Source organism: Lathyrus oleraceus, chromosome 4, assembly GCF_024323335.1.
Source record: "Lathyrus oleraceus cultivar Zhongwan6 chromosome 4, CAAS_Psat_ZW6_1.0, whole genome shotgun sequence".
Lineage (NCBI taxonomy): Eukaryota > Viridiplantae > Streptophyta > Magnoliopsida > Fabales > Fabaceae > Lathyrus > Lathyrus oleraceus.
In genome coordinates this window covers 404,025,683-404,602,398 of record NC_066582.1, presented here as the reverse complement: position 1 = coordinate 404,602,398, position 576,716 = coordinate 404,025,683, and the positions used below count along the sequence as shown (strand labels likewise).

General features: G+C 38.1%; 2 protein-coding genes and 1 non-coding gene across 3 annotated transcripts; 1 reads left to right on the top strand and 2 right to left on the bottom strand.

Moving 5' to 3' along the window:
* Positions 1-27,093: 27,093 nt before the first annotated feature.
* On the top strand, positions 27,094-28,559 carry LOC127075697 (protein LATERAL ROOT PRIMORDIUM 1). Its single transcript, XM_051017158.1, has 2 exons — positions 27,094-27,941; positions 28,068-28,559. Exons 1-2 carry the CDS (start codon positions 27,281-27,283, stop codon positions 28,382-28,384), a joined length of 978 nt encoding a protein of 325 aa, XP_050873115.1. The 5' UTR covers positions 27,094-27,280; the 3' UTR covers positions 28,385-28,559.
* A 5,431-nt stretch (positions 28,560-33,990) lies between these two features.
* LOC127075696 (phosphatidylinositol 4-phosphate 5-kinase 6) lies at positions 33,991-37,870 on the bottom strand. The gene is made up of 8 exons (XM_051017157.1): positions 36,499-37,870; positions 35,921-36,088; positions 35,579-35,744; positions 35,305-35,421; positions 35,034-35,227; positions 34,768-34,907; positions 34,615-34,684; positions 33,991-34,520 (listed from the first exon to the last, which is right to left on the bottom strand). The coding sequence occupies exons 1-8, from the start codon at positions 37,617-37,619 to the stop codon at positions 34,235-34,237; spliced, it is 2,262 nt and encodes a 753-aa protein (XP_050873114.1). The 5' UTR covers positions 37,620-37,870; the 3' UTR covers positions 33,991-34,234.
* Positions 37,871-135,955: 98,085 nt separating this feature from the next.
* On the bottom strand, positions 135,956-136,062 carry LOC127077310 (small nucleolar RNA R71). The gene has a single exon (XR_007787147.1). It is a non-coding gene; the product is annotated as a small nucleolar RNA R71 (small nucleolar RNA).
* Between the last annotated feature and the right edge of the window lie 440,654 nt (positions 136,063-576,716).

Below are 576,716 nucleotides of genomic sequence, written 5' to 3'. Positions count from 1 at the left end.
TATAATACTGGAATACATCCATTCATATTATATGCCATACATTCATTATGAAATGAGACTCCACACATGCGGTACCGACTATTCTTGAACATATAGTTCAAGCTCACCGATCAAATCCAGATACGGCTACTAAGCTCACTAGTCCCACTCATTTGAGATCTAATGACTCACTCACTAATTCCTCACCGTGGGAATTAGCTACAGCCCCGAAGGCTAGACTATGCACACTAAGCATCTAGTATGCAAACATCAACAACAATTCCATAACAATTCACTCACTAATTCCTCACCATGGGAATTAGCTACAGCCCCACAGGCTATGCCATGCATGCTAATCATCTAGCAAATGCAGCATCAACAACAATCCACAATGGACCTGTGCTCACACTCTAAGTCATACAACAGCCCATTCACAAATACATGCATATCATCATACACCATCAATATTTTATCACATAAGCATATCAGATCATGCCAAACAACAACCACAGTATTAGTACACTCTACTAATACCTATACTACTCAAAGCCACGGGAAATGATCCCTAATATGTCATACATCAGCTGAATTACAACACTCAGCCTAAACAACCAGAAACTGCACAACAATAGCACAGCAAATTCACAATTCTGCCCATACGCGTATTGCCTATGCCCATACGCGTATTGCCCACGCCTGACCAAATCCATACGCGTAATGCCCACTCTCATACGCGTATTGCGCATTTCCTCGCCCAACCCATACGCGTATCACCTGTCTCATACGCGTATGCTACGCGTATCACTTCCCCATACGCGTACCACCAGAGACCATTTCACGTTCAAAATTTCATCTTCCTCATCCATACGCGTATTGCCTAGTGCCATACGCGTACCAGCCATCTCATACGCGTATTGCCTAGTGCCATACGCGTATGACCAGAGACCAGAACTCTCAGATCTGCAATGGCTTTCTCTGCTACGAGATCTACTCAAACCAACCTTCCACAGTCCAATTTCTACACAGAAATCATTCATATTTTCAACACAACTCGTATCTTATTCGATTACACAAAATTTGACACTTTTACATCTAATTCCTACGAATTCTTTCTCAATTATACCCCAATTTCGTTCATCCAAAGGGTTCACAGTTCATCATGCATCAATCTAATCAGAGGTAAAACAATAGTTTCTTACTACCCAGTACATATCATCCCATAATACCCGTTAATCGATGATAAACCCCCCTTACCTGAGTTAATCCAGCAATCTCTGAGCTCCAAGCTTTTTCCTCTTCTCTTGCTCTGCCTTTTTGCCCTTTTTCCACTTTCAACCGCTTCTCTGTGTTTTCTTTTTCACGTGCCAAACCCTTTTTACCAAAAATGGGACTTTTTATTATTCCAACTTATTTTATTCCAATAAATAATTATCCCAATAATTATTATTCCAAATAATAATAATAATAATTCAATTATCTAATTAAATTAATAAACATATTATTAACTTAATTTAAATAATTATTATATTATTATCGGGGTGTTACACTTTGCCCTCCAACGATCACATGCTTATGCTTACACTATATAAGCATGCATTGGAGACTTGAAGAACTCTCTTGCTCGCTCTCTCGTTACTGATCTGCACAAGTGTTTTGATAAGCTAATTTTCTTTATGAAAAACTATCATCTCTTGTATATAATGTTCTTTAAGTACTTATTATTCATTTGTGTAAAATCTGCTTTTGAAGAAGCATCTTGTAACATATAGACTTGTATTCAAACTATTTATTTGATTCCTTAAGGAGGTTATCCTTGAGAAGACAAAGAAAGTTGTCCTTTGTGAATCCTTGAGGAGACTAAGGTTTAGTTGGATCCTTGAGAAGACAAAGACGAATATTTTTGTGTTTATTGTAATCTATTGATTATAGTGGATTAAGTCCTTGTGTATAAGGAAAATTATCCTGGCGGGTGGACTAGATTAGCTTTGAGTTTCAAGCGAACCAGGATAAAAATCATTGTGTTTTTATCTCTTTATTATTCAACTAGTTAGTAGAGTTTTTGTTTTGGAAGAAGCTTTTGATTTTAAAACCCAATTCAAACCCCTCATTTCTTGTGTTTTTCACACCTTCAATTGGTAGCAAAGCTCCGATTCTGATTGTGATAAAAAAAATTATCAACACCTCACAGTGTTTAGTACCGATCCGATTGTGTGAGAAAAAATGGTTGTTGTTAACGTTGCTCACATTGTTAAAAATAATGATAGAGATCATTACAGTGTTAAACCACCTATTTTTGATGGTGAAAATTTGACTACTGGAAAGACAGAATAGAAGTTTCTTTCTTGGTTACGATGTTGATCTCTGGGATCTTGTAGTTGATGGTTATGTTGACCCAGTAAATGCTGAAGGAAGTGTTTTAGCAAAATGTGCTATGTCTGATCAACAAAAGAAAGACTTCAAAAATCATCATAAGGCCAAAACCATTTTGCTCAATGATATCTCTTATACGGAGTATGAGAATATAACAAATAAAGATTCTGCCAAATCCATTTTTGACTCTCTGAGAATGACTCATTAGGGAAACACTCAAGTAAAGGAAATAAAGGCTTTTACCTTAATCCAAAAATATGAGGCTTTCAAAGTGGAAGATGATGAAAATGTTGAAACCATGTTCTCAAGGTTTCAGATGCTTGTTGCAGGACTTAAGGTTTTGGACAAAGGGTATTCTACAGCTGATCATGTCAAGAAAATTATCAGAAGTCTTCCCAAAAAATGGAGACCTTTGGTAGTTGCTCTAAAGCTGGCTAAGGATCTTGATAGCATTAGTCTTGAAGAATTTGTTAGTTCTTTAAGAAGTCATGAGATTGAGTTAGAAGAAGATGAACCTCAGAGGAGAGGTAAATTTTTAGCTCTAAAATCTAAGATTGAGAAGACTAGAGCATATCAAGATAAGGAAGTTATCTGGAAAAGAAGTTATTTGTTTCGAGTGAAAGTGTCATACGGTGAACTGACTTGGGATGTTTTGCTTTTTTATCGCAATGTCGCGGATAGCAAGAGTCGCCACCGACTTTTCTTTTATCCAATAAGGAAAGGTGGAAAAGAACAGGAAAGACCTCAATAGATTTTGGGTTCGGGAGGTACATTATACAAAGGGAAGGTGTTAGCACCCTTTGTATCCATGGTTACCCATGGGCTCTTAATTGCTGGATCACTTATGTTATTTTTGTCTGAAAAGTGTCGGTGAATTGCTTAAAAAATGTTTGAAAGAGAGTTTAACTTTGTAATGATTCTCGTATGAATGTATACAAAGTATTTATCTCATTTGATTTTGAAAATGGTTTAGAAAAATATAACTCGGTAATGATTCCAGTATGAATGTATACCAAGTGGTGATTTTCTAGGATTTGTAAAGTGTAAAGTGTGAGGGGTGGAAAATGTTTTAGGTTATGATCCAGTAATTGAGAGTTATACCTTCCTGAGGTCGTTATGGGCATTTCCTATCCTTATGAGGGTAAAACTGTCCTTACTATTGAGAAGTAAGTAATCTTACCCTTTGGATGTTTAAGGGTCACCGTAGGGTCATCGATAGGTCATTGAAGGCAACAGTTGTAAGGATACCTTAGCATTCGAAGGGACGATCATCATTTAACCGTAGGCTACACCGAAGGGTCATCGAGGGACAAAATCGTATTTTCGAAGGCAACACCCGAGGGACCATGATTTATTTTATGATGATTTAATCGAAGGGTCTTTGCTAAGTGTATCCCTACATTCGCGAGACATGACCGTAATACCGTAATATCGTAAGGCAAAAGAGAGGTCCAAGATCACATATTTAAAGGTCATATTTTAAAGTTAATTAGGTAATTAGGATGAATCTCCACATTAAAATCAATACATTAAAAATAATACATTAAAATTAATACATTAAAATTAATTAAGCAATTTAGGGCAGCTCTTCACAAGGGTATCCCACAAATAAAGTGGAAGACCTAAACAGCAATCTTTTCCTGGGATATGTGAGCCTTTACAAAATTCAGCAAACGGGTTAGAATACCAATCAAGATGCAATCAAGAGTTGCACCAAAGCAGTAATAGTATCAGGTAAACAGAGCATGGTTATGATAAAACAGGTCAGCTGGGCAAAGATCAAAACAGAGCGAAAAAAACAACGGCATCCATTACAACAATTCAAGGTATCCAGGCATACTTAAGTCCACATGCAAAACCTCAAATATATTTATGCATTCAATTATGGTATCACATGTGAATTCGGAACATAAAGCGGCGATAATAACGCAAACCTGTTTGCAATTGAATTGCAATCTTGAATTGGCCGATCGGATCGAATTGAGCGGTGCCGCCGGCTTTTCCTTCAGGGTTTCCTTTAGGGTTACTCGGAATAAGTTAAACAGTAGTCCTGAACACTCCACCACAAGCCGGTAGGGTTTGTTCCTGGATTCTTCAACTAAACAACAAATTAAACGAAGGAAATAAACTAGATCCTAACGTAAGGTTAGATCCGGTAAAAAGGTACACAATAGTTTCCGTTGTAGAAACTATTGTGCGAAAAGGAATTAACTAAATGCTAAAAGGAAATAGGAAATTGCAAGGGAAATAGTGTAGAACTCGTAGGAAAAACAATGCCTAAGCTGCTGGAAAGGAAAATATGCAAAAGTGAAAACGACAAAGAAAAAAAATGTGGAAAAGCTTCCCCCCTTTAGGTTTTCAAAGTGGCTATTTATATTGGTGTCATTAAGTAGCTGCCTACTGCCAAAAGGTCTTCAACGTGGCTAATTGCATGGCGTGGATATAGGGCCCAACACTCCTCAACGGCTCTTCAAGTCTCTGAGGCGTTACTTGCGCCCAAAAAGTAGGGGGATGGTGTGACGTTCGTCACACCATGTGTGACGTCCGTCACAGGGGTGTGCAAGGCGTGACGCTCGTCACAGCCTCTGTGACGCTCGTCACAGGTGCAACACCGGTGTTGTACTTTGGGCTGGGCTTTGCTATTTGGTTCGTTTTCTCTCCTTTTTGCACCTCTTTTCCTCCATTTTTACTTGTGCTCCCAAATAAGCCACCTGAGACAAATAGGAAGAAAATACCGCGTAATATCTAATAATAAAGTGAACTGAAATAAATAATGATAAAATTTAATTGAATTAAGTCCTAAAATATGACATAATTTCATGTTATCACTAGGCGAGCGTGTAGCGAACAGGCCAGTTTGGGTCATTCGTGAGCTGGGCCTTCGTTCCTTTAAGATCAGTGTCATAAAAATGAGTCGGAGTGCCCTGAAAAATGCCTTGAAATATTAATGGGCAAATTTTGGGGTATGACAGCTGCCCCTGTTCAATATTCTTGAACCGAGAGAGTCAGAATGGTATGTACGCCATTCGTGGTCTGGAGGTGGAAGATTATTGAACACTAAAATGCCCAAAAATTTGCGCTTGTCAATCAGGAGCTAGTCTTGATGGAGATGGGCTTAAAGATGCCATCCAGGGAATTTGATGATGAGAACTTCAGGGTGCGTCGTTCATTAGACGATATCTGAAGACGTGGGTGTCATACCGGGTCGTATGTTAGACCGTATAGTGAGTCCTCCATTATGCTGTCGACTTTGCCGGGGAGTCAGAGTGTGTTATACGCTGCTGGGGATAAAGAATCAGAATGGATCACACGCTAGACCGTATCTGAATACCAGAGTGAGTTGTTCATTAGGCGGATGACCTTGCTGGGGAGGAAAGATCAGAATGGATCGTACACTAGGTCTTATCCAAGTTGCGGAATGAGCCTCCATTAAGCGGGTGATTTCACTGGGGATGGAAGATCAGACCGGATCGTATGCTAGATCGTATCTGAGTTGAAGATCCAAATGGGTCTTATGCTAGACCGTATTGGAGTTGTAGGATGAGTCGTCCGTTAGGCTGTGTCTGATGATGAAAGGGTGTAGTCGTGTGCTAGACTACACTTCAGAAATGTACCGTACACTAGGTAGCATCTGAGGAGATGAAGATCTAACTGGGTCATACATTAGACTGTATCTGAGCAGAATGAGCCGTCCATTAGGCTGAATTTGATGATAAAAGGGGGGTAGTCGTACGCTAGACTACAATTCAGGAATGTACCTGTCACTAGGTAGCATCTGAGGAGATGAAGGTCTAACTTGGTCATACATTAGACTGTATCTGAGCAGAATCCGAGGACTTAACGGTCTAACTTGGTCGTACATTAGACTGTCACTGAGCAGAATCTGGTCTAACTTGGTCGTACATTAGACTGTATCTGGGCAGAATCCGAAGACTTGACGGTCTAACTTGGTCGTACATTAGACTGTCACTGAGCAGAATCTGGTCTAACTTGGTTGTACATTAGACTGTATCTGATGACTGGAAGGTCTAACTTGGTCGTACATTAGACTGTATTTGATGACTGGAAGGTCTAACTTGGTCGTACATTAGACTGTATTTGATGACTGGAAGGTCTAACTTGGTCGTACATTAGACTATATTTGCAGAATCTGACTTGAAGGTCTAACTTGGTCGTACATTAGACTGTATTTGATGACTGGAAGGTCTAACTTGGTCGTACATTAGACTGTATTTGCAGAATCTGACTTGAAGGTCTAACTTGGTCGTACATTAGACTGTCTTTGAGTGGTATTTGAAGATTTGAAGGTCTAACTTGGTCGTACATCAGACTGTCTTTGAGTGGTATTTGAAGATTTGAAGGTCTAACTTGGTCGTACATTAGACTGTCTTTGAGTTATTGAAGGTCAGAATGGATCGTACGCTAGATCGTATCTGAGTTGAAGGAGTCATGTGTTGAGATGAATCAGGATGGACCGTATGCTAGGCAGTACCTGAGAAGTGAAGGTCCAACTGGGTCGTACATTAGACCGTGTTGGGATAGTTGAAGATCAGAATGGATCGTCCGTTAGATCGTATCTGAGTGGAAGGAGTCATATGTTGGGCTGAATCAGAAAGAACCGTACGGTAGGCCATATCTGATAGTATTTGTGTATGCTGTATTTGCAATGAATATTTGGGATGGGCTTATAGATGCCATCGTTAGGAGGATGTCAGAATGAATGTTGACATGGAGTATATCTGAAAGATGTATCTGAAGAAGAAAGTAGTCGTATGCTAGACTACACCTCGGAATATACCGTACGCTAGGCAGTATCTGAGGGATATAGTTAAATCTTGAATGTAATTGATAAAGATGTCCGTCTGAATGGACCTTTGTTTTGATTGTATCAAGAGGATAATTAACCTGGAAGAATAAAGTTAGCTTCATGCCATGTCATGATGCATGAGATGCAAATGTTGTATGCATGCGTGTGCTGTGAAGTGATGTAATGAGTGAATTATGCGTCTGGAATAAATGAGAGCATTGTATACATGTGCATGTTATGAAATGATGTAATGTATATGATGCGGAATGAAAATTGTATGTAGGTATGCGATGTGAAATGATGTAATGAATGCACTATGTGTCTGAAACGTTCTTCCAGGGGACTCTATTGGGGAAATAAATCTCAGTCTTCTGGTCGGAGATATTTGTATTGATGATCCTTTCTTAGCTGGGGGGATACTTGATTTCTGTCTGATGGCAGAAATGTTCAACAGAAGCCTGGCTGGGGGTGGAAGAGATGACCCATTTGTCTAGTAATGCCACTCTCTTCTGGGAATGACTGGCCTTGCTGGGGGATAGGATTAGCAACAGATTCATTGGAAAGCATGATTAGACCTTCTCCTCGATCCTGAAGCCTGATAGTAATCGCTATTTCTATTTTATGCACGCATTTTTTTTGTAAACCTTGATCATATTCAAATGCATAAATCAATTCAAGTTAAATCAATGGACGTTTATGCAAACAAAACAGAGAAAGTAAAACAAAAGCATTTTTTTTTGAAACTAAAATTATATTGATTTCGAAAGAGGGCCTATAAACAGGCAATTTGTGTACAAGGAGACAGAAATCCTAGTAAGAGGAAATCGTCAAGAAAACAAAGAGAAAGCTATGCCGAAAACGTCCTATTGACTTTAATTCCACTACTGTCATTATGTCTTCAAGCCTCTCATCTCCCGCTGTCGGATAGAAGTGATTAGCTTGTTCAGTCCTTTGAACTTGGATGAAGCTGTCTGAGAACGGGACATAGTCATACGCTTTAATCCTTAATTTTTGCCTGGACCGCCTTTTCAGGTTTTCAGTCCACCAGGATACCCCTTTTTGCCCAAGCCGCCTTTTCAGGTTTTCGACTTGCCGGGTGTACATTTTTTTTTATGTTTATCCCTAAATTTTGCCCGAACCCTTTTGGTTCGCCGGGATGCCCTTACTTTTGCCTAGATACGTCGACCTAGCGGGTCTCTTTTATGCGTGGTATTTTTTAACTATGTCTGCGTTCACGGGATGCGGGAAGTCTTCGCCGTCCATTGTAGCTAGTATCATGGCTCCACCAGAGAAAACTTTCTTAACCACAAATGGCCCTTCGTATGTGGGAGTCCACTTGCCTCTGGGATCACCTTGCGGTAGAATGATACGCTTGACCACCAAGTCGCCGATTTGATACACCTGTCTCTTGACTCTTTTGTTAAATGCCTGGGTCATGCGCTTCTGATATATCTGTCCATGACACACAGCCGCAAGTCTCTTCTCATCGATCAAGTTCATCTGGTCGAGTCGAGTCTGAATCCATTCATCTTCATCTAAGCCCGCCTCTTTCATGATTCGTAGAGAGGGAATCTGAACTTCCACTGGTAAAACGGCTTCCATTCCGTAGACTAAAGAGAAAGGAGTTGCTCCTGTCGAAGTGCGTACTGAAGTGCGATAGCCGTGAAGAGCAAACGGTAACATCTCATGCCAGTCTTTGTACGTCACCGTCATCTTTTGTATGATCTTCTTGATATTCTTATTAGCAGCTTCTACAGCGCCATTCATCTTTGGTCGGTACGGAGAAGAGTTATGGTGCTTTACATTGAACTGCGTGCAGAGTTCAGTAATCATCTTGTTGTTCAAATTAGTACCATTGTCAGTGATAATTCTTTCAGGTATGCCATATCGACAAATGAGAGTATTCTTGATGAATCGTGCCACCACATTCTTGGTGACAGAAGCGAATGAGGCGGCCTCTACCCACTTTGTAAAGTAATCAATAGCAACAAGGATGAAACAATGCCCGTTAGAAGCAGTAGGTTTAATCTCTCCAATCATGTCAATGCCCCACATTGCAAAGGGCCAAGGTGCGGTCAACACGTTCAATGGAGCAGGAGGTGCATGTACTTTATCCGCATATATCTGGCACTTGTGACAGGTTCTGGAGTGATGGTGGCAATCAGCTTCCATGGTAGACCAATAATACCCTGATCTCAGAATCTTCTTGGCCATCGTATGTCCACTAGAATGAGTCCCAAAAATACCGTCGTGCATATCTCCCATAATCTTTTCTGCTTCCTTTTTATCCACACAGCGAAGCAAAGTCGAATCGTGGTTACGTTTGTATAATACTCCATTACTCAAAAAGAATTTAGCAGAGAACTTCCTCAGGAATTTTTTGTCATTGATGGATGCCCCTTCAGGGTATTCCTGAGCTTCTAAATATCTTTTTACTTCATGGAACCAAGGTTTTTCCCATACTCCCTCAGTGTTAAGTTCATAACAGTATGCCGGTTCATCTAGTCGCTCAATGGTGATCCTGGGAGCTTCATTGTCCCATCTGACTCTGAACATAGATGACATGGTAGCTAATGCGTCTGCCAACTGATTCTCTTCTCGTGGGATATGTTCGAATGTAATCTCTTCAAAGTATGGGATTAATGTCATCACCCGTTCTCGGTAAGGGATGAGATTCGGATGCTTAGTGTCCCATTCTCCTTTGATCTGACTGATTACTAATGCTGAGTCTCCGTACACACTCAAAAACTTGACCCGCCGGTCTATAGCAGCCTTGAGTCCCAAAATACAGGCTTCATACTCAGCCATATTATTGGTACAATGAAAACATAGTCTAGCAGTGAAAGGCGTATGGTAACCCTCGGGAGAAATGATTACCACACCAACACCATTGCCCAATGCGTTAGAAGACCCATCGAAAACCATAGTCCATCGGGACCCTAGTTCGGGTCCTTCATCCGGTCCAGGTTCTTCATAATCAGTAACAAGCATGACATCCTCATCTGGGAACTCAAAATTCATAGATTGGTAATCATCCACTGCTTGATGAGCCAAATGATCGGCTAGCACGCTTCCTTTGATTGCTTTCTGGGTAGTATACTGGATGTCGTACTCTGTTAGAATCATCTGCCATCTTGCTATTCTTCCGGAGAGAGCGGGTTTCTCAAATATGTATTTGATAGGATCCATCTTAGAAATTAATAAAGTGGTGTGATTCAACATATACTGTCTTAGTCGGCGAGCAGCCCAGGCCAAAGCACAACAAGTTCTCTCGAGCAGTGAGTATCTTGTTTCACAGTCGGTAAACTTTTTGCTAAGGTAGTATATGGCATGCTCTTTTCGACCAGACTCGTCATGTTGCCCCAACACACACCCCATTGAATTTTCTAACACGGTCAAATACATGATTAGAGGTCTTCCTTCAACCGGTGGCATCAGGATCGGAGGTTCCTGGAGATACTTCTTGATTTTGTCAAAAGCTTCTTGACATTCCTCATTCCATATCATCTCTTGATTTTTCCTCAGTAGCTTGAAGAGGGGTTTGCAGGTGGCGGTCAAATGGGAGATAAATCGGGCAATGTAATTCAAGCGTCCCAAGAAACCTCTGACTTCTTTATCCGTACTGGGAACTGGCATTTCTTGAATAGCTCTCACCTTGGCCGGGTCAACCTCAATCCCTTTACCACTGACAATAAAGCCCAAGAGTTTGCCGGATCTTACTCCAAAGGTGCATTTGTTCGGGTTCAACCTCAACTTGTATTTCTTCAACCTCTCGAACAGTTTGTATAAATGATCGAGATGCTCTCCCTCAGTATGAGATCTGGCTATCATGTCATCCACATACACTTCTATTTCATGATGGATCATATCATGGAACAAAACCACCATAGCACGCTGGTACGTTGCCCCTGCATTCTTTAAACCAAATGGCATTACCTTATAACAGAACGTGCCCCATTGCGTCACAAACGTAGTTTTCTCCATGTCCTCAGGCGCCATCTTAATCTGGTTGTAACCTGAGAATCCATCCATGAATGAGAACACCTTGTGTTGAGCGGTGTTATCTACCAGAACCTCAATGTGCGGGAGTGGAAAGTCATCCTTGGGACTCGCTTTATTCAGGTCTCGGTAATCTACACACATTCGCACCTTACCATCCTTCTTTGGCACTGGTACCACATTAGCAACCCATTGGGGATAAGAAGTAACAGCCAGAAAACCTGCATCAAATTGTTTCATCACTTCGGCTTTGATTTTCTCAGACATTTCAGGACGCATGCGACGAACCTTTTGCTTAACAGGACGACAATCTTCCCTCGTTGGCAGCCGATGTACTACTATATCAGTATCCAGTCCTGGCATGTCGTCATAAGACCAAGCAAAAATCTCTACATAGTCATGCAACATCTGAATCAACCTTCTCTTGACACTGTTTTCCAAGCCTGCTCCTATTTTGACTTCTCTCTTGTTCACTTCAGTACCCAGGTTTACAATTTCGATTGACTCTTCATGCGGCTGTATTGTCAACAGCCAAGTGAGCAACATAATGTTCGAACTGATCGACAGATGTCTCCTGAGGTACGTGAGCAGTCTTCAAGAATTTTACCAATGCATTGGCATGAGATTCAGAAGATAACAGCAAGGATAACATCGAGATCTTAGACGGGGTATGCCCCAACTGTTCTACAATATCAAAATCACTCTTGCGAATGATTTTCAGCACTTCTTCCATTTCTTGTTTGGCAACATCTTCGGGAGTAACCTCGACCGGTGTCTCTGACTGAGAAGGATTGACTGGTTCCTTTCCTCGAGTTTCAAGGACAGGAGGTGAGATTTCTGGAGAGAAGATCCTTCCGCTTCGAGTAATTTTACTAGTCCCAACGATGCCATTAGGATTAGTAGAATTGTCAATTTGCTTTACGCCATGGACGTAAACATCACCGCCATAATTCCACGGGATAGCTTTGCTTGAGGAATACGGGATCGGGCCAGGTGCAGTAATGATTAGGGGAGCAACCCTGGGCTCAACAGTAATCTTCACAGGCGCCCTGGTAGCGGTAATCTTCACTGGAACTTTGGACCTAGCAATCACAGATATCTCTTCAATAGGGCTTTCCGCCTTAGGAATCCTTTCGAAGAGAACTGTACGATCGTCCATCAGCCGTTGAATACCATTCTTCAATTTCAAACAGTCCTCGGGCCGGAGTATGCAGAGATTGCAATCTTCAGCACAACCTGGAAATAAACCAGCTTGCAATAAATTCCTCTTTATGATCGGGACAGGAGATGTTAAGTCCGCCACATTAGAAATGTGAGCATCGTCATCCACAACATTAACAGTCTTGTCATGGTTAGGCATGGGAGCAGTGATGACATTAGGAGTCTCCGGGGGCTCAAACTCAATTTCTCCAGCTTCGATCATATCCTGAATCTTATTCTTCAATGACCAGCAATCGTTTGTATCATGCCCGGGGCTATCGGAGTGATATGCACACCTGGCATTGGGATTATAACGAGAAGAGGTAGTGTTGGGATTTGTAGGAGGATCTCTGAGGGTGATCAAATTTGCCTTTAGCATTCCCTGCAGTGCCTGTGCCAAGGTCATATTGATCCTGGTAAACTGCCTTCTTGGCCTGTCTTGTTTGGGCTGGAAGTTTTGAGATGGTGGTGCTGCAATTGTAACTGCTCCGATGACATGGTCACGGTTTTTCTTGTTACGACCCTTTTGACCGTACACAGCATTTGATTCATTCTTCCCCTGATAGGACCTTTTGGTGCTTGCAGAGGCAGCCGCCTGTATCTTTCCACTTCGGATGCCGCTTTCAACACGTTCACCTGTCAATATAAGTTCAGTGAAACCTGATGAAGAACTTCCCAGTAGATGGCTGTAGAATGGGCCGGTCAGTGTGCCCATGAACATATCCACCAATTCTCTGTCAGTCATAGGGGGTTTGACTCTGCCAGCCAAATCTCTCCACTTTTGAGCATATTCTTTAAAGCTTTCTTTATATCCCATAGTCATATTCTGCAACTGTAGCCGGGTAGGTGCTAGTTCAGAGTTATACTGGTACTGTTTATAGAAAGCTGTTGCTAAATCAGTCCAGGTGCGGATGTCAGAGCTTTCGAGCTGATAATACCATTCCAACTGCGTGCCAGACAGGCTCTCTTGGAAGAAATGGATCCATAGCTTCTTGTCAGTGGTATGCGGCTGAATCTTTCTCATATAAGCTCTCAGATGCATCTGAGGACAAGACGCACCATCGTACTTAGTGAAAGTGGGGATTTTGAATTTGCGAGGAATGGTCACATCGGAGACCAGACCCAAACTTTCGAAATCCAGACCGGGCGCCTTCTGACCCTCCATAGCTAGCATACGTTCTTCCAGCAACTTGTATTTATCATCTCTTGGAGAGTACTGTTCATTTTCATAATCTTCATCGTCATCCTCAGGGTTGGAGAAATCAGCATTCTCTTCCTCTGAATCATTCTCCGCCTCCTCTTCTGGACCATTCGGGATTCCAAACTTGACTCCTGTGGCCTGTCCTTTACGCCTTCTTCCCGGGTTAATGAAACTCACAGCTTTCTGGTCTTTCTTCTTTTCGAGCAAAAGAGCCTTCAGTTCCTCCTGCCCCTTGGATAAGCTTAGCATCATCTCCTTGAATTGAGTATTCTGAGTCTGAAGATCTTTGACAGTTTGTTCGAGATCCATTTTTCTGTTTGTTTAAGAGGAAGACCGTGAGAATATGGTCTTTTGGAATACCTGTTATGCAATGTTATGTCATGCAATGCAATGTATGAAATATTTTCAAGGACTTTTGGAATTTAACTTTGCATAAACTACCAAAAAGGAAACTCTTTTTTTTACAAAACAGAGCAAAGTTAAATCCCTAAGTCCTCGAAATGGTTAGTACAATGCCATGATGTTATGATGTGATGATGTTATGATGTTAAGTAAACAACAAGCACAAGCAAGTCACACAACCATCATTCCTAGGTTTTAAGGCTTGCATGAGTTCCATAGGTAAGTACCCTCCCCACTGAAGTTTGGTTGGTTCAACCTGTCCTAGAATAGTAACCGGGTTCTAAAAGGATCTCAAATCATCGACCTTTCCTTAAGTCCACTTCAGTGCAACACCAAGTGGTTGACCGAAGCTTCCCTAAAGTCCAATCTCAAAGAGTGTAGTATCGAGTCTCAACCAACCCCAGTCGGAACCGAAGTCAGTTATCTCACTACTTTCTAATGGCCAGGATGAGTCAATTAGGGTTCTAAAAGTCTGGTTAATGCTTTAATGACACCACGCAGATGCCAAATTTTTCCTCAAGTAAACATGAGGAACATCAGGACATCCAAAGTGTCACATTAACCGTAGCCATCATTTTAACCATTCCAGTATACGCCGGATAGTCGCGATGATCTATTGCTACTTACCTAAGGTACACTAGATCCGGGTGTAGGATCTTTCACTCAAAACTACCCAAGCAATCCCTTAAAAGTAAATCAGACAATTTGGAATAAGTGATCTTGTTTTTAAGGTAACCTCTCTTTTTAAAGTACCCCCAGTGGAGTCGCCAGTTCTGTCATACGGTGAACTGACTTGGGATGTTTTGCTTTTTTATCGCAATGTCGCGGATAGCAAGAGTCGCCACCGACTTTTCTTTTATCCAATAAGGAAAGGTGGAAAAGAACAGGAAAGACCTCAATAGATTTTGGGTTCGGGAGGTACATTATACAAAGGGAAGGTGTTAGCACCCTTTGTATCCATGGTTACCCATGGGCTCTTAATTGCTGGATCACTTATGTTATTTTTGTCTGAAAAGTGTCGGTGAATTGCTTAAAAAATGTTTGAAAGAGAGTTTAACTTTGTAATGATTCTCGTATGAATGTATACAAAGTATTTATCTCATTTGATTTTGAAAATGGTTTAGAAAAATATAACTCGGTAATGATTCCAGTATGAATGTATACCAAGTGGTGATTTTCTAGGATTTGTAAAGTGTAAAGTGTGAGGGGTGGAAAATGTTTTAGGTTATGATCCAGTAATTGAGAGTTATACCTTCCTGAGGTCGTTATGGGCATTTCCTATCCTTATGAGGGTAAAACTGTCCTTACTATTGAGAAGTAAGTAATCTTACCCTTTGGATGTTTAAGGGTCACCGTAGGGTCATCGATAGGTCATTGAAGGCAACAGTTGTAAGGATACCTTAGCATTCGAAGGGACGATCATCATTTAACCGTAGGCTACACCGAAGGGTCATCGAGGGACAAAATCGTATTTTCGAAGGCAACACCCGAGGGACCATGATTTATTTTATGATGATTTAATCGAAGGGTCTTTGCTAAGTGTATCCCTACATTCGCGAGACATGACCGTAATACCGTAATATCGTAAGGCAAAAGAGAGGTCCAAGATCACATATTTAAAGGTCATATTTTAAAGTTAATTAGGTAATTAGGATGAATCTCCACATTAAAATCAATACATTAAAAATAATACATTAAAATTAATACATTAAAATTAATTAAGCAATTTAGGGCAGCTCTTCACAAGGGTATCCCACAAATAAAGTGGAAGACCTAAACAGCAATCTTTTCCTGGGATATGTGAGCCTTTACAAAATTCAGCAAACGGGTTAGAATACCAATCAAGATGCAATCAAGAGTTGCACCAAAGCAGTAATAGTATCAGGTAAACAGAGCATGGTTATGATAAAACAGGTCAGCTGGGCAAAGATCAAAACAGAGCGAAAAAAACAACGGCATCCATTACAACAATTCAAGGTATCCAGGCATACTTAAGTCCACATGCAAAACCTCAAATATATTTATGCATTCAATTATGGTATCACATGTGAATTCGGAACATAAAGCGGCGATAATAACGCAAACCTGTTTGCAATTGAATTGCAATCTTGAATTGGCCGATCGGATCGAATTGAGCGGTGCCGCCGGCTTTTCCTTCAGGGTTTCCTTTAGGGTTACTCGGAATAAGTTAAACAGTAGTCCTGAACACTCCACCACAAGCCGGTAGGGTTTGTTCCTGGATTCTTCAACTAAACAACAAATTAAACGAAGGAAATAAACTAGATCCTAACGTAAGGTTAGATCCGGTAAAAAGGTACACAATAGTTTCCGTTGTAGAAACTATTGTGCGAAAAGGAATTAACTAAATGCTAAAAGGAAATAGGAAATTGCAAGGGAAATAGTGTAGAACTCGTAGGAAAAACAATGCCTAAGCTGCTGGAAAGGAAAATATGCAAAAGTGAAAACGGCAAAGAAAAAAAATGTGGAAAAGCTTCCCCCCTTTAGGTTTTCAAAGTGGCTATTTATATTGGTGTCATTAAGTAGCTGCCTACTGCCAAAAGGTCTTCAACGTGGCTAATTGCATGGCGTGGATATAGGGCCCAACACTCCTCAACGGCTCTTCAAGTCTCTGAGGCGTTACTTGCGCCCAAAAAGTAGGGGGATGGTGTGACGTTCGTCACACCATGTGTGACGTCCGTCACAGGGGTGTGCAAGGCGTGACGCTCGTCACAGCCTCTGTGACGCTCGTCACAGGTGCAACACCGGTGTTGTACTTTGGGCTGGGCTTTGCTATTTGGTTCGTTTTCTCTCCTTTTTGCACCTCTTTTCCTCCATTTTTACTTGTGCTCCCAAATAAGCCACCTGAGACAAATAGGAAGAAAATACCGCGTAATATCTAATAATAAAGTGAACTGAAATAAATAATGATAAAATTTAATTGAATTAAGTCCTAAAATATGACATAATTTCATGTTATCACTAGGCGAGCGTGTAGCGAACAGGCCAGTTTGGGTCATTCGTGAGCTGGGCCTTCGTTCCTTTAAGATCAGTGTCATAAAAATGAGTCGGAGTGCCCTGAAAAATGCCTTGAAATATTAATGGGCAAATTTTGGGGTATGACAGCTGCCCCTGTTCAATATTCTTGAACCGAGAGAGTCAGAATGGTATGTACGCCATTCGTGGTCTGGAGGTGGAAGATTATTGAACACTAAAATGCCCAAAAATTTGCGCTTGTCAATCAGGAGCTAGTCTTGATGGAGATGGGCTTAAAGATGCCATCCAGGGAATTTGATGATGAGAACTTCAGGGTGCGTCGTTCATTAGACGATATCTGAAGACGTGGGTGTCATACCGGGTCGTATGTTAGACCGTATAGTGAGTCCTCCATTATGCTGTCGACTTTGCCGGGGAGTCAGAGTGTGTTATACGCTGCTGGGGATAAAGAATCAGAATGGATCACACGCTAGACCGTATCTGAATACCAGAGTGAGTTGTTCATTAGGCGGATGACCTTGCTGGGGAGGAAAGATCAGAATGGATCGTACACTAGGTCTTATCCAAGTTGCGGAATGAGCCTCCATTAAGCGGGTGATTTCACTGGGGATGGAAGATCAGACCGGATCGTATGCTAGATCGTATCTGAGTTGAAGATCCAAATGGGTCTTATGCTAGACCGTATTGGAGTTGTAGGATGAGTCGTCCGTTAGGCTGTGTCTGATGATGAAAGGGTGTAGTCGTGTGCTAGACTACACTTCAGAAATGTACCGTACACTAGGTAGCATCTGAGGAGATGAAGATCTAACTGGGTCATACATTAGACTGTATCTGAGCAGAATGAGCCGTCCATTAGGCTGAATTTGATGATAAAAGGGGGGTAGTCGTACGCTAGACTACAATTCAGGAATGTACCTGTCACTAGGTAGCATCTGAGGAGATGAAGGTCTAACTTGGTCATACATTAGACTGTATCTGAGCAGAATCTGAGGACTTAACGGTCTAACTTGGTCGTACATTAGACTGTCACTGAGCAGAATCTGGTCTAACTTGGTCGTACATTAGACTGTATCTGGGCAGAATCCGAAGACTTGACGGTCTAACTTGGTCGTACATTAGACTGTCACTGAGCAGAATCTGGTCTAACTTGGTTGTACATTAGACTGTATCTGATGACTGGAAGGTCTAACTTGGTCGTACATTAGACTGTATTTGATGACTGGAAGGTCTAACTTGGTCGTACATTAGACTGTATTTGATGACTGGAAGGTCTAACTTGGTCGTACATTAGACTATATTTGCAGAATCTGACTTGAAGGTCTAACTTGGTCGTACATTAGACTGTATTTGATGACTGGAAGGTCTAACTTGGTCGTACATTAGACTGTATTTGCAGAATCTGACTTGAAGGTCTAACTTGGTCGTACATTAGACTGTCTTTGAGTGGTATTTGAAGATTTGAAGGTCTAACTTGGTCGTACATCAGACTGTCTTTGAGTGGTATTTGAAGATTTGAAGGTCTAACTTGGTCGTACATTGGACTGTCTTTGAGTTATTGAAGGTCAGAATGGATCGTACGCTAGATCGTATCTGAGTTGAAGGAGTCATGTGTTGAGATGAATCAGGATGGACCGTATGCTAGGCAGTACCTGAGAAGTGAAGGTCCAACTGGGTCGTACATTAGACCGTGTTGGGATAGTTGAAGATCAGAATGGATCGTCCGTTAGATCGTATCTGAGTGGAAGGAGTCATATGTTGGGCTGAATCAGAAAGAACCGTACGGTAGGCCATATCTGATAGTATTTGTGTATGCTGTATTTGCAATGAATATTTGGGATGGGCTTATAGATGCCATCGTTAGGAGGATGTCAGAATGAATGTTGACATGGAGTATATCTGAAAGATGTATCTGAAGAAGAAAGTAGTCGTATGCTAGACTACACCTCGGAATATACCGTACGCTAGGCAGTATCTGAGGGATATAGTTAAATCTTGAATGTAATTGATAAAGATGTCCGTCTGAATGGACCTTTGTTTTGATTGTATCAAGAGGATAATTAACCTGGAAGAATAAAGTTAGCTTCATGCCATGTCATGATGCATGAGATGCAAATGTTGTATGCATGCGTGTGCTGTGAAGTGATGTAATGAGTGAATTATGCGTCTGGAATAAATGAGAGCATTGTATACATGTGCATGTTATGAAATGATGTAATGTATATGATGCGGAATGAAAATTGTATGTAGGTATGCGATGTGAAATGATGTAATGAATGCACTATGTGTCTGAAACGTTCTTCCAGGGGACTCTATTGGGGAAATAAATCTCAGTCTTCTGGTCGGAGATATTTGTATTGATGATCCTTTCTTAGCTGGGGGGATACTTGATTTCTGTCTGATGGCAGAAATGTTCAACAGAAGCCTGGCTGGGGGTGGAAGAGATGACCCATTTGTCTAGTAATGCCACTCTCTTCTGGGAATGACTGGCCTTGCTGGGGGATAGGATTAGCAACAGATTCATTGGAAAGCATGATTAGACCTTCTCCTCGATCCTGAAGCCTGATAGTAATCGCTATTTCTATTTTATGCACGCATTTTTTTTGTAAACCTTGATCATATTCAAATGCATAAATCAATTCAAGTTAAATCAATGGACGTTTATGCAAACAAAACAGAGAAAGTAAAACAAAAGCATTTTTTTTTGAAACTAAAATTATATTGATTTCGAAAGAGGGCCTATAAACAGGCAATTTGTGTACAAGGAGACAGAAATCCTAGTAAGAGGAAATCGTCAAGAAAACAAAGAGAAAGCTATGCCGAAAACGTCCTATTGACTTTAATTCCACTACTGTCATTATGTCTTCAAGCCTCTCATCTCCCGCTGTCGGATAGAAGTGATTAGCTTGTTCAGTCCTTTGAACTTGGATGAAGCTGTCTGAGAACGGGACATAGTCATACGCTTTAATCCTTAATTTTTGCCTGGACCGCCTTTTCAGGTTTTCAGTCCACCAGGATACCCCTTTTTGCCCAAGCCGCCTTTTCAGGTTTTCGACTTGCCGGGTGTACATTTTTTTTTATGTTTATCCCTAAATTTTGCCCGAACCCTTTTGGTTCGCCGGGATGCCCTTACTTTTGCCTAGATACGTCGACCTAGCGGGTCTCTTTTATGCGTGGTATTTTTTAACTATGTCTGCGTTCACGGGATGCGGGAAGTCTTCGCCGTCCATTGTAGCTAGTATCATGGCTCCACCAGAGAAAACTTTCTTAACCACAAATGGCCCTTCGTATGTGGGAGTCCACTTGCCTCTGGGATCACCTTGCGGTAGAATGATACGCTTGACCACCAAGTCGCCGATTTGATACACCTGTCTCTTGACTCTTTTGTTAAATGCCTGGGTCATGCGCTTCTGATATATCTGTCCATGACACACAGCCGCAAGTCTCTTCTCATCGATCAAGTTCATCTGGTCGAGTCGAGTCTGAACCCAAGCTCCGAGGAACCCAAAAATAAGGTTCTGTCAAAATCAGAATCAGACTCCGATTCTAAAGAGGTATTCTCTAATCTATCTCGTTCTGATATTGAAAGTTGTCTTTCTGAAATGCTGGAAAAGTACCAAAGTCTTCAAAGCAAATACAAGGACCTTAAATAAGTCAAAGTAACTACTTCTGAAACTCAGAAAGAGCTTGAGAATGATATTTCCTCTCTAAATGAAAAAGTATTTTCTTTAGAAAGTAATAACTCTGCTTGGAAAAGAAAATTTTCAAAACTAGAGGAGGAAATAACTTCAGAAGCTTCTGGAACTGACTGCGTCATCAGATATGACAGAGCATTCCAGTACTTTCTGACTAAAAGCATATATAGAAGAAAAATGGCTTCCTTGATCTATGGAGTTAACAAAAATGACAGGAAAGGTTTGGATTATACAGAAACTACAAAACCTGACTAAAGTCATAAGGTTAAACTAAAACCTCTCTATGTGCATTCCGTGCCTGCTGGCACTGAGTTTGATATTACTGCACAGACATAGAAGCATACTAAGGATAAGAACTCTGTTGTGAAACCTAAGTATCATGCACAAATCTCTTATGATTATCCTTCTACTAAAAGTCCAAAATTGTAAGAAACTCTGGGAAAACCAACAAAAAAGGACCCATAAGTGGGTACCTAAGGATAAAATTATTTGTTGCAGACATCATTAATAGCTCAGTTGAAACACCAATTATGGTACCTGGATAGTGGATGCTCACGACACATGACGGGAAGAAGGTCTATGTTCCAAGATTTGGAACTTAAGCATGGAGGCTTTGTTGGTTTCGAAGGAAACCAGAAGGGAAAGATCATTGGCTCTGGAACCATTGGTAACTGTAAACTTCCTTCTATTACTAATGTTCTTTTAGTTGATGGTCTAATGCATAATCTATTGTCCATTAGCCAACTTAGTGGCAATGGTTATGATATTATCTTTAATCAAAAGTCTTATAAGGTTGTTAGTAAAAAAGATGGCACAATCCTTTTTAATGGAAAGAGGAAAAACAACATTTACAAAATTAGACTTTCTGATCTTGAAGATCAAAATGTAAAATGTCTAATGTCTGTTAACGAAGAGAAATGGATCTGGCATATACGTTTGGTTCATGTTAGTATGAGAAGGATTTCTCAGCTAAATAAGCTTGAATTAGTCAGAGGTCTACCCAAACTGAAGTTCGCTTCAGATGCTCTTTGCGAAGCATGTCAGAAAGACAAGTTTTATAAAATATCTTTCAAAGCTAAAACTGTTGTTTCTACCTCTAGACCATTAGAACTTCTGCATATTGATTTGTTTGGACCAGTAAAAACTGCTTCTATCAATGGAAAGAAGTATGGATTAGTCATTTTGATGACTACAGTTGTTGGACATGGGTAAAGTTCTTAAAACACAAGGATGAGTCTCACTTTGTGTTCTCAACCTTCTGCTCACTGGTGCAAATAGAAATGAATTGCAATATAGTCAAAGTCAGAAGTGATCATGGTGGCGAATTTGAAAATAAAAACTTTGAAAATCTTTTTGATTCAAATGGTATTTCCCATGATTTCTCCTGTCCTATAACTCCACAGCAAAATGGAGTTGTAGAAAGGAAGAATAGGACTTTACAAGAAATGGCCTGCACCATTATCCAAAAAACTAACATGGCTAAGCATTTCTAGGCAAAAGCAGTAAACACAACGTGTTATATTCAGAACAGGATTTCTATCCGACCTATACTGGGTAAGACTCCTTATGAATTGTGGAAGAACATAAAGCTTAATATTTCTTACTTTCATCATTTTGGATGTGAATGCTTTATATTGAACACTAAAGAGAATCTTGGCAAGTTTGACTATAAGACACATAAGTGTTTACTGTTAGGATATTCTGAATGCTATAAAGGCTACAAAATATTTAATACAGAAACATGAATTGTTGAAGAATCAATTCATGTTAGATTTAATAATAAGTTTGACCCTGAAAAGTCAAAGCTAGTTAAGAAATTTACAGATTTGAAGATTAATCTTTCAGAATCCAAAGAAACTGTCTCTGAAGAAGAAGACTCAGAAAGCAAGGCTAAAGAATCTGAAGAAACGACTCAACCAGAAGCAACTGTTGATCCAACCCATCAGAATAAAAATCATCGTGTTTTTATCTCTTCATTATTCAACTTGCTAGTAGAGTTTTTGTTTTGGAAAAAGCTTTTGCTTTTAAAACCCAATTCAAACCCCTATTTCTTGTGTTTTTCACACCTTCAGTGGGTACCTCTATGGGCGAGAAGAATTCCTCAATGAGGATCCAACATAAGTTATTTCCTCTTTGTACAACAAGGATTCTTCTATGAGGATCCATCATAAATGATTGTCTCTATGGCCGATTTCGATAAGATTTTTCATTCCAATCCTTAATTCTTGCAAAAATAAAAATAAAGAAATAATATTCCAAAACTTATATAATAATGTGAGGCACCTCATTACAAAATCATACGCATCACTACTAACATAGGAGAAAAGAGTGCCCCACAAGAAATAAAGAATGTTATGAAAAATAAACCATACACATGACAAGGATGGTACCTCACCTTAATTAATCCAAAAAATAAATTAAATTAAACCCAACATGACATAACGGCTGAAGTCATTAATTGTTTCTGAATGGTCTCTTTGTGAGCCACCTTTATGCTCATCTAGAGTAGGATGACGAAATCTTTGTCTTCGAGACTATCTCTTATGGTTTAACTTCCAACTTCAAGTCTACGATGTTCACTTTCCGTGCGTATGGATTTTAGGTGTGGATCACGGTCATGGTCACCCTCTTTAGCTTTAGACTCTCTAGGTAACACCTTCTTGACACATCCTGACCCCCCGGATAACTCTCACTCGCCCATTGAGAAATGGGTATTTCATGCATAGATATAGTGTTGACAGGGAAGCTCCAAGCAAGTTGAAACAATTTTCCATATAATTATGATATATGAAGAAGATGCATCTATAACAAGATATCTTACCTTGATCAGCCTTGCGCTCTCCTTAGCTCCAAACATGGTATGCAGGATAATATAACCCTTTATAATCCAAGCGGAGACTTTCATAAGTGTCTAATAAAGGATGTCTGCAAAGCTTTCTTGATCAATCAATACTTTCTTAATCTCACAGTCATCACACCTTACGATTATGACCATGAGGTCTTTGTCATGCGAATGGGTTCTCATTGCGTCCTTCTCAAAGAATGAGATCATAAATTCTAGGGTTCCCTTCTAATGAGACTAAAGTTATGGACTTCCAACCTATCTCATATGAAATACGAGGGTACCATGGATGACTTATGTGTTCACCCAATAACTTTGGTCCCGACCTCTGTTTAAAAAATGGGTTGGGACAGACTATTGGGTGAACACACTCTCATGAAGAGTAATGGAAATAACAAATCCACGCTCCTTGGATAACCAGAATAACAGTCCCTTGAGTCCTATGATTCAAGCCAAAACAGTCTCTATAAATATCTAAACCAATGTGTTGATAAATGACATTCAATTTACTCATCAAGAATAACTTTTATACAGAGTTTCTCACCGTCCATGTGTGAGCTTGCTCCAACACTATAACAATCCTAAAATCCTTAGACAACCTTACACAACTAGGAGTTGTCTTTCGTTGTACTTTTAGCAAGTATAATTGGCGCCATCGTGGGGCCCTAGTAAAACTGATTTAGGTCGCCATCATATCAGACAATCAAATTAATATTCACATCTTCAAGCCTCTAATCAATATGGTGAACAAGAATGTAGAAACTTTGGCCAACAATAGTACCGATGATGAGGATGCCATGGAAGAAATGCGTGCCTCCATGGATGACTTATGACTTAGGTCGCCATGGAAGTCCATAACTTCCAACCTATCCATGAATGACTTATGTGTTCAACCAATAGTCTGTCCCAGTCCATTTTTTAAAATTGATTTGAGTGGATTTTACTAAATTGATTGGATTTATCCTTTCCATATACTAGTACACCCTTAAGGAATTGGATTGAACTTAAGTTTTTCCGTTCATTAAGGTTATCTTTGGATGGATGGAAGATAATATAGCGAAATAGAACATGACGGAGCGGAATGGAACGAAGCGGAATGGAGCGAAGCGGAATGGAGCGAAGCGGAATGAAATATTCACTCCATTATTTAGTTATTTTATTTAAAATGTCTCATTCTATCACATACACTCCAAATTAGATGGAAAGAAAAATAGAGATTTGAATATAATGGGATGAAATGAATTCGATCATGTTTCATTCCATTCTATCTAATATTATTTACAAATTCAAACAAAGAAGTCCCATTAGTTACTACTCAATTCTATTTCATTACATCACATACCATCAATCCAAATATACTCTGAAGAATCGAGAGAATCTTCTTTTGTCATTTATACACAATGGTATATTGACAAGATGATTAAGAGGTCCATTTAAAAGTTATGTAAATAGTATGTATGATTATTTATTTAATAAAATAAATTAATAAATACAATTAATTATTTATAACTCAATGGAGAATTGAATAAAATTTTAATTTTTCATAAAATAAAATAATTATTTTAATAAAAAATATTTATCTAAAATATTTTTGTTGCAAATATTTTTAGAGCAGTACTAACTTAAACTTTATAATCATAAATTATAATAATATTTTATTATTATTAAATAATATATTATTTTAATCAAGAAAAGTTTAAATACATAAATTTTAAGACAAACATTTAACTTGTGTCATTAACACATAAGTTAATATAACATAATATTTAGTACATCAATCAATTTTTTATTGAAATATAAATTATCCAATCAAAATTTATTTAAATAATACATTTCAATATTTTTTTTATAAATTTGAAACTTGAGAGTGATAAATATTTAACAATACGCTTTTCTTCCATAATAATAAACACATTCATTAACAAATGTTATATATTATTATTTTTAGTTGTTAGTGTAATTTAATTATTTAAATTTAAAATATATCATTTAACTAATATAGTATATATCACTTGCAATTTTTATTTTTTATTTATGATGATAAAAATTAATTAATAATTTTCACAACTAGTTTAATAACAATAAAATTATCTTAAAACCCAATTTATTTATTTATTTTAATTTTATAACCTCTATTTAAAAGCTCATCTTAACAAGATAGGAGTACATATTACTATTATTCTCTTTACTTATTAATTTATAAATATTTGTTACTACTATTAGTAAGTAGTTTATGTGAAACGATAATATGAGCATTTTGATGAAAATAAATAAATTAATGTAGAGGTTGATAAAGAAGTTGTGACTATGACACGTTGCTATTGATCCATTTGGGTGAAGTGTAAAACATGAAAGTAGGGGCCAAGTTTCATCTTATTAGCCATACTTTTTTTGTCATAGGGTTATAGGTTTTAGGGGCTATAGCTATGGCTATTTTGTTTCCAATAAGGCAAATCTATGAACCTATTATCTATGAGGCTATAAGAGTTAGGCTAGGTTGTCATCATGCCCTACTTCTAGACTCTAAACTCTATAAGATCTATTCTAGATTGCAGTATGGTCCTCCATTTACTCTTCTTTTCATTTTTGTTTTTGTTTTTATCATAGATACAGATCATGCATGGTATCCCATATACATCCAGAAAATATAATATATGCTCATCTAAATTACAATTATATATATTATATATTTTTAAATTATTTTAGTTAAAAAATAATATTACTTATATTTTTTATACGCATTAAAAAAATAGAAAGACAAGCATGTAAGTGTTCTAACATTAAGATAAAAATAGAGAAACATACTCCACCTATTGTTCCTTCTTTTTGAGTTCCTAATTATTGTGTTATATACTTTAATTATAAATAATTTTTTTCATTAATAATAATTAATTATATTTAATTCTTTTAATATTTATTCTATTCTAAACTATAAAAAGTTTTGAATGTTTTATATGAATTAAAAAATTTAAATTATTTTATAACAAATAAATTATATATGATTTTTCAATAATACTCCTCATAATTACATATAAAAAAAGAAATTACAAGAATTAAAAAAAAATATTTGATGATATATTAAGAAAAAATTATAAATATTGCATTAGAATTAAAATGACTTTTAATTTTCGGACAATTTTTTTCAAGACAGAGGAAGTATTACGTAAAAAAAAATTAGCACTATTATCATTTTATTTTTAATAAAATTATTATTCATTAACAATATTAAATAGTACTACATATAAATCATCTTAAAATAAAAATTCTAAATTACTTAAATTTTTTGATACTTATTTATATTTAATTTCGAAAGTTTAAAAGACTTTTACTTATTTATAAAATTTGAAGGAGTAAATCATTTTTTCAAATACTTTTAAAACCTATTTTAATTTTAAATATTCAGATAATAGTAGAAAGTAACACAATTATCTTTAAAATACTATCATTTAAAATATTTTAATTATACAATTTAAATAAAAAATTCAATAAAATAATTTAATTTATCTAAATCTTTAAATTACTAAACCCAAATGTACTAGTAACATTCTAAAGAAATTTGTTAGAATAGTAGTATTAATTAAAATGACAAGATGAAATTCCAATAATAAAAAACTAGTAGTACTCGTTTGTGTCTTTATTATAAAGAAAAAACCAGAGAATATGCCAGTGAAGATTTTAGTGTCAGAATTCAAACCTATAGCAGCAATGCATTTCTGTTCCAAAATCTCCACATTCTAAAGACAACAAAAATCACACAACCTCAAACAACAACAATCTCAATCAAATTTCACAACATGTTTGGTTTAAGAGACTTAGTTCTCATAGCCCAAACCCCTTCCTCACTTCACCACCACCAACAACAAAACCAACCCATTTCATCTAATCACCCTCCTAACCTTCCTCTACCTTCATCATCACCTCTCAGTGTTGGGCTTGGAATTTTCCCACTCCTAACCACCACTCACATTGATACTACTACTACTAATAACAATAATCAAGACTCAAACTTTTGGAATCTCAAGATGTGTCAACCACAGCAAGTGATGATGATGATGGATTCAACAAGAAAAGGGGTTGAAGAAGATGATGAAAAGATTCAAAATTTGATGATGGGCTGTGAGGAGAATGGTGAGTTTAGAGTGTGTCAAGATTGTGGAAACAGAGCTAAGAAAGATTGTAGCTTTAAAAGATGCAGGACTTGTTGTAAAGGCCGCGGGTTTGATTGTAGTACTCACGTGAAGAGCACGTGGACTCCGGCTTCCATGCGGCGGGACCGGCATGTTGTGGTGGCTGAAGGTGGTGGCGACAGTGACGGTTCTTCTGGAACTAAGAGGCAGAGGATTTTTGTAGCATCATCATCGCATGATAATTTTGCTGCTACCTCTCATAGTTCAAGCTCTAATGCTGCTACTACAAGAAGCTTAAGCTTGGATATAACTAGCTCTTGTCACCAAGGTACTTTACTTTCATTTTCTATTTTCTATTCGACACTCACACGACGACACCGCAGACACACTTTTTTATCCAGAAGTGTCCTTTTTTCCATTTTAGTGAAACTTTGGAGGATGTAATGTTTTGCAGATGTTGGTTTCAAGCAATCTTTGCCACGGTATGTGACTGCACCTGCTGTTTTCAAGTGTCATAGAGTTTCTGGCATCGGCAATGGTGATGAGGATGAAATTGCTTACTTGGCTACTGTGAATATTAATGGCCATGTGTTCAAAGGGTTTGTTTATGATCAAGGTGTTGTTGTTGATGGAAAAGATGAAACAACAATGGGCTGTGTTTCAGAATTGCAACTTGGAAGTAATGGAAGTGGAAAGAGTAACAATAATAGGGAATGTTCTTCTGTAATTCAGGTTCCAACAACTAGTGCTTACCCTGCTTCTGCATGCTGAGGTTTCTTTAAGGTAACATGTCTTGTGTTTCGTGTGTTGATCGTTGGTTGTCTTTGGATTATGTATGGGTGAAGATTTAGTGTCTTGCCATTACTATGATCATAAGTTTTGATGTATGGATTTAGATTGAACAATTTGTATTATGGTTATGCATGTGAATTTTGATTTGGTTGAAGTTAGAGTATTGTTTATCTAATGTTTTGATTCAATGGTTGAGATTTGCTTACATTAGTGTTTGAAGTGTATTTTGATGGCAAACTTAGAGTTCGCTCGTTAGTTCTACATTTATTTTTTTGTTTAAATTGAATTTTGACATACTTTGTTTTAAGGTATTTTTTGTTGCAATTAATTTTTATTAAGATATTTGTTCAACACATGTTTTTGCCAATATATCTACTTCTATTTATACCTTCATTCATCTCCACTGCCCCCAACCTTCAACAACTCCCCCACTCTATTCAATGCTAAAGATTTTATCATTTAAAAGGCTATAGGAGATAACTTGTGAAGGATCATAATACTTTTTTTAGGAGCCATATAGTCAAAGGGCGTTGTCCTCTGGTCTTCATTATGAGTATTTCTTTTCTTTTTCACAAACTTAGCTTCAACACAAATGTTTGGGTATTCTCTAATTAATTAATTTTGTGATAGTGATGTCCTGAATGAGTAGTTTTTTTATTATGAGAAGTGAAAGAACAATCAAGGTGGTTAAAATTGGATTTTTGATTCACTTACACAAATGATTATAATGTTTATAATTGAATCTCAATCACACCATTTTCTCCACCTCAATATCAAGGATTGATGGAGAAGTGAGAATTAGGGACAATAGGATTATCAAGGATTGATAGAGAAGTGAGAATTAGGGATTGATGGAGAAGTGAGAACTAGTATCTTATTTATAAGAAAATTAAATCCTAATTTTCAATTAGTATACTAAACAATTGGTTCAATAGATTGACTCAATTCAACATGCTAACTTAAACTACAAGTTAACATAAACATCTGTATGCAAGAACCGACTTCGACTACAGCAGGCACATCTTCAATTGTTGTCGAACCATGAATATAACCTTATCAAAGCTAGAGTTTTATCCAAATACCACAACTATCCATCTTGGAACAAACTTTACACTAACAAGGGAACAAACTAGTTTTCATCATGCGATTTTATCAACTGCATACAGTGGAAGAACTTGCTACTCAACAATCATATCATTATCATCATTTGAAACCTTCAACACTTGAACTTCTCCACGTTTAATTATCTCTCTGCCAAAATGCAGCCTCACATCGATGTGTTTTGTTCGCTCATGATAGGCTGAATTTTTCGACGAATATATTCTAGACAATTTAATTTGGGGTATTACACTAGCAAACACATGAAAGTATTTAACATTGGACTTTCTCCACCTTTATAACTCATAATGAGTAGCCTTGGTACCTAGTCGAATTGTTACTCAATTGTGAATATGAAAATTAGTATTCACTGCTTCTATCCAAAAATAGTACAGGAGATTTATGACATGAATCATAACTCTATCCATTTGTTTGCAAGGCACGATTCTTCTTTTCAACAACACCATTCTACTGAGGTGTGATAGGAGTAGAAAATTCATGACCAATCCCCTCAATATTGCAGAAGGTTGAGAAGACTGAGTTCTCAAATTCCCTGCCATGATCTCTTCGAATTAAAATGATCTTTCCAATCTCTTTTCCTTTTTCATATTGTAGGTGATGACTCAATCCCTCAAAAACAACAAAAGTATCAGACTTCTCACAAATGAAATTAACTCGGGTATATCTAGAGTAATCATCAACACAGGCAAAGACATACCTCTTTTTTCCAAGACTCTCAACTTCACGGGTCTCATGAGATCCTTATGAAGTAGATCAATCACATATGTAGTGATAATATGTTAACTTTCTTATGTGACATCTTGGTTTGCTTTCCTACCTGATAATCACCACATATTTTACCTTCTTCGGTCTTGAGATCAGGTAAGCCAACAATAGCCTTCTCAATAGCAACCTTCCCCATATTTTTGAGATTTAAGTGGCCAAGCTTTCTGTGTCACAATTTAGTTTCTTGATTTTTGGAAATTAAACAAGATTGAGGCTGATTCATATCAAAAGGTGACCATACATAATAATTATTTGTAGGTTTGGATCCCTTCATTAGTTGAGTATGTTTTTATTTATGATAGTGCATTCAAAACTATTGAATTTGACACATAAATCTTGATTACATAGTTGATTGATTTTAATAAGATTAGAAGCAAGACCATTAACAAACAAAACATCATTAAGGCATGGTAGACCCAGATAGTCCATGTTTCATTTTTCGCTATTTTTTCCTTTAGCATCATCGCCAATAATAACATAGTTGTTAGAATAAGGTTTGATGTCTTTTAGATTGTTTCTTTCACGTGCCATATGTCTAGAGAAACCTCTATCAAAGTACCAGTCTTCACGAGATAAGACTCTGAGGGAGGTATATGCAACATGACCCATAAGTTTAGGCTTGAAACAATAAAGCTATTGATGATGTGAATTAGGTTTCATATTCCACCGGGGTCATAGTTGTTTGTGATGCACTTGTTTACCATACAATTTATGGCAGTAAGGCCAAATGTGATCATGTTGACAACAATAATGTTTGTTAGCTTGTTACATCATCTTACTTGACATTTGGATTTCTGATTTATAGATGGGAGAGACTAACACAATCTTTGAGTTGGATGATTCACCAATATATTTAATTCCCTTAATGTCCTTTGAGGGTTTTCCCATGCCTAAAATGACATCAAGATTTTCAGCTTATGAATTCAGCAAGTAGACAGATTTGGACATTCCGTCAAGTTCAGAATTGAAATGTTCAACTTCCTTCTTCAACTTAGAGATAATGAACATGTTACAAGTTTTGTTTTGAAATAGGACTTCAATACTTTCCTTTTGCTTATCAACAACTTGATATTCTCTAGTGCAGTTAAGATATAAAGTCTTATAAGGTTCATTATCAGATAGATCATCATCAATGCCATTCCAATTATCTTTTGGAAAATTATTACCATTTAGTAACTCTGAATTTGAACTTTCTTTGAAGCAATAAATGACACAAAACCATTTTCCTGATAAAACTCACTTTCTTTGTCCTACTCATAATTCGATAAGGTTGCATTGTAACTTTTTCTTTGCCTCCTTAGCAAATTTGGACATTATGCTTGAATGTGTCCAAATCCCTTGCGTCCAAGACATTGAGTTACCTTGGCCTTGTTTTGTCCCCCCCCCCCCCCCCCCCCCCCCCCCAAATACTTTCCTCGACATTGAAAGTTTCCACCTTTTGAATTTTGTTGCGATTGTCTTTGACATTAAGAGATTCTTCTCAGATCTTCTATCAAGTCTTTTTGTGACTTTGCTAAAGTTCTTAGCAAGCAAGATAATAGATTCAATCAGACTTTCATCAGTGTCATAATCTGCTTGATCTTCACAAACGAAAGTATCCTCATTGAACACGACACTTTTACTATTTTTCTCAGATTTTTTATCAACAATCATCTCAAAGGTGAGCAAAGATCTAATCAATTCATCAACTTTCATTGTGGATACATTTTGCGCTTCCACAATGGTTGTAACATTCATGTCAAACCTCTTTGACAAAGATTTTAGAATTTTCTCACAAGTTTCTCTTCTTACATTTTTTACACAAAGATCGAAGGAATTATTAGCAATTTCATGATGGCGAACATTGAATTCAGAAATAGTTTCATTCTCATGCATCTTCAATTTTTTAAATTTTATGGTGAGGATTTGAAGTATTGATATACGAACTTTAGGGGTAACCTCATGAGTAACTTCAAGAGTTTCCCAAGCATATTAGGTGCTAGTGCAGGTGTTGATAACTCTAAAAATATTTTTGTTGACTCCATTGTAAATAACATTAGGAGCACGAGAACTCCCAAGAGTAGTTTCATCTTCAGTAGGTGTCTAATCTTTTTCAGGCTTCACAAATATATAATTATCTTTAGTAGCGACTGTTGAAGGGGTCCATCAATTTATAACTGCTTTCCAAGTCTTTTTGTCCATGAACTTAATAAAAATCACCTTGTAAGCCTTCTAGTAGTAATAATCAGTTCCATTAAAAATTGGATAACGATTAACAAATCCTCCTTCTTCAGTATTGTCTATCTTGAATAAAATAAATACCCTGAAACACACCCAACCAGAATAGGGTGTCTGCTCTGATGCCAATTAAAATTTTGTTATAACAGAACGAAGATGTCTCACACAATGTTGAAACAATGTGGGAGTCCATATGATATGAATCAAGTTGTGAACAATACAAACAAATGATAAATAAAGAACATAAAGAATTGGTAATTCAATCAAGTGCAACGTCACCTACGTCGGGAAGACTTTAGTCCAAAGGAAAATAACTAATTCAATTAGTCAATACTACACGACGGTCTTATATGAACTCTCCTCATTTTTCTAATATTACTCGTGAACTTTAACGGATGATCCCTCTAAATTTGAGATCCCTTCACTTTCACTCAAACACTCTCGCAAGTGTTTGCAAACCAATTATCTGGGGCATGATTAAAATCTCAATTATAGACCAAATATCTTTCTAAAATATGAAAGACTCCAAGAGATATAGTATTACACAACAAACAAAAGACAAAGACTCTAGAAAAATCTATTACAACACACGTAAAATATTTTTTCAAAAGCTTGAGTCTTCAAATAAGGAGATCCTTATCTTTATATAAGAAAATATGCTCTAGCCAAAAGTCCAATAGGGTTCAACCAAAAATCACTCGAATCAAATATTTAACAAATCAAATCTTTTAAATAAAATCAAATCTTTTAATTAAATCATATACAATTAAATATTCTTTATTCAGATTTAGGATTTGGTAAAAAAAATTCCAAACAAATTTAGATTAAAAATCATCTTTTCCAATCGAAATCTTTGCAAACTTCTGATGAACTAAATCTAAAATAATTTTTCTAATAAAGTTGAAGCGATCACATAACATATGAGCAACGCGTACCAATGACAACTAAAGAGAGACATAATGTCTCACAATAAGTATGAGCAATGCACGTCAATGACAATTAAAGAGAGATAAGATATCTCAGAACAATTCAAAACATCTTACTAAACAAGTTGTCTACAAAAATTAGTCAATTACTTATAATAACAACATTACTTCAATAATTATTAGATATTAGCCGGTTGACTTTATGGATGAATATTTTAAGAACAATAGAGAGGGGGTGGGGGTAAAAGCATGAATCAAATATTAATTGTACAACAGACCTTACAATCTATAGTGGTCCATTTTTGGTTCTACAATATGAGGTTCATGTTAAACCATGTCATTTCCTAAAAGTATCAAGTTTCAATTTCAACCACCAGCCACATTTAGCCATCCCCCACCTAAATGTTGAATAAATTAGGCGGGCAATTTTTTTATGTTTTACTACACACTTTTATTGCCCTGACACCTCTAAAAAAAGATAGCATATATATGAATGAGTGTCTCAAACTAACCCTGATACTTGTAACCGTGATGTATAGTAATACAGAACTTGATAAGGATGTATAATTTCCAATGTTTTTTTACTCTTTTTGTTGATTTCATGTACAATTGGAAAAGGCTTTAGTATCTCTCAAAATCTACACTACAACATACATCAACTATGACTAAAATTAAAACAAACAAAAAAGTTGACAATCTATAAGGAGGGAAAGTGAACAAATTTCAGAAAATATGTAACATATAAATCACAAAATACCCTCTACAACTAATGTGCATTGAACACTTTCCAAAACTAAGTCCTTCAAGAAGTGTCTTCTACAAAAACTCTGAAGATGAATTCGCGAAACCGTCTCGAGTATAATCTCGGATCGACGGCCGAGATTGTGGTTGCATCATATTGGAATGATTTGTAAGCATGCTCAAGCTTTTTACTAATATCATAGTCTTGTAATATGTCTATTATACCAAAAAAGATTATGATTTCATATGTGTCCCCTGTTGGTTCTCCAACCAACTGAGGCGTGTCGCAACTTTTCCGCGTCGTCATTTCGGCTCGTGCTGGCATGTTTATACCTAACTGAATCCACCTGAAGTATTCAAACAGTTTACAAATGTTTCCAGAAAATGTTACCATTTAGTTACAACTTTTGATATTACGAGGTTAATGGTTATAGACTATACCGGCTAGGATCGATTACGATACGATCCATGTCTACGCCAGAGAGACGAGGAGCTCCATCATCGAAGTTACCTGTCATATATGTTAATAGATTCAGAAAAAATTTGCGTTGAGAATATAAAAACTAAGAAAATCAATATAAGACAGGACGTAACCGGTTGGAGTATGAGCGCCAGAATTGCGAGAAGGTGTACCGGCTTCACTACACGATATTCCTCGAAAATGAAGACCTACCAACATACTGTAATCCATGATTCTTTCTTGTTCGAGAAAGTCACAATCCCTATCCACTTGCCTGAATGAAGAAATGTTAGAATATGAACTATCTGATCATAATCCAACCGTTTAGACAATGTCTGCATGAAATATCGCTCGATAAACATGCACAATGCGAGTGAGAAAAAATGTGATTAACAAGTACCTGTGGAATTCTTGAAACCAAGCCTTTCGCAACCGGAATATATAATTTAGGTCCAGGTCCTTGAGCGTCGTTGTAGGCTCTATTTCGTCCTCGGCTTTATCAGTTGTACGACCAAACGTTGAACCTTTCAAGTCAAAACGCCGATGGATAGCGTATTGCGAACAAAATAGGTTTCCCATGATGACGAAACGAACCTGAAATTTGTTAAATGAAGTCGATTATTATGAGTTCTTTTGTCAAAGTAGAAGTTCATACAAAAATACAACATCACCTTCTTCTGTGAAGCTCCTGGTAGTTTAACGCAATGTAGGCCGAAGAACTTGGTGACTAGAGTGTTCTCGAACGCTCGGACGTGTTTGTAGTAACCGGGAAGCATTCGGAGAAAAACCTGCAATCATTTTAGACAGTTCGAACTGAAATATCATTCAGTAGTACATAAATAAAATGACAAATATAATGATACTACACGCGGTTTCATTCGACTAAGTTAGGAAAACTTGGAACTAATGGCTTATATTATTATGAGCTACTAAGAGGGAACTCACTTTTACTTCCGATTTCTTCATGGTTTTTATCATGTATCGATCATCGTTGGTCAAATAAAAAAAGCTTCCACTTTTTCCGGGGGACGAGAGCTCTCGAAGTGCGTCGTTCCCACATAACGATATCATGTAATCAGCTGGATCTACTTTGAACAATTTTCTTAGAGCTCTGCAAATATAAATGCAATCAACCATTACTATCAGTGAATTCGGAGAAGCATCAACAACATTTTAAACTAAATAGCGTATCGAAGAACAACAACGATTTGTTCATATTCTTCCACGCCAACGCTATTTAACAACATTGGCTAAAAGAACAAAAACAACTTTGCATCAAAAGCTTACCTGAAAACTACGGGACAATAGTCTTTCCATCGAAACTCGCAAGACGGGTGAGGCGGTGTGTGCTTGGATCCTTCCGGTGGAAACTTGGTCCATACTTTTTCTTTTGGATCAAACGCAGAAGACTTTAAATCAAGAGATGTACTTGGAGCAGGTCTTCCAACAGCATGTCTGTGCTATGGCACAAGAAATTAATAAAGGTAAAATAAGCCAAATCCTCATCCTAGAAGATACAAGGTATCAGTATACATTGCTTAAAATGAAAAGCAAAAGCAAAAAGAAAAGCCACATATTTGAACTGCCGAGTATCGCATCGCATTTAGGTAAGTCAAACGTTATTCGATTCTACGTAAAATCTAAATTTTTTAACTTCTGCGGTAGAATAGAATCAATTCTCAAGTATATTGACACACAAAAGCCACTCTGATCCAAATCATCCAAACATAAATAACTTTACGACCAACTCATGTTAAACCAAAACCAGTTAAAATCAATTTTCCTTAACACTACTAAACTTAAAACAACCTAAACACAGAAAAATGATAGCGAAACACATCAAAGTAAATAACTATGATAAGTACCTGATACCTAGCTGCAAATTAAGCATAAGCTCATAGTTCTTATGTCCTTTCGAAATCGTCTCTCCTTGTCTCTTAGGAGCCTTTAATCTCAAATTCGGAACTCTTGGAATCGAATGATCAATCATAGGACTCCTTGATCCATCATAACTACTATAAGAACCATCTTCAGAACTATAATTACTCATCCTTTCATCTCCTAAATTCCACTTAGGCTTTCCATTCGCATCAAAACCTTTCTTGGACAACAACTTTTTATTACTACTATCTTCCTCTAAACCAAACATGTTCAAATTCTTCTGCGAAGGAAAAATCGAAACTTTCTCTAAACCACAAACACGACAATCATTCAAATCAACGGTAAAAAGGTCCATCGGATCCCAATCGGACGGAATATCATCGGAAGGATCATCGTCATCAGAAGGATAATAAGTACCACTTTGTTCGTTTGAATCTTTACTCCAAACACCGGCGTAAAAACTACCATCACTCCATCGAAACGTCCCGTTTCCTTTCGGGAAACCATGTTCCCAAGAACCATCATATCTATTCCCATTTTGCCACATCAAAGTACCATTTCCATTACACAAACCATTCATCCATTGACCAATGTAATTATTCCCATTCTTCCATTGATACCTACCATGTCCATTTTGCAAACCTTTCTTCCATTCACCATCATAGAAATCACCATTACAATAACTTTGTGTCCCTTGTCCATTTCTCATATCCATAACCCAAAAACCTTTATAAGTATCACCATTAGAACCTATATAAGTACCTTTACCATCCATAAAACCATTTTTGAAATCACCTTCATAGGTAGCACCACTAGGCCAACTAAACCTACCTTTACCTGTGATATTACCTTTTTGCCATTCACCTACATACATACAACCATCTGTCCATAGATACTTACCTTGACCATTTGGAAAACTGTTTAGCCATTGACCTGTATAGAAATCACCATTGCCGAGAATCTTCTCAACCTGGTAAACATCATCATCAACATGGGCAACAGACATTGGTGTTGTGAAGATTCTGTTAGCCCTTTTCTTTGGTCCAGCTGATTTTCTAACTGCTGCTTCCCAAACCTTCACAATGCTGTTAGACTCTTTGTTCATTGATTCTTACCTAAAAAGATTACAACTTTCCACACACACCATTCAACCCTTTAATGGCTTTTAATGCATGAGAGTAAAGTTGCAGAAACCATTTCTGCAGAGAAGAAAATCTGAATGAAACAACCAAACCCAAAAGCAAAGTTTGAAACTTTTCCTCGGATTTTGGTTCCTTATTTGGTTTTGAAAAATGGGTTGTGTTTAGATTTTGATGATAGAATTAGAAACTTGTGCTGTTAAGATTGACAGGGAAAGCAGAAAAAGGTTGGTTGGAACCAGTAACTGGCTTTTGTTTTTTCTTTTCTTTTAATTTTTTTTCTTTGTCTTTTTTTTTTGGGTAATATTTTTTAATCTTTTAATTTTAATTTTATTCTCTTTTTGTTTTTTTTTCTTCTGCTTTTTGTTTTTTTTCTTTCTTTAGGTGATTTCGACCCAAGAGATTCAACTCATCATTCTATTGATTCCGATTTTGGCTCCTAAAATTAATAGCAAACAAGACAATTTGAAGATTGAAATTGTGGTGAAGAGCTTGTCAATGCCATTTTTAGCAAATTTAATATAATCCTCTTAATTTTAGTTTATAATATATATATATATATATATATATATATATATATATATATATATATATATATATATATATATATATATATATTACTCTATTAAATATTTATAATAAAGTTGTGAATGTAATGCATATGGTTTAATCTCTATAAAAATCTAATACTTAAAAAATATCATAAATACTATAAATACATCGATTTTATGTGTAGTGATAATATAAATTTTTATATGTATATTTAATTAAATCGAACTGAGTAAATATTTTTAAAAATATCTTATAACTAATTTTAAAAAGGTGTATGAAAATGGATATTAAAACAAAAATATACTTATATTCAAATTAAATCATGTATATATTACCTTAATCTAGGGATTATTCATGAAAAAACAAATTCCTTGATATATTAAATAACTATCTTTCTCTTTGTTTTGCGTTACTAAAAAAACCATTTTATATTACTAGATAGTATCAATTGACTTTGGCATTTTTCATAGAGCCAAAACACTTTTATTAAAAAGGGTTTCTTTATGTCATGCAAGTCATTACTCATAAGCCAATAACACAATCTTGTTAATATCTTAAAAAAATTTAAAAATGCAATGAGATTTGTCGAGAAAACTGTCCAATCTATGGTAAATTAGGCTAATAGATTTTTCAAAAATTTACTAAATTTTAATTTATTTAAAATTATAAAAGTGTACCAGTATAATTTAGCACTGAAATATTTTTTCCTGCATATTGTAATTAATGAAGGTAAGGGCCAGGAATTAACTATTATACTCGGAATATGTTTGTGTTGGTAGAGTAATTATTGTACTTTTTCATTATATATATATATATATATATATATATATATATATATATATATATATATATATATATATATATATATATATATATATATATATATATATATTATATATATATATATATATATATATATATATATATATATATATATATATATATATATATATATATATATATATATATAAAATTTTTTTAGAGAATGTAATTATTTTTTTTATACTCCATTTTAATTATATTTAGAGATTTTTAATATGTATTAAAAGAAATTAAAAATTCTATTACTTTTAAAAAAGAGATTAATTACTATACATTGGCAGTGTAAAAATTCGTATACCATCCATTCATCACCATCATCCGTTTGCATTATTTTATAGATTTTTAAAATAAAAATCAAATTTAATTTCAACATCCAACGGTTATGATTAACAGACGGTGTAAATTCTTTTACAACTGTCAATATATTTAAATTATATCCTTTTAAAAAATAGTTTTGATTTTAGTTATAATATTTTTAGAAACTATAGGGTAATATTATTTTGGCAAAGTTTAGATATAAAAAAAAGTTGGAATTTTATTTGTGTTATGTGGAGAGACATGTGAGCCACTATGTGTTGGTGAACTACCAGCATCAAATTACATATTTTCGGAGGTTTGGACGGTGGTGTCTATTGTGGTTCACTATATTAAGAAATTTGTTTGAGTGCTTAATAAACAACAAATATATAATTTTAGTGGTTCCAAATAAAAACAATTTAAACTACTTGATTCTTGTTTTTAAAGATAAAAATTGTGAGTGTTACTAAAAAAAGCATCGTCAATTTTTTAATTAAATTGATTACATACACAAAGTAAACTAATTAAAATTGGTGGTAATTGAAGATCAAACATGAGTTCTATATAGAAATATACTAGTAAGTCTTAAAAATTAATGTACAATTATTTTATTTGTCTCATAAAAAGTATTTAATTTGTATTTTAATTTGTCTTAAAGATAATTATCTCTTCATAATATCAATCGTAATATTTATTTAAAGTATACTTGTTTAATTTTTAATTTTTAGAGTGTTTAAATTATTCTATTTTATTGTATGTTATCATTGAGTTCTTCAACAAAATTCTTAGCTTCAGAGATTGTTAAAAAATCAATTTAAATCGAATTGATCGAGATTAGAATTGTGAACAAAACCACTTTTCTTATAAGTATTTCAAACACTATCAAAATCGATGAAAACTCGAATGTAGGAAAGGTGAAATCTGGAATTTTGTGTGAAGATGATAGACTTTTGTGTTTTTTTTTTCTTTTGAATCCGGAATACTCAATTTATGGGCAAAATTGGTGTTGTTTCATAAGGTTGCGACCCTGATGAAACACACACTTTCAGCAACACTTTTGTTAAATATTGCATTGTTTCGCATACAACGACACTTTTCAAAGTTGCATTGTTTCGTCTAAAGCAATATTTTTATCAAATGTTGCACTGTTTCACCTACAACAACAGTTTTCAAAGTTTGCACCGTTTCGTATTATATAACATGTTACGAAGTGTTGTCTATTTTTGAATTCAAACCTACTGCAACATTTCACAAGCCTATTTCTGAATTCAAACCTACTGTAACACATTACAAGTGTTGCCTATTTCTGAATTCAAAAACTAATATTCACTTGAATATTTTTTTTTTGTCATTTTGGAATATACTCAAGATTATTAATTGTTAATAATTTACGATAATCTCCATTTGTTCTAATAATGATAAAATCAATTCCAGAAAAAGAGAAATAAAGAAAGTTAATACAATTATATATCTTTCTATTTAAAACATAACCTTAGTGAGGACAACGCAAAGTCTAATCGGAATGTTAGGTAGCAATGCTTTTAAACTATTAATCCATATGATTAAACCGGTGTTACCTGTAGATGTTTGATTGGCTGCATTGTATGGTAAAACACTAGCTGGATTCTAATGTCTTGACTGATGTCATGACATGCTGTGGAGATGACTGTTTGACTGCATTGTATGTTAGAATATCTAACTGTACTCTGATGTCTTGACTGATGTCATGACATACTTGAGTTATATGTTGCAGGTTTAGCTAATATAGGATCTACTGAATGTCAAACTAGATGTTATGACATTCATCCCTGCCAGCAGTTACTGAGGAATAGAACAACTGGTGTTCTTTAATAACTCAGTATTTATTTCCAGTCTGTTTATCAAGGGGATAACAGACCTGACACAAAGCCTACTGTCTGAATGTCAAACTGGATGTTATGACATTCATCATTGACAGCATATACTGAATAATAGGCAGGTTGGTTGTCTGCTACAATTCAGTATATTTCTCAGTCTGCTTATCAAGAGGATAACAGACCTGACGTAAGGCTCATTGTGTAAATGTCAAATTGGATGCTTTGACATTTATGAATGTACGCTGTTACTGAAGTATGGACAGATTGGTCCTGTACAGTACAACAAATTTGTACAGTATGTTTTCAGGAAGATAACAGACTTAGCATATGGTCTATGCTTTGGATGTCAAACTAAATGTTGTGACATTCACTCCTGGCAACATATGCTAAATTGTAGGTTGTTTAGTTTTTCTGTTTCAGCATTTTTCTCAGGCTATTCTTCAGGAAGTCAACAGCTGAGCTAAAATCCAGAAAACCAACAACTAAGCTACAATAAATGAACCTAACAAATAGCCTATTTGTTAGTAACCTAGTTGTGGAATTTAGGTTAACTCGCTTGACCTTAAATTCAGGAAATACAAGTACAAGGCCCAAGTGCTGCAATATAAAAGGATGGCAATCCTTCTTTCAGAACTCGGGGGATTTTAGGCGTGAAGATTTTGTGTGTCCATCATACTTCACTGATGTATTTTTGTGTGTCTTGTATTAGGTGTATCTTGTGAGCCAAGCTATTATCACTGAGATGATTGCATTGGTATAGGGTGTTCATTGAGTTGTAAGTGTTGTGTCACTCTAAGCTTTTAAGCGTGAGTGTTGTGTATCTTGATTAAAGTTGTTAAGCACAATCAAGAGTTGTTTGAAGTGTGACTTCATAATTGTCTTTAATCTTAATTAAAGGTTGTAATCACTGAGGTGATTGAGGGGGAGTGAGTAGGAACTCCGATCTTAGTGTAAGATTGAAATTGCATTGGGTAGGTATTAAGTGATAGGGTTAAACAGTTGGTTTAAGGTCTGAACTAATACTACTAATAGTGGATTTCCTCCCTGGCTTGGTAGCCCCCAGACGTAGGTCATGTTGGACCGAACTGGGTAAACAATTCCTTGTGTTATTTACTGCACTTACTTTTTAAGTTTTGCATAATTCTTGTCTGCGCAGAATTGGATGTCATAACAACCCGTGTGACATCGAAAGTCTGTTAACTAGAATTTCAATTGACATCAGAGCAGACACCCTGCCTGTTAATTTCTGGGTGAGATCTAGGGAAGTTACTTTCTAGTACCATGGACAAGGATGTAGGACACTCAAATAGACCACCCATGCTGGATGGTTCTAAGTATGATGACTGAAAGCCTCGTATGATAGCCTTCTTAAGGTCTCTAGATAGCAAAGTCTGGAGAGCTGTCAACAAAGGATGGGAACATCCAACGAAGACAGGTAACGATGGAGTCAGTATGCAAATTCCTGAAGAAGAGTGGGACAAGGAGCAAGAGACATTAGCCCTTGGAAATTCTAAGGCCTTGAATGCATTGTTCAATGGAATAAGCAAGAACATCTTCAGACTGGTGCACCACTGTGAACTGGCCAAGGAAGTGTGGGATACCCTCAAGATAACTCATGAAGGTACCTCCAAGGTGAAGATGTCTAAACTTCAGATGCTGACCACCAAGTTTGAAAATCTGAGGATGAAAGAGGATGAGACTATTCATGACTTTCACATGAATATTCTTGAAATTGCCAACACCTCTGGTGGCTTAGGTGAGAAAATGGCTGAAGAGAAACTTGTAAGAAAGATTCTCAGGTCTTTACCTAAGAGATTTTCCATGAAGGTCACTGCTATAGAAGAGGCTCAGGAGATCTGCAATATGAAGGTGGATGAGCTCATTGGTTCTCTCCAAACCTTTGAAATGGGCTTGTGTGAGAATGTTGAAAAGAAGAACAAAAGCGTAGCTTTTGTATCAAATACTGAAGAGGAGTCAGAAGCAGGATATACTGGAGGTGATGAAAGCATATCAGAAGCCATAGCCATGCTTGGGAGACCGTTCAACAAGTTCGTGAAGAAGATTGATCAAAAAGGTAGACCAAATGTCAAGAACATCTCGTCTGACATCAGGAAAAGATCAACTTCTGAAGAAAAGTGCAACCAAGGCTAGGGAATCCAGTGTCATGGTTGTGAAGGTTATGGACACATTAGAGCTGAATGTCCTACTTACCTCAAGATGCAAAAGAAGGGGCTATCTGTCACATGGTCTGAGGGAGATTCTGAGAGTGAATCTGAAGGAGAATCTACTAAACATGTCACTGCACTAACTAATGTTTGTGCCACTGATGATGACTCAAGTGCAGATGAACTGACCTTTGATGAACTTGCTGCATCATATAAGGAGCTATGTGTCACCAGTGCAGAAGTGCGTGTACAAGGAGAAAAGCAGAAGAAGCTCATCAAGGAGCTGGAGGATGAGAAACAGAAGCATCTGACAGTCATAGATGGTCTAAATGGTGAGATAACCTTGCTGACCTCCAAGCTGGATCAAATGGCGAAATCCATCAGAATGCTAAATAAAGGAACAGATTCCTTGGAAGAGATCCTAAAGGTGGGACAGAAGTCTGGAACCATGTCTGGTGTAGGCTTTGTGAAAAAATCCTCAGCTGAACTCAAACGCTCAAAGGCTAAAGTTCAGAAATTCAAGCGGAGGTCACACCCAATGTCTCAACATCAGAGAACCAGGATGAGTAACCATCAGAAGAAGAAATTTCAGCGATGGAGATGTCATCACTGTGGTAGGTTTGGCCATATAAAAGTCTTCTGCTATAGGCTGCATGGTTATCCTAACCAAGCCCCTCATGTCAGACCTAAGCATAAGGCATATAGGCATAATGCCCCCATCAAGAAACGACAATGGTATGATAGGTTAGCTCACACAGCTTTGAGGGCATCTACCAGAGAAGACTGGTACTTTGACAGTGGCTGCTTAAGACATATGACTGGTATGGATAATTTATTGGTAGATATACAACCTCACACTACCAGTTATGTGACCTTTGGTGATGGTGCTAAAGGAAAAATAAAAGGTGTGGGTAAGATGTACTGCTCTGGAGTTCCAGAACTGAATAATGTGTTGTTAGTAAAAGGACTAACTGCTAACCTCATCAGCATAAGCCAGCTGTGTGATCAAGGGTTCTATGTTCAGTTTACTAAGGAGCTATGTGTTGTGACAAATGGAGACAATCAGGAAGTTATGAGAGGATCCAGATCCAAAGATAACTGTTATCTGTGGGAACCTAAAGTCTCAAACTTTTCCACAATTTGCTCCTCAGCCAAGGAAGAACAGGAGGTGAAGCTGTGGCATAGACGCCTTGGTCATCTCCACTTACGGGGAATGAAGAAGATCATATCCAAGGAAGCAGTCAGAGGAATCCCAAAGCTGCTTATTGATGAAGGAAGAGTCTGTGGAGAATGCCAGGTCGGAAAGCAAACCAAGATGTCACACCCTAAGCTGGGACATCCTACAACCTCCAAAACTCTGGAACTTCTGCACATGGACTTAATGGGACCTATGCAGGTTGAGAGTCTGGGTGGAAAGAGGTATGCCTATGTGGTTGTTGATGACCATTCCAGATACACTTGGATAAGCTTCATCAGAGAAAAGTCAGATGCATTTGATGTCTTCAAAGAACTGTGCATCAGACTTCAAAGGGAAAAGGACAGTTGTGTTGTCCGAATTAGGAGTGACCATAGGACGGAGTTTAAGAATTCCAGGTTTGATGAGTTTTGCTCGTCTGAAGGGATAAGTCATGAGTTCTCCTCTCCTATAACTCCTCAGCAAAATGGGATAGTTGAAAGAAAAAACATAACTATTCAAGAATCTGCCAGGGCAATGATTCATGCAAAGAAGCTTCCTATGCACTTTTGGGCCGAAGCGATGAATACAGCTTGCTATGTTCACAATAGAGTTACCTTGAGAAAAGGAACCTCCTCCACTCTGTATGAAATATGGAAAGGCAGAAAGCCCACTGTGAAGTACTTTCATATCTTTGGAAGTAAATGTTACATTCTCACAGATCGTGAACAGAGAAGGAAAATGGATCCCAAAAGTGATGAGGGTATATTCCTAGGATACTCAACTAACAGCAGAGCTTACAGAGTGTTCAACTACAAGACCAATGTCCTGATGGAATCCATAAATGTTATTGTGGATGATAAAGAGGAAGGAATCGATGTCATAGAGGATGTTGGAACATTCCTTGATACTTCAACAGACTTACCAGTCAAGTCTGAAGAAGTACAGGAGACTCCTCCTGAATGTGAGGTAGATGCACCCACTAAAATGCCATCTATCAGAATTTAGAAAGACCACCCTAAGGATCTTATCATAGGGGATCCCAATAGTGGTGTGACTACCAGGTCAAGGGAAATTAGCTCTAATTCCTGTTTTGTATCTAAGGTTGAACCAAGAAATGTGAAAGAAGCCCTGACTGATGAATATTGGATCAATGCCATGCAAGATGAACTGGAGCAGTTTAAAAGGAATGAAGTATGAGAGCTATTTCCATGACCTGAAGGGACTAACATCATTGGTACCAAGTGGATTTACAAGAACAAGTCTAATGAGAAAGGAGTAATCACTAGGAATAAAGCAAGACTAGTGGCTCAAGGATATACTCAAGTTGAAGGGGTTGATTTTGATGAGACGTTTGCACCTGTTGCTAGACTTGAGTCAATCAGATTGCTGTTAGGTGTGGCCTGTGTAACACCCCGATAAAACAAGATAATTATTTAATTTAAGTTAATAATATATTTATTAATTTAATTAAATAATTGGAATATTATTATTGGAATTATTATTATTGGATTATTATTTTATTGGAATAAAAGTTGGAATTAGAAAAGGTCCCATTTAGTAAAAAGGTTTATTTTCACGTGAAAAGGAAAAAGGGGCAGAAAAGTGGAAAAAGGGCAAAAGAGAACCAGAGAACAAGGGTTGGAGAGAGGAAGAGCTTGAAGCTGCAGGATTTGCTGGATTAACTCAGGTAAGGGGGGTTTATCGTCGATTAATGGGTATTATGGGATAACATGTAGTGGGTAGTGATAGACCATTGATTTGACTCTATTCGGAATGATGCATGATGAAATTGTGAACTTTTGGATGAACGAGATTGGATTATGATTGAGAGGAATTCGTAGGAATTAGATGTAAAAATGTTAGAATTGGTGAAATTGAATAGAGTATGATTCGTGTGAGATGATATGAACGATTACTGTGAAAAATTGGATTGTAAGAGGTTGGAATTGGTAGATCTCGTAGCAGAGAAGACCATAGCAGATCTGGAAATCTGGTTTCTGGTCATACGCGTATGGCACTAGGCAATACGCGTATGAGATGGTCTGGTACGCGTATGGCACTAGGCAATACGCGTATGGATGAGGAAGATGATGTTTTGAACGTGGTTTGGTCTCTGTTGGTACGCGTATGAGGAAGTGGTACGCGTAGCATACGCGTATGAGACAGGTGATACGCGTATGGGATTGGCTGAGAAATGGGCCATACGCGTATGGGACTAGGCAATACGCGTATGGGCAGGATTGTGATTTTTCTGTGCTGTTGTTGTGCAGTTTTTGGTTGTTCAGCTGAGTAATGTAATTTAGCTGATGTATGATAGAGTAGGGATCATTTCCCGTTGTTTTGAGTAGTATAGGTATTAGTAGAGTGTGTTAATGCCGTGATTGACTATGTGGTATGACATGATATGATTATGTGGTGAATATGTTGATGATGTATGATGATATGCATAATGTTATGAATGTATCTATCATGTATGAAATTAGGAATGGACTGTTTATGGCTTAGAGTGTGAGCACATGTCCATTGTGGATGATTGTTGATGTTCGCATGACTAAGTGATTTAGCTTGCATATTGTGGCCTTTATGGTGGTAGCTAATTCCCATGGTGAGGAATTAGTGAGTTAGTATTGTGGATTGTTGTTGATGTTTGCATGCTAGGTGATTAGCGTGCATATCATAGCCCTTGGGATGGTAGCTAATTCCCATGGTGAGGAATTAGTGAGTGAGTCACTAGGTCTCAAATGAGTGGGACTAGTGAGCTTGGTAGCCGTACCTGGATTTGGTCGGTGAGGTTGAACTATATGTTCACGAATAGTCGGTACCGCATGCATGGAGTCTCATTGCATAATGTATGTATGTATGACGTATAATATGAATGGATGTATTCCAATATTATACGTGTTGTTTTGGTGATTGTGTTGAGTATGATTTTGGAGTTGATATTGCCGTTACTGATTGTGTGATCTGATTAGGGTGATTGAATGCGTCAATTTACTTAACATTTCATGATATTTTATAATGCTTATTATATCGATTGAGGAACTCACCCTTACAACTATTTTTTCAGGTAACGAGCAGTGATTGAGTAGAAGCTAGTCCTTGGAGTCTAGTGTAGTTCCTTAGTGGGTCATGCTCTGATAGATGTAACATCGGGACGGGATGTTTTACCTTATTTTCATTGTTGGTTGTTGAATGATCTTACCTGTAATGTGTTACAGGGTTTGCATGTTGTTGTTAATTTCTATCCGCTGCGAATTATGCAAATGTTTATTTTGATAAATAAATGAGTATGACCAGATATTTTGGAACACGGTGTGAAGTGTCAAGTGTGACACCCTTAGTTGCATATTTACTCTGATTTATGTGTTGATGTTTTAATTGAATTTTGGGGTATTTTAGAAGGGTGTTACATAAGTGGTATCAGAGCATAGTCGGTCGAGTCGAGTCGTAATTATTCTGTTCCCCTGTACGGGATAGGTGTTGTGTAACCCTATCAGTACTCATTGTTTAGCTTGTTGGGTTTTCAGAATAGAGATGGCTGGAAGAGGTAGAGACGATGCTGCGATTGCTGAGGCTCTGGGTATGCTAGCTGGAGTACTTGGAGGGAATCCGAATGTTGTGGGACTGGGAGCTGCTCGTCAACTGAGTGAGTTCCAGAAGAACAATCCTCCAATGTTCAAGGGGGCATACGATCTAGATGGTGCTCAGAAGTGGTTGAAGGAGATCGAGAGGATCTTCCGAGTGACTGAGTGTGCCGATAACCAGAAGGTCAGGTTCGGTACGCATATGCTGTCAGAGGAAGCAGATGATTGGTGGGTTGCTACCCGCATTGAGTTGGAATCTGCTGGGAATGCTGAGATCACTTGGGCTGTGTTCAGAGAGAGATTCCTGAGCAAGTACTTTCCAGAAGATGTCAGAGGAAAGAAAGAGATAGAGTTCTTAGAATTGAAGCAGGGTAACAGGTCTGTTACTGAGTATGCTGCTAAGTTCACAGAGCTGTCGAAGTATTACACTCCCTATAACGAGGCTACTGGGGAATTTTCGAAATGTGTGAAGTTTGAGAACGGGTTACGTCCCGAGATCAAGCAGGCTATTGGGTATCAGCGGATTAGAGTGTTTTCCGATTTGGTTGACTGTTGCAGGATTTTTGAACAGGATACCAAGGCTAGAGCAGAGAGCTATCAGCAAAGGGTTGATAGGAAAGGCAAGAATCAGAATGATCGTGGAAAACCGTATGCAGTTGGCAAAGGTTTCTAGAGACAGAGTGGGATGAAGAGGCCTAGTGGGGGAGACTCCAGTGCCCCTGCTAAGTGTTTCAGATGTGGTCAGACTGGACATCGTATCCATGAGTGTACCAGTAATGAGAAGAAGTGTTTCAAGTGTGGAAAAGGTGGTCACTTGGCTGCAGATTGCCGGTTGAAGACTGTGACTTGTTTCAACTGTGGAGAAGTGGGTCATATCAGTCCACAGTGTCCTAAGCCGAAGAGAGAGAACCAGTCGGGAGGCAAGGTCTTTGCTTTATCGGGTTCTGAGACTTCTGCAGATGATCGTTTGATCCGAGGTACGTGTTATATTAATGGCTTTCCTCTTGTAGCTATTATTGACACAGGTGCGACTCATTCCTTTATATCTTTGGATTGTGCTGTGAAACTTAAGTTAGAGATATCTGAGATGCATGGTAGTATGGTGATTGATACTCCTGCGAAGGGTTCAGTGACTACTACTTCAGTTTGTTTAAATTGTCCTTTGAGTATTTTTGGTAGAGACTTTGGGATGGACCTCGTGTGTCTTCCACTAGTACAAGTTGATGTTATCCTGGGTATGAACTGGTTGGTGTTTAACCGAGTTTATATCAACTGTTTTGATAAGACTGTGATCTTTCCTGAGATTGAGGAAGAAAAGAGTTTGTTTCTATCAGCAAGGCAGGTGAATGAGGCAGTAGTAGATGGAGCAGAGTTGTTTATGCTGTTAACGACTTTGGAGGCTAAAGATAAACTGATGATTTGCGATCTAGCTGTGGTGTGTGATTTTCCTGATGTGTTTCCGGAAGAAGTGAATGAATTACCGCCAGAGCGTGAAGTTGAGTTCTCGATTGATTTGGTACCTGGTACTAGGCCGATATCGATGGCTCCGTACCGTATGTCTGCTGTTGAGTTAACTGAATTGAAGAGTCAGCTGGAAGATCTGTTGGATAAGAAATTTATTCGTCCGAGTGTGTCACCGTGGGGTGCACCAGTGTTATTGGTTAAGAAGAAAGAAGGTACTATGAGGTTGTGTGTGGACTACAGGCAACTGAATAAAGTGACGATCAAGAATCGGTATCCTTTGCCGAGAATTGATGATTTGATGGATCAGTTAGTTGGTGCGAGTGTGTTCAGAAAAATAGATTTGAGATCCGGGTATCATCAGATACGTGTGAAAACTGAGGATATTCAGAAGACTGCTTTCAGAACAAGGTATGGACATTATGAGTATTCTGTAATGCCTTTTGGTGTGACTAATGCGCCTGGAGTGTTTATGGAGTATATGAATAGGATTTTCCATCCGTATCTAGACCAGTTTGTTGTGGTGTTTATTGACGATATTTTGGTATATTCGAAATCTGAAGAAGAGCATGCTGAGCATTTGAGAATGGTTTTAAGAGTTCTACGAGAAAAGAAGTTATTTGCTAAACTGTCTAAATGTGAATTTTGGTTAGAAGAGGTTAGTTTTCTTGGTCATGTGATTTCAAGAGATGGTGTTGCTGTTGATCCTTCTAAGATAGAAGCGGTATCTAAGTGGGAAGCTCCGAAGTCAGTTTCTGAGATAAGGAGTTTTCTTGGACTTGCAGGTTATTATAGGAAATTCATTAAGGGATTTTCTAAGTTGGCGTTACCGTTGACGATGTTGACTAGAAAGGGGCAAGCGTTTGTTTGGGACTCAAAATGTGAAGAAGGTTTCCAAGAGTTAAAGAGAAGGTTGACTACTGCTCCTATTCTGATATTACCGAGTTCGTCGGAACCATTTGAGGTTTACTGTGATGCTTCATTGTTGGGTTTGGGTGGTGTTTTGATGCAGAATAAGCAGGTTGTAGCTTATGCTTCGAGACAACTGAGGGTTCATGAGAGGAACTATCCGACACACGATTTAGAGTTGGCAGCTGTGGTATTTGTTCTAAAGTTATGGAGGCATTACTTGTACGGGTCAAGATTTGAGGTTTTCAGTGACCATAAAAGTTTAAAGTATTTGTTTGATCAGAAAGAGCTGAATATGAGACAGAGGAGATGGTTAGAGTTTCTGAAGGATTATGACTTTGGTTTGAATTACCATCCGGGTAAAGCAAACGTAGTGGCTGATGCATTGAGTCGGAAATCATTGCATATGTCTATGTTAATGGTTAAGGAATTGGATTTAATTGAGCAGTTTAGAGACTTGAGTTTGGTGTGTGAGAATACTCACAATAATGTTAAATTGGGAATGTTGAAGTTAACGAGTGGTATTCTGGATGATATTAGAGAGGGTCAGAAATCCGATGTGCTTTTGGTTGATAAGTTGAATCTAGTGAATCAAGGTCAAGGTGGTGAATTCAGAGTTGATGAGAATGGTGTTTTGAAATTTGGTAATCGGGTGTGTGTTCCGGATGTTACCGAACTTAAGAAGAGTATTCTTGAGGAAGGACATTGTAGTGGCCTGAGTATTCATCCTGGAGCTACGAAGATGTATCCTGATTTGAAAAAGTTATTTTGGTGGCCGGGAATGAAAAGAGAAATTGCGAGTTTTGTTTATTCTTGTTTGACTTGTCAGAAGTCAAAGATTGAGCATTAGAAGCCGTCTGGGCTAATGCAACCGTTGGCTATTCCGGAGTGGAAGTGGGATAGTATCAGTATGGATTTTGTTTCTGGTTTACCAAGGACGAGTAAGAATTTTGAAGCTATTTGGGTGATTGTTGACAGATTGACGAAATCGGCTCATTTCATTCCGATCAGAATGGATTATCCGTTAGAGAGGTTAGCTGAGTTGTATATTGAGAAGATTGTAAGTTTGCATGGTATTCCGTCTAGTATTGTTTCGGATAGAGATCCTAGATTTGCATCGAAGTTCTGGGAAGGTTTGCAGAGGGCTTTGGGAACTAAGCTGAGATTGAGTTCTGCATATCATCCGCAGACCGATGGTCAGACTGAGAGGACGATTCAGTCACTAGAGGATCTTTTGAGGGCTTGTGTTTTGGAAAAGGGAGGTGCTTGGGATTGTTATTTACCTTTGATTGAGTTTACCTACAACAATAGTTTTCATTCGAGCATTGGTATGGCACCGTTTGAAGCTTTGTATGGTAGGAGATGTCGGACACCTTTATGTTGGTATGAGTCCGGTGAGAGTGCTGTGATTGGACCAGAGATTGTTCAACAAACTACGGAAAAGATTAAAATGATTCAGGAGAAGATGAGGATTGCTCAGAGTCGTCAGAAGAGTTATCACGACAAGAGAAGGAAGTCACTTGAGTTTCAAGAGGGGGATCATGTGTTTCTTCGTGTTACTCCGATAACTGGGGTTGGTCGAGCTTTAAAGTCGAAGAAGTTGACACCTCGATTTATTGGTCCTTATCAGATTTTGGAGAGGATAGGGGAGGTAGCCTATCGTATCGCTTTACCGCCGTCACTTGCGAATTTGCATGAAGTTTTTCATGTGTCTCAGTTGAGGAGGTACATTCATGATCCGTCGCATGTGGTCCAAGTAAATGATGTCCAGGTGAGAGATAACCTGACTGTTGAAACATCACCTATGAGGATTGAGGATCGAGAGTTGAAGCAGTTGCGGGGTAAAGAGATTGCTTTGGTAAAGGTAGCTTGGGGAGGACCAGCAGGTGGCAATGTAACTTGGGAACTTGAGAGTCAGATGAAGGAGTCTTATCCTGAGTTATTCGCTTGAGGTATGTTTTCGAGGACGAAAACTCTTTTAGTGGGGGAGAGTTGTAACACCCCGATAAAACAAGATAATTATTTAATTTAAGTTAATAATATATTTATTAATTTAATTAAATAATTGGAATATTATTATTGGAATTATTATTATTGGATTATTATTTTATTGGAATAAAAGTTGGAATTAGAAAAGGTCCCATTTAGTAAAAAGGTTTATTTTCACGTGAAAAGGAAAAAGGGGCAGAAAAGTGGAAAAAGGGCAAAAGAGAACCAGAGAACAAGGGTTGGAGAGAGGAAGAGCTTGAAGCTGCAGGATTTGCCGGATTAACTCAGGTAAGGGGGTTTATCGTCGATTAATGGGTATTATGGGATAACATGTAGTGGGTAGTGATAGACCATTGATTTGACTCTATTCGGAATGATGCATGATGAAATTGTGAACTTTTGGATGAACGAGATTGGATTATGATTGAGAGGAATTCGTAGGAATTAGATGTAAAAATGTTAGAATTGGTGAAATTGAATAGAGTATGATTCGTGTGAGATGATATGAACGATTACTGTGAAAAATTGGATTGTAGGAGGTTGGAATTGGTAGATCTCGTAGCAGAGAAGACCATAGCAGATCTGGAAATCTGGTTTCTGGTCATACGCGTATGGCACTAGGCAATACGCGTATGAGATGGTCTGGTACGCGTATGGCACTAGGCAATACGCGTATGGATGAGGAAGATGATGTTTTGAACGTGGTTTGGTCTCTGTTGGTACGCGTATGAGGAAGTGGTACGCGTAGCATACGCGTATGAGACAGGTGATACGCGTATGGGATTGGCTGAGAAATGGGCCATACGCGTATGGGACTAGGCAATACGCGTATGGGCAGGATTGTGATTTTTCTGTGCTGTTGTTGTGCAGTTTTTGGTTGTTCAGCTGAGTAATGTAATTTAGCTGATCTATGATAGAGTAGGGATCATTTCCCGTTGTTTTGAGTAGTATAGGTATTAGTAGAGTGTGCTAATGCCGTGATTGACTATGTGGTATGACATGATATGATTATGTGGTGAATATGTTGATGATGTATGATGATATGCATAATGTTATGAATGTATCTATCATGTATGAAATTAGGAATGGACTGTTTATGGCTTAGAGTGTGAGCACATGTCCATTGTGGATGATTGTTGATGTTCGCATGACTAAGTGATTTAGCTTGCATATTGTGGCCTTTATGGTGGTAGCTAATTCCCATGGTGAGGAATTAGTGAGTTAGTATTGTGGATTATTGTTGATGTTTGCATGCTAGGTGATTAGCGTGCATATCATAGCCCTTGGGGTGGTAGCTAATTCCCATGGTGAGGAATTAGTGAGTGAGTCACTAGGTCTCAAATGAGTGGGACTAGTGAGCTTGGTAGCCGTACCTGGATTTGGTCGGTGAGGTTGAACTATATGTTCACGAATAGTCGGTACCGCATGCATGGAGTCTCATTGCATAATGTATGTATGTATGACGTATAATATGAATGGATGTATTCCAATATTATACGTGTTGTTTTGGTGATTGTGTTGAGTATGATTTTGGAGTTGATATTGCCGTTACTGATTGTGTGATCTGATTAGGGTGATTGAATGCGTCAATTTACTTAACATTTCATGATATTTTATAATGCTTATTATATCGATTGAGGAACTCACCCTTACAACTATTTTTTCAGGTAACGAGCAGTGATTGAGTAGAAGCTAGTCCTTGGAGTCTAGTGTAGTTCCTTAGTGGGTCATGCTCTGATAGATGTAACATCGGGACGGGATGTTTTACCTTATTTTCATTGTTGGTTGTTGAATGATCTTACCTGTAATGTGTTACAGGGTTTGCATGTTGTTGTTAATTTCTATCCGCTGCGAATTATGCAAATGTTTATTTTGATAAATAAATGAGTATGACCAGATATTTTGGAACACGGTGTGAAGTGTCAAGTGTGACACCCTTAGTTGCATATTTACTCTGATTTATGTGTTGATGTTTTAATTGAATTTTGGGGTATTTTAGAAGGGTGTTACAGCCTGTATTCTGAAGTTCAAATTGTTCCAAATGGATGTGAAGAGTGCATTTTTAAATGGCGACTTAAATGAAGAAGTCTGTGTGGAACAACCTAAAGGGTTCTGTGATCCTAACCAACCTAAACATGTGTACAAGTTGAGGAAAGCCTTGTATGGGTTAAAGCAAGCACCTAGAGCTTGGTATGAAAGGTTGGTTGAATTTCTGACCTCTCATGGGTACAGAAAGGGTGGGATAGATAAGACCTTGTTTGTGAAGGATACATATGGCAAAATCATGATTGCCCAAATTTATGTGGATGACATTGTCTTTGGTGGAATGTCAGAGCAAATGGTGAAACGTTTTGTGCACCAGATGCAATCTGAGTTTGAAATGAGTCTGGTTGGGGAACTGACTTATTTTCTTGGAATGCAAGTTAACCAAATGGAGGATTCTATGTTTCTCTCCCAAAGCAAATATGCCAAAAACATAGTTAAGAAGTTTGGTATGGATAATGCTAGGCACAAAAGAACTCCTGCACCTACGCATTTAAAGTTAACCAAAGATGATGGAGGTCCCAGTGTTGATCAATGCTTGTATAGAAGCATGATAGATAGTCTACTATATCTAACTGCAAGTAGACCTGATATTTCCTATGCAGTTGGAGTGTGTGCTAGATACCAAGCAGAGCCCAAAGTGAGCCACTTGAATCAAGTCAAGAGGATTCTCAAGTATATCAATGGGACCTGTGACTATGGTATGCTATACTCTCATGGCTCTGAGCCTGTCCTATCTGGGTATTGTGATGCTGATTGGGCTGGGAGTGCTGATGACAGAAAAAGCACATCAGGAGGATGTTTCTTCTTGGGAAACAATCTCATATCATGGTTCAGCAAGAAGCAGAACTGTGTATCTCTGTCCACTGCAGAGGCTGAATACATAGCGGCTGGAAGCAGTTGTTCCCAACTGGTGTGGATGAAACAGATGCTTACTGAGTACAATGTCTCTCAAAATGTCATGACATTGTTCTGTGATAATCTCAGTGCCATCAATATTTCCAAGAATCCCATCCAACACAGCAGGACCAAACATATTGACATTAGACATCACTTCATCAGAGATCTGGTGGAAGACAAAGTGATTACCTTGGAACATGTAGCCACTGAATTACAACTGGCTGACATATTTACAAAGGCTCTGGATGCTACTCAGTTTGAAAAGTTAAGGGGCAAACTGGGAATATGCCTTTCTGAGGACTTATAGCAACCAAGGATGTTTGGGATGTATTGTTTAATATCTCAACCTATTAAACAATTGAAAGTGTGTTATGACTGGACAACAGTTCACAACTATGTTACTTGCTGCAAGTGTAGTAACAAGATGTTAAGGGGATATCCTAACATAGGTCGGCCTATGTGCCTGCTGGACTTCAAGAAAGTGTTCATGCAGGAGTGGTTCAAGATGTCAGACTCAAAGTCATGGCATCTGATATGGGTGTACCTGCTGTAAAGCAAGAGTGTGTGACTATTTGATCAAAGCTGTGAAGCAAGGTCAAGTGGGTGATGTCTTGATCAAAGCTGTAAAGCAAGATCAAGAGGGGATATTCTTGATTGAAACTGTGAAGTAAAATCAAGTATGTAATTCTGTCATTTGTGTGTAATTCTGTTTTTGTTATGTTGGTCTGTAATTTAAAGTGTTGCTTTGGCAACATTTTTGACAAAAGGGGGGAGTAACACATGTGATGGTGATGCCCCAGGACAACGGATTGTTTTGCTAAACATATATTGAAGATCCTCTAATCCAGAGGTTGTGCTGTAGCTGATGTTCCACTTTTATGAGTGTGAGTGTGTGTATGTATGCTGCAATTAGAAGTTTTTATTTAACTTCTGTATGTGTGCTGATATGTGAAGTTTTTATTTAACTTCCATCTGTGTGAGTGTGCTGCTACTCTGAGTGTATTAGCTAGGTTAATTTCCTGCTAGATGTGTGTTTTCCGCTGCTGTGGACTCTGTTGTGAGGCCAAAGTGTTTTAGCCAAAAAATTTCCAAAGGGGGAGTTTGTAGATGTTTGATTGGCTGCATTGTATGGTAAAACACTAGCTGGATTCTAAGGTCTTGACTGATGTCATGACATGCTGTGGAGATGACTGTTTGACTGCATTGTATGTTAGAATATCTAATTGTACTCTGATGTCTTGACTGATATCATGACATACTTGAGTTGTATGCTGCAGGTTTAGCTAATACAGGATCTACTGAATGTCAAACTAGATGTTATGACATTCATCCCTGTCAGCAGTTACTGAGGAATAGAACAACTGGTGTTCTTTAATAACTCAGTATTTATTTCCAGTCTGTTTATCAAGGGGATAACAGACCTGACACAAAGCCTACTGTCTGAATGTCAAACTGGATGTTATGACATTCATCATTGACAGCATACACTGAATAACAGGCAGGTTGGTTGTCTGCTACAGTTCAGTATATTTCTCAGTCTGCTTATCAAGAGGATAACAGACCTGACGTAAGGCTCATTGTGTAAATGTCAAATTGGATGCTTTGACATTTATGAATGTATGCTGTTACTGAAGTATGGACAGATTGGTCCTGTACAGTACAGCAAATTTGTACAGTATGTTTTCAGGAAGATAACTGACTTAGCATATGGTCTATGCTTTGGATGTCAAACTAAATGTTGTGACATTCACTCCTGGCAACATATGCTAAATTGTAGGTTGTTTAGTTTTTCTGTTTCAGCATTTTTCTCAGGCTATTCTTCAGGAAGTCAACAACTGAGCTAAAATCCAGGAAACCAACAACTAAGCTACAATAAATGGACCTAACAAATAGCCTATTTGTTAGTAACCTAGTTGTGGAATTTAGGTTAACTCGCTTGACCTTAAATTCAGGAAATACAAGTACAAGGCCCAAGTGCTGCAATATAAAAGGATGACAATCTTTCTTTCAGAACTTGGGGGATTTTAGGCGTGAAGATTTTGTGTGTCCATCAAACTTCACTGATGTATTTTTGTGTGTCTTGTATTAGGTGTATCTTGTGAGCCAAGCTATTATCACTGAGATGATTGCATTGGTATAGGGTGTTCATTGAGTTGTAAGTGTTGTGTCACTCTAAGCTTTTAAGCGTGAGTGTTGTGTATCTTGATTAAAGTTGTTAAGCACAATCAAGAGTTGTTTGAAGTGTGACTTCATAATTGTCTTTAATCTTAATTAAAGGTTGTAATCACTGAGGTGATTGAGGGGGAGTGAGTAGGAACTCTGATCTTAGTGTAAGATTGAAATTGCATTGGGTAGGTATTAAGTGATATGGTTAAACAGTTGGTTTAAGGTCTGAATTAATACTACTAATAGTGGATTTCCTCCCTGGCTTGGTAGCCCCCAGACGTAGGTCATGTTGGACCGAACTGGGTAAACAATTCCTTGTGTTATTTACTGCACTTACTTTTTAAGTTCTGCATAATTCTTGTCTGCGCAGAATTGGATGTCATAACAACCCGTGTGACATCGAAAGTCTGTTAACTAGAATTTCATTACCTTACACACATTCTTTAAGGATTCTTCCCCTACATATCTCGCCTAACACTTATTTATGGCCATGTGCTTTCCTATTTCATGAATTTTTCGTGAAAGAAACTCCAACTCTCACTTTGAGATTGCACCATCTCGAAATTCACATAGGTGAAATTCATAGTGTATTATTTTTCATGAGATACTTATTCTCGATATTGAACTTTTATTAAGAGTTTGGAAAAACTCAACCCTCAATTTAAAATAGTCAACATTATTATCAAATGTCTAACAAACATCCAAATCAACGACTTGTTGTTACCCATTGAATCTTGAGGTTAATGTTCTGTTAACATAAGATTGGGTTGTCGCCACTGTTGGAACACTTATTCAAGGAGTTTCGACCTCATACCTCTCGAGGTTGCCTTTACTAACTCTCTAGCCAGTGGCTTAGTAAATGGTCCAGCTAAATTATAATTTGATCGTATATATGTGAATGAAATGATTACATATTTAATCAATGACTGTCTAATTCCTACTTGCCTAGACTTTTTATTATACACTTTTTGTATGCTCTAGGTAAAGTGACTTGACTACCGCAATATAACAACATCTTTGAAACATTGTATTTTGCTAATGGAACTTCCAACAGAAGGTCCCACAACCATTCATCTTCTTCACCAGCCGAAGCAAGAGCCTCAAACTCCGATTCTATGGTTTAGAGAGCGATCCGCATTTGTTTCTTGCTCTTCCAAAAAATTACACTCCCAACTAGTGTAAATATCCATATAAATGCATATTTATGATATCCAACACTTGATATCAAACTCACATAGGTATATCCTTCTAATATGGGATGAAATCTACCATAATGAAGACCAAGATTTTTTGTTTCCATAAAATAGCCAAAAATCATAAGGATGGTCTTCGAGTGCTCACCATTTGGATTGCTAGTAAAATCTACTCATTTTACTAATTAAAAATGCTCTGTCGGGTCTAGTACATTACATGCACTTGCATATTCCAATTGAGCCACATCTCTTTTGTCATTCTTTTGAAGTTTGACACTAGGATCAAACTTGTCATGGAATACTCACTTTCTTGAAATTTAAGTGTTCGAGCTTGTCAATTACTTTCTCAACATAATGTGTTTGACTAAGTTCATAACCCCCACTATTTCGCTTTACTTTGATCCCCAAAAGTGTGTCAACTAGTCCAAGATCATTCATATTGAATGTGGAAGTTAGAAACCTCTTTGTTTCTAAAATTCCACTCATCTCGTTTTTGATGATCTATCATATAATCAACATGGAGACAAATGGATATCATAATATTCTCACACAAATTTGTGTACAAACACTTATAACAAAAATTAGATTAATAAGGTTTTTAGATAATCATGCATGATGATGCAAGAAGGTTTTTAGATAAAGTGAGAGATGAAATTATGAATAATTTAAAGTAGTATAGTATAAATTGCAATGATGACCTTATTTATGTTCACTTATTTCAAATCTTCACTTGAATTTCTATGCTAACCCTTCTTAATCAACTTCATAATTGATGTGCATGACACTTTTGAACCTTTTCTTCTTTGATAATCTTTGTCTTCATCAAAATCAAACCAGATATAAGATCTATTCCTCACAATCTCCCCCTTTTGATTATGATAAAAATATTTGAATTTATATTGTGATAATGATTTAAAAGTCTCCCCTTAAGTTGTGTGTCTCCCTTAATTAATAAATCTTACAATGACAAAGTTAAACTTTTGATGTCATTGTTTTAGTGCTTGTTTTAATCCATACAAGAATTTGTCAAACTTGCACACCTTTTGTTCATTACTAGGAAGTATATAACCTTTCAATTGCTCTATATAGATATCCTCACTGAGATCTCTATTTAAGAATATTATTTTGAGATCTATTTGATGAACTATACGGTCAAGAAAAGAAGCTAATGCAAACGATACTTTAACTTTTGTTGTACTTGCTACTAACGCATATGTGTCGAAATAATCAACACCTTCATTTTATCTAAAATCCTTTGTCATTAATCTAGACGTGTAGGTATTTAGTGTACCATCACTATGATACTTCCTTCTAAACATCCACTTGCATCCAATAGGTCTTGATCATTTAGGTAGATCAACAAGTTCTCAAGTATGGGTTGACATTGTTAAATCCATTTCATCTTGGATAGTATCCTTCCAAAAAAAACAGAGTCTTTTGAAGCTACTACTTCCTTAATTTCGTAAATACACCAACAACTATGGTGGACTTTGAATCAAGTCAATTCAAAAGACCTTTCTCTAATAATCACCAACACTATGATGGTTATCAAATACACTTGGAAAACACACCACTTTCTATTTACAAATAATTGTCACCACACACTTGGTGATCAAGTTACAACAAAATGATACTTTTGAATAAAAGATATTTTTGGACAATTTCCAAGAATAAATAATTCTTCTTCCCCTTCAATATACAATTCAACAAGTAATATATATAAACCTTAAGTGCTTAGAATATATTATGAAACGTTTTGAATGATTTTAAAGTTATGCAAAAAGTTTCAACATTTTTGAAAAAGAATGAACACTTAGAAAATCATTTGAATTGATATAAAAAATTAATAATGAAAGAGGTAATTTGAAAAGTAATGTATTTTTCCTTAAATACATTCTAAGAAACCTCTATGAATTGATGCAAAAGTTTGAGACATTTTCATGATGGTCTGTAAAAGTTTAGAATGACAATGGTTCATGAAAAAACTTAATTTTGAATTCAGTTCAGGACTCATTAAGTCGTTTAAACAGACAACCGACTTAACAAGTGCATGCTGAATTTTGAATTTCAAACAATTTTTCAAAATTTGAAACATCATCAGGTTTTATTAATTCGGTTAACCATATATGAATTAAAAAATGAAGCAGACCTGACTTAAAAAGTGCCACAACCTTTTTAAAAATAAGTTTTTTATCCCTCTGTTTCAAAGATTTTTATGCAAGATAACTTGAGAACTTTATAGATAAATATGAGTATAATTTTTGAAACTTTTAATTGTATGAAATATATATATATATATATATATATATATATATATATATATATATATATATATATATATATATAATATATATATATATATATATATATATGCATTTCATATTAAATTTATTTTCTACAGAATATAAGAATATAAGAGTATTTTTAAAAAAATTCAAAATACTTTTGTCTCGAACAATAACATTCGTAATCCATATATTTGAATGATTCATGTATTATACTGTAGAACCAAAATAATGTAAATTACGGAACCACAATTAACAACTAAACAAAACAATCATATCTATATTATTGATTCTTTAAGGCTAAAACAATATATATATATATATATATATATATATATATATATATATATATATATATATATATATATATATATATATATATATATATAATATATATATAGAGAGAGAGAGAGAGAGAGAGAGAGAGAGAGAGAGAGAGAGAGAGAGAGAGAGAGAGAGAGAGAGAGAAGAGAGAGAGAGAGAGAGAGAGAGAGAGAGAGAGAGAGAGAGAGAGAGAGAGAGAGAGAGAGAGAGAGAGAGAGAGAGAGAGAGGAGAGAGAGAGAGAGAGAGAGAGAGAGAGAGAGAGAGAGAAATGATTCATTAATTATATGTTACTGTTTGAAATCCTATTATTGGAATATATGTGAAAATTTATCTTCAATTATATATATAAATTGTTATTATAATACGTTGGAAAATAATTCAAACATGCTACAATAATGTTGAATCAAATAAATGTATACTAGATTAAGACCCGCGCGATGCGCAGTTGTAAATCAGTTTATTCGTAATTAAGAGAATGATATGAATTAATCACATATAAAAATATACAATTTATTTGAAAGAAAAATACATGCTTGTAAATTAAGAGATTAAATATTGTATTTGTCTATTTGAAAAGTGGAAACAAGATTTTGGAGGTGCCACATAAGACTATAGGATGATGTGACACAAATGGAATAGAATTCTTAACATGTGTCGCCATATAATTCGTAGCTTCAAATTTAATACATATTCTCAATTCTCAATATTTTTATTATACTCTCTAAGGTTACATGTTACATGTCTATTTTATTAGGAGAATATATATAGTTGGAATAATGATTTTCTTCTTAGATCATTTTTGTTAAAAATGAGAATTTTCTTTGTCTTTTTCAAGGTTCGAACCCGTGCCTCCAATGAAGATTAAATATTGTATTTGTCTATTTGAAAAGTGGAAATAAGATTTTGGAGGTGCCACATAAGACTATAGGTTGATGTGGCACAAATGGAATAGAATTCTTAACATGTGTCGCCATATAATCCGAAGCTTCGGATTTAGTATATTATATAGATTATATAGATTCTCAATTCTCAATATTTTTATTATACTCTCTAAGGTTACATGTTACATGTCTATTTTATTAGGAGAATATATATAGTTGGAATAATAATTTTCTTCTTAGATCATTTTTATAAAAAATGAGAATTTTCTTCGTCTTTTTCAAGGTTCGAACCCGTGTCTTCAATGGAGATTAAATATTGTATTTGTCTATTTGAAAAGTGGAAATAGGATTTTGGAGGTGCCACATAAGATTATAAGATGATGTGGCACAAATGGAATAGAATTCTTAACATGTGTCGCCATATAATCCGAAGCTTCAAATTTAATATATTATATAGATTCGTAATTAAGAGAATGATATGAATTAATCACATATAAAAATATACAATTTATTTGAAAGAAAAATACATGCTTGTAAATTAAGAATGACATTCATAATTTTCTCAAACTTTAGTTATCTAATGAATAAAGGGTTGAAAACGTTAGTTGATATAATAATTAAGAATATATATAGTTGGAATAGTGATTTTCTTCTTAGATCATTTTTGTTAAAAATGAGAATTTTCTTCGTCTTTTTCAAGGTTCTAACCCGTGACCTCCAATGGAGATTAAATATTGTATTTGTTTATTTGAAAAGTGAAAATAAGATTTTGGAGGTGCCACATAAGACTATAGGATGATGTAGCACAAATGGAATAAAATTCTTAACCTGTGTCGTCATATAATTCGAAGCTTTAAATTTAATATATTATATAGACATTTTTTTACACAATTATTCTCACATAGAATGAAATGACGGTATTGATGTACATAACATGCATTTCATATTATCTAATTTTTCTATTTAAAATGAAAATAATATAAATACCATAAAGTATGTTAAATAATTACTTAATATAGAATATAACTTATTGATATACTATGAATAATAAAAGAATTTATAACTATTTCTTATTAATTATTATGCATCTTAATTAATTAATAATTATAAAAAAATCATAATATTTGTAATAATTTACTTTGATGCCAACGGTAAATAAAATTTAATTTTGGATCTTGATTTTATGATTTTCACATTGTTCTAATTTTTATGAGAAACCATAAAAACATATCCAGATGGATAATGACAATTTCTTCTTATACTCTTTCTTCTAGTGTTCTTGATTTCTCAGTTCGATACTTGAAACGAAAGTCTATGTTGCCATTATCTGCACTACTTATAAGATTGTTAGAAAAATAATTTAAGTCGAATGGATCGATGCTAGAACTGTGAATGAAATCAATTTTCTTATAAGTATTTCAAGCACTATCAAATGTCTTAGAGTTGGAATGTAGGAATACTTAGGATAATTCAGCCTATACTCGAGTTTGCACAAGACCGATGAAAACTCGAATATAGGGAAGATAAAATCTGAAATTTTGTGTGAAGAAGATATGCTTTTGTGTTTTTTTTTTCTGAATCAGGAATGCTCAATTTATAGGTCAAACTGACGTTGTTTCATAAGGTTGCGACTCTTGATGAAACACGCACTTTCAGTAACACTTTTGCTAAATGTTACATTATTTCTCCTACATCAGCACTTTTCAAATGTTGCACTGTTTCGCCTACAATAACACTTTTATCAAATGTTGCATTATTTCTCCTACAACAACAATTTTCAAAGATTGCACTGTTTCACATTCTGCAACACTTCACGAAGTGTTGCCTATTTCCAAATTCAAACATACTGCAACACTTCACAAGTGTTGTCTATTTCTGAATTCAAACCTACTGTAACACTTCACAAGTGTTGTCTATTTCTGAATTCAAAAATAATCTTCACTTGAATATTTTCTTATCATTTTGGAACACACTCAATATTATTAATTGTTAATAATTTAAAATAGAGATACCTTTATTTGATCTGATCATATCAGTGATACTTATACGACTAAAATGATTATTGTTAGATCCTCTACAATAAATAGGATTTGCACGACCCTAACACGGAACCCCAATCATGTCTTTGGATATGAAAACTCATCCTATTAGAAAAGATCAAGTTCTTCTTTTGGCTTGTTATTCACAACTTTGTTTCTACACTTTTTCTTCAGCAGTGCAACATGACCTGTTTAGCTATGTGCTCTAGACACGACTTACAAGAAGAGTCATTCCATCATTTTGTTCATGACTGAAAGGACTCTAGAAACCTTTAGTAGTGACTTAGGTTTAACTATCCATATTCTTTCTTGACTAGGAATGGAATGATTTGATAAAAACAAGATGAGTGGTACCCGTCATAATTTCTATACTGCAGGAATCTAGTGGGCTTGGAGAAATAGTAACTCTACTTACATATCATGTGAAACCATCCCCACGTATGACTTCTCATTAGTTGTCCAATTTATGGCAGACTCTTTTTCCATTTGCTTCAGTAAATCTCAAACAAGGCACAAATTAACATTCCATCAAGTGGAACTCCCTCAACCACTATTGCATTATTATTAATGTTGATAGAACCTGTAATGCCACTTCAATTCATAATGGTTATAGAGGTACCTACCGCACCTCAATAAGACATGATAGTGCGACTCCTCTAGATTCACACCAAACTCTTTTGATATACTCCACAAAGAACTTTGGGTCATTCACAAAGGCATCTCACTAGCCAAATGTATGGACATCATTGACTCATCATGCTACACAAGCTCATCCCTTAATTAGAATGGGTCTCATTGAGGCCCTTGAAAATGTATCATAATCATTAATATTGATCCAAAATACTAAATATATCTTAATTGAAAACATTATGTTAAGAGTTATCCACACTCTCCATTGTTGATTTAATATGAGTGTAGAACGGTCTATAAGGGGGTTGAATAAAATTTTCCCTTCTTTTATAATTTATTTTGAAAATAGAGTTTTAGCTAGTAGAAGCTTAAAGAGTGTTTTTGAAGAGATTACATAATTAGCTCAATGTTCGTAAGAATTTAAAGGAATTCAAAACAATGATAAATTGAATAAATAATATCGTAAGAGTTAATCTAATTAGATTCCGAGGGAGACATTTGAATGTAACTTCATTAACTAAATAAACAATCTAAGATTACAATCATTTAGTATAGTCACCAAAAAGAGATATTCAAAAGATCATATATAATATGTACCTATGGTTAAACAATAAATCACTATGAACAAAAAAGCCTAACAACATGCAAACCAAGCAAGCGGAATAAACCTAAAGCATGCAAAATTTATACATAAAGTAAAAAGGTTGAGTTAGAGATATTGCCAGTTGTGTCGTCCTTTCTTGCACTTAATCCAGTCTTTGATGGTAAACCATTAGAAATTGTTGTTGTCTTCCACTTTTCACAATAAATACAATATTATTTTGTACAAATGATAATAACCGGTCAAAGTTGAAATACTTAAGAGTCAACTAATAAAATTATACAATTTTATTTCTTCATTTTCCTTTAACTGCACGCAACTCACAAGCCTGCAACAACTCCAAGTTTCACGATCTTGAGCTGATACATCTTCACAATCTTCAAGCGCTCCAAGATCCAATTCTCATGCAATCTTCACTCGATTCTACCAGGATTGTGTTGTTTGAGTCTTGAATTATCGATAGATGATAAAAACTCCAAAACCACTTGGAGAACACTTCTTCTTCTTCATCATCAATGGAGTTAATTTCAATTAATCCACAAACCTCGTTTTTCTACCTGAAAAATCTTCACAAAAACATTAGAACAACTAATGAATCACCTCACAACAAGAAATCACACTCTTTCCTAGAGTTGAATAACACTCATACTCATAAATGATGTTTAGAGTTTGAGGTAGAAGATAAAGTTTCAAAATCTATCACATAAAACAACTTTTCTCACTTAAGAGATTAACATTTAAAAAAGTTTTTTTTCTTCATGTTTTATCTGAGAGAGATTTTTGTGTGAATGATGGACACCAAAATTTTAACAAAAGTTATGAATAATAGAAAGAAAATGTTGATTTATGTGCTAGAGAGAGAGCACAAAAACAAGTGTAAAATTTGTCATTTGATTCGAGTCAAAAGACGTAGGGAGTGATTTGAATCTAGTGAGAGAGTGATATGAATCAAGTAAAACGTAAGAATTTTGTTTTAGTGATTTGATTTATGTGATTTGAATCACACTTAATCATGATTCGAATCACTTTTTCAGAATTCATTTTAAAAATTAAAGATTCGTTCAAACTCTTGATCCAAAAATCAAGTGTCGGTGTGATCCGAATCACGTTTCCATAACGAGATTTCATATTTTAAAACTTGTTAATGATTTGAATCAAGACTTATCATGATCCGAATTTTGAATTATGTTTCTTAAAATCAACTCCTAAAAAATAAAAAACTTTATCATTTGAAACAAATATTTGCATGGTTCAAATCGACAAAATTTGAGAAATTAAACAAGATTCTTGCAACCGAGTAAAAAAAGTTATTTTTAAAATTATATTATAGTTATTTTTTCTCTTTTTCTTTTATCTTAGCATTGTAAACAAAAACAAAAATACATTAAGAAATTAAACCCTTTACATGAATGTGAGATGCTAATTAATTTGGTAAATTCTTTGTTATGTAACTTATGTTTACATTAACACAACTTTAAGCAAGATAAGTGGTGAAATAGTACCCCAAAAAAATCCTAATACGTGCATGCATCTTGTCTTTTTCATCATCAACTCTTGAACTATCTCCAGCTAAGGACAATGAAACCGTGCAATAAGGTTGATATATGGTCCCAAACCATGTAGCCAGCTCTGAATTTTAGACGAAGTCAAAACCATTATATTCATGGCCCCACAAAAGCTTCACTTCAATTTGTTGGTTGCAAATAAAGATGACACTTGTTATTTGTTATCATGATTACGAATCAGAATCATCGACAAAAAAAAAACAGCAACATGTTGGATTATAAAAGAAGTTCAAGCATCATTATAACGAGCTTTTGAGACCACAGAACTACAATAACATACCATCTTATTGAAAAAAAAATTATCCAATTGATTACTTTATATCGATTGAAAAAAAATATTTCCTCCGTCTGATAATAAATGACTCAGTTATTTATTTCACACAAATTTTAAATAAATAAATAAAAGAGAGAAAATGATATTTTTATTAAAATACTCTTGTCAAGTATTGAAAATGATGAAAATAAAATTAATTAGAGGATAGAAATTAAAGAAGTATATTGAAAATTGAAATGAGTCATTAATTTTAGGACACTATTTTATTTAAAATGAGTTACTCATTGTGGGACGAAGAGAGTAAATAAATAAAAGAGAAAATGATATTTTTACTAAGGTACCCTTATTATTTATTAGAAATTATGAGAATAATATTAATTAGATGGTAAAATTGGAAAATGTCCATTGAAAATTGAAATTGATCATTCATTTTGAGACACTATTTTATTCTAAATTGATCACTCATTATGGGACGGAGGAAATAATATTTCAATTTTTTAATCTAATTATACAAGAGTTACTTTATATAACATATGAAAAATTACACATACAAACAAACGACAACTTCCATAGTTTAATTTAGTTAATCAATTAATTCATGAATTTAATCGATTAATTTATTAAAATGCCTCATTGATCTTTTTCGTTTTTGAGCCAAATATTTTTCTATATAAACGAGCTTTGTCCTCATTTCAAATCACACCAATTTTTTAAAAATAGAAACTCTTCTATTTTTTCCTTCTCTCATTTCTTTTATAAATTTATTTTTCACTAAAATTGTATTAGTGCCAAGAGAGTGAAAAGTTTCTTCTGAAAGCCCTTGTATTGGTGTTGTCCTTAAAGTTTTATTCAAGAGAAGATTCTACGATCACCTCTGGTATCAAACAATTAAAGAGACGCAAAAGAAAGAGAATTAAGTTTGATTCCTTATGGGAAAAAGGGGGAAGAAATTCCTCTTCAGTTTTATTCTATTTTTGGTGAAGAGGTAAGTCATTTCGTAGAGAATAAACTCGGAAAACTTCTATTATTCTTTTAACAAGTTATGATATATTGCACCTTCAAATTAATTTATATTTCTACTTATTGATTGTCAAAAATGAAGTTTTTGAGCTAAAGAGGCATAAACCAAAAGGGTGAGGTCCCAAAAGCAATTTGGACCCCAAATTTATGTCAATCCCAAAGAGGATCTACAAGCTCAAGTTTTGCGCTTCTTAATCAATTAAACCAAAGGGTTAATTGATTAAGGCAATTTGAAGTTTAAATTATGCTCCTACTAATCTATTAAATTTAATATTTTAATCGATTAAATCCTAAAAGGCTACCATTGTTTTAGGAAACCAATTAGAAATCGACTGGAATTTGTAACTTAATCGATTAAAATAATTTCCAATTGATTAAGCAGGCTCTATAAATAGCCAATTCCTTTTTCATTCTTCTTCACCCCTCTCACAATCTTATTCTTGTATCTTCTTCTTGCATTCTTCTCTTCTTTGTGCTACTTGGTGTTCTCATAATCACCATCACTAAAAATGACACCAAAAAGAGTCCCCATTGGCGGTAGTTCATATGCTCCGACCTATTTTTCTGATGATTTTTCATTACAAGAGTAAGAGATCAACTTCATCAAACACTTTTCTAGCTGTCAATTCATCCTCGCTCACTATGTGGATGAGATATACTTTGAGAGATTTGAGTTCTTCATCTCCTTTGATAAAGCCAAGCTGAGAAACTTTATCTACAACAAGCCCGAGGAAATGTTTCTCGAGTTAATGAAGATGTTATATGCTCATGTATACTACAAGGACATGGTAATCACTACTGAGGTATGTAAGACTAAAATTTCTCTTTCCTTTCATGGAATTTTCTTTTGTTTGTGATTTACCCACCTCCGGCTATCTTTACACTTCAGATATTCCTAGTTTCGTAGAAGATTTTAACTTTATCTATTCTTCTAAATCACTTTTTATCGATCCATCAGTAGGTCACAAATTCCCTCTTGTTGTGGGATTTGTGACTTTGAATGTCCGTTTCATTTATTATGTGGTTACTCATGTGCTTATCCCTGAAAATTTTCATATTGGGCAGGTCTCCAAAACCAAGTTGGTAATAACATGGTTACTAGCTAACAAGATTGAAATTAATTTGGTTAGTGGGGGATACTCCAACACATGTTGGAGAGTCATAAAAAGGGAAGCGCGTGGTTACCATATGGTGAATTGATTATAAATATTTTGTTGTATGATGAATTCGATCTAGAATTAGAAGAGTCTATTGAGAGTTAAACTAAAATTGGGAAACACTCCTTTAGTCAAATGCATATAAAGGATGACAATGGAGCCTCGATGCAAAATTCCCCTAACACAAAAAAGAAAGCTCCTCAATAAGCGTCCTAGCAAGCAAAAACTTCAAACTCGGAAGACTTTGACTATGATATCCCTCAAGCTCCTTCTATTAAAGCTTTTCCCAATACCGGCATTACCAACTAGAAAGATCATACTAGGACATTGAACCTAATGGTTGCCTAATTCGAATTCCTAGCACAAAACCTTTTTAAGTCGTGAATACCTTTGCCTTCTACGCTCTTTAGTGATAGTAATGTTGGAAACGATTAGTATAATTAGGTTATTATTATTTTTTAGTTGCTTGTTTGTTTGCTTTCTGTTATACTTATGTAACTCTCTCATTTTCCAATATATGAATAATGTTCTATTTTAATCCGCTCATATGTGATTCCTAAGTTTTATGTGTTGTTTTCTTTTCTCCTTTCATTTTTTATCCGCTTTTTTTATAATGCCAAAAGGATAGAAATATACGCTCTAGGGAGTAGATTATACTCTCTTTATCTATGCTGGAAAATTTAACAACTCCAAATATTTTATCTATTGTTTATATTTTACCACCTCCTTGAGACATATGTTGTCAACATAAAATTTGAGGAATATTGTGGTTCTATATGAAATGTATGTACCGTGTAGGTAACATCGTGGTTTTTATGATGACAATAGTCAAGTGTTGATGACAACTGCCAAGTGTTGGTGACAATTATCAAGTGTTTTGATGATATCAGTCAACAGAAAATTTGATTATGATGATTCTTTTTAGTGGTTCCTGGCGAGGGCAACCAATCAAAGAAGAAATATCTCAAGCCTTATAATTCAAAGATATCAAGTTCCAGTCAAAGTGTTAGACATTGATGAATCAAGCAAAAGAACCGTATGATCTAGTAATTTATATGGATGTTATTTAATAACACTAACATTTACGGTACTTTCCTTGTTATTTTAGTGGAATTTCCAACAATGTTCTAGATTGAGTTATTGATTCAAATGAATCTTAGCACAAAGATTTTCTTCCTTTTATCTCTCCATTCCTCATCTTCTTCTCTATCTCTCTTAATCTTAATCTTCATTATAATTTTTTTTAGAGAGAGAGAGAGTGAGATAGAGAGGAAGGAGAGAAACAGAGAAGAAAATAGGTGAGTATCAAAAGTCAGTCATCTTATTCATATAATATTTATTTTATTTTTATTTTTATCTAATTATATAATAGTTGCTTTATATAGCATATGAAGAATTACATAGACAAACAAACAACAAGCAGACAAACCCAACATATCTTAAGGCCTGAGACACAATTTTGAATTAAACATTTTTAATATAATTAAAATATTTTTCTTAAACTAATATATTATATATTTTTTATAATATTAAATTATTATAATTAATTTTATTTAATATTTTATTTTCAATTGATAATAAAATTAATTCATCTAAGCACTCTTATTATTAAAAAACAATCATAATTGAAAAAAAATGCTAAAATAAAAATAAAAATAAAATAATAAAACTTAGATATCAAGTCTCCTATTATGTTAAAGAAACTCAAAAACTTGTTAGATATGTCACTAATTTTTTTAGATGGAAAAAGCAATGTGCTTAAAAATTGCATTTATAAAACTAAAAATCATAATATTATTATGCATGAACTTTTGAACTCTATGTAAAAAAATTATTGTCACAAGATGATACAAATGTCACATATTTTCTTATGTTTGACCTCTTTGTTGTGGTTCTATATGGTGTGCCAATAACATTGTGGTTTTGATGATGAAAAGTGTCAAGTGTTGATGACAACTGCCAAGTGTTAGTAATAACTATCATGTGTGTTAATGAAATTTGTCAAAAGAAGTCTTGATCATGATTACACTTTTCAATGATTCTTGATGATAACTGATGACACTATGTCATTACGTAAATTTTATAAGCATTTGCTATTTATTTGAAGTGGTTTGGAGTCAATTTAGAGAAAACTTGTGAAAAAATGACCAAGATTAATCAAGTGAATAGTATAGGCAAAAAGATGTAAAAGTACAAAAGTTGCAAGCAAAAAGCCAATTTTCTACTGGAAAAATAGTGTGGAAACACACGATGGAAGCTGAACAAAAGGCATCGCGTGTATGATAGGATGCATCGCGTGTGCGATTGTGAGTTGGTAGGGCATCGTGTACATGATGGATGGATTTTAGCCCATATTTTTGCTGTTAAAAGGAGAGATAAGAGACTTTTGTAGGGGTTTTGATTTTGGAATACGAAAGTGACGACTATAGACAAATTGTAGTGCAATTTTGGAGATTTTGAGAGCCATTAGAGACAGATTTCTCGTTCAATTTTCATGTATTCTTCCTATAAACACATGGTAATTCTTTATTGCAATATGAGTAGCTAAATTATTTTGATCAGGTCTCCGAGATGAAACTGATTATACTCTATTGAACCATATGAATGTTTGATTCTATTTGAAGGTTTTTATTTTACAATTATTATTCAATTATTCTTATTTGTAATGCTCTTTGTGTGTTGACGAGCACACAAAGTGAGATTAGATGAGTAGAAATATTATCGTAAATCTACTGATCTAAAATAGGATAATAGTTCAACTTAGTAATTAACTATGGATAGGTAATTATAAATCGTGACTAAAGAATTAACGCACGGAGATCACCTAGTTTTACTTCAAATTCGCCTAAGGAATTAGGGATTTGAAGCTAAATTAATGAGTCATACACCAAGAAATTGGATACGTTGGTATTGTTAATTCACCATAATATTATAGAATAAATTCCATTCATGTAGTGCACATTCATCAATAGGGGACAATTAGGGGATTTGAAAAAAGATCTAATCACCTTCGCTTTATCGTATCTTTTATCAGTTCTATCAGTGTAGTCTAATTTCCACAAACCAACTTGGCAAACCCCCCTTTTTATTTATTTTAAATGCATAAATATCACTTTGCTTAAATTCGCAATCCTTGTGGAGACACATTATTTTATTACTTCGATCGTATTAGTACACTTGCTAATAAAGTCATCAATGACATCCAATCAAAGAATAAATATCTTAAGATTTATAAGTCAAATGCATCAAGTTGAATTCAAAGTGCTAGACATTGGTGAATCAAGCAAAGAAACTTGAAGACTTGAAGTTATGATCTTTAAGCTTGAAGGTATGAAAGTTTGAAAGCTTTCTTGGTCTTGCACTTATAGTTTTTCCTAGTCTTGTTTAGTTTTTCGTACAAAAAAAAAGTCTTGAGATACTAAGAAAATCACACACACACACACACACACACACACACAATTTTCAAACCTCTTTTATTTTGTTAAAACTTTTTAAAGTCAATTCAGGCAAACACTTAATTGACTGGAAGCATACTAAAAAAATTATGAATGTCAAAATACACTTCCTAATTGATTAAAAGGTCTTTTTAATTTATTAAATCAAAGTTTAACACCTTCTAATTGATTAAAGAGGCTAATAATCGATTAGCTGATGCAAGTTTTTAAACTTTCATATTTTAGCTTAGCAAATTATCATAATACAAACTAACAATGAAAAAAAAAAGAATCATTAAAAACAAAACATGTCTTGGTTGTTGTCTCAAGGTCTAAGTCTTCTACAAGGAGAGCTTCACTTAAATAGAACAGAATCCAGTTGCATGGCCCATTAGGGTTTTGAACATTCTGTGCGGCTGAAGCAACTCCAAATAACGCAAAATATTAATCTTCATTAATTTGATTTTCAATCTTTGATAAAGTAAATATTTATCTATTTAATTTGGTCCTTTTTAAATCTGGAAATTTCATCTTTTGAGAAACCTTTCCTTATTCTAAAAAGCACATAACACAGTCAAACAATAAAGGAAACAAATCAGGCACAAGATTCAATTCAGCGCATACTGGCTTCTGAGGCATGATGTTCCTTAATGAGTGGGACATCTTGCTCCACATCTTACATCTTGTTTTGAGCTTATAGAAATATGATGTCTCAACATAATATCATGGCATCTTACATCACATGTTTGCTATAAAATTATGCCAATAAAATGTAATAACAACTTCGCCCTTTGGCCAAATTTTAGAAAAATTCAACATGCAAGACGTGCAACCAAAAGCTAAGAACAAACTTTGTGACATTCTTTAGAAAATATCATAGATTAGCGATAAACAAATATAATATGCATATGCTATGTTGTAAAACATTTGAGGATCTACATAACGAACATAAATTTGTCTGCCTAAAAGTATCCTTGCATAACCATAAGTGTTCATCGATTTTGTTCTTGACAAAAAATTGTCTTCAAGAAAGTAGCCTTGCATAACAATAATTGTTCATCAATTTTTTCCCCTTAATTGCCTCAAAATGGGCAAGGGGTAAAAAAAAAGTCATCCGAAGAGAGAAACAACCCAAGAGGGGCAGAAAACCAAAATAAAACCTAACCCATAGGGAGACAAGCCATTATCCTGCCGAGAGGGTCATTAAACAAATATAAAAAAACCACGCATGGGTAAGACACACCAGGAAAAAATAATCATAATCTCTAATCTTTAGATTCACCGAAAACCGATTCATAATCATCTTAACTTCCACTTTCACTAGCATCAATGTCATTATTCTCCTTCTCTACAACATTCCTAGAATCACTCCCTTCTTGCAGTCAAGCCGCTTGAGATGTGGATACTTCAGCTCCTTTGGGACTCATCATTCTTATCAAGTCATCTACCTTGTTCTTTCTAGTTGTAGAAGTAAAAATGACTTTCTACAATGACTTGGAAACCTGCAACAACTCTAGCAGCACCCGACTTCTGGCAGTACCATATAATGAAGGAACCTTAGGAAGGTCTCCTTCAGCATTCAGATCAAAGTGTGGAATCTTTGGGAGAGAGATGTCTGGAACATGACTCCTAGTAAACGAACGATAACTAAAATTTAGTGGGCTGGAACTAACACCAACAATATCTTCACTACTAAATATGTCAGGTTTTTGGCTAATAGGAACACCAGATATGAGGGATGTAAAAGCAATGGGTAATTTCACAACAAAACACTCAACTTGCTTCAAATTTGTTCAAACACATACTCACCAAAATCAAAGTTAGTCATAGTGCTTATTCGATAAACTAACCTAGCCAAAGATGGAGTAATACCTGAGTTGTGACTAGTGGGAGCCCAATTGGATACACCAATCATGTTCAGAATGGAATATTTCACACTCAAGCTTGCAGTAGGTAGAAATCCTTTACATGGCCAATCTTCATACAAACTACTAGTGATTTCTTAAGCAATAATACTCACGGGAGGAACCTTGTGAGCAGTGATCAATTTGCTTCTTCCCAGATACTCATTTATTATTATAGGAGTAAAACTAATACAACATCTCTAACAAGCACATTTATGTAGTCTCTGCTTCAAGCCTTGTTAAAATATTTAGGAATATCAACTATAAACTCCTTAACAAGCTTAGGTTATAAGGGGATAAGGCATACCATAATCTTCATAACTTGAGGATCTTCCATCAACTCAACTATCTCTTCACACTTCAAAGCTTCCTTAGACATCTCTCTTTTAGGGGCTATCCTTCTGTGGTACATATAATTCCACTTTAAAACACTTTCTTCATAGTGGAATGAGATGTTGTCCAATATTTGGATATTTAGGGGAATCTTCTTGCCATCAAATTTTTTTATATTCTTCTTAACAAGAGGTACCATAATGTTGTCTAGATTGTCTTCCATATCTTCTTCAACATCTTCCACCACAAGAGAAATATTCATTTTTGGAGTTACTTTCTTCTTTCCTTCAGACTTCTCACTAGTTGCTACCAAAACTTCTTTCTTTTTGGTTATTTTCTTAGCCTTGGTACACTTTCTTAGAGGGAATTTGCATTGGCTTGAGTGCAACTTTCTTTTTCTCTTCCTTATTTTTAGATTTCTTTGCAAACTCCTTCTTTTCAGCTTTGTTATTAATAGGATCAACAAGTGTTTCAGTAGTATGAATCTCAACATTCTCTTGAGTTGGAGACTATGTCTCTAACATGTATGGTTGGTTGTCAGGAACATATTTACTAACATCTTGATTTTTCTAGATCAGTTTCATGGGTTATGTTGGTTCTAAGTGTTGGCAGTAATTTTGGTAAAACAAAGAGTGTTCACAAGATGTTGTTTGTGATGTCTTAACATAAGATATCTATGTACCTGCTGGAGTTTAAAAACATAATTATGCAGGATTGTTTCAGAATGTTATACACCATGTCATGGCATCTGATATTATGTACCTGCTGGAGTTTAAAAACATAATTATGCAGGATTGTTTCAGGATGTCATACACAATGTCATGGCATCTGATATGTTTGTACCTGTTGGAAATTATAAATGGAATTATGGAATTATGCAAGATTGTTCCAGGATGTCAGACCCGATGTCATGACATCCTGTACACAGAACATTCAGGGAGAATGTTATGTGTTTTGTCATTGCGCATTTAATGGCAATCTATGTATGATTGAAGATCTGATTTGCAAGCGCATTCAATCATTGATTACAACCTGATTTACTTATTTTCCAAGGAGATCTAACCAGCTGTCATGGGAAGATTTAATTGGAAAATAGTTCAGGGTTTTCAAGATGTCCAAACCCAGCTGAAAGCTTCTATAAAAAGGGACTTGGAAAACCTGATTTGTAACACAACCAATACTGAGCAAAGTATTGAGAGAATATAAGGGTTTGTGTCTTGTTTAGTCGTGAGACTTGTAAGCCATTCAATTCATCCATAGATGATTGAATTGGTCTGATTTGTGGGTTGTAATTTGTCACTCTAAGCTTGTAAGCAAGAGTGTGTGTCTACTTGATCAAAGTTGTTAAGCAAGATCAAGTGTGTGTCTACTTGATCAAAGCTGTTAAGCAAGATCAAGTGTGTGTCTACTTGATTGAAACTGTGAAGTAAAATCAAGTGTGTGTTATTGAAAAGTGTTTTCTTTTCACAAGGAATTGTTGTTTAAAATCACAGGTGTGATTGTAGGGAAGTGAGTGGGTTCTCATATCTAAGAGTGCTTAGGTAGAAATTGTACGGGTAGAGATTAGGTGAGAAAGACTGTAACTTGTTGAAGTGTACGGAGAGTCTTTGAACTGATTCTATTTTAGTGAATTTCCTTCCTGGCTTGGTAGCCCCCAAATGTAGGTGAGTTGGACCGAACTGGGTTAACAATTGCTTGTGTCTCTTGCATTATTATTCTTTATCTTTATCCTGTTTGTGTTACTCAGATATTAGTGTCATGACATTATCTTCGACATCTCATATCTGTTACCTGAATTTAAATTGGTATCAGAGCAGACATCCTGCTCTGGTTCTGGGTGAGATCTAGGGACAATACTTTCTGGTACAATGGAGAGAGATGGAGGATCTGTTCACAGGCCACCAATTTGGGATGGATCTAACTATGACTATTGGAAACCTCGAATGGTAGCTTTCCTAAAATCTCTTGATAATAAGGCTTGGAAGGCTGTGTTAACAGGCTGGGAACATCCAGTAGTTACTAAGAAAGGAGAAGCCACTACTGATAAGAAGCATGAAGAACAATGGTCCAAGGAGGAGGATGACCTAGCCCTTGGAAATTCTAAAGCATTGAATGCCATCTTCAATGGAGTAGACAAGAACATCTTCAGATTGGTAAACAACTGTGAAGTGGCTAAAGAGGCTTGGGACATTCTCAAAACCATTCATGAAGGCACCTCTAGAGTGAAAATGTCTAGACTACAGCTGCTCACCACCAAGTTTGAAAACCTAAGGATGAAATAAGATGAAAATATTCATGAATTTCACATGAGTATCCTTGAAATTTCCAATGCCTCTGGAGCTCTGGGAGAGAAGATGTCAGATGAAAAGTTAGTAAGGAAAATACTCAGGTCACTCCCTAAGAGATTTGCTATGAAAGTGACAGCCATAGAAGAATCTCAAGACATCTCAAATATGAGAGTTGATGAGCTAATTGGATCCCTCCAAACATTTGAGATGGGAATATGTGATGGATCTGAAAAGAAAGCCAAGAGCATAACCTTCATTTCAAACACTGAAGGGGACGATGAGGAAGGTGATCAAGATATTGATGAAGATCTGGAAAATGAGGTAGCAATGCTGGGAAGACAGTTCAACAGACTTATGAAAAAGATAGATGTCAGATCTAAGGCCAATGTCAAGAACATCACATTTGACATCAGTAAATCCAACAGTTTTGAAGGTCTGAAGAAAAGCCCAAAGAAGGAAAAGAAGTTAAGTGCTATGAATGTGATGGGTATGGTCATATTAAAACTGAATGTGGGACCTACCTCAAGAAATAAAAAAGGAGTCTTGCTGCCTCTTGGTCTGATGGAAGTGAAACAGAAGAAGCTGCAAATCATGTGACTGCATTGACAGGAAGATGGGGTTCTGATGAAGAGTCAAGTGATGATGAAGTAACCTTTGAAGAGCTGACCACTACCTACAAAGAGTTGTGTCACAAAAGTGCAGAAGTGCGCAGACAAGTTGAAAACCAGAAGAAAGTGATAGCTTAGCTGGAAAATGAAAAGGGAGAATATGTGGAAACCATCTCCAAGTTGATGACTGAAGCTGTTCTCTTGAACTCCAAACTAGATAAGATGACCAAGTATGTAAGAATGCTTAACAATGGATCTGACATCTTAGACAAGATTCTCCAGACTGGTCAAATAACAGGAGACAAATCTGGCATTGGATTCAATGAATCTAATGCTGAGTGCAGTTACACTAGTTATAAACCAAAATCCAAACCTAAGTGCAGCCATATTAAAAGCAAACCTGAGATGTCACATCATATGTCACAATCTCAGAAGGGAAGACAGCAGAAAGGGCAACATCAAAGATGGAGATGCCATTTCTGTGGAAAATTTGGCCACTTGAAGCCCTTATGCTATAAGCTATATGGTTATCCTAGCCCTGTTCATCATCAGACTCAATATCAACCAAGACCCAAACATCATAGGCCTGTCAAAAAGAAGCAATGGGTTCCTAAGACAAATGTTACAAGTCTAATAGATCACACTTCCTTCAGAGTTTCAGCCAAAGAAGATTGGTATTTTGACAGTGGTTGTTCCAGACACATGACTGGAAACAAAAACCTGCTAACTGACCTTCATCCCCATGCCACAAGTTATGTTACCTTTGGTGATGGAGCAAAGGGTGAAATCAAGGGAATTGGTAAGCTGGATTGCCCTGGAGTTCTTGACCTTGAAAATGTCCTACTTGTTAAGGGATTAACTGCTAATCTAATAAGCATCAGTCAACTGTGTGATCAAGGTCTGAATGTAAACTTCACTAGAACTGAATGTCTGATTACTAACAAGGAAAATGAAGTGATCATGAAAGGAGTTAGGTCTAAAGACAACTTCTACACGTGGAGTTCTCAAGAAACTGGTTACTCTTCAATGTGTACCTTGGCCAAAGAGGAAGAAGTGAAGATATGGCATCAAAGATTGGGCCATCTGCATCTTAAAGGAATGAAGAGGATCATATCTGTTGAAGCTGTTAAAGGAATTCCCAACTTAAAGATTGATGAAGGAAAAATCTGTGGAGAATGTCAGATTGGAAAACAGACAAGGATATCACACCAGAAGCTCAGACATGACACCACTACCAAAGTTTTGGAACTCCTCCATATGGACTTGATGGGACCCATACAAGTAGAAAGCCTTGGTGGGAAGAAGTATGCATATGTGGTGGTGGATGATTTCTCCAGATACACCTGGATCAATTTCATAAGAGAAAAATCTGATGTTTTTGAAGTCTTCAAGGAGCTTTGTCTAAAACTACAAAGAGAAAAGGAAAGTCCTGTTATCAAAATAAGAAGTGATCATGGGAAGGAATTTGAGAACAATAAATTTGCTGAGTTTTGCTCTTCAGAAGGAATTCATCATGAGTTCTCATCTCCCATTACTCCCCAGCAAAATGGTGTGGTGGAAAGAAAAAATAGAACTCTTCAAGAATCAGCCAAAGCCATGATTCATGCTAAGAAATTGCCATACCATTTTTAGGCTGAAGCCATGAACACAACCTGCTATGTTCACAACAGAGTGACATTGAAGAAAGGGACTCCTACAACCCTATATGAAGTCTGGAAAGGAAGAAGACCTACAATCAAATACTTCCATGTATTTGGTAGTAAATGCTATATCTTGGCTGATCGTGAACAAAGAAGGAAGATGGATCCCAAAAGTGATAAGGGAATATTTCTGGGCTACTCAACAAACAACAGAGCTTACAGAGTTTTTAATTCCAGAACTAATGTATTGATGGAATCCATTAATGTTGTGGTTGATGACCAACAGACTGATGTCATAGACGATGTCGAGACATCTCTGAATGATTCCCCAGCTGACTTCTCAGACAAAAATAAGGAAAGTGAACCTCCCCAAGCTGAACCTAAAGATGACAAAATCAACAAGGAACCCTCTATTAGAATTCAGAAGGATCATCCCAAAGATCTCATTATAGGAGATCCAAATAAAGGGGTCACTACTAGAGCAAGGGAAGTGATCTCACATGGCTGCTTTGTGTCAAAGATTGAACCTAGGGATGTCAAGGAAGTCTTGACTGATAAGTTCTGGATCAATGCCATGCAAGAGGAGTTAGGTCAACTCAAGAGGAATGAAGTATGGGAACTGGTCCCTAGACCTGAAGGAGTAAATGTCATAGGCACAAAGTGGGTATATAAGAATAAATCTGATGAACAAGGGGTTGTTACTAAAAACAAAGCAAGATTAGTATCACAAGGATATACTCAAGTTGAAGGAGTGGACTTTGATGAAACATTTGCTCCTGTAGCTCTCCTTGAGTCCATTAGATTATTACTTGGAGTGGCATGTATTCTGAAATTCAAACTGTTCCAAATGGATGTAAAAAGTGCCTTCTTGAATGGCTACTTAAATGAGGAAGTATATGTTGAACAACCTAAAGGATTCTCAGATCCAGATCTTCTACAACATGTATACAGATTGAAGAAAGCCCTCTATGCATTGAAGCAAGCTCCCAGGGTTTGGTATGATAGACTCACAGTGTTCCTCACTAACAATGGATACAGGAAAGGAGGTATTGAAAAAACTCTATTTGTGAAGAATGAAGGAGGGAAGCTCATGGTGGCACAAATATATGTAGATGACATTGTGTTTGGTGGGATGTCAGATCAGATGGTTGAACACTTTGTTAGACAAATGTAGTCTGAGTTTGAGATGAGCCTTGTTGGAGAACTGACCTACTTTCTTGGGTTACAAGTCAAGCAGATGGAAGACTCTATCTTTCTATCTCAAAGCAAGTATGCCAAGAACATTGTTAAGAAGTTTGGCATGGAGAATGCAAGCCATAAAAGGGCACCTGCTCCTACACATGTGAAAATCTCCAAAGATGAAAATGGTGTCAGTGTAGATCAAAGTCTATACAGAAGCATGATAGGTAGTCTGCTATATCTCACAGCAAGCAGACCTGACATTGCTTTTGCTGTTGGTGTTTGTGCTAGATATCAAGCTGAACCAAAAGTCAGTCACATAAACCAAGTGAAGAGAATACTGAAATATGTCAATGGCACTAGTGACTATGGGATGTTATATACTCATGGATCTGGATATATGCTGACTAGTTACTGTGATGCTGACTAGGCTGGAAGTGCTGATGACAGGAAGAGCACATCAGAAGGATGTTTCTTCTTGGGGAACAATCTGATATCATGGTTTACCAAGAAACAAAACTGTGTATCTCTATCCACTGCTGAAGCTGAATACATAGCAGCTAGGAGTAGTTGTTCTCAACTGGTCTGGATGAAACAAATGTTGTCTGAATACAATGTCACACAAGAAGTCATGACATTATACTGTGACAACCTGAGTGCTATAAATATCTCCACAAATCCTATTCAGCGCAGCAGGACAAAACACATTGATATTCGTCATCACTTCATTAGAGAACTTATGGAAGAGAAGATCATAACACTGGAGCATGTTACTACTGAAAAGTAATTAGCTGACATATTCACAAAAGCTTTGGATGCCAATCAATTTGAACATTTAAGAGGGAAATTGGGATTTATGTTCATGAGAATATGTAGCAATCAAAGGAGTTTGTGGTCAATATCCCAGAGGATAGTTCTTACAAAAATAGCAAGGAGTTTTGCAAGGTGGTTGTGAAAAGAAGATGTTACTTCCTCAGACTAAGTAGTGAAGTTCCCCATGATATGAAGACTGTGTGTTGTGATGAAGACAGGGTTGGTTTGACTGTTATGAAAGCTAGTCCCCCTGATGTTTTGATGCTGAAGAATCTGTTTTTTATGTTGAAATGTGTGTAATTTGTGGCAGTCCTTACTGATACCTGTATGTAATATTTGGGCTCTTAATGAGTTCCATGGATTTCTCATTATCTCAGCTGTCACAACTGTGTATAATTGTGGTGTGTATCTCCTAACATTTATGTTTTAACATTTTATATGCTATAACATCTGTTGTGACATTCTCTGCTAGACTAATTGACATTTATTTTATCTAATTGGTCACCTTTGGTCAATTTTGACTAAAAAGAGGGAGAAGAAGTGTTGATGTGGAGCAGTTAATTATGTATGTGCTGGTGTGTGGAGATGTATGTGCTGGTGAAGATGTGCTTGTTAGACAGAGTGCTGCTCTGTTTACAGATGTCAAAGGAGATGTCTGATGTGGTGCACAAGTAGGGTGATGTGGTGCACAAGTGATGTTGAAGCAGATGTCAGAATGATATTCTGATTGTTACAGGTGTTGTGGTTACAGGTGCTATTATTATTAAAGGAGATGTTTGTGTTGCACAGATTTAGGGGGAGAAGTAGTACCCTTGTGCATTTGTGTGTTTTACCAGTTGCCTCTATAACTAGTAATTTTGTTTGTGTTGCACAGATTTAGGGGGAGAAGAAGTACCCTTGTGCATGTGTGTATTACTAATAGCTTAGCTAGTAATTGTGTTTGCTTCTGCTGCTGCTTAAACTGCTGTTATGCTGTTTAACTGCTGATGTGTTTTTCCTTGTGAAAAAAATGGACAGATATATGTTTTAGCCAAAATTTGCCAAAGGGGGAGTTTGTTGGTTCTAAGTGTTGGCAGCAATTTTGGTAAAACAAAGAGTGTTCACAAAATGTTATTTGTGATGTCTTAACATAAGATATCTATGTACCTGCTGGAGTTTAAAAACATAATTATGCAGGATTGTTTCAGAATGTTATACACCATGTTATGGCATCTGATACTATGTACCTGTTGGAGTTTAAAAACATAATTATGCAGGATTGTTTCAAGATGTCATACACAATGTCATGGCATCTGATATGTTTGTACCTGCTGGAAATTATAAATGGAATTATGGAATTATGCAGGATTGTTCTAGGATGTCAGACCCGATGTCATGACATCCTGTACACAGAACATTCAGGGAGAATGTTATGTGTTTTGTGATTGCGCATTTAATGGCAATCTATGTATGATTGAAGATCTTATTTGCAGGCGCATTCAATCATTGATTACAACCTGATTTACTTATTTTCCAAGGAGATCTAACCAGCTGTCATGAGAAGATTTAATTGGAAAATAGTTTAGGGTTTTCAAGATGTCCAAGCCCACCTGAAAGCTTCTATAGTTTAGGGTTTTCAAGATGTTCAAGATGTCCTCTACAATGTTTTATCCTATTATTTTTCCTATTTTTTCCTCCTTAGGATGTTAACCATAAGCATGAAGAGAATCTATGGTTTTAATAAGGTTCTCCGCAGGAACTTTGGTAATTGGGTTTGAATTCTCAGCAACATTCTTCGACACATTTTCAACAATATTTGTAGATGGTTTTGATTTAGAAACATTACCTTGAATAATTATAGGAACGACCATTTAGAGTGGTGCAACATCAAAAATCTCATTTGTTGGTTGTTATGCAAGGTTAGTCTAGTTACTAGGAGCATCATTGACCTAATATGCTCGACTTCCTTCACATTTTCATTATCTTGGGAGATCAGACATAGTTAAAGGAACTTTTGAAGTGCGATCACCAATCTTCTTCAGTTTCTTCTTTCTAACTTCTTTAGGTGGTTTCATGGTGGGAGGACCTCCGCCAGGACCATCAACCATCCCTTATAGAATAACTCGTTTTATTTTAACAGAGTGCATTTTGATCATCGGTTCGGCTTCCATAATAGGCTTCTCAGATTTCTTCATTGTCTTCTTCTCTTTACCAAAGGTGTTGGTTTCTTGCCTTGTTCCAACCATGACCGCACATATTCTAGGAAGAGGATGAGACGAATGGATTACGGTTTGGGAAAAGATACTAGAGAAACACTCTAAAAAGATGAAAGAGTGTTGGGTTGAGGCGTGTAATGTATAAGAACCAATTAATTTGGATAAATTTTGTATTATTAATACAAATGATCAAGACAAAAGGTAGTGCACGTGCCTTGGACATGATGGCCATGAGAGAAAAAATAACGACACAATAACTCTCAAGCCATCTCAATATTAATTGCTAGAGATTCTCCATAATAGACATACCTAGAGCATTTCGAAAATTTTAAAACTTAGTAGCGTATAATGCGTAGGTAAATATGTCAATAAGTTGGTTTTCTGTAGATACATGATCCATAATGCTCAACGCGTCACATAAACATTTTAGATGAGTGAAATTTTTAGAAGGTCTAAAACAACAAAAACTTTAAAAGAACAAATTGAATTCTCAATTTTATTTAGGATAAAGTGGAAGTCGCCCATATGGCAGGGAAAAAGGGTTGTTATAATACGAAAAGCTTTAATGATCACTTTTATGGGATATCTTCTTCAAATGACAAGGTTGAAATCTCATTTTATTTTTCATAGGGTAAAGAGAAAGTCACCTATATGTTCGAGAAAAAGTGTTATTATAATCCATAAAGCCTTAGTGACCACTTATTAGGTTATATCTATTAGTGTGTGAGACACTTTTAGTGAGGAGAGAGAGAGAGGAATAAGAATTGTTATTATTGAATGTTGTTCTTATGAAAATTGAATTACAAATGCATATATATATATATATATATATATATATATATATATATATATATATATATATATATATATATATATATATATATATATATATATATATATATATATATGTTGATTCTTAGTATTGGCAGCAATTTTGGTAAAACAAAGAGTGTTCACAAGATGTTATGTGTGATGTGTTAACATAAGATATCCTATGTACCTGCTGGAGTTCAAGAACATGTTCATGCAGGATTGTTTCAGAATGTCATACACAAGGTCATGGCATCTGATATGATTGTACCTGCTGGAGCTTAAATGAAAGACATGTTCATGCAAGATTGTTTCAGAATGTCATACACAAGGTCATGACATCTGATATGGTTGTACCTGCTGGAAGTTATAAAAGGAATTATTGATTTATGCAGGATTTTTCCAGGATGTCAGACCCGATGTCATGACATCCTGTACACAGAACATTCAGTGTGAATGTCTGGTGTTTAATGATTGCATAATTAATGGCAATCTATGTATGATTGAAGATCTGATTAGCTGGTGCATTCAATCATGGATTACAACCTGATTTACTTATTTTCCAAGGAGATCTAACCAGCTGTTATAAAAAGATTTGATTGGAAAATAGAATTAGGGTTTTCAAGATGTCCAAGCCCAGCTGAAAGCTTCTATAAAAAGGGACTTAGAAAACCTGTTTTAATACACAACCAATACTGAGCGAAATATAGTGAGAGAGCTAGGGTTTGTGTCTGTTTAGTCGTAAGACTTGTAAGCCATTCAAGTCATCTTTTGATGATTGAATTGGACTGATTTGTGGTTGTAATTTGTCACTCTAAAGCTGTTAAGCAAGAGTGTGTGTCTACTTGATCAAAGTTGTGAAGCAAGTTCAAGTGTGTGTCTTCTTGATCAAAGTTGTGAAGCAAGATCAAGAGTGTGTCTTCTTGATTGAAACTGTGAAGTAAAATCAAGAGTGTGTTATTGAAAAGTGTTTTCTTTTCTCAAGGGATTGTTGTTTAAGATCACAGGTGTGATTGTAGGGAAGTGAGTGGGTTCTCATATCTAAGAGTGCTTAGGTAGAAATTGCACGGGTAGAGATTAGGTGAGAAAGACTGTAACTTGTTGAAGTGTACGGAGAGTCTTTGAACTGATTCTATTTTAGTGAATTTCCTTCCTGGCTTGGTAGCCCCCAGATGTAGGTGAGTTGGACCGAACTGGGTTAACAATTGCTTGTGTATCTTCTTGCATTACTATTCTCTATCTTTATTCTGTTTGCATTACTCAGATATTAGTGTCGTGACATTACCTTCGACATCTCATATCTGATACCAGAATTTCAATTGGTATCAGAGCAGGCATCCTACTCTGGTTCTGGGTGAGATTTAGGGACAATACTTTCTGGTTCAATGGAGAGAGATGGAGGATCTGTTCATAGGCCACCAATGTTGGATGGTTCTAACTACGACTATTGGAAGCCTCGAATGGTAGCCTTTCTAAAATCTCTTGATAACAAGGTGTGAAAAGCAGTGTTAACAGGCTGGGTGCATCCTGTCATTACTAAAGAAGGAGAAGCCACTACTGAGAAGAAGCCTGAAGAACAATGGTCCAAGGAGGAAGATGATCTAGCTCTTGGAAACTCTAAAGCATTGAATGCAATTTTCAATGGGGTAGACAAGAATATTTCCAGGTTGGTAAACAACTGTGAAGTGGCCAAAGATGCTTGGGACATTCTCAAGACCACTCATGAGGGCACCTCTAGGGTAAAGATGTCTAGACTTCAGCTGCTCACCTCCAAGTTTGAAAACTTAATGATGAAAGAAGATGAAAACATTCATGAATTTCACATGAGTATCCTTGAAATTGCTAATGCCTTAGGAGCCCTGGGAGAGAAGATGACAGATGAAAAACTGGTAAGGAAAATACTTAGGTCACTCCATAAGAGATTTGCAATGAAGGTGACTGCCATAGAAGAGTCTCAAGACATTTCCAACATAAGGGTTGATGAGCTAATTGGTTCCCTCCAAACCTTTGAAATGGGATTAAATGATGGTTCTGAGAAGAAAACCAAAAGCATTGCTTTCGTATCAAACACAGAAGAGCAAAATAGTCAGGATGTTGATGAAGATTTGACCAATGAAGTTGCAATGCTGGGGAGACAGTTCAACAGATTGTTAAAAAAGATGGATGTAAGATCCAAGGCAAATGTCAAGAACATCGCATCTGACATCAGCAATGAAAGAAGAGCAAGGTCAGATGAAAATCCCAAAGAAGGAAAAGAAGTAAAGTGCTATGAATGTGATGGGTATGGACACATTAGAACTGAATGTGGAACCTATCTCAAGATGCAAAAGATGAGTCTTGCTGCCACCTGGTCTGATGAGAGTGATACAGAGGAGGTTGCAAATCTGGTGACTGCAGTGACAGGAAAATGGGGTTCTGATGGAGACTCAAGTGATGAAGAAGTGACCTTTGAAGAGTTGGCCTCTACCTACATAAAGCTGTGCCACAAAAGTGTAGAGTTGAGCAAACAGGTTGAAAACCAGAAGAAGGGGATAACTCAACTTGAGAAAGAGAAGGTAGAACAATTGGAAACCATCTCCAAACTAAAAACAGAAGCAGTGGCTCTGAAGGTCAAGCTAGATAAAAGTCAACAAGTTGAAAGCCAGAAGATAGTACAACTGGAGAATGAAAAGGCTGAACATGTGGAAACCATCTCCAAGTTAAAAACAGAAGCTTTGTTCTTGAACTCAAAACTAGAAGAGATGACCAAGTATGTAAGGATGTTAAATAATGGACCTGACTCCTTAAAAAAGATTCTCCAAACTGGACTAATCACAAGAGACAAATCTGGAATAGGATATAATAAATCCAAGGCTGATATCAGTTACACTAGTTACAAACCTCAAGCCAAACCTAAATGCAGTAATAGTAAGAGCAGTCCTGAGATGTCACAACATCAGAGGAGAAGACATCAGAAAAGGAAACACCAAAGATGGAGATGCCATTACTGTGGGAAATTTGGTCACCTAAATCCTTTCTGCTATAAGCTATATGGTCACCCTATCCCTGTTCATCAACAGACTCACTATCAACAGCACAGGCCTATCAACAATAAGAAACGGGTTCCTAAGATTAAGGTTGCAAGTCTAATAGCTCACATTCCCTTTAGAATCTTAGCCAAAGAAGAGTGGTATCTTGATAGTGGATGTTCTAGACACATGACTGGAAACATAGACCTGATAACTGATATTCGCCCTCATATCATAAGCCATGTATCCTTTGGTGATGGAGCAAAGGGTGAAATAAAGGGGATAGGCAAGCTTGATTGTCCTGGAGTTCCTAAACTTGACAATATCCTGCTGGTTAAGGGTTTGACTGCAAATCTAATAAGCATCAGTCAACTATGTGATCAAGGCCTGAAAGTCAACTTCACTAAAACTGAGTGTCTGATTAGTAACAAAGACAGTGAAGTGATTATGAAAGGAATCAGGACCAAAGACAATTGTTACATGTGGATCTCTCAATTGGATCATTCCTTAAAGTGTACCTATGACAAAAAGGAAGGGATGAAGATAAGTACAACTGCTAGAAGAACCCTCAAGAGTAATGAAAGCCAAGCCCGTGGGAAATGTCAAACAAGGATGTCACACCAGAAGCTCAGACTTAACCTTACTCTCAAGGGAGAAAAGGTCATGATGGCCCAAATGGCTGAGAGGTTAGATAAAATAGGTGGACATGTGATTAGTTATATGCAGTCTGATATTAGAGAGAGCTTTATTGGAACTGAGCCACTAGGGGCTATGTATGCCAAGAACAATGTGGAGAGGATTGAGATGAAGAGTGATAGGACTCCTGATCCTACACATGTGAAAGACAAAAATGATGTTGATGATGAAAGTATATCAGATGAAAGAAGCAGTTCTCAACTAGGTTGGATGAAACTACTGATAATTGTATACAATGTCACACACGATGTCATGACATTGTATCTGTATGTTGCAACTATGTCCAAAAATCATATTCAGCACAGTTGGACCAAGTACATTATTTGCTGTCATCACTCAATTAAAAAAATATGGAAAACAAATTCATAGTTCTACAACATGAAATGCAACTAACTGACAAGGCTGCAAGGGATTTGGATGATATCCAACTTGAATATGAAAGGGGGAAATTAGGGACTTGGATTCTTGAGAAAATATGGCAATTAATATGGAGTGGAAAAGGTAACAAAAATATTGTCTGCCCAATAAAAAGAAAGAGCCACATTAATAATGAATCATTCCCTAGTATTGGAAATAGTATCTATTCCATTTGCACGCTATACCTGAACACAACTCTTTCCATCTTCATCAAACTACTCAGAGAACCTCTGCTAGGGCAAAGAAATTTTCCTCAAAAGTTCAACAACATGTCTCAACATCCATCATCATCTAGCTCAAAACCCTTTCATACAAGAACTCCCTCCATGGAGTTTCTAGATGAAAATTTGATGGACGTGACTGTTGGTGTAAGCCCTAGAGGCCAATACATTTTGGTACTTGTATCGAATAATAAAAGGCATTCTCTTTATTATGGTTGATTAATAAAGTCCCTGGAATAGATAGTCCGTTTAATGTATTAAGTGTGACTTAATCATGAGAACACATTAAACATAAGGACACTATTCCTAAAGTATCCGTAGTCGAGCTTTAGTGTGAAGTGGGATAACATTAAAGCATTAAGACTATTATGTTTGTAGACTGATGATCACATCTCATGGATCATGGATAAAGAGTTATCGAGTCTTAAACATAGGTATGAATATTAGGAGTAATATTTATACCGGATTGACCCGCTATGAGAATACTATATAGAAAGTTATGCAAGGTGTCATAAGTTATTCTCATGGTGATAATAGTGTATTCCACTCTTCGACCTGAAACCACTATGGATCCTAGATGTAGAGTCGAGTGCTTTATTGCTGATCCAACGTTATCCGTAACTGGATAACCATAAAGACAGTTGATGGGTACTCCACAAAGCATGCTGAGGGACATGAGTGACCTAGATGGAATTTGCCCATCCTGCATAACAGGATAAATGTCTATGGGCCCAATATTGAACTGGACAAGGATGACACGGTCTATGCCTTGTGTTCAATATAGACATAAGGGTAAAAGGGTAATTATACACATAATTATTATCACAGATGGTTTTGTCAGATCACATGACATTTTCGTGTCTTGGGTAGCAGTGATGTGTTGCTAGATACCGCTCACTGTTTATTATATTAAATGTGTGATTTAATATAATTGCCAACGTCACGAAAACCTACAGGGTCACACACAAAGGACGGATTGATGAGAGATAGAGTAACTAAGGAATACCGTAAGGTACGGTGCCCTTAAGTGAATTATAGAACATCGTAAGGTATGGTGTACTTGAGTAGAATACGAAATATGGTAAGGTACCATGGGCTTAAGTGATTTTGGGCATATTATAAGATATGGGCCAAAATACACTTAAGTGGGCTTTTAGCTTGAAGCCCACACAAGTGGTTCTATAAATAGAACCCTTGTGCAGAAGCAAAAATTTTGCGGTTGCATTCTTTTCGTTTTCACTCTCTCTCTCTCACTCAAAGCCTTCATTCGTACCAGCTAGCACTGAGATTGAAGGAAACCGTTCGTGTGGACTGAGTAGAGACGTTGTCATCGTTCAACGTTCGTGATCGTTTCGTGGATCTGCATCAAAGGGTTTTGATCGTCACAAGAGATCTGCACCAAAGGTTTCAACCGTCACAAGAGGTAAATACTCTATCACTGATCATGACCATTCGTAAGGATCTCTAAAGGAGAAAAATTTTAATTTCCGCTGCGCTTTGGGTCGCAAATTCTCCTTCAGTGGTATCAGAGCCACTTACGAAACCATGACTCGGATAGCTGTTTAATTTCAGTATTAATATGATTAAAAGACAAAATGAATCAATTAATTAAACGAGTAATTAAATTTGGCGTCATGAGTGTACGAGTTGAATGATTGATGTTGACTATGCTTCGGAATCCGACATTAGTATGGTGAAGCAGCGATACATCGATCGTCCATAGGTTACGCAATTGAGACCGATCAACTTATATATGATATAAGTAATCCTAATGCAAAGTACGGTATATGTGATATATTGTTTCTGTTTCATTCATTCGAACACTAAATGATTGTTTTCCTTTGAGCGATCAATGGTCATTTGCTTCGGAATCCGACATTAGTATGGTGAAGCAATGACCTGTTGATCAATCATACTGAATCAACAATCGAGGTGTGTTTGACGGTCTGAAATTGGCGCATTAGGGTTGGTGACGGCGCAAGGGTTGTGCCGTCAAAGAGTTGTGAATTTAGGGCTTTTGGAACACGTCTGTTGACTGTTTCAAAGTTTGTTATTTTGGCTGCGTGAAGCTCGTGTGACGAGCGTGTTGACTGTTTCAAAGTCTGTTATTTTGGCCGCGTGAAGCTCGTGTGACGAGCGTAACAAGCGTAACAAACTGGATGTGTGACGGATGTAACACGCCCATGACGGTCGTAACAAGGACGTGACGGTCGTCACATGCCTTGTGACGGTCGTCACACTCACAAAATTCTAGGCGTTTTTGTTTTTGACCTGTGACGGTCGTAACGTGTCCTGTGACGCTCGTCACACTCACATGGCCTGTGACGGTCGTCACACTCACAGAGTCAAAAATTTTGGGGTCTCTATTTTGTGCCTGCGCAAGAGTTGTGTGGATGCAAAAACAATGTCCATTTCAAATGAATTGTTCATTAAAATTTTGGACAGGGGCGCAGCGAAACCCCCGGCCAACTCTGCGTAGTGTGATCGGTCGCCAAAATTTAATTTGGTTTTAATTAATTAAAGGAATTAAAATTTAATAATAACAATGTGTTTATTATTATTGCCTTGTGGTGATCAGTTATGGCCTTAGTTGTCCTTTATTTTGTTTTGGATTTTTAAATACGACCTGCGTGTCGTGCCTCTCCTTTTGATCTCTTAATGTAACTTCTTTTCTCATCTCAAACCCTCGTATGTAAAACGAGTTTCTTCTGGAATGTAATGTTATAAATAAAGAGAAGAAGACAGTGTTATGAAGAAAGAGAAGATTTCAATATCAAAAGAGGACAATCTTGAAGATCTTGCTTGGGGAAGCTTAGAGAAGAATTCAAGATTAAAGGAGGACAACCTTGAAGATCTTGCTTGGAGAAGCTTAGATCGTTGTAGGTTAGCTTAGGTTCTCTCATTGGCTTGGGAGAAAAATTGCGCTAGGGGGCCATAACTGTTTCATTTTATTTGTATGTATGTTGATGCATGTGAATGTATGTTGATGCATGTGAGAGACGATTTATATGATAAACAAGCCGGTGAGATCAGTACAATTGCAATTCCCTCAAAATAAAATATTAAGTTTATGCTTTCCAAGTTTTAACACTCATCAAGACTAGTAATGGATAATGTAGGTTTCGCCTACGCGAGGTGCATGATCTATATATTAGTAAGGTGCGATGGGATAATTGTAATATCCAACTGTTAAAACAATGGTCAAACTTAACTAAACAAATTATAATAAGATTATATGTGTTTGCTTTCCAAGTTTTAGCACTCATCAAGACTGGTATCGGATATGTAGGTTTCGCCTACGCGAGGTGCATGTTTTGTATTAGTTAAGGTGCGATGGGATAATTGTAATATCCAACTGCTAAAACGATGAGTCAAACTTGATTATAATTTTCTTATATATGTTTAGAAGCAAGAGTTGGGAATAATCCATATGATGGATTGGAATAAGGAGTTATTCACCCAACTGAAATATTCGAGAGTTGTATGAGATACAATTGGAAGGAGTTCCTACCCAAATAACCTAGTTTTGTGTAATCCGCCTACGCGGACTTAGAACGAAGTGAAATATGGATCTCGACCCACTAGAAAATCTTCCAACGGGATTTTCCGAATCAAATGATGAGGGTCATTTGTTTTGAGTAAAATAGTGGGAGCATATTTGATTAAAGGCCTAATTAAATATGTCAATGATACTTATATTTTCTTAATCCTTATGTAGATAACCATGACAGCAAACACCTCTAACAACATCTTGAGATCAATCCTTGATAAGGAAAAATTGTCTGGGACAAATTTTCTGGATTGACACCGAAACCTGAGGATTGTCCTCAAACATAATAGAAAGCTGTATGTCTTGGAGACACCTGTTCCTGAAGAGGAACCTCCTAGTTCTGCACCTAAGGCAGAAAGAGATGCTTATAAGAAGCATGTCGATGATGCCAATGAAACTGCTTGTCTCATGCTGGATGTCATGAACTCAGAGTTGCAAAAGCAACATGAGAACATGACAGCGTTCGATATGATCGAACACATGAAGATGCTCTATCAAGAGCAAGCAAGGCATGAGAGGTTTAAAGTTTCAAAAACCCTTTTTTTTAAGGCAAGTTAGCTGAGGGAGCCCCTATAAGTCCCCATGTGCTCAAGATGATTGGGTATATGGAAAAGCTTGAAAGGTTGAGTTTTCCCCTCGGAAAGGAACTTGCGACTGATTTGGTCTTGCAATCGTTGCCAGATAGTTTCAGTCAATTTGTCCTAAATTTCAATATGATTGATATGGACAAATCTCTTCCTGAACTGCTCGCCATGTTGAGAACTGCCGAGCAGAATCTGAAGACAAAAGGGAAGTCCATTCTGATGATCGGAAATGGAAAGAGACAGAACAAAAGGCCCACCAGGCAGGGTGATAAAGGGAAGGGCAAGGAAGTTGCCAAACCCAGACCCACTGTTACTGTTTTGAGGCCTAGTGGAGGCATAACAAAGGCAGGCACCTGCTTCCATTGCGGTAAGACCGGACACTGGAAGAGAAACTGCCCAAAGTACTTGGAAGATGACAAAATCTCCATTCACAGGAAAAGGTGAAAGAGCTAATGATCTTTTGGCCCTCATACATACTGATGTATGTGGACCACTGAACATTCCAGCCAGAGGAGGTTTTCAGTACTTCATTTATCGATGATTTCAGTAGATACAGTTGTGTGTATTTAATGAAACACAAATCAAAGTCCTTTGAAAAGTTCAAGGAATTCAAGAATGAAGTACAAAACCAACTAGGTAAGAATATTAAAACTCTTCGATCAAATCGAGGCGGTGAGTATTCAAGCCTAAAGTTTGATGACCATCTGAAAGAGTGTGGGATCCTATCCCAACTTACTCCTCCTGGAACACCACAATGGAATGGTGTATCTGAGAGAAGAAATCGAACCCTGTTAGACATGGTCCGATCCATGATGAGTCACGCCGATCTTCCAAACTCCATTTGGGGACATGCACTATTGACAGCAGCTTACACACTTAACCGTGTTCCATCCAAAAAGGTTGAGAAGACACCATATGAGATATGGAGTGGTAAGAAACCACATATGTCTTACATGAAGATTTGGGGTTGCGAAGTTTATGTGAAATGACAAGTTTCAACTAAGTTTGAGCCCAAATCTGACAAATGCTTATTTGTGGAGTATCCTAAAGAAAAGGAAGGGTATTACTTCTACAATCCTTCTGAGGGCAAAGTGTTTGTCGCTCGAACTGGAGTTTTCCTAGAAAAGGATTTTATTTCCAAAGGAATCAGTGGGAGGAAAGTAGAACTTGAAGAAATTCAAGAATCACAAATTATCGATACACCTATGGAGGAATTAGAGCAGGAAACACAAGTGATTGTGTAAGAGCAACCTGCTCAAGTAGAACAAGACCGGTGTAGGTCAGGCAGGATACGTCACCTACCTGAGATATATGGATATCTGATCAAGGTGATGTATTACTCATGGATCAAGATGAGCCTGTGACCTACTCATGGAATCTTCGCCTTGATGAAATAGTAAAACTGTATGGATTCATCAAGAACGAAGATGAGCCTTGTGTCTACAAGAAGGTTAGTGGGAGCATGATCGTATTCCTGGTATTATATGTAGATGACATATTACTTATTGGAAACGATATCCCAACCCTGCAACAAGCAAAGTCTTGGGTGGGGAAATGCTTATCTATGAAGGACCTAGGTGAAGCAGCCTATATATTAGGAATCAGAATCTATAGATATAGATCATAAAATGCTTGGCCTAAGTCAGAGTACATAGACAAGGTGCTGAGACGCTTTAATATGAATGATTCCAATGGTTATGTGTTTTGCTGAAATGGTGGCGCTGTGAACTTGAAAAGTTCAAAGCAAGATACAGTTGCTGAATCTACAACCGAGGCCGAGTATATTGCTGCCTCAAGTGCAGCAAAGGAAGCTGTTTGGATCAAAAAGTTCATTAGTGAACTTGGCATAGTCCCTAGCATTGTGGATCCCATTGGTCTCTATTATGATAACAATGGTGCTATCGCATAAGCTAAGGAGCCTAGATCTCACCGACGATCCAAACACATACTTAGGCGTTGTGCGAAAATATGTAAAGTACCTACACTTGACAATATAGTTGACCCACTGACAAAGCCTCTTGCGCAGCAGAAGCATGATGGCCATACTAGATCAATGGGTATGCGGGGTATGCCTGATTGGCTCTAGTGCTAGTGGGAGATTGTTGGTGTAAGCCCTAGAGGCCAATACATTTTGGTACTTGTATCGAATAATAAAAGGCATTCTCTTTATTATGGTTGATTAATAAAGTCCCTGGAATAGATAGTCCGTTTAATGTATTAAGTGTGACTTAATCATGAGAACACATTAAACATAAGGACACTATTCCTAAAGTATCCATAGTCGAGCTTTAGTGTGAAGTGGGATAACATTAAAGCATTAAGACTATTATGTTTGTAGACTGATGATCACATCTCATGGATCATGGATAAAGAGTTATCGAGTCTTAAACATAGGTATGAATATTAGGAGTAATATTTATACCGGATTGACCCGCTATGAGAATACTATATAGAAAGTTATGCAAGGTGTCATAAGTTATTCTCATGGTGATAATAGTGTATTCCACTCTTCGACCTGAAACCACTATGGATCCTAGATGTAGAGTCGAGTGCTTTATTGCTGATCCAACGTTATCCGTAACTGGATAACCATAAAGACAGTTGATGGGTACTCCACAAAGCATGCTGAGGGACATGAGTGACCTAGATGGAATTTGCCCATCCTGCATAACAGGATAAATGTCTATGGGCCCAATATTGAACTGGACAAGGATGACACGGTCTATGCCTTGTGTTCAATATAGACATAAGGGCAAAAGGGTAATTATACACATAATTATTATCACAGATGGTTTTGTCAGATCACATGACATTTTCGTGTCTTGGGTAGCAGTGATGTGTTGCTAGATACCGCTCACTGTTTATTATATTAAATGTGTGATTTAATATAATTGCCAACGTCACGAAAACCTACAGGGTCACACACAAAGGACGGATTGATGAGAGATAGAGTAACTAAGGAATACCGTAAGGTACGGTGCCCTTAAGTGAATTATAGAACATCGTAAGGTATGGTGTACTTGAGTAGAATACGAAATATGGTAAGGTACCATGGGCTTAAGTGATTTTGGGCATATTATAAGATATGGGCCAAAATACACTTAAGTGGGCTTTTAGCTTGAAGCCCACACAAGTGGTTCTATAAATAGAACCCTTGTGCAGAAGCAAAAATTTTGCGGTTGCATTCTTTTCGTTTTCACTCTCTCTCTCTCACTCAAAGCCTTCATTCGTACCAGCTAGCACTGAGATTGAAGGAAACCGTTCGTGTGGACTGAGTAGAGACGTTGTCATCGTTCAACGTTCGTGATCGTTTCGTGGATCTGCATCAAAGGGTTTTGATCGTCACAAGAGATCTGCACCAAAGGTTTCAACCGTCACAAGAGGTAAATACTCTATCACTGATCATGACCATTCGTAAGGATCTCTAAAGGAGAAAAATTTTAATTTCCGCTGCGCTTTGGGTCGCAAATTCTCCTTCAGTGACTCCTCTGTGTATGATACCAGGTGACGTCCCAGGCCCCTCTTCCATGGATGGAACTAAGCAAGGTAACATTCCTGAAAAATCTCCTGATAAAGAGGACATGCAATTTACTGATCGCACCATAAGAAACCTAGTTAGTAGGATTCTGAATGAAGAACATGGAGTCAAGGATATTTTTAACCCTCTGTCCAGAAGGGACCTCTCTCCTGAGCTGGAAACCCAAGCTGAGAAAGATGATGACTCATCTAAGACAGAAAAGGAAGTAGCTGCTGAGGGATTATGTTCTCTTGGGAAAAATTTATCTAGCAAGAAACCAGCTAGCATGTCTCCTGATACTGCTAAGGATAATATTGATTTAGAGGAAGAAAGCTCAGAGGAAGAGGAGGACACTTTAGTTCACCATGTGAAACCAAGTGCTGCTAGGAAATTAGAGACTAGGAAAGGAAAATCCGTGGCTGAAATAATGGCATCCAGGACTAGGAAGAAGACTGCTGGAGTAGGACCCTCCAAATCATGGAGCAAGGTTGAGATTAAGAAGAGGAAAGAAAGTAAGAGTTCTGACTCTGATGAGGATGTCGAAGACGATGTTCCAGACATCTCCCCTGCAAAAAGGCAGTCTGTTAAGAAGTGTCCAAGCAAAGCTGCAACTGTACATTTAGACAACATCTCTTTTCACTTAGAAGACGGTGTTGCTAAATGGAAGTTTGTCATTCAGAGGAGGGCAGCGGTTGAGAGAGAGCTGGGAAAAGAGGCTGCTGAAGTAAAGGAAGTCATGGATTTAATCAAGAATGCTGGATTGATGAAGACTGTGGTTGCTCTGCCCCAATGCTATGAGGGGTTGGTAAAAGAATTTGTTGTGAATATTTCTGAGGAGATTTCTGAAAGGAGCAACAGGGAGTTTTGCAAAGTTTTTGTAAGAGGTAGGTGTGTGAGATTCTCATCAACCATCATCAATAAGTTCCTAGGGAGAGGAACTGATGGAGGAGTGGATCTAGAGACTACAGACAATGAGGTCTGTAGGATTATTACAATTGGCCAAGTTAAGGAATGGCCTAGTAGGAATCACCTATCAGCCAGCAAGCTAACTGTCAAATATGCCATCTTGCACAAGATTGGTTCAGCTAATTGGGTGCCTACTAATCATATCTCTACCATCTCCATTAGTCTTGGAAGAATCATTCATGCAATTGGAACCAGGATTAACTATGATTTTGGAAAGTTTATGTTTGACCAAATTATCAGACATGCCACCACAAATGCTGTGAAGCTGCCCATTTCCTTCCCATTCATCATTTGTGGCATTATCTTGAGTCAACAACCAGTCATACTCAATGCAAATGACATTCCAAGCAGAAGAAAGCCCCCACTATCCATTCATTATAAGCTGTTTGAGGGAAGTCATGTCAATGATATTGTCATGACATCTGCCAGAAAGGAGCCTGCATCTCAAGGGAGTTTAATTGATCAGTTGAAGGAAACCTGCAAAGAACTGGAGAATGGTATTAGGGTTGCCAAGGCAAGAAAAGAATCTCTGGAAGTTCTTATCAGGAGCCTAGAAAAGGAAGAAATGGAAAAGGACGGTGAAGATTCAGATACAAATACCTCAAGAGAGAGATCAAAAGCTCAAACCAGTGGCAGCTCTAAAAGCTCTGAAGGCTCTGTAGGTGAAGGTGATACTTCTTCCTCTGATTGATGGTTTCCCCTTTTGTGTTGTAGACTGAAGTTTGGGGGAGGTGTGCTGGGAAGATTGGTGTTTTGGAAGCTGTTATGTTGTTTGAAGGCTGAAGTTTTATGTGTAATTTATGGCAGTCCTCATTGATGCCTGTTTTTAATATTTTGGGCTCTTAATGAGTTCCTTGGATTTGTTCATTATCTCAGCTATCACAGCTGTGTATAATGATGGTTTGTACTGCTTAACTGTTATGTTTTAACATGTTTAATGTTATAACATCTGTCCTAACATTCTCTGATAGACTAATTGACATTTATTTTGTATAATTGGTCACCTTTGGTCAATTTTGACTAAAAAGGGGGAGAAGTTTTAGTGTGGAATGTGGAAGCAGTTGTGGAGTTGTGAGTTGTATGTAGCTGAACTGAAGGACAACTATTATTGAAGGAAGTGCACAGGTGTTAAAACATAATGTTGTTCTGTTTACAGATGTCAAAGGGGGATGTCTGATGTGGTGCACATGTGTTGATGTTAAAGCAGATGTCAGAATGACATTCTGGCTGTTACATGTTGTTATGGAGATAAATGCACAGATTTAGGGGGAGAAGAAGTACCCTTGTGCATTTGTGTGTCTTACTAGTTGCATCCATAACTAGTAATTCTGTTTTTGTTGCACATATTTAGGGGGAGGAGAAGTACCCTTGTGCATGTGTGTATTACTAGTAACTAGCTAGTAATTGTGTTGCTTCCGCTGCTGTTTAAACTACTGTTATGTTGTTTAACTGCTGATAGTTTACCTTGTGAACAAAAAGGACAGATATATGTTTTAGCCAAAATTTTCCAAAGGGGGAGTTTGTTGATTCTTAGTATTGGCAGCAATTTTGGTAAAACAAAGAGTGTTCACAAGATGTTATGTGTGATGTCTTAACATAAGATATCCTATGTACCAGCTGGAGTTCAAGAACATGTTCATGCAGGATTGTTTCAGAATGTCATACACAAGGTCATGGCATCTGATATGATTGTACCTGTTGGAGCTTAAATGAAAGACATGTTCATGCAAGATTGTTTCAGAATGTCATACACAAGGTCATGGCATCTGATATGGTTGTACCTGCTGGAAGTTATAAAAGGAATTATTGATTTATGCAGGATTTTTCCAGGATGTCAGACCCGATGTCATGACATCCTGTACACAAAACATTCAATGTGAATGTCTGGTGTTTTGTGATTGCACAATTAATGGCAATTTATCTATGATTGAAGATCTGATTAGCTGGCGCATTCAATCATGGATTACAACCTGATTTACTTATTTTCCAAGGAGATCTAACCAGCTGTTATAAAAAGATTTGATTGGAAAATAGATTTAGGGTTTTCAAGATGTCCAAGCCCAACTGAAAGCTTCTATAAAAAGGGACTTAGAAAACCTGTTTTAATACACAACCAATACTGAGCGAAATATAGTGAGAGAGCTAGGGTTTGTGTCTGTTTAGTCGTAAGACTTGTAAGCCATTCAAGTCATCTTTTGATGATTGAATTGGACTGATTTGTGGTTGTAATTTGTCACTCTAAAGCTGTTAAGCAAGAGTGTGTGTCTACTTGATCAAAGCTGTGAAGCAAGATCAAATGTGTGTCTTCTTGATCAAAGCTGTGAAGCAAGATCAAGAGTGTGCCTTCTTGATTGAAACTGTGAAGTAAAATCAAGAGTGTGTTATTGAAAAGTGTTTTCTTTTCCCAAGGGATTGTTGTTTAAGATCACATGTGTGATTGTAGGGAAGTGAGTGGATTCTCATATCTAAGAGTGCTTAGGTAGAAATTGCACGGGTAGAGATTAGGTGAGAAAGACTGTAACTTGTTGAAGTGTACGGAGAGTCTTTGAACTGATTCTATTTTAGTGAATTTCCTTCCTGGCTTGGTAGCCCCCAGATGTAGGTGAGTTGGACCGAACTGGGTTAACAATTGCTTGTGTATCTTCTTGCATTACTATTCTCTATCTTTATTCTGTTTGCATTACTCAGATATTAGTGTCGTGACATTACCTTCGACATCTCATATCTGATACCAGAATTTCAATATATATATATATATATATATATATATATGTTACTTGTATACTAAGTAACTAACCTAACAAACCCTAACCCTAACTAACTCGGCCTTGGGCTACAACTTGGATTATATCACAACTTACCCCCTTATAATCCAAGTTGTCAAACACAAATTAATCATAGTTGATATGAACTATTCCTAATTTCTTTCTCAAAGTTAGGAATTTGTCAATCTTCGTTCCTTTGGTGAAAATTTCATCCATTTGTGCTTCACTCGAGCAATTCCTCACTTCAAGTTCGCCCTGATTTACCTACACCCTTAGAAAATGAGACCTAGCCACAATGTGCATACTCCTTCCATGCAGAGTTGGATTCTTTGCAAGATTAATGGTTGACTTGTTGTTGATCTGCAACACTAGAGGTTTCTTCACTTCAACCTCCATATCTTCCAACACATATCTGATCCGGATTTCTTGACAAGTATCATAAGATCCTGCGAAATATTCAGCCTCACATGACGATAATGCCATCACATGTTCCTTTCTCGAGCACCATTAGATCGGGGCACCAAATACTTGAAAGAAGTATTCAATTATGCTTCTTCGATATTCCTTGTGTCCACACCAATCATCATATGAATAGAAATTATTCACATCTTATTTGCCTTCAGAATCTCGTCGAAATAAAATTCCATAGTTTGTCGATCCTTTTAAGTATCTCAGGATTCTTCTTGCAGCCTTCATGTGCGACACCTTTTGTGCATTCATGTATTTGCTCACTAATCTGACTGAGAAACCTATATTAGATCGACTATTGCACACATATCTCAGAGATCCAAAAATTTGTTTGAACAAAGTGACATCGACTTTGTCTTCCTCTCCATGTTTCTCCATCTTCAATATTGGTTCGACAGGTGAAGATGCATGATTCGAGTCTTCCGTCATTAATATTTTGAGTATCTCTTTAACATACTTTCTTTGATGTAGCACCATACCTTGCTTCGACATTTTAAATTACATGCCTAAGAAATATGATAACTTTCTCAGATCCGACATTTCAAATTCCTTATTCACCAGCTCTTTGAACTTTAACAAGTTCTCCAAGCTATTTCCAGTTACTAGCAAGTCATTCACATATAAGCAAATGATTATTATATCTTGTGGCACAACCTGAACATAAATAACATACTTAGACTTGCATTTGATGAACCCCAATTCGACTAAGTATGAGTCGATCTTCTTGTTTCATGCCTTAGGTGCCTGCTTGAGACCATATAGGGCTTTGCACAACTTGTACACTTTCCTCGCTTCCTCCTATATCATAAACCCAAGAGGTTGTGTGACATACATAACTTCATCTAGGGAACCACCAGTTGGACAGTTTCCAATCTTGCTACTGGTGCATATACTTCACAGTAGTTGAGTCTTGCTCTCTGAAGAAATCCTCCAGCTAATAATCTTGCATTATGTCTTGCTATTGACCCATAGGGATTATACTTCAACTTGAATACCCACTTTACTTTGATAACTTTTGTATATGTTGGCAATTCGACTAGCTCCCATGTATTGTTTCTTTCAATTGCTTGTAACTCTTCGACCATAAGTGACTTCCATTATTTAATCTTTAAAGCCTCGTTATAGTTGATTGGTTCAACACCTGCAATTAAAACAAAATGAACTAATTCTACATATGTTGTGACTTAATCATCACCAACAACTTCATAGTCTTGAAGCCTTGCTAGGAGTACTCTGGTTCTTTGAGGTCTTTGGCTTGGGCTAGCCACACCCTTTTCAATTTCGATTGTGTCTGGAATATCAGCAACTACTTCGACTTCGACAATGACTAGAACATTATCAACTGGAATTTCTTCGTGCTTACTACTTTTTTCATCAACTTCATAGCCCATCAATGGCTTGTTAGCCGCGTCACCTGAGTTCCAATCCCATGCAGAATTTTCATCAATCACAATGTCTCGACTCATCACGATCTTATTATTCATTGTATTGAATAGCCTGTAAGCTCTAGTCTTATGATATCCTACCAGAATCATTGGTTCACTTTTATCATCAAGCTTCCTTCTTCTTGAATCAGGAACATGCTTGTAGAAAATAGAGCCAAACACCTTCAGATGAGTCATTAATGGTCATTTGCCACTCCATACTTCTTCAGGAACCTTGTTCTTCTGCTTCTTGGTAGGGCACCTATTTAGAATATAAACAACAGTGGTGACAACTTCACCCCATAAGAATTTTGGAAAACTCTTTTGCTTCGGCATGCATCTCTCCATATCCAATATGGTCATGTTTCTTATTTCTTCTATTCCATTATGTTGAGGTGTGTAAGGAGCAATTATGTCATGATCAGTACCATGTTCTACATAGAACTCTTCAAGTATATTAGATGTGTATTCGCTACCTTCATTTGTTCGTAGAACCTTGATCTTCTTTTCACTAAGGTTTTCTACAAGCATCTTGAATATCTTAAAGATTTCAAATACTTCATCCTTTCACTTGACCACGTAGATCCAAAGCTTTTAACTATACTCATCGATAAATGAGACAAAATACTTGTTTCCACCAATGCTATGATACTCAAACGAGCCAAGTACATCTGAATGTACTACTTCTAGTATACAAGAGGACCTCATTTGCATAGTAGAAATAAAATACTTTTTGGATTGCTTCCCTACTAAGCAATCTTCACATAGTTTGTCGGGCATCTCATGACAAGGTATACGAGTTAACATATCTTTAGAAATAAGTTAATTGAAGTACCCAAAATTCAAGTGGCCAAACCTAAAATACCACAACCAACTACTCTTGTGGTCGACAACCGTGTAATACCCTAATTTTCATCCCTAAGATCCCTTATCATTTGTATAATTTTCACAAGATCAAGGTCATCAAATACTTTTGTGTATGTCCTTATGCTTTGCTAACCCTACAACATTACAAAAAAATATATATGTCTTGCTTTGCTTTGTTTACAAGTTAGGGTTTGGGCATCAAGAAGTACAAGGGATGGATCAATCAAGGCTTAGTGGTATCATAGATATATCAAGGTGACCAATAGTCTCCCTCCATCAACAATCAAAGTTTGTACTCACCTCAATTCAAGTTCATCAAGCCACAACTCATCTGACACTCAAAATTAGGGTTTTGGTCAAAGTCAGCTTAATGTTGGCTCTTTGACCAAAGCATGATTCTATGGATTGAGGAATGATCCAAGGTATTCAAATGTGCACTCATAACCCACTCATAAAATTCATAGGGCTCAAGAGATTAGGTTCATAAGTAGATGAAAGTTTGGACACAACTGATGAAAAAGTCAACAAATGCTTAAAGTTAAAGTTTGACTTTTAAGATTTTTGGTCAATTATGGACTTTTCAAGTCAAGTATTATGAAAATATGATCATTTAAGTCATTTGATCAAGTTTATTCAAGAAAGTCAAGGTTACTTGCAAAAAGGGCAAAGATGGAGAATTTGAAAATTTTTACTAAGTCCCTAAAAAACATGTCCAAGTACCCAACTTTCCAAGGCCATAACTTATGATCCAAGCCACCATTTTCTTTGTTCCAACGATCATATTAAAGACCTTGATTCATACTTCAACTTTGTCCTATGTGATAAAACCTCAAAAAATGCACGAATAAGGAGATATGGGGCCATGTAGTGGATGATTCATTTGTTTGTCAAGTGATAAAACACTTGGTGAAATTTTCAGCATGCTGACCTAGTCAAGTGACCAACTTTATGACAATGTTTCACCAAGATCCCGACTTATTCAAGAAAAGTGATCAACATGAAAGTTGTAGATCATGATTCCATATTTCCAAAATTTCAAAGATCAAGAAATTCTCATGCTCGAGCTAAGAGAATCGAATTTGGGAAGACAACCTCATGGAATGGTTCATAAGTCAAATTCCAAGTCAAAGTACACTACAAATCCAAACAAATCCACAAGTACATGTACTTCTTGCTTCTAAATATCACTCTAATAAGAAGGTCACACACACTTTTAAGCCATTATCCAAGCAACCAAGCCATTACACAATGAATCATTCCATTTTTGGCATAAAGGTTACACTTCCATTTGTGTAAAGTGGCTTTAACCCAACATTAAGTACCATTGAGCTCCCAAATGGCTTTGGCTCTGATACATACCAACTCTAAACAGAAACTCCACTCCTACACTTCAGACAAAGCTCAATAAAACACTCCAATCCCCCCATACTTTTGCCATGCTTCCCACTTGGTGTTTTGTGCAAGAACCAACCAAGCAAGCAAACCAGTGCAAGGCACAATTATTTTATGATATTTAAGGCTTCTTGAACCCTCAAGGATCCCTATAAATAGAGGACAAAGCCTCATCTATCCATACACCAAGCTTTCTAAGAAAAACTCCATTCTTGAGAGTTTTTCAACCTTAACCTCCATTCTCTCATTTGGCTTGTGCATTTTGCAAACCAAAGGTTCCAATCATCTTCTGGGAACTCATAAGATTTAGGAGAGGAATCAAACAATAGCTGGAAGCATTGTTGAAGAGGCATTAGACCTTGCTCCAATAGGTATATTCTTGCACTTTGAAACTCATCATACATACGTCATTTCATTTTGATTTCTGAAGCAAATATGTAGCATTTATTATGTTAAGAAGGATCATTAGCTTACATGTTATTTATATTGTTGTTTATGTGAAATTATGTTGCATGAAACCTAAAGTTTCAGTTCTGGTTTTTGCCTTCGTGCATATCCATCTTTGAGTATTAGCCAAAACCTATGGTACCATTGTGTTCCTTGCATTTTTCTATGCGATTTTGATCTTTATTTCATGAAAAATGGTTGAGGAATGAGAGAGATATGATTGATGGAAGATTAGAAAAATAGTGGGAAAAAGAAAGCGAAAATGAGAGAGAGAGGTTGAAGATGATGCTGAATTGGCATTGGAAAAAGTCCATGGAACCCCAAGGACGTGGGTTCGAACCTAGCCAGCGTAATGTTTATTTTTTCTCATTTGTTAAATGTTCATTTTTCTTCATAACTTCAAAAAACCCATAACTTCTTGATCCCTTAACCTTTCTGACCCATTCTTTTTGCCATGTGTTCATAAGAATGTCTCTTTTATGACTGTAAGACCCCAATTTTGGGCCCTAAGATCCCTCATTGCCCATATCATTCATATCATGGCCTCAAGGATCAATGCATGCCTTTGCTTTCCTCTTAGTGGATAGATTGCCTTGTGGGTTGTTTCTTGATCACCAAGCATACTTTGCATTTGTATATCTTTGCTTTCATATGTTTGTCATCCAAAAAGTACAAAAATATTGTCAGTCTAACCTTGTTGATTGCAGATGAAGCAATTAGGTCAAAATCAGTCAACAGTCAGTCAAAGCAATGGATGGTGGCCATTCTTGCAGAATTTGGGCACCATGATCAATAATCAAGAGTTCATATATCTTGTGACATCATTTGAAGTCAAGTCCTCAAGGAATTAGGGTTTGGAATTCATCAGAAGTGCATCAGTCATCCAAAACCCTAGAAAAGTCAAACTTGGTCAACTGATGATTTAATCAGTGATTTGATGGATAGAATTGATTTGAAGGAGCTCATTCATGCTTATATAAGTCTCATCTATCATGTCCAACCTCATCATGGAAGAAAATCAAGTAGAATCAGAAATTTTCCAGAAATAGAAAGTGGACCTGTAATTTCAACTGCCAAAAATGGAAACTTCTTGATCTTAAACTTACATCATGATACGAGCTCCAAATGAATTTTTGCCCAACATGAAAGTTGAAGATCTTGTTCTCCCATTTTCAAAAAGTCCAAGAACTCCCAAATCCCATGTGTGGTTGTCAAGATATGATCAAATCATTTTCACCAATTTTTTGAACTTCAAAGAGCCATATCTCTCAAACCATAAGGCCAAATTTGGTGGGGTTTTTTCCTACACACCACATTTTTCATCCTCTTTCCAAAAATATACATTTCATACACCAAAACCCTACCAATCAAAATGGCATTTTTGGACCTTTTTCATTTAAATTCAAAGTTTGACCAAACTTTGACTTTTTGATTCTTTGACTTTTTCTTGATTTGGCCAATTGGGAAATGTTTCATATGTCATTTGTGATTTGCTCCAAGCCATAAACCATGTTCATATCACCATTATACCATAATTTTGGCAAGAGATGCAAAATGGTCAAAATGTGCAAATTGGTTTCATTCAAATAAGGCAAGCTAGCAATTCAAGTACAGATTAAAAACAGCAAAAACTTGGTCTATTTGCAGCCTGTAGCAGGCCCAATTCGTAGCAGCACACACCCTCCATATCCACTTTGGTACATACTTAGCAAAATGCAAATCATGTCACAAAAGTTAATCAAACTTAGCATTCCTTAAACCAGCTCTAAACAGGCGTATAAAAGCAATTTTGCTGACAGAATAAACCCTAGAGACAAAAAGCTACAGCCTCCATTGCACAGAAAAACTTCTTTCCTCTCATCTGTCATTTTGGGTTCGATTAGCATTTTTCTGCCAAGACTCCAAGAACTCAAGCAGCCTTTGCTTATTCCATGACTTAGTCACCATCTAGAACCCTGCTGCAGCAACATTTACCAGCTGAAAATCATCTTGAGTTCTGTTTTTTCCAAATATACAAACATGACAAATCGAGTGTTGAGGGTTTCCAAGCATCAGTGAGCTAAAGAACTTCAAGCATCAATCATTTGGGACCATCATCTTCATCTGTTTCAGGCTTATACTACCAAAACAGTACTGCATCACGAATTTCCTCAAAACAGGTAAGATAATCGACCTCCTCCTTTTACCATGCCATAATGTGTCTATGAAAGGTCCTTATATGCTGGTTTCAATGCACTTTGTTTCATTTAAAATGATGCTCTCATGATGGAGAAATCTGAACTTTCATTTTTATGACCAAACATGTTTTCCATCGATTTGGCTTGGCTATGATGATTTAGTGAAAAGTGATGATTTATTCTTGTTGCTTGATGTTTATGGATGATATTAGAAGGCTTGGTTTTCGATTTCTGGGCATATTGAAAATTCAAGTTGCATGATGATGATGAATACTGTTGCTGTTTTGAAACCCTTTACTTTTTCCAAAAATCCAGCTCATTGTATGTTGTTTGCTGTTTGTTAAATGAGCATCATGAGTGTGTGTTGCCATGTGGTTTCCATGATGTTGTTTGATTTCGACATGATGATGAAGCTGAATGATGAAATACTGCTGCTGTTTAAAACCTATGCCCTGCCCGGATTTCCCATGTTTTGATGTTGGCTGATGCTGCTTAATGTTGATGTTCCATGGCCACACTTGTTTGTTGATGTTATTGCTTATGGTTTGATGATGAACATTGAATGGAATATGCTCTGCTGCTGTTTTGAACTTCCCCAGAAAATCCACATGTTCTGTGTTTGCTGCATTTTGTCGTGGTTGTTTGATTGTTGCATGATGGTTGTGATACGTGTTGCTGTTCATTTATTGTTGTTTTGATCGATTGATGAAGCTGAAACATGAATGCCATGCTGTGTTAGAAACCCTAGGGTTTATGATAAACCCAGATTTTGAGTCCATTGGCCAGATCACTGTTTCATTGGCTGAGGACCAATGAAAACATTTCCTTTCCTCTGCCCAAAACGCAGAGTTTTAATTAGTGAGCTCAGAATTACACAATTGCCATCGGTTGACTTTGTTTGACCACTTGCCATGCTTATTTGCTCATATTTCATCCAAATGTTCATCAACTTCCATAATTCCTTTTTAATTCATTTTAACTCCAAAAATTGTGGGATTTTTTGCATTAAACTCATGAAGGTGTCCTCTATTTTATTGTGAATTTTAATTAATTTTCCATGTTCTGGATTTTAAGTGATAAATGATTTTTCAACATGTATGCCAAAATGACACCCTTTGCCATTTCAAATGTGAAATACTCATGTCATATCTTTTGAGCCTGAAATTTTTTGTGGTGAAACTAGACACATTGACCTTCATTTCCATATAAGGTTTGTGCATTTATCATTTGTGGATTGAGAGTTATGATTTTCTGAAGTTATGTGTTACATTTGGTGCTATACCATGATCATGTATTTTCCCAATTTTTGTTCACATGCTTCCTCTTATCCAATTGACCTCAAATTTTGCATGAATCATATATCACATGTCTAGTTTGTGTATGAATTTTCTTGGAATTAATCTTGCTGTTTTCCATTTGATTGAGAATTTTCTTCCATACTTGGTCATTTGTTGACTTTTTGTGCTATGCCTTGCCAAATCTTTTGTGAAATTCTCAAATCTTATTGTATGACCATGAAATTTCATATGTGATAACTAGACATCTTGAGCTTTGCATTGGTGTTAATCTCATTCATTTCTCTTCTGTTTTCAAATTGATATGATTTTTTGAAGTTGACCCATGCTTGTTGACTTTCACCATGCTTACTTGAATTTGGTTTGACTTCATGATTTTATTTGACTGCCTTCCTCTCATCCAAATGCCATGAAATTTTACATGTCTACCATGTTAGATGTTAGGATTGAGTGTGATTTATTTCATGATTTTTGAGATTGTTTGAGTTGACTTTTGAATGAAGTCTTTGCTATTGACTTTTGTATGTTTCTCTTGCCATGCTTTGCATCCTCTTGCATATGAAATGACCATGATGCATGATATAATTATGAATCCAATTGAGAATGCTTCTTGAATGTTTAGACTTGGTTTGGGTTGACTTTTCCTTGCTGCCTTGACTTTTTCTTTCATCTTTGACCCTAGGCTAGTCCTAGTGGTCTTTTAAGCTTATGTTGAGTTCATCTGTTTCAGGTTAAGCACCAATGCCTTGAGGATCATTCAAATGTGTTCTAGTTTGATTGTTTAATGTGCTAACACTTGTTTTGTAGGTTGACTCATGTAACTTGAGTCTTTGTGCCGTGCACAATTGGTCCCTCTGTGGTTGACTATTGGGTTATTTCCTTTTGATTTTGACTGTTGAACTGTTTGCTAATAAGTTTGACTTTTTCAGGTACTTTAGTCGCTTAAGTTCTCTGAACTTGCTTGCTTTGCTATTTAGCATTTGCTTTGAGGTATAAACCTTTCTTCTTCATGTAGTCTGGAGACCCGGTCTGTTATTTGACCGGGCAAACTGTCTGAAGTCCTCCTTAAGAGGCAATGCCTGTGTTTGTTTAAATTTGTCCTAAGCAGGAAAAGTCCTTATTTGAGGCAATTGGTGGAAGGTAGGGATAAGCAATCTATCCCCCACTATTCAGTGTGTCCTCTCTTTGCTCCCATTACATGGTGGAAGCATTGAGATAAATACCCAAGATCTAATCGAGTCAATAATGTGGAGAGAGTTCCTACTTTCTGAACTCCCACACTTTCTTTTATGCTCTCTCTGATCTGAGATAGAAGCAATGAGGCACACCCCTCATCTCCTATTCATCTGCTTCACCTTAGCCTCTCAATGGCAAGGTTAAGAGCGACCTTCACCTATTACAGTGGACTTTCAAAGTCAAACCCTCTTGTGTGAGCCCCCATTGTTTGGCTATAGAGTGTGCTGTCTGATATTCATTGATTGACTGATTGCTTCATATGCACTTGTTTGCCTGTATGCTATGCATTTATCATCATCATCAATTGCCATTAGTGCATGATCATATCATTTGTCTGTGTGACTTTTATCATTGTTGTTTGCCCATTGAGGACAATTGTAAGTCCATTGCTTTGGCATTTGCTCCTGTGATATGGAAGGATAGAGTGTAAGACCTCATTGGTCACTCATATCTTCTGTTTAGTTTTGTATGTGAGGATACAGTTATAAGTCCCTGTAAGTTGGCATCTGTTGTCCTGTGATCATAATATGATCTGTTTGATGTTGTATGTGAGGTTGCAGTTATAAGTCCCTGTAAGTTGGCATCTGCTTTCCTGAGATCATAGTTTGTTTATCTGTTTGTGTGAGAGGTTGCAATTATAAGTCCCTGTAAGTTGGCATTTGCATTCCTATGATCATATTGTTGCTTTTGTTCTTGTATGTGAGGATCCATTATAAGTCCCTGTGATGTGGCATTGGATTTCCTGTGAGCATACTGTGAAGTTAACCTAAGTCCAGACAAATTGGCAGTTGACTTCCCTGTCCCATTTCTTATTTTCTTCTGTGGAGATTAATGTAAGACCATTGAGTGGCCTCTGATATCCCATTTTGTTTTAGGAGATTGGTATAAGACCATTGATTGGCATCCGATATCCGCTTTTGCTTGCTTTGCTTGTTTGTTATTATTAATTGCTATTCCAAAGGACACACTTGAATCATCTGCTATATGATTTCAAGAAGTGAACCTTCTAAGAAGTTTTACTTTCCATCTTCATCCATTCATCATTCATTATGTCCTAAACCTTTTCACACATTAGTTTTCAAACTTGACATAAGTGTTGTGCAAACATTTTCATGTTTTCTAACTAAAAACCTGGACTCAAGTCCTTGACCTTTTTTCAAACTCATTTTCATAATACTTCTTTGAATCAATCTTAATCATACTTTGACTTCATTTTCAAAATCATAATCAGTAACTTCACTCATTCACTTGTTTTGGCTTTGTCCATTAATCTTTTCATACATGAGCTATAGGTTTGATTTATCTTAGTGGTTGATGTTAATCTCACCTTCTGTCTTTAGTGATTGAATTGTAAGTCTTCCTTGCCTATTATAGGGTTAACCCCTCCCTGGCAAGTTGAAGCTGTTCTCACATGGTGGACGTTGTTGTTTGAGTAAGGTTGAGTTTTCTCCCGTGGATAACGTAAGATCTAGGGTTTGTGTTTAAAATTGAACCTAACCCACTTTTGGAAAGCTTTTAGCCGAACTACGGCATTCTGATCCTTACCTTTGATGGAAGGTACGTAGGCAACGGGTTCATCCGTTCGAACCCAATAACCCAATAAAAAATGTATATTCTTTTCCCACCATCCCAATCATGTTTGCACAATCTTTATGTCATAACAAATAATAATTTAGCATAACAAGTGTGAAAAGGGCTCCCTAGGAGTACCTAGGACGTAGTGGGTGCCTAACACCTTCCCATTGCGTAATTTACCCCTTACCCAGACTCTCTGATCTTTTTATTAGTTTTCTACGTGTAAAACTTCTTAGGCTTTTGTTCGCTTTTTAGCCAATCCTTTGGATAAATAAAAGTGCGGTGGCGACTCGAAAATTTCATGTATCTCTTAGCTTATGATTTAATCGATAGATCATATAGCGACGAATACACCGCTACAGAAAAGTGGCGACTCTGCCGGGGAATCGAACCCAGAATCTCTGGTTGTATTGCCTACTTTTCACCCTTGTTGTGCTATATTGTTATTCTTTATCTGACATATTTTTGTACAATTTGGGATAACTGTATTGATTGTGATGTGTGAATTGCTTGATATACATTTGCTGTTTGCTTTGGTGATCTGTGAGATGAGTTCTATACCCGAACTCGAGTGCTCTCTAGGATAGGAGAATGGCATAGTCTTGTTGACTGGTGTGGAGTAGTCCTTAGCCAGTTGACTTGCGAGCCCATTCACTTGGTGGAGGTCATGTTGAACTAATAATGTCACACAAGTTATTTGTGGTTAGGCATTATTCTTTCAATCATGTTCCGCAGAAGCCAAGGACCTTAGTTTACCAAACCCATCTTGGCCTATTTTTAGGACCGTAGTGCGGAGGTCGTTCAGATGTCAGTTCTGATACGATTGTTACGCGATACTACACTCATGAGAGTTTCTCTTGAGAATATTCTTGGAATACGAGTATTCGTTCCTCCGATAATATTCGAAAGATGGAACGATGACTATGGGAACCTCTGATAGAACATGTCTGGCAGGTTAAACCCTAGTACACTCCCTTTGGGTGGTTCTTAACCGAGACTCCATGCTCGTGACTCTCAACAAACCCGTGATTCGTGGTTGAGTCGTTCAAACATTGTTAATATCAATGGATCCCGGATCAGGTGTAAAACCTAAAATCCATCAAAGCGGCTGGTTGATATTAAGAATGTCTGAACCGGTTCACGTACCGTTAATATCAATGGAACTTGGGTGTTGATAAGGTGAAAACCTAAATCCACCAAAATGGATGATTGATATTAGGGATACATAGAGCTTTCCCACGACCTTTGTTTGGTGTGCTTTGTTTGATCCTTGAGTGTGTTTGTTGCATTCATACATTCACGCATTCATCCGCATTCATGTCATCAAAAGAGAAAATTTTCAAGGAACTTAAAGGGTTATTTGCAAAATTTTCAGACATGGAAAGACCGAAAAGGTATACAAAGAAGTACAGCTTCAAGCAGCCCGATGTAAAAGAGTTAAGGAATCTGACATCATATGTATTAGATCCCTTGGGTTTCAAGGCTCGCTATGGGAAGCTTCTGCCGTTGCTGACTACTCAGGTGGATGAGGGATTGATGAGCACTCTTGCTCAGTTTTATGATCCGCTCTATCATTGCTTCTTATTTCCGGACTTCCAGTTGCTGCCGACTTTGGAAGAATACTCTCATCTTATTGGGATTCCGATTCTGGATCAAGTGCCGTTCAGTGGCTTAGAGAGTATTCCATCTGCTCGAGAGATTTCTAGCCTGTTGCATATAGATGAAGATCTGATTAGGGCTAATCTTACTACCAAAGGCGGAATTCAAGGTTTCCCTTCCGAGTTCCTCATTGCCCAAGCTACCTTTTATGGGAAGGCCATGAGTGAGGATGCCTTTGAGGCTCTATTCGTATTGCTTATCTATGGATTGGTACTATTCCCCAACTTCGACAAGTTCGTCGACATGAACGCCATTAGGATCTTTTCAGTCCTTAATCCAGTTCCGACCTTGTTGGGTGATGCATATGTCTCCATGCATCTGAGGAATATGAAGAATGGAGGAGTCATTGTCTGCTGTTTACCCCTGCTGTACAAGTGGTTTATTTCGCACTTGCCACAGACAGTGGCTTTCAAGGAGAACAAGGGATGTCTACGGTGGTCTCAGAGACTCATGTCTCTCACCAATGATGATATCACCTGGTATGATCGCGTGTATGATACCGTCCAGATCATTAACTCTTGTGGTGAATTCCCTAATGTGCCTCTTCTTGGTACATGTGGTGGGATCAGCTACAACCCTACGCTTGCACGTCGTCAGCTTGGGTTCCCCCTAAAGGATAAACCCCATAACATTCTGTTAGAAGGTGTGTTCTTTCAGGAGGGTAAAGATCCCCAAGGCCTGAAAGCCAGATTTGTCCGCGCTTGGCGCAATATTCGCATAAAAAGTAGGAATGAATTGGGTCCAAAGAACTGCATTGCTTTGGAGCCCTACACCTCTTGGGTCAGACAGAGGGCTGCTACCTACTTGATGCCATATGATCACCCAAGACCTACACTGTTGGATGTGGCTGGGCCTTCAACCCTCCCTACCCAACGTGTAGAGGAGTTGAGAGAAGAAGACCTTTCGCGTGCCTGGATCCGCGAGAGAGAGGAATTGCTGCAGCAGCTCAAGGAGAAGGATGCTATGATTGAATTTCTCGAGCACCGAGTGATCGACGATCCGAACGACACTTGGACTTCTCTGCTTCCTCAGTCATCCAAATTCTGGAAAAGGAAGTATGATCAACTTGCTAAGGAGAAGGCTGATATGGAGGCCGCCTATGAGAGAGAGATCAAGAAGTTGTGCACTTCTCGTCTTCCAGCATCCCGAGCTAATAGGGATCCATAGGATGTCATTTACCTTTTCTCTTTGTAATGAATTCAAAAATGCTGTATTTCTTTGCTTTGATATATTTGAATGAAATGTTTTCCATGAGCAATCAAAATGTCTAATATTCAAAATATTGCAAATAATACCCTAAAGGGTTCCTTGAAAATCAAAACATTTGCACAAAGCATTGCATGCATCATTCCTGCATAAACAGGTACTCCTTTGTTTCTGGTCTTCCGGTTCTAACCTCTGCTCTTCATTTATTTTGAAGACAAGCTGACTCACCGGTATTATACGAGGGTCAACTCTGCAAGGATTATGGAGCAATTGGAACAAGAGAACCAGAGTCTGAGGGATGAGGTCGCCAGACTTGGCGCATTGATGGAGCAACTTCTTGCTGCCCAGAATCAGCCAGCTCCTCAACCAGCAACTCCGGTTCAGCGGACGGTTATCTCTGAAATAGCTACATCAACGGTGCCTGTTAGTGCCCATCAGCCAAATGCCATGCCTCCCGGTTTTCCTTGGGGGATGCCTCCTGGCTTCATGCCCGATCTGCCAGCTCCTACCTTTGCACAAATGCCGGCATCTAGCTCGGTCCCTATACCTGTTCCTCCTGTCGTGCATACCATGCCTAGGGTAGACGACACCATCTATCACTCTGAGGCTTCTGAAGGCTCAGATGTTCATGAGAAGATGAATGCTATGAACGATCAATTCCTCGAGCTGAGGAAGGAATTGAGAACTCTCAGAGGCAAAGATCTCTTCGGCAAGTCAGCAGCCGAACTTTGTCTAGTTCCCGGTGTTAAAATACCCGTCAAGTTCAAGGTCCCAGACTTTGAAAAGTATAAAGGGAACACTTGTCCTTTGGCACACTTGGTCATGTATGCCAGAAAGATGTCCACGCAGACCGACAACGATCAACTCTTGATCCACTACTTTCAAGACAGTTTGTCTGGTGCTGCTCTCCGTTGGTACATGAGCCTGGACAGCGTCAACATCCGCTCTTTCAATGATCTTGGCGAAGCTTTCGTCAAGCAATACAAATACAATGTTGACATGGCGCCTGACAGAGATCAACTCAGGTCTATGTCACAAAAGGACAAGGAGTCGTTCAAAGAGTACGCCCAGAGATGGCGTGAGCTGGCAGCTCAAATCACTCCACCATTAGAAGAGAAAGAGATGACCAAGATCTTTCTGAAAACTCTTGGGTCATTTTATTATAAGAGAATGGTGGCCAGCGCTCCCTCTGATTTCACCGAGATGGTGAACATGGGGATGCGTCTTGAAGAAGGCGTCCACGAAGGACGATTGGCTAAAGACGATGGTTCTTCCTCTAAGCGGTATGGAGCGTTTAAGAGGAAAGAAGGTGAAGCGCATGCTGTGCAGTCTCAGCCCAAGCATCGAAGACCCTCTGTTCAGAGGAAGCCTGCACATCGTGCCGGACATCAGCATCAGGTGGCTCATGTGGCGCCTGTATTCAAGGATAATGCTCAACAGTATCAGCATCAGCAGCAATATCCACAACCGCAATACCAACAGCAACAGCAGCGTCTACAGCAACAGGCTTACCAGCCTCGCGGAAGTACGACCAATCAAGCCAATGTGAACTATGATAGGAAGAAGGTCAGTTTCGACCCGATTCCGATGTCGTATACAGAGCTTTATCCCTCCTTGTTGGAGAGGAAGTTGGTTTCTCCCAGGGATCCTCCTGCTATTCCTGCCAACCCGCAATGGTGGTACAAACCAGACCAGCATTGTGTCTACCATTCCGGTGCTCCGGGCCACAACGTTGAGAACTGTTTCCCGCTGAAGAATAAGGTTCAAGACCTTATGAGAAGTGGAATTCTGAGTTTTGAGGACTCTAATCCGAATGTCACCAGGAACCCATTGCCTTCGCATGGGAAATCTGTGAATATGATCCAGGAAGACCTTGGGAAGTACAAGGTGAAGTACATCAGTCATATCCGGCAGTCATTGGTTGGATTACATAAAATGATGTGTCAGCACAGCTATTTGAAGCATAACCATGACCAGTGCCGCGTTTGCTCGGTCAATCGCTTGGGTTGTGATCAGGTTCGCCGAGAACTGCAGAAGATGTTGAATGAAGGTACCATTGAGATTCTCCAGAATCGAAATGTCGATACAGTTGAACCTGAGGTGAATGTCATATCGCCAGTGTTCAAGCTACCAGAGCCCGTTGTTATTCGTTACAATAGCAACAAGCCTAAGGCTTCCCCTGCTTTGATCATCAAACCAGCCGGCCCTGTGCCGTATTCATCCGATAGAGCTGTACCTTTCAGATATAGTCCTGTTGCTGTCCAGGATGGGGTTGAAGTACCTCTGCCATCTACATCTGTAACCACTATCGCTGATGTTAGTGGGTTGACCCGCAGCGGTCGTGTATTTTCGGCGCCTGCTAAGGCTGTTGCTTCTGACACTGTTGTGCACCCTGTAGGGAATGCTGTGAATGTTCAGAATCCGGCACTTGATGTTGCCCAGCCTTCCTCCTCCGTACCAAAGACTCCTACCTCTTCAGTTGTTGGCCCGAGTGGCATTATTGATGAAGAATCTGATGAGATGCTGAGGCTCATCAGAAAGAGTGAGTACAATATTGTAGACCAACTTCTACACACGCCCTCCAAGATTTCCATTCTTTCTCTATTGCTGAATTCAGAACCCCATCGGGAATCTCTTCAGAAAGTCTTGGACTTGGCGTACGTTGATCACGACGTCACCCTGGAACAATTTGATAGCATTGTTGCAAACATTACCGCTTGCAACACTCTGAGCTTTTGTGACGCTGATCTCCCTGAAGAGGGAAGAGACCACAACATGGCTTTACATATATCCATGAATTGCAAATCTGATGCAATGTCCAATGTGTTGGTGGACACTGGATCGTCCCTAAATGTATTGCCGAAATCCACACTCTCTCGTCTGTCATATCAAGGTCCTCCTATGAGGCAGAGTGGGGTTGTTGTTAAAGCTTTTGATGGGTCGCGTAAGACCGTGATTGGGGAAGTGGATCTCCCGATCAAGATTGGACCAAGTGATTTCCAGATCACTTTTCAAGTAATGGATATTCACCCATCATACAGCTGTCTCTTGGGCAGACCATGGATTCACGAGGCTGGCGCCGTGACATCCACCCTACACCAGAAGTTGAAGTTTGTGAAGAACAAGAAATTGGTTGTAGTAGGGGGAGAAAAGGCTCTCCTGGTCAGTAACCTGTCTTCTTTCTCGTACATTGATGCTGAGGATGAAGTTGGAACTCAGTTTCAAGCTTTATCTATTGATAAACCAGTCGAGAAGAAGTCTCCTTCATTCACTTCCTACCGTGATGCAAAACTGGCCATTGAATGTGGTGCAGTTGCTGGTTTAGGGAAAGTGCTTGAACTCGAAGATAACCGATCCCGGGCTGGCATTGGCTATGGTTCTGGGGCATGCAACGAGCAAGGTCTGTTCACCAGTGGAGGATTCATCCATGCTGATCAACCTGCAGAAGAGGAAGCTGCTGCTATCATTGAAGAAGAAGATGCAGAAGACTTGAACAACTTTGTTATTCCTGGTGGTGTCTGCCACAATTGGGTCGCTGTGGATGTTCCTACAGTTATCCATAGATCAGAGTAATTGTTCATTTTGTTTAAAACCCTTCTCCCATGCCAAAAGGAGAAGTGATGACATTGTTGGCAAAGCATATAATGATATTTTCATTCAATTTTTGCATTGTCAAAACATTTGTTTTTCCTTTGTTTTCACTTTTTGCTTTTCTTTATGAAATCAGTGATCACAAAAAACCATAAAAACAAAAATAAAAGCTATAAAAGCAACATTTTTCATCTGCATAATGATTTGCTTGTTTAAATGCTGAATTTTTCTTAACTAAAATCATTATGCAGGTTGATCCTAAAACCCATTGAACATAATGATCCAACGCCATCTCCCAATTTTGAATTCCCTGTATTTGAGGCAGAGGAAGATGACGTTGAAGAGATTCCTGATGAGATCACCCGTCTCCTTGAGCACGAAGAAAAGATCATTCAGCCGCATCTTGAAGACTTGGAAACAGTCAACTTGGGGTCTGAGGATTGTGTTCGTCTGGTGAAGATTGGGGCACTTCTTGAAGGGTCTGTTAAAGAAGATTTGATCAGCTTGCTACGAGAATATTCAGATATCTTTGCTTGGTCCTATGAAGACATGCCGGGTTTAGATACAGATATTGTGCAACATTTCCTGCCTTTGAAGCCTGAGTGCGTGCCAGTGAAGCAGAAGCTCAGAAGAACTCATCCAGATATGGCAGTGAAGATCAAAGAGGAAGTTCAGAAGCAAATTGATGCGGGGTTTCTGGTGACTTCGACATATCCTCTATGGGTGGCCAATATTGTGCCTGTTCCTAAGAAGGAGGGAAAAGTCCGTATGTGCGTTGATTACAGAGATTTGAATAAAGCTAGCCCAAAAGATGATTTTCCTCTACCACACATTGACATGTTGGTAGACAATACAGCTAAATTCAAAGTCTTTTCCTTTATGGACGGATTTTCCGGATATAATCAAATCAAGATGGCACCAGAGGATATGGAGAAGACAACATTCATCACGCCTTGGGGAACATTCTGTTATCGAGTGATGCCCTTCGGTTTGAAGAACGCCGGAGCCACGTATCAACGAGCTATGACTACCTTGTTTCATGACATGATGCATAAGGAGATAGAAGTCTATGTTGATGATATGATTGCCAAGTCCCGAACGGAAGTTGAGCATATTGAGCATTTGTTGAAGCTTTTTCAGCGTTTGAGGAAATTCCAGCTTCGTCTGAATCCGAACAAATGTACTTTTGGAGTCCGTTCCGGCAAATTGTTGGGTTTTGTGGTAAGCGAAAGGGGTATTGAGGTTGATCCTGCAAAGGTCAAAGCAATACAAGAGATGCCCGCGCCCAAAACTGAGAAGCAAGTCCGAGGTTTTCTTGGCCGCTTGAACTACATTTCCAGATTTATATCCCACATGACTGCCACATGTGCGCCGATATTCAAGCTCCTCCGGAAAGATCAGTCTCATGATTGGACCGAGGATTGCCAGAAAGCTTTCGACAGTATCAAGGATTATCTGTCCGAACCTCCGATTTTGTCTTCGCCAGTAGAAGGAAGACCTCTGATTATGTACTTAACAGTTCTTGAAGACTCGATGGGTTGTGTACTCGGTCAACAAGATGAATCAGGGAAGAAGGAGTTTGCTATATACTACCTCAGTAAGAAGTTTACTGATTGTGAGTCTCGGTACTCTATGCTTGAGAAGACGTGCTGTGCTTTAGCTTGGGCAGCTAAGCGTTTGCGCCAGTACATGATAAATCATACAACTTGGTTGATATCCAGAATGGATCCAATTAAGTATATCTTCGAGAAGCCTGCTTTAACTGGGAGGATTGCCCGTTGGCAGATGTTGTTGTCTGAGTATGATATTGAGTATCGAGCTCAGAAAGCTATCAAAGGTAGTATATTGGCTGACCACTTAGCGCACCAGCCGATTGAAGATCATCAGTCTGTTCAGTATGACTTCCCTGACGAGGAAATTCTGTATTTGAAGATGAAAGATTGCGATGAGCCTACACTTGATGAAGGTCCAGAACCTGGTTCCAGATGGACGATGGTGTTTGATGGCGCTGTTAATCAATATGGAAATGGAATTGGGGCAGTAATTGTTAATCCCCAGGGATCGCACATTCCATTTACAGCAAGGCTAACTTTCAAATGCACGAATAACATGGCGGAGTATGAAGCCTGTATTATGGGACTGGAAGAATGCATTGACTTGAGAATCAAATATCTTGATGTCTATGGTGATTCAGCTTTGGTTGTCAATCAAATCAAAGGTGAATGGGAGACGAATCAACCAGGTCTCATCCCATACAGAGATTATGCAAGGAGAATTTCAACATTCTTTACAGAAGTTGAATTTTATCATATTCCTCGAGAGGATAATCGAATGGCAGATGCCCTTGCTACGCTTGCTTCCATGATTGTTGTCAGATGGTGGAATGATGTTCCCAACATTACTGTGATGCGCTTGGATAGACCCGCTCACATATTTGCAATTGAAGAAGTGAAAGATGACAAGCCTTGGTATTTTGATATCAAGAATTTCCTCCAGAACCAGGTCTACCCGCCTGGGGCATCTGTGAAAGATAGGAAAACTTTGAGAAGATTGTCAGGCAGTTTCTACCTCAGTGGTGAAGTGCTGTACAAGAGAAATTTTGATATGGTTTTGCTCAGATGCGTGGATAGACACGAAGCAAACCTATTGATGACTGAGGTCCATGAGGGTTCATTTGGTACTCATTCCAATGGACATGCCATGGCTAAGAAAATGTTGAGAGCAGGCTACTATTGGCTGACAATGGAGTCCGACTGTTGCAAGTATGTGAAGAAATGTCACAAGTGTCAAATTTATGCGGATAAGATTCATATTCCTCCGACACTCCTGAATGTGATTTCATCACCATGGCCTTTCTCTATGTGGGGAATCGACATGATCGGCATGATTGAGCCGAAAGCGTCCAACGGACATCGGTTTATTCTCGTAGCAATTGATTACTTCACCAAATGGGTTGAAGCCGCTTCGTACGCGAATGTAACCAGACAGGTGGTTGTGAAGTTTATCAAGAATCAGCTGATTTGCCGTTATGGTGTGCCAGAGAGGATCATTACTGATAATGGATCCAATCTGAATAATAAGATGATGGATGAGTTGTGCGCTGAATTCAAGATTGCACACCATAATTCTTCTCCTTACAGACCTAAGATGAATGGGGCTGTTGAAGCTGCTAACAAGAATATCAAGAGAATTATCCAGAAGATGACTGTCACGTACAAAGATTGGCATGAGATGCTGCCATTTGCTTTGCACGGATATCGTACGTCTGTACGCACTTCAACAGGGGCAACCCCTTTCTCTCTTGTTTATGGCATGGAAGCCGTTCTCCCAGTAGAGGTGGAGATCCCATCAATGCGAGTCTTGATGGAAGCCAAGTTGACTGATGCTGAATGGGTTCAGAGTCGTTATGACCAGTTGAATCTGATCGAAGAAAAGAGATTAACTGCCATGTGCCATGGTCAGTTGTATCAACAGAGAATGAAGAAAGCATTCGACAAGAAGGTCAAGCCTCGCGTGTTCCGAGAAGGTGACCTCGTGCTCAAGAAAGTTTTGTCTTTCGCGCCCGATTCCAGGGGCAAGTGGACTCCAAACTACGAGGGTCCATATGTTGTTAAAAGAGCCTTTTCAGGCGGAGCTTTGATGCTTACAACAATGGATGGGGAGGATTTCACTCGTCCTGTGAATTCAGATGCAGTCAAGAGATACTTTGCCTAAAAAAAAAAGTATATGCAAATAAAAAAAAAAAGAATGAAAAAACAGAATTGCTCGCTAAGTTGAAAACCCGAAAGGGCGGCTTAGGCAAAAATGAGCGTCTCGGTGGAGAACCCGCAAGGGTAATCCAGGCAAAAATTAGAGACTTGAGAAAAAAGAACATATTTGCATCCCGCTAGATTGAGTACCTCACTCTGGGGCAATCTAGGCAAAAATTAGGGATTTGGCAAGTAACTGCATCCTGACAAGACTTTCTGGTTCATCAGTTGTCATTTCGTCAGAGGATTCTCGATTCGTCGTCAACTGAAGCTTCGGATACATCGAGATTCAAATTGGTAGAGAAAGGATCATTATGTTCAATGTAGCCCTCTTCCAATATATATCACTGATTTCAAATTTGTACAGATCTATGGAGTCTTGCCATTTGCAGATTACCATTCTATCAAATCAATTTGAGCTTTTTATCCAATTTATCTGCACTCTTATTTGTTTCAATTCAACAAATGTTTTGCATTGTTTTAAATTGATAAAATGTCATTGTTTTAAACAAATCAATTTTTTCAAAATTTTTGTTTTAAACAAAGTGAACATTAACAATATTGAAAGGATACTCAAGAATATTTTAGTGCTCTCCCGAGAGTGGCATGATTCCCAACAGGTAAGACATTGGTTCATATTCCTGGTTTGGTGGTATCTTCTTTCTTCAGATCTTTGTTGGGGTTGTTCCTCAAGCAGAGTAGTTGTTGGGGTTGTTCCCCAGTACAGTCGCAAGTAAGTGTTGTTGAAGACTTCGTTCTCTCCAGCAGCAGTTTTTCCCCCAGCATGGGTGTTTTCTTGTGAAGTTTCGGTGGTTGATGGTTTGTCATCCTGGTGCCCCGTCACTTTCTCCAGTGGGTTGTATCCCCAGACTTTATTTGTCTCCTCAGCACAGTCATGAGTGTAACTGATTGATTGATACTCCCCTCGGAGTCGCGAGTAGAGCTGTTATTAACATCCCCACCAGGGTTGCAAGTGGAGTCGTTACCGCTTTTCCCCTATGCAGTGTGCCAGCAGGATTTGTCTGTTTCCTCAGCACGGTTGTTTTCTTTTGAAGACTTGGTAAGTCAGTGGTTTGATACCCAGTACTTTACCTTTTCCCCGGCGAAGTCGTCTGCGGAATTGTTGCTATCTCTCCATCAGAATTTTTTCTCTCCAGCAGAGCAGGATTTATTTTCCTACTCAGTGGTTGTTTGGGTTGACATCCCAGTATTTGCAACCATCTTTTCCTCAGCTCAGTCTGCAGGATGTTTGTCGTGGCAGTTTCGCCCGTTGATTACTCCTTCAATCCCGATATGGTCGGATGATGACGCTAGCCTCCAGTGAACGGATTTATTTCCTGACTGTTTGTGATCCCCAGTGGAGTGGCTTATACTGCAGAATCTACTTGTTGCGATCAGTTTGCTGTGCATTCTCCCCAAGTGGAGTGGTTTGTTGCAGAATCTACTTGTGTGATCTGTCCTCCCTCAGTGGTTTGTTCCCAAGAGAGTAGCCGACAGTTTTCCCCAGTAGAGTTGCTTATGCAGTTAGATTCTATTTGGATGATATCATTATCCCTCAGTGGGTTTACCCCCAGCGGAGTTTTGTGGATTTGCTTCTACAGCAGTTCGTACTTACGCACTCTTTTGTTCTCAGTTAACACTGGGATCCCCTGCGGATATACTTTGGGATTTCTCTTGTTCCCCTACAGATGTGTCTTGGTGGCTGATATGCCCGTTGTGACTTTCTGTACCCTGATTGGGTTGTTTTCTGATATCTTTGATTCTCTGCTTCTTCAGCAGTGCCCGCAGATCTTTGCTTTACAGTATATAGATCTCCGCAGATTGGCTCTCCAGTTGGTTTTTTTCCCCTGGAAGTATAATACCGGACGTTTGGTTCCCAGACCTGTTTGTGTTAGAATTGTCTGTTTTGTCAGCATTCATCAAACATAAATCACGCATATTCATGCATATTCATAAACATTCAGATATTCATGTTGCATTTTTTGCCATATATCTTTTGTTCGTCGTGTCTCCTGCTTTGGTGGTATAGATCTCTTTACAGATCCCCCCAAGCAGATGTCGGGTGTTTATAAATCTCTCCATATAGAGTCAGCCCCGTAAGCAGAAAATGCGTCTGTCTTTCCTTCTGCAGTTCCCCACTGAGATATACCCTCGTGGATGACGGTTTCTTCCGTTTCCTCCCAACACATATATTGGGATGGATTTTCCTATTTGAGTTACATCCTCATTAGGACGTGTCTTGATTCAGTCTGTTTTTTTTCGGATTATTCCCGAATTGGCTATTTGTCATGTCTTGTGCTTCCCAGTGGGTTGTTCCCCAGCGGAATGTTTTTGGGCCTCTACCCTCATAACCGGTAGTTATAAGTCCTATCTTTCCTGGCTTTCTTGACGGAATTTGTGGTTATACACCTTTTATTCTCCAGTCAGAGTTTTGGTTTTCTACCTACTACCCGGTAGTTGTCAATCCTATTTTCCTGCTTTTCAGCAGTTTGTGGTTTGTTATAAACCCTATTTTGGTTTCCCGTGCGGATTTGTGATTTGTTCTATCCCCACGCGGAGTTTTTGGTCTTCTACCCCGTTTTCGGTAGATGTAAACCCTAATTTTGTGGTTATCTTCATCTAGTCTTTGATGATGATTTTCCTTTGCTTGGATAAGTTGCTCAGATCAGCACTTGTACCCCCAGCGAGTCTTTTGTGGATAATTGCCGTATGCTAGCAATTTTATCCCCAGTGGGTCTTTTCACCGTATGCTTGTGATTTGTTCCCTGGATCATTGATTCTTTATCAATGCATCCCCAGCTAGTCCCTGTCGATAATTGCCGGATGCTTGCAATTTATCCTCAGCAGTTCACCTTTCATTTACCCTTTTGTTGGTAATGTCTGTTGCTCCTTTTGATTGGTCATCATTATATACCTAATTTGGTATCCCGATGCCTTTCAGTTCGGTTGATTTATCCTTTATTAACCCGGTAACCGGTTGTGGATAATCTTCCATGCGAGTATATTATTCACGGTCTGCCGGTAATGGATAATATATCTCATGCACTCTTCAGTCGAAGCCTTTTGTGTTTCCCCAGTCGAGTAAGATTCGTTATTTCCCTTTGCGGAGTCGGATATTTCTTTGTTGTCGGATAATTGCCGGATGCTTGCAATTTATCCCTTTGAGTTGTCTTTCGTTTACCCGGATGCTTGGTATCGATTGTCTCTCTTTTTGGATAGTCACCTATTATATACCCAGTAACCGGTATCTCTGGTGTCTTTTCCTTTCGAGTGTATTATTCACGGTCTGCCGGTAATGAATAATATTTCTCATGCGCTCTTTAGTTGGAATCCTTTGTTGATTTTCCCCAACTGAGTAAGATTCGTATTCTTTGTAGAATCGAATAGCCATCCTTTAACCCGTTTGTGTTTTGGATGATGAGTGTTTTGGAAGTGAAAACCAATTCACGTTTCGGTAGATCACCTATTATATACCCAGTAACCGGTATCTCTGGTGTTTCTTACCATGCGAGTTTATTATCTACGTTCTGACGGTAATAGATAATATATCTCATGCGAGTATCTTATCCACGGTCTGCCGGTAATGGATATTATATCTCATGCACTCTTTGGGTTTGTGTTCCCAGTTGAGTAAGATTCGTTTTCCCGTTGTGGATTCGAATGTCCATCCTGTAAGTCGATTTGCTTTTTCAAGCCCTCCTTTCGGATGATGAGTGTTTTGGAAGTGAAAACCAATTCACGTCTTCGGATTTTATCCTATAAACAACCCAGTAACCGGTTCAGGATAATTTTCCTCTCGAATATATTATTCACGGTCTGCCGGTAATGAATAATATGTCTCATCTGAGTATTTTATCCACGTTCTGACGGTAATGGATATTATATCTCGTTCACTCTTGGGTCAATCTTTTAATTTGTTTTCCCCTCAGAGTAAGATTCATTTTCCTTGTGGAATTGAATATCCATCCTATAAACAAGTTTGCTTTTCTAGCTTTCTTCAGGGGGATGAGTGTTTTGGAAGTGAAATCCAATTCACGTTTTGGTCGGTCACCTATTATATACCCAGTAATCGGTATCCTTGGTGTTCCCTCCTTTTTGCTCCCTATTATGACCTCGGTCCCCCTGTGGAGTCAGATTTTCCTGAGTTTGTTACCCGTATGCCTGGTAACATCTCATTTGCTTTGTTACTTCCCCAGTGGAGTTTTCTTTTGTTTCTCCCCAGGAGTCAGCTTGTGTCTCTCCAATGGATTTATTTTCCATGTGGAATTCTTTTCCCCAGTGTGAGTCCTTCACTCCCCAGTGAGTTCTCCAGTCTGTTTTTCTGTTTTTCCTAATCAGAGTCGTGTCTTGATCACGTTAAGTCAGTTTTGTTTTGCCCCAGTTTAGAGTCGTGTCTTATTCACACATTTCTTTTATTATCCCCATAGAGTCTTGTCAGAGTCTCTGTTCCTGGTGAGTGTATTACTCCGATGGATCGTCTTTTCTTCTGTGTGAATTATATTCCCCACAGAATTTGTGTCTTTTGCATGCATACATCTGCATCATGAGGTCTCTTAGGGACCAAAATTTGTCTCATTACTGTTATTTAAGTCCATTCTACCGCGTCGAGATGAAGATTTCTAAACTTCACTTCTCCGGCTAGAATGACCTTAAATAGGGGCATCTGTAAGACCCCAATTTTGGGCCCTAAGATCCCTCATTGCCCATATCATTCATATCATGGCCTCAAGGATCAATGCATGCCTTTGCTTTCCTCTTAGTGGATAGATTGCCTTGTGGGTTGTTTCTTGATCACCAAGCATACTTTGCATTTGTATATCTTTGCTTTCATATGTTTGTCATCCAAAAAGTACAAAAATATTGTCAGTCTAACCTTGTTGATTGCAGATGAAGCAATTAGGTCAAAATCAGTCAACAGTCAGTCAAAGCAATGGATGGTGGCCATTCTTGCAGAATTTGGGCACCATGATCAATAATCAAGAGTTCATATATCTTGTGACATCATTTGAAGTCAAGTCCTCAAGGAATTAGGGTTTGGAATTCATCAGAAGTGCATCAGTCATCCAAAACCCTAGAAAAGTCAAACTTGGTCAACTGATGATTTAATCAGTGATTTGATGGATAGAATTGATTTGAAGGAGCTCATTCATGCTTATATAAGTCTCATCTATCATGTCCAACCTCATCATGGAAGAAAATCAAGTAGAATCAGAAATTTTCCAGAAATAGAAAGTGGACCTGTAATTTCAACTGCCAAAAATGGAAACTTCTTGATCTTAAACTTACATCATGATACGAGCTCCAAATGAATTTTTGCCCAACATGAAAGTTGAAGATCTTGTTCTCCCATTTTCAAAAAGTCCAAGAACTCCCAAATCCCATGTGTGGTTGTCAAGATATGATCAAATCATTTTCACCAATTTTTTGAACTTCAAAGAGCCATATCTCTCAAACCATAAGGCCAAATTTGGTGGGGTTTTTTCCTACACACCACATTTTTCATCCTCTTTCCAAAAATATACATTTCATACACCAAAACCCTACCAATCAAAATGGCATTTTTGGACCTTTTTCATTTAAATTCAAAGTTTGACCAAACTTTGACTTTTTGATTCTTTGACTTTTTCTTGATTTGGCCAATTGGGAAATGTTTCATATGTCATTTGTGATTTTCTCCAAGCCATAAACCATGTTCATATCACCATTATACCATAATTTTGGCAAGAGATGCAAAATGGTCAAAATGTGCAAATTGGTTTCATTCAAATAAGGCAAGCTAGCAATTCAAGTACAGATTAAAAACAGCAAAAACTTGGTCTATTTGCAGCCTGTAGCAGGCCCAATTCGTAGCAGCACACACCCTCCATATCCACTTTGGTACATACTTAGCAAAATGCAAATCATGTCACAAAAGTTAATCAAACTTAGCATTCCTTAAACCAGCTCTAAACAGGCGTATAAAAGCAATTTTGCTGACAGAATAAACCCTAGAGACAAAAAGCTACAGCCTCCATTGCACAGAAAAACTTCTTTCCTCTCATCTGTCATTTTGGGTTCGATTAGCATTTTTCTGCCAAGACTCCAAGAACTCAAGCAGCCTTTGCTTATTCCATGACTTAGTCACCATCTAGAACCCTGCTGCAGCAACATTTACCAGCTGAAAATCATCTTGAGTTCTGTTTTTTCCAAATATACAAACATGACAAATCGAGTGTTGAGGGTTTCCAAGCATCAGTGAGCTAAAGAACTTCAAGCATCAATCATTTGGGACCATCATCTTCATCTGTTTCAGGCTTATACTACCAAAACAGTACTGCATCACGAATTTCCTCAAAACAGGTAAGATAATCGACCTCCTCCTTTTACCATGCCATAATGTGTCTATGAAAGGTCCTTATATGCTGGTTTCAATGCACTTTGTTTCATTTAAAATGATGCTCTCATGATGGAGAAATCTGAACTTTCATTTTTATGACCAAACATGTTTTCCATCGATTTGGCTTGGCTATGATGATTTAGTGAAAAGTGATGATTTATTCTTGTTGCTTGATGTTTATGGATGATATTAGAAGGCTTGGTTTTCGATTTCTGGGCATATTGAAAATTCAAGTTGCATGATGATGATGAATACTGTTGCTGTTTTGAAACCCTTTACTTTTTCCAAAAATCCAGCTCATTGTATGTTGTTTGCTGTTTGTTAAATGAGCATCATGAGTGTGTGTTGCCATGTGGTTTCCATGATGTTGTTTGATTTCGACATGATGATGAAGCTGAATGATGAAATACTGCTGCTGTTTAAAACCTATGCCCTGCCCGGATTTCCCATGTTTTGATGTTGGCTGATGCTGCTTAATGTTGATGTTCCATGGCCACACTTGTTTGTTGATGTTATTGCTTATGGTTTGATGATGAACATTGAATGGAATATGCTCTGCTGCTGTTTTGAACTTCCCCAGAAAATCCACATGTTCTGTGTTTGCTGCATTTTGTCGTGGTTGTTTGATTGTTGCATGATGGTTGTGATACGTGTTGCTGTTCATTTATTGTTGTTTTGATCGATTGATGAAGCTGAAACATGAATGCCATGCTGTGTTAGAAACCCTAGGGTTTATGATAAACCCAGATTTTGAGTCCATTGGCCAGATCACTGTTTCATTGGCTGAGGACCAATGAAAACATTTCCTTTCCTCTGCCCAAAACGCAGAGTTTTAATTAGTGAGCTCAGAATTACACAATTGCCATCGGTTGACTTTGTTTGACCACTTGCCATGCTTATTTGCTCATATTTCATCCAAATGTTCATCAACTTCCATAATTCCTTTTTAATTCATTTTAACTCCAAAAATTGTGGGATTTTTTGCATTAAACTCATGAAGGTGTCCTCTATTTTATTGTGAATTTTAATTAATTTTCCATGTTCTGGATTTTAAGTGATAAATGATTTTTCAACATGTATGCCAAAATGACACCCTTTGCCATTTCAAATGTGAAATACTCATGTCATATCTTTTGAGCCTGAAATTTTTTGTGGTGAAACTAGACACATTGACCTTCATTTCCATATAAGGTTTGTGCATTTATCATTTGTGGATTGAGAGTTATGATTTTCTGAAGTTATGTGTTACATTTGGTGCTATACCATGATCATGTATTTTCCCAATTTTTGTTCACATGCTTCCTCTTATCCAATTGACCTCAAATTTTGCATGAATCATATATCACATGTCTAGTTTGTGTATGAATTTTCTTGGAATTAATCTTGCTGTTTTCCATTTGATTGAGAATTTTCTTCCATACTTGGTCATTTGTTGACTTTTTGTGCTATGCCTTGCCAAATCTTTTGTGAAATTCTCAAATCTTATTGTATGACCATGAAATTTCATATGTGATAACTAGACATCTTGAGCTTTGCATTGGTGTTAATCTCATTCATTTCTCTTCTGTTTTCAAATTGATATGATTTTTTGAAGTTGACCCATGCTTGTTGACTTTCACCATGCTTACTTGAATTTGGTTTGACTTCATGATTTTACTTGACTGCCTTCCTCTCATCCAAATGCCATGAAATTTTACATGTCTACCATGTTAGATGTTAGGATTAAGTGTGATTTATTTCATGATTTTTGAGATTGTTTGAGTTGACTTTTGAATGAAGTCTTTGCTGTTGACTTTTGTATGTTTCTCTTGCCATGCTTTGCATCCTCTTGCATATGAAATGACCATGATGCATGATATAATTATGAATCCAATTGAGAATGCTTCTTGAATGTTTAGACTTGGTTTGGGTTGACTTTTCCTTGCTGCCTTGACTTTTTCTTTCATCTTTGACCCTAGGCTAGTCCTAGTGGTCTTTTAAGCTTATGTTGAGTTCATCTGTTTCAGGTTAAGCACCAATGCCTTGAGGATCATTCAAATGTGTTCTAGTTTGATTGTTTAATGTGCTAACACTTGTTTTGTAGGTTGACTCATGTAACTTGAGTCTTTGTGCCGTGCACAATTGGTCCCTCTGTGGTTGACTATTGGGTTATTTCCTTTTGATTTTGACTGTTGAACTGTTTGCTAATAAGTTTGACTTTTTCAGGTACTTTAGTCGCTTAAGTTCTCTGAACTTGCTTGCTTTGCTATTTAGCATTTGCTTTGAGGTATAAACCTTTCTTCTTCATGTAGTCTGGAGACCCGGTCTGTTATTTGACCGGGCAAACTGTCTGAAGTCCTCCTTAAGAGGCAATGCCTGTGTTTGTTTAAATTTGTCCTAAGCAGGAAAAGTCCTTATTTGAGGCAATTGGTGGAAGGTAGGGATAAGCAATCTATCCCCCACTATTCAGTGTGTCCTCTCTTTGCTCCCATTACATGGTGGAAGCATTGAGATAAATACCCAAGATCTAATCGAGTCAATAATGTGGAGAGAGTTCCTATTTTCTGAACTCCCACACTTTCTTTTATGCTCTCTCTGATCTGAGATAGAAGCAATGAGGCACACCCCTCATCTCCTATTCATCTGCTTCACCTTAGCCTCTCAATGGCAAGGTTAAGAGCGACCTTCACCTATTACAGTGGACTTTCAAAGTCAAACCCTCTTGTGTGAGCCCCCATTGTTTGGCTATAGAGTGTGCTGTCTGATATTCATTGATTGACTGATTGCTTCATATGCACTTGTTTGCCTGTATGCTATGCATTTATCATCATCATCAATTGCCATTAGTGCATGATCATATCATTTGTCTGTGTGACTTTTATCATTGTTGTTTGCCCATTGAGGACAATTGTAAGTCCATTGCTTTGGCATTTGCTCCTGTGATATGGAAGGATAGAGTGTAAGACCTCATTGGTCACTCATATCTTCTGTTTAGTTTTGTATGTGAGGATACAGTTATAAGTCCCTGTAAGTTGGCATCTGTTGTCCTGTGATCATAATATGATCTGTTTGATGTTGTATGTGAGGTTGCAGTTATAAGTCCCTGTAAGTTGGCATCTGCTTTCCTGAGATCATAGTTTGTTTATCTGTTTGTGTGAGAGGTTGCAATTATAAGTCCCTGTAAGTTGGCATTTGCATTCCTGTGATCATATTGTTGCTTTTGTTCTTGTATGTGAAGTTAACCTAAGTCCAGACAAATTGGCAGTTGACTTCCCTGTCCCATTTCTTGTTTTCTTCTGTGGAGATTAATGTAAGACCATTGAGTGGCCTCTGATATCCCATTTTGTTTTAGGAGATTGGTATAAGACCATTGATTGGCATCCGATATCCGCTTTTGCTTGCTTTGCTTGTTTGTTATTATTAATTGCTATTCCAAAGGACACACTTGAATCATCTGCTATATGATTTCAAGAAGTGAACCTTCTAAGAAGTTTTACTTTCCATCTTCATCCATTCATCATTCATTATGTCCTAAACCTTTTCACACATTAGTTTTCAAACTTGACATAAGTGTTGTGCAAACATTTTCATGTTTTCTAACTAAAAACCTGGACTCAAGTCCTTGACCTTTTTTCAAACTCATTTTCATAATACTTCTTTGAATCAATCTTAATCATACTTTGACTTCATTTTCAAAATCATAATCAGTAACTTCACTCATTCACTTGTTTTGGCTTTGTCCATTAATATTTTCATACATGAGCTATAGGTTTGATTTATCTTAGTGGTTGATGTTAATCTCACCTTCTGTCTTTAGTGATTGAATTGTAAGTCTTCCTTGCCTATTATAGGGTTAACCCCTCCCTGGCAAGTTGAAGCTGTTCTCACATGGTGGACGTTGTTGTTTGAGTAAGGTTGAGTTTTCTCCCGTGGATAACGTAAGATCTAGGGTTTGTGTTTAAAATTGAACCTAACCCACTTTTGGAAAGCTTTTAGCCGAACTACGGCGTTCTGATCCTTACCTTTGATGGAAGGTACGTAGGCAACGGGTTCATCCGTTCGAACCCAATAACCCAATAAAAAATGTATATTCTTTTCCCACCATCCCAATCATGTTTGCACAATCTTTATGTCATAACAAATAATAATTTAGCATAACAAGTGTGAAAAGGGCTCCCTAGGAGTACCTAGGACGTAGTGGGTGCCTAACACCTTCCCATTGCGTAATTTACCCCTTACCCAGACTCTCTGATCTTTTTATTAGTTTTCTACGTGTAAAACTTCTTAGGCTTTTGTTCGCTTTTTAGCCAATCCTTTGGATAAATAAAAGTGCGGTGGCGACTCGAAAATTTCATGTATCTCTTAGCTTATGATTTAATCGATAGATCATATAGCGACGAATACACCGCTACAATGACGATACCAAAAAATCAAAAAAAATATTATTTATTTCACCACTTTTTATTGGATAGAAAACATGTGCTTTTTAGGTGTTTTTAAGGATCCTAATCAATCTCTTTGGTTCATCTCTTGTTTTACCTTGTTGTTGAATATTTGTATGATCATAGCACACTCTTTCAAGTGTTGATTGTTGTACTTAACATGTTTAAACTTGATTATTTTCATATCATGTCTAAATTGATTCACCTTGAAAACATGTTTGAATGAATGGTTATGAGATGATTAGGGTTTCCACTTGCTTGTTTCTTATTCATGCCATGATTAGGGTTTAGGTCTAAACTTGTCCCTAACGTGCTCTTGCCTCTTGTTTAACTTGTATGCATAGTGATCCACTTAAGATTTTTAATTTGCCCATACCATGCTCATATGATCCATGTTTTGAATATCCTTCTCTCGTCACAACTTGACTTGACAACCAATATCTTGATTATGATACTTGTCTTATGTGGTTTGATACCCTTGTGTTAAGTAATGTACACTTGTTTAAATCATGTCTTATAATTCTATCCCAATTTGTAATGTTATATCCATATCTTGTAATTGTTTATCACTTCATCCAAGTATTTCCTTTATAAACTCCCATGATGATTGAATACGTATCTCATACCTGTTCACGTGCTATCTCTTGTGGTTTTATGTAAACCTTTGTCATGTCTCGTTTATGATCATCATACTTCAAAAACATGTAAGTAGCTTGTTCATGGCTTACCAATTTATGTATCTTTATATACCTAAATCCAAGGGAAAGGATCTTATGTTGACTTCTTAGTCATATACTGTCTGTTTGTTTGTTGATTTTATTTGTCCATTCATGCATTAACCCTACCCCCTTTTCAAACTAAAACACCCATTCAAACCTTGACTTACCTTTAGTCAATGGATCTTTCAACTACACTTGAAAATGCTTTAGTACACATGAAGCATTTCAAACACAACCTTCGACTTACTTTTAGTCAATGGATCTTTCAATTACAAATGCTTTAGTACACATGAAGCATATCAACTCAAACTTTGACTTACCTTTAGTCAAGTAACACTTTCCAAAACATTTTTTTACCCCTTTTATTATCCCATAAAAAAAATGCAAAAACCTCTTAAAAACATAGATAAAATCAAAAGGTACCTGTAGAGTACTATAGACGTTTAGGGTGCTAATACCTTCCCTTTGCATAACCAACCCCCGTACCTTCAATCTCTACTTGGTTTGCTCCTAGTTTTACTATTTGCTATGCATGTTTACTTTGGGTTTATTTTGAATCTTTTCTCATTCCTTTGGAAAAATAAAAGTTCGGTGGTGATATCAATGTTTTGTGAGTCAAGTTAATCCAATAGCTTGGTCTCCGATTCTCACCGCGACAGAAATGGCGACTTCACTGGGGACACTTCCCAAGAAGGTTATGATCACACTGAATTACACAGTGTTTTTGACTCGGATTTCACATGTTTATTAGGACTTTATTATCATTTTGTTTGTATTATGCTCTCTTTTCTCTTGTTTTCAGATATTTAGCAGTTTCAGACTCTTTTGGAAGAAACGAAGCAAAAATACCTAAAATTAGGGTTTTTCGGCGAAATTACACACATGGCATTGCACATGGCGGCCGCTATAGGGGAAGCCATGAGTCATCAAACCTCAACTAGGAGTTAACCACCACGTTCCCATGATCCACCCCATTTACACACATGGCGGGCGCCATGAAGGGATGGCGGGCGCCACCTTTGGAAGTCACGTTCCCACTAAGGGGAAGTTGGAGGGCACCATGGTCTTTACAAGCTGTTGGAAACCTCTATAAATAGCTCATTCCATTTCGTTTTCTAATCATCCAACTTAGTTTTACAACACTAAGCATATATTTATCATTTGTAATAGCGATAATCCGTTACATCGGGGGGTTATCGCACCTTTGTGAGATTGAGTTGGGTCACTTCGAGTTGCTGTCGTCTTTAGCTTCAGGAGTCGAAGGTTTATTTTTGTACCAGAATCGAAGCCTCCGTTTGGAGCAGGTTCTTATTTATCGCTTTATTTATTTATTTCCCGCATCGCTTTTATTTTATTTATTTCCCGCATCACTTTTATTTTATTTATTTCCCGCATCGCTTTTATTTTATTTATTTCCCGCATCGCCTTTATTTTATTTATTTCCCACATCGCTTTACTTTATTTATTTTTCGCACTCGCTTTACTTTATTTATTTTCCGCACTCGCTTTACTTTATTTACTTTACGCACTTTACTCGCTCTCTACGCCTCACATTCTAAAACAAACTCTTCATCACGATTAACACCGCTGTGTTCGTTTGTGTTACCATGTCTGGCTAAATCTTTTAAAGGTTAGAATGTAAGGATCGCGGTTAAAGTAATGTTTCGCATATTGAAATCTGTAGAAATACTTAAAAGGCTGGTTTGATTTTTAACTTGAGTTTTCTAAAATAGACTTGGTTAGTTTTAACTATTCGAGGAGTGAGAAAGCACCCTGGCTTAGTAACTAGGAATCTTTATCACTTTAAGGAAAAACTATTTTTAAAACTGTTTTCGGACGCATTGATAGATTTAAAATCAGGGAACCCCTTGGGTAAACTTTCCAAATCAAAATCACTTTTCAACTAAGTTTACGAGTCTCATTTCTTAAAAATAGGTTTACTACTTTAGCGTTTTGCGCACCTTTTATAAGTGACAGCAAAAGGCCTTAATTTAAGGGTAAACTCGGTTCTGAATACGCGAAAGCGACAGTTCCTGTTAAATGGATTCTTTTCAAGAGTAGAAAATATTGCCTCATAAGTAGTTCTATTTAGACAATCGAAACATCACTTAACTGACGTGAATTACATTCAACCTGTCTTTACCTGCATTTATTATTTACCGTTATTTTGCAAACCCAATATCTCTTTTGTACCTTCTTAGATAAACACCATAACGATAATAATCGATAGATTGACGATTGGTCTCTGTGGGATCGATATTCTTTTATATTACTTTGATGTAATTCGTGCACTTGCGAATCAACACGATCAAGTTTTTGGCGCCGTTGCCGGGGACCAACTTTGCAAATTTCGTACCCTATTGTTACACCGTATAGACTAAGGCATTATTAGCCGGTAAATGCGAAGAACCCGTAGTACCGGAAATTTAGTAGATCCTTTAGCGGAACCCGAACGTTATACTCGTACACACCTCTTACTCATCCGAATTAAGAAAGCTATGGCCGAGAATCGTGACCGGCGACCTCTTAAGGAATTTGCCCAACCCTCTGATGAGGAACCTAGTTCGAGTATAGTAAACCCTCTGATACCTGCTAACAATTTCGAACTAAAACCGTCTTTGTTGCAATTAGTGCAACAAAACCAATACGCGGGTCTCGCTACTGAGAACCCGAATCAAAATTTAAAAGTTTTTATCCAACTAGCCGACACCTTTAAATCTAACGGTGCTTCACCCGATGCGATCCGTTTAAGATTATTTCCTTTCTCCCTCAGGGATAAAGCACATTCATGGCTAGATTCACTTCCAGATAATTCAATAACTACTTGGGAAGATCTTAGGAGAGTATTCCTTGCTAGATATTTCCCCCTAGCAAGACTGTTGTTCTTCGAAACCAAATAACTAGATTTGCTCAAAACCAAGGAGAATCGCTTTTCGAAGCTTGGGAGAGATATAAAGAGCTATTAAGAGTCCGCCCACACCATGGCCTAGAACAATGGCTGATCTTTCATACCTTTTACAATGGACTCCATTATAACACCAAGATGAGCATCGACGCTGCCGCAGGTGGCGCGCCGATGAACAGACCTTATCCAGAAGCTTGTGACCTAATTGAGGATATGGCCCAAAACCATTATCAATGGGGAACTGAACGAGCATCAATAGAGAAAAAGGAGACCCAAGGTGGAATACATGAGGTAAGCTCTCTAGATATGATGCAGGCGAAAATGGACGCTTTAGCCCTTAGGATCGAACATATGTCTACAAACACTAACACCGTAGCAGTAGTCCACACAGAGTGCGAACTCTGTGGATCTAAAGGACACGAATCGGCAGAGTGTAACCTTTTGAACAAACTAAATACCGACCAAGTGAATTGCGCCCAAGGTAACCCATTTTCAAACACTTACAACCCTGAATTGAAGAATCATCCAAATTTCTCCTATAAAAACCAGAACCCTATCCAAAATCATGCACCTCAGAGACCGCAAGGTTATCAAGCCCAAAAACCAAACCAACATATGCAAGCTATGCCCTAGAAGTCTAACCTTGAGAAGATCATGGAAAGCTTTATATCGGGCCAGACTCAGCAAAATAAAGAATTCCTAAACCAAAACATTCATGTAAACGAACTTATAACGCAATTAGGAACCAAGGTTGATCAGATAATCACTCATAACAAGATGCTTGAAACCCAGATCTCACAGGTAGCACAAAACCAAGCCCCACAAACTACACCTGGAGGCCAATTTCCTGGACAACCTCAACCAAACCCTCGAGGGCAAGCTAACGCTATCTCGTTATGAAGTGGGACCGCTTACGAAGGGCCTCAGAACCCAGCAATGAGCGAGTCTAAAACTTCTGAAGAAAATATGCCTACCAACCAAGAAGAGGAACCTGAGGAATCCGAGAAACAAACCAACCAAGAAGGTGAAGCCAAGGATTAAACTTACAAACCACCACCCCCGTACAAACCACCAATCCCATATCCGCAAAGACTTAAACAAACCAAAGTCAATAGCCAATACCAAAAATTTATAAAACTGATAGAAATGCTTCATGTAGAGATTCCTTTCACCGAAGCTATCACCCAAATTCCGTCTTACGCCAAATTTCTCAAAGACATCTTAACCAACAAGCGTAGGCTTGACGGTCCAAAACCATTGGAATGCAACTTTATTTCCGAGGATAAACTTGCTAAGAAGGAGAAAGACCCTGGTAGTTTTTCTATACCTTGCATTTTAGGAAGTCATGTGATCGACAAAGCTTTCCTAGACTTAGGCGCTAGTGTAAGTTTAATGCCCTTAGCTGTATGTAAAAGGTTAAACCTAGGAGAATTGCAACCAACTAAGATGTCCCTACAATTAGCCGATAGGTCCGTTAAGTATCCTGTAGGCATTTTAGAAGACATCCCAGTTAGGATCGGTCAACTTTATATCCCAACAAACTTTATAGTCATGGATATCAAAGAAGACGAAGATATCCCTATCCTTTTAGGTAGACCATTCTTATCAACAGCCGGAGCTATAATAGATGTCAAAAGAGGGAAATTAACCTTCGAAGTAGGGGATGAAAAGATCGAGTTCATTCTTTCGAAATTCCTGATGGCACCAATTCTAGGAGACACATGTTATGCGATTGATATCATAGATGAGTGCATAAGAGAATTTGATCAGGGAGAACCTAAGATCAAACCATTTTCAAACCCGAATGTTTGGATCTTACTCCAGACCCTTCACCCGACTCTCAAAAACCAGCCTAAGAACTTAAGGAACTACCCAAGAACCTAAGATATGAGTTTTTGGATAAAGAAATGAACCGCCCAGTAATAGTTAGTGCCACCTTAAACCAAGACGAGACGAATCGACTCTTGAATGTTTTAAGAAGATACCCCTCTTCCTTAGGGTACAACATATCTGATCTAAAAGGTATTAGCCCATCTGTGTGTATGCTCAATATCTCACTAGAGGAGGATTCAAAACCTTCCAGAGAACATCAGAGAAGAATCAACCCTGTAATGAGCGAGGTAGTAAAGAAGGAAGTCCTTAAACTACTGGAAGCTGGTATAATCTATCAGATTTCTGATAGTAAGTGGGTAAGTCATGTACATGTGGTACCCAAGAAGGGAGGCATCACAGTCGTGCAGAACAAAAAGGGAGAGCATGTCGCTAAACGCATAGAAGGCGGATGACGTATGTGCATAGATTATAGGAAGCTCAATAAGGCAACTAGGAAAGACCATTTCCCCCTTCCATTCATAGATCAAATGCTTGAGCGTCTTGCCAGACACTCTTACTTTTGTTATCTTGATGGATATTCTGGATTTTTCCAAATACCCATACACCCCGAGGATCAAGAGAAAACAACCTTTACCCGTCCTTACGGAAAGTTTGCTTACAGACGAATGCCGTTTGGACTCTGTAATGCGCCAGCTACTTTCCAATGTTGTATGATGTCAATCTTTGCAGATTATCTCAACGGAATCATGGAAGTATTCATGGAAGACTTCTCGGTGTGTGGATTAGACTTTGAAAACTTCCTTATTAACCTTGAGAAAATCCTAGAGAGATGCGTAGAAGTTAACCTTGTGTTAAACTGGGAGAAGTGCCACTTTATGGTTAAAGAAGGCATAGTGTTATGACATATAATATCTGAAAGAGGCATTGAGGTCGATAAAGCGAAAATAGAAGTTATAGAAAACCTTAAACCTCCTAAGACAGTTAGAGAAGTCCGTAGTTTCCTTGGACACGCCGGTTTCTACCGACGCTTCATAAAAGACTTCTCTAAAATAACAAAACCCCTGATTGGCCTTCTGATGAAAGACATCGAATTCATTTTTGATGAAAAATGCGTCGAAGCCTTTAACCGTTTAAAATAAGCATTAATTTCAGCACCCATTCTACAAACCCCAGATTGGACTAAACCCTTCAAAATAATGTGTGATGCTAGCGATTTCGCTATAGGAGCTGTTTTAGGGAAAAGAAAAGATAAGAAATTACACGTAATATATTACGCTAGTAGAACCCTAGATGCCACTTAATTAAATTATACAACAACAGAGAAGGAACTCCTAGCTGTAGTTTTTGCAATCGATAAATTTAGGTCTTATCTTGTAGTATCTAAGATTATAGTCTATACAAACCATGCAGCTATCCGTTACCTTCTGAGCAAAAAGGATGCAAAACCTAGATTACTCAGGTGGATCCTTTTGCTAGAAGAATTTGACTTAGACATTAGAGACAAAAAAGGAACAGAAAACGTAGTTGCTGACCATCTTTCCAAATTAGAGCATTTAAATCCAGATCATTTACCTATAAATGATGACTTCACCTATGACAGACTGATAGCTAAGATAGATACCGCTCCCCTTGAACCTGATAGAGACAACCTTGGGACAATTTCAGAAATTAGCAGAGTACCATGGTACGCTGATTTTATGAACTATCTAGCCACTGATATCATACCACCTAACCTCAACTATCAACAGAAGAAGAATTTCTTTAAGGATATAAGACACTTCTATTGGGACGAACCACTCCTTTTCAAAAGAGGAACTGATAACATATTCCGACGTTGCGTCCCGGAAGAAGAAGTCAGAAACATCATAGAGCATTGTCATTCTTCACCCTATGATGGACATTAAAGCACATCCAAGACATACGCTAAGATCCTTCAAGCTGGTCTTTATTTGCCACGTTATGGCGTGATGTCCATGCTTATATTGTCCGATGTGACCGGTGCCATCGCACTGGGAACATCTCAAGACGTGAAGAAATGCCTTTGAAGAACATCCAAGAAGTAGAATTATTTGACGTTTGGGGTATTGATTTCATGGGACCTTTTCCATATTCGTTGGGAAACAAGTACATTTTGGTAGCCGTTGACTACGTGTCTAAGTGGATAGAAGCTATAGCCGCACCCACCAACGACACAAGAGTAGTCATCAAGATGTTCAAGAATAATATCTTTCCCAGATTTGGAGTGCCACGACTTGTCATAAGCGATGGTGGATCACATTTTATATCCAGGATATTTAATAAACTCCTAAGGAAATATGGAGTGAAACACAGAGTAGCAACACCATATCACCCCCAGACTAATGGTCAAGTGGAAGTTTCTAACACAGAGATTAAGCAGATCTTGGAGAAAACTGTATCAATATCTAGAAAAGATTGGTCTGAAAAGCTGACAGAAGCACTATGGGCTTACAGAACTGCTTACAAAACCCCTATTGGAACTACACCATACCAGTTGGTGTACGGGAAGTCATGCCACTTACCTTTTTAACTCAAGCACAAGGTATATTGGGCCATCAAGACCCTAAATTTGGATCACCTAGGGTCTGGCAAGAAGCGAATCCTTGATATCCACAAATTGGAGGAACTTCGCCAGAACACTTACGAAAATGCTGTTATATACAAAGAGAGAACCAAAGCTTGGCACGACAAAAGGATTGTGAAAAAGGAATTTAATATAGGAGACTCTGTTCTCCTCTTCAATTCGAGATTACGTATTTTTCTAGGTAAGCTGCGTTCGAAATGGACAGGCCTCTTTGAAGTGTCCAAAATCCTGAAATCTGGAGCAGTTAAAATCCGGAACAACTCCTATAACCCATTCGTGGTAAATGGACAAAGACTGAAGCAATACCAAGGATGTGACATACCCACAGAATGTCATGACCAAACTCTTACCGACCCTCTAGTTCCTACCTCTAACATATAAAGTTTGAATCGTCAAGCTAACGACGTTAAACAAGCGCTGCATGGGAGGCAACCCATGATCTCTTTTCCTTTATTTTTACTATTTTCAATTTATATTTTTATTTGTTTTATATATATATATATATATATATATATATATATATATATATATATATATATATATATATATATATATATATATATATATATATATATATATATATATATATATATATATATATATATATATATATATATATATATATATATATATATATATATATCTATGTGGAGACTCACAATTATAATATTTGTGATTTCAGGTGTCATCTGTTTCTAATCTAACTTTTCAGGAATGGAGAATATCGACACCATGCCAGTAATCTTTCGTGACCCAGTTCAAGAACAGCGCTACGCCATGCTTTCACAATGCCCAATGCTGCCCACTAGATATCCCGACTCGAGCTGCATGGAGGCATTAGGCATTGAGCCTAGTGTCAGGCACCTGTGCAATCAGTTACAGTGGGATGAATATACAGATGCTATGCACGTGACTTACAATAACCTGACTTTGGAGTTCCTGAGCTCGCTTATCTACGAGCCTTATGTTGGTCACGCAGTGATGGAGGATACATTAACTTCAGGTTGTTTGGGGAGGAATACACCTTCAACCACAAGCGTTTCGGCGACTTGCTTGGTTTTCAGACTGCCTATGATGCTTCGTCCGAGCTCCCCATGAGCTACTTTCTGAGCCGAGACGTCGAGAAGTTTTGGAGGGATATCACGTGTGGAGGTAGTCCTGAACCTTCCACCCAAATCTCCAACAAGATTCACAATCCTGCTTTCCGATACTTCCAGATGATCATTGCCTACACCTTCCTGGGGAAGAGTGACCCTGATACGCATGTGAGTGCTGAAGAGATCTTCTTCATGTACTGTACCACTCAGTCACGCCCGGTAAATTATGGAGCTTTCTTGATTGAGAGTCTATATCTTAATGCTCGCTCTGCTGCGAGCCCTATACATGTTGGAAGCACGGTGACTCATATAGCCTCAGCCCTGGGACTCGATAGAAGACTATCTCATCTGACGTCTTATTGCAGCTACACCTTGATGGATTTTGATTTCTGTCTGGACCGTGGCCTCATGAGGAGATCTTCTTTCCATCCGGATCAATACAGGCTTTTAATTGAGGGTGAGACCATTCACTACTTCACTTTACCTGACCCTCAGGTGACTTGTGTTATTGATCAGGCTAACTAGGCCTACGCCATAGAAGGGCAGAGAGAGATAGTAGATGCGCCGAAGATTGCACCGATCAGAATCAAAGTCCATACCAACAATCTAAATCTCCAGACTCCGAGCATGCAGTCCGAATTGGTTAAGCTTCGCATGGAGATAGTCGAGCTTCGCCAGGAGCTTGCTGACGTTGCCCTGCAGGTCGAAGTATCAGTAGCCTCACACGACACCGAGACTGATATGTTGCATGATGAGATCGCCGATCTCCGATGCCAGATTGCAGAGCTTCGAGGCTACGAAGTCGAGGAGACTCCAATATACCCTGAGCATTGATGCCATCATGAACCAAGAAATACCGTTTGAATTTCATTATTCTTCCCATTACTTATTATTCATGCCTATTTTTATTGTTTCCGCTGACATTATGCTTGCTTTATTTTTCCTAAGATCCCTGGACTCGTGAATTATTATTGACTCTTCATATACATTAAAAAAAAAATATATATATATATATATATATATATATATATATATATATATATATATATATGCATTATTATTATTATTATTATTATTATGTTCGTATGTCCATTTTGTTTTGTTTTACTTTACTGTTTTATTTTGTCTTATTTTATTTTGTTTTGTTTTATTTAATTTTGTTTTACTCTATTTTGTTTTATTTTATTTCATTTTATTTTATTTTATAAAGCTTAAAATAAAATAAAAAATAAAAAAAATAGCATTCATGGATACCTATATGCATCCCCCATTACAAAAATGAAGACGAGAGGATTGAGGCCCAAAGAAGCAAACAGCACAACCGACCCAAACCAAATCCGAAGACATGGAGGGCGCCATGACGTAACGGTCAAATTTGTCTTTTTCACCATTTACACATTCTTCAACCTCTCCAAACCCATTCTCTTCTTCTCTCAACTCCACCAAAATTCATAAGAAATTTCCAAGCTTCTCATTTTCACTACAAGCCATTACAATTTCCCAAATTCACTTCTCCATTTCTCCACCAAAAATCCATTAAATTCCATTTTCTCATTTCTTTTCTATAAATACTCATTTTTCTCTACAACCATCATTAATGGCCGGAATGGAGTTTAACAACATCACTCTTCGTGGAGGAAAGCCCGGTGAGCGACAAAATAAGATTTTGCAAAGATTGCAAACTCGGGAGATCCTCGCTACCAGGTATGTCGACGAAGACTGTTTGTACACTCTAGGAACATATCACAGTGTTTTCCACATGCTAGATAATTTAGGATTACACGATATTTTTGCTAGTAAAGTGCCCACCTACCATAGGCTCACTAGGGAATTTTTAAGTTCCCTAATTTACACTGTCCATCCTGGCACTGCTAGCACGGTAGGTACCGTTTATTTTAGAATGTTTAATGTAGAATACGAGTACACTACCGATGCTTTAGCGGGTTTTTTTCAGAATGCCTTATGGTGATGGTGCTATTTGTGAGACGCCCTTAGATACTGAATGGGCACTCGAGGCATTCACTTTTTGGAACAAACTATCTAATATGAATGTCACTTCCTTTGAAGGAATTTTGGCTTCTAATATCCATAACCCGGCCATACGTATTTTTAGATACCTTTTGGCATGTACTATATTTAGCCGGGAAAATTCTAACAAAGTAAATGCCCGAGAATTGCTATTTTTACAGGGTTGCCTCACTAGTCGCAGGATCAATCCTGTTCCTTTCATGTTGGCCCATATGTCTGCCATCCTTAATAAAGGAGGAACCATCTCCTACGGTGGTTTGATTACCTCCATTGCTAGAGCGTTGAATCTACACGCTGAGTTAGCCACCTTGGAACCACTCCCTCACCGTACCATTAACTTAAAGTTTTTGAAAGATATGAAATTATGCAAGGTGCAGCGAGAAGGTGGTTTCTACCTCATGATACATGGTGCAGCTGTACCCAGTGTTGTCCTACCTTGCTCTTAGCGTACGAATGTGCGACATGCGAGGAATTGGACATACGATCTTGATGCTCCACCCTTTACCGGTCCTTTTCCACCTAACGTTCCTATGGACGAAGGGCAAGGGACCGATGATGAGTATGACCGGCACGACCAGTCACCGACTTACGATATTCCTGCTGCATCACCTGCACACACCGCACCTTCTTCCTCTAACCCTTTTGCAGGTACCACTCCCGATTTCTACATCACTGAGGAGATGTGGCGCGAGCACCTAGCTCATGAGGAACGGCGTGACACCCTTCTGAATACCATAAACCAACAACTGTCAGATAATATGAGTTTTATGGTAGCTTCCCAACAGCGTAGTAAGCAAGCACATTGGATTGTGACTGAGTCCTTGCTTGCGATCACTAATGAGCAGCAACGCCAACGACATGCTAATGAGTGTCACTTCGCTTTCATCGAGGCCACCCAAGGATCTCTCCTAGGTCGCTCTCAGCTGCTGCAGGAAGGACTTAATACTCGAACCAGACGTCGTCGACCCAGGCACCCTGACCAGGGCGGTGATGGTGACGGTACCGGTGCTCACCCCTAGCTCTCTCTCTCTCTCTCTCTCTCTCTCTCTCTCTCTCTCTCTCTCTCTCTTTTCCAGGTTACTCCTACCCTATCTCCTATCGAAACATTGAGGACAATGTTCGGTTTAAGTGTGGAAGGAGATTTTATCGCTTTTCATCTTTCCTTTATTTTTATTGCTTTTTATCGCTTTCCTTTACTTTTATCGTTTTTTACCGTTTTCCTTTATTTTTAGTTGTTTGTTTTTCCCTTTTAATAAAATAACATGTGTCTGACGAGTCATCTGTGTAGGTGTATCCTTATTTCTCCCATTTCTTTAACCTTACCAAAAAAGTTTTAGCCAAGAAAATAGTACATCTTGAACATTCAGGCTATAAGACAAGTTTATAATAGGATGTAAAAGACTTGGAAAAACTTTTTCTAAAAATCGGTATTGTCTTAACACCTTAGGCTCTATGATTATAAGAGTCAACCCCGATACCCCATATGCTGTAGCCCCAGTTTTTGTTCCAAATAAGTCCTTAAGTAGTTTATCCTAGCAGTCAGCCCCGACTTAAGCATGCTCTACGTAGGGGACCGATGAAAATAAGTGAATGATCACAAAAATTCCTGCTTTGTTCTCAAATCGCATGAAAATCCGGGCTAGGTGACTCTCACACGGTCATTTAACCCAGCAAAATAAAAACATATGCGGAACATGCAGAAGAAAAATAAAAAAATAATAGCCTATTTATTTGTTGGTTCAGAGGTATCTGGTGCTGAACTTGGTAGGGTGGATTACGATCCAATCCTCCACAACTGCAAATTGGGTTAAATAAAGGGGTTACACCAACTTACGTACCGGAGCCCCATGCTTAGAAAAATAAAATAACAAGCCTATTTGTTTGTTGGTTCAGAGGTATCTGGTGCTGGACTCGGTAGGGTGGATTACGATCCAATCCCCCACAACTGCAAATTAGGTTCAATAAAAGGGTTACACCAACTTATGTACCAGAGCCCCATGCTTAAGATCATAATCACTAACCAGTCACTTTACTATGAGTATGTAAGGATAACGAGCTTAATGTGATTGCACCTGAATGAAAAGGACTTTAAGAAAACAAAAAGAAGGCTTAAGGTATGGTGGGGTAATATGGATTTATTTGTATAGGAACGAAGCCTACGACCGCAATTGCGGAAAGTGTCACTACAATACCCTTAGTTCGATTCGTTAGCACCTATCGATACATTCCTTAAATGAACTCGAAAGTCTTTTTGCCTCGAATTAAGTCTAGTTGATATTGATTTTCTTGCATAAACTATAAAGAGTTTTGCTTGAGGACAAACAAAGGTTTAAGTGTGGGAGAATTTGATCACACTGAATTACACAGTGTTTTTGACTCGCATTTCACATGTTTATTAGGACTTTATTATCATTTTGTTTGTATTATGCTCTCTTTTCTCTTGTTTTCAGATATTTAGCACTTTCGGACTCTTTTGGAAGAAATGAAGCAAAAAAACCTAAAATTAGGGTTTTTCGGCGAAATTACACACATGGCGGCCGCTATAGGGGAAGCCATGAGTCATCAACCCTCAACTAGGAGATAACTGCCACGTTCCCATGATCCACCCCATTTACACACATGGCGGGCGCCATGAAGGGATGGAGGGCGCCACCTTTGGAAGTCACGTTCCCACTAAGGGGAAGTTGGAGGGCACCATGGTCTTTACAAGCTGTTGGAAACCTCTATAAATAGCTCATTCCATTTCGTTTTCTAATCATCCAACTTAGTTTTACAACACTAAGCATATATTTATCATTTGTAATAGCGATAATCTGTCACATCGGGGGGTTATCGCACCTTTGTGAGATTGAGTTGGGTCACTTCGAGTTGCCGTCGTCTTTAGCTTCAGGAGTCGAAGGTTTATTTTTATACCAGAATCGAAGCCTCCGTTTGGAGCAGGTTCTTATTTATCGCTTTATTTATTTATTTCCTGCATCACTTTTATTTTATTTATTTCCCGCATCGATTTTATTTTATTTTATTTATCGCTCTCTACGCCTCACATTCTAAAACAAACTCTTCATCATGATTAACACCGTTGTGTTCATTTGTGTTACCATGTCTGGCTAAATCTTTTAAAGGTTAGAATGTAAGGATCGCGGTTAAAGTAATATTTCACATATTGAAATCTGTAGAAATACTTAAAAGGTTGTTTTGATTTTTAACTTGAGTTTTCTAAAACAGACTTAGTTAGTTTTAACTATTCGAGGAGTGCGAAAGCACCTTGGCTTAGTAACTAGGAATCTTTATCACTTTAAGGAAAAACTATTTTTGAAATTGTTTTCGGACGCGTTGATAGATTTAAAATCAAGGAACTCCTTGGGTAAACTTTCCAAATCAAAATCACTTTTCAACTAAGTTTACGAGTCTCATTTCTTAAAAATAGGTTTACTACTTTAGCATTCTGCGCACCTTTTATAAGTGAAAATAAAAGGCCTTAATTTAAGGGTAAACTCGGTTCTGAATACGCGAAAGCGACAATTCCTGTTAAATGGATTCTTTTCAAGAGTAGAAAATATTGCCTCATAAGTAGTTCTATTTAGACAATCGAAACATCACTTAACTGACGTGAATTACATTCAACCTGTCTTTACCTGGATTTATTATTTACCGTTATTTTGCAAACCCAATATCTCTTTTGTACCGTCTTAGATAAACACCGTAACGATAGTAATCGATAGATTGACGATTGGTTTCTATGGGATCGATATTCTTTTATATTACTTTGACGTAATTCGTGCACTTGTGGATCAACACGATCAGGTTACTCCTATTTTGTTTTCATCTATGTTTTATTATTTGTTTGTTTATATTTGCTTGGGTGATCTTTGTGTTAAGATAAGTCCTAAACCGGACTTGAGTGCATATTGAGATAGGAGGATGGTATAGTCAAGTTGGCTTGGGTGGAGTAATCCCGAACAAGCTAACTTGAGAATCCCCCAATCAGTGGAGGCCTCTTTAGGGATGGTATTTGTTGAATGAGCAATCGTGAAGACATTTTCTATCTTTAACCTAGGAGCCCGAGAAGCTGATGACTTTAGTATCCCTTTACCCTACTAAGCCTTGTTAGGATGTAGTGTGGTGACTATGAAGGTGTAAACCTGAATTAGTTGATACACGATACTACACTCAGATGAGTTTCTCTTGAGAATATTATTGGTTGACAAGTAATTGTCCAAACCGGTAATATCCGAAAGATGGGATTATGACTCTGGGAACTTTCTTAGAACCTTGGTTCCCGTCTTGATGATAAACCCTTAGCACTTACCCTATTGGGATGGTTAAACCCATGGCTTCATACTCATGAAGTCAACCCTATGAACCCCATGTATTTGATATTTTGCTTATGTTTGTTGATCTTGATGTGTTTGTGCATTCATACATTCATACATTCATTAACATCATCTTAATTAAAGTCTTCAAAGAACTTAAAAGCATTTGTTGCAAATATCATAGGAATCTTACTATGGATTTTGGAAGAAGAAGAACTAAAAAGTACACTTTCAAAAGTCCAAAATTGGAATGTTTAAGAGAGCTATGATCTTTGGTGGTTAATCCTGAAGACTTCAAAGGTAGATATGGGAGACTTCTACCTCTTTTGAAGACCAACATGATGGAGGGGATTCTTGTTACATTGGTCCAATTCTATGATCCATTGTACCGGTGCTTTACCTTTCCAGATTATCAGCTTGTGCCTACCTTGGAGGAGTTTTCTTACTTGATTGGCCTACCCATCCATGATCAAGTTCCCTTTTCTGGGTTAGAAGAAATTCCAAAGCATCAAGACATTGCAGAAGCTACTCATTTAAAGATGTCTGAGATCAAAGCTAATATAACTACTAAAGGAGGAATTCTTGGCTTGCCTGCTAAATTCTTGATAAAGGAAGCTCGTTATTTTGCTAGCATGAATAGTATGGATGCTTTTGAGGCTATTCTTGTCTTGCTTATCTATGGATTGTTCCTCTTCCCTAATGTTGACATTAATGCTATCAAAATATTCTTAATTGGAAATCCAGTTCCTACCTTGCTTGCAGATGTTTACCATTCAATCCATCTCAGGAATTTTTATAAGGGAGGAATGATCATATGTTGTGCAACTCTGCTCTACAAGTGGTTTATTTTGCACTTGCCTCGATCTACTGCCTTCTGGGACCTTAAGGACGGTTTTCTAAGGTCACAAAAGATTATGTCTCTCATTCATTCTGACATTGATTGGTTTGATCGTGCTTATGAGGGGGTGACAATTATTGATAGTTGTGGTGAGTTTCCTAATGTACCTCTTCTTGGTACAAAGGGGGGCATTAACTACAACCCAATTTTGGCTCGTCGTCAGTTTGGATACCTAATGGAGGACAAGCCCAACACCATATTCTTAGAGAGTTTCTTCTTCAAGGAAGGAGAGGACAACAAAGCATTCAAAGAAAAGATTGTGCATGCCTGGTGCCACGTCCATAAGAAAAGAAGATAAGTTCTAGGAAAGTTAGATTGCATCTCTTTAGAGCCTTATCTCCAATGGGTGCAAGCTAGGGCCGTCAGTTTGAAAATTCCTTATCCTCGACAAGAGCCTTTATCTTTGACTGTTAAAGAACCTTCTCTCATTTTCATGACTGACGCAGAGAAACTCAAGATTGCTTTGACTAGGGTGCAATGAGAAAAGGATGCTTGGAAGAATAAGTATCAGATCGTCCATACAGAGAATGAAGAGCTTCAAAGACACTTGAAGCAGATGAATGATGAAGAGCTTGCTAATAAGAAAAGAAAGGTGCAAGAGGATTTATTTTCCTCTAGAATTATTCCAGTTCCTGGTTCAGATAATCGTCCTACCTCAGGCGCTTGGAAGATGATTGTCGACAAGCTAGTGATTGAAAAAACTCAGATGAAGGACCAAATCAAGGAGCTTAATAGGAAGCTACAAAGAGGGATTGAATCGTCTTCTCAACAACTTCCTTAGGATTCCATCTATTTTCCTTGTATCTTTTGAAAGTACACTTCAAAAAAATTGTAATCTTTCCAATATTAATGAAATGAGATTTTTTTTAGCCATCAAAAGAGTAATGTTTCTCTCCATGATGTTTACAATAATTGTGTTTATTAAGGTTCCTTAAAAGACATTTGCATTGCACATCATGCATCATTCTAAACATTAGATTTTTTTGCATTCCCAAGACTTGTCCCTGTCTTTCACTCTAATAGACAAACTATTTTACCGGTACAACACTCGAGCTAGTCGTCAGAAAAGGATGGAACAACTTGAACAAGAAAATCAGGATCTCAGGGAAGAGGTTACTTCACTTAAAAGCAGTTTGGAGAGACTCAAAACGATGAGGGAAACGCTGGTGGCTGCTCAGAATCAGCCATCTCCAGAGACCATTCAAAGAACTGTAATTTCAGAAGTTGTACCTACGCCCATTTCTGTGGCACCTGTGAATGCTCCTCAATATCAGATGCACCCCAATTTCCCTTAGGGAATGCCACCAAATTATACACCGGAAGGTTACTACCCACAAGTTCCCGAAGCTCCCGTAGTGCATGCTGTCATGTTTGTGCCACCTCCTGTGATACACACTACTCCATACCACGAAGAGCCCATCTTTCACGCCACTCCAAGTGAGAGTATGGGAGTATATGATAAAATGGATGATTTCCAAGATCAATTCGCTGAGATGCAAAGAGAGATTAAAGCCCTTAGGGGAAAAGATCTATTTGGTAAGAATGCCCACGATCTATGCCTTGTGCCAGATGTCAAAATACCTGTCAAATTCAAAGTACATGACTTTGAAAAGTACAAGGGGGATTCTTGTCCAAGGAGTCACTTAACTATGTATACCTGAAAAATGTCCACTCAAACTGACAATCACCAGTTGTTGATTTACTACTTTCAAGACAGTTTGACTGGTGCCGCTCTCAAGTGGTACATGAACTTGGATAATGCCCATATCCGCATATTCAATGATATTGGTGAAGCTTTTATTAGGCAATACAAGTACAATGTCGACATGGCGCCGGATAGAGATCAACTCCAGGCTATGTCCCAAAGAGACAAGGAAACTTTCAAAGAATATGCACAAAGATGGCGCGAGGCAGCCGCCCAGATTTGTCCTCCCCTCGAAGAAAACGAAATGACTAAGATCTACTTAAAGACTCTAAGTGCTTTCTACTATGAATGAATGATAGCAAGCACACCAAGTGACTTCACTGACATGGTGAATAAGGGGATGCGTCTCGAAGAAGGTGTCCGTGAGGGGCGATTGGTTAAAGAAGGTGGTTCATCTAGCGGCGTCAGAAAGTTCGGAGTTGGGTTCCCTAAGAAGAAAGAGCAAGACGTCAGTGCGGTGGTACATAGAAGACCAAGGTAGAGATATCAACAACAACATATTGCAGCGGTAGCTCCAGCCTACCAACCACAGTTCTTACAACAACCTCAACCACAAGTTCAACAACGACCATAATTTACACAACAACAACCTCAGTACATTCAACATAATACCATGCAACAACAAAAACGGCCTCAACAACAGGCCCGTCCACAATACAACAATAACCAAGTTCAAAGAAGACCACAATTTGATCCAATATCAATGACTTACACAGAACTATTCCCATCTTTGGTCGACAAGAAACACATTCAAACTAGACCTCCCCCCCTGTTCCAGAGAAACTTCAGTATTGGTACAAAGCTGACCAGTTTTATGCTTACCACCAAGGGGCACCCAGACACAATCTAGAAGACTGTTATGGCTTGAAGTCTGACGTCCAAAGATTGATCAAAAGCGGATTTCTATCTTTCAGAGATGTCAATCCAAATGTACAAGTCAATCCACTACCTCAACATGGAGGAGCTTCTATCAACATGGTGAAAGGTTGTCCTGGTACTTTCAGAGTTCATGATGTACGTTATCTAGAGGGAGATTTGGTTAAAATGCACCTTAAGTTGGGTGAGCTCATCTATATGATGCCACACAACTATGCGGCTTGCGGACTTTGCCGTACAACTCTTCGTGGTTGTCGCATTGTAAGGGAAGACTTACAAAAAGAAATAGACAACGGACTTATCCGAGTTGATCGAAATCGGAACTTCAACCAAGTCAATATGGTTGAGGGCTGTCAGGGTAATTACCAAATCTACGATGTGAGATTTGTGAGAGGATCTTTGGTTGATATGCACAAAACTTTGTTTCGGCTTTCTTTTGTTTCATCACATGATTATACCACCTGTGAAGTTTGTTTGATAAACCCACATGCATGTTCCCTTGTGCGGCAGGATATCCAAGGATTGTTGGATGCAGGAACTATCACCGTTGTCCATCCCAGAAACCTCGAGAACAATGTCAATGTTATAATCCCTCAGTTCAACATTCCTGAACCCTTGGAGATCATATTCGATAGTCGTAACTCTACAAAGTCGCCTTTGGTTATATACTTAGCAGGCCCAGCTTCGCACCAATCTGACAAAGCCGTACCCTACAAGTACCAAGCTACCATGATCGAAGATGGGAAAGAGGTTCCTCTACCCTCTATGCCTTCTGTCGTCAACATTGCCGATGTAAGTGGGGTCACAAGAAGCGGACGTGTATTCACTACGGTACCACCAAGAAATGTTGAAGCTTCAAATGGGAAGAAAACGCAAGTTGAGGCATCGACTGTGAGCAATAAACCTGATATTATGGAAGAGTCCAGTGGGGCTAATATCAATTCAGAATTTGATGAGGTTTTGAGATTAATCAAGAAGAGCGAATACAAAATTGTGGATCAACTCCTACAAACCCCTTCCAAAATATCTGTTTTATCCTTGTCGATGAGTTCTGAGGCTCATAGGGAGGCTCTACAAAAGGTGCTCGAGCAAGCTTATGTCTGTAATACCCCAAAATTTACCCTTCATTTTTCCTGAAAAAAAAAAAGAAAAAACGAAAAAAAAAAGAAAAAGAAAAAAATAATTAATTAATTAAATAAATAAAATAAATAAATAAAATCTAACAATTTATTTTGGACTTGGGTCTCCCTCATTTGAGCCCACTACCCACGAAAATCAGTCTATAAATACTGAGGTTTCAGTAGAGGAAGGGACTTGGAGTTACACTGGGAGATTCACTGGAAAAAGATAGTGAGAGAAAGAAGACAGAACAAAGGGGGATTTTAAGGAGAAACAAAACCCTGAGGAAAAAGATAGTGAGAGAAGACCTGACAGAGAACTCAGAGCAACCTCCAAACCCTGAAGGGAACTCAACTTGTAAACCTCACGGGTGCAACTCAATTTCAATCAAGCTCTCCAATCAGGTTTGCCCTATATCCATCATCTTTATGCCTTTAATTTGAATGCTCTAAATGTATGAGGTATTATGGGTGAATTTGATACCTTTTTTGTGAGCCTTTTGTGAATTTTGATGGAATTATTCATGTGGTTACATTTTGATTTAGGGGCAACTCTGGGTTACCCTATTTTGTTTCTCTAACCTGTCTTTGTGTTGCCATGGCATTGTTTTCCCTGGATTTCACCTTGTTTGTCTAACCTTTCTATTGAGTTTTCGCGAGGGCTCACATACTCTTGCAGGGATACCATCCGGAGGTTTATCCTGATTAATCGTATTGACTGATTTTCTTTGATGGTCTAGCTGGAGAGATCTCAGGGTTGCTAATCCTTTAATTGCTGTAACTTCGGATCTTTATCCATGTGGTAATTTTTTCCTTTTCTCGTACTTTATCGCTTTCTTAGCTGGAAGACCTCGATAGGAGGCAATGTTTGGGCCCCTTGGTGGCATTTTACTTTGAGATACATGTTTTGTGTTTTGTATTCATATCCCCACATGTAACGCGGTTCCTTCGTCAAGGACTGCCCGTTTGCCCTCGAGCATCCCAAACCCTAAAACCTAAAGCAACACGCTAACTCCTTCTACTACAGGCGAGTAAGTCTCCAAAGGTCGAGCATCCGGTAGATTGCGTAGTGACGTCGTTCATCCAAAACCCATTCCATGACCCCGTAGTTAGCCGAACTACGGCTTGCTCTGATTCTCATTCCAGATGAGATACGTAGGCATAAGACGCGATGTCTTAGCGAGCACACATCCCCCCAACCCATAGGTCAGCCGAGCTACGAAGACTCTGATTCTCATATTCATATGAGATACGTATGCAGTGGATGCAACATCCGCGCGAGTCATTTTCATTTAACCCTTTTTTTGTTTTTTTTGGCAAACAGCACAAGATAAACCCACACCCTTTAGATAAGAACTACAAAAGTGGATCCCGTAGAGTACTACGGATGCGTAGGGGTGCTAATACCTTCCCTTCGCATAACCGACTCCCGAACCCAAGATTTGGTTACGAGACCCCGTCTTGTCCTTTCCTTTTTCAGGTTTACTTCGAGCGTTTACTTTCCCTCCCTTGGGATAAATAACGCACGGTGGCGACTCTTCTGTCATTTTCTTTCGCCGGTTGTTTTTTTCGCACACTGTATTTTTCAGGTTGCGACAGCTGGCGACTCTGCTGGGGAATCTAAGAAGTTGACCTCTTGCTGGTCCATCTTCCCTAAGCGAGTCCCTCCTAGCTTTTGTAGTTTGTTTGTTTATTGGGTGTTCATGCTTTTGTACAGTTATTTATTTACCTGCTTTACCTTATTGCATTGTGTAAATATCATTGTTGTATCTGTTGGCTGGCTATGGCTGCTTGGTGATCTTTGTGAGATGAGTTCTATACCCGAACTCGAGTGCACTTAGGATAGGAGAATGGCATAGTCCTGTCAACTTGTGTGGAGTATTCCTTAGCGAGTTGACTTGCAAGCCCATTCACTTGGTGGAGGTCATGTTGAGATCAATAATGTCACATAAGTAAGTTGTGGTTAGACATTACTTGTTCCAATATAGACCTAAGAAGCCAAGGACCTTAGTTTACCAAACCCATCTTGGCCTATTCGTAGGACGTAGTGCGAAAGTCGTTCAAGTGTAAGATTTGATACGATTGTTACACGATACTACACTCATAAGAGTCTCTCTTGAGAATATTGTTGGAATACGAGTAGTCGTTCCTCTGATAATATCCGAAAGATGGGATTATGACTATGGGAACCTTTTGTAGAACATGTTTGGCAGGTTTAAACCTTAGTACACTCCTTTTGGGTGGTTCTTAACCTAAACTCCATGCTCGTGACTTGCGACAAACCCTTGATTCATGGTTGATCCGATCAGGTATCCTTAATATCAATGAAACTCGGGTATTGATAAGGTGTAAACCATAATCCGCCAAAATGGGTGGTTGATATTAAGGATAACAGGATCCATCCCATGACCTTTGTTTGGTGTGCTCTTAATTTCTCTCCAGACAGTGCAACCTGACAGATATTCAAGCAGATACAGCAATCCAGATTGACATGCCACTGCATTGCATTCACACCATCACATCATTTGCATTCATATCATTTAACACATGTTTATCCTTTTCAAGAAGGTTTAAATCTTCTTCTTGATTCTAGTCGGGGTTTTCTTCTTACACTGTTTATCAAATGTGAGACTGGAATCAAGGGGGTAGAATACTTTTGGAATTGATAAACATGTCATTGCATTTGTATAGTCATCCGCATGTCTTGCATAACAGGTACCGCCACATTGTTCTCAGTTTGTTTGGTGTCCCACTAGCAGGATAGCTGACTCAGGCATTCACCGATACGGTACCCGGAGGAACCAACAGAGAGTAATGGGAAGCCTACAGGCAGAGCTCGCCGAGATGAAGATTCACATGAATCAATTCATGGATTTGGTTCAAGGGGTGGCTCAAGGACAACAGGAGCTTAGATTGTTGGTACAGAGGGATCCCCCTATTACTCAACCGGAGACGTTGGCTGATCCTCCAGCTGGAGAGGCTAATGGACCCAATGGACCGGGGCCTATCCCGATCCCGCATGTCAACCTAGATCAACAACCCATTCAGGATGGTCAGGATGATCAGTTCCCCTTGCTTCAGGAAGACTTTGGCATGGACCCCATGTTTAGGAGATTGGAAGAAAGGTTGAAGGCCGTGGAAGGACAGAATCCTCTGGGAGTAGATGTTGCTGACTTGGGGCTGGTCCCAGGTGTGAGGGTGCCACTGAAATTCAAGGTCCCGATATTCGACAAATACAATGGCAGCTCTTGCCCCAAAACTCACGTGCAAGCCTATTTCCGTAAAATGGTTGCATACTCTGATGACGAGAAGCTACTTATGTACTTCTTCCAGGATAGCCTAGCTGGGGCATCCTTGGAATGGTATATGAGGCTGGACAGAGCCCACATCCGTTGCTGGAGGGATTTAGCAGAGGCTTTCGTGAAGCAGTATCAGTATAATGCAGACATGGTTCCGGACAGAACTCAACTTCAGAATCTGTCTCTTAAAAGCAATGAGTGCTTCAGGGAATACGCTTAACGCTGGAGGGATACAGCTTCCCGTGTTCAGCCTCCTATGTTGGAAAAGGAAATGGCCAACATGTTCATGAACACGCTGCCTGAACCTTACTTGGAGCGTCTGGTGGGGTGCAATGCTTCCAACTTTGCTGATGTGGTCTCTACTGGAGAAAGGGTAGAGAATTACCTAAAGACATACAAGAGCCAGAGTGGAGGTGGATCCTCATCAGGGGTGAAGAAGCCGTTCATTCAGGGACAGAAGAGGAGAGAAGGGGATGCAAATGCCATATCTTCTTATCAGAACAGGGATAACCGGAGGAATAATTTTCAGAATTATCATCAGCAACCGTATGTTGCGGCTGTGACCATTCCAGCTGCAGCACCACTACAACAACAACAATCACAACGTCAACCAGCTCAGTATCAACAGCAGCAACAACCGGGTAACAGACCCGCTTATCAACAGAGGCAAAGGATGATGGACCGGCGTTTCGACACCCTTCCAATGTCGTACACTCAGTTGCTTTCTAGTCTTCAACAACTACAACTTGTGCAATTACACACTCTGGCTCCTCCTGTTGGTAGACTTCCGGTGGGTTACGACGCCAACGCTAGGTGTAGCTTCCACTCTGGGGCACCTGGCCACAATATTGAGAACTGCAAAGCTTTTAAGCACGTAGTTCAAGACCTCATAGATTCAAAGGCCATCGACCTTGCACCGGCTCCGAATGTCGTCAACAATCCCATGCCCCAGCATGGTGGTGCAAATGTTAATTTGGTAGAGGGAGAAGCCAAGTCCATTAAGGATGTGTTGAAGTTGAAGACTCCATTGTTGGATATCAAAGGATGCTTGCTAAAGGCCGATGTTTTCCCCGGTTGTGGGAAGGGTTGTTTGGATTGTGCTACTCAGAGTGGAGGTTGTTTGAAGCTACAGCAGGGTATCCAGGCCTTGCTCGACAAAGGTATCCTCCAGGTTGAAGATTTGTCTGTCCAAGAGTCTATGGAAGGGGTTGAGGGAGAAGTGTTTGAAGACGCTACTGATGAATTCGCAGATGTTGTTCCTACTGATTCTGTAATCCGTGATGATGTAGTTATTTTTTCCAATGTGGATGATTCTGATGTAATTGAACTTGATTCCGATGTTTCGGATGCTTACTTTTCAATGAATGAGATTTCAGAGTATGACTATGATGTTGCTACTATCACCATTTTCTACCCAACTAATCAGATCAGTGCGCCAGAAGCGCAACCCGTGCCACCAGTGCGACGATCTACTATGACCATCACAACCCCTGGTCCTTTACCTTTCACCAGTGAAAGGGCCATTCCGTGGCCTTATGGGGGAAGCGTGTATACGCACGATCATAGGGTGGAACGGCCACTGAAAGTAGAAGAGGGTCAGAAGCCTGAACTTGAAGGTCCCACAGTGGATAATGTTGGAGGAATCGGGCGATTCACCAGGAGTGGTAGACTGTTCTCACCACCGGTTACCCAAGTTGATAATGCTGATGCTGTGGCGAAAGCCAAGGGCAAGCAAGCCGTGAATGGGGGTACCTCTGCACCCCAGGGAGGTTCTGAGCCCACTTTTGCAAAGGATGTGGACGAGCTTATGAGAATCATAAAGAAAAGCGATTACAAGGTAGTCGATTAGTTGATTCAGACTCCGTCCAAGATATCCATTCTCTCACTCCTATTGTGTTCGGAGGCACACAGGGAGGCACTTCTGAAGGTTCTTAATGCTGCTTATGTACCTCAAGAGATCTCGGTAAACCAACTAGAAGGGATCGTTGCCAATGTGCATACAAGCAACGGGTTAGGTTTTACTGATTCTGACTTAACACCAGCCGGACGCAATCATAACAAGGCTCTGCACATCTCGATGGAATGCAGAGACACCGTGCTATCGCATGTTCTGGTGGATACAGGCTCCTCTCTCAATGTGCTACCCAAGAGAGCCCTGTCGAAGTTAGAAGTAGAGGGTTTGGTCTTGAAACCTTCAGATCTTATTGTGAGAGCCTTCGATGGTTCTAAAAGATCGGTGTTTGGAGAGGTAGAATTGCCAATTCTGATTGGATCACAAACCTTCAACACTGTCTTCTACGTGATGGATATCAGTCCTTCCTACAGTTGCCTGCTGGGTCGTCCTTGGATCCATAATGCTGGGGCAGTCTCTTCAACTCTACACCAGAAGATTAAGTTTCCGGTCAACGGACGAATTATCACCGTCTGTGGTGAGGAAGACATCCTGGTCAGTAACCTGTCTACGTTCAAGTATGTAGAAGTAGAAGGTGAAATTCATGAGACTCTGTGTCAGGCTTTTGAATCAGTTCAAATCAAGGATGCAGCTCCGGTGGAAGAGGTTAAAGCGGGTGCCTCTATCTCATCCTTTAAGCAAGCACGGGCCGTGGTGGATTCAGATGTTGCTCCCGGTTGGGGGCGTCTGTTGGAATTACCAGTGAAAGAAGATAAGTTCGGGATTTGATATCAGCCAGCTCTGACTTCTACAACACTTCAGGGGCTGATCACTTTCTCCAGTGCTGGCATCATTCAGTATGGTCAAGTCTCTGCAGTCGACGAAGAAGATGGGGATAAGGATTGTGACATTGACAACTGGGTGCGTCCGAGGATCCCGGGTGAAGTTCTCAATAATTGGTCTTCTGAGGAGATTATCCAAGTCACTCTTCTTGAAGAGTAATTTTCTTTGTTTATTCATGCATATCCAAGTCTTACGTTCCGCCCAGGGCGTAATGACTCATTGTAGGGCCCATCTATGTGACACTTGCATTTTTTATCATAAATAAAGGACGTATTTTTGCATTCAAATATTTCGTTCCCTGTCTTTCTATTTTTGCAGTTTTTCAAAATAAAAAAATGGCAATGTTTTGTTTAGTTTTCACTTCTTGTTCACACTCATAAGCACATACCATCACTCATGCAGATGCACATCACCGGATCCTATTGATAACGGTTCTGCTATGGCTCGCTTCGACTTTGAAAATCCAATCTTTCAAGCTGAAAAAGAGGGTGATGAAGACTGTGAACTCCCTGAAGAACTTGCCAGTTTCTTAAAACAGGAAGAAAGGGTCATTCAACCGTATCAAGAGCCTACTGAAGTGATTAATCTCGGCACCGAAGACGCCAAGAGAGAAATCAAAATAGGGACTGCTTTGGAAGATAATGTGAAGAAAGGGCTGATTGAATTGCTGTAAGAATACGTTGACATCTTCGCCTGGTCTTATCAGGACATGCCTGGGCTGGACACAGACATCGTGGTACACCGTTTGCCTCTCAAAGAAGGTTGTCCTCCGGTCAAGCAGAAGCTCAGAAGAACAAGACCAGAGATGGCTGTCAAGATAAAGGAAGAAGTGCAAAAGCAGTTGGATGCAGGGTTTCTAGCAGTCACCAATTATCCGCCATGGGTTGCGAACATCGTCCCAGTACCTAAGAAGGACGGAAAGGTACGGATGTGTGTCGACTATCGGGATCTGAACAGAGCTAGCCCTAAAGATGATTTCCCATTACCTCACATCGATGTTTTGGTGGATAATACAGCTCAGTTCTCGGTATTCTCCTTCATGGATGGCTTTTCTGGCTATAACCAAATCAAGATGGCACCAGAAGACATGGAAAAGACAACTTTCATAACCCCATGGGGCACCTTCTGCTACAAGGTGATGCCGTTTGGTCTAAAAAATTCCGGAGCAACATATCAGCGAGCAATGGTGACTCTATTCCATGATATGATTCATCATGAAATCGAGGTTTATGTGGACGATATGATTGCCAAATCTCAGACAGAAGAAGAACATTTGTTGAATTTGCAGAAACTGTTTGAGCGTTTGAGGAAATTCAAACTGAGACTTAACCCGAACAAGTGCACTTTCGGGGTGAGATCGGGAAAATTGTTGGGTTTTATCGTTAGCGGGAAAGGGATTGAGGTGGATCCCGACAAAGTAAAAGCGATACAGGAAATGCCAGAGCCAAGAACAGAGAAGCAAGTCCGTAATTTCTTAGGGAGGTTGAACTACATTGCAAGGTTCATCTCTCACCTAACAACCACGTGTGAGCCAATTTTCAAATTGTTGAGGAAAGATCAGGCTATCAGGTGGAATGAAGATTGTCAAAGGGCTTTCGAGAAGATAAAAGAGTATCTACAGAAACCTCCGATCCTTATACCTCCAGTTCCTGGGAGACCTCTGATAATGTACTTGTCAGTGACCGAGAACTCGATGGGGTGTGTATTGGGACAGCATGACGAGTCTGGTCGAAAAGAGCATGCCATATACTACCTTAGCAAAAAGTTTACCGACTGTGAAATCAAATATTCGCAGCTTGAGAAAACTTGCTGTGCTTTGGCCTGGGCTGCTCGCCGACTGAGGCAGTATATGTTGAACCATACTACCTTGTTGATTTCTAAGATGGATCCAGTGAAATACATATTCGAGAAGCCGGCTCTCACCGGACGTGTTGCCAATTGGCAGATGATCTTAACAGAGTATGATATCCAGTATACGTCACAGAAGGCCATCAAAGGGAGTATTCTGTCAGACTACCTTGCCGAGCAACCGATTGATGATTATGAGCCAATGAAGTTTGAATTCCCTGATGAAGACATCATGTTCCTCAAGATGAAAGACTGTGAAGAGCCAGTTGTTGAGGAGGGACCTGATCCAAACGAAAAGTGGACTTTGTTGTTTGATGGGGCTGTCAATGCTAGAGGTAGTGGAATTGGCGCTGTCATTACTACTCCGAAGGGTGCCCACATGCCTTTCACCGCTCGTTTGACTTTTGAGTGCACAAATAATCAAGCTGAGTATGAGGCCTGTATCTTGGGTATTGAGCAAGCCATTGATCTGAGAATCAAGACTCTGGACATCTTCGGAGATTCAGCTCTGGTGATCAATCAAGTGAATGGTGATTGGAATACTCTCCAGCCCACTCTGGTCCCCTACAGAGATTACACGAGAAGACTTTTGACTTTCTTTACAACGGTAAAATTGTATCATATACCTCGTGATGAGAACCAGATGGCAGACGCACTTGCTACTCTATCCTCCATGATCAAGGTAATTCGTTGGAACCATGCTCCCAGGATCGATGTGATGCGCCTTGACAGGGCCGCGTATGTGTTTGCTGTTGAACTGGTAGTCGATGACAAGCCCTGGTATCACGATATCAAGTGCTTTCTGAAGAATCAAGAGTATCCTGCAGGGGCATCCAACAATGACAGAAAGACTTTGAGAAGATTAGCAGGAAGTTTCTTCTTGAACAAAGACGATGTGTTGTATAAGAGGAACTTCGACATGGTTTTGCTCAGATGTGTGGACAGACACGAGGCGGACATGTTAATGCAGGAAGTTCATGAAGGTTCCTTCGGTACTCATGCCGGTGGACATGCAATGGCTAAGAAATTGTTGAGAGCGGGTTATTATTGGATGACCATGGAATCAGATTGTTTCAACTATGCTCGGAAGTGTCATAAATGCCAGATTTATGCTGATAAGGTGCATGTACCGCCGAATCCTCTGAATGTGATGTCTTCGCCGTGGCCGTTTGCCATGTGGGGCATTGACATGATTGGAAAGATTGAGCCGACTGCTTCCAATGGGCATCGCTTCATCCTTGTTGCCATCGACTATTTCACCAAGTGGGTCGAGGCAGCGTCGTTCGCGAATGTCACCAGACATGTGGTTGCCCGTTTCATCAAGAAAGAAATCATTTGTCGCTATGGGATTCCCGAAAGAATCATTACTGATAATGGTTCTAATCTCAACAACAAAATGATGAAGGAGTTGTGTCAGAACTTCAACATTCAGCATCACAATTCTTCCCCTTACCGCCCTAAGATGAACGGCGCTGTTGAGGCGGCAAATAAGAACATAAAGAAGATTGTGCAGAAGATGGTCGTCACGTACAGAGATTGGCATGAGATGCTACCTTTCGCCTTGCATGGGTACCGCACTTCAGTACGTACATCGACCGGGGCAACCCCTTACTCCCTTGTGTATGGTATGGAAGCAGTCCTACCTGTTGAAGTGGAGATTCCTTCTCTAAGAGTCTTGTTGGATGTCAAGCTAGACGAAGCTGAATGGATTCGGACAAGGTTCAATGAGTTGAGTCTTATCGAAGAAAAGCGAATGGCAGCCATTTGTCATGGGCAGTTGTATCAGAGTCGGATGAAGAGAGCCTTTGATCAGAAAGTGCATCCTCGTTGTTTCCAAGTCGGAGATTTAGTGTTGAAAAGGATCCTTCCTCCTCAGACAGATCACAGGGGCAAGTGGACTCCTAACTATGATGGACCGTATATTGTCACCAAGGTTTTTGATGGTGGGGCCTTAATGCTTGCAACTATGGATGGTGAAAACTTCACTTCCCCTGTGAACTCAGACGCAGTTAAAAAATACTTCGCATAAAATAGACCCGCTGGACAGTAAAAAAGAGTAGTCCAGGCAAAAAATGGGCATCCCGGCGAACCAAGAAAATGAAAAGGTTCGGGCAAAAATTAGGGACAAAAAAAAAAAAAGATTGTACACCCGGTAAGTTGAAAACCTGAAATGGCAACTTAGGCAAAAATGGGTATCCCGGTGGATTGAAAACCCGAAAAGGGCGATCCAGGCAAAAGTTAGGGATTAAGCGAATGACTGCGTTCTGAATCTCATCTCGTGCCAATGACTGGAAATTTTTGAAGGATAGGAAACAGTCCAATCACTCTTTCAGAAAGCTGATCATCTGGAGGATCTTGAAGACGGGCAAGTCATAGCAGAATTGGAACCCAATAGAAATCCATTTCACATTGCCATTAGATTAATTTCTGTTTTTATCTATTATGCGATTACCTCTTTCCAGGGATTGCTTCTTAGTGTAAATGCCTATTCAGAGGCCATTCAATCAATAAAATCATGTTATTCAGTATATCTCTGTTTTCATTTTCATTTTACTTTTTTGTTTGCAAAAATGACGTCCGAATTTTTGATAAACATTGCATCATGACATATAAGGGCTTTACAGGTACATGCTTAATAAACATTTAAAATTGCTGTAAATTTTAAGTGCTTTGGATCGTCTATTCAGAACAGATACCCTCGGGGCATTTCCTTAAAATTCCCTGCAGATGATCGTGAATATCTTCCCCAGTGAAGTCACCAACAGACGAATTCGGTGTCTTATCCCTGCAGAGCTGATCAGAGCGTTGGATTCTTCAATCCCCAGCAGTTTCTCACCACCGTACTTCCCCAAGCGGTTGTTTCAGGACATACACTCCCCAGTAGAGTTGACAGTACCAGACTACATATCCCCAACGGGGTTGACAGTGCCAAACTTTATCTTCCCAGCAGAAGTGGCTGCTCCTTAGAGTTCGATGCCAGATCGATAATCCCAATGCCAGATCCATGGTTTCTTTCCTTGAAGCAGAACCTCGGTACCGTATCAGTGTTTGCTCCCCCTGCTGAGTCATCTCTCGCAAATCGTGGTTGCTAGAACCATTGTAGCTTTCCTCAGCAGCAGGCTTCCAATGCCATTCTTTCCCCGATCAGAGTCTCGGTATGGCCAGAACACCGCATGGCTAGTCATCTCCCCACAGAGTTCATTGTGGTGTGTTTCTCCAGCAGCCTGGCCAGAGCCCAGAGGATGGTAATCATTTCCCCAGCAGATCCCCTTGCCTCGGCTTGGCATTCTACCCAGCATTTCGCATCCCTGCATGTAGAATCATATTGCATTGCATCCTTCCAAATCGCGTAGCATTTCCATTTTCATGGAGCATTACGCCATTGAAAAATTCAAACATACGCATGTAAGCATAAAACATTCTCGGTATCCCAAGTGATAAGCTAGAAGTTGTTTCCAGTACTCAGACTGAAGATTGTTCGTGACTTACCTTTGTTATCCCCAGCAAGTGTCATTGGCCTATGCGCCGCCTCTATTATCATTCCCTATTTCTGCCAATGCTGACAGGCATGAAGTTTTCCGGTATCCAGACCGAAGTGGCATTCAGGCCAGTTTTCCGGTATCCAGACCGAAGTGGCATTCATGCCAGTTTTCCGGTATCCAGACCGAAGTGGCATTCAGGCCAGTTTTCCGGTATCCAGACCGAAGTGGCATTCAGGCCAGTTTTCCGGTATCCAGACCGAAGTGGCATTCAGGCCAGTGTTCCGATGTTCAGATCGAAGAAGTTTCCGACGTTCAGGTCGATGCAGCTTGTGGCATTCAGGCCAATTTTCTGATATTCAGATCGAAGTGGCATTCAGGCCAATTTTCCGATGTTCAGATCGAAGAAGTTTCCGACGTTCAGGTCGATGCGACTTGTGGCATTCAGGCCCATTTTCCGATGTTCAGATCGAAATCCTTTCCAGTACTCAGACTGATGAGCGGCATTCAGGCCATGGTTATTTCTGTGTTACCATTTATTTTGGTATCCAGTTTAACATTCTTTTTCGATATTCAGACTGACTTTCACCGTACCAGACGGATTCTTCTTTCAAGACCACCTCTTTGCCGATTCTGACAGACATTGTTGCTTCACTTCACTTCAGTGCAAATTTTTGGGCTTTTATTGTATTCAATCCCTTGATACCTCGAAAGCACGAAAGCAGCTGCCATCTTCTTTCCGGGTCTCCAGTTGATTGAATAGGGGCAGCTGTAATACCCCAAAATTTACCCTTCATTTTTCCTGAAAAAAAAAAAACGAAAAAAAAAAAACGAAAAAAGAAAAAACGAAAAAAAAAAACGAAAAAAAAAGAAAAAGAAAAAAAAAGAAAAAATTAATTAATTAATTAATTAATTAATTAATTAAATAAATAAATAAAATCTAACAAATTATTTTGGACTTGGGTCTCCCTCATTTGAGCCCACTACCCACGAAAATCAGTCTATAAATACTGAGGTTTCAGTAGAGGAAGGGACTTGGAGTTACACTGGGAGATTCACTGGAAAAAGATAGTGAGAGAAAGAAGACAGAACAAAGGGGGATTTTGAGGAGAAACAAAACCCTGAGGAAAAAGATAGTGAGAGAAGACCTGATAGAGAACTCAGAGCAACCTCCAAACCCTGAAGGGAACTCAACTTGTAAACCTCACGGGTGCAACTCAATTTCAATCAAGCTCTCCAATCAGGTTTGCCCTATATCCATCATCTTTATGCCTTTAATTTGAATGCTCTATTGAGGTATTATGGGTGAATTTGATACTTTTTTTGTGAGCCTTTTGTGAATTTTGATGGAATTATTCATGTGGTTACATTTTGATTTAGGGGCAACTCTGGGTTACCCTATTTTGTTTCTCTAACCTGTCTTTGTGTTGCCATGGCATTGTTTTCCCTGGATTTCACCTTGTTTGTCTAACCTTTCTGTTGAGTTTTCGCGAGGGCTCACATACTCTTGCAGGGATACCATCCGGAGGTTTATCCTGATTAATCGTATTGACTGATTTTCTTTGATGGTCTAGCTGGAGAGATCTCAGGGTTGCTAATCCTTTAATTGCTGTAACTTCGGATCTTTATCCGTGTGGTAATTTTTTCCTTTTCTCGTACTTTATCGCTTTCTTAGCTGGAAGACCTCGATAGGAGGAAATGTTTGGGCCCCTTGGTGGCATTTTACTTTGAGATACATGTTTTGTGTTTTGTATTCATATCCCCACATGTAACGCGGTTCCTTCGTCAAGGACTGCCCGTTTTCCCTCGAGCATCCCAAACCCTAAAACCTAAAGCAACACGCTAACTCCTTCTACTACAGGCGAGTAAGTCTCCAAAGGTCGAGCATCCGGTAGATTGCGTAGTGACGTCGTTCATCCAAAACCCATTCCATGACCCCGTAGTTAGCCGAACTACGGCTTGCTCTGATTCTCATTCCAGATGAGATACGTAGGCATAAGACGCGATATCTTAGCGAGCACACATCCCCCCAACCCATAGGTCAGCCGAGCTACGAAGACTCTGATTCTCATATTCAGATGAGATACGTATGCAGTGGATGCAACATCCGCGTGAGTCATTTTCATTTAACCCTTTTTTTGTTTTTTTGGCAAATAGCACAAGATAAACCCACACCCTTTAGACAAGAACTACAAAAGTGGATCCCGTAGAGTACTACAGATGCGTAGGGGTGCTAATACCTTCCCTTCGCATAACCGACTCCCGAACCCAAGATTTGGTTGCGAGACCCCGTCTTGTCCTTTCCTTTTTCAGGTTTACTTCGAGCGTTTCCTTTCCCTCCCTTGGGATAAATAACGCACGGTGGCGACTCTTCTGTCATTTTCTTTCGCCGGTTGTTTTTTTCGCACACTGTATTTTTCAGGTTGCGACAATGTCGACCATGATGTAATGATTGACCAATTTGATAGTATCGTCGCCAACATAACTGCCTACAACAATTTGAGCTTCAGTCATGAAGAACTCCCAGTAGAAGGGAAGGATCGCAATATGGCTTTGCATATTTCAATGAATTGCCTTACTGATTCTCTATCCGGTGTATTGGTGGACACAGGTTCTTCACTCAACGTCATGCCAAAATCAACTTTGTCTAGATTGACTTTTCAAGGAGCTCCTATAAGATCTAGTGGGGTTATCGTCAAAGCTTTTGATGGTTCTAGAAAGACTGTCATCGGCGAAGTGGATCTAACCATGACCATTGGCCCACATACCTTTCAAATCACCTTTAAAGTGATGGATATCCATGCTTCTTACAGTTTTTTGTTGGGTCGCCCTTGGATCCATGAGGCCATGGCTGTCACTTCAACTCTTCACCAGAGGCTCAAGTTTGTAAGAAAAAGGAAACTAGTCACAGTATAAGGAGAAGAAGCTTTAGTGGTGAGTCACCTATCATCTTTTTCTTTTGTTGATGCTGAGGACGAGATTGGAACCCAATTTCAAACTCTATTTGTTGCTGACGAGAATGTACAAGACAATGGAGCTTCCATTCGTTCCTTCAATGATGCAAGACAATTAGTCGAAGATGTCTCAACGAGTGGATGAGCACAAGTTGTGAGTCTCCCTGAAAAAAAATTTCATGAAGGCCTTGGCTTCTCACTTACATTTTCAAAGTTTTCTCAACAAGACACAATTCTCCGTCCTATTCAAGAAACTTTCCGAAGTGGAGGATTCATCAATCCTACTCAATCTGAAACAAATGCTGTCATTGAAGAAGACCCCGAGGAGGATGCACAAAGCTTCGTGACGTACGGGACGGTCTGCCAAAATTGGATAGCTATTGACGTTCCTATGATTGTTCATGTTTCTAAGTAATATTTTATTGTCATTTTAAAAAAAATTCCTTTCGTTCTGCCCAAGACGAAAGAGTATTTTGTTGGGCTTTGTTTCAAGTTCCCCTTATCATTAATAAAAATGTTCATTTTGTCTTCCATTTCGTTTTATTTTTTGCCTTTCGAAAAATGGTAACCTAAAACAAACAAACAAAAATCACTTTCAATATGTGCATGCAAATTCCATCATTTTGTCCCAAAAACCAAGCATAAATCATGTGTGTAGATTAATACAGGTCACACCCATTGAAAGCAATGACCCTATTCCCTCTCCCAACTTTGATTTCCCAGTATTTGAGACCGAAGAAGAAAGTGATGAAGAGATTCCATATGAGATATCCCGGCTACTTGAACAATAAGAAAAGGCCATTCAGCCCCACAAAGAGCCAATAGAAATGATTAACTTGGGTTCCGAAGAAGATAGAAAGAAGGTCAAGATTGGGGCATCGCTCGTCCCGGATGTCAAGGAAAGGATGATATATCTTCTTAGAGAGCATACAAATGTATTTTCTTGGTCTTATCAGGACATGCCAGGTCTTGATACTGATATTGTGGAGCATCATTTGCCGTTAAAATCAGAATGTCCACCGGTCAAACAGAAATTAAGAAGAACATGCCCAGACATGGCTCTCAAAATCAAAGAAGAGGTTCAGAAGCAGATTGATGTCAGTTTTCTTGTTACATCTGAGTATCCTTAATGGTTGGCCAACATAGTGCCTTTTCCAAAGAAAGATGGTAAAGTTCGAATGTGTGTCGGCTATAGAGATTTGAACGAAGCCAGTCCAAAGAATGATTTCCCTTTACCTCATATTGATATGTTGGTCGACAACACTGCAAAATTCAAGGTCTTTTCTTTCATGGATGGATTCTCTGGTTACAATCAGATCAGAATGGCGCTTGAAGATATGGAGAAAACATCATTTATCACACCTTGAGGAACATTCTGCTACAAAGTATTGAAGAACACTGGTGCAACCTACCAGCGAGCCATGACAACGCTCTTCCATGACATGATGCACAAAGAAATTGAGATCTACGTGGACGACATGATTGCTAAGTCCAAGACCGAAGAAGAGCATGTTGAGTATTTATTAAAGTTGTTTCAACTTCTGAGGAAGTACAAACTCCATCTGAACCCCAATAAATGTACTTTCGATGTCCGTTCAGGAAAGCTACTAGACTTCATTGTCAGTCAACAAGGTATTGAGGTGGACCCTGATAAAGTCAAAGCCATTCAAGAAATGCTTGCGCCAACAACAGAGAAACAAGTCAGAGGATTCCTCGGACGTTTGAATTACATCTCCCGATTTATATTTCACATGATTGCGACTTGTGGGCCAATTTTCAAGCTTCTTCATAAAGATCAAGGTTGTGTATGGACTGAAGACTGCCAGAAAGCTTTTGATAGTATTAAGGAGTACCTGCTGAAGCCTCCTATTCTGATTCCTCCGGTGGAAGGAAGACCTTTGATTATGTATTTGACCATATTAGAAGATTCCATGGGTTGTGTGCCCAGTCAACAAGATGAAACTGGAAGAAAGGAGCATGTCATTTACTATTTGAGTAAGAAATTCACAAATTGTGAGTCTCGATACTCTATGCTCGAAAAAACTTGTTGTGCTTTAGCTTGGCTGCCCGTCGTCTCCGTCAATATATGCTCAATCATACTACTTTGTTGATCTCCAAAATGGATCCGATCAAGTACATCTTTGAAAAGCCTGCTTTAACTGGAAGAATTGCTCGTTGGCAGATGTTGTTGTCAGAATACGATATTGAGTACCATACCCAGAAGGCGATAAAAGTAAGTGTCTTGGCTAACCATTTATCTCACCAGCCAATTGACGACTATCAATCCATTCAATTTGACTTCCCCGATGAGGATGTAATGTACTTGAAAGCGAAAGATCGTGATGAACCGTTGCCAAGTGAAGGGCCAAATCCAGAATCACGTTGGGGTTTGATATTTAATGGAGCTGTTAATGCTTATGGAAATGGAATTGGGGCACCCATTATCACTCCCCAAGGTTCTCATATTCCATTCACCACAAGATTGACATTCAGTTGTACGAACAACGTGGTAGAATATGAAGTGTGCATTATGGGTTTGGAAGAGGCTATCGACTTGAGAATCCAAATTCTTAACGTATATGGAGATTCATCTTTGGTGATTAATCAGATCAAAGGAGAATGGGAAACTCGTCAACCTGGTTTGATTCCTTACAAAGATTATGCGAGGAGGCTGTCAACTTTCTTCAACCAAATTGAATTTCATCATATACCTCGTGAGGAGAATCACATAGCAGATGCTCTGGCAACTTTATCCTCCATGATTATTGTGAACCGGTGGAATGATGTGCCTATAATAAATGTTATGCACCTCGATAGACCTGCTCATGTGTTTGCCGCAGAAGAGTTCATTGATGGAAAACCATGGTATCATGATATTAAATGCTTTATTCAAAGATAAGAGTACCCACTTGGGGCATCAAACAAAGATAAGAAGACTCTTAGAAGGTTGGTTGGTACCTTCTTTCTAAATGAAGACGTGTTGTACAAAATAAACTTTGACATGGTCTTGCTCAGATGCGTGGATAGACATGAAGCAGGCATGCTGATGACGGAAATTCATGAAGGATCCTTTGGTACCTATGCCAATGGACATGCAATGGCTAAAAGGATGTTAAGGACAAGTTACTATTGGCTGACAATGGAATCTGACTGCTGCAAATATGTGAAGAAGTGCCATAAATGTCAGATTTATGCTGATAAGATTCATGTGCCTCCAACTCTCCTTAACGTTATCTCCTCTCCTTGGCCTTTCTCTATGTGAGGAATTGACATGATTGGTATGATAGAACCTAAAGCCTCGAATGGACATCGCTTCATTCTAGTGGCCATTGATTACTTTACCAAGTGGGTCAAAGTTGCATCGTACGCCAATGTGATAAAGCAAGTGGTGGTCCGATTTATCAAGAATCAACTAATTTATCGTTATGATGTTCCAAGTAAGATCATTACTGATAATGGATCAGACCTGAACAACCAGATGATGAAGGAAATGTGTGCAGAATTCAAGATCGAACACCATAACTCATCTCCTTATAGACCCAAGATGAATGGGGCCGTTGAAGCTGCGAACAAGAATATAAAGAAGATCATCCAGAAAATGATTGTGACTTATAAGGATTGGCATGAGATGCTCCCTTTTGCTTTACATGGGTATCGTACATCCATCCGCACTTCAACTGGGGTAACCCCTTTCTCTCTTGTATATGGCATGGAAGTAGTGCTCCCTGTGGAAGTTGAGATCCCGTCAATGAGAGTCTTGATAGAAGCAAATTTGTTTGAGGCTGGATGGTGTCAAAGTAGATTTGATCAGTTGAATTTAATTGAAGAAAAGAGGATGAAGGCTTTATGCCATGGTCAATTGTATCAACATAGGATAAAGAAAGCTTTTGATAAGAAGGTTTGACCCCGTGTGTTCAGAGAAGGCGACCTCGTGCTCAAGAAGATCTTGTCTTTCATTACTGATTCTAGGGGCAAGTGGACTCCTAATTATGAAGGACCATATGTTGTTAAGAGAGTTTCTCTGGTGGTGCTTTAATCCTTACAACTATGGATGGTGAGGAGCTTCCTCGTCCTGTGAATGTTGATGCAGTCAAGAAATACTTCGCCTAAAAAAAAGAACAACTCGCTAAGTTGAAAACCCGAAAGGGCAGCTTAGGCAAAAAGGAGCGTCTCAGTGGGTCAAAAACCTGAAAGGGCGGTCCAGACAAAAGTTAGAGACATAAACAGAAAATGATTATCCCGGTAGATTGACACCCGCAAGGGACAATCTAGGCAAAAGTTAGGGATTATAGCAAGTAACTGCATCAGGCCAGACTTGATCAACTTAAAGCGATCTCGCCCATCAAAGTCTTCTCAATCAAATTACTCTCTCCAGAAACTCGAACACAATGGATTTCAAAGTTGATAGGGAGAATAGTGGCCATTGCATTTTAATGTAGCCTTTTCGTGTATTTACCATTTTTTTTCATCTTTGTAAATGATCTATGGGGTCCCACCATTTGCGGAATAACATTCCTTCAATAAAATTCGAGATTTTATCCATTTGTTTTCAACTCTTATTTTACTTCCTTCTGGCAAAATGATTTTTTTACTTTTGATGAGAAAATTCTTAAAACAAAAGCTTAAAATATTTTGTTCTTGCTTTTAAGAAGTGTACGTGTGTTTCTTTTAATTTATGAAACCAATAAGGAATGTCTATAGTAACCCCATAAAAGGTTGGATCCTAATGTGTGGAGCTTAATACTTTCTTAAAATAATGTCTTCATTATCCCCAATGGAATTGCAGCAGTTGATGATTCTTGCTTCTTTAGGAGACCTTCCCTCCACTTGGCACCATTATGTTGGTATCCCCATAGAAGATTGGGCTTGAAAGCAACTTTACTTCATTGAAGACTTCTTGTTTTATCTCCAGTGAGGCTTCCGTCCTATTGAGATTAGTCGGGTGTTCATTTTTATTAAGATGTTTATTTCATCTCTAGTTCCTCTACTATTGCCTGTTTTGTCAGCATAAACATGACACGCATTCACGCATGCATATACGTCATACATAATTAAATTCATAGCTCATATTCATATTTCATCCCCTGTGTTGCTTTACTTAACTTGGTGGTGTTTATCCCCCAAGTGATATATATTTCCTCTTTTTAGTAGATTCATCGACCTTAAGCAGAAAGTATACCCTTTCTAAACCCCCACTGAGTTTATTCCTCGTGGAAGATTTTGCTTTAGCTCTCCTTTCCATACTTGGATAGGATAAATCCTCAGTTTGATATCATTCCTCATTGAGAAGAGTTTGTTTGACTATTCCTCTCCAGTTTATTCCTGGATTGAACCTGAAATCTAACAGGTCTGATTTTGAATCTCTCTAGGCTGTTAAAACCTAGATTGATGGTACATTTATTTTGTACCTTCAAATATTTCGATCCCCCGTGAAGAAAACTAGTTTATGGTTTCCCATCAAAGACGAATTTTGTTCCCCATCATTGTTCTTGTAACACTTTCTTTGAAATCCCTACCTAACAATAAGTGGCAGTCTCTTTATTTAAGAAGCTTGTTTTATTCCCAGATTTTTGTTTCGAATGACAAATGGTAGTCTCTTTTTTGAGAAGTTTGTCCATTCCCCAGTGAGGTCCTTTCACCAAATGGTTATCTCTCCGAAAAATTCCTGTTATAGAAGTTTGTTGGAGCTCTTTCACCCTTTTCAAGAGGAAGTCTTGATTAAAGAAGAAACTGAGACTCATTCGAGGCATACAACCCGAATAGTTTGTTTATCCTTTTCAAGTGAAATAATTGATTAAAGAAGAAATGGAAACCCATTTTATGGCTTACAATCCGAATCATGGTTGGAATTTATTATCCAACGACAGATGGCAGTCTCTTCTCCGAGAAGTTTGTCCATTCCCCAGTTGAAGTTTATCAACATATCAATTACTCTTCCGTCAAATGGCGATCTCTCTGGAAGAATCCCGTTAGAGAAGTTTGTTGAAATTATCACTTTTTCTTACCTAGAGTGAAGTTAAAAATAACTAATGGCAATTTCCCCAGTAAGCCCGTTATAAAAAATCATCCTCATTCAAATGGCTATCTCTCCGGAAAATTCCCGCTAAAGAAGTTTAACGAGATTCCTTTCAGATGTTGTTATTTTCTCTTTACTGGAGAAATTTGTTTTGAAGGTCCCCGGTGGAGTCATTGGTTCCCATCTCCCATTTAATTATCACCCTTTTCTCAAATGAAAGTCAATTAAAGAAGAAACTGGATCCTTTTTCACATATTGGAAGCTGGTTCTCCTTCAATTATCAGAACTTACATTCTCGGTACCCGGTGGAGTGTTAATTTTACCCCTAATAATTTTAACACTTTCCCTAGTTTGGTAGCCTTTGGTGTTATTCCCTCTTCTCTGCTTGGTTTCTCCAGCAGTAGTCTGTCTCCTGTGGCATCATAACCCACGAAACTCGGAGTCTGCATTCACATCATATCATAAGCATCACTGCTGTATCTTAGGATAAAAAATTGTGTACTTTAATATTTAAGTCCCTCCAATCTCGTCGAGACGAAGATTTCGACCTTCATATCTCCGGATGGAGGAAACTTAAATAGGGGCAACTGTAATACCCTAATTTTCACCCCTAAGATCCCTTATCATTTGTATCATTTTCACAACATCAAGGTCATCAAATACTTTTCTGTATGTCCTTATGCTTTGCTAACCCCATAAAAATACAAAAAAATATATATGTCTTGCTTTGCTTTGTTTGCAAGTTAGGGTTTTGACATCAAGAAGTACAAGGGATGGATCAATCAAGGCTTAGTGGGATCATAAATATATCAAGGTGACCAAGAGTCTCCCTCCATCAACAATCAAAGTTTGTACTCACCTCAATTCAAGTTTATCAAGCCACGATTCATCTGACACTCAAAATTAGGGTTTTGGTCAAAGTCAACTTAATGTTAGCTCTTTGACCAAAGCATGATTCTGTGGATTGAGGCATGATCCAAGGTATTCAAATGTTCACTCATAACCCACTCATAAAATTTATAGGGCTCAAGAGGTTAGGTTCATAAGCAGCTGAAAGTTTGAACATAATTGATGAAAAAGTCAACAAATGCTTAAAGTCGAAGTTTGACTTTTAAGATTTTTGGTCAACTATGGACTTTTCAAGTCAAGGATTATGAAAATATGATCTTTGAAGTCATTTGGTCAAGTTTATTCAAGAAAATCAAGGTTACTTGCAAAAAGGGCAAAGATGGAGAATTTGAAATTTTTACTAAGTCCCTAAAAAACATGTCCAAGTACCCAACTTTCCAAGGCCATAACTTATGATCCAAGCCACCATTTTCTTTTCTCCAATGATCATATTAAATACATTTCTTCATACTTCAACTTTTTCCTAGGTGATAAAACCTCAAAAAATGCACGAATAAGGAGATATGGGGCCATGAAGTAGATGATTCATTTGTTTGTCAAGTGGTAAAACACTTGGTGAAATTTTCTGCATGCTGACCTAGTCAAGTGAACAACTTTATGCCAATGTTTCACCAAGATACCGACTTATTCAAGCAAAGTGATCAACATGAAAGTTTTATATCATGATTCCATCTTTCCAAAATGTCAAAGATCAAGAAATTCCCATGCTCGAGCTAAGAGAATCGAATTTGGGAAGACAGCCTCATGGAATGGTTCATAAGTCAAATTCTAAGCCAAAGTACACTACAAATCCAGACAAATCCACAAGTATATGTACTTCTTTCTTCTAAATATCACTCTAATCAGAAGATCACACACACTTTTGAGCCATTATCCAAGCAACCAAGCCATTACACAATGAATCATTCCATTTTTGGCATAAAGGTTACACTTCCATTTGTGTAAAGTGGCTTTAACCCAATATTAAGTACCATTGAGCTCCCAAATGGCTTTGGCTCTGATACATACCAACTCTAAACAGCAAATCCACTCCTACACTTTAGACAAAGCTCAATAAAACACTCTAATCCCCCCATACTTTTGCCATGCTTCCCACTTGGTGTTTTGTGCAAGAACCAACCAAGCAAGCAAACCAGTACAAGACACAATTATTTTATGATATTTAAGGCTTCTTGAACCCTCAAGGATCCTTATAAATAGAGGAAAAATCCTCATCTATCCATACACCAAGCTTTCTAAGAAAAACTCCATTCTTGAGAGCTTTTCAACCTTAACCTCCATTCTCTCATTTGGCTCGTGCATTCTGCAAACCAAAGGTTCCAATCATCTTCTAGGAACTCATAAGCATTAGAAGAGGCATCAAACAGTACCTGGAAGTAGTGTTGAAGAGGCATTGGACCTTGCTTCAATAGGTATATTCTTGCACTTTGAAACTCATCATACATACGTCATTTCATTTTGATTTCAGAAGCAAATATGTAGTATTTATTGTGTTAAGAAGGATCATTAGCTTACATGTTATTTATATTGTTGTTTATGTGAAATTATGTTGCACGAAACCTAAAGTTTCAATTCTGGTATTTGCCTTCGTGCATCTCCATCTTTGAGTATTAGCCAAAACCTATGGTACCATTGTGTTCCTGTATTTTTCTATGTGATTTTGATCTTTATTTCATGAAAAATGGTTGAGAAATGAGAGAGATATGATTGATGAAAGATTGGAAAAATAGTGGGAAAAATAAAACGAAAATGAGAGAGAGAGAGGTTGAAGATGATGCTGAGTTGGCATTGGAAAAATTCCATGGAACCCCAAGGACGTGGTTTCGAACCTGGCCAGCGTAATGTTTATTTTTTCTCATTTGTTAAATGTTCATTTTTCTTCATAACTTCAAAAACCCATAACTTCATGATCCCTTAACCTTTTTGACCCATTCTTTTTGCCATGTGTTCATAAGAATGTCTATCTTATGATGATACCAAAAAATCCATTTTTTTTTATTTCACCACTTTTTATTGGATAGAAAGCATGTGCTTTTTAGGTGTTTTTAAGGATCCTAATCAATCTCTTTGGTTCATCTTTTGTTTTACCTTGTTGTTGAATGTTTGTATGATCATAGCATACTATTTCAAGTGTTGATTGTTGTACTTAACATGTTTAAACCTGATTATTTTCATATCATGTCTAAATTGATTCACCTTGAAAACATGTTTGAATGAATGGTTAGGAGATGATTAGGGTTTCCACTTGCTTGTTTCTTATTCATGCCATGATTAGGGTTTAGGTCTAAAGTTGTCCCTAACATGCTCTGGCCTATTGTTTAACTTGTATGCATAGTGATCCACTTAAGATTTTTACTTTGTCCATACCATGTTCATATGATTCATGTTTTGAATATCCTTCTCTCGTCACAACTTGACTTGACAACCCATATCTTGATTATGATACTTGTCTTATGTGGCTTGATACCCTTGTGTTGAGTAATGTGAACTTGTTTAAATCATGTCTTATAATTCTATCCCAATTTGTGATGTTATATCCATATCTTGTAATTTTTTTATCACTTCATCCAAGTATTTCCTTTATAAACTCCCATGATGATTGAATACGTATCTTATACTTGTTCACGTGCTATATCTTGTGGTGTTATGTAAACCTTTATAATGTCTCGTTTATGATCATCATACTTCAAAAACATGTAAGTATCTTGTTCATGGCTTACCAATTTATGTATCTTTATTTACCTAAATCCAAGGTAAAGGATCTTATGTTGACTTCTTGGTCATATACTTTCTGTTTGTTTGTTGATTTTATTTGTCCATTCATGCATTAACCCTACCCCCTTTTCAAACTAAAACACCCATCAAACCTTGACTTACCTTTAGTCAATAGATATTTCAACTACACTGGAAAATGCTTTAGTACACATGAAGCATTTCAAACACAACCTTCGACTTACTTTTAGTCAATGGATCTTTCAATTACAAATGCTTTAGTACACATGAAGCATATTAACTCAAACTTTGACTTACCTTCAGTCAAGTAACACTTTCCAAAACATTTTTTTAGCCCTTTTATTATCCCATCAAAGAAATGCAAACAACTCTTAAAAACATAGATAAAATCAAAAGGTTCCTGTAGAGTACTATAGATGTTTAGGGTGCTAATATCTTCCCTTTGCATAACCAACCCCCGTACCTTCAATCTCTACTTGCTTTGCTCCTAGTTTTACTATTTGCTATGAATGTTTATTTTGGGTTTATTTTGAATCTTTTCCCATTCCTTTGGAAAATTAAAAGTTCGGTGGTGAAATCACTGTTTTGCGAGTCAAGTTAATCCAATAGCTTGGTCTCCGATTCTCACAGCGAAAAACTGCTTTTAGGCATTGTACCTCAGTCAAATTTATCATGGTCTTAAATGTCCTATTCTTTGACATAGGAGATTTTAAGACCAGATTGTTCTGAATGTCGAATAGTTCCAACGCTCAATCTTTCATAACCATTGAGAACCTTTTTTGACCAATTGTCCAACACTTAGAAGATTTCACTTTATTCCAGGTACATATAGTACATCTTTGATCATAGATTTTGCTCCATTTCTCCTTTGAATAACTATGTTTCCAGGAGCTTCTGCTTGCAACGAGCTATTATCAACAAGTTTGACCTTGCTCTTTTTCGACTCGTCAAAATTTTCTAACCACACTTTTTGACCAATCATGTGATTCGAACATCTTGTGTTGAGAAACCCGATTTTTGTGTCGACATGCTCATCTGCAACTGCATCCATAACCGCCATTTCTTAAGAATCATCTAAACCTTAGCATGAAAGATTTGCTCCTTCATTCTTGCCTTTCTTGTACCAATAATTCTTGGCAAAATGACCCATTTTCACAATTATATTATTGCACACCTTTTTTTCCCCGTTTTTTTGTGTTTCTGATAGGAGTTTCCTTCTCCTCTTTTCGAGGATTCAGAAGCCATATCATCGACCTTCTTGCTTTGGTTCTTGTTTCTTTTTCCCTTGAACTTTTTGTAACCACCATGTTTCTTCCATGTCTGAGCCTATAGAGCTTGTATCAAATATTAAACACCTTTCCTTTCGACAATCCTCATCTCATGTGCCTCCAACAAACTAACCATATATTCCAATTTCAATGTTTCAAGACTTGTTGGATTCTTGAATAACAATGATAACATGAGAAAAGTGAGAGGTCAATGTACGTATTACCTTCTCAACTATCATCTTATCAGTTAGCATTTCACCACAACCATTCATGATATGTACAAGCTTATGCACCTTTGAGAAATAACATGTGATATTTTCTTCTTCTCCCATCTGCAGTAAATCATATTGCCTTTGCAACATCTACAATTTGACGAATTTAATGTTCTCACCTCCTTCCTAATACTTAACAAGAATATCCCATGCCTCATTCGATGATTCAACATGAGAAATTCAATCAATGTTCATCGCACCTACCGATGATTTAATATAAAATGTAGGCTTGCAGTCTTTCTTCTTGGCCTCCTTGTTCGCGACTCTTTGAGCATCAGTTGCATTGTCAGCAAACTTAGGGACGCCATTAGTAACCACTTATAGGATTTCATGAAAAACAAACATAGATTGCATATGTTTTTCCACCGGATCCAATTCTTGCCGTCAAGAATTGGAAGAGAGTTCAAAATGCCATTGTTACCATTCACATTTGTAGCAAATGCGATTGACAACCCAAAAACATGATCACAAATGTCTGATTCTTTAAAAAACGATCAAGAAACTAACTGGAGCTATAGATATCAATTTGTTAGTGCATGAGGCACTTTTAGCGAGGATATATATATATATATATATATATATATATATATATATATATATATATATATAGAAGAATAAAGATTGTTATTATTGAATGTTACTTGTATACTAAGTAAATAACCTAACAAACCCTAACCCTAACTAACTTGAGTTTGAGCTACAACTTGGATTATATTACAAAAATATTTTCTAGATACATATTAGACAAGAGGATTATTTATTAGAACTTCATTACTCTTTTCAAAAAATAAATTACAAATATTTTGTTTAAAGTTTTCTACACTTGTAACGAATATTAGACAATAAAATTATTCTATTACAACAAATTTTCATTTTCTGGTATTAATTTTTAAAAAATTCAGTCTTTGATAAAGTGAATATTTAAATTCTTTTTTTATAAAACTGAATTTAACTTCAACTAAAGGTTTAGTGAATATGTTAGCCCATTGATGATTTGTATCAACGAACTTAACATTCAAAATTCCTTTTTGAATATTGTCTCGAATAAAATGATGTTTAATTTCAATTTGTTTGAATCTTGAATGCAAAATTAGATCTTTAGATAAATAAATTGCAAAAGTATTATCATTGATGATAAAAATGTTACTTTTTTCATCAGATAATCCTTAACTTGATGTTTCTTCCAACGCAATTGAGTGTTATAATTTGCTGTTGATATGTATTCTGCTTTGTCTGTTGACACTATTATAATTGATTTCCTTTTGCTTGACTAAGAGATAAAGTTTGAAACGAGAAATTGAAAACTTTTAATAGTGGTTTTTCTTTCAATTATATCTCCAACATAGTCCACATCACATAATCCTACTCCAAAAGAGGAGAACATCAGTGGAACATGTCGGGTGTTTAAAAACAAGCTAAATGAAAAAGGGGAAGTGGTAGTAAAAAAAATATAGGATAATATCTTAAGGCTATATTCAACCATAAGGTATTGATTGCTATTAAACCTTTACTCCCATAGCTAGAGTAAAAAGTACATTATTAAATGATGTGATTATTGAAGAAGCATATGTTAGAAAACATTCTGATTTTGATGACATTCTTAGATGGTTTTATCTTGTGGAATGTAAGCCAATGCTACCAATATTTCATAATTTATACCTTATCATACCTTTGTATAATTTTTTATCTACCTTTGGTCTTGTCTCGTATTTATCATGATTTCAAGTAGGATTCACATGTGGTTTTTACTAGATCTTCATTTCATTCTAAGATTATATCTTTTGGATATGATGACTTATACTTCCATTGATTATTAGGGCCACATACACTAGAATCATCTTCTTATTCAAGGGATTCTTGTATAGAGCCTTATGCATTCTATAGAACTATATGCCCAAAGACATTATTGACATGTGCCTTTTCTCTAGAGGATGCTAATATTGGTTTATCATTATATGAATACATGCAAGTTGATCAACTAGCTTTAACGAATGATAGACAATCTATTTTTTGTAAAATCTTACATGAATATATTCTTCAACCACCATGGTTTCATTTTTCTACACCATGTAGCCCTAGAGTGTTCATAGTATCCTAACAAGATACACTTTCAGGCCTTTGAATAAAACTTGTTAAAGTGTTCTTTAGTGTTTAACACATATCATATACAACCAAACTGATGAAAATATAAAATGTTAGAATTTCAACCTTTCCATAGTTCATAAGTAGTATCATTCAATATAGGTATAATATAGATTCTATATTGAATATATCATGTTGTATTTATAATTTCTTCCCACAAGTGTTTTGCAACATTTTTCTCGTTGATCGTGGTTTTGGAAATCTCTCAAAGAGATTTATTTTTCCTTTCAAAGACTTCATTATGTTGTGGGGTTATAGGACATTAGAAGTCATGGTATGTACTATTTTATTCATAAAATATTTCAAAACGTTTATGGGCTGGCCAAAGGCCCAATAGGATGAGGTCCACTCATCCCACCCGCTCCATGAGGCCCAAGGTATAAATACAGTTTCAAGAGGGTTTTAGGTAGAGAATCTCTAATCTCCACTCACACAACAATTATCTTGAACTCTAAACTGACTTGGGGATTGAAATATTAACCATGCAGACACCCCTAGATCCGCCATACTAGAGATTAGTGCATCAATTAAAGATCAACGACCCCAATTCAAGATATGTCATGATCACAACCTTCGATCAAGGAAATTGCATCACTGAATCGCTTACGAATCTTTGTTCCACCATAACTTCTAGAATATTCTCCATATTCTGGTTCCGCAATGGAACAATGGCTCCATCTGTGGGGATCGACTTCTAATTCCTACGATTTCCACGAGGCCAAGTTTGATTCTTAGATCTGGAATTCAAAAGTGTCTCTGGGGAAGAAATCAAGATTTCACAAAGTCAAGATCTCAGATCTACGGCGACTGGATCCATCAAACTTTGATCCAACTATGATCAATCATTCATCTTAATCTCAAACCACCATGGAGGGATGTTGACAAATACACTCAGAACTACGATGTTTCGATCTGTCAAGCTCAATTTGAGCTTAGGCCGATGAAGAATTTTGACATTTAACTTCCTCCGAGGCTTATCCATAGATTCCCTCGGATGCAAAGTCAGGTTCTTGGAACTAGGATCGATCGAGTTCCAATTCGCCTCCGGCCGTGCAAAATTCTGGGTCCTTACCTGCTGAAGAAGTCCTCAGATATATCTCTATGAATCTGAGTGGGGATTGTCCACAGATTTGGGCAAAGACATAAGGAATCAAATATGAGGGATGCCTTTACACATATTCCACCAAGACTGGCCCATGTCGGATGTCTCATCATTGTAAAAACCTCACGCCATATGCCTTATCATCGTAACACCCATAGCCCCGTCCCGAAAGGAAACAGGATATGAAGTACTGGAGAATGATAAGGGAGTTGTGAGGTGACTAGAATCTGAGAGTATGGGATAAACTGAGGGATCATATGGTCTATTGTGTGTCAAACCCGGTGGAATAAGTGAAAGTTTCATGGCTCTCCATCGACATTTGAAGTACCTAGCACCCTGAGGTCATTTCAAAAGAATAAGTATTAACACAGTCGTGGTGAAATCAAGAAGAATAAAAATAATCCGGTTACCGCAGGCGGCGCGAACATAATAGCCCGAGAGATTCTTCATGATACTAAGTTAGAACAACATCGAGGGTCCGTCAACAAGCGTGAGTCCAACACCTAGATTCCTTTGATCCCCGTTCGAACAACCAAACATCTCAAACATCATAGAGAGCTTGAAGCACAAAGGCGTCGGGCCACCTCGACCATAAGGAGTATAATCCAGACGCATCCATTAAAGGTCGACCATCACCGAAGCTATTGAACTCATCCTCCAGATTAGTTGGCAGTTAAGCCACCTAGACAACACATCTGAGGGTAAGCAATCGGTATAAATTTGCAGCCAACTGCAATATTTTATTAATATAGTTGTAAATTTTTTGCCTAGTTGCAACTACCGATATAATTATTAAATGCAATGTGTTTATATAAATATATATATTACTCTTGTTACTCTGCTTTCTGCATTGTTTCCTCTTTAGGGCACCAAAGTGTGAACGTATGTAATAGTGAATCGGGGTCCAACCAACCGATTTGATGCCCAAGCCAAAGATTTCAAGGGTGCTCTCAGAGATGCTTTGCGCATTCACGTACAACATTTAATACCATATAGCTTCGAGCGCGCCTAAATATTTCAGGGGTGTTGTAAGAGATGTATTGCATGTTCGACTACAACAACTAATACCATATAACATGCTTAGAGATTCTAGGGGAGCTTTCGGAGACGCTTTGTACGTCCGACTACAACATCAAATTCCCCCAAGGATGTTATCAGAGACATTTTGCATGTCGGACTATAATAATCAAATACCCATAGTCAAAGATTTCATGCATTTCTATGTAGATGTCGCACCCCCTTCGGATCTATCCAATTTAAGGGACGTGAGTGATGGATCCAGAAGACGTCCACCTTGATCCAAGATTTTAGCTTGGGGACAGGGATCGGGATCCTCCACCCTTGGTCGGGGAATGATCCTCTGTGACGCAGACCAAAATCCACAACATAGCTGCATTTATCTGGTCATATGCCACATCCCTATGAATATGATTCAATGCATAGCCTCATCTATCCGGTCTCATACAAAATAATTATAGGTGCAATTCAAAGCATAACTGCTTCTAGCCAGTCCTTTGCCTCACAATCTCAAATTCAACATGTGGTTGTGCCAAGATGGATCAATAGTTTGAAGTTATGCCTGTGACTTAAAGCTCAGTCACATCAAGATGAACTGATGCATTCTCAGCATAAGCACATTTCAATTATGGCCGCATATAGTCGGTCCAACATCATACCAATAAAACACGTACGTCTTAACGTGACATACTCGCGAATAAAACAACCAAACATGGCCTCACAAAGGACTTAAAGTTATTTACACTTTAAGAAAATATCTTTTATCTCTTTTTACAACAAACAAATTCTATAAATTGCAGAGGTCAAAATCGAACCCTAATGCTCCTTATCTCTCAGTCAGCTTAAAATTACGATTAAAATATGCACAACATGAAACCAAAAGCACATAAATGCAAACATAATGGTATAAATAAATATTATTTATAAACCAATGCATAAAATCTTACAGGTGAAAAAATATACTCAAGCGCCAATGCCATCTCCAGCGTCTTCTCTAGGAACGACTTGGAAGGGATCCAGTTGGTCAGCAGTGACAAAAGTGCTCGGAAAAATCCATGTGCCTACTTCAATATCTGATTCTAAACCCGGTACATAGATTCCATAACTCGCCGAAGGGACTCCTGAGATTTCTTGAAGGGACTCCGATCATTCCTTCTGTTGGACTTGAGACTTCACACACAAGAGGGGGAGGGGAGGAATTATGTAGTTAAAAAAATATGGTTTTGAAAAACTTTGTGAACTAAAAACAGAGTTTAAAAACATTTTAAATAATTAGAAGAAAATAAATAACATAAAAACAAAGAGTTAAGGGAGAGAGATGAACACTACAATATATAGAGGTTTGGTCAAAATAGAAAATGACATACACCTTTCCCCAAGAATTGATCTTGAGAGTATCCAATAAACTTTGAGAGCTTTTAGTAGGAAAGGCTCACGAACCCCATTATACAAGGAAATGGTGGTTGACATCGAATCAAATAATACAAGGCTTAAGAATATAACAATTTAAGTCTTGTCTTCCAAATAATAGATTGAAGCAGTTAGTCTTCTCTCCACATGGTAGATTTAAGTGGTTAGTCGTCTCTCATAAACAAGGGTCTATGAGCGGTTAGTCTTCAAGTTCCTTTAAACCATGTAAGCTTTTACACGGGATGAGCTCACGAACCTTTCAACCTTGGTTTTACACGGGATAACCAATAACCTGTGATATTTTAATACAAGACTAATCTTGAACCTATGAAGCTTTTAATATCGGGATGAGCTTTAACCTATCTTGATTTTATCATGGGCTCACCAAAAACCTAGGAGATTTTAAGATGGGCTGATCTCCAATCTAAACTAAGGTTTGATCACATAATTCCCAAACCAATGCTTTTAACGAGTTTAGCTTCTAAGCCAAACAAATCCCTAAATGGGTAATATTCTACAAATGTGTATACAAAAGATTCCTTTGGAGAATTTACCATTCTACCCTTCAAGAATTACTGAATATTCTCACTCGCAAAAAGTCTTTCTCAAAAAGGCACTACGGCTAAATTATTAGCGAGAGAAAGTAAACAAAATGTTTAGAGATAGAGATAGAGAGTGAGTTGTGTCAAAACACAATTGTGGATGAAATGAAATAGGGGGATGAACCTCTATTTATAGGCTACATCTTGGCTCAAAAAGAAATTTCAAATAATTGCATTTTATGACAATCTAATCGATTGACACATGTTTACAATAAATTAGAAGTTTGAAATATAACTGATTATAAGTTTAAAGAGGAAGGAAAATATATCTAGTTATCTCACATCATTAAGGAGTCGTCATAATCGCTTGGGACTCAATTTTAAATTGAGCTAATCAAAACCAGAGATTTGAACCTGAATAAGGTGCGAGAAGCATCCGCAAAAAGATCATGTATATCTGTCACAAACATGTTCCAGACAAAATCCAGGTCCTCAGTGGCCACAACAGTAGCAAATTATTCTAGGGTGTTAGGTACCCAAGAGGGAAGAATAACATGGGGCCAAAAGAAAGGAGTGAGGCCTTCCGACTATGCATCTTTTGATCTCGATTCCTCTTGATAAGATAAAGGGATGGTGAAAGCTTACAAATAAAAACGTTCGACAATCATAGTAGTCAGTTGGTCCACCTCAGGAGCTACACCCGCGACAGTAGTCACAACTATTGTCGGGGAAGTAATTATAACCATAGTCTGAACCATCAAAGCAAGATTAGTTACAACAATAGAATTCTCCACAAATTGACCTGATGAGTCGGTTGTAAGACCCTGGTCCATGGTAAGTACAAAAAGCTTTTGTAGCCGACTCACATTATCTGCGCGATGTAAGTTACACTTGTTAAAAAACATTAGGTGCCCTGAGTCTCCATCCTCACCAAAGAGATTTTTCCTATCTACAAGGCCAAATGTACTGATAAGAGACACTTCTCCAGGACCAAATCCTTCCTCATAACTGATCCATTGATACCAAGCATACAAATCCCCCTTCATTTGTACCTCCTCAGAGGAAATAGAACTTAGTCTGGTATGGTAAGAAGAAAGAGGGAGACAAACGTGAATCTGAGACCAGTACTTCCAAAAACCACTCTTGCAAGAACAAGTGAATCAAACTAGGGCTAAGGAAGAAAAGAGTGAAAAATGAGCCTCGAGAGTAATAGGCTTCACCAATATGAAACATCTAAGGAAATTACCCCAATCATTGGTAAAAATGTCAAACCAACAGACAATGGGACGAAGGGAGATCAATCCTTGATCCGGGGCGTGATCTCGAAAAGTACGGGCCGCATAAAAGAGATTAAAAAGATCTCAAGAGGAGTTTTACAAGATATATGCTCAGCACATAGTTGGGACACCTTCATATAAGCACAAGCTCTGGTATGAATTTGCAAGGGGCAACTTCAGACGATTCATCACATGCACCTCGAAATTAGAAAAAGGGAAAATATACCGCCAACCTGGTAAAAGGCATTCACAAATAGGCATATTCTCTTCGCCGAATCTACCAGAAGAATTGACCAATCCAAGGGGTTGTCAACCATAATAGCAACATCGACTGGAGCTACAACAATGTTCAAATTGGAAGGAGTCCCTAACACTTCAGTAATCACCCAATAATATTTGTTGGCATTACTTGGATTTATTAGCCGAATTTCTTCCTAGGCCAGTTCATCAGCCTTAAAGTGATAATCCGGTTTGATCCAAGATACAACATTGGGTTTTCCCTTATCCTCTAAATTGTTGGTGTAAGTCCTAGAGGCCAATACTTTTGGTACTTGTGTCGAATTATTTATTAATAATAAAAGGCTTTTTCTTTATTATGTTTGTTTAATAAAGTCCCTAGAATAGCTAGTCCATTTAATGTATCAAGTGTGACTTAATCATGAGATCACATTCAACATAAGGACACTATTCTTAAAGTATCCGTAGTCGAGCTTTATTATGAAGTGGGATAACATTAAAGCATTAAGACTATTATGTATATAGACTGATGATCACATCTCATGAATCATGGATAAGGAGTTATCAAGTCTTAAACATATGTATGAATATTAAGAGTAATATTTATACTGGATTGACCCGCTATGAGAATACTATATAGAATGTTATGCAAAGTGTCATAAGTCACTCTCATGGTGATAATGGTGTATACCACCCTTCGACCTGAAACCACTATAGACCCTAGATCGAGTGCCTTATTGCTGATCAAACATTGTCCGTAACTGGATGACCATAAAGACAGTTGATGGATACTCCACGAAGCATGCTAAGGGACATGAGTGACCTAGATGGAATTTGCCCATCCTGCGTAACAAGATAAATCTTTATGGGCCCAATATTGAACCGGACAAGGATGACACAGTCTATGCCTTGTGTTCAATATAGGCATAATGACAAAAGGGAAATTGTACACATAAGTATTATCACAAACAGATTTGTCAGATCACATGAAATTTTCGTGTCTTGGGTAGCAGTGATGTGTTGCTAGATACCACTCACTGTTTATTATGTTAAATACGTGATTTAATATAATTGGCAATGCCACGAAAACCTACAGGGTCACACACAAAAGGACGGATTGATGAGAGATAGAGTAACTAAGGAACACCGTAAGGTACGGTGCACTTAAGTGAATTGTAGAACATCGTAAGGTACGAGGTACTTAAGTAGAATACGAAATATGGTAAGGTAACACGCGTTTAAGTGATTTTGGCATATTATAAGATATGGGCCACATACACTTAAGTGAGATTTTTAGCTTGCAGCCCACACAAGTCGTTCTATAAACAGAACCCTTGCGCAGAAGAATTTGCGCAGTTGCAATTTCGTTTCTCTCTATCTCTCTCATTCAAAGCCTTCACTCGTAGCACCTAGCACTGAGATTGAAGGAATCCGTTCGTGCGAACTGAGTAGATGCGTTGTCATCGTTCAACGTTTGTGATCGCTCCGTAGATCTGCATCAAAGATTTCAATCACCACAAGAGGTAACGATTCTATCACTGATCATGCCCATTCGTATGGATCACTAAAGGAGATTTTTTTATATAAAAATTCCGTTGTGTTTTGGGTCGCCCTTCTCCTTCAGTGGCATTAGAGCCACTTATGAAACCTTGCATCTGATAGCTGTTTATTTTCTGTATTTTCTATATTAATACGATTAAAAGACATAATGAATCAAAGAATAAACGAGTAATTAAATTTGGCATTATGTGTGTACGATTTGGATGATTGATGTTGACTATGCTTCGGAATCCGATGTTAGTATGGTGAAGCACCGATACATCGATCGTCCATAGGTTACGCAATTGAGATCGATCAAGTTATATATAAGATATAAGTAATCCTGATGCAAAATACGGGATATATGATATACTATTTGTAGATGTTTGATTGGCTTCATTTTATGTTGAAACATTAACTGGACTCTAATGTCTTGGCTGATGCCATGACATGCGCTGGAGATGTTTGATTGGCTGCATTGTATGTTAGAACATCTAACTGTACTCTGATGTCTTGACTGATGTCATGACATACTTGAGTAGTATGCTACAGGTTTAGCTAATACAAGATTTATAGAATGTCAAACTAGAGGTTATGACATTCATTCCTGACAGCAGATACTGAGGTATAGAACAATTGGTTGTCTGTTGTAACCCAGTATTTAATTTCAATCTGTTTATCAAGGGAATAACAGACCTGGCATAAGGCCTACTGTCTGAATGTCAAACTGGATGCTCTGACATTCATCATTGACAGCATATACTGAAAAATAGGCAGGTTGGTTGTCTGCTACAGTTCAGTGTGTATCTCAGTCTGTTCTGTAAGAGGATAACAGACCATGGCATAAGGCTCTATGTGTAAACGTCAAATTGGATGTTTTGACATTTATTAATGTAAGTTGATACTGAAGTATGGACGGAGTGGTCCTTTACAGTACAGCCGTTTGTACAGTCTATTTTCAGGAAAATAACAGACTTAGCATATGGTTTATGCTTTGGACGTCAAACTGAATGTTGTGACATTCATTCCTGACAGCATATGCTAAATTGTAGGTTGGTTAGTTTTTCTGTTTCAGCAATTTTCTCAGGCTATTCTTCAGGAATCCAACAACTGAGCTAAAAACCAGGAAACTAACAACTAAGCTACAATTAATGAACCTAACAAATAGCCTATTTGTTAGTACCCTAATATGTGGAAATTAGGTTAACTTGCTTAACCTTAATTTCAGGAAATACAAGTACAAGGCCCAAGTGCTACAATATAAAAGGATGGCAATCCTTCATTCAGAACTCAGGGATTTTAGGCGTGAAGATTTTAGTGTTTCATCATACTTCACTACTGTATTTTTGTGTGTCTTGTATTAGGTGTAACTTGTGAGCCAAGCAATTATCTCCTAGATGATTGCATTGGACTAGGGTGTTCATTGAGTTGTAAGTGTTGTGTCACTTTAAGCTTTTAAGCGTGAGTGCTGTGTATCTTGATTAAAGCTGTTAAGCACAATCAAGAGTTGTTTGAAGTGTGACTTCACCATTTACTTTAATCTAATTAAAGGTTGTAATCACTGAGGTGATTGAGGGGGAGTGAGTAGGAACTCTGATCTTAGTGTAAGATTGAAATTGCATTGGGTAGGTATTAAGTGATAGGATTAAACAGTTGGTTTAAGGTCTGAATTAATACTACTAATAGTGGAATTCCTCCCTCGCTTGGTAGCCCTCATACGTAGGTGTGTGTGACACCGAACTTGGTAAACAATTCCTTGTGTTATTTACTGCACTTACTTTTTAAGTTCTGCATAATTCTTGTCTGCGCAGAATTGGATGTCATAACATCCCGTGTGACATCGAAAGTCTGTTAACTAGAATTTCAATTGGTATCAGAGCAGGCACCCTGCCTTTTAATTTCTGGGTGAGATCTAGGGAAGTTACTTTCTAGTACCATGGACAAGGATGTAGGATACTCAAATAGACCACCCATGTTAGATGGTTCTAACTATGATGACTGGAAACCTCATATGATAGCCTTCTTGAGGTCTCTAGATAGCAAGGTCTGGAGAGCTGTCAACAAAGGATGGGAATATCCAATGAAGACAGGTAAAGATGGAGTCAGTATACAAATTCCCGAAGAAGAGTGGGACAAGGAGCAAGAGGCTTTAGCCCTTGGAAACTCTAAGGCCTTGAATGCACTGTTCAATGGAATAAGTAAAAACATCTTCAGACCGGTGCATCACTGTGAGCTGGCTAAAGAAGTTTGGGATACCCTCAAGATAACACATGAAGGTACCTCCAAGGTGAGGATGTCAAAACTTCAGATGCTGACCACCAAGTTTGAAAATCTGAGGATGAAAGAGGATGAGACTATTCATGACTTCCACATGAATATTCTTGAAATTGCCAACACTTCTGGTGGCTTAGGTGAGAAAATGGCTGATGAGAAGCTTGTAAGAAAGATTCTCAGATCATTGCCAAAGAGATTTGCCATGAAGGTCACAGCCATAGAAGAGGCTCAAGATATCAGCAATATGAAGGTTGATGAACTTATTGGTTCACTCCAAACCTTTGAAATGGGCTTATGTGAGGATGCTGAAAAGAAGAACAAAAGCATAGCTTTTGTGTCAAATACTGAAGAGAATTCAGAAGAAGGAAACATTGGAGGAAATGAAAGCATTTCAGAAGCCATAACCATGCTTGGAAGACAGTTCAACAAGTTCATAAAGAAGGTTGATCAACAGGGTAGACCTAATGTCAAGAACTCTTCATATGACATTAGTAGAAAGTCAAAATATGAAGAAAAGGTCACTCAAGGCAAGGGAATCCAGTGCCATGGATGTGAAGGTTATGGTCATATTAAAGCTGAATGCCCTACCTTCCTCAAGATGCAAAAGAAAGGGCTATCTATCACCTGGTCCGAAGGAGATTCTGAGAGTGAATCTGAAGGAGAATCTGCTAAACATGTCACTGCTCTGACCAGTGTTTGTGCCTCTGATGATGACTCAAGTGGAGATGAACTTACCTTGGATGAACTTGTTGCTTCATATAAAGAACTATGTGTTAAAAGTGCAGAAGTGTGTATCCAAGGAGAAAAGCAGAAGAAACTCATCAAAGAGCTGGAAGCTGAGAAACAGAAGCAACTTACAGTCATAGATGGTCTGAATGGTGAGATATCTTTGCTGACATCTAAGCTAGAACAAATGACTAAATTCATCAGAATGCTGAATAAAGGAACTGACACCTTGGAAGAGATTCTAAAGGTGGGACAAAAGTCAGGAACCATGTTTGGGTTAGGCTTTGCTAAGAAATCCTCAACTGAACTCAAAAGATCAAAGGCTGAAGTTCAGAAACTCAAGCAGAAGTCACAACCGATGTCTCAACATCAGGGAACCAGGATGAGTAACCATCAGAAGAAGAAATTTCAGAGATGGAGATGTCACTACTGTGGTAGATTTGGTCACATAAAACCCTTCTGCTACAGGCTGCATGGTTATCCTAACCAGAATACTCAAGTCAGACCTAAGCAGAAGGCATCTAAGCATAATGCCCCCATTAAGAAATAAAAATGGGTTGCTAATCAGACACCTCAAGTCAGACCTAAGCAGAAGGCATCTAAGCATAATATCCCCATTGAGAAACAACAATGGGTTGCTAAACTAGCTCACACATCTCCAAGGGCATCTACCAGACAAGACTGGTATTTTGATAGTGGCTGCTCAAGACATATGACTGGGATGAGAAACTTATTGGTGGATCTACAACCCCATGCCACCAGGTATGTGACATTTGGTGATGGAGCTAAAGGAGAAGTCAAGGGTGTTGGTAAGCTGGATTGTCCTGGAGTTCCAAAACTGAGAAATGTGCTGTTAGTAAAAGGACTAACTGCTAATCTCATCAGCATAAGCCAACTATGTGATCAAGGATTCAATGTACATTTCACTAAGGAACGATGTGTGGTAATGAAAGGATGCAATCAGGAAGTTATGAGAGGAGCCAAATCCAAAGATAACTGTTAACTCTGGGAATCTAAAGTCTCACACTACTCCTCAAAGTGCCCCTTAGCCAAGGAAGAGCAGGAAGTGAAGTTGTGGCATGGAAGACTTGGACAACTTCATGTAAGAGGAATGAAGAAGATCATATCCAAGGAAGCAATTAGAGGAATCCCAAATCTGCTTATGGATGAAAGAAAAGGTTGTGGAAAATGTCAGATTGAAAGCCATGCGTCATCCTCACCTATTGGACCTCATCCAAATGGTGTAGTAGCAAGGGAGAAACAGAAGTGTGTATCATTGTCCACTGCAAAAGCTAAGTACCTAGCTTCTAGTAGCAGGTGTTCACCACTGGGTTGGATAAACCAGATGCAGACTGAGTACAATGTCACTCAGAATGTCATGACATTGGATGCTACTCAGTTTGACAAAGTTAGGGGCAAAGAGGGAATGTGCGCTTTTGAGAAATTATAGCAATTAATGATGTTAGTTATTTACTGTTTAGTAAGTCAACTTATTAAACAATTAATAGTGCACTCTGATTGGTCAACAAATAATAGACATTGCTCGTGCAACAAGCGTTTCCTATTCCATCGTTTCAACTTTCAGTCTTGCAAACACTCTCCCAAAGAAACTGTTCAACTCTCCTCCGAGATAGTCATCATGTCGCACCAATCCGACTCAACCTCCTACACTACCATGTCTGATTCATCCAGCTCTGAGTCTTGCAACCCTAACCGGGAAGATCCTGTGGCTAACGCTGAAACTTCGTCTCATGCAAGAAGACCTAAAGAAACGGTCTCCGGATTCTCCTCAGCAATCGCACTTGATGAACAAACCAGGGAAGGCTCGAGGTATGTGCATAATGCCATTGCAACTATTGTAACTAAGATACTATCTGGTAATTAGAATGTTCCGGGGGTCTCCGTTTCCTTGAACACTATCATACCTGACAATGTTGCATGTCAAGAAAATGCAGTCGTCTTAAGAAAGAATGTATCTGACGATGTTGAGTAACCTGATGCTCATGAGGGGTCAAAAATTGACAAACCCTTAGACAATGTGAGAGGTGAGGAGGTCCGTGTCACTCATGATGTCAGTGACAACCCTAAAGCTGACACAGTTAATCTGGAAGAGTTCTCTGATAATGAACTATTGACCTCAGTTGTCCCTAGCATAGCCAAAAGGGTTAGGACTAGGAGAGAAAAGAAGACTGTGGTGCAGAGGTCCCCAACAAGGAAGGTTGATGGGGCAACTTCTCCCAATCCAAAGGTGACAGAGAGTTCCCTCAAAATGAAAGGGCATGGACCTGCTAAATCTTGGAGCAAAGAGGTGCCCAAGAAAATGAAGACCAAGTTTATTGTTGTGGAGTCTGATTCAGATGTCCCATGTGATGTCACAACATCTCTGTCAAAGAAGAAGCCAACCACTAGCAAGCTGGCTGCTAGTGTCCCTGAGGTACCTATTGACAACGTGTCATTCCATTTTGCTTCTAGTGTGAATAGGTGGAAGTATGTCTATCACAAGAGGCTGGCCTTGGAGAGGGAACTGGCTCAGAATGCCCTGGAGTGTAAGGAGATTGTAGACCTTATTCAAGAGGCAGGGTTAATGAAAACTGTGACTCAACTCCCAAAGTGCTATGAGACTTTAGTAAAGGAGTTTATTGTCAATGTGTCTGAGGAATGTGCAGATGGAAGGTCTAGAGAATTCAGAAAAGTATATGTGCGAGGCAAGTGTGTAAACTTCTCTCCCTCAGTAATCAACCTATATTTAGGAAGACCTGATGTAGCTCAACCTGAGCTTGAAGTGACTGACGATAGAATATGTCAAGTCATCACTGCAAATCAAGTCAGGAAGTGGCCTCTTCAAGGTTAGCTGGTGGCCAGTAAACTTAGTGTGAAGTATGCTATGCTACACAAAATTGGAGCTGCCAACTGGGTGCCCACAAATCACAAATCCACTGTGGCTGTGATGCTTGGAAAGTTCATCTACGCTGTTGGAACCAAAGCAAAGTTTGACTATGAAACCTACCTTTTTGATCAAACCATGAAACATGCTGGGAGCTTCAGTGTGAAGGGGCCTATAGCCTTCCCTTCCCTCATATGTGGAATTGTGCTGAATCAATTTCCAAACATATTGACAGAGAATGACTTTGTGAAAAGAAGAGAGAGTCCTTTGGCCTTCAATTATAAATTGTTCCTGGGTAAGCATGTCCTTGACATTTCCATGACAACTGGAGAGACATCAAGTGTTGGCAATCAACCAGATAAAGTTGTTGTCATTGCCATACTCAGAGAGACTTGCAAAGAGCTAGAGGCAAGGAAGCTCACTTTGGAAAAGTTGATCATAAAATTGGAGATGTCTGATGGTGGTGTGCTTGGTGAATCTGCTGATGCTACAGAAAGAGCTGCAAGGCAAAGTGCAGAGAGTGAAGAGGAGGCCAGTTCTGATGATGGCACTGATGATGAGGTTGACTCTAAGTCAGATGATTAAAGCATTTCCTGTATTTCTGTCATTTGTGTGTAATTCTGTTTATTTTGGTCTGTAATTTAAAGTGTTGCTTTGGCAACATTTTTGACAAAAAGGGGGAGTAACACCTGTAATGCCCCAGGACAATAGACAACAATTTTTTTTTGCTAAACAGATATTGAAGATCCTCTAACCCAGAGGTTGTGTTGCAGATGATGTTCCACTTCTATGAGTGGGAGTGTGTTTATGTGTGTTTATGTATGCTGCTATTAGAAGTTTTTATTTAACTTCTATGTGTGATGAGTTTATGTGTGCTGCTATTAGAAGTTTTTATTTAACTTCTGTATGTGTGCTGATATGTGAAGTTTTTATTTAACTTCTATCTGTGGTGAGTGTGTTGCTGCTCTGAGTGTATTAGCTAGGTTAATTTCTCTGCTAGATGTGTGTTTTCCGCTGCCGTGAACTCTGTTGTGATGCCAAGTTGTTTTAGCCAAAAATTTTCCAAAGGGGGAGTTTGTAGATGTTTGATTGGCTGCATTTTATGTTAAAACATTAACTGGACTCTAATGTCTTGGCTGATGCCATGACATGCGTTGGAGATGTTTGATTGGCTGCATTGTGTGTTAGAACATCTAACTGTACTTTGATGTCTTGACTGATGTCATGACATACTTGAGTAGTATGCTGCAGGTTTAGCTAATACAGGATTTATAGAATGTCAAACTAGAGGTTATGACATTCATTCCTGACAGCAGATACTGAGGTATAGAACAGTTGGTTGTCTGTTGTAACTCAGTATTTCATTTCAGTCTGTTTATCAAGGGAATAACAGACCTGGCATAAGGCCTACTGTCTGAATGTCAAACTGGATGCTCTGACATTCATCATTGACAGCATATACTGAAAAATAGGCAGGTTGGTTGTCTGCTACAGTTCAATGTGTATCTCAGTCTGTTCTGCAGGAGGATAACAAACCATGGCATAAGGCTCTATGTGTAAATGTCAAATTGGATGTTTTGACATTTATTAATGTAAGATGATACTGAAGTATGGACGGAGTGGTCCTTTACAGTACAGTAGTTTGTACAGTCTGTTTTCAGGAAAATAACATACTTAGCATATGGTCTATGCTTTGGATGTCAAACTGAATGTTGTGACATTCATTCCTGACAGCATATGCTAAATTGTAGGTTGGTTAGTTTTTCTGTTTCAGCAGTTTTCTCAGGCTATTCTTCAAGAATCCAACAGCTGAGCTAAAAACCAGGAAACTAACAACTAAGCTACAATTAATGAACCTAACAAATATCCTATTTGTTAGTACCCTAATATGTGGAAATTAGGTTAACTTGCTTAACCTTAATTTCAGGAAATACAAGTACAAGGCCCAAGTGCTGCAATATAAAAGGATGGCAATCCTTCATTCAGAACTCGGGGATTTTAGGCGTGAAGATTTTAGTGTTTCATCATACTTCACTGCTATATTTTTGTGTGTCTTGTATTAGGTGTATCTTATGAGCCAAGCAATTATCTCCTAGATGATTGCATTGGACTAGGGTGTTCATTGAGTTGTAAGTGTTGTGTCACTCTAAGCTTTTAAGCGTGAGTGCTGTGTATCTTGATTAAAGCTGTTAAGCACAATCAAGAGTTGTTTGAAGTGTGACTTCACCATTTACTTTAAGCTAATTAAAGGTTGTAATCACTGAGGTGATTGAGGGGGAGTGAGTAGGAACTCTGATCTTAGTGTAAGATTGAAATTACATTGGGTAGGTATTAAGTGATAGGATTAAACAGTTGGTTTAAGGTCTGAATTAATACTACTAATAGTGGATTTCCTCCCTGGCTTGGTAGACCCCAGACGTAGGTGTGTGTGACACTGAACTGGGTAAACAATTCCTTGTGTTATTTACTGCACTTACTTTTTAAGTTCTGCATAATTCTTGCCTGCGCAGAATTGGATGTCATAACATCCCGTGTGACATCGAAAGTCTGTTAACTAGAATTTCATTATTTCTGTTTCGTTCATTCAAACACTTAATGGTTGTTTTCCTTTGAGTGATCAATGGTCATTTGCTTCTTGATCCGACATTAGTATGGTGAAGCAATGACATGTTGATCAATCATACTGAATTAACAATCGAGGTGTGTTTGACGGTCTGAAATTGGTGCATTAGGGTTAAAGACGGCACAAGGGTTGTGCTGTCAAAGAGTTATGCGATTAGGGTTATGATTGCGCCAGGGTTGTGCTTTAAAGTATCAACTGTTGATGCAAAAAACGACGTCGATTTCAAATGAATTGTTCATTAAAATTTTGAGTCGGGGCGCTGCGTAGTGTGATTGGTCGCCGAAATTTAATTTGGTTTTAATTAATTAACAGAATTTAAATTAATAATAATAATGTGTTTATTATTATTGTCTTGTGGTGATCGGTTATGGCCTTAGTTTTCCTATATTTTGTTTTGGGATTTTAAAATACAACCTGCGTGTCGTGTCTCTCTTTTAATCTCTTAATGTAACTTCTTTTCTCATCTCACTCCCTCGTATGTAAAACGATTTTCTTTTATGTAATGTAATGTTATGAATAAAGAGAAGAATTCAATATCAAAGGAGGACAACCTTGAAGGTCTTGCTTGGAGAAGCTTAGATCGTTATTAGGTTAGCTTAGGTTCCCTCATTGGCTTGGGAGAACAATTACGCCAGGGGCCATAACTGTTTCATTATGTATGTTGATGCATGTGAATGTATGTTGATGCTGTGAGAGACGATTTATATGATAAATAAGCCGGTGAGATCAGAATAATTGCAAATTCCCTCAAATTAAATATTAAGTTTATGCTTTCCAAGTTTTAGCACTCATCAAGACTAGTATCGAATAATGTAGGTTTCGCCTACGCGAGGTGCATGTTCTATATTAGTAAGGTGCGATGGGATAATTGTAATATCCAATTGCTAAAACAATGGGTCAAACTTAACTAAACAAATTATAATAAGATTATATATGTTTAGAAGCAAGAGTTGGAAATGATCCATGTGATGGATTGGAATAAGGAGTTATTCACCCAACTAAAATATTCGAGAGTTGTATTAGATACAATTGGAAGGAGTTCCTACCTAAATAACCTAGTTTTGTGTAATCCGCCTACACAGACTTAAAACAAAGTGAAATGTGGATCTCGACCCACTAGAAAATCTTCCAACGGGATTTTCCGAATCAAATGGTGAGGGTCATTTGTTTTGAGTAAAATAGTGGGAGCACATTTAAATAAAGGCCTAATTAAATATGTTATTGATACTTATATTTTCATTATTTTCATGTAGATTACCATGACAACAAACACCTCTAACAACATTTTGCGATCAATCCTTGACAAGGAAAAATTGTCTGTGACAAATTTTCTGGATTGGCACCGAAATCTGAGGATTCTCCTCAAACATGATAGAAAGCAATATGTCTTGGAGAAACCTGTTCCTGAAGAGGAACCTCCTAGTTCTGCACCTAAGGTAGAAATAGATGCTTATAAGAAACATGTCGATGATGCCAATGAAACTGCTTGCCTCATGCTTGCTACCATGAACTTAGAGTTGCAAAAGCAACATGAGAATATGGCAGGTTCGATATGATCAAACACCCGAAGATGCTCTATCAAGAGCAAGCAAGGCATGAAAGGTTTGAAGTTTCAAAAGCCCTTTTTCAAGACAAGTTAGCTGAGGGAGCCCCTGTAGGTCCCCATGTGCTCAAGATGATTGGGTATGTGGAGAACCTTGAGAGGTTGGGTTTTCCCCTCGGAAAGGAACTTGCGACTGATTTGATCTTGCAATCGTTACTAGATAGATTCAGTCAATTTATCCTTAATTTCAATATGAATGATATGGACAAATATCTTCCTGAACTGTTAGCCATGTTAAGAACTGCTGAGCAGAATCTGAAGTCAAAAGGGAAGTCCATTATGATGATCGAAAATGGAAAGAGATAGAACAAAAGACCCACCAAGCAGGGTGATAAAGGGAAAGGCAAGGAAGTTGTCAAAGCCAAACCCACTGTTGCTGCTTTGAAGCCTAGTGGAGGCATAGAAAAGGAAGGCACCTGCTTCCATTGTGGTAAGACCGGACACTGGAAGAGAAACTGGCCAAAGCACCTAGAAGATAAGAAGAATGGAGTAGAGACTTCAACTTCAGGTATTTTTGTTATTGAAATTAATTTATCTACTTCTGCATCATGGGTATTAGATACTGGATGTGATTCTCACATTTGTACCAATTTGCAGGGGCTAAAAAGGAGTAGAGATTTGGAAAAAGGTGAAGTCGACTACGAGTTGGCAATGGAGCAAAGGTTGCTGCTTTAGCCATAGGAACTTATGTATTGACTTTACCTAGTGGTTTAATAATTCAGTTAGAGAAATGTTATTATGTACCTGCAATTAGCAGGAATATTATTTCCATTTCTTGTTTGGACAAGTTTGGTTTTTCATTTATAATAAAGAACAATTGTTGCTCAATTTATTTGAATGATATATTCTATGCTACTGCACAAATGAACAATGGACTATATGTCCTTGATCTTGAAATGCCTATTTATAACATTAATACTAAAAGGATGAAACCTAATGAGTTAAATCCAACTTACCTTTGGCATTGTCGATTAGGCCACATAAATGAGAAATACATTTCCAAACTCCATAAAGATGGAATCTTGGACTCTTTTGATTATGAATCATATGAGACATGCAAATCTTGTTTAATTAGAAAGATGACAAAGTCTCCATTCACAGGAAAATGTGAAAGAGCTAATGATCTTTTGGCCCTCATATATACTGATGTATGTGGACCACTGAACATACCAATCATAGGTGGTTTTCAGTACTTCATCATATTTACTGATGATTTCAGTAGATATGGTTATGTGTATTTAATGAAACACAAATCAGAGTCCTTTGAAAAGTTCAAGGAATTAAGGAATGAAGTAAAAAACCAACTAGGTAAGAATATTAAAACTCTTCGATCAGATCGAGGTAGTGAGTATTTAAGCCTAGAGTTTGATGACCATCTGAAAGAGTGTGGAATCCTATCCCAACTTACTCCTCCTGGAACACCCAAATGGAACAGTATATCTGAGAGAAGAAATCGAACCCTGTTAGACATGGTCCGATCCATGATGAGTCACGCCGATCTTCTAAACTCCTTTTGGGGACATGTACTATTGACAACAGCTTACACACTTAACCGTGTTCCATCCAAAAAGGTTGAGAAGACACCATATGAGATATGGAGTGGTAAGAAACCACATATGTCTTACATGAAGATTTGGGGTTGCGAAGTTTATGTGAAACGACAAATTTCAATTAAGCTTGAGCCCTAATCTGACAAATGCTTATTTGTGGGGTATCCTAAAGAAACAAGAGGGTATTACTTCTACAATCCTTCTGAGGGCAAAGTGTTTGTCGCTCGAACTGGAGTTTTCCTAGAAAAGGATTTTATTTCCAAAGGAATCAGTGGGAGGAAAGTAGAGCTTGAAGAAATTCAAGAATCACAAAGCATTGATACACCTATGGAGGAATTAGAGCAGGAAACACAAGTAGTTGTGGAAGAGCAACCTGCTCAAGTAGAACAAGACCAACGTAGGTCAAACAGGATAAGTCACCTACCTAAGAGATATCGATATCTCATAACTGATCAAGGTGATGTATTACTCATGGGTCAAGATGAGCTTGTGACCTACCAAGAGGCCATAACTGGTCCCGAGTCTGAGAAGTGGCTAGAATCCATGAAATCTAAAATGGGTTCCATGTACACAAACAAAGTTTGGACCTTGGTAGAGCTTCCTATAGGAGTTAACTCTATAGGATGCAAGTGGGTCTTCAAAAAGAAGACTGACATGGATGGTAAGGTACATACCTATAAGGCAAGACTGGTTGCAAAAGGAAATAAACAAATTCATGGGGTTGACTATGATGAAACCTTTTCACCAGTTGCAATGCTTAAATCTGTTCGGATTTTACTTGCTATCGCTGCATATCATGATTATGAAATATGGCAGATGGATGTCAAAACTGCTTTCCTTAATGGGAATCTTCTTGAGGATGTGTACATGACACAACCTGAAGGATTTGACATACCTGAAGAAGCCCAAAAGATATGTAAGTTACAAAGATCAATCTATGGATTGAAGCAAGCTTCCAGAAGCTGGAATCTTCGTTTTGATGAAACAGTAAAACAATATGGATTCATCAAGAACGAAGATGAGCCTTGTGTCTATAAGAAGGTTAGTAGGAGCATGATCATTTTCCTGGTATTATATGTAGATGACATATTACTCATTGGAAACGATGTCCCTACCCTACAACAAGTAAAGTCTTGGTTGGGGAAATGTTTTTCTATGAAGGACCTAGGTGAAGCAGCCTATATATTAGGAATTAGGATCTATAGAGATAGATCACAAAAACTGTTTGGCCTAAGTCAGAGTACATACATAGACAAAGTGCTGAGACGCTTTAATATGCATGATTCCAAGAAAGAATTCATACATATGCAACATGGCCTGTGTATATCAAAAACACAATCCCCTTTAACTAAGGAAGAAAGGGATCGCATGAATAAGATTCCATATGCATCTGCAATAGGATCTATCATGTATGCCATGTTATGTACTCGACCAGATGTCTCACATGCTTTAAGTGCAACGAGTAGGTACCAATCTGATCCCGGTGATGCTCATTGGGTAGCTGTCAAGAATATCCTTAAGTATTTGAGAAGGACTAAGGACTCATTCTTGATATATGGAGGTCAGAAAGAGCTTGTTGTAATTGGATACACTGATGCTAGCTTCCAAACAGATAAGGATGACTTTAGATCGCAATCTGGTTATGTGTTTTGCTTAAACGGTGGCGCTGTGAGCTGGAAAAGTTCAAAGCAAGATACAGTTGTTGATTCTACAATCGAGGCCGAGTATATTGCTGCCTCAAGTGCAACAAAGGAAGTTGTTTGGATCAAAAAGTTCATTAGTGAACTTGGCATAGTTCCTAGCATTGTGGATCCTAACGATTCTGTCACTGATCATGCCCATCCGTAAGGATCCCTAAAGGAGATTTTTTTTTAAATTCCGCTGCATTTTGGATCTCCCTTCTCCTTCATAAATGACTTTTGATTTCAACATCACTAGGCTCATAACCAGTCAACCCTTGATAGAGCCAGACAAAGTACCGACATATTCCCTCATATGTCAAGCAACTTCTATTTCTCCCTTGGTTAGGATAAAGGGAGGCATCAATCTCTCGATAGGATCCTTACCCCCGTCGGCCTTCCCTAAAGGAAAAGCCTCCAAATAATCACCAGAAGAAACTCTTTCTAAAAAGGAATCCCTAAACACTCCTTCCATTTCAGAATCATCAATTAAGGAGATGATCCTCGACACAAAATCCCCATTGGCATAAGAAAGGGAATGCTATTTAGATTTCATTCCTTTTGATGAAGAAGAAGAAATGATTCCTTCTGAATCACTCTCTATATTAATATGTTTATCAATCATTTTAACAAAGAGGTAGTAAATGTTTGAAGAAAATTTTTTAGTCAGAAGAAGGTACCTTAGAATGTGAGGTCTGAAGCAATTAAGCGGATGAGTAGGCTGAATGTGATGCTTTAAAGCTTTGAATACGTGATATCGGTTACTCCAGGGAAAAAACTCTCAGAGAAGAGTAAAAGACTCGAAGGAAATACATGAAGTTCACTCTGAATGGTTGTCAAAATTCCCCCAAATATTATCTACCCTAATATATATGCAAATGTAATTGGACAAATCAAATTAAAAGAAAGAAGCAGGTGCAAACCAACGATCATATTTTACCTTAGAAGATGCAATCAAACTCAACTACACAGTAAGCAACATCACACCACTCTCTACCTTTTCAGGTCACACGTCTAGAGAAAAACAGAAAAGCGTTTCAATCATGGGACTACATTTAATGCTCATTTCCCCCCACCAATCTTTAGAAAAACCAAAGCAATGCATACCCGCCAACACATGTACTACTATTCCTAAAGGCTTGCCACGACTGCTAAAAGACTCCCCTAAAATTCAAAGTGTTCGGCGAGTCTTGGGAGAAATTATTCTAGTCAGGCCCAATGCCCAATAAGACGAGGTTCATCATCTCGCCCACTCCATGGGGCCTAATACAATTCCAAGAGGGCTTCAAGTAGAAAATCCCTATTCTCCACTCACACTACGACTATCTTGAACTCTAAAATAACTCAGGATTTGAAGTGCTAATAATGTAGGAACCCCCTGAATTCGCCATACTAGACATTAGCGACATCAGTTTAAGATCAACAACTCTGATTCAAGATACTTCATGATTGAAACCTTCGATCCAAGAAATCGCATCACCAAATCCCTTACAAAGCTTCGTCCCATCGTAGATTCCACAATCTTCTCCAATTCTGGTTCCGCAACGAAACAAAGTTTGTTTTCAAATTATCCATCATGATCACTTATGGTAATTGTAATTTCAAATATTTATATACTTGCACTTTTTTGAAGAACACTGAGAATACACAATGAGAATCATTCTTCTGTCTTAGAAATTTTACCCATGTCTGTATGCTATAGTCATAAACTTTTACTAGTTCATACTTCTTACCATTGACTGACACAATTTTTATTGGCTCAAACAAATCAGTATGTAAGAGTTCTAGTAGTTTGAAGAAGGAGAAAACAATATTTTTATAATGAAAAGAAGTTTTCATAAGTTTTTATTTTTGACATGCCTCACAAAGAATTTTTTATTGATACTTCAAATTAGGCAAGTCTATCACAAGCTTAAACTTGTTAAGCTTTAAGATTAATCTCATTCTAGCAATCCTTTATCAGCCATAACCATTTATTCGTTCACTCACATGACACACTTCACCTCTTGTTTTCTAAAGTAAGACATATTGATTTTATAAATGTTGTTTCCACTTGTTCCACTAAAGAGGACAAAACCATTTTTCTTACTAATACTCTTATTTGTCATTTAATCGAAGACAACACATAACCACTCTCTCTTAATTGATTTATGCTAATTTTACTATGCATCATCCCTTCGACTAAAAACATATTATTGATAGATGGAAGAGAGTCATTACCTACTGTGTCAGATCCTATAATCACGCTCTTTTAGTTTCATCCAAAACCAAATTTTCACTCTTCCTTTAATTTGAGGCTTTGGAACATACATTTTTCTTTTGTCATGCGACATGAATAACCACTGTCCAGATAGGAAGACATGTGTTTTAACGTGGTTGTTAAAATGATATGTAGTATAAATAATTTTGTTTTTAAGTATCCATATCTTCTTCTTTGGTATTTGTTTTGTTAAATATAATAATTTTCTTATCTTTCCATGTTTTTAACATAAGATAAGTTCTCTTGTTGTGACCTCCTTTTAAACCGTAAGAACAAAGAACTTTAGGATCACGAGTCTAAACCAAAGGCTCGCCAACATATAATTAACCTTCCTTATTACTCATAACCTTACTTATTACTCATATATTGACTATGTCTATGTTGTTTTCTAATAATTCTTGAAATGCTTCTTTCTACCTTTCAGAGTTATATATACTCGTCTGAGAAGTTTGACATATTTGATTTTTAAAATAATTTATTTTCATATTTTAAAATATCAACCTCTTGTTTCAAGAGTTTCGTAAAACACTAATGATATGCCACATATATTTTTGAGACATTTATGCTTGATAATAAATCTTCAAATTTTATTAAGTAAAACACTCAATACAATAATAAATTCATCATCACGAATACGAAATATTAAAAGAAAAATATTACTAATATTATCTACTCTTACCATCTCACAATAGGCGACTCTTTTGAATTTTTCACAATTTCTAAGATGATAATTAGTTAGGTTGGTTATAATGATAAATTATAAATTTATTTATTAAAATATTTGTATTAATTATAGTTAAGTTTTCACCATAAAAATTGTTGATTTATAAATATTGATTTATAAATATCAATAACTTTTTTTTACAAATTGTATATTATGAAAAAAGTGTTGTTATCAAACGATGAATCCTGAACCAATAGCTTACACTCTTTTATCACAACTAATAAATACCATTTGAACTACCCCATCCACTCTTTAATTATAATTACTATTTAATTGTAGTTAATTGAGTTGAAATACAATAAATAAAATAAAATAATAATAATAAAATATTGTATTGATATTTTATAAAGAAAAATAATTTATAAAAAATAATAATAGGACATTTAGGATTCGTTTGCTTTAACTTAAATTTTTTTTCTTTGTATCTTTAAAAATAGTTCTTATGAGAAAAATTAAAAAATAGTAGAATTTATTTTTAACTCATTTTTTTCTTCATAAATTCAAAATATTAATTTTGACATCTAATAACATATAATAACATAAATGTACATTATTAAAAATCAAAGTATAATCAAAATCACATATTTTTTAAAAATATATATCATAAAATGAAAAATTATTCAAAATAATTTCAAATTTAAATGAGTTTTTAAAACTTTGATATAAAAAAAGTTATAGCATAAAGATGAAAAATCTAAACAACATTTTATGAAAATTATTTAAAATTATTTTTATTTGAAGCCTTTCAAAAAAGTTTCTTTTATTTTTTTAAAAGCCAAATCATTGAATACTATAAAAATTATTTTTATTAAAACATTAATATAAGATACTATGAGCATTATTGGGCATGCTTTATTCTCATAGAATAAATAGGGATGGTAATTAACTCACGTTTTGCTAGTTTGTTTTACCTTTAACAAAATGTATTTTATTTTTTGTATTTTTAAAAATAATTTGTATAAAAATCTTTTTCAAAACTGTAAATTTTTGTTTAAGTTAAATGATTAATTTTGACACTAGTAACATAAATATAATATAGTAAAAATTGCATAATTTCAAATGAATATATCTCAAAAATAATTTTTATAAAAAATTATTCAAAATAGTTGTGATTTTCTAAATTATTGATATTCAAAAAATTTATAATAAAAATATGTAGTACCTAAAATAACATTTTATATAAAAATTATTTTAATTAATATTTTATTTATTTATTTTTAAAATTATTTTAATTTTTTATTTAATAAAAATTATTTTACTTTAAAAAATTGAAATAAACATGAACAAAAACTTACAAAATGGATATGATAATTGACACATAATTATCTGCTAAAATAAATTGATATGAATACAATACATGTTGCCTTAATACTCACTCCTTCCATATCTATATAATATATATTTATATATCATTATTTATATTATCATATGAAAATATATCTGTATCAACTTTAAAAAAATAATCATTATTAAGTTATTATATATTTTAATATAAATATTTGTATAATTAATTATTTAATAATAAAATATAGTTTTTAAATATTAAAAATTTAAAATAACATTATATTTTATAATTGTTTAATTTATTTTATTAAAAATATGAATAACAGATAAAAATATAAATACTTAGATATTTTTAAAGTACAAGTATAAATACAAACATTAGTAACTATATATTTTTTAATATGTGAATATAGAAACAAATAGGATAATACTTTTTGTATATTGGTTTGCATCACTAGTAACTAAAATAATAAACCGATTAATCTGGTTCGAGATTAATTCTAATATCAAGTGATTTTAATCATATCTAAATAATAATTATAGAAAATCCAACTGTAGTCTACCAATACAATATCAATTAACACTTGACCGATTAATGTTTGGTTTTAGTATAGTTACTACTTTGTCATTGTTATTATTAGAAATAACATATTATTGCCTTCAAATTCATTTATTTCTCGAGACACCACATACCGTAATGTCATGGCCGGCATTCAAGTTCATTTATTTCCTCCATACAAATTTCCATTTCACCTTGCAAAACACTGATGATCGTGAGAGGATGGCCTTATAGTAACTAAACTTCGTGTCCACATGAAAATCATAAACTTATAAGTTAATGCAATATTAAATTCAAGACCCCATTATTTCAAACCCCTCATTAAAAATTGTATCTATCAATGTCCCCTATGTTTTATTAGGTCTCTCTAATTAAACAAATGTGGTGTCCCAAAGCCAAGTGTGGTTTATGTAATTTAAAGAGACACATCGTACTTAATGTCAACGAAAATGCAGGCAACTTGTTCTTGAATGGGATCAAACATAGCCCACCAATGCTCGAAATTTGGGTTTTATTTCATTTTGATGTCAACAATGGTAAGGAAGTGTCTCCCATTAAGGTACCTAATGTCAGATGCAAAATAGACCTTTGTCGAATTTTAAGCTTGATTTTAAGTCCCACAAACCAACCCCCAACTTAAGGAAATGGTCCCCCACTTAATTTCTTACCATTATCTAATATGGTGGCTATATGCAACTTTAATACATCATGATAAATGTTTTTTTTAATTATTGAATAATCAATATATTTTTTTATAATAATATTAATTAGATAGTATAATTAAAAAATATAATATATTAAAAGTTAAAAGTAACGATGTTTCTAAGATATTTTTTAATATATATAAATATTATAGACAAAGGAATAACAACGAATTTAACAAGTCTAGAACTCATCATCTTTAAATCATACTAGATAGAGTATTAGTTAAACTAACTATTTGAAATGACCACCTTCTTTCTATTATTAGAGTTCAATTAGTCTAGTCAATCATACAAAGCATGTTTCTATATAGTCTAAGGATTTATGAATGATCAATCAATCTTCTTAATAAACTAGACTCTTACATTATAAATTTTATGTGAAAGTAACATAGACCATAGAAAGCTTATTACTACATCTTGGAAGGTTATTTTCTCACATTTGTCTAAATGAGGTCTTGGTCTTAGAGATATTAAGACAATAAATAAAGTTTATTGTTTATCTTTTCATTGGAAGTTGATGAATACTAATAATCAATGGTATTCTATGCTTATTAATAGATACTTCAGGCACAAAAAATTCATCATGCATCATATTTCTTCTTCAACATGCCTTGGCATTAAGCATTCCTTTTCATTTCTGGAGGAATATAGTAGATGGAAAGTTGGTGATAGAAAGGATATTGATTTATGGACCAACAATTGGTTGAGATACAAAATTAAAGATTTACTCCTAGTATTACCAATGGATATTCAATTTATACAAACTGCTAAGGTCAATTAAATTATCCAATACAACAATTGGAGCATTCCTAATGACTTATTCATTTTGACTTCTGAAATTGTTGAAGACATCTTGAAGATTAACTTGTCATTTGATAATACTACTGCCGATAAACTCATTTGGACAAGATCTGCAAAAATTCATTTGGCACCTTTACATACCACCTGCTAAGTTATTAGTGATTTGAAAACTAATTCATGATGTTATTGCAACAAAATACAACTTGATTCGAAGGGGAATGCATATGGTTTCGAGGTGCTCTCTCTGAAATCATGATGTGAAAAATGCATACCACTTATTTCTTAGATGCATGTACACTTTACTTTTATGTCATTGGATGAAACAATTATTTAGCATGAACAATGATAGAACTAGTTAAAAAAGCTAATTCAAACTTCATGGTAGAAGTTGGAGTCTCAAATTAAGAATCTAATCATGACTCTCATGATAATAATTATTTGGAAAACTTGACATATAAGAAATGATATCAGGTTTCAAAATGGTAAAATTGACTTTGATAGAAACATTCTTCATGCATATGGTAAAATGTACTCTTCAATTCACGAGTTTACAATGATTAAATATTTTGACATCAAATGTCGACCTCCTCCCACACCTATAATGATACAAGTTAATTAGTGTTTTCCTAGTTATAATTAGACTAGGTGCAACACGAATTGAGTTTCAAGAGGAAATCCTGAAATATCAATTTGTGATGGAATATTTAGGAACATTCTTGGAAGATTTATTAATTAATATTGGAGTTTGCCTCATTTCAAACTAAATTTTATGGAATCATGCTTGCTATCGAATATGATAATAAGAAGAGTTGGAGAAATCTTTGGTTTGAAACTGACTCAATGATGGCCATTTGTGAATTTTTTTAATGTGAATATCATCTCTTGGAATCTTTTAATTAAATGGAAGAATACATTATACACTATACACTTCTTTAGATTTAAGATATCTCAAATTTTTAGAGAGGGAAATGCATGTGCAAATAGATTAGTCAAATTAGTTTTTTTGTTGATTATGACACTTGGTGGAATTCACTTCCTTTTTGTGCTTTTGAATGTTTTTTGATGAGTTGGGTTTTATGTCCCCTTATTCTTTCTGTTTTTCTTTTTTATTCAACCAAAATGTCTTTATTAAATTAAAAGTAACAACAAACTTAGGCAACATTCACATTCTTGTCAATATAAAAAAATACATAGTATAGATAATTAATGTCTATTGTTAATATTATTATCAGTTGGTAGTAACTTTTAAATATATGATTTTAGTGAGACTTGAAGAAGGTGGCAGAGAGAGTTAGGGACTTATGTATGGTAATTATTATTCTTTGGTGCTTTGAGCTTGCTTTATTGAAAGAAAGGTTCATAACAAAAATCTAACAAAAAAGTAATATAATAGTTGGAGAGGATAACCAACTTTCTATCTTGAATTGATTCTCAATTAATAAATTACAATATATACAAAGTCTAATGTAGTTTGACAAATGGATCAAGTGGACTAGCACTAGGTTTAAAACCTAAGAGACCTAGATCATTGAGTAAATCTAAACAATATTGTCTTTGTGAAATAGTTATGCCTGATTTGGAATGAGCTACCTCAAATCCCAGGAAGTACTTAAGTACTCATAAGTCCTTAATCTTAATTTTGCAACCGAGGATGACTTTGATTCTCAAAAACTCAGCAAGTGAAATATCAACTAATATTAGGTCATCTACATATATTAGCAGCATAGAAAAACCAGAGCCATTTTTTCAATGTGAAAAGGGAATAATCAGAGGTAGATTGTGTATATCCTTCATGTATTAATGATGAGGTCAATTTCTCATACCATTTCCTAATAGACTATTTTAGACCATAAATACTTTTGAGAAATTTGCAAACTTTATTAGGATTGGAACAAATGACAGCATAAGATATTGTCATGTAAAGATCCTCTAGCAAATCTCCTTATAGGTATGCATTATTGATATCTGACTGATGTAGATTCCAATTATGGATTAAAGTTGGATAAAGTAACATTCTAATTATGGCGATCATGGCTACAAGGTTAAATGTATCAAAGAAATCAAGTTTGTAAGTTTAAGTGTAGCTTTTTGCTACTAACTGTACTTTATACCTCTCAATAAAGTCATCAACCCTATGTTTAATTTTGCAAACCCATTTATTTTCGTTGTAACATGGGGTGGCAGGTCTAATATGGTCCAAGTAACATTTTTATCTAGTGCCTCTAATTCATAACTCATAGTTATTAGCCAACAATCAAACATACTTGCTTCCTTAAAGGATTTAGGCTCAGCGAAGTGTGTGATAGATATAGAAAAAGCATGATGTGCAAGAGGTAAATTAGAAAATTAATGATAAGAAGTAATGGGATAGAAGATACTTAAAGATTTTTATTCATTTAAATCATTTGAGATGTTACACACATAACTTGCTAGATAAGAAAGTGGGTGCTTTTGCATAGCAGGGTCTGGGTTGTGAGATTGAGGTAAAGGTGGTAATGTAGAGTCAACGAGAGTGGATGAGAGTGAGAACTTGTATACTTATTTTGGGGACCATGTGTGGTTTGCATTTGTGATATTTTTGTGGATAATGTTCTGTTATGAGAATGGTAAATCCATTGGATGGTTTGGAAGCAGGGTTATTGTAAGACCCCAATTTTGACCCTAAGATCCCTCATGATATCTCATCATATGCATTGGCATTGGAATCATACCTTGGCATCCTCCTTACCCCTCACCCATTGGGTTTGTTTTGGAAGAGATCACCAAGCACCATGTGATTGTATCATACTTGTTATTTTACTAACTAAAATACCAAAAATATGTCTTTGCATTTGTCTAACTCTTTTGTAGGTATGGCACATAATCACCTTTGATTTATCAAGTTCACATCTAGGGTTTAAGACCCTCTTTGCCAAGAGCATAATCAATAAATTATCCATAATGGATCTAGGAATCATATATGAGTCCCTATGATCTTTACATGGTATTATGATCAAGAATCCTTCAAGAGTTTGAAATTGGTTTGCCTTGGAAACCCAAATGAATCTAGGTATCTTGTGTAACTTCTTCACCAACTTCTTCAACAATTGATCAAATATTTCAAAGGGTACTTAAAATATCACCAACTTATGCATATATGATCTCCCATGAATCCTAAAAGTCAAGATAATTGCAAGTTAGAAAGTTGGTTGATGGTGGTTGACCAAAGGAATTCATATGATCAAAACTGGGGTCCCCTAGACCCTATCTTCTACAATTTTTATCACATGAAAATGATTCCAAGAGAAACGTTACTCTAAATGACATTCCAAACAACTTTCATGTTGAGGTCTAGAGCTAGTTTTGCTTGGAAAGTCATTTTTTATGGTGAAAGATTATAGGTCATTTTGTCTAAACCCTAATTTGGAGGTCAACTTCCCAAGGTCATAACTTTCTCAATTTTTATGAGATGAAAGATTTAAAAGTTGAAAAATCAAATTCAATGTGTCTACTTCAACTTTGATGTTTGGAGTAAGAGCTAATTCAACTTTTATGAGCATGTGATATGAGAATACATTATAGATCATTTTGGACCAATGCCATTGAACAAGTGATTTTCCTCAACTTCAAAAATGCATAACGCATTCATCTCAATTCCAAATGAGGTAAAATTGGTAACCATTTTGAATTATTTTGAAATAGCTACAACTTTTATGAATACACTTTTCTCATTTGAAGCTCACACAAAAAGTTAGCCAAGATGGAATAAGTGAACATATGGCTTGACACTTAGAAAAAAATTTGATATGTTAAAATTTCCAAACTTCCACCTTAAAATTCACCATGATACAAGCTTCAAATGGAAAAGTGTTCAACATAAGAGTTGTTCTCTTGATCTAACCTTTCCAAAGAATCCAATTTCATCCATTTTGGACAAGGTTTGAGTGGTTTACGCATGGCTTGAACAGGGCATCATCATTTGGCAAAGATCAAACTTCAAATTGCTGTACACATTTGCCTTGCATTCCAATCCACTTTCAGATTCATTCACACTTGATTATGGACCTAATTGAGTGACTTCATGGGCCTGTACACGCCCATGCCAGCATGCATCATCCATTGCCAAATTTGGAAGTTGAATTTGAAGGTGCAAATATCACAAGCTGCAGCTATAAATAGAGACCTCTAGCATCAGAACTAAGGACCCTTGCGCGCCAGCTTTGCTCCAATACCCCAAACCCTCACATTTGAAAGGAGAAACCTGAGAATTTTATTTGAAAATTAAGTTTGAATCTCACTGTTTGGAGATTCAAAACTCCAGGGATCCAAAGCCTTTGTTCCATTCTAATCTACTTCTGCAAGCTTCCTGAGTGAGATCAAGCAAGAATCAAAGCAAGAGAAATTGAATTCTTCACATCATTGAAGGTATTTTCTAGATTTTTTCTTCTCTTCGATTCTCTCTCAATTCTCATCAATTCTCTTGGATCCTTGGTTGTTTGAAGTCCTACCAATATAGGCAAGAAGATTGAGTTGCTTTGAGGTCAAATCGAAGCAACTAAGATCATGTACCTCAAATTTCAACTCCATGTATCTCTCAATATACTTGGAGTTAGGATGATTTGAGGTCAGATTCGTGATCAGTGCCATTTTTACTTTGAAATCATGTCCCTCTTTTTTATTTTTGTGATGGTGACGAGTGAACTAGTCCGGCCAGGGTCGCCTGAGAAGATGACCCGCATTTTGCTCCGGCGATGAGCTGGAATGGTTCAGAGCCACATGATCATGTCATTTTGTTTTAATCACGAGCGTTGCTTTTGAATACCGTTTGTGTGACACGCTGACTCAAGTGCATGGTGGAACGCGTGTTTGGATCCACTTGATCTTCCACCTCAATTAATGAGGGAGATCAAGTGGTCCACGTTTTTTTTTCTGAATATTTGAATTTCATTTTATTTGTGTTATTTTCATTAATTCATATTAAATTTAATATTGGTCCAAAAAATATGAGAGTTTCACCAAATTTTTTTAAATAAATTCCACTTTCATTTCCTGAATTTAAAATTATTTTTTGGGTCATTATTAATATTTTTCATGATTTAATTGATTTTGTGAATATTTTTAATTGTTTAAAAATACTTTTAAGTTTCCAAAAATTATGAATTTTTTTCTCCAAGGTCCTTTGACCTTGTTTGACCTATGATAAATCTCATGGCCATTTCTTTGGTGTTTTGATGAGGTTTTAGGAAATTGATCAACCATAATTTAATTTAATTCATATTTTTATTATTTTTAATTGTTTAAATGCCAAATTAATTGTGTAGAGCCATTTTAATTGACTTGGTGAGTTTGACTTGTGTTGTTGGGCCTTGGTCAAGGTTGATTTGACTTTGTTAGGTTAAGATCATTGGATTTAGGGGATTGATGGAATGTATATTCCATCTCCTAAAATGAATGAATGATCTTAATTTGGTAAAAGTCCTCCTTTGACGAATTTGTGTTAAATCCCTTCTCCCTCCTTCTTCATCTCACCCCCTTCTTCATTCATTCATGTCATGGACCTATGACATCTCTATATCCTAAGGCTAGTTGATTGCAAAATCAACATGAGTATGGATGAGATTAGGTCCCCCATTTTGCATATTCTTTTTGTGTGTGGTATGTTTCATGAGCATAGTTCATTATACTATGTCTCTAACATGCATTAACACCAAAATTCTATTGCCCGACCTTAAATAGTTGTGACTTCTACATAAGTTCAATTACGATTGCTTAACATAGCGCTAAATTTGTGACACAAAAGGCATAGCATTCTAGTTAGTGAGATTGTAAGTCTCCCCTCTTTCACGGTATTGTATGGAAACTTGACCTTTTTTCCTTCCTTTGGAAGATGTCTTGGTTCAAGGATCCATGCTTGTGATAAGTGGGTTGAGTGTTCTCCAAAGAATGACTTAAACAAAATAAAGCAAAAGCAATACTAACTTCTAATCAACTAACAACTAACATTTAATTTCAAGTCATTTACTTTTATACACTTTAATTTTTAAGCTTTTAATTCATTTTCCATTATTCATACCATTCAATTTGTTTACTTTAATGCTATTTTCACTTTGCCCACTTGGGCCATATTTTGTGATACATTGTGTTTGTAAATACTTATTTTTTTGTTTGGTCTTTTGACCTTAATGTACATAATAAGAACAAAAACCCTAAAAAAAAACATCTTGTGTTGACTGTTGGTTTGATCTGAGACTATTGGACTTAGAATTTAGGCAATATTCCCTATGCAAAGGACTTGGCCAATGCCAAGTTTCATGAAACCAAGTGCTTGTAAAGTGAATATTCATCTGATATAATATTGAAGATTCATTTGAGTTCATCTGCAACATGATCAATTGAAGCTGTTATTTTGAACATGTACCTAATGTCATCTTTGAAGTCATCTGATGCATGGGAATTTTGAAAGAATATCATGGAGTTGCTAAGTTTGGATGTGGCTATCTTTATTTGATGCCTTGCTCTTCATCTTGCTATTTGTGTATTGATATTGCTTGATTCCAAAGTCCAAGGGGAATTTGGGTTTCTAGATGACATTCTTGTCTATCAGATCTTTTCAACTCTTAACTTTAAAATTTGTTCTTAGGATTAGTCTCTTCATCTCCTCCTCACTTCTTTAATTTCAAAATCTCCCCCCCCCCCTTTCAAATCTTCTTTGATTGTGTCTTTTTTATAAACTTTGACCATATTGCAAATTAGAAACTCTGGCCTTATGCCATTGCATTTTAAACTCCTTTTCTTAATCAAACTTGTAAATGAACTTAACTATACTTGACTTAAAATTTCAAAAACCAAAAAGAACTAACACTCATTCAAACCATTTTAGGCCTCTTTTTTGGCCTTTATTAAACTTAAAGTTTTGTTAAAAGCAATGCACTCATTTTGAAATTGATACCACAAACTATGAGGTTTTGATCCCTCATTTTTATGTTGGTACCTAGGCACAACTCTGAAGGTCTTGTCAAACACAAAAAATATAATTAATGAATTCTTTTCTCATCCCCCCATTCTATTTATTGCAAACATCATTTATACAAAAACACGTATGCACACAAGAAAAGACTCCCTAGGAGTACCTAGGACACTTTGGGTGCTAACATCTTCCCTCTGTGTAACCAACTCCCTTACCTGTAATCTCTGGCATTTTATTAGTTTTTATTTGGAAACTTCTTATCTTTTGGGTTTTGCTCGTACTTTTCCCTTTTCCCTTGGAAACAATAAAAGCGCGGTGGCGACTCTGGTTTAATTGACGTCTAGCTTATCCATAGCTTGATGGTCATGAATTTACCGCTACCGTTATATGGTAAAATGTTATCATGGCGTGTGGTATTTTTAGAAATAAAAATTTATTTATTTTTGAGATCATAAAGGATGGAACCTTTCATGCTAGTTTTGAAACCTTAAAAGATACATTTCTGCGTCTAGGATCCAATTTAGTTATGTGTGAATGCGAGGTAGATGCATGAGCTAAAGATCCAAAAACATTCAAAGCATGTAAATCATGTATTAAAATTGAGGAGTAAAACTGAGGCATTAAAGTTCATGTCCATCATCTATTCATATGATTTTAACAAGTGCATTGTGTTAAGCATGTATTAATTGAATATAATTCATGATGTGTTGCCTAGTTTTAGATTTTGATTTCATAAGAGTAAGCCATATGTATCTGCTATAATCATCAACAACAGTAAGAAAGAATATGAATAAATTCTATAGCAGTAGGAGTCCCATATGTCAAAATGGATAAGGTAAAAAAGGTTTGATAACTTTATTAAAACTTATTTGATAAGGTAAATTTATATGTTTTTCCAAATGACAAACATAACAAATTCCTTTTTGATCTACAAAAATGAATGGAAAATCAGAATTTAACAAGGCCGTTCTAAAACTAGAGAGGTGACCTAACCTAAAATGCCAAAGATCATTGTCTTGTATGGTGATCACATTAGAAGTATTAATGTTTTCAGTAACATACATGGTCTTATTTTGCAAATTTAGGTGGTAAATCCCTTCAATGAAGTCCTCATAACCAATCATCTTCAATGATTGAGTATACACAATGAAATAGTTAAAATTTGTAAAACAAACAATGTAATGCAAATCATGGCATAAGTTGGATACTAAAATCAAATTTAAAGAAAATTGACGGAAAATATCATTTGTGATGGAAAATTAAGGTGTGAAATAGATTATACCAATTTGTTTACCTATGGAAAAATTGCCATTGGGTAACCTGATGTTAATAGGGATAATGTCATGGTAAGAATGAAACCAATAGGGAGAACCACAAATATGATCACTAAGTCATGAGTAAATGATCGAAGAACCAAGAATTTAATTATTGACAGAAGAAGAAGAAACAAATGTGTTACCTTTATTAACAACTTATAAATGACCAGCTGAATGGAATGAGCTCAACTGATTGGAAGCATGAGTATTGGTTAATTGTTTTCTAGCATTTGAAGAATGAAAAAGTGATACAAGAATACTATACTACTCAGTAATGAGTTGTGTGTAGGTTGATGATAAAATTGAGAATACATGTTGAATAAATAGGAGCATTATCAATAGGAAATTTCGTATGAAGTTTTTTCCGTATGAAAATAAAATATAACAAAAAAAAGAGGTATCCGCCAATTCAATATGCAAGTACATTTATTATTTCAAAGGAGCCTACATTACATTTGGAGGGCCTTTGTTAACAAAAAAAATTGTTTAAAAAGATGGCAGTTTGAAAATTATTTTGAAAAGAATGGTAGCTTGGGATTAAATTGATTTCTATGATCAAGTTTACTTCTTAAAACTTTTGTACTTGTTCCACAAACTTTCTTATTTCATCACCCATTCATCGCTTTCTCTTGTTGTTATGACGACTAACTTGTTGTTGTTGGATATATGACTTCAAACACAAAAGGGAGGATGAATTATGGTGGTTTGAAAACAAAAGCATTTGATAAATAAAAGTTTAAAAATATTTTATCGAAATGTTTGAATAAGTATACGTCGGAAATTCAAAGTAAATAAACTTACTGAAAATAAAAGAGATATGCAAAGTGAAATAACACCAGAAAATTATACAAGTTCATCCAAGAATACCTAATCATGTCCCCAGTAATTGATCTTGAGAGTATTCATTTGGAAGGTTATACCCATATACCTCCTCATGCAAGGAAATAAAGTTTTAGGCTAACTTCTAACCAAACAACGAACACGCCTTGAAGCGATTAGTCTTCACAGTAAACAAGGATTTTGCATAGACTGATCTCGAACCAAGAAAGAGTTTTTAGTTGGCTATCCTTTGAACTAAACTGGAGTTTTATACAAGTTGGCTACGAACAAAACCAATATTTATATCGTGATGATCTTGAACCTAGTTAGTTTTTAAACTGGGCTAAACTCATAAACCAAGTGAGATTTTACACCAGACTGATCTTGAACTGAAGGATAATTTAATTCGGATAAGCTCAAGAACTGTTGTGGAGATTTTTACTAGATGATTTTCACAAACCAAAAGAGAGATTTTTCAAAGGCAGATAAGAGCTTTTAAATGATTTATCTCCCAACAAAAATACCAACTTCCTAAGGAAGGATTAGATACAAAAAAGAAAAATCTACTCTTGGTAAATTTACAAATTTTCCCTCACCCAAAATAATATTCCTCACTGGACTAAGAGCCCTCTCAATGCACTATGGCTAAAATACGTGAGAACATATAAAAGATTTATAGAGGTGATGAGTAAAATAAAGTGAGGTTTTTCACATTTTCTGGATGTGGAAAAGTAATATAAAAGGTCTCTATTTATAGGTTAAGGTGTGGTATAGATTTGGGAACAATCATGGGTCTTTTAACTCACTTAATCATCCAGACACCTCAAGTAATCGATTATTGAGGCCCAAAATAAAAGGTTTTGATATAGAATTATTAATAATCATTAAAAGGCTGTCATAATCGATCATAAACTTGATTAAGTATCATCTAATTGATTAGGCATAATATAATCGATTGGATAGTTTTAAATAGTTTTTTAATCAAGCAAACAATCCATTAATCAACTGGTTAGGTCCTAAAACATTTTTTGGTGATTTTAATTAAAAATAAGAGGCTTCTCAATATATTGTGTGTGCGTATGTTTATGATTTATCCATAATAATTTCAGAAATACCATTGTGTATTTACAAGACATTGATCACTCAAACAGACACGATCAGACGAGCTTTAACACTTCCTCTCATTCACACTATGAATCTTCAAATCTTGGCATCACTATGTTTGACTTTAGCATCACACAAGAACCTTGAATATTTTTATGAGGCTTAAGATATCTCCATGTTGATTACCTTCATATGAGAGTTTGAAAGGTTAAACCATCAGTGATCCTTGAAACCTAATTATTCACTTGAGAGTTGTTGGACTACAATGTTAACTTAAAAAAATCTAACTTAAACCAGAAGGATAGTTTTGATCAATCATCTTATTTAAGCCCCATCACTTAAGTAACATACCAATAATCACCACTTGATAAAAAACTTGTCAAGCATAATCACTTGAGCAAATAGATATAACACCATACTTTAAGTACCATACCAAGCATCATCACTTGATAAGCAACTTGTTAAGAACCATCACTTGAGAAAGCACATCAAGCATCATCACTTGAAAAATCACATCCTTGAACAACAAGACTGATAATTTACTTGTCAATCACCATCACTTAAGCAAACACATCAATCACCATCACTTGAATACTCATATATTTGAACAACATGACTGAAAGAGACTCCTCTTAAGTGTGTTATCAACATCGAAATCAATTCATTAATCTGTTACAGTCTTTATTTGTTCAAGCACATAGATCCACTATCGGATGGTTGCCAAGCAAAGATGTTGATGTTATTTTCAATAGTTCCATACTGAGTGTCTCATGTGTTTTCTACAAAATAGGTTTTGAGGTTGGTAACTTATGAGGATATTCTTCTTGAAGAAAAATTGGTTTGTACCATATCCCATATGTTTTGATGATAACAAAGTATTTAAAGAACATTTGGGTATACTAATATTTGTTCAAGTGTGCAGGACCGTATACTAAAATTTTAGGAATAATCTAAGTATTGGTTATGATAATAAACATCTAAAGAAAAGCTTATAGATTAGAATATGAAGGATCGGAAGTCAACTTCTAATGATCAGACTCTGAAGAGGTCAACATCTGAAGACCAAAGTCTAAAGAAGTCAGCCTCAGAAGACCAGACTTTGAAGAAGTATTCCTTTGATGATAAGATCCTAAAGCGAGTCAAAGCACAAAGACCAAGGTGACTCTCATAGGTTGCTGCCAGTATCTCAGTCTACTTTGTCTTCTTCTGATCACCTGAAGACATAAGCTATTTTTCTTCATAGAGTCAACTGAGATGCAACTGATAAGTCCTTTTATAAAAAGGTATTTTAAACAAGATTTCAATGACATTAACCATTTGGAGAAACATCTCAATGTCTCTATTCAAGCTTCTCACGGACTCTCTTGTGCAAGATCTCTAACAACTATTTTTCTTCTCTATTTAAGGAGCAGAAGACTTTAATATTAATAACAAACTAATTGACATTGAAATAGTAGTTACTCTGTCAAAACAAAAGGACAAGTTTAACTTAGGATTTCTTATCCTTGTATATCTTAGAAATCCCTAAGTCTTAAAGAGTTCTTCTTGAGTTATATTTTGTCTACACCCTTGATTGTATATTAAGTGAACTACCCACAAACAATCTTTTATCTGTTAGGTAGATTGTTAGAAGTATCTTACTTAGTGTTTGAGTATTTGAAGTCTCTTGCTTGTGTGCTTGAGCATATAAGTCTTTTGCTTGTGTGCTTGAGCATTAGAAATCTCTTACTTGTGTACTTGAGCATAGAGGTCTCTTACTTAGTATTTGAGACTTGGAAGTACCTTGCTTGTGTGCTTGAGAAAATTGTAATCTTATGTGATTATAGTGAAAACCTATTGTAGGTACAATGGGATTAAATTACTCTCGATTTGTGAGAGGAACCATGATAACTCTATGTGTCTCTATTATTTCTTGCATTACTTATTTGCTTTCTATCTCTTACCTATGATTTAGATTCTATACTTTGTGTTTATAATCTTACAAGAGCTTTCAAAAGAAAGAAAAAGTATAACACAATTCACCCCCCTTGTGTTTTTCTAACGTTCAATTGGCATCAAAGCACGATATCTGCTAAACACTTAATAATGGTATATAAAAGACCCTGAGAGAAAAAATATATTGAATCATGTCTGAAGTTCTTGGAACTGTTAGTGGCACTCCTAATCCACATGATATTATTAATCATGATTAATTAATTCTGAAAAGAATAACTATACAACTCGACCTCCAACTTTCAGTGGAGACTCTACTGAGTTTGAATGGTGGAAGAGCAACATGTATACTCATATCATAGGTCATGATAATGAGTTATGGGATATTCTTAAAGATGGCATTAATATCCCATTTAGAGGAGTAAGAATGGTAACTGACATAAAAACTCTCACACCTGCTTAGAAAAAGACTTATAAAAAACATCATAGAGATAAAGGAATTTTGGTGGATTCTCTACCTCACTCTGAGTATATCAAGATTATTTATAAATCTAATACTAAAACCAATTTTGAATACCTACGTGCTACATATGAAGGGAATCAACAAGTTAAGGAAGCAAATGCCAACCTTCTAGTTCGATAGTATAAGCTGTTCGTAATGAAGGAAGATGAAGACATTAAAACCATGTTTTCAAGGTTTCAAGTTCTTGTATCTGGTCTTCAGGTTCTGAACAAGAGCTATAATACCTCAGATCAAGTCAAGAATATTCTTAGGAGTCTTTCTGTTAGATACAGAACCAAGGTGACAACCATCCAGGAGGCTAAAGACTTAAACACATTAAGTCTTGAAAGCCTGATAAGAAACCTCTAAATTCATGAGATGGAGCTCAATGGAGATGAACCTACCATGAATTCAAATCCTCTTGCTTTAGAATCTATTGCTAAATCTGCTAAGGCTTCTCAAGTATGGGAGTCTGAAGAAGCTTCTCATGTAGAAGGTTCTGAAGAAGATTCAAATGATGAGGAAATGGCCTTTATCACCAAAAGGTTTTAGTATCGAGCCAAGAAGAACACAATAGTCTTTGGTAGAAAAGTGGATTTAGAGGATCAAGCCCTAGAGAAAATAAAGATGATCAGAAGGGACACTTCACTACAAGAAGCCTGGTCACTTCATTGCTGACTATTCAGAGGTGCAAAAGGACAAGTCAAACAAAAAAAGTTTTAGAAGGACAACTTCATAAACAAGTTCAAGAAGAGTCTCATGGAAACACGAGATGAACTTGACAATAAAGAAGACTCTGAAAAAGATGAAGAACAGGCCAATCTAGCTTTGATGGCTCTTACATCTTCTAAAATAGAATCTGACTCAAATTCTGGTTTAGATTCTAAAGAAGAGGATGAGGTATTTTCTAAACTATCTCATTCTTATTTAGTTACTTTCATTCAAGACCTTATGGGTCAGTGTCAAGAAAAAGACAGACACATAAAAATGTTTAAAAATCAATATGATCTACTGAAAGATGAACTAAAATCTTTTCAAACAAAAATGAGGCTTTGGAAAGAGATCATATTAAAAGAAGTGTCTGATAAACCTCTTGATGAGCATGAAATGGCTCTTCAGGAGTTTATCATATCTGGCCTTAACAAAAGTAAACTTTCATCCATGATTTATGGTGTAAGTAGGAGTAGATGAGAAGGTCTTGGTTACTCTAAAAACCTTTTAATATAAGGACTGAAACCTTGATTAAACCACCAAACCCTTCTTCTTTAAGTTATGCTAAAAAGGGATAAATTCTTATGTTATACCTGCTGTTGACAATGGAAAGGTTTTGAATAAGTCATAACCTAGAACTGTTGAGTCAAGGGTTCGGACGAAACCATAACCTGAGACAATAAAGTTTAAGGTTCTGAAGAAACCAGAACCTAAGACTCTAAAGTCAATGGTTCTGAAGAAACAAAACCTAAGACATCGATATATAAGGTTCTGAAGGGTTAAGAATCAAAGTCTAAGATACATCAAGACAACAAACTTTTAAATCAAATGTCTTCAATGATCCTAAGCCTTACTATATGAGAGATAAGGTACAAGATAAGAAGAAACCTGTCAGAGCTGACCCCAGAGGACCCATAAGACAATGTGTACCTAAATATGAAATTATTTTGGCTACAAATATGCTTTAAGGGAGAAGCAAATAAGTTGTCATGGTACTTGGACAATGGATGCTGACGACACATGAAAAGAGAAAAGCATATGTTCCAAACCCAAACTCTGAAAGAGGTAGGAACTAAGGGATTTGGAGGAAACCAGAAAGGAAAGATAATTGGTATGGGTACTATTAGTAATTCCTCTATCTCAATCATTAATGTTTGTTTAGTAGATATACTAAAACATAATCTACTGAACATTAGTCAATTTTATGATAGTGGTTATGAAGTCATGTTTAATAAGAACAACTGTATAGTCATGAATTAGTTTGACAAATACGTGGTGTTCAAAGGTAAGAGAAAAGGTAATGTTTATAAAATTAATTTTTATGAATTGTTGATCAGAAGGTACTTTACCTTCTATTAATGAGTGATGACAAGTGGCTCTGGCACAGAAGGTTAGGTCAAGCTAACTGGAGATTAATCTCTAAACTTAGCAAGCTAAAACTTGTTAAAGGATTTCCAAAAAACTTGATTATCACCCAGGTGCTCTTTGTGGAGCATTGCAGCGGGAAATTCATGATCATCAAGCTATGGATAAGCAAGACATCAAATGACAAGAGTCACCACCGCGCTTTTATTATTTCCAAGGGAAAAGGAAAAAGTACGAACAAAACCCAAAAATAAGAAGTTTTGAAATCAAAACTAATAAAATGGCAGAGATTACAGGTAAGGGGGTTGGTTACACAGAGGGAAGATGTTAGCACCCAAAGTGTCCTAGGTACTCCTAGGGAGCCCTTTTTTGTGTGCATATGTATTTTGTACAAATGGTGTTTGCAAGCAAATAGAATAGGGGGATGAGAAAAGAATTCATTAATTATATTTTTGTGTTTGACAAGACCTTCGTACTTGTGCCTACGTACCAACATAAAAATGAGGGATCAAAACCTTGTAGTCCGTGATACAAATTTCAAAGTGGATGCATTGCTTTTAACAAAAAATAGGTTTGAAAGGCACAAAGGCCTAGAAAATGGTTTGAATGAGTTAGTTCTTTTTGGCTTTTGAAAATTTTAAGTCAAGTATAATTAAGTTTATTTACAAGTTTGATTTAAGAAAAGAAGTTTGAAAATGCAATGGCATAAGGCCAAAGTTTCTAATTTGCAAAGGGTCTAAGTTTAGAAAAAAAACAAGTACAAACAAAGAAGTTTTAAAAAGGAGGGAGATATTTTGAAATTAAAGAGATGGGGAGGAGATGAAGAGACTAATCCTAAGCATAAATTTCAAAGTTAAGAGTTAAAAAGGTCTGATCAATGGGCTGCAAACCAATAAACAAGAATGTCATATAGAAACCCAAATTGCCTTGGACATTAGAATCAAGCAACAAACAAGGCACACAATATTAACTTGAAGATTAAGGCATCAAATAAAGATATCCACATCCAAGCTTAGCCATTCCATGATCTTCTTCAAATTTGCCCATGTAGCAGATGAATTCCATAATGCCATAAGTCACAGGTTTAAAATAACAGCTTCATAATGATCATGTTGTAGATGAGCTCAAATGGATCTTTCAAGGATGTATCTGATGAAGTTTCAGATTACAAGCACTTGGTTACATGAAAGTTTGCATTGACCAAGTCCTTTGCATAGGGAGTGTTGCCTAAATTCTAAGTTTAATTGCCTCAGATCAAACCAACAATCCACACAAGATGTTTTTTAGGGTTTTTGTTCTTATTATGTACATTAGTGGCCAAAGACCACACAAGCAAACACAATATACACAAGCAAAATATATCACAAAATATGGTCAAAATCGACAAAGGGAAAATGACATTAACATAAACAATTAGAATGGTATGAATAATGGCAAATGAATATGGCTTAAAAAATAAAATGCATTAAAGTAAATAACTTGAAAGTAAATGTTAGTGGTTAATAGGTTAGAAGTTAATATTGCTTTTTCTTTTTGTTTTAAGTCATTCTTTGGAAAACACTAAACCCATTTATCACAAGCATGGATCCTTGAACCAAGACATCTTCCAAAGGAAGGAAAAAAGGCCAAGTTTCCACACAATATCATGAAAGAGGGGAGACTTACAATCTCACTAACTAGAATGCTATGCCTTTTGTGTCAAAAATTTAGCGCTATATTAAGCAGTCGTAATTGGACTTATGTAGAAGTCACAACTATTTGAGGTCCGGCAATATAACTTTGGTGTTAATGCATGCTAGAGACATAATATAATGGACTATTCTCATGAAACATACCACACACAAAAAGAATATGCAAAAGAGGTGGCCTAATCTCATCCATACCTATGTTGATTTTTAATCAACTAGCCTTAGGACATTGAGATATCATAGGACCATGACATGAATGCATAAAGAAGGGGAATAAGATGAAGAGGGAGGGGAAATGGATAAAACTCAAATTGGACAAAGAAGGACTTTTACCAAATTAAGATCAATCATTCATTTTGGGAGATGGAATGTACATTCCATCAATCCCCTAAATCCAATGATCTTAACCTAGCAAAGTCAAATCAACCTTGACCAAGGCCCAACAACACAAGTCAAACTCATACAAACAATCAAAATGGCTCAACACAATTATTTGGCATTTATTCAATTTAAAATACTAAAAATAATGCATAAAATTAAATATGGTTTGTCAAATTCCTAAAACCTCATCAAAACACCAAAGAAATGGCCATGAGATTTATCATAGGTCAAGCAAGGTCAAAGGACCTTGGAGAAAAAATTCAGAATTTTTAGAGACTTAAAAGTATTTTTAAACAATTAAAATTAATCACAAAATCAATTAAGTCCTGAAAAATATTAATAATGATCCAAAAAATAACTTTAATTCAGAATATGAAAGAGGATTTTTTTTAACTTTTTTTTGTGTAACTCTCATATTTTTTGGATCAATATTAAAATTAATATGAATTAATGAAAATAAAACAAATAAAATAAAATTCAAATATTCAGAAAAACGTGGACCACATGATCTCCCTTATTAATTGAGGTGCAGATCAAGATGCCATCAGCGCGCTTTCCACCATAGTCACTAGTCAACGCGCAACACAAGTGGTAATTATAAGCAACACATGAGATTAAATTTTTTTGAACAAGATCAATGGCTCTGAACCTATCCAGCACATCACCGGCGCTAAACCTCCGGTCACCTTCTCAGGCGAGCCTCACCAGACTGGTTCAGTCATCACCATCACATAAATGAAAAAGAAGGACATGATCTGAAAGAAAAAATGGCGTAGAGCACGAATCTGACCTTAATTTTAACTAACTCCACATATATATAAATATACGAGGAGTTTAATTTTGAGGTGTGTCAACTGAGTTGCTTTGATTTGACCTCAAAGCAACTCAATCTTCTTGCCTACAGTGGTAGGACTTCAGACAACCAAAGATCCAAGAGAATTGATGAGAATTGAGTGAGAATCGAAGAGAAGAAAACTTCTAGAAAATACCTTTAATGTTGTGCAGAACTTGATCTTGCTTAATTCAATCCTTGCTTGATCACATCAGGGAGCTTGCAAAAGTGGTTTAGAAATGGAACAAAGCTTTGGATCTTGGAGTTTTTGAATTTCCAAACAATGAGATTCAAACTCAATTTTCAAAATGAAAATTCTCAGGTTTTCCTTTGAATTGTGAGGGTTTGAAAAGAGGGGGCAAAGCTGGCGCGCAAGGATCCTCTCAAATGAGCTCAGAGGGCTTGTATTTATATCAATTGGGAATGTTATTTGCACACTTCAAGTTTCTTCCAAATTTTGCAATGTCATGCACATGCTTGCACGGGTCTGTACAAGCCCATGAAGCAACCCAATTAGGTATAAATGCATCTGAAATGAGATTGAAATGAAGCTTGAATGGCAAGGCAATGTGAAATGGTCATTTGCACTTTTGATTTTTCCACTTGATGCAGGCCTGTTAAAACCATGCGCAACCCTAGCAAACCTTGTCCAAAATAAATGAAATAGGACTCTTTGGAAATCTTAGATCAAGAGGAACAACTCTTATGTTGAACACTTTTCTATTTGGAATATGGATCAAGGTTAATTTTGAGGTGGAAGTTTGAAAATTTCAACATATTGAAATTTTTTCTAAGTGTCAAGCCATATACCTCAATGTTCCCCCTTACTAAACTTTTTATGTGAGCTCCAAATGAGAAAAATATCTTCATAAAAGTTGTAACTATTTCAAAGACCTTCAAAGTGGTCACCAATTTTAAATCATTTGGATTTATAATGAGGGAGTTATGAATTTTTGAAGTTGAGGAAAATCACTTGTTCAACGGTATTGGTCCAAAATGACCTATAATGTATCCTCATATCACATGCTCATAAAAGTCTATTTAGCTATCACTTCAAACATCAAAGTTAAAGTAGACATCTTGAATTTGATTGTGAAACTTGGAAATCTTTCATCTCATAAAAATTGAGCAAGTTATGGCCTTGGGAAGTTGACTTTCAAATCATTGTTTAGACAAAATGACCTATAATGTTTTAACATATAAATTGAATTTCCAAGCAAAATCATCTCTAGGCTTCAACATGAAAGTTGTTTTTAATGTCATTTAGAGTAATGTTTCTCTTGGAATCATTTTTATATCGTAATAATTGTAGGAGATAGGGTCGAGGGGGACCCAGTTTTGATCAAATGAATTCATTTGGCCAACCACCATCAACCAACTTGCTAACTTGCAATTCTATTGACTTTGTAGGCTCATGGTAGATCATATATGCATAATAGGATGAATTTTGAAGTGCCCCTTGATAAATTTGATCAATTGGTGAAGAAGCTTGTTAAAGAAGTTACTCAAGATACCCAGACAAACTAGGGTTTCCAAGGCAAACCAACTCCAAACTCTTGAAGAAATCTTGATCGAAATAACATGCAAAAATCATTGGGACTCATATATGATGCTTGGAGACATTTTGGATCAATCCTTGGTTGTTCTCTTAACCATGAGGGTCTTAAACACTAGATATGAACTTGATAGATCAATGGGGATCATGCCCTACCTACAAAAGAGTTAGACAAATGCAAAGACATATTTTTGGTATTTTGGTTAGAAAAATGACAATATACAAGTATGATACAATCAAATGGTGCTTGGTGACCTCTCCCAAAACAAACCCAATGAAAGAGGGATAAGGAGGATGCCAAGGTATGATCCCAATGCTAATGCATATGATGAGATTGCATGAGGGTTCTTAGGGTCAAAATTGAGGTCTTACAGCTGCCCCTATTTAGGAACATTCTAACTGAGGAGGTGAAGGTTAAAATCTTCATATCGACTCAGTAGAATGGGCTTAAATAACAACATATAGAAAAAAAATGGCTCCCTAAGAGACCTCATGATGCGTATGATATGAATGTAAAAGCAAATTCTCTATGGGGAAATGTTGCCACAAAGGAAAAGAAATCAGAGCGACAGACATTCCGTGGGAGCACAATGCATTCCAAAAGGAAAAACTCACTGGAGAGACAGAGACTCTGAGGGTATAAAAGAGGTTGTGCGTAGGCCATGCTACGACTTAAAAACAGTTGGGAGACTAGAGGAATTCCATAAAAATGGAAGGACTCAGCCGGGAAAAAAACATCTGCAGGGTAAACGAGTAGATTAGGATAAAACTGACATTCTTGAATCATGCAGGAACAACGATTTCACTTAGGAAATGCGCACTCAACTCAACTGGGGAAGAAATAGACTTCAACACAGGAGGAGCAAAAATTTATTATCCATTACCGGTTACTGGGTAAGGGGATAATAAAGATCTGACAGAGAGGACATCCGTCATCGGTTAGGACAAACATATCAAGGATGACTCGCTGGGAACCGCCAGACAAGTGTATTCGTTATCGATTACTGGGTAAGAATAACCTTGCTGGGGAGAACTTCAGAAATAGGATTTACAACTAGCAGTTACTGGCAGAAGACCAAATATGAGAATATCTGCCACCGGTTAAAGTGAACATATCAAAGATAGACTCAAAGGAAAGAAAATCTGTCATCGGTTAGGATGAACATATCAGGGATAGACTTTCCTGGGGATGTTAAAGAGGATATCCGTCATTGGTTGAGATGAACATATCAAGGATAAACCAATTGAACAAAAAGTAGGAATTACATCTATCGAATGCTGGATAGAATACCATCAAAGAGGAATATCCATCACCGATTAAGATGAACATATCAAGGATAGACTCTAGGAGGAAGAAATAGGAATTACATCTATCAGTTATTGGACAGAATACCATCAAAGAGAAATATCCATCATCGGTTAAGATGAACATATCAAGGATAAACTCTGCAAAAGGGGAAAAGAAAAGCAGGATTTACAACTATCGGTTACTGGGTAGAAGACCGCAAAGAGAAGGAAACCCGTCATCGGTTAAGATGAACATATCAAGGATTAACTCTCTGGGGAATAAGATAGGGATTACAACTACCTTTTTACTGGGTAGAATACCAAAGATGAGAATATCCGTCACCGGTTAAGATGAACATATCAAGGATAAGCTCAAACAAGGGAAGAAAAATATCTGTCATTGGTTAGGATGAACATATCAAGGATATACTTCCTGGGGAATCAAAAAAATGAATCCGCCGGGGACTCCATTGGAGAAAACAGGGGTACTTTTTCCGGGTATCAGGCAAGAAGTAGCAAACTGCAAACTAAGAAGAATATTACCAGTTACTGGGTAATAAACTCTTAGGGGACCCAAAGCATCTATCTAGGTGAGATCTAGAAAGAAACGGTCAATCAAGACTCAACCCAATGAGGATATAACTCAAGGGGAGTGCTTCCATCCAGATAATCAACTTGGGAGGACACTGAAATAATAATCATCCATGAGGAAATAACTCAGTGGGGAGTGGAGAAAGGTTAAAGTCTTTCTGCTTAAGGGGTTGACTCTCTACAATTGAGGGAGGACAGACATCAAACTTGTATGGGGCTAAAGTATTACCATAACGGAGAACCAGAATCTCATTAGTGAAATTAACAAAAATAATGATGAAATATGTGAGTATATATGTACATGTATATGTATATGTATATGTATATGTATATGTATATGTATATGTATATATGACGATCATGCTGACAAAACGATCGCAAAGGATACAAAAGTGTCGCAATTTGAATCATCGGTACAATTCTCGGTCAATCCACAAAAGAGGGAAACGACTTGCTGGAGAAAAAATAGATCCTCATCCCAAAGGCTCAAACCTAGCCGGGGAAAGAAGAGATTTGCTAAGAAAAACCGTTATCGAGTCTGCGGGAAATTTTAGGTCAACACCATATCGAATGGGAGACAACCATGCAGAGGATAAACACAAAAAGCTGCTTAAAAACCAGGAGGAAACTCTGACAGGGAGTGATTCTGATGGCGATTGGTGGGGAAACCAAATTTCTACCACTACCACGCGAACTGCCGAGGAAACCGATTTTCAACTGGGGAATAAGCACAAATTCTGCTGAGGAATAAACATTCTGCAGGGGACTGAATCAACCAACTTTTCTGGATACCCTACCGGGGAATAGAGGACAACAATGGCTGAATGCTAAAATGCTATTGAGGATGAAAGAGAAATTGTGCCTACTGCTCGGGGAGGACGAATGTTGCTCCACACTTAGGGCTTACTGCTTTCGAACCACTGATGATACTTCTTTTAAATGAAATTGATTGCTTAAACTTAATGCTTTTATATGTTTAAGAAAAATAATTTTGATTTAAAATTTTAATTTCAAAAATGATCATAATAAAATTTAAAACTATTTGCTGAAATAAACAAGAGTAGAAATAATTGGATAAAAGCTCAACTTTATTTAATGGAATGGTAGTCTGTAAATGACAAGACTCCATAGATTTTTACAAACTTGAAAATGGTAATTTACATGGAGAAGGGTTACATTGAATACAAATGATCACTAATCCTTCCTCCAACTTTTGATGTCCACTGTGCTTTTGCCGCTACTAGGGATGATGAACCACCGTCGACCGTTGTGCTCAACAAAATCTTCAAAATCTGAAGATCAGCAGGATGCAGTTACTTGCCATAATCCCTTATTTTTGCATAAATTTCCCCAAGGTGGGGTAATCAATTTATCGGGGTAATCTTTCTATTTTACGTTTCTAACTTTTTCTTAGATCGCCCTTTCGGGTTTCAATCCACCGAGACGCTCATTTTTTCCTAAGCCGCCCTTTCAGGTTTTCAACTTAGCGAGCTGTTCTTTTCTTTTTTAGGCGAAGTATTTCTTGATTGCATATGCGTTCACAAGACGAGTGAACTCTTCACCATCCATAGTTGTAAGAATCAAAGCACCCCCTGAAAAGGATCTCTTAACAACATATGGGCCTTCATAATTAGGAGTCCATTTTCCCCTAGAGTCTGGTTTGAATGATAAAATCTTCTTGAGCACAAGGTCACCTTCTCTAAATACACGAGGTCTGACCTTCTTATCAAAAGCTTTCTTCATCCTCTATTGATATAAATGACCATGACACATGGCAGTCAATCTTTTCTCTTCGATTAAATTCAACTGATCATACCTGGTTTGACACCATTCAGCCTCAGTCAACTTGGCTTCCATGAGCTCACGTAATGAAGGAATCTTAACCTCTACGGGGAGCACTGCTTCCATACCATATACAAGAGGGAAAGGGGTTGCCCCTGTTAAAGTGCAAATGGATGTACGATAACCGTGCAAAGCAAATGGGAGCATCTCATGCCAATCCTTATATGTTACAACCATCTTCTGAATAGTCTACTTGATGTTCTTGTTCGCAGCTTCAACAACCCCATTCATCTTAGGAACGTAGGGAGAAGAATTATGATGTGAAATCTTGAAGTCTTTGCAAATAGCTTCCATCATATTATTATTCAAGTTCGATCCATTAGCAGTAATGGTCTTGCTTGGAACACCATAACGGTATATAATATGATTCTTGATAAACCTTACAACAACTTGCTTGGTTAAATTCGCATATGATGCCGCTTCGACCCATTTTGTGAAGTAATCAATTGCCACTAAAATGAAACGATGTCCATTCGACGCTTTGGGCTCAATCATGCCGATCATATCGATTCCCCACATGGAGAAGGGCCATGGGGAGGAAATGACGTTCAACAGTGTCAGAGGAACATGAATCTTGTCCGCATATATTTGACACTTGTGACACTTCTTCAAAAACTTGCAACAGTCAGATTCCATCGTCAGCCAATAGTAGTCTGCTCGCAACATCTTCTTCGCCATTGCATGTCCATTGGAATGAGTACCAAAGGAACCTTCATGGACTTCAGTCATCAACAGGTCTGCTTCGTGTCTATCCACGCATCTGAGAAAAACCATATCGAAGTTTCTCTTGTACAATACCTCTCCATTCAAGTAGAAATCATCGGCTAATCTTCTCAATGTTTTCTTATCTTTCAAAGATGCCCCAGACGGGTAAATCTGACTTTGGAGGAAACACTTGATGTCATAATACCACGGCTTCTCGTCTTTGATCTCTTCAACAACAAACACATGAGCTGGCCTGTCAAGATGCATCACAGTCAAGTTAGGAACTTCATTCTAATACTTCACTATAATCATTGACGCCAACTTTGCAAGAGCATCTGCCATCCGGTTTTCATCTCGAGGGATATGATGAAACTCAACCTTTGTAAAGAAAGTTGAAATCCTCCTCGCATAATCTCTATATGGTATCAAACCGGGTTGATTTGTCTCCCATTCACCTTTGATTTTATTCAAAGTTGAATCTCCAAATACATCTAAATGCTTGACTCTGAGATCAATGGCCTCTTCAAGTCCCATAATGCAAGCTTCATATTCTGCCATATTGTTTGTACACTTGAAAGTCAATCTAGCTATAAAGAGAAAATGTGTGCCTTGAGGAGTAATGATTACTTCCCCAATGCCATTACCATACTGATCAACAGCTCCATCAAATACCATGCCCCAAAGGGAACCAGGTTTTGGCCCCTCTTCAAGCAATGGTTCATCACAATCTTTCATCTTCAAGTACAAGATCTCTTCATCAGGAAAATCATACTGCACTGACTGGTAATCTCCAATTGGTTGGTGAGCCAAATGGTCAGCCAAGATACTACCTTTGATCACTTTCTGAGATTGGTATTCAATATCATACTCTGATAACAACATCTGCCAACGGGCAATCCTCCTAGTTAAAGCAGGCTTCTCAAATATATACTTGATTGGATCCATTTTGGATATCAACCAAGTGGTATGATTCAACATATACTGACGCGGACGCTTGGAAGCCCAAGCCAATGTGCAACAAGTTTTCTGAAGAATAGAATACCGAGTCTCACAGTCTGTGAACTTTTTACTGAGGTAGTAAATTGAAAATTCTTTCTTTCCGGTCTCATCTTGCTGGCCAAGAACATAACCCATACTATCCTCAAGCACAATTAAATACATGATCAATGGTCTTCCTTCAATAGGTGGAGACAAAATCGAAGGTTCAAGCAAATATTCTTTGACACTGTCAAAAGCTTTTTGGCAGTCTTCAGTCCAATCACAAGACTGATCTTTTCGAAGAAGCTTGAATATAGGCGCACATGTGGTAGTTATGTGTGAAATGAATCTTGAGATATAATTCAAGCGGCCGAGAAAACCTCTTACTTGCCTCTCAGTTTTGGGCGCAAACATCTCTTGTATTGCTTTGACCTTGGCAGGATCAACTTCAATACCCTTCTCGCTGACAATAAAGCATAACAACTTACCAGAACGACCATCAAAAGTACACTTATTGGGATTCCAGCGGATTTTATACTTCCTTAAACGCTGGAATAACTTCAACAAAAGCTCAACATGTTCCTCTTCATCAATTGATTTAGCAATCATGTCATCGACATAAACTTCAATCTCTTTATGCATCATATCATGAAAAAGAGTAGTCATTGCTCTTTGGTAAGTTACACCAGCATTCTTTAAACCGAAAGGCATCACTCTATAACAAAATGTTTCCCAAGATGTAATGAATGTGGTCTTCTCCATACCTCCGAGTGCCATCTTGATCTGATTATATCCGGAAAATCCGTCCATAAACGAAAAGACTTTGAACTTAGCAGTATTGTCTACCAACATATCAATGTGTGGAAGAGGGAATTCATCTTTCGGAATGGCTTTATTCAAATCTCTATAATCGACACACATGCAGACTTTTCCATCCTTCTTCGGAACTGGCACAATATTGGCCACCCATTGCGGATACTCAGTGGTCACAAGGAAACCAACATCAATCTGCTTTTGCACTTCTTCTTTGATCTTCACTTCCATATCAGGATGCATTCTCCTCAACTTCTGTTTGACTGACGGGCACTCTGGCTTCAATGGAGTTCTATGCTCAACAATCTCAGAATCTAAACCAGGCATGTCTTGATAGGACCAAGCAAACACATCTGAATATTCTCGGAGAAGATCAATCAACCCCTTCTTAACATCTGGACAAAGTCGAAATCCAATCTTGACTTCCTTCACATTATCCTCGAAACCCAAGTTGACTAACTCAATCTGCTCTTCGAATGACTGAATGGCTTTTCCTTCATGCTCAAGAAGATGAGACAATTCATCACTCACTTCTTCATCACTTTCCTCCTCAACCTCAAACACATGGAATTCAAAATTTGGAGAAGGATAAGGATCATTATATTCAATGGGGTTAGAAACCAATCTGCATAATGATTTGATATTTTGATTTTAGAGAAGTGAATTTGTGACCAAATATTATGCAGATGGACAATTACATTATTTATGTTTTTTGTGATTACCATTTTCAGAATAAAGCAAAAATTAAAAACAAACATCATAGATGTGGATGAATAGAATTAATTTTATTGATGATCAAATTTGAAATGCCCAACAATGTTCACTTCTCCCTTAGGCATAGGAGAAGGATTTTTAAAACAAATAAAATCAATTACTTAGATCGATGCATAATAACAGGAATATCAACAGAAGTCCAATTGTTGCAAGCCTTTCCATGCGTCACAAAATTGGTGCAATCTTCCTCTTCATCATCCTCTAGCACAACAACTAAGTGTTGTTCATTGCCATGAATGAACCCTCCGCTACGGAAGCTGAGTTGCATATCCTCTGATCTAGCAGTTGATGAACCTTACTGAAAACCCAGGCTGGTCCTATCCTTGTTATTGGAGACTTCTACCACTCGCCCCACTGATCACAAATGCCCTCTTCAACAATATTCGTTGCATCTTTCAATGAGGACATAGGTGCCCCAATTCTCTTTTCAACAGCAATAGATAAGGCTTGGAACGGAGTTTCAACCTCATCCACATCTTCAACATAAGAGAAAGATGACAGGTGGCTAACCAACAACGCCTTCTCCCCACCAACAATGAGTAATTTTCCGTTCTTAACAAATTTAAGTTTTTGATGCAATGTGGAGGTAACAACTCCCGCCTCGTGAATCCATGGCCTTCCTAACAGACAATTGTAAGCCGGGTGGATATCCATTACTTGAAAAGTAATCTGGAAGTCACTCGGACCTATTTTCACTAGAAGGTCCACTTCACCTATCACTGTTTTGCGTGAACCGTCAAAAGCTTTGACGATTACACCACTATACCTCATAGGCGCTCCTTGATATGAAAACTTTGATAATGTTGACTCCAACAACACATTCAATGATGATCTAGTGTCAACAAGAACATTGGATAAAGCGTCATCTTTGCAATTCATCGAGATATGCAAAGCCAAATTATGATTCCTACCCTCCTCAGGGAGTTCTTCATCACAAAAGCTGAGATTGTTACAGGAAGTGATGTTAGCAACAATATGATCAAACTGATCCACCGTAACATCATGTTCCATGAACGCTTGCTCTAGAACTCTTTGTAGTGCTTCTCTGTGTGCTTCTGAATTCATAAGTAGAGACAGTACTGAAATTTTTGAGGGGGTTTGGAGCAGATGCTCCACCATATTAAACTCACTTCTCTTTATCAACCGAAGTACCTCATCATCATCATTAGTCTTCAAATTACTGGATTCACCAGACTGATGCTTTGAAGCACTAACTGGATCTGTTGCAGGCACTTCCACATTCTTACTGACTATTGAATCTTCCACATCTTTTGGGAACACCGGCCCAAACACTCGACCACTGCGGGTCACTTTAGTAACATCAGTTTTGCTCACGACACAATTGGTCATAGGTAATGGAACCTCTTGACCATTCTTTACCATAGTTACATTATACTGATAAGGAACAACCTTATCGGGTGCATATGGGACTGGACTCGCCAACCGTATAACTAACGGCGATACCGATCTTTGGCTGATGTTGTTACTATTGCTGCTACCATATTGGATTACCACCCTCTCTGGGTTCTTAAATACAGGAACAATCACATTCACATCATCATCTACATGATGGGATTGAACAATCTAGATCATACCTTCGTCCATCAACCGCTGGATGTCTCTTTTCACAATCTCACAACCTCTTGAATTAACACTGCAGATAGCACAACCATCATGGTCATGCTCACATTCACTAACCAAGTAAATATCCTTATGCATCTTCACCAAGTACCTTCGAATAAAACAGACATCAAACACTTTGAACTCCCCTGGGCAGTCATTTACCATGTTAACAGATGAATTTCCATGAGCGGGTAGTGGGTTAGCTTTCACGTTGGGTGCACGGTCCTCAAAGGACACCATTCCACTCTTCACTAGCTTCTGGACTTCATATTTGAGAGGGTAGCAGTTCTCAATGTCATGTCCGGGTGCTCCTTGATGAAAAGCACATCAGAGATCAGGCTTGTACCACCATGGAAGTGGTTCAGGAATTTGTGGCGGATTTCTTGGTTGTAACAGGTTCTTGAGAACTAGTGATGGATAGAGCTCTGCATATGTCACAAAAATCGGGTCAAAAGAGACCTTCTTCCTCTCGAAAGTTTGTTGTTGATGATTGTTGGTATTGTTGTTGTTATAGGTGTTTGTTCGTTGTTGTAGTTGTTGTTGTTGTTGTTGCTGCTGCTGAACTGGTACTGATTGACTAGCTGAAAAAACGGGGATTACGGAAGATACTTGATGATGATGTTGACGGGATGGTTGACTTCTTCTGATTTGAGGCCTCCTCTGCCTTACACTAGAAATTGTGTTGGCTTCATTGTCCTTCTTCTTACTGAAACTGCTGCCATATCTTTTGCTGGACGATACCTCCTCCTTTGACAACCGTCCTTCTCAGACACCTTCTTCTAGCCTCATCCCCATGTTTACCATTTCGGTAAAATCACTGGGGGCACTGGCGATCATCTTCTCATAGTAAAATGAGCTAAGGGTCTTCAGAAAAATCTTGGTCATCTCCTTTTCCTCTAAAGGAGGGTGTATCTGAGCAGCGAGTTCTCTCCACCTCTGCGTATACTCCTTAAACGTTTTCTTGTCCTTATGAGATAATGATCTCAACTGATCTCGGTTAGGAGCCATATGAACGTTGTACTTGTACTACTTTAAAAATGTTTCACCCAAATCGTTGAAAGTGCGGATGCTCGTATTATCCAACCCCATATACCATCTTAGCGCAGCGCCGATCAGATTGTCTTGGAAGTAGTGGATTAACAGCTGATCGTTGTTTGTTTGGGTAGACATCTTGCAGGAATACATCACCAAATGACTGAGCGGACATGTGTTCCCTTTGTATATTTCAAATTCAGGCACTTTGAACTTCACCAGAATCTTCACATTCGGCACCAGACATAATTAAGCAGCACTATTCCCAAAAAGGTCCTTACCTCTCAATGTTTTCAACTCCTTGCGCAACTCAAGAAATTGATCTTTCATTTCATCCATTTTCTCATATAGGTCCGGGCCCTCAGATGGCTCAGAATGATAAATGGTGTCTTCCACACGAGGTAAGGTATGAACTACAGGCGGTGGCACAGACATGACCGGGCTAGATGCCGACATGGAAGCAAATATGGGCGCAAAGCCCTCAGGCATGAAGTTTGGCGGCAATTCCTACGAGAATCCGGCAGGCATGGGAGGTGTGAAATGAGCGGTAGTAGCATGCATGATAAAGGTAGCCACCTCTGAAATAAAAATCCTCTGAGGAGCAAGAGTTGCAGGTGTTGGAGAAGACTGGCTCTACGCAGCTAGAAGTGACTCCATCATGGCAGTCAGGCGGGCGATCTCTTCTTTCAGGTCTCTATTCTCTTGCTCAAGATGTTCCATGATTCTGGAGTGATTAATGCGAGTATTGTACTGATGAGTCAGCTTGGCTGAAGCACAAAAGAAACAATGAGACATCTGGCGAAAGAGAAACCTGCTTATGCAAATGATGCATGAAATGAAATGCTTGATTATTTTTATTATCAAAGAACTTACTATATTATTTGCAAATATATATATATATATATATATATATATATATATATATATATATATATATATATATATATATATATATATATATATATATATATATATATATATATATATATATATAATATATATATATATATATATATATATATATATATAACAACAATTGCAACAATTTGATATGACCAAAAAATATCTTTTATTTTTAATTGAAAGGATTACATTGAGTACAATTTCAGAAACCAAATGAAAAATACAAGAGAAAAGGAGACTAGTCATCCTAAGGATCCCTAACAACAGCGTCAGAAGATCTGGTCGCAGGTGCGTACTTCCTTAGAATGCGTCGAATCCCGGTCTCAAAAGAAGCCTTCATCTGAGTCTTCTCGAGGACAATCTGATCAACAATCTTCTTCCAAGCAACGGAAGGATGAGGCATACTAGAAGATGAAACCTATGGCTCTCTCTGTCTCTTTGCCACTCGATCTTCAAGTAGCTCAATAAGTGCATCCTTGTTCTTAGACTCCAACTGCAACTCTTCATGCTTTTGGCTCAAAGCACGGAAACGCTCTTCCCACATATCCTTCTCTTGCTTCATCTTGGCGAGTGCGTCTTCCAACTCCTCTACATCTTGGTTAAGGAGAGTTAATGGCTCAACCACACCATAGACATACGTCTCTCACAAGGATATGGCATCTTCAACTCCAAAGCTCTCTTCTTCACCCAAACAGTGTAAGCTTCCAAAGCTACACAATTATGCGGACCAAGCTCGGATCTTCCTTTCCTATGCATATTATGCCAAGCATGCACAATCTTCTGCTTCAAATGTTGGGGATCTTTACCGTCTTGATAGAAAATACCTTTTAACAACATGTTATTAGGTTTTCTCTCAAGGGGAACCCAAGTTGATGACGAACCAAAGAAGGGTTGTAGTTGATTCCTCCTTGTGTACCAATGAGAGGCACATTAGAGAATTCACCATAACTATCAATAATCTCCAAACTACTCAGAGAAGGATCATACCAAACTATATCATCATTAATTAGAGACATAAGTCTTTGAGACCACCGTAGACATTGTTTGTTCTCCACAAAAGTAGGTGTCTGAGGCAAGTGTGAAATAAACCACTTGTACAGAAGAGGGACACAACAAACAATCGTTCCACCACCCTTAGAATTCCTTAGATGCAAAGAGAAGTACATATCACCCATCAAAGTAGGCACTGGATTCCCAATCAAGAAAATTCTAATGGCGTTAACATCAACAAAATCGTCAATGTTAGGGAACAAAGCTAACCCGTAGATGAGCAACACAAAGATAGCTTTAAAAGCATCCACGATACCAGCTTGAGAAAAGACAGTAGCTTCCTTGATGAGGAAATCAGATGGCAACCCAAACAATCATCCTTTCTTCACCCAATGAGCCTTTATCTCAGGCTTCTTCAAGTGAAGAGCTTCAATAATAAGATGAGATCTGGGAATGTCTTCCAATCCACTAAATGGAACCTTGTTAGAAATAGGTATTCCCAAGAGATGGGCATACTCCTCTAACATAGGCACAAGCTGATAATCAGGAAAAGTGAAGCAATGGTAGAGAGGATCATAGAACTGAACCAACACACTCAGAAGTGCTTCAACCATATTAGCAAATAAGATAGATAGAAGCTTCCCATGATTTTGTTTGAAGTCCAAGGGATCTAATACAAAAGATGCTAACTTCCTTAAATCTTTCAATTCAGAACATTTGAAACTGTACTTCTTAGTGTTCCTTCGTCCACAATCCATGGTCTGAATATATTTGCAAATAATACCTCAGTTCCTTGAAATTTTCGTGTGATGAATGTTATGATGCGCATGAATTCATGAATGCAACAATCATAAAAAAGGGATCACACATAAGGCAAATAAAGGTCAAGGGATGAATCAAGTCATTGTCAAGATCAATCATCCATTTTGGTGGATTATGGCTTTCACCTTTTCAACATCCAAGTTCCATTGATATTGACAAGACTTGATTGGATCAACCAAGAATCAAGGTTTTGTTGTGAATCACGAGCATGAAGTCTGGGTAAGAACCATCCAAAGGGAGTGAACTAAGGATAAAAACCTGTAAATCATGTTCTAAAAAGTTCCCAGAGTCTTAATTCCATCTATCGGATATTACAGATTAAGATGACGGACTCATCGACCCATAACATTCTCAAGAGAAGCTTGTCTGAGTGTAGTGTCGCGTAACAACTGTTATCAAGTCTACACTTGAACAGTCTCTACACTACGTCCTAAATAGGCCAGGTGGGGTTATATGTTCTATGATCCTCAGCTTCTCGGACCCCAAATTAGAGATAGAAATGCCTAACCACAAATACTTGTGTGACATTTCCAAATCCAAAAGGGTCCCCACTAAGCAGATGGATCTCAAGCCAACTTGTTAAGGACTACTCCACACAAGTCGAACATGACTATACCATCCTCCTATCTTAATTGCACTCAAGTTCGGGTTAGAACTTATCTCACCGCTCAGAGATCACCAATCACAACAAGCAAATTATATCACACAAATAAATATACATATATCAAACATACAATTATATACACACAAAAAAGTAGGCTAAACCCACTAGAGACTACTCCCCAACAGAGTCGCCACTTAATTTCTATAGCGGGAAATTCATGATCATCAAGCTATGGATAAGCAAGACATCAAATAACAAGAGTCTCCACCGCGCTTTTATTGTTTCCAAGGGAAAAGGGAAAAGTATGAACAAAACCCAAAGGTAAGAAGCTTTCAAATCAAAACTAATAAAATGCCAGAGATTATAGGTAAGGGGGTTGGTTACACAAAGGGAAGGTGTTAGCACCCAAAGTGTCATAGGTACTCCTAGGGAGCCCTTTTTTGTGTGCATATGTATTTTGTACAAATGATGTTTGCAAGCAAATAGAATGGGGGGATGAGAACAGAATTCATTAATTATATTTTTGTGTTTGACAAGACATTCGGACTTGTGCCCACGTACCAACATAAAAATGAGGGATCAAAACCTCGTAGTTGGTGATACAAATTTTAAAGTGGATGCATTACTTTTAACAAAAATTAGGTTTGAAAGGCACAAAGGCCTAGAAAATGGTCTGAATGAGTTAGTTCTTTTTGGATTTTGAAAATTTTAAGTCAAGTATAATTAAGTTTATTTACAAGTTTGATTTAAGAAAAGAAGTTTGTAAATGCAATGGCATAAGGCCAAAGTTTCTAATTTGCAAAGGGTCTAAGTTTAGAAAAAAAACAAGTAAAAGAAAAGAAGTTTTAAAAAGGAGGGAGAGATTTTTAAATTAAAGAGATGGAGAGGAGATGAAGAGACTAATCCTAAGCATAAGTTTAAAAGTTAAGAGTTGAAAAGGTCTGACCAATGGGCTGCAATACAATAGACAAGAATGTCATATAGAAACCCAAATTCCCTTGGACATTAGAATCAAGCAACAAACAAGGCACACAATATTAACTTGAAGAGCAAGGCATCAAATAAAGATAGCCACATCCAAGCTTAGTCATTCCATGATCTTCTTCAAATTTGCCCATGTAGCAGATGAATTCCATAATGTCATAAGTCACAGGTTTAAAATAACAGCTTCATAATGATCATGTTATAGATGAGCTCAAATGGATCTTTCAAGGATGTATCAGATGAAGTTTCAGATTACAAGCACTTGGTTACATGAAAGTTGGCATTGGCCAAGTCCTTTGCATAGGGAGTGTTGCATAAATTCTATGTCCAATTGCCTCAGATCAAACCACCAGTCCACAAAAGATGTTTTTTTGGGTTTTTGTTCTTATTATGTATATTAATGGCTAAAGACCACACAAGCAAACACAATATACATAAGTAAAATATATCACAAAATATGGTCCAAATGAACAAAGTGAAAATTAGATTAACATAAACAATTAGAATGGTATGAATAATGGCAAATGAATAGGGCTTAAAAAATAAAGTGCATTAAAGTAAATAACTTGAAAGTAAATGTTAGTTGTTAATGAGTTAGAAGTTACTATTGCTTTTGCTTTTTGTTTTAAGTCATTCTTTGGAGAACACTCAACCCACTTATCACAAAAATGAATCCTTGAACCAAGACATCTTCCAAAGGAAGGAAAAAAGGCCAAGTTTCCACACAATATCATGAAAGAGGGGAGACTTACAATCTCACTAACTAGAATGCTATGCCTTTTGTGTCAAAAATTTAGCGCTATGTTAAGCAGTCGTAATTGGACTTATGTAGAAGTCACAACTATTTGAGGTCGGGAAATAGAATTTTGGCGTTAATGCATGTTAGAGACATAGTATAATGAACTATTCTCATGAAACATACCACACACAAAAAGAATATGCAAAAGAGGTGGCCTAATCTCATCCATACCTATGTTTATTTTCAATCAACTAGCCTTAGGACATTGAGATATCTTAGGATCATGACATGAATGCATAAAGAAGGGGAATAAGATGAAGAGGGAGGGGAAATGGATAAAACTCAAATTGGAAAAAGGAGGACTTTTACCAAATTAAGATCATTCATTCATTTTGGGAGATGGAATGTACATTCCATCAATCCCCTAAATCCAATGATCTTAACCTAGCAAAGTCAAATGAACCTTGACCAAGGCCCAACAACACAAGTCAAACTCATACAAACAATCAAAATGGCTCAACACAATTATTTGACATTTATTCAATTTAAAAATACTAAAAATAATGCATTAAATTAAATATGGTTTGTCAAATTCCTAAAACCTCATCAAAACACCAAAGAAATGGCCATGAGATTTATCATAGGTCAAACAAGTTCAATGGACCTTGGAAAAAAATTCAGAATTTTTAGAGACATAAAAGTATTTTTAAACAATTAAAAATAATCACAAAATCAATTAAATCATGAAAAATATTAATAATGATCCAAAAAATAATTTTAATTCAGAATATGAAAGAGGATTTTATTTAAATTTTTTTGGTGAAACTCATATTTTTTGGATCAATATTAAAATTAATATGAATTAATGAAAATAAAACAAATAAAATGAAATTCAAATATTCAGAAAAACGTGGACCACTTGATCTCCCTCATTAATTGAGGTGGCAGATTGATTGGCCATAAGCGTGCTTTCCACTATAGTCACTAGTCAATGCGTAACACAAGTGGTAATTACAAGTAACACGTGAGATTACAACATTTTGAACAAGATTAATGGCTCTGAACCTATCCAGCACATCACTGACGCTAAACCTCCGGTCACCTTCTCAGGCGAGTCTCACCGGACTGGTTCAGTCATCACCAACACATAAATGAAAAAGGAGGACATGATCTGAAATAAAAAATGGCACAGAGCACGAATCTAACCTCAATTTTAACTAACTCCACGTATATAGAAAGATATGAGGAGTTGAATTTTAAGGTGTGTCAACTGAGTTGCTTCGATTTGACCTCAAAGCAACTCAATCTTCTTGCCTACATTGGTAGGACTTCAGACAACCAAAGATCCAAGAGAATTGATGAGAATTGAGTGAGAATCGAAGAGAAGAATTTTTTTGGAAAATACCTTCAATGCTGTGCAAAACATGATCTTTCTCGCTTCAATCCTTGCTTGATCACACTCAGGGAGCTTGCATAAGTGGTTTGGAAATGGAACAAAACTTTGGATCCTCGAGTTTTTGAATCTCTAAACGGTGAGATTCAAACTCAATTTTAAAAATGAAAATTCTCAGGTTTTCCTATGAATTGTGAGGGTTTGAAAAGAGGGGGCAAAGCTGGCGCGCAAGGATCCTCTCAAATGAGCTCAGAGGGTTTGTATTTATAGCAATTGGGAATGTTATTTGCACACTTCAAGTTTCTTCCAAATTTGGCAATGTCATGCAAATGCTTGCATGAGCGTGTACAGGCCCATGAAGAAATCCAATTAGGTCCAAATGCATCTGAAATAAGATTGAAATGAAGCTTGAATGGCAAGGCAATGTGAAATGGTCATTTGCACTTTTGATTTTTCCACTTGATGTAGGCCTGTTAAAACCATGCGCACCCCTAGCAAACCTTCTCCAAAATGAATGAAATAGGACTCTTTGGAAAGCTTAGATCAAGAGGAACAACTCTTATGTTTAACACTTTTCCATTTGGAACTTGGATCAAGGTAAAATTTGAGGTGGAAGTTTGAAAATTTCAACATGTTGAAATTTTTTCTAAGTGTCAAGCCATATACCTCAATGTTCCACTTTACTAAACGTTTTATGTGAGCTCTAAATGGGAAAAGTGTCTTTATCAAAGTTGTATCTCTTTAAAAGACCTAAAAAATTCTCATAAGTTTGACATCATTTGGATTTATAATGAGAGAGTTATGCATTTTTGAAGTTGAGGAAAATCACATGTTAAATGATATTGGTCCAAAATGACCTATAATGTATCCTCATATCACATGCTCATAAAAGTTGATTTAGCTCTAACTTAAAACATAAAAGTTGAATTATACATCTTGAATTTGATTTTGCAACTTGTAAATATTTCATATCATAAAAATTGAGCAAGTTATGGCCTTGGGAAGTTGACTTTCAAATTAGGGTTTAGAGAAAATGACCTATAATGTTTCAACATAGAAAATGACTTTCCAAGAAAACTTAGCTCTAGGATTAAACATGAAAGGTGTTTGGAATGTCATTTAGAGTAACATTTCTCATGGAATCATTTTCATATGGTGAAAATTGTAGGAGATAGGGTCTAGGGGGACCCAGTTTTGATTAAATGAATTCATCTGGCCAACCACCATCAACCAACTTGCTAACTTGCAATTCTCTTGACTTTTTAGGCTCATGGTAGATCATATATGCATAAGATGATGAATTTTGAAGTTCCCCTTGAGAAATTTGATCAATTGGTGAAGAAGCTTGTTGAAGAAGTTACTCAAGATACCCAGACAAACTAGGGTTTCCAAGGAAAACCAACTCCAAACTCTTGAAGAAATCTTGATCGAAATAACATTCAAAGATCATTGGGACTCATACATGATGCTTGGAGACATTGTGGATCAATCCTTGGTTGTGCTCTTAACCATGAGGGTCTTAAACCCTAGATATGAACTTGATAGATCAATGGGGATCATGCCCTACCTACAAAAGTGTTAGACAAATGCAAAGACATATTTTTGGTATTTTGGTTAGAAAAATGAAAATATACAAGTATGATACAATCCCATGGTACTTGGCGACCTCTCCTAAAACAAACCCAATGAAAGAGGGGTAAGGAGGATGCCAAGGTATGATCCCAATGCTAATGCATATGGTGAGATTGCATGAGGGATCTTAGGGTCAAAATTATGGTCTTACAAGCACGCCAAATAGGGAAAATTAAATAAAACTTATTTTAAAAATATGAACATTGTCTCTACCTCTATACCCTTAGAATTTCTTCACATTAATTTGTTTGGTCCAATTGGTACTGCATCAATCAATGGGAAGAAACATGGATTGGTCATTGTTGATGACTATAGCAGATATACTTGGGTTAAATTCCTTATAACTAAGGATACATCATATGATGTGGTCAGCTTCTTCTGCATATAAGTACAAAACTAAAAAGAAAAGAAAAATTAAAAGTAAGAAGTGTTCATGGAGGAGAATTGAAAATGAGCCATTTGAAACTTTTTGTGAAAAACATGGAATTCTCCATGAGTTCTATTCTCCTAGAACTCCACAAAAAAATGGAATTGTAGAGAGAAAGAACAGATATTTACAAGAAATGTCAAGAACTAAGATCCATGAAAACAATTTACCTAATTGTTTGTGGGCAAAAGCTGTAAACACATCATGTTATGTTCAGAATAGAATCTATATTAGACCTATTCCAAAAAAGACTTCACATGAGATATTAAAAGGAAGAAAGCCAATAATTTCTTATTTTCATCAGTTTGGATGTTGTAGCGGTAAAAAAAATTCTAGATTAAGCTATCAATGAACTTAACTCGCAAAGTAAGAGTCGTCACCGCACTTTTATTTTTTCCAAAGGAAAAGGGAAAAAGTACGAACAAAACCCAAAGGAGTTTTAAAACAAAACTAACAAAAAGAGAACAAGGGTCCGGGGGTTAGTTATGCAAAGGGAAGATATTAGCACCCTAAACATCCATGGTACTCCATGAGAACCTCTTTAAAGTTATGCACATTTTAGCTTGAAAAAGGTGTCGTTTGTTAAGAGATTGGAGGGATGGGAAAATAAGCATTTTTATTGTGATTTTGTGTTTGCCAAGACTCTTAAAGTCTCATGCCTACGTACCAACAAAGTGCAATGGAAGATCAAAACCTCATATTTCGTGGTAAAGGTAACAAAAGGAGTTTGTTTTGATTCATTTTTACGGAAAAGACATTTTGTCATTTTAAGAAGAATACTCAGATAGTCTCACCCACAAGAATGAGAACTTTGCATCATCATGAGAAGGGCTTCAACTTGGATAAGGATCAATAAGTATGCCACTAGCTCCCACAGATGGAAAAGAATTATCATCAATACTATGGAGATAGGAAATTTATAACTCAACTATAGAAGTGACTCATGTCTAATGCCTTGAGAAAAAGTTTAAAAGGAAAAGTGCACAAAGTGCACAAAATGGTTTGAATGAGTTAGGCATTTTTTAGTCTTTTGAAATTGGTCTAAGTATGCTTAAGATGGATTGGCATTTTATTAAGAAAAATGTTTTGAAAATCACTTGACAAAAGTCAAGGTTTATTGAGAAAGTGGTTCAAGTTAAAAAAGAAGAAGGTTTTTTTAAAAAAGAGAGAAGATTTTGAAAATTAAAGAAGGGGGAGGAGAAGAAGAGACTATCCTAAAGCAGTAAAGTGAAAGCTAAAGAAGAACGATATAACCAAGATATAGCAAGCTTTATGACATAAGTCAAGCAAGAATTCCCTTATTTGGATTAAGCCTCAAACAAGCATAATAAGCAAATAGTAATCCACGTGTCAGATGAAACAAAAGTAACCAATTCAAGTCCTTAGAAGTTGATCCCAAATCAAAGGTATCAGAGGAATTCCAAGGTCACAAGTCCCAAAGCAAAGGTCGAGATCCTAATTCTAAGTCCATAACTCCACAACAATGCCAAGGATAGTAACCACAAGTCCATGAGTTAGGAGAAACAAGATCTTTTTAGTTTTTTTTTTCTCTTTATTAGTGTTTTCTTTACAAGGATATAAAGAAAGGTCCAAATGGACAAAGAAAAAAATGAAATAAACACAAACAATATGATATGAAATTCTAAACATAAAGTATAAGGTAAATGACATAAAATAAAAGCATAAAGTAAATGTTATTAAAATAGAAGTTAATACAAGTGAAGAGTCAGTAAGGGATGTTAGTAAAGATGAAAAGATGTATTTGGTCAATTTTTGGAGAACACTCAACTATCCACTCATAAGCATGAAAATATGAGCCTATACATCATTTGTGAGAAGGGCTCCAACTTGGATAAAGATCAACAAGTATGCCACTAGGTCTCACAAATGGAAAATGAGCAACATTTTCACACAATACTATGAGGAATAGGAGACTTACAATCTCACTTATAAAAATTTCATTGCCTTTGGGACAAATTTAGCGCTATGTTGAGCAATCGTAATTGAAATTATGTAGAAGTCACAACTATCTGAGGTCGGTCAATAATAATATTTATGTTAATACATGCTAGAGAAATGATATGTAAATCATTCTCCTATGTTAAGCAAACTTGTAGAGTGTATCACCAATGACACTGTGTAAAAAGAATCAACTCTGTAGCGGTAAATTCATGACCATCAAGCTATGGATAAGCTTAACGTTAATAAAACCAGAGTCGCCACCGCGCTTTTATTATTTCCAAAGGAAAAGGGAAAAGTACAAACAAAACCCAAAGATAAGAAGTTTTCAAATCAAAACTAATAAAATTCCGGAGATTACAGGTAAGGGGGTTGGTTACACAGAGGGAAGGTGTTAGCGCCCAAAGTGTCTGAGGTACACCTAGGGAGCCCTTTTTATGTGTGCATGTGTTTTTGGTATAAAATATGTTTGATAAAAAATAGAGTGTGCGGGGTGAGAAAAGAATTCATTGATTATATTTTTGTGTTTGACAAGACCTTCGGACTTGTTCCTACGTACCAACATAAAAATGAGGGATCAAGACCTCTTAGTTCATGGTAAAAGTTTCAAAGTTGGTGAATTTCTTTTAACAAAATTTTAAATATAAAGGCACAAAGGGGCAAAAGTTTGAATGGGGTTGTTAGTTCTTTTTGTCTTTTGAAATTTTAAGTCAATATGATTAAGTTTATTTACAAAATTTGATTTTAAGAAAAGGTTTGAAAATTCAATGGCATAAGGCCAAAGTTTCTAATCATTAAAACATGGTCTAAGTTTGAATCACAAGCAAAGAAGGGTTTTGAAAAGAGGGAGAGATTTTGAAATTTAAGAAGTGGGAGGAGATGAAGCCGCTATCCTAAGCACACATTTAAAAGTTAAGAGTTGAAAAAGATCTGACCAATGGGATGCAATCCAACAGACAAGAATGTCATATAGAAACCCATTTTCCTTTGGAATTTTATCAAGAAATAATTAATAAGTAATGAGCACTATCCAGACATCGTGAAGATCAAGGCATCAAATAAAGATTGCCACATCCAAGCAAGCAATTCCAATAGTTAGCAATCTTCATTGTTTTCCCATGTATCAGATGAAATATTCCTTGATCAACTCAGAGCAAAGCATCATACACAATATCAAAATAACAATTAAGTACAAAGACAGAGTAACAGATGGATTCAAACAAGTCCCAAGGCTTGCATCAAATGAATGCTCAATTTACAATAGCTTAGTCTCAGAATGTTGGCATTGACCAAGTCCTTTTTGCACAGGGAATGTTGCCTAATCCTAAGTCCAAAAGTTCAGATCAAGTTTAACAGTCCACCAAATGTTTTTTAGGGTTTTTCTTGTTATTAGGTATTTTAAGGTCCTAAGACCATAAACAAAATCAAAATACACAAGCAATATATACAATCACAAGATATGGCTCAAATGAGAAAAGTGAAAAGGACATAAACATAAACAAGTTATATGAAATGTAAATGGCAATGAATGATAAATGACTGAAATTTAAATTGCATAAAGCAAATGACTTGAAAGTAAAGAAATATTAACAAGAGTTAGTTAAATGTTAGTCAAAGGTTAGTCAAGTGTTAATGGTGATTTTAATTAATTAAGTCATTCTTTAGAGAATACTCAACCATTCATTCACATGTATGTATCCTTAGACCAAGACATCTTCCATGAGAAGGGATCCAACTTGGATAATTCAACAAGTATGCCACTAGCTCCCGTGAAAGGAAAAAAGGGTCAAGTCTCCACATAATGACATGAAGAATGGGAAACTTACAATATCACTTACTAGAATGCTATGCCTTGAGGGTCAAATTTAGCTCTATGTTAAGCAATCGTAATTGGACTTATGTAGAAGTCACAACTATCTGAGGCCGGACAATAAAAATTTAGGTGTTAATGCATGTTAGCGATTTGGTATGAAGAACCAAACTTCTAAAACATACCACACACTAAAATAAAAGATAAAAAAGGAGGGACCTATCTCAGTCATGCTTGTATTGATTCATCTAACACAAGGTCATTGATGAATCAATTAGCCTTTAGACATTAGAGATTTCATTGGTCAAATGAGAGAATGGGAAAGAATAAGGATGAAGATGAAGAGGGAGGGGAAGATAGAAACACAAATTGATCATGGGAGGAATTTTATCAAATCAAAACCATTCATTCATTTTGGGAGATGAAATGTACATTTCATCAATCCCCTAAATCCAATGGTTTTGATCCAACAAAAGTCAAATCAACCTTGACCAAGGCCCAAACAGAAATTCAAACATCACAAGACCATCAAAATGGCTCAACAATATTTTTAAACATTTAATCAATTATAAATCAATTTAAAAATGAATTAAAATACATTTTAATTTGGTCAAAACCTAAAATACCTTCAAAATACCAAATAAATGGCCAAGGGATTTATCCTAGGTCACACAAGGTCAAAGGACCTTAGACAAAAATATTCACTATTTTTTTTAAGTCACAAGTATTTTTAAATAATTAAAAATATGTATAAAAACATTTAATTCATGAAAAATATCAAATTTAATCCAAAAAATAATTTTAATTCAGAATATGGAAGAGAAAAATATTTAAAGATTTTTGGTGAAAGTCCCGTATTTTTTGGATTAAAAATGAAATTTCTATGAATTAAACAAAATAAATGGATTAAATGAAAAATCAGAAATAAAAAAAGAAAATAGAAAAAACAAGGGCCACCAGATCTCCCTCATTAATTGACGTGGCAAAACTGATGGCCAAACGCACACGTTCCACAAACACCTCAGTCAACCGCGCCACACACTTTTGGTAATCAAAAGGAAAGACTGAGATTAAAACATGAGATGATGATCAAATGGTTCTGGACACGCCAACATACCACCGGAGCTAAGGCTCCGGTCATCTTCTCTGGTGGACCTCACCGGACTGGTCCACCTTCAACTTAATGAAAAATGAAAAACAAGGACACTATTTCAAGGAGAAAATGCTCAAGAGCTCGAATCTGACCTCAATTTTCTCTAATTCCAAGTATATTAAAAGATACAGGGATTTGAATTTTGAGGATGATGATCTGAGTTACTTCGATTTAACCTAAGAGCAAATCAATCTTATTTCCTACATTGGTAGGACTTCAGCCAACCAAAAATCGAAGAGAATGGTGAAGGATTGAGAGAGAATCGAAGAGATAAAGTTTCTGAAAAATCACCTTCGAGGAGATTGAATCTTGCTTGATCTTGCTTCCAATTGGCCTTGGCTTAACTTCAGAAGCTTGCAGGAAGTGAATTGGATCAAAGAATGGCTTGGATTCTTGGAGTTTCAACTTCAAAACAAAAGTGAAATTGAAACTCAATTTTCAATTGAAGACCTTCAAGTTTATCCTCTAATGGTGAAGGGTAGGGTTGCAGGATCAAAGCTTGGGCAAGGTGTCCATAATTCTGAGCATGAGGCAATGTATTTATAGGCTAGACAATTGATTTCCACACACTTCCATTCAAATGCCAAAAATAGAAATTCTCACTTGCATGGGCATGTGATAGGCCCATGACGTGATTTCAAAAGGTCCAAAGTTGATCATGAGTGATGCTGAAAGTGTGACATGAAGCCATACATTTGGAATTGGGAAATGGTAATGAGATTCATCCAAATGGAACCTTGAAGAAAAGTCATGCACAAGCCATTCAATCCTTGGCCAAATGAAAGGATTTTAGACTTTTTGGAAAGGTAAGATCAAGGGAAACAACTTTAATGTTGAACATGTTTCCATTTGAATCTTGGATCATGATGAATTTTGAGGTGGAAGTTTGGAAAATCAAACATAATTGAAATTTTTCTAAGTACTAAGTCAAATGTTCACTTCTTCCACCTTGAATAACTTTTTCTATGAGCTTCAAATGGAAAAAGTTCCTTCATAAAAGTTATAGATATTTCAAACCTCTTCAATATGGTCACAAATTTGACCTCATTTGGATTTGGAATGAAGGAGTTATCAATTTTAGAAGTTGAGGAAAATTGCTTGTTCAATGTGTAGCGGTAAATTCATGATCATCAAGCTATGGATAAGCAAGACATCAAATAACAAGAGTCACCACCGTGCTTTTATTGTTTCCAAGGGAAAAGGGAAAAGTACAAACAAAACCCAAAAAATAAGAAGTTTTCGAATCAAAACTAACAAAATGCCAGAGATTACAGTAAGGGGGTTGGTTACACAGAGGGAAGGTGTTAGCACCCAAAGTGTCCTAGGTATTCCTAGGGAGCCCTTTCTTGTGTGCATATGTATTTTGGATAAAGTGATGTTTACAAACAAATAGAATGGGGGGATGAGAAAAGAATTCATTGATTATATTTTTGAGTTTGAGAAGACCTTCGGACTTGTGCCACGTACCAACATAAAAATGAGGGATCAAAACCTCGTAGTTCGTGATTCAAATTTCAAAGTGGATGCATTACTTTTAATCAAAAATTAAGTTTGAAAGGCACAAGGGCCTAGAAAATGGCTTGAATGAGTTAGTTCTTTTTGGTTTTTGAAAATTTTAAGTCAAGTATAGTTAAGTTTTTCTCCAAGTTTGATTTAAGAAAAGAAGTTCGAAAATGCAATGGCATAAGTGTTGGTGTAAGCCCTAGAGGCCAATACTTTTGGTATTTGTATCGAATTATTTATTAATAATAAAATGCTTTTTCTTTATTATGTTTGTTTAATAAAGTCCCTAGAATAGCTAGTCCGTTTAATGTATCAAATATGACTTAATCATGAGATCACATTAAACATAAGGACACTATTCTTAAAGTATCCGTAGTCAAGCTTTATTGTGAAGTGGGATAACATTAAAGCATGAAGACTATTATGTTTATAGACTGATGATCACATCTCATGGATCATGGATAAAGAGTTATCAAGTCTTAAACATAGGTATGAATATTAAGAGTAATATTTATACCGGATTGACCCGCTATGAGAATACTATATAGAAAGTTATGCAAAGTGTCATAAGTTATTCTCATGGTGATAATGGTGTACACCGCTCTTCGACCTGAAACCACTATGGACCCTAGATGTAGAGTTGAGTGCTTTATTGCTGATCAAACGTTGTCCGTAACTGGATAACCATAAAGACAGTTGATGGGTACTCCACGACGCATGCTAAGGGACATGAATGACCTAGATGGAATTTTCCCATCCTGCGTAACAAGATAAATGTCTATGGGCCCAACATTGAACTGGACAAGGATGACACGGTCTATGCCTTGTGTTCAATATAGACATAAGGGCAAAAGGGTAATTATACACATAATTATTATCACAGAAGGATTTGTCAGATCACATGACATTTTCGTGTCTTGGGTAGTAGTGATGTGTTGCTAGATACCGCTCACAGTTTATTATGTTAAATACGTGATTTAATATAATTACCAATGCCGCGAAAACCTATAGGGTCACACACAAAGGACGGATTGATGAGAGATAGAGTAATTAAGGAATATCGTAATGTACGGTGCCCTTAAGTGTATATGGCATATTATAAGATATGGGCCATATACACTTGAGTGGACTTTTTAGCTTGCAGCCCACACAAGTGGTTCTATAAATAGAACCCTTGGGTAGAAGCATTGTCACTCTTACAATTTCATATCTCTCTTTCTCTCTCTCACTCAAAGCCTTCATTCATAACAGCTAGCACTGAGATTGAAGGAATCCGTTCGTGTGGACTGAGTAGAGGTGTTGTCATCGTTCAACGTTCGTGATCGCCAGAAGAGGTAACGATTCTATCACTGATCATGCCCATTCGTAATGATCATTAAAGGAGATTTTTTTTTAAATTCCGCTGCGTTTTGGATCGCCATTCTCCTTCAGTGGTATCAGTGCCACTTACGAAACCATGAATCTGATAACTGTTTATTTTCTGTATTAATACAATTCAAGATAGAATGAATCAAAGAATAAATGAGTAATTAAATCGAGATCGATCAAGTTATATATATGATATAAGTAATCCTGATGCAAAATACGGTATATATGATATACTGTTCCTGTTTCATTCATTCAAACACTTAATGGTTGTTTTCCTTTGAGCGATCAATGGTCATTTGCTTCTTGATCCGAAATTAGTATGGTGAAGCAATGACGTGTTGATCAATCATACCGAATCAACAATCGAGATGTGTTTGACGGTCTGAAATTGGTGCATTAGGGTTAGTGATGGCACAAGGGTTGTGTTGTCAAAGAGTTATGCGATTGGGGTTGTGACTGCACAAGAGTTATGCTTTCTAATAGATTTTCAAACAGTGTTAACCGGTTAACGTATTTGGTTAACCGGTTAACTCAAGACGGAATACTGCTTTCTAACAGATTTTCAAACAGTGTTAACCGGTTAACTCAAGACGGAATACTGCTTTCTAACAGATTTTCAAACAGTGTTAACCGGTTAACGTATTTGGTTAACCGGTTAACGCAAGACGGAATACAATTTTCTAACAGTTTTTCAACAGTGTTAACCGGTTAACGCATTTGGTTAACCGGTTAGCGTAAGACAGAATACACCCGTTCGGCTAACTCTGCGTAGTGTGATCGGTCGTCGAGATTTAATTTGGTTTTAATTAATTAAAAGAATTAAAATTAATAATAATAATAATATGTTTATTATTATTGTCTTGTGGTGATCGGTTATGGCCTTAGTTTTCCTTTATTTTGTTTTGGGTTTTAAAATATGACATGCGTGCCGTGCCTCTCTTTTAATCTCTCAATGTAACTTCTTTTCTCATCTCACTCCCTCGTATGTAAAACGAGTTTCATTATGTAATGTAATGTTATGAAGAAAGCAAAGAAGTCAGTGCCAAAGGAGGACAACCTTGAAGATCTTGCTTGGAGAAGCTTAGATCGTTATTAGGTTAGCTTAGGTTCTCTCATTGGCTTGGGAGAACAATTGCACTAGGGGCCATAACTGTTTCATTATATATGTATGTTGATGCATGTGAATGTATGTTGATGCATGTGAGAGACGATTTATATGATAAATAAGCCGGTGAGATCAGAATAATTGCAAATTCCCTCAAATTAAATATTACGTTTATGCTTTCCAAGTTATAACACTCATCAAGACTAGTATCAGATAATGTAGGTTTCGCCTACGCGAGGTGCATGTTCTATATTAGTAAGGTGCGATGGGATAATTGTAATATCCAACTGTTAAAACAATGGGTCAAACTTAACTAAACAAATTATAATAAGATTATATATGTTTAGAAGCAAGAGTTGGAAATGATCCATGTGATGGATTGGAATAAGGAGTTATTCACCCAACTAAAATATTCGAGAGTTGTATTAGATACAATTGGAAGGAGTTCCTACCTAAATAACCTAGTTTTGCGTAATCCGCCTACGCGGACTTAAAACGAAGTGAAATATGGATCTCGACCCACTAGAAAATCTTCCAACGGGATTTTCCGAATGAAATGGTGAGGGTCATTTGTTTTGAGTAAAATAGTGGGAGCATATTTAATTAAAGGCCAAATTAAATATGTTATTGATACTTATATTTTCATTAATTCTTATGTAGATTACCATGACAACAAACACCTCTAACAACATCTTGCGATCAATCCTTGACAAAGAAAAATTGTCTGGGACAAATTTTCTGGATTGGCAACGAAACCTGAGGATTATCCTCAAACATGATAAAAAGCTGTATGTCTTGGAGAAACCTGTTCCTGAAGAGGAACCTCCTAGTTCTGCACCTAAGGCAGAAAGAGATGCTTATAAGAAGCATGTCGATGATGCCAATGAAACTGCTTGTCTCATGCTAGCTACCATGAACTCAGAATTGCAAAAGCAACATGAGAACATGGCAGCGTTCGATATGATCGAACACCTGAAGATGCTCTATCAAGAGCAAGCAAGGCATGAGAGGTTTGAAGTTTCAAAAGCCCTTTTTCAAGGCAAGTTAGCTGAGGGAGCCCCTGTAGGTCCCCATGTGCTCAAGATGATTGGGTATGTGGAAAACCTTGAGAGATTGGGTTTTCCCCTCGGAAAGAAACTTGCGACTGATTTGATCTTGCAATTGTTGCCAGATAGACTCAATCAATTTGTCCTAAATTTCAATATGAATGATATGGACAAATCTCTTCCTGAACTGCTTGCCATGTTAAGAACTGCTGAGCAGAATCTGAAGTCAAAAGGGAAGTCCATTCTGATGATCGGAAATGGAAAGAGACAGAACAAAAGGCCCACTAAGCAGGGTGATAAAGGGAAAGGCAAGGAAGTTGCCAAACCCAAACCCACCGTTGCTGCTTTAAAGCCTAGTGGAGGCATAGCAAAAGAAGGCACCTGCTTCCATTGCGGTAAGACCGGACACTTGAAGAGAAACTGCCCAATGTACCTGGAAGATAAGAAGAATGGAGTAGAGACTTCAACTTCAGGTATTTTTGTTATTGAAATTAATTTATCTACTTCTGCATCATGGGTATTAGATACTGGATGCGGTTCTCACATTTGTACCAATGTGCAGGGACTAAAAAGGAGTAGAGATTTGGCAAAAGGTGAAGTCGACCTACGAGTTGGCAATGGAGCAAAGATTGTTGCTTTAGCCGTAGGAACTTATGTATTGACTTTACCTAGTGGTTTAATAATTCAGTTAGAGAACTGTTATTATGTACCTGCATTTAGCAGGAATATTATTTCCGTTTCTTGTTTGGACAAGTGTGGTTTTTCATTTATAATAAAGAACAATTGTTGCTCAATTTATTTGAATGATATATTCTATGCTACTGCACAAATGAACAATGGACTATATGTCCTTGATCTTGAAATGCATATTTATAACATTAATACTAAAAGGATGAAACCTAATGAGTTAAATCCAACTTACCTTTGGCATTGTCGATTAGGCCACATAAATGAGAAACGCATTTCCAAACTCCATAAAGATGGACTGTTGGACTCTTTTGATTATGAATCATATGAGACATGCAGATCTTGTTTAATTGGAAAGATGATAAAGTCTCCATTCACAGGAAAAGGTGAAAGAGCTAATGATCTTTTGGCCCTCATACATACTGATGTATGTGGACCACTGAACATACCAGCCAAAGGAGGTTTTCAGTACTTCATCACATTTACTGATGATTTCAGTAGATATGGTTATGTGTATTTAATGAAACACAAATCAGAGTCCTTTGAAAAGTTTAAGGAATTCAAGAATGAAGTACAAAACCAACTAGGTAAGAATATTAAAACTCTTCGATCAGATCGAGGTGGTGAATGTTTAAGCCTAGAGTTTGATGACCATCTGAAAGAGTGTGGGATCCTATCCCAACTTACTCATCCTGGAACACCCCAATGGAATGGTGTATCTGAGAGAAGAAATCAAACCCTGTTAGACATGGTCCGATCCATGATGAGTCACGCCGATCTTCCAAACTCCTTTTGGGGACATGCACTATTGACAGCAGCTTACACATTTAACCGTGTTCCATCCAAAAAGGTTGAGAAGACACCATATGAGATATGGAGTGGTAAGAAACTACATATGTCTTACATGAAGATTTGGGGTTGCGAAGTTTATGTGAAACCACAAATTTCAACTAAGCTTGAGCCCAAATCTGACAAATGCTTATTTATGGGGTATCCTAAAGAAACAAGAGGGTATTACTTCTACAATCCTTCTGAGGGCAAAGTGTTTGTCGCTCGAACAGGAGTTTTCCTAGAAAAGGATTTTATTTCCAAAGGAATCAGCAGGAGGAAAGTAGAGCTTGAAGAAATTCAAGAATCACAAAGCATCGATACACCTATGGAGGAATTAGAGCAGGAAACACAAGTAGTTGTGGAAGAGCAACCTGCTCAAGTAGAACAAGACCAGCGTAGGTCAAGCAGGATACGTCACCTACCTGAGAGATATGGATATCTCATAACAGATCAAGGTGATGTACTACTCATGGATCAAGATGAGCCTGTGACCTATCAAGATGCCATAACTGGTCCCGAGTCTGAGAAGTGGCTAGAAGCCATGAAATCTGAAATGGATTCCATGTACACAAACCAAGTTTGGACCTTGGTAGAGCCTCATGTAGGAGTTAACCCTATAGGATGCAAGTGGGTCTTCAAAAAGAAGACTGACATGGATGGTAAAGTGCATACCTATAAGGCAAGACTGGTTGCAAAAGGATATAAACAAATTCATGGGGTTGACTATGATGAAACCTTTTCACCAATTGCAATGCTTAAATTTGTTCGGATTTTACTTGTTATCGCTGCATATCATGATTATGAAATATGGCAGATGGATGTCAAAACTGCTTTCCTTAATGGGAATCTTCTTGAGGATGTGTACATGACACAACCTGAAGGATTTGACATACCAGAAGAAGCCCAAAAGATATGTAAGTTACAAAGGTCAATCTATGGATTGAAGCAAGCTTCCAGAAGCTGGAATCTTCATTTTGATGAAACAGTAAAACAATATGGATTCATCAAGAACGAAGATGAGCCTTGTGTCTACAAGAAGGTTAGTGGGAGCATGATCGTGTTCCTGGTATTATATGTAGATGACATATTACTCATTGGAAACGATATCCCTACCCTGCAACAAGTAAAGTCTTGGTTGGGGAAATGCTTTTCTATGAAGGACCTAGGTGAAGCAGCCTATATATTAGGAATCAGAATCTATAGAGATAGATCACAAAAACTGCTTGGCCTAAGTCAGAGTACGTACATAGACAAAGTGCTGAGACGCTTTAATATGCATGATTCCAAGAAAGGATTCATACCTATACAACATGGCATGTGTCTATCAAAAACACAATCCCCTTCAAGTAAGGAAGAAAGGGATCGCATGAATAAGATTCCATATGCATCTGCAATAGGATCTATCATGTATGCCATGTTATGTACTCGACCAGATGTCTCGTATGCTTTAAGTGCAACGAGTAGGTACCAATCTGATCCTGGTGATGCCCATTGGATAGCTGTCAAGAATATCCTTAAGTATTTAAGAAGGACTAAGGACTCATTCTTGATATATGGAGGTCTGGAAGAGTTGACTGTAATTGGATACACTGATGCCAGCTTCCAGACAGATAAGGATGACTTTAGATCGCAATTTGGTTATGTGTTTTTCTTGAACGGTGGCGCTGTGAGCTGGAAAAGTTCAAAGCAAGATACAATTGATGATTCTACAACCGAGGCCGAGTACATTGCTGCCTCAAGTGCAGCAAAGGAAGTTGTTTGGATCAAAAAGTTCATTAGTGAACTTGGCATAGTTCCTAGCATTATGGATCCCATTGGTCTCTATTGTGATAACAATGGTGCTATCGCACAAGCTAAGAAGCCTAGATCTCACCAACGATCCAAACACATACTCAAGCGTTATCACCTCATTCGAGAGATAATAGATAGAGGAGATGTGAAAATATGTAGAGTACCCACACTTGACAATATTGCTGACCCACTGACAAAGCCTCCTGCGCAGCAGAAGCATGATGGCCATACTAGATCTATGGGCATTAGGGGTATGCCTGATTGGATCTAGTGCTAGTGGGAGATTGTTGGTGTAAGCCCTAGAGGCCAATACTTTTAGTATTTGTATCGAATTATTTATTAATAATAAAAGGCTTTTTCTTTATTATGTTTGTTTAATAAAGTCCCTAGAATAGCTAGTCTGTTTAATGTATCAAATATGACTTAATCATGAGATCACATTAAACATAAGGACACTATTCTTCAAGTATCCGTAGTCAAGCTTTATTGTGAAGTGGGATAACATTAAAGCATGAAGACTATTATGTTTATAGACTGATGATCGCATCTCATGGATCATGGATAAAGAGTTATCAAGTCTTAAACATAGGTATGAATGTTAAGAGTAATATTTATACCGGATTGACCCGCTATGAGAATACTATATAGAAAGTTATGCAAAGTGTCATAAGTTATTCTCATGGTGATAATGGTGTATACCGCTCTTCGACCTGAAACCACTATGGACCCTAGATGTAGAGTCGAGTGCTTTATTGCTGATCAAACGTTGTCCGTAATTGGATAACCATAAAGACAGTTGATGGGTACTCCACGACGCATGCTAAGGGACATGAGTGACCTAGAGGGAATTTGCCCATCCCGCGTAACAGGATAAATGTCTATGGGCCCAATATTGAACTGGACAAGGATGACACGGTCTATGCCTTGTGTTCAATATAGACATAAGGGCAAAAGGATAATTATACACATAATTATTATCACGGAAGGATTTGTCAGATCACATGACATTTTCGTGTCTTGGGTAGCAGTGATGTGTTGCTAGATACCGCTCACTGTTTATTATGTTAAATACGTGATTTAATATAATTATCAATGCCGCGAAAACCTATAGGGTCACACACAAAGGACGGATTGATGAGAGATAGAGTAATTAAGGAATACTGTAATGTACGGTGCCCTTAAGTGTATATGGCATATTATAAGATATGGGCCATATACATTTGAGTGGGCTTTTTAGCTTGCAACCCACACAAATGGTTCTATAAATAGAACCCTTGGGTAGAAGCATTGTCACTCTTGCAATTTCGTATCTCTCTCTCTCTCTCACTCAAAACCTTCATTCATAACAACTAGCACTGAGATTGAAGGAATCCGTTCGTGTGGACTGAGTAGAGGCGTTGTCATCGTTCAACGTTCGTGATCGCCACAAGAGGTAACGATTCTATCACTGATCATGCCCATTCATAAGGATCATTAAAGGAGATTTTTTTTTAAATTCCGCTGCCTTTTGGATCGCCATTCTCCTTCAATAAGGCCAAAGTTTCTAATTTGCAAAAGGTCTAAGTTTAGAAAATAGCAAGTTCAAACAAAGAAGTTTTTAAAAGGAGGGAGAGATTTTGAAATTAAAGAGATGGGGAGGAGATGAAGAGACTAATCCTAAGCACAAATATAAAAGTTAAGAGTTGAAAAGATTTGACCAATGGGCTGCAATCCATTTGGCAAGAATGCCATATAGAAACCCAAAATTCCCTTGGATACTAGAATCGAGCAATAAATAATGCATACAATATTAACTTGAGGAGCAAGGCATCAAATAAAGATAGCCACATTCAAGCTTTAGCCACTCCATGATCTCCTTCAAATTTGCTCATGTAACAGATGAATTCCACAAGTCACATGTTCAAAATAACAACTTCACAATGATCATGTAGCAGACGAACTCAAAGGAATCTTCAATGATGTATCAGATGAAGTTTCAAATTACAAGCACTTGGTTACATGAAAGTTGGCATTGGCCAAATCCTTTTGCATAGGGATGTTGCCTAGATTCTAAGTCCAATTGTTCAAGATTAAACCAGCAGTCCACACAATAGTTTTTTACGGTTTTTTGTTTCTTATTATGCACATTAACAACCAAAGACCACACAAGCAAACAAAATACACAAACAAGATATATCACACAATATGGTCCAAGTGGACAAAGTGAAAAGGCATTAATATAAACAATTAGAATGGTCTGTATAATGGCAAATGAATAGAGCTTAAAAATTAAAGTGCATTAAAAGTAAATGGCTTGAAATTAAATGTTAGTTGTTAATGAATTAGAAGTTAGTATTGTTTTTTCTTTTGTTTTTTAAGTCATTCTTTGGAGAACACTCAACCCACTTATCACAAACATGGATCCTTGAACCAAGACATCTTCCAAAGGAAGGAAAAAAGGCCAAGTTTCCACACAATACCATGAAAGAGGGGAGACTTATAATCTCACTAACTAGAACGGTATGCCTTTTTGTGTCAAAAATTTAGCACTATTTTAAGCAATCGTAATTGGACTTATGTAGAAGTCACAACTATTTGAGGCTGGGCAATAGAATTTTGGTGTTAATGCATGTTAGAGGCATAGTATAATGGACTATGCTCATGAAACATACCACACACAAAAAGAATATGCAAAAGAGGTGGCCTAATCTCATTCATACTTATGTTGATTTTGCAATCAACTAGCCTTAGGATTTAGAGATATCATAGACCAAATGAAATGGATGCATAAAGAAGGGGAATTATATGAAGAGGGAGGCGAATGGATCAAAACTCAAATTGGTCAAAGGAGGACTTTTACTAAATTAAGATCATTCATTCATTTTGGGAGATGGAATGTACATTCCATCAATCCCCTAAATCCAATGATCTTAACCTAGCAAAGTCAAATCAACCTTGACCAAGGCCCAACAACACAAGTCAAACTTACACAAACCATCAAAATAGCTCAACACAATTATTTGGCATTTATTCAATTTAAAAATACTAAAAATAATGCATTAAATTAAATATGGTTTGTCAAATTCCTAAAACCTCATCAAAACACCAAAGAAATGGCCATGAGATTTATCATAGGTCAAACAAGGTCAAAGGACCTTGGGGAAAAAATTTCAGAATTTTTAAACAATTAAAAATATTCACAAAATCAATTAAATCATGAAAAATATTAATAATGATCCAAAAAATAATTTTAATTCAAAATATGAAAGAGGAATTTATTTAAATTTTTTTTGGTGAAACTCTCATATGTTTTGGATCAATATTAAAATTAATATGAATTAATGAAAATCAAATGAAATAAAATGAAAATCAGAAAATAAAAAAAAACGTGGACCACTTGATCTCCCTCATTAATTGAGGTGGCAGATCAAGTGGATGGAAATGCGCGTTCCAAGGTGGAACTTAGTGAGCGCGCCACACACGTGGTAATCACAACCAACGCCCAAGATTAAAATATTTTAAATGAAATCAATGGCTCAGAACCTGTTCAGCACACCACCGGCGCTGAACCTCTGGTCACCTTCTCAGGCGAGGTCCACCGGATTGGTTCACTCATCACCATCAAGAAAATGAAAAGAGAGGACATGACCTGAAAGAAAAAATGGCGTAGATCTTGAATCTGACCTCAACTTTAACTAACTCCACACATATAGAAAGATATGAGAAGTTGAATTTTGATGTGTGTCAACTGAGTTGCTTCGATTTGATCTTAAAGCAACTCAATCTTCTTGCCTACATTGGTAGGACTTCAGACAACCAAAGATCCAAGAGAATTGATGAGAATTGAGTGAGAATCAAAGAGAAGAAGTTTTCTGAAATTTACCTTCAATGCTGTGCAGAAATAGATCTTGCTTGCTTCAAAGTTGATATGATCACACTTGAGAAGCTTGCAGAAGAGGTTTGACAATGGTACAAAGCTTTGGATCCTGGAGTTCTTGAATCTCCAAACAATGAGATTCAAACTCAATTTTCAAGTTGAAAATTCTCAGGTTTACCTTTGAATGGAGAGGGTTTCAATTGGGGGGAAAAACTGGTGCGCAAAGTGTCTCTAAAATGAGCTCCAAGGCATTGTATTTATAGCATTTGAGAGTGATATTTGCACACTTGAAAAATTGCTAAATTTGGACATGGTGATGCACAAGCTTGCATGGGTGTTTACAGGACCATGAAGCAATCTAATTTGATCCATGTACAACTGTTCTGAAGTTCAAATGAGGCTTGGATGTCAAGGCAATGTGAAATGGGATTTTGAACATTTGATTTCTTCCAATGATACAGCCCTATTAAGACCATGTGCATCCTATCGCAACCTGAAAAATACAGTGCGCGAAAAAACAACCGGCGAAAGAAAATGACAGAAGAGTCGCCACCGTGCGTTATTCATCCCAAAGGAGGGAAAGGAAACGCTCGAAGTAAACCTGAAAAAGGAAAGGAGAAGACGGGGTCTCGCAACCAAATCTTGGGTTCGGGAGTCGGTTATGCGAAGGGAAGGTATTAGCACCCCTACGCATCCGTAGTACTCTACGGGATCCACTTTTGTAGTTTTCGTCTAAAGGGTGTGAGTTTATCTTGTGCTGTTTACCAAAAAAAAGGGTTAAATGAAAATGACTCGCGCGGATGTCGCATCCACTGCATACGTATCTCATCTGAATATGAGAATCAGAGTCTTCGTAGCTCGCCTGACCTATGGGTTGGGGGGATGTGTGCTCGCTAAGACATCGCGTCTTATGCCTACGTATCTCATCTGGAATGAGAATCAGAGCAAAACGTAGTTCGGCTAACTATGGGGTTATGGATTGGGTTTTGGACGAACGACGTCATTACGCAATCTACCGGATGCTCGACCTTTGAAGACTTACTCGCCTGTAGTAGAAGGAGTTAACGTGTTGCTTTGGGTTTTAGGGTTTGGGATACTCAAGGGCAAAAAGGCAGTCCTTGACGAAGGAACCGCGCTACCTGCAAGGATACGAACACATACAAAACAAACATGTATAAAGTAAATGTGCCAACAAGGGGCTCAGAAGTAAATAAACAAAAGAAAACAAATGCCTCCTATCGAGGTCTTCCAGCTAAGAAGGCGATAAAATGCGGAAAAGAGGTAAAAGTACCAGACGGATGAAGATCCGAAGTAACAGCAATTAAAGGAGTAAGAAACCCAGGGACCTCCCAAGCTAATGCCATCAAAGAAAGTGGGTCAGTACAGGTAATCGGAATGAACCTCTAGGGGTTATCCCACAAATAAAGTGGGAAACCACGCAAGTTATCCCTGCAAAAGTCATGTGAGCCCTCACAAAAACTCAACAAAAGGGTTAGTGAAACACGATAAGCATTTTTTTCATGAATAACAGTATGGTTTCAGAAACCTCAAACCCTGTGGCATACATTTCAGAAATCATGTGATTAAACATTCAAGGCATAGGTTTTACCCATTCATGCATAATTAAACCCGTGGGCAAAAACATAATGAAATTCATCCATCATACCTCATAGATTCAGATGATCCAAATTAAGAGCATAAAATCATGGGAATGAGGCAAACCTGATGGGAGAGACCGGTTGAAATCAAATGGCACGACTGGGTTTGCAAGGCAATGAAAGTGTGTGAGTCAGATTGAATTTTTCAGAGCTGCCTGGGGGTTACTCTGAGTTCTCTGTCAGGTTTCTCTCCAGGTTTTGTCAAGGGTTTTGTTTCAAGGAAACCTCAGAGTATTTTGCTTCTCTTCCTTTTTCTCAAGTGAAGCCTTGGTATTTATAGACTGAATTTCATGGTTTTGTGGGCTCAAATGAGAGAGACCCAAGTCCAAAATTTTTTATTATATTTTATTGATTTTTTTATTATTATTTTTATTTATTTATTTTTTTTGTAAATTTTTTTTTTCTTCGTTTTTTTTTCCATTTTTTTTTTCAGATCTAATTCTGATTGACATGATGAAATGCAATATGAAATGCTAAATGAATGCATGAATGAGGAGGGCAAATTTTGGGGTGTTACAGCTGCCCCTATTCAATCATCAGCTAAACCGAGTAGGATGAAAGCGAACAGCTTATCAGACAAACGGGGTGAGCTGTGATTGAATACCAAAGACAGACCGAAAATTTGCGCTCCGAGAACACCACAAAAACGCGGAAATACACTGTGCTGTTTATTTTTCTTCCGATCCTCTGGCTTAATCTGGAGTTTCGATCCTCTGGCTGAACCTATACTCAATTTAGTCCTCTGGTTGGATATTAATTTTGATCCTCGGGCTGGATACGATTTTGATCTTCTGGATAGATCTTCTTCGATCTTCTGGCTAGATCTCCTCCGTTTCGATTCTCTGGCTGAATCTATTTCCTTTGATTCTCTGGCTGAATCTACTTCGATCTTCTGGCTAGATCTGAATTGTTGCGATTTTCGATCTTCTGGCTAGATCTTCTTTGTTTCGATTCTCTGGCTGAATCTACTTCGATCTTCTGGCTAGATCTGGATTGTTTTGATGATAAATTCCCATCATTAGGATCCCGCATCTGAGGCATGCGCTGGTTGACCCTCTTTTGAAATCTACACCCAACCTTCATATTAGATATGCAGCTTCGAGAGTATTCCACTTTTGGGCTTCGTACACATTCTTCGGGCTAGAACATGTTGTAACGACTCCTCAATTAGACTTGGGCTTGCTGGGGAAATAAAGCTTGTAGGCGACTTCACTGGGGAATCTTCAAATTGAGCCTTAGGCTGGCTTACTAGAACACGATTCTCAGGCTGAATCTTCGAAATGACCCTCAAGCTGGATCACTGGAACACGATTCTCAGGCTGAATCTTTGAAATGACCCTCAGGCTGGATCACTGGAACACGATTCTCAGGCTGAATCTTCAAAATGAACCTCAGGCCGGATCACTGGAACACGATTCTCAGGCTGAATCTTCAAAATGACCCTCAGGATGGATCACTGGAAAATGATTCTCAGGCTGAATCTTCAAAATGACCCTCAGGCTGGATCACTGGAAAACGATTCTCAGGCTGAATCTTCAAAATGACCCTCAGGCTGGATCACTGACGCTTGATCCTCTGGCTGGATCTCATGACCTTGGTTGTAAAGTAATTCTTCAGTCTGCTTGGAAGAACCTGTTTATCAGCTTATGTGTATGCTTGATATGATATACATGCAAATGCAAATGTTATGCATGGTGTAAAAAGAAATCTGCTTGGGGAAGCAAACTCCGGTAGGGAACAGATCGCTGTATCAATCCTTGAATGCTCTGTGGGGAATGATCCGCTTGCCGGGACCAATGAGCCACCAAAAATAAATTGGCTGCTTGAAAAGTTGACCTTGCGGGGGGAGTATCAACTATGGAAACTTTTTTCGGCGAGGCTCTGTGGGGAAAACACTTCTTGGGGAAATGTCGTAGGAAACGACCTTTGCTGGGGATATGAACTTGCTAATCGCCCTCAAGCTGGGGATTAATAAATCTGTTAAAAATAATTTGCTGGGGAATGAGATGAACACTGGGAACGCCACCCTCTCATCTGTTGGTTATGCAACCACTCCGCTGTTGCTAGGAAGATACAGTCTGACACTGTCAACTCCACTGGGGATATATAGTCTGGATACTGTCAACTCTACTGGGGATAGACAGTCTGGATACTGTCAACTCTGTTGGGGAACATGCTCTGCTGAGGAGAGACTTTGTCAACTGCTTGGGGATGAGGATTTATGACTTGGCATCCGGTTCCTGTGACCTGCAACCAAAAATACACGTATGCCTCGGGGGAATTACTCGGTTTGAATTCACCGTTCGGGATTAAGCACATTCAAAGCAATTTTAAATGTTTTCCAGTGCGAATCATCTGCAAAAGCCACCATTATGTTCATATGCAATATATTTTATCAAAAATTCGGACATTTTTGCTAACAAACTGATAAATGAAAAATAAAGAGGCTTTTTAACTGAATTATTCGACTCTTAATGGGGAGAAAATTTGTGCCAGGAATAGGCGAGGGTATCAGGAAGCTGATCCCTGAAAAGAGGTGATCGCTATAAAAAGAGAACTATCCTAATGACAACGGGGATACGGGGTCCCACTGAGTTTCGACTCTGCTATGACTCGTATGTCCTCAAGACGCTCTGCTCATCTTGCTTTCTGAAGTGGATGATTAGTCGATCTTTAACCTTCGAAGATTGCCAGATTGAATGAAACGGTGATATAACACTGATGAACTCAGATCACAGTCATTCGCTTATACCCTAACTTTTGCCTGGATCGCCCCTTTTTCGGGTTTTCAATCCATCGGGATACCCATTTTTGCCTGAGCCGCCCTTTTGGGTTTTCGACTCACCGGGTGTACTCTTTTTTATATCCCTAATTTTTTCCCGAACCTCTTTATTCTTTTTTTTTTGGTTCATCGGGATGCCCTTTTTTGCCTGAACTATTCTTTTTATCGTCCAGCGGGTCTATTTTATGCAAAGTATTTTTTTTTAACTGCGTCTGAGTTAATAGGGGACGGGAATCCTTCGCCATCTATGGTTGTTAGCATCAAAGCTCCGCCATAGAAAATCCTTTTAACCACGTACGGACCCTCATAGTTCGGTGTCCATTTGCCCCTGTGATCTGTGTTGGGAGGAAGAAATCTTTTGAGTACCAATTCACCGACTTGATACCCCCAAGGGCGCACTTTCTGACCAAATGCTTTCTTCATTCGTCTCTGACCGAGATACGTCAATTCTGGGTACGTAGTTCCAGCATAGCACCATTTCCCGTTGGTTTGATTGATGACCAAAGCTGAATCCCCGTATACATCCAGGGTTTTAATCTGTATATTGACGGCTTCCTCAAGTCTTAGGATACAAGCTTCGTATTCGGCTTCATTGTTGGTGCAGGGAAAAGTTATTCTGGCACCAAATGGCATATGAACCCCCTTCCGGTGTGATCAACACTATACCAACTCCGCGACCATTGACGTGGACCGCCCCATCAAACATCATAACCCATTTGGATTCAGGGTCAGGCCCCTCCTCCGGGAGTGGTTCCTCTCAATCTTTCGATTTGAGAAACATGATGTCCTCATCAGGAAAGTCAAACCTCATAGGTTGGTAATCATCAATCGGTTGCTCTGCAAGATAGTCTAACAAGACACTTCCCTTGATGGCTTTTTGTGAAGTGTATTGGATGTCATACTCTGTCAGTATCATTTGTCACCTAATAACCTTTCCGGTAAGTGATGGCTTTTCAAAAATATACTTGACTGGATCCATTTTTGATATCAATAGAGTCGTGTGAGTCAACATATACTGTCTTAGTCGGCGAGCAGCCCATGCCAAAGCGCGACAAGTTTTCTCGTGCAATGAGTATCTTTGTTCACAGTCGGTAAACTTTTGCTAAGGTAGTATATTGCATGCTCTTTTCGACCTGACTCGTCATGCTGACCGAGCACACAACCCATTGACCTTTCTAACACAGTCAAGTACATGATCAACGGTCTTTCCTCTCGGCCTGTAGACTGGCCCCGATCTTGATCTCTTTCTTGTCGTCTTCGGTACCAACGTTGATGGTCTCAACCACCTCTTGATAAGGTGTAATAGCTCGGTCCTCCTGTTTCAACAATCTGGCTAACCCTTCAGGCAATTCACAATCTTCCTCAGCCCCTTCTTCGGCTTGATAGATAGGATTGTCGAAGTCATACTTGGCCATAGCAGTGTCGTTAGCAGTGAGATCCGAGTGGTCGGCTCTGCATGATGGAGGATCATGCTTTACCTTAGAATAAGAGATTTTTTTTTGAAAGAAAGGAAAAACGAAAAAAGAAACATTGCCATTTTTTTTTGTAAAAAGTAAAAAAACTGAAAGAAAGAGAACACAAAATTGTTTGCAAAAGCCGTCCTTTATTGATGATAAAAATAATTGCGAAACGTAACTAAATGGATGGCCCTACAAATGAGCCGTTACACCTTGGGCAAAGTGTAAGACTTTAATATGCATGTAATAAAGGAAAACAATAAAAATCACTCTTTCAGCAGAGTAACCCGGACGGTTTTTTCAGACGACCAATTGTCGAGCTTTTCTCCCGGGACACACGGGCGAATCCAGCTATCTAAGTCACAGTCGCTGTCAGCCTTGTCTTCATCTGCAGCATTGACGATGTGGGGAGAAACCAAACCCCCGCTGGAGAGAGTACCGGTTTCATTCTTCTGAGATCCCAGAGCATACCCCAATCCAAACTTGTCTTCTTTGATGACTGGCTCCACAAATTTGCCCCAGCCTTGGGCATTACCAGCTTTAACCACTTCGACAGCTAGCTTGTATGAAGAGATAGAAGTCCCGACCTTCTCAAACTCAGGTGAAAAGACAGCTTCGGGCGCGACCTCATTGATGTTTGTAGTTTCGAAGCCCTGACACAGCATCTCATGCATCTCGCCATCCATCTCTACATACTTAAATGTAGACAGGTGGCTAACAAAAATATCCTCTTCACCACATACAGTGACGATCTGACCTTCTAGTTCATATTTGAGCTTCTGGTGGAGAGTAGAAGTAACAGCACCGGTAACATGAATCCAAGGCCGACCTAGCAGACAGCTGTAGGCAGGCTGGATATCCATCACATGAAAGGTACTCTTGAATACCTGCGGTCCAATCTTAACTGGCAACTCAACTTCGCCAAAGACAGCTCTCTTAGAGCCATCAAAAGCCCTCACAACTAAGTTATTTGGCCTCAGGATGGTGTCATCGCAATCCAACTTCGTTAAGGATTTCTTTGGAAGAACATTCAGAGAAGAGCCTGTATCAACCAAAACATGGGAAAGCATCACCCCTTTGCACTCCATTGTGATATGCAAGGCTTTGTTGTGATTCCTGCCCTCAGGTGTCAGGTCATTATCGGTGAAACCTAGCCCCCGGCTAGCGTTTACATTGGAAACTACCGACTCCAACTGGTTAACAATTATCTCCGGTGGAACATAGGCCATATTCAGTACTTTCAACAAGGCTGCTCTGTGCGCCTCAGAGCACAGCAATAGTGAGAGAATGGAGATCTTTGAGGGTGTCTGATTTAGCTGGTCGACTACCTTGTAGTCACTTTTCTTGATAATTCTCATAAACTCATCCACTTCCTTCTCGAATGCGGTCTTAGGAGGATCTTCCTCAGTAGTAACCTCTTCGGTGGATACCTGTTTCCCTTTAGCCTTGGCAGCTGCCCCGGCTTCAGTATTCGCGCGTAATGTTGATGGTGCAAATAGGCATCCACTGCGAGTGAAGCCACCAACCCCTCCAACATTGTCTACAGCGGAGCTACCAATGTCAATGTCTTCTTCGTTAACTTTCTGCCCCTGGCAGTAGATATCAGCCCCATAGTGCCACGGGATAGCACTGTCTTTCTCATACGGAACAGGTCCTGGTACCGTGATGGTGATTAGACCAACCAAAGTCGGTTGAGGGCTGTCAGAGTAAATTGCGACTGGTGCTGAACTTTCGATGTTCACCGCTGCTGGTTCTGTACTTTCTGGGAAATATATTATTGTCGGAGCGAGTCTCTCGGGAACATATATTTCTTCAGGAGTGAAATAAAACGTCACCGTCGATACATCATTCTTCACCGGACGGGCCTCATCGAACTGAAGACAACCTTCATCTATCAGCTGTTGAATACCCCTTCTCAAACTGTCACATCCATTTTCGGCAGCTTGACAATTTCTGCATTCTTCCCCACAGCCCGGGAAAATCTGTCCTTTCAGAAGTCGGTCTTTAACCACCGATAGCGAAGTCTTCACCTTAGTCACATCAGAAATCAAATTCAAAGTTTCCCCACTATCAACAACATTAATCCTCTGCCCGCCGTGAGCCGACATCGGGTTCTGGATAACATTAGGCACCGGAGCAAAATTGGTAGCTTGAGCATCTCTCAAATCTTGTACCTTTAACTGGAGAGCCTTGCAATTATCTGTAGTATGGCCAGGTGCGTTGGAGTGAAAAGCACATCTGGCGTTGACATCATAACCTCTAGGCAAATTATTGGGATCAATTGGTGGGGCCAGAGTTCTCAACGTAACCAGATTCATGTCAATCAGCTTGGGAAGTAATACTGAATAAGGCATTGGGATTGGCTCGATGACCCGGTATGTCTACCTTGGACGTTGTTGATAGTGTCTCTGCTGACCCGGATTACCTCCTTGTTGTTGATTGTTGTACCTGGGTTGTTGTTGCGGATGATATTGCGGTTGAGGAACAGGTGTTGGAATAGTGACTGCGGCCACTTGATCTTGATAATAATTAGGGCGTCCTTTACTCCTGCCTCTGCCGGCATACACAACGCTTGCCTCGCCTTCTTTTCTTCGCTGACCGTTACCAGCAAACGGTCTCTTGGGACCTGATGAGTTGGAAGCACTGTTGTCTTGAATTCGGCCCATCTTCAACAGACTCTCGATTCTTTCTCCAGCAATTACTATCTCTGCAAAGCTGATTGACGGGCAAGCAGCCAATCTCTCAATATAATTGCCTTGAAGAGTGTTCATGAACATGTCCGCCATCTCCCTTTCAGACATAGGGGGTTGGACGGACGCAGCAATCTATCTCCAACGCTGAGCATATTCTCTAAAGGTCTCCTTGGCAGTCTGGGACATACCTTGCAACAAGGTCCGATTTGGAGCCATGTCCAAGTTCTATTGATATTGCTTGACAAAAGCCTCTGCCAAGTCTTTCCAGCTCTTGATGGTAGTACGAGACAAATGAGAATACCATTCACGAGAAGCTCCAGTTAGACTGTCTTCAAAATAGTACATCCACAGCTTTTCATCATCCGTGTGAGCTCCCAACCTTCCCAAATAAGATTGGAGATGAGTGCATGGGCAAGAAGCCCCGTTGTATTTCTCAAAAGTAAGGGGTTTGAACTTGTGAGGAATCCTTACTCCCTGAACCAGACCAAGATTTGTGACATCAAAGCCTAAGGAATTTTGAGACTCCAAAGATTTGAGCTTCTCAGCAAGCTCATCCATACGGCGAGTGGTCTCGAGGGCCTCGTCGTGCAAAGAAAATTGATCACACTGATAATCTTCAGTAACGGGGCGCCCGTTAATCCGAATTCCTTGATTCACATCGTACCTTCCGCCAATACCATTCCCAACATTCCCTGTGTTGCCAACATTACCCGGGTTTCCATCAGCATTTGCGTTACCCGCGTTACCATTGTTCACAGGGTTATCAGCGTTCCCAGGGTTACCAGGGTTTCCCTCATCATTTGGTATCTCCACCTCCGGATCGGGTCTCGGTTGCTCAACCAATTCCCTCAGCTTCGCTTGGCCTTCTGCCATACCAGTCATCAATGTCATGAACTGATCCATCCTTTCACGCATATCAGCCAACTCTTTCTGTACTTGGTCCATCGCTAGCTGTGGACGATTTTCCTTTGTCGGGTACCTGTGGACTCGCTTGGGACCAATAACTGCCACACAGGGAACAAACATTAGACACTGCGGTGACACCTGCAAAACAGACAAGGGTTAATATGCATGGTATGCAATGCACTGCTTGTTCAGTTTTAAGGCACCCCCGTTTTGAAAGGGAATACCCTGCAAATGAATAAGCATGAGATGTTGGATGCAAATATGCAGATGATGTTATGCAATGCAAAGGCATGTCAATCAGAATTGATGGATCCGCTTGAACATCTGTCAGGTTGCACTGCCTGGAGAGAAATTCACTGAGGAATATAATACAAGACCAAAACTCTGCTCCAGAAAACCGGGTTGGTTGGAGGTTAAGGTTTCCTGAATTTAGCCCACCCCTCACTGGTAGGTTCTAAGAACAGAAGTTCGTCAGCTTCAGCCCTTCAGTCGCGAATAATACGTTTACCACTGAAGGTTTGGCATTATTACGGGATAAAAGACCTCCACTGACTCCCCTCAACAGGACATCCTAAAGCAAGTTCCCAGTCTCGGGGTCCTCGGATTGATCAGCGAGAATGCGCCCACCAGAGCTAACATAATCACGTCTCGGAGGAGAGGCCTCAACTGAGTTCTCGGGAAATGGTCACCAGAGTCGACAATTTCTAAAGGAACACCATGTCGTTACGGAACATCCGTAGGACATAATATATCCAAAAGAAACCTCGTCTGGGTGTGGTTCTTCACGAACGACTTAACGTAGCAACATGCCACGCAAGCCTCATGATCATCCACTCTAAAACCTGTGTGTACACTCAAGCCTGGGTAATGGGCTTATCTCTCATAGAACATCCCATCCCAACAAACAAACAAACAGATCCAATAGATACAACATATGCAGGCAAGCAGGTAAGCAAATAAATGTACAAAAGCATGAACACCCAATAAACAAGAAATCACACAAGCTAGGAGGGACTCGCTTAGGGAAGATGGACCAGCAAGAGGTCAACTTCTTAGTCCCCAACAGAGTCTCCAGCTGTCGCAACCTGAAAAATACAGTGCGCGGAAAAAAATGACAGAAGAGTCGCCACCGTGCGTTATTCATCCCAAAGGAGGGAAAGGAAAAGCTCGAAGTAAACCTGAAAAAGGAAAGGACAAGACGGGGTCTCGCAACCAAATCTTGGGTTCGGGAGTCGGTTATGCGAAGGGAAGGTATTAGCACCCCTACGCATCCGTAGTACTCTACGGGATCCACTTTTGTAGTTTTCGTCTAAAGGGTGTGAGTTTATCTTGTGCTGTTTACCAAAAAAAAAGGGTTAAATGAAAATGACTCGCGCGGATGTCGCATCCACTACATACGTATCTCATCTGAATATGAGAATCAGAGTCTTCGTAGCTCGGCTGACCTATGGGTTGGGGGGATGTGTGCTCGCTAAGACATCGCGTCTTATGCATACGTATCTCATCTGGAATGAGAATCAGAGCAAAACGTAGTTCGGCTAACTATGGGGTTATGGATTGGGTTTTGGACGAACGACGTCACTACGCAATCTACCGGATGCTCGACCTTTGGAGACTTACTCGCCTGTAGTAGAAGGAGTTAATGTGTTGCTTTGGGTTTTAGGGTTTGGGATACTCAAGGGCAAAAAGGCAGTCCTTGACGAAGGAACCGCGCTACCTGCAGGGATACGAACACATACAAAACAAACATGTATAAAGTAAATGTGCCAACAAGGGGCTCAGAAGTAAATAAACAAAAGAAAACAAATGCCTCCTATCGAGGTCTTCCAGCTAAGAAGGCGATAAAATGCGGAAAAGAGGTAAAAGTACCACACGGATGAAGATCTGAAGTAACAGCAATTAAAGGAGTAAGAAACCCAGGGACCTCCCAAGCTAATGCCATCAAAGAAAGTCGGTCAGTACAGGTAATCGGAATGAACCTCCAGGGGTTATCCCACAAATAAAGTGGGAAACCACGCAAGTTATCCCTGCAAAAGTCATGTGAGCCCTCACAAAAACTCAACAAAAGGGTTAGTGAAACACGATAAGCATTTTTTTCATGAATAACAGTATGGTTTCAGAAACCTCAAACCCTGTGGCATACATTTCAGAAATCAAGTGATTAAACATTCAAGGCATAGGTTTCACCCATTCATGCATAATTAAACCCGTGGGCAAAAACATAATGAAATTCATCCATCATACCTCATACATTCAGATGATCCAAATTAAGAGCTTAAAATCATGGGAAAGAGGCAAACCTGATGGGAGAGACCGGTTGAAATCAAATGGCACGGCTGGGTTTGCAAGGCAATGAAAGTGTGTGAGTCAGATTGAATTTTTCAGAGCTGCCTGGGGGTTACTCTGAGTTCTCTGTCAGGTTTCTCTCCAGGTTTTGTCAAGGTTTTTGTTTCAAGGAAACCTCAGAGTATTTTGCTTCTCTTCCTTTTTCTCAAGTGAAGCCTTGGTATTTATAGACCGAATTTCATGGTTTTGTGGGCTCAAATGAGAGAGACCCAAGTCCAAAATTTTTTATTATATATTTTTTTATTATTATTATTTTTATTTATTTATTTTTTTTGTAAATTTTTTTTTTTTCGTTTTTTTTTTCATTTTTTTTTTCGGATCTAATTCTGATTGACATGATGAAATGCAATATGAAATGCTAAATGAATGCATCAATGAGGAGGGAAAATTTTGGGGTGTTACACATCCCAATAAAATCTCATCCAAAATGCATGAAATTGGGTTCTTTGGAAAGCTTAGATCAAGGAGAACAACTTTGAAGTTGGACACTTTTTGATTTAGAACTTGGATCATGGTGAATTTTGAGGTGGAGGTTTGGAAATTTCAACATGTTGAAATATTTTCTAAGTGTTAAGCCATATATCTCAATTTTCCACCTTGCTTATATTTTTATGTGAGCTTCAAATGAGAAAAGTGTCTTCATCAAAGTTGTATCTCTTTCAAAGACATTCAAAATAGTCACCAATTTCATGTCATTTGGATTTAGAATGTTAGAGTTATGCATTTTTGAAGTTGAGGAAAATCACTTGTTCAATGGTATAGGGCAAAAATGACCTATAATGTATCCTCATATCACATGCTCATAAAGGTTGATTTAGATCTCACTCCAAACATAAAAGTTTAGGTAGACATATTGAATTTGATTGTGCAACTTGGAAATATTTCATCTCATAAAAATTGAGCAAGTTATGGCCTTGGGAAGTTGACTTTCAAATTAGGGTTTAGACAAAATGACCTATAATGTTTCAACATAGAAAATGATTTTTCAAGAAAAACTAGCTCTAGGTCTCAACATGAAAGTTGGTTGGAATGTAATTTAGAGTAACCCAATTTTGATCAGAAGAATTCATCTGGCGAACCACCATTAACCAACTTGCTAACCTTCAATTCTCTTGACTTTCTAGGCTCATGGTAGATCATATATGCACAAGATGATGAATTTTGAAGTGTCCCTTGGGAAATTTGATCAATTGGCGAGATAGCTTGTTGGAGAAGTTACTTAAGATACCCAATCAAACTAGGGTTTCCAAGGCAAATCACTTCCAAACTCTTGAAGAATACTTGATCAATATGACATGTAGAGATCATTGGGACTCATATATGATGTTTTGAGACCTTTGGGACCAATCTTTGATTGTGCTCTTAGCCATGAGGGTCTTAAACCCTAGGTGTGAACTTGCTAGATCAATGGGGATCATGCCCTACCTACAAAAGAGTTAGGCAAATGCAAAGACATAATTTGGTATTTTGGTTAGTAAAAATGATAAATATACAAGTATGATACAATCACATAGTGCTTGGTGATCTCTCCCAAAGCAAACCCAATGAAAGAGGGGTAAGGAGGATGCCAAGGTATGATCCCAATGCCAATGCATATGATGAAATTGCATGAGGGATCTTAGGGTCAAAATTGGGGTCTTACAGCTGCCCCTATTTAAGGACATTCTAACTGAGGAGATAAAGGTTAAAACCTCCGCATCTACTCAGTAGAATGGGCTTAAATAACAACATAGAAACAAATTTTGGTCCCTAAGAGACCTCATGATGCATATGGTATGAATGTAGAAGCAAATTCTTTATGGGGAAATTTTGCCACAAAGGAAAAGAAATCAGAGAGACCGAATATCCACTGGAGCATAATGCATTCCATAAGGAAAACTCACTGGAGAGACATAGACTCTGGGGGTAAAAAGGGTTATGCGTAGGCCAGGCTACGACTTGAAAACTGCTGGGGGACTAGAGGAATTCCATAAACAATGGAAAGACTCGGCCGGAAAAAATGTCTGCCTGGAAAACAAGTAGATCAGGATAAAACTGACATACTCGAATCATGCAGGAAAAACGATTTCACTAAGGAAATGCGCACTCAAATCAACTGGGGAAGAAATAAACTTCAACACAGGAGGAGCAAAAATCTATTATCCACTACCTATCACTGGGTAAGGAGATAATAAAAGTCTGATAGAGAGGACACCCGTCATCAGTTAGGATGAACATATCAAGGATGACTCGCTGAGAACCACCAGGAGGGAGTATTCATTACCGATTATTGAGTAAGAATAGCCTTGCTGGGGACAAACTGCAGAAATAGGATTTATAACTACCAGTTACAGGGCAAAGGATCAAAGATGAGAATATCCGTCACCGGTTAGGGTGAACATATCAAGGATAGACTCAGAAGGGAAGAAAATCCGTCATCGGTTAAGATGAACATATCAAGGATAGACTTGATTGGGATGTCTAGGAGGATATCCGTCATCGGTTAGGATGAACATATCAAGGATAAACCAACTGAACAAAAAGTAGGAATTACATCTATCGAATGCTGGATAAAATACAATCAAAGAGAAAATCTATCACCGGTTAGGATGAACATATCAAGGATAGACTCTGTTGAGGAGCAAAATAGGAATTATATCTATCAGTTACTGGATAGAATACGACAAAGAGAAAATACATCATCCATTAGGATGAACATATCGAGGATAAACTCTGCAAAGGGGAGAGATAAGCAAGATTTAGAACTACCGGTTACTGGGTAGAAGACCGCAAAGAGAAGGAAACCCGTCATCAGTTAAGATGAACATATCAAGGATTAACTCTATAGGGAACAAAATAAGGATTACAACTACCTTTTTACTGGGTAGAATACCACAGGATAAGAGTATCCGCCATCAGTTAGGATGAACATACCAAGGATAAACTCAAACAGGGGAAGAAAGATATCCGTCACCGGTTAGGATGAACATATCAAGGATATACTTCCAGAAAAAATGAATCCACCAGGGACTCTAGTGATGGGGAAAATGAGGGTACTTTTGCCGGGTATTGGGCAAGAAGTAACGAACTGCAAACTAAGAAGAATATCACCAGTTATTGGGTAATAAACTCTTAGGGGACCTAAAGCATCTATCTAGGTAATATCTAGAAAGAAACGGTCAATCAAGACTCAACCCAATGAGGATATAACTCAAGGGGAGTGATTCCATCCAGATAATCCACTGGGGAGGAAACTAAAACAATAATCATCCACGAGGAAATTACTCAGTGGGGAAAGGAGAAAGGTTAAAGTGTTTCTACTTAAGGGGCCGACACTCTACAATTGAGGGATGACAGACGCCAGATTTATGGGGATAAAGTACCGCCATAACAAAGAATAAGGATCTCAAATAAAGAATTAGTAAATATGATGATGCAATTATGAAATTATGAGTGTATATGTATATGTATATGTATATATGATGATTATGCTGACAAAACGATCGCTAAGGAAACAAAGGTGTCGCAAAACTTGAATTATCGGTACAATCCTCGGTCAATCCACAAAATAAGGAGACAAATGCTGGAGAAAAGAGAGATCAATATCCCACAGGCTCAACCCTAACCGGGGAAGGAGGAGATCTGCTGAGGAAAGGAAACATTATCAAATATGCGGGGAATTTTAAGTCAATACCATATTGAATAGGAGACAACCATACAGAGGATAAACGCAAATAGATGCTCAAAAACCAGGAGGAAAATCTGATTGGGAGTGAGTCGGATGGCAACTGGTGGGGAAAACAAAGTTCTACTGCAATCATGCAAACTACTGAGGAAATCCTCCTCACTCTGCTGAAGATCAAAACTAGCTGGGTAATCATCGATTCTGTCGGGAACTTATGCACAAACTTTGCTGGGACAAACACTCCGCAGGGGAACTGAATCAACCAACTTTGCTGGGGATAACTGAGGGTTTACTGCTCGAGAACCAATAATGCTTCAAACTTAGGACATGCTGTTTTTTTTTAAATGCTGTTAAAATTGCTTTAAAATTATGGTTTTTATTTGTTTTAATAATAAAAAAATGATTTTGATTTAAAATTTTAATTTCAAAGATGATCATAATAAAATTTAAACTATTTGGCTGAAACAAATAAGAGTGGAAACAATTGGATAAAAGCTTAACTTTATTTAATAGAATGGTAATGACAAGACTCCATAGATCCTTACAAAGTTAAAAATGGTAATTTACATGGAAAATGGTTACATTGAATACAATTGACCACTAATCCTTATACCAACTCTTGATATCCATTGTGCTTTTGGCCGCTACTAGAGACAATGAATTGATGTCAACCCTTATGCTCAACAAAGTTTCTTCAAAACTGGAAGATCAGCAGAATGCAGTTACTTGCCATAATCCCTAATTTTTGAATAAGTTTCACTAAGGTGGGATACTCAACTTATCGGGAAAATTCTTTCTATTTTATGTCTCTAACTTTTGCCTGGATCGCCCTTTCGGCCCTTTCGGTTTTCAACTTAGCGAGTTGTTCTTTTTCTTTCTAGGCGAAGTATTTCTTGACTGCATCTGTGTTCACAGGACGAGTGAACTCTTCACCATCCATAGTTGTAAGAATCAATGCACCGCCTGAAAAGGCTCTCTTAACAATATATGGGTCTTCATAATTAGGAGTCCATTTGCCCCTAGAATCTGGTTTGAACGACAAAATCTTCTTGAGCAAAAGGTCACCTTCTCTTAATACCCGAGGTCTGACCTTCTTATCAAAAGCTTTCTTCATCCTTTGCTGATAGAACTGACCATGACACATGGCAATCAATCTCTTCTCTTCAATCAAATTCAGCTGATCATACCTAGCTTGACACCATTCAACCTTAGTCAACTTGGCTTCCATGAGCACACGCAACGATGGAATCTCAACCTCTAAGGGGAGCACTGCTTCCATACCATATCAAGAGAGAAAGGGGTTGCCCCTGTTGAAGTGCAGATGGATGTACGATACCCATGCAAAGCAAATGGGAGCATCTCATGCCAATCCTTATACGTCACAACCATCTTCTGAATGATCTTCTTGATGTTCTTATTTGCAGCTTCAACATCCCCATTCATCTTGGGTATGTAGGGAGAAGAATTATGATGTACAACCTTGAAGTCTTTACAAAGAGCTTCCACCATATTATTATTAAAGTTTGATCCATTATAAGTAATGATCTTACTTGGCACACCATAACGATATATAATCTGATTCTTGTTAAACCTTACAACAACTTGCTTGGTTACATTCGCTTATGATGCCGCTTCAACCCATTTTTTGAAGTAGTCAATTGCCACCAAAATGAAACGATGTCCATTCGAAGCTTTAGGCTCAATCATGCCAATCATATCAATTCCCCACATGGAGAAGGGCCATGGAGAGGAAATGACGTTCAACAGTGCCAGAGGAACATGAATCTTATCTGCATATATTTGACACTTGTGGCATTTCTTCACAAACTTGCAACAATCAGATTCCATTGTCAGCCAATAGTAACCTGCTTGCAACATCTTCTTTGCCATTGCATGTCCAATGGAATGAGTACCAAAGGAACCTTCATGGACTTCAGTCATCAATAATTCTACTCCGTGTCTATCCACACATCTGAGCAGAACCATATCAAAGTTTCTCTTGTACAACACATCCCCATTAAGGTAGAAGTTGCCAGCTAATCTCCTCAAAGTCTTCTTATCTTTCAAAGATGCCCCAGGCGGGTAAATCTGACTTTGGAGGAAACATTTGATGTCGTAATACCATGGCTTTTCATCTTTGACCTCTTCAACAACAAACACACGAGCGGGCCTATCAAGACGTATCACAGTCAAATTGGGAACCTCATCCAATATTTCACTATGATCATTGAAGCCAACGTTGCAAGAGCATCTGCCATCCAGTTTTCATCTCGAGGGATATGACGAAACTCAACTTTTGTAAAGAAAGTTGAAATCCTCCTTGCATATTTTCTATATGGTATCAAACTGGGTTGCTTCGTCTCCCATTCACCTTTGATATGATTCACAAGCAAAGCCGAATCTCCAAAGACATCTAAATATTTGATTTTGAGATCAATGGCCTCTTCAAGCCCCATAATGCAAGCTTCGTATTCTTCCATATTGTTTGTACACTTGAAAGTCAATCTAGCTGTAAATGGAAAATGCGTGCCTTGAGGAGTAATAATCACTGCCCCAATTCCATTACCATATTGATTAACAACTCCATCAAAAACCATGCCCCAACGGGAACCAGGTTCTGGCCCTTCTTCAAGCAATGGTTCATCATAATCTTTCCTTTTCAATTACAAGATCTCTTCATCAGGGAAATCATATTGCACTGACTGGTAATCTTCAATTGGTTTGTAAGCCAAATGGTCAGCCTAGATACTACCTTTGATTGCTTTCTGAGATCGGTATTCGATTTCATACTCTGATAACAACATCTGCCAACGGGAAATCCTCCCAGTTAAAGCAGGCTTCTCAAATATATACTTGATTAGATCCATTTTCGATATCAACCAAGTGGTATGATTCAACATATACTGACGCAGACGCTTAGCAACCCAAGCCAATGCGAAACAAGTTTTCTCAAGCATAGAATACCGAGTCTTGCAGTCGGTGAACTTCTTATTGAGGTAGTAGATCACAAATTCTTTCTTTCCAGTCTCATCTTGCTGACCAAGAACACAACCCATACTATCTTCGAGCACAGTGTCGCAACCTGAAAAATACAGTGTGCGAAAAAACAACCGGCGAAAGAAAATGACAGAAGAGTCGCCACCGTGCGTTATTCATCCCAAAGGAGGGAAAGGAAACGCTCGAAGGGTGTGGGTTTATCTTGTTCTGTTTGCCAAAAAAAAGGGTGGGGGTTTATCTTGTTCTGTTTGCCAAAAAAAAAGGGTTAAATGAAAATGACTCGCGCGGATGTCGCATCCACTGCATACGTATCTCATCTGAATATGAGAATCAGAGTCTTCATAGCTCGGCTACCTATGGGTTGGGGGGATGTGTGCTCGCTAAGACATTGTGTAACACCCCGATAAAATATGATAATTATTTAATTTAAGTTTAATAGTATATTATGATGATAATATGAATGAGAGGGTATTATTTTTCAAAATAAAAGATAAACCCTTCATATATATTATTATTAGTATATTTATTAATTTAATTAAATAATTGGAATATTATTGGATTATTATTATTGGAATAATAAAGTTGGAATTGGAACGATTGTTGGAATCAGTAAAGAGTCCCATTTAGTAAAAAGGGTTTTACACGTGAAAACAGAGAAGCGACTAAAAAGTGGAAAAAGGGCAAAAAGGAAGAGCAAGAGAAAAAGGGTTGAAGAAGGGAAAAGCTTGAAGTTAAAGGATTTGCCGGATTAACTCAGGTAAGGGGGGTTTATCATCGTTTAATGGGCATTATGGGTTAACATGTAATGGGTAGTAATAAGCCATTGAATTGACTCTAATCAGGATGATGAATGCTGCAAATTGTGATGAATAAATTACGTTAAAACCGTGAATGAATCTATATTTGGATGAGTCGTAATTTTCTGGACGTGTAGCTTTTTACGGAATCGAAATCGGAGGTCCGGAAGTCCTCCAACGGCGAAAAATGCGGGTAATTCTGCATTCTGTTCGTTGTTAGTGCAGGAACAGCTTTCTGTCTTGCGTTAACCGGTTAACCCAGGGCGTTAACCGGTTAACACTGTTATGATAATTAAAAAAATTAATTTTTGTCTTGCGTTAACCGGTTAACCCAGGGCGTTAACCGGTTAACACTGTTAAAATTTGCCAGGAAGCGCATTCTGTTTTGCGTTAACCGATTAACCCAGGGCGTTAACCGATTAACACTGTTTGAAAAGTGAAAAATTGATATTTAAATATTGTGTACGTTTTGGAATGGAATTATGTGTACAAATTGTATGGGCTTGGCTAGGAAATGTGCCATACGCGTATGGGCATGAGGCATACGTGTATGGGCAGAAGTTTGATTTTCTGAGCTGTTGTTGTGCAGTTTTGGTCGTTTCAGCTGAGTGATGTAATTTAGCTGATGTATGATATAGTAGGGATCATTTCCCGTTGTTTTGAGCAGTATAGGTATTAGTAGAGTGTGTTAATACTGTGATTTATTATTTGGCATGACATGATATGATTATGTGATAAATATGCTGATGATGTATGATGGTATGCATAATGCTGTGAATATATCTATTATGTATGCAATTGTGGATGGACTGTTTATGGCTTAGAGTGTGAGCATATGTCCATTGTGGATTGTTGTTGATGTTTGCATGCTAGGTGATTTAGCGTGCATAGCATAGCCTTTATGGTGGTAGCTAATTCCCATGGTGAGGAATTAGTGAGGGAGTCACTAGGTCTCAAATGAGTGGGACTAGTGAGCTTGGTAGTCGTATCTGGGTTTGATCGGTGAGGTTGAACTATGTGTTCACGAATAGTCGGTACCGCATGCATGGAGTCTCATTTCATAATGTATGTATGGCGTATAATATGAATGGATGTATTCCAATATTATACGTGTGTTTTGTGTTTGTGTTGAGTATGATTATGAGTTGATGTTGCCGTTGCTGAATGTGTGATATGATTAGGGTGATGAATGTGTTAATTTACTTAGCATTACATGATATTTTATAATGCTTTTTATATCGATTGAGGAACTCACCCTTACAACTATGTTTCAGGTAACGAGCAGTGATTGAGTAGAAGCTAGTGCTTGGAGTCTAGTGTAGTTCCTTAGTGGGTCATGCTCTGGTATATGTAACATCGGGACGGGATGTTTTACTTTGTTTTATTTTTGGTTGTTGAACAATTTTACATGAAATGTATTACATGGTTTGCATGTTGTTAGATTTTTATCCGCTGCGAATTGTGCAATGTTTTATTTTGATTAATAAATGAGCATGACAAGATATTTTGGTGAATGGTGTGAAGTGTCAAGTGTGACACCCTGAAATTGCATATCTACTCTGATTCATATTTTGTTGTTTTAATTAATTATTGGGGTATTTTAGAAGGGTGTTACATTAGTGGTATCAGAGCATAGTCGGTCGAGTCGAGTCGTAATTATTCTGTTTCTCTGTATGTGATAGGTGTTGTGTAACCCTATCAGTACTTATTGTTTTAGCTTGTTGGGTTCTCAGAATAGAGATGGCTGGAAGAGGTAGAGACGATGCTGCGATTGCTGAGGCTCTGGGTATGCTAGCTGGAGTACTTGGAGGGAATCCGAATGTTGTGGGATTGGGAGCTGCTCGTCAACTGAGTGAGTTCCAGAAGAACAATCCTCCAATGTTCAAGGGAGCATACGATCCAGATGGTGCTCAGAAGTGGTTGAAGGAGATCGAGATGATCTTCCGAGTGACTGAGTGTGCCGATAACCAGAAGGTCAGGTTCGGTACGCATATGCTGTCAGAGGAAGCAGATGATTGGTGGGTTGCTGCCCGCACTGAGTTGGAAGCTGCTGGGAGTGCTGAGATCACTTGGGCGGTGTTCAGAGAGAGATTCCTGAGGAAGTACTTTCCAGAGGATGTCAGAGGAAAGAAAGAGATAGAGTTCTTAGAATTGAAGCAGGGCAACCGGTCTGTTACTGAGTATGTTGCTAAGTTCACAGAGCTGTCGAAGTATTACACTCCCTATGATGAGGCTACTGGGGAATTTTCAAAATGTGTGAAGTTTGAGAACGGGTTACGTCCCGAGATCAAGCAGGCTATTGGGTATCAGCGGATTAGAGTGTTTTCTGACTTGGTTGACTGTTGCAGGATTTTTGAACAGGATACCAAGGCCAGAGTGGAGAGCTATCAGCAGAGGGTTGATAGGAAAGGCAAGAATCAGAATGATCGTGGGAAGCCGTATGCAGGTGGCAAAGGTTTCCAGAGATAGAGTGGGATGAAGAGACCTAGTGGGGGAGACTCCAGTGCCCCTGCTAAGTGTTACAGATGTGGTCAGGTTGGACATCGTATCCATGAGTGTACCAGTACTGAGAAGAAGTGTTTCAAGTGTGGCAAAGGTGGTCACTTGGCTGCAGAGTGTCGGTTGAAGACTATGACTTGTTTCAACTGTGGAGAGGTGGGTCATATCAGTCCACAGTGTCCTAAGCCGAAGAAAGAGAACCAGTCGGGAGGCAAGGTCTTTGCTTTATCGGGTTCTGAGACTTCTGCAGATGATCGTTTGATCCGAGGTACGTGTTATATTAATGGCTTTCCTCTTGTAGCTATTATTGACACAGGTGCGACTCATTCCTTTATATCTTTGGATTGTGCTGTGAAACTTAAATTAGAGATATCTGAGATGCATGGGAGTATGGTGATTGATACTCCTGCGAAGGGTTCAGTGACTACTACTTCAGTTTGTTTAAATTGTCCTTTGAGTATTTTTGGTAGAGACTTTGGGATGAACCTCGTGTGTCTTCCACTAGTGCAGATTGATGTTATCCTGGGTATGAACTGGTTGGTGTTTAACCGAGTTTATATCAACTGTTTTGATAACACTGTGATCTTTCCTGAGATTGAGGAAGGAAAGAGTTTGTTTCTATCAGCAAGGCAGGTGAATGAGGCAGTAGCAGATGGGGCAGAGTTGTTTATGCTGTTAGCGACTTTGGAGGCTAGAGATAAACTGGTGATTTGCGATCTAGCCGTGGTGTGTGATTTTCCTGATGTGTTTCCTGAAGAAGTGAATGAATTACCGCCAGAGCGTGAAGTTGAGTTCTCGATTGATTTGGTACCTGGTACTAGGCCGATATCGATGGCTCCGTACCGTATGTCTGCTGTTGAGTTAACTGAATTGAAGAGTCAGTTGGAAGATCTGTTGGATAAGAAATTTATTCGTCCGAGTGTGTCACCGTGGGGCGCACCAGTGTTATTGGTTAAGAAGAAATAAGGTACTATGAGGTTGTGTGTGGACTACAGGCAACTGAATAAAGTGACGATCAAGAATCGGTATCCTTTGCCGAGGATTGATGATTTGATGGATCAGTTGGTTGGTGCGAGTGTGTTCAGCAAAATAGATTTGAGATCGGGGTATCATCAAATACGTGTGAAAACTGAGGATATTCAGAAGACTGCTTTCAGAACAAGGTATGGACATTATGAGTATTCTGTAATGCCTTTTGGTGTGACTAATGCGCCTGGGGTATTTATGGAGTATATGAATAGGATTTTCCATCCGTACCTAGACAAGTTTGTTGTGGTGTTTATTGACGACATTTTGGTGTATTCGAAATCTGAAGAAGAGCATGTTGAGCATTTGAGAGTGGTTTTAGGAGTTCTACGAGAAAAGAAGTTATTTGCTAAACTGTCCAAGTGTGAATTTTGGTTAGAAGAGGTTAGTTTTCTTGGTCATGTGGTTTCAAGAGGTGGTGTTGCTGTTGATCCTTCTAAGTTAGAAGCGGTATCTAAGTGGGAAGCTCCGAAGTCAGTTTCTGAGATAAGGAGTTTTCTTGGACTTGCAGGTTATTATAGGAAATTCATTGAGGGATTTTCTAAGTTGGCGTTACCGTTGACGATGTTGACTAGAAAGGGGCAAGCGTTTGTTTGGGACTCAAAATGTGAATAAGGTTTCCAAGAGTTAAAGAGAAGGTTAACTACTGCTCGTATTCTGATATTACCAAGTCCGTCGGAACCATTTGAGGTTTACTGTGATGCTTCATTGTTGGGTTTGGGTGGTGTTTTGATGCAGAATAAGCAGGTTGTAGCTTATGCTTCGAGACAACTGAAGGTTCATGAGAGGAACTATCCGACACACGATTTAGAGTTGGCAGCTGTGGTATTTGTTCTGAAGTTATGGAGGCATTACTTGTACGGGTCAAGATTTGAGGTTTTCAGTGACCATAAAAGTTTAAAGTATTTGTTTGATCAGAAAGAGTTGAATATGAGACAGAGGAGATAGTTAGAGTTTCTGAAGGATTATGACTTTGGTTTGAATTACCATCCGGGTAAAGCAAACGTAGTGGCTGATGCATTGAGTCGGAAATCATTGCATATGTCTATGTTAATGGTTAAGGAATTGGATTTAATTGAGCAGTTTAGAGACTTGAGTTTGGTGTGTGAGAGTACTCACAATAGTGTTAAATTGGGAATGTTGAAGTTAACGAGTGGTATTCTGGATGAGATTAGAGAGGGTCAGAAATCCGATGTGCTTTTGGTTGATAAGTTGACTCTAGTGAATCAAGGTCAAGGTGGTGAATTCAGAGTTGATGAGAATGGTGTTTTGAAATTTGGTAATCGGGTGTGTATTCCGGATGTTACCGAACTTAAGAAGAGTATTCTTGAGGAAGGACATCGGAGTGGCCTGAGTATTCATCCTGGGGCTACGAAGATGTATCATGATTTGAAAAAGTTATTTTGGTGGCCGGGAATGAAAAGAGAAATTGCGAGTTTTGTTTATTCTTGTTTGACTTGTCAGAAGTCAAAGATTGAGCATCAGAAGCCGTCTGGGCTAATGCAACCGTTGGCTATTCCAGAGTGGAAGTGGGATAGTATCAGTATGGATTTTGTTTCTGGTTTACCGAGGACAATTAAGAATTTTGAAGCTATTTGGGTGATTGTGGACAGATTGACAAAATCGGCTCATTTCATTCCGATCAGAATGGATTATCCGTTAGAGAGATTAGCTGAGTTGTATATTGAGAAAATTGTAAGTTTGCATGGTATTTCGTCGAGTATTGTTTCGGACAGAGATCCTAGATTTACATCGAAGTTCTGGGAAGGTTTGCAGAGGGCTTTGGGAACTAAGCTGAGATTGAGTTCTGCATATCATCCGCAGACTGATGGTCAGACTGAGAGGACGATTCAGTCACTGGAGGATCTTTTGAGGGCTTGTGTTTTGGAAAAGGGAGGTGCTTGGGATTGTTATTTACCTTTGATTGAGTTTACCTACAACAATAGTTTTCATTCGAGCATTGGTATGACACCGTTTGAAGCTTTGTATGGTAGGAGATGTCGGACACCTTTATGTTGGTATGAGTCCGATGAGAGTGCTGTGGTTGGACCGGCGATTGTTCAACAAACTACGGAAAAGATTAAGATGATTCAGGAGAAGATGAGGATTGCTCAGAGTCGTCAGAAGAGTTATCACGACAAGAGGAGGAAGTCACTTGAGTTTCAAGAGGGAGATCATGTGTTTCTTCGTGTTACTCCGATAACTGGGGTTGGTCGAGCTTTGAAGTCGAAGAAGTTGACACCTCGATTTATTGGTCCTTATCAGATTTTGGAGAGGATAGGGGAGGTAGCCTATCGTATCGCTTTACCGCCGTCACTTGCGAATTTGCATGAGGTTTTTCATGTGTCTCAGTTGAGGAGGTACATTCCTGATCCGTCGCATGTGGTCCAAGTAGATGATGTACAGGTGAGAGATAACCTGACTGTTGAAACATCACCTATGAGGATCGAGGATCGAGAGTTGAAGCAGTTGCGGGGTAAAGAGATTGCTTTGGTAAAGGTAGCTTGGGGAGGACCAGCAGGTGGCAATGTGACTTGGGAACTTGAGAGTCAGATGAAGGAGTCTTATCCTGAGTTATTCGCTTGAGGTATGTTTTCGAGGACGAAAACTCTTTTTGTGGGGGAGAGTTGTAACACCCCGATAAAATATGATAATTATTTAATTTAAGTTTAATAGTATATTATGATGATAATATGAATGAGAGGGTATTATTTTTCAAAATAAAAGATAAACCCTTCATATATATTATTATTAGTATATTTATTAATTTAATTAAATAATTGGAATATTATTGGATTATTATTATTGGAATAATAAAGTTGGAATTGGAACGATTGATGGAATCGGTAAAGAGTCCCATTTAGTAAAAAGGGTTTTACACGTGAAAACAGAGAAGCGACTAAAAAGTGGAAAAAGGGCAAAAAGGAAGAGCAAGAGAAAAAGGGTTGAAGAAGGGAAAAGCTTGAAGTTAAAGGATTTGCCGGATTAACTCAGGTAAGGGGGGTTTATCATCGTTTAATGGGCATTATGGGTTAACATGTAATGGGTAGTAATAAGCCATTGAATTGACTCTAATCAGGATGATGAATGCTGCAAATTGTGATGAATAAATTACGTTAAAACCGTGAATGAATCTATATTTGGATGAGTCGTAATTTTCTGGACGTGTAGCTTTTTACGGAATCGAAATCGGAGGTCCAGAAGTCCTCCAACGGCGAAAAATGCGGGTAATTCTGCATTCTGTTCGTTGTTAGCGCAGGAACAACTTTCTGTCTTGCGTTAACCGGTTAACCCAGGGCGTTAACCGGTTAACACTGTTATGATAATTAAAAAAATTAATTTCTGTCTTGCGTTAACCGGTTAACCCAGGGCGTTAACCGGTTAACACTGTTAAAATTTGCCAGGAAGCGCATTCTGTTTTGCGTTAACCGATTAACCCAGAGCGTTAACCGGTTAACACTGTTTGAAAAGTGAAAAATTGATATTTAAATATTGTGTACGTTTTGGAATGGAATTATGTGTACAAATTGTATGGGCTTGGCTAGGAAATGTGCCATACGCGTATGGGCATGAGGCATACGTGTATGGGCAGAAGTTTGATTTTCTGAGCTGTTGTTGTGCAGTTTTGGTCGTTTCAGCTGAGTGATGTAATTTAGCTGATGTATGATATAGTAGGGATCATTTCCCGTTGTTTTGAGCAGTATAGGTATTAGTAGAGTGTGCTAATACTGTGATTTATTATTTGGCATGACATGATATGATTCTATGATAAATATGCTGATGATGTATGATGGTATGCATAATGCTGTGAATATATCTATTATGTATGCAATTGTGGATGGACTGTTTATGGCTTAGAGTGTGAGCATATGTCCATTGTGGATTGTTGTTGATGTTTGCATGCTAGGTGATTTAGCGTGCATAGCATAGCCTTTATGGTGGTAGCTAATTCCCATGGTGAGGAATTAGTGAGGGAGTCACTAGGTCTCAAATGAGTGGGACTAGTGAGCTTGGTAGCCGTATCTGGGTTTGATCGGTGAGGTTGAACTATGTGTTCACGAATAGTCGGTACCGCATGCATGGAGTCTCATTTCATAATGTATGTATGGCGTATAATATGAATGGATGTATTCCAATATTATACGTGTGTTTTGTGTTTGTGTTGAGTATGATTATGAGTTGATGTTGCCGTTGCTGAATGTGTGATATGATTAGGGTGATGAATGTGTTAATTTACTTAGCATTACATGATATTTTATAATGCTTTTTATATCGATTGAGGAACTCACCCTTACAACTATGTTTCAGGTAACGAGCAGTGATTGAGTAGAAGCTAGTGCTTGGAGTCTAGTGTAGTTCCTTAGTGGGTCATGCTCTGGTATATGTAACATCGGGACGGGATGTTTTACTTTGTTTTATTTTTGGTTGTTGAACAATTTTACATGAAATGTGTTACATGGTTTGCATGTTGTTAGATTTCTATCCGCTGCGAATTGTGCAATGTTTTATTTTGATTAATAAATGAGCATGACAAGATATTTTGGTGAATGGTGTGAAGTGTCAAGTGTGACACCCTGAAATTGCATATCTACTCTGATTCATATTTTGTTGTTTTAATTAATTATTGGGGTATTTTAGAAGGGTGTTACACATCGCGTCTTATGCCTACGTATCTCATCTGGAATGAGAATCAGAGCAAGCCGTAGTTCGGCTAACTACGGGGTTATGGATTGGGTTTTGGACGAACGACGTCACTACGCAATCTACCGGATGCTCGACCATTGGATACTTACTCGCATGTAGTAGAAGGAGTTAACGTGTTGCTTTGGGTTTTAGGGTTTGGGATGCTCAAGGGCAAAAAGGCAGTCCTTGATGAAGGAACCGCGCTACCTGCAGGGATACGAACACATACAAAACAAACATGTATAAACTAAATGTGCCAACAAGGGGCTCAGAAGTAAATAAACAAAAGAAAATAAATGCCTCCTATCGAGGTCTTCCAGCTAAGAAAGCGATAAAATGCGGAAAAGAGGTAAAAGTACCACACGGATGAAGATCCGAAGTAACAGCAATTAAAGTAGTAAGAAACCCAGGGACCTCCCAAGCTAATGCCATCAAAGAAAAGTGAGTCAGTACAGGTAATCGGAATGAACCTCCAGGGGTTATCCCACAAATAAAGTGGGAAACCACGCAAGTTATCCCTGCAAAAGTCATGTGAGCCCTCACAAAAACTCAACAAAAGGGTTAGTGAAACACCATAAGCATTTTTTTCATGAATAACGGTATGGTTTCAGAAACCTCAAACCCTGTGGCATACATTTCAGAAATCATGTGATTAAACATTCAAGGCATATGTTTCACCCATTCATGCATAATTAAACCCGTGGGCAAAAACATAATGAAATTCATCCATCATACCTCATACATTCAGATGATCCAAATTAAGAGCATAAAATCACGGGAATGAGGCAAACCTGATGGGAGAGACCGGTTGAAATCAAATGGCACGGCTGGGTTTGCAAGGCAATGAAAGTGTGTGAGTCAGATTGAATTTTTCAGAGCTGCCTGGGGGTTACTTTGAGTTCTCTGTCAGGTTTCTCTTCAGGTTTTGTCCAGGGTTTTGTTCCAAGGAAACCTCAGAGTATTTTGCTTCTCTTCCTTTTTCTCAAGTGAAGCCTTGGTATTTATAGACTGAATTTCATGGTTTTGTGGGCTCAAATGAGAGAGACCCAAGTCCAAAATTTTTTATTATATTTTATTTATTTTTTTATTATTATTTTTATTTATTTATTCTTTTTGTAAAAAATTATTATTATTATTATTATTATTATTTTTTCGGATCTAATTCTGATTGACATGATGAAATGCAATATGAAATGAATGCATGAATGAGGAGGGCAAATTTTAGGGTGTTACAGCTGCCCCTATTCAATCATCAGCTAAACCGAGTAGGATGAAAGCGAACATGTTATCAGACAAACGGGGTGAGCTGTGATTGAATACCAAAGATAGACCGAAAATTTGCGCTCCGAGAACACCACAAAAACGCGGAAATATACCGTGCTGTTTATTTTTCTTCCGATCCTCTAGCTTAATCTGGAGTTTCGATCCTCTGGCTGGATATTAATTTTGATCCTCGGGCTGGATACAATTTTGATCTTCCGGCTAGATCTTCTTCGATCTTCTGGCTAGATCTCCTTCGTTTCGATTCTCTGGCTGAATCTATTTCCTTTGATTCTCTGGCTGAATCTACTTCGATCTTCTGGCTAGATCTGAATTGTTTCGATTTTCGATCTTCTGGCTAGATCTTCTTTGTTTCGATTCTCTGGCTGAATCTACTTCGATCTTCTGGCTAGATCTGGATTGTTTTGATGATAAATTCCCGTCATTAGGATCCCGCATCTGAGGCATGCGCTGGTTGACCCTCTTTTGAAATCTACACCCAACCTTCATATTAGATATGCAGCTTCGAGAATATTCCACTTTTGGGCTTCGTACATATTCTTCGGGCTATAACATGTTGTAACGACTCCTCAATTAGACTTGGGCTTGCTGGGGAAATAAAGCTTGTAGGCGACTTCACTGGGGAATCTTCAAATTGAGCCTTAGGCTGGCTTACTGGAACACGATTCTCAGGCTGAATCTTCGAAATGACCCTCAGGCTGGATCACTGGAACACGATTCTCAGGCTGAATATTCGAAATGACCCTCAGGCTGGATCACTGGAACACGATTCTCAGGCTGAATCTTTGAAATGACCCTCAGGCTGGATCACTGGAAAACGATTCTCAGGCTGAATCTTCAAAATGACCCTCAGGCTGGATCACTGGAAAACGATTCTCAGGCTGAATCTTCAAAATGACCCTCAGGCTGGATCACTGGAAAACGATTTTCAGGCTGAATCTTCAAAACGACCCTCAGGCTGGATCACTCACGCTTGATCCTCTGGCTGGATCTCATGACCTTGGTTGTAAAGTAATTCTTCAGTCTGCTTGGAAGAACCTGTTTATCAACTTATGTGTATGCTTGATATGATATGCATGCAAATGCAAATGTTATGCATGGTGTAAAAAGAAATCTGCTTGGGGAAGCAAACTCTGGTAGGGAACAGATCGCTGTATCAATCCTTGAATGCTCTGTGGGGAATGATCCGTCTGCTGGGACCAATGAGCCACCAAAAATAAATTGGCTGCTTGAAAAGTTGACCTTGCGGGGGGAGTATCAACTATGGAAACTTTGTTTGGCGAGGCTCTGTGAGGAGAGTCTGTGGCGAAAACACTTCCTGGGGAAATGTCGTAGGAAACAGCCTTTGCTGGGGATATGAACTTGCTAATCGCCCTCAAGCTGGGGATTAACAAATCTGTTCAAAATAATCTGCTAGGGAATGAAATGAACACTGGGAACACCACCCTCTCATCTGTTGGTTATGCAACCACTCCGCTGTTGCTAGGAAGGTACAGTCTGACACTGTCAACTTCAATGGGGATATATAGTCTGGATACTGTCAACTCTACTGGGGCTAGACAGTCTGGATACTGTCAACTCTGTTGGGGAAAATGCTCTGCTGAGGAGAGACTTTGTCAACCGCTTGGGGATGAGGATTCATGACTTGGCATCCGGTTCCTGTGACCTGCAACCAAAAATACACGTATGCCTCGGGGGAATTACTCGGTTTGAATTCACCGTTCGGGATTAAGCACATTCAAAGCAATTTTAAATGTTTTCCTGTGCAAATCATCTGCAAAAGCCACCATTATGTTCATATGCAATATGTTTTATCAAAAATTCGGACATTTTTGCAAACAAACTGATAAATGAAAAATAAAGAGGCTCTTTAACTGAATTATTCGACTCTTAATGGGGAGAAAATTTATGCCAGGAATAGGCGAGGTTATCAGGAAGCTGATCCCTGAAAAGAGGTGATCGCTATAAAAAGAGAACTATCCTAATGGCAATGGGGATACGGGGTCCCACTGAGTTTCGACTCTGCTATGACTCGTATGTCCTCAAGACGCTCTGCTCATCTTGCTTTCTGAAGTGGATGATTAGTCGATCTTTAACCTTCGGAGATTGCCGGATTGAATGAAACGGTGATATAACACTGATGAACTCAGATCACAGTCATTCGCTTATTCCCTAACTTTTGCCTGGATCGCCCCCTTTTCGGGTTTTCAATCCATCGGGATACCCATTTTTGCCTGAGCCGCCCTTTTGGGTTTTTGACTCACCGGGTGTACTCTTTTTTTATATCCCTAATTTTTGCCCGAACCTCTTTATTCTCTTTTTTTTTGGTTCGTCGGGATGCCCTTTTTTTTGCCTGGACTATTCTTTTTATCGTCCAGCGGGTCTATTTTATGCGAAGTATTTTTTTTTAACTGCGTCTGAGTTAATAGGGGACGGGAATCCTTCGCCATCCATGGTTGTTAGCATCAAAGCTCCGCCATAGAAAATCCTTTTAACCACGTACGGACCCTCATAGTTCGGTGTCCATTTTCCCCTGTGATCTGTGTTGGGAGGAAGAAATATTTTGAGTACCAATTCACCGACTTGATACCCCCGAGGGCGCACTTTCTGACCAAATGCTTTCTTCATTCGTCTCTGACCAAGATACGTCAATTCTGGGTACGTAGTTCCAGCATAGCACCATTTCCCGTTGGTTTGATTGATGACCAAAGCTGAATCCCCGTATACATCCAGGGTTTTAATCTGTATATTGACGGCTTCCTCAAGTCTTAGGATACAAGCTTCGTATTCGGCTTCATTGTTGGTGCAGGGAAAAGTTATTCTGGCACCAAATGGCATATGAACCCCCTTCCGGTGTGATCAACACTATACCAACTCCGCGACCATTGACGTGGACCGCCCCATCAAACATCATAACCCATTTGGATTCAGGGTCAGGCCCCTCCTCCGGGAGTGGTTCCTCTCAATCTTTCGATTTGAGAAACATGATGTCCTCATCAGGAAAGTCAAACCTCATAGGTTGGTAATCATCAATCGGTTGCTCTGCAAGATAGTCTGACAAGACACTTCCCTTGATGGCTTTTTGTGAAGTGTATTGGATGTCATACTCTGTCAGTATCATTTGTCACCTAGTAACCTTTCCGGTAAGTGATGGCTTTTCAAAAATATACTTGACTGGATCCATTTTTGATATCAATGGAGTCGTGTGAGTCAACATATACTGTCTTAGTCGGCGAGCAGCCCATGCCAAAGCGCGGCATGTTTTCTCGAGCAATGAGTATCTTTGTTCACAGTCGGTAAACTTTTGCTAAGGTAGTATATTGCATGCTCTTTTCGACCTGACTCGTCATGCTGACCGAGCACACAACCCATTGACCTTTCTAACACAGTCAAGTACATGATCAACGGTCTTTCCTCTCGGCCTGTAGACTGGCCCCGATCTTGATCTCTTTCTTGTCATCTTCGGTACCAACGTTGATGGTCTTGACCACCTCCTGATAAGGTGTAATAGCTCGGTCCTCCTGTTTCAACAATCTGGCTAACCCTTCAGGCAATTCACAATCTTCCTCAGCCCCTTCTTCGGCTTGATAGATAGGATTGTCGAAGTCATACTTGGCCATAACAGTGTCGTTAGCAGTGAGATCCGAGTGGTCGGCTCTGCATGATGGAGGAACATGCTTTACCTTAGAATGAGAGATTTTTTTTTTGAAAGAAAGGAAAAACGAAGAAAGAAACATTGCCATTTTTTTTGTAAAAAGTAAAAAAAACTGAAAGAAAGAGAACACAAAATTGTTTGCAAAAGCCGTCCTTTATTGATGATAAAAATAATTGCGAAATGTAACTAAATGGATGGCCCTACAAATGAGCCGTTACACCTTGGGCAAAGTGTAAGACTTTATTATGCATGTAATAAAGGAAAACAATAAAAATCACTCTTTCAGTAGAGTAACCCGGACAGTTTTTTCAGACAACCAATTGTCGAGCTTTTCTCCCGGGACACACGGGCGAATCCAGCTATCTAAGTCACAGTCGCTGTCAGCCTTGTCTTCATCTGCAGCATTGACGATGTGGGGAGAAACCAAACCCCCGCTGGAGAGAGTACCGGTTTCATTCTTCTGAGATCCCGGAGCATACCCCAATCCAAACTTGTCTTCTTTGATGACTGGCTCCACAAATTTGCCCCAGCCTTGGGCATTACCAGCTTTAACCACTTCGACAGCTTGCTTGTATGAAGAGATAGAAGTCCCGACCTTCTCAAACTCAGGTGAAAAGACAGCTTCGGGCGCGACCTCATAGATGTTTATAGTTTCGAAGCCCTGACACAGCATCTCATGCATCTCGCCGTCCATCTCTACATACTTAAATGTAGACAGGTGGCTAACAAAAATATCATCTTCACCACATACAGTGACGATCTGACCTTCTAGTTCATATTTGAGCTTCTGGTGGAGGGTAGAAGTAACAGCACCGGCAGCATGAATCCAAGGCCGACCTAGCAGACAGCTGTAGGCAGGCTGGATATCCATCACATAAAAGGTACTCTTGAATACCTGCGGTCCAATCTTAACTGGCAACTCAACTTCGCCAAAGACAGATCTCTTAGAGCCATCAAAAACCCTCACAACTAAGTTACTTGGCCTCAGGATGGTGTCATCGCAATCCAACTTCGTTAAGGCTTTCTTTGGAAGAACATACAGAGAAGAGCCTGTATCAACCAAAACATGGGAAAGCATCACCCCTTTGCACTCCATTGTGATATGCAAGGCTTTGCTGTGATTTCTGCCCTCAGATGTCAGGTCATTATCGGTGAAACCTAGCCCCCGGCTAGCGTTTACATTGGAAACTACCGACTCCAGCTGGTTAACAGTTATCTCCGGTGGAACATAGGCCATATTCAGTACTTTCAACAAGGCTGCTCTGTGCGCCTCAGAGCACAGCAATAGTGAGAGAATGGAGATTTTTGAGGGTGTCTAATTTAGCTGATCGACTACCTTGTAGTCACTTTTCTTGATAATCCTCATAAACTCATCCACTTCCTTCTCGAATGCGGTCTTAGGAGGATCTTCCTCAGTAGTAACCTCTTTGGTGGATACATGTTTCCCTTTAGCCTTGGCAGCTGCCTCGGCTTCAGTATTCGCGCGTAATGTTGATGGTGCAAATAGGCGTCCACTGCGAGTGAAGCCACCAACCCCTCCAACATTGTCTACAGCGGAGCTACCAATGTCAATGTCTTCTTCGTTAACTTTCTGCCCCTGGCAGTAGATATCAGCCCCATAGTGCCACGGGATAGCACTGTCTTTCTCATACGGAACAGGTCCTGGTACCGTGATGGTGATTGGACCAACCAAAGTCGGTTGAGGGCTGTCAGAGTAAATTGCGACTGGTGCTGAACTTTTGATGTTCACCGATGCTGGTTCTATACTTTCTGGGAAATATATTGTTGTCGGAGCGAGTCTCTCGGGAACATATATTTCTTCAGGAGTGAAATAAAATGTCACCGTCGATACATCATTCTTCACCGGACGGGCCTGATCGAACTGAAGACAACCTTCATCTATCAGCTGCTGAATACCCCTTCTCAAACTGTCACATCCCTTTTCGGCAGCTTGACAATTTTTGCATTCTTCCCCACAGCCCGGGAAAATCTGTCCTTTTAGAAGTCGGTCTTTAACCACCGATAGCAAAGTCTTCACCTTAGTCACATCAGAAACCAAATTCAAAGTTTCCCCACTATCAACAGCATTAATCCTCTGCCCGCCGTGAGCCGGCATCAGGTTCTGGATAACATTAGGCACCAGAGCAAAATTGATAGCCTGGGCATCTCTCAAATCTTGTACCTTTAACTGGAGAGCCTTGCAATTATCTGTAGTATGGCCAGGTGCGTTGGAGTGAAAAGCGCATCTGGCGTTGACATCATAACCTCTAGGCAAATTATTGGGATCGATTGGTGGGGCCAGAGTTCTCAATGTAACCAGATTCATGTCAATCAGCTTGGGAAGTAATACTGAATAAGGCATTGGGATTGGCTCGATGACCCGGTCCGTCTGCCTTGGACGTTGTTGATAGTGTCTCTGCTGACCCGGATTACCTCCTTGTTGTTGATTGTTGTACCTGGGTTGTTGTTGCGGATGATATTGCGGTTGAGGAACAGGTGTTGGAATAGTGACTGCGGCCACTTGATCTTGATAATAATTAGGGCGTCCTTTACTCCTGCCTCTGCCGGGATACACAACGCTTGCCTCGCCTTCTTTTCTTCGCTGACCGTTACCAGCAAACGGTCTCTTGGGACCGCATGAGTTGGAAGCACTATTGTCTTGAATTCGGCCCATCTTCAACAGACTCTCGATTCTTTCTCCAGCAATTACTATCTCTGCAAAGCTGATTGACGGGCAAGCAGCCAATCTCTCAATATAATTGCCTTGAAGAGTGTTCATGAACATGTCCGCCATCTCCCTTTCAGACATAGGGGGTTGGACGGACGCAACAATCTGTCTCCAACGCTGAGCATATTCTCTAAAGGTCTCCTTGGCAGTCTGGGACATACCTTGCAACAAGGTCCGATTTGGAGCCATGTCCAAGTTGTATTGATATTGCTTGACAAAAGCCTCTGCCAAGTCTTTCCAGCTCTTGATGGTAGTACGAGACAAATGAGAATACCATTCACGAGAAGCTCCAGTTAGATTGTCTTCAAAATAGTACATCCATAGCTTTTCATCTTCCGTGTGAGCTCCCAACCTTCCCAGATAAGATTGGAGATGAGTGCGTGGGCAAGAAGCCCCGTTGTATTTCTCAAAAGTAGGGGGTTTGAACTTGTGAGGAATCCTTACTCCCTGAACCAGACCAAGATTTGTGACATCAAAGCCTAAGGAATTTTGAGACTCCAAAGATTTGAGCTTCTCAGCAAGCTCATCCATACGGCGAGTGGTCTCGAGGGTCTCGTCGTGCAAAGAAAATTGATCATACTGATAATCTTCAGTAACGGGGTGCCCGTTAATCCGAATTCCTTGGTTCACATTGTACCTTCCGCCAATGCCATTTCCAACATTCCCTGTGTTGCCAACATTACCCGGGTTTCCATCAACATTTGCGTTACCCGCGTTACCAGTGTTCACAGGGTTATCAGCGTTCCCAGGGTTACCAGGGTTTCCCTCAGCATTTAGTATCTCCACCTCCGGATCGGGTCTCGATTGCTCAACCAATTCCCTCAGCTTTTCCTGGCCTTTTGCCATACCAGTCATCAATGTCATGAACTGATCCATCCTTTCACGCATATCAGCCAGCTCTTTCTGTACTTGGTCCATCGCTAGTCGTGGACGGTTTTCCTTTGTCGGGTATCTGTGAACTCGCTTAGGACCAATAACTGCCTGATACAGGGAACAAACATTAGACACTGCGGTGACACCTGCAAAACAGACAAGGGTTAATATGCATGGTATGCGATGCACTGCTTGTTCAGTTTTAAGGCACCCCCGTTTTTAAAGGGAATACCCTGCAAGTGAATAAGCATGAGATGTTGGATGCAAATATGCAGATGATGTTATGCAATGCAAAGGCATGTCAATCAGAATTGATGGATCCGCTTGAACATCTGTTAGGTTGCACTTCCTGGAGAGAAATTCACTGAGGAATATAATACAAGACCAAAACTCTGCTCCAGAAAACCGGGTTGGTTGGAGGTTAAGGTTTCCTGAATTTAGCCCACCCCTCACTGGTAGGTTCTAAGAACAAATGTTCGTCAGCTTCAGCCCTTCAGTCGCGAATAATACGTTTACCACTGAAGGTTTGGCGTTATTACGGGATAAAAGACCTCCATTGACTCCCCTCAACAGGACATCCTAAAGCAAGTTCCCAGTCTCGGGGTCCTCGGATTGATCAGCGAGAATGCGCCCACCAGAGCTAACATAATCACGTCTCGGAGGAGAGGCCTCGACTGAGTTCTCGGGAAATGGTCACCAGAGTCGACGATTTCTACAGGAACACCATGTCGTTACGGAACATCCGTAGGACATAATATATCCAAAAGAAACCTCGTCTGGGTGTGGTTCTTCACGAACGACTTAACGTAGCAACATGCCACGCAAGCCTCATGATCACCCACTCTAAAACCTATGTGTACAGTCAAGCCTGGGTAATGGGCTTATCTCTCGTAGAACATACCATCCCAACAAACAAACAAACAGATACAGCAGATATAGCAGATGCATGCAAGTAGGTAAGCAAATAAATGTACAAAAACATGAACACCCAATAAACAAGAAAACACACAATCTAGGAGGGACTCGCTTAGGGAAGATGGACCAGCAAGAGGTCAACTTCTTAGTCCCCAGCAGAGTCGCCAACTGTCGCAACCTGAAAAATACAGTGTGCGAAAAAACAACCGGCGAAAGAAAATGACAGAAGAGTCGCCACCGTGCGTTATTCATCCCAAAGGAGGGAAAGGAAACGCTCGAAGTAAACCTGAAAAAGGAAAGGACAAGACGGGGTCTCGCAACCAAATCTTGGGTTCGGGATTCAGTTATGCGAAGGGAAGGTATTAGCACCCCTACGCATCCGTAGTACTCTACGGGATCCACTTTTGTAGTTTTCGTCTAAAGGGTGTGGGTTTATCTTATGCTGTTTGCCAAAAAAAAGGGTTAAATGAAAATGACTCGCACGGATGTCGCATCCACTGCATACGTATCTCATCTGAATATGAGAATCAGAGTCTTCGTAGCTCGGCTACCTATGGGTTGGGGGGATGTGTGCTCGCTAAGACATCGCGTCTTATGCCTACGTATCTCATCTGGAATGAGAATCAGAGCAAGCCGTAGTTCGGCTAACTACGGGGTTATGGATTGGGTTTTGGACGAACGACGTCACTACGCAATCTACCGGATGCTCGACCTTTGGAGACTTACTCGCCTGTAGTAGAAGGAGTTAACGTGTTGCTTTGGGTTTTAGGGTTTGGGATGCTCAAGGGCAAAAAGGCAGTCCTTGATGAAGGAACCGCGCTACCTGCAGGGATACGAACACATACAAAACAAACATGTATAAAGTAAATGTGCCAACAAGGGGCTCAGAAGTAAATAAACAAAAGAAAACAAATGCCTCCTATCGAGGTCTTCCAGCTAAGAAAGCGATAAAATGCGGAAAAGAGGTAAAAGTACCACACGGATGAAGATCCAAAGTAACAGCAATTAAAGGAGTAAGAAACCCAGGGACCTCCCAAGCTAATGCCATCAAAGAAAAGTGAGTCAGTACAGGTAATCGGAATGAACCTCCAGGGGTTATCCCACAAATAAAGTGGGAAACCACGCAAGTTATCCCTGCAAAAGTCATGTGAGCCCTCACAAAAACTCAACAAAAGGGTTAGTGAAACACCATAAGCATTTTTTTCATGAATAACGGTATGGTTTCAGAAACCTCAAACCTTGTGGCATACATTTCAGAAATCATGTGATTAAACATTCAAGGCATAGGTTTCACCCATTCATGCATAATTAAACCCGTGGGCAAAAACATAATGAAATTCATCCATCATACCTCATACATTCAGATGATCCAAATTAAGAGCATAAAATCATGGGAATGAGGCAAACCTGATGGGAGAGACCGGTTGAAATCAAATGGCACGGCTGGGTTTGCAAGGCAATGAAAGTGTGTGAGTCAGATTGAATTTTTCAGAGCTGCCTGGGGGTTACTCTGAGTTCTCTGTCAGGTTTCTCTTTAGGTTTTGTCCAGGGTTTTGTTCCAAGGAAACCTCAGAGTATTTTGCTTCTCTTCCTTTTTCTCAAGTGAAGCCTTGGTATTTATAGACTGAATTTCATGGTTTTGTGGGCTCAAATGAGAGAGACCCAAGTCCAAAATTTTTTATTATATTTTATTTATTTTTTTATTATTATTTTTATTTATTTATTTTTTTTGTAAATTTTTTTTTTTTTTCCGGATCTAATTCTGATTGACATGATGAAATGCAATATGAAATGAATGCATGAATGAGGAGGGCAAATTTTGGGGTGTTACACACAGTCAAATACATGATCAACGATCTTCCTTCAACAGGTGGAGACAAAATCGGAGGTTCAAGCAGATATTCTTTGATACTGTCAAAAGCTTTCTGGAAATCTTCGGTCTAATCATAAGACTGATCTTTCTGAAGAAGCTTGAATATTGCCGCACATGTGGCAGTCATGTGTGAAATAAATCTGGAAATATAATTCAAGCGACTGAGAAAACCTCTGACTTGCTTCTCAGTTTCGGGCACAGGCATCTCTTGTATTGCTTTGACCTTGGCAGGATCAACCCCAATACCCTTCTCGCTGACAATAGAACCCAACAACTTACCAGAACGAACACCAAAAGTACACTTATTAGGATTTAAGCGGAGTTTGTACTTCATCAAACGCTGGAATAGCTTCAGCAAATGCTCAACATATTCCTCTTCATCAATAGATTTAGCAATCATGTCATCTACATAAACTTCAATCTCTTTATGCATCATATCATGAAAAAGAGTAGTCATTTCTCTTTTGTAAGTTGCACCAACATTCTTTAAACCGAAAGGCATCACTTTATAATAGAATGTTCCCCAGGGTGTAATGAATGTGGTCTTCTCCATATCTTCGGGTGCCATCTTGATCTGATTATATCGGAAAATCCATCCGTAAACGAAAAGACTTTGAATTTAGCAGTATTGTCTACCAACATATCAATGTGTGGCAGAGGGAAATCATCTTTCGGACTGGCTTTATTCAAATCTCTATAATCGACACACATGCGGACTTTTCCATCTTTCTTCGGCACAGACACAATATTGTCCACCTATTGCGGATACTCAGCAGTCACGAGGAAACCAACATCAACCTGCTTATGTACTTTTTCTTTGATCTTCACTACCATATCATGATGTGTTCTTCTCAACTTGTGCTTGACTGGCGGGAATTCTGGCTTCAACGACAATCTATGCTCCACAATCTCAGAATCTAAACCAGGCATGTCTTGAAAGTGTAAGACCCCAATTTTGACCCTAAGATCCCTCATGGCATCATAACATTGCATTTGCATTTTGCCTCAAGGATCATAGCATCTTGGCTCCTTACCTTTGGGTGGTAATACTTGTGAGTTGGTTTGAGATCACCAAGTATGCTTGAATTGTATATTATTGCTTTTCTTATTTTGTTTACTAACAAAAAGCACAAAAATATGTCACTAACATCTTTTGTTTGTAGCTTGAGCAGTCACAAGATTCAAGGCCCATAGAGACCCCTATGCTCATTGATATGGCTAGGTGAAGATGAAAGCAAGCATGACAATGGTTACCAAAGCTCTCATCCATCAAATATGACTCCCAAGTATGTCAATTCATCATTTTGGTCAAAGCAAACCAAAGGGTTTGAGGCTTGTTTCCCAAGGAAACCCTAATCCATCTGTTCATCAATTGTGCCTTGCTCATGAAGCAACCTCAAACCATGATCAAATACAATCAAGGGAGTTCTTCCATTCATCATTTCATTCATATTTGATCTTATATGAGTGTCCTCAATCATTAATTCATCAAGATTTGAGGTGTGGACTTGAGAAGTTGATCAGTCAATTCATCTGACTATTTTGAAATACAATGAGACCTAACGTTTAATGTGTTTATAAAATGGAGATGACCCCAATAGAAAACATGTTATTAAGAACCATATGAACAACTTTCATGTTCGTCAAAAGTTGATTTGAAGCTTGGAAGGTCATCATCCATTTCAAAACATTATAGGTCATTTTGACTTAAACCCTAATTTTGGGCCAACTTCCCAAGGACATAACTCACTCATTTTTCATGATTTTGAGATGGGATAAAATGCATTGGAAAGTTTAAGATGTCTACTTCAATTTTTATGTTGAACAAATTTTCAAAATCCTAAAAGAAATACATTTGATAATGAAAAACATTATAGGTCACTTTGGACCAAAGGCATTGAAATGTGAAAAAGTCCAACTTTAAGTGCCCAAAACGTTCTCATCAAAAATCCAAATAATGCAAATTTTAATTCCAAATTGATTGTCTTGAAGATATATACAACTTTTATGTTGAAGGTTTTATCATTTGGAGCTTTCATCATTGAAACAGAAGGGCTTGAAGTTTGGCCATTTTTGAAATTTTCACATACACATGTTTTGCACCCTACACTTCATCATCAACTTTCACCAATTTCCAAGTTTCAATTGAAGTTTTGATCAACATAACAAATGATCCTCATGCCAAGAGCTTTCCAACCATTACCCATAACGTTATGTTTCACTTTTGGAAATACTATTTTCAAAGGGATGAACAATTTGGTGCATTTTTGGAAACCAATTGAAATTGCATTGCATGAGCTCAGTACACATAGTCTGCACGTCCAAAACACATTTGCTGATGATAAGCATTCATTTCCAATTGGAATTGGGCCCTCCATGCGCCTGTATAGGCCCATGCATGGAGGCCCTTTCCATCCATGCACATGCATTGCTCATGTATTCAGCCATCACTTGCTATAAATAAGTGCTCAATGCTTCACATTTACACAACCTAAGGGCACCTGTTATGCTGCACGAATCATTCCATAACCATACTCAAAGGAACTTTCTCTTTCTTTCAAAAATTTCAGATCTAAATTTCAATTTCCTCGATTGATTTCTAGATCTATAGTTCCTAAGCCTTGCTCACCTTGATCCTGAGACTACACTACAAGCAAAAGCATCAAGGAATCGTGCTCTCAAGATCCTCATTTCAGAGGTTTACATCCAAACTTGTTTTCTTCGAATCTCTTTGTATATAGCTTCTTTCTTGCATTTGTTGGGTTGTCTGAAGTCCTCTCAATAGAGGCAATCATTTTGTGCTTTGAATTTTTGAATTCCATCAAGTTTCAGTTGAACACCCCAAATTTCAACCTCTAATTTCTTTCTCCATGGAATTCTAGAGTGAAATTGGTGGGTACAGGGGTGATGTACATCACCCTAACTTTCATTTGATATAAGGATCGTGGCATTTGGTGGAGTTTTGATCTCTGCAACTTTTGGCCGGCGTCAGAGGTCTTACCGGAGAAGACGGTGGTGTATACCACCGTCCCAATGCCAGATCCATTCCTAACCGTGTGATCTCTTCTCCAGATCTAATATGGATCGTCCCATGTTATGACTTTATTAATGGCAAGGTGTTATGCATTGACTTGGGAGTATGATGGACGCGCGCTCAGGATTCGTCTGATGCGCCAGCTCAATTAATGAGCTCTTGATCCAACGCCTCATAATTTTTCTCATTTTTAATTTCTGATTTCAATTTTCATTTTATTTCTTTAATTCCATTTCATTTCAAAAAATCATATCTCCTTCATTATTGGTCCAAAAAATGTGAGACCAATTGCATTTGTCTTCTTAAAATGATTTTTAATATTTTTTATTTGATCATTTGATATTTTTTATGAATTTTCACTTTTCTGGTTATATTTAATTCATTTTAAATAGTTTTTGATATTCAAAAAATACAAAAATATTTTTCCAACCTCTTTGAATGATGATAGATCTATGAAAAATATTCTCATCAATTTAATAATTGATTTGAGATTTATTTGAGATTTTAATTCAATTAGGTTATTTTTTTTATGCATTTTAATTGATTAAAAATAGTTTCTGACTTCTAAAAATGCTGAAATTTTTTGTCAAACTTTGTTTGACCTTGTTGAACTTAGGATAATTCACTTGGACTTTTTAAAGTTGATTTGAAGTGAATTTGAAGTTTGACCTTTCTTTATTATTTTAATTTTGAAAAATACCAAAAATATTTTATTTGTTTCTTGACTCCTAATCTTCATTTTGCTTCTATTTACTAATGTTTGACCTTGATTTCATATATCTTTGGTCAATGTATATTGGTTATCTCATTTCATCTCCATTAATGCACTTTATTATTCTTCATCTTCTTCTTCTTCTTCTTTTTTATTTTTTTGATCAATGAGTTAAAGATTGGTGGTTAGCCTTGATACATGGGAGGTTTAACCTTCCTTGATTCAAATCTAATTCAACTTGATCATGGATCAAGTGAATGGCTTTGCATTAAGGATAGGTTGCTTCCTAATCAAGCAAAGAACCTAAATCAATACAAGATCATTTCTCTTCTTCTTTTGGCATGGCAAGTTGTAGGAGCTTGATTCACTAATCAAGATCTCTAACTTGTGTTGTTGCCTATATTTTTATTGACCGGCCTCAGATAGGTGTGACTACTACATTAGTCCACTTACGATTTCTTAACATAGCGCTAAATTGCCTTATGGCACACTAATACTAACCATTAACCATTAACATTTAATTCTTGCAATTTACATTTATGAAATTTACTATTCTTGTACATATTATTCATTTGCTTTTGCCCTTTGCTCATTTGAGCACATGTTTATGTTAATGCAATTTTCCTTTTGCTCACTTGAGCACATAATTGTGTATATACTATTGTGCTTGTGTTTTGTTTTGATTGTTACGAACCAATTGCAAATGGACAAAAGGACTTAGACTTTAGGACATTCCCTATGCAAAAATGGAGTCAAAGAGCAACTAGGCCTTAGGCCTTTAGAGTGCTATAAAAGTCAAAGAGCAACTAGGCTTCATGCCTTTAGAATGCTTAATGTTGAAGAGGAATTGAAAGGACCTATTCTCTAAACTCCTTCTTGTCCATTCTTTGTTTATTTTGATAGAACTTTTTGATGTGTGTGTTTTTGTGCTAGGGATTCCAATTTGAGCCTAAGTGAAGAACCATTGTCATGAGCTTCTAAAGAGAGAGATCTAAGAGCCATTGGAGGATTTCTAATATCTTAATTGATTGATTGCTTGAGTATACATTTATTTGCTTGCTTATTCCAAAGGATGGGGGCTACTTGGATCATCAATATGATCTCAAGAAGGGAACTCCATTTGTGGTCTTATTTCTTCTCCTTCATCTCTTCTATGATTAGGACTTAGCCACTCTTCTTCTTCCCTCCATTATAACCCAAGCCAAAACTTTTGTGCAAACATTAACACTTCTTTTCAAACATTAGAAACCTAAGCATTATGCTTTTGATTTTTAAACTTTCTTTTCATAACACTTATTTTGAATTGAATATTTAAGTCAACTTTGACCATATTTTGTAAATACTTCTCATTGGTAAATATAACCCATTCAAATGTTTTTGTGGTTTAAATGGCCACTTTCCTATCAAAAACTTTTTCATAATCAATAGCTACTAGGTTTGAGTTATCCTTGAGGTAGGTATAATACTCACCCATATCCTTAGTGATGGAAAATGAGTCTTCCATGCTTATTATATGGTTAACCCCTCACTAGCATGTTGAAGCTATCCTCACATGGGGGATTTGTGGTTTTAGGTTGAGTTTTCTCCCTTGGATAACAAAAGACCTTAAGGCTTTTGGACCAATTAATTCACCAACTTGTTTTGAGATTTTTACCCCGAACTACGAGGTTTTGATCCTAATTTTTTTTAGATGGTACGTAGGCAATGGGTTTATCCATTCAAACACAAAATTGTAAATAACTTGTATATTCTCTTCTTACCTCCCCAATCATGTTTGCACAAACAAATTTTCACAAAAATACCAACCTTACAACAAGTGTGAAAAGGGCTCCCTAGGAGTACCTAGGATGTTTTGGGTGCTTAAAACCTTCCCATTGTGTAGGTGTTTAATTGGCTGCATTATATGGTAAAACACTAGCTGGATTCTAATGTCTTGGCTGATGTCATGACATGGTGTGTATGTGTGACTGCACTGTAGGTTAGAATATCTAACTGTACTCTGATGTCTTGACTGATGTCATGACACACTTGAGTAGTTACTGCAGGATTAGCTAATACATGATTTATTGAATGTCAAACTGGATGTTGTGACATTCATCCCTGTCAGCAGATACTAAGGAATAGAACAACTAGTGTTCTATTAGAACTTAGTATTTATTTCCAGTCTGGCTATCAAGGAAATACCAGACCTGGCATAAGGCCTACTGACTGAATGTCAAACTGGATGTTATGACATTCATCATTGACAGCATATACTGAACAATAGACAGAGTGGTGTTCTGCTATACTTCAGCATGTTTCTTAGTCTGTTCTTCAAGAGGATAACAGAACTGACTTAAGGCCAAATGTGTAAATGTCAAATTGGATACTTTGACATTTATTAATGTAAGCTGTTACTGTAGTATGGTCATTTTGGTCATATACAGGTCAGCAAAATTGTACAGTCTGTTTTCTGGAAAAACAGACTTAGCATATGATCCTTGATGTTAAGCTGAATGTCGTGACATTCATTCCTGACAGCATATGCTATATTGTAGGTTGTTCAGTTTTCTGTTTCAGCTTTTTCTCAGGCTATTCTTCAGGGATTCAACAGCTGAGAGAAAATCCAGGAAATCAACAACCAAGCTACATTTAATGAACCTAACAAATAACCTATTTGTTAGTAACCTAGATGTGGAATTTAGGGGAACTCGCGTGACCTTAAATTCAGGAGAATACAAGTGCAAAGGCCCAAGTACTGCAATATAAAAGGAAGTCGTTCCTTCATTCAGAACTGGGGATTTTGAGGCGTGAAGATTTAGTGTGTCCATCATACTTCACTGCTGTATTTTTGTGAGTCTTGTATTAGACATATCTTGTAAGCCAAGCCATTATCACGTAGATGATTGCTTTGGCGTAGGGTGTTCATTGAGTTGTAAGTGTTGTGTCGCTCAAAGCTTTTAAGCGTGAGTGCTGTGTATCTTGATTAAAGTTGTTAAGCACAATCAAGAGTTGTTTGAAGTGTGACTTCAAAATTGTCTTTAATATTGATTAAAGGTAGTAATCACTGAGGTGATTGAGGGGGAGTGAGTAGGAACTCTAATATTAGAGTAAGATTGAAATTGCATTGGGTAGGGATTAAGTGAAGAGTTGTAAACGGGTGAGTTTAGCTTTGAATTAATACTACTGATAGTGGATTTCCTCCCTGGCTTGGTAGCCCCCAGATGTAGGTCATGTTAGACTGAACTGGGTAAACAATTACTTGTGTTATTTACTGCACTTACTTTTAAGTTCTGCATAATTCTTGTCTGTGCAGAATTGGATGTCATAACAACCCGTGTGACATCTAAAGTCTGATAACTAGAATTTCAATTGGCATCAGAGCAAGCACCCTACCTGTTAATATCTGGGTGAGATCTAGGGAAGTTACTTTCTAGTACCATGGACAAGGATATAGGACACTCAAATAGACCACCCATGTTGGATGGCTCTAACTATGATGACTGGAAGCCTCGTATGATAGCCTTCCTAAGGTCTCTAGATAGCAAAGTCTAGAGAGCTGTCAACAAAGGATGGGAACATCCAACAAAGACAGGTGAAGATGGAGTCAGTGTGCAGACTCCTGAAGAAGAGTGGGACAAGGAGCAAGAGACATTAGCTCTTGGCAACTCCAAGGCCTTGAATGCATTGTTCAATGGAATCAGTAAGAATATCTTCAGGCTGGTGCACCACTGTGAGCTAGCTAAGGAAGTTTGGGATACCCTCAAGGTAACTCATGAAGGTACTTCCAAGGTGAAGATGTCCAAACTTCAAATGCTGACCACCATGTTTGAAAATCTGAGGATGAAGGAGGATGAGACCATTCATGACTTTCACATGAATATTCTTGAAATTGCAAACACCTCTGGTGGACTAGGTGAGAAAATGGCTGAAGAGAAACTTGTAAGAAAGATTCTCAGGTCCTTGCCTAATAGATTTGCTATGAAGGTCACAGCCATAGAAGAGGCTCAAGACATTTGCAAGATGAAGGTAGATGAGCTCATTGGTTCCCTCCAAACCTTTGAAATGGGCTTAGGTGAGGATACTGACAGGAAGAACAAGAGCATAGCCTTTGTTTCAAATACTGAAAAGAAATCAGAAGAAGGAAACTGTGGAGGAAATGAAAGCATCTCAGAAGCCATAGCCATGCTTGGAAGACAGTTCACCAAGTTCATAAAGAAGGTTGATCAACAGGGTAGACCCAATGTCAAGAACATCCCGTCTGACATAAGGAAAAGATCAACTCCTGAAGAAAAGTTCAACCAAGGCAAGGGAATCCAGTGTCATGGATGTGAAGGATATGGTCATATTAAAGCAGAATGCCCTACCTTCCTCAAGATGCAAAGGAAAGGGATGACTGCCACCTGGTCAGAAGAAGACACTGAGAGTGAATCTGAAGGAGAGTCTGCTAAACATGTCACAGCTCTGACCAGTGTTTGTGCCTCAGAGGATAACTCAAGCGGAGATGAGCTTACCTTGGATGAACTTGCTGCCTCATATAAAGAACTATGTGTTAAAAGTGCAGAAGTATGCATCCAAGGAGAGAAGCAGAAGAAACTCATCAAAGAGCTGGAAGCTGAGAAACAGAAGCAGCTGAAAATCATAGAGGGTCTAAATTGTGAGATTTCCTTGCTGACTTCTAAGCTGGACCAAATGACCAAATCCATCAAGATGTTGAATAAAGGAACTGACACCTTGGAAGAGATTCTAAAGGTAGGACAGATGTCAGGATCCATGTCTGGCTTAGGCTTCGCTAAGAATTCTTCGTCTGAACTCAAAAAGTCTAAGGCTGGAGTTCAGAAATTCAAGCAGAAGTCACATCCGATGTCTCAACATCAGGGAACCAGAATGAGTAAACATCAGAAGAAGAAATTTCAAAGATGGAGATGTCATTACTGTGGGAGATTCGGTCACATAAAACCCTTCTGCTACAGGCTGCATGGTTATCCAAACCAGACTTCTCAGGGAAGACCTAAGAAGAAGGCGTCCAAGCACAACGCCCCCATTAAGAAACAAAAATGGGCTGCGAATCAGACACCTCATGTCAAACCCAAGCAGCAGACATCTGAGCTTAATCTCTCCCATGAGAATCAACAATGTGTTGCTAAACTAGCTCACACTTCTCCCAGGGCACCTACCAGACACGACTGGTACTTTGATAGTGGCTGCTCAAGGCATATGACTGGGATGAGCAACCTATTGGGGAATCCATAACCCTCTACCATCAGATGTGTGGCGTTTGGTGATGGAGCTAAAGGAGAAGTACAGGGTGTTGGTGAACTGGATTATCCTGGAGTTCCAAAACTGAATAATGTGTTGTTAGTAAGAGGACTAACTGCAAACCTCATCAGCATAAGCCAGCTGTGTGATCAAGGGTTCTATGTTCAGTTTACTAAGGAGCTATGTATTGTGACGAATGGTGACAATCAGGAAGTTATGAGAGGATCTAGGTCCAAAGATAACTGCTATCTGTGGGAACCTAAAGTCTCAAACTTCTCCATAATATGCTCTTCAGTCAAGGAAGAACAGGAGGTGAAGTTGTGGCATAGACGCCTTGGACATCTCCACTTACGGGGAATGAAGAAGATCATATCCAAGGAAGCAGTCAGAGGAAATCCAAAGCTGCTTATTGATGAAGGAAGAGTCTGTGGAGAATGCCAGGTGGGCAAGCAAACCAAGATGTCACATCCGAAGCTGGGACATCCTACTACTTCCAGAGTTCTGGAACTGCTGCACATGGACTTAATGGGACCTATGCAGGTTGAAAGTCTGGGGGGAAAGAGATATGCATACGTGGTGGTTGATGACCATTCCAGATACACGTGGATAAGTTTCATCAGAGAGAAGTAAGATACATTTGATGTCTTCAAAGACCTGTGCATCAGACTTCAAAGGGAAAAGGACAGCTGTGTTGTCCGAATTAGGAGTGATCATGGTACGGAATTCAAGAATTCCAAGTTTGATGAGTTTTGCTCGTCTGAAGGAATAAGTCATGAATTCTCTTCCCCTATAACTCCTCAGCAGAATGGGATAGTTGAAAGGAAAAATAGAACTATCCAAGAATTTTCCAGAGCTATGATTCATGCAAAGAAGCTCCCTATGCACTTTTGGGCTGAAGCTATGAATACCGCGTGCTATGTTCACAACAGAGTCACCTTGAGAAAAGGAACCTCCTCCACTCTGTATGAAATATGGAAAGGCAGAAAACCCACTGTGAAGTACTTTCATATCTTTGGAAGTAAATGCTACATTCATACAGATCGTGAACAGAGAAGGAAACTGGATCCCAAAAGTGATGAAGGTATATTTCTAGGATACTCCACTAACAACAGGGCGTACAGAGTGTTCAACTACAGGATCAATGTCCTGATGGAATCCATAAATGTTATTGTGGATGATAAAGAGGAAGGAATCGATGTCATAGAGGATGTTGCAACATTCCCTGACAGTTCAACAGACATTCCAGTCAAGTCTGAAGAAGTACAGGAACCTCCTCCTGAATGTGAAGTAGATGCAACCACCAAAATGCCATCTATCAGAATTCAGAAAGACCACCCTAAGGATCTTATCATAGGGGATCCCAATAGTGGTGTGACTACCAGGTCAAGGGGAATAAGCTCAAATTCCTGTTTTGTTTCCAAGGTTGAACCCAAGAATGTGAAAGAAGCCCTGACTGACGAATACTGGATCAATGCCATGCAAGAGGAACTTGAGCAGTTCAAAAGGAATGAAGTATGGGAGCTAGTTCCAAGACCTGAAGGGACCAACATCATTGGTACCAAGTGGATCTACAAAAACAAGTCTGATGAGCAAGGAGTAATTACTAGGAATAAAGCAAGACTAGTAGCTCAAGGATACACTCAAGTTGAAGGGGTTGATTTTGATGAGACGTTTGCTCCTGTGGCTAGGCTTGAGTCCATCAGATTGTTGTTAGGTATAGCATGCATTATGAAGTTTAAACTGTTCCAAATGGATGTGAAGAGTGCATTCTTGAATGGCTACTTGAATGAAGAAGTCTACGTGGAACAACCTAAAGGGTTCTGTGATCCTAACCAACCTAAGCATGTATACAAGTTGAGGAAAGCCTTGTATGGGTTGAAGCAAGCACCTAGAGCATGGTATGAAAGGTTGACCGAATTTCTGACCTCAAATGGATACAGAAAAGGTGGAATAGATAAAACCTTGTTTGTGAAGGATGAAGACGGCAAAATCATGATTGCTCAAATCTATGTGGATGATATAGTCTTTGGTGGTATGTCAAAACAAATGGTAACACATTTCGTTCAACAAATGCAATCTGAGTTTGAAATGAGTCTGGTTGGGGAACTAACCTACTTTCTTGGAATGCAAGTCAACCAAATGGAGGACTCTATGTTTCTCTCCCAAAGCAAGTATGCCAAAAACATAGTTAAGAAGTTTGGTATGGATAATGCTAGGCACAAGAGGACTCCTGCTCCTACTCATCTGAAGTTAACCAAAGATGATGGAGGGCCTAGTGTTGATCAATGCTTGTATCAAAGCATGATAGGCAGTCTACTATACCTAACTGCAAGTAGACCTGACATTTCTTATGCAGTTGGAGTGTGTGCTAGATACCAAGCAGAGCCTAAAGTGAGCCACTTGAATCAAGTCAAAAGGATTCTCAAGTACATCAATGGGACTTGTGACTATGGGATGCTGTACTCACATGGGTCTGAGCCTGTCCTATCTGGGTACTGTGATGTTGACTGGGATGGGAGTGCTGATGACAGAAAAAGCACATCAGGAGGATGTTTCTTCTTGGGAGACAATCTCATATCTTGGTTCAGCAAGAAGCAGAATTGTGTATCTTTGTCCACTGCAGAGGCTGAATACATAGCTGCTGGAAGCAGTTGTTCCCAACTGGTTTGGATGAAACAGATGCTCACTGAGTACAACGTCACTCAAAATGTCATGACATTGTTCTGTGATAATCTCAGTGCCATCAATATTTCCAAGAATCCCATCCAACACAGCAGGACCAAGCATATTGACATTAGACATCACTTCATCAGAGATCTGGTGGAAGACAAGGTGATCACCTTGGAACATGTAGCCACTGAACTTCAACTGGCTGACATATTTACAAAGGCTCTGGATGCTACTCAGTTTGAAAACTTAAGGGGCAAACTGGGAATATGTCTCTCTGAGAACTTATAGCAACCACTGATGTTTGAGATGTATTGTTTAATATCTCTGCCTATTAAACAATTGGAACTATGCTCTGATTGGTCAACAGATCATAGCTATGCCACTTGCAACAAGTGTGGCAACAAGAGGGTAAGGAGACACCCTAACGTGAGAAGGCCTATGCACCTGCAGGAATTCAAGGATGTTGTTCATGCAGGAGTGGTTCTGGATGTCAGAAACAAAGTCATGGCATCTGATATGGCTGTACCTACAGTAAAGCAAAAGTGGGTGATTACTTGATCAAAGCTGTGAAGCAAGATCAAGTGGGTGCTAACTTGGTTGAAACTTTGAAGTAAAACCAAGTCTGTAATTCTGTCATTTTTTCTGTTTATGTTGTTGGCTTTGGCAACATTTTTGACAAAAAGGGGGAGTAACAGGTGATACCCCAGACAACAGATTGGTCTGTTAAAACAGACTTTCATGACAGATTCGAAGATTCCCTCCCCTGCAGCTGATGTGTGTTGAAGTTTTTATTTAACTTCTGTACCTCTGTATGTGTGCTGTGGATGTGTGCTGCAATTAGAAGTTTTTATTTAACTTCTATATGTGTGCTGTTATGTGAAGTTTTATTTAACTTCCATGTGTGTGAGTGTGCTGCCACTCTGAGTGTATTAGCTAGGTCTCTTTCCTGCTAGATGTGTGATTCCGCTGCTATGAACTCTGTTATGGGGATCAAAGTGTTTTAGCCAAAAATTTGCCAAAGGGGGAGTTTGTAGGTGTTTAATTGGCTGCATTATATGGTAAAACACTAGCTGGATTCTAATGTCTTGACTGATGTCATGACATGGTGTGTATGTGTGACTGCACTGTAGGTTAGAATATCTAACTGTACTCTGATGTCTTGACTGATGTCATGACACACTTGAGTAGTTACTGCAGGATTAGCTAATACAGGATTTATTGAATGTCAAACTGGATGTTGTGACATTCATCCCTGTCAGCAGATACTAAGGAATAGAATAGCTGGTGTTCTGTTAGAACTTAGTATTTATTTCCAGTCTGGCTATTAAGGAAATACCAGACCTGGCATAAGGCCTACTGACTGAATGTTAAACTGGATGTTATGACATTCATCATTGACAGCATATACTGAACAATAGACAGAGTGGTTTCTGCTATACTTCAGCATGTTTCTTAGTCTGTTCTTCAAGAGGATAACAGAACTGACTTAAGGCCAAATGTGTAAATGTCAAATTGGATACTTTGACATTTATTAATGTAAGCTGTTATTGTAGTATGGTCATTTTGGTCATATACAGCTCAGCAAAATTGTACAGTCTGTTTTCTGGAAAAACAGACTTAGCATATGATCCTTGATGTCAAGCTGAATGTCGTGACATTCATTCCTGACAGCATATGCTATATTGTAGGTTGTTCAGTTTTCTGTTTCAGCTTTTTCTCAGGCTATTCTTCAGGGATTCAACAGCTGAGAGAAAATCCAGGAAATCAACAACCAAGCTACATTTAATGAACCTAACAAATAGCCTATTTGTTAGTAACCTAGATGTGGAATTTAGGGGAACTCACATGACCTTAAATTCAGGAGAATACAAGTGCAAAGGCCCAAGTACTGCAATATAAAAGGAAGTCGTTCCTTCATTCAGAACTGGGGATTTTGAGGCGTGAAGATTTAGTGTGTCCATCATACTTCACTGCTGTATTTTTGTGAGTCTTGTATTAGACATATCTTGTAAGCCAAGCCATTATCACGTAGATGATTGCTTTGGCGTAGGGTGTTCATTGATTTGTAAGTGTTGTGTCGCTCAAAGCTTTTAAGCGTGAGTGCTGTGTATCTTGATTAAAGCTGTTAAGCACAATCAAGAGTTGTTTGAAGTGTGACTTCAAAATTGTCTTTAATATTGATTAAAGGTAGTAATCACTGAGGTGATTGAGGGGGAGTGAGTAGGAACTCTGATCTTAGAGTAAGATTGAAATTGCATTGGGTAGGGATTAAGTGAAGAGTTGTAAACGGGTGAGTTTAGCTTTGAATTAACTACTGATAGTGGATTTTCTCCCTGGCTTGGTAGCCCCCAGATGTAGGTCATGTTGGACTGAACTGGGTAAACAATTACTTGTGTTATTTACTGCACTTACTTTTAAGTTCTGCATAATTCTTGTCTGTGCAGAATTGGATGTCATAACAACCCGTGTGACATCTAAAGTCTGATAACTAGAATTTCACATTGCATAACCAACCCCCTTACCCAAATCTCTGACATTTTTATTAGTTTTTGATTCGATAAAACTTCTCGGTTTTTGTTCGCTTTCTAACCTTTCCTTTGGATAAATAGAAGTGCGGTGGCGACTCGACTTGTATGGTTTACTTTTGATTTAGTCAATAAATCCTAAGGTAACGAATACCCCGCTACAGATAGGACGAAGCAAACACATCTGAATATTCTCGGAAAAGATCAATCAACCCCTTCTTTGTATCTGGACACAGTCGAGACCCAATCTTGACTTCATTCACATCATCCTCGGAACCCAAGTTGACTAACTCAATCTTCTCTTTGAAAGGATGAATGGTCTTTTCATCATGCTCGAGAAGACGAGTCAATTTAGCACTCACTTCTTCATCGCTTCCTTCCTCGGCTTCAAACACAGGGAATTCAAAATTTGGAGAAGGAGAAGGATCATTATACTGAATGGGGTTAGAAACCAACCTGCATAATGATTTGATATTTTGATTTAGAGAAGTGAATTTTGTGACCAAATATTATGCAGATGGACAATTATACTGTTTATTTATGTTTTTTGTGATTACCATTTTCAGAATAAAGCAAAAAGTAAAAACAAAACATCATAGATGCGGATGAATAGAATTAATTTTATTGATGATCAAATTTGAAATGCCTAACAATGTTCACTTCCCCCTTAGGCATAAGAGAAGGATTTTTAAAACATATAAAAGCAATTACTTAGATTGATGCAAAATAATAGGAATGTCAATAGCAGTCCAATTGTTGCAAGCCTTTCCATGTGTCACAAAATTGGTGCAGTCTTCCTCTTCGTCATCTTCTAGCATAGCAGCTAAGTGTTGTTCATTGACATAAATGAACCCTCCGCTACGGAAGCTAAGTTGCATATCCTCTGATCTAGCAGTAGACAATCCTTGCTGAAAATCCAGACCGGTTCTACCTTTGTTTTCGAAGACCTCTACCATGCCCTCCCACTGATCAATGTTACCTTCTGCAACAATCTTCCTTGCATCCTTCAATGAGGACATAGGTGCCCAACTCTCTTTTCAGCAACAATAGATAAGGCTTGGAACGGAGTTCCAACCTCATCCTTAGCTTCAACATAAGAGAAAGATGACAGGTGGCTAACCAGCAACCCCTTTTCCCCGCCAATGATAACAAGCTTCCCATTCTTCACAAATTTGAGCTTCTGATGCAATATGGAGGTAACAGCTCCCGCCTCGTGGATCCATGGCCTTCCCAACAGACCGCTGTAGGCTGGGTGGATATCCATTACTTGAAAAGTAATCTGAAAATCACTCGGACCTATCTTCACTGGAAGGTCCACTTCACCTATCACTATTTTGCATGAACCATCAAAAGCTTTGACAATTACACCACTATACCTCATAGGCGCTCCTTGATATGACATCTTTGAAATATTTAACTTTGGTAGTACGTTCAATAAAGACCCGATGTCAACCAATACATTGGATAAAGCATCATCTTTGCAATTCATGGAAATAAGCAAAGCCAGATTATGATTCCTACCCTCCTTAGGGAGTTCCTCATCACAAAAACTGAGGTTATTGCAAGAAGTGATGTTAGCTACTATATGATCAAATTGATCCACCGTAACATCATGTTCCACGAACGCTTGTTCTAGAACTCTTTGTAGTGCCTCTCTGTGCGCTTCTGAATTCATTAGCAAAGACAACACTGAAATCTTTGAGGGGGTTTGGAGCAGCTGCTCCACTACATTAAACTTGCTCTTCTTTATTATACGAAGGACCTCACCATCATTATTAGCCTTCAAATTGCTGGATTCACCAGACTGAGACTTTGGAGAACTAACCGGATCTATAGCAAGCACTTCCACCTTCTTATTTACAGTTGATTCTTCCTTATCTTTTGGCATCGCCACCTAGGACCTCCGGATGAAACAAACATCAAAGACTTTAAACTCTCCAAGACAACCATTCACCATGTTAACAGAAGAATTCACATGAGTGGGTAGTGGATTTGCTTTCACATTCCATGCACGGTCTTCAAAGGATACCATTCCACTCTCTATCAGCTTCTGAACTTCGTACTTGAGCGGATAACTGTTCTCAATATCATATTCGGGTGCCCCTTGATGAAAAGCACAATGGAGTTCAGGTTTGTACCGCCATGGAAGTGGTTCTGGAATTTGTGGCGGGTTTCTCGGTTGGAGTAGGTTCTTGAGAACCAAAGATGGATAAAGTTCTGCATAAGTCATAGGAATCGGGTCAAAAGAGACCTTCTTCCTCTCGAAATTTTGCTGATGATGATTGTTGGTATTGTTGTTATTATAGGTGTTTGTTCGTTGCTTTGGTTGTTGTTGTTGATATTGTTGTTGTTGTTGTTGTTGTTGAATTGGTGTTGACTGATTGTTCGAAAATACTGGAATTACTGAGGATACTTGATGATGGTGTTGATGGGATGGTTGACTCTTTCTGATCTGAGGCCTCCTCTGCCTCCCACTGGAGATTGCATTAGCTTCACTCTCCTTCTTCTTGCTGAAACTGCTGCCATACCTCTTACTTGATGATGCTTCCTCCTTTGACAATCGTCCTTCTCGGACACCTTCTTCAAGCCTCATCCTCATGTTTACCATTTCGGTAAAGTCACCGGGGGCACTGGAATTCATGAGTTCATAGTAAAATGAACTCAGGGTCTTCAAAAAGACCTTTGTCATCTCCTTCTCTTCTAAAGGAGGGGTGATCTGAGCAGCTAATTCTCTCCACCTTTGCGCATATTATTTGAATGTCTCCTTATCCTTCTGAGACATAGACCTCAACTGGTCTCTATCAGGCGCCATATTCATATTATACTTATACTGCTTGACAAAAGCTTCTCCCAAATCGTTGAAAGTGCGGATGCTTGCACTGTCCAACCCCATATACAATCTGAGCGCAACACCGATCAGACTATCTTGGAAGTAATGGATTAACAACTGGTCATTATATGTTTAGGTAGACATTTTGCGGGCATACATCACCAAATGACTGAGCGGACATGAGTTCCCTCTGTATTTTTCAAAGTTAGGCACTTTGAATTTCACCGAAATCTTCACATTTGGCACTAGACATAACTCAGTAGCACTTTTCCCGAACAGGTCCTTACCTCTCAACGTCTTCAATTCCTTGCGCAACTCAAGAAATTGATCCTTCATTTCGTCCATTTTCTCATAAACATCCGGACCCTCAGATGGATCGGAATGGTAAATGGTGTCCTCTGCACGAGGTAAGGTGTGCATAATGGGCGGTGGCACAGACATGACCAGGCTAGATGCTGACATGGAAGCAAATGAGGGCGCAAAGCCCTCAGGCATGAAGTTCGGCGGCATTCCCCACGGGAATCTGGCAGGCATTGCAGACGCAAAATGAGTGGTAGCAGCATGCATGGTAGAGGTAGTCACCTCTGAAATAACAGTCCTTTGAGGAGGAGGAGTTGTGGGTGTTGGAGACGACTGACTCTGAGCGGCTAGAACTGACTCCATCATGGTAGTCAGGCGGTCGATCTCGTCCTTCAGCTCTCTATTCTCTTGCTCAAGATGTTCCATGATTCTCAGATGATTGGCACGAGTGTTGTACCGATAAGTCAGCTTAGCTGAAGCACAGAAGAAACACCAATGAGACATCTGGCGAAAGAGAAACATGCTTATGCAAATGATGCATGGAATGCAATGCTTATTTATTGATTTTTATTTTTCAAGGAATTTACTATATTATTTGAAAATACATATATATTTATCAATAATTGCAACAATATGATATGACCAAAAATCCCTTTTTATTTATATAATTAGAAGGATTACACTGAGTACAATTTCAGAAAGCAAATAAAAAATACAAGAGAAAAGGAGACTAGTCATCCTAAGGATCCCTAACAACAACCTCAGAAGGCCTGGCTGTAGGTGCGTACTTCCTTCGAATGCGTCGAATCTCGGTCTCAAAAGAAGCCTTCATCTAAGTCTTCTCGAGGACAAGATGATCAACAATCTTCTTCCAATTGATAAAAGGCTGAGGCATGCTAGAGGAAGATGAAACCTCTGGCTCTCTCTGTCTCTTTGTCACTCGGTCTTCAAGTAGCTCGATAAGTGCATCTTTGTCCTTAGACTCCAACTGCAACTCTTCATGCTTCTTGCTCAAAGCACGGAAACGCTCTTCCCACATATCTTTCTGTTGCTTCATCTTGGCGAGTGCGTCTTCCAACTCCTCTACATCTTGGTTAGGGAGAGTTAATGGCTCAACCACAACCATAGATATAGGTCCCTCATAAGGATAAGGCATCTTCAACTCCAAAGCTCTCCTCTTCACCCAAAGAGTGTAAGCTTCTAAAGCTACACAATTGCACAGACCAAGCTCAGATCTTCCTTTCCTATGCACATTGTACCAAGCATGCACAATCTTTTGCTTCAAGTATTAGGGATCTTTACCCTCTTGATAGAAAAGACCTTCTAACAAAGTGTTATTAGGTTTGTCTCCCAAGGGGAACCCAAGTTAACGATGAGCCAAAGCAGGGTTATAGTTAATTCCTCCTTGTGTACCAATGAGAGGTACATTAGAGAATTCACCACAACAATCAATAATTTCCAAACTAATCAAATAAGGATCATACCAAACTATATCATAATTAGTGAGAGACATAAGTCTCTGAGACCACCGTAGACATTGTTTGTTCTCCACAAAAGCAGGTGTCTGAGGCAAGTGCGAAATAAACCACTTGTACAGAAGAGGAATGCAACAGACAACAGTTCCACCACCCTTAGAATTCCTTAGATGCAAAGAGAAGTACATATCACCTAACAGAGTAGGCACAGGATTCCCAATCAAGAAAATTCTATGGTGTTAACATGAACAAAACCGTCAATGTTAGGGAACAAAGCTAGTCCATAAATGAGCAACACAAAGATAGCTTCAAAAGCGTCCACACTACCGGCTTGAGCAAAAGTAGTAGCTTCCTTGATGAGGAAATCAGATGGCAACCCAAGCAATCCTCCTTTCTTCACCCAATGAGCCTCTATCTCAGACTTCTTCAAGTGAAGAGTTTCAGCAATAAGATGAGATTAGGGAATCTCTTCCAATCCACTAAAAGGTACCTTGCTAGAAATAGGTATTCCCAAGAGATGGGCATACTCCTCCAATGTAGGCACAAGCTGATAATCAGGAAAAGTGAAGCAACGGTAGAGAGGATTGTAGAACTGCACTAATACACTCAAAAGTCCTTCAACCACATCAGCAGACAAGATAGATAGAAGCTTCTCATGGAGTTGCTTGAAGTCCAAGGGATCTAATACAAAACATGCTATCTTCCTTAACTCTTTCAAGTCAGGACATCTAAAACTGTACTTCTTAGTGTTCCTTCGTCCACAATCCATGGTCTGAAAATATTTGCAAAAAATACCTTAGTTCCTTGAAATTTTCGTGTGATGAATGTTATGATGCGCATGAATGCATGAATGCAACAATCGCAAATAAGGGATCACACACAAGGCAAGCAAACAAAGATCAAGGGATGAATCAGGTCATTTTCAAGATCATTCATCCATTTGGTGGATTATGGTTTACACCTTATCAACACCCAAGTTCCATTGATATTGACAAGACTTGATTGGATCAACCAAAAATCAAAGGTTTGTTGTAAGTCACGAGCATGGAGTCTTGGTAAGAACTATCCCAAAGGAGTGAACTAAGGATAAAAACCTGTAGATCATGTTCTAAAAATTTCCCAGAGTCTTAATTCCATCTATCGGATATTACAGGTTAGGATGACTGACTCATCAACCCATAATATTCTCAAGAGAAACTCGTCTGAGTGTAGTATCGCGTAACAACTGTTATCAAGTCTATACTTGAACAGTCTCTGCACTACGTCCTAAATAGGCCAAGAGGGGGTAAATGTTCTACGGTCCTCAACTTCTCGGACCCAAATTAGAGATAGTAATGCCTATCCACAAATACTCGTGTGACATTTCCAAATCCAAAAGGGTCTCCACTGAGGAGATGTATCTTAAGCCAACTTGTTAAGGACTACTCCACACAAGTCGAACATGACTATACCATCCTCCTATCATAATTGCACTCAAGTTCGGGTTAGAACTTATCTCACCACTCAAAGATCACCAAGCACAACAAGCAGAATATATCACACAAATAAACATACATCACATATATACAATTATATACACACAAAAAAGTAGGCTAAACCCACTAGAGACTACTCCCCAACAGAGTCGCCACTTAATTTCTGTAGCGGTAAATTCATGATCATCAAGCTATGGATAAACAAGACATCAAATAACAAGAGTTGTCACCGTGCTTTTATTGTTTCCAAGGGAAAAGGGAAAAGTACGAACAAAACCCAAAAAATAATAAGTTTTCAAATCAAAACTAACAAAATTCCAGAGATTACAGGTAAGGGGGTTGGTTACATAGAGGGAAGGTGTTAGCACCCAAAATGTCCTAGGTATTCCTAGGGAGCCCTTTCTTGTGTGCATATGTATTTTGGATAAAGTGATGTTTACAAACAAATAGAATGGGGGGATGAGAAAAGAATTCATTGATTATATTTTTATGTTTGACAAGACCTTCGGACTTGTGCCTACGTACCAACATAAAAATGAGGGATCAAAACCTCGTAGTTCGTGATATAAATTTCAAAGTGGATGCATTGCTTTTAATCAAAAATTAAGTTTGAAAGGGACAAGGGCCAAGAAAATGGTTTGAATGAGTTATTTCTTTTTGGCTTTTGAAAATTTTAAGTCAATTATAGTTAAGTTTATTTACAAGTTTGATTTAAGAAAAGAAGTTTGAAAATGCAATGGCATAAGGCCAAAGTTTCTAATTTGCAAAAGGTCTAAGTTTAGAAAATAGCAAGTTCAAACAAAGAAGTTTTTAAAAGGAGGGAGAGGTTTTGAAATTAAAGAGATGGGGAGGAGATGAAGAGACTAATCCTAAGCACAAACTTAAAAGTTAAGAGTTGAAAAGATCTGACCAATGGGCTGCAATCCAATAGGTAAGAATGCCATATAGAAACCACAAATTCCCTTGGATACTAGAATTGAGCAACAAACAGTGCATACAATATTAACTTGAGGAGCAAGGCATCAAATAAAGATAGCCACATCCTAGCTTTAGCCACTCCATGATATCCTTCAAATTTGCTCATGCAACAGATGAATTCCACAAGTCACAGGTCCAAAATAACAGCTTCACAATGATCATGTAGCAGATGAACTCAAAGGAATCTTTGTAAGTTATAAATGCGCCTAAGAGGGGGGGTGAATTAGGTGGTTAAAAATTCTTCGATCTTGTTTCCGGTTCTTGGTTATTTTTCGTTTAAGTGCGGAAAAATAAATTGCAGAAAGTAAAAAGACACCGGAATTTATAGTGGTTCCCTTCACACTCCGAAGGTACATCCACTCCCCTTTCGACTCGAAAGAGATTTCACTATAGTTAGAATTATTGTACAGCCTACTCACACCAATATTGATGCTTACTATCTAACCTATAGATAATCAACTATGCAAGAACAATCCTCTTGCAACACCAACCCTTGTGTCCAACAATCCTGGATCACAAGTCAAACAGAAATAAATCTTTTTGAATGATTTAAATAAAGTGTAGTATTATCAATCTTCTCTTGATTGATCTTCTCCTTAGATAAATAATTCACTCAATGAATAATATATAAGTGTTCAACAAAAAAAAATGGAATGAGATGAAACAAGAATGTTTTAAAAGTTTCTTCTCAAAAAGTTTGGTTATGAACACTTTTATGAAATATTGAAAATATGAAAGAGTGATTATTTTGACTTTTTATGAAAGTTCTTGGAGGTGAATTTTCATTTAAAAATTCAAGAATTTATATTGACAAAACACCTTTTCAAAGAGGTATAATTTTCTTCATAAAAATTAATGAAAAGGTATAAGTTTTTGAAAAACATTTTTCACTGAAACGAACAGTGTTAATCGGTTAACCAAATGGGTTAACCGGTTAACGCGTATAATGTTAACTAGTGAAGTTCAAAAACAGGTCCGTTAACCGGTTAACCCATATGGTTAACCGGTTAACACTGTTGAAATGCAGAAAAATACTTTAAGAAAAATGTGTCTTTCATTTCAACATGTTAACAAATGGTTCGGTTAAATATGGAAATGCAAAATATGATTATTGAACACTTGTATACTAATTTAAGAGTGAATTAGATATACCTTAGAAGTGAATCAACAAACTTGCAAAAGGTTGGCTTGAAAAAGAAGCTTGATCAAAAAGTTGCTTATGCATATGTGGCTTGATCAATTTGATGCTTTGAATTCCCTTGAAGCTCTTCTCCTTTTGCATTGATACATATTGTCTTCATCAAAATTCATTTTGGATTGAAGCTTGCTTCTACAATCTCCCCATTTTTGATGATGACAACCAACTTTGAGATAGATGCTTGAGAATGAAGTTTCTCTAATTTGATTCTCCCCCTAAGTTCAAGAACTCCCCCTAAATGAGAGGCATAACTCAAAAAATTCTGCATAGAGAAACCATTAGAGAAACAAGTCTTCTCCCCCTTTGGCATTAGCAAAAAGGAAGAAACTTATGAAAAAGAAAAGCATACAAGCATACACGCATTATGTGATCATTAAATAAACATTCAAGCACATATGATGACAGAAATATAATTGGATTAAATGTTAAGAGTACGGTAAACATAATCATCATAATCATAACCTAGAACTAAAAAACATAACAACACATAACAATAACACAAATAAACATGATGCTTTAATCTTCTTCCGAACTGTCCTCACTCTCCTCTCCTTCCGCTTCACTACCGGCTTCACCTTCATCATCTTCCACGGGAAGGTTTCGGGAACTCAACACAAGGTTATGAAGGCTTTTGATAGCGTGGGTAGTTTCACGGTGTTAGCTCATCATGGTGGTATAAAGAAACTCATTTGTAATGCCACCTTCCTGGATAGGGAAGTTGGAAGAAGAAGACCCGTCATCATATTTGTAAGATCCGTCGTTGCATTGAACAATGTCGGTATTCTTCATAATAGTAACTCCGTTGATCTCATTGGCAGTTGTGGTCATAGCAATGAACGGTTCTCTTCCGATTTCCATGTCGGTTAGTTCCAAAATCCTTGAAATAAGACGACCATAGGGCAACCTCGTTTTTAGGGTAAGTTGCTGTTTGAGATGATACATCATAGTAGGAAGCCAATTAATTCTGATCTTGTTCTTCACAGCAAATAGAACCTGCATCTCCAAGTCGTTGATTTGTGAAAGATTTGAATCCTTTGGCAGCAAAACATGGCAGATAACATAATGTAGCATTCGATCATCAACAGACAAATTCTTCGCATAACAAAGTGCGCGAGAAGTAAGCTATCCCGAAACAACAACAACCCTTGGAAATCTACAGATTGAGTAATAATACTCCATTTTATCATATTGAGCCCATTTTCCATCCACATGGTTAACACCTTTCCGAAGAAAAAATCCCGAATATGGAATCCTAAGAGAAGCAGCCAGCGAACTTAGGTCTGTCTCAATTTCACAATCTCTCACAGTGGCAAACAGCATATGTTTGTCATCATCATTCAGATTCAAAGTGAAATGGTTCAAAAAAGATTTTACCAAATCAGTATAAATTTTGCCATTATAAGTGATAAACTCATGCAACCCTTGATATTTCAACAGCTCAGGGAAGGTGAAATTAATAGGTGTGAAGGATTTGAGGTTCACATACTTACCCTTGAGAAGATGTCTGACCCTGACTTTGAAATCCATTCTTCTCTTCTTTGTTGTCTCCATTTTCATCTCTTCCTCTTCACTGCTAGATGCTGACACAGGAGCCTTTCCCTTTCTTGGAGGAGCCATGGAAGAAGATGGAGATTCTAGAGTTTTGAGAGGGATTTTCGGAATATGGATGTGAGAGTTTAACAAGAGGGTATGGTTGAGTGGAATTTAATGGGGCTGTAATGATACTCAAGAATTTTGAAAGTTGAAGAAGTGAGATGAGGGGTTTATGGTGAGTAAATGTAGGGAGAGCAGCAGTTATGAGGTGTAGGTGAAGAGTAAAGCACATGCACCAAACATAAACACGCATACCACAATTTAAAATTAAAAGGGTATTAAACATTCTGTCTTTTAAAATTAGCGCAGAACTGCTTTCTGGGAGGCGTTAACCGGTTAACCGATTCCGTTAACCGGTTAACGGACTGAAATTTTCAAAAAAATAATAAAAAAACAGCAGCTCTGTTTTGAAGAAATGGGAAAAGATTTTCACAAAAAAATTTCACAAAGTATTAGCACTTATCAATACGCAACTTTCGATCAAAAATATTTTAAAACCGATAATTTTCGGACATGCGAAAGTAAGAAAAACTAAAAACGGCGAAAAAGAAGTGCTAGCATTGCATAACATAAAAAGTGAAAATAAGCATATTTGAAGCTTCTATACCACATAACAAGCAATTTTAAGAAAATGTTAGATGTCACCTTCATTGAGAATACCAAGTTCTCGCCGAATCTTGAAAAATTGCTCTTTAGCCAATGGTTTTGTGAATATGTCGGCAAGTTGGTTATGTGTATCCACGAACGTAACATCTACATATCCGTTAAGCACGTGATCTCGAAGGAAATGATGCCGGATATCTATGTGCTTTGTCCTTGAATGCATGACCGGGTTCTTTGTGATGTTGATGGCACTTGTGTTATCGCATCGAAGAGGAATGCAGCCGAGATCTACACCAAAATCCAGAAGTTGTTGCTTAAGCCATAAAATTTGTGCATAACAACTGCCTGCTGCAATGTAGTCCGCTTCGGTCGTGCTAAGTGCGACACATGCTTGCTTCTTGCATGCCCATGACACTAGTGCATTCCTGAGAATGTGACAAGTACCACTTGTGCTCTTCCTATCGGTCTTACATCCTGCATAGTCAGCGTCAGAATAACCAATCAAGGAGAATATACTACCTTTTGGATACCATAGTCCGACGTTCGTTGTTCCTTTGAGATATTCCATAATCCTCTTCACGGCGGTGAGATGCGATTCCTTCGGATTTGCTTGACAGCGTGCACACAAACATACACTAAACATAATGTCAGGACGGCTTGCCGTCAAATATAGTAATGAACCAATCATACCTCGATATTTTGTGATATCTATTGAAACTCCGGATTCATCTTGAGCAACGTACGTTCTGGATCCCATAGGAGTGGACATCACTTTGCAACTATCCATATTGAATCTTTTCAACAATTCCTTGCAATACTTGGATTGGTTGATGAAGATGCCATCCTTTGTTTGCTTGATTTGTAGTCCAAGAAAATAGTTCAATTTTCCCATCATGGACATCTCGAATTCTCCTTGCATCATGATTGAAAAACTCTTTGCAAAGTTCTTCAAAGAATGTGTTTTTAAATTCTCCACCGTGGTCACTTCTTATGGAGGTTATTGTGAGGGACTTCTCGTTTTGAATTTGTTTCGCATACTTCTTGAAAGCCTTGAAAGCATCGTTTTTCCGCACTAGAAACAATGTCCATGTATATCTAGAGAAATCATCAACAATAACTAAAGCGTAAACATTACCTCCGAAGCTTTTCGTTCTTGATGGACAGAAGAGATCCATGTGCAAGAGTTGAAGTGGCCTCGACGAAGATACAACATTCTTGGATTTGAAAGTTGTCTTGGTTTGCTTTCCCTTTTGACATGCGTCACAAAGCTTATCCTTGATGAACTTAATCTTTGGAAGACCAACAACTAGATCATGCTTTATCAACTTGTTCATGTGCTCCATGTGTATGTGAGCGAATCTTTTATGCCATAGCCAAGCCTCGTTGTTGTTTGTCATTAAGCATTTTACCTTCAAGGAAGAGTCATCAAATGAAGTCATAAAAATATTATTAACCCTTTTACCTTTTAGCAAAATGTCATGGGTGACTTCATGTTCTATCACACATTCATCCTTTGTGAAGTTGATTCGGAACCCTTTGTCACACAATTGACTTATGCTAAGAAGGTTGTGCTTTACGCCTTCAACATAAAGGACATCTTCGATGATGGTAAAAGGAGGTGCTCCAATGGTTCCTACTCCAAGGATCTTTCCTTTAGTGTCATCACTGTATGAAACATATCCTTTGGCCTTTAAAGATAGATGTGAAAATTTGTTGACATCGCCCGTCATATGCTTTGAACAACCGCTATCAAGATACCATTGATTCAAAGTTGTCTTCAAGCATACCTACAAAAAAAATCAAGTTTGGTTAGGTACCCAAATTGCTTTGGGTCCTTGGTAGTTAGTACCCTTTTTAACCCACACATAATGCCCTTTTGCAACGCCAAAGGTTCGCACATAGCAAGCATTAGGTGTGTGTCCTTTGATTCCACAATAAAAACAAGTAGGTTGAAAGTGACTTCTATATCTAGGAACATAATTGTTCTTCTTAGCAATAATTTTCTTTTTATGACTTTGATGCACACTTTTAGAATTGTTTACTTTCTCTTTAACAACTTGTTCACTTGCTTTAACAAAAATGGTCTCATTTGTGCTTGGTTTGGAAAACTTAGAATATCCTAATCCACTTTTATCATTAGAATACCTTTGGTGCTTAAGAATTTCCTCCAAGCCAATTTTCCCTTTTTCATATCTTTCTAAAACTCTTTTAAGTTGAACAATTTGAAAAGATAAAGACTCACAATTCTTACATACAAGACTTTGTTTTTCATCCATCAACTTTTGTTTTTCACTTTCAATATATTTTTCCAAAGAAATATTTTTTTCTTCTAAGGATGAAATTTGTTTCTTTTGGGATGAAATACTTTTATACAATGTCTCGCATTCTTTTAAGAGTTCATCTATAACATCTTGTGCGTCATTGTCATAAACTGAAAAATTGCTACTAACCTCATCGATTTCTTCATCGGAGTGATGTGAAGCCATAAGAGCCATGTTCGCACATTCGTCGCTTTCCGATTCGGAAGATGAACTGATCTCATTATCATCCCAAGCAACATAAGCCTTTTTGTTTTTGAATTCCTTCTTGCCTTTGAATCCTCCTTTCTTTGCAAGTTTCGGGCAATCCGGCTTTATGTGACCTTGTTGTCCACATTCATAACAAGTGACGTCTTGCATTGATGTAAATGCTTCCTTTTTCCTGAAATGTTTATTCTTTTTAGGATAAGAGGAATTTTTATTTTTATTAAAAAACTTACCAAGCTTCTTCACAAGAAGCATAAAGTTCTCATCTTCGGACGTCTCATCATCTTTGTCATTTTTTGAATCAACCTTCAAGGCAATCCCCTTGGACTTCTTTTCTTGACTTTCAAGCTTCTCGGGCCTTCCAAGTTACAATTCGTGTTCTTGAAGTTTGCCAAATAGAGACGTGGATGTCATCATTGAGAGACTCTACTTTTCCGAAATAGCGGTCACTTTCGGTTGCCATTCTCTTGTCAAAGATCTTAGGACTTTCAGGTTGAGATCATCATTGGTGAAGGTTTTACCAAGAGCAATCAAGTGATTTGTTAGATGGACGAATCTCTTTTGTAAGGCAACTATAGATTCACCGGGCTGCATGCGAAACATCTCATATTCTTGACTTAGAGTGTTTAACCTTGATCTCTTCACTTCAGTGGTTCCTTCATGTGTTTCTACCAAGGTGTCCCAAATCTCCTTTGCCGATTTACATTGAGATATACAAAAGAACTCGTCCATACTAAGAGCGCTTTGGAGTATGTTGATTGCCTTCTTCTCATTCAGAATCTTTTTCCTATCATCTTCGTCATAAGTGTTTTTCAACTTTGGGGTACCAACTCCATTCACCACATTCACCGGTTTGTGTGGACCTTCTTCAACTGCTTCCCATATACCTTCCCCTTGGGCCTTAAGATGTGCCTTCATTCTGATTTTCCAGAAATCGAAATATTCTCTGGAGAAGAGTGGGGGCTTGTTGCTACTTCCACCATCTTTAAAAACCGTGTTTATGCTTGCGGAAGCCATGCTGGATCTCTAGGAACAAGTTATCTATAACTTGCTCTGATACCAATTGTAAGTTGTAAATGCGCCTAAGAAGGGGGGGGGGGGTGAATTAGGTGGTTAAAAATTCTTCGATCTTGTTTCAGGTTCTTGGTTATTTTTCGTTTAAGTGCGGAAAAATAAATTGCAAAAAGTAAAAAGACACCGGAATTTATAGTGGTTCTCTTCACACTCCGAAGGTACATCCACTCCCCTTTCGACTCGAAGGAGATTTCACTATAGTTAGAATTATTGTACAACCTACTCACACCAATGGTGATGCTTACTATCTAACCTATAGATAATCAAGTGTGCAAGAACAATCCTCTTGCAACACCAACCCTTGTGTCCAACAATCCTGGATCACAAGTCAAACAGAAATAAATCTTTTTGAATGATTTGAATAAAGTGTAGTATTATCAATCTTCTCTTGATTGATCTTCTCCTTAGATAAATAATTCACTCAATGAATAATATATAAGTGTTCAACAAAAAAAAATGGAATGAGATGAAACAAGAATGTTTTAAAAAGTTTCTTCTCAAAAAGTTTGGTTATGAACACTTTTATGAAATATTAAAAATATGAAAGAGTGATTATTTTGACTTTTTATGAAAGTTCTTGGAGGTGAATTTTCATTTAAAAATTCAAGAATTTATATTGACAAAACACCTTTTCAAAGAGGTATAATTTTCTTCATAAAAATTAATGAAAAGGTATAAGTTTTTGAAAAACATTTTTCACTGAAACGAACAGTGTTAATCGGTTAACCAAATGGCTTAACCGATTAACGCGTATAACGTTAACTAGTGAAGTTCAAAAACAGGGCCGTTAACCGGTTAACACTGTTGAAATGCAGAAAAATACTTTAAGAAAAATGTGTCTTTCATTTCAACATGTTAACAAATGGTTCCGTTAAATATGGAAATACAAAATATGATTGTTGAACACTTGTATACTAATTTAAGAGTGAATTAGATATACCTTAGAAGTGAATCAACAAACTTGCAAAAGGTTGTCTTGAAAAAGAAGCTTGATCAAAAAGTTGCTTATGCATATGTGGCTTGATCAATTTGATGCTTTGAATTCCCTTGAAGCTCTTCTTTTTTTGCATTGATACATGTTGTCTTCATCAAAATTCTTTTTGGATTGAAGCTTGCTTCTACAATCTTTAATGACTTATCAGATGAAGTTTCAAATTGCAACCACTTGGTTACATGAAAGTTGGCATTGGCCAAATCCTTTTGCATAGGGATGTTGCCTAGATTCTAAATCCAATTGTTCAAGATCAAACCAACAGTCCACACAATAGTTTTTTAGGGTTTTTTGTTTCTTATTATGTACATTAACGGCCAAAGACCACATAAGCAAACAAAATACACAAACAAGATATATCACACAATATGGTCCAAGTGGATAAAATGAAAAGGCATTAATATAAACAATTAGAATGGTATGTATAATGGCAAATGAATATAGCTTAAAAATTAAAGTGCATTAAAAGTAAATGGCTTGAAATTAAATGTTAGTTGTTAATGAATTAGAAGTTAGTATTGTTTTTGCTTTTGCTTTTTAAGTCATTCTTTCGAGAACACTCAACCCACTTATCACAAGCATGGATCCTTGACCCAAGAAATCTTCCAAAGGAAGGAAAAAAGACCAAGTTTCCACACAATACCATGAAATAGGGGAGACTTACAATCTCACTAACTAGAAAACTATGCCTTTTTGTGTCAAAAATTTAGCGCTATGTTAAGCAATCGTAATTGGACTTATGTAAAAGTCATAACTATTTGAGACCGGACAATAGAAGTTTGGTGTTAATGCATGTTAGAGACATAATATAATGGACTGTGCTCATGAAACATACCGCACACAAAAAGAATATGTAAAAGAGATGGCCTAATCTCATCCATACTTATGTTGATTTTGCAATCAACTAGCCTTAGGATTTAGAGATATCATAGACCAAATGAAATGGATGCATAAAGAAGGGGAATTAGATGAAGAGGGAGGGGAATGGATCAAAACTCAAATTGGTTAAAGGAGGACTTTTACCAAATTAAGATCATTCATTCATTTTGGGAGATGGAATATACATTCCATCAATCCCCTAAGTCCAATGATCTTAACCTAGCAAAGTCAAATCAACCTAGACCAAGGCCCAACAACACAAGTCAAACTTAGACAAACCATCAAAATAGCTCAACACAATTATTTTGCATTTATTCAATTTAAAAATACTAAAAATAATGCATTAAATAAAATATGGTTTGTCAAAGTCCTAAAACCTCATCAAAACACCAAAGAAATGGCCATGAGATTTATCATAGGTCAAACAAGGTCAAAGGACCTTGGAGAAAACATTTCAGAATTTTTAGAGACTTAAAAGTATTTTTAAACAATTAAAAATATTCACAAAATCAGTTAAATCATGAAAAATATTAAAAATGATCCAAAAAATAATTTAATTCAAAATATGAAAGAGGGATTTATTTAAATTTTTTTGGTGAAACTCTCATATTTTTTTGGATCATTATTAAAATTAATATGAATTAATGAAAATCAGAAAATCAAAAAAACGTGGACCACTTGATCTCCCTCATTAATTGAGGTGGCAGATCAAGTGGATGGAAACGCGCGTTCCATGGTTGGACTCAATTAGCGCGTCACACGGGTGGTAATCACAACCAATGCCCAAGATTAAAACATTTTAAATTAAATCAATGGCTCAAAACCTGTCCAGCATACCATCGGCGCTGGACCTCCGGTCACATTCTCAGGCGAGGTCCACCGGACTGGTTCACTCATCACCATCAAGAAAATGAAAAAAGAGGACATGATCTGAAAGAAAAAATGGTGTAGAGCATGAATCTGACCTCAATTTTAACGAAGTTCACACATCTAGGGTTTCAATTGGGGGGAAAAGATGGCGTGCAAGGTGTCTTTGAAATGAGCTCCAAGGCATTGTATTTATAGCATTTGAGAGTGATATTTGCACACTTGAGAAATTGCTAAATTTGGACATGGTGATGAACAAGCTTGCATGGGCGTGTATAGGCCCATGAAGCAATCCAATTTGATCCATGTACAACTGTGCTGAAGTTCAAATGAGGCTTGGATGTCAAGGCAATGTGAAATGGGATTTTGAACATTTGATTTCTTCCAATGATACAGACTTTTTAAGACCATGCGTATCCCTAGCAAATCTCTTCCAAAATGCATGAAATTGGGTCATGGTGAATTTTGAGGTGGAAGTTTGGAAATTTCAACATGTTGGAAATTTTTCTAAGTGTTAAGCCATATATCTCAATATTCCACCTTGCTTAACTTTTTATGTGTACTTCAAATGAGAAAAGTGTCTTCATCAAAGTTGTAACTCTTTCAAAGACCTTCAAAATGGTAACCAATTTCATGTCATTTGGATTTAGAATGATAGAGTTATGAGTTTTTGAAGTTGAGGAAAATCACTTGTTCAATGGTATAGGGCAAAAATGACCTATAATGTATCCTCATATCACATGCTCATAAAAGTTGATTTAGATCTCACTCCAAACATAAAAGTTTAAGTAGAAATGACATAAAAATTGAGCAAGTTATAGCCATGGGAATTTGACTTTCAAATTAGGGTTTAGACAAAATGACCTATAACGTTTCAACATAGAAAATGATTTTCCAAGCAAAACTAGCTCTAGGTCTAAACATGAAAGTTGTTTGGAATGTCATTTAGAGTAACTTTTTATTTTGGAATCATTTTCATATGGTGAAAATTGTAGGAGATAGGGTCTAGGGAGACCCAATTTTGATCAGATGAATTCATCTGGCCAACCACAATCAACCAACTTGCTAACCTTAAATTCACTTGAATTTCTAGGCTCATGGTAGATCATATATGCATAATATGATTAATTTTTAAGTGTCCCTTGGGAAATTTGATCAATTGGTGAGATTAGCTTTTTGGAGAAGTTACTTAAGATACCCAGTCAAACTAGGGTTTCCAAGGCAAATCACTTCCAAACTCTTGAAGAATACTTGATCAATATGATATGTAGAGATCATTGGGACTCATATATGATATTTTGAGACCATGTTGACCAATCTTTGATTGTGCTCTTAGCCATGAGGGTCTTAAACCCTATGTGTCAACTTGCTAGATCAATGGGGATCATGCCCTACATACAAAAGAGTTAGGCAAATGCAAAGACATACTTTTGGTATTTTGGTTAGTAAAAATGATAAATATAGAAGTATGATACAATCACATAGTGCTTGGTGATCTCTCCCAAAGCAAACCCAGTGAAAGAGGGGTAAGGAGGATGCCAATGTATGATCCCAATGCCAATGCATATGATGAAATTGCATGAGGGATCTTAGGGTCAAAATTGGGGTCTTAAATAATGGTAATGGCCCAAAATGACCTATAATGTTTCCTCTTGGAACATGCCCTTGTAAGTAGAATTTGAAGTTTCTCAGAGAATAAAAGTTGGAGAAGACATCTTGAATTTGATCATGAAACTTGGATAGCCTTCATATCATAACATTTGAGAAAGTATGGTATTTGGAAGTTGACCTCCTAACTAGGATTCAGACAAAATGACCTCTAATATTTCATCATAAAAAATGACTTTCCAAGTAAAATTAGCTTTTGACATCAACATGAAAGTTATTTAGAATGTCATAAGGAGTAATGGTTCTCTTGGAATCATTTTCATATGACAAAAAATTGTAGAAGATAGGGTCTAGGGAACCCCAGTTTTGACCAATTGACTTTCTCTGGTCAACCACCATGAACCAACTTGCAAACTTAAAGTTCTCTTGATCTCTTGGACTCAGTGTAAGACCCAAATTTTGACCCTAAGATACCTCATGCTATCTCATCATATGCATTAGCATTGGGATCATACCTTGGCATCCTCCTTACCCCGTATTCATTGGGTTTGTATTGGGAGAGATCACCAAGCACCATTTTATTGTATCATACTTTGTATTTTTATCATTTACTAACCAAAATACCAAAAATATGTCTTTTGCAGGTAAGACACATGATCACCTTTGATCTATCAAGCTTACATCTAGGGTTTAAGAGCCTCTTTGCCAAGAGCACAATCAAGGAATGGTCCACAATGGCTTTATACATCATATATGAGTCCCTATGAGCTTCACATGTTATTTTGATCATCAAATCATCAAGAGTTTGGAATTGGTTTGTAGTGGAAACCCTAGTTCACATGGGTGTCTTGTGTAACTTCTTCACCAAGCTTCTCCAACAAATGGTCAAATATTTCAAGGTACACCTCAAATTTCATCATATTATGCATATATGATCTCCCATGAGTCCCAAAAGTCAATATAATTGCAAGCTAGCAAGTTGGTTGATATGGTGGTTGACCAGAGGAATTCATCTAATCAAAATTGGGGTCCCTTAGACCCTATCTCCTACAATTTTTATCATATGAAAATAATTCAAAGATAAACTTTACTCTAAATTACATTACGAACAACTTTCATGTTAAGGTCTAGAGCTAGTTTTGCTTGGAAGTCATTTTTTATGGTGAAAGATTATAGGTCATTTTGTCTAAACCCTAATTTGGAGGTCAACTTCTCAAGGCCATAACTTGCTGAATTTTTATGATATGAAATATTTCCAAGTTGCAAAATCAAATTCAAGGTATCTACTTTAACTTTTTTGTTTGGAGGAAGAGCTAATTCAACTTTTATGAGCATGTGATATGAGGATACATTATAGGTCATTTTGGACCAATACCATTGAACAAGTGATTTTCCTCAACTTCAAAAATGCATAATTCATTCATTTCAAATCCAAATGAGGGAAAATGTGTGACCATTTTTGAGGTATTTAAAATAGCTACGACTTTGATGGGAACATGTTTCTCATTTGAAGCTCACACAAAAAGTTAGCCAATGTGGAATAAGTGAATATATGGCTTGACACTTAGAAATTTTTTTGATATGTTAAAATTTCCAAACTTCCACCTCAAAATTCACCATGATACAAGTTTAAAATGGAAAAGTATTCAACATAAGAGTTGTTCCTCTTGATCTAAACTTTCCAAAATTTGGATGGGTTGCGCATGGCTTGAACATGTCATCATAATTTGCCAAAATCGAAACTTCAAACAGCTGTACACATTTGCCTTTCATTCCAAGTTGATTTCAGACTCATTCACACTTGTTTATGGACCTAGGAGAGTGATATCATGGGTCTGTACACGCCCATGCAAGCATGCATCATCCATTGCCAAATTTGGAAGTTTAATTTGAAGGTGCAAATAACATGAGCTATAGCTATAAATAGAGGTCCCTATACTCAGAATTAAAGATCCTCTCGCGCCAGCTTTGCTCCAATACCCCAAACCCTTCCATTTGAAAGGAGAAACCTGAGAATTTTCTTTAAAAATTGAGTTTGAATCTCACTATTTTGAGATTCAAAACTCTAGGGATCCAAAGCCTTTGGTTGATTCTAATCTACTTCTGCAAGCTTCCTGAGTGAGATCAAGCAAGAATCAAAGCAAGAGCAATCGAATTCTGCACTGCATTGAAGGTATTTTCTAGAATTTTTCATTTCTTCAATTGTCACTCAATTCTCCATAATTCTCTTGGTTCTTTGGTTGTTTGAAGTCCTACCAATGTAGGCAAGAAGATTGAGTTGCTTTGAGGTCTAATCGAAGCAACTCAGATCATGTACCTCAAATTTCAACTCCATGCATCTCTCAATATACTTGGAGTTAGGATGAATTGAGGCCAGATTCTAGATCAGTTCCATTTTTAATTTAAAATCATGTCCTTCTTTTTTATTTTAGTGATGGTGATGAGTGGACCATTCCGGCGAGGCTCGCCTGAGAAGGTGACCGGAGTTTTGCTCCGATGGTGAGTTGGCATGGTCCAGAGCCACATGATCTTTTTGAATTAATCTAATCACGAGCATTGGTTTTGAATACCTTGTGTGTGGCACGTTGACTCACGTCCATGGTGGAACGCGTGTTTGGATCCACTTGATCTACCACCTCAATTAATGAGGGAAATCAAGTGGTCCACGTTTTTTCTGATTTTCCAATTTTCATTTTATTTGTGTTATTTTTATTAACTCATATTAATTTTAATATTGATCCAAAAAATAGAAGGGTTTCACCAATTTTTAAAAACAAAATCCTCTTTCACTTTCTAAATTAAAATTATTTTTTGAATCATTATTAATATTTTTCATGATTTAATTGATTTTGTGAATATTTTTAATTGTTTAAAAATACTTTTAAGTTTCCAAAAATGATGAATTTTTTTCTCCAAGGTCCTTTGACCTTGTTTGACCTATGATAAATCTCATGGCCATTTCTTTGGTGTTTTGATGAGGTTTTAGGAAATTGACCAACCATTATTTAATTTAATGCATATTTTGATTATTTTTAATTGTTTAAATGCCAAATAAATTGTGTAGAACCATTTTAAGTGACTTGTTGAGTTTGACTTGTGTTGTTGGGCCTTGGTCAAGGTTGGTTTGACTTTGTTAGGTTAAGATCATTAGATTTAGGGGATTGATGAAATATACATTTCATCTCCCAAAATGAATGAATGATCTTAATTTGGTAAAAGTCCTCCTTTGACCAATTTGTGTTGATTCCATTCCCCCTTTCTCTTCATCTCACTCCCCTTCTTTATTTATTTATGTCATGGACCTATGATATCTCAAATATCCTAATGCTAGTTGATTGCAAAATCAACATGAGTATGGATGAGATTAGGTCCACCACTTTGCATATTCTTTTTGTGTGTGGTATATTTCATGAGCATAGTCCATTATAATATGTCTCTAACATGCATTAACACCAAAATTATATTGCCCGACCTCAAATAGTTGTGACTTCTACATAAGTCCAATTACGATTGCTTAACATAGTGCTACATTCGTGACACAAAAGGCATAACATTCTAGTAAGTGAGATTGTAAGTCTCCCCTCTTTCATGGTGTAGCGGGAAATTCATGATCATCAAGCTATTGACAAGCTAGATATCAAGTAACAAGAGTCGCCACCGCGCTTTTATTGTTTCCAATGAAAAAGGGAAAAAGTATGAACAATACCCAAAAAGTAAGAAGTTTCCTAATCAAAACTAATAAAAGTCAAAGATCACATGTAAGGGGGTTGGTTACACAGAGGGAAGGTGTTAGCACCCAAAGTGTCCTAGGTACTCCTAGGGAGCCCTTTTTGTGTGCATATGTATTTTGTACAAAGTGATGTATACAAACAAATAGAATGGGGGGATGAGAAAAGATTTCATTAATTATATTTTTGTGTTTGACAAGACCTTCGGTCATGTGCCTACGTACCAACATAAAAATGAGGGATCAAAACCTCATAGTTCGTGATACAAATTTCAAAGTGGATGTATTGATTTTAACAAAATTTAAGCTTGAAAGGCACAAAGGCCTAAAATGGTTTGAATGAGTTAGTTCTTTTTGGCTTTTTGAAAGTTTAAGTGAAGTATAGTTAAGTTTATTTAGAGGTTTAATTTAAGAAAATAAGTTTGAAAATGCAAAGGCATAAGGCCAAAGTATCTATCCTTTTTGCAGAAGTGGTCAAAGTTTAGAACAAAAATAGTTCACACAAAGAAGATTTTTGAAAATGGAGGGGGAGATTTTGAAATTAAAGAAATGGGGAGAAGGTGAAGAGACTACCCTATGCACAAAATTAAAAGTTTAGAGTTGAAAAGATCTGACCAAATGAGTAGCAATCCAATAGACAAAAATGTCAATAGAAACCCAGAATTCCCTTGGACTTTTAGAATCAAGCAACACACAAATGAAGAATTATATTATCTTGAAGAGCAAGGCATCAAATAAAGATGGCCACATCCAAGCTTATCCATTCCATGATCTTCTTCAAAGTAGCCCGTGCAACAGATGAATTCCACAAGTCACAGGTTCAAAATAACAGCTTCACAATTATCATGTTGCAGATGAATCTTAGAGAGATCTTCAAAGATGTATCAGATGAATTTCAAATTGCAAGCACTTGGTTCTTCAACAAGTTGGAATTGGCCAAGTCCATTAGCAAAGGAAGGTTGCCTAGAATCTAAGTCCATTTGTCCAAAATCAAGCCAACTGTCCATTCAAAAGTTTTTTAGGGTTTTTATTATTATTATGTACATTAATGGTCAAAGACCACATACACAAACAAAGTATACACAAACAAAATATACCACACAATATGATCCAAATGGACAAAGTGAAAATTGCATTAACATAAACAATTAGGATAATATGAACAATGACAAATGAAATAGAGTGCTAAAAGTAAATTGCATTAAAGTAAAAGCTTGAAATTAAAAGTTAATAGTTAGTAGGTTAGAAGTTAGTTTTGTGTTGATTTTGCTTTTGCTTTTGCTTTCAAGACATTCTTTGGAGAACACTCAACCCACTTATCACAAGCATGAATCCTTGAACCAAAACATCTTCCAAAGGAAGGAAAGAAGGCCAATCCACACAATACCATGAAAGAGGGGAGACTTACAATCTCACTAACTAGAATGCTTATGCCTTTTATGTCACATATTTAGTGCTATGTTAAGCAATCGTAATTGGACTTATGTAGAAGTCACAACTATTTGAGGCCGGACAATAGAATTTTGGTGTTAATGCATGTTAGAGACATAGTATAATGGACTATGCTCATGAAACATACCACACACAAAAAAGAATATGCAAAAGGTGTGACCTAATCTCATCCATACTCATGTCAATTTTTCAATCAACTAGCATTAGGACTTTGAGATGTCATAGGCCAAATGGAATGAATGAATTAAGAAGAGGAATGAGATGAAGTGGGAAGGGGATGAATGAAATCACAAATTGGTCAAAGGAGGACTTTTACCAAATTAATATCATTCATTCATTTTGGGAGATGGAATGTACATTCCATCAATCCCCTAAATCTAATGATATTAATTTGACAAAGTCAAACCAATCTTAACCAAGGCCCAACAACAATAAGCAAACTCAAACAAGTCAATACAAATGGTCAACAAAAATAATTGGCATTTATTCAATTAAAAAATAATAAAATAGTGCATTTAAATCAAATATGTTTTGTTCAATTCCTAAAATCTCATTAAAACCCCAAAGAAATGGCCATGAGATTTATCATAGGTGAAACAAGGTCAAAGGACCTTGGAGAAAAAATTTCATAATTTTTGGACATTTAAAAATATTTTTAAACAATTAAAAACAAATGCAAAATCAATTAATTCATGAAAAATATTAATAATGATTCAAAAAATAATTTTCATTCAGAATAGGAAATAGAAAAATATTTGAAATTTTTTGGTGAAAGTCCCATATTTTTTTTATCAATATTGAATTTAATATGAATTATTGAAGAAAATGCTATTAAAATAAAATTTTAAAAAATCAACAATACGTGGACCATTTGATCTCCCTCATTAATTGAGGTGGCAGATCAGATGGTCCCTAGCATGCGTTCCACATGGACTTGAGTCAACAGCGCTGCATAGGTGGTATTTAAAACCAACGATAAAGATTAAAACGTAATGGATGGATCATGTGGTTCAGAGTCTTGCCAACTCATCGTCGGAGCCAGAGCTCCGGTCATCCTCTCCGGTGGACCTCACCGGACTGGTCCACCAGGAACCATCACCAAAATGAAAAACAAGGACACGATCTTAAAGAAAAAATGGCACTTAGCTCGAATCTGACCTCAATTCACTCTAACTCCAAGTATGTTGAGAGATACATGGAGTTGAAATTTGAGGTACACGAATTGAGTTGCTTTGATTTGACCTCAAAGCAACTCAAACTTCTTGCCTACATTGGTAGGACTTCAGACAACCAAAGAATCAATAGAATTGAGCAATAATTTGAGAGAATCGAAGAGTTCAAAGTTTCTGGAAAATACCTTCAGTGTAGGTCTGGATTCAATTGATCTTAATCTTGCTTGTGCCTGGTCTCACTCCACTTGCTTGCAGGAGAAGGATTGAATGGTTAAGAAGCTATGTATTCCTGGAGAATTGAATTTCAAAACAATGGAAATTCAAGCTCAAATTCAAGAGAATTTTTTCAGGATTATCCTTTGAGAAGTGAGGGTTTGAAATGGGGGATCAAAGCTGGCGCGATTGTGTGTGAATTTCCGAGCAATTGAAGCTCTATTTATAGCTGAAATGGTTGATAATTGCACACTTCCAATTACTTTCCAATTTTGGCAAATGCTGATGAAATGGTGCATGGGCACGCATAGGCCCATGAAATGCTTGCTTGAGGTCCACAAATGAATATCAGATGCTCTGAACTAAGCTTGGATTGCAAGGCAAATGCACATTGATGTTTGAAATTTGATTCTTGCCAAGTGATGTCACCCTGTTTAAGCCATGTGCAGCCTATGCATTTCTTATCCAAAATGAATGAATTTAAGCTCTTTGGAAAGGTGAGATCAAGAGGAACAACTTTCATGTTCAACACTTTTTCATTTGGAACTTCGAACATGTAGAAATTTGAGGTGAAAGTTTGGAAATTTTTGACATATCAATTTTTTTCTAAGTGTCAAGCCATATGTCTCAATATTCCACCTTGCTTAACTTTTTATATGGTTTTCAAATGAGAAAATTGTCTTCATAAAAGTTGTATCTCTCTCAAAGACCTTCAAAATGGTCACTAATTTCATGTCATTTGGATTTGAAATGATAGGGTTATGCATTTTTGAAGTTTGGAAAAATCACTTGATCAATGGTATAGGTCAAAAGTGACCCATAATGTAACCTCATATCACATGCTCAAAAAAGTTGAATTAGCTCCCACTCCAAACATAGAAGTTGAATTAGACACATTGAATTTGATTTTTAAACTTTGAAATATTCCATCTCATAAAAATTGAGCAAGTTATGGCCTTGGGAAGTTGACTTTCAAATTAGGGTTTAGACAAAATGACCTATAATGTTTCAACATAGGAAATGATTTTCCAAGCAAAAATAGCTCTAGGTCTCAACATGAAAGTTGTTTGGAATGTCATTTAGAGCACATTTTATCTTGGAATAATTTTTATATGGTGAAAATTGTAGGATATAGGGTCTAGGGAGACCCAGTTTTGATCATATGAATCCATCTGGCCAACCACCATGAACCAACTTGCTAACTTCCAATACTTTTGACTTTATTGGCTCATGGTAGATCATATATGCATAATATGATGAATTTTTAAGTCTCCCTTGAGAAATTTGATCAATTGGTGAGGTATCTTGTTGGAGAAGTTACTCAAGATACCCAATCAAACTAGGGTTTCCAAGGCAAATCACCCTCAATCTCTTGAAGAAAACTTGATTAATATAACATGTAGAGAACATTGGGACTCATATATGATGTTCATAACCACTCTTTAATCAATTCTTGGTTGTGTTCTTTGTTCATGAAGGTCTCAAACCCTAGATGTGAACTTGATGAATCAATGAGATCATGTCCTTCCTACAAAAGAGTTAGGCAAATGCTAAGACATATTTTTGGTATTTTAGTTAGTGAAATGATAAAATACAAGTATGATATAATCACAAAGTGCTTGGTGATCTCTCCCAAAACGAACCCAATGAAAGAGGGATAAGGAGGATGCCAAGGTATGATCCCAACGCTAATGCTTATGATCAAATTGCATGAGGGATCTTAGGGTCAAAATTGGGGTCTTACAGCTGCCCCTATTTAAGGACATTCTAACTGAGGAGGTGAAGGTTAAAATCTTCTACTCGGCTCAGTAGAATGGGCTTAAATAACAACATAAAGAAACAAATTTTGGTCCCTAAGAGACCTCATGATGCATATGATATGAATGCGAAAGTTAATGCTATGTGGGGAAATATCGCCATAAAGGGAAAAGAAATCAGAGAGACTGTAAATCTGCAGGAGCATAATGCATTCCATAAGGAAAGCTCGCTGGGGAGATAAAGACTCTGGGGATAAAAGGAGTTATGCGTAGGCCAAGCTACGACTTAAAACTACTAGGGGACTAGAAGGATTCCACAAAAAATGGAAAGAATTAGTCGGGGAAACAACAACATATGCAGGGGATACGAGTAAGTCAGGATAAAACTGAAGTACTCGACTCACGCAGGGGAAAAATGATTTCACTAAGGAAATACGCACTCAACTTGACTGGGGAAGATAAACTTCAACACAGGAGGAGCAAAAATCTATTATCTACTACCTGTTACTGGGCAAGGAGATAATAAAGATCTGACAAAGAGAACATCCATCATTTGTTAGGATGAACATACCAAGGATGACTCGCTGAGGATTCCAGGAGAGGAAATTCATTACCGGTTACTGGGTAAGAATAACCTTGCTGGGGAAAATTGCAGAAAATAGGATTTACAACTACCCGTTACTGGGTAGAAGACCAAAGATGAGAGTATCCATCATCGGTTAGGATGAACATATCAAGGATAAACTCAACAGGGAAGAAAATTTGTCATCGGTTAGGATGAACATATCAAGGATAAACTTGCCTGGAAGTGCCAAGGAGGATACCCGTCATCGGTTAGGATGAACATATCAAGGATATACCAACCGAACAAAAAGGGGTAGGAATTACATCTATCGAAATCTGGATAGAAAACCGTCAGGGAGAAAATCCGTCACCGGTTAGGATGAACATATCAAGGATAGACTTGGCGAGGGGACAAAGCAGGATTTACAACTACCGATTACTGGGTAGAAAACCAATCAAAGAGAAAATCCGTCACCGGTTAAAGTGAACATATCAAGGATAGACTCTGAAAAGGGAAGCAAAAAATAGGGATTACATCTATCAGTTACTGGATAGAATACCAAAGAAGAGAAAATTTGTCACCGGTTAAAGTGAACATATCAAGGATAGACTCCGCTCAGGGGAACAATAGGATTTACAACTATCGGTTACTAGGTAGAAGATCGAAAGGAGAAGAAAACCCGTGATCGGTTAAGATGAACATATCAAGGATTTACTCTCGGAGGAACAAAATAGGGATTACAACTACCTTTTTACTGGGTAGAATACCAAAGAGGAGAATATTCGTCACTGGTTAAAGTGAAAATATCAAGGATAGACTCCTGCGGGGGAAGAAAAGATATCCGTCATCGGTTAGGATGAACATATCAAGGATATACTTTCAGGGGACTCCACTGAGGAGAAAAAAGGGTACTTTTATCGGGTATTGGGCAAGAAGTAACAAACTGCAAACTAAGAAGAATATTACCAGTTACTGGGTAATAGACTCTTAGAGGACCAAAATATCAATCTAGGTAAGAGATAGAAAGAAAACGGTCAATCAAGACTCAAACCAATGAGGATATAATTCAAGGGGAATAATTCCATCCAGAAAATCTGCTGGAGAGGAAACTGAAATAATAGTCATCTACAAGGAAACAAACTCAATGGGGAAACAGAGAAAGGTTAAAGTCTTTCTGCTTAAGGGGATGACACTCTACAATTTGAAGGAGGACAGACACCTGATTTGGTATGGGGATAAAGTATCGCCACAACAGAGAATGGGAATCTCAAACAAATCAAATATGAAGATGCATGATATGCAAATTATGAAATTATATGAATGTATATGTATATGTATATATGATGATTATGCTGACAAAACGATCACAAAGGATATAGAGGTGTCGCAAAGAAATTGAACCACTGGTACAATCCTCAGTCAATCCACAAAATATGGAGACAACTGCCGGAGAACAGAGAGATCAACATTCCAAAGGACTCAACCCTAGCTGAGGACGGAAGAGATCTGCTGAGGATAGAACATCCAAATCTGTGGGGAATTTTATGTCAACACCATAAAACAATGGGAGACAACCCTACAGAGAAAATAATCAACAAAAGCTGCTCAGAAACCAGGAGGAAACTCTGACTGGGAGCAAATTGAGTGGCGAATAGTGGAGTATCAATGCAATCTACTGGGGAAGATCAACCATCTCTGAAGATCAACCCTGCTGAGGAGACACGAACTTTGCTAGGGATGTATAAACTCCGTTGGGGATGGCAACACGCCGTAGTGTATCTGGATCAACCAAATCAGCTGGGGATAACGATATTCCATTGGGGAAATGAATCAACACCAGTGTCTAGGGATACTCGAAGAGTTAACTGCTTGGGGAACTTCCAATGCTTCGCCCTTGAGGACTTGCTGTCCTTTGAAATGTTGTTGATATTCCTTTTACTTGCTTTGGAATTTTTTTTGCTTTTATATATTTAAGAAAACTTGATTTTGATTTAAAAATTTAATTTCAAAATGATCATAATAAAATTTAAAACTATTGGCTGAAATAAATAAGAGTAGAAACAATTTGGATAAAAGCTCAACTTTATTTAATGGGATGGTAGTCTGTAAATGACAAGACTCCATAGATTTTACAAAGTTGAAAATGGTAATTTACATGGAAAAGAGGTACATTGAATACAAATGATCCTTAATCCTTCTACCAACTCTTGATATCCTCCATGCTCTTGACCGTTGCTGGAGATGAACTGATGTCAACCCTTATGCTCAAACAAGCCTTGAAAACACTGATGATCGGCAGAATGCAGTTACTTGCCACAATCCCTAATTTTTGCATAAGTTTCCCCAAGGTGGGGTACTCAACTTATCAGGAAATTCTTCATGTTTTATATCTCTAATTTTTGCCTGGATCTCCCTTTCGGGTTTTCAATCCACCGAGACGCTCCTTTTTGCCTAAGTTGCCCTTTCGGGTTTTCAACTTAGCGAGTTGTTTTTTTTTCTAGGCGAAGTATTTCTTGACTGCATCTGCATTCACAGGACGAGTGAACTCTTCATCATCTGTAGTTGTAAGAATCAATGCACCGCCTGAAAAGGCTCTCTTGACAACATATGGGCCTTCACAATTAGGAGTCCATTTTCCTCTGGAATCTAGCTTGAACGTCAAAATCTTCTTGAGCACAAGATCACCTTCTTCGAAGACACGAGGTTTGACCTTCTTATCAAAAGCTTTCTTCATTCTTTGCTGATATAACTGACCATCACACATGGCAGTCAATCTCTTCTCTTCAATCAAATTCAACTGGTCAAACCTAGTTTGACACCATTCAACCTCAGTCAACTTGGCTTCCATAAGCACATGTAACGAAGGAATCACAACCTCTACGGGGAGGACTGCTTTCATACATATACAAGAGAGAAAGGGGTTGCCCCTGTTGAAGTGCAAACGGATGTACGATACCCATTCAAAGCAAATGGGAGCATCTCATGCCAATCCTTATATGTGACAACCATCTTCTGGAAAATCTTCTTGATGTTCTTATTCGCAGCTTCAACAGCCCCATTCATCTTGGGTCTGTAGGGAGAAGAATTATGATGTGCAATCTTGAAGTTTTTGCAAATAGCTTCCACCATATTGTTATTCAAGTTCGATCCATTGTCAGTAATGATCTTACTTGGCACACCATAACGACATATGATCTGATTCTGGATAAACCTTACAACGACTTGCTTGGTTACATTTGCATATGATGCTGCTTCAACCCATTTTGTAAAGTAGTCAATTGCCACTAAAATGAAACGATGTCCATTTGAAGCTTTGGACTCAATCATCCCAATCATATCAAATCCCCGCATGGAAAAGGGCCATGGGGAAGAGATAACATTCAAAAGTGTCGGAGGAACATGAATCTTATCAGCATAAATTTGACACTTGTGGCATTTCTTCACAAATTTGTAACAGTCAAATTCCATTGTCAGGCAATAGTAACCTGCTCGCAACATCTTCTTCGCGATTGCATGTCCATTGGAATGAGTACCAAAGGAACCTTCATGCACTTCAGTCATCAACAAGTCTGCTTCGTGTCTATCCACGCATCTGAGCAAAACCATGTCAAAGTTTTTGTTGTACAGTATATCACCATTCAAGTAGAAATTACTGGCTAATCTTCTCAAAGTCTTTTTATCTTTCAATGATGCCCCAGGCGGGTAAATCTGACTTTGGAGGAAACACTTGATGTCGTAATACCATGGCTTCTCGTCTTTGATCTCTTCAATAGCAAACACATGAGCTAGCCTATCAAGATGCATTACAGATAAATTGGTAACTTCATTCCAATATTTCACTACAATCATTGATGTCAATGTTGCAAGAGCATCTGCCATCCGGTTCTCATCTCGAGGAATATGATGAAACTCAACCTTTGTAAAGAAGGTTGAAATCCTCCTCGCATAATCTCTATATGGTACTAAACCGGGTTGATTTGTCTCCCATTCTCCTTTGATCTGATTCACAACCAAAGCGGAATCACCGAAGACATCCAAATACTTGATTATGAGATTCATGGCCTCTTCAAGCCCCATAATGCAAGCTTCATATTCTGCCATGTTGTTTGTACACTTGAAAGTTAATCTAGTTTTAAATGGTAGATGCGTGCCTTTAGGAGTAATAATCACTGCCCAATGTCATTTCCATATTAATTAACAGCTCCATCAAATACCATGCCCCAACGGGAACCAGGTTCTGGCCCTTCTTCAAGCAACGGTTCATCACAATCTTTCATTTTCAAGTACAAAATATCTTCATCAGGAAAATCATACTATACTGACTGGTAATCTTAAATTGGTTGGTGAGCCAAATGGTCAGCCAAGATACTACCTTTGATCGCTTTCTGAGATCGGTATTCGATATCATACTCTGAAAACAACATCTGCCAACAGGACATCCTCTAGTTAAAGCAGGCTTCTCAAATATATACTTGATTGGATCCATTTTAGATATCAACCAAGTGGTATGATTCAACATATACTAACGCAGACGCTTAGCAGCCCAAGCCAATGCACAACAAGTCTTCTCAAGCATAGAATACCGAGTCTCATAGTCGGTGAATTTCTTACTAGGGTAGTAAATTGCAAATTCTTTCTTTCCAGTCTCATCTTGCTGACCAAGAACACAACTCATACTATCTTCGAGCACAGTCAATACATGATCAACGGTCTTCCCTCAACAGGTGGAGACAAAATTGGAGGTTCAAGCAGATATTCTTTGATACTGTCAAAAGCTTTCTGGCAGTCTTCGGTCCAATCACACGAGTGATCTTTCTTAAAAAGCTTGAATATAGGCGCACATGTGGCAGTCATGTGTGAAATAAATCTGGAAATATAATTCAAGCGGCCGAGAAAACCTCTGACTTGCTTCTCAGTTTCGGGCGCAAGCATCTCTTGTATTGCTTTGACCTTGGCAGGATCAACTTCAATACCCTTCTCGCTGACAATAAAGCCCAACAACTTACCAGAACGAACACCAAAAGAAAACTTATTGGGATTCAAGCGGAGTTTATACTTCCTCAAACGCTGGAATAGCTTCAACAAATGCTCAACATGTTCCTCCTCATCAATTAATTTTGCAATCATGTCATCGACATATACTTCAATCTCTTTATGCATCATATCATGAAAAAGAGTAGTCATTGCTCTCTGGTAAGTTACACCAACATTCTTTAAACCTAAAGACATCACTCTATAACAGAATGTTCCCCAGGGTGTAATGAATGTGGTCTTCTCCATATCTTCGGGTGCCATCTTGATCTGATTATATTTGGAAAATCCATCCATAAACGAAAAGACTTTGAATTTAGCAGTATTGTCTAACAACATATCAATGTGTGGCAGAGGGAAATCATCTTTCGGACTGGCTTTATTCAAATCTCTATAGTCGACACACATGCAGACTTTTCCATCTTTCTTCGGCACAGGCACGATATTGGCCACCCATTGCGGATACTCAGCAGTTACAAGGAAATCGGCATCAATCTGCTTTTGTACTTCCTCTTTGATCTTCACAGCTATATCAGGATGCGTTCTTCTCAATTTCTGCTTGACTGGCGGGCATTCTGGCTTCAACGACAATCTATGCTCTACAATCTCAGAATCCAACCCAGGCATGTCTTGATAGGACTAAGCAAACACATTTGAGTACTCTCGAAGAAGATCAATCAACCCCTTCTTAGCATCTGGACATAGTCGAGACCCAATCATGACTTCCTTCACATCATCTTCGGAACCCAAGTTGACTAGATCAATCTGCTCTTCAAACGGCTGAATAATCTTTTCATCTTACTCAAGAAGACGAGACAATTCCTTACTCACTTCCACATCACTTTCTTCCTCGACCTCAAACACAGGGAATTCAAAATTTGGAGAAGGAGAAGGATCATTGTATTCAATGGGGTTAGAAACCAACCTGCATAATGATTTGATATTTTGATTTTAGAGAAGTGAATTTGTGACCAAATATTATGCAGATGGACAATTATATTGTTTATTTATGTTTTTTTATGATTACCATTTTCAGAATAAAGCAAAAAGTAAAAACAAAACATCAAAGATGTGGATGAATAGAATTAATTTTATTAATGATCAATTTAAAATGCCCAAACAGTATTCACTTCTCCCTTAGGCATAGGAGAAGGATTTTAAAACATATAAAAGCAATTACTTAGATCGATGCAAAATAACAGGAATATCAACGGCAGTCCAATTGTTGCATGTCCCTCCATGCGTTACGAAGTTGGTGCAGTCTTCCTCTTCATCATCCTCTAGCACAGCAGCTAAGTGTTGTTCATTGCCATGAATGAACCCTCCGCTACGGAAGCTAAGTTGCATATCTTCAGATCTAACAGCTGATGAGCCTTTCTGGAACCCCAAACCAATTCTTCCTTTGTTGTCGGAGACCTATACCATGCACCCCCACTGATCAACAGTACCTTCTTTCACAATCTTTTGAGCATCTTTCAGCGAGGACATAGGTGCCCCAACTCTCTTCTCAACAGAAATAGATAAGGCTTGGAACGGAGTTCCAACCTCATCCTCAGCTTCTACATACGAGAAAGATGACATATGGCTAACCAACAGCGCCTTCTCTCCTCCCACAATCACTAGCTTTCCATTCTTGACAAATTTGAGCTTCTAGTGTAGAGTGGAGGTAACAGCCCCTGCCTCATGAATCCATGGCCTTCCCAATAAACAGTTGTAGGCCGGGTGGATATCTATTACTTGAAAAGTAATATGAAAATCACTCGGACCTATCTTAACTGGAAGGTCCACTTCACCAATTACTGTTTTGCACGAGCCATCGAAGGCTTTGACAATTACCCCACTATACCTCATGGGAGCTCCTTGGTAAGATAACTTCGACAAAGTTGACTTCGGAAGCACATTAAGTGACGAACCGATGTCAACTAGAACATTTGACAAAGCATCTTCCTTACAGTTCATTGAAATATGCAAACCAGATTATGATTTCTTCCCTTCTCAGGGAGTTCTTCGTCACAAAAGCTCAAATTATTACATGAAGTGATGTTAGCCACAATATGATCGAACTGATCCATAATAACATCTTGCTCTACATATGCTTGTTCAAGAACTCTCTGTAGTGCTTCTCTGTGCGCTTCATAATTCAAAAGCAGAGACAACACGGAAATCTTCGAGGGAGTCTGGAGCAGCTGCTCAACCACATTAAATTCACTCCTTTTTATTAGTCGGAGTACCTCATCATTATCATTGGCTTTCAAGTTGCTGGATTCACCAGAATTATCTTTTAAACAACCAACTGGTTCTCCATTAGGCACTTCCACCTTCTTACCAACAATTGCTTCCTTTGGGACCACCGACCCAAACACTCGACCACTGCGGGTCACCTTCGTAACATCAGCAATGCTCACTACTGAACTAGTCGTAGGTAACAGGACCTCTTGACCATTCTTCTGAAGGAGAATTGCGACCCAAAGCGCAGCGGAAATTAAAATTTCTCCTTTAGAGATCCTTACGAATGGTCATGATCAGTGATAGAATATTTACCTCTTGTGACGGTTGAAACCTTTGGTGCAGATCTCTTGTGACAATCAAAACCTTTGATGCAAATCCACGAAGCGATCACGAACGTTGAACGATGACAACGTCTCTACTCAGTCCACACGAACGGGTTCCTTCAATCTCAGTGCTAGCTGGTACGAATGAAGGCTTTGAGTGAGAGAGAGAGAGAGAGAGAGTGAAAACGAAAAGAATGCAACCGCAAATTTTTGCTTCTGCACAAGGGTTCTATTTATAGAACCACTTGTGTGGGCTTCAAGCTAAAAAGCCCACTTAAGTGTATTTTGGCCCATATCTTTTAATATGCCCAAAATCACTTAAGCCCATGGTACCTTACCATATTTCGTATTCTACTCAAGTACACCGTACCTTACGATGTTCTATAATTCACTTAAGGGCACCGTACCTTACGGTATTCCTTAGTTACTCTATCTCTCATCAATCCGTCCTTTGTGTGTGACCCTGTAGGTTTTCGTGACGTTGGCAATTATATTAAATCACGCATTTAATATAATAAACAGTGAGCGGTATCTAGCAACACATCACTGCTACCCAAGACACGAAAATGTCATGTGATCTGACAAAACCATCTGTGATAATAATTATGTGTATAATTACCCTTTTGCCCTTATGTCTATATTGAACACAAGGCATAGACCGTGTCATCCTTGTCCAGTTCAATATTGGGCCCATAGACATTTATCCTGTTATGCAGGATGGGCAAATTCCATCTAGGTCACTCATGTCCCTCAGCATGCTTAGTGGAGTACCCATCAACTGTCTTTATGGTTATCCAGTTACGGACAATGTTGGATCAGCAATAAAGCACTCGACTCTACATCTAGGATCCATAGTGGTTTCAGGTCGAAGAGTGGAATACACTATTATCACCATGAGAATAACTTATGACACCTTGCATAACTTTCTATATAGTATTCTCATAGCGGGTCAATCCGGTATAAATATTACTCCTAATATTCATACCTATGTTTAAGACTTGATAACTCTTTATCCATGATCCATGAGATGTGATCATCAGTCTACAAACATAATAGTCTTAATGCTTTAATGTTATCCCACTTCACACTAAAGCTCGACTACGGATACTTTAGGAATAGTGTCCTTATGTTTAATGTGTTCTCATGATTAAGTCACACTTAATACATTAAACGGACTATCTATTCCAGGGACTTTATTAATCAACCATAATAAAGAGAATGCCTTTTATTATTCGATACAAGTACCAAAATGTATTGGCCTCTAGGGCTTACACCAACATCTTCATCGTTATAGCATTATACTGGTATGGTACATCCTTATCAGATGAATACGGGATTGGGCCCGCTAACCATATTACCAACGGCGATACTGATCTTTGACTGACATTCTTGTTGTTGCTGCTATCATACTAGATTATCAACCGCTCTTGTTGCTTGAAAACGGGCACTATGACATTGACGTCGTCATCTGCATGACGAGATTGGACAATCTAGATCATTCCTTCATCCATCAGACGCTGGATGTCTCTTTTCACCATATCACACCCCCTTGGGTTCACACTACATACAACACAACCATCATGGTCATGTTCACAGTCACTCACCAAACAGATATCCTTATGCATCTGCACCAAGGATCTTCAGATAAACCGAACATCAAAAACCTTGAATTCTCCAAGACAACCGTCCACCATATTCATTGAAGAGTTCCCATGAGCGGGCAAAGGGTTTGCTTTCACATTCGGCGCAAGGTCCTCAAAGGACACCATACCACTCTTCATGAGCTTTTGAACCTCATATTTCAATGGATAGCAGTTTTCAATATCATGGTCGGGTGCTCCTTGATGAAAAGCACAATGAAGCTCAGGTTTATACCACCAGGGTAGTGATTCTGGGATCTGCGGTGGGTTCCTCGGTTGAATTAAATTCTTGAGAACTAGCGAGGGATACAACTCTGCATATGACATAGGAATCGAGTCAAAAGAGACCTTCTTCCTCTCAAAGTTCTACTGATAATGATTATTGTTGGAATTATTGTTATTGTAGGTGTTCGTTCTTTGTTGCGGTGGTTTTTGTTGACGTTGATGTTGTTGTTGAATTGGTGTTGCTTGTTGATTAGAAAATACCGGAATTACTGATGACACTTGATGATGATGATGTTGACGGGGTGGTGGATTTCTTCTAATCTGAGGCCTCCTCTACCTCCCACTGGAAATTGCATTTGTCTCACTGTCCCTCTACTTGTTGAAACTACTGCCATACCTCTTACTTGTTGATGCCTCATCTCTTGACAAACGTCCTTCACGGACTCCTTCCTCAAGTCTCATCCCCATGTTTACCATTTCGGTAAAATCACTAGGGGCACTAGCGATCATGCGTTCATAATAAAATGAACTCAAGGTTTTTAGGAAGATATTTGTTATCTCTTTCTCCTCCAAAGGAGGAGTGATCTGGGCAGCCAACTCCCGCCATCTTTGCGCATACTCTTTGAATGTCTCTTTGTCTTTTTGAGACATAGACCTTTAATGGTCTCTATTCGGTGCCATGTCCATATTGTATTTGTATTGCTTCACAAAATCCTCTCCCAAGTCGTTGAAAGTGCGGATGCTTGCACTATCCAACCCCATATACCAACGGAGTGCAGCACCAGTAAGGCTATCCTGGAAGTAGTGAATCAGCAATTGATAATTGTCGGTCTGAGTAGACATCTTGCGGGGCATACATCACAATATGACTGAGCGGACAAGAGTTCCCCTTATATTTTTCAAAGTCAGGTACTTTGAACTTCAACGGGATCTTGACATTGGGTACCAAACACAACTCAACAGCACTCTTCCCAAACAGATCTTTAGCTCTCAGCGTCTTCAATTCCTTGCGCAGCTCAAGAAATTGATCTTCCATTTCGTCCATCTTCTCATAAACATCCGGATCCTTAGACGGCTCAGAATGATAAATGGTATCCTCTACGCGAGGCAAAGCGTGCACAACTAGAGGTGGCACGAACATAACCGGGCTAGATGCCGGCATGGAAGCAAAGGTAGGCGCAAAGCCTTCTGGCACAAAGTTGGGCGGCATTCCCCACGGGAATCCAGCAGGTAGGTTCGGCGCGAAATGGGCGGTAGCAGCAGGCACAGTAGAGATAACCGCTTCTGAAGTAACAGTCCTAGCGGGAGGAGTTACAGGTATTGGAGAAGCTTGACTTTGGGCAGCAAGAACTGACTCCATCATGGAAGTCAGGCGGGAAATCTTGTCCTTCAGCTCTCTGTTCTCTTGCTCTAGATGCTCCATAATTCTCAGATGATTGGCTCTGGTATTGTACCGGTTAGTCATCTTGGCTAAAGCACAGAAGAAACACCAATCAGACACCTGACCAAAATATGCTTATGCAAATGATGCATGAAATGCAATGCTTGATTATTTTTTATTTCCAAGGAACTTACTATATCATTGGAAAATATATAATATTTAAATGGAAATAATTGGATATGACCAAAAATTTCTTTTTATTTATATAAATTGGAAGGATTACACTGAGTACAATTTCAGAAACCAAAATAAAAAGATACAAAAGAAAAGGAGACTAGTCATCCAAAGGATCCCTAACAACATCAGAAGATCTGGATGAAGGCGCGTACTTCCTTCGAATGCGACGAATCTCGGTCTCAAAAGAAGCTTTCATCTGAGTCTTCTCGAAGACAAGCTGGTCAACAATCTTCTTCCAAGCAACGGAAGGCTGAGGCATGCTAGAAGATGAAACCTCTGGCTTTCAATGTCTCTTCGTAACTCGGTCTTCAAGTAGCTCAATCAGTGCATCTTTGTCCTTAGACTCCAACTGCAATTCTTCATGCTTCTTTCTCAAAGTACGGAAACGCTCTTCCCACATATCCTTCTCTTGCTTCATCTTGATGAGCGCGTCTTCTAACTCCTTTACATCTTGGTTAGGGAGAGTTAATGTCTCAACCACAACCATAGACATAGGCCTTTCACAAGGATAAGGCGTCTTCAACTCCATAGCTCTCTTCTTCACCCAAAGAGCGTAAGCTTCCAAAGCTACACAATTGCGTGGACTAAGCTCAGATCTTCCTTTCCTATGCACATTATGCGAAACATGTACAATCTTCTGCTTCAAATGTTGGGGATCTTTACCCTCTTGATAGAAAAGACCTTCTAACATCATGTTATTAGGTTTGTCTCTCAAGGGGAACCCAAGTTGACGACAAGCCAAAGCAGGGTTGTAGTTAATTCCTCCTTGTGTACCAATGAGAGGCACATTAGAGAATTCACCACAACTATCAATAATCTCTAAACTGCTAAAGACGGATCATACCAAACTATATCATCATTAGTGAGAGACATAAGTCTCTAAGACCACCTTAGACATTGTTTATTCTCCACAAAAGCAGGTGTCTGAGGCAAGTGTGAAATAAACCACTTGTACAGAAGAGGAATGCAACAGACAATCGTTCCACCACCCTTAGAATTCCTTAGATGCAAAGAGAAATATATGTCTCCCAACAAAGTAGGCACAGGATTCCCAATCAAGAAAAGTCTAATGGTGTTAACATCAACAAAACCGTCAATGTTAGGGAACAAAGCTAATCCATAAATGAGTAATACCAAGATAGCTTCAAAAGCATCCACACTACCGGCTTGAGCAAAAGCAATAGCTTCCTTGATGAGGAAAACAGATGGCAACCCAAATAACCCTCCTTTCTTCACCCAATGAGCCTCTATCTCAAACTTCTTCAAGTGAAGAGCTTCAGCAATAATACTTAATCGAGGAATCTCCTCCAATCCACTAAAAGGCACTCTACTAGAAACAGGTATCCCCAAAAGATGAGAATACTCCTCCAAGGTAGGCACAAGGTGAAAATCTGGGAAAGTGAAACAGTGGTAGAGAGGATCATAAAACTACACTAGCACACTCAAGAGTCCTCAACTACATTAGCAGACAAGATAGATAGAAGCTTCCCATGACGTTGTTTGAAGTCCAAGGGGTCTAATACAAAAGATGTTAGTTTCCTTAACTCTTTCAAGTCGGAACATCTGAAACTGTACTTCTTAGTGTTCCTTCGTCCATAATCCATGGTCTGAAAATATTTGCAAATGATACCTTAGTTCCTTGAAATTTTCGTGTGATGAATGTTATGATGCGCATGAATGCATGAATGCAACAATCACAAATAAGGGATCACACACAAGGCAAACAAAGTTCAAGGGATGAATCAAGTCATTGTCAAGATCAATCATCCATTTTGGTGGATTATGGTTTTCACCTTATCAACACCCAAGTTTCATTGATATTGACAAGACTTGATTGGATCAACCAAGAATCAAGGGTTTGTTTCAAGTCACGAGCATGGAGTCTGGGTAAGAATCATCCCAAAGGAGTGAACTAAGGATAAAAACCTGTAGATCATGTTCTAAAAATTTCCTAGAGTCTTAATTCCATCTATCGGATATTACAGGTTAAGATAATTGACTCATTGACCCATAATATTCTCAAGAGAAACTCGTCTGAGTGTAGTATCGCGTAACAACTGTTATCAAGTCTACACTTGAACAGTTTCCGCACTACGTCCTAAATAGGACAAGATGGGTTAAATGTTCTAAGGTCCTCAGCTTCTCAGACCCAATAAGAGATAGTAATGCCTAACCACAAATACGTGTCTTACATATCCAAATCCAAAGGAGTCTCAACTGAGCATATGGGTCTCAAGCCAACTTGTTAAGGACTACTCCACACAAGTCAAACATGACTATACCATCCTCCTATCTTAATTGCACTCAAGTTCGGGTTAGAACTTATCTCACCACTCAGAGATCACCAAGGACAACAAGCAGATTATGTCACACATACATATATACAAACATCACATATATACAAATATATTCACACAAAAAGTAGGCTAAACCCACTGGATACTACTCCCCAGCAGAGTCGCCACTTAATTTCTATAGCGGGAAATTCATGATCATCAAGCTATTGACAAGCTAGAGATCAATTAACAAGAGTCGCCACCGCGCTTTTATTGTTTCCAAGGGAAAACAGAAAAAGTAAGAACAAAACCCAAAAAGTAAGAAGTTTTCTAATAAAAACTAATAAAAGTCAGAGATAATAGGTAAGGGGGTTGGTTACACAGAGGGAAGATGTTAGCACCCAAAGTGTTCTAGGTACTCATAGGGACCCCTTTTTGTGTGCATATGTATTTTGTACAAAGTGATGTTTATAAACAAATAGAATGGGGGGATGAAAAAAGAATTCATTAATTATATTTTTGTGTTTGACAAGACCTTCGGTCTTGTGCCTACGTACCTAGATAAAAATGAGGGATCAAACCTCCTAGTTCGTGATACAAATTTCAAAGTGGATGCATTGATTTTAACAAAATTTAAGTTTGAAAGGCACAAAGGCCTAAAATGGTTTGAATGAGTTAGTTCTTTTTGGCTTTTTGAAAGTTTAAGTCAAGTATAGTTAAGTTTATTTACAGGTTTGATTTAAGAAAATAAGTTTGAAAATGCAATGGCATAAGGCCAAAGTTTCTATCTTTTTTGCAAAAGTGGTCAAAGTTTGGAACAAACATAGTTCACACAAAGAATATTTTTGAAAATGGAGGGGGGGATTTTGAAATTAAAGAAATGGGGAGAAGATGAAGAGACTACCCTATACACAAAATTAAAAGTTTAGAGTTGAAAAGATCTGACCAAATGGGTAGCAATCCAATAGACAAAAATGTCAATAGAAACCCAGAGTTCCCTTGGACTTTTAGAATCAAGCAACACACAAATGCACAATTATATTATCTTGAAGAGCAGGGCATCAAATAAAGATGGTCACATCCAAGCTTATCCATTCCATGATCTTCTTCAAAGTAGCCCATGCAACAGATGAATTCCACAAGTCACAGGTTCAAAATAACAGCTTCACAATGATCATGTTGCAGATGAATCTTAGAGAGATCTTCAAAGATGTATCAGATGAACTTCAAATTGCAAGCACTTGGTTCTTCAACAAGTTGGCATTGTCCAAGTCCATTAGCAAAGTGTCGCAACCCGAAAAATACAGAATGCGAAAAAACAACCGGCGAAGAAGAAAGTGACAGAAGAGTCGCCACCGTGCGTTATTTATCCCAAAGGAGGGAAAGGAAACGCTCGAAGTAAACCTGGAGAAAGGAAAGGAAAAGACAAGGTCTCGCAACCAAATCTTGGGTTCGGGAGTCGATTATGCGAAGGGAAGGTATTAGCACCCCTACGCATCCGTAGTACTCTACGGGATCCACTCTTGTTGTTTCTTGTCTAAAGGGTGGGTGTTTATCTAATGTACTATTTACTAAAAGGGTCAAGAGAAAAATGACTCGCACGGATGTCGCATCCACTGCATACGTATCTCATCTGAATATGAGAATCAGAGTCTTCGTAGCTCGGCTACCTACGGGTAAAAAGATGTGTGCTCGCTAAGACATCGCGTCTTATGCCTACGTATCTCATCGGGAATGAGAATCAGAGCAAAACGTAGTTCAAACTAACTACGGGAACAAAAGTCTCGATTGCAACTAGGGCAAGAGAAAGGGAAGGTCTCGATCGCAACGAGGGCGAGAGAAAGGATCGCAACGAGGGCGAAAGAAAACAAGGATTAGTTGTTAGTCGTTAGTCAAACTCGGCAAGACATCGCATGTTGTGCCTACGTATCTCATCTGAACATGAGAATCAGAGTTGCCGTAGTTCGGCTACATAGGGACGCCAAACAAAACACACGCAGGAAACCGACTGCCAATCGCTGGACTTATGTCAGACTCCACACAAACAGGAAAACATGGAAACCGAATGCCAATCGTTGGACTTACATCGGACTCCGAACCAACAAACACACACAGGAAACCAACTGCCAATCGCTGGACTTATGTCAGACTCCTACACACACAAAGGGTTTAACCGGACGCCGAATCGTCAGAAGCAACAACAAAGTTGAACAAACAAGCTAACAGGGAGTCTGGTACTCGAGCCTGCTAGCTGTCAAGCAAACACCCACAAAAAAGGAAAAGGGTGCCCGGAGAGATCTCGCACGATCTCCTGCCTACGTACCTCATCTGGTATGAGAATCAGGGCGACGTAGTTCCCCTGCATAGGGGAAAGAACAAACTAATAGGGAGACTGACTCGAGCCTAATAGTTGTCACACAAACAAAAAGAGACGCTGAGACGTCAAAAGAAACAAAAAGGTTGCCCGGAGAGATCTCGCTCGATCTCCTGCCTACGTATCTCATCTGGTATGAGAATCAGGGCGATGTAGTTCCCCTACATAGGGGAAAGGATGAACACACAAACTAATAGGGAGTCTGGAACTCGGACCTAATAGCTGGCACACAAACAAAAAGAGACGCTGAGACGTCAAAAGAAACACAAGGTTGAAAAAGAAAAAAAGGGCGACAACAAACTAATAGGGAGTCTGGAACTCGGACCTAATAGTTGTCAAACAAACAAGAAGAGACGCTGAGACGTCAAAAGAAACAAAAGAGTTGACACACACAAATTCAAAAAAAGAAAAAAAGGTTGCCCGGAGAGATCTCGCACGATCTCCTGCCTACGTACCTCATCTGGTATGAGGATCAGAGCAACGTAGTTCCCCTACATAGGGGTTGCCATCTGAACATGGACTTACAAAAGGAGGACACCAGTTGTGTCAAAGGTGAGTGGGCGATGTGTTCACGTCCTAGCAGTAGGTGTCGCAGCTCGCTGAATCGAGTCTTAGGCAGTTACCTCTTTGCAATAGAACGGACTACATGCCGCAAGATCGGAGACGCTCGGAAAGGTCTAAAGATGGGGAAGCTCTGCCCTAGATTTGTCATGCAATATGTACTTAGGTGTTTAGGATTTACAAATGGGAATATCTACCTAATGTTAGCATGCAAAGAATATGGGAATTCTACCTATGTTATCATACAAAAGGATATGGGAATCCTACCTATGTTATCATACAAAGGGATATGGGAAACCTACCTATGCTATCATACAAAGGGTTCTATCTAATGGGTGCTACCTAATCGGAACAAGAATCGACGAATGGAGCAGGGAGAAGTGTTAGGGATAAGGGTAGATGGCGATGCATGAAGCAATCGACTTACAAGGTTGATGATGATGCATAAAGCAATCGACTTACAAAAGGGTGGATGAATACGTGCTGGTTCTGTTACGTTTTAAAAAAATGATTACTCGACGTTGGATCGAGGTTTTGGTCTTGTTTTGAAATGGTTATCGGGTATTCATTTTATTTCTTGTATTAACAGATGAATAAAGAATGAAAGAATATTATACATTTCATGGGAGAGGGATACATTTGTTATGAATGGGGGTTGTCATGGCAATCAAACAATATAAATATATGCCTCATACATCATACAAGTAGGCAACAATCAAACAATAAGATATTTAAACAAGTATATGATCAAATCAAATAATCAAAAAAATGAAATGAATGAGCATTAAACAACGTATGAGTGTAAGTGTAAGGGAACCGGCTCATTGTAAGAAAGCCCAAGAGTAAGCTATGTGAGGTTGATGGCGATGCTTAAAAAGCAATCGACTTACAAGGGTGTAAAAAAATGGGCTCGATATTAAATCGAGAAAGTATGATTTTTATAGTTTAAAAAATGGTTTTGAACTAAATTAAAATACAACAACTATGCATTATTAACAAATGAAATTATAATAAACATAAAAAAAACGAAAATGTTAATAAAATACTACAATAATAAAAAAATGCTAAAAGAAGATAAAATAAAATAATAAGCAAAAAGTACCACACATGAGTATTGAACCTTTCCCACCTAATATTATGCAACTAAACTCTCTCCACTAGGCCACTCAACACTAACTGCTACTGAGATACTACGATAAGTATATGAACCGGGCTAAAGATTTAAAATAAAAGCAAAACAAACATTCTTATGGTTTTTGTATTATCTCTGTAAAACAAATTAAGTTAAATAAATAAAAAAAAGAAATTAATAAAAAAAAGAAAACAGAAAAAGAAATGGGAACGGGGAAGAGAATACAGAGGAGTTCGTCTTCCTCCCTCTCTCTCGCATCTTACGAGCTCAAAACTTCCCCAACAATGGCAACCTCACGCACCCCAGACTTCACATTTCACTCAATCTCACTCTTGCTCTCAACGAAACCCCTTTCAAACACTCTCAGCTCTCACAAAAACAACCAAACAACAAGCATGAAGAGAAAGAAAAAGAGTAGGAAAGAAAGGTTCTTACAGGGCGTCGCTGCGGTGGTGGTGATGGATGCGAAGAAAACTGGCCTCCAGGTACGATTTTGGGGTTTTAGGTTTTTCTCTCTTTCAGATTTTTGCCTCCATCTCTTTCTGTTGCTTGCCTCTTTTTGGATTAGGGTTATTTTCTCTGTTTTCGCCTCCAGGTCCTCCCTCTTCACTGATTCATTCTCCCTTTTATATTTCTGCAGCTAGGGTTTCAAATTGGTGCCCTTGTGTTCAAAAGAGCATCCTGCGAAACACTTTTTGATGCTCAGAACTTGGTTTGACTTCTTTGGTGCTAGGTTCGAAAGTGGTAATCTGAACCTTCGCTTTCTTCTTTGAATTTCATCTCTATTCCAATTGGGAATTTCTTGAATTTTTACTGCTTGGTAATTAATTTTGCCTTTTTACTGCAATGAAAAATGGTGAGCTCGGTTTGATGCAAAATGCTATCCATGATGATGAACTGTACTCATGTCAAACACTTCCCTGCTGCTGATTATTGCTATTTTGTAGGTTTGTTGTAATAGCCTAAACTTGGTGTTGGATGCAGGGTATGGACTTGTCAATTGCTGGTTTTTATCAATGTATGTTGTGCACAGCTAGTTCCAGTTGTGGTTTGACTTTCCTCATATGATGCAGGTAAGGCCAAAGTTAAGCTGGAAATAGCCAGGGTTTGGAGATGGTTGTGGAGTTCTCCATTTGGCAAGAAAAAATGTCCATTGAGGTAAGTGTACATGCTATTGGTTGCTGCATTGACTCAAGCCAAGGTTTGTGATGCTTGCTGCAGCCTTGTATTGTAGCAGGTCAAGCTGGACTTAGTTAGGCTACTGCTTGGTCGGAGTTTTGGTGGCTTAAATTAAAGTTTTCATGTGTTGTTTGCTGCAGGATTGATACCAGTTGAGATGGTCAAAACCAAATGCCATGTAGTTAGCAGCCTATGCATCCTTGGTCTATTTTTGTTCAAGACCCTATGGTAATATACTGATTTTACAGGCCAATGCCATGTATGTCTGATCTTGCCAATCCACTGCCTGGTATGGCCTCATTTGGATCACTGCAGTCATGATATGGTGCTGTACAGGACCAAGGTTTTGATGTTGTATACCTGCTGTTTTGGCCATGATTTGCATGAATCTACAGGATGATGACAGGGCTATGGCTGCTGCAGGACCACGATTGCAGGATGCTTGCCAAGGTGAATTCAGTGCCAAATACACATGAGTTGTCTAGTCCAAATAACCACTGTAAGTGCAACATATGATCATGTGATTGTGGTGTCTTGTTTGTGGTGAATGCAAGGCCTGGTGGTAGGGTGAGGGTTGGTCTTCTTGTTTGCTGAATTGGTTTTGGTTTGCATTGTGTGCAAGTTTGCGTTTGGGCTTTTGTTAGCAGGACTTGTATTTTTTCTTTTCGCTCATGTTTCAAGGAACTTTTTTACATGGTCGTGCAGGTGATGACTTGGATAATGGTGTAGTAGAATTAGGGTTTGTTTTGGTTGGTTGCAAGTGCACTACAACAGGTTTGTCTTTGGCATTTGTTCATGTACAAATATTGCCTTGGTGTGTCATGATTAATATGGCATGGTGGCCTGCCTTGACTTGTTGTGACTGTTGCAGGGTTTTTGCACGATGGTTTGTTGGTATAATGATGATGATAACATGATGGTCAGCAGGAAGAACAAGGAAGATACTGGCATGTGTGGATTTTGCAGTGGTTGTACAAGACATATGTATGTATGCAGCAGCAAGCAAGGCAAGACAGGGTTCATGTGTTTGCAACCATGGTATGCTTCTCTTTCTTGCTAAATTTTAGACAATTGGTCTTCAAGGTATCTCAGGCCCTGTTTATGTGATGTGTTATGCATTTGGCCTCGAAATATCCTGCAGGTTAACCTGTTCTGATTTGAACTATTGGAATTGCTGGGTTTTGCAGGCTTGCTGCAGCAGGGTGATTGAGGTCTGCAATTGGCCTTGGACTAGTATGAAGTTTAATGAGGTTAGTCATGTTGTGATAGGTTTTGGTATTCCATCGTGGTACCAAGAAATGAACATGGCTACAAGTTAACCTAAGCTTATTTGTATTTTTGCAGCCTGATATGAATGGTATGCTGATCCATGGCCATTTGTGACCAAAGATATATTCTAGCAGGCCTGCATGATGATGATGGTGTGAAGCTGTTACAAAGCAGGATGTGACATGGTTGTGGCAGCAGTATTGGCTAGACTATCTGCATCCATGGATTTGTTGCACATGTATAAGGTTTTTGTTGCATCCAAAGGGCATGAGCAAAGGATAATGGTTGAACTGTTAGGGGCTCCTTGGTCCATGGTTAGGGGCAGGCCAATGGCGAATGGTTAATGGTTCAAAAGCTACAAAGTCAAGGTGCACCACATGTGTTACTTGTGATGGAAGCTACCAAGAACGAACATAAATAAACATGAGGGTTGGATGACACATTGAAGAAAAAGGCCAGGCCAAGTTGGGTGGGCAAGAGCAAGTGAGGGTTGACTTTGGTCAAAGTTGACCAAAAAGTCAACCGTTGACCAAAGTCAACAATTGGTCAAAAATGCATTTTTTTTGTATTTTCTTTGTAAATGGAAAATGAATTATTGGTTAGGGTGAAATTTAGGGTTTAAAGAATTTGGGTTGACTTTGGTCAAAGTTGACCAAAAAGTCAACTGTTGACCAAAGTCAACAGTTGGTCAAAAATGCCAAATTTTGTATTTTCTCGTATTGACTCACATGTAATGGTTTACAATGACATGAAATGGATTGAAATGGATTAACAAATGGTTTGAAGTTGGTTTCCAAATTGTTTTGTTTACGACTCGAGTGCTTGACTTTTGAAAAATAACTTGACTGATAATGCACATGAACAAGGCCATGAAACGAGACCATAAGGTCAGGGTTTCGACATAGTATCCATGAACCAATAACTTGACTGGCCAGTGGCTAGAAACACAAGAAACTTGGTTGTTCAGATGACTCAGACCATAGATGTATCCACAATCACAACACCATGACTTTGGATCAAAACCAATCCTCATATAAAACCAACATAAGGTTAGGCCAAGCATGCCAAACAAACATAAAAATTTAGGACCAAAATCGGGGTATGACAGCTGCCCCTATTTAAACGTCTTCAACTAGAGAATATGAAGCAGGATATTCTTCATATGATCATAGTGGGAGATGGTTAAATACTAAGAAGACCCGGATTTTGATCCTGAATCCCTATGAAATAATTAACAATGTTTGTCAGAATCGGCAAAGAAGCAATCTCGAAAGAAGAGTTCGTCTGGTACGGTGAAAATCGGCCCGAGTACCAAAACAGAAAGTTGACCTGGATACCAAAATAAATGGTAACACAGGAATACCCATGGCCTGAACGCCACACATTAGTCTGAACACTAAGCATTGGAATATGAGAGTATCAATGTTGGTCTGATCACCGGAAATCTGGTCTGAACACCACTTCGATCTGGAAATCGGAAAACTGGCCTGAACGCCACAAGTACTTCGACTTGATCGTCAGAAACTTCTTCGATCTGAAAATCGGAAACTGGCCTGAATGCCACTTCGGTCTGGATACCGGAAACTGGCCTGAATGCCACAAGTTGCATCGACCTGAATGTCGGAAACTTCTTCGATCTGAATATCGGAAACTTCTTCGATCTGAAAATCGGAAACTGGCCTGAATGCCACTTCGGTCTGGATACCGGGAACTGGCCTGAATGCCACTTCGGTCTGGATACCAGAAAAAACTGGCCTGAATGCCACTTCGGTCTGGATACCGGGAACTGGCCTGAATGCCACTTCGGTCTAGATACCGGAAAAACTGGCCTGAATGCCACGTTGGTCTGAATACCGCCTCGGTCTGAACACCGGAAAATTGGCCTGAATGCCATAAGTACATCGACCTGATCGTCGGAAACTTCTTCGATCTGAAAATCGGAAATTGGCCTGAACGCCACTTCGGTCTGAATACCGCCTCGGTCTGAACACCGGAAAATTCTTCATGTCTATCAGCATCGACGAAGATAACAAACAGTGATACGTGAGCCGGCACGCATGCCAAAGACCCATGCTGGGGATAACACGCCACGAACCGGCTATTCTTTATTCCACCCTAGCACACGAACACTTCGCGTTTAGCTGGGGATTAATCTTTCTTGTTTTGCTCCTTTTTTGGACCCCGAAACCTCTTTGATTACCATTCCCATCTTTGCTCGACAGAAACTCTGATTCAAAATCACGATGCCAAACTCCTCAGAGTAACACCTTCTCCTTTGGGAAAAACCCCCTCTCAAACAAATACCACGGCTTGAGACTAGCGTATGCTTGCAATAATGATGCATGATCTTTTTCAAGCGTAATGCTCCATAATTATGGAAATGCTACGCGATTTATTATATTTTTTTATGCTATGCTTATTCTACATGATGAATGTATAAAAAGTATCCCCCTCAAGGGACTCTTCTGGGGAGCTCGAGACACTCTGCTGAGGAACTCGCCAACACTCCGATCTCCACCCTGCTGGGGAATAGCGCTGTTGCTGGGAAAAGGAAACCCTTGCTGGGAGTGACAAGACGACTTGCTAGGGATAATCAGGCGACTTCACTGGGGAGAGCCAACCAATCCACAAGTAGGATCAACTCTGCTTTGGGAAATAAATACTACTCCGCTGGTGAAGCTCATCCAATCCATAGGTAGGATAGACTCAGCTAGGGATGCAGATATCCTTCCACTACGGAAAACTCAACCAATCCACAGGTAAGATAACTGCTGGAGATATATTTCTTTGAACCCGCTCCACTCGGGGAACTGCTGAGGAAAATCATCAACACAAACCTCTACTCGGGAGATCTGCTAGGGAAATCCGCTCGGTTGGGGGAGCACAACTCTGGTGGGAAAGCAAATATACCAGACTCTGTGCTGGGGAGAGACATCCAAAAACCTGCTGAGGATGAGTGCTCACGACCACGCTGGGGATAACACTCTCACACCCACTGGGGAGATACAGCTTACTGGACACGGAACACCTGTCGAGTCGTCGAACAACGGCCTTCATCATCCACCTACCGTGTCGACTTTCCACTTTTGAGAACTCCCAGACTCGCCTGGACTTGTCTGACTTATCCCACAAAGATCGGATTCCTGGGATCCATACAAACTTTCCAATCCTTAGACTTTGAAGAGTCTTCTTGATCAGCTTTCAGGATCGTCGTCGCAACTCTGTCACGGGCTTTTCACCGTTAGTCTATCCATTGCCCTGGTCGGGCTCTGCAGGGATCTCTTTTGTCAAAAGGTTTCATACCACTACATGCTAGTGAATGAAGATATCTAACGGTACCTGCACAAGAGATTGTTAGATAAAAGCGTGCCCCAGGCGTGCCAACACTTCCAACACCTTGGTCACTCAAACTTCCGAATAAGATTTCCAGATTTCAATCTTATAAGCACGCATCGGAAGGGACCTCTATGTTTCCAAATGCAACTATTCTTATCAAAACGAATGGATGTTTTCGTAATCAAAACGGTAATGAAAACAAAAACAAAATTATTTGACTGAACACGCATTTATTGACTGAAACAAAAAGGACGGCCCAGAACTGAGCGACGCACAGGAGGCAAACCCTGGAAAGAGGTGATTGCACACAAAAGGAAAAAATATATATCCTAATGGCAATGTGAAACCGTGATCTCATCGGGTTCCAACTCGGTTACACCTCATATGTCCTCAAGACTTTCCGACACTTTCGGCCTTCTGAACAAGACGCTTCTGATTCGATCTCTGTCGGAGATTAGCCGTGATGTCTTAATCAAGTCAGAAGCAACAACAAAGTTGAACAAACAAGCTAACAGGGAGTCTGGTACTCGAGCCTGCTAGCTGTCAAGCAAACCCACACAAAAGGAAAAGGGTGCCCGGAGAGATCTCGCACGATCTCCTGCCTACGTACCTCATCTGGTATGAGAATTAGGGCGACGTAGTTCCCCTGCATAGGGGAAAGAACAAACTAATAGGGAGACTGACTCGAGCCTAATAGTTGTCACACAACAAAAAGAGACGCTGAGACGTCAAAAGAAACAAAAAGGTTGCCCGGAGAGATCTCTCGCTCGATCTCCTGCCTACGTATCTCATCTGGTATGAGAATCAGGGCGATGTAGTTCCCCTACATAGGGGAAAGGATGAACACACAAACTAATAGGGAGTCTGGAACTCGGACCTAATAGTTGGCACACAAACAAAAAGAGACGCTGAGACGTCAAAAGAAACACAAGGTTGAAAAAGAAAAAAAGGGCGACAACAAACTAATAGGGAGTCTGGAACTCAGACCTAATAGTTGTCAAACAAACAAGAAGAGACGCTGAGACGTCAAAAGAAACAAAAGAGTTGACACACACAAACTCAAAAAAAGAAAAAAGGTTGCCCGGAGAGATCTCGCACGATCTCCTGCCTACGTACCTCATCTGGTATGAGGATCAGAGCAACGTAGTTCCCCTACATAGGGGTTGCCATCTGAACATGGACTTACAAAAGGAGGACACCAGTTGTGTCAAAGGAGAGTGGGCGATGTGTTCACGTCCTAGCAGTAGGTGTCGCAGCTCGCTGAATCGAGTCTTAGGCAGTTACCTCTTTGCAATAGAACGGACTACATGCCGCAAGATCGGAGACGCTCGGAAAGGTCTAAAGATGGGGAAGCTCTGCCCTAGAGTTGTCATGCAATATGTACTTAGGTGTTTAGGATTTACAAATGGGAATATCTACCTAATGTTAGCATGCAAAGAATATGGGAATTCTACCTATGTTATCATACAAAAGGATATGGGAATCCTACCTATGTTATCATACAAAGGGATATGGGAAACCTACCTATGCTATCATACAAAGGGTTCTATCTAATGGGTGCTACCTAATCGGAATAACAATCGACGAATGGAGCAGGGAGAAGTGTTAGGGATAAGGGTAGATGGCGATGCATGAAGCAATCGACTTACAAGGTTGATGACGATGCATAAAGCAATCAACTTACAAAAGGGTGGATGAATACGTGCTGGTTCTGTTAGGTTTTAAAAAAATGATTACTCGACGTTGGATCGAGGTTTTGGTCTTGTTTTGAAATGGTTATCGGGTATTCATTTTATTTCTTGTATTAACAGATGAATAAAGAATGAAAGAATATTATACATTTCATGGGAGAGGGATACATTTGTTATGAATGGGGGTTGTCATGGCAATCAAACAATATAAATATATGCCTCATACATCATACAAGTAGGCAACAATCAAACAATAAGATATTTAAACAAGTATATGATCAAATCAAATAATCAAAAAAATGAAATGAATGAGCATTAAACAACGTATGAGTGTAAGTGTAAGGGAACCGGCTCATTGTAAGAAAGCCCAAGAGTAAGCTATGTGAGGTTGATGGCGATGCTTAAAAAGCAATCGACTTACAAGGGTGTAAAAATATGGGCTCGATATTAAATCGAGAAAGTATGATTTTTATAGTTTAAAAAATGGTTTTGAACTAAATTAAAATACAACAACTATGCATTATTAACAAATGAAATTATAATAAACATAAAAAAAACGAAAATGTTAATAAAATACTACAATAATAAAAAATGCTAAAAGAAGATAAAATAAAATAATAAGCAAAAAGTACCACCACATGAGTATTGAACCTTTCCCACCTAATATTATGCAACTAAACTCTCTCCACTAGGCCACTCAACACTAACTGCTACTGAGATACTACGCTAAGTATATGAACCGGGCTAAAGATTTAAAATAAAAGCAAAACAAACATTCTTATGGTTTTTGTATTATCTCTGTAAAACAAATTAAGTTAAATAAATAAAAAAAAAGGAATTAATAAAAAAAAGAAAACAGAAAAAGAAATGGGAACGGGGAAGAGAATACAGAGGAGTTCGTCTTCCTCCCTCTCTCTCGCATCTTACGAGCTCAAAACTTCCCCAACAATGGCAACCTCACGCACCCCAGACTTCACATTTCACTCAATCTCACTCTTGCTCTCAACGAAACCCCTTTCAAACACTCTCAGCTCTCACAAAAACAACCAAAAAACAAGCATGAAGAGAAAGAAAAAGAGTAGGAAAGAAAGGTTCTTACAGGGCGTCGCTGCGGTGGTGGTGATGGATGCGAAGAAAACTGGCCTCCAGGTACGATTTTGGGGTTTTAGGTTTTTCTCTCTTTCAGATTTTTGCCTCCACCTCTTTCTGTTGCTTGCCTCTTTTTGGATTAGGGTTATTTTTCTCTGTTTTCGCCTCCAGGTCCTCCCTCTTCACTGATTCATTCTCCCTTTTATATTTCTGCAGCTAGGGTTTCAAATTGGTGCCCTTGTGTTCAAAAGAGCATCCTGCGAAACACTTTTTGATGCTCAGAACTTGGTTTGACTTCTTTGGTGCTAGGTTCGAAAGTGGTAATCTGAACCTTCGCTTTCTTCTTTGAATTTCATCTCTATTCCAATTTGGGAATTTCTTGAATTTTTACTGCTTGGTAATTAATTTTGCCTTTTTACTGCAATGAAAAATGGTGAGCTCGGTTTGATGCAAAATGCTATCCATGATGATGAACTGTACTCATGTCAAACACTTCCCTGCTGCTGATTATTGCTATTTTGTAGGTTTGTTGTAATAGCCTAAACTTGGTGTTGGATGCAGGGTATGGACTTGTCAATTGCTGGTTTTTATCAATGTATGTTGTGCACAGCTAGTTCCAGTTGTGGTTTGACTTTCCTCATATGATGCAGGTAAGGCCAAAGTTAAGCTGGAAATAGCCAGGGTTTGGAGATGGTTGTGGAGTTCTCCATTTGGCAAGAAAAAATGTCCATTGAGGTAAGTGTACATGCTATTGGTTGCTGCATTGACTCAAGCCAAGGTTTGTGATGCTTGCTGCAACCTTGTATTGTAGCAGGTCAAGCTGGACTTAGTTAGGCTACTGCTTGGTCGGAGTTTTGGTGGCTTAAATTAAAGTTTTCATGTGTTGTTTGCTGCAGGATTGATACCAGTTGAGATGGTCAAAACCAAATGCCATGTAGTTAGCAGCCTATGCATCCTTGGTCTATTTTTGTTCAAGACCCTATGGTAATATACTGATTTTACAGGCCAATGTCATGTATGTCTGATCTTGCCAATCCACTGCCTGGTATGGCCTCATTTGGATCACTGCAGTCATGATATGGTGCTGTACAGGACCAAGGTTTTGATGTTGTATACCTGCTATTTTGGCCATGATTTGCATGAATCTACAGGATGATGACAGGGCTATGGCTGCTGCAGGACCACGATTGCAGGATGCTTGCCAAGGTGAATTCAGTGCCAAATACACATGAGTTGTCTAGTCCAAATAACCACTGTAAGTGCAACATATGATCATGTGATTGTGGTGTCTTGTTTGTGGTGAATGCAAGGCCTGGTGGTAGGGTGAGGGTTGGTCTTCTTGTTTGCTGAATTGGTTTTGGTTTGCATTGTGTGCAAGTTTGCGTTTGGGCTTTTGTTAGCAGGACTTGTATTTTTTCTTTTCGCTCATGTTTCAAGGAACTTTTTTACATGGTCGTGCAGGTGATGACTTGGATAATGGTGTAGTAGAATTAGGGTTTGTTTTGGTTGGTTGCAAGTGCACTACAACAGGTTTGTCTTTGGCATTTGTTCATGTACAAATATTGCCTTGGTGTGTCATGATTAATATGGCATGGTGGCCTGCCTTGACTTGTTGTGACTGTTGCAGGGTTTTTGCACGATGGTTTGTTGGTATAATGATGATGATAACATGATGGTCAGCAGGAAGAACAAGGAAGATACTGGCATGTGTGGATTTTGCAGTGGTTGTACAAGACATATGTATGTATGCAGCAGCAAGCAAGGCAAGACAGGGTTCATGTGTTTGCAACCATGGTAAGCTTCTCTTTCTTGCTAAATTTTAGACAATTGGTCTTCAAGGTATCTCAGGCCCTGTTTATGTGATGTGTTATGCATTTGGCCTCGAAATATCCTGCAGGTTAACCTGTTCTGATTTGAACTATTGGAATTGCTGGGTTTTGCAGGCTTGCTGCAGCAGGGTGATTGAGGTCTGCAATTGGCCTTGGACTAGTATGAAGTTTAATGAGGTTAGTCATGTTGTGATAGGTTTTGGTATTCCATCGTGGTACCAAGAAATGAACATGGCTACAAGTTAACCTAAGCTTATTTGTATTTTTGCAGCCTGATATGAATGGTATGCTGATCCATGGCCATTTGTGACCAAAGATATATTCTAGCAGGCCTGCATGATGATGATGGTGTGAAGCTGTTACAAAGCAGGATGTGACATGGTTGTGGCAGCAGTATTGGCTAGACTATCTGCATCCATGGATTTGTTGCACATGTATAAGGTTTTTGTTGCATCCAAAGGGCATGAGCAAAGGATAATGGTTGAACTGTTAGGGGCTCCTTGGTCCATGGTTAGGGGCAGGCCAATGGCGAATGGTTAATGGTTCAAAAGCTACAAAGTCAAGGTGCACCACATGTGTTACTTGTGATGGAAGCTACCAAGAACGAACATAAATAAACATGAGGGTTGGATGACACATTGAAGAAAAAGGCCAGGCCAAGTTGGGTGGGCAAGAGCAAGTGAGGGTTGACTTTGGTCAAAGTTGACCAAAAAGTCAACCGTTGACCAAAGTCAACAATTGGTCAAAAATGCATTTTTTTTGTATTTTCTTTGTAAATGGAAAATGAATTATTGGTTAGGGTGAAATTTAGGGTTTAAAGAATTTGGGTTGACTTTGGTCAAAGTTGACCAAAAAGTCAACTGTTGACCAAAGTCAACAGTTGGTCAAAAATGCCAAATTTTGTATTTTCTCGTATTGACTCACATGTAATGGTTTACAATGACATGAAATGGATTGAAATGGATTAACAAATGGTTTGAAGTTGGTTTCCAAATTGTTTTGTTTACGACTCGAGTGCTTGACTTTTGAAAAATAACTTGACTGATAATGCACATGAACAAGGCCATGAAACGAGACCATAAGGTCAGGGTTTCGACATAGTATCCATGAACCAATAACTTGACTGGCCAGTGGCTAGAAACACAAGAAACTTGGTTGTTCAGATGACTCAGACCATAGATGTATCCACAATCACAACACCATGACTTTGGATCAAAACCAATCCTCATATAAAACCAACATAAGGTTAGGCCAAGCATGCCAAACAAACATAAAAATTTAGGACCAAAATCGGGGTATGACAACTGCCCCTATTTAAACGTCTTCAACTAGAGAATATGAAGCAGGATATTCTTCATATGATCATAGTGGGAGATGGTTAAATACTAAGAAGACCCGGATTTTGATCCTGAATCCCTATGAAATAATTAACAATGTCTGTCAGAATCGGCAAAGAAGCAATCTCGAAAGAAGAGTCCGTCTGGTACGGTGAAAATCGGCCCGAGTACCGAAACAGAAAGTTGACCTGGATACCAAAATAAATGGTAACACAGGAATACCCATGGCCTGAACGCCACACATTAGTCTGAACACTAAGCATTGGAATATGAGAGTATCAATGTTGGTCTGATCACCGGAAATCTGGTCTGAACACCACTTCGATCTGGAAATCGGAAAACTGGCCTGAACGCCACAAGTACTTCGACTTGATCGTCGGAAACTTCTTCGATCTGAAAATCGGAAACTGGCCTGAATGCCACTTCGGTCTGGATACCAGAAACTGGCCTGAATGCCACAGGTTGCATCGACCTGAATGTCGGAAACTTCTTCGATCTGAATATCGGAAACTTCTTCGATCTGAAAATCGGAAACTGGCCTGAATGCCACTTCGGTCTGGATACCGGGAACTGGCCTGAATGCCACTTCGGTCTGGATACCAGAAAAAACTGGCCTGAATGCCACTTCGGTCTGGATACCGGGAACTGGCCTGAATGCCGCTTCGGTCTAGATACCGGAAAAACTGGCCTGAATGCCACGTTGGTCTGAATACCGCCTCGGTCTGAACACCGGAAAATTGGCCTGAATGCCATAAGTACATCGACCTGATCGTCGGAAACTTCTTCGATCTGAAAATCGGAAATTGGCCTGAACGCCACTTCGGTCTGAATACCGCCTCGGTCTGAACACCGGAAAATTCTTCATGTCTATCAGCATCGACGAAGATAACAAAAAGTGATACGTGAGCTGGCACGCATGCCAAAGACCCATGCTGGGGATAACACGCCACGAACCGGCTATTCTTTATTCCACCCTAGCACACGAACACTTCGCGTTTAGCTGGGGATTAATCTTTCTTGTTTTGCTCCTTTTTTGGACCCCGAAACCTCTTTGATTACCATTCCCATCTTTGCTCGACAGAAACTCTGATTCAAAATCACGATGCCAAACTCCTCAGAGTAACACCTTCTCCTTTGGGCAAAACCCCCTCTCAAACAAATACCACGGCTTGAGACTAGCGTATGCTTGCAATAATGATGCATGATCTTTTTCAAGCGTAATGCTCCATAATTATGGAAATGCTACGCGATTTATTATATTTTTTTATGCTATGCTTATTCTACATGATGAATGTATAAAAAGTATCCCCCTCAAGGGACTCTTCTGGGGAGCTCGAGACACTCTGCTGAGGAACTCGCCAACACTCCGATCTCCACCCTGCTGGGGAATAGCGCTGCTGCTGGGAAAAGGCAACCCTTGCTGGGAGTGACAAGACGACTTGCTAGGGATAATCAGGCGACTTCACTGGGGAGAGCCAACCAATCCACAAGTAGGATCAACTCTGCTTTGGGAAATAAATACTACTCCGCTGGTGAAGCTCATCCAATCCACAGGTAGGATAGACTCAGCTAGGGATGCAGATATCCTTCCACTACGGAAAACTCAACCAATCCACAGGTAAGATAACTGCTGGAGATATATTTCTTTGAACCCGCTCCACTCGGGGAACTGCTGAGGAAAATCATCAACACAAACCTCTACTCGGGAGATCTGCTAGGGAAATCCGCTCGGTTGGGGGAGCACAACTCTGGTGGGAAAGCAAATATACCAGACTCTGTGCTGGGGAGAGACATCTAAAAACCTGCTGAGGATGAGTGCTCACGACCACGCTGGGGATAACACTCTCACACCCACTGGGGAGATACAGCTTACTGGACACAGAACACCTGTCGAGACGTCGAACAACGGCCTTCATCATCCACCTACCGTGTCGACTTTCCACTTTTGAGAACTCCCAGACTCGCCTGGACTTGTCTGACTTATCCCACAAAGATCGGATTCCTGGGATCCATACAAACTTTCCAATCCTTAGACTTTGAAGAGTCTTCTTGATCAGCTTTCAGGATCGTCGTCGCAACTCTGTCACGGGCTTTTCACCGTTAGTCTATCCATTGCCCCTGGTCGGGCTCTGTAGGGATCTCTTTTGTCAAAAGGTTTCATACCACTACATGCTAGTGAATGAAGATATCTAACGGTACCTGCACAAGAGATTGTTAGATAAAAGCGTGCCCCAGGCGTGCCAACACTTCAACACCTTGGTCACTCAAACTTCCGAATAAGATTTCCAGATTTCAATCTTATAAGCACGCATCGGAAGGGACCTCTATGTTTCCAAATGCAACTATTCTTATCAAAACGAATGGATGTTTTCGTAATCAAAACGGTAATGAAAACAAAAACAAAATTATTTGACTAAACACACATTTATTGACTGAAACAAAAAGGACGGCCCAGAACTGAGCGACGCACAGGAGGCAAACCCTGGAAAGAGGTGATTGCACACAAAAGGAAAAAATATCTATCCTAATGGCAATGTGAAACCGTGATCTCATCGGGTTCCAACTCGGTTACACCTCATATGTCCTCAAGACTTTCCGCACTTTCGGCCTTCTGAACAAGACGCTTCTGATTCGATCTCTGTCGGAGATTAGCCGTGATGTCTTAATCAAAGCACAAACGATCATGCCAGACAAAGTTGTTCGTTTCATTCCCTCTTTTGCCTGGACCGCCCTTTCGGGTTTCAGTCCACCGGGATACCCTTTTTTTTGCCCAAGTCGCCCTTGTGGGGTTTTCGACTTGCCGGGTGTACAGTTCTTTTCTTTTATTATCCCTAACTTTTGCCCGAACCTTTTCTCTCTTTTTTTTGGTTCGCCGGGATGCCCTTTTTTGCCTGGACTCTTTTATTCTTTTTGTCCAGCGGGTCTCTTTCTCACGAAGTATCTTTTAACTGCGTCCGCATTCACAGGGGATGGAAAATCCTCATCATCCGTGGTCGTCAGCAACAAGGCTCTGTCAGAGAAAACCCCTTTTGACCACGAACGGACATTCATAATTGTTTATCCACTTGCCCCACGATCGTCTTGAGGAGGAAGGATCCTTTTCAACACCACATCTCTTCCATGCTACCCACGAGGTCGCACTTCTCGGTCAACAACACGCTTCATTTACTGGGTACAACTGCCCCATGACAAGTAACTGTCAGCCTCTTTTCTCAACCAGGCTCAACGCGTTATACCGATTCCTCATCCACTCGCCCTTTTGTAACTTCTCATCCATCCGGACTCTTTACAATGAAATCTAGCCTCCAGCAGGCAAGATCACTCCCATCCCATACCGCATGAGGAAGGCGTTGCCCCAGTAGATGCACGTACCAAAGTACGACACTCAGGATACCAACTTCGTACTCAGCCACTATCATTGGTGCGTTCACATGTTATCGGGGAAGCACTAGCTCACTCTCTTTAAACTCTCCTCATCAGACATCAAAACCCGTTCGGATTCGGGGTCAGGCCCCTCCTCCGGGATCGGTCACTCTCAATCTTTCGATTCGAGTACCTCGAGATGTCCTCATCAGGGACTTCAGACTTCCTTGGTTGACAATCATCAGTGGGCTGTTGGGCGAGATAACCATACAAGACCCTCCTCTTGGTTGCTTTCTGGGAGGTATACTGAATATCGTATTCAGTCGACATCACTTGCCCTCTCGCAACCCGTCCGTTCGATGCTAGCTCCTCAAGCACATACTTGATCAGATCCATTTTGGACATCCACAAGGTGGTATGAACCAGCATACACTGTCTCAATCGGCGAGCAGCCTATGCCAAAGTACATCAAGTTTTCTCGAGCAGTGAGTGTATTGTTTCACAGTCGATAAACTTTTTGCTTAAGTAAATTGCGTGCTCTTTTCGACAAGACTAGTCATACTGACTCAATACGCACCTCATAGACCCCTTAAGGGCTGTCAAGTACCAGATTAGCAGTCGTTTCTTCCCCGGAAGGTATCAGAATCAGAGGTTCCTACTACTCTTTTTTTTTGTCTTTCCATGCCTCTTGACAGTCCTCATTCCATCTGACCATTTGATTTCTTTCTTTCTTCGTTTGTTTATGGTTCAGGCGTTTCTAGTACTGTTCCCCCTTTTTTTTTCTTTTTTTTTTTTTTTTTTTTTTTTGCAGGATCAACCTTGATTCCTCTTTCGTTCGCAACATGCCTCGGCAGCTTGCTGGACAGCACTCCATAAGTGCGCTAATTCGAACTCAACAGTATGAGTTATCTCTACCTGTCAAACAACTTGATCCATCGGATGCCCCTCTTCTGCTTGGGACTTTGCCATCATGTCATCAACATGGCATTTGCTTTCACGATGAATCATATCATGAAACAAAGTCACCCTAGACTTCTGATACTTGGCACCGGCCTTCTCGATACTGAACGACATCACCTTATAACCAGAAGGTGCCCCTTGTGTGATGGACATGGTTTACGTCATATCATCTGGCAACAGTTCAATCTGGTCTCGGCCAAGAAGTCATCCATGAAGATAAACTGAGCATTATAATCAACCAATACCTCGTTGTGACGTACCGGGAATTCATCTTTCAGATTAGCTCAGCTCACATCTCGACAGTCCACACACATTCTCATCTTTCAGCACCGGTTTCCGCTTCCCTGGAGGACAGTCTTCTCTCCATGGTAACTCGTGCCTCCACAACATTGGTATCTTACCTTGGTGTATCTAGATACAACCAGGCGCACATATACCATCCTGTTCTTGACTTGCCTCTGAAGCGGCCTCAATATTCGCTTTCTGACCTCGGTGGTGCTTGGAGCAACAATTCTGAGCACTCCTCATATGGTTGAATCACCTTCTCCTCTGGTTTCAACGACCCGGCTAATTCCAACAAATCACAATCTTCTTCGCCTTCTCCTTCGGCATGATAGATCGAATTGTCGAAGTCATACAAAGGTGTAATCAAATTGTTATCGATGAGATCAGGAGGGTAATCACTTTTGAGGTTGGAACGAGACAAGTTCAAAAGAAAAACGAAAAACATTGCCATTTTTATTTTTTTTAAACTGTAAAAAATGAAAAATAGGGAACACCGCTTTTAATCATAAAAACATCCATTTATTACTGATGCAAAACGTTGCAAAATGAAACACATGAGATGGCCCTTACAATGGACCAGTACGTTTTGGGAAAAACGTATGGCTTTCATGCAAACAAAATTAAAATAGAAATACTACACTTCCGGATGAGCGATAGTGATGCTTTTGGAGACCTTCCAGTTGCCTAGTACGCACGACTTTATCCATAACTCGAGCTTGCGGTCACGGTCAATCTCTTCACTCACTGAGCAAGCATGATCAGGATCCAACATTCCTGCACTGACAAAGGGGTACGGTGGGCGATATCCTCTGTTTGGTCTAGACGACTCTTGATCTGGCTGATAACCGACCCCAAACATGTCTGCTTTTACCACTATGTCAATGAACCTTCCCCAGCCTTGGGCCTCTTTGTTCTTCACCACTTCCAAAGCTTGTTTATAAGAAGAAATGGACAGCTTCTTCTCTTTCTCAGCAACAAAGGCATTCTCCACCGGGACGGTCTCAACGGCCAGACTGGGCGCTTTACATCTTACATCGTCCATTTCTACTTTCTTCCTCTTTTGGGTCATGTCCTTCATCAATACACACCCCTCTGTGGTGACGGTCGCACAACAAAAATCAACAACAGGGAAAGCTCCATCCTGCACCAGAGGTTTTGAGACCACGGACATTGGAACCTTTAACTGATTCTCCTCAGTCGCCCTTATTCCTTTCTTGTCCTTTTTCACCATCTTCACCTTGACCGGACCCTGCCATTATACGGGGTCGGCCTCGCCATCCATTATCTGTGCCAAGCTGATAGCTTTAGAATCTACCATGTCCTGGACGACATGTTTGAAAGCTCTACAACCCTCAATGTTGTGTCCGGGCATCTCAGAATGGAACTCGCACCTGACATTCTCATCATAGTGTGCAGGCCTCTTCTGTTGTGCTATGGGAATCAACATCCTTGGCCGGACTAACCCCAAATCTCTCTATCTCCTGAACAAAAGGGTATAAGTCACAGGTGGTTCCTCAAACTGACGATCCTCCTTCTTCTTCTTCACCTGGCTCTTAGCTCTCGGTGCCTTTTGTTGAAGTGGTGGTTGTTGCGGGGGTACAGGTGAGTTACCAACAAGAGTGGTTACAGCAACAGCATAAGGATGATAACGATCCTTACTGCGTTCTTTCTTTGCTGGCACACCACTTGACTCAACCTCCTTTTTGAGCGGACCACTGTCAGAGAGTTTCTTTGCTACCGAGCCAGAGGGATTTGTTACATTGGATGATGGAGCCTTTCCCTGAACTTTCTCCTTGATCATCCAGCTCTCAATCCTTTCCAATCTCTCAGACATGGCTTTCTTCCCCAAGGCAAGCCCTTGCACAATACTGAACAATCCCCTCATCATCTCTTTCAATTCAAGGATGTCGGCGTTGGGAAGATCCATCAGCTTGGATTTGTTGAGTCTGATTGTATGTCTGAATGGAAGAGCTATGCGCACCGGTTGACACCTACAAAACAGCAAATGGGTTAGTATGACTCACGCATGCAATGTCTATCCGTACCAGGAATATTCCTTTGATTTTGGTTTCACAGAGACAGATAATTTTTCATCAATAACATTCCGACATCTGGATATCTCTCAACCAGAATCTTAATCAAAAAGTGGACCCTGAGTACGGATAGACACGAGTTAAATGCAGATGAATGCGATGCAAATGCATGAATGCAAGTCACTGCGCCACCAAGTCATCTAAAGACCCATTCTCTGAACTAGTCACAGTCATCGGGACTAAGTCACCATAAATCCGACTTGGGGAGTTCCGAAATAAACGGAACTGGAGATTACATCACTATCATCACAGGAACATCCACTGAACGGATGACAGTCAGATCCTCTGAACAGGTACTTTCAAATTCAACCCGGGGATCCGAAATAAACGGAACCCATTGATAAACCACAGACAGAACTCCGGCGTCCCAGAAATAAATGTCCATAAATTTGGCTGAACCAAAGTCACCATCACAGCACCACTGGCAGAAACCGTATCTGTAGAGATCAAACCCTCCCCTCACTGGTAGGTTCTAAGAACAGATGTTTGTCAGCTTCAGCCCTTCAGTCGAGAATAATACGTTTACCACTGAAGGTTTGGCATTATTGCGGGATAAAAGACCTCTGCTGACTCCCCTTAACAGGATATCCTAAAGCAAGTTCCCAGTCTCGGGGTCCTCGGATTGAGCAGCGAGAATGCGCCCACCAGAGCTAACATAATCACGTCTCGGAGGATAGGCCTCGACTGAGTTCTCGGGAAATGGTCACCAGAGTCGACGATTTCTAAAGGAATATCTGTCGTTATGGAACACCCATAGGACAAAATATATCCAACAGAAACCTCGTCCGGAATGTGGGTCTCATGAACGACTTAACGTAGCAACATACCACGCAAGCCTCATGACTATCCACTCTAACACCTATGTGTACACTCAAGCCTGGGTAGTGGGCTTATCTCTCATAGAACAGTCCCAACCCAACAAACAAACAACCCACAGAACCCACAGATACAGCAAACATATGTACATGAATGCAATAAGGTAAAGCGGGTAAATGCTGAAAACAAATAACTGTACAAAAGAATAAACACCCAACAAACAAGAAACCTACAAAAGCTAGGAGGGACTCGCTTAGGGAAACCGGGTCCCCAGTAGAGTCGCCAGCTGTCGCAACCCGAAAAATACAGAATGCGAAAAAACAACCGGCGAAGAAGAAAGTGACAGAAGAGTCGCCACCGTGCGTTATTTATCCCAAAGGAGGGAAAGGAAACGCTCGAAGTAAACCTGGAGAAAGGAAAGGAAAAGACAAGGTCTCGCAACCAAATCTTGGGTTCGGGAGTCGATTATGCGAAGGGAAGGTATTAGCACCCCTACGCATCCGTAGTACTCTACGGGATCCACTCTTGTTGTTTCTTGTCTAAAGGGTGTGTATTTATCTAATGTACTATTTACTAAAAGGGTCAAGAGAAAAATGACTCGCACAGATGTCGCATCCACTGCATACGTATCTCATCTGAATATGAGAATCAGAGTCTTCGTAGCTCGGCTACCTACGGGTAAAAAGATGTGTGCTCGCTAAGACATCGCGTCTTATGCCTACGTATCTTATCGGGAATGAGAATCAGAGCAAAACGTAGTTCAAACTAACTACGGGAACAAAAGTCTCGATTGCAACTAGGGCAAGAGAAAGGGAAGGTCTCGATCGCAACGAGGGCGAGAGAAAGGATCGCAACGAGGGCGAAAGAAAACAAGGATTAGTTGTTAGTCGTTAGTCAAACTCGGCAAGACATCGCATCTTGTGCCTACGTATCTCATCTGAACATGAGAATCAGAGTTGCCGTAGTTCGGCTACATAGGGACGCCAAACAAAACACACGCAGGAAACCGACTGCCAATCGCTGGACTTATGTCAGACTCCACACAAACAGGCAAACATGGAAACCGAATGCCAATCGCTGGACTTACATCGGACTCCGAACCAACAAACACACACAGGAAACCAACTGCCAATCACTGGACTTATGTCAGACTCCTACACACACAAAGGGTTTAACCGGACGCCGAATCGTCAGAAGCAACAACAAAGTTGAACAAACAAGCTAACAGGGAGTCTGGTACTCGAGCCTGCTAGCTGTCAAGCAAACACACACAAAAAAGGAAAAGGGTGCCCGGAGAGATCTCGCACGATCTCCTGCCTACGTACCTCATCTGGTATGAGAATTAGGGCGACGTAGTTCCCCTGCATAGGGGAAAGAACAAACTAATAAGGAGACTGACTCGAGCCTAATAGTTGTCACACAAACAAAAAGAGACGCTGAGACGTCAAAAGAAACAAAAAGGTTGCCCGGAGAGATCTCGCTCGATCTCCTGCCTACGTATCTCATCTGGTATGAGAATCAGGGCGACGTAGTTCCCCTACATAGGGGAAAGGATGAACACACAAACTAATAGGGAGTCTGGAACTCGGACCTAATAGCTGGCACACAAACAAAAAGAGACGCTGAGACGTCAAAAGAAACACAAGGTTGAAAAAGAAAAAAAGGGCGACAACAAACTAATAGGGAGTCTGGAACTCAGACCTAATAGTTGTCAAACAAACAAGAAGAGACGCTGAGACGTCAAAAGAAACAAAAGAGTTGACACACACAAACTCAAAAAAAGAAAAAAAGGTTGCCCGGAGAGATCTCGCACGATCTCCTGCCTACGTACCTCATCTGGTATGAGGATCAGAGCAACGTAGTTCCCCTACATAGGGGTTGCCATCTGAACATGGACTTACAAAAGGAGGACACCAGTTGTGTCAAAGGAGAGTGGGCGATGTGTTCACGTCCTAGCAGTAGGTGTCGCAGCTCGCTGAATCGAGTCTTAGGCAGTTACCTCTTTGCAATAGAACGGACTACATGCCGCAAGATCGGAGACGCTCGGAAAGGTCTAAAGATGGGGAAGCTCTGCCCTAGAGTTGTCATGCAATATGTACTTAGGTGTTTAGGATTTACAAATGGGAATATCTACCTAATGTTAGCATGCAAAGAATATGGGAATTCTACCTATGTTATCATACAAAAGGATATGGGAATCCTACCTATGTTATCATACAAAGGGATATGGGAAACCTACCTATGCTATCATACAAAGGGTTCTATCTAATGGGTGCTACCTAATCGGAATAACAATCGACGAATGGAGCAGGGAGAAGTGTTAGGGATAAGGGTAGATGGCGATGCATGAAGCAATCGACTTACAAGGTTGATGACGATGCATAAAGCAATCAACTTACAAAAGGGTGGATGAATACGTGCTGGTTCTGTTAGGTTTTAAAAAAATGATTACTCGACGTTGGATCGAGGTTTTGGTCTTGTTTTGAAATGGTTATCGGGTATTCATTTTATTTCTTGTATTAACAGATGAATAAAGAATGAAAGAATATTATACATTTCATGGGAGAGGGATACATTTGTTATGAATGGGGGTTGTCATGGCAATCAAACAATATAAATATATGCCTCATACATCATACAAGTAGGCAACAATCAAACAATAAGATATTTAAACAAGTATATGATCAAATCAAATAATCAAAAAAATGAAATGAATGAGCATTAAACAACGTATGAGTGTAAGTGTAAGGGAACCGGCTCATTGTAAGAAAGCCCAAGAGTAAGCTATGTGAGGTTGATGGCGATGCTTAAAAAGCAATCGACTTACAAGGGTGTAAAAATATGGGCTCGATATTAAATCGAGAAAGTATGATTTTTATAGTTTAAAAAATGGTTTTGAACTAAATTAAAATACAACAACTATGCATTATTAACAAATGAAATTATAATAAACATAAAAAAAACGAAAATGCTAATAAAATACTACAATAATAAAAAAATGCTAAAAGAAGATAAAATAAAATAATAAGCAAAAAGTACCACACATGAGTATTGAACCTTTCCCACCTAATATTATGCAACTAAACTCTCTCCACTAGGCCACTCAACACTAACTGCTACTGAGATACTACGCTAAGTATATGAACCGGGCTAAAGATTTAAAATAAAAGCAAAACAAACATTCTTATGGTTTTTGTATTATCTCTGTAAAACAAATTAAGTTAAATAAATAAAAAAAAAGAAATTAATAAAAAAAAGAAAACAGAAAAAGAAATGGGAACGGGGAAGAGAATACAGCCTTGTATTGTAGCAGGTCAAGCTGGACTTAGTTAGGCTACTGCTTGGTCGGAGTTTTGGTGGCTTAAATTAAAGTTTTCATGTGTTGTTTGCTGCAGGATTGATACCAGTTGAGATGGTCAAAACCAAATGCCATGTAGTTAGCAGCCTATGCATCCTTGGTCTATTTCTGTTCAAGACCCTATGGTAATATACTGATTTTACAGGCCAATGTCATGTATGTCTGATCTTGCCAATCCACTGCCTGGTATGGCCTCATTTGGATCACTGCAGTCATGATATGGTGCTGTACAGGACCAAGGTTTTGATGTTGTATACCTGCTGTTTTGGCCATGATTTGCATGAATCTACAGGATGATGACAGGGCTATGGCTGCTGCAGGACCACGATTGCAGGATGCTTGCCAAGGTGAATTCAGTGCCAAATACACATGAGTTGTCTAGTCCAAATAACCACTGTAAGTGCAACATATGATCATGTGATTGTGGTGTCTTGTTTGTGGTGAATGCAAGGCCTGGTGGTAGGGTGAGGGTTGGTCTTCTTGTTTGCTGAATTGGTTTTGGTTTGCATTGTGTGCAAGTTTGCGTTTGGGCTTTTGTTAGCAGGACTTGTATTTTTTCTTTTCGCTCATGTTTCAAGGAACTTTTTTACATGGTCGTGCAGGTGACGACTTGGATAATGGTGTAGTAGAATTAGGGTTTGTTTTGGTTGGTTGCAAGTGCACTACAACAGGTTTGTCTTTGGCATTTGTTCATGTACAAATATTGCCTTGGTGTGTCATGATTAATATGGCATGGTGGCCTGCCTTGACTTGTTGTGACTGTTGTAGGGTTTTTGCACGACGGTTTGTTGGTATAATGATGATGATAACATGATGGTCAGCAGGAAGAACAAGGAAGATACTGGCATGTGTGGATTTTGCAGTGGTTGTACAAGACATATGTATGTATGCAGCAGCAAGCAAGGCAAGACAGGGTTCATGTGTTTGCAACCATGGTAAGCTTCTCTTTCTTGCTAAATTTTAGACAATTGGTCTTCAAGGTATCTCAGGCCCTGTTTATGTGATGTGTTATGCATTTGGCCTCGAAATATCCTGCAGGTTAACCTGTTCTGATTTGAACTATTGGAATTGCTGGGTTTTGCAGGCTTGCTGCAGCAGGGTGATTGAGGTCTGCAATTGGCCTTGGACTAGTATGAAGTTTAATGAGGTTAGTCATGTTGTGATAGGTTTTGGTATTCCATCGTGGTACCAAGAAATGAACATGGCTACAAGTTAACCTAAGCTTATTTGTATTTTTGCAGCCTGATATGAATGGTATGCTGATCCATGGCCATTTGTGACCAAAGATATATTCTAGCAGGCCTGCATGATGATGATGGTGTGAAGCTGTTACAAAGCAGGATGTGACATGGTTGTGGCAGCAGTATTGGCTAGACTATCTGCATCCATGGATTTGTTGCAGATGTATAAGGTTTTTGTTGCATCCAAAGGGCATGAGCAAAGGATAATGGTTGAACTGTTAGGGGCTCCTTGGTCCATGGTTAGGGGCAGGCAAATGGCGAATGGTTAATGGTTCAAAAGCTACAAAGTCAAGGGGCACCACATGTGTTACTTGTGATGGAAGCTACCAAGAACGAACATAAATAAACATGAGGGTTGGATGACACATTGAAGAAAAAGGCCAGGCCAAGTTAGGTGGGCAAGAGCAAGTGAGGGTTGACTTTGGTCAAAGTTGACCAAAAAGTCAACCGTTGACCAAAGTCAACAAGTGGTCAAAAATGCATTTTTTTTGTATTTTCTTTGTAAATGGAAAATGAATTATTGGTTAGGGTGAAATTTAGGGTTTAAAGAATTTGGGTTGACTTTGGTCAAAGTTGACCAAAAAGTCAACTGTTGACCAAAGTCAACAGTTGGTCAAAAATGCCAAATTTTGTATTTTCTCGTATTGACTCACATGTAATGGTTTACAATGACATGAAATGGATTGAAATGGATTAACAAATGGTTTGAAGTTGGTTTCCAAATTGTTTTGTTTACGACTCGAGTGCTTGACTTTTGAAAAATAACTTGACTGATAATGCACATGAACAAGGCCATGAAACGAGACCATAAGGTCAGGGTTTCGACATAGTATCCATGAACCAATAACTTGACTGGCCAGTGGCTAGAAACACAAGAAACTTGGTTGTTCAGATGACTCAGACCATAGATGTATCCCCTATCACAACACCATGACTTTGGATCAAAACCAATCCTCATATAAAACCAACATAAGGTTAGGCCAAGCATGCCAAACAAACATAAAAATTTAGGACTAAAATCGGGGTATGACACAAAGGAAGGTTGCCTAGATTCTAAGTCCATTTGTCCAAGATCAAGCCAATAGTCCACACAAAAGTTTTTTTAGGGTTTTTGTTATTATTATGTACATTAATGGCCAAAGACCACACAAACAAGCATAGTATACACAAACAAAATATATTACATAATATGGTCCAAATGGACAAAGTGAAAATTGCATTAGCATAAACAATTAGAAAGATATGAACAGTGGCAAATGAAATAGAGTGCTAAAAGTAAATTTCATTAAAGTAAAAGCTTGAAATTAAAAGTTAATAGTTTGTAGGTTAGAAGTTAGTTTTGTTTTGCTTTTGCTTTTCAAGACATTATTTGGAGAACACTCAACCCACTTATCACAAGCATGAATCCTTGAACCAAAACATATTCCAAAGGAAGGAAAGAAGGTCAAGTTTCCACACAATACCATGAAAGAGGGGAGACTTACAATCTCACTAACTAGAATGCTTATGCCTTTTATGTCACAAATTTAGCGTTATGTTAAGCAATCGTAATTGGACTTATGTAGAAGTCACAACTATTTGAGGTTGGGCAATAGAGTTTTGGTGTTAATGCATGTTAGAGACATAGTATAATGGACTATGCTCATGAAACATACCACACAAAAAAGAATATGCAAAAGGTGTGGCCTAATCTCATCCATACTCATGTCAATTTTTCAATCAACTAGCATTAGGACTTTGAGATGTCATAGGCCAAATGGAATGAATGAATTAAGAAGAGGAATGAGATGAACTGGGAAGGGGATGACTGAAATCACAAATTGGTCAAAGGAGGACTTTTACCAAATTAATATCATTCATTCATTTTGGGAGATGGAATGTACATTCCATCAATCCCCTAAACCCAATGATATTAATTTGACAAAGTCAAATCAACCTTAACCAAGGCCCAACAACAATAAGCAAACTCAAACAAGTCAATACAAATGGTCAACAAAAATAATTGGCATTTATTCAATTAAAAATAGTGCATTTAAATCAAATATGTTTTGTCCAATTCCTAAAATCTCATTAAAACACCAAAGAAATGGCCATGAGATTTATCATAGGTGAAACAAGGTCAAAGGACCTAGGAGAAAAAATTTCATAATTTTTGGACATTTAAAAATATTTTTAAACAATTAAAAACAAATGCAAAATTAATTAATTCATGAAAAATATTAATAATGATTCAAAAAAAAATTTTAATTCAGAATAGGAAATAGAAAAATATTTGAATTTTTTTGGTGAAAGTCCCATATTTTTTTGATCAATATTGAATTTAATATGAATTATTGAAGAAAATGCAATTAAAATAAAAATTTAGAAAATCAACAATACGTGGACCATCTGATCTCCCTCATTAATTGAGATGGCAAATCAGATGGTCCCTAGCGTGCGTTCCACATGGACTTGAGTCAACAGCGCTGCATAGGTGGTATTTAAAACCAATGATAAAGATTAAAACGTAATTGATGGATCATGTGGTTCAGAGCATTGCCAACTCATCGTCGGAGCCAGAGCTCCGGTCATCCTCTCCGGTGGACCTCACCGGACTGGTCCATCATGAACCATCACCAAAATGAAAAACAAGGACATGATCTTAAAGAAAAATGGCACTCAGCTCGAATCTGACCTCAATTCACTCTAACTCCAAGTATATTGAGAGATACATGGAGTTGAAATTTGAGGTACACAAATTGAGTTGCTTTGATTTGACCTCAAAGCAACTCAAACTTCTTGCCTACATTGGTAGGACTTCAGACAACCAAAGAATCAATAGAACTAAGCAATAATTTGAGAGAATCAAAGAGTTCAAAATTTCTGGAAAATACCTTCAGTGTAGGTCTGGATTCAATTGATCATGATCTTGCTTGTGCCTGGTCTCACTCCACTTGCTTGCAGGAGAAGGATTGAATGGTTAAGAAGCTATGTATTCCTGGAGAATTGAATTTCAAAACAATGGAAATTCAAGCTCAAATTCAAGAGAATTTTTTCAGGATTATCCTTTGAGAAGTGAGGGTTTGAAATGGGGGATCAAAGCTGGCGCGATTGTGTGTGAATTTCCGAGCAATTGAAGCTCTATTTATAGCTGAAATGGTTGATAATTGCACACTTCCAATTACTTTCCAATTTTGGCTAATGGTGATGCAATGGTGCATGGGCGCGCATAGGCCCATGAAATGATTGCTTGAGGTCCCCAAATGAATATCAGATGCTCTGAACTAAGCTTGGATTGCAAGGCAAATGCACATTGATGTTTCAAATTTGATTTTTGCCAAGTGATGTCACCCTATTTAAGCCATGCGCAGTCTATGCATTTCTTATCCAAAATGAATGAATTTGAGCTCTTTGGAAAGGTGAGATCAAGAGGAACAACTTTCATGTTCAACACTTTTTCATTTGGAACTTCGAACATGGAGAAATTTGAGGTGGAAGTTTGGAAATTTTTTACATATCAAATTTTTTCTAAGTGTCAAGCCATATGTCTCAATATTCCACCTTGCTTAACTTTTTATATGGTTTTCAAATGAGAAAAGTGTCTTCATAAAAGTTGTATCTCTCTTGAAGACCTTCAAAATTATCACTAATTTCATGTCATTTGGATTTGAAATGATAGGGTTATGCATTTTTGAAGTTTGGAAAAATCACTTGATCAATGGTATAGGTCAAAAGTGACCCATAATGTAACCTCATATCACTTTGAGTGAGAGGGAGAGAGAAACAAAATTACAAGTGCACACATGCTTCTACATAAGGGTTCTATTTATAGAATCACTTATGTGGGCTGCAAGCTAAAAAGCTCACTCAAGTGTATGTGGCCCATATCTTATAATATGCCAAAATCACTTAAGCGCGTGGGACCTTACCGTATTTCGTATTCTACTTAAGTACACCATACCTTACGATGTTCTACAATTCACTTAAGTGTACCGTACATTACGGTATTCCTTAGTTACTCTATCTCTCGTCAATCCGTCCTTTTGTGTGTGACCCTGTAGGTTCTTGCGGCACCGACACACCCCACAGAGAAACACTTGGTTAAACAAACTTCTTCTAAAGCAAATCTTCTAGTTGCTTCTTCAATTCCCCAACTCTAAAGTAGACACCCTATAAGGGGTCATCGACACCGGACTAGTACCAGGTACTAAGTCTATAGAAAAATCCACTTCGCACTCTGGAGGCAAATCACTGATGTCTTCAGGAAACACTTCAGAAAATTCACACACTCCAGGAAGATCATGAACAACTCCCTGTCCTCTAGCTTCCAACGAAGCTAACATCACAAACACTTGTTCCATATCCTTCACGGATTCTCTCACTTGCTTAGCTGATACAAAGGTCACCTCTTCACCTCTATCAAATTCAAATTCACGCTCTAGAGGCAAGTTGCAGATATCTTTAGGAAAACATCAAGAATCACACACCACTGGCATAACACTAGTCGTCGCACTTCTCTCTACTCTCCGAGAAACAACACTAACCATACCTGGTCGTTTTCCCTAAAGACTTCCCAACTTGATCGGCAGACAGGAATCTCGAATCCACAGCATCTTCAATGTTAGGAATAACACAACTTTAACATCGCCTGAGCTCTTGCAATCAACAACACACTGAACCAACTTATCAAAACAATTGGTAAACACTTGTTTTAACTCCAACAAATTTATTCCAAGAATAACGTCAACTTATTCCAACAAAATATAAGCCATACACATCCTCAGGGAACACGTCAGGATACTCAACACACCATTGGCTCATCTCTAGCCAAAACATCGCATTCCCCCTCACAAGGGAGCGACCAACGAGAACACTTGACCATATTCCCTCAAGGATCACACCATTTTTTAACCAACACCATCCTCGAATCCAACCTCTCTTCGGGTCAGGAAAAGCACAACATTCTCAAAACAGGTTAACTAGCCAACACTGCACTCTGGCATGCAACAACATAATGTACATGCTCGATACAATTGGAACATTCAAGATAAGAAGACGCTTCTCCCCCACTTATTTCATTTCCAACCTGCAAATGGAAAATAAAATAAGCATCGACAGTGTTCTCACACACATGTCGCATACTAGGGAACAAACATAATTAAACAACCTGGCCGGTCGTACCGGCCTGCTCTGATACAACTAATGTAACACCCTTAACCCCACACATAATTTATCGCATAAATTAAATAAAAAATAAAACCACGTAGGATGTCACACATTCATAACACACATGACCTGCTCAGTAACACGGGTTTCAACAGTAAATTTTAATACACACATTTGTAATAAGGATGTTTACACGACATTCTACTTATCTGAATCATACCTGGGATGTTTACACGACATCCTTCTCATCTGATAGGTATTATATATTCACAAAATAAGACATTCATAACTTGTCACTGCATGCTCACTTCCTTTTTAAAGTATCATCGCAGCGGAATTATCATCACAATTATGGAAGATAAAGCAAGTAATAACATCTAGTCTCAACTTCAATTGCAATAACAAAATAAGAGAGTTGTAATACATCAACTCAACATCTTAAGAATTCTCAACAACAAAATTAGTCTTATGACTTCAACTTGATCAACATAAGGAATAAAGTAAGCGTTTAACCCAACCCGATGTTTCATGATCAGAGCAAGGTACCACTAGTAGAAGCGAAAAAATAAAGAAGTATTCCAAGAGCTACCTTTCACTTACTTTAGCAATACTACTCTTGAGTATCTGGACGATGCCCATGTAAAGACAACATTCAAACAGAAGGGGTGAGAATTCATTTCAATAATAATGATATAGAATGAAGAATAAAGTATAACATCTACACAATCATGCACAACAATATATCATATTCTTACATCCAAATCATAATCAACATCATACATGACAACTTCTCAATTATCATCAACATCATACAAAACCACATCTCATTTATCATTAACATCATATGCAACAACTTCTCATCCAACAACACATCAATAATAATCAATATAAATGCAATACTTATGCAATGTACTCAAAACCGACTCAACATGCACATGGTACCAAAATGAACACACAGGTTCATCTCACTCCATGATCCCCACCATAGGATCGATTCCCTCTTGGAACCGGAGCACACCAAAATCGCTACCATCACCATAATAGGAATTAGATACTCGCACCCGATCCATCACCATGGGATCGAGGCTCACCAAAAATCGTTACCGTTAACATATGTAACACTTCACTAATCCCTCATAATAAGAATTAGCTACTCACACCCGATCCATTAGCATAGAATCCAGGCTCACCAAAATTGGACCGAAGCCCGTACACCAATATGCATGACTCTCAAATAACATGCATTAACACAATAAGGTTCACTTAAAAGATCCCCTGCACATCTCATCATTTATGCATCACACCATTCATCATGCAATAACCAATTCATGTTACCATATGAATAATATCAACAAATAGCGACAACTCATCAACATCTTAACATCATCGACATAACAACATAATTATCACACAATGATATTACAACAATGCAACGATTCATCAACGAAACGAATAAACCAATATATTTATCAATACAGTAGGCATGTGAATATTATTAAAACATATCAACAATCACTACCATGTTTTGGGTATGAGCATTAGCTTTCTAACGCTTCAAACGCCATCAAAATTGGACTTACGAAATGAAAGTTATGGCCAAAATCGTCGGGATGTGTCAACAATTCATTAACCGAACGTAAGAACAAAAACTTCACCAACACAGTAGGCATAGGAATAATACTCAATCAATTCACATATCATAATCACATTATATCTCTTAGAGTCACCTTTCTAATGCTTTAAACTCCAACCCAAAATGATTCACGAGTTGAAAGTTACGATCAAAACCGTGCACGAAGGCGTTACTAAAAAGTTGTTGTTTTCTAAATTTTCCAACATAATTTTCATCTCCTTCAACCCCAGAAACGTCCATGAAATAATCTCCAAATTTATTTTATTCCTAAAACAAAGTTATAGCCCTCTGTTTCAGATATCTAAGGCTTCAAACGGTACTCGGGTTGGACTTACAAATCAAAAGTTATGACCAAAACGATTTTGACCGAAAAACATAAAAAAAAGCTCGCGATTGTGACGGACAGAATGCAGAATTTTCTGCGTTTTTCATCGTTGGAGGCCTTTCGGACATCCGATTTCGATTTCGTAAAAAGAAAAACACTCAGAAAATTACAACCCATGTAATACTATAATTATATAAAATTAATTTATAGTTTTAACACAATTAAATAATTTAATCACAACTTTAAGATTATGCCTAAAACCTTCGAAATTGCAAAAATGGTGAATATAAGTTTAATCATCAAAACAGAAAACTACACATATGTAAGACACATGAAATTCATCATATCATCATCATATAATAATCACCATAGCATCCAAATTCAAAATTATGAATCAAAACACCCAACCCTGAAGAGGTTAAGGGTTCCTCTATTCTATCCTTCTATCATATCATTTACTATTGGAAAAACTTCTCACCCTTACCTTAGATTTTCCAACAAGATCTACACTTCAAACTCTAACATTGGAGTTTTCCTTTAGCCCTATCCCTTGCCTCTTCTCACCACAAAATTCTATTTTACGTAAAACCCTCCAAACTCTCTTACTAACTTTTTTATCATTAACCTAATCCACCTCAATTAGGAACTTTCATCATTGCCCTCACTTATCATATTATTTACCACCATACCCCTCTTGGCTCTAATTTTCTTTTAATAAAATAATACTAATAATATTCTTTTTTTTCTCCATACTATTTCTACTCTTCTATTTTATTCCAACCAATTAAATAAAATAGTTATAGGCTAATTATTAAAAATTCTCATTATCCCCATTAAATAAGTAAAATAACTAAATTTCATTATTTAATTAAGATGCTCATATTCTAGTTATTTTATTTATTTATTTAATTAATTCGAATAAAACACTTATTATTTCAATCACTAATTAAAAGTCTAATTAATTATCAACAACTATACCAAACTCTTACTCCCTCCATACTTCTATTTCAAGGATACCTACCCCCACAATCATACACAATTAATTCAAAACACCCATTAATCATATAAAAATATAAATAATTCTAATTAATTAATTAATTAAATTCGGGGCGTTACAACTCTCCCCCACTAAAGAAATTTTCTCCCTCGAAAATCACTTGAGGAAAATAGAGTCGGATTCGACTCCTTCATCTGCTCCTCAAGTTGTCGAGTCATGCTCCCACCAGCTGATCCACCCCAAACTACCTTCACTAAGGCAATCTCTTTACCATGAATCTGTTTCACTTCCCGATCCTCTATCTGCACAGGTGATACATCAACAATAGATTATCTCCCACATACACATCATCCATTTGGATCACATGAGATGGATCGAAATATATCTCCTCAGCTGAGACACGTGAAACACATCATGAAGATTAACAAGCGACGGTGACAAAGCAATCCGATAGGCCTCAGATCTCTATCTGACACAGTACTTGAAGGATTACCATTTAGCTTCATAGTCTTATCGATATACAATTCATCCAGCTTCTACAAAGAATAATTGATCCTCATCGGTACAAAATGAGTCGATTTGGTCAATCTATCCACAATAACCCAAATTGAATCGCATCCCTTTAAAGTCTTCGATAAATCTGTTACAAAGTCCATGAAAATACTATCCCATTTCCAATATGGAATATTCAATGGTTGCATCAGACCCAACGGCTTCTGATGTTCGATCTTTGACTTATGACAGGTCAAACAAGCATACACAAATTTGGAATCCTCTTTCTTCATTCTTGGCCACCAAAACATATTCTTCAAATCTTGATGCATATTCGTAGAATCAAGATGAATACTCAATCCACTTCTGTGACCCTTCTCAAGAATACTCCTATTAAATTCAGGTACATCAGAAACACAAACTCTATCTCTGAACATCATCACACCATTTTCATCAACTCAAAAATCACATCCATTACCTTGGTCGATTAATGTGAGATGATCTATTAAACTCAAATCAGTTCTCTGACCTTCTCCAATCTCTTCAAGGATACCACTCATCAGCTTCAACATACCCAACTTCACACTGTTAGGAGTTTCTCCACCCACTAACTCATATCTTTGAATTACTCAATCATTTGACTCTCGAGTCATAAGAATCGACTTGTGTACAAACTTCTTACTTATCGCATCATCTACAACATTAGCTTTAGCTAGATGGTAACTCAAATTAAAATCATAACCCTTCAAAAGTTCAAGCCATCTCCCCTGCCTCATATTCGATTCTTCTCATCAAATAAATATTTCAAACACTTGTGATCACTGAACACTTCGAATTTGGAGCCAAATAGGTAGTGGCTCCAAATCTTCCAGATGAATACCACTGTTGTCAACTCAAGATCATGCGTAGGGTAATTCCTTTCATGAAATCTCAACTGTCTCTAAGCATAAGCCACAACTTGACCATTTTGCATCAACACACCTCCTAGACCCATCTTTGAAGCATCACAATATACAACAAAGGACTCACTTGGATTCGTTGAAATCAAAATTGGAGCAACCATCAACTTCTTCTTGAGTTCCTGGAAACTCTTTTCACAATGCACATCCCAAACATACGCTAGACCCTTTCGAGTCAACTGAGTTAACAACAATGCTAAATTTGAAAAACCTTTAATGAACTTCCTGCAGTAACCAGTCAATCCAAGAAAAACTTCTAATCTCAGTGGCATACTTCAGAGTCTCCCATTGCAACACGACATCTATCTTCAATAGATTCACAACTATACCACTACTAGAATCACATGATCAAGGAAACTCACTTTCTTTAACCATAACTCACATTTGGAAAAACTTTGCGTACAAATGGTTCTCTTCTAATGCCTACAATACAATTATCAAATCACTCATAGCCTCATACTACCATCCCTCTTCTTCACTAACAACACCGACACACCCCACAGAGAAACACTTGGTTAAAAAAACTACTTCTGAAACAAATCTTCTAGTTGCTTCTTCAATTCCCCAACTCTAAAGTAGACACCCTATAAGGGGTGATCGACACCGGACTAGTACCTGGTACTAAGTCTATAGAAAAATCCACTTTGCACTCTAGAGGCAAATCACTGATGTCTTCAGGAAACACTTCAAAAAATTCACACACTCCAGGAAGATCACGAACAACTCCCTGTCCTTTAGCTTCCAACGAAGCTAACATCACAAACACTTGTTCCATATCCTTCACGGATTCTCTCACTTGCTTAGCTGATACAAAGGTCAACTCTTCACCTCTATCAAATTCAAATTCACGCTCTAGAGGCAAGTTGCAGATATCTTTAGGAAAACATCAAGAATCACACACCACTGGCATAACACTAGTCGTCACACTTCTCTCTACTCTCCGAGAAACAACACTAACCATACCTGGTCGTTTTCCCTAAAGACTTCACAACTTGATCGGCAAATAGGAATCTCGAATCCACAACATCTTCAATGTTAGGAACAACATAACTTTAACATCGCCTGAGCTCTTGCAATCAGCAACACACTGCACCAACTTATCAAAACAATTGGTAAACACTTGGTTTAACTCCAACCAATTTATTCCAAGAAAACGTCAACTTATTCCAACAAAATACAAACCATACACATCCTTAGGGAACACGTCAGGATACTCAACACACCACTGGCTTATCTCTAGCCAAAACATCGCCTTCCCCCTCACAAGGGAGCGACCAACGAGAACACCTGACCGTATTCCCTCAAGGATCACACCATTTTTTTAACCAACACCATCCTCGAATCCAACCTCTCTTCGGGTTCAGGAAAAGCACAACATTCTCAAAACAGGTTAACTAGCCAACACTGCACTCTGGCATGCAACAACATAATGTCCATGCTCGATACAATTGGAACATACAAGATAAGCAGACGCTTCTCCCCCACTCATTTCATTCCCAACCTGTATATGGAAAATAAAATAAGCATCGACAGTGTTCTCACACACATGTCGCATACTAGGGAACAAACATAATTAAACAACCTGGCCGGTCGGACCGACCTGCTCTGATACAACTAATGTAACACCCTAAACCCCACACATAATTTATCGCATAAATTAAATAAAAAGTAAAACCATGTAGGGTGTCACACATTCATAACACACATGACGTGCTCCGTAACACGGGTTTCAACAGTAAATTTCAATACACACATTTACAATAAGGATGTTTACACGACATCCTACTTATCTGAATCATACCTGGGATGTTTACACGACATCCTTCTCATCTGATAGGTATTATATATTCACAAAATAAGACATTCATAACTTGTCACTGCATGCTCACTTCCATTTTAAAGTATCATCGCAGCGGAATTATCATCACAATTATGGAAGATAAAGCAAGTAATAACATCTAGTCTCAACTTCAATTACAATAACAAAATAAGAGAGTTGTAATAAATCAACTCAACATCTTAAGAATTCTCAACAACAAAATTAGTCTTATGACTTCAACATGATCAACATAAGGAATAAAGTAAGCATTTAACCCAACCCGATGTTACATGATCAGAGCAAGGTACCACTAGTAAAAGCGACAAAATAAAGAAGTATTCCAAGAGCTACCTTCCACTTACTTTAGCAATACTACTCTTGAGTATCTGCACGATGCGCATGTAAAGGCAACTATCAAACAGAAGGGGTGAGAATTCATTTCAATAATAATGATATAGAATGAAGAATACAGTATAACATCTACACAATCATGCACAACAATATATCACATTCTTACATCCAAATCATAATCAACATCATACATGACAACTTCTCAATTACCATCAACATCATACAAAACCACATCTCATTTATCATTAATATCATATGCAACAACATCTCATCCAACAACATATCAATAACAATCAATATAAATGCAATACTTATGCAATGTACTCAACACCGACTCAACATGCACATGGTACCAAAATGAACACTCAGGTTCATCTCACTCCATGATCCCCACCATAGGATCGATTCCCTCTTGGAACCGGAGCACACCAAAATCGCTACCGTCACCATAATAGGAATTAGATACTCGCACCCGATCCATCACCATGGGATCGAGGCTCACCAAAAATCGTTACCGTTAACATATGTAACACTTCACTAATCCCTCATAATAAGAATTAGCTACTCGCACCCGATCCATCAGCATAGAATCGAGGCTCACCAAAATTGGACCGAAGCCCGTACACCAAGATGCATGACTCTCAAATAACATGCATTAACACAATAAGGTTCACTTAAAAGATCCCCATACACATCTCATCATTTATGCATCACACCATTCATCATGCAATAACCAATTCATGTTACCACATGAATAATATCAACAAATAGCAACAACTCATCAACATCTTAACATCATCGACATAACAACATAATTATCACACAATGATATTACAACAATGCAACGATTCATCAACCAAACGTATAAACCAATATATTTATCAATACATTAGGCATACTAATATTAGTAAAAACATATCAACAATCACTACCATGATTTAGGTATGAGCATTAACTTTCTAACGCTTCAAACGCCATCAAAATTGGACTTACGAAATGAAAGTTATGACCAAAATCGTCGGGATGTGTCACCAATTCACCAACACAATAGGCATAGGAATAATACTCAATCAATTCACTTATCACAATCACATATATCTCTTAGAGTCACCTTTCTAATGCTTTAAACTCCAACCCAAAATGATTCACGAGTTGAAAGTTACGATCAAAACCGTGCACGAAGGCGTTACTAAAAAGTTGTTGTTTTCTAAATTTTCCAACATAATTTTCATCTTCTTCAACCCCAGAAACGTCCATGAAATAATCTCCAAAATTATTTTATTCATAAAAAAAAATTATAGCCCTCTGTTTCAGATATCCAAGGCTTCAAATGACACTCGATTTGGACTTACAAATCAAAAGTTATGACCAAAACGATTTCGACCGAAAAACATAAAAAAAGCTCGCGATTGTGACGGACAGAATGCAGAATTTTCTGCGTTTTTCATCGTTGGAGGCCTTTCGGACATCCGATTTCGATTTCGTAAAAAGCAAAACGCTCAGAAAATTACAACCCGTGTAATACTATAATTATATAAAATTAATTTATAGTTTTAACACAATTAAATAATTTAATCACAACTTTAAGATTATGCCTAAAACCTTCGAAATTGCAAAAATGGTGAATATAAGTTTAATCATCAAAACAGAAAACTGCACACATGTAAGACACATGAAATTCATCATATCATCATCATATAATAATCACCATAGCATCCAAATTCAAAATTATGAATCAAAACACCCAATCCTAAGGAGTTTAAGGGTTCCTCTATTCTATCCTTCTATCATATCCTTTACTATTGGAACAAGTTCTCACCCTTACCTTAAATTTTCCAACAAGATGCACACTTCAAACTCTAACAATGGAGTTTTTCTTTAGCCCTATCCCTTTCCTCTTCTCACCACAAAATTCTATTTTACGTAAAACCCTCCAAACTCTCTTACTAACCTTTTTATCATTAACCTAATCCACCTCAATTAGGAACTTCCACCATTGCCCTCACTTATCATATTATTTACCACCATACCCCTCTTGGCTCTAATTTTCTTTTAATTAAATAATACTAATAATATTCTTCTTTTTCTCCATACTATTTCTACTCTTTTATTTTATTCCAACCAATTAAATAAAATAGTTATAGGCTAATTATTAAAAATTCTCATTATCCCCATTAAATAAGTAAAATAGCTAAATTTCGTTTTTTAATTAAGATACTCATATTATAGTTATTTTATTATTTTTATTTAATTAATTCAAATAAAACACTATTTATTTCAATCACTAATTAAAATTCTAATTAATTATCAACAACTATACCAAACTCTTACTCCCTCCATACTTCTATTTCAAGGATACCTACCCCTACAATCATGCACAATTAATTCAAAACACTCATTAATCATATAAAAATGTAAATAATTAAAATTAATTAATTAATTAAATTCGGGGTGTTACACAAAACACATAACCAGATTGCGATCTAAAGTCATCCTTATCTGTCTGGAAGCTAGCATTGTCGTATCCAATTACAGCCAGCTCTTACTGACCTCCATATATCAAGAATGAGTCCTTAGTCCTTCTCAAATACTGAAGGATATTCTTGACAGCTACCCAATGAGCATCACCAGGATCAGATTGGTACCTACTCGTTGCACTTAAAGCATACGAGACATCTGGTCGAGTATATAGCATGGCATACATGATAGATCCTATTGCAGATGCATATGGAATCTTTTTCATGCGATCCCTTTCTTCCTTAGTTGAAGGGGATTGTGTTTTTGTTAGGCACATGCCATGTTGCATAAGTATGAATCCTTTCTTGGAATCATGCATATTAAAGCGTCTCAGCACTTTGTCTATGTACATACTTTGACTTAGGCCAAGTAGTTTTTGTGATCTATCTCTATAGATTCTGATTCCTAATATATAGGTTGCTTCACCTAGGTCCTTCATAGAAAAGCATTTCCCCAACCAAGACTTTACTTGTTGTAGGGTAGGGACATCGTTTCCAATGAGTAATATGTCATCTACATATAATACCAGGAAAAAGATCATGTTCCTACTAACCTTCTTGTAGACACAAGGCTCATCTTCGTTCTTGATGAATCCATATTGTTTTACTGTTTCATCAAAACGAAGATTCCAGCTTCTGGAAGCTTGCTTCAATCCATAGATTGATCTTTGTAACTTGCATATCTTTTGGGCTTCTTCTGGTATGTCAAATCCTTCAAGATGTGTCATGTATACATCCTCAAGAAGATTCCCATTAAGGAAAGCCGTTTTGACATCCATCTGCCATATTTCATAATCATGATATGCAGCGATAGCAAGTAAAATCCGAACAAATTTAAGCATTACAACTGGTGAAAAGGTTTCATCATAGTCAACCCCATGAATTTGTTTATATCCTTTTGCAACCAGTCTTGCCTTATAGGTATGTACCTTACCATCCATGTCAGTCTTCTTTTTGAAGACCCACTTGCATCCTATAGGGTTAACTCCTACAGGAGGCTCTACCAAGGTCCAAACTTGGTTTGTGTACATGGAATCCATTTCAGATTTTATGGCTTCTAGACACTTCTCAGACTCGGGACCAGTTATGGCCTCTTGGTAGGTCACAGGCTCATCTTGATCCATGAGTAATACATCACCTTGATCAGTTATGAGATACCCATATCTCTCAGGTAGGTGACGTATCCTTCTTGACCTACGCTGGTCTTGTTCTACTTGAGCAGGTTGCTCTTCCACAACTACTTGTGTTTCCTGCTATAATTCCTCCATAGATGTATCAATGCTTTGTCATTCTTGAATTTTTCAAGCTCTACTTTCCTCCCACTGATTCCTTTGGAAATAAAATCCTTTTCTAGGAAAACTCCAGTTCGAGCGACAAACACTTTTCCCTCAGAAGGATTATATAAGTAATACCCTCTTGTTTCTTTAGGATACTCCACAAATAAGCATTTGTCAGATTTAGGCTCAAGCTTAGTTGAAATTTGTCGTTTAACATAAACTTCGCAACCCCAAATCTTCATGTAAGACATATGTGGTTTCTTACCACTCCATATCTCATATGGTGTCTTCTCAACCTTTTGGGATGGAACACGGTTAAGTGTGTAAGCTGCTCTCAATAATGCATGTCCCCAAAAGGAGTTTGGAAGATTGACGTGACTCATCATGGATCGGACCATGTCTAACAGGGTTCGATTTCTTCTCTAAGATACACCATTCCATTTGGGTGTTCCAGGAGGAGTAAGTTGGGATATGATCCCACACTCTTTCAGATGGTCATCAAACTCTAGGCTTAAATACTCACCACCTCGATCTGATTGAAAAGTTTTAATATTCTTACCTAGTTGGTTTTGTACTTCATTCTTGAATTCCGTGAACTTTTCAAAGGACTCTGATTTGTGTTTCATTAAATACACATAACCATATCTACTAAAATCATCAGTAAATGTGATGAAGTACTGAAAACCTCATCTGACTGGTATGTTCAGTGGTCCACATACATCAGTATGTATAAGGGCCAAAAGATCATTATCTTTTTCACCTTTTCCTGTGAATGGAGACTTTGTCATCTTTCCAATTAAACAAAATCTGCATGTCTCATATGATTCATAATCAAAAGAGTCCAAGAGTCCATCTTTATGGAGTTTGGAAATGCGTTTTTCATTTATGTGGCCTAATCGACAATGCCAAAGGTAAGTTGGATTTAACTCATTAGGTTCCATCCTTTTAGTATTAATGTTATAAATAGGCATTTCAAGATCAAGGACATATAGTCCATTGTTCATTTGTGCAATAGCATAGAATATATCATTCAAATAAATTGAGCAACAATTGTTCTTTATTATAAATGAAAAACCAAACTTGTCCAAACAAGAAACGGAAATAATATTCCTGCTAATTGCAGGTACATAATAACAGTTCTCTAACTGAATTATTAAACCACTAGGTAAAGTCAATACATAAGTTCCTACGGCTAAAGCAGCAAACTTTGCTCCATTGCCAACTCGTAGGTCAACTTCACCTTTTGCCAAATCTCTACTCCTTTTTAGCCCCTGCACATTGGTACAAATGTGAGAACTGCATCCAGTATCTAATACCCATGATGCAGAAGTAGATAAATTAATTTCAATAACAAAAATACCTGAAGTTGAAGTCTCTACTCCATTCTTCTTATCTTCCAGGTACTTTCGGCAATTTCTCTTCCAATGTTCGGTCTTACCGTAATGGAAGCAGGTGCCTTCCTTTGCTATGCCTCCACTAGGCTTCAAAGCAGTAACAATGGGTTTGGGTTTGGCAACTTCCTTGCCTTTCCCTTTATCACCCTGCTTGGTGGGTCTTTTGTTTTGTCTATTTCCATTTTCGATCATCAGAATGGACTTCCCTTTTGACTTCAGATTCTGCTCAATAGTTCTTAACATGGCTAGCAGTTCAGGAAGATATTTGTCCATATCATTCATATTGAAATTTAGGACAAATTGACTGAATCTATCTGGCAATGATTGCAAGATCAAATCAGTAGCAAGTTCCTTTCTGAAGGGAAAACCCAACCTCTCAAGGTTTTCCACATACCCAATTATCTTGAGCACATGGGGACCTACAGGGGCTCCCTCAGCTAAATTGCCTTGAAAAAGGGCTTTTGAAACTTTAAACCTTTCATGTCTTGCTTGCTCTTAATAGAGCATCTTCAGGTGTTCGATCATATTGAACGCTACCATGTTCTCATGTTGCTTTTGAAACTCTGAGTTCATGGTAGCTAGCATGAGACAAGCAGTTTCATTGGCATCATCGACATGCTTCTTATAAGCATCTCTTTCTGCCTTAGGTGCAGAACTAGGAGGTTCCTCTTCAGGAACAGGTTTCTCCAAGACATACAACTTTCTATCATGTTTGAGGACAATCCTCAGATTTCGGTGCCAATCCAGAAAATTTGTCCCAGACAATTTTTCCTTGTTAAGGATTGATCGCAAAATGTTGTTAGAGGTGTTTGTCGTCATGGTAATCTACATGAAAATAATGAAAATATAAGTATTAATAACATATTTAATTAGGCCTTTAATTAAATATGCTCCCACTATTTTACTTAAAACAAATGACCCTCACCATTTGATTCGGAAAATCCCGTTGGAAGATTTTCTAGTGGGTCGAGATCCACATTTCACTTTGTTTTAAGTCCGCGTAGGCGGATTACACAAAACTAGGTTATTTATGTAGGAACTCCTTCCAATTGCATCTAATACAACTCTCGAATATTTTAGTTGGGTGAATAACTCCTTATTCCAATCCATCACATGGATAATTTCCAACTCTTTCTTCTAAACATATACAATCTTATTATAATTTGTTTAGTTAAGTTTGACCAATTGTTTTAGCAATTGGATATTACAATTATCCCATCGCACCTTACTAATATAGAACATGCACCTCGCGTAGGCGAAACCTACATTATCCGATACTAGTCTTATTGGGTGTTAAAACTTGGAAAGCATAAACTTAATATTTAATTTGAGGGAATTTGCAATTATTCTGATCTCACCGGCTTATTTATCATATAAATCGTCTCTCACATGCATCAACATACATTCACATGCATTAACATACATAATGAAACAGTTATGGCCCCTAGCGCAATTGTTCTCCCAAGCCAATGAGAGAATCTAAGCTAACCTAATAACGATCTACGCTTCTCCAAGCAATATCTTCAAGGTTGTCCTCCTTTGATATTGAATTCTTCTCTTTCTTCATAACATTACATTACATAAAAGAAACTTGTTTTACATATGAGGGAGTGAGATGAGAAAAGAAGTTACATTAAGAGATTAAAAGAGAGGCACGACACGCAGGTCGTATTTTAAAAACCCAAAACAAAATAAAGGAAAACTAAGATCATAACCAATCACCACAAGACAATAAAATAAAGACATTATTATTATTAATTTTAATTCTTTTAATTAATTAAAACCAAATTAAATTTCGGCGACCGATCACACTATGCAGAGTTAGCAGGGGGTCCGCTGCTCGGTCATCGGACAGGGATTCCGTTGCCCGGTCATTGGACGGTGGTTCCGCTGACCGACCAGCGGACGGGGGTCAAAGGGGCAGCGCCCCCTTGCGGGGTTGTAGAGGCAGCGCCCCTGACCGAAATTTTTAATGAATAATTCATTTGAAATCGACGTCGTTTTTCGCATCAACACTTGATACTTTAAAGCACAACTCTTGCGTAGTCACAACCCTAATCGCATAAGTCTTTGACAACACAACCCTTGTGCCGTCATTAACCCTAATGCACCAATTTCAAACCGTCAAACACACCTCGATTGTTGATTCAGTATGATTGATCAACACGTCATTGCTTCACCATACTAATGTCAGATCAAGAAGCAAACGACCATTGATCGCTCAAAGGAAAACAACCATTAAGTCTTTGAATGAACGAAACAGAAACAATATATCATATATATAACTTATATCATATATATAACTTGATCGATCTCAATTGCATAACCTATGGACGATCGATGTATCGCTGCTTCACCATACTAATGGTTGATTCCGAAGCATAGTCAACATCAATCATCCAAATCGTACACATATGATGCCAAATTTAATTACTTGTTTATTCTTTGATTTTTCTATCTTTTAATCGTATTAATACAGAAAATACATAAAATAAATAGCTATTAGACGTATGGTTTCGTAAGTGGCTCTGATACCACTGAAGGAGAAGAGCGATCCAAAATGCAACGGAATTTAAAATTTCTCCTTTAGTGATCCTTGCGAATGGGCATGATCAGTGATAGAATCGTTACCTCTTGTGGCGATTGTAACCTTTGATGCAGATCTACGGAGCGATCACGAACGTTGAACGATGACAAAGGCCTCTACTCAGTCCACACAAATGGATTCCTTCAATCTCAATGCTAGCTGCTACGAATGAAGGCTTTGAGTGAGAGAGAGAGAAATGAAATTACAACTGCACAAATACTTCTACATAAGGGTTCTATTTATAGAACCACTTATGTGGGTTGCAAGCTAAAAAGCCCACTCAAGTGTATGTGGCCCATATCTTATAATATGCCAAAATCACTTAAGTGCGTGGTACCTTACCATATTTTATATTCTACTTAAGTACACCATACCTTACGATGTTCTACAATTCACTTAAGTGCACCGTACATTACGGTATACCTTAGTTACTCTATCTCTCATGAATCCGTCCTTTTGTGTGTGACCCTGTAGGTTTTTGCGGCATTGGCAATTATATTAAATCACGTATTTAACATAATAAACAGTGAGCGATATCTAGCAACACATCACTGCTACCCAAGACACAAAAATGTCATGTGATCTGACAAATCCTTTTGTGATAATACTTATGTGTACAATTATCCTTTTGCCCTTATGTCTATATTGAACACAAGGCATAGACCGTATCATCCTTGTCCAGTTCAATATTGGGCCCATAGACATTTATCGTGTTACACAGGATGCGCAAATTCCATCTAGGTCACTCATGTCCCTTAGCATGCTTCGTGGAGTACCCATCAACTGTCTTTATGGTCATCCAGTTACGGACAATGTTTGATCAGCAATAAGGCACTCGACTCTACATCTAGGGTCCATAGTGGTTTCAGGTCGAAGGATGGTATACACCATTATCACCATGAGAATAACTTATGACACTTTGCATAACATTCTATATAGTATTCTCATAGCGGGTCAATCCAGTATAGATATTACTCTTAATATTCATACATATGTTTAAGACTTGATAACTCCTTATCCATGATCCATGAGATGGAATCATCAGTCTATATACATAATAGTCTTAATGCTTTAATGTTATCCCACTTCACAATAAAGCTCGACTATGGATACTTTAAGAATAGTGTCCTTATGTTTAATGTGTTCTCATGATTAAGTCACACTTGATACATTAAACGGACTATCTATTCTAGGGACTTTATTAGACAAACATAATAAAGAAAAAGCCTTTTATTATTAATAAATAATTCGATACAAGTACCAAAAGTATTGGCCTCTAGGGCTTACACCAACAATAATCACAAAGTGCTTGGTGATCTCTCCCAAAACAAACCCAATGAAAGAGGGGTAAGGAGGATGCCAAGGTATGATCTCAATGCTAATGCTTATGATAAAATTGCATGATGGATCTTAGGGTTAAAATTGGGGTCTTACATATGGTATTGTGTGAAACTTGGCCTTTTTTCCTTCCTTTGGAAGATGTCTTGGTTCAAGGATCCATGCTTATGACAAGTGGGTTAAGTGTTATCCAAAGAATGACTTAAAAAAAAACAAAGCAAAAGCAATACTAACTTCTAATCAACTAACAACTAACATTTAATTTCAAGTCATCTACTTTTATGAACTTTAATTTTTAAGTTTTATTCATTTGCCATTATTCATACCCTTCAATTTGTTTACTTTAATGCCATTTTCACTTTGCCCATTTGGGCCATATTTTGTGATATATTGTGCTTGTATATTCTTGTTTGTATGTGAGGTCTTTTGACATTAATGTACATAATAAGAACAAAAACCCTAAAAAAACATCTTGTGTGGACTGTTGGTTTGATCTGAGACTATTGGACTTAGAATTTAGGCAACACTCCCTATGCAAAGGACTTGGTCAATGCCAACTTTCATGAAACCAAGTGCTTGTGAAGTGAACATTCATCTGATACAATATTGAAGATCCATTTGAGTTCATCTGTAATATGATCATATTTGAAGCTGTTACTTTGAACTTGTATCTAATGCCATCTTTGAAGTCATCTGATACATGGGAATTTGGAAGAAGATCATGGAGTTGATAAGCTTGGATGTGGCTATCTTTATTTGATGCCTTGCTCTTCATCGTGCTATTTGTGTATTGATATTTCTTGATTCTAAAGTCCAAGGGAAATTTGGGTTTCTATATGACATTGTTGTCTATTGGATTGCAGCCCATTGGTCAGATCTTTTCAACCCTTAACTTTTAAATTTTTGCTTAGGATTAGTCTATTCATCTCCTCCCACTTCTTTAATTTCAAAATCCCTCCCTTCTTGTTTAAAAAAATCTTCTTTGCTTGTGCTTTCTAAATTTTGACTTTATTGCAAATTAGAAACTTTGGCCTTATGCTATTGCATTTTCAAACTTATTTTCTTAATCAAACTTACAAATAAACCTAACTATACTTGACTTTAATTTTCAAAAGCCAAAAAGAACTAACACTCATTCAAAACTTTTTAGGCTCTTTGTGCCTTTGTTAAACTTAAACTTTTGCTAAAAGCAATGCACTTACTTTAAAATTGTTACCAAGAACTACAAGGTTTTGATCCCTCATTTTATGTTGGTACGTATGCACAAGTCTGAAGGTCTTGTCAAACAAAAAAAATATAATTAATGAATTCTTTTCTCATCCCTCCACTCTATTTTATTGCAAACATCATTTTATTCAAAAACACATAAGCACACAAAAAAGGGCTCCCTAGGAGTACCTAGGACACCTTGGGTGCTAACACCTTCCCTCTGTGTAACCAACCCCCTTACCTGTAATCTCTGGCATTTTATTAGTTTTGATTTTAAAACTTCTTATCTTTTGGGTTTTGTTCGTACTTTTACCTTTTCCTCTGGAAACTATAAAAGCGCATTTGGCGACTCTGGTTTTATTGATGTTTAGCTTATCCATAGCTTAATGATCATGAATTTACTACTATAGAAATTAAGTGGCGACTCTGCTGGGGAGTAGTCTCCAGTGGGTTTAGCATACTTTTTGTGTGTATATAATTGTATAATTGATGTATGTATATTTGTTTGTGTGATATAATCTGCTTATTGTGCTTGGTGATCTCTGAGTGGTGAGATAAGTTCTAACCCGAAGTCGAGTGCAATTAAGATAGGAGGATAGTATAGTTATGTTCGACTTGTGTGGAGTTGTCCTTAACAAGCTGGCTTGAGACCCATCTACCCAGTGGAGACCCTTTTGGAGTTATGAATGTCACACAAGTTATTTGTGGTTAGGCATTACTATCTCTGATTTGGAGTCCGAGAAGCTGAGGATCGTAGAACATTTAACCCCTCTTGGCCTATTTAGGACGTAGTGCAAAGACTGTTCAAGTGTGGACATGATAATAGTTGTTACCCGATACTACACTCAGACGATTTTATTTTGAGAATATTATGGGTTGATGAGTCAGTCATTCTAACCTGTAATATCCGATAGATGGAATTAAGACTCTGGGAACTTTTTAGAACATGATCTTCAAGTTTTTATCCTTAGTTCACTACTTTGGGATGGTTCTTACCCATACTCCATGCTCGTGGCTCACAACAAACCCTTTATTCTTGGTTGATCCAATCAAGTCTTGTCAATATCAATCGAACTTGGATGTTGATAAGGTGAAAACCATAATCCACCAAAATGGATGATTGATCTTGACAATGACTTGATTCATCCCTTGACCTTTGTTTGCCTTGTGCGTGATCCCTTATTTGTGATTGTTGCATTCATACATTCATGCGCATCATAACATTCATCACACCAAAAATTTCAAGGAACTGAGGTCTTATTTGCAAATATTTTCAGACCATGGATTATGGACGAAGGAACACTAAAAAGTACAGTTTCAGATGTCCAGATTTGAAATATTTAAGGAAGCTAGCATATTTGGTATTAGATACCTTGCACTTCAAACAACGTCATGGGAAGCTTTTGTCTGTATTGTCTGCTGATGTGGTTGAAGGTGTCTTGAGTGTGATAGTTCAGTTTTATGATCCTCTCTACCGTTGCTTCACTTTTCCCGATTATCAACTTGTGCTTATGTTGTCAGAGTATGCCCATATCTTCGGGATACCTGTTTCTAACAAAGTGCCATTTAGTGGATTAGAGGAGATTCCTAGATCTCATCTTATAGCTGAAGCTCTTCATCTGAAGAAGTCTGAGATTGAGGATCAATGGGTGAAGAAAGGAGGATTGTTTGGGTTGACTTCTGAATTCCTCATCAAGGAAGCTACTACCTTTGCTCAAGCCGGTAGTGTGGATGCTTTTGGAGCTATCTTTGTGTTGCTTATCTATGGTTTAGCTTTGTTCCCTAACATTGACGGTTTTGTTGATGTTAACGCCATTAGAATCTTCTTGATTGGGAATCCTGTGCCTACTCTATTGGGTGATATGTATTTCTCTTTGCATCTAAGGAATTCTAAAGGTGGTGGAACTATTGTGTGTTGTGTTCCTCTTCTGTACAAGTGGTTTATTTCGCACTTGCCTCAGATGCCTACTTTTGTTGAGAACAAACAATGTCTAAGGTGGTCTTAGAGACTTATGTCTCTCACTAATGATGATATAGTTTGGTATGATTCTTCATTGAGTAGTGTGGAGATTATTGATTGTTGTGGTGAATTCTCTAACGTACCTCTCATTGGTACACAAGGAGGAATTAACTACAACCCTGCTTTGGCTCATCGTCAACTTGGGTTCCCATTGAGAGAAAAACCTAATAACACTTTGTTAGAAGGTCTTTTCTATAAAAAGGGTAAAGATCCCCAACATTTGAAGTAGAAGATTGTGTAAGCTTGGCATAATGTGTATAGGAAAGGAAGATCTGAGCTCGGTCCATGCAATTGTGTAGCTTTGGAAGCTTACACTATTTGGGTGAAAAAGAGAGCTTTAGAATTGAAGATGTTGTATGCTTGTGAGAGACCTATGTCTATGGTTGTGATTGAGCCATTAACTCTCCCTAACCAAGATGTAGAGGAGTTAGAAAATGCAATCGCCAAGATGAAGCAAGAGAAGGATATATGGGAAGAGCGTTTCCATGCTTTGATCAGAAAGCATGAGGAGTTGCAGCTTGAGTCTAAGGAGAAAGATGCACTTATTTAGCTACTTGAAGACCGAGTAATGAAGAGACAGAGAGAACCAGAGGTTTCATCTTCGTCTAGTATGCCTCAGCCTTCCTTTGCTTGGAAGAAGATTGTCAATCAACTTGTCCTCGAGAAGACTCCGATGAAGGCTTATTTTGAGACTGAGATCTGACGCATTCGAAGGAAGTACGCACCCGCGGCCAGGTCTTCTGACATTATTATTAAGGATCCTTAGGATGACTAGTCTTCTTTTCTCTTGTATTTTGTATTTTGGTTTCTAAAACTGTACTCAGTGTGATCCTTCCAATTATATAAATAAAAGAGATTCTTTATGGTCAATCAAATGGTTACAATTGTTATTATTATATATCTGCAAATAAAATAGTAAGTTCCTTGAAAAATAAAAACAATAAAGCATTGCATTTCATGCATCATTTCCATAAACAGGTTTCTCTTTCGCCAGATATCTTATTGGTATTTCTTTTGTGCTTCAACCAAGCTGACTCATTAATACAATACCCGCACCAATCACTCAAAGATTATGGAGCATCTAGAGCAAGATAATAGAGACTTGAAGGACGAGATTTCCCATCTGACTGCCATGATGGAGTCGGTATTAGCTGCTCAGAGCCAGTCTTCTCTAACGCCTGCAACTCCTCCTCAGAGGGCTATTATTTCAGAGGTTGCTACCTCCATCATTTCTGCCATTACTGCTCATTTTGCGCCTAACATGCCTGCCGGATTCCCGTGGGGAATGCTGCCCAACTTTATGCCTGAAGGTTTTGCACCTACCTTTGCTTCCATTCCGACATCTAGCCCGGTCATGTATGTGCCACCACTAGTTGTGCATATGCTACCCCGGGTCGAAGACACCATCTATCATTCTGAGCCGTCTGAGGGCCCCGATGTCTATGAGAAGATGGACAAAATGAAAGATCACTTCCTTGAGCTGCGAAAGGAGTTGAAAACTTTGAGGGGTAAAGATTTGTTTGGTAAGAGTGTTGTAGAACTTTATTTGGTTCCAAATGTGAAGATCCCGATGCAGTTCAAAGTGTCTGACTTTCAAAAATACAAATGGAATACCTGTCCACTCAGTCATCTTGTGATGTACGCCAGAAAGATGTCGTTGCAAACTGATAATGATTAGTTATTAATCCATTACTTTCAAGATAGTTTGACAGATGCCGCTTTGAGGTGGTACATGGGTTCGGATAGTGCGAGCATCCGCACATTCAATGACTTGGGTGAAGCATTCGTGAAGCAATACAAGTATAATATGGATATGGCGCCATATAGGGACCAATTGAGGTCATAGTCTCAAAAGGATAAAGAGACGTTCAAGGAGTATGCTCAAAGATGGAGAGAATGTTATCGTTAAATCTCCCACTTGAACTAGCTTGTGCTGCCATTTGTCGAGACAATTGACTGGTTTTCATTTCTAAATTCTTTATTGAAGCTTCCATATTGTTGTTCATGGTGTCTTGACTCTTGGCCATCTCCCTCTGAGTCTTAAACATCTCTTCATGAGTTTTTCCAACTTGTTAAAACTAGTTTGACTGGCTTTCATAAAGTTGGCTAAGGCTTCCTCGAGTGGCGATGGCTTCCTTTGTGGTTCTTGATAAACCTACTAAACTCTTTGATTACTATTCAGAGTTTGATTGTTACTCCACTTAAAATTTGGGCGATCTTTTCAACCTAGACTATAGGTGTTGGAATAAGGATTATTTTTCTAATAGTTTGCATATTTAGCTTCAGCACCAACTCTCTCTAGTACACAATTTCCATTTGTATGTCCTTCCCCACATAAATCACACCTTAGTGCCTGAACCTGACTCACACTTGCGGGGCATAACGAGGATGCAATTAAATATTTTAAGATCAACTAAAATTGAGCTAATATTGTTGTGTTAGAATCTACTACCTACATACCCTTTGGTTTCATAGTTCCATCACTTAAGCGATACTCGTTTTGACACATATTTTCAATCAGTATTTTCACCACATCTTCATTCTTGTTAATTAAGGTACCTACTACTGAGGCATCTAGAAGCATTCTTGTTGGAGTTTTAAAACCGCTTAGAAAGTATGTCATTTATTCCATACCACTCATATTATGATTAGGGCATTTTTAAAGTAACATCTTGAATCTCTCCCATGCATCAGAAATTGACTCAGATTCACCTTGATTGAAATTTGAAATTTTAGCTTTCCTCTCTACATACTGAGAACTAGAAAAATACCTCTCCAGAAATTTGTCTTACAATTCCTTACAAGTGTGGATTGTACCATTTGGTATGCATTGCAACCAATCCTTAACCTATCAATGAAAAACCAAACAACCATAATTTTACTTGATCATCAATCACATCAAATGGTTTGTACATCGAACAAATTTTAATCGAACAAATCTCATAAAATTTAGCCAGATGCTCTCAATGATCTATGATAGCTTGCCCGTCGAACGAGTTCTCTCTCAAACCTGAAAGTACATAATTTTTTATATCAAAAGTTAGAGGGTTAACGGGTTGAAAATCTAAGAATATATGTCCAACATCAATCCCCCTCCAATAATCCCCCATTGTTTGTCGTGATTGATTAGCCATCTCTTCTTTAAGTTCTTCTTTAGCTTGCAGTGCTTCTCTTTTTGCCTTTTGAATTGCTCGTGATGTTCTTTCGATTTCTGAATCAAACAGTATTAGTGTCGGATTTGAACCTCACATAAACAGAAAAATAATACCTCAATAGTACGCACAAAATAAAACCAAATAAGAGTGGGAAAGAAATTTAAAAATAACAATAACAACTAAAACAAAATAAAAAATTTTAAAAAAGTAAAAATGTCGCACAAAAATTGCCTTGTTGAAATTATCAACAATCTCCGACAATGGCGCCAAAAATTTGATGACTTTCTTAGCAAGTGTACTAATACGGTCGAAGTAGTAAAAATAAATTTGTGTCCACATTGATTGTAAATTCAAACAAGGTTGTAATTGTGCGATTTAAAATAATAGGGGGGGGGGGGTCTGATTGAGTTTGCTGAAAATTAGTTGCGCGAGTAAAATTGATAAAGATACGATAACGCGAAGAAAATTAGATCTTATTTGAATCCCCTAATTGTCTCCTGTTGATGAATGTGCATTACTTGAATAAAATTTAATTTATAATATTACGATGAATTAAAAAAAGTCGCTGCACCCAATTCCTTGGTGTAGAACTCACTAATTTATACTACAACTCTCTAAGTTCTTAGGCAAATTCGAAGTTAAACTAGGCGATCTAAGTGCATTAGTTCTCTAGCCATAACTTATAATTACCTATTCCTAGTTAATTACTAAGTTGAACAATTGTTCTAATTCAGATCGGTAGACTTATAATCAATAATCCATACTCATCAGATTTCATTTTGTGCGCTCATCAATACACAAAGGGCATTAAGAACAAAAACAATTGAATAATAATTATAAGGTAAAAACATAAGTAACATCAAACATTCATATGATCCAACAGAGGACAAATAAGTTCATCTTCTAACACTTAATCAAAAGAAACCCAGTTACTCATAGTATAACAAAGAATTACCATGAGTTAATATGAGAAGTACATGAGAAATCAATGAAGAAATATGTCTTCAATAGCTTCAAAGTACTCCAAAGCATACTAGAATATCTCTTATCGTCACTTTCTCGCATGGAAATCAAAATCCTCCAAAAAGTAGCAAAATTATCCATTTAAAGTTGCAAAAGCGTGTCAGGAAGTTGCCTCATCGCGACCGTGTTAGGTACTATCGTGATCACAATACTTTATCATCGCGCCCACAATGACAACATTGCGGTCGTGAGAAATCTAGTGGCAAAAACTTATTTTTTCTTCATTTCCCCCCTATTTTTCTAAGTGCCAACTTTCTTCACCTTTGGCAATTTTGTTCACTTCTTCATCACTTTAGCTCGGATTTCGCTCATGATCCCACCGATTTTATAAAAAATACTCGCAAAAATTACATAATGACATAGTGTTATCAACCTTCTGCATGTTAGTAGTTGGTCTTTATGCCAAAGATTCATTGAAGTGTTCGACCTTTAATCCATTATGTTTTGGAACGCTTTTACGAAGTTCTCTTGATTCAGGTTGACCACCCTATAATGACTTCATTGAAATAAGTGAGGTAGTCTTTGAGAGTTTCGAGGCAATCTTGATGAACACTGAACATGCTTGTCGCTTTTAGCTTTTTGTGTTAGCTATCAAAAAGTTGGGGAATCAATTTTTGAGAAAAGTTAGCATATCTTGTGATGGAGTATATAAGGGTAAATTCATGTACCACCAAAGTGTACCCTTTATTATTCTCTCTTGTTGAATATCCTAAGCCTTGGTCTGTAGACTTCATTTTGACGTCGTAATTGTTCACGACGGCCAAATTGTAGTCAAGATATCGTTTTCCTCATGTTCGCCTCCATCACTACTTTTGTTTGCATTCCCTTCATCGTCTTTTAGTGTTCTAACCACGTTAGCAAAATTAAAATTTTAAAAATCTTTTATGTAGTTAATTATGCTAGACATTAACTGTTTTAAACTCCACTTTCATTATTATTATTATTATTATTATTATTATTATTATTATTATTATTATTATTTAAATTATTAATTAAGAAATTTAATAATCATTTATCATTTTAAAAAATAGAGTATTTTGAAAATTTATTTGAAAAAAAAGAAATATCACATCTATTACTAACATTTTTCAATTAAAAAAAACTACTATATGGAACCATTAGGGTGACAAAGGTGAAATAAATTTCCTCCCAAAAAGCAAAGACAGAATCCAAGTACTATGTGATTTATGTAATCATAACATAAGACTAGATTAGAAACATTGTAAGATTCAGTTAACTACATATAAATGGAATTGAGTGATTTGCACGTAAGATGCCAAACATTTAGGCCAAAAAAGTAACCTATTATTGTGTTACACTTTTGAGAAGCAATAAATCTCGAAATCTCGATCTCATCAATTATCAAACGGACAATTTTTTTTTCACATTTCAACTCATCTTAAAAGCTTTCACAAAATTGTAAAAAAAAAATTGAACACTACAAGGACGATAAGTATTATATAAAAATCTGACAAAAAGAGAATAAAAAGATATGAAAAATTAAATGAAATGCAGAAACAGGACATTTTAATAAATTTTTTGGGGATAATAAGGAAGGAAAGCAAAGTGTGGAGACAAAGTTTGTCTGACTGCTGACAAAGTTCCAACAAATATGGAAACTTGTTCACTTCTTTCCTCCACTATGTCTTTTACCCTTGTTTTAAAATTTTAACCACTTTTGCATACAATGAATGAAGATTGAAGCATAACAAGATTTTCAATTCTCAACTACCCTATGAATACAGCCGTACATGGCAGAGGTATAGGGTGGCGGAGGAGCAGTGTTTGTTAGGTACATAGACAGTAGTATCCTTAATAACGTTACATGAAATTTCTAATACAGTATATCTTATTTTGAAGGGAAAGGAAATTCTAAAATCATCCATTTTTGTGAAAAGAGTCGTGCATTCATTAGTCGATGGTGCACATGTGACTTTTGTAATGAGAATCCTCGATTATTTATTGGTCGATGTTTGCATGGGAATGATGTATATTAAAATAATAAAAATAAAATATTAGAACATTATGTATTATGTAAGATAAATGAGGATTTTGATTAATGGATTGGAAGGTCATTTTATCAGAATCTTAAAGTGTGTGAGGTAAGTTTACTTACTATTTCTATGTAATTTATTGATAACTGTGGTGACTATTTATTGGTTTTGGACTTGGCTTTTGGCCATATCTAATTTAAATTTGCTTTCTAGGTGAGTGCAAAAATATTACTGTGAGAAAAAAGAATTTGGGCATATGATTTTTTAGAACCCAATACTAGTATGTGATACCCTTTCTATTTATTATTAAACAAATATTTTTATTTATTTTATTTTATTAAATAATTGGTGTATTTGACTTTAGGTATAGATTATGCTCATCAATTATTTAATAAAACACTAGATTATGTACATCAATTATTTGACATAAAGTAAAAAAGTAGGGCTAATTCAAGACCTTAAACTTGACCTATGATTGTTAAAGTAATATTAAACTATAGAGTAAAAACGATTTTTCAACTAGAGGATTTGTAATTTTATACATGTCATTTCAAGATCGAAATTACCAGCTTCATACTTCATAGAATGAATGAAAACATATTTATTCCACAATCTTTCAGAAATTTTTCTGACATGATGTCCTTCCAATTTTTTGTAATACTAAAAATACTTTTAATATTTTATTAATAATATGCTGCAAAATTTTCTCTCATGCAAAAAAAAAATCTGTTAGGTTAATTAAAAAATTTGGTACGCATTGGTATTTTTAAAAAATATAATATGTGACAAATTTTATTTTATTTTTTAAAAATTTCAAGGAGTTTTAGATTTTTTTTTAGAATCTTAAAAATTTCGATAGTATTAATTTTTAATATTTGAGATTTTGCTGACACTTTTGTAAGATTGTGATTGCACAACAACTTTGTGTGGTCTATAATAATTTAATTTTTTTATAAATAAACACCATATGTTGTTAACAAAAACACCTCACAATGTCTCATTTTTCGTACCTTGCATTTGTGTACTTCAATGACGTGTAATCTGTTGTTGATTTTAGACTCACATAGGACATCCCTCTTGCTGTTCTGAAATCCAAACTGGATAATCTCTTGCATCACACTGACAATAGAAAGATGGTTAAGATCCAGTATTATTCACCATTAATTAATACCGAAGGAAAGGTAAAGTTCAACAACTTTGAGCTGAAGGTCGATGATGATTTGAAGGTTATGTGGCTCACATATCAACAATATGAAAAAAAAGGTATGATTGAGGTGTATGCGACAATTGCGAGATTTGTAGACGATATTATCAAGATGTTGAAACGTCATGAAGCATCTTGTACTGTTTAAGTTTTGTGCATGTTATTTTCTTGTTAAGTTATGCTAAGCAATGTTTGTGTTAAGTCGTGTTCATCATGTAGTAATGTAATGCTAGTTTTCATCCAATGAAATGTTAACTTAAAATGTCAATAATATACAATTAATTCGTTACAAAACCAAAATAGTGTCCAAAACAAAAAAAAAATAAACAAACTAATAAAATCTACTCAGATCCACCACGAGCAATGTATGCTATCTCAGACAACCCTACATAGAACTCATTGTATGGGTTTACCAAACCCATGAGGTTATCTGAATAGAGTGATATCCTTTGAAGTAGTTGAAGGTCAGTGATATCAGATAGAGGCGACGATGCGTCATTTGAAGGTCCCCCACCATGTGAAGGTCCAACATCACCTGCTGGATGAATATGTGGGATGATGTGAGGGTGTTATACTGTAAAGTACCACTCTAAGTAACCATTCAAATACTACCCAAGATAAGACACCCCCATTACATCATCTCTAATAACAGCGATGTTGTTGAAAATGTTATATCTAAGCCATTTATTAATGCCCTCTAATGGCACATCATGGACTAGTCTAGGGATGTTATGAGCATACCCAAACAGGAACAAACACATATCAAGTAAATATTCATCCACATAACTCTCACATCGCAGATAACTTGAAAAAGGGTTGTGCCATCGAACTCCCGATGCACTTTTTGATCCGCATAAAGTGTCCATATGTCATCGTATACTGTCAGCACATTGGTCATCCACCTATACTTCTAAAGACCTCCTGAATGAGAATGTCTGGCCCTCCATTTGAGGGCCCGTGAAAACACATCAGCGATAGGACCACGAGCACGCCTGTCATAAATGGATGGGAAAGGCTTGTATATCCAACACTGTTGAAGAAGAAGAAATTACATATACAAAATGTCTTTGATAAATAAAAACTAAATAAGTAAAACTTAATAAACATTTGTACTTGAAATAGACTTATATAATTGGCAGTATGTCTGGTCTCAAAGATAGTCGCCTCTTTAAGGGAAATATATAATATCGTAAAAACAACACACCCACCTGCCCAATCGAGATGCTCAAAATCAATAAACAAGGATATGTATCTAGCATCAATGTATACATGAGACTTATCTGCTAAGACAATATATCCTATAAGATGCAACATGTAATAAACACCCTAGCAGCCTCTTCATACATAAAGTGTAGCATCAATATCTGATATGTATCCCGAAGTCAAGAGAGACGAAAGTGAACACCTTTGTTAGCTATGAACTCCTCCAAAATCGTCCTCGTAGTAACCCCTAAGAATTGCTCAACCATAATACATGCAAGCTCTTGGTTAATGACAACAGTAGTGAAGAAGTTGCTTGTAAGGGGGAAATGGAAGAGGCTGAAGACATCATCCAGGGTAATCGTCATATCACCAAATGAAATATTAAAGGAGGACATCTTATTATGTCATCGATCAACAAAAGTAGACAACAATGTGTAAGACCCCAATTTTGACCGTAAGAGCCCTCATGATATCTCATCATTTGCATTGGCTTTAGGGTCACACCTTGGCATCCTCCTTACCCCTCAGTCATTGGGTTTGCATTGGGAGAGATCATCAAGCACTATTTGAATGTATTATACATTATTCTCTTTTGCTTACTAACCCAAAATACCAAAAATATGTATATGTGTAGCGTTGTTTCTTTTATAGGTAGTGTATTCCCACATGTGCCTCATCAAGCTCACAACTACGATTTGAGACCCTCAATGCAAAGAGATTAATTAAGGAAAGCTTCACATTGGTTATAAGCATCATATATGGATCCCGGTGTTCTTTATTTGTCATTTCGATCAAGAATTCATCAAGATTTTGAAGCTTGTTTGCCTTGGAAGCCATATTTAGTGGGATCCAAGAAAATAAAAAAGAAACCCTCTAAGAATATATTGTCTGATTCGCTAAAGTAGCATCGAAAGTAGATATCCAATAACAAATTAAAATATTGGATCTTTGAAAAGGGTATGGGGATAAGTTGTATGTTTCGAGAAAACTTAAGAATAAAGAGTGTGAAAAGCATGAACAACCTCCTCACTCGGGCCCTCCCGTATATTAATTAGAAAAATAAGTCCTTAGGCCAAGACATAAAAAGGAATAAAGGGTAGGGGCACCTGATCGGCAACATGCAATGAGAGAACATGCACAAGAAATATGGATACAAAGTTGGACACAAAGGACCACATGCTAGATTCTTGTTGTACAAACCACTTAATACTTCAAGAGAGTATATCTTACAGGAATGTGCCGACATAAAATTTATAGAGGCAAGGGTGAAGTACCCCAGGTGAAAGAATCATCACAGACAAACATGTTAATTTTCTAGAGCTTCTACAAGAGTCGTGGATACAACACTGATGAATGCTTCCCTCTAAAGGGTGTGAAAATATGTGCTTGCGGGTATAATCAAGAACTGATCAAAGCTCATAGACAAGAAAAAACTATTTAGCTCTAATGTCATGGTTTTGATGATTACACACCTAAATTTATAACAACTCTTAAAGTGGCTTTGATGACAACAATGTGTGAAGACAAGAAAGTACTGAGGATAGTTCAATAGGTCAATGACACACAAAGTGGTTGGTCAAGTTATTCCTCTGACTCAAGCTAAACAATTAAGGTTTTTGATCACCAGTGATATCTTTAATATTTATTGTTGGTGACTATCTTTAATATATCTCAATCCAATAATATTCAAGTGAAGTGCTCATATGATTGGCATATCATACAAAAGGACTTGAGGCTTCAGAGTGTGAAAGAGAGGAAGTGTGAAAGTTCGCCTGATCTTATGTGTATGAGTGGCCAATGTATTGTAAAGACACAAGGGTGTTTTCATAAGTAGTATGGCTAAAAAACACACACATTCAAAAATATTTTTGAAGCTTCTTTTTTTCAAATAAAATCAGCAAAAACGTTTTTGGAGCCTAACCTATTGATTTGGAAACTGTCAAATTGATTAAGATAATTTTTTGAACTATATAGTCAATTAGGACAAATACTTAATCGATTAGATGATCGAGAATCAAGTCCACAATTGATTATGATAATGTCTTAATGAATAGTAACCAATCTCTCTCAAAACCTTTCAATTTTAGCAAAAATAGTTGATTATTACAAGTACCTAATCGATTAGGTCATTTATTTTTCCCATGGATTGTTTCTTAAAATAAACCATCTCCTTGCCTATTAATATAGAGCTTCCATTTCATTTTAAATATCCATAAAAACATGAATATCTCACTTTTCCTCTTTCTCTCAATCTGTCTAAATCATTTATTTTTATCTCATAGTTTTAGCTATAGTGCTTTGAGAGCGTTCTTGAGTTTAAAGAGAAAATTATTCTATGTGAAGGATTTATTGTAAATTTTCCAAAGAGTTTTTATTCCAATTGAGTAAATCATTCTTCCTTATGAAGTATTTTTGTTTTGTTTTGGAGTTAAATCTGTATAAAAGCTCTTTGCGGGATTAGTATAAGTCTCCATTTCGTTCGTGAGCTCTTCCATTGAAGAAAAACTTTTCTTTTAGGTTCTTGAAGAATAACCATAGAAAAATATTTCACAACGGTTCTTGGGTTTGTAAGACCCCAATTTTGACCATAAGATCCCTCATGCTATCTCATTATTTGCATTGGCTTTGGGATCACACCTTGGTATCCTCCTCACCCCCTCATTCATTGGGCTTGTATTGGGAGAGATCACCAAGCACACTTTTGATTGTATCATACTTTATTTTATTTGTTTACTAACTAAAATACCAAAAATATGTCTATGTGTAGTTTCATTTCTTTTGTAGGTAGTGTGTGCATCCATATGTGCCCTATCAAGCTCACATCTAGGGTTTGAGTCCCTCAGTGCAAGAGATTAATCAAGGAAAGGTCCATATTGGTTATAAGCATCATATGTGGATCCCCATATTCTTTATTTGTCATTTTGATCAAGAATTCATCAAGATTTTGAAGCTTGTTTGCCTTGGAAGCCCTAATTCATTTGGGTATCTTGTGTGACTTCATCAACAAGTTTCTTCAACAATTGGTCAAAGATATCAAGGGATACTTCATTATACTTCATCTAAAGCATATATGATTCTCCATGAACCCCAAAGATCAAAAGATTTTCAAGTTTGAAAGTTGGTTCAAGGAGGTTGACCAGAAAGGTCAACAGGTCAAATCTAGGGTTTCCTAGACCCCACCTCCTACAATGTTTTTCATATGAAAATGATTCCAAGAGAAACATTACTCTGTATGACATTCCAAACAACTTTCATGTTGACATCAAGAGCTAATTTTGCTTGGAAAGTCATGTTTTATGGTGAAAGATTATAGGTCATTTTGTCTGTGCCCTAGATAGAAGGTCAACTTCCAAGGACCGTAACTTGCTCTATTTTTATGATATGAAGGTCATACAAGTTTCATGATCAATTTCAAGATGTCTTATCCAACGTTTCTTCTTTTAGAAATGTCAAATTCTACTTGCAAGGGCATGTGCCAAGAGGAAATGTTATAGGTCATTTTGGGCCATCATCATTGAACAAGCAATTTTCCTCAACTTCTAAAATCCATAACTACCTCATGAAAGATTCAAATGGTGTCAAATTGGTGACCAAATTTAAGATTAATGAAAGAGATTCAACTTTGAATAAGGAACCATTTTCATTTGAAGCACGTATCAAAAGTCATTCAAGGTAGAAAAATGGGTCATTTGTCTTTTAACTTAGAAATTTTTTAACTATGTTTGATTCTTCCAACTTCCACCTTAAAATTCATCATGATACATGTCCCAAATGGAAAACATTTCAACATCAAAGTTGCTCCCCTTCATGTTATCTTTCTAAAGAGTCCAAGATCATGGCATTTGGAGTATTTTTGAGTGACTTGCGCATGGGTGTAATGCATGGCTCTAATTGGAAAGTTTCATGATCATTTTTCATTTCACTAATGCATGGTTTAATGTTATTGTTTCAGGATCATTAGCACACGAATTTAGACCTGTTTGCATCATTTCATGGGCCTTCTACACGTCCATGCAAGCATGCAACCTCACATTGCTATTTTTGGCATTTGTCTGAAAGTGTGTGAAAAGCAATTGAATTGGCTATAAATACATTGCCCTTGTGCTTAGAATAGGGATCTCTTCTCCCCAACTTTGATCCTGCAACTCTCCCACTCTCCATTGATAGGATAACCTTGAAGATTTCACTTGAAATCGAGCTTCAATTCTCCTTCTGTTTTGGGATTGAAACTCCAAGGATTAAATCCATTTGATCATCCCATTCACTTCCTGCAAGTTGGTAGAAGCAAGCCAAGCCAAATTGGAAGTGAGATCGAGCTCAATTGCATCAAACCGAAGGAGATTTTTGTGAATTTTCGCTTCTTCAATTCTCCCTCAATTCTCCACCATTTTGCTTGATATTTGGTTGTCTAAAGACCTATCAATGTAGGCAACAAGATTGAGTTGCTTTGAGGTCAAATCGAAGCAACTTAATTCATACTCCTTAATTTTCAATTCCACATATCTCTCTATATAGTGAGAATTGGGAAATTTTGAGGGCAGATTCGAGTTCCTCGCATTTTTCTCTTGAAATTAGTGTATGCATCTTTAATTTTCATGAACTTTGGTGGTGGACTAGTCCGGTGAGGTCCATCGGAGAAGATGATTGGAGCCCTAGCTCCGGTGATGTGTTGGTGTGTTTCTATCCATCTGATCTTGCTCCAACGTTTTAATCATGACCTTTGGTTTGTTTGACTCAGTTTGCCACGCATTGACTGAAGCGCATCATAGACCCTTAGCGCATGGCCATCAGATCTGCCACCTCAATTAATGAGGGAGATCCGATGACCCATGTTTTTTCCATTTATTTTATTATTCTGATTTTATTTTTTATTACTCCTATTTTGTTTAATTTATATTAAATTCATTTTTAATCCAAAAAATATGGGACTTTCACCAAAAACATTTAAATATTTTTCTCTTCCATATTTTGAATTAAAATCATTTTTTTGGATTAATTTTGATATTTTTGGTGAATTAAATGATTTTTGACTTGTTTTTAAATATTTTTAAATACTTCTGACTTTCCAAAAATTCCAATTTTTTTGTCTAAGGTCGTTTGACCTTGTTTGACATAAGATAAATCCCTTGGTCATTTATTTGGTGATTTGAAGGGATTTGAGGTTTTGTCCTTTTTAAAATGCATTTTATTCCATTTTTAATTGTTTAATTGTTTAAAAATATTGTTGAGCCATTTGGTTGACCTTGTGTTGTTTGATCTTCTGTTTGGCCTTGATCATGGTTGATTTGAACTTCCATTTGATCAATACTATTAGATTTATAGGGTTGATGAGATGTACATTTCATCCCTCAAAATGAATGAATAGTATTAATCAGATGAAATTCCTCCTATGATCAATTTGGGTTTCTATTTCCCATTCCCTTTTCATCTTCATCCCTATTCTTCCTTAATCCATCATTGACCAATGATTTCTCTACAAGTCAAATTCTAGTTGATTCATCAATGACATTGTGTAGATGAATCAACATGAGCTTGATTGAGATAGGTCCTTCCCATTTTATTTTTGTGTGTGGTATGCTTTAGGAGCTTGGTTCTTTGTACCATGTCTCTAGCATGCATTAACACCAATATTTTTATTGTCCGACCTCAGATAGTTGTGACTTCTACATAAGTCCAATTACGATTGCTTAACATAAAGCTAAATTTGTCCCCAAAGGCATAACATTCTTGTAAGTTAGATTGTAAGTCTCCCATTCTTCATGGAATTGTGTGAAGACTTGGTATTTTTTTTTTCCATTTATGAGAGCTAGTGGCATACTTGTTGATTTATCCAAGTTGGAACCCTTCTCATAGATGATGTCTTGGTTCATGTCTTCATACTTATGAATGAATGGTTAAGTATTCTCCAAAGAATGACTTAAATAAATTGAACTCTTCACTAACATTTGACTAACTTCATTTATTATTGCTTTACTTTTTATGTCATTTACTTAATGCAATTTAAATTTCAGTACCTTTATCATTCATTGCCATTTACATTTCATGCAAGATGTTTATGTTTCAGTCATTTTCGTTTTGCTCACTTGAGCCATATCATTTGTGCTTATTGTGTGCTTTTGAATTTGTTCTGTTTGTGGTCTTAGGACTTTAAAATGCTTAATAACAACAAAATCCTTAAAAAATATCTTGGTGGACTGATGGACTTGATTTGAACTTTTGGACTTACAATAGGAAACTTCCATATGCTTTGAGGACTTGGCCAATACCACTATTTGAGATTGGGCTATCCTTGACTGTGCCTTTCATCTGATACCAAGCCTTGAGTTCCCCTTTGGTTCATCTGTTACTTTGTCTTTGTGCTTAAATTGTTATACTGTTATTATTGTTTTTGTTTGATGATTGTTTCTATGAGTTTGCCACATGGAATATTTTCATCTGATACATTTGAAGACATTGAAGACTGCTTTCTATTGGAGTACTTGCTTGGATGTTATGGCTATCTTTATTTGATTCCTTGGTATTCATATTGATTGCTTGGATGTTGCTTATGCTTATTGCTTGCTTAAAGGTCCATAGGAAGTGAGTTTCTATCTGACATTCTTGTCTTGTGGATTGCATCCCATTGGTCAAATATTTTCAACTCTTAACTTTTAATTTTTGTCTAGGGTAGTCCCTTCATCTCCTCCCACTTCTTTAATTTCAAAATCTCTCCCTCATTTTAAAACCTTCTTTGTTGTGTTTTTAACTTAGACATGTTTTAATGAGTAGAAATGTTGGCCTTATACTATTGATTTTTAAAACTTTTTCTTAAATCAAACTTATAAATAAACTAAACCATATTGACTTTAATTTTAAAAGACAAAAAGAAGTAACAACCTCATTTAAGTCTTTGAAAGTTTTGTGCCTTTTCTTTTAAACTTTTGTTAAAATCAATCCACCAACATATTTTAAATTTTTACCACGAACTACGGGGTTTTGATCCCTCATTTTTATTTTGGTACGTAAGCATAAGACCGAATGTCTTGTCAAGCACAAAAATATAATTAATGAATTCTTTTCTCATCCCCTCACTCTTTTTTTATCAAACATCTTTTCAACCAAAACACTTGCATACAAAAAAGGGCTCCCTAGGAGTACCTAGGACACTTTGGGTGCTAATACCTTCCATATGTGTAACCAACCCCCTTACCTGTAATCTCTGACATTTTATTAGTTTTGATTTGAAAACTTCTTATCTTTGGGTTTTATTCGTACTTTTGCCAAGTTCCTTTAGAAACAATAAAAGTGTGGTGGCGACTCTAGTTTTAGTGACGTTGAGTTAACCAATTTCTCAATGGTCATGAATTTACCGCTACAGGGTTCAACCCTGTCAAAAGCATCATTGGTTCGAGATTAGTATGGTTAAAAATCTCACTCAGTTTTTGAGTTCAACCTTATAAAAGCTTCGTAGGTTCGAGATCAACCTGGTAAATATATCAGTTCGTTTTGTGGAAGCCCGTACAAAACTAGTTTGATTCGCATGATAGTTAACTCAAAACTCCAACTTGAATCGAGATCAGGATGTACAAAATCCCAGTTTGTCTTAGAGACTAATCGCTCAAATCTATGTTAATTGTTTGGCATGAGGACTAACTGCTTAATTCCTCAGTTTGTTGTTTGGTAGAAAGTTAACTTGAAACTTCATTTTCCTTGTATAAGAGGGTTTGTGGGCTTAACCTTCTAAAATCTATCAAGCATTACTAGGTCATTTTTTAAAGATTTAACCTCTATAAATCTATTATGTTATCTCTTTTCCGTGAACTCTTTTAGTTTTCGCTGCATATTGTAAGACCCCAAATTTGACCCTAAGGTCCCTCATGCTATACCATCATATGCATTGGCATTGGGATCACACCTTGGCATCCTCCTTACCCCCTCATTCATTGGGTTTTCATTAGGAGAGATCACCAAGCACCATTTTATTGTATCATACTTTGTATTTTATCATCTTTACTAACCAAAATACCAAAAAAATATCTCTTGGCATTTATCTAACTCTTTTGTAGGTAGGGCATATGCTCCCTTTTGATCTATCAAGTTCATATCTAAGGTTTAAGACCCTCATTTCTAAGAGCTCAACTAATATTGGTCTATAATGGCTTTAGACATCATATATGGATATCCATGAGCTTCACATGTTATTTTGATAAAAAAAAATTCATCAAGAGTTTGGAATTGGTTTGCCTTTGAAACCCTAGTTCATCTGGGTATCTTGTGTAACTTCTCCATCAAGCTTCTTCAAAATTTGATCAAATATTTCAAGGTATACTTCAAATGTCATCATATTATGCATATATGATCACCCATGAGTCCCAAAAGTCAAGAGAATTGCAAGTTAGCAAGTTGGTTGATGGTAGTTGACAAGAGGAATTCATCTGATCAAAACTGGGGTTCCCTAGACCCTATCTCCTACAATTTTTGTCATATGAAAATTATTCCTAGAGAAACGTTACTCTAAATGAAATTCAAAACAACTTTCATGTTTAGGTCTAGAGCTAGTTTTGCTTGGAAAGTCATTGTTTATGGTGAAAGATTATAGGTCATTCTGTCTAAACCCTAATTTGGAGGTCAACATCCCAAGGCCATAACTTGCTCAGTTTTTATAAGATGAAATATTTCCAAGTTTCACAATAAAATTAAAGATGTCTACTTAAACCTTTATGTTTAGAGGAAGAGCTAATTCAACTTTTATGAGCATGTGATATGAGGATACGTTATAGGTCATTTTGGACCAATACCATTAAACAAGTGATTTTCCCCAACTTCAAAAATGCATAACTCCTTCATATCAAATCCAAATGAGGTCAAATTGGTTATTAGTTTGAAGGACTTTGAAATAGCTACAACATTTATGAAGGAACGTTTCTCATTTGAAGCTCACACAAAAAGTTAGCCAAGGTGGAATAAGTGAACATATGGCTTGACACTTAGAAACATTTTTGATATGTTAAAATTTCCAAACTTCCACCTCAAAATTCAGCATGATACAAGCTTCAAATGGAAATATGTTCAACATGAAAGTTGCTCCTCTTGATCTAAACTTTCCAAAAAGTCCAATTTCATCCATTTTGGACAAGATTTGAATGGGCTACGCATGGATCGAACATTACATCATCATTTGGAAAAGATCAAACTTCAAGCTTCCATGTACATTTGTCTTGCATTCCAAGTCGATTTTAGACTTGCTCACACTCAATTATGGACCTAAAGGAATGATCTCATAGGCCTGTACACGCCCATGCACACATGCATCACTCATTGCCAATTTTGGAAACTCACTTGCAAGGTGCAAATAACACTTGATGCAACTATAAATAGAGGCCTCTAGGTTCAGAATTGAGGACTCCTTCACGCCAGCTTTAACCCCAAACCCCAAACCCTTCCTTTTGAGAGGATAATCCTGAGAATTTCCTTGTGAAATTGAGTTTGAATCTCACTGTTTTAAGATTCAAAACTCCAGGGATCCAAGGCCTTTTGTGCATCCTAATCTACTTCTGCAAGCTTCCTCAACAAGATCAAGCACGAGCCAAAGCAAGAACAAGTGAATCCAGACCTGCATTGAAGGTATTTTCCAGAAAAATTCATCTCTTTGATTCTCACTCAATTCTCCATAATTCTCTTGGATCCTTGGTTGTGTGAAGTCCTACCAATGTAGGCAACAAGATTGAGTTGCTTTGAGGTCAAATCGAAGCAACTCAGATCATGCACCTCAAATTTCAACTCCTTGTATCTCTCAATATACTTGGAGTTAGGATGAATTGAGGCCAGATTCGTGCTCAGTGCCATTTTTACTTTAAAATCATGTCCTTCTTTTTAATTTTAGTGATGGTTATGATTGGACCAGTCCGGCGAGGCTCGCTTGAGAAGGTGACCGGAGATTTGCTCGGATGATGAGTTGGCAAGGTCCAGAGCCACATGATCTTCTTAAAATGTTTTAATCACGAGCGTTGGTTTTGATTACCTGGTTTGTGGCGCGCTGACTCAAGTCTACCATGGAATGCGCGTTTGTGGCCACTTGATCTGCCACCTCAATTAATGAGGGAGATCAAGTGGTCCACGTTTTTTCTGAATATTTGATTTTCATTTTATTTGTGTTATTTTCATTAATTCATATTAATTTTAATATCGATCCAAAAAATATGAGAGTTTCACCAAAAAAATTTAAATAAATTCTTCTTTCATTTTCTGAATTAAAATTATTTTTGGATCATTATTAATATTTTTCATAATTTAATTGTTTTTGTGAATATTTTTATTTGTTTAAAAATAGTTTTGTTTCCAAAAATGATGAAATTTTTTCTCCAAGGTCCTTTGACCTTATTTGACCTATGATAAATCTCATGGCCATTTCTTTGGTATTTTGATGAATTTTTAGGAAATTGACCAACCATAATTTAATTTACTGCATATTTTAATTATTTTTAATTGATTAAATGCCAAATAAATTGTATTGAGCCATTTTAATTGGCTTGTTGAGTTTGACTTGTGTTGTTGGGCCTTGGTCAAGGTTGATTTGACTTTGTTAAGTTAAGATCATTGGACTTAGGGGATTAATGACATGTACATTTCATCTCATGATCTTAATTTGGTAAAAGTCCTCCTTTGACTAATTTGTGTTGATTCCATTTCCCCTCCCTCTTCATCTCATTCCCTTTCCTTATTCATTCATGTCATTGGACCTATGATGTCTCAATATCCTAAGGCTAGTTGGTTGTAAAATCAACATGAGTATGGATGAGATTAGGTCCACCATTTTGCATATTCTTTTTGTGTGTGGTATGTTTTATGAGCATAGTCCATTATACTATGTCCCTAACATGCATTAACACCAAAATTATATTGCCCGGGCTCAAATAGTTGTGACTCCTACATAAGTCCAATTACGATTGCTTAACATAGCGTTAAATTTTTGACACAAAAGGCATAGCATTCTAGTAAGTGAGTTTGTAAGTCTCCCCTCTTTCATGGTATTGTGTGGAAACTTGACCTTTTTCCCTTCCTTTGGAAGATGTCTTGGTTCAAGAATCCATGCTTGTGACAAGTGGGTTGAGTGTTCTCCAAAGAATGACTTAAACAATACAAAGCAAAAACAATACTAACTTCTAATCAACTAACAACTAACATTTAATTTCAAGCCATTAACTTTTATGCACTTTAACTTTGAGCCTTTATTCATATGCCATTATTCATACCATTCAATTTGTTTACTTTAATGCCATTTTCACTTTGCCCCCTTGGGCCATAGTTTGTAATATATTGTGTTTGTATATACTTATTTGTTTTTGTGGTCTTTTGACCTTAATGCACATAATAAGAACAAAAACCCTAAAAAAATTGTGTGGACTGTTGGATTTGATCTGAGACAATGGACTTAGAATTAGGCAACACTCCCTAAGCAAAAGGACTTGGCTAATGCCAACTTTCATGAAACCAAGTGCTTGTGAAGTGAACATTCATATGATACAATGTTGAAGATCCATTAGAGTTCATCTGCAACATGATTATACTGAAGTTGTTATTTTCAACCTGGGTCTAATGCCTACTTTTGGAAGTCATCTGATGCATGGGAAATTTTAAAGAAGATCTTGGAGTTGCTAAGCTTGGATGTGGCTATCTTTATTTGATGCCTTGCTTTCATCTTACTATTTGTGTATTGACATTGCTTGATTCTAAAGTCCAACGGAAATTTGGGTTTCTATATGAAATTCTTATCTATTAGATTGCAGTCCATTGGTCAGATCTTTTCAACTCTTAACTTTTAAATTTGTGCTTAGGCATTACTTCCACTGATTTGGGGTCCGAGAAGCTGAGGGTCGTAGAACATTTAACCCCTCTTGGCCTATGTAGGACATAGTGTGGAGAATATTCAAGTGTAGACTTGATAACAGTTGTTACGCGATACCACACTCAGACTAGTTTCTCTTGATGAGTCAGTTATTCTAACCTGTAATATCTGATAGATGCAATTAAGACTCTGGGAACTTTTTAGAACATGATCTACATGTTTTTATCCTTAGTTCAATCCTTTGGGATGGTTCTTACCCAAACTCCATGCTCGTGACTCACAACAAACCCTTGATTTTTGGTTGATCCAATCAAGTCTTGTCAATATCAATGGAACTTGGGTGTTGATAAGGTGAAAACCATAATCCACCAAAATGGATGATTGATCTTGACAATGACTTGATTCATCCCTTGACCTTTGTATGGTTACCTTGTGTGTGATTCTATATTTGTGATTGTTGCATTCATGCATTCATGCACATCATAACATTCATCACACCAAAAATAATTTCAAGGAACTGAGGTCTTATTTGCAAATGTTTTCAGACCATGGATTGTGGACGAAGGAACACTAAGAAGTACAGTTTCGGATGTCCAGACTTGAAAGAGTTAAGGAAGCTATCATCTTTTGTATTAGATCCCTTGGACTTCAAGCAACGTCATGGGAAGCTTCTATCTATCTTGTCTACTGATATGGTTGAAGGACTCTTGAGTGTGTTGGTTCAGTTCTATGATCCTCTATACTATTTCTTCACTTTTCCTGATTATCAACTTGGGCCTACGTTAGAGGAGTATGTCCATCTCTTGAGAATACCTGTTTCTAGCAAATTACCCTTTAGTGGATTGGAAGAGATTCCCAGATCTCACATCATAGCTGAATCTCTTCATCTGAAGAAGTCTGAGATTGAGGCTCATTGGGTGAAGAAAAGAGGATTGCTTGGATTGACTTCTGAGTTCCTCATCAAGGAATCCACTTCCTTTTCTCAACCCGATAGTGTGGATGCTTTTGAAGCTATCTTTGTGCTGCTCATCTATGGTTTGGCTTTGTTCCCTAACATTGACGGTTTTGTTGATGTTAACGCCATTAGAGTTTTCTTGATTGGGAATCCTGTGCCTACTCTGTTAGGAGATATGTACTTCTCTTTACATATAAGGAATTCTAAGGGTTGTGGAACGATCGTCTATTGTGCTCCTCTTTTGTACAAGTGGTTTATTTCGCACTTGCCTCAGACGCATACTTTTGTGGAGAACAAACAATATCTACGGTGGTCTCAGAGACTTATGTCTCTCACTGATGATGATATAGTTTGGTATGTCCCTTCATTAAGCAGTTTGGAGATTATTGATTGTTGTGGTAAATTCTCTAATGTGACTCTGTTTGGTACACAAGGAGGAATAAACTATAACCATGCTTTGGCTCGTCGTCAACTTGGGTTTCCCTTGAGAGATAAACCTAATAACACTTTGTTAGAAGGTCTTTTCTATCAAGAGGGTAAAGATCCCCAACATTTGAAGCAGAAGATTGTGCATGCTTGGTGTAGCGGTAAATTCATGATCATCAAGCTATGGATAAGCTAGACATCAAATAACAAGAGTCGCCACCGCGCTTTTATTGTTTCCAAAGGAAAAGGGAAAAGTACGAACAAAACCCAAAAGTAAGAAGTTTTCAAATCAAAACTAAGAAAATGTCAGAGATTACAGGTAAGGGGGTTGGTTACACAGAGGGTCGGTGTTAGCACCCAAAATGTCCTAGGTACTCCTAGGGAACCCTTTTTTGTGTGCATATGTATTTTGTACAAAATGATGTTTGCAAGCAAATAGAATGGTGGGATGAGAAAAGAATTTATTAATTATATTTTTGTGTTTGACAAGACCTTCGGACTTGTGCCTACGTACCAACATAAAAATGAGGGATCAAAACCTCGTAGTTCGTGGTATAAATTTCAAAGTGGATCCATTGCTTTTAACAAAAATTAAGTTTGAAAGGCACAAAGGCCTAAAAAATTGTTTGAATGAGTTAGTTCTTTTTGGCTTTTGAAAATTTTAAGTCAAGTATGGTTAAGTCTATTTACAAGTTTGATTAAGAAAATGAGTTTGAAAATGCAATGGCATAAGGCCAAAGTTTCTAGTTTGCAATATGGTCAAATTTTAGAAATCAACAAACACAAGCAATGAAGATTTTTGAAAGGAGGGAGAGATTTTGCAATTAAAGAAATGGGGAGAAGATGAAGAGACTAATTCTAAGCATAAATTTAAAAGTTAAGAGTTGAAAAGATCTGACCAATGGGTTTTCTCTAGCATAGAATACCGAGTCTCACAGTCGGTGAACTTCTTACTGAGGTAGTAAATTGCAAATTCTTTCTTTCCAGTCTCATCTTGCTGACCAAGAACACAACCCATACTATCTTCAAGCATAGTGAAATACATGATCAACGATCTTCCTTCAACTGGTGGAGACAAAATCGGAGGCTCAAGCAGATATTCCTTGATACTGTCAAAAGCTTTCTGGCAATCTTCGGTCCAATCACAAGACTGATCTTTCTGAAGAAGCTAGAATATAGGCGCACATGTGGCAGTCATGTGTGAAATGAATCTTGAGATATAATTCAAGCGGCCGAGAAAACCTCTGACTTGCTTCTCAATTTTGGGCGCAGGTATCTCTTGTATTGCTTTGACCTTGGCAGGATCAACTTTAATACCCTCTGATAACGCGAAAATACATCGTATATTTGCCTTGATTTACACTCAAAAGTCGTTACACTTTCATTTATATTCCGATGATTTCGCAAGTGTTCGAGTTATTTTTGCAGGTATTTCAATCCCCATGCTTAAATGAGAAAAGTATAGAAAAGGAAGGAAAAGAAGAAGAAACAGAAGAGAAAGCAGCTGAAAAACAGAAAAAACAGAGAATACAAACTTTGTGGATGTGACGACCGTTACAAAGCATGTCATGACCGGCACGCCCAGCCTGTCACGACCGTCACAGACCCATCATGAACGTCACGCGGCCAAAATCAGCGCCTTGAAACAGTCAACAAAAGTGATCCAATAGGCCCTAATTTCTCGTTGTTTAGCCACTTGCCTGGTATTTCCTCACTCAACCAAGTCATCCTTGTTTCTCTCAACTGCCAAGACCTAATGGGGGATATAAAAAGACGGAAGTTGGAAACCAGGGGAGGCTTAATTTTACTCTCGGGGACGCTTAATTTTTCTTTTGGAAGCCAGCCTTGAAGACCTTTTTCTCTCTGCATTTTTTTCACAGCAATTCTACTTTGTCTTTTACTTTTCTTCAGCAACATTAATTTTCTTTTACCGTTCAAAGCTTTGATTTTCCCCTTTTCCTTTCCGCCCTTCATTTAGCCAAAGTAGTAGTTTTCTACACTGGGGAACTACTACGATTTATTTAATTTAGTTTAAGCTATTATTTCAAAGAGGTAGAATCCTACCGACCTATGGAGGACTGCTCAAGTACTTCAAGATTCGGCGTATTCTATTAATCCAATTTCCAGGTTTTTATTCAATTGTTATTACTTTACTATTATTGTAATCATGTCTGTTTTATTGTTGATCTATTTATGTTCGTCTGTGTTTGCGTTGTTTAACATGTCCGGCTAAACTACCGGTATCGGTATGTAACAATTTAATTAGATGGGATTTAATAATAATCGGTGTAAAACTTCTTCCATAAAACAATCTTTTTGGCTGTGGTTTTTAATTTAAATTTAAATAACTTTGTCACAAGAGTGAGAAGCTATTTAATACGATTTTGCCACAAGAGTGGAAAATTAACCAAGGTGAGAACCAACAATCACGAGAGCGTGAGGGTCGAACTGGATAGTAAAAACTATGTATTGATTTTAAATACAGCGAGAGCACTTTAAAAGCAATTAGAAATTATTTATTTTCAAAAAGTATTTTTAACTTCAAATGGGACAGCGAGAGCGTACATTCTGACTTAAAGGTATAGTCCGAATCAACAATCACGAGAGTGTGAGATAAAGCCTTTTAAATAAGTATTTTCTCCTGAAAGATATTTGGTACTTAAATTATACACCGGTGACTTATCCAATCCCTGACGATTAATGCGTTGCATACTGATATCCTTCTATTAATATTTTCTTAAAACTCAACTTCCCTTAGATTTAATTTTCTTCAACCAAACTTCTAAAAATCATTCCCTTAGCTAAACATAGTAACGTCGGTAGCATTAGTTTGATCATCGGTCCCTGTGGGTTCGATATATTTTAAAACTAAAACGACTGGACTGTGCACTTGCAGTCAAGTACCCGATAAACTATATTCTATATACAGTCACGAGACATATCACCCTTCTCACTGACAATAAAGCCCAACAACTTACCAGAACGAACACCAAAAGTACACTTATTGGGATTCAAACAAAGTTTATACTTCCTCAAATACTGGAATAACTTCAATAAATGCTCAACATGTTCCTCTTCATCAATTGATTTAGCAATCATATCATCAACATAGACTTCAATCTCTTTATGCATCATATCATGGAAAAGAGTAGTCATTGCTCTTTGGTAAGTTGCGCCAACATTCTTCAAACCGAAAGGCATCACTCTATAACAGAATGTTCTCCAAGGTATAATTAATATGGTCTTCTCCCATTGCGGATACTCAGCGATCACAAGGAAACCGGCATCAATTTTCTTCTGCATTTCTTCTTTGATCTTTACTGCCATATCAGGATGCGTTCTTCTCAACTTCTGCTTGACTAGCGAGCATTCTGGCTTCAACGACAATCTATGCTCCACTATCTCAGAATCTAAACCAGGCATATCTTGATAGGACCAAGCAAACAGATCTGAATATTCTCGGAGAAGATCAATCAACCCCTTCTTAACATCTGGACACAGTAGAGACCCAATCTTGACTTCCTTCACATCATCTTCGGAACCCAAGTTGACTAGCTCAATCTGCTCTTCGAATGGCTGACTGGATTTTCCTTCATGTTCAAGAAGACGAGACAATTTATCACTCACTTCTTCATCACTATCCTCCTCAGCCTCAAACACAGGGAATTCAAAATTTGGAGAAGGAGAAGGATCATTGTATTCAATGGGGTTAGAAACCAACCTGCATAATAATTTGATATTTCGATTTTAGAGAAGTGAATCTGTGACCAAATATTATGCAGATGGACAATTATATTGTTTATTTATGTTTTTTGTGATTACCATTTTCAGAATAAAGCAAAAAGTAAAATAAAACATCATAGATGTGGAGAAAAGAATTATATTTTATTGATGATCAATTTGAAAATGCCCAACAATGTTCACTTCTCCCTTAGGCATCGGAGAAGGATTTTTTGAAAACAAATAAAAGAAATTACTTAGATCGATGCATTATAATAAGAATATCAACAGCAGTCCAATTGTCGCAAGCCTTTCCATGCGTCACGAAATTGGTGCAGTCTTCCTCTTCATCATCCTCTAGCACATCAGCTAAGTAATGTTCATTTCCATGATTGAACCCTCCGCTACGGAAGCTGAGCTGCATATCCTCTGATCTTGCAGCTGACGAACCTTTCTGAAAACCCATACCGGTCCTACTCTTGTTATCAGCGACCTCTACCACTCACCCCCACTGATCAACAGTTCCTTCTTCAACAATCTTCCTTGCATCTTTGAATGAGGACATGGGTGCCCTAACTCTCTTCTCAGCAGCAATAGATAAGGCTTGGAACGGAGTTCCAACCTCATCCTCAGCTTCAACATAAGAGAAAGATGACAGGTGGCTAACCAACAACGCCTTCTCCCCGCCAACAATGACTAATTTCCCATTCTTGACAAATTTGAGTTTCCGATGCAATATGGATGTAACAGCTCCCGCCTCGTGGATACATGGTCTTCCTAACAAAGAACTGTAGGCGGGGTGGATATCCATTACTTGAAAAGTAATCTAGAAGTCACTCGGACCTATCTTCACCGGAAGGTCCACTTCACTTATCACTGTCTTGCGTGAACCGTCAAAAGCTTTGACGATTACACCACTATATCTCATAGGCGCTCCTTGGTATGACAACTTTGACAATGTTGACTTTGGAAGCATGTTCAACGAGGATCCGGTGTCAACAAGCACGTTAGATAAAGCGTCATCTTTGCAATTCATGGAGATATGCAAAGCCAAGTTATGATTCCTACCCTCCTCAAGGAGTTCTTCATCACAGAAACTGAGATTGTTGCAGGAAGTGATGTTAGCCACAATATGATCAAACTGATCTACCGTAACATCATTTTCTATGAAATCTTGCTCTAAAACTCTTTGTAGTGCTTCTTTGTGCGCTTTGGAATTCATCAACAGAGACAGTACTGAAATCTTTGAGGGGGTTTGGAGCAGCTGCTCCACCATATTGAGTTCACTTTTCTTTATTAATCGAAGTACCTCATCATCATCGTTAGTCTTCAAATTGCTAGATTCACCAGACTGGCGCTTTAAAGCACTAACTGGATCTACTGCAGGCACTTCTACCTTCTTACCAACTGAACCATCTTCTACATCTTTTGGGAACACCGACCCAAACACGCGACCACTGCGGGTCACCTTGGTAACATCAGCAATGCTCACGACAAAATTGGTCGTAGGTAATGGAACCTCTTGACCATCCTTTACCATAGTTGCATTATATTGATAAGGAACAACCTTATCGGATGCGTACGGGACTGGACCCATCAACCGTATGACCAACGACGATACCGGTCTTTGGCTGAAATTGTTAATGTTGCTACTTCGTACTGAATCACCACTCTTTCGGTATTCTTAAACATGGGAATTATTACATTGACATCATCATCCATGTGTCGGGATTGAACAATCTGAATCATACCCTCATCCATCAACCGCTGGATGTCTCTTTTCACAATCGCACAACCTCTTGAATTAACACTGTAGATAGCACAACCATCATTGTGATGCTCATAATCACTAACCAAGCAAATGTCCTTGTGCATTGTCACCAAGGACCTTATTATGAAGCGTACATCAAATACCTTGAACTCCCCAGGGCATCCGTCTACCATATTGATAGACGAATTTCCATGGGCGGGCAGTGGGTTTGCTTTCACGTTGGGTGCACGATCCTTAAAGGACACCATTCCACTTTTCACTAGCTTATAAACTTCATACTTGAGGGGATAACAATTCTCTATATCATGTTTGGGTGCTCCTTGATGAAAAGCACAGCGGAGATCTGGTTTGTACCACCATCGAAGTGGTTCATGTATTTGCGGAGGGTTTCTTGGTTGGAGTAGGTTCTTGAGAACCAATGATGGGTAGAACTCTGCATACATCATAGGAATCGGGTCGAAAGAGACCTTCTTCCTTTCAAAATTATGTTGTAGATGATTGTAGGTATTGTTGTTATTGTAGGTGTTTGTTCGTTGTTATGGTTGCTGTTGTTGATGTTGTTGTTGTTGAACTGGTGTTGACTGACTGGCTAAAAACACAGGAGTTACTGAAGATACTTGATGATGATGTTGATGGGATGGTTGACTTTTTCTAATCTGAGGCCTCCTCTGCCTCCCACTGGAAATTGCATTGGTTTCATTATCCTTCCTCTTACCAAAACTGATGTCGTATCTTTTGTTGGACGATACTTCCTCCTTAGACAACCGTCCTTCTCGAACACCTTCTTCTAGCCTCATCCCCATGTTTACCATTTCGGTAAAGTCATTGGAGGCACTGACGATCATCTTATCATAATAAAATGAGCTAAGGGTCTTCAGAAAAATCTTAGTCATCTCCTTTTCCTCTAAAGGAGGGTTGATCTGAGCAGTGAGCTCTCTCCATCTCTGCGCATACTCCTTGAATATCTCCTTGTCCTTTTGAGACAGTGATCTCAACTGATCTCGGTCGGGAGCCATATCAACGTTGTAGTTGTACTGCTTTACAAATGCTTCCCCCAAGTCATTGAAAGTGCAGATGCTCGCACTATCCAACCCCATATACCATCTTAGCGCAGCGCCGGTCAGACTGTCTTGAAAGTAGTGGATCAACAGCTAATCGTTATCTGTTTCGATAAACATTTTGCGGGCATACATCACCAAATGACTGAGCGGACATGTGTTCCCTTTGCATTTTTCAAAGTCGGGCACTTTAAACATCACTGGAATCTTCACATTCGGCACTAGACACAGTTCACCAACACTCTTTCTAAATAGATCCTTACCTCTTAAAGTCTTCAACTCCTTGTGCAACTCAAGAAATTGATCTTTCATTTCATCCATTTTCTCATACACATCCGGACCCTCAAACGGCTCAGAATGATAAATGGTGTCTTCCACATGAGGTAAGGTAGGCACGATAGGTGGTGGCACACACATGACCGGCCTAGATGTCGGCATAGAAGCAAAGGTAGGAGCAGAGCCTTTAGGCACGAAGTTCGGAGGCATTCCCCACGGGAATCCGACAGGCATGGCAGGTGCAAAATGAGTAGCAATTGCGGGAATAGTAGAGGTAACTACCATCGAAATAACAATCCTTTGAGGAGGAGGAGTTGTAGGCGTTGGAGAAGACTGGCTCTGTGCAGCTAGAACTGACTCCATCATGGCAGTCAGGCGGGTGATCTCCTCTTTCAAATCTTTATTCTCTTGCTCAAGATCTTCCATGATTTTGGAGTGATTGGCGCGAGTATTGTATCGATGAGTCAGCTTGGCTGAAGCACAGAAGAAACACCAATGAGATATCTGGCGAAAGAGAAACCTGTTTATGCAAATGATGCATGAAATGCAATGCTTGATTGTTTTTATTTTCAAGGAACTTACTATATTATTTGTATGTATATATATATATATATATATATATATATATATATATATATATATATATATATATATATATATATAATATATATATATATATATATATATATATAATATATATATATATATATATATATATATATATATATATATATATATATATATATATATATATATATATATATATATATATATATATATATATATATATATATATATATATATATATATATATATATATATATATATATATAACAATAATTGCAACAATTTAATATGACCATAAGAATCTCTTTTATTTATATAATTGGAAGGATTACATTGAGTACAATTTCAGAAACCAAATGAAAAATACAAGAGAAAAGGAGACTAGTCATCCTAAGGATCCTTAACAACAATGTCAGAAGATCTGGTTGTAGGCGCGTACTTCCTTCGAATGCGTCAGATCTCGGTCCCAAAAGAAGCCTTCATCTGAGCCTTTTCGAGGACAAGCTGATCAACAATCTTCTTCCAAGCAACGGAAGGCTGAGGCATGCTAGAAGATGAAACCTCCGGCTCTCTCTGTCACTTCGTCACTCGGTCTTCAAGTAGCTCAATAAGTGCATCTTTGTCCTTAGACTCAAGTAGTAACTCCTCATGCTTTTTGGTCAAAGCGTGGAACCATTCTTCCCACATATCCTTCTCTTGTTTCATCTTGGCGAGCGCGTCTTGCAACTCCTCTACATCTTGGTTAGGGAGAGTTAAGGGCTCAACCATAACCATAGACATAGGTCTTTCACAAGGATAAGGTATCTTTAATTCTAAAGCTCTCTTCTTCACCCAAAGAGTGTAAGCTTCCAAATCTACACAATTGCGCGAACCAAGCTCAGATCTTCCTTTCCTATGCACATTATGCCAAGCATGCACAATCTTCTACTTCAAATATTGGAGATCTTTACCCTCTTGATAGAAAAGACCTTCTAACAACATGTTATTAGGTTTGTCTCTCAAGGGGAACCCAAGTTGACGACGAGTCAAAGCAGGGTTATAGTTAATTCCTCCTTGTGTACTAATGAGAGGCACATTAGAGAATTCACCACAATTATCAATAATCTCCAAACTGCTCAAAGAAGGGTCATACCAAACTATATCATCATTAGTGAGAGACATAAGTCTCTGAGACCACCGTAGACATTGTTTGTTCTCCATAAAAGCAGGTGTCTGAGGCAAGTGCGAAATAAACCACTTGTACATAAGAGGAATGCAATAGACAATGGTTCCACCACCCTTAGAATTCCTTAGATGCAAAGAGAAGTACATATCACCCAACAAAGTAGGCACAGGATTCCCAATCAAGAAAATTCTAATGGCGTTAACATCAACAAAACTGTCAATGTTAGGGAACAAGGCTAATCCATAAATGAGCAACACAAAGATAACTTCAAAAGCGTCCCCACTACCGGCCTGAGCAGAGGCAGTAGCTTCCTTGATGAGGAAATCAGATGCAACCCAAACAATCCTCCTTTCTTCACCCAATGAGCCTTAATCTCAGACTTCTTCAAGTGAAGAGCTTCAGCTATAAGATGAGATCTGGGAATCTCTTCTAATCCACTAAAAGACACTTTGTTAGAAACATGTATCCCCAAGAGACGAGCATACTCCTCCAACGTAGGCACAAGCTGATAATCCAGAAAAGTGAAGCAACGGTAGAGAGGGTCATAAAACTGAACCAACACACTCAGAAGTCCTTCAACCACATTAGTAGACAAAATAGATAGAAGCTTCCCATGACGTTGTTTGAAGTCCAAGGGATCTAATACAAAAGATGCTAGCTTCCTTAACTCTTTCAAGTCGGGACATCTGAAACTGTACTTCTTAGTGTTCCTTCATCCACATTCCATGGTCTGAAAATATTTACAAATAATACCTCAGTTCCTTGAAATTTTCGTGTAATGAATGTTATGATGCGCACGAATGCAAGAATGCAACTATCACAAGTAATGGATCACACACAAGGCAAATAAAGGTCAAGGGATGAATCAAGTCATTGTCAAGATCAATCATCCATTTTGGTGGATTATGGTTTACACCTTATCGACACCCAAGTTCCATTGATATTGACAAGACTTGATTGGATCAACCAAGAATCAAGGGTTTGTTGTAAGTCACGATCAGGGAGTATGGGAAAGAACCATCCTAATGGAGTGAACTAAGGAAAACAACCTGTAGATCATGTTCTAAAAGGTTCCCAGAGTCTTAAGTCCATCTATCGGATATTACAAGTTAGGATGACTGACTCATCAACCCATAATATTCTCAAGAGAAACTCGTCTGAGTGTAGTATCGCGTAACAACTGTTATCAAGTCTACACTTGGACAGTTTCTGCACTACGTCCTAAATAGGCCAAGAGGGGGTAAATGTTCTATGGTCCTCACATTCTCAGACCCCAAATTAGAGATAGTAATGCCTAACCACAAATAATTGTGTGACATTTCCTAATCCAAAAGGGTCTCCACTGAGCGGATGGGTCTCAAGCCAACTTGTTAAGGACTACTCCACACAAGTCAAACATGACTATACCATCATCCTGTCTTAATTGCACTCAAGTTCGGGTTAGAACTTATCTCACCACTCAGAGATCACCAAGCACAACAAGTAGATTATATCATACAAACAAATATATACACACATCAAATACACAATTATATACACACAAAAAAGTAGGCTAAACCCACTGGAGACTACTCCCCAGCAGAGTCTCCACTTAATTTCTGTAGCAGTAAATTCATGATCGTCAAGCTATGGATAAGCTAGACATCAAATAACAAGAGTCGCCACCGTGCTTTTATTGCTTCCAAAGGAAAAGAGGAAAGTACGAACAAAACCCAAAAGTAAGAAGTTTTCAAATCAAAACTAAGAAAATGCCAGAGATTACAATTAAGGGGGTTGGTTACACAGAGGAAAAGTGTTAGCATCCAAAGTGTCTTAGGTACTCCTAGGGAGCCCTTTTTTGTGTGCATATGTATTTTGTACAAAATGATGTTTGCAAGCAAATAGAATGGGGGGATGAGAAAAGAATTCATTAATTATATTTTTGTGTTTGACAAGACCTTCGGACTTGTGCCTACGTACCAATATAAAAATGAGGGATCAAAACCTCGTAGTTCGTGGTATAAATTTCAAAGTGAATACATTGCTTTTAACAAAATTTAAGTTTGAAAGGCACAAAGACCTAAAAAATGGTTTGAATGAGTTAGTTCTCTTTGGCTTTTGAAAATTTTAAGTCAAGTATGGTTAAGTCTATTTATAAGTTTGATTAAGAAAATAAGTTTGAAAATGCAATGGCATAAGGCCAAAGTTTCTAGTTTGCAATATGGTCAAAGTTTAGAAATCAACAAGCACAAGCAATGAAGATTTTCGAAAGGAGGGAGAGATTTTGCAATTAAAGAAATGTGGATAAGATGAAGAGACTAATCCTAAGCATAAGTTTAAAAGTTAAGAGATTAAAAAGATCTGACCAATGGGCTGCAATCCAATATACAAGAATGTCATATATAAACCCAAATTCCCTTGGACTTTAGAATCAAGCAGCAAACAATGCATAATATATCAACTTGAGAAGCAAGGTATCACATAAATATACCCACATCTAAGCTTAGTAATTTCATGATCTTCTTCAAATTTGCCCATGTAGCAGATGAACTCCATAATGCCACAAGTCACAGGTTCAAAATAACAGTTTCACAATGATCATGTTGCAGATGAATTCAAATGGATCTTCAATGATGCATAAGATGAAGTTTCAAATTACAAGCACTTGGTTACATGAAAGTTGCCATTGGCCAAGTCCTTTGCATAGGGAGTGTTGTCTAAATTCTAAGTCCAATTGTCTCAGATCAAACCAACAGTCCACACAAGATATTTTTTAAGGTTTTTGTTCTTATTATATACATTAATGGTCAAAGACCACACAATCAAACACAATATACACAAACAAACTATATCACAAAATATGGTCCAAGTGGACAAAGTGAAAATGACATTAACATAAACAATTAGAATGGTATGAATAATGGCAAATGAATAAGACTTAAAAAATAAAGTGCATTAAAGTAAATGACTTGAAATTAAATGTTAGTTGTTAATGAGTTAGAAGTTAGTATTGCTTTTGCTTTTTTTTGTTTAAGTCATTCTTTGAAGAACACTCAACCCACTTATCACAAGCATGGATCCTTGAACCAATACATCTTCCAAAGGAAGGAAAAAAGGCCAAGTTTCCACACAATACCATGAAAGAGGGGAGACTTACAATCTCACTAACTAGAATGATATGCCTTTTTGTGTCAAAATTTAGCGCTATGTTAAGCAATCGTAATTAGACTCATGTAGAAGTCATAACTATTTGAGGTCGGGCAATAGAATTTTGGTGTTAAGGCATGTTAGAGACATAGTATAATGGAAAATGCTCATGAAACATACCACACACAAAAAGAATATGCAAAAGTGGTGGCCTAATCTCATCCATACTCATGTTGATTTTGCAATCAACTAGCCTTAGGATATAGAGATATCATAGGACCATGACATGAATGCATAAAGAAGGGGAATGAGATAAAGAGGGGGGGGGGGGAGATAGATCAAACTCAAACTGGACAAAGGAGGACTTTCACCGAATTAAGATCATTCATTCATTTGGGGAGATGGAATGTACATTCCATCAATCCCCTAAATCCAATGATCTTAATCTAACAAAGTCAAATCAACCTTGACCAAGGCCCAACAACACAAGTCAAAATTACAAAGCCAATCAAAATGGCTTAACACAATTATTTGGAATTCATTCAATTAAAAATACTAAAAATAATGCATTAAATTAAATATGGTTGGTCAAATTCCTAAAACCTCATCAAAACACCAAAGAAATGGCCATGAGATTTATCATAGGTCAAACAAGTTCAAAGGACCTTGGAGAAAATAATTCATAATATTTGGAAACTTAAAAGTATTCTTAAACAATTAAAAATAATCACAAATTCAATTAAATCATGAAAAATATTAATAATGATCCAAAAAATAATTTTAATTCAGAATATGAAAGATGATTTTATTTAATTTTTTTTGGTGAAACTCTCATATTTTTTGGATCAATATTAAAATTAATATGAATTAATGAAAATCAAAGGAAACAAATAAAAATCAGAAATTACAAAAAAACGTGGACCACTTGATCTCCATCATTAATTGAGGTGGCAAATTAAGTGGACACAAACGCGCATTCCATGATGGAACTTAGTCAGCGCGCCACACAAGTGGTAATCAAAACCAATGCTTGTGATAAAAATATTTTAAATGAAATCAATGGCTTTAAACCATGCCACATCACTGCCGAAGCCAAAGGCTGGTCACCTTGTCAGGCGAACCTTGCCGGACTGGTTCAATCATCTCCATGATTAAAATAGAAAAAGAGGACATGATCTGAAAGAGAAAATGGCATAGAGCACAAATCTAACCTAAATTTTAACTAACTCTAAATATATAGAAAGATATGAGGAGTTGAATTTTGAGGCGTGTCAACTGAGTTGCTTCGATTTGACCTCAAAGCAACTCAATCTTCTTGCCTACATTGGTAGGACTTCAGACAACCAAAGATCCAAGAGAACTGATGAGAATTGAGTGTGAATCGAAGAGAAAAAAAATCTGGAAAATACCTTCAATGCTGTGCAGAACTTGATCTCTTTTGCTTTAATTCTTGTTTGATCTTACTCCAATAACTTGCAGAAGTGGATTAGGATTGGTACAAAGCTTTGGATCTTGCAGTTTTTGAATCTCCAAAAAGTGAGATTCAAACTCAATTTTTAAGTGAAAATTATCAGGTTTTCCTTTGAATTGTGAGGGTTTGAAGAGTGGAGGCAAAGCTGGCGCGAAAGGGTCCTTCAAACTGAAGCATTGGACCTCTATTTATAGCAAATTGAAGTGTTATTTCCACACTTGAAATTTCTTCCAAATTTGGCAATGTCATTCTCATGCTTGCATGGGCGTGCACAGGCCCATGAAGCAATGCACTAAGGTCCAAATTCAACTGTGCTGAAGTCTGAATGAAGCTTGAATGGCAAGACAAAGTGAAATGGTTATTTGAAGTTTTGATTTTACCAATTGATGCAGGCCTGTTAACACTATGCGCAGCCCTAGAAAACTTTATCCAAAATGAATGAATTATGACTATTTGGAAAGCATAGATAAAGAGGAACAACTCTTATGTTGAACACTTTTCCATTTGGAACTTGGATCATGATGAATTTTTAAGTGGAAGTTTGGAATTTCAACATGTTGAAATTTTTTCTAAGTGTCAAGTCATATACTTCAATATTCCACCTTGATTAATTTTTTATGTGAGCTCCAAATGAGAAAAGTGTCTTCATAAAAGTTGTAGATATTTCAAATACCTTAAAAATAGTCACAAATTTGACATCATTTGGATCTAGAATGAGATAGTTATGCATTTTTGAAGTTGAGGAAAATCACTTATTCAATGGTATTGGTCCAAAATGACCTATAATGTATCCTCGTATCACATGCTCATAAAAGTTGATTTAGATCTCAATCCAAACATCAAAGTTGAAGTAGACATCTGGAATTTGATTTTTTAACTTGAAAATATTTCATTTCATAAAAATTGAGAAAGTTAAGGCCTTGGGAAGTTGACTTTCAAATTAGGGTTTAGACAAAATGACCTATAATGTTTCAACATAGAAACTGACTTTACAAGAAAAATTAGCTCTATACCTAAACATGAAAGTTGTTTGGAATTTCATTTAGAGTAAAATTTCTCTTCGAATCATTTTCATATGATGAAAATTATAGGAGATAGGGTCTAGGGATACCCAGTTTTAATCAGATGAATTCATCTGGCCAACTACCATCAACCAACTTGCTAACTTGCAATTATCTTGACTTTTTAGGCTCATGATAGATCATATATGTATAAGATGATGGATTTTGAATTGTTCCTTGAGGAATTTGATCAATTGATGAGGAAGCTTGTTGAAGAAGTTACTCAAGATACCCAGACAAACTAGGGTTTCCAATGCAAACCAATTCCAAACTATTGAAGAATATTTGATAAAAATAACGTGTAAAGATCATTGGGACTCATATATGATGCTTGGAGGCATTTTGGATCATTCCTTGGTTGTGCTCTTAGACATGAGGGTCTTAAACCCTAGATGTCAACATGATAGATCAATGGTGATCATGCCCTACCTACAAAAGAGTTAGGAAAATGCAAAGATATATTTTTGGTATTTTGGTTACTAAAATGATAAAATAAAAGTATGATACAATTATATGGTGCTTGGTGATTTCTCCCAAAACAAACCCAATGAAATAGGGGTAAGGAGGATGTCGAGGTGTGATCCCAATGCTAATGTATATGATGACATTACATGAGGGATCTTAGGGCCAAAACTGGTGTCTTACAGCTGCCCCTATTTAGGGACATTCTAACTAAGGAGGTGAAGGTTAAAATCTTCATATCGACTCAGTTGAATGAGCTTAAATAACAACATATAGAAACAAATTTTTGGTCCCTAAGAGACCTCATGATGCATATGATATGAATGTAAAAACAAATTCTCTGTGGGGAAATGTTGCCACAAAGGAAAAGAAATCAGAGAGACCGAAGGTCCGCAGGAGCATAATGCATTTCGTAAGGAAAACTCACTGGGGAGACAGAGACTCTGAGGGGATAAAAGGGTTATGCGTAGGCCAGGATATGACTTAAAAACTGCTGGGTGACTAGAGGAATTCCATGAAAATGGAAAGACTCAGTCGGGGAAACGAAAACATCTGTAGGGGAAACGAGTAGATCAGGATAAAACTGAAATACTTGAATCATGCAGGAAAAGCGATTTCACTAAGGAAATGCACACTCAACTCAACTGGGGAAGAAGCAAACTTCAACACAGGAGGAGCAAAAATTTATTATCCACGACCTGTTATTGGGTAAGGAGATAATAAAGATCTGACGGAGAGGACATCCGTCATCGGTTAGGATGAACATATCAATGATGGATCACTGAGGGCTACCAGAAGAGTGCATTCATTACCGGTTACTGGGTAAGAATAGCCTTGCTAGGGAAAACTGCAGAAATAGGATTTACAACTACCAGTTACTGGGCAGAAGACCAAAGATGAGAATATTCGTTATCGGTTAAGGTGAACATATCAAGGATTGACTCAAAGGGAAGAAAATCCGTCAACGGTTAAGATGAACATATCAAGGATAGACTTTCCTGGGGATGTCAAGGAGGATATCCGTCATCGGTTAGGATGAACATATCAAGGATAAACCAACTGAACAAAAAGTAGGAATTACATCTATCGAATACTGGATAGAATAACATCAAATAGAAAATCCGTCATCGGTTAGGATAAACATATCAAGGATAGACTCTGGGAGGAGAGAAATAGGAATTACATCTATCAGTTACTGGATAGAATACTGAAGGAGAGAATATCCGTCACTGGTTAAAATGAACATATCAAGGATAAACTCTGCAAGGGGAAAGAAAAGCAGGATTTACAACTACCGTTTTACTGGGTAGAATACCACAAAGAGCAGAAAACCCGTCATCGGTTAGGATGAACATATCAAAGATTAACTCTCTGAGGAACAAATTAGGGATTACAACTACCTTTTTACTAGGGTAGAATACCAAAGATGAGAGTATCCGTCATTGGTTAGGATGAACATATCAAGGATAAACTCAAACAGGGGAAGAAAATATCTGTCATCCGTTAGGATGAACATATCAAGGATATACTTTCTGGGGAACATAAAAATGATTCCTTTGGGGACTCCACTAGGGAGAAAACATGGGTACTTTTGTCGGGTATCAGGCAAGAAGTGACAAACTGCAAACCAAGAATAATATTACCAGTTACTGGGTAATAAACTGTTAGGGGACCTAAAACATCTATCTAGGTAGGATCTAGAAAGAAACGGTCAATCAAGACTTGTCCCAATGAGGATATAACTCAAAGGGAGAGGTTTCATCCAGATAATCAAATGGGGAGGAAACTGAAATACTAATCATCCACGAGGAAATAACTCAGTGGGGAAAGGAGAAAGGTTAAAATCATTCTGCTTAGGGGGCTGGCACTCTATATTTGAGGGAGGAAAGACGCCAAACTCGTATGGGGATAAAGTACCACCATAACAGAGAATAAGAATCACAAGAATGAGCCAACAAGTGTGATGATGCAACCATGAAATTATATGAGTGTATATGTATATATAATGATTATGCTGACAAAACAATCTCAAAGGATACAAGGGTGTCGCAAAATTTGAATCATCAATACAATCTCGGTCAATCCACAAAAGAGGGCGACAACTACTGGAGAAAAGAGAGATCAGCGTCCCAAAGGCACAAACCTATATGCGGAAGGAGGAGATCTGCTGAGAAAGATTTTTATCGAGTATGTGGGGAATTTTAGGTCAACACCATATCAAATAGGGGACAACCATGAGAGGATAAGCACAAATAGCTGCTCAGAACCCATGAGAAAACTCTGACTGGGAGTGAATCTGATGGTGACTAGTGGGGAAACCAAAGTTCTACTGAAATCATGCAAATTGCTGTAACGAAATGTTCGAACTCATCTAGGAACTCGATTGGGGAATAGCAAAAAATAATCGTCTAGAGAAATCAACAAACACCGAGTGTTGAACAATGTTGTCGGGGATGAAAGAGGAATTGTGCCTACTGCTTGGGGAGAACCAATACTGCTCTATACTTAAGGCTTACTGCTTTCGAACCACTGTTGATATTCCTTTTTAAATGAAATTGATTGTTCGAAATTACTGCTTTTAGATGTTTTAAGAAAACATGTTTTGATTAAAACTTTAACTTTAAAAAATGATCATAATAAAATTTAAAACTATTTGGCTGAAATAAATAAGAGTAGAAACAATTGGATAAATGCTCAACTTTATTTAATAGAATAGTAGTCTTTAAATGACAAGACTCCATAGTCTTTACAAAGTTGAAAATGGTAATTTACATGGAAAATGGTTACATTGAATACAAATGACCACTAATCCTTCCACCAACTCTTGATGTCCACTGTGCTCTTAGCCACTACTGGGGATGATGGATCACCGTCGACCATTATGCTCAACAAAGTCTCCAAATCTGAAGATCAGCAGGATGCAGTTACTTGCCATAATCCCTAATTTTTGCATAAATTGCCCCAAGATGGGGTACCCAATTTATCGGGATAATTCTTTTCTGTTTTTATGTCTCTAACTTTTGCCTGGATCGCCCTTTCAGGTTTTCAATCCACCGAGACGCTCATTTTTGTCTAAGCCGCCCTTTCGGGTTTTCAACTTAGCAAGTTGTTCTTTTTTTAGGCGAAGTATTTCTTGACTGCATCTGCGTTCGCAGGACGAGTGAACTCTTCACCATCCATAGTTGTAAGAATCAATGCACCGCCTGAAAAGGCTCTCTTGACAACATATGGGTCTTCGTAATTAGGAGTCTATTTTCCCTTAGAGTCTGGTTTGAACGACAAGATCTTTTTTAGCACAAGATCACCTTCTCTGAATACACGAGGTCTGACCTTCTTATCAAAAGCTTTCTTCATCCTCTACTGATACAACTGACCATGACACATGGAAGTTAACATCTTCTCTTCTATCAAATTCAACTGATCAAACCTGGTTTGACACCCTTCAACTTCAGTCAACTTGGCTTCCATGAGCACACGCAATGAAGGGATCTCAACCTCTACGGGAAGCACTGCTTCCATGCCATATACAAGAGAGAAAGGGGTTGCTCCTATTGAAGTGGGGATGGATGTACGATATCCGTGCAAAGCAAATGGGAGCATCTCATGCCAATCCTTATATGTTACAACCATCTTCTGAATAATCTTCTTGATGTTCTTGTTTGCAGCTTCAACAACCCCATTCATCTTAGGTCTGTAGGGAGAAGAGTTATTATGCGCAATCTTGAAGTCTTTACAAAGAGCTTCCACCATATTATTATTCAAGTTTGATCCATTATCAGTAATGATCTTGCTTGGCACACCATAACGACATATAATCCGATTCTTGATAAACCTTACAACAACTTGCTTGGTTACATTCGTATACATGCCACTTCAACCCATTTTGTGAAGTAGTCAATAGCTACCAAAATGAAACGATGTTCGTTCGAAGCTTTGGGCTCAATCGTGCCAATCATATCAATTCCCCACATGGAGAAGGGCCAGGAGAGGAAATGACATTCAACAGTGTTGGAGGAACATGAATATTATCCGCATATATTTGATACTTGTGGCATTTCTTCACAAACTTGCAACAGTCAGATTCCATTGTCAGCCAATAGTAACCTGCTCGCAACATCTTCTTCGCCATTGCATGTCCATTGGAATGAGTACCAAAGGAAACTTCATGGACTTCAGTCATCAATAGGTCTGCTTCGTGTCTATCCATGCATATGAGCAAAACCATATCGAAGTTTCTCTTTGTTGGTGTAAGCCCTAGAGGCCAATATTTTTGGTACTTGTATCGAATTATTTATTAATAATAAAAGGCATTTTCTTTATTATGGTTGATTAATAAAGTCCCTAGAATAGATAGTCCGTTTAATGTATTAAGTGTGACTTAATCATGAGAACACATTAAACATAAGGGCATTGTTCTTAAAGTATCCGTAGTCGAGCTTTAATGTGAAGTGGGATAACATTAAAGCATTAAGACTATTATGTTTGTAAACTGATGATCACATCTCATGGATCATGGATAAAGAGTTATCAAGTCTTAAACATAGGTATGAATATTAGGAGTAATATTTATACCGGATTGACCCGCTATGAGAATACTATATAGAAAGTTATGCAAAGTGTCATAAGTTATTCTCATGGTGATAATAGTGTATACCACTCTTCGACCTGAAACCACTATGGATCCTAGATGTAGAGTCGAGTGCTTTATTGCTGATCCAACGTTGTCCGTAACTGGATAACCATAAAGACAGTTGATGGGTACTCCACGAAGCATGTTGAGGGACATGAGTGTCCTAGATGGAATTTGCCAATCCTGCGTAACAGGATAAATGTCTATGGGCCCAATATTGAACTGGACAAGGGTGACACGGTCTATACCTTGTGTTCAATATAGACATAAGGGCAAAGGGGTAATTATACACATAATTATTATCACAGGAGGTTTTGTCAGATCACATGACATTTTCGTGACTTGGGTAGCAGTGATGTGTTGCTAGATACCGCTCACTGTTTATTATGTTAAATGTGTGATTTAATATAATTGCCAACGTCGCGAAAACCTATAGGGTCACACACAAAGGACGGATTGATGAGAGATAGAATAATTAAGGAACATCGTAAGGTACGGTGCACTTAAGTGGAAACGAAATATGGTAAGGTACCAAGACCAGCGTAGAACAAATGGTTGTGGAAGAGCAACCTGCTCAAGTAGAACAAGACCAGCGTAGGTCAGGCAGGATACGTCACCTACCTGAGAGATATGGATATCTCATAACGGATCAAGGTGATGTATTACTCATGGATCAAGATGAGCCTGTGACCTACCAAGAGGCCATAACTGGTCCCGAGTCTGAGAAGTGGCTAGAGGCCATGAAATCCGAAATAGATTGCATGTACACGAACCAAGTTTGGAACTTGGTAGAGCCTCCTGTAGGAGTTAATCCTATAGGATGCAAGTGGGTCTTCAAAAAGAAGACTGACATGGATGGTAAGGTACATACCTATAAGGCAAGACTGGTTGCAAAAGGATATAAACAAATTCATGGTGTTGACTATGATGAAACCTTTTCACCAGTTGCAATGCTTAAATATGTTCGGATTTTACTTGCTATCGCTGCATATCATGATTATGAAATATGGCAGATGGATGTCAAAACTGCTTTCCTTAATGGGAATCTTCTTGAGGATGTGTACATGACACAACCTGAAGGATTTGACATACCAGAAGAAGCCCATAAGATATGTAAGCTACAAAGATCAATCTATGGATTGAAGCAAGCTTCCAGAAGCTGGAATCTTCGTTTTGATGAAACGGTAAAACAATATGGATTCATCAAGAACGAAGATGAGCCTTGTGTCTACAAGAAGGTTAGTGGGAGCATGATCGTGTTCCTGGTGTTATATGTAGATGACATATTACTCATTGGAAACGATGTCCCTACCCTGCAACAAGTAAAGACTTGGTTGGGGAAATGCTTTTCTATGAAGGACCTAGGTGAAGCAGCCTATATATTAGGAATCAGAATCTATAGAGATAGATCACAAAAACTGCTTGGCCTAAGTCAGAGTACATACATAGACAAAGTGCTGAGACGCTTTAATATGCATGATTCCAAGAAAGGATTCATACCTATGCAACATGGCCTGTGTCTATCAAAAACACAATCCCCTTCAACTAAAGAAGAAAGGGAACGCATGAATAAGATTCCATATGCATCTGCAATAGGATCTATCATGTATGCCATGTTATGTACTCGACCAGATGTCTCGTATGCTTTAAGTGCAACGAGTAGGTACCAATCTGATCCTGGTGATGCCCATTGGGTAGCTGTTAAGAATATCCTTAAGTACTTGAGAAGGACTAAGGAATCATTCTTGATATATGGAGGTCAGGAAGAGTTGGCTGTAATTGGTTACACTGATGCTAGCTTCCAGACAGATAAGGATGACTTTAGATCGCAATCTGATTATGTGTTTTGCTTGAACGGTGGCGCTGTGAGCTGGAAAAGTTCGAAGCAAGATACAGTTGCTGACTCTACAACCGAGGCCGAGTATATTGCTGCCTCAAGTGCAGCAAAGGAAGTTGTTTGGATCAGGAAGTTCATTAGTGAACTTGGCATAGTCCCTAGCGTTGTGGATCCCATTGGTCTCTACTGTGATAACAATGGTGCTATCGCACAAGCTAAGGAGCCTAGATCTCACCAACGATCCAAACACATACTTAGGCGTTATCATCTCATTCGAGAGATAATAGATAGAGGAGATGTGAAAATATGTAAAGTACCTACACTAGACAATATAGCTGACCCACTAACAAAGCCTCTTGCGCAGCAGAAGCATGATGGCCATACTAGATCAATGGGCATACGGGGTATGTCTGATTGGCTCTAGTGCTAGTGGGAGATTGTTGGTGTAAGCCCTAGAGGCCAATATTTTTGGTACTTGTATCGAATTATTTATTAATAATAAAAGGCATTTTCTTTATTATGGTTGATTAATAAAGTCCCTAGAATAGATAGTCCGTTTAATGTATTAAGTGTGACTTAATCATGAGAACACATTAAACATAAGGGCATTGTTCTTAAAGTATCCGTAATCGAGCTTTAATGTGAAGTGGGATAACATTAAAGCATTAAGACTATTATGTTTGTAAACTGATGATCACATCTCATGGATCATGGATAAAGAGTTATCAAGTCTTAAACATAGGTATGAATATTAGGAGTAATATTTATACCGGATTGACCCGCTATGAGAATACTATATAGAAAGTTATGCAAAGTGTCATAAGTTATTCTCATGGTGATAATAGTGTATACCACTCTTCGACCTGAAACCACTATGGATCCTAGATGTAGAGTCGAGTGCTTTATTGCTGATCCAACGTTGTCCGTAACTGGATAACCATAAAGACAGTTGATGGGTACTCCACGAAGCATGCTGAGGGACATGAGTGTCCTAGATGGAATTTGCCAATCCTGCGTAACAGAATAAATGTCTATGGGCCCAATATTGAACTGGACAAGGGTGACACGGTCTATACCTTGTGTTCAATATAGACATAAGGGAAAAGGGGTAATTATACACATAATTATTATCACAGGAGGTTTTGTCAGATCACATGACATTTTCGTGACTTGGGTAGCAGTGATGTGTTGCTAGATACCGCTCACTGTTTATTATGTTAAATGTGTGATTTAATATAATTGCCAACGTCGCGAAAACCTATAGGGTCACACACAAAGGACGAATTGATGAGAGATAGAATAATTAAGGAACATCGTAAGGTACGGTGCACTTAAGTGGAAACGAAATATGGTAAGGTACCAAATACTTAAGTGATTTTGGCATATTATGAGATATGGGCAAAATACACTTAAGTGGGCTTTTTGGCTTGAAGCCCACACAAGTGGTTCTATAAATAGAACCCCTTGGGTAGAAGCATTGTCACTCCACTCAGACAGAAATTCAAGTAGAGACTTGGAATTTTGTTTCCCTCTTTCTCTCACTCAAAACCTTCATTCATAACAGCTAGCACTGCGATTGAAGGAATCCGTTCGTGTGGACTGAGTAGAGACGTTGTCATCGTTCAACGTTCGTGATCGCCCCGTGGATCTGTATCAAAGGTTCAGATCATTATCAGAGATCTGCACCAAAGGTTTGAATCGCCACAAGAGGTAACGATTCTATCACTGATCATGCCCATTCGTAAGGATCACTAAATGGAGAAATTTTTAAATTCCGCTGCGCCTTGGATGGCAATTCTCCAACAGTGGTATTAGAGCCACTTACGAAACCATGAATCTGATATCTGTTTTTGTTATGTAATAATATGATTAAAACAGAATGAATCATAGGTTAAATTGAGATCGATCAAGTTACATATATGTGATATATGTAACCCTGATGCAAAATACATTATATATGATATAATGTTCTTGTTTCGTTCATTCAAAAACCTCGATGATTGTTTTCCTTTGAGCGATCAATGGTCGTTTGCTTCTTGATCCGACATTAGTATGGTGAAGCAATGACGTGTTGATCAATCATGCTGAATTAACAATCGAGACGTGTTTGACGGTCTGAAACTGGTGCATTAGGGTTAGTGACGGCACAAGGGTTGTGTTGTCAGAGAGTTATGCGATTGGGGTTTGAACGCACAAGAGTTGTGCTTCCTAAACACTTTTTGGAACAGTGTTAACCGGTTAACGCGTATGGTTAACCGGTTAACGGAATGCGAAATAAATTTTTGAGATTTTCAAACAGTGTTAACCGGTTAACGCATTTGGTTAACCGGTTAACGCAAGGCGGAAAACAGTTTTCCAAGACATTTTCAAACAGTGTTAACCGGTTAACGCATTTGGTTAACCGGTTAACGCAAGGCAGAAAACAATTTTTTCAGATTTCAAAACAGTGTTAACCGGTTAACGCATATGGTTAACCGGTTAACGCAAGGAAATTTTCGCCTATTCGGCTAACTCAGTGCTTTAAAGGTGTCAAGTGTTGATACGAAAAGCGACATAGATTTTAAATGAATTGTTCATTAAAATGTGATGATCGGTCGTCGAAATTTAATTTGATTTTAATTAATTAAAGGAATTAATTATAATAATAATAAAGTGTTTATTATTGTCTTGTGGTGATCAGTTATGGCCTTAGTTTTCCTGTGTTTTATTTTGGGTTTTTAAAATACGACCTACGTGTCGTGCCTCTCTCTTAATCTCCCAAATGTAACTTCTTTTCTCATCTCACTCACTCGTATGTAAAACGAGTTTCTTTCATGTAATGTGATGATATGAAGAAAGCAAAGAAGTCAGTGCCAAAGGAGGACAACCTTGAAGATCTTGCTTGGAGAAGCTTAGATCGTTGTAGGTTAGCTTAGGTTCTCTCATTGGCTTAGGAGAACAACTGCGCTAGGGGCCATAACTGTTTCATTTTGTATGTATGTATGTTGATGCATGTGAATGTATGTTGATGCATGTGAGAGACGGTTTATATGATAAACAAGCCGGTGAGATCAGAAAATTGCAATTCCCTCAAAACTAAATATTAAGTTTTAAGCTTTCCAAGTTTTAACACTCATCAAGACTAGTATCGAATAATGTAGGTTTCGCCTACGCGAGGTGCATGTTCTATATTAGTAAGGTGCGATGGGATAATTGTAATATCCAACTGTTAAAACAATGGGTCAAACTTAACTAAACAAATTATAATAAGATTATATATATGTTTAGAAGCAATAGTTGGGAATGATCCATATGATGGATTGGAATAAGGAGTTATTCACCCAACTCAAATTTTCGAGAGTTGTATGAGATACAATTGGAAGGAGTTCCTACTTAAATAACCTAGTTTTGTGTAATCCGCCTACGCGAACTTAGAACGAAGTGAAATATGGATCTCGACCCACTAGAAATCTTCCAACGGGATTTTCCGAATCGAATGATGAGGGTCATTTGTTTTGAATAAAATAGTGGGAGCATGTTTAATTAAAGGCCTAATTAAATATGTCAATGATACTTATATTTTCATTAATCCTTATGTAGATTACCATGAAAACAAACACCTCTAACAACATATTGCGATCAAACCCTGAGAAAGAAAAATTGTCTGGGACAAATTTTCTAGATTGGTACCGAAACATGAGGACTGTCCTCAAACATGATAAAGGGAAAGACAAGGAAGTTGCCAAACCCAAACCCACTAGTGCTGCCTTGAAGCCTAGTGGAAGCATAGAAAAGGAAGGCACCTGCTTCCATTGCGGTAAGACCGCACACTGGAAGAGGAACTGCTCAAAGTACCTGGAAGATAGGAAGAAAGGAGTAGAGACTCCAACTTCAAGTATTTTTGTTATTGAAATTAATTTATCTACTTTTGCATCATGGGTATTAGATACTGGATGCGGTTCTTACATTTGTACAAATGTGCATGGACTGAAAAGGAGTAGAGTTTTGGCAAAAGGTGAAGTCGACCTACGAGTTGGCAATGGAGCAAAGGTTGCTGCCTTAGCCGTAGGAACTTATGAATTGACTTTACCTAGTGGTTTAATAATTCAGTTAGAGAACTGTTATTATGTACCAGCAATTAGCAGGAATATTATTTCCGTTTCTTGTTTGGACAAGTTCGGTTTTTCATTCATAATAAAGAACAATTGTTGTTCAATTTATTTGAATGATATATTCTATGCTACTGCTCAAATGAACAATGGATTATATGTCCTTGATCTTGAAGTGCCAATTTATAACATTAATACTAAAAGGATGAAACCTAATGAGTTAAATCCAACTTACCTTTGGCATTGTCGATTAGGCCACATAAATGAGAAACGCATTTCCAAACTCCATAAAGATGGATTGTTGGACTCTTTTGATTATGAATCATATGAGACATGCAGATCTTGTTTAATTGGAAAGATGACAAAATCTCCATTCACAGGAAAAGGTGAAAGAGCTAATGATGTTTTGGCCCTCATACATACTGATGTATGTGGACCACTGAACATACCAGCCAGAGGAGGTTTTCAGTACTTCATCACATTCACTGATGATTTCAGTAGATATGGTTATGTGTATTTAATGAAACACAAATCAGAGTCCTTTGAAAAGTTCAAGGAATTCAAGAATGAAGTACAAAACCAACTGGGTAAGAATATTAAAACTCTTCGATCAGATCGAGGTGGTGAGTATTTAAGCCTAGAGTTTGATGATCATCTGAAAGAGTGTGGGATCCTATCCCAACTCACTCCTCCTGGAACACCCCAATGGAATGGTGTGTCTGAGAGAAGAAATCGAACCCTGTTGGACATGGTCCGATCCATGATGAGTCAAGCCGATCTTCCAAACTCCTTTTGGGGATATGCGCTGTTGACCGCAGCTTACACACTTAACCGTGTTCCATCCAAAAAGGTTGATAAGACACCATATGAGATATGGAGTGGTGAGAAACCACATATGTCTTACATGAAGATTTGGGGTTGCGAAGTTTATGTGAAACGACAAATTTCAACTAAGCTTGAGCCCAAATCTGACAAATGCTTATTTGTGGGATATCCTAAAGAAACAAGAGGATATTACTTCTACAATCCTTCTGAGGGCAAAGTGTTTGTCGCTCGAACTGGAGTTTTCCTAGAAAAGGATTTTATTTCCAAAGGAACCAGTGGGAGGAAAGTAGAGTTTGAAGAAATTCAAGAATCACAAAGCATCGATACACCTATGGAGGAATTAGAGCAGGAAACACAAATGGTTGTGGAAGAGCAACCTGCTCAAGTAGAACAAGACCAGCGTAGGTCAGGCAGGATACGTCACCTACCTGAGAGATATGGATATCTCATAACGGATCAAGGTGATGTATTACTCATGGATCAAGATGAGCCTGTGACCTACCAAGAGGCCATAACTGGTCCCGAGTCTGAGAAGTGGCTAGAGGCCATGAAATCCGAAATAGATTGCATGTACACGAACCAAGTTTGGAACTTGGTAGAGCCTCCTGTAGGAGTTAATCCTATAGGATGCAAGTGGGTCTTCAAAAAGAAGACTGACATGGATGGTAAGGTACATACCTATAAGGCAAGACTGGTTGCAAAAGGATATAAACAAATTCATGGTGTTGACTATGATGAAACCTTTTCACCAGTTGCAATGCTTAAATATGTTCGGATTTTACTTGCTATCGCTGCATATCATGATTATGAAATATGGCAGATGGATGTCAAAACTGCTTTCCTTAATGGGAATCTTCTTGAGGATGTGTACATGACACAACCTGAAGGATTTGACATACCAGAAGAAGCCCATAAGATATGTAAGCTACAAAGATCAATCTATGGATTGAAGCAAGCTTCCAGAAGCTGGAATCTTCGTTTTGATGAAACGGTAAAACAATATGGATTCATCAAGAACGAAGATGAGCCTTGTGTCTACAAGAAGGTTAGTGGGAGCATGATCGTGTTCCTGGTGTTATATGTAGATGACATATTACTCATTGGAAACGATGTCCCTACCCTGCAACAAGTAAAGACTTGGTTGGGGAAATGCTTTTCTATGAAGGACCTAGGTGAAGCAGCCTATATATTAGGAATCAGAATCTATAGAGATAGATCACAAAAACTGCTTGGCCTAAGTCAGAGTACATACATAGACAAAGTGCTGAGACGCTTTAATATGCATGATTCCAAGAAAGGATTCATACCTATGCAAGATGGCCTGTGTCTATCAAAAACACAATCCCCTTCAACTAAAGAAGAAAGGGAACGCATGAATAAGATTCCATATGCATCTGCAATAGGATCTATCATGTATGCCATGTTATGTACTCGACCAGATGTCTCGTATGCTTTAAGTGCAACGAGTAGGTACCAATCTGATCCTGGTGATGCCCATTGGGTAGCTGTTAAGAATATCCTTAAGTACTTGAGAAGGACTAAGGAATCATTCTTGATATATGGAGGTCAGGAAGAGTTGGCTGTAATTGGTTACACTGATGCTAGCTTCCAGACAGATAAGGATGACTTTAGATCGCAATCTGATTATGTGTTTTGCTTGAACGGTGGCGCTGTGAGCTGGAAAAGTTCGAAGCAAGATACAGTTGCTGACTCTACAACCGAGGCCGAGTATATTGCTGCCTCAAGTGCAGCAAAGGAAGTTGTTTGGATCAGGAAGTTCATTAGTGAACTTGGCATAGTCCCTAGCGTTGTGGATCCCATTGGTCTCTACTGTGATAACAATGGTGCTATCGCACAAGCTAAGGAGCCTAGATCTCACCAACGATCCAAACACATACTTAGGCGTTATCATCTCATTCGAGAGATAATAGATAGAGGAGATGTGAAAATATGTAAAGTACCTACACTAGACAATATAGCTGACCCACTAACAAAGCCTCTTGCGCAGCAGAAGCATGATGGCCATACTAGATCAATGGGCATACGGGGTATGTCTGATTGGCTCTAGTGCTAGTGGGAGATTGTTGGTGTAAGCCCTAGAGGCCAATATTTTTGGTACTTGTATCGAATTATTTATTAATAATAAAAGGCATTTTCTTTATTATGGTTGATTAATAAAGTCCCTAGAATAGATAGTCCGTTTAATGTATTAAGTGTGACTTAATCATGAGAACACATTAAACATAAGGGCATTGTTCTTAAAGTATCCGTAATCGAGCTTTAATGTGAAGTGGGATAACATTAAAGCATTAAGACTATTATGTTTGTAAACTGATGATCACATCTCATGGATCATGGATAAAGAGTTATCAAGTCTTAAACATAGGTATGAATATTAGGAGTAATATTTATACCGGATTGACCCGCTATGAGAATACTATATAGAAAGTTATGCAAAGTGTCATAAGTTATTCTCATGGTGATAATAGTGTATACCACTCTTCGACCTGAAACCACTATGGATCCTAGATGTAGAGTCGAGTGCTTTATTGCTGATCCAACGTTGTCCGTAACTGGATAACCATAAAGACAGTTGATGGGTACTCCACGAAGCATGCTGAGGGACATGAGTGTCCTAGATGGAATTTGCCAATCCTGCGTAACAGAATAAATGTCTATGGGCCCAATATTGAACTGGACAAGGGTGACACGGTCTATACCTTGTGTTCAATATAGACATAAGGGAAAAGGGGTAATTATACACATAATTATTATCACAGGAGGTTTTGTCAGATCACATGACATTTTCGTGACTTGGGTAGCAGTGATGTGTTGCTAGATACCGCTCACTGTTTATTATGTTAAATGTGTGATTTAATATAATTGCCAACGTCGCGAAAACCTATAGGGTCACACACAAAGGACGAATTGATGAGAGATAGAATAATTAAGGAACATCGTAAGGTACGGTGCACTTAAGTGGAAACGAAATATGGTAAGGTACCAAATACTTAAGTGATTTTGGCATATTATGAGATATGGGAAAAATACACTTATGTGGGCTTTTTGGCTTGAAGCCCACACAAGTGGTTCTATAAATAGAACCCCTTGGGTAGAAGCATTGTCACTCCACTCAGACAGAAATTCAAGTAGAGACTTGGAATTTTGTTTCCCTCTTTCTCTCACTCAAAACCTTCATTCATAACAGCTAGCACTGCGATTGAAGGAATCCGTTCGTGTGGACTGAGTAGAGACGTTGTCATCGTTCAACGTTCGTGATCGCCCCGTGGATCTGTATCAAAGGTTCAGATCATTATCAGAGATCTGCACCAAAGGTTTGAATCGCCACAAGAGGTAACGATTCTATCACTGATCATGCCCATTCGTAAGGATCACTAAATGGAGAAATTTTTAAATTCCGCTGCGCCTTGGATGGCAATTCTCCAACAGCGGTCACAAGGAAACCGGTATCAATCTGCTTCTACACTTCTTTTTTGATCTTTACTGCCATATCAAAATGCGTTCTTCTCAACTTCTGCTTGACTGACGGGCATTCTGGCTTCAACGACAATCTATGCTCCACTATCTCAGAATCCAAACCAGGCATGTCTTGATAGGATCAAGCAAACACATCTGAATATTCTCGGAGAAGATCAATAAACCCCTTCTTAACATCTGGACACAGCCGAGACCCAATCTTGACTTCCTTCACATCATCTTTGGATTCCAAGTTGACTAGCTCAATCTACTCTTTAAATGGCTGAATAGCTTTTCCTTCATGGTCAAGAAGACGAGACAATTCATCACTCACTTCTTCATCGTTTTCCACCTCGGCCTCAAACACAGGAAATTCAAAATTTGGAGAAGGAGAAGGATCATTGTATTTAGTGGGGTTAGAAACCAACTTGCATAATGATTTGATACTTCGATTTTAGAGAAGTGAATTTGTGACCAAATATTATACAGATGGACAATTATATTGTTTATTTATGTATTTTGTGATTACCATTTTTAGAATAAAGCAAAAAGTAAAATAAAACATCATAAATGTGGATGAATAGAATTATATTTTATTGATGATCAATTTGAAAATGCCAAACAATGTCCACTTTTCCCTTAGGCATAGGAGAAAGATTTTTTGAAAACAAATAAAAGCAATTACTTTAATCGATGCATTATAACAGGAATATCAACAGCAGTCCAATTGTCGCAAGCCTTTCCATGCGTCACGAAATTGGTGCAGTCTTCCTCTTCATCATCCTCTAGCATAGGAGCTAAGTGTTGTTCATTACCATCAATGAACCCTCTGCTACGGAATCTGAGTTGCATATCCTCTGATCTAGCAGCTGACGAACCTTGCTGAAAACCCAGACCGATCCTACTCTTGTTATCGGCGACCTCTACCACTCGCCCCAATTGATAAACAGTTCCTTCTTCAACAATCTTCCTTGCATCTTTCAATGAGGAGATGGGTGCCCCAACTCTCTTCTCAGCAGCAATAGATAGGGCTTGGAATGGAGTTCCAACCTCATCCTCAGCTTCAACATAAGAGAAAGATGACAGGTGGCTAACCAATAACGCCTTATCCTCGCCAACAATGACTAATTTCCCATTCTTGACAAATATGAGTTTCTGATGCAATATGGAAGTAACAGCTCCCGCCTCATGGACCCGTGGTCTTCTAACAAACAACTGTAGGCTGGGTGGATATCCATTACTTGAAAAGTAATCTGGAAGTCACTTGGACCTATCTTCACTGGAAAGTCCACTTCACCTATCACTGTCTTGCATGAACCGTCAAAAGCTTTGACGATTACACCACTATATCTCATATGCGCTCCTTGGTATGTGTAGCGGGAAATTCATGATCATCAAGCTATTGACAAGCCAGAGATCAATTAACAAGAGTCGCCACCGCGCTTTTATTGTTTCCAAGGGAAAAAGGAAAAAGTACGAACAAAACCTAAATAGTAAGAAGTTTTCAAATAAAAACTAATAAGATTCAGAGATCACAGGTAAGGGGGTTAGTTACACAAAGGGAAGGTGTTAGCACCCAAAGTGTCCTAGGTACTCCTAGGGAGCCCTTTTTGTATGCATATGTATTTTGTACAAAGTGATGTTTACAAACAAATAGAATGGGGGGATGAGAAAAGAATTCATTAATTATATTTTTGTGTTTGACAAGACCTTCAGTCTTGTGCCTACGTACCAACATAAAAATGAGGGATAAAAACATCATAGTTCGTGCTAGAAATTTCAAAATGAGTGTGTTGGTTTTAATAAAATTTAAGTTTGAAAGGAACAAAGGCCTAAAATGGTTTGAATGAGTTAGTTATTTTTTGGCTTTTTTGAAAGATTAAGTCAAGTATTGTTAAGTTTATTTACAAGTTTGATTTAAGGAAATGAGTTTGAAAATGCAATGGCATAAGGCCAAAGTTTCTACCTTTTGTAAAAATGGTCTAAGTTTAGAACAAAAGTAGTTCACACAAAGAAGGTTTTGAAAATGGAGGGAGAGATTTTGAAATTAAAGAAATGGGGAGAAGATGAAGAGACTACCCTATGCACAAAATTTAAAAGTTTAAAGTTGAAAAGATCTGACCAAAATGGGACCAATCCAATAGACAAGCATGTCAATAGAAACCCAAAATTCTCTTGAATTTTTTAGAATCAAGCAACACACAATTGCACAATTATATCAATCTTGAAGAGCAAAGGCATCAAATAAAGATGGCCTCATCCAAGCTTATCCACTTCAATGATCTTTCTCAAAATAGCCCATGTAGCATATGGATTCTACAATTCACAGGTTCAACATAAAAGCTTAACCATGATCAATGTTGCAGGTGAGTCTGCAGAGATCTTGAATGATGTATCAGATGAATTCAAACTTGCAAGCTCTTGGTTCTTCAACAAATTGGCATTGGTCAAGTCCATTAGCAAAGGAATGTTGCCTAAGTTCTAAGTCCAATTGGGGCAAGATCAAACCAACAGTCCACTTAAACTCTTTTAGGGTTTTTGTTATTATTATGTGCATTAATGGTCAAAGACCAATCAAACAAACAAAGCAAACAAAGCATATCACTCAATATGGTCCAAGTGGACAAAATAAAAATGGCATAAACATAAACAATTAGAATGATATGTACAATGACAAATGATAATAGAATAATAAAAGTAAATTGCATTAAAAGTAAAAGCTTGAAAGTAAAAGTTAATGGTTAGTAAGTTAGTACTTAGTTTTGTTTTGCTTTTTTGATTTCAAGACATTCTTTGGAGAACACTCAATCCAATTTCCACAAGCATAGATCCTTGAACCAAAACATCTTCCAAAGGAAGGAAAGAAGGCCAAGTTTCCACACAATACCATGGAAGAGGGGAGACTTACAATCTCACTAACTAGAATGCTTATGCCTTTTATGTCACAAATTTAGCGCTATGTTAAGCAATCATAATTGGACTTATGTAGAAGTCACAACTATTTGAGGCCGAGCAATAAACTTTTGGTGTTAATGCATGTTGGAGACATATTATTAAGAACTATGCTCATTAAACATACCACACAAAAAAAATGCAAAGGTGTGGCCTAATCTCATCCATACTCATGTTAATCTTTCAATTAACTAGCATTAGGACTTTGAGATGTCATTGGCCAATTGAAAAGAATGAATGAAGAAGGGGAATTAGATGAAGGGGGAAAGGGATGAATGAGATCACAAATTGGTCAAAGGAGGACTTTTTTACCAAATTAATATTATTCATTCATTTTGGGAGATGGAATGTACATTCCATCAATCCCCTAAATCCAATAATATTAACTTGACAAAGTTAAATCAACCTTGAACAAGGCCCAACAACAAATAAGAAGCTCAATTAAGTCAATTCAAATGGTCAACACAATTAAAATGGCATTTATTCAATTAAAAATAGTAAAATAATGCATTAAATTTAAATATGTTTTGTCCAAAACCTAAAATCACATCAAAACACCAAATAAATGGCCATGTGATTTATCATAGGTCAAACAAGGTCAAAGGACCTTGGATAAAAAATTTCATAATTTTTGGACAATTAAAAACAAATGAAAAATCAATTAATTCATGAAAAATATTAATAATGATCCAAAAAATAATATAATTTCAGAATATGAAGGAGAAAAATATTTGAAATTTTTTGGTGAAAGTCCCATATTTTTTGGATCAATATTAAATTTATTATGAATTATTGAAGAAAATGGAATTAAATGAAAATTCATAAAATTCTAAAATACGCGGACCATCAGATCTCCCTCATTAATTGAGGTGACAAATCTGATGATCCATAACACGCGTTCCACCAACACCTTAGTCAAGTGCACTGTAACATGAGTAATCCAAAGGAATGGCTCAGATTAGAACATGAGAGTTAGATCACACGGTCCAGACCAAAGACACATCATCACCGGAGCCAGAGCTCCGGTTGTCTTCTCCAGCGAGCTTCGCCGGACTGGTCAACATGAACCATCACCAAAATTTCAAACAGGGACATGATTTCAAAGAGAAAACATCACTCAGCATGAATATCACCTCCATTTCTTCCAATTCCAACTATATTGAGAGATATGTGGAATTGAAAAATGAGGTTCATGATCTGAGTTGCTTCGATTTGACCTAAAAGCAACTCAAACACCTTGCCTACATTGGTAGGACTTCAGACAACACAATAATCAATAGAATTGAGCAAGAAACAAGGAGAATCTAAGAGATCAAATTTTCTGCAAATTACCTTCAATGGAGGTCTGAGCTTGCTAGATCTTGATCTGGATCGGGCTTTGCTTCACTTCAATTGCTTGCAGAAGAGGAATGGAAAGGCTTAGAAGCAATGGATTCCTGGAGAATTGAATTCCAAAACAGTGGAGATTCAAGCTCAAATTCAAACGAATTTATCAGGGTTATCCTCTTAATGTGAAGGGTTTGCAATGGGGATTCAAAGCTGGCACAATATGTGTGTTAATTCTGAGCATAATGGCTTCAATTTATAGAGAAATTGGATGATATTTGCACACTCACTTTCACTTTCCAAAATTGGCAAATGATAAAAGCATGGTGCATGGGTGCGCATAGGCCCATGAAATGATTGCTTGAAAGTCCAAAATGAAGTCCAGATGCATTGGAGATGGATTGGATTGCAAGGCAATTGAGCATTGTCATTTGAAGTTTGACCCATGCCACATGATATCAGCATGTTTAAGCCATGCGTAGCCTATGCATTTCTCATCCAAAATTCATGAATTTTAGCTCTTTGGAAAGGTGAGATAAAGAGGAACAAGTTTGATGTTGGACACTTTTTCATTTGGAGCTTGGAACTTGAGATATTTGAGGTGGAAGTTTGGAAAAATTTGACATATCAAAATTTTTCTAAGGGTCAAGCCATATGTCTCAATATTCCACCTTGCTTAACTTTTTATAGGAGCTTCAAATGAGAAAAGTGTCTTCATAAAAGTTGTAGCTCTCACAAAGACCTTAAATATGGTCACCAATTCCATGTCATTTGGATTTGAAATGATAGAGTTATGCATTTTTGAAGTTTGGCAAAATCACTTGATCAAATGGTATAGGTCAAAAGTGACCTATAATGTAGCCTCATATCACATGTTCAAAGAAGTTGAATTTGCTACGACTCCAAACATCAAAGTTGAAGTAGACACATTGAATTTGATTTTGAAACTTGGAAATCTTTCATCTCATAAAAATTGAGCAAGCTATGGCCTTGGGAAGGTGACTTTCAAATTAGGGTTTACACAAAATGACCTATAATGTTTCAACATAGAAAATGATTTTCCTAGAAAAGCTAGCTATAGGTATCAATTTGAAAGTTGTTTATAATGTCATTTAGAGTAAGTTTTCTCTTGGAATCATTTTCGTATGGTGAAAAATGTAGTAGATAGGGTCTAGGGAGACCCAGTTTTGATCAGATGAATTCATCTGGCCAACCACCATCAACCAACTTGCTAATTTCCAATTCTCTTGACTTTCTTGGCTCATGGTAGATCATATATGCAAAATATGATGAAATTTGAAGTGTCCCTTTGAGAAATTTGATCAATAGGTGAGATAGCTTGTTGGAGAAGTTACTCAAGATACCTAGTCAAACTAGGGTTTCCAAGGCAAATCACCCTCAAACTCTTGAAGAAAACTTGATCAATATAACATGTAGAAGCAATTGGGACTCATATATGATGATTTTAACCATTATTGAATCAATTCGTGATTGTGTTCTTTGTTCATGAGGGTCTTAAGCCCTAGATGTGATCAATGAATCAAGGAGATCATGCCCCTACCTACAAAAGAGTTAGATAGATACAAAGACATATTTTTGGTATTTGGGTTAGTGAAATGATAAAATACAAGTATGATATAATCACAAAGTGCTTGGTGATCTCTCCCAAAACAAACCCAACGAAAAGGGGTAAGGAGAATGCCAAGGTATGATCCCAATGCTGATGCTTATGATGAAATTTCATGAGGGATCTTAGGGTCAAAATTGGGGTCTTACAGTATAAAAACTTTGATAATGTTGACTTTGCCAACATGTTCAACGAGGATCCGGTGTCAACAAAAAACGTTAGATAAAGCGTCATCTTTGCAATTCATGGAAATATGTAAAGCCAAGTTATGATTTCTACCCTCCTCAGGGAGTTCTTCATCACAGAAACTGAGATTGTTGCAGGAAGTGATGTTAGCCATAATATGATCAAACTGATCTACCGTAACATCATGTTCTACGAAAGCTTGCTCTAGAACTCTTTGTAGTGCTTCTCTGTGCGCTTTAGAATTCATCAGCAGAGACAGTACTGAAATCTTTGAGGGGGTTTGGAGCAGCTGCTCCACCACATTGAATTCACTTTTCTTTATTAATCGAAGTACCTCATCATCATCATTAGTCTTCAAATTGCTGGATTCACCAGACTGACGCTTTGAAGAACTAACTTGATCTACTACAGGCACTTCTACCTTCTTACCAACTGAACCATCTTCTACATCTTTTGGGAATACCGGCCCAAACACTCGACCACTGCGGGTCACCTTGGTAACATCAGCGATGCTCACGACAGAATTGGTCAAAGGTAATGGAACCTCTTGACCATCCTTCACCATAGTTGCATTATACTGATAAGGAACAGCCTTATCGGATGCGTACAAGACTGCACCCGCCAACCGTATGACCAACGGTGATAAGTATCTTTGCCTGATACTGTTACTGTTGCTACTATCGTACTAAATCACCACTCTCTCGGGATTCTTAAACACGGGAAGAATTACATTGACATCATCATCTATGTGTCGGGATTGAACAATCTGAATCATACCCTCATCCATCAACCACTGGATGTCTCTTTTCACAATCTCACAACCTCTTGAATTAACACTGCAGATAGCACAACCTTCATGGTCATGCTCACAATCACTAACCAAGCAAATTTCCTTGTGCATCGTCACCAAGGACCTTCTTATGAACCTTGAACTCCCCAGGGCAGCCGTCTACCATACAGAAAGATGAATTTCCATGGGCGGGCAGTGGGTTTGCTTTCACGTTGGGTGCGAGGTCCTCAAAGGACACCATTCCAATTTTCACTAGCTTGTAAACTTCATACTTGAGGGGATAACAGTTCTCTATATCATGTCCTGGTGCTCCTTGATGAAAAGCATAGCGGAGATCTGGTTTGTACCACCATGGAAGTGGTTCAGGTATTTGTGGAGGGTTTCTTGGTTAGTGTAGGTTCTTGACAACCAATAATGGGTAGAGATCTGCATACATCATAGGAATCGGGTCGAAAAAGACCTTATTCCTTTCAAAATTCGGTTGTTGCTGATTGTCGGTATTGTTGTTGTTGAAGGTGTTTGTTCATTATTGTGGTTGTTGTTGTTGACGTTGTTGCTGTTGAGCTAGTGTTGACTGCCTGGCTGAAAACATAGGAATTACTGAAGATACTTGATGATGATGTTGACAGGATGGTTGACTTTTTCTAATCTGAGGCCTCCTCTGCCTCCCACTGAAAATTACTTTGGTTTCATTATCCTTCCTCTTACCAAAACTGCTGCTGTATCTTTGGCTGGGCGATACTTCCTCCTTAGACAACCGTCCTTCTCGGACACCTTCTTCTAGCCTCATCCCCGTGTTTACCATTTCGGTAAAGTCATCGGGGGAACTGGCGATCATCTTCTCATAATAAAATGAGATAAGGGTCTTCAGGAAAATCTTGGTCATCTCCTTTTCCTCTAACGGAGGGTTGATCTGAACAGCGAGTTCCCTCCACCTCTGCGCCTACTCTTTAAATGTTTCCTTGTCCTTCTGAGATAGTGATCTTAATTGATCTCGGTCCGGAGCCATATCAATGTTGTACTTGTACTGCTTTACAAATGCTTCCCCCAAGTCATTAAAAGTGCGGATGCTTGCACTATCTAACCCCATATACCATCTAAGCGCAACGCTGGTCAGACTGTCTTGAAAGTAGTGGATCAACAACTGATCATTATCTATTTGGGTAGATATTTTATGGGCATACATCAACAAATGACTGATCGGACAAGTGTTCCCTTTGTATTTTTCAAAGTTGGGCACTTTGAACTTCACTAGAATATCCACATTCGGCACTAGACACAGTTGGAAAGCCCTCTTTCCAAATAGATCCTTACCTCTCAAAGTCTTCAACTCCTTGTGCAGCTCAAGAAATTTATCTTTTATTTCATCAATTTTCTCATACACATCCGGACCCTCAGACGGCTCGGAATGATAAATGGTGTCTTTCACACGAGGTAAGGTATGCACACCAGGTGGTGGCACATACATGACCAGGCTAGATGTCGGCATAGAAGCAAAGGTAGGAGCAAAGCCTTCAGGCACGAAGTTCAGAGGCATTCCCCACGGGAATTCGGCAGGCATGGCAGGTGCAAAATGAGCAGCAATTGCGGGAATAGTAGAGGTAGCTACCTCTGAAATAACAGTCCTTTGAGGAGGAGGAGTTGTAGGTGTTGGAGAAGACTGGATCTGTGCAGCTAGAACCGACTCCATCATGGCAGTTAGGCGGGCGATCTCCTCTTTCAAATCTCTATTCTCTTGCTCAAGATGTTCCATCATTCTGGAGTGATTGGCGCGAGTATTGTATCGATGAGTCAGCTTGACTGAAGCACAGAAGAAACACCAATGAGACATCTGGCGAAAGAGAAACCTGTTTATGCAAATGATGCATGGAATGCAATGCTTGATTGTTTTTATTTTCAAGGGACAATTTGATATGACCATGAGAATCTCTTTTATTTATATAATTGGAAGGATTACACTGAGACCAATTTCATAAACCAAATAAAAAATACAAGAGAAAAGGAGACTAGTCATCCTAAGGATCCTAAGTTGACGACGAGCCAAATAGGGTTATAGTTAATTCCTCCTTGTGTAACAATGAGAGGCAAATTAGAGAATTCACCATAACTATCAATAATCTCCGAACTGCTCAAACAAGGGTCATACCAAACTATATCATCATTAGTGAGAGACATAAGTCTCTGAGATCACCGTAGACATTGTTTGTTCTCCACAAAAGCAGGTGTTTGAGGCAAGTGCGAAATAAACCACTTGTACAGAAGAAGAATGCAACAGACAATGGTTCCACCACCCTTAGAATTCCTTAGATGCAAAGAGAAGTATATATCACCCAACAAAGTAGGCACAGGATTCCCAATCAAGAAAATTCTAATGGAGTTAACATCAACAAAACCGTCAATGTTAGGGAACAAGGCTAATCCATAAATGAGCAACACAAGCATAGCTTCAAAAGCGTCCCCACTACCGGCCTGAGCAAAGGCAGTAGCTTCCTTGATGAGGAAATAAGATGGCAACCCAAACAATCCTCCTTTCTTCACCCAATGGGCCTCAATCTCATACTTCTTCAAGTGAAGAGCTTCAGCTATAAGATGAGATCTGGGAATCTCTTCCAATCCATTAAACGACACTTTGTTGGAAACAAGTATCCCCAAGAGACGGGCATACTCCTCCAACATAGGCACAAGCTGATAATCTGAAAAAGTGAAGCAATGGTAGAGAGGGTCATAAAACTGAACCAACAGACTCATAAGTCATTCAACCACATAAGTAGACAAAATAGACAGAAGCTCCCTAAGACGTTGTTTGAAGTCCAAGGGATCTAATGCAAAAGATGCTAGCTTCCTTAACTCTTTCAAGTCAGGACATCTAAAACTATACTTCTTAGTGTTCCTTCATCCATAATCCATGGTCTGAAAATATTTACAAATAATACCTCAGTTCCTTGAAATTTTCGTGTGATGAATGTTATGATGCGCATGAATGCAACAATCACAAGTAAGGGATCACACACAAGGCAAACAAAGGTCAAGGGATGAATCAAGTCATTGTCAAGATCAATCATGCATTTTGGTGGATTATGGTTTACACCTTATCGACACCCAAGTTCCATTGAAATTGAGAAGACTTGATTGGATCAACCAAGAATCAAGGGTTTGTTGTAAGTCACGAGCATGGAGTCTGAGAAAGAACCATCCCAAGGGAGTGAACTAAGGATAACAACCTGTAGATCATGTTCTAAAAGGTTCCCAGAGTCTTAATTACATCTATTAGATATTACAGGTTAGGATGACTGACTCATAAACCCATAATATTATCAAGAGAAACTCGTCTGAGTGTAGTATCGCGTAACAACTGTTATCAAGTCTACACTTGGACAGTTTCCGCACTACGTCCTAAATAGGCCAAGAGGGGGTAAATGTTGTACGATCCTCAACTTCTAGGACCCCAAATAAGAGATAGTAATGCATAACCACAAATACTTGTATGACATTTCCAAATCCAAAAGGGTCTCCACTGAGCGGATGGGTCTCAAGCCAACTTGTTAAGGACTACTCCACACAAGTCGAACATGACTATACCATCCTCCTATCTTAATTGCACTCAAGTTCGAGTTAGAACTTATCTCACCACTCAGAGATCACCAAGCACAACATGCAGATTATATCATACAAACAAATATATACACACATCAAATACACAATTATATACACACAATAAAGTAGGCTAAACCCACTGGAGACTACTCCCCAACAGAGTCGCCACTTAATTTCTGTAGCGGTAAATTCATGATCATCAAGCTATGGATAAGCTAGACATCAAATAACAAGAGTCGCCACCGCACTTTTATTGTTTCCAAAGGAAAAAGGAAAAGTACGAACAAAACCCAAAAGTAAGAAGTTTTCATATCAAAACTAATAAAATGTCAGAGATTAGAGGTAAGGGGGTTGGTACACAGAGGGAAGGTGTTAGCACCCAAAGTGTCCTAGGTACTCCTAGGGAGCCCTTTTTTTTGTGCATATGTATTTTGTATAAAATGATGTTTGCAAGCAAATAGAATGGGGGGATGAGAAAAGACTTCATTAATTATATTTTTGTGTTTGACAAGATCTTCGGACTTGTGCCTACGTACCAACATAAAAATGAGGGATCAAAACCTCGTAGTTCGTGGTATAAATTTCAAAGTGGGTACATTGCTTTTAACAAAATTTAAGTTTGAAAGGCACAAAGGCCTAAAAAATGGTTTGAATGAGTTAGTTCTTTTTGGCTTTTGAAAATTTTAAGTCAAGTATGGTTAAGTCTATTTACAAGTTTGATTAAGAAAATGAGTTTGAAAATGCAATGGCATAAGGCCAAAGTTTCTAGTTTGCGATATGGTCAAAGTTTAGAAATCAAAAAACACAAGAAATGAAGATTTTTGAAAGGAGGGACAGATTTTGCAATTAAAGAAATGGGGAGAAGATGAAGAGACTAATCTTAAGCATAAATTTAAAAGTTAAGAGATTGAAAAGATCTGACCCATGGGTTGCAATCCAATAGACAAGAATGTCATATAGAAACCCAAATTCCCTTGGACTTTAGAATCAAGCAACAAACAATGCACAATATATCAACTTGAGAAGCCAGGCATCAAATAAATATAGCCACATCCAAGCTTAGCAACTCCATCATCTTCTTCAAATTTTCCCATGTAGAAGATGAATTCCACAATGCCACAAGTCACAAGTTCAAAATAACATCTTCACATTGGTTACATGAAAGTTGGCATTGGCCAAGTCCTTTGCATCGAGAGTGTTGCCTAAATTCTAAGTCCAATTGTCTCAGATTAAACCAACAGTCCACACAAGATATTTTTTAGGATTTTTGTTCTTATTATATACATTAATGGTCAAAGACCACACAATCAAACACAATATACACAAACAATATATATCACAAAATATGGTCCAAGTGGACAAAGTGAAAATGACATTAACATAAACAATTAGAATGGTACGAATAATGGCAAATGAATAAGACTTACAAAATAAAGTACATTAAAGTAAATGACTTGAAATTAAATGTTAGTTGTTAATGAGTTAGAAGTTAGTATTGCTTTTGCTTTTTTTTGTTTAAGTCATTATTTGGAGAACACTCAACCCACTTATCACAAGCATGGATCCTTGAACCAAGACATCTTCCAAAGGAAGGAAAAAAGGCCAAGTTTCCTCACAATACCATGAAAGAGGGGAGACTTACAATCTCACTAACTAGAATGCTATGCCTTTTTGTGTCAAAATTTAGCGCTATATTAAGCAATCGTAATTGGACTTATGTAGAAGTCACAACTATTTGAGGTTGGGCAATAGAATTTTGGTGTTAATGCATGTTAGAGACATAATATAATGGACTATGCTCATTGTAACACCTCAAAATTTGCCCTCCTCTTCTTGAGACTAGTTTGACATATTGCATTTCATATTTTAGGACATTAGGCGTTTCATTTTTGCATCTCATGTGGAAATAAGAAGGTCATCCTCCAGAGTCTTTTCAGAAGATGGAGAAGTTACATGATTCAAGCCTGAGGGTCTCTATGGATTGATGATCAACCATCTGAGGCTTTGCACTTCAATTAGGGTTTTTTGGTTATTCTAAGGTCTTGAGCTTTATCTTGTTTGCAAGGATACATTACCATCATCATGGTTCTATCATCATCAAGAGTTGCAGAGTTTATCTTCAAGTTCCTTTGGATTAGGGTTTTGACCTCTGGTCAACCCTAATCAATGCCTTTCTTCAAACCAGGGTTGCTCAAGGAGATGAGGTATTTTATTGCGATGAGGATCACCTGAGTGTCATAAAGAGCTTACATGAGCTAGGATTTCATTTTTGAGCAATTTCCCCAAGTGGTAGAGGCTCAAGCTGATCAGGGCATTTCAAGGTCATCTGAGGACCAAACAAGTCAACTGTGCAGTCAACTGAGGGCTTTGAGGTGGGGAAATGAGTTGAGACATCTCGATCATGTTCAAAAGAGGTCCATTTGTCATTCTAAACATCTATCTTGAAGATTTTGAAGTCATGGCAAAAGTTTCCAAAAATGGAAAGTGACATGTAATTTCAAGTTTCCAAAAATGGCAAGTTTTTGGTCCATATTCAACTTGACTTATCAACATCAAAGATGCTTCAAATGGATTTTTTGTGAACATGAAAGTTGAAGATCTTTCTCTCCCCTTTCCAAAAAGTCCTATTTCATGATCATATGATGAATGGTTGAGAAGTTATGGCCAAATGATCACAAAGTATACATGGAAGTTCAAAGTGACATAACTTTTGATTCAAAACTCCAAATTGGTCCATTCTTTTTGCAAAATACTCCTCATGACCAATACTTTTAAAATGAACCATTACCATGCATGGAAGAACCTCACATGATCACTTGTTCATACATGTGCAAAATGGAGGGAAATTTAATAATTCAAATTTGGCTTAGCTATAAGCAAAATACCACTTCCATCATGTTTATTGGTTGGTTTTAAGTGAATTTGAAGCTTAACATGGTACTGTTCACGTGTGGATGGGTCATGCTAAGCTCACTTGCAATTTTACACTTCACTTTAATTCTCACTAATCATGTTTAACACCAAGCCTAATTTGATTATCATTGTCATTAACAGGTCATATATAAGGCAAACCCTAACTGCATTTGAAGATAATAATAGAATTTCAGATCAAAAATTTCCAAGTTCCCTCCATTTTCTCTCTCTTCGAAACTAAAATTTCTTCACATAATTCTTCAATTTCTTTGCATAATCATGATCATGGAGCATCACTGAGCAAGAATCAACGTTTGGTTTGAAGAATTCTGTCTAGAATCAAAAAGATCGAGCACATGAACATGTTAATGGAAGCTTGAAATTGAGTTGGATTTAGGTGTTTCCAACTGTTAATTCTTGCACAAAGCTTCAAGTCATAAGCATAGGAAGAGATCTGGAGATTCTGAAGGCCTGAGGACACGATTTCAGTGAACTTCATCTCAAGTAAGTTGAAAATCGATTCTCATATTTTACTGTTTCATGTACATGATTATGTAGATCTTGCATTGCTGAGCACACTGATATGTTTAATTTTGAATTTGGTTGAGAATTGAACATGTATGGTTGACTTAAAGTTTTGATGATGAAAATGTTTTGCTTCGATCCGTGCATGTTAGGAGGAATTAGATGAAATGATTGTGATATTTGGATTCTATGTTGCAAGAGCTTTCGAACCATATATAATTTGTAAGATTCTAGAATTTTTTTTCGTGATTCTCCGCCGGAGACGGCCAGAGAAGACGACCGGAACTACTGTTCCGGCGTCTGGTTATGTTGCTAGGGTTCGCGCCATGTGGATGCTGACTGTGCGCTTGCATGGCTATTTGATTGGCTGCTATCCTTTGACCGTGCCTGAGTGTGCCTTGACTCGCTTATGTGGCTGCCATGTAATTAATGATGCGCCGTGTTTTGGCTTAAGCGCTTTTGGATCCTTTGTGCATGTGTTCGATACCTGGCGTGTGCATTTTCTGAATTTAATTTGAGTTCTCATTTCCTTAGAGTGTGTGTTCGATCCCTGGTATGTGCATATGCTGATTTATTTCAAATTTCATTTTTCCTCCTATTTTCCATGTTTATTTCATTTTATTTGTTCAACTTTGAAAAATCATTAAAAAATGAAAAATGCTTCAAATTGATCCCAATTTTTTTTCATGTGTTTGTTTTAATGTCTAGTTTTTTTCATGTTATATTCATGATTTGTTGATGTCTGATTTTTTAATTGTGAATTTTTGATTGAACCTTATGCCAATTTGACATGTTATGATCAATGCTTTGTGAAATGCTCATCTTTAATCCAATTGACTTGAATTTTTGCAAGCTTGATCTTCATATGTGATATGAATTTTTGATGATTGGTTTGGAATTTTTATCATATGCTATCACTGTTTTTGACACATGAAGATATAATGTGACAATTTGTGTCACATTTTTGGCATTCATTTTGTGAATTTTTGTTCATGCATCATTTGAGCTCTTCTAGATTTGATTTTTTGCACATTGCTTATTCTTGACATGAGTAACTTACATAAAAAATTTCATAGCCATTGGATGCATTTCTGTTTTGATTTGGATTTCTAATTTGGATGTCCACTTTGTGCACCTTTGCTTGCCTTTGCTTTACATTGATCATTTGAAGTACCTGCCTTATGAATTGATCTTGGTACTTTTAAGGACATTTTCTTAGTCGTTTGAAGGTGAAATATGTGAAAGATTGACTTCTGTTTTGATCATTTGGTTTGGTTTTGAACCTAGTCTTTGTACTAGTGTTTTGTACATGAACTAACATTGACTTGTGTTTCAGGTTTGGACATTTAGCATTAATGGTTGAGTTTCTCACCTTTTGAGATGCCAATTGGATTGTGTTCTGACTTCTTTGTGTTTTGTAGGGGTTTGAGTTGATGTGTTGAGCTCATTGCTTCATTTGGTCGCTTGACCATTGTACATTGAATTGTGTAACAGTTGGACTGTTTGTCTGTTTGTTTTCTGATTGGTTGTCTGAGATACTAACTAGTTAACTTTTGTACAGGTACATTAGTTGCTTGCTTTCTTTTAGCTCTTGCTTGAGATTTGGATTATGGTTGATACACCACTTAGGTAGCTACTTTCTTACTCCATGTAGTCTGGAAGTCCTGTCACCTTTTTGGCAGGCATTTTGCTGGCAAGTCCTCCTTAAGAGGCTCTGTTTATATTTGTTTACAGATTGTGCCAAAGACCTCTAAGTGAGGCATGTGTTACTTGATAAGTCCTCCTAAGTGAAGAGGCAATTGACAGATAGAAGGGATTAGCAATCAATCCCCCGTTATTCAGTGAGTCGTTCATTATGCTCGCACTACGTGCTGATGCTCTTAAACATGTGCCCAAGATCTTTGTCCAGAGTCTGTCAAGTGGAATAGGGTCCCTCTTTCTGGATCCCCACGCTTTCTTTGATTTGAGCTCACCCTGGTCAGGGTTAAGAGCATGAGGTCTCATCCTCATTTCCATCTTTGATCAGCTTCACCCTAACTCTCAATGTTAGTGGTTAAGAGCTACAGATCACCCATTACAGATTGGCTTGTTTGTCGAGGTTGATATGACCCCTCTTGACTAAAGCCCACCCTTGGTTTGAAGCCTCTTGTATGAATATAGTGTGTGATGTTTGTGCACTTGTGTTGATGTTTATTTGCTGTGTGAGTTGATCGCTTCCAGAGCGAGTGGATGCATGTTAGAGACCTCAACTTAGGGATTATTGTTTGCATGACAACTATTAGGCTTGAGTCTGATTCTCCCTATTAGTTTGTTGTCTCCTTTACCTTGTTAAGGGGAACTATGTCGCCCTGATTCTCATACCAGATGAGATACGTAGGCAGGAGATCGAGCGAGATCTCTCTGGGCAAACCTTTTTGTTTCTTTTGACGTCTCAGTGTCTCTTTTTTGTTGGCATGACAACTATTAGGCTCGAGTCTGATTCTCCCAATTAGTTTGTTGTCTCCTTTCCCCTGTTAAGGGGAACTACGTCGCCCTGATTCTCATACCAGATGAGATACGTAGGCAAGAGATCGAGCGAGATCTCTCCGGGCAACCTTTTTGTTTCTTTTGACGTCTCAGCGTCTCTTTGTGTTTGTGTGACAACTATTAGGCTCGAGTCTGATTCTCCCTATTAGTTTGTTGTTTCCTTTCCCCTGTTAAAGGGAATTACGTCGCCCTGATTCTCATACCAGATGAGATACGTAGGCAGGAGGTTGCGAGCAATCTCTCCGGGCACCCTTTTTCTTTTTTGCTGTGTTGCCTTGTGTGTGTTCACCCTCTTCTTTGTTTCTTTGGTGTGAGTACTCGTTTGTTCAGCGTGTGTGTGTGTGGTATGTTTATACCTTATGGGGTTCATTTTGTGATGATGGTTATCATCTTTGGGGTTCATTTGTGACGGTTGTCACTCACTCGGGGTTCATTTTGTGATGATGGTTATCATCGTTGGGGTTCATTTGTGACGGTTGTCACTCACTTGGGGTTCATTTTGTGATGATGGTTATCATCTTTGGGGTTCATTTGTGACGGTTGTCACTCACTTGGGGTTCATTTGTGATGATGGTTATCATCTTTGGGGTTCGTTTGTGACAATTGTCACTCACTTAGGGTTCATCTTTGGGGTTCATCTCTGAGTATTTGATTGCTTTGTTAGGGTTCGCACGGAGAACCTTTTTCTTTGGTGTTCGCTGGTTAGCGTTTGTTTTATTGTTTGGAGTTGGATATAAGCCCATGTATTGGCATTCTGTTTCCTTTTGTTTGGGTTTTGTTAGGAGTCGGGTGTAAGTCCATGTATTGGCATTTTGTTTCCTTTTGTTTGGGTTTTGTTAGGAGTCGGGTGTAAGTCCATGTATTGGCATTCTTTTCCTTTTGAGTGTTTATTTTGACGTCTCAGCGTCCCCTTTTGGTGTTTTGTTTCGGCGTGCGTTAGCCGAGCTACGAGTGCTCTGATTCTTACTATGGATAGAGAAGATACGTAGGCATAGGATGCGATATCCTAGCGAGCATGTCTCCCTTTCCCCGAACTACGTTGACTCTGATGTTTGTTTTTGACAAACTACGTAGGCCCAAGATGCGACATCCTGCCGAGTCCATTTCCTCCATCTTCTTTCACATGTTTTCTTATTCCAGTTTGTGCATTTTCTTTGAGCAGTTTTATTAGCAACCTTATTCTATTCTTTTCCTATTTTTTTGAGCGTGGATCCCGTCGAGTACGGCGGACGTGAGGGGTGCTAATACCTTCCCCTTGCGTAACCGACTCCCGTACCTTGCAATCTCTGGTCGCAAGACCGTTCCATTCCCTTTCTTAGATTAGTCATGCGCTTCCTTTCCGTCATAGAATGAATAGCGTCGGTGGCGGCTCTGTAAGTAGTATTTTTTCCGCCGGTTGTTTTTCGTGTTGCGTTACTCATGAAACATACCACACACAAAAAGAATATGCAAAAGTGGTGGCTTAATCTCATTCATACTCATGTTGATTTTGCAATCAACTAGCCTTAGGATATAGAGATATCATAGGACCATGACATGAATGCATAAAGAAGGGGAATGAGATGAAGAGGGAGGGGAGATAGATCAAACTCAAATTGGACAAAGGAGGACTTTCACCAAATTAACATCATTCATTCATTTTGGGAGATGGAATGTACATTCCATCAGTCCCCTAAATCCAATGATCTTAGTCTAACAAAGTGAAATCAACCTTGATCAAGTTCCAACTACACAAGTCAAACTTACAAAGCCAATCAAAATGGCTTAACACAATTATTTGGAATTTATTCAATTAAAAATACTAAAAATAATGCATTAAATTAAATATGGTTGGTCAAATTCCTAAAACCTAATCAAAACACCAAAGAAATAGCCATGAGATTTATCATAGGTCAAACAAGGTCAAAGGACCATGGAGAAAAAAATTCATAATTTTTGGAAATTTAAAAGTATTTTTGAACAACTAAAAATAATCACAAAATCAATTAAATCATGAAAAATATTACTAATGATCCAAAAAAATAAATTTAATTCAGAATATGAAAGAGGATTTTTCTTTAATTTTTTTGGGTGAAACTCTCATATTTTTCGGATCAATATTAAAATTAATATGAATTAATGAAAATCAAAGGAATAAAATAAAAATCAGTAATTACAAAAAAATGTGGACCACTTGATCTCCCTCATTAATTGAGGTGGCAGATCAAGTGGACACAAACGCGCATTCCATGATGGAACTTAGTCAGTGCGTCACACAAGTGGTAATCAAAATCAATGTCTGTGATTAAAACATTTTAAATGAAATCAATGGCTCTGAACCATGCCACATTACTGCCGGAGCCAAAGGTCAGTCACCTTCTCAAGCGAACCTCGCCAGACTGGTTCAATCATCACCATGATTAAAATAAAAAAAGAGGACATGATCTGAAAGAGAAAATGGCATAGAGCACGAATCTAAGCTTAATTTTAACTAACTCCAAATATATATAAAGATATGAGAAGTTGAATTTTAAGGTGTGTCAACTGAGAGTCTTTGATTTGACCTCAAATCAACTCAATCTTCTTGCCTACATTGGTAGGACTTCAGACAACCAAAGATCTTAGACAATTGATGAGAATTGAAGAGAATAAAAAATATGGAAAATACCTTCAATGTTGTGCAAAACTTGATCTCTTTTGCTTCCATTCTTGTTTGATCTTGCTCCAATAGCTTGCAGAAGTGGATTAGGATTGGTACAAAGCTTTGGATCCTGGAGTTTTTGAATCTCCAAACAGTAAGATTCAAACTCAATTTTCAAGTGAAAATTATCAGGTTTTCCTTTGAATTATGAGGGTTTGAAGAGTGGAGGCAAAGCTGGCGCGCAAGGATTCTTCAAACTGAAGCATTGGACCTCTATTTATAGCAAATTGAAGTGTTATTTGCACACTTGAAATTTCTTCCAAATTTGGCAATGTCATGCTCATGCTTGCATGGGTATGTACAGGCCCATGAAGCAATGCACTAAGGTCCAAATTCAACTGTGCTGAAGTCTGAATGAAGCTTGAATGGCAAGGCAAAGTGAAATGGTTATTTGAAGTTTTGATTTTACCAATTGATGCAGGCCTGTTAACACCATGCGCAGCCCTAGCAAACCTTATCCAAAATGAATGAATTAGGGCGCTTTGGAAATCTTAGATCAAGAGGAACAACTCTTATGTTGAACACTTTTCCATTTGGAACTTGGATCATGGTGAATTTTGAGGTGGAAGTTTGGAAATTTCAACATGTTGAATTTTTTTCTAAGTGTCAAGTCATATACTTCAATATTCCACCTTGATTAATTTTTTATGTGAGCTCCAAATGAGAAATGTGTCTTCATATAATTTGTATATATTTCAAAGACCTTAAAAATGGTCACCAATTTGACATCATTTGGATCTATAATGAGAGAGTTATGCATTTTTGAAGTTGAGGAAAATCACTTGTTCAATGGTATTGGTCCAAAATGACCTATCATGTATCCTCATATCACATGCTCATAAAAGTTGATTTAGCTCTCACTCCAAACATAAAAGTTTAAGTATACATATTGAATATGATTTTCAAACTTGAAAATATTTCATCTCATGAAAATTGAGCATGTTATGGCCTTGGGAAGTTGACTTTCAAATTAGGGTTTAGACAAAATGACCTATAATGTTTCAACATAGAAAATGACTTTCAAAGAACAATTATCTCTAGACCTCAACATGAAAGTTGTTAGTAGTGTAATTTAGAGTAACTTTGATCTTGGAATCATTTTCATATGATGCAAATTGTAGGAGATAGGGTCTAGGGAGACCCAGTTTTGATCAGATGAATTCATCTGGCCAACCACCATCAACCAACTTGCTAACTTGAAATTCTATTGACTTTTTAGGCTCATGATAGATCATATATGCATAAGATGATGAATTTTGAAGTGTCCCTTGAGGAATTTGATCAATTGATGAGGAAGCTTGTTGAAGAAGTTACTCAAGATACCCAGACAAACTAGGGTTTCTAATGCAAATCAATTCCAAACTTTTGAAGAATATTTGATCAAAATAACATGTAAAGATCATTGGGACTCATAGATGATTCTTGGAGACATTGTGGATCATTCCTTGGTTGTGCTCTTATCCATGAGGGTCTTAAACCCTAGATGTGAACATGATAGATCAATGGTGATCATGCCCTACCGACAAAAGAGTTAGGCATATGCAAAGACATATTTTTTGTATTTTGGTTAGTAACATGATAAAATACAAGTATGATACAATCATACGGTGCTTGGTGATCTCTCCCAAAATAAACCCAATGAAAGAGGGGTAAGGCGGATGCCAAGGTATGATCCCAATGCTAATGCATATGATGACATTACATGAGGGATCCTAGGGCAAAAATCGGGGTCTTACACTTGGCATAATGTGCATAAGAAAGGAAGATCCGAGCTTGGTCCGTGCAATTGTGTAGCTTTGGAAGCTTACACTCTTTGGGTGAAGAAAAGAGCTTTGGAATTGAAGATGCCTTATGCTTGTGAAAGACATATGTATATGGTTGTGGTTGAGCCATTAACTCTCCCTAAACAAGATGTAGAGGAGTTGGAAGACGCGCTCGCCAAGATGAAGCAAGAAAAGGATATGTGGGAAGAGCGACTCCATGCTTTGAGCAGAAAGCATGAGGAGTTACAACTTGAGTTTAAGGGCAAAGATGCACTTATTGAGCTTATTGAAGACCGAGTGACGAAGAGACAGAGAGAGCCAGAGGTTTCATCTTCCTCTAGTATGCCTCATCCTTCCGTTGCTTGGAAGAAGATTGTTGTCAGCTTGTCCTCGAGAAGACTCAGATGAAGACTTCTTTTGAGTCCGAGATCCGATGCATTCGAAGGAAGTACGCGCCTACGGCCCGATCTTCTGATGTTGTTATTAGGGATCCTTAGGATGACTAGTCTCCTTTTCTCTTGTATTTTGTATTTTGGTTTCTGAAATTGTACTAAGTGTAATCCTTCCAATTATATAAATAAAAGAGATTTTTATGGTCAATTAAATTATTGCAATTGTTATTATCATATTTGCAAATAATGTAGTAAGTTCCTTGGAAAATAAAAACAATCAAGCATTGCATTTCATGCATCATTTGCATAGTAGGTTTCTCTTTCGCCAGATGTTTTATTGGTATTTCTTCTGTGCTTCAGCCAAGCTGACTCATCGATGCAATACTCGCGCCAATCACTCAAGAATCATGGAACATCTAGAGCAAGAGATCAAAGACTTGAAGGACGAGATCGCCCGCCTGACTGCCATGATGGAGTCAGTGTTAGCTGCTCAGAGCCAATCTTCTCCAAAGCTTGCAACTCCTCCTCCTCAGAGGACTGTTATGTCAGAGGTGGTTACCTCTACCATTCCTGCTTTTGCTACCTATTTTTCGCCTACCATTCCTGCCGGATTCCCGTGGGGAATGCCGACCAACTTTGTGCCTGAAGGTTTTGTACCTACTTTCGTTTCCATGCTGACATCTAGCCCGGTCATGTCTGTGCCACCACCAGTTGTGCATACTCTACCCCGTGTCGAAGATACAATCCATCATTCTGAGCCGTCTGAGGGCCCTGATGTGTATGAGAAGATGGATGAAATGAAAGACCAATTCCTGGAGCTGCGAAATGAGTAAAAGACCTTAAGGGTAAAGATCTGTTTGGTAAGAGTGTTGCGGAATTTTGCTTGGTTCCGAATGTCAAAATCTCGGTGAAGTTCAAAGTTCCTGACTTTGAAAAGTACAAGGGGAATACTTGTCCACTCGATCATCTCGTCATGTATGCTAGAAAGATTTCGATGCAAACTGATAATGATCAGTTATTGATTCATTATTTTCAAGACAGTCTGACTGATGCCGCTTTGAGGTGGTACATGGACTTGGATAGTTCAAGCATCCGCATATTCAATGATTTAGGTGAAGCATTCATGAAGCAGTACATATATAATATGGACATGACTTTGGGTAGGGACCAATTAAGGTCATTGTCTCAGAAGGATAAGGAGATGTTCAAGGAGTACGCTCAACGATGAAGAGAACTTGTCGCTCAGATTACCCCTCCTTTGGAAGAAAAGGAGATAACCAAGATTTTCCTCAAAACCCTGAGATCATTTTACTATGACCGGATGATTGCCAGTGTCCCCAAAAATTTTACCGAGATGGTAAACATGGGAATGAGACTAGAGGAAGGTGTCCGAAAGGGACAGTTATCTAAGGAGGAAGTTTCGTCCACCAAGAGGTATGGTAACAGTTTTGCTAAGAAGAAAGAGAACGAGACCAATGCAATATCTATTGGGAGGCAGAGGAGGCTTCATGTAAGAAGAAGTCAACAACCCCGTTAACATCATCGACAATGCACTGTGTCATTCCAGTATTTTTGAATAATTAACCAACACCAGTTCAACAACAACGTCAACAACCGGCGCAACAAAGAACAAATACCTACAACAATAACAATACCAACACTCATCAACAACAACAAAATTTTGAGAGGAAGAAGGTCTCTTTTGAATCGATTCATATGACATATGCTGAGTTATATCCATCGTTGGTTCTCAAGAACCATTTGCAACCAAGAAACCCACCTCAAATCCCTGAACGACTTCCATGGTGGTACAAATCGGAACTTCGCTGTGCTTTTCACTAAGGAGCTCCTGGTCATGATATTGAGAATTGCTACCCCCTGAAGTATGAAGTCCAAAAGCTGGTTAAGGGTGGAATGGTGTCCTTTGAAGGAACGTGCGCCGAACGTAAAAGCTAACCCACTACCTGCCCATGGAAATTCATCTATTAATATGGTGGACGACTGTCCTAGGGAATTCAAAGTATTTGATGTACGTTTCATTAGAAGTTCCTTGGTGAGGATGCACAAGGATATCTGTTTGGTTAGTAATTGTGAGCATGACCATGATGGTTGTGCAATTTGCAGTGTCAATCCTAGAGGTTGTATGGTTGTGAAGAGAGACATCCAGAGGTTGATGGATGAAGGTATGATTCAGATTCTCCAGTCCCGTCACGTGGATAATGATGTGAATGTTATAGTCCCCGTTTTCAAAACTCCAAAGAGAGTAGTGATCCAGTACGATAGTAGCAGCAGTAACATTATCAATGATAGATCGGTTTCGCCGTTGGTAATACAATTAGCGGGCCCCGTCCCATATGTATTCGATAAATTTGTCCCATATCAGTACAATGCTACCATGTTAGAGAATGGTCAAGAGGTCCCTTTGCCTACAAACAGTTTTGTTGTGAGTATAACGGATGTTACTAAGGTGACCCGCAGTGGTCGTGTCTTTGGGCAGGTGTTTCTGAAGAATGTGGAGGATATATCTATTAGCAAGAAGGTTGATGTGCCTGTAGTAGATCCTGTTAGTGTTCCAAAGTGGCAGTCTGGTAAATCCAGCAGTTTGAAGCCCAACGATGATGATAAGGTACTCAGGTTAATCAAGAGAAGTGAATTTAATGTGGTGGAACAGCTATTCCAAACTCCCTCCAAGATTTCGGTGTTGTCTCTGCTAATGAACTCACAAGTGCACAGAGAAGCACTGCAGAAGGTGTTAGAGCAAGCTTATGTGGAACATGATGTTACGGTGGATCATTTTGATCATATTGTGGCTAACATCACTTCCTGCAATAACCTTAGTTTTTGTGATGGAGAACTCCCCGAGGAGGGTAGAAATCATAACTTGGTTTTACATATTTCGATGAACTGCAAGGAGGATGATCTGTCAAATGTGTTGGTTGACATCGGTTCTTCCTTGAACGTACTTCTGAAGTCAACTCTGTTAAGGTTGTCATACCAAGGAGCTCCGATGAGATATAGTGGTGTAATCGTCAAAGCATTTGGCGGTTCTCGCAAGACTGTGATCGATGAAGTGGACCTTCCAGTGAAGATAGGTCCGAGTGATTTCCAAATTACTTTCCAAGTAATGGACATCCACCCGGCCTATAGCTGTTTGCTAGGGAGGCCATGGATACATGAGGCAGGAGTTGTTACTTCAACGTTGCACCAGAAGCTGAAGTTTGTCAAGAATGGTAAACTTGTCATTGTTGGTGGGGAGAAGGCTTTATTGGTAAGCCACCTGTCATGTTTCTCTTATGTAGAAGTTGAGGATGAGGTTGGAACTCCGTTCCAAGCCTTGTCTATTGCTGAGGAAAAGAGAGTTGGGGAACCCATGTCCTCATTTAAAGATGCACAAAGGATTGTTGAAGATGGTAATTCTGACCAGTGGGGACAAATGGTAGAGGTCTCCGACAACAAGAGCAGAGCCGGTTTGGGATTCCATCAAGGGTCATCTGTGACTAGAACTGAAGATATGTAACCCAGTTTCCGTAGCGGAGGGTTCATTCATGGTAATGAATAACACTTAGTTGCTGTGATCGAGGGTGATGAAGACGAAGACTGCACCAATTTTGTGACGCATGGAAAATCTTACAACAATTGGACTGTTGTTGATGTTCCTATTATTGTGCGTCGATCTAAGTAATTGCTTTTATTTTTATTTTTAAAAATCCATCTCCTATGCCTAAGGGAGGAGTGAACATTGTTTGGGCATTTTCAATAATTGATCATCAATAAAATATAATTCTATTCATCCACATCTATGATGTTTTTGTTTTTACTTTTTGCTTTATTCTAAAAAATGGTAATCACAAAAAACATAAATAAATAATAATTTGTCCATCTGCATAATATTTAGTCACAATTCACTTCTCTAAAATCAGAATATCAAATCATTATGCAGGTTGGTTTCTAAACCCATTGAATACAATGATCCTTCTCCTTATCAAAATTTTGAATTCCCCGTGTTTGAGGCTGAGGAGGAAAGTGATGAAGAAGTATCTGATGAATTGTCTCATCTACTTGAGCACGAGGAAAAAGCCATTCAGCCATTCAAAGAGCAGATTGAGCTAGTAAACTTGGGTTCCGAGGATGATGTGAAGGAAGTCAAGATTGGGTCTCGACTATGTCCAGACGTTAAGAAGGGGTTGAATTATCTTCTCTGAGAGTATTCAGATGTGTTTGCTTGGTCCTATCAAGACATGCCTGGGTTGGATTCTGAGATTGTGGAGCATAGGTTGCCGTTGAAGCCAGAATGCCCGCCAGTCAAGCAGAAGTTGAGGAGGACTCATCCTGATATGGCAGTGAAGATCAAAGAAGAAGTTCAAAAGCATATTGATGCCGGTTTTCTTGTTACTTCTGAGTATCCGCAGTGGGTGGCCAATATTGTGCATGTTCCTAAGAAGGATGGAAAAGTCCGTATGTGCGTTGATTATACAAATTTGAATAAAGCCAGTCTGAAAGATGATTTTCCTCTGTCACACATTGATATGTTGGTAGACAATACAACTAAGTTCAAAGTCTTTTTGTGTATGGACGGATTTTCCGGTTATAATCAGATCAAGATGGCACCTGAGGATATGGAGAAGACCATATTCATTACACCTTGGGGAACATTCTGTTATAGAGTGATGCCTTTCGGTTTAAAGAATGCTGGTGCAACTTACCAGAGACAATGACTACTCTCTTTCATGATATGATGCATAAAGAGATCGAAGTCTATGTTGATGATATGATTGCTAAATCTATTGATGAAGAGGAACATGTTGAGCATTTGTTGAAGCTATTCCAGCGTTTGAGGAAGTACAAACTCCGCTTGAATCCCAACAAGTGTACATTTGGTGTTCGTTCTGGTAAGTTGTTGGGCTTTATTTTCAGTGAGAAGGGTATTAAAGTTGATCCTGCCAAGGTCAAAGAAATACAAGAGATGCCTGCGCCTAAAACTGAGAAGCAAGCCAGAGGTTTTCTCGGCCGCTTGAATTACATCTCTAGATTTATTTCACACATGACTGCCACATGTGCGCATATATTCAAGCTTCTTCGGAAAGATCAGTCTTGAGATTGAACCGAAGACTGCCAGAAAGATTTTGACAGTATCAAAGAATATCTGCTTGAGCCTCTGATTTTGTCTCCGCCTGTTGAAGGAAGACTATTGATCATGTATTTGAATGTGCTTGAAGAGAGTATGGATTGTGTCCTTGGTCATCAAGATGAAACTGGAAAGAAATAATATGCAATCTACTACCTCAGTAATAAATTCACCGATTGTGAGACTTGGTATTCTATGCTTGAGAAGACTTGTTGCGCATTGGCTTAGGCTGCTAAGCGTCTGCGTCAATATATGTTGAATCATACCACTTGGTTGATATCCGAAATGGATCCAATCAAATATGTTTTTGAGAAGCCTGCTTTAACTGGAAGGATTGCCCGTTGGCAAATGTTGTTATCAGAGTATGATATTAAATATCGATCTCAGAAATCAATTAAAGGTTATCTTGGCTGACCACTTGGCTCACCAACCAATTGAAGATTACCAGTCAGTGCAGTATGATTTTCCTGATGAAGAGATCTTGTACTTGAAAATGAAATATTATGATGAACCATTGCTTGAAGAAGGGCCAGAACCTGGTTCCCATTGGGGCATGGTATTTGATGGAGCTGTTAATCAATATGGTAATGGCATTGGGGAAGTGATTATTACTCCTCAAGGAACGCATTTTTCATTTACAACTAGATTGACTTTCAAGTGTACAAATAATATGGTTGAGTATGAAGCTTGCATTATGGGGCTTGAAGAGGCCATTAATCTCAGAATAAAATATTTGGACGTCTATGGAGATTCAGCTTTAGTTGTGAATCAGATCAAAGGTGAATGGGAGACGAATCAACCCGGTTTAATACCATATAGAGATTATGCGAGGAGGATTTCAACTTTTTTTACAAAGGTTGAGTTTCATCATATCCCTTGAGATGAAAACCGGATGGCAGATGCTCTTGCAACATTGGCTTCAATGATTGTAGTGAAACATTGGAATGAGGTTCCCAATCTGGCTGTGATACGTCTTGATAGACCAGCTCATGTGTTTGCCGTTGAAGAATCCAAAGATGAAAAGTCGTGGTATTATGATATTAAATGCTTCCTCCAAAGTCAGATTTACCCGTCGGGGACATCTTTGAAAGATAAGAAGACTTTGAGGAGATTAGCCGGAAATTTCTACCTGAATGGTGATGTACTTTACAAGAGAAACTTCGATACGGTTCTGCTCAGATGCATGGATAGACACGAAGCATACTTATTAATGGTTGAATTCCATGAAGGTTCCTTTGGTACTCATTCCAATGGAAATTCTATGGCTAAGAAGATGTTGAGAGCAGGTTACTATTGGATGACAATGGAATCTGACTGTTACAAGTTTGTGAAGAAATGCCACAAGTGTCAAATTTATGTAGATAAAATTCATGTTCCTCCGACACTATTGAATGTCATTTCCTCTCCATGGCCCTTATCCATGTCGGGAATTGATATGAGTGGCATGATTGAGCCCAAAGCATCGAACGAACATCGTTTCATTCTGGTGGCTATTGACTACTTCACGAAGTAGGTTGAAGCGACGTCGTATGCAAATGTGACCAAGCAAGTTGTTGTAAGGTTTATCAAAAATCATATTATATGCTGTTATGGTGTGCCAAGTAAGATCATTACTGATAATGGATCGAACTTGAATAATAATATGGTGGAAGCTCTTTGCAAACACTTCAAAAATGCACATCATAATTCTTCTCCCTACAGACCTAAGATGAATGGGGTTGTTGAAGCTGCAAAGAAGAACATCAAGAAGATCATCCAGAAAATGGTTGTAACGTACAAGGATTGGCATGAGGTGTTCCCATTTGCTTTGCATGGGTACCGTACACCCATTGGCACTTCAACAGGGGCAACCCCTTTCTCACATGTTTATGGCATGGAAGTTGTGCTCCCTGAAGAGGTTGAGATCCCATCATTGCGTGTGCTGATGGAAGCCAAGTTGACTGAGATTGAATAGTGTCAGACCAGATATGACTACTTGAATTTGATTGAAGAGAAGAGGTTAACTGTCATGGGTCATGGTCAGTTATCTCAGTAAAGGATGAAGAAGGCATTTGATAAGAAGGTCAGACCTCGTGTGTTCAGAGAAGGTGACCTTGTTCTCAAGAAGATTTTATCTTTCAAACCAGATTCTAAGAGAAAATGGACTCCTAATTATGAAGGCCCATATGTTGTTAAGAGAGCCTTTTCAGGCGGTGCATTGATTCTTACAACTATGGATGGTGAAGAGTTCACTCGTCCTGTGAACGCATATGCAGTCAAGAATACTTCGCCTAAAAAGAAAAGAACAACTCACTAAGTTGAAAACCCGAAAGGGCGACTTAGGTAAAAATGAGCGTCTCGGTGGATTGAAAACTTGAAAGGGTGATCCAGGCAAAAATTAGAGACATAAAAAATAGAAAGAATTATCCCGATAAATTGAGTACCCCACCTTGGGGCAATTTATGTAAAAATTAGGGATTATGGCAAGTAACTGCAGCTTGATGATCTTCAGTTTTTGAAGACTTTCTTGAGCACATTGTCGGATTCTGATCCTCAGTAGTAGTCAAGAGCACAGTGGAGATCAAGAGGCGGTAGAAGGATTAGTGATCATTGTATTCAATGTAGCCCTTTTCCATGTAAATTACCATTTTCAACTTTTGTAAAGATCTATGGAGTCTTGTCATTTACAGACTACCATTCTCTTAAATAAAGTTGAGCTTTTATCCAATTGTTTCTACTCGTGTTTAATTCAACCAAATAGATTTAAATTTTATTATGATCATTTTTGAAATTAACATTTTAATCAAAATCATATTTTTCTTAAACAATATAAAAGCATTAATTTTAAGCATTCGATTTCATTAAAAAGAAATATCAACAGTGGTTTGAAAGCGGTAAGCCTTAAACACAGAGCATTATTGGTTCTCCCCAAGCAGTTGGCGTGACTCCTTTTTCATCCCCGACAACATGTTAGTACCCGATGTTTGTTGATTTCCCCAGCCGAGTTGTTCATCTTCTCCAGCTGAGTTTATGATTGTCCTCCCTCGGGTTGTAGGCATTTCGTTGAAGCAGTTTGCACAGTTTCGGCATAATTTTATTTCCCCACAAGTCGCCATCAGATTCATTTCCAGTCATAGTTTCCTCCTGGTTTCTGAGCAGCTATTTGGGTTTATTCCCTTGCAGGGTTGTCTCCCATTCGATATGGTGTTAACCTAAAATTCCCCGCAGAGTTGATAGTAGTTTCCTTAGTAGATCTCCTCCTTTCTTCCCCAGATAGGCTTGATCCTTTGAGATGTTTGACGTTTTCTCCAGCAGTTGTTTCCCTCTTTTGTGGATTGACTAGGAATTGTATCGATGATTAAAACCAGCAACATTTTGTATCCTTTGTGATCTTTTTTTCAACATAATCATCATATATACATATACATATACATTCATATAACTTTCATTATCGCATTATTACATTTTGTGATTTTTATCCTCTGCCATGGTGGTACTTTATCCCCATATAGGTTCGATGTGTCTGTCCTTCTTCAATTGTAGAGTGTCGTCCCCCTAAGCAGAAAGACTTTAACCTTTCTCCTTTTCCCCACTGAGTTATTTCCTCGTGGATGGTTATCATTTCAGTTTCCTCCCTAATTGATTATCTAGATGGAACCACTCCCTTTAAGTTACATCCTCATTGGGTTGAGTCTTGATTGACCGTTTCTTTCTAGATCTTACCTAGATAGATGCTTTTGGTCCCCCTAAGCGTCTATTACCCAGTAACTGGGAGTATTCTTCTTAGTCTGCAGTTTGTTACTTCTTGCCCAATACCCGACAAAGGTAACCCTTTTTTTTTTGCCAACAGATTCATTTTCACGTTTCCCAAGAACTATATCCTTTATATGTTCATTCTAACCGATGACGGATATTTTCTCCCCATGCTTTGAGTTTATCCTTGATATGTTCATCCTAACCGGTGACGGATATTCTCTTCTTGTTGTTCCACCCAGTAAAAAGGTAGTTGTAATCCCTAGTTTGTTTCCCAGAGAGTTAATCCTTGATATGTTCATCCTAACCGATGACGAGTTTCCTTCTCTTTGCAGTCTTCTACTCAGTAACCGGTAGTTGTAAATCCTGCTTTTCTCCCCTTAGTAGAGTTTATCCTTGATATGTTCATCCTAACCGGTGACGGATATCCTCTTTTTGGTTTTCTATCCAGTAACTGATAGATATAATTCCTATTCTTCCCCCTCGGAGTCTATCCTTGATATGTTCATCCTAACCGGTGACATATATTCTCTTTTTGGTATTCTATCCAACATTCGATAGATGTAATTCCTACTTTTTGTTCAAATGGTTTATCCTTGATATGTTCATCCTAATCGATGATGGGTATCCTCCTCAACATCCCCAGGAAAGTCTATCCTTAATATGTTCCTCTTAACCGATGACTTATTTTCTTCCCTTTGAGTTTAACCTTGATATGTTCACCCTAACCGGTGACGGATATTCTCTCCTTTTGGTCTTCTGCCTAGTAACCGGTAGTTATAAATCCTACTTTTTCCCTAGCAATTTATTCTTACCCAGTAACTAGTATTGAATACACCTCTTGGCGGTTCTTAGTGAGTCATCCTTGATATGTTTACCCTAACCGGTAATGGATGTCCTCCCTGTCAGATTTTATTATCCCCGTACCCAGTAACTTGTAATGGATAATATATTTCTGCTCCTCCTGTGTTTAAGTTATTTTTCTTCTCCAATCGAGTTTGAGTGCGTATTTCCTTAGTGAAATCGTTGTTCCTGCTTGGTTCGAGTATTTCAATTTTGTTCTGATCTACCCGTTTCCCTTGCAGATGTTCCTTTTTATTCTTCGGCTGAGTCTTTCCATTGATTTTCTTTCATGGAATTCCTCCGGTCCTCCAGTTGTTTTAAGTCGTAGCCCGACCTACGCACAACCCTTTTCCCCCAGAGTCTCTGTCTCCCCAGTGAGTTTTCCTTATGGAAATGAATTACACTCCTGTGGACTTTCAGTCTCTCCAAATTCTTTTCCTTTGTGGTAACATTTCCCCACAAAGATTTATTTTAGCATTCATATCATATGCATCATGAGGTCTCTTAGGGACCAAAATTTGTTTCTATATATTGCTATTTAAGCCCATTCTACTGAGTCAATGCGAAGATTTTAACCTTCATCTCCTCAGTTAGAATGTCCTTAAATAGGGGCAGCTGTAAGACCCCAATTTTGACCCTCAGGTCCCTCATGCTATACCATCATATGCATTGGCATTGAGATCGCACCTTGGCATCCTCCTTACCCCCCATTTATTGGCTTGCATTGGGAGAGATCACCAAGCACCATTTGATTGTATCATACTTTGTATTTTATCATCTTTACTAACCAAAATACCAAAAAAATATGTCTTGCCATTTGTCTAACTCTTTTGTAGGTAGGGCACATGCTCCCCTTTGATCTATCAAGTTCATATATAAGGTTTAAAACCCTCATTGCTAAGAGCTCAACCAAGATTGGTCTACAATGTCTTTAGACATCATATATGGATCCCCATGAGCTTCACATGTTATTTTGATCAAAAATTCATCAAGAGTTTGGAATTGGTTTGCCTTGAGTCATCTTGTGTAACTTCTTCATCAAGCTTCTTCAACATTTGATCAAATATTTCAAGGGATACTTCAAATTCTATCATCTTATGCATATATGATCACCCATGAGCTCCCAAAAGTCAAGAGAATTGCAAGTTAGCAAGTTGGTTGATGGTAGTTGACCAGAGGAATTCATCTGATCAAAATTGGGGTTCCCTAGACCCTATCTCCTACAAGTTTTGTCATATCAAAACGATTCCAAGAGAAAAGTTACTCTAGATGACATTCCAAACAACTTTCAAGTTGAGGTCTAGTGCTAGTTTTTCTTGGAAAGTCATTTTGTATGGTGAAAGATTATAGGTCATTTTGTATAAACCCTAATTTGGAGGTCAACTTCCCAAGGCCATAAATTGCTCAATTTTTATGATATGAAATATTTCTAAGTTGAAAAATCAAATTAAAGGTGTATACTTCAACTTTGATGTTTTTAGGAAGAGTTGATTCAACTTTTATGAGCATGTGATATGAGGATACATTATAGGTCATTTTGGACCAATACCATTAAACAAGTGATTTTCCTCAACTTCAAAAATGCATAACTCCTTCATATAAAATCCAAATGAGGTCAAATTGGTGACCATTTTGAATTAAGTTTAAAGATCTACAACTTTTGTGAAGGAACATTTCTCATATGAAGCTCACACAAAAAGTTAGCCAAGGTGGAATAAGTGAACATATGGCTTAACACTTAGAATTTTTTTTGATATGTTAAAATTTCCAAACTTCCACCTCAAAATTCATCATGATACAAGCTTCAAATAGAAATGTGTTCAAACTTAAAGTTGTTCCTCTTGATCTAACCTTTCTAAAAAGTCCAATTTCATCCATTTTGGACAAGATTTGAATGGGCTGCACATGGCTTGAATATTGCATCATCATTTAGCTAAGATCAAACTTCAAGCTTCCATGTACATTTACCTTGCATTCCAAGTTAATTTTAGACTTTCTCACACTCAATTATGGACCTAAAGGAATTATCTCATGGGCCTGTACACGCCCATGCACACATGCATCACTTACGCCAAATTTGAAAACTCACTTGCAAGGTGCAAATAACACTTGATGCAACTATAAATAAAGGCCTCTAGGTTCAGAATTGAGGATTCCTTCGCGCCAACTTTGATCCCAAACCCCAAACCTTTCCATTTTAGAGGATAATCCTGAGAATTTCCTTTTGAAATTGAGTTTGAATCTCACTGTTTTGAGAGCAAGCTTCCTGAACAAGATCAAGCACGAGCCAAAGCAAGAACAAGTGAATCCATACCTGCATTCAGGGTATTTTCCAGAAAAATTCATCTCTTTGATTCTCACTTAATTCTCCATAAATTTCTTGGATCCTTGGTTTTCTGAAGTCCTACCAATGTAGGCAACAAGATTGAGTTGCTTCGAGGTCAAATCGAAGCAACTCAGGTCATGAACCTCAAATTTCAACTCCTTGTATCTCTCAATATACTTGGCGTTAGGATGAATTGAGGCCAGATTCGTGCTCAGTGCCATTTTTACTTTAAAATCATGTCCTTCTTTTTAATTTTAGTGATGGTTATGATTGGACCAGTCCGGCGAGGCTCGCATGAGAAGGTGACCGGAGATTTGCTCCGGCGGTGAGTTGGCAAGGTCCAGAGCCACGTGATCTTCTTAAAATGTTTTAATCACGAGCGTTGGTTTTGATTACCTGGTTTGTGGCGCGCTGACTCAAGTCCACCATGGAATGCGCGTTTGTGGTCACTTGATCTGCAACCTCAATTAATGAGGGAGATCAAGTGGTCCACGTTTTTTCTAATTATTTGATTTTCATTTTATTTGTGTTATTTTCATTAATTCATATTAATTTTAATATTGATCCAAAAATATAAGAGTTTCACCAAAAAAATTTAAATAAATTCCTCTTTCATTTTCTGAATTAATTTTTTTTTCTGATCATTATTAATATTTTTCATGATTTAATTGTTTTTGTGAATATTTTTATTTGTGAAAAATAGTTTTAAGTTTCCAAAAATGATGAAATTTTTTCTCCAAGGTCCTTTGACCTTGTTTGACCTATGATAAATCTCATGGCCATTTCTTTGGTGTTTTGATGAGGTTTTAGGAAAATGACCAACCACAATTTAATTTAATGCATATTTTAATTATTTTTAATTGATTAAATGCCAAATAAATTGTATTGAGCCATTTTAATTGACTTGTTGAGTTTGACTTGTGTTATTGGGCCTTGGTCAAGGTTGATTTCACTTTGTTAAGTTAATATCATTGGATTTAGGGGATTGATGACATGTACATTTCATCTCCCAAAATGAATGAATGATCTTAATTTGGTAAAAGTCCTCCTTTGACCAATTTGTGTTGATTCCATTTCCCCTCCCTATTCATCTCGTTCCCTTTATTTATTCATACATGTCATTGGACCTATGATGTCTCAATATCCTAAGGCTAGTTGATTGTAAAATCAACATGAGTATGGATGAGATTAGGTCCACCATTTTGCATATTATTTTTGTGTGTGGTATGTTTTACGAGCATAGTCCATTATACTATGTCCCTAACATGCATTAACACCAAAATTCTATTGCCGGCCTCAAACAGTTGTGACTTATACATAAGTCCAATTACGATTGCTTAACATAGAGCTAAATTTTTGACACAAAATGCATAGCATTCTAGTAAGTGAGATTGTAAGTCTCCCCTCTTTCATGGTATTGTGTGGAAACTTGGCCTTTTTTCCTTCCTTTGGAAGATGTCTTGGTTCAAGGATCCATGCTTGTCACAAGTGGGTTGAGTGTTCTCCAAAGAATGACTTAAACAATACAAAGCAAAAACAATACTAACATTTAATTTCAAGCCATTTACTTTTATGCACTTTAATTTTGAGCCTTTATTCATTTGCCATTATTCATACTATTCGATTTGTTTACTTTAATGCCATTTTCACTTTTCCCCCTTGGGCCATAGTTTGTGATATATTGTGCTTATTTGTTTTTGTGGTCTCTTGAACCTAATGTACATAATAAGAACAAAAACCCTAAAAAACATTTTGTGTGAACTGTTGGATTTGATCTGAGACAATGGACTTAGGATTAGGCAATACTACCTATGCAAAAGGACTTGGCCAATGGCAACTTTCATGAAACCAAGTGCTTGTGAAATGAACATTCATTTGATACAATGTTGAAGATCCATTAGAGTTCATCTGCAACATGATTATATTGAAGCTGTTATTTTGAACCTGGGTCTAATGCCTACTTTTGGAAGTCATCTGATGCATGGGAAATTTTGAAGAAGATCATGGAGTTGCTAAGCTTGGATGTGACAATCTTTATTTGATGTCTTGCTTTCATCTTTCTATTTGTGTATTGACATTGCTTGATTCTAAAGTCCAAGGGAAATTTGGGTTTCTTTATGACATTCTTGTCTATTGGATTGCATCCCATTGGTCAGATCTTTTCAACTCTTAACTTTTAAATTTGTGCTTAGGATTAGTCTCTTCATCTCTCCCTCATTTATTTAATTTCAAATCTCTCCCTCCTTTCAAAAATCTTCTTTGCTTGTGTTTGATTTCTAAACTTAGACCATTTTGCAAATTAGAAACTTTGGCCTTATGTCATTACATTTTTAAAACTCTTTTCTTAATCAAATTTGTAAATAAACTTAACTACACTTGACTTAAAATTTCAAAAGCCAAAAAGAAATAACACTCATTCAAACCATTTTTAGGCCTCTTATGCCTTTGTTAAACTTTAATTTTGTTAAAAGCAATCCACTCACTTTGAAATTGATACCACAAACTACGAGGTTTTGATCCCTCATTTTATGTTGGTACGTAGGCATAAGTCCGAAGGTCTTGTCAAACACAAAAATATAATTAATAAATTCTTTCCTCATCCCCCACTTTATATATTGCAAACATCATTTTGTACAAAAATACATATGCACACAAAAAAGGGCTCCCTAGGAGTACCTAGGACTCTTTGGGTGCTAACACCTTCCCTCTATGTAACCAACCCCCTTACATGTAATCTCTGGCATTTTATTAGTTTTGATTTGAAAACTTCTTATTTTTAGGTTTTGTTCGTACTTTTCCCTTTTCCCTTGGAAACAATAAAAGCGCGGTGGCGACTCTGGTTTTATTGACGTCTTGTTTATCCATAGCTTGATGGTCATGAATTTACCGCTACACATATTCAAAAATTTTTATTAAAACATTTTCAAACTCTGTTTTATAAAATAATTTTGTTTCAAACTATCATTTTTAAACCTTAAAAATTCCCCCTCCCCTCTTTGTGTGTGTGGTCACATGTTCAATAGAGGATGCCATAAAAGATCTGATTAAGAAGGGGAGATTGAGTATATGTGCCCATGAGGGACAAAAGAAGGAAGATCATGAGAGACACGAAGGTTCTCTCAAAATATCTAGAAGACAAGGTAATTCACTACAAAAGAAACTTTATCCCTATCGTGGTGAGACGCTACCTAAGAAAACAATTGAGGTCATCAAGAATTCTAGTAAAATCTAGTATAACATCAAATAAGAAGATCAAGTTCGGAGGGGAAAAGGAATGTCCATCGCATCTGTCATCAGTCCTACGACTTCTTCACATTCATCACTAGAGCATTCCCATGCCTGAAGACACCATCAAAGGGGACCGTGAAAAGGCAGATTGCCTAACTAATGACAGTTGATGAAAAGGGAGAAACATCCTTCGACGAGAAGCAAAAAAGACTCATCCTTGGGTTTCAAGATGGTGAAAAGGCAGGCAGCATCCCTAATGAAATCACCCCCTAGTAATCACAATTACCATGGACAATTTTGACATCTCAATCATTCTCATTAACATGGGAGACCATGTGACATCATGTATTATGAACTCTTTGAGAAGTTGGGCTTGAAGAGGAAAAAATACCCCCTATACGAGCTCATACCTGCTAGCTTTTAATGGTACAATAACCCTTATGTGAGGTGTTATAGACCTTATGGTCACATTCGAATAAGGAAGAGACTCTTGGGCAATAGAATAGAAGTTTCCAGTGGTCCCTATAAAAGTGTCTACAACTTCATCTTAGGGAGACCTTTCTTAGTGACTATACATATCGTGGCCTCCCGATTCCACCTAAATATGAAGTACCATAACACACACGATGAGAAAGTGACCATATACATTGACCTTGCAGGAACCCAACGCATACATAAAACTTTGCAGTATAACCAGGATGTTGCATCCGTCTAACAAAAATAGATGAGACCCTAGACATCAACTCCATTAACTTCGACAGATGCCCGAAGATGAGTACGGCTGATCCTAAAAAAAGGTATGAAATAATACCTTCCAATTTGATAAATGCAGTCGCATAATATCAAAGGGAGACACTGGACAATCCACCTTAGTAGGAAATTATGCATGGTTTGAAGGTATGGGATGCTACCTCAAGCTCCCCATTCGACATGAAGTTGATGATAAGCAAGAAACACTGGACAATGGGAACTATCCATCCCCAACATAACACCCCATAACATAAAAATCTTCCACGAGGAGCCCCTTCATCACCAAGAAGAAGCTACCTAATTGAAATAACTTCATAGATAATTCATTTTTATTATGTTTTTTTTAGTACTTCGTGTAATCCATACAATGTGATCATTTCATTACTAGAATAATAAATGATATCTTTGTCGAAAATCCTTTCTATATTGTTATGTGAATGAAAGATAAAGTTGTAACTTACAAAAATTCAAAATCACAAACGAGAAAGGGGCACATTGTCAAAAACACTATGGAATTTGAAAGTGAATGTAGTGTGGAGCCAAAGCCATAAAACCTTAGGTGCGATAAAGTTACACGATCAAAGACACCAAAACCTCGAACGTAAAGGTGGTTATCCAACGTCACCCCCTTCTTGGTAGGTATCCACTCTAGAGTGTAGAAAGTGAAAACCCCTTTGACGATAAGTGAAGCAGGCCCTTAGTTGGGCGCGTTCCTTAGAGACCTTGTATTAAGGATACCAGTCCCGAAACAAGGACAATTTGGTAAATGGAAATGAACACAAAGATGTAACTGACGTAGAATCACCCCCTCTCAAAAGAGGAAAATAGAAACAAAGAAAGGTTGTCTGAAAAAGAAAAGAAAAGCATTCCATTCATTAACAATACATTTATAAATCAACAAGAAGACAACGCATTTCATACAAGATAAAAATGACCCAAGTAAACCATTGGATAACAAAAAACGGAATTGAGATTCGTAAAGTAATCTACGGGGTATGGTCTTCACCAAGGAAAATGACCTTGCCATACACTATTTCCAGTTCTGAATGGATCAGCTCCATTGAGACCTTTCCCTCGTGATGAAAGAATTCAACTTGCTTCAAAGAGTTTTCAAAGTAAGCATGTAAGATGGAATAGCCGATTTCAAAATCCTTCATATATTTTTTTTATTCAGGTAAATATTTTATGATTCTTCCTCTTACAACTTGTATTGAGCTGCCTTCAAATTCTCCTGGGCCTCGCTCAGAGCCTCGTAAAATTTCTCCCTTGTTTTATGAGAAGAATAAAGGGATCCATTGAAATTTTCTAGAGAAGTCTCCACATCAAATAGCTCATTCCGAACATCAGTCAAGGCCGTCTCATTTTTTTTAATTGGTAGAGATGTCATACCTTAATTTTGTTTCATCCTTTATCTTTGATTTTTTTATCTTCCATTGCATTATGTTAACTTAATTACTGCTGATATATTTAATCTTCATTCATGTTACTTTGCATTTTCCATAATAATAAGCGTTTTTGGGGCCTTGGGCCATTGATATTCATAGTTCTTTGTGCATACCATTCAAATTGGAAGTTTGAGTTCATTCTATATCATTAAGGTTAGCTTCCTTTTCTTTTGGATAAAAACTTTGCATTTAATCATGGTTTATCCTTTTCTTTTTATTTCTTCTACATGTCACCATTATACTATCTACATCACTTTTAGTACCATCATCGTTATTTTTTATAAAAGGCCTAAATAATTGAAGTAGAAAGCTTAAAGTTATAAGTTTCATTTTTATGTCATCAATATTTTCATTGTCACATACCATTCCTCATTGCACTTTGTCCATGCTAGTTGAAATACATTGAAAAAGAAACAATTGATTTAGTATTGAATATGGCTATTTCAATTGAATTAAGTTAGGATTGCATTACATAACCTCTTATATTTCCATTAGCATTTACAAATATACGTAACAAAATTGAAAATTAACTGGATAACGTTTTTATCACATTCACAACACATCATACATCATCAAATGGTTTGATATATAGTTTCACCAATAAGCATCATCCATACATCATATTACATATTCATTTAACAAATTAAAAAATTACTGATTAAAATTTAAAAAAGAAGAAGAGGAAAGACGTTTTGAACACGAATGTGATACTGCTACAACTATGCCACCAGTACACCTTCATCACTTCACTATTCCATATTCAATCTTCAAGCATACATACATACATCCCTATATACATCACACTCCATCAGATAAATAAATTGAAAATATAAAATAAGAAGAGAGAAAAGGAATTGTGAAGCACATGAGTTTTGCACATCCATACCAATTCATTATTCCATAGCATCATCACCATTGATTCACATCATTCATATACATACAAAAACAAAATAAAATTTGAAAGTAGAAAATGAAATGAAGCAATATGCAAAAACGCGTGCAAATCACACTCATGGACATTAGATCCATCCCATACCATCATCAACATATTTCAACTAGCAATTCATCACATAATTCATCACACTTCTCACACCCTCACCCGGAGCACTACCTTTTTCCCTCGAATTTACTCACCAACAAACGTTTCCCCCTTAAACCTAACTCATGATCATCACATTAATTCCTCACCACTCCACTATAAATAGAACCCATGCACACACTCAGTGACATACATCAACTACCCTAGAAAATCGCTGCTAAAAATTATCCTTAACCTCACCAGAGATCTCTATAAAAGGCTTCTCAAATTCATCCCCTGAACTTGAGTAAGCCAGAGCTAATCCCTACACCGTTCGCCAACACACCATAACATAAAGGACAGGAAGAAGAGGGAGACGAAGATCAAATCACATTAAACACACATAACCAGAGAAAAGTAAAGAGGACTTACCAGAGGTATTTGTCCCCGTCGGAGTTTCAAACTCTGGATAAGTCTTCTTCTTTTTGCTTCTTCTTTTGTTTATCATGCTTATCTTGGTCGCTTTACCTTTATCTCTTGTTTAATGATTGTATTTTGATGTAATTTGGACATTTGAACATCGATTTTAGGAATTAGCATTAGAAAGGGGGATGAGCCCCATTCGGGCTTAGGGTGTTAGATTTATGTGTTTCAATACTGGATTCATGATCATCGCATTTAATTAGGTAGGTTTCGTTTGGATTATTTTTAGATTTAATGAATGATTGGTGGAATCTGAAAATGATAGGATGAACACCATGATTGTTCATACGTGTTCATGAAAAGTCCACCGTGTTTCATTTGTTTAAGAAGAGAGAATGTTAAAAAGTGTTTGTATGGCGGTGGTAGGTGAGAGAAGAAAGAGAGGTGTCTAAGGCAGAGAGAGAATAGGCGTGAGAAAATAAGGAGCATAAGTGGACTCGTTTCATTTTGATCAGTCACCATTATTCTCACTTACACATATGGCCTAACTCATAGCCCTTGAATCCGCTGACCAGTCAGCATTGACTTGGGCTCGTATAGTGAGCCCATACCTTTATTTGCATGCATCATGGTGTCCAGGCCATTATATCCTTGTGATCCTTCATCAGATGGATGGGGTTGAGTCAAGTTGTTGACTCCCCTAATCCTGTTGACTTGGACCAATGCCCTTTGTGGGCTTTGCAGGCATTGGGCCTATGCTCTTCACACCCTTTTATTTCTTTTTGTAGTATTTTTATTGTTTGGTTTTTGAGCCTTTATCCCATTTAGTTTTTTTCTAGCCTCACTCCTATACTATCTTCATACACCTTATTGCTATTTGATTTCATTTTTTATTTATACCTTTGTTTTTTTTATTCTGTTAATAAAAATCATTTTAATAAAAATAAAATCAACCATTATTTTTCAAGTGAGATCTTGATCAACATCAAGAGCCTTCAAAAATAAAATTCAAATGCTCTTAAACAAAAAATTCAAACGCTCGATCATACCAAATCCTTTTCAAATCTAATAGTCTCAAAACTTTTATGCAATAAATAATCAGTTGTAAAAGGATTAGTTGGACTTACTTGTTCCTCTGAGTCCCTGAGTACTTGGATGACAATTGTACTTAACATACCATTCGAGTACTTCTCTTCTGCCCCAAAATACATTAAATAATTGAATCAAGCTCATTCTTTCATGGACGAAAAAGATTAGTTGGGTGTACTTGTCCCTCTTAGTCCTGAGTATTTGTGAGATGGTCGTACTTATCCTCCCATGCGAATACTCGTCATCCATTAAAGGAAAGTGACTTAATTTTTCACAGGAATTTCATAGATAACTTGGATGAAAATGGTTGAGTTAGACGTACATGTCCCTCTTAATATCGAGTATTTGGACGATGGCCATAAATAGCCTACCATTCGAGTACTCGTCATCCATTCAAAAATAATTCAACACATCAAACTTATCTTTTCTCGCCCCAGCGTGATCGAAAACCTTTTCGCAAAAGAACATTTTTTAGTCCATTTTACCGTTATACAAACAAGAGCTTAATCCTCCCACGAGAGCCTATAAGCAACATTTAACCGCTAGAATAAGATCCAAATGTCTGTTCACTAGAATCAACCAACCAACACTCATTTTCTTCCAAGAAATATGAAGCTTTGAGGATACGTAGGAGCAAGATTCAACATATCATCCAGCACTATAACCAAAAATAAAAATAAAACATATTTTGTCTTGCTAAGAACTACATAACTTTGAATTCCTCATCGCACCTGAGAATACGTAGGAGCAGGACTCACAATCTTGTCAAACACCCAAATAAAAACCTTTTTTGAGACCCTTTCCTTTTTCTTTTAAACATTTCAATAAATCGAAGAAAATAATAATGAAATCTAGCATTCTATACACTAATGTAACTAAATGGTTTTCATTGAGTACAACGGATGTGAGGGATGCTAATACCTTCCCTTTGCGTAACCGACTCCCAAACCCGAATTTGATTTCGATGACCATTTTATTATTTCTTTTAAGGGTTTTATCGATAATTTCCCTTTTCTATTGAAATAAATAAAGTTCAGTGGCGACTCTATTATCATCTCGAGCGTGCGAGCGCTCCAGGTTATTTTCGCATCGCCACACCAAAGAAAATTATTTCACCTTCTTGTCCAAACTAGATGGAGACCCATACATTTGTACCTCATTACATATATCAAATGTTTCCCTAACTCAGTAAGATCATAATATTATTTATTTCTAAAGTAACTACATCATGACATTCTTGGAAAACTTACTTCTCCCATAAAAGACTCCCAAGGGCTAGAGCACCCCTATAACCAATGATTCTAAAGGCCATATGGTACAAATTTTTTATTATTTCTTCTCGAAGGGCCATCTCTACCTTACTAGAAAGAATACCATAATATTTTTCAGAGACATAACGTTGAAGTTTCTTAGTCGTCCTAAGACTTGGACTTGCGAGAAATGATAGAGACTCTACAATTGGTGAGGCACGAAAGCCTCTTTTGAGTTTTAACCTTTCCAAATTGAAACTTCTTCAAGCGGTATCTTGGAGGTATGTTTATCAAAGGAAATCCCTTTATCTTTCTTCATCTTATGAGAACCTTTATGAACCATCCTAAATGGAAGCCTATGAACATTCTCGGTGCTAAGTAGATGGTGGGGTATTTGTAGGTGATCACCTCTAGACTTGTGAGGACTCTTTCGTCCAAGATGCACTGGTAGAAAAATCATTAAGGGGTTTGGATCTTAAAGGACATCTCCACGAGAAACCTCTGCCAGAGGTTGTGAAAAAATGATGACAGATGGATAAGAGGTACCTTTAAACTCCTTCTTCATCTGAGTCATATTGTTCAATCAATTCATCTTATCTGCAAAATAAAAGGTGAAAAAAATTATTAATAAATACGTTCATGAAAGAATTTCTATCTTTGGATTCCAAGTACCATTACGTCATTGGTTTTTACAAAATTTGCAACTTGGATCCTACCCTACCCGGTGGCACTAATAAACCTACTAGATTGTTACTTCTGCCCCTGTGTGAGAAGAAATTACATTAATTTTATCGCCACTAAGCATATTCACAACAAAAGCCCCCGGGTTCCCCATGGCATCCATACCCGAAAACACAAGTAGAAAACAACCAAAAATTTAAAAGGAAATATTTTTATCTCAAGGTACCTTAAGAAATAAAGTAGTTGAGTCACGAGAGCTTTTAGAAGAACTTTGTGGCAGAGAAATGGAGTCAACGAAATAAAAAGGGTGTGAAGATTCATAAACAACGAAGAATGCATGAATATTATCCTATTAAAGTAAATTAATGAAAAGGAAAAAATGACATCATTCACTTATTATATATGAAGTTACATGTCTCTGATACATTAAGGGAGATAACCCAATGTGGTTTTGTTGCTTTTATCTTAAGCTCTACTTTGAATTTAGTTTTATATTTGAGTCTCTTCTTGAATTACATATCTTTAAGGATCGAGTTTTTGATCCATTCATATTTTAGCATGCATAATTTAAAATGTTTGTGATCGAGTTTTAACATTTTGGAGGATGGCATAGTGCATTGCATTCATACATCAGCATCATTCACATTTTGCATTTATCTGCATCTAACTCATGTTTATCCATATGCAGGGCACATTCTTGATTGAGATCCTGGTTGAGAGACTTCTTTGTTTGAGACATGAGGACCGGCTTGAAAGACGATGTTGTCTACAGTTTCTTCGACCCAAAGATTGGTGTGTTGAGAGATATGATAACATTGATTACACCTGACCGTGTGGGGATGTTCCGTGAGACTTATGGTGGTATTCTGAAGTTGGTTTTCAGGCTTACAGACAGTGATAGGAGCGCCATCCATACTCTTCTCCAGTTTTATGACCCGAGTTTGAGGTGCTTTGTTTTCCCGGATTACTTGTTGGGACCTTTGATGGAGGACTATGCCAGCATCCTAGGTATTCAGATCAGAGACCAGATTCCATTCTATGTCACCAAGGGGGAACCTGATATTGCTGAGATTTCTCGTGCTCTTTATTTGAGCCCAGAGGTGACTAAGGGGGGTTTGAAGGAGAAGGGAAAGTTGCCCGGTTTTCATCTGAGTTTCTTGGAGGCTAAGGCCAAGGAGCATGCTGTTTTTGGTAATTGGAGGACCGTTTGTGCTTTGCTTGCTGTAAGCATTTATGGGATCATCATGTTTCCTAACTAGAAGAACTTTGTAGATATTAATGCTATCCGGTTGTTTGTGCAGAGGAATCCCATTCCTACCCTGGTTGGGGATGTCTATTACTCGGTCCATAATCGGAACGAGAAGCGTCGGGGGGGATTGATCAGATGTTGTGCTCAGCTGTTATACAAATGGTTTATGGGGTATTTGCCTTCCAGAGGTTCCTTTGTCTTTCTTGATCCTACTGTCAAGTGGTCATTCAGGCTGATGGGTTTACGAGCCAAGGACATAGCTTGGACTCACAATGGTATGGCTGGACGAGATTTCATTTACAGTTGCGAAGTCTTCCCAATGTGCCTCTTATAGGAGTTCAAGGTTGCATTAATTATAACTCGGTGCTTCTTAGGAGACAAATGGGATTTGCTGTGGAGGGTCCTCCTCTCGGGCGAGAGATTCAGGAGTCTTTCTACTTCCCGGCTGAGGGTAACCCGACACGGTTGAGGCAAGTGTCTGGAGCATGGCGTAACATTCAGAGGAAGGGCAAGGTTCCTTTTGGTAAGGTTAATAGCAGGTCTTTTCCTCCCTTTGATGATTGGCTTAGGAAGAGGATTGAGCTCACGCATTTACCATTTCCTGGGGGTGATCCTTGGTGTCCTTTGATTGAGGGGCCACGTTCTTCTGTCAGCATGGAAGAGTTCCTTGAGATGAAGAAATCCAGAGATCAGCTGCAAGCAGAGAAGACTGAGTTGGAGATGAGTGTTGTTAGGATTCAAAGGGCTAATCAGGAAATCAAAGGGAGAATAGAAGATCAGGATAAGAGACATGCCATTGAGGTGAGGCGCTTTGAGGTAGACACCGCTTATTATTACAAGATCAGCCAAGCGTTGGAGTCATCCACGAAGGAGCATGACATTACCAAGGGGAAATTGGCTAGGGCTTTGAGGGATATTGAAGAAGAGAAGAGGAGACAGGTCATTGTGAAGACTTAGAGGGAAGCCAAAGTCAAAGTCCTTATCGCCGAGTGGGAAGCAAAGCTGAAGGTTAAGGAAGAAGAGAATGTGAAGGTTATTGCTGAGAGAGACCATTATCTTGCTGAGAGGGATCATTATTTTCGACAGATGAAGATTCACCAGAAGGAGATAGGGAGATTGCAGCAGGAGAACACTGAGCTTAGGTTTGCTGTGAAGTTTACCAAGATGGTTGATGATGCAGAGCCGTCTGTGGGACCTTCTTCAGTGTAGACTTTTGTTATCATGTGTTGGATTACCGTCAGGCCTGTTGACGGAATTCACTTGCTTGTATTTTCTTTCTGATTCTGGAGAATTGTACTTTGATTTGTATCAGCCTGATGTATGACTCTTGCACGTGTAGTGCACTTTTGATATACAGTGGTTGTTATCATTCAGTGATTGATCTTCAAGCTTTATTTGCTTTCCTGTCTGCACTCACATAGCACACACATGGTCGGGTGATATCTTTGCTAAATCATAACTCTCTGCTCTGTATGGTGAAACCAGATGATTGATGTCAAAATGTGGTTGTCGAATTATTCTCTGTCTCGATGAAACCAGGATCGAAAGACAGAATGTTCCTCATATGGGTAGACATTGCATTCATGCGTGAGTCATAATAACCTGTCTTCTGTTTTGCAGGTGTCAGTTTCTAACATGTTTGATTGACACAGGAATGATGAATCCACCCAACGCCGAAATTCTCGAATTGAAAGAGATGATGAGGGAGTTGTTCAATGTTGTGCGAGGGCTCGCCTTGGGGTAGAAAGCAATCGCCGAGAAGGTGGAGAGGATTGAAAACTGACTGAGAATGGGGGAAATCCAGGGAGATGCTCCACCGTCTGGAGTAAAGAAGCCCTCCGACAATAGTCAGCACAAGAAGGAGGTTGAATCAGGTGATGTGCATGCCAAAAGGGGTAGAGATCGTTACCACCCGTATGCTGCTGCAGTGACTATTCCTGCTGGTAATTCATTTGTATTACAGCAATGGCAGTCACCTCAACAGAGAACACAAAAAGCTGGGTGCCAAGTGAGAAGAAGGACGACAGATCGTCATTTTAATAAGCCGCCTGTGACTTATGCTTTTCTATTTAAGAAGTTGTTGGATCTTGGGTTGGTTCAGCCAAGGACATTGGTTCCAGTGAGACCGGATCAGAGGCTTGCAAATTACGATGAGAATGTCAGGTGCGAGTTCCATTCTGGTGCACCCGGACATCGCATTGAGGATTGTAAAGCCTTCAAACATGTTCAGGATCTGGTAGACTCTAAAGCCATCAATTTTGTACCAATGCCGAATGTTAATGCTAACCCCGTGCCGATACATGGTCCTTTGGGGGTGAACGTGATGACAGAAGATAAGAGAAAAATAGAGGTGACAAACGTGGATCAGCTGAGGACTCCAATGTCTGTGGTCAAGAGACATTTGATGAAGAGTGGAGTTTTCCCTGGCTGTGATAATTGTTGTACTGCTTGCACTGTCACTGCGAATGGATGTGTGATGTTGAGGGAGACGATTCAGAGAATGATGGATAGGGGACGTCTCCGATTTGAGAAAGTTGATTGGGGGGAAGAAGATATCTTTGTCAACCAATTGTCATCATTCAAATATGTTGAAATGGACGGTGAAATATATGAAACACCGAGTCAGGTGTTCGAAACCGTCAAGGTAGAGAATGCCATTTTTGCTGAGAAAGAGAAGAAACCGTCCATTGCTTCTTATAAACAGGCCATGGAAGTGATGAAGAATGGAAAAGCCCAATGCTGGGGAAGAATGGTAGACATTACGGTGAAAGCGGATAGGTTCGGGGTTGGTTATCAATCGGGTCAAGGATCATCGGGACAGAACAGAGGACGTCGTCAACCGTTCACGTTCACCAGTGCTGGAATGCTAGATCCAGATTACGCCTGTGCGAAGGGTGAAGAGATTGACAGTGACTGCAAACTTGACTCATGGATAAAATTGTGCGTACCAGGGAATTGGAAGGCCTCGAAGATCATCACTGTCACTCATCATGAAGAGTAGTATTTCTGTTTTTCAATTCTGTTTGCATGAAAGCCATACGTTTTGCCCGAAACGTAATGGTCCATTGTAAGGGCCATCTCATGTGTTTCATTTTGCAACATTTTGCATCATTAATAAATGGATGTTTTTATAGTAAAAGAGGTGTTCCTTGTTTTTCATTTATTTTTGCAGTTTAAAAAATAAAAAAAATGGCAATGTTTGTTTTCATTTGTCTTCCTTTTGATTTGTCTCGTTCCGACTTCAAAAAAATAATTCTCCGGATCTCATTGATAACAATTTGGTTACACCTTTGTATGACTTCGACAATTCGATCTATCATGCCAAAGAAGAAGGCGAAGAAGATTGTGATCTGCTGGAAGATTAGCCAGGTTGTTGAGACAAGAGGAGAAGGTGATTCAACCGCGTGAAGAACGAGTCGAGATTGTTAATCCAGGCACCGACGAGGTCGGAAAGGAAGTGAAAGTTGGTTCCGCCTTCGAGGCGAGTGTCAAGAGCAGGTGATGCCATTCTGTCTCAAGAACGCCGGTGCCACACATCAAAGAGCTATGGCGACTTTGTTTCATGATATGATTCATCATGAAATTGAATGCTATGTTGATGACATGATAGCAAAGTCCCAAACAGAAGAGGGGCATCTGGTAGATCTGGCCAAGCTGAGTGGACCAGTTGAGACAATTCAGACTGAGGTTGAATCCGAATAAGTGCGCTTTCGGAGTGCGGTCCGGTAAGTTGCTGAGGCTTATTGTGAGCGGGAAAGAGGAATCGAGGCCGATCCTGCTAAAAAAATGAATGATAAAAAAAAGTAATACAAGAAAATGCCTGAACCGAGAACAGAAAAGAGGTTTGTGGTTTCGTAGGTAGATTGAACTGCATTTCACGGTTCATATCTCATCTAATAGCCACGTGTGAACCCATATTCAAGCTGTTGAAAAGAAAAGATCAAACGGTCGGGTGAAATAATATTTGCCAAACGGCATTTGAAAAGATAAAAGAATATTTGCAGGAGCCTCCGATTCTGATGCCTCCTGTGAAGGGACGACCGTTAATTCTGTGCTTGACGGTCCTCGAGGGGTCTATGAGGTGTACTGGGTCAGCATGACGAGTCTGGTCGAAAAGAGCATGCAATTTACCTTAGCAAAAAGTTTACCGACTGTGAAACAATACATTCACTGCTCGAGAAAACTTGATGTACTTTGGCATAGGCTGCTCGCCGACTGAGACAGTATATGCTGGTTCATACCACTTTGTGGATTTCCAAGACGGATCTGATCAAGTACATGTTTGAAAAGCCAGCATTGACCGGACGGGTTGCGAGATGGCAAATGATTTTTGACTGATTTTGATATACAGTATACCTCTCAGAAAGCAATCAAGGGGAGTGTATTGTCTGATCACCTCGTCCAGCAACCCATGGAGGATTATCAACCGATGATGTTTGAGTTCCCTGATGAGGACATCGAGGTTCTCAAATTGAAAGATTGTGAGGAACCGATCCCGGAGGAGGGGCCTGACCCTGAATCCGAACAAATTCCGATGTTTGATGGGATCGTCAACGTGAACGGAAACGGGTTTGGTGTTGCTTTGGTTACGCCAAAGGGGAGCCCACGGTCCTTTTGTTGCCCGGATAATATTTGAATGCACCAGCAAGGGTGGCTGAGTACGAAGCTTATATCCTGGGTATCGATCTTCGGTGCGTACGTCTACTTGGGAAACGCCTTTATCGTTGGTATATGGAATGGAAGTCGTGCTACCGGTTGAGGTTCAGATTTCGTCGTTGAGAGTCCTGATGGACATGAAATTGCAAGAGGCTGAATGGGTAAGGACTTGGTACGAAGAGTTGAGCCTGATTGAGGAGAAGAGGCTGGCGGCCATCTGTCATGGGCAGTTGTACCAGCAGCGGATGAAGCGCGCTTTTAACCGAAAGGTGAGACCTCGGGTATACCATGTGGGAGATATGGTGCTGAAAAGGATCCTTCCTCCTCAAAACAATCGTAGGGGCAAATGGACACCCAATTACGAAGGTCCATTCGCGGTCAAGAAGGTTTTCTCTGGCGGAGCCTTGTTGTTGACGACTATGGATGGTGAGGACTTTCCATCCCCTATGAATGCAGACGCAGTTAAAAAATACTTCGTATAAAGAGACCCGCTGGACGAAAAGAATAAAATAGTCCAGGCAAAAATGGGCATCCCAGCGAACCAAAGAAAAAAAGAAGAAAGGTTCGGGCAAAAATTAGGGATAAAAAAGAAAAAACTGTACACCCGGCAAGTCGAAAACCTGAAAAGGCGGCTTGGGCAAGAAAGGGTATCCCGGTGGACTGAAAACCCGAAAGGGTGGTCCAGGAAAAAGAGGGATTGAAACGAACAACTGCGTCTAGCATGATCGTTTGTACTTTGGATATGACATTATGGATAATCCCCGGCAGGGATCGATCGAAAGCGTCTTGTTCAGAAGGCAGAAAGCACAGAGAGTCTGGAGGACATATGGGGTGTAACCGAGTTGGAACTCGATGAGATCACGGGTTCGCATTGCCATTAGGATAGATTTTTCCTTTTGTGCGCAATTACCTCTTTTCAGGGATTGCTTCCTTTGTATTGCTCGGTTTTGAGCCACCTTTTTTAATCAATAAAATGCATATTCAGTCAAATAATTTTGTTTTTGTTTTCATTACCGCTTTGATTGCATAAACATCCGTTTATTTTGATAAAGAATCTTTGCATTTTGAGACATATAGGTCCCTTCCAATGCATGTTTATAAGATTGAAAGCCTGAAATCTTATTCGGAAGGTGGAGTGACCCAAGTGTTGAAACTTCGGCACGCCTGGGGCACGTTTTTATCTAATGATCTCTTTTGCAGGATCTGTTGGGTATTTGCACTCACTTGCAGGTTGTGATGTGGAGCCTTTTTGACAAAAGATCCCCGTGGAGTCCAATCAGGGACAAGGGATTGAAGAATGGTGAAAAGACGGCGAGAGACGTACGACGATCCTGGAGGATTAATCAAGAAGACTCTTCAAAGCCTGAGGACTGGAAAGTTTGTATTAATCTAAGGAGTTCGATATCCGTCGAGTACGGAGAAGTCGGGACTACAAGGTGATGAATCAGAAAAGTCCAGATGAGTCTGGGAGCTCTCAAAAGTGGAAAGCTGACACTGGATTTGGATGTTGAATACCAGGGTTCGACGAGTCGACGGGTGTTCTATGCCAGATTTTCCTTATTTTCCCAAGCAGAGTCGGGATTGTTACCTCCCCAGCAGGTCCAAGGTCTGTGTCTTCCCTAGCAGGGTCGGGATTGTTATCTCCCCAGCGGATTCAAGATCGGTGTGTCCCCAGCAGCCCGGCCTGAAGGTTGCTATTTCCCCAGCGGAGGTGTCTCTTGGTAGTTGTTCCCCCAAGCAGTGTCGGGATTGTTGCATCCCTAGCAAGTCAAAGATTGTTGTTTTCCCCGCAGAGTGCGTTGGTAGCTGTTTCCCAGCGAAGTCCCCAAGTGGATCGGGTTCAGTGGAGCTCATCCCCAGTGAGGGTGGTCCTTTCCCCAATGGCAGTGCTATTCCCCAGCAGGGTGGAGATCGGAGTGGTATCGAGTTCCTCAACAGAGTGCCTCGAGCTCCCCAGAAGAGTCCCTTGAGGGGATATTTTTTATGCATTCATCATTTAGGAAAGCATAGCATATTGCATACCTAATTGCGTAGCATTTCCATAGTTCTGGAGCATTACGCTGAAAACAAAATCATGCATCAGCATTGCAAGCATAAGCTAGTCTCAAGCCGGGGTTACCATTTGAGAATTGGTTTATTTGGTTGGAAGATCAGCCTCAGCATTGCAAGCATAAGTTAACCCCAAGCCGTGGTTACCATCCAAAAATGGGTTTTGCCGGTCGGTGAAGATGTTACTTCGAGGAGTTCAGCATCGTGACGTTGGGTCAACGGTATTCCCCCCAGTAGTGCGACGCTGGAGGAGATTTCTGTCGTACGAGATGGAAGTTGGAAGGTGTTACTCTGAGGAGTTCAACATCGTGATTTTGGATCAGTAGCATTCCCCAGTTAGCCCCCGGCAAGCGTCTTCCTGGTTTTTACATATGTAGATGTTATCCCATGCGATACCGGTAAGTGTCGTGTCGATCCCCGTAATGTTTCTTTTGTTCGATGTCAGTAAACATCATTGTTCGATGTCAGTAAACATCATTGTTCGATGTCAGCAAACGTCGAGTTCCTTCCCAGTCATTAGTAAATGTCTGGTCGAATATCCTTTCTTTGGTGTCAGTAAACATCATTGTTCGATGTCAGTAAACGTCGAGTTCCTTCCCAGTCATCAGTAAATGTCTGGTCGGGCATCTTTTCTTTTGTGTCAGTAAACATCATTGTTCGATGTCAGTAAACGTCGAGTTCCTTCCCAGTCATCAGTAAATGTCTGGTCGAGCATCTTTTCTTTTGTGTCAGTAAACATCATTGTTCGATGTCAGTAAACGTCGAGTTCCTTCCCAGTCATCAGTAAATGTCTGGTCGAGTATCTTTTCTTTAGTGTCAGTAAACATCATTGTTCGATGTCAGTAAACGTCGAGTTTCCATCCCAGTCATCAGTAAATGTCTGGTCGAGTATCTTTTCTTTGGTGTCTGTAAACATCATTGTTCGATGTCAGTAAACGTCGAGTTTCCTTCCCAGTCATCAGTAAATGTCTGGTCAAGTATCTTTTCTTTGGTGTCTGTAAACATCATTGTTCGATGTCAGTAAACGTTGAATTTCCTTCCCAGTCATCAGTAAATGTCTGGTCGAGTATCTTTTCTTTGGTGTCTGTAAACATCATTGTTCGATGTCAGTAAACGTCGAGTTCTTTCCCAGTCAGCAGTAAATGTCTGGTCAAATATCTTTTCTTTGGTGTCAGTAAACATCATTGTTCGATGTCAGTAAACGTCGAGTTCCTTCCCAATCAGCAGTAAATGTCTGGTCGAGTATCGTTTCTTTGGTGTCAGTAAACATCATTGTTCGATGTCAGTAAACGTCGAGTTCCTTCCCAGTCATCAGTAAATGTCTGGTCGAGTATCCTTTCTTTGGTGTCAGTAAACATCATTGTTCGATGTCAGTAAACGTCGAGTTCCTTCCCAGTCATCAGTAAATGTCTGGTCGAATATTCTTTCTTTGGTTTCAGTAAACATCATTGTTCGATGTCAGTAAACGTCGAGTTCCTTCCTAGTCATCAGTAAATGTCTGGTCAAATATCCTCTGATAGGTCGCCATCAAAGTGGTGGTTGGTGTTATTTCCGGCGTTGCCAACGAAATTATCGCAAGAAAATGGAGAACTGGGTTCAAATGGAGAGAAGGAGATGCTGGGCATTTTCTGGAGAGCGGGATTCAAATGGAGAAAGGGAGACACAGGGTGTTTTCTGTAGAGCGGGGTTCACAACGGCGATCGCAAGTTATCGTCATGCGACTGGGGTTCAAATGGAGATTGGGGTTCATTATTTGGCAAATAAGACTACTATGAGGTTGTCGGGGTTCAATTGCGGTGATCCGGGATCATCTGCACGAAAGAAAATATTTGTTCGGGGTTCAAGAAAAAGAAAAAAATCAATCAGAAAGTTTTGGGGTTAAAGAAAAAGCAAAAAAAAAAATATAATAATAATCCCCAGCGGATGCGGCGTTCAGGCCATGGTTATTCCTGTGTTACCATTTATTTTGGTATCCAGGTCAACATTCTGTTTCGGTGTTCAGGCCGACTTTCTCCGTACCAGACGAATTCTTCTTTTGAGATCACTTCTTTGCCGATTCTGACATGCATGGTTATTTATTTCCCAGCAGAGTGCAAATTGTTCGTCTGTTCTTGGTATTCAATCACTCTTCACCCTGATCATCTGAAAGCCGAGGCTATTCATATCGACAGGTTCACAGTGGATTGAATAGGGGCAACTGTAACACCTCAAAGTTTGCCCTCCTCTCTTGGGACTAGCTTAGCATTTTGCATTTCATGTTTTAGGGCATTAGTCATTTCATATTGCATATCATGTGAAAAGAAGAAGGTCATCCTCCTAAGTCTTTCTCAGAAGATAGAGAGGTTGAGAGATTCAAGCCTGAGGGTCTTGCTGAATTGATCAATCATCTGAGGGTTGCTCTCCAATTAGGGTTTTATTGGTTCCTCAAGGAGGTTGAGTATTATCTTGTTGGCAAGGATATATCACCATCATCATGGTCTTATCATCCTCAAGGGGTTCATTGTGCCTGATCATGTTCTTTAGGATTAGGGTTTTGACCTCTGGTAAACCCTAATCAGTTGCATTCTTCCAGTCAGGGTTTTTCAAGGAGATGGGGTTTATTTCTTGGATGGAGATCATATTGATTTTATTGAGCTTGTACAAACTAGGGTTTCATTTTGGAGCCATTTCATCAAGTGGTTGAGGCTCAAAATCATCTGTGCATGTTCAAGTCATCTGTCAACCATAAAAGTCAACAGAAAGTCAACTGAGGGCTAGGAGGGGGAGAAATGAGTTTCAACATCTCATTCATGTTCAAAAGAGGCTTATTTGTCATTGCAAATGTATATCTTGAGGAATTTGAGGTCAGATCAAAAGTTGCCAAAAATGGAAAGTGACTTGTAATTGAAAGTTTCCAAAAATGGAAAGGTTTTGGTTCAAATTCAACTTGATCTTACATCATCAAAGAAGCTTCAAATGAATTTTTATCCAACATGAAAGTTGAAGATCTCTCTTTCCCATTTCCAAAAAGTCCAAGATCATGAATTTATGATGAATGGTTGAGGAGATATGGTCCAATCATTGCCAAGTGTGCATGGAACTTCAAAAGGGCATATCTTTTGATTCATAACTCCAAATTGAGTGGCTCTTCTTGCATTGTTCTCCTCTTGACTCATACTTTCCAAATACCTCATCACATTGCATGAATTGTCATCACATGATCATTTGTTAATCCATGCTTTTTTGGAGGGAAATTGCAAAATTCAAAAATGGTGCATTATATGGACTTTCTACCATTGCCATAGTGTTTAAAAGGTGATTTTAGGTGACTTTGATTAAGGAAGTGGTACTGTTCACGTGGCTTTACTACATGCACCATGCAATTTTGATTTTTTGCAAAACACCTTATTTTCATTAACCAAACTAATTATGGATTAGCAAGTTGATTAGGACTTCATATAAATACTCTAATCTAACAGAATTTGGAGAGGTTAATCACAATTCCCCATTTCTAGATCTAGTTTTCATCTCCCTCGAAAAACACCTTATTTTTGGTGAAGATTCATGATCAGTGAGTTGGATTGAGTGTGAATTCATCATTTGTTTGGAGAATTGGAGCCATATTCGTGCAGTTGAAGTTCAAGAACCTTGCCATGGAAGTTGATTATTAAGCCAGTTCTACACGTTTCTAAGCCTCAATTCATCACTACAAGTATTCAAAAGGAGATTTGGATCATTTGGAGCTTTGGATCGTGCAAAATCAGAACCTGCTCTTCAAGAGGTAGGTTTTTCGACCTTCATAATTCTCAAATCCATGTGTATATTCATGTAGATCTCTTCTTGCTGATGATTCTGAGCTAAATGTCACATGATTTGGTTAAAAATTGAGTGAGATATGGTTGATTGAAGTTTTGAATGTTAAAATGATTTTGCTTCGTTTTGCATGATTGATGATGAATTAACATGAAATATTGTTTGATCTGTGATCCTCATGATGTAACCGTTCCAATGATGTAAAAAATTTTGAATTCTGGAAAATCTGGAAAAATTCTGGAAATTGGTGATGAACTTCATGTACTGTTCATCTTCATCTTCGTGAGGAAGATGAAGATCTTCATGCTAGCGTCTGTTTTTTCCGTCGCTAAGTGATGCGCTAGGGTTTTGCTTGGAACGACGTCGTTTTGTGTTGTGGCGCGCTCATTCAAATTTGGACCGGCTTTGATTCTGGCGCACAGCATTATTCAAATGTTCATTCATTTTATTGTGTTCCCTCCAAATTACATGCTATATGCTTCATTTGACTTTCATTTTTTCTTTCAACTTAGAAAATGCATAACAAATTGAAAAATGCTCCAAAAAATGCCTGGTTTTTTGCTACTTGTTCCTTAGAATGTCTAGTTTTTTATGATGATAATTGCTGAAGTTGTGCATGGCTGGATTTTTGACTGTGCTATAATATGTGAACATGTGTACATTTGTGACCTTGCTCCATTCATCTTATCATGAAATGCTTGATTTTAATCCAATGGACATGAAATTTTACATGATGATTCTAGACACATTGATGGATGTTTTAGGTTTGGTTTGGTATTTTTTCTCATTTACCATTTCTGTTTTATGCACATGTTTGCATGGTGTGACAATTTGTGTCACACCTTTGATTGTTCAACTTGTGCAATTTAATTTCCATGCCAAATTATCTTTGATGCTTCTGATTTTTTGTATACTGATCATGTTGGATGTGTTGAATGCTCATGAATTTTTCCAGATTTATTTGAATCATTTCTGTTATGATTGGGAATTTTTATTCATGATGATCATATATGAGCTTTGAAATTGTCTTTGACTTCCTTTGCACATGAAATGCTTTTGCTTGATGATTTTGATGTGATCCTTTTTAGGACATGTTAATATGTGTTTGAAGTTGCATTGTGTTGAATTTCAGTTCCTGTTTTGAATTTTTTCTTTACCTTTGACCCTAGGCTTTGACCTAGTGGTATGTACTTACAAGTGAGCTTTGAATTTCAGGTTTAAGCATCCAAATGCCATGGTTGATGATGCTTCATCATTTGAATGTTGATATTTGCTATTGATTGCTAACATTTGCTGTTTTGTAGGTTGATGATAACTCACTTGAGTTTTCCTTATGGCTTATGTGTTGTATATTGGGATTGTCTGTTTGATATTGACTGTTGTCTGTTTGCCTGAATTCTGTACTGATTGGTTTAGTTGTTTCCACAGGTACCTAAGTTGCTTTAAGTTCATTTGAACTTTGCTTTGCTTTGCTTGTGGTTGGCATACCACTTAGGTATAATTCCTAATCTTCATGTAGTCTGGAAGACCTGCTGTTACTGGCAGGCACCTGTCTGAAGCCCTCTTTAAGAGGCAATGTTTGTGGTTGTTTAATTTTGTGCCAAGCAGGTTAAGTCCTCTTAAGAGGCAATTGGCAGATAAAAGGGATGTGTAATCCATACCCTGCTATTCTGTTGTGTCATTCATCTTGCTCACACCATGTGTTGATGCACTTTGAATAAAAACCAAAAATCTTGTAGTGTCATTCATGTGGAGAAGAGTTCCTTCATTCTGAACTCCCAGACTTTCTATTGATTAAAGCTCTCCCAGGCCAGGGATAAGAGCTATGAGGCACACCCCTCATTCCCATTTCATCTGCTTCACCCTAACTCTCAATGTTAGGGTTAAGAGCTCAAAACACCCATTTCCAGTTGGTTTGTTTGTCAAGGTCGATATGACCCCTTGACTAAAGCCTAACCTTGCTTGAGCCCCCTTGGTTGTGTATAGTGTGTGCTATTTGCTTTTGATGTTTATCTGCTTAGCTTCTCATCTCCTTTATGTAGGAGTTGTATGATCAACTTTTGAGGAAGTTGACGTACGTAGAGATAGACTTGAGTTGACTCACTGCCTGTGTGAGTCAAACTCTTATTAGAGACTTCAATATAGGGATCACTTGCATGACAACTTCTAGGCTCGAGTCATAGTCTCCCTAGTAGTCTGTTATCTCCCTAGTCTCTGGTTAGGATAGAAGTTCTTTCCCTGTTAAGGGGAACTACGTCGCCCTGATCCTCATACCAGATGAGGTACGTAGGCGGGAGATGAGAAGATCTCTTCGGGCGCCCTTTTCTTCTTTCAACCCTCTTGTTTGTTTGGAGTCTGACGTAAGTCCAACGATTGGCAGTCGGTTTCCTGTGTGTGTTTTCTTGTTTGGAGTCTGACGTAAGGCCAGCGATTGGCAGTCAGTTTCCTGTTTGCGTTTATTTTGGGGAGTCGGATGTAAGCCCAGCGATTGGCATTCCATTTCCAGTTTGCGGTTGTGTGTTTGGCGTGCGTTAGCCGAACTACGGTAGCTCTGATTCTCATTTCAGATGAGATACGTAGGCATAGGATGCGATATCCTAGCGAGCCCATTCCCCTCTTCTCCCATCTGTGTTTTATTCCTGTGTGTGTGCATTCTTTGAGCAGTTCTAGCAACCTTATTCTATTCTTTCTGAGCGTGGATCCCGTTGAGTACGACGGACGTGAGGGGTGCTAATACCTTCCCCTTGCGTAACCGACTCCCGTACCTTGTAATCTCCGGTCGTAAGACCATTTCCTTTCCAGGTTTACTTCAAGCGTTTCCTTTCCCTCCTTTGGGATAAATAACGCATGGTAGCGGCTCTGTTCGTTTGTTTTTCCCGCCGGTTGTTTTCGCGGATGCGACACTCTGCAATAAAATTATTTTTCTGTCATTTATATAATTTTATTCACTAATCTATCTAATCTGTTTATGCGAGGAGATCCCTCAGTTGAATTTCATTTTGACGCAGAAATCGAGTGAACCCTCCACTAGAGACTAAAAAACACTAGATTGAATTCCAAAAAAGATTTTCCCTCGGTTCACTCAGATTCAGAAATAGAAACTATGGCGGAAGTTCCTCCAATTCAACCTCCACTTCTAGAAAGACTCCTTGGTGATTACGGAGGTGCAAATGCACTGGATGGTAGATTAACAATTGTCAACCAACCGGTGAATGTGACTAATTTTCAACTGTATCGTAGCACAATCAATCAACTTGAAAGAAACCTTTCACCAGAAAGGTAAATCAAGATGCAAACAAGCACTTGCAGATATTTCTTACCATGGGTACTACTTTGAAAATTGATGGTCATACTGATGAAGAAAAGAAGTTAAGAATGTTCCCATTCACTTTAGATGAAGAGGCGAATGAATGGTTCTACTCTCTCCCTATCGACAGTATTACACCATGGGAAGAGATGAAAACGACTTTTTTAAATGAGTATTTTCCAGGATCGGTATTTTTGAGAAAAAAGTATGAAATCTTAAACTTCAAACAGAAGGAGGGTGAGTCTTTGGGAGATGCCTACACAAGATTCAAAAGGGTTTCGGTAGCTTTCCTAACTCATAATAAGGATCAAACTGAACAAATGCAGATATTTGTTAATGGGCTCAAAATAAAGACAAAATAGTTGATTGATACAGTAATCAGTGGCTCAACAAAATTCTCAACAGCCACCGGTATTAAAAAGATCATTAAAGTGATAGCTGCAAATGAGCATCTGGAATTGTATGATAGGTGTATCAGCAAACCTGAGGGAGTTATTAATCTGAAGGTGGAAACTTATAAAATCCATTTGGAAGATACAATAGCTGCTGAAGTAGAAATAAAGTTGAAAGTTATGAATATAGGTACTCAATAGGTAGCTCAAGTTCAACCTGCTCAGACCATCACTTGTGAAATTTGTAATGGACCTCATCACTCGGTGTATTGCTTTATAACCCCTCAACAAATTGAAGAGATAGAATTTTTGAAGCAGAAGGATCCCTACTCCAACACTTAAAATCCAGGGTGGAAGAATCATCCAAACTTCTCTTGGAAAGATCAGAGAAGGAATGTTCCACAACAGGGTCAAAGTCAATATTAGACTCAATATCAACAACAACAGCAACAACAAGCTCCAAAGAAAGCAAATTGGGAGATTGCCATTGAAAAACGGCCGCTCACAATATTCAGTTCCAAGAGGAGACTAGAAACAATCAGAAAAACACCACTGCCTCTATAAAAAATCTTGAAGTTCATATGGGTCAGATAGGACAACAGTTGGCCTCAAATTCTCAAGCTTTAGGTATCTTGCCTAATGGTACAATGAGAAATCCTCATGAGCATAATAATGTTAATGTTGTGGTGACCAGAAGTGGTAAGTCTACTGAAAAACTGGAAGAAAATAGTGCATAAGAAGATGGGTTATTAGAAGTGGATTTAGAAATCAAAGAAACAAAAAAAATGGAGGAGGATGTTGTGATAATGCTTATAAAAGAGAAAGAAAAAGTTGTCAAGCAAATTACCAAACTTCCTTATCCTCCGAGATAAAAGAAGAAAGACCAACATGAAAAGAATTTTAAGAAGTTTTAGGAGATGTTTAAGAAACTTGAGATAAACATTCCATTTTCTGAAGCTCCAAAGTAGATGCCAATATATGCCAAATTCATGAAAGCCATCATCTCCAAAAACCGCTCCAAAAATATAGACCCAATCATCCTCACTGAAACCTGCAGTGTTATTCTCCAAGGTATGAAAATTCATGTGAAAAAGAAAGATAGAGGTTCTTTTACTTTTCCTTGCACTATTGGTGATCGAAAATTCAAGAAGGCTCTAATTGATTTGGGAGCTAGTGTGAGTTTGATGTCGCTGTCCATTTATAAAAAAATTGGGCCTTGGCACCATTCAAGACACTAGGATGACTCTTCAGTTTACTGATCGCTCAGTTAGGCGACCTTATGTAATTGTGGAAGATGTTCTGGTAAAGATAGGTAAATTTGTGTTTCCGGTTGACTTTTTCATTCTTGAGATGCTTGAAGATGAGGAGATCCCTCTCATATTGGGAAAACCCTTTTTAGAAACAGGACGGTGCATAATAGACATTGAGGAAGGAACAATGACCCTCAAAGTCTATGATGAAGAGTTGAAAATTGATGTTTAGAACACCATGCATTACAAAGATGATATTGGCACGAGTCACACTATAGAAGTAATAGATCAAGTGATTGCTCGAGGAATTGAAATGAAAATACCTCAGTTACCTTTAGAACGTGTTTTAAGTTTGTCAAATTTTGAAAGTGATGAAGATGAGAAAGAGTCAGAAGTACTAGCCATGATGGAAGCACAACCTAAGTGGATCGGATCTAAACCACACTGGTGGGAAGATTTAAGACCACCCCAATCATGAGAAAATACCCAAGAGCCTAAAAAGGGGAGAAATTTGAAACAACTACCTGAGAATCTGAAGTATGTGTTTCTGGATGCTAAAAAGAAGTGCCCTTCAATTATCAATTCCAGTCTAAAATTTTTTCAAGAAAAAGAACTCATCCAAGTACTAAATAAATACAAGAGTTCTATTGGATGAGCAATTGAGGATTTGAAAGGTATTAGCCCAACAGATTGCATGCACAAGATTCTGATGGAAGATGATCATAAGCCGGTGGTTCAACCACAACGAAGACTTAATCTAACTATGAAGGAAGTGGTGCGTAAAGAGGTGATGAAGTTGTTGGATGCGGGGATGATTTACCCCATATTCGATAGCTCATAGGTTAGTCCAATACATATGGTACCGAAAAAGGGGGGAACTAGTGTGATAAAAAATGAGTAAAGTGAGTTGATTCCAACGAGCATTGTTATAGGTTGGACAGTGTGCATTGATTAAAGAAGGTTGAATATTGCAACAAGAAAGGACCACTTCCCTTTGCCATTCATTGATAAAATGTTGGAAAGGTTGGCCGATCAGGATTACTATTGTCTCCTTGACGGATACTCAGGGTACAATCAGATTGCAGTGGCCCCTGAAGATCAAGAGAATACCGCTTTCATATGTCCTTATGGAATTTTTGCATACAGGAGAGTGCAATTTGGGTTATGCAACGCACCTGCCACATTTTAGAGGTGTATGACATCCATATTCGCTGACATGCTTGAAAAACATATGGTAGTGTTTATGGATGACTTTTCTGTTTTCAGTTCTTCTTTTGATAAATATTTGACTAACTTGTCTCTTGTGCTAGAAAGATGCCAGCAAACGAATTTGATCCTAAATTGGGAAAAGTTCCATTTTATGGTACGAGAAGGTATAGTGTTGGGACACAAAATTTCCAACAAAGTCATAGAATTAGATAAAGTAAAAGAGGAGGTAATAGTTAATTTACCACCACCGGTGAATGAAAAAGGTATAAAAAGCTTCTTGGGACATGCAGGTTTTTACTGTAGGTTCATTAAAGACTTTTCGAAGATCGCCAAACCTTTGACGAGATTGGTTGTGAAAGACACACCTTTTCTTTTTGACAAAAAGTACAGTGAAGCTTTTGAAATCTTGAAAAGGGAATTGGTGTCTGCTCCTATAGTGATTTCCCCTGATTGGTCTCTCCCTTTTGAGGTCATGTATGATGCAACTGATACTGCAGTAGGGGCAATACTAGGACAAAAAAGGAAAAGCTCTTGCATGTAATTTATTATGAAAGTCACGTATTGAATCTTGCCCAAATGAATTATGCAACCACTAAAAAAGAGTTTCTCGCGTTGTATATGCTTTTGAAAAATTCAGGTCTTACCTGTTAGGATTGAAGGCAATTGTTTATACTGACCATGCTGCTTTGAAATATCTTTTTGCTAAACATGAATCTAAACCAAGGCTGCTGAGGTGGATTCTATTTCTACAAGAGTTTGATATGAAAATCATAGACAAAAAGGGGTGTGAAAATACTGTTACTGATCACTTATCTCAGATGTTCCCAATAGAAGAAACAGAAAAGAAACACCCGATCAAAGATGAGTTCGTCGACGAACGAATCCTAGCTGTTACGGGTGTTCCATGGTTCGCAGATCATGCGAATTATTTAGTAGGTGGAATAATACCTGAAGATTTTGATTCTAACAAAAAGAAAAAGTTTTTGCATGATTGCAGGTTTTATTTGTGGGACGATTCGTTCTTGTACAAAAAGGGAGTAGATAGGTTGGTTCAAAGGTGTTTCTGGAGGAAGAACAAAGGAACATCCTCATAGCATGTCATGACTCACAATATGGAGGAAACTTTAGTGGCGATAGAACAACAATAAAACTCCTCCATTCTGGGTTGTACTGGTCTACACTGTTAAAGGATGCTCAAAGCATAATGAAGGAATGTGATAGATGTCAGAGGACGAGTAATATTTCGAAGAGAAATCAGATGCCTCAAAATGCCATTTTGGTGGTAGAGTTGTGTGATGTATGGGGAATAGACTTCATGGGACCATTTCCACCTTCATTTGGAAAGCATTAGATTTTGGTCGCTGTTGATTATATGTCAAAGTGGGTAGTGTAGCGGTAAATTCATGACCATCAAGCTATGGATAAGCTAGACGTCAATAAAACCAGAGTCGCCACCGCACTTTTATTGTTTCCAATGGAAAAGGGAAAAGTACGAACAAAACCCAAAAGATAAGAAGTTTTCAAATCAAAACTAATAAAATGCCAGAGATTACAGGTAAGGGGATTGGTTACACATAGGAAAGGTGTTAGCACCCAAAGTGTCCTAGGTAGTCATAGGGAGACCTTTTTTGTGTGCATGTGTATTTTCTTCAAACCGAAGGGCATCACTCGATAACATAATGTTCCCTAAGGTGTGATGAATGTTGTCTTCTCCATATCCTCGGGTGCCATTTTAATCTGGTTGTAACCAGAAAATCCGTCCATAAATGAGAAGACATTGAATTTAGTTATATTGTCTACTAACATATCAATGTGTGGTAGAGGAACATCATCTTTCGGACTAGCTTTATTCAAGTCACGATAGTCCACACACATTCGGACTTTTCCATCTTTCTTAGGCACAGACACAATATTGGCCACCCATTGAGGATATGTAGAAGTCACCAGAAACCCTGCATCAATTTGCTTCTGAACTTCTTCTTTAATCTTCACTGCCATATCAGGATGAGTTCTTCTGAGCTTTTGCTTCACAGGCACACACTCAGGCTTCAACAACAAGAAATGTTGCACGATATCAGTATCTAAACCAGGCATGTCTTCATACGACCAGGCAAAGACGTCGACATATTCTCGTAGCAACTCAATCAACCCCTTCTTCACATACTCTTCAAGGAGTGCCCCAATCTTCACTTCCCGACTGCAATCTTCAGACCCCAAGTTGACTGTTTCCAGATTCTCAAGATGCGGCTGAATGATCTTCTCCTCGTGCTCAAGCAGACGGGTAATCTCATCAGGAATCTCTTCAACATCATCTTCTTCTGCCTCAAATACAGGGAACTCAATGTTGGGAGATGGTGTTGGATCATTATGTTCAATTGGTTTGATTAACCTGCATAATGATTTTGAGTATAAAAGAGATTTCAGAATTCAAGCAAGGCAAATCATTATACGGATGAAAAGATTGATTTCATTCTCTTTTTAGGGTTTTATGGTGATCACCAATTTCATGCAAAAAGCAAAAAGAAAAAATAATTTAGAAAAAACAAACATTTAACATGTGATTATTGAATGAATATCATTGTATTAATCAAAATGTGCCAACAATGTCATCACTTTTGGCATGGGAGAATGGTTTTTAATCAAAATGAAGATATTACGCTGACTTGTGGATAATTGTTGGAACATCAACAACCACCCAATTATTACAGATCCCGCCAGGTGTGACAAAGTTGCCAAGGTCTTCCTCATCCTCATCTTAAACAATGGCAGCAGCCTTCTAATCTTCAATAGTGTGGATGAAACCTCCACTCTGGAACATCCCACACTCATTGGAAACACCTGAAGAATACCCTATGCCATCTCGGGATTTATTATCTTCCAACTTGACCATTTGCCCCAAACCAATAGTTGCACCATGCTCAATGGCCAACTTTGCATCGTCGTAGGAGACAAATGAAGAAAATCCTTTCCTTGAAGGCTCAACAATAGATAAGGCTTGGAACGGAGTCCCAACCTCATCCTCAGCATCAATGTAGGAGAAGGAAGATAAATGACTGACCAAGAGAGCCTGCTCTCCCCCTATCACCACCAACTTCTTGTTTTTCACAAACTTCAACTTTTGGTGTAGGGTGGATGTCACGGAGACTGCTTCGTGAATCCACGGCCTGCCAAGCAAACAGCTGTAAGACGGATGAATATCCATGACCTGGAAAGTGATCTAGAAATCACTAGATCCAATCTTGATCGGGAGTTCTAATTCGCCGATCACGGTTTTGCGCGATCCATCAAACGCGTTCACAACCACTCCACTATGCCTCATGGGAGGCCCCTGGTATAAAAGTTTGGCAAGAGTGGATTTTGGCAACACATTGAGCGATGATCCTGTGTCCACCAACACATTGGACAAGGAATCATCCTTACAGTTCATTGATATGCGTAGAGCCAAATTGTGGTATTTTCCCTCTTCGGGAAAATCAACATCACAGAAGCTCAAGTTGTTGCAAGCGATTATATTTGCAACAATGCTATCAAACTGTTCAATTGTGACATCGTGGTCCACGTATGCCACGTCCAACACCCTCTGCAAAGCTTCACGGTGTGGCTCAGAATTCATCAGCAAAGATAACACATATATCTTTGATGGAGTTTGTAGCAGCTGATCAACAACATTGTATTAACTCCTTTTGATGAGCCTTAGCATCTCATCACCATCCTCTTTCATAATGCCAAACTGGCCAACCGGGATAGGAGTGTTATTATTTTTCACAACAACAGGGTCAACGCCCTTCACAACAGGAGTAGGATTGTTTGAAGAAGAAGTCCCCACGGGACCGACAGGATTAACAACAGCCTTCTTCACAATGTCTTCGTGGGGTTTCGGCTGCGCCGAGAAAACACGACCACTACGGGTCACACCATTGACATCAGAAATGCTAACAACAGAGGTTGAGGGCAACAACACCTCCTTCCCATCTTCTAGCATAACTGCATTGTACCTGTAGGGAACAACTTTGTCTGATGAATACGGGACAGGACCCGCTAGCTTGATCACAAGAGCTGGTGACACCTTCTTCTTGCTGCCATCATATTTGACGACAACAGGCTCAAGAATTTTAAACACTAGGGTGATTACATCGACTTCGTCGTCATTACGATTCTGAAGTATCTTGATCATTCCCTGATCCAGCATCTCTTGGATGTCCTTCCTAACTTGTCGACATCCTCTCTCGTTCATAGTGCACACCTGACACCTATCATGGTCATGCTCGTAATGGCTGTGTTCACGCAACAGCTTGTGCATCTCGACCAAAAAATGCCTTATATCATTGATATACAAGACTTTATATTTTCCAGGGCAACCCTAGACCATGTTAACAGCAGCTTTCCCATGCTCGGGCAATGGGTTCTTATTAACATTAGGACCTACGTTCTCAAAAAACAATATACCACTTCTCACAAAGTCTTGCACCTTGGTCTTCAACGGGTAACAATTTTCCACGTCATGTCCGGGAGCACCGAAATGATATACACAGTGAAGCTCTGGATTATACCACCACTGAGGGTTGGTCGGTACAGAAGGAGGATCTCGTGGAGTGATCAACTTCTTATCAATTAAGGAAGGATAGAGCTCAACATAAGTCATCGAAATTGGGTCAAAAGTTACCCTCTTCCTCTCGTAGTTGCTGGTGCTGGTGTTATTGTTATTTCGAGGCTGGTAGGCCTGTTGTTGTTGACGATGTTATTGTTGTTGTTGATGATGATGAACTTCTCGAAAAGCAGGTGCTATATGAGCTACCTGGTGTTGGTTGACGGCAGGGCGCACATCCTTCCTCCTCATGGAGGGCCTTATTTTGATGTGAGAGGACACATCATGTGTCTCTCCCTCCTTCTTCTTAGCAAAGCCCCCATACCTCTTTGCTGAGGAGTTGTCTTCTCTGGATAACCATCCTTCCGGACCCCTTCTTCCAATCTCATCCCCATTTTCACCATCTCGGTGAAGTCTGAGGGAGCACTGGCGATCATTCTTTCATAATAGAAAGAGCTCAAAGTCTTCAAAAAGATCTTTGTCATCTCCTTCTCTTCTAGGGGTGGCACTATCTGAGCTTTCAACTCTCGCCATCTCTAGGCGTACTCTTTGAAGGTCTCCTTGTCCTTCTGCGACATCGCCCTCAACTGGTCCCTATCCGGAGCCATATCCATATTATATTTGTATTGCTTGACGAAAGCCAAGATTGTTGAAATTGCGGATGCTTGCACTCTCCAGCCCCATATACCATCGGAGCGCAACACCTGTCAGGCTATCCTGAAAGTAGTGGATCAGTAGTTGATCGTTGTCTGTCTGTGTTGAGATCTTGCGAGCATACATCACAAGACGGATGAGCGGGCTTGTGTTTCCCTTGTATTTCTCAAAGTCAGGTACTTTGAATTTAACAAGGATCTTCATGTTGGGCATAAGGCACAACTCAGCAACACTTTTACCAAAGAGGTCCTTACCCCTTAGAGTCTTCATTTCCTTGCGCAACTCAAGGAATTGGTCTTTCATTTCGTCCATCTTTTCATATACGTCCGGGCCCTCAGATGGCTCAAAATGATAGATGGTGTCTTCGACACGGGGTAAGGTGTGTACAAAGAAAGGTGGCACAGAAAGAACCGGGCTAGATGCCGGCAAAGAAGCGAGAGTAGGAGCAAAACCCTCGGGCACAAAATTAGCAGGCATTCCCCACGAAAACCCGACTGGCATTGACAGAGCAAAATGGGCCGTTGCAGCAGGCACAGTCGAGGTAGAAACCTCAGAAATGACAATCCTTTGGGGAGGAGTTGCAGGAGTGGGCGAAGCTTGGCTGTGAGCGGCCAGAACTGACTCCACCATGGCAGTCAGCCTAGCAATCTCTTCCTTCAACTCTATGTTCTCTTGCTCTAAGTGCTCCATTTTCGTTGGATGATTGGCCCTTGTATTATATTGGTGCGTCAGCTTGTCTTCAAAATAAATGAAGAGCAAAGAGTTAGACCACTGACAAAGAGCTCGGAACAAAACCTGCTTATGCATATGATGCATGCAATGTTCGTGCATATGGTTTGTTTTTATTTGAGGAACTATTTGCAAATATTTGAAAATATTAATTTTTAAGACATATATGGAATGCACATAACAATAATATTTGGAAATTTTTTTACACCATTGAAGTAGTACAGTTTTGGTAACCAAATACAATACAAGAGAAAAGGAGAATAAACATCCTATGGAGCCCTAGAAACAATCGCCCAAAGCTCTCGAGATCGGACGATAAGCTGCACGAAGCCTCTTCACCTCTCTCTCATAAGCTGCTTCCATATCGGATTTCTCCTTGGCGAGCCGATCATACTTCCTCTTCCAGAACCTAGATGACTGAGGAAGAAGAGAAGTAACCACATCATCAGGCTCATCAATAACCTAAATGTCTAGAAATTCTATCATGGCATCCTTATCTCTGAAATGCTGAAGAAGTTCTTCTCGCTCACGAACCCAAGCACGCGATCGGTCTTCGTCTCTCAACTCCTCAACTCCTTGATTAGGGAGGGTTGAAGGCCCAACCATAACCATAAGGGTAGGTCTCGGATAATCATATGGCATGCGGTATTCAAGAGCTCTTTCCCTCACCCAAGCGGTGTAGGGTTCCAAAGCAATGCAATTCTTCGGACCAAGCTCTTTCCTTCCCTTCCTATGAACCTTGCACCAGGCGTGGACCATCCTATCCTTCAAGTTCTGGGGATCTTTACCCTCTCGAAAGAACAACCCTTCCAACAAAACGTTGTTAGGTTTATCCTTTAAGGGGAACCCAAGCTGACGGCGAGCCAAAACAGGTTTGTAGTTAATTCCACCACATGTACCAAGAAGAGGCACATTGGAGAACTCACCACAAGAGTCAATAATCTGAGCGCCATCATAAACACGTTTGTACCAAAAGATATCATCATTAGTGAGAGACATGAGTCTCACAGATCATCGTAGACATCCCTTGTTCTCCTTGAAGGCGAGCGTCTACGGCAAGTGCAAAATAAACCACTTGTACAACAGAGGCCGACGACACACAATGGAACCACCACCCTTCGCATTCCTTATATACAAAGAGAAATAAGTGTCACCCAACAAAGTAGGAACGTGATTAAGAGAAGAGAAAATCCTAATAGCGTTCACGTCCACGAAATTATCGATGTTGGGAAATAACACTAGCCCATAGATGAGAAGTACAAATATGGCTTCAAAGGCATCCTCACTCATGGCCTTCCCAAATAGAGTAGCTTGGGTAATGAGAAAATCAGATGGGAGACCTTGAATTCCACCTTTGGTAGTCATATGAGCACTAATATCAGATACATCTATGTGAAGCATGTCTGCAATCTCTTGGGAAGACGAAATCTTCTCTAAACCACTGAACGACAACTGATCCAGAATAGGTATACCCACATGATAGGCATACTCCTTAAGTGTAGGTAAAAGCTGGAAATTCGGAAAAGTGAAGCAACGATACAGAGGATCATAGAACTGCACCAACACACTCATCAGACCTTCATCCACCCGGGTAGAAAGAATAGACAGAAGCTTCCTGTAGCGGTGTATTCGTCACTTTATGATTTATTGACTAAATCAAAAGCAAAGCATACAAAGAATCGAGTCGCCACCGCACTTTTATTTATCCAAAGGAATGGCTAAAAAGCGAACAAAAGCCTAAGAAGTTTTACACATAGAAAACTAATGAAAAGATCAGAGATCTGGGTAAGGGGTTAATTACGCAATGGGAAGCTGTTAGGCACCCAAAACGTCCTAGGTACTCCTAGGGAGCCCTTTTCACAACTTGTTGTACGAAATGTTATTTGTTTATCGAATATTTATTGTGCAAACATGGATTGAAGGGATGAGAAAAGAATATACAAGTTATTATTTTTGTGTTTGAACGGATGAACCCGTTGCCTATGTACCTTTCCATGGAAGGTAAGGATCAAAACGCCGTAGTTCGGCTAAAAGATTTCCAAAAGTCTTGGTGAATTGATTTTAAAACAAAATCCCTAAGGTCTTTCGTTATCCATGGGAGAAAACTCAACCTATGCAAACAACCAGTCCACCATGTGAGAAAAGCTTCAACCTGCTAGTGAGGGGTTAACCCTATAATAAGCAAGGAAGTCTTACAATTCAATCACTAAGGACAAAAGGTGAGATTAACATCAACCAATTAGGATAAATCAAACCTATGGCTAATGTATGAAAACTTATCAAGAATGGACAAAGCCACAAAACAATTGAATGAGTGAAATTAACCAATTAGGATTATTCACAAAAGTGGTCAAGATATGATTAGAATTCAAATCAAAAGAAGTATTATGAAAATGAAGTTTGAAAAATCAAAGGCCTAAGGCCTAGGTTTCTAATTTGAAAACAAATGAAGATGTTTGCACAATAGTTTCAAGCTTTGGCTTAACATGCACATGGAGGTATAAAGAAACAAAAAGGTGGGAGGGTAAGGAAGTAAAACTTCTTAGATGTTCACCTCTTGAGATCATATGTAGATGATTCAAGTGATTCCTTTGGAATAGGCAACAAGCAAATAACAGATGGACAAAGCAAATGGATACCGGATGCCAATCAATGGACTTATTCCAATCTCACAAAACAAAATGGATACCGGATGCCAATCAATGGACTTATACCAATCTCCCAAAGCAAAAAGAAACATGGATACCAGATGCCAATCAATGGACTTATACTAGTCTCACAAAACAAAATAACAAGGATACCAGATGCCAATCAATGGACTTATACTAGTCTCCCAAAGCAAAAAGAAACATGGATACCAGATGCCAATCAATGGACTTATACTAGTCTCACAAAACAAAATAACAAGGATACCAGATGCCAATCAATGGACTTATACTAGTCTCCCAGGAATGATCATAGGGAACAACTGCCAATAGCTGGACTTACAATTGACTCCTCACAAGGAACAAATAACAAATGCAATAAGCAAGAGGAAACAAGTTGCCAATAAATGGTCTTACACTCGACTCCCAGGAAAGGAATGCCAATGAATGGTCTTAGTTCCAAATCCCACCAGATCATAGGAAACAACTGCCAATAACTGGACTTACAATTGACTCCTCAATGGACAAACAAAGTGTCACAAAGATATGAACAATGATTATGAAATGATATACAAGTAATGATGATACATGCACCAAGGCACACATAAGCAATTATGCACAGATGAATCAAGTAATCAAACAAACAAGTCAATTAGCACACACTATACACAATCAATTAGGCTCAAGCAAGGTTAGGCTTTACAGCCTACTGGAATGGGGTATTTTGAGCTCTTAACCCTAACATTGAGAGTTAGGGTGAAGCAGATGAAAAGGAGATGAGGGGTGTGCCTCATAGCTCTTATCCCTGGTCAGGGAGAGCTTTGATCAATGGAAAGTGAGGGAGTTCAGAAAGTTGGAACTCTTCTCCACTAATGGACTCTATTAGATCTTGGGTTATTATTCACCATGCATCAACACATGCTGTGAGCAAGGTGAATGACACACTGAGTAGCAGGAGATGGATTACACATCTCTTTTATCTGCCAATTGCCTCATAAGAGGACTTTACCTGCTTGGCACAAAATTAAACAATCATAAGCATTGCCTCTTAAGGAGGGCTTCAGACAGGTGCCTACCAATAACAGTAGGTCTTCCAGACTACATGAAGATGAGAGATCATACCTAAGTGGTTAAGCAACCAAGCAAAAGCAAAGTTCAAATGAACTTAAAGCAACTTAGGTACCTGTGGAAACAACTAAGCAAATCAGCACAATACTCAGACAAACAGATAACAATCAATAAACAACAGATGATCTCAATGTGCAATGTGTGTAAACCATAAAGCAAACACAAATGAGTGAGCATCAACCTACAAATCACACAATGTTAGTAATCACAAGCAAACATCACTATTCACATCATGAAGCATCACCAATTATGGAACTTGAATGCTTAACCTGAAATCAAAGCTCAAATGTAAGCAACAAACCACTAGGTCAAAGCCTAGGGTCAAAGATGGAGAAAAAATTTAAAACAGGGGATGAAATTTGACATGAAGCAACTTCAAACACTTATTGACAAGTCCTAAAAAGGCTCACATCAAAATCAATCACCAAAAGCATTTCATGATCAAAAGAAGTTCAAGGCAATTTCAAAGCTCATATGTGATCAACATGAATGAAAAATTCAAATCAAAACAGAAATGATTCAAATAAATCTGGAAACATTCATGCACATTCAAGACATCTAACATGATCAACATACAAAAAATCAGAAGAATCAAAGATCATTTGGCATAGAAATCATATGGCACAAGTTGAACATTCAAAGGTGTGACACAAATTGTCACACCAAGTAAGCACAAGCATAAAACAAAAATGGTAATTGAGAAAAATGTCAAACCAAAACCAAAATGTCAAGCAATGTGTCTAGATTCATCATGCAAAATTTCACATTCATTGGATTAAAAACAAGCATTTCACAAAGAGATAAGCAAGGCAAGGTCACAAATGCATACATGCTCACATAACCTAGGACCAAATAGAATCCAGCCAAGCACAACTTTGAAAACTATGATCATAAAATAATAGACAAACAGAGGATCAAGTAGCAAAATATTGGAGTGAAATTGATGCATTTTTCTATTTTATATGATTTTTCTAAGTTGAGAAAAAATAAAAAAAACCATGCGAAGCATATAGCATGGTTCATGGAGGGAAAATGAATAAATGTTGAAGCATTTGAAATTATGTCTCTCGCTGGGAATCGAACTCAGCATCCATTCAAATGTTGGCGCGCCAAGGTGCTAAATGCACCGTTTCATTTATTGAGGTGGCATGGTCAATGCTTGCGTGTTCCAGTCAAAGCAGTGTGGACCAACGAATAAGCCAAGCGTGCAAATACATGGACCAATGATAACAAAACCCTAAGCCAACGTGGAAAACACAGGAAAGCGTGGCCAAATGCATAAACCGTTGCTGAAAGATGATCTTCATCTTCTTCCTCACGAAGAAGATGAACAGTGCACGGGGTTCATACCAATTCCAGAAAATTCTCCCAGAAATCACAATCAAACACACTAACATGTAGTACATTCAATGGAGATCATGAATCAATGCATAGCTAAACCTAATTTCACTTATCAAGATCAAATCGAACGAAGTAAGATTCATGCATGAAACTTTAATCTACTATAACTCAGTCAATAGGTCACCAAATCGCACGATTCAAAGCTCACATTCATCAGGACACAAAGATCTACAATAACATAGCAATGGATTTTAAAATTAAGAGATTCGAATTGTGACCTCTTGAAGTGCAGAGCCTTTGAATTCACACGATCTGCAGCTTGTAATGGTTCATATCTACTCCACAGTTCTTGAAATGAAGATTGATGAAGTAATTGAGGCTTGAATGGATCTAGATCTAGCTCAAAACAGAAATTCCATTTGCACCTTCATGAACATGAACTGCACTTTTCTTCCACGAATTCAGCACAACAAACCTTGATTTCTACTAAATCCAAGCTCAGGAACAAGAATCTGAAGTCATAATGCAATGGTATTTGGAAGAAAATTGAATTATGAATGAGAGAAAATTTTGAAGTGAGAGAGAAATTTAGATCTAGAAATGTGAAAAATGATTAATTCCCCTCAATTCTGTTAGAGCTTAGGTATTTATATGGTTTACTAATCAACTTGTTAATCCCTAATTAGTTTGGTTAATGATAATAAGGCAAATTACAAAAATCCAAATTTGCATGTGGATGTATCATTTACACGTGAACAGTACCACTTGCTCCATTATTTTCACTTAAAATCATTTTCTAAAACCAATGGAGATGGCAAAAAGTCCATACAATGCACCAATTTTGAATTTTTGAATTTCCCTCCAAAAAGACCATGGTTTAACAAATGATCATGTGATGACAATTCATGTAATATGATGCATGATTTGGAAATTAGAGGTCAAGAGGAGAATATTGCAAAAGGAACCACTCATTTTGGAGCTTTGGTTGAAAAGTTATGCCCATTTGAATCTTCAAGCACACTTTGCCATGATTTGATCATATCTCATCAACCACATATCATATGCTCATGATCTTGGACATTTGGGAAATGGGAAAGAAAGATCTACAACTTTCATGTTCAACAAAATTTCATTTGAAGCTTTCTTGATGATGTAAGATTGAGTTGAAGTTGGTCCAAAATCTTTCCAATTTTGGAAAATTCAAATTATAGGTCACTTGCTATTTTTGGAAAGTCTTGACCTGACTTCAAATTCTTCATTGTGAGTGTTTGAAATGTCAAATGAGACTTGTTTGAACATGAATGAAGTACTTCTAATCACTTCCCACCTCCAAATCCATAGTTGACTTTGCAGTTGACTTTCTAGGTCTTCAGATGACTTGAAAATGTTCTGATGAGATTCAAGCCTCTACCACTTGGGATTTTGCTTCAAAATGACATCATAGCTCATATGAACTCTTGTGAATGATTGTGGGGTCCAATTCTCAAGAATAACCACCATCTATTACTCAATGAGTGCCTTTGATTGCCTTGACCTGTTATTGCTTCATCTGCAAGACAAAGGTTAGATGACATATTTTTGTACTTTTGGTTAGTGATTAAAGGAAAAGCAATGATATACAAATGCAAACATTCTTGGTGATCAAGAAACACTCTCAAAAAGATGACCCACCCACAGGGAAGGAAGCAAGGTGCACAATGATCCTTGAGGCAATGCAATGATATGATATGATGCCATGAGGGATCTTAGGGACAAAATTGGGGTGTTACAGATGCCCCTATTTAAGGTCATTCTAGCCGGAGAAATGAAGGTTAAAATCTTCATCTCGATGCGGTAGAATGGGCTTAAATAACAGTAATGAGACAAATTTTGGTCCCTAAGAGACCTCATGATGCAAATGTATGCATGTAAAAGAAACAACCTCTGTGGGGAATACTGGTCCACAAAGAAGAAAAGACGATCCATTGGAGTAATACACTCACCCGGAACAGAGACTCTCATGGGGATAAAAACAAGAAAAAGAATGCGCGAGCAAGACACGACTCTGAATTAGGGGAAACTGACGCTGCGTGAGCAGGACACGACTGGGAGACTTTACTGGGGAATAAAGGACTCAAACTGGGGAAAAGAAGAAGTTTCCAAAGGAAGACACATTCCATTGGAAAGACTCAAGATGACTCAAACTATCCACGAAGGATACCTCGGATAAAAATCCGGACTCAGACTGGGGAAAAAGATTCACACAGAATCTCCCTGCCGAGGAAAACTGCATATATTGGGGAAAACGCCAATACAGCAAAAGGGTAAAATCACAACGGAAACTCCACTGGGGAATGTCTAACAAAGAGACTCTCCTGGAGAAAATCTTCAAGATGAGGTGTTACCGGCTACTGGGTAACAAACTCAAAGAAACATGTGATCTAAACACCGGTTACTGGGTGAAAGAACAACAAGCTCGGGAAGAATGAATATCTAAGACCGGTATAAGGGTGAGAGATATCAATCAACCAAACATCTGAGAAAGACCTGAAAAAGGTACATCAACTCAGGAAAATCTGACTCCACAGGGGACCAAGGTCATAATAGGGAGCAGAAAGGAAGGAACACCAGGGATACCGGCTACTGGGTATATAATAGGTGCCCGACCAAAGCGTGAATTGGTATATATGCCAAAACACTCATCATCCGAAAGGAGGGCTTAAAAAAGCAAATCGACTTACAGGATGGACATTCGAATCCGCAACGGGAAAACGAATCTTACTCAGCTGGGGAAAAAACCCAAAGAGCGCATGAGATATAATATCCATTACCGTCAGAACGTGGATAGTACACTCGCATGAGATATATTATCTATTATCGTCAGAACGTAGATAATATACTCGCATGGAAGGAAACACCAGGGATACCGGCTACTGGGTATATAATAGGTGACCGACCAAAAAGAGAGACAATCGTTACCAACACCAACAGGGTAAACGAAAGATAACTCACAGGGGATAAATTGCAAGCATCCGGCAATCATCCAGGAGACATATCATCAGTTACTGGGAGATACACTCAAAAAAAGAAGAACAAAGAATATTCGATTCCACAAAGGAATACGAAACTTACTCGACCGGGGAAACACAACAGGCTTCGACTGAAGAGTGCATGAGATATATTATCCATTACCGTCAGAACGTGGATAACATACTCGCATGGAAGATTATCCACAACCGGTTACTGGGTTAATAAAGGATAAATCGACCGAAAAGAAAGGCATCGGGATACCAAAACTAGGTATATAAAGATGACCGATCAAAGGGAGCAACAATCATTACCGACAAAAGGGTAAATGAAAGAGAACTCACCAGGGATACATTGATAAACATCAATGATCCAGGGAACAAATCACTGGCATACGGTGAAAGGACCCACTGAGGATAAGATTGCTAGCATCCGGCAATTATCCACAAGGGAAGATCTGCTGGGATATAAAAATTGCTAGCATACGGCAATTACCCAGAAGAAAGGGGGGAATATCGACATCGAATACTGGATGAAGATAACCACAAAGAGTAACCATCATCGGTTAGGATGAATAACAAGGTTAACTCTGCAAAAGGGAGAAATTAGGATTTACAACTACCGAATACGGGGTAGAAGATCAAAAACTCTGGCTGAGGATAAAATTGCTAGCATACGGCAATTATCCACAAGAAAGCACAGACTCCGCTAGGGAGACAACAACAACATAGGATTTACAACTACCGAATACTGGGTAGAAGACCATAAAATCCACCATCAACCAGAATGAACCACAAAGGTTACCTCTGCTAGGGGATAGACATAGGGTTTATAACTACCAAATACTGGGTAGAAAACCAACAACTCTCTGCGTGGGGAATGAAAGAATCACAACTCCGCACGGGGAAACAAAATAGGGTTTATAACAAACCACCAACTGCTGGAGAGCAAGAAAAATAGGATTTACGACTACCGAATACTGGGTAGAAAACCATTGACTCTTGCTGAGGAACAAAGATGTTCACAAACACCTATTCCACAAAAGGGAAAAAAGGTATACAGGATTTACAACTACCGGGTACTGGGTAGAAAACCAAAACGAATTCCGCTGGGGATAAGATGAACTATTGCCGGCTATTGGGCAATTCATTCATTTATTCCACAGGGAAGCACAAGAGACAGCTGAAAAATGCCAATTCAGGATCAAACCAAAAGGAAAACTAAATCAAGACTCGTCCTAATGAGGATATAACTCAATAGGAAGATCCATCCCAATATATGTGTTGGGAGGAAAAAGAAAAAACCGTCATCCACGAGGATATATCTCAGTGGGGAATTGCAGAAGGAAAGACAGACACTTTCTGCTTATGGGGCCGACTCTATATTGAGAGATTAGACACCCGACATCTGCTTGGGAAGATCTACTGGAGAGATCTACATCACCATTAGCAGGAGACAACAAACAAAAGATATATGGCAAAAAAAATGCAATCATGAATATCTGAATGTTGAAAGTATGCATGAATATGCGTAATTTATGTTTGATGAATGCTGACAAAACAGACATATCTAACACAAACAGGCCCAGGAATCAAATGCCCAGTACTACACATCCAGAGGAAAATCCAAGGAAAGCCAATCTGCTGGAGATCCGAATGCTAAAAAGCAAAGATCTGCGGGGAAGCAAGAGATCAGAGATATCAAAGAAATCACAAAATCTCTGAGTGATGGATCATCAATCAACCCAACTGGGGAACAGAAGTTCACAACAGGCAGAAACTGCCACAAAAACAAATCTGTTGGGGAAATAGAGAAATCCCGAGATTTCTGCAGGGGATCCTCAGTATCAACTGGGAAACAAGAGTTCACTGCACAAGCAAGAACTGCTGAAGAGAACAGAACGTGCAAGTAGTATCTAGCCGCACAAGCAACTCTACTGGGGATACTATCAGCCACTCCATTGGGGATAAACCCACTGAGGGAAAATAGATCACACAAGTAGATTCTGCCACAAGCCACTCTACTAGAGATCAAAAGCATCAGGAAATCAACCAAATCTATGGATGATAGATCACCAACCAACCCGGCTAGGGAACAAAAGTTTACAACAGGCAGAAACTGCCACAAAAGCAACTCTGTTGAGGATACCAACTCTGTTGGGGATACTGCAGAGAAATCACGAAACTTCTGCAGGAAAACAAACACAATCCACCGTACCACAAACCTACTGGGGAATTATCTGAGGATGAGAAGGAGAACTGGGGATCAACCACCAAATGTTGAACCTTCTAAGAGGAAAACACCAACCGCTGAGGAGGAAATAATCACTGCTCTGCCGAAGGGATAAGAGGTGAAAACCTCAACAAACACTCTGATGGAGAAAGATAGCATAGACGAAGTACATCATGCCAACAACTCCGCTGGTGACCGTACTGAGGAAACAGACGAAGTACCGGGATATCAACCCACCAACTACCGAATCTTCCAAAAGGAAAGCACCCATGCCAGGGAGAGAATACTGTTGGAGGGGATTGTGAAGTTCTCAACAAATACTCTGCTTAGGGAACAACCCCAACAACAATCTGGAGAAAGAGGATACAACCATGCCAGGAATATGAACAAATGTCTTACCCTGTTAGAAATAATGCCACCCTTTAGAGAGCACTGAGAAATTCTTAAGTATCCTTTCATCATCGTGAATATTCACTTTGTTTAAAACAAAATTTGAAAAAATTTGACTTGTTTAAAACAATGACATTTTATCAATTAAAACATGCAAAACATTTGTTGAATTGAAACAAATAAGAGTGCAAACAATTGGATAAAAGCTCAAATTGATTTGATGGAATGGTAGCCTGCAAATGGCAAGACTCCATAGATCTGTACAAATTTGAAATCGGTGATATATATTGGAAGAGGGCTACATTGAACATAATGATCCTTTCTCTACCAATTTGAATCTGATGTATTCGAAGCTTCAGTTGACGACGAATCGAGAATCTCTGACGAACAGACGGCTGTGGAACAGAAAGTCTTGTCAGGATGCAGTTACTTGCCGAATCCCTAATTTTGCCTAGATTGCCCCAGGGTGAGGTACTCAATCTAGTGGGATGCAAATACTCTTTTTTTCAATGTCTCTAACTTTTGCCTGGATCACCCTTTCGGGTTTTCCACCGAGACGCTCATTTTTGCCTAAGCCGCCCTTTCGGGTTTTCAACTTAGCGAGCTATTCTGTTTTTCTTTTATATACTTTTTTTTAGGCAAAGTATTTCTTGACTGCATCTGAATTCACAGGACGAGTGAAATCCTCCCCATCCATTGTTGTAAGCATCAAAGCTCCGCCTGAAAAGGCTCTCTTAACACATATGGACCCTCATAGTTTGGAGTCCACTTGCCCCTGGAATCGGGCGCGAAAGACAAAACTTTCTTGAGCACGAGGTCACCTTCTTGGAACACACGAGGCTTGACCTTCTTATCGAATGCTTTCTTCATTCTCTGCTGATATAACTGACCATGACACATGGCAGCCAATCGCTTCTCTTCAATCAAATTCAGTTGGTCATAACGACTCTGAATCTATTCAGCATCAGTCAACTTGGCTTCCATCAAGACTCTCATTGATGGGATCTCCACCTCTACTGGGAACAGTCTCCATACCGTAAATAAGAGAAAAAGGGGTTGCCCCTGTTGAAGTGCGGACAGATGTACGATATCCATGCAAAGCAAATGGCAGCATCTCATGCCAATCTTTGTACGTAACAACCATCTTCTGGATAATCTTCTTGATATTCTTGTTAGCAGCTTCAACAACCCCATTCATCTTCAGTCTGTAAGGAGAGGAATTATGGTGTGCAATCTTGAACTCAACGCCCAACTCTTCCATCATCTTATTATTCAGATTAGATCCATTATCGGTAATGATCATATCTGGCACACCATAACGGCAAATAAGTTGATTCTTGAGAAACTTCACGACCACCTGCCTGGTCACATTCGCGTACGAAGCGGCTTCAAACCATTTGGTGAAGTAATCAATTGCTACGAGAATAAACCTGTGTCCGTTGGACGCTTTCGGTTCAATCATGCCGATAATGTCGATTCCCCACATAGAGAAAGGCCATGGTGATGAAATCACATTCAGAAGTGTCGGAGGAATATGAATCTTATCCGCATAAATTTGACACTTGTGGCATTTCTTCACATATTTGCAGCAGTCAGACTCCATTGTCAGCCAATAGTAGCCTGCTCTCAGCATCTTTCTAGCCATGGCATGTCCATTGGAATGAGTACCAAATGAACCCTCATGGACCTCAGTCATCAACAGGTTTGCTTCGTGTCTATCCACGCATCTGAGCAAAACCATGTCAAAATTTCTCTTATAAAGCACTTCACCGCTGAGGTAGAAACTGCCTGACAACCTTCTTAAAGTTTTCCTATCTTTCACGGATGCCCCAGGCGGGTAGACCTGGTTCTGGAGGAAATTCTTGATATCAAAATACCAAGGCTTATCATCATGTACTTCTTCCACTGCAAATACGTGAGCTGGTCTATCCAAGCGCATCACGGTGATATTGGGAACTTCATTCCAATACTTCACCACAATCATCGAAGCAAGCGTAGCAAGCGCATCTGCCATCCGATTATCCTCTCGAGGAATATGATGAAAGTCAACTTCTGTAAAGAACGTTGAAATCCTCCTCGCATAATCTCTATACGGAATGAGACCAGGCTGATTCGTCTCCCATTCACCCTTGATCTGATTGACAACCAAGGCCGAATCACCATACACATCAAGCTGCTTGATTCTCAAATCAATACATTCTTCTAATCCCATAATGCAGGCTTCGTACTCAGCCATATTATTCGTGCATTTGAAAGTTAGCCTTGCTGTAAAAGGAATATGTGTACCATGAGGAGGAATGATTACTGCCCCAATACCGTTTCCGTACTGATTTACAGCGCCATCAAACACCATCGTCCATCTGGAACTAGGTTCTGGACCTTCATCAAGTGTAGGCTCATCACAATCTTTCATTTTCAAATATAGAATCTCCTCGTCTGGGAAGTCGTACTGAACAGACTGATGATCTTCAATCGGCTGATGCGCCTAATGGTCAGCCAAGATACTACCTTTGATAGCTTTCTGAGCTCGATACTCGATATCATACTCAGACAACAACATATGCCAACGGGCAATCCTCCCAGTTAAAGCAGGCTTCTCGAAAATATACTTGATTGGATCCATTATGGATATCAACCAAGTTGTATGATTTATCATGTACTGGCGTAAACGCTTAGCAGCCCAAGCCAAAGCACAACACGTCTTCTCAAGCATAGAGTATCGAGACTCACAATCAGTAAACTTCTTATTGAGGTAGTAGATAGCAGATTCTTTCTTCCCTGATTCGTCTTGTTGACCGAGTACACAACCCATCGAGTCTTCAAGAACAGTCAGATACATGATCAGAGGTCTTCCTTCTACAGGCGGAGACAAGATTGGAGGTTCAGACAGATATTCTCTGATACTGTCGAAAGCTTTATGGAAATCCTCGGTCCAATCATGAGATTGATCTTTCCGGAGGAGCTTGAATATTGGCGCACATGTGGCAGTCATGTGGGATATAAATCTGGAAATGTAGTTCAAGCGGCCAAGAAAACCTCGGACTTGCTTCTTAGTTTTCGGCGCAGGCATCTCTTGTATTGCTTTGACCTTTGCAGGATCAACCTCAATACCTCTCTCGCTGACAACAAAACCCAACAACTTGCCGGAACGGACTCCAAATGTACATTTGTTTGGATTCAGACGAAGCTTGTACTTCCTCAAACGCTGAAAAAGCTTCAACAAATGCTCAACATGTTCAACTTCCGTTCGGGACTTAGCAATCATATCATCGACATAGACCTCTATCTCCTTGTGCATCATATCATGAAACAAGGTAGTCATAGCTCGTTGATACGTGGCTCTGGCGTTCTTCAAACCGAAGGGCATCACTCGATAACAGAATGTTCCCCAAGGTGTGATGAATGTTGTCTTCTCCATATCCTCGAGTGCCATCTTGATTTGGCTATACCCGGAAAATCCGTCCATGAAGGAAAAGACTTTGAATTTAGTTGTATTGTCTACCAACATATCAATGTGTGGTAGAGGAAAATCATCTTTCGGACTAGCTTTATTCAAATCTCTGTAATCAACACACATACGGACTTTTCCGTCTTTCTTAGGCACTGGCACAATATTGGGCACCTATAGAGGATATGTAGAAGTCACCAGAAACCCCGCATCAATTTGCTTCTGAACTTCCTCTTTGATCTTCACTGCCATATCTGGATGAGTTCTTCTGAGCTTCTGCTTCACAGGTACGCACTCAGGCTTCAAAGGCAGGAAATGTTGCATAATATTTGTATCTAGACCTGGCATGTCTTCATACGACCAAGCAAAGATATCAGAATATTCTCGTAGCATACAGATCAACCCCTTCTTGACAGACTCTTCAAGGAGTGCCCCAATCTTCACCATACAAACACAATCTTCAGACCCCAAGTTGACTATTTCAAGATCTTCGAGATGCGGTTGAATGATCTTCTTCTCGTGCTCAAGGAGACGGGAAATCTCATCAGGAATCCCCTCAACATCATCTTCCTCTGCCTCAAATACAGGGAATTCAAAATTGGGAGATGGCGTTGGATCATTATGTTCAATGGGTTTTAGAATCAACCTGCATAATGATTTTGGATAATAAAAACTTTAGAATTTAAACAAGCAAATCATTATGCATATGAAAAAAAGATTGCTTTTATTCTTGTTTTTAGGGTTTTTTGTGATCACCGATTTCATGCAAAAGCAAAAAGTGAAAACAAATGGAAAAACAAACGTTTAACAATGCATTAATTGAATGAAAATATCATTGTATATATGATGCCGACAATGTCATCATTTCTCCTTTTGGCATGGGAGAAGGGTTTTTTGAACAAAGTGAACAAATTATGCTGACTTATGAATGACCGTAGGAACATCCACAGCGACCCAATTGTGGCAGATCCCGCCAGGGATAACAAAGTTGCTCAAATCCTCTGCATCCTCCTCCAAGATAGCAGCAGCTTCCTCAGCTTGATCAGCATGGATGAAACCTCCACTCTTGAACAATCCTTTCTCATTGAAGACCCCAGAAGAATAGCCAATGCCAGCCTGGGATTTATTATCTTCAAGCTTAATCATCTTCCCTAAACCAGCAACTGCACCACATTCGATGGTCAGTTTCACGTCACGTTAGGAAGCAAATGAAGGAGACTTCTTCTCAATCGGCTCAGTTATAGACAAAGCTTGGAAAGGCGTTCCAACTTCATCCTCATCATCAATATATGAGAAAGAAGACAAGTGGCTAACCAGGAGAGCCTTTTCTCCCCCTACCACAACCAGTTTCTTCTTCTTGACGAATTTCAGCTTCTGGTGTAGGGTGGATGTCACGGCGCCAGCCTCGTGAATCCATGGTCTACCAAGGAGACAGCTATAAGATGGGTGGATATCCATAACCTGAAAAGTGATCTGGAAATCACTTGGTCCAATCTTGATTGGGAGATCAACTTCCCCAATCACGGTCTTACGCGACCCATCGAAAGCTTTCACAACAACACCACTCTGCCTCATGGGAGGTCCCTGATATGACAATCTCGAAAGAGTGCTCTTCGGCGATACATTCAAAGATGACCCAGTGTCCACCAGCACGTTGGACATGGCGTCGGTCTTGCAATTCGTGGAAATATGTAAAGCCATGTTGTGGTCTCTTCCCTCCTCAGGGAGATCAGCGTCACAGAAACTCAAAGTGTTGCAAGCAGTAATGTTTGCAACTATACTGTCAAACTGTTCAATCGTGACGTCGTGGTCGACATAAGCCACATCCAATACTTTCTGCAGAGCCTCCCTATGGGGTTCTGAATTCAGAAGCAAAGATAGCACGGAGATCTTGGACGGCGTTTGTAGAAGCTGGTCTACAACGTTGTACTCACTCTTCTTGATGAGCCTCAACATCTCATCACAGTCTTCATTCACAGTGCCACTCGGGCCAACAGAAGAAGCAGGAGTCTTTTGTACATAGGAGGGTTTAGCAACAGCAAGTGTCGGGTTCGGAACATTCACTGCAGTCCCAACCGGACGTACAACAGAATCAGAAACAACGTGAGGCTTTGGGGGTGTAGAAAATACACGACCACTACGGGTCAACCCGCTCACATCAGCAATGTTCACAACAGAGGATGAAGGCAACGACACTTCTTTCCCATCTTCAACAGCAACAGGATTATATCGGAAGGGAATAGCTTTATCTGAAGAATAAGGCACAGGGCCTGCAGGCTTGATCACCAAAGAAGGAGAGACCTTCAGCTTGCTACCATCATAACGGATGACAACAGGCTCAGGAATCTTGAACACAGGAGAAATCACATTTACTTCTGGTTCGTCTTCATCAACATTTCTGTTTTGAAGAATCTCAATAGTCCCCTCATCCAACAGCTCTTGAAGCTCTCTGCGCACTTGGCGACAACCCAGACGATTGACGGAACAGATACGGCATTTGTCATGGTCGTGCTTCATATGACTGTAATCACACAGCAGACGATGCAACTCAACCAATGACTGTCGAATATGGCTTACATATTTGACTTTATATTTGCCAGGGCAACCCTGGACCATGTTAACCGACTTCCCATGCTCGGGCAATGGGTTCTTCGTAACATTGGGGCCTGAGTCCTCAAAACTCAGAATGCCGCCTCTCATAAGGTCTTGCACCTTAGTCTTCAACGGATAGCAGTTTTCTATATTGTGACCGGGAGCACCGGAATGATAAACACAATGCTGGTCGGGCTTGTACCACCACTGCGGGTTAGCAGGTACAGCCGGAGGATCCCTCGGGGTAATCAGTTTCCGCTCTATTAAAGAGGGATATAGCTCAGCGTATGACATAGGAATAGGATCGAAAGTGATCTTCTTCCTTTCATAATTCAAATTAGCCTGATTATTGTTGCCACGAGGCTGGTAAGCCTGTTGTTGTGGGCGATGTTTCTGTTGATACTGAGGTTGTTGCTGATTATGCTGATTGTTGTCTCTGAAGACAGGTGCTATGTGAGCCACCTGATGCTAGGCATGACGCACAGGCTTCCTCCTGGCAGAGGGTCTTCTGGGTTTAGCATGGGATTGCACAGCATGTGCCTCCCCATCTTTCTTCTTAAACGCCCCATATCGTTTAGAAGAGCTTTCATCCTTAGTCAACCGTCCTTCCCGGACTCCCTCCTCCAATTGCATCCCCATGTTCACCATCTCGGTGAAATCAGAGGGAGCACTAGCAATCATCCTCTCATAATAAAATGAACTAAGAGTTTTCAGAAAAATCTTAGTCATCTCCTTCTCTTCCAGCGGAGGAGTAATTTGAGCTGCCAGCTCTCGCCACCTCTGGGCGTACTCTTTGAATGTCTCTTTGTCCTTCTGGGACATAGCTCTGAGTTGATCACGGTCAGGAGCCATATCCACATTATACTTATATTGCTTGATGAAGGCTTCGCCAAGATCGTTGAAGGAACGGATGTTTGCACTATCAAGGCTCATATACCAACGAAGAGCTGCACCAAACAAACTATCCTGAAAATAATGAATCAGCAACTGATCATTATCTGTTTGAGTAGACATTTTCCTGGCATACATAACCAGGTGACTGAGCGGGAAGGTGTTCCCTTTATACTTCTCAAAGTCAGGGACTTTGAATTTGACAGGTATCTTAACACTGGGAACCAAGCATAGTTCAGCAGCAGACTTGCCGAACAAATCTTTCCCTCGGAGGGTCTTCAATTCCTTACGGAGCTCAAGGAATTGGTCATTCATCGCATCCATCTTTTCATTAACATCTGGGCCCTCAGACGGCTCAGAATGATAGATGGTGTCGTCTACCCTGGGAATGGTATGCACGACAGGAGGAGGCATTGCAAGGACCAGGCTAGATGCCGGCATGGAAGCAAATGTAGGAGCTGGAATATCTGGCATAAAACCTGGAGGCATACCCCACGGAAACCCGACTGGCATGGCTGGCATGAAATGGGCACTAGCAGCTGGCACTGTTGACGCAACTAGTTCAGATTTAACAGTCCTCTGGGGAGGAGTTGCAGGAGGTGGAGATGGTTTATTCTGGGCAGCTAAGAATTGCTCCATCAGAGCACTCAGTCTAGCGACCTCTTCCTTCAGCTCACGGTTCTCTTGTTCAAGTTGATCGATCACTCTTGCAGAATTAGCTCGGGTGTAGTACCGATGAGTCAGCTTGTCTTCAAAATAAATGAAGAGCAAAGAGTTAGGCCACAGACAAGAAGACCAGAACAACACCTGCTTATGCAAAATGATGCATGCAATGCTTGTGCATATGCTTTATTTTTATTTCAAGGAACTTTTAGGGTTCTATTTGCGAATTTTGAAATATTAAACATTTAATAGCATATGGAAAAAATATCTCATCAAATATATTCGAGACAAAGAAATACAGCATTGTTGATTATATTACAAGGGAAAAGGAAAATGAACATCCTATGGATCCCTAGAAGCTCGAGATGCTGGAAGACGAGATGCACAAAGCCTCTTGATCTCTCTCTCATATGCTGCTTCCATATCCGCTTTCTCCTTAGCAAGTCGATCATACTTCCTCTTCCAAAACTTGGAAGACTGAGGAAGCAGAGAAGTCCAGGTATCATTCGGATCATCTATCACCTGATGCTCGAGGAATTCGATCAGAGCGTCCTTTTCCTTAAGCTGTTGAAGCAACTCTTCTCTTTCACGGATCCAGACACGTGAAAGGTCTTCTTCTCTCAACTCCTCTACGCCTCGGTTAGGGAGGGTTGAAGGCCCAGCCACAACCAGTGGTGTAGGTCTCGGATAATCATATGGCATAAGATACTCTGACGCTCTCTGTCTGACCCAAGAAGTATACGGCTCCAAAGCAATGCAGTTCTTCGGACCCAACTCGCTTCTACCCTTCTTGTGAATCTTGCGCCAAGCGCGGACCATCCTGGCTTTCAAACCTTGGGGATCTTTACCCTCCTGAAAGAATACACCTTCTAACAGAATGTTATGAGGTTTATCTTTTAGGGGGAACCCAAGCTGACGACGTGCTAAGATAGGGATGTAGCTGATCCCACCATATGTACCAAGAAGAGGCACATTAGGGAATTCACCACAATAATCAATGATCTGAACTGTATCATACACGCGATCATACCAAGAGATATCGTCATTAGTGAGAGACATAAGTCTCGTAGACCATCGTAGACATCCCTTGTTCTCCTTGAAAGCGACCATCTGCGGTAAGTGAGAAATAAACCACTTATACAACAGAGGCAAACAACACACAATAGCTCCTCCACCCTTTGCATTCCTCAGATGCAAAGAGAAATAGGTATCACCCAACAGAGTAGGAACGGGATTAAGAACAGAAAAGATCCTAATGGCGTTCGCATCCACAAATTTGTCGATGTTGGGGAACAATACCAAACCATAGATGAGCAGCACGAATATGGCCTCAAAGGCATCCTCACTCATGGCCTTCCCATAAACGGTAGCTTGAGCGACGAGGAAATCAGAAGGAAGACCCTGAATTCCACCTTTGGTAGTCATATACGTTTCAATAAGGGACTCATCTATGTGCAACAAGTCTGCGATCTCTCGAGAAGTCAGAATACTCTCTAAGCCACTGAACGGCACCTGATCCAGAATAGGAATACCCACAAGATGAGCATACTCCTCAAGCATAGGCAACAGCTGAAAGTCCGGAAAAGAGAAGCAATGATACAGAGGATCATAGAACTGTGCCAAAGTACTCATCAACCCTTCATCGACCTGAGTAGTCAACAGAGGCAGAAGCTTCCCATAACGAGCTTTGAAACCCAAGGGATCTAATACATAAGATGTCAGATTCGTTAACTCTTTCAGATCGGGCTGTCGAAAGTTGTACTTCTTTGTATGCCTTTTTGGTCTTTCCTTGTCTGAAAATTTTGCAAATAAACCCTTTAAGTTCCTTGAAAATTTTCTGATTTTTCTGATGACATGAATGCAGATGGATGCATGAATGTATGAATGCAGCAATCATACTCAAGGATCAAGCAAAGCACACCAGACAAAGGTCATGGGAAAGCTCATAGTATCTTTAATATCAATCATCCATCTTGGTGGATTATGTATTTCACCTTATCAACACCCAAGTTCCATTGATATTAATGATACATGAACCGGCTCAATCATCCTTAATATCAATCATCCATTTTGGTGGATTATGGTTTTCACCTTATCAACACCCAAGTTCCATTGATATTAAGGATGTCTGAACGACTCGACCATGAATCACGAGTTTGTTGAGAGTCACGAGCATGGAGTCTCGGTTAAGGACCACCCAAAGGGAGTGTACTAGGGTTTAAACCTTCCGAACATGTTCTACAAGAGGTTCCCATAGTCATCATCCCATCTTTCGAATATTATCGGAGGAACGAATACTCGTATTCCAAAAATATTCTCAAGAGAGACTCTTATGAGTGTAGTATCGCGTAACAATCGCATCAGATATCACATCTGAACGACCTCCGCACTACGTCCTAAAAATAGGCCAAGATGGGCTTGGTAAACTAAGGTCCTTGGCTTCTAAGGCACATGATTGAAAGAATAATGCCTAACCACAAATGACTTGTGTGACATTATTAATCCAGCATGACCTCCACCAAGTGAATGGACTCGCAAGTCAACTTGCTAAGGAATACTCCACACAAGTCGACGAGACTATGCCATTCTCCTATCCTAAGGTGCACTCGAGTTCGGGTATAGAACTCATCTCACAGAGACCACCAAGCAAACAACAATTGTATATCAAGCAATTCAATCATTACAATCAATACAGTAATCCCAAATTGTACAAAAATATGTCATATAACAAATAAACAATATCATACAATAAGGGTGAAAAGTAGGCAAAACCACCAAGGAGAGATCCCCAGCAGAGTCGCCACTTTTCTGTAGCGGTGTATTCGTCACTTTATGATTTATTGACTAAATCAAAAGCAAAGCATACAAAGAATCGAGTCGCCACCGCACTTTTATTTATCCAAAGGAATGGCTAAAAAACGAACAAAAGCCTAAGAAGTTTTACACATAGAAAACTAATGAAAAGATCAGAGATCTGGGTAAGGGGTTAATTACGCAATGGGAAGGTGTTAGGCACCCAAAACGTCCTAGGTACTCCTAGGGAGCCCTTTTCACAACTTGTTGTACGAAATGTTATTTGTTTATGGAATATTTATTGTGCAAACATGGATTGAAGGGATGAGAAAAGAATATACAAGTTATTATTTTTGTGTTTGAACGGATGAACCCGTTGCCTACGTACCTTTCCATGGAAGGTAAGGATCAAAACGCCGTAGTTCGGCTAAAAGATTTCCAAAAGTGTGGGTGAATTGATTTTAAAAAAAAATCCCTAAGGTCTTTCGTTATCCATGGGAGAAAACTCAACCTATGCAAACAACCAGTCCACCATGTGAGAAAAGCTTCAACCTACTAGTGAGGGGTTAACCCTATAATAAGCAAGGAAGTCTTACAATTCAATCACTAAGGACAAAAGGTGAGATTAACATCAACCAACTAGGATAAATCAAACCTATGGCTAATGTATGAAAACTTATCAAGAATGGACAAAGCCACAAAACAATTGAATGAGTGAAATTAACCAATTAGGATTATTCACAAAAGTGGTCAAGATATGATTAGAATTCAATTCAAAAGAAGTATTATGAAAATGAAGTTTGAAAAATCAAAGGCCTAAGGCCTAGGTTTCTAATTTGAAAACAAATGAAGATGTTTGCACAATAGTTTTCAAGCTTTGGGTTAACATGCACATGGAGGTATAAAGAAACAAAAAGGTGGGAGGGTAAGGAAGTAAAACATCTTAGATGTTCACCTCTTGAGATCATATGTAGATGAATCAAGTGATTCCTTTGGAATAGGCAACAAGCAAATAACAGATGGACAAAGCAAATGGATACCGGATGTCAATCAATGGACTTATTCCAATCTCACAAAACAAAATGGATACCGGATGCCAATCAATGGACTTATACCAATCTCCCAAAGCAAAAAGAAACATGGATACTAGATGCCAATCAATGGACTTATACTAGTCTCACAAAACAAAATAACAAGGATACTAGATGCCAATCAATGGACTTATACTAGTCTCCCAAAGCAAAAAGAAACATGGATACCAGATGCCAATCAATGGACTTATACTAGTCTCGAAAAACAAAATATAAAGGATACCAGATGCCAATCAATGGACTTATACTAGTCTCCCAGGAATGATCATAGGGAACAACTGCCAATAGCTGGACTTACAATTGACTCCTCACAAGAAACAAATAACAAATGCAATAAGCAAGAGGAAACAAGTTTCCAATAAATGGTCTTACACTCGACTCCCAGGAAAGGAATGCCAATGAATGGTCTTAGTTCCAAATCCCACCAGATCATAGGAAACAACTGCCAACAACTGGACTTACAATTGACTCCTCAATGGACAAACAAAGTGTCACAAAGATATGAACAATCATTATAAAATGATATACAAGTAATGATGATACATGCACCAAGGCACACATAAGCAATTATGCACAGATGAATCAAGTAATCAAACAAACAAGTCAATTAGCATACACTATACACAATCAATTAGGCTCAAGCAAGGTTAGGCTTTACAGCCAACTGGAATGGGGTATTTTGAGCTCTTAACCCTAACATTGAGAGTTAGGGTGAAGAAGATGAAAATGAGATGAGGGGTGTGCCTCATAGCTCTTATCCCTGGTCAGGGAGAGCTTTGATCAATGGAAAGTGTGGGAGTTCAGAAAGTTGGAACTCTTCTCCACAAATGGACTCTATAAGATCTTGGGTTATTATTCACCATGCATCAACACATGGTGTGAGCAAGGTGAATGACACACTGAGTAGCAGGAGATGGATTACACATCACTTTTATCTGCCAATTGCCTCATAAGAGGACTTTACCTGCTTGGCACAAAATTAAACAATCATAAGCATTGCCTCTTAAGGAGGGCTTCAGGTAGGTGCCTACCAATAACAGTAGGTCTTCCAGACTACATGAAGATGAGAGATCATACCTAAGTGGTTAAGCAACCAAGCAAAAGCAAAGTTCAAATGAACTTAAAGCAACTTAGGTACCTGTGGAAACAACTAAGCAAATCAGCACAATACTCAGACAAACAGATAACAATCAATAAACAACAGATGATCTCAATGTGCAATCTGTGTAAACCATAAAGCAAACACAAATGAGTGAGCATCAACCTACAAAACACACAATGTTAGTAATCACATGCAAACATCACTATTCACATCATGAAGCATCACCAATTATGGAACTTGAATGCTTAACCTGAAATCAAAGCTCAAATGTAAGCAATAAACCACTAGGTCAAAGCCTAGGGTCAAAGATGGAGAAAAATTTTAAAACAGGGGATGAAATTTGACATGAAGCAACTTCAAACACTTATTGACAAGTCCTAAAAAGGCTCACATCAAAATCAATCACCAAAAGCATTTCATGATCAAAAGAAGTTCAAGGCAATTTCAAAGCTCATATGTGATCAACATGAATGAAAAATTCAAATCAAAACAGAAATGATTCAAATAAATCTGGAAAAATTCACGCACATTCAAGACATCTAACATGATCAACATACAAAAAATCAGGAGAATCAGAGATCATTTGGCATAGAAATCATATGGCACAAGTTGAACATTCAAAGGTGTGACACAAATTGTCACACCAAGTTAGCACAAGCATAAAACAAAAATGGTAATTGAGAAAAATGTCAAACCAAAACCAAAATGTCAATCAGTGTGTCTAGATTCATCATGCAAAATTTCACATTCATTGGATTAAAAACAAGCATTTCACAAAGAGATAAGCAAGGCAAGGTCACAAATGCATACATGCTCACATAACCTAGGACCAAATAAAATCCAGCCAATCACAACTTTGGAAATTATGATCATAAAATAATAGACAAACAGAGGATCAAGTAGCAAAAAATTGGAGTGAAATTGATGCATTTTTCTATTTTATATGATTTTTCTAAGTTGAGAAAAAATAAAAAAAACATGTGAAGCATATAGCATGGTTCATGGAGGCAAAATGAATAAATGATGAAGCATTTGAAATTATGTCTCTCGCTGGGAATCGAACTCAGCATCCATTCAAATGTTGGCACGCCAAGGTGCTAAACGCACCGTTTCATTTATTGAGGTGGCACGGTCAATGCTTGCGTGTTCCAGTCAAAGCAGTGTGGACCAACGAATAAGCCAAGCGTGCAAATACATGGACCAATGATAACAAAACCCTAAGCCAACGTGGAAAACACAGGAAAGCGTGGCCAAATGCATAAACCGTTACTGAAAGATGATCTTCATCTTCTTCCTCACGAAGAAGATGAACAGTGCACGGTGTTCATACCAATTCCAGAAAATTCTCCTAGAAATCACAATCAAACACACTAACATGTAGTACATTCAATGGAGATCATGAATCAATGCATAGCTAAACCTAATTTCACTTATCAAGATCAAATCGAACGAAGTAAGATTCATGCATGAAACTTTAATCTACTATAACTCAGTCAATAGGTCACCAAATCGCACGATTCAAAGCTCAGATTCATCAGGACACAAAGATCTACAACAACATAGCAATGGATTTTAAAATTAAGAGATTCGAATTGTGACCTCTTGAAGTGCAGAGCCTTTGAATTCACACGATCTGCAGCTTGTAATGGTTCATATCTACTCCACAGTGCTTGAAATGAAGATTGATGAAGTAATTGAGGCTTGAATGGATCTAGATCTAGCTCAAAACAGAAATTCCATTTGCACCTTCATGAACATGAACTGCACTTTTCTTCCACGAATTCAGCACAACAAACCTTGATCTCTACTAAATCCAAGCTCAGGAACAAGAATCTGAAGTCATAATGCAATGGTATTTGGAAGAAAATTGAATTATGAATGAGAGAAAAATTTGAAGTGAGAGAGAAATTTAGATCTAGAAATGTGAAAAATGATTAATTCCCCTCAATTCTGTTAGGGTTTAGGTATTTATATGGTTTACTAATCAACTTGTTAATCCCTAATTAGTTTGGTTAATGATAATAAGGCAAATTACAAAAATCCAAATTTGCATGTGCATGTATCATTTACACGTGAACAGTACCACTTGCTCCATTATTTTCACTTAAAATCATTTTCTAAAACCAATGGAGATGGCAAAAAGTCCATACAATGCACCAACTTTGAATTTTTTAATTTCCCTCCAAAAAGACCATGGATTAACAAATGATCATGTGATGACAATTCATGTAATGTGATGCATGATTTGGAAATTAGAGGTCAAGAGGAGAATATTGCAAAAGGAACCACTCATTTTGGAGCTTTGGTTGAAAAGTTATGCCCATTTGAATCTTCAAGCACACTTTGCCATGATTTGATCATATCTCCTCAACCACACATCATATGCTCATGATCTTGGACATTTTGGAAATGGGAGAGGAAGATCTACAACTTTCATGTTCAACAAAATTTCATTTAAAGCTTTCTTGATGATGTAAGATTGAGTTGAAGTTGGTCCAAAATCTTTCCACTTTTGGAAAATTCAAATTATAGGTCACTTGCTATTTTTGGAAAGTCTTGACCTAACTTCAAATTCTTCAATGTGAGTGTTTGAAATGTCAAATGAGACTTGTTTGAACATGAATGAAGTACTTCTAATCACTTCCCACCTCCAAATCCACAGTTGACTTTGCAGTTGACTTTCTAGGTCTTCAGATGACTTGAAAATGTTTTGATGAGATTCAAGCCTCTACCACTTGGGATTTTGCTTCAAAATGACATCATAGCTCATATGAACTCTTGTGAATGATTGTGGGGTCCAATTCTCAAGAATAACCACCATCTATTGCTCAATGAGTGCCTTTGATTGCCTTGACCTATTATTGCTTCATCTGCAAGACAAAGGTTAGATGACATATTTTTGTACTTTTGGTTAGTGATTAAAGGAAAAGCAATGATATACAAATGCAAACATGCTTGGTGATCAAGAAACACTCTCAAAAAGATGACCCACCCACAGGGAAGGAAGCAAGGTGCACAATGATCCTTGAGGCAATGCAATGATATGATATGATGCCATGAGGGATCTTAGGGACAAAATTGGGGTCTTACACTTCCCATGGAGAGCTTTGAACTCTAAGGGCTCTAATACATAGGATGTCAAACTCCTTAACTCTTTCAAGTCAGGTTGTCTGAAACTGTACTTCTTCGTATTCCTTCTTTGCTTATCCATGTTTGAAAATTTGCAAATAGACCTCTTAAGTTCCTTGAAAATTTTCATTGTTGATGATATGAATGCAACAATCACACTCAAGGATCAAGTAAGTCATGCCACACAAAGATCACGAGATGGCTCAAGTCATCATCAATATCAATCATCCATTTTGGTGGATTATGGTTTACACCTTATTACACCCAAGTTCCATTGATATTGAGGATATACGAGAACGGATCAACCGCGAATCAAGGGTTTGTTGTAAGTCACGAGCATGGAGTCTCGGTTAAGAACTACCCAAAGGGAGTGTACTATGGTTAAACCTGATAATCATGTTCTAAAAAGGTCCCCATAGTCATCATCTCATCTTTCGGATATTATCGGATAAAACGACTACTCGTATTCCAAAAATATTCTAAAGAGAGACTCTTAAGAGTGTAGTATCGCCTACAATCGTATCAAATCTTACACTTGAACGACCTTCGCACTAGGTCTTAAAATAGGCCAAGATGGGCTAGGTATCTAAGGTTCTCGGCTTCTAAGGTTTATATTGGAAAGAGTAATGCCTAACCACAACTACTCGTGTGACATTATTGATTCCAACAAGACCTCCACCAAGTGAATGGGCTTGCAAGTCAATTTTCTAAGGAATAACTCCACACAAGTCAACAAGACTATGCCATTCTCCTATCATAAGTGCACTCGAGTTCGGGTATAGAACTCATCTCACAAGAAACCACCAAGTACACAAGCAATTAATATATTAAGCAATTCATACATTACAAACAATATAGTATCCCAAATTTGAACAAAAATATGTCACCAATAAATATAAACAACACAACACATATAAGCAAAAAGTAGGCTAAACCCACTAGGAGAGATTTATCCCCAACTGAGTCGCCACTTTTCTGTAGCGGGGTATTCGTTACCTTTAGGTTTATTGACTAAACCAAAAGTAAACATACAATTCGAGTCGCCACCGCACTTTTATTTGTCCAAAGGAAAGGCGAAAAAGCAAACAAAAGCCAAGTAAGAGGTTTTATTAATTCAAAAACTAATAAAAATGTCAGAGATCTAGGTAAGGGGGTTGGTTATGAAATGGGAAGGTTTTATGCACCCAAAACATCCTTAGTACTCTAAGGGAACCTCTTTTTGCAAATATGTGTTGTAGGTCGGTATTTGTGAAAATATATGCAAAAGATTGGGGGGATGAGAAAAGAATAGATTATATTTACAATTTTGTTGTTTGAATGGATGAACCCATTGCCTACGTACCATCACTAAGGTAAGATCAAAACCTCGTAGTTCAGGGTAAAAATCTCAAAATGATTGGTGAATTAATTTGATCAAAAGCCTTAAGGTATTTTATTATCAAATGGATAAAACTCAATCTAAACCAACAATCCACCATGTGAGGAAGGCTTCAACATACTAGTGAGGGTTTAACCCTATAATAAGTATGGAAGACTTATAATCCAACCACTAAGGATGAGGTGAGGTTTACATCAACCATTATGATAACTCAAACCTATGACTAATGTTTATGAAAAAGGTTTAGCAAAGGTGGCCATTGGAACCACAAAATCAACTTGAAGTGAGTTGTATTTACAAGTTAGATTTATTTATAAAGTGAAGTCAAAGTTGAATTAAAATTTATTCACAATGAGTATTAATGGAAATGAGTTTGAAAAGTCAAAGGCATAAGGCTTAGGTTTCTAATTTGAAACAAAGTCAAAGTTTGCACAAAAAGAGTTTGGCTTGGGTTAAAGTGAGGAGAAAAAACCCTTGGAGTTTCTTTTCTTGAAATCATAGAGATGATTCAAGATGCTCCTTTCCTTTGGACTTAGCAAACAACAAGCAATCACATAATATTTGGATTCAAGCTCCTAGGATCTCTATTTTGGCTTGTATCTCTTAACTTGGCCACTCATGACAATGGTCCTCTTACTATCTCAATATGGAATCCCTATCACACAACAACAAACAACAAAAAGTTCATAACACAATAAGAGGAATGGACAAAGAATGAGTTTTTGGAAAGGAAGTCCTTTGAAGTCAACTTTGAAATTTAGCATTCTAAAGGCATGAGGCCTAGTTGCTCTTCAACAAGTTTAGCATTCTAAAGGCATGAGGCCTAGTTGATCTTGAACTCCTTTAAGCATAGGTAAGTCCTAATTCTAAGTCCTTTCTCCTTTTTGCATTAAGTTCACACAAACAAAGACAAAACTACCACAAGACAACAATATATTTATATACAATAATGAGCTCAAATGAGCAAAAGGAAAATGGCATAAACATAAAATATGTGCTCAAGTGAGCAAAGGGAAAAGAAATATGAATAAATTAGCAAGAAGTAAATTGCATTAAAGTAAATTGCAAGAAATTAAATGCTCAATTTAAAAGTTAGTAATTAGTGAAGTTATGTTAGTTTGTCATAAGACGATTTAGGGCTATGTTAAGCAATCGTAAGTGGACTAATGTAGTAGTCACACCTATCTGAGGCCGATCAATAAAACTATAGGCAAATAAACACAAGTTAGAGATCATGACTAGTAAGCCAAGCTCCTACAACTTGCCATGCCAAAAGAAAAGAGAAAGGCCTTGTATGGAATTTAGGTTTTTTACTTGACCAAGAAGCAACCTATCTTGGACACAAAGCAACTCACTGGATCTTGGATCAAGTTGAGTTTGACTTGGATCAAAGAAGGTTAAACCACTCATGTGTCAAGACCAACCATAATACATTAACTCATTGGCCAAAAATAAAAAGAAAGATATGAAGATGGAATGAATGAAAAGAGAAATTCAAATGTCAAACACAATTGGTCAAAAGTGAATCAAACCATTATCAACCAATGCTAAACAGAAGAGAAATGAAGGTTATAAGTCAAACATATTTTTTTGGTATTTTTTGAATTAAAAATAAATGCAAAATAAAATGGACAAAATATGGTCAAACCTCAAATTTAATTCAAATCAACTTCAACAAGTCCAATTAAATTCTCATATGTCTAATATGGTCAAACAAGCTTTGACAACAAAATTTCAACAATTTTTGAAATCAGAAACTATTTTAAAACAATTAAAAACAATGAAAAATAACACAAATGAATTAAAATCTCAAATCAATTAAGAAATTGATGAGACTATTTTTCATTGACTTATCATGATCCATATGTATTAAGAAAATATTTTTGAATTTTTCAGATATCAAAAAGTATTTAAATTGAATTAAAAACTATAAAAAAACCATATAATTCACAAAAAATATTAAATGAAGTCACAAAAATAATTAAAGATCAAAATATGAAACTAGATTTTTCAAAAAAATTTTTGGCATTGGTCTCAAAGTTTTGTGACTTCAAATAAAATATCTATGAATTTTTGAAAATAAAAGGAATTAAATGGAATTAAAAAAGAAATAAGAAAAAGAGAAAAAACCAGGGCGCTTGGATCATTTCATTAAATGACGTGGCCATGATCTGAGGGTTCAAAGGCGCGGTCATATGGTATACGTGAGTCAAGCACATCACACATTGAATTAAAACAAGTCAACAAAATGCAAGGCCACGATTAAAACATTTTACCAAGATCCAAGGGCTCTGAGGCTCCCACATGGGGATGGTGGTGGAAACCACCATCTTCTCCGGCCAGACAACTGATTCCGGCCACCACGCGCAGGGATTCAAACCTTAATGAAAATGAAAAAGCAAGGTATCAAAATGAAGCTGAGGTGATGTACATCACCCCTATAACCATGGATCCTTCTCAATGTTCCTATTTAGAGAGAAACAAGAGCTTGAATATCATGGTGCTTGATCTGAAATGGCACGATTTATGAAATTAAGACCACCACTGGCCTGCCTCATGCATGAGGACTTCAGAAAACAACAAAAACCAAAGCAATTCACATTGTATAGCAAGATCTAGATCAAGAAAAATTGAGGTTCTACCTCTGAAATGCAGCTTCAAACAACATGAATTCTCCAAGATTTTGATCCAATCTTGCTTTGGAAGAGTGATGATGATGCAAGGCTAAGGAATTATGCTTTGAAACTCAACTAATGATGTTGAAATTCAAGCTTGAAATTGAAATAGAAAACTGAAATTCCTTTAGGTGAGGGTTTGGTTTTCAATCCAGCAGCGTTTCAGATCTCTTTGTGGTTGATTTTTGAATGAGCATGAGCTTCTATTTATAGCTGGAATGGATGCAAGATGGTCTTTGGCTCGTGTGCATGAAACTTGGACCCTTCATGCATGGGCCTCTACAGGCGCGTGCAAAGCCCAAGAATGAATGGAAATGCATGCTGAGATCAAATGTAGTTGAATTGGACGTGCACAAGAGGCTGCACAAGCTTGCATTCCAAGTTATGATGTGAATTGCAAAAATGAGCATAAACATTAAGCTCTTTGAAACTCCCACATGGAAAATCCAAAAATGGCCATGTGAGTAATGGTTGGAAAGCTCTTGGAATAAGGAACAAAAGTAATGTTGGGCAAAAATTCATTTGGAATTTGGAAATTTATGAAAACTGGCTGTGAAGTTTTGGGTACAAAACATGTCTAGGTTCCCTTTGAATTTTTTTGCCAAAACCAAGCATCTTCAAGCCCTTCTGTTTCAATGATGCAAGCCTCAAATGGAAAAACCTCCAACATCAAAGTTGTATATCTTTTCAAGGTGATCAATTTAGACTTAAATTTTGCATCATTTGGATTTTTTCATTAGAAAGTTATGGGCACTTAAAGTTGCACATTTTTCAAATTCAATGGTTTTGGTCCAAAGTGACCTATAATGTTTTGTATTATCACATGTATTTCTTTTAGGATTATGAAATTTTATCCAACATAACATTTTAATTAGACATATTAAGCTTTCCAATGCATTTGGTCTAACCTAAAAATCATAAAAAAATAAGGAAGTTAGGTCCTTAGAAAGTTGACCCAAAATTAGGGTTTTAGTCAAAATGACCTATAATGTTTTGCAATGAATGATGACCTTACGAGTTTCAAATAGATTTTTGATGAACATAAAAGTTGTTCATATGGTTCTTAAGAACATTTTTTATCTTGGGGTCATCTTCATTTGACAAACACATTAAAAGGTATATCTCAGTGATCCTCAGTTTAGTCAGATGACTTGACTGGTCAACTTCTCAAGGCCAAACTTCAAATCTTGATGAATGAATGATTGAGGATACTCACATAGGCTTATATATGCATAAAATAATGAAAGAAATAACTTCCCTTAATTGAATTTGATCATAGGTTGAGGTTGCTTCATGAGCAAGGCACAGTAAAAGCACAACTGAATTAGGGTTTCCTTGGGAAACAATCCTCAAGCCCTTATGTAGAAGGTTGAGATCCTAAGATATGATGCCATGAGGGATCTTAGGGTAAAAATTAGGATCTTACATTAAGCATTCGTAATTGGATTTATGTAGAAGTCATAACTATTTGAGGTCAGGCAATAGAATTTTGGTGCTAATACATGTTAGAGACATAGTATGATAAACTATGCTCATGAAACATTCCCCACACAAAAAGAATATGCACTATGAAGGACCTAATCTCATCCATACTTATGGTGATTTTGCAATCAACTAGCCTTAGGATATAGAGATATCATAGGTCCATGACATGAATGGATAAAGAAGGGGGAATGAGATGAAGAGGGAGGGGGCATGGATTCAACACAAATTGGTCAAAGGAGGACTTTTTCCAAATTAAGACCATCCATTCATTTTAGGAGATGGAATGTACATTCCATCAATCCCCTAAATCCAATGATCTTAACCTAGCAAAGTCAAATCAACCTTGACCAAGGCCCAACAACACAAGTCAAAACTCACAAAGTCAATTAAAATGGTTTTACATAATTTATTTGGCATTTAAACAATTAAAAATAATAAAAATAAGCATTAAATTAAATTATGGTTGGTCAACTTCCTAAAACCTCATCAAAACACCAAAGAAATGCCCATGAGATTTATCATAGGTCAGACAAGGTCAAAGGACCTTAGAGAAATTTTTTCATAATTTTTGGAAACTTAGAAGTATTTCTAAATAATTAAAAATAGTCACAAAATCAATTAAATCACGAAAAATATTAATAATGATCCAAAAAATAATTTTAATTTAGAAAATGAAAGAGGAATTTATTTAAACTTTTTTGGTGAAACCCTCATATTTTTTGGATCAATATTAAATTTAATATGAATTAATGAAAATAAAATAAATAAAATGAAAAATCAATTAATTAGAAAAAACGTGGACCACTTGATCTCTCTCATTAATTGAGGTGGAAGATCAAGGGGACCAAAACATGCATTCTATGGTACACTTGAGTCAGCGCGCCACACAATTGGTAATCAAAAGGAACGCTCATGATTAAAACATGAAGACTTGATCTTGTGGCTCAAAACCTATCTAACTCATCGTCGAAGCAAACCACCGGTCGTCTTCTTAGGCGACCTTGTCCGGACTGGTTCTCTCATCACCATCACAAAAATGAAAAAGAAGGACATGATCTTAAAGTAAAAATGGCACTGATCATGAATCTGGCCTCAATTCATCCTAACTCCAAATATATTGAGAGATACATGGAGTTGAAATTTGAGGTACATGAACTGAGTTGCTTCGATTTGGCCTTAAAGCAACTCAATCTTCTTTCCTACAATGGTAGGACTTCAGACAACCAAAGATCCAAGAGAATTAATGAGAATTGAGAGAGAATCAAAGAGAAGAAAAAATATGGAAAATAGCTTCAATGTTGTGCAGAACTTGATCTTTCTTGCTTCAATACTTGTTTGATCTTGCTCAGGAAGCTTGCAAAAGTGGCTTAGGATTGAAACAAAGCTTTGGTCCTGGAGTTTTTGAATCTCCAAACAGTGAGATTCAAACTCAATTTTCAAATGAAAATTCTCAGGTTTTCCTTTCAAATGTGAGGGTTTCAAGTGTGGGAGGCAAAACTAGCGTGCAAGGGTCCTCATTTCTGATGCTAGAGGCTCTTATTTATAGCAAATTCAAGTGTTATTTGCACCTTCCAAAATGTTTCCAAATTTGGCAATTGAGTGATGCATGATTTCATGGGCGTGTACAGGCCCATGAAGCTACTCAATTAAGTCCATAATCACATGTAATTGAGTTTGAAAGTGAATTGGAATGCAAGGCAAAAGTGTGCAGTTGTTTGAAGTTTGATCCTTGCCAAACGATGCAGCCATGGACTCTTTGGAAAGGTTAGATCAAGAGGAAAACTCTCATGTGGAACACTTTTCCATTTGAAGCTTGTATAATGATGAATTTTGAGGTGGAAGTTTGGAAATTTCAACATGTCAAATTTTTTTCTAAGTGTCAAGCCATATGTTCAATTATTCCACCTTGGCTAACTTTTTATGTGAGCTTCAAATGAGTAAAGTGTCTTCATCAAAGTTGTGGATATTTCACAAAACTTAAAAATGGTCACAAATATGACCTAATTTGAATTTGGGATGAATGAGTTATGCATTTTTGAAGTTGAGGAAAATCGCTTGTTCAATGGTATTGGTCCAAAATGACCTATAATGTATCCTCATATAACAAGCTCATAAAAGTTGAATTAGATCTTCCTCCAAATATAAACGTTGAAGTAGACACCTTGAATTTGATTTTGCAACTTGGAAATATTTCATCTCATAAAAATTGAGCAAGTTATGGCCTTGGGAAGTTGACATCCAAATTAGGGTTTAGACAAAATGACCTATAATCGTTCAACATAAAAAATGACTTTCCAAGAAAAACTAGACCTAGACCTAAACATGAAAGTTGTTTGGAATGTAATTTAGAGTAACTTTGCTCTTGGAATAGTTTCGATATGATGAAAATTGTAGGAGATAGGGTCTAGGGGACCCCAATTTTGATTAGATGAGTTCCTCTGGTCAACCACCATCAACCACCTTGCTAACTTGCAATTGTCTTGAATTTTGGGACTCATGGGAGATAATATATGCATAAGATGATAAAATTTGAAGCGTCCCTTGAAATATTTGATCAATTGTTGAAGAGTCTTGGTGAAGAAGTTACATAAGATACCCAGATGAAATAGGGTTTCCAAGGAAAACCAATCCCAAACTCTTGAAGAATTTTTGATCAAAATAACATGTAGATATCATGTGGAATCATATATGATTCCTAAAGCCTTTGTGGATCATTATTGGTTGAGCTCTTAGCAATGAGGGTCTTAAACCCTAGACATGAACTTGATAGATCAAAGGTGATCAAGTGCCCTACCTACAAAAGAGTTAGGCAAATGCAAAGACATATTTTTGGTACTTTGGTTAGGAAATAATAAAATACAAAGTATGATACAATCACATGATGCTTGGTGATCTCTCCCAGTACAAACCCAATGGATGAGGGGGGGAAGGAGGATGCCAAGGTATGATCCCAATGCTAATGCATATGATGAGATAACATGAGGGATCTTAGGGTCAAAATTAGGGTCTTACAGGTAGAAGTTATAGCATTACCCATAAATGATGCTAAAGTGTTGGTCAATTTCCTCAAAAACTACATTTTCTATAAGTTTGGAGTGCCAAGAGCATTAATCAGTGATGAAGGTACTCATTTTCTAAACAAGTTGATGGAGAATATGTTGAGGAAATACGTCGTGAAGCACAAGATTGCCACACTATATCATCCTCATACGAGTGGACAGGTTGAAGTATCTATCCGACAGATAAAGCAAATTCTTAAAAAGACTGTCAGTACTTCTCGAAAGGATTGGTCAATAAAGTTGGAGGATACGTTGTGGGCGTACAGAACAACGTTCAAAACCCCAATACATATGTCCCCTTATCAATTGGTTTACGGTAAAGCATGTCATTTACCGCTCGAACTAGAGCACAAAGCATTTTGGGCCTCCAAATTCTTGAACTGTGATCTTTCAAAAGCCGATGAATCCTGGATTCTTCAACTACATGAGGTAGAAGAGTTTAGAAATCATGCTTATGAAAATTCCAAAATATACAAAGAACAAACGAAAAAATGGCATGAACAAAGAATTCAGAAGAAAGAATTTTGGAAGGGACAATTAGTTTTGCTGTTTAATTCCAGGTTGAAGTTGTTCCCTAGAAAGCTGAGGTCAAGATGGTCTGGACTTTTTGTGATTCACAAAGTATTCCCGCATGGAGAAATTGAGCTCGAAAATCCAACGAATAGGGATAGTTTTAAGGTGAATGGACAAATATTAAACCATACTACCAAGGACAAGAGAGTGGTCTGGTAGATGATGTTCGTCTTACAGGATAAGATGGACGACTGTTAAGCCATGCGATGTTAAACAAAGCGCTTCGTGGGAGCCAACACACGCGTTTTTATTTCTAGTTATTATATTTGTTTGGTATTTTAGGTTGTTCAAGTATGCACAGTTCCTTGCATAAATGGGCGGAGGTACTCACGTTAATGCGGAAGTTGTACTAGGAAGACAAACCAAAACTGAATAAAAGTGAGAAGAATTTTTTTTGAAGCCCCACCAGCCACTTGACACGGCCACCTGTGTCAACTGACGCGGCCTGTGTCAGGCCCATGAAGTAAACTTGCAAAAAGGGAGTAATAACAGCCTGACACGGCTGACTGTGGTGCTTAACAAGGCTAATGTCAGGAGCACTGAAGGAAAGAGTAAAAATTCACATTGGTAGAAACCTGACACGGTCGCCTATGTCGGCTGACACAGCCTGTGTCAGAACCACTAAAGAATGCTAGTAAAAAGTTAGACTTACAGCAGCCTGACATGGCCGCCTGTGTCAGTTGACACGGGCCGTGTCAGGCCTGCGAATTTGAAATTGTGAAAATTGTTTGGATTCTCGTGTGGACCCCACCCCTCATTAAATCCCAATAACCACTCATTACACCCACTTAACACATTCTAAAATATGATTTCACTCATTCTCCACTCGTTATCTCTCACAAACCTCATCTTCTTCACTATCTTTCTCTTAAAAACCTAAATTTCCATTAAAACCTCCCCAAAAATCTTCCACCTTTACCATCATATCAACCCCAAAATCAAAAACTCCCTTCACAAAACTTTCACCATTTTTCGCCCATATCACATCCACGGTGTCCGTTTTTTCTAATTTTCATTTCGAATTTCTCTTAATTTTTACAAGTATGAAATTTCCCCCGAGGAGGATTGTTCAAGGTAAGCAACAAATGGCTGAGACCTCAATGCCATGGAAGAGGAGTAGCTGAAATCCGAACCCACACAACATTGTCTTCGATAATCCAGAGCAAGAACGACGGTACTCCATGTTGGTGTAAGCCCTATAGGCCAATACTTTTGGTATTTGTATCGAATTATTTATTAATAATAAAAGGCTCTTTCTTTATTATTTTTGTTTAATAAAGTCCCTAGAATAACTAGTCTATTTAATGTATCAAGTGTGACTTAATCATGAAATCCCATTAAATATAAGGACACGATTCTTAAAGTATCCATAGTCGAGCTTTGTTGGGAAGTGGATAACATTAAAGCATTAAGACTATTATGTATATAGACTGATGATCACATCTCATGGATCGTAGATAAGGAGTTATCAAGTCTTAAACATAGGTATGAATATTAGGAGTAATATTTATAATGGATTGACCCGCTATGAGAATACTATATAGAATATTATGCAAAGTGTCATAAGTTATTCTCATGGTGATAGTGGTGTACACCACCCTTCGCCTTGAAACCACTATGGACCCTAAATGTAGAGTTGAGTGCCTTATTGTTGATCAAACATTGTCCGTAACTGGATGACCATAAAGATAATTGATGGGTACTCCACGAAGTGTGCTGAGGGACATGAGTGACCTAGATGGAATTTTCCCATCCTGCGTAATAGGATAAATGTCTACAGGCCCAATATTGAACTGGATAAGGATGACACGGTGTATGCCTTGTGTTCAATATAGACATAAGGGAAAAAGGGTAATTGTACATATAAGTGTTATCATAAAGGGATTTGTCAGATCACATGACATTTTCGTGTCTTGGGTAGTAGTGATGTGTTGCTAGATATCGCTCACTGTTTATTATGTTAAATACGTGATTTAATATAATTGCCAATACCACGAAAACCTATAGGGTCACACACAAAAGGATAAATTGATGAGAGATAAAGTAAATAAGGAACACCGTAAGGTAAGGTGCACTTAAGTGAATTGTAGGACATCATAAGGTACGGTGCACTTAAGTAGAATACGAAATATGGTAAGGTGCCACACGCTTAAGTGATTTTGGTATATCATAAGATATGGCCCACATACACTTAAGTGGGCTTTTTAGCTTACAACCCACACAAGTGGTTCCATAAGTAGAACCCTTGTGGAGAAGCATTTATTCATATGAAAATTTTGTTTCTCTCTCTCTCTCTCTCTCTCTCTCTCCCTCACTCAAAGCCTTCATTCGTAGCAGCTAGCACTGAGACTGAAGGATTTTGTTCGTATGGACTGAGTAGAGGCGTTGTCATCATTCAACGTTCGTGATCACTCCTTCGATCTACATCAAGGGTTTCAATTTCCATAAAATGTAACGATTTTATCACTGATCATACCCATTCTAAGGATCACTGAAGGAGAAAATTTTAATATTTCCATTGCGTTTTGGATCGCTATTCTCCTTAAGTGGTATCAGAGCCACTTACGAAACCATGCATCTGATAGCTGTTTATTTTCTGTACTTTCTATATTAATACGACTAAAAGACAAAATGAATCAAAGAAATAAACTAGTAATTAAATTTGGCATCATGTGTATACGATTTGGATGATTGATGTTGACTATGCTTCAAAATTCGACATTAGTATGGTGAAGCAACGATACATCGACCGTCCATAGGTTACGCAATTGAGATCGATCAAGTTATATATATGATATAAGTATTCCTGATGCAAAATACGGTATATATGATATATTTTGTCTGTTTCGTTCATTCAAAGACTTAATGGTTGTTTTCCTTTGAGCGATCAATGGTCATTGCTTCTTGATCCGATATTAGTATGGTGAAGCAATAACATGTTGATCAATCATACTGAATTAACAATCAAGGTATGTTTGACGGTATGAAATTGGTGCATTAGGGTTCATGAGGGTACAAGGGTTGTGCTGTCAAAGAGTTTATGCGATTAGGGTTGTGACAACGCAAGAGTTGTGCTTTAAAGTATCATGCTTTGATGCGAAAGTCGACGTCGTTTTCAAATGAATTGTTCATTAAAATTTTGCACAGTGTGATCAGTCGTCAAAATTTATTTGGTTTATTTAATTAATAGAATTTAAATTAATAATAATAATGATGTGTTTATAATTATTGTCGTGTGGTGATAGGTTATGGCCTTAGTTTTCCTTTATTTTGTTTTGGGATTTTAAAATACAACCTGCGTATCGTGCCTCTCTTTTAATTTCTCAATGTAACTTCTTTACTTATCTCATTCCCTCGTATGTAAAATGAGTTTCTTTTATGTAATGTAATGTTATGAAGAAATAGAAGAATACAATATCAAAGGAGGACAACCTTGAAGATCTTGCTTGGAGAAACTTAGATCGTTATTAGGTTAGCTTAGGTTCTCTCATTGGCTTGGGAGAAGAATTCCATTAGAGGCCATAACTGTTTCATTTTGTATGTATGTTGATGTATGTGAATGTATGTTGATGCATGCGAGAGAAAATTTATATGATAAATAAGCCGGTGAGATCATAATAATTGCACATTCCCTCAAATTAAATATTAAGTTTATGCTTTCCAAGTTTTAGCACTCATCAAGACTAGTATCGAATACTCTAGGTTTCACCTATGCGAGGTGCATGTTCTATATTAGTAAGGTGTGATGGGATAATTGTAATATCCAATTACTAAAATAATGGGTCAAACATAACTAAACAAATTATAATAAGATTATATACGTTTAGAAGCAAGAGGTGGAAATGATCCATGTGATGGATTGGAATAAGGAGTTATTCACCCAACTAAAATATTCGAGAGTTGTATTAGATACAATTGGAATAAGTTCCTACCTAAATAACCTAGTTTTGTGTAATCCGCCTATGCGAACGTAAAACAATGTGGAATGTGGATCTCGACCCACTAGAAAATCTTCCAACAGGGTTCTCCGAATCAAATGGTGAGGGTCATTTGTTTTGAGTAAAATAGTGGGAGCATATTTAATTAAAGGCCTAATTAAATATGTTATTGATACTTATATTTTCATTATTTTCATGTAGATTACCATGACAACAAACACCTCCAACAACATTTTGCGATCAATCCTTGATAAGGAAAAATTGTCAGGGACAAATTTTCTGGATTGGCACCGAAATCTGAGGATTATCCTCAAACGTGATAGAAAGCTGTATGTATTGGAGAAACCTGTTCCTGAAGAGGAACCTCCTAGTTCTGGACCTAAGATAGAAAGAGATGCTTATAAGAAGCATGTCGATGATGCCAATGGAACTGCTTGCCTCATGCTAGCTACCATGAACTCAGAGTTGCAAAAGCAACATGAGAACATGGCAGCGTTCGGTATGATCGAACACCTGAAGATGCTCTATCAAGAGCAGGCAAGACATGAAAGGTTTGAAGTTTTAAAAGCCCTTTTCAAGTAAAGTTAGTTGAGGGAGCCCCTGCCGATCCCCATGTGCTCAAGATGATTGAGTTTGTGGACAACCTTGAGAGGTTGGGTTTTCCCCTCGGAAAGGACCTTGCGACCGATTTGATCTTGCAATCGTTGCTAGATAGGTTCAGTCAATTTGTCCTTAATTTCAATATGAATGATATAGACAAATCTCTTCCTGAACTGCTAGCCATGTTAAGAACTGCTGAGCAGAATCTGAAGTCAAAAGGAAAGTCTATTATGATGATCAGAAATGGAAAGAGATAGAACAAAAGACCCACCAAGCAGGGTGATAAAGGGAAAGGCAAGTAAATTTCCAAACCTAAACCCATTGCTCCTACTTTGATGCCTAGTGGAGGCATAGCAAAGGAAGGCGTCTGCTCCCATTGCGGTAAGACTGGACATTGGAAGAGAAACTACCCAAACTACCTGGAAGATAAGAAGAATGGAGTGGAGACTTCAACTTCAGGTATTTTTGTTATTGAAATTAATTTATCTACTTCTGCATCATGGATATTAGATACTGGACGCGGTTCTCACATTTGTACCAATGTGCAGGGGCTAAAAAGGAGTAGAGATTTGGCAAAAGGTGAAGTTGACCTACGAGTTGGCAATGGAGCAAAGGTTGCTGCTTTAGCCGTAGGAACTTATGTATTGACTTTACCTAGTGGTTTAATAATTCAGTTATAGAATTGTCATTATGTACCTGCAATTAGCAGGAATATTATTTTTGTTTCTTGTTTAGACAAGTTTGGTTTTTCATTTCTCCATTTATTTGAATGATAATATTCAATGCTACTGTACAAATGAACAATGGACTATATGTCCTTGATCTTGAAATGCCTATTTATAACATTTATACTAAAAGGATGAAATCTAATGAGTTAAATCCAACTTACCTTTGGCATTGTCGATTAGGCCACATAAATGAGAAACACATTCCAAAACTCCATAAAGATGGACTCTTGGACTCTTTTGATTATGAATCATATGAGACATGAAAATCTTGTTTAATTGGAAAGATGACAAAGTATCCATTCACAGGGAAAGGTGAAAGAGCTAATGATCTTTTGGCCCTCACACATACTGATGTATGTGGACCATTGAACATACCAGCCAAAGGAGATTTTAAGTACTTCATCACATTTACTGATGATTTAAGTAGATATGGTTATGTGTATTTAATGGAACACAAATCAGAGTCCTTTGAAAAGTTCAAGGAATTCAAGAATGAAGTACAAAACCAAATAGGTCAGAATATTAAAACTCTTCGATCAGATCGAGGAGGTGAGTATTTAAGCCTAGAGTTTGATGACCATCTGAAAGAGTTTGGGATCCTATCCTAACTTACTCCTCCCAGAACACCCCAATGGAACGATGTATCTCAGAGAAGAAATCGAACCTTATTAGACATGGTTCGATCCATGATGAGTCACGCCGATCTTCCAAACTCCTTTTGGGGACATGCACTATTGACAGCAGCTTACACACTTAATTGTGTTCCATCCAAAAAGGTTGAGAAGACACCATATGAGATATGGATTGGTAAGAAACCACATATGTCTTACATGAAGATTTGGGGTTGCAAAGTTTATGTGAAACGACAAATTTCAAATAAGCTTGAGCCCAAATCTGACAAATGCTTATTTGTGGGGTATCCTAAAGAAACAAGAGGGTATTACTTCTACAATCCTTCTGAGGGAAAAGTGTTTTTCGCTCGAACTGGAATTTTCCTAGAAAAGGATTTTATTTCCAAAGGAATCAGTGGGAGGAAAGTAGAGCTTGAAGAAATTCAAGAATCACAAAGCATTGATACACCTATGGAGGAATTAGAGCAGGAAACACAAGTAATTGTGGAAGAGAAACTTGCTCAAGTAGAACAAGACCAATGTAGGTCAAGCAGGATACGTCACCTACCTGAGAGATATGGATATCTCATAACTGGTCAAGGTGGTGTATTACTCATGGATCAAGATGAGTCTATGACCTACCAAGAGGCCATAACTGGTCCTGATTTTGAGAAGTGGCTAGAAGCCATGAAATCTGAAATGGATTCCATGTACACAAACCAGGTTTGGACTTTTGTAGAGCCTCCTATAGGAGTTAACCCTATAGGATGCAAGTGGGTCTTCAAAAAGAAGACTGACATGGACGGTAAGGTACATACCTATAAGGCGAGACTGGTTGCAAAACGATATAAATAAATTCATGGGGTTGACTATGATGAAACCTTTTCACCAGTTGCAATTCTTAAATCTGTTCGGATTTTACTTACTATCGCTGCATATAATGATTATGAAATATGGCAGATGGATGTCAAAACTGCTTTCCTTAATGGGAATCTTTTTGAGGATGTATACATGGTACTACCTGAAGGATTTGACATACCAAAAGAAGCCCAAAAGATATGTAAGTTATAAAGATCAACCTATTGATTGAAAAAATCTTCCAGAAGCTGGAATCTTCATTTTGATGAAACAGTAAAACAATATGGATTCATCAAGAATGAAGATGAGCCTTGTGTCTACAAGAAGGTTAGTGGGAGCATGATCGTCTTCCTTGTATTATATGTAGATGACATATTACTCATTGGAAATGATGTCCCTACCCTACAACAAGTAAAGTCTTAGTTGGGGAAATGTTTTCTATGAAGGACCTAGGTGAAGCAACCTATATATTAGGAATCAGGATCTATAGAGATAGATTACAAAAACTGCTTGGCCTAAGTCAGAGTACATACATAGACAAAGTGTTGAGATGCTTTAATATGCATGATTCCAAGAAAGGATTTATACCTATGCAACATGGCATGTGTCTATCAAAAACACAATCCCCTTCAACTAAGGAAGAAAGGGATCGCATGAATAAGATTATATATGCATCTACAATATGATCTATCATGTATGCCATGTTATGTACTCGACCAGATGTCTCGTATGCTGTAAGTGCAACAAGTAGGAACCAATCTGATCCCGATGATGCTCATTGGGTAGTTGTCAAGAATATCCTTAAGTGTTTGAGAAGGACTAAGGACTCATTCTTGATATATGGAGGTCAGGAAGAGCTTGCTAAAATTGGATACACCGATGCTAGCTTCCAGACAGATAAGGATGACTTTAGATCGCAATTTGGTCATATGTTTTGCTTAAACGGTGGCGCTGTAAGCTGGAAAAGTTTAAAGCGAGATATAATTGCTGATTCTACAATCGAGGCCGAGTATATTGCTGCCTCAAGTGCAACAAAGAAAGGTGTTTGGATCAAAAAGTTCATTAGTGAACTTTGCATAGTTCCTAGCATTGTGGATCCCATTGGTCTCTATTGTGATAAGAATGGTGATATTGCAAGAGCTAAGGAGCCTAGATGTCACTAACGATCCAAACACACACTTAGGCATTATCACCTAATTTTAGAGATAATATATAGAGGAGATGTGAAAATACGCAGAGTACCTACATTTGACAATATTGTTGACCCACTGACAAAGCCTCTTGTACAGAAGAAGCATGATGACCATACTATAATGGTAAATTCATGATCATCAAGTTATGGATAAGCAAGACATCAAATAATAAGAGTCGCCACCACACTTTTATTGTTTCCAAGGGAAAAGTACGAACAAAACCCAAAAATAAGAAGTTTTCAAATCAAAACTAATAAAATGCCAGAGATTACAGGTAAGGGGTTGGTTACACAGAGGGAAGGTGTTAGCACCCGAAGTGTCCTAGGTACTCCTAGGGAGCCCTTTCTTGTGTGCATATGTATTTTGTACAAATGATGTTAGTAAGCAAATATAATGGGGGGATGAGAAAAGAATTCATTAATTATATTTTTGTGTTTGACAAGACCTTCGGACTTGTGCATACGTACCAACATAAAAATGAGGGATCAAAACCTCGTAGTTCGTGATACAAATTTCAAAGTGGATGCTTTTCTTTTAAAAAAAATTAAGTTTGAAAGGCACAAAGGCCTAAAATGGTTTGAATGGGTTAGTTCTTTTGGCTTTTTAAACTTTAAGTCAAGTATGGTTAAGTTTATTTACAAGTTTGATTAAGAAAAATGAGTTTGAAAGTGCAATGGCATAAGGCCAAAGTTTCTAATTTGAAAAATGCTCTATGTTTAGAAAAAATAAGTACAAACAGCTTAATCTCACAGAAAAAGAATATGCAAAAGTGGTGGCCTAATGTCATCCATACTTATGTTGATTTTGCAATCAACTATCCTTAGGATATGGAGATATCATAGGTCCATAATATGAATGCATAAAGAAGGGGAATGAGATGAAGAGAGAGGGGAATGAATCAAAATTCAAATTGGACAAAGGAGGACTTTTACCAAATTAAGATCATTCATTCATTTTGGAAGATGGAATGTATATTCCATCAATCCCCTAAATCCAATGATCTTAACTTAACAAAGTCAAATCAACCTTGACCAAAGCCCAACAACACAAGTCAAACTTATATAAACAATCAAAATGGCTCAACACAATTATTTAACATTTATTCAATTTAAAAAATACTAAAATAATGCATTAAATTAAATACGATTTGTCCAATTCCTAAAACCTCATCAAAACACCAAAGAAATGGCCATGCGATTTATCATAGGTCAAACAAAGTCAAAGGACCTTAAAGGAAAAATTTCAGAATCTTTGGAAACTTAAAAGTATTTTTAAACAATTAAAAATAATCACAAAATCAATTAAATCATAAAAATATTAATAATGATCCAAAAAATAATTTTAATTCAGAATATGGAAGAGGATTTTATTTAAAAAAATTTAGTGATACTCTCATATTTTTTGGATCAATATTAAAATTAATATGAATTAATGAAAATCAAAGGAATAAAATGAAATTCAGAAAATACAAAAAAACGTGGACCACTTGATCTCCCTCATTAATTGAGGTGGCAGATCAAGTGGTTTTCAACGCGCTTTCCACCATAGTCACTAGTCAACGCGTAACACAAGTGGTATTTACAAGAAACGCACGATATTAAAACATTTTGAATTGACCATGTGGCTCAGAACCTGTCCAACGCATCACCGGCGCTAAACCTCCGGTCACCTTCTCAGGCGAACCTCGTCAGACTGGTTCAGTCATCACCATCACATAAATGAAAAAGGAGGACATAATCTGAATAAAAAAATGGCGTAGAGCACGAATCTGACCTCAATTTTAACTAACCCCATATATATAGAAAGATATGCGGAGTTGAATTTTAAGGTGTGTCAACTGAGTTGCTTCGATTTGGCCGCAAAGCAACTCAATCTTATTGCCTACATTGGTAGGACTTCAGACAACCAAAGATCCAAGAGAATTGATGGGAATTGAGTGGGAATCTGTAAGACCCTAATTTTGACCCTAAGATCCCTCATGGCATCATAACATTGCATTTACATTGCCTCAAGGATCATAAGCATATTGGCTCCTTACCTTTGGGGTGAGACCTCTTTTAAATTGGTTTGAGATCACCAAGCATGCTTGAATTATATGTTATTTATTTTCTCATTTTATTTATTAACCAAAAGCACAAAAATATGTCACTAACATCTCTTGTTTGTAGCTAGAGCAGTCATAAGGTTAAAAGCTTCTAGGAGATCCTATATGCATTGATATGGCCAAGAGAAGATGAAAGCAAGCATAGATATGGTTCTCAAAGCTCTCATCCATCAAATATCCTTCCCAAGTATCTTAATTCATCATTTTGATCAAAGCAAATCAAAGACTTTGAGGTTTGTTTCCCAAGGAAACCCTAATTCATTTGTTCATCAACTATGCCTTGTTCATGAAGCAACCTCAACCCATGGTCAAATACAATCAAGGGAAGTTCTTTAATTCATCATTTCATGCATATTTGAACTTATTTGAATGTCCTCAATCATCCATTCATCAAGATATGAGTTTTGGACTTGAGAAGTTGATCAGTCAATTCATTTGACTATTTTGAACTACACTGAGACCTAACTTTTTATGTGTTTGTCAAATGGAGATGACCCCAAGAGAACAAATGTTCTTAAGAACCATATGAACAACTTTCATGTTCATCAAATTTTGATTTGGAACTTGGAAGGTTACCATCCATTCTAAGATATTATAGGTCATTTTGACTGAAACCTTATTTTTGGGTCAACTTCCCAAGAACATAACTCCTCCATTTTTCATGATTTTGAGGTGAGACTTAATGAATTGGAAATATTAAGATGTCTAATTCAAATTTTAAGTTGATAAAAATTTCAAAATCTCAAAATAAATACATGTGATAATGCAAAAGATTATAGGTCACTTTGGACCAAATGCATTGAAATGTGAAAAAGTCCAACTTCAAGTGCCCATAACTTCTTCATCAAAAATCCAAATGATGAAAAATTTAGGTCCAAATTAATTGTATTGAAAAGATATAAAACTTTCATGTTGAGATTTTATCATTTGGAGCTTTCATCATTGAGACAGAAGGGCTTGAACTTTGGGCAATTTTGAAAATTCCACATATGCATGTTTTACACCCTACACTTCAAGTTCAATTTTCATTAATTTCCAGGGCCCAAATGAAGTTTTGATCAACATGACATTTGTTCCTTATGCAACAAGCTTTCCAACCATTACTCATAAGGTTGCATTTTAATTTTGGACATGACATTTTCGAAGAGGAGAACTTTTTAGTGCATTTTTGGAAAATCACTTCAATTGCCATGCATGATCCAAATACACCTCATCTGCACGTTCAAAACATATTTGGTGATGTCTAGCTTGCCATTCCAATCAAAATTGGGCCCTCTATGCGCCTGTACAGGCCCATGCACACACTTTGCTCATGCCTGCAGCTCCCTTCAACTATAAATACAAGGCCTTGGCTTCAGAATTTCTCAACCTAAAGGCGCCCCAATTGCTGCTCAACTGAAAACTCAACCCTCACTAAAGGAACTATTGCATTTCTCTTCAAAATTTTCAGATCTGAATTTTGGTTTCATTGATCAATCTTCAGATCTCAAAGTTCCTAAACCTTATCTACTTGATCCATAGTGCTTACTGTTTGCAAAAGAAGCCAAAGATCTTGACTCATATCCTTGCAATTCAAAGGTTTTCTTCAACTAAATTTTGCTTCGAACCAGCTTGTATATTGTTCCATTTGCTTTGTTATTGTGTGATCTGAAGTCCTCTGCATAGAGGCAACATTATTGTGCTTTCAATTTTTGAAAATCATTGAGTTCACTTGAACACCACAAAATTTCCACCTCTGATTTCTCTCAATCTAGATATCTAGAGTGGAATTGAGTGGCACAGGGGTGATGTACATCACCCTAGCTTTCGAATGATGCATGGATCGTGCATTTTGGTTGCCTTTTGAATCTCTACAAATTTTGGACTCCGCCGGAGCTGGCCGGAGAAGACGGTGGCGCTGGCCACCGTCTGGTCTCCAGATTCAATTAGGAGCGTCCATCTCCTTTTCCAAATTGAATCTCAACCATGCCTTGTTATGACTTTTTTTGAGGTTCCATGTGACTCATTGACCTTGGTGTTTGGTGAGCGCACGCGTGTGGACTCTCTGATCTGCCAGCTCAATTAATGAGCTCAGATCCAATGGCTCACGCTTTTTTTCTTATTTTTCTAATTTCTGATTTTATTTTCTTTTATTTCCTTTAATTCCATTTTATTTCTAAAATTCATATCTCTCTCATTATTGGTCCAAAAATTATGGGACCAATTGCATTATTTCTCTTTTAATTTCTAGTTTCTAAAAATGATTTTTAATATTTTTTATTTTATCATTTGCTATTTTTTAGTAATTTTCTCTTTTCTGCTTATTTTTAATTCATTTAAAATAGTTTTTGATATCCAAAAAATACAAAAATATTTTTCCAACCTCTTTGAATGATGATAGATCTATGAAAAATATTCTCATTAATTTATTAATTAATTTGAGATTTATTTGTGATTTTAGTTCAATTAGGTTATTTTTATGCATTTTTAATTGGTTTAAAATAGTTTCTGACTTCTAAAAATGCAGAATTTTTTTGTCAAACTTTGTTTGACCATGTTGAACTTGGGATAATTCACTTGACTTTTCAAAGTTGATTTGAAGTGAATTTGAAGTTTGACCTTTCTTTATTATTTTAATTCAAGTTTTATTTTAAATATTAAAAATGCCAAAAATATTTGACTTGTTTCTTGACTTCTAATTCTCATTTTGCTTCTGTTTTCTATTGTTTGACCCTGATCTTCTCTATCTTTGGTCAACACTTGTTGATTAATACATACCATTTCCATTAATGCACTTTAATTCTTCATTCTTCTTCTTCTTCTTCTTCTTTCTTCTTCGTTTTGATCAATGAGTTAAAGGTTGGTGGTTAACATTGATACATGGAGGTTTAATCTTCCTTGATTCAAATCTAATTTATCTTGATCATGGATCAAGTGAATGGCTTTGCATTAAGGATAGATTGCTTCCTAAATCATGCAAAGAACCTAAATCAATAAAAGATCATTTCTCATCTTCTTTTTGGCATGGCAAGTTGTTGGAGTTTGATTCACTAATCAAGACCTCTAACTTATGTTGTTGCCTACATTATTATTGACCGACCTCAGATAGTTGTGACTTCTACATAAGTCCAATTACGATTGCTTAACATAGCGCTAAATTTGCCTTATGGCACGCTAACTACTAACATTAACCATTAACCATTAACATTTACTTCTTGCACTTTACATTTATGCAATTTACTATTCTTGTACATATTATTCATTTGCTTTTTTCCTTTGCTTATTTGAGCCCATGTTTATGTTAATGCAATTTGCCTTTTGCTCACTTGAGCACTTAATTGTGTATATATCATTGTGCTTGTGTTTTGTTTTGATTGTTGTGGACCAAATGCAAAGAAATGGACAAATGGAATTAGTTTCTAGGATATTCCCTATGCAAATTGGAGTAAAAAAAAGCCTAAATGTTGAAGATGGATTAGAAGAACCAAATCTCTAAACCCACTCTTGTCCATTCTTTATTTACTTCATAGAACTTTTTGATGTGTGTGCTTTTATGCTAGGGGATCCTATGAGAGCTCAAATTGAAGAACCATTGCCATGTTCCTCCAAAGTGAAAGATACAAGAGACAGTGGGGATCTTCTAAGAGCTTGTTTGATTATGTTGATTGCTTGAGCTTACCATTATTTTGCTTGCATATTCCAAAGGATAAGAGCTACTTGGATCATCAATATGATCTCAAGAGAGGAACTCCATTTGTGGTCTTGTTTCTCATCCCTTATCTCTTGTATGTTTAGGAATTTATCCTTTCTTCTTCTTCCCTCCACTCTAACCTAAGCCAAAACTTTTATGCAAACATTTAACACTTCCTTTCAAACATTAGAAACCTAAGCCTTATGCTTTTGATTTTCAAACCTTTTCATAAGACTTATTTTGATTGGTAGATATAACTCATTCAAGTACTTTTGTGGTTTCAATGGCCACTTTCTTAATCAAATTTTCCATAACCTTTAGCTATTAGGTTTGAGTTATCCTTGAGGTAGATGTAATACTCACCTATATCCTTAGTGATGGACAATGAGTCTTCCATGCTTATTATAGGGTTAACCCCTCACTAGCATGTTGAAGCTATCCTTACATGGTGGATTTGTGGTTTTAGGTTGAGTTTTCTCCCTTGGATAACAAAAGACCATAAGGCTTTTGGACCAATCAATTCACCAATTCATTTTGAGATTTTTACCCCGAACTACGAGGTTTTGATCCTAATCCTTTTTTAAGATGGTACCTAGGCAATGGGTTTATCCATCCAAACACAAAATATAAATAACTTGTATATTCTCTTCTCATTTCTTCAATCATGTTTGCACAAATAAACTTTCACAAAATACCAACCTTAAAACAAAATGTGAAAAGGGATCCCTAGGAGTACCTAGGATGTTTTGGGTGCTTAAAACCTTCCCATTGCATAACCAACCCCCTTACCCCGATCTCTGACATTTTTACTAGTTTTTGATTTGATAAAACTTTTAGGTTTTTGTTCGCTTTCTAACCATTCCTTTGGATAAATAGAAGTGCGGTGGCGACTCGACTTGTATGATTTACCTTAGATTTAGTCAATATCTCTAATGGTAACGAATACCCCGCTACAGAAAAGTGGCTACTTTGCTGGGGAGATTTGCCTAGTGGGTTTTGCCTACTTTTCATTTTTGTTGTATTGTATTGTATATTATTTTGTGACATATTTTTTGTGCAATTTGGGATTACTGTATTGTATGTAATGATTGAATTGCTTAAATATTAATTCCTTGTATGCTTGGTGATCTTTGTGAGATGAGTTCTATACCCGAACTCGAGAGCACTTAGGATAGGAGAATGGCATAGTCTTGTTGACTTGTGTGGAGTTATTGCTTAGCAAGTTGACTTGCAAGTCCATTCACTTCGTGGAGGTCATGTTGGGATCAATAATGTCATACAAGTAGTTGTGGTTAGACATTACTCTTTCCAATATAGACCTTAGAAGCCAAGGACCTTAGTTTACCAAGCCCTTCTTAGCCTATTCTTAGGGATGTAGTGCGAAAGTCGTTCAAGTGTAAGATTTGATACGATTGTTACGCGATACTACACTCATAAGAGTCTCTCTTGAGAATATTTTTGGAATATGAGTAGTCGTTTATCCGATAATATCCGAAAGATGGGATGACGACTATGGGAACCTTTTGTAGAACATGTTTGGCAGGTTTAACCCTAGTACACTCCCTTTGGGTGGTTCTTAATCGAGACTCCATGTTCGTGACTTGCAACACACGCTTGATTCATGGTTGATCCGTTCTTGTATCCTTAATATCAATGGAACTTGGGTGTTGATAAGGTGTAAACCATAATCCACCAAAATGGATGGTTGATATTAAGGATGACATGATCCATCCCATGACCTTTGTTTGGTGTGCTTTGCTTGATCCTTGAGTGTGTTTGTTGCATTCATGCATTCATGCACCCATTTGCATCCATATCATCAATAATGAGAAAATTTTCAAGGAACTTAAGAGGTCTATTTGCAAATTTTCAGACATGGAAAGACAAAGGAGGAATACAAAGAAGTACAGTTTCAGACAACCTGACTTGAAAAAGCTAAGGAATTTGACATCCTATGTATTAGATCCCTTGGGTTTGAAGGCTCGTTTTGGGAAGCTTCTATCTGTTCTGACTACTCAAGTGGACGAAGGATTGATGAGCGTATTGGTGCAGTTCTATGATCCCTTGTACCGTTGCTTCACGTTTCCGGATTTCCAGCTTTTACCCACACT

Excerpts from the sequence above, each read along its gene's own strand:
- LOC127075697 (XM_051017158.1), top strand. The coding sequence starts at position 27,281 with ATGTTTGGTTTAAGAGACTTAGTTCTCATAGCCCAAACCCCTTCCTCA. Across the intron at positions 27,942-28,067 it reads AACTAGCTCTTGTCACCAAG|ATGTTGGTTTCAAGCAATCT; the intron begins GTACTTTACTTT and ends AATGTTTTGCAG.
- LOC127075696 (XM_051017157.1), bottom strand. The coding sequence starts at position 37,619 with ATGAACAAAGAGTCTAACAGCATTGTGAAGGTTTGGGAAGCAGCAGTT. Across the intron at positions 35,228-35,304 it reads CAGGAGCTTCACAGAAGAAG|GTTCGTTTCGTCATCATGGG; the intron begins GTGATGTTGTAT and ends AACAAATTTCAG. Across the intron at positions 34,521-34,614 it reads ATCGTAATCGATCCTAGCCG|GTGGATTCAGTTAGGTATAA; the intron begins GTATAGTCTATA and ends TGAATACTTCAG.